This window comes from Canis lupus, chromosome 26 (genome assembly GCF_048164855.1).
Source record: "Canis lupus baileyi chromosome 26, mCanLup2.hap1, whole genome shotgun sequence".
Classification (NCBI taxonomy): Eukaryota; Metazoa; Chordata; class Mammalia; order Carnivora; family Canidae; genus Canis; species Canis lupus.
In genome coordinates this window covers 14,030,815-14,532,948 of record NC_132863.1, presented here as the reverse complement: position 1 = coordinate 14,532,948, position 502,134 = coordinate 14,030,815, and the positions used below count along the sequence as shown (strand labels likewise).

General features: G+C 39.1%; 5 protein-coding genes and 7 long non-coding RNA genes across 34 annotated transcripts; 3 read left to right on the top strand and 9 right to left on the bottom strand.

Annotated features, from left to right (window-relative positions):
- Positions 1-96,778: 96,778 nt before the first annotated feature.
- Positions 96,779-117,870, top strand: LOC140618093 (uncharacterized). The gene is made up of 2 exons (XR_012018267.1): positions 96,779-97,262; positions 114,572-117,870. It is a non-coding gene; the product is annotated as an uncharacterized lncRNA (long non-coding RNA).
- Positions 117,871-129,764: 11,894 nt separating this feature from the next.
- On the top strand, positions 129,765-164,438 carry ANKEF1 (ankyrin repeat and EF-hand domain containing 1). 8 transcript variants are annotated; one of them, XR_012018266.1, is made up of 11 exons: positions 129,765-129,957; positions 135,415-135,804; positions 141,656-141,855; positions 142,641-142,790; positions 143,835-143,958; positions 147,468-148,290; positions 149,222-149,448; positions 150,638-150,801; positions 152,214-152,351; positions 158,294-158,366; positions 164,251-164,438. XR_012018266.1 is itself a non-coding variant. In XM_072800074.1 (10 exons), the coding sequence occupies exons 2-10, from the start codon at positions 135,459-135,461 to the stop codon at positions 153,345-153,347; spliced, it is 2,331 nt and encodes a 776-aa protein (XP_072656175.1). In that variant the 5' UTR covers positions 129,770-129,957; positions 135,415-135,458; the 3' UTR covers positions 153,348-153,512. The 8 variants fall into 8 exon arrangements, 6 of the variants coding, with proteins under 6 accessions (XP_072656179.1, XP_072656175.1, XP_072656177.1 ...); XR_012018265.1 differs by lacking the exon at positions 164,251-164,438 and adding an exon at positions 153,189-153,408 and having other exon boundaries at positions 129,770-129,957; XM_072800074.1 differs by lacking the exons at positions 158,294-158,366; positions 164,251-164,438 and adding an exon at positions 153,189-153,512 and having other exon boundaries at positions 129,770-129,957.
- LOC140618099 (uncharacterized) lies at positions 154,552-158,795 on the bottom strand. 2 transcript variants are annotated; one of them, XR_012018283.1, is made up of 4 exons: positions 158,284-158,795; positions 156,614-156,745; positions 154,748-155,750; positions 154,552-154,600 (listed from the first exon to the last, which is right to left on the bottom strand). It is a non-coding gene; the product is annotated as an uncharacterized lncRNA (long non-coding RNA). The 2 variants fall into 2 exon arrangements; XR_012018282.1 differs by having other exon boundaries at positions 154,596-155,750.
- Positions 164,439-178,689: 14,251 nt separating the features above from the next.
- On the bottom strand, positions 178,690-308,749 carry LOC140618094 (uncharacterized). Of its 10 annotated transcripts, none has more exons than XR_012018269.1 (8): positions 308,424-308,749; positions 288,511-288,628; positions 241,997-242,139; positions 222,298-222,521; positions 216,199-216,382; positions 214,920-214,979; positions 212,705-212,797; positions 178,690-179,491 (listed from the first exon to the last, which is right to left on the bottom strand). It is a non-coding gene; the product is annotated as an uncharacterized lncRNA (long non-coding RNA). The 10 variants fall into 10 exon arrangements; XR_012018275.1 differs by having other exon boundaries at positions 178,690-179,418; XR_012018270.1 differs by lacking the exon at positions 214,920-214,979 and adding an exon at positions 214,773-214,873.
- SNAP25 (synaptosome associated protein 25) lies at positions 307,992-386,362 on the top strand. Of its 2 annotated transcripts, none has more exons than XM_072800081.1 (8): positions 307,992-308,151; positions 360,557-360,692; positions 362,607-362,648; positions 368,009-368,057; positions 373,707-373,824; positions 377,447-377,572; positions 380,553-380,697; positions 385,068-386,362. In XM_072800081.1, the coding sequence occupies exons 2-8, from the start codon at positions 360,621-360,623 to the stop codon at positions 385,134-385,136; spliced, it is 621 nt and encodes a 206-aa protein (XP_072656182.1). In that variant the 5' UTR covers positions 307,992-308,151; positions 360,557-360,620; the 3' UTR covers positions 385,137-386,362. The 2 variants fall into 2 exon arrangements, with proteins under 2 accessions (XP_072656182.1, XP_072656183.1); XM_072800082.1 differs by lacking the exon at positions 373,707-373,824 and adding an exon at positions 373,415-373,532.
- Positions 327,551-329,719, bottom strand: LOC140618089 (uncharacterized). Its single transcript, XR_012018264.1, has 2 exons — positions 327,896-329,719; positions 327,551-327,799 (listed from the first exon to the last, which is right to left on the bottom strand). It is a non-coding gene; the product is annotated as an uncharacterized lncRNA (long non-coding RNA).
- Positions 344,739-469,170, bottom strand: LOC140618096 (uncharacterized). Its single transcript, XR_012018278.1, has 6 exons — positions 466,621-469,170; positions 398,941-399,168; positions 373,187-373,675; positions 356,454-356,692; positions 345,351-345,738; positions 344,739-344,828 (listed from the first exon to the last, which is right to left on the bottom strand). It is a non-coding gene; the product is annotated as an uncharacterized lncRNA (long non-coding RNA).
- LOC140618097 (uncharacterized) lies at positions 408,766-411,729 on the bottom strand. The gene is made up of 3 exons (XR_012018279.1): positions 411,520-411,729; positions 409,314-409,469; positions 408,766-408,982 (listed from the first exon to the last, which is right to left on the bottom strand). It is a non-coding gene; the product is annotated as an uncharacterized lncRNA (long non-coding RNA).
- Positions 417,531-429,950, bottom strand: LOC140618098 (uncharacterized). 2 transcript variants are annotated; one of them, XR_012018281.1, is made up of 4 exons: positions 429,859-429,950; positions 429,120-429,204; positions 428,835-428,876; positions 417,531-417,963 (listed from the first exon to the last, which is right to left on the bottom strand). It is a non-coding gene; the product is annotated as an uncharacterized lncRNA (long non-coding RNA). The 2 variants fall into 2 exon arrangements; XR_012018280.1 differs by lacking the exon at positions 417,531-417,963 and adding an exon at positions 425,030-425,294.
- Positions 469,171-475,740: 6,570 nt separating the features above from the next.
- On the bottom strand, positions 475,741-483,507 carry MKKS (MKKS centrosomal shuttling protein). The gene is made up of 4 exons (XM_072800067.1): positions 482,523-483,507; positions 479,743-479,918; positions 478,482-478,592; positions 475,741-476,496 (listed from the first exon to the last, which is right to left on the bottom strand). The coding sequence occupies exons 1-4, from the start codon at positions 483,505-483,507 to the stop codon at positions 476,056-476,058; spliced, it is 1,713 nt and encodes a 570-aa protein (XP_072656168.1). The 3' UTR covers positions 475,741-476,055.
- Positions 483,508-483,521: 14 nt separating this feature from the next.
- LOC140618086 (uncharacterized) lies at positions 483,522-491,559 on the bottom strand. Of its 3 annotated transcripts, XR_012018260.1 has the most exons (4): positions 491,350-491,559; positions 491,091-491,261; positions 489,565-489,702; positions 483,522-483,935 (listed from the first exon to the last, which is right to left on the bottom strand). XR_012018260.1 is itself a non-coding variant. In XM_072800072.1 (2 exons), exon 1 carries the CDS (start codon positions 491,557-491,559, stop codon positions 491,368-491,370), a length of 192 nt encoding a protein of 63 aa, XP_072656173.1. In that variant the 3' UTR covers positions 483,712-483,935; positions 491,350-491,367. The 3 variants fall into 3 exon arrangements, 1 of the variants encoding a protein (XP_072656173.1); XR_012018261.1 differs by lacking the exon at positions 491,091-491,261; XM_072800072.1 differs by lacking the exons at positions 489,565-489,702; positions 491,091-491,261 and having other exon boundaries at positions 483,712-483,935.
- LOC140618085 (uncharacterized) lies at positions 483,712-491,222 on the bottom strand. Of its 2 annotated transcripts, XM_072800070.1 has the most exons (2): positions 491,087-491,222; positions 483,712-483,931 (listed from the first exon to the last, which is right to left on the bottom strand). In XM_072800070.1, the coding sequence occupies exons 1-2, from the start codon at positions 491,148-491,150 to the stop codon at positions 483,741-483,743; spliced, it is 255 nt and encodes an 84-aa protein (XP_072656171.1). In that variant the 5' UTR covers positions 491,151-491,222; the 3' UTR covers positions 483,712-483,740. The 2 variants fall into 2 exon arrangements, with proteins under 2 accessions (XP_072656171.1, XP_072656172.1); XM_072800071.1 differs by lacking the exon at positions 491,087-491,222 and having other exon boundaries at positions 483,712-483,893.
- Positions 491,560-502,134: the final 10,575 nt, after the last annotated feature.

Genomic DNA, 502,134 nt, shown 5'->3' with positions numbered 1-502,134 from the left:
ATTGCCAGCAGGAGAAGCAGAGGGAGAGAGAATATCAAGCAGACTCCACACTGAACACAGATCCAGATTCTGAGCTCAGTCCTTTGACTCGTGAGATCATTACATGAGCCAAAATCAAGAATCAGACACTTAACTGACTGAGCCACCCAGGCACCCCAGGAGTACATTTTTCTATTTAGTTATCTGGCTCCATATATTTTTTTGTATGTGAAATGATTAATTATGATCTCTTAAGCTAACATTTAAGACATGATTTTATCCACTGCCAAATTCTGTATTTGTGCTTTTTAATTTGGGAGGGGGAGACAGCAGTTAAATAGTACTAGAAGTATGTATTTTCTAACATAATAAAGCTACATAGTAGTGAATATTTCATGAGAAAATAATCTCAACCAACCTTATTAATACACACACACACACACACACACACACACACAAAGCAGTGAAAAGAGGTACATGAGGGATAAAGAATTTGGTAGATTGTTTGAGAGGGCCATTTAAGACCACACCCTAGAGTCAAGGTTCGGACTACTCCAGCTTACTTCCCCCCTCATCCGTACTATTCATTAGCAAATAGCTAGAATCCCTCAAAGATTAATCACAATTATGAAGGAACCAGCATGGACTCCAGAAAGAAACAGGTCACTTGCTCAGAAAACAAGAAAAGTGCAGAACCCAGAGCAGAAACAGAATGTTTCAAGGAAAATAAAAAGTATAAGAGAAAAATTCACCTGAAGGATAATTACCCCCAGGAAACAGAACAAAAGATCAGGTGAAAATTTCTCCAAAGTTCTAAAAAGTTAAAGATTATATGATCTGACCCCCCCAAAATTTTTTTATTTTTTATTTTTTTTTTATTTTTTTATTTTTTCCAAAAAAATTTTTTAAAGAAATATAAGGACTTAAAGAAGAAACAATGTGACCAGAAATGAAAGAGACTCTGGTAGAGTTTTAGAGCAGGAGTGGGGAGAGAAGTCATTAAATAGCTCTAAAGGTAAAAGCATAGGAAATAAGACTAAACACAACTGAAACCCAATGATGAAACTTAGCTTCCAAAAAAAAAAAAAAAAAAAAAGGTATAAAACCAATTGTAGGAAAATCATATGGAAGTCAAACAAAGGAGATCCAACACATGTACATATAAGGGCTTGCACCAGTTTGCAAGAGCTCCTAATTCCATTTTTGGTATCAACATTGGTAGCTTGAAATCAACCATTGTGGGAATTTTTACAGCACATAAACTGACAAACAGTACATATCAGAGGTTTTTGTTTGTTTTCATTTATCAGCATACCAACCACTGTGCTGTGCTGTAAAAACCCAGGAAAAGAAAAGGAGAATAAAATGGAACTGAAAAATTAATCAAAGATATGATAGAAGCTAATTTCTTGAAATAGAGTCTTAAATCTTCTGAACAAAAGGACACAGTTGAAATATATTCTACTGAAGGTATACAATTTCAAAGACAAATAATCTTTGGTGCATCCAGGCAGAAAAGGCAATTTACATACAAGAAAAGAAAATCAGGCTGCATTTAGATTGCCTCATGGCATCATACAATGCCTAGGGGAATGTTCTGAGAGAAAGAAACAGTGACCCAAGGATGTCTGTTTTGCCGAGCCAGGCTGTTCTTCAGCTTTTCAAGACAGCAATTAACTGTTCTCACACAAAGAACAAATCAGGGTATATAGCACACTTAAACCTTTAAAAACAAATTCTGTTTGACCATGGCATTCACCCAACCAAGAGATAAATTTAAAAAACAAATATTAAGAATGGTGAAGCCATGGTCAAATGTGATAATGATGATTATATCTATTTTTAAATAAAATTGAGACTAAAATCTATGTGTTTGGGAGTTTTAAAACAAAACAAATTTTATAAACCTTGACAATATAAATGTTTTTGTGTAATGTACTAAATTCTGCAGATAAAAAGAGGGGAATTATGAGAAGGTTTACGTACAATGGTTTCCTCATTTTCCTCAGCAAGAGGTCAATGAATATTATTAATATTGAAGCACATAGTTTACATGTTGCATATACACCTGACATATATATATATATATATGTAAGATATACATATCTTTCTTACAAAATCCCACCTCTGATCTCATTGTGTTTTTTCACAGTCTTTTTCCCTTATCTTTAAAGAAAGAGTTTAGAAACTCATTTCTCTTATGAAAACAACTTTTTATTTCTGTGAAATTAACATTTTTTTCTGAAGTTTAGAAAACATTGCAGGAACATTTTCATTTCTTTTCCTTTTATTTTTAAATTTAATTTTAGTAAAATTAAATATAATTCAGTTTTAAAATAACATGAGTGGTACAACCCATATATCAAAAAGTATACCTTTCAGTTTATTTTCATTATAAACTTATACTTTTATTTTTCTCTTTAGAGGAAGATTTTTAGAATATTATAAACCAAGGGATACTTCTGATGGAAAGATTTTGGTTGATTATTTACTCTCTTCTTTACATTTTTCAGAATGACTTGAAATTTTTAATGACTGTATATATATTTAAAATAAATCATTATTTTCAAAATTTCAAAAAATAATGCCTTTCTATGACATACTAAAACATTACAAAATATACAAATTGAATGAAAATAGATCATTAAAATCAGCTTGGATTAAAATGATTCATTTAGACAAAAAACAAAGGGAAAACACAAATCACCAGTATTGGGAATAAAATAGGGAATATGACTGTGGTGTCCTAAATGGGGTGTGTCTCCCCATGGGATGCGGGACTCACATGTAGGGCAAAGATCCTGTGGAGGCTGGTGATGTGGTCAGTGAAAGGATTACCTGAGGCAGAACAAAGGAGATAGAAGTTTGTTACATACACCACAAGAGAACAGTGGGCAGGGCCAAAGGGGAGAGGCTGTCTGCTCTCTCAGGGAGAGCCTGAAGCAGTGGGTGGGGCTTTTTTCAAAGGGGAAAATGAAGAGGTATGGCAACATATGGAACTTTCCCTTTTAGGTAACTGTGCCTAGTTGTTGGTTAGTTAGTAGCCCATTGGCTAGTTAGGATCTATGGATAGTTTCAGGTGGGTTGCCTGATGAGCCTGTCTGTATTCAGCCAGGTGGTCACAGTGAGCCTTTCTATAGTCTATCACTCAAGCCTGTTTGCCTAATGTGGCCTCTACAATAACTATAGATTTTATAGCCATTAAAAGGATAACAAATACTTCGAACATCTTTATTACTCATATATTCAACAACTTAAAAGAAATGGACAATGTCTCAATACCACACACTAACAAAAACTCAACTGCGATGAAATACATAATCAGAATAGTCCTAAAAAATTAATATTTTATTAATGTAATCATTAATAAAAATTGAATTCATAATTAAAAACTTCTGAAAGAAATCTCCAGACCCAGATGTTTCATTGGAGAAACTTACCAAACATAGGAAAATGAATTAATACCTCTTTCACACAATCTCCTTTAGAAAATGGAAGAGGAGAAAATAATCCCTAACTTATTTTACAAGGCCACTATTCCCCTGAGACAAAAACTAAAATTTATCCTTAATTTCATATGGAATCTCATGGAGGACCCAAACGACCAAAACAATCTTATAAAAGAAGAACAAAGCTAGAGGACTCACACTTCCTGATTTCAAAACTTACTACAAAGCTGCAGTAATCGAAACAGTATGGTACTCCCATAAAGACAGATACAAAGTCCAATGGAATAGAATAGAGAGCCCAGAAATAAACCCTCACATATAAGGTCAAATGATTTTTGGCATGGTTGCCAATACCATTTAATGAAGTAAGAACAATCTTTTCAAATGGTATTAGGGAGACTGGATGGATATCCATCCACTCACAAAAGAATGAAGTTGGACACTTACCTTATACCATATACAGAAATTAATCTTAAAATGGGTCAAAAATCTATATAAGAGCTAAAAACTATAAAACTTTTACAGGAAAACATGGGGAAAAATTATCATGAGGTTCAATATGGCACTGATTTCTTACATATGACACCAAAAACACAGATAACAAAAGAAAAGTCAGTGAGACTCCATCAAAGTTAAAATCATCTATGCAAGGGACATGATCAACAGAGTAAAAGGTAACCCATGGAACAGGAGAAAATATTTGCATATACATATGTTAAAGATTACTATGCAGAATATATAAGAACCCCTAAAACTCAACAACAAAAACCAAACAACCCAACTTAAAAATGAAGGACTTGAATAGATTTGTCCAAAGAAGATATACAGATGGCCGACAAATACATGAAAAGACGCTCAATATCACGGTCCAAACCAGAGTGAAATGCTACCTCACACCCATTAGGATAGCAATAAATAAATAAATAAGTGTGTAAAAAAATACAGAAACATGTGTTGGCAAGGACATGGAGAAATTGGAACCTTTGTGAACTAATGATATGAATGTAAAATGGTATAACCACTGTGGAAATCAGTATGGCAGTTCTTCAGAAAATTAAACATCAAATTACTATAGGACTTGGCAATTCCACTTCTGGGTATATGCCCAAAGAATTGAAAACAGGGACTTAATCAGATATGTTTATACCAATAATCCCAACAGCATTGTTTACAATAATCAAGAGATGGAAAATAAACATCCATTGACAGATGAATGAGAAAACAGAATATGATATATACTCACAATAGAATACTATTCCTTAAAAAGAATGAAATATGGGTATGTGCTACAATACAGGTGAACTTTGAAGACACTGCAAGTAAACCGAACACAAAAGCACAAAAAGTATGTGCTTCCACTTATATGAGGAAAATAAATTCATAGAAACAGAAAATAGAACAGTGTTCACTAGGGCTGAGAGAAGGAACAGGCAGCAGTGGGAAGGAGGGGTGTAGCTATTATTTAGTGAATACAGAGTTCCAGTTTGAGATAAGAAAAAATTTCCAGATGTGGAGAGTGGTTATGGTTGCAAAAGAAGATAAATGTACTTAATGCCACTGAACTGCAACACTTAAAAATGAATAAAATGGTAAATTTTATGTTGCGTATCTTTTACCACAATAAAAACAAAATAAAACAAAACAGGTGACCTAATTATGTTGGCATCTTTAAAATACCATTCTCACAGCAATGCCTTGGAACAGAGCAAGACTCTGTAGGGAGTCATTGGTATAGCTTCTGAGAGGAATAATCAAAGGCTCAAATATGGCCCTGTGGAAGTAAGAGTGGGAACAAGGAAAGAGACCCAATAAACACTAAAAAAGTAGAAGCAGAAGGATGTTGTATCCAAATGGATGTAGGTGATAAGGGCTAACAAGTAATTGAGATGGTTTCCAGGCAATTGACTGGGATAACTTCCTGGATGGTGGTACTCTTGGCTGAGATAGTTAATGAAACACAAAGAATGGGTTTGGAGCAGAAGATATGTGGCTTAACTTTTTAGATGTGTTGAGACTGAAGAGACTAAGAACCCCCCAGGACTTGGCAAAGTCAAGTAGTCTGTAAGAAGAATAAATCTGAGGCTCCAAGAGGAAGGGCAGATGACACACTGGTTTGGGTATCAGCTCAAAAGAGAGACACAGCTGAGAAAACTATATTGAGTGAGAATGGTCAAAGAATTGATCTCAGGCAAACACCAGTGTGGGAGCAGTACATGGACAAAGTGGCTACAAAATAAAAGCAGTGGCTGGAGAGATGTGTGAAGAAAAGCAGGAATAGAGCGAGAGAAAACACACGGAGCATGATTCTACAAGAGAAGTCTGCATTGACAAATACTCAGAGACCTTTTTTCTTTTTTTCTGGCCTGAAGGAAACACAAATGAAAACATTTTGGGATAAGCACATGAAATAGACATCAACAGAAGAGTTCAGAAATAAACCCAAATCTATATGGGAATTTCATTTATAATAATGATGGGATTGTACATCAGTGGAGAAAAAATGGATTTTTATTGGTGAAAACGTACAGCTGAAGTTCTGTGGGATTGAGCTGTAGGTGCCAGTGGCCTTAAGCAACAGTAAATTACTTTATTCAATTTAGTGAGCGCTATCCTCTTTCTGAAAGGGAAACCCGTGTACCGTTTAAGGTCATGGGTTTCAGTGAAATTTGTATGAAATCCCTTTGAATGATTTAGGTCGAACTTCACTTCAGAACAAGTTTACAAATTCTGAATGAGATGCCAGATTTTGGAAAATTAAAATATTCACTGCTTATATATTATATATACTCAGAAAGTACAAAGCCTGACAGCCAAGTAATTAAGGCCTTTGCTTGTGTAAATTGCTCATACACAAGTGTGCATAATTGCTTCCATCTTGCTAAAATCCTAGCATGCCAATGAATATCAATGCCTGGGTTTTGTTTGTTTGTTTGTTTTCTGTAAGAGAAACATTGTCATCAACAGCACGATATAAAGGCTATCCCTTAATGCCTTTATAAACCATTGTTTAGTACTGAGGTTGAAGAGTGCAAGGGTTGAAAATAAAGTACAATCTCATCTACCAGAAGCATATCTACAGCAATCTACAGGAACTTAGTCATGGTCCCTGGGCCATTCTAGGTGATAAAAGATTATAAACTCGCTTGCCATTTAGCAAAGTTGTCAGTGTAAAGAGCAGCATAGGTTCTTTTGGAGGGATTATTGACCACCTTTCTTTGTGTTGCACAGACCTAGTGGTTTAGACAGGAGCAGAGAGTTGATCAGAGATTTGAAGGAGGCACCACGTGCTTGTGTCAAAATAAACAAACAAACAAACAAATAAATAAATAAAAACACAAAAACACAAAAATCCACCAAAAACAAAACCAGGTTCTTTGCCCACTAAACCCACCCCATCTTCATTTTAACTTGCTTTTTTATTTAAGACACATCCTTGCTGATGCCACCTAAAGCCTATGTTGCCTGTTGGAGGAGAATTTAATAGGCTCTCCTTTTTCTGGAAAACCCGATTCTGTCTTGTAAAGATCTAGGAGGGATTTATTCAGAGCAAACAGATGAGAGAGCGTTGCAGTTTCTTTTCAGTATCTGGTTTTGTGAGTTAAAGGAAAAGCTATTGCCAAGATCAAAGTCGGCACCATGTGACCATCTATGCTGAATAAACTGTAGGGGGAAATCTATTATTGCCATGACAGGGACATGCTTTCATTTTTATAAGAAGGGCCACTAATATAACATTAGAAAAGTTTCTAAGGATAATGAGGGCATTCATTTCATTTTAAGAAAAATAAGTTATATACAAGTGAAGTTTAAATGTATGAGAGAGAAGGAGATCAAGTAAAGATAAAAAGAGAGAAGGAGAGAGATGGGATGGGGAAGCTTGGAGAATGGATGAATTTGAGCCTCGGTGATATTTAGCAGCTACTTGACCTTGAGCATGTCACTTAAACTTTCTAAACGAGTTTCCTTTCCTGAAAAATAAAGACTTCAGCTCTGCTTTTTTCATAGTGTTGTCATGAGGAAGATACTTTGAGGCAGGAGAGACGCCCTACAAGCAAAGGACATGGTAGGCCTGGCCCAGAGTCTTTACTCGAGGGTTTTGAATGACTTTCTAAAAGAATAATGACAAACTTCCATGCATCAAATCACCTGAGAAGCTTATTTAAAATAAGTGACTGGTTTTATTTCATGTCTACCAATTCAGAGTGAAGGCTAAGTCTCTGAAGGCCCTGAGTGATTCCAAAGCACAAATTTGATGAGGTGGATGTGTGATGTGTCAGCTACCTCCCCATTCAAGGAAGAACTTGTTGCCCAGCCCCCAGAAGTATAGTAGAAGTATAGTGCTTAATACTAAGCACTGCAGGGATGATTTAGGGTTTGCTCCATAGTTAGTCATTTGACAGGGATATGACCAACTCTATTTAAGAACTTTGGACCCTAACATGCAAGCCATCTTTCCCGGACATGAGAGTCTCATAAATGTCCTTGTACTTCACAACTGGAGAAGGAGATGCACTCATGCATTCCCTACAGAGGACATTCAAGAAAGTCCATTTGACCTCTCTAGCCTTTGTCTATATGTATTTTTTTCTCCAGTCTTTGCCAATATGTATTTTGCCTATATGTACTGTAGCCTTTGCTGGAATAAATCTTAAACCATGACTATAACTTTATGTTGAGTCATACAGTCCTTCCAGTAAATTTCCAAACTAGTGGATGATCGTAGGACAACTGAGACAGCTAGCACCTCTGAAGAAGTCCCCCTCCTGCCCCCTTAAAATTAGTATGTCCCCCAAGAATAACTACCATCCTGGCTTCTAGCAGCATAAAATAATTGTGCCTGTTTCTGAACTATACATATTTGGAATCATACAGTCTGCATTCTTTTATATTGAGATTTTTTCATTTTTTCATTCAAATATTATATTTGTGAGTCATGCATGTAGTATATGCAATTATAATTCACTCATTTTTATTGCCGCAGAATAATCCATTGACTGTACCCCAATTTATGTTTTCAAGCCTCTGTGGATAGGCATCTGGGTTGTTCCAAGTTTGGGCTTATTATCAGCATTGTTGCTATGTATATTTTGACTCCTGTCCTTGGATGAGCATGTGTATGCACTTCAGTCAGTTATATACTCAAGAGTGGAGCTGTTGAGTCACAGGGAATATGTATGTTGAGCTTTGGTAGATATTGCCAGAGAGTTTTTCCAAACCAGCTGTACCAGTTTATCCTTCTGGCAGGAGTATATTAGAATTCCAACTGCTTCACATCTTCCTCAATACTTGGCATTGTGTTTCTCTTTTCATTTTAAACCAATCTAGTTAGAAGACATGGCATTGCATAATGCTTTTAATTTACATTATTCTGACAACTAATGAAGCTGAGCACATTGTCACATGTTTATTAGCCAATGAGATATAACATATGAAGAAAATTTTCACCATTTTTTCTGTGGGGTTGTGCTTTTATATTTGATTTTGTTTTTTTGCATACTCTGAATTGAAGTCCTTTATGGGCTATGTATTGCTAATATGTACTTCTCCAACTCAATGGTTTGCCTTTCTATCCCTAATGGTATGTTTGACCAACAGATCTGCTAAATTTACTCCAATTCCCCCCTACCATATTTTTACTCAACAAATATTTACAATGTACTTGGACACTTTGTAGATATTGGAGGGAAATAATAGGCACAATGATTCCTGTTTATACTCTTCTTAAAGAAATTAATGTAGCTTGCTTTCACCCTGAGCTAATTCAACTGAATTATTTAAAGGATGTGGGAATATACTCTTCCCAGTGTTTTAGGATTATATTTTCCAAGCACATTTTTTACTAACCAGTTTTTATAGGGGTGTATTAAAGCCTTGCTCTGTTCTACTACTGAGGACTGGAAAGTAAGGAAGGGGAAAGATACTCTAGGCCTACTTTGCAATTATGTCATGTCCGTGTTTATATTGTGTTTTTACTGCCACTCACACCATATGCAAATATTATTTCTTGGTTCCAATGCCCTAAAAGCAGTCCCTGAAATAAGGATGTGTGCGTATATCATGTATTTAGGATGTGAACACAGAAAACACTGGTAGAAGAATAGAGAAGTGAGGCAGAAACAACAACAACAAGCAGCCAATAAAGGATATGCTATCAAGCTGGTTACCACTCTAGATAACTGGATCTCAATCCTGGTGGGAAACTCTAGAAACCAGCGTAGAACAAATGCCTTTAAGTTAATCCACATGGTAGGGCAAAGCAGCTGCAGTATTTATAAATGGTCTCCTTTCAGTCATTGGCTCAGGGCTGCTGCTGAGTTGGGGGTATGCGTGTTACTTCTCCCAACTCATCCAGCCTGTCCATCCTCAGGAAGAACAAGTTCTGTTGCCAGATCAAGCACTCAGCAAAAATCACAGGGTGCTGGGAGTTGGAAGTCAGATTTTTTTGGTACTGAGTTATGTAAGTTTGATTTCACTAGGTAGAAATATTAAAGGGGAACTTGAAAAAGAAAATAAATCATAAAGGATAAAATATGCACAAAAGTTCATTGTCTTTTGGTCTTCACGTAAAAAGATCTTGACTACATAATGCTTTTTCTTAAAAATTTCTATTGCAATTATACATATCAGTACTTGGATCTTAACTGGAAATGACATCTGCTAGAATCTTTCCTTAGTAGGACACTATCCAATTTTTAAAATATATAATAGGCTATGAATAAGAGCCCAAAATAATAAGGATATAAAAATAGCAATTTATTTTGCCCTCACATTCAAGATGTCTGATTCAAGAAGTCTGTCAACCCAGGGTTAAAGTGAGAGATTCGAGCGATTGCTATCTTGCTGCTCTGTTAGGCATGGCTTCTATTCCCAAAGTTATCTGTCTTCCATGGCAGTTGGCACTTTAGCCACTCCAGTCTCTCACTGCTGCCTAAAGAAAGGAGGAAGGTTTATAAAAGAGATGCAGTGCACTTCCTAGAAGTTGCACATCCTACATCTGCTTATGTCCCATTGCCAAGAACTCGACCATATGACCAGAGCTAGTTGCAAGGGAGGCTGGGAAAAGGACCTTTATTCCAAGTGGCCACATGCCCAACTGAAATGGAAGCTTTACTACTGAAGAAGTGGGGAAAGAGATATTCAGGACAACTCTCACTCTCCCCCTCACAAATTCAAAAATAGGAAGTGTGGATTCTTAAAAATTTAAAGCATAAATAACTTCTAGCAGAAAGTTGCAGCTTAAACCAGTGATTATTTAGACTTAAGAGAAAACCAGTTTTCCTTAGACGACTCCTGAATTCATACTTAGGTCAAAAACTTATTAACTTAAAAATGTATACGTTCAATCAAAATATAGTCTGCAAACAGCATGGACCTATTCCAAGGAGCGCGCATGCTTGTGTGTGTGTGTGTGTGTGTGTGTGTGTTAGTATCTTACAGAGAATCCTTTTTTGATACCAGCAACACGTTATAGCGATGGTCATACCACTTAATCTGTGTGAAAAGGAGATGACATAAGTACAATGAGTATATGGGGGAAAATTCTCAAACATAAATCTGCTTCAGTAGGTCTCATTTCTCATTAGAATGATATTTCAGTTCAAGCTATTTATTTGACTCCTGAATCTGAAGTACTTTTTAAACCATAGTAATATAAACCTTTTAATGCCCCATACTTCCTGAAAGCATAAATAGTCCCTCAGAAAACTGAGTGAAAGATATTGACAAGAAAGAGACATTTTCAAGCCAGACTTCCTGGTCACCATAAGAAAGAAACGCCAGGAAAAACAGAAGGTTGGGATTGCTATTGTTCATAAATTCAGAAGCGTATTTCATGGGTAAAAATAAAACCGTGAGCCTATTGACAAGAATGATGGGTAAAAACCAAAAAATTGTGATTCTCCTTGGGTAATTTGTGATGGATAATCAAAGGCAGCTTTTTTATATTGATTGGCCTCGCCTTTCCAGAGACCAGAAGTGGAATCCATCTGGACGTTCACTAAAGGACAGCAGATGGAGTTATGTACCACATGACAACGAGCTGTTCTCTCTCTTGTAACCCATCACTAGTGTTCTTTGTAAGAATAACAGTACTGGAGACGTGGAAGATCATTTTTTTCTTATGGTTTAGCTTAGGATCTGTTATGGTTGTGCATTCTCCATTCCAGGAGAGAACATTTCTTAAATATTCTCAGTTCTTTCCTTTTTTAAATTTGGAAAATAAGGAGAGACCAGCCAGCATGACTTTGGTGTCTGAAAAGGTTCTGAAGCAATTCATTAAAGGCTCATTTGTAGGCACCTTGAAAATAAATGTATGTTCATGAGAGGCAATAATTATTTGCTTAAGTGAATTATGCCAAATAAAGCAAATGAACTTTCTCATTTGTACATTAGTTCTCATATACTAATATGTGTTAGTAACATATAACGTGTTATTAAATCATATGTTAAATTAAATTGGCCTCATCTATTTGTGATTATCTCCCTTCCCAAATCTTCATCAGCATTAACATCTGCTTTTACCTTCATCATCTTTAATATTAGTCACTTTGTTCCTGTTTCCTTGACTTCTGTCTTCACCTTACATTCTAGACTTACCAAACAGGTTTCAGCCTACTGCAGTTTTCCTGAGGTCTCCAAATTAGTTCTCTCCAAGTCGTACAGAAAGAACCTCTTTATCTACTGTAAGTCCCCTTCTCCCAAGAAGCTTATGTCCATATTAGATCCCCATTCATTTCATCAAGGCCCTTAATCTTTCATTTGAAGCTGCCTTCCCAGGCTGTACAAGGGCCACATTTGATTTTGTTTACATATTTGACAAAATTGTAAAGATTCATGTAGCCCCCTGGTTTTGTCCCTAAATTTCAAGTACAGAGAGGCATGGGATAATGGCGTTTAAAAAAAAAAAGGCATTATTAGGTGTTCACAAACAAAACAAAACAAAACACCACAGAGGCTGAAGCTCGGTAAAAAACTGAATTTTTCTCATCAAGTCACTCACTAATCAGCTCCAGGATCCATCTGAGGTGGACATTAGGTTGTATATTTTGTTCATACTTTTTTGCTGGTCCCCTCCACATTTCACCCCTCTGGACCATCCACTGCCAGGGTCTCTCTTCTCCACAATAGTTTCTCCCTGGTCTTCCATCCACTCTATAGAAATGAAGAGTTTTTATTAGGTCATTCAATTTTGTGAAGCCTCTGGAGATGGTTTCATTATCTCCAGGTCTTCCCAGAAAAATGCTTCCATGTTCAACAAAACGTTCTCCTGTTAATATAGAGCAATTCTGAAAACATACATTGAGGACAATTTTATGCCAAGGAGAGATCTCTTCTCTGGAAGGGGGAAAGAGAAAATAAGACACCTTGAGGATGCCTTAATGACCCATACAAGAATGATCATCTCTCAACATCCTATACACCCTCAGGCTTCTAATTTGCTACATGCACCATCCTTAGTAGTAAATAATCTGCTTTATTTTTATCTTATTATCATTTTGCTGGAGAAAGTCAGAGGCGTAAGCAGACTTGATTTACTACATGTTTCTGCTAATTTTTCTGCTATTAGGGCAAAAAGGCAACTCTTTCTTAGATGAAGGCTAAACTCAAGATTCCTTCTTATGTGTCCTTTTCTGTTCCTTCAAAAGCTATGCTCCTTATTCCCACAAAAACACATCTACTTCTACAGTGATATATGCAAAGTCATCACACATATATCCTTGACTCATCTCTTCTTTCATTTATTCTGCAAAATGAGCAGTTTTACTAGGAACTAGAAATAGAAAATTGATCCAAAAAAGACCCAATTGTTGGCATTGTAGAGGATAGAGCATAAGCAAGACCAACTTTCATCAAACAACCAGTGTTATAAATATAAAAACTAAAATAGGGAAAAGTGAATTACATAGTTCTAGAACAGTCTATAATAGAGAGATTGAATCTAATAAGGCATGTTTGGGAAAATTTTAGAGAAAATGACTTTGGATCTGAAATCTGAAGAAGGATAGGCATTAACTAGGCAAGAGGTTAGGTGAGGAGAAGATTGCAGAGGATTTTTCTAGGAAGACAAAACTGTAATTAAAAACATCCCATGGCGCAAGGGAGAAAGACATTTGGAGGATTGAATGTAAGGCTGGATGGTGGGATGGGTGAAATAGATGATGAGGATTAAGGATGCAACTGTCATCATGAGCACCAGGTAATGTACTGCTGGACATTATAATGAACTGCTGGATCACTATATTGTACACCTGAAACTAATATAACACTGTATGTTGACTAGCTGGAATTAAAATAAAAACTTCTGAAAAAGAGAGGAAGTTTGAGTGGCTGGAAAATTGAAAACAAGAGGAGTATGCTTTAAGGTGAGACCAGAGATGTGGGAGATGGGGGAGATGGGGGAGATGGGGGAGAGTTCAGATCATGTAAAATCTTGCAGGAGTGCTAACTGTAATGCAAGAGAGATGAAAATCCATTGCCTTAGTCAGCTCAGGCTGCTGTAATCAAATACCATAAACTAAGAGGCTTAAAAACAACAGAAATTTATTTCTCATAGTTCTGGAACATAGGAAGTCCAAGATCAAGGGACTGGCAAGTTTGGTATCTAGTGAGATGCACTTACTAGTAAAAATAGACAGCTGTCTTCTCACTGTGTCCAACATGGTAGAAGAGATGAAGGAGCTCTCTGGGGTCTCTTTTATAAGGGCACTAATTCCATTCATGAGGACTCCATCTTCATAACCTAATCACCTCCCAAAGACCCTACTTCCAAATATTAGCACATTGGGCATTAAGATTTCACATATGAACACAGGGATTATAAACAGTCTTTAGTAGCCATTGAGGAGTTATAAGCAGTGTGTGGGATGTGAAAAATCAGATTTATCTTTGAGAAGTTCACCTAGGGATGTAAGTGGAGAATGGACTGGAGGAGGACCACAGATTGGAGGACACAGACCAGTTAGGAAGCTGGTACAAAAGTCTAAGTGGGAAATGAGGTAGCTGGGCCTCAGGCTGTGAGAACTAAGATGGAGACAAGTGAATTTGAAAGAGATTTATGATATAACCCTACAGAATTTGATGATTTGAATAGAAGTTATGAGGAGGAGGAATTTTCAAAGATACTTTTTAGGTTCCTATTTTGGGGAATTGGGTAGATAGATGGTGATTTTAGTGGATGTGGACTAGATTTAACAGGGAAGGTAGAGGCTATGTTGAGGTATTCTATTTTTTTCCTCTTCTGCAGAGGAATTTGGTTGCACTCTCTGTGTTAGGCTCAATTCTACCAGAAGCAAGGATTTGAATGCAAGTTATTGTGTTGGGAAAGCAAATGTGGAAAATGAGTAAGGAAGAAGAAAATAAGAAAGGTGAGGAAAGAAATACATTACTGAGGAACAGGTTAGCACTATGGGCATCTGAGGCTCCTCCTGCGGGGATCCATGCCTCTGATTTGTCCTATCTGGAGGATGAGGAATCTGGAATTTACGTGTCAAGCTCTATCCATTATTGGTTGAAGGACAGTCCTACAGCATTAATTCATGGCACTTATGGCCTGTCCTGTGCTTTAGTCAATAATGCTCTGGAATCCAGAGGAAACCTCAGGCTTTCTCAATAAGACATCAGCTTGTGTTGGCATAAGAAAGGTTGAATGGAAACCAGAGGAACATGGACAGTGTCTGCTGCCCTTGAATTCCCTCCTTTAAGATGTCAAAATGCATTTCTCTGTGCATTTTCTCCATCCTGATGCTTTTGTTCTTTTCAATTACTGGCCCATTTCTCAGTCTTCTTTCATTGCCATGTTTTGAGTTTATAATTATTCAAACTTCAAGGTAAAATGGTAGTTTCTGTAACCCTCCACACCCATAACTTTATCTTTTTTATGAGACAGTAATTTATTAAGTGTAAAGCCACACATGATTCTTAGAAAGTTGTGATGAAAAGCTAAGATGGATTCAGAGCCAAACATATGAAATATAGGTTACAGTGAAAGAGTGCTATAAATAATGTTGACTTAAAAAATGCTCAAATGGAGCTGTCAGTGCTTTGGTCTTAAACTGGAAAGAGAAAGCAAATGGAGTGCCTTAAAGACCTAAATCCAAATTACTCCTTATTTTTATTAGTCACTTCTATTATGGAATAGAGAACACATTTTATAACTTTTGCTGACATTGCCAAGTTAGTAGTAACCACCAGCACTTTGGAAAGTGAAAATATAATATCTAAGGTACCATTGGGCATAGACTAGATGCTCTATAAGCACTTTTTACTTGATGGATTAAAATCTAGCACAATCTTTATAGACATTCCTCATAGATCCTATGCCAAACTTTCCACTCTCTTGGGCCTCCATCCTCACCCTCTCTTCTTTGAAGATAACCTGATGTCCAACTTTATTAAGTTCAAAATCACTGATTTTGGCTTCCCTCATTTTCATGCTCCACCAAAGGAATTTCTAGAATAATGCACCATTCTCTCCTCCTACCATTCCCCCTTCTCCCTCCATCAATTGTGTTTTCCTAGTGTCCTTCTGCATGTTAAGCTTACTCTCATCATTCCCGCATTCTCTGGATTAAAAACCTGCTCAAATGTCCCCTAGATTCAAAATTTATCTTCTCTCTCTCTCTCTATCTTTCTCATGTTACTCCTCGGAGCATCTAAGTGCTTCTCTGGAGAATTATAACCTCCATCCACACCTCCACGTCCTCCTCCTCATTTATTTTTTAATCCCTCTTGCCTTAGAAGAAGTTGTATATAAGAAGTGTGGCTTATAATCTTCTATACCCAGCTCATGGGCAGCTCCAGTGCCCTGATAGGTGGTGACTGATGGCTTTGTGAGGGAGTGCCAGTCAGCACTTGGCAATTCCTCTTCTTCCCACCCCACCGCTTGTTGAAAATCTCCTTTGCTGTTTTCGTTCTGCTGCTTCAGAGCCTTTCATCTCTAGGTCCTTTTACTGATACACTTCTTCCAAAGCTTTCTTCTGTCCGTGGTCTTTTTCCTACTTTCTCTAAATCCTCTCAGGTGGGAATTCTGCTTGAATAGGTTCCACTATCACTCCAGATCTCCTAGGTCTATGATTGTGGGCACCTGTGAACTCTTCCTCCGTGTGGCTTATCTCTCACCTTTGTCTCTTGGTGCTACCTACCCCTGTGCAACTTACGCTGTCTTGAAAATTTAACAGCTTGCTGTTTCTCCAGCACATCTTGAGCTTTGTTACCTCCATGCACTTGCTTATGCAGGTTCCACTGCCTATATGGTGCTTCCTTTGCCCTTTCTCCACTATCCACATTCCCAATCCTGTACATTCAGGAAAGCCTAACTAACATCATAATGACCTCCTTAACACAATCTTTCCAGGTGTCCTTCAGGCAGAGACATTTATCCCTCAGACTACATTATCTGAACCCCTACATTTTTTATTACTTTTCCTATGCATAAGTATGATAATTATGTGACATCTTTTCATACTTCAGCCTGTTCTATCTCCTGGAAATGATCCCAGATCCATCAGATAGGAGATGGTAAAAATGCACAGTATGTTTAGGGATTCATTTCTGCAATTATGCCAGACCCACCTATTTCTGCTCCCATATTCCTGTTCTCCCACCTCCTGCTTTCTAATTCTCATATACTTCATCATATATGCTCCTGACACTCTGTTCACCACTGACCCTCCACCTCTGCAGTCCTGCAGACACATGTCTCTACTTTTGGATATGATTTATACTACATTTCAGTGTAATGGGTCAAAGATACTCCAAACCTTACCCTGGGACTTTCTAACATTCTGGATTCCAGTTCAGGGTAGGGTGGCCCGCTGATGAAGAAACTGAAATCCTTTGGACATCAAGTGCCAAGTCTTGTACATTTTCTTGTGCCCATTACAGTTAATACTGATCCTTCAACATAGAGAGTCCTTAATAATAAAATTTTAATCAATATATTACTTTCCTGACATATTAGATGTCCAAAGAGACAGAATTTAGAATAAGGTGCTTTGAAGGGCATAAAAAGGAGAAAATGCGTTTGATAAGTCATCTGGGAAAATTTTTGTAGAGGGTTATGTGCAACTGAGGAAACAGGACAGCTAGAATGTATTTGGAAGTTGTTCAGTTTAGCGATTAGGTGTGAGTTAAATCTTGATTCCATTGTCTCCTAGGGGGCTGTAGCTTCACCTCTCTGTGCTTCATTTCCTCAACTGTGAAGTGAGATTAATAATAGATTATACTGCATAGGGTTGATAGGGAGATTAAATGAGACAGTACCTATAATTAGTATGGAAATTAGTATAATGTCTGATATATGTTGAACACTCAATCAATATTAATTATTATCATCAAAGGGAGGAGGGTATTGAAAGAGGAATAGAGAATCAGAGGAAAAAATTGCCTTCATAATTTTATCTAGCAGTGGACTTGTGTAGGATCTCCTTTATAGCCACAGTATGGCCATGGCATTATTTAAAATAGATTAGACATCTAATTAGTCACTGAAGGGATCTAAGCTCTTTCCATGTGTATCTTCCATCAGCGTCCTGGAAGTCAGTTCTCGTTCAGTCAGTAGATGGGAAAAATAAGATGAGTATTAGGAGTCCCAGTTACCTTATGGATGAGAACTAGATATGGCACTCCTGCCCTCTACTCACATGCCATTGGTCAGAACTCATCACATGACTGCTGCTAGTCCAAAGAGAGACAGGGAGATGTAACACCAAAGGAAAGAACAGTAACTTTGGTGAGCACTTGTGATTTTGGCTATCACAGCATTTTATAGGCACAGTCCTCAGGAACTAGGGACCATTTCCAGAGCATCAAAATCACAGGAAGTAAAAAGTTCAAGTTCATGCTCAGGACTGTCCCCACTTCCTCCGTCATGGCCCCTCCTCTCCCACCTGCTCCCTCACAGCCACATTGGGCTCAAGGATACTGGGAATCAAGGAGCATAGAAGCATGGTAGGGGAAGTATTTTTCTACTTCAGTTAACAGATGATTACAGAATGCCCTTTATGTGTATGCACTGGGATAAGAAATACAAAGGAAAAATAGAACCACCTGAAACAAAAGCTTCTGACACAAAGCTGAGTTTACTTGAGTAACAAGTGTTCTGAAGAATGAGGTGAAACAATGAATTTATGTTTTTCTCACTCAAAAGTCTTGGACAGAGCTTCCCTTAAATAGTCTTGAGCTATTTTCAACCTTTGCTGCCTGGTTTTAGAGCTATTATTTTGGCTAAAGTGCTTTAAAAAAGGGAGGGTGTGTGCCTAGGTAGCTCAGCTGGTTAAGCATCTGACTCTGGATTTCTGCTCAGGTCATGATCTCAGGTTTGTGGGACTGAACCCTGCTTAGGGCTCTGTGCTCAGTGGAGAGTCTGCTTGAAATTCTCTCCTTCTCCCTCTGCATCCTCCCCTGCTCTCTCTCTCTCTCAAATAAATAAATCTTAAAAATTAAATGATAAAAAATATTCAAGGATAGTGTAAAATATAAAATCATATTTGAATGTTCATATTTTCTTTTTTTAATATTTTATTTATTCATTCATGAGAGACAGAGAGAGAGAGAGAGAGAGAGAGAGAGGCAGAGACACAGGCAGAGGGAGAAGCAGGTTCCATGCCGGGAGCCCGATGTGGGACTCGATCCCGGGATTCCAGGATCACGCCCTAGGTCAAAGGCAGGCACTAAACCACTGAGCTACCCAGGGATCCCTGAATGTTCATATTTTCAAGGCCAAATTTCAAATTCAAATATATGACCATGGCTTGCTTTATGAATCATGATATCAAGGAAACATTCATTTCAAGTAGTATTTTCATTAGAGTATTCATAAACAGCACTTACTATTGTCCAAATACTGTTATAAGCATTATAGATAAATTGCCTCACTTAATTTTCACTATTACCCTGTGTGTAGATATTATTATATCCATTTCAAAGATGAAATCATTCTGGGGTATTTGGGTGGCTCAGTCAGTTAACCTTGTGATTCTTGGTTTCCGCTCAGGTCATGATCTCAGGGTCATGGTACTGAGCTCTGTGTGGGGCTCCATGCTGAGCAGTGAGTCTGCTTGAGATTCTCTCCCTCTGCCCTTCCTCTCTCTGTCTCTCTCTCAAAATAAATAAATTTTAAAAATAAAATAAAATAAATAAAATAAAATAAAATAAAATAAAATAAAAAGATGAAGTCATCCCTAAGAGATGTTAAGTACCCAAGTGCCCAAAATCACACAGCTAATAAGCACAGTAGTCACTCAATCCCCGACAGTGTCATTCCAAATCTGTGCTCTTAATAAATTCAAATATTAATTTCCTCCTCCACTCCCACCAAGATTTGAAATTAGCTAAACACAATAGAGAAGTTTTGATTCAATGGAGATATTGTATACATTTCCCTTTGCATTTAAAAAATATCTGGGAACCCCGGGTGGCTCAGCATTTAGCACAGCCTTCTGCCCAGGGTGTGATCCTGGGGACCTGGGATCAAGTCCCACTTTGGGCTCCGTGTGTGGAGCCTGTTTCTCCTTCTGCCTGCATCTCTGCCTCTCTCTCTGTGTCTCTCATGAATGAATAAATAAAATCTTAAAAAAATATATCCTATGACATAATATTTGAGCATATCTAAAATGTATTAGGTAAAATAGTCAGATAAAAATAAAACATGGACTCTATTTGGACTAATTAAATGTGTCATCTGAATGGGCTATTCTATGAAAAATATACTTAGATTTCTACATTAGTCTTGATAAACAAATTAACATCTGTTATCCCAACTAGGGAAGTTTAGCCAGGCACAATGCTTCTGGGAAATACGTTCTGGAAGATTTTTAAAAATATATTAATTTTGGAGTCTTCAGAGAAGTAGAGTGAGCAACTGACAGTACCTAGCAAGGTTCCTCTTTTCCCCTTTTCATTCCCATCAAAAAATTCTCTTTCAAAGAATCATGCAGATGAATATGAAAAGAAATGTTGAAATATGGAAAAGTCAAAAGAGACGAAGAGTTGCAGCTCAACAAGTAGTAAGATCACATGCATGAGATTTGGTTTTCCTAGGATTAATTTGAACAATTCCATTATTTGTTTTAACCAGCACTACACAAGGTCATTGGAAGATACATCCCATATCCTTTACAAAAGTCATTGGACTAAGAGGATAAAGCAGTTATAGCATGAGACACTGAAGGAGCCTGTCTCTGTCTCTGATGAAGTTTTCCTTCAATTGGATTCGATATATGCAGTATCGTGGTCAAAAAGCACTAGACACCAAGCTGCATGAAGACAGAGGGTATGCTTTGTTTGGGGAAGGAACACAAGGAATCATAAGGGGCACCCGGAAATCTTCGGGGATGATGGAGAGGATATCTTTGAAGGAGGACTTCAACCACTTCCATTTTGACCTTGGGCTGTACTTTCTAACTGATTAAGTTCTTTTTTCCAGCTTATCTCTTAACTCAGGCAAAAAAAAAAAAAAGACAGTAGGCAAAGAATCACATAATGGCAACCCCCTGAAGCAGTAAGAATTGTCCTGATGTTAGCAAGATTGACCCCAAGACAATGATCAACCTAATCTTTCTGCCCACCTGCATGGGCCCACCAACATTTATTCTACATTTTCCTCATATGAACTTAGAAATATTTTCAGCACTTTGGAGACAGTCTTTGAGACATTGGTCTACTGTCTTCCTGGTGTTGGTCTCATCAAAATAGATATTTCTCGTTTCACCTCCATTCATCTCTCTGTCTTTAGATTTTGTCAGTGGCAAATGGATGAACCTGGTCTGTGTGGAACCCCCGCAGCCCCTGTGAAATTGGGCTTTGTGCCCTGGTTACACTTTGACTATAGAGACTGTTTCCTGGTATCTACATACCAGGATACTTTCATGTTATGCCCTTTAGATATGGGCCATTTGTGGTATGTCATTTATACCATCAATAAAGATGGTATTTTTTAATGAAATTGATGATTTCTAAGCAGCTTCTGGCAGGAATGATACAGGATTCTGGCAAATCCTGGAGCTTTTCCCAGGAGTCCTGGGAGGACTCTCACCATGTATGCCTCAGGAGAAAAACAATCTTCCTTCCACAGATATGTAATGAGCACTAGGTATGGTGCTAGGCTTAGAAAATAAAAAAGAAATTTTAAAAATAAAAGATCATATATTAGGATCAAGAAACAAAATTCAACAATCTGCATAATATACAAGACAGATCTAAAACAGAATAACAAAGAAATTGGGCAAAAGAGGGAGAAAGTTAATATGAAATGAAGTTGGGAAACAAATCACAGTCTTGATATCAGACAAAGTTGAATTTAGAAAGTATTAGATTAAAAGGCATTAATTTTTCATCATGACAGCTGAGAGTTGAGAAACTCAGTGGATCTGCTCTGAGCAGTGGGGTGGAGGGGTGGAATAATAATAAATGAATAAATATTTTGGGCAGCCCAGGTGGCTCAGCGGTTTAGTGCCGCCTTCAGCCCAGGGCGTGATCCTGGAGACCTGGGATCGAGTCCCATGTCAGGCTCCCTGCATGGAGTCTGCCTCTCTCTCTCTCTCTCTCTGTCTCTCATGAATAAATAAATACAAATCTTTATTAAAAATATATATAAATAAATATTTTTAATTTAAAAAAATAGATGGACATTTAAAGTCTCTAGAAATGATAAGGTCATATAACAAATGAAGAAATAACTGTTTAAAAATATCTACCAAGTTTAATTAAGAACAGTGAGAGTCTGTGGTATTTGGACCAAGACTTTTCCCTCTTTGTCTTCCAGTTCAGTGGGACAAAGCTTCACTCCAGACTAGTGCAGCCAAAACACAGGGTCCCCTTGTTCCTACTCCAGGCCTATCTTACTAGGAGGGAAGGACTTTGGTGTTCCTCACCCTACCCCCAGCTACTTGTTGCTAAGACTAAATTCTAGGAGAGTTTACCCAAGAGGTGGGGGTCCCTCATCCGCCAGCCCCCAGTGATGGGAGGGAGGTCCCAGGCTCTACTGGGCACAGCACCTCTGAGAATGCTGAGGTCCCCTGCCTCAGCTTGCAGGGCCATGGTTCCATGCCAGGAGAGTCAAGCTGAGATGGCCTGAAACATCTGCCACTTCCTCTTACCTAGGGTTCGGTTCCTAAAGCAGAGGTATGAGTCCCCACCCCCAGTTCCATAGTCCCAGTTGTTGCTTGGGGAACAAAACAGGCCTTAAAATAGATAGCTCCTTGTCTCTTCACAAAAGAACAGACTTCATTTGCAGTAGAGTGCAGAGACAGTTCAAACCTTAGGGTGCTCTCAAAAACAGAAGTTGTGCTGAAAGGTAATCAGAAGGAGATGGTAGATTCATTGGAAATACAGATTCAACTGTATTGAAGTAGTTTGCCAGAGAGAACTAGAATCCCTCCTGGGGTTAGAACAAATCTAAAACACTGACTTTAGAAACTGTCTTTTCAAAGGAGCCTAAATTTGATGGTATTTATTTGTAGAGTTTAGGACATGTTGTAAACAATGGAGCAATTGGCCTCCAAATCAGTGGCTCTTAACTGCTGGGTGTTGTCAGGGAAATACACAGCCAAAGAGAATATCTCTGTTCTTAGGGTGACTCCGGTGACTACTGGCTTAACTAAGCACCCCCTGCCCCACCAACAGGAGCATCATCAGAGGCTTCACACTGTGTGGGAGAAATACACTCCACGAAAATACCCCATCCAGTTACTAAACAAATAAACAAGCAAATAATAATAACAAGCCCTGGAATATGTGGGAGTGGGGGTAGAGGTGGGGAGAAGTACCCAGAGTGACTACAATATACTGTCGAAAGCATCCATTTTCCAGCAAAATGTCACAAGACATGCAAAGAAACAGGAGTATATGACCCATGCCCTGGAAAAAGAACAAGCAACTGAAAATACTTTAGGGAGCAACCAGATATTGAATTTAACAAAAACTTCAAAATAGCCATTATAAAGATGTTCAAAGAACGGATGGAAATCATGATTAAGCAGGAAAAAAGGTATAATGACAATGCTGCCTCAAATAGAAAATATCAATTAAGAGACAGAAATTATAAAAAAAAGAACCTAACGGAAATTCTGGTTGAAAGGTACAATAACTAGAAATTCGGGGAGTAGATGATGTGTCATTCCTGTCTTTGGTAATTGTAAGAAGGACCTTTCCAGCATTTCCCTGTCCTCCTCTTAAACAAGCTGCTTCAATAATTTTTTAGTTACTAGTTCTACTATGTGTTCTCCTATATAAACAATCATTTTTTAAAATTTAAGGTAGTGTATTACATTGATTTAACAGGGGAAAAAAACATTTTCTTTAATAGCAGTGGGCTTCATGAATCTATTAGAACAACGCTGGTGAAAAATGTTCTTAAAATAAACATAACAATAACAAAGGAAAAGAACTAATATTTGGTGAATATCTCCATCATCTCAGGTACTTCCTCTGTGCTTTCTCATTTAATTCTCATTGAATAAAGAATCCCTCCAGAAATCACCAACTTAGACGTCAGGAAACTGAAATTTAAAATCAATGAGCAAGTAGTGAGTGAATGGTCACACGTATATGACTCAAAAGTTTATTTCTTCTAAAGTATGTCCTTAAACTCATGAATATTTACATTGCTTCTTATATATCTGGAAAAAATTTAATTCCAGTTATATTACTTTCAGATGCACAATATAGTGATTCAGTAAATCTATACATTACTCAGTGCTCAACATGATAAGTGATGATTAGCTACATTACTTACATTAGTAAATGATTAGCTACACTCCTCCTTCTAGACCCTATGGAAAGGTTAGCTTTCCTGGTACATTCTGAATTCTCTGAGGGTAGCACCATCTTGGCATCTGGAGAAGGTCTTACCATTACCTGGTCGTATCTAAGCTTCTAGTGGATGTTCTGAGCTCCTGAAAAGAAGGGATGATATCTTATTTGTCTTTTTTTATTCATAGGACCTAAGCAACTTAATCCATAGTAAGAATTCAATAAATGTTTGTTGAATGAACAATTCCTTTGAGTTATGTAAAGCTTAAAAATAAAATTTATTTTTACCAGCCCAAAATGGGTTTACTTGGAATAGTAGAGAATTGCAATTCAGGACATACAACCGATGGCAAAACCTCAGGCAAGTCCAAAAAGCAAAGGAGAGAAATGTTATTTTATGGAGAAGAAGGAAATTGAGAAGGTTATTTTGAACAAAAGTCCATCGGAAAAAAGGAAGAGTTCAGGGTAATGATGGTTTCTTAATGGCTAAGTTGCTGAAGTAGTTGGTTTCTTGTAGGAGATGCAATGTACATTTTGCCCTATTGGGGCCTGTCATGGGTGATTCTTTCCTGTTGAGGATTCTTCTGTTTGGGGTCTGTAATTAACAATTTTTCCTGTGATTGATCTCAAATGGTACGGCATGAGAGCTCCCCCTTCTGGCCTCCAGACACCATGAGGTTTCCCTTCATTTTCACAATTAGTAAGCTCTGATTTGAAAATGAAAATTGACTAAGGTAAATATGTAAATGGACATTTCATTAATTATATCATGATGATGCTTCTTGCCTAGTGGACATCAGCTGCTCTGGAGAAATAGCTGTTTTACCCAAGAGCTTGCATTTGCAATACTGACAGTTTGACAGAGGGCAGGATAGTGTGGGCTGCCTTATTAGTATGGCCGACCACAGATCGTGGTGGAAACCAACAACAACTTTGACTACCTTAAGTTTAATAAAGAAATGTTTGGAAATATATTTGTTAGCTTTTGTAATCAACAAAAGTTCTGGAGAGCCAATTTTGGAAAATGAACAGTAATCAAAGGGAGCTAGGTGGTTGGGGATGCAACTAAGGCTGCATCATGTGGCTCTTTTTCAGGCACCATTGTTGAGCACCAGATACCTCTCATTGAACTTCCAGCTCTCAGTCCCACAGCTGCCATGGCAAATGGTCTGGATTTTTTCAAAATCCTGGATGGAAACATTCCATTGGCCCAAATCAGGTAGCATGATCCTGTCCTAGGTGCCAGAGAGTGAAGAAGGAGAATGCTTACCTCTTTATCTTCCATGGTGGGAATTAAGATCTATATTACACTTATTTGGAGATATTCACTAAGTTGGAAGGATATTTGGTTGCTAATAAACACAAAAAGTAATAGTCATAATGGTAAATTGATGGCATGGATGGCTTCAGGCCCTTAATTCTGATACTGAATTCTGGAGAGAATATTTCTGTACTGTGTGTTAAACCTTCTTTCTATTCCCATGGTGTTATTTGTCCCTTCATTATTTCTCTTTTAGGAAGTGAGAATGATCTACTATTGTTTACCTGCCCTCTGCTCCCCCAAATCATGATGCTGTGCCTCCGATTTATACTCTTATAACTTCCAGAGTAAACTTCTTGAAATGTAAGCAATAACGATGTAATTTCTTCCTCCAAAAACCACTTCAACATTACCCTATGCTATGGAATAAAGTAAAAGCTTTTCAGGGTGGAATTGGAATATCTCTTTCCTGATGCCAATGAATCTTGCCAGTGTTTCACATAGATACCTCAGATGCTGGTTATAAAGGACACTCAAGATTACTGAAGCACACTCTTAGCTACAGGCATTCCTTCTAAACATTTACTGTGTGTCTAGGTACTAGAAAGGTAGCCATGAATAAAGACTGATTTTCAGGGATACTACTTGAGCTATTTAAACCTGAAGTGGACATCAACTAAATATAACAGCCAAGGAATTAAATCTGAATTTGTTGCAAACAAGCTTACCAGTTTGTACCAAATATCAGCCTTATTCTAATTGTTTCTTAAATACCTGGCCTGGGCAATCTCCATCAATTTTTCAAGGCCCAAACCCAACACAATGCGATCTATAAAAGAATTTATGATCATCTTCTTTTGGAATAAGTCTACATCCATTCTGTGCTCCTAGAGCTTCTGTCAACACACAGCTCTACTACATAGCATATCATGTCTGTATTTTATCATACAAGCCTAGCCCTTTTCTCTCACTAGATTTTAAACTTCTTGAGAATAGGGACACCCCCTAACCCCCATTTTGTTCATGATTGTGTTCGTCAAAATATGTAGTCTGAGACTTTTCATATGGTAAGTAGTCAACAGATGCCTGTGTGATTGAAAGCCATTGGTTTTACATAGAAGACAGAGAATTGAAATGTTTTAGCACAATACAGTTACTAGTACTTGAGAATATGTCATATTGACAATATGTTATTATTTTGGCCTATGTTACAGGGTTACTGCAGGGTGTCATAAATTGTGGAAAGCCACACTTTGCTAAAACTTGCTTTAGCTTTGCTTAAATATAGGGTACTTTACAAGACCTTTAAAAATTCAATGGAAATGTCAACATACATAGACTGAGGCCCACTCTGGTAAAAGATCACTTTTCCTTTGCCTGGTTAAAAAAAAAAAAAACAGAATTAAAAAATTAAGTTTACTAAAAAGTAATAATGGCCAATAATAGCAATCTATTATGCATATAATATGTACCATTTCCTCTTCTAAGTCCTTTATCTGTGTAAGCTCATTGATTCTCATGACATCATCACTACAAGATTGAAGGTATTATTATAATATTTTTACAGATGAGAAAATAAAAACCCAGAGTTAAGTGATTTGCCTAAGGCAAGCATAACTAGTAATTGACTGAGTTAGGATTAGGTGCCAGAACTATCCAGTTCTATCTTACATACCACACTTCCTCCCAGCATGTTAGTAGGGGGAAAACTCAAACTCAATTTAATTGAAAGATAACAAATTTAATACTGACTTAGATGGGATTTTTTTCTTTCTTCTTCTTCCTTTTTTTACATTAGGGCAAGCCTTGGCAAAATCCTAATACTTTTGGGTGGTGCTCGTGGTTGTCCCAATTTGAACAGGGCAGGGTTTGATATTGATATAAATTAAGCAGTAACAAGTTCAAAGGGAAGCAAATTTTAGGCATCTTTGAGAGAAGAGTTGATGGTGGACTATTGCTCATACAATTAGTTGTCATCATGCTATCCTTCAAAGAGGCAATGTGGCCCATGGCTAGAAAGTAAACTTTGGAGTTGGAGTTAAATTTGAAGTCAAATTTAACTCTACTACTTACTGCATGGATGCCCTTGGGAAGTTTTCTTAGCTTTTAATAAATTTTTATTTTTATTTATATAAAAGAAATAATATAGTCCATATGCTTTGGTATGATTTGAGGATTATAAATGGCAAATACAAAGAGCTCAGCACACAACCAATACATGGTAATAATCATGATTCACAGGATGTACTTTTCGTGGAGAACATATTTAAAGCAATTGGCTTTTTACCAGAGGCATAATATGTTATCACTTTCCTTGATTATATTGATTTTTTTCACCTCTGTAATATAAATTCACAAGCCAGCCTTGCTGCTCTGGAGTAACTGTGATGTAATGGAGAGAGGAACTTAATTGTGCCCTGCCCCCTCCCCCCACTTCCCTCCATCCCCAGGGCCCAAAGTCTCCTTTTGGTATAGTATATGATACTCTTGATTGAGCCTGTGGTGGGCTCTGTGCTTATGCCTCACCCTTTCTACAGTGTATGATGTCTAAATGGCCATCATGCTGAGGCACCTGGGTGGCTCAGTCAGTTAAGTGTCCAACTCTTGATTTCAGCTCAAGTCATGATCTCAGTGTTGTGAGATCAAGCCCCTGCATCCACACTGAGCATGGAGCCTGCTTAAGATTCTCTCTCCACCTCTCCCTCTGCCCCTCTTCTACTACCATTCAGGCTCTCTCTCTCAAAAAAAAAAAAAAAAAAAAAAAAAAGAAAGAAAAAAAGAGAAGAAAATGTCCATCATGCCACATGCTTTACATTAGGTTCACTCCTGACTCATTTTCATAACATGAAAACAATATAAATATTTAAAAGTCCACTAATTTACTGAAATAAAATTTCCTCAGTGAAATTTTATCTGGGGACAACTTGGACAAGTAGCCAATTTAAACTATCAAGCGTGGAATGTGAGTAGTTAAAATGTCAGACATGGCAGAGGTGTCAGCTAGAAAGCTGTGGAAAATATTATGATGTTTTGGAGGGACTAAACGTTAGCTTTTTGGAAGCTAGAAGTTTCAGTTTCTAGAAACTCATTTCTGATTTTACATCACAAGGTAATTAGTCTCTGACTCAAGCCCAACAATCATTTGAAAGTGTCAGATGATTTAGATTGGCTGGCAATACAATGATAGGAATAAGCTACAGCTTTAGCCATGTGGTTAGAGTTGTATTTTCCTTAACATCAAGCAGGGCTGATCTCTCTGCATGTTTCAAAGGTCCTCATATTTTGAGAACTAGTTTCTAGCACCCCATCTACTCAATTAAAAAACTCTTATCTTTGGACCCTCAGAACTGGAATCATTGATGTCTTGTACCTGAAAGAAAGATTCAGAAAGGAAACTTAAAGTATGCCATACTTCTCCTCTTGGTGGAAGTGAGAAAACTGATATATCTGGTAAGAGAACTCTGGGGAGAGGTTGGAATTGAGGAAGTATACTGGAGGAAGAGAACCACTCCAATGCCCCCACTCCAATTCGGCCAGCACTCATTCTATGGTGGCCCAGCCCACAGCACTAGGTTCTTCTAGCCACTTTCCCCAAACCTTAGTCTGCTATTTATGCCTTGCACCTCCCTCTTTTGGTCCCCAACTGAAGGGCTTGGCAGTGACCTGCTCTTGGATCGGGATCTGGTGATGAGGAGCCCGATCCCTAGAACCAAAGGGATTTTCCTTGCTAGCCTATGGACTATGGATAATGCCTCTTTGCTGAATATCTCACAATGCAATGTCCCACCTGTCTGCATGAAGTCCTCTGGATGGAAATGGTAGCTCAAAACACCCTTGAACTTCATGATGCCTGAAATTTGGAATCCCCCTTCTCCTATCTCTCTTGCAGCTATGTTGCCAAAATGCTAGGATTCCTTTATATCTGTCAAAACTATGGCTTTTAATTTCATAATAAAAATTATATAAATACATACAAACAGATTTAAAATATAAGTCTGACTTGTAATATACAGAGGTAGACAATTACATCTTAAGTGGGATTTTATTAGCCCAAGGCTGAGAGCAGTCACCCTCTTCTTGTCCCTCCTTGGGACAATGAGGCTCATTTGTTTTGATGTCTTCTCTACATTTGCTTCTTTAAATGTTAAAGTCCAGAACTTTTTATTTCAACATGACCATATGCATTTCTTTCCTCTACTTCCTGAAACTTCATAAGATAAAATACAGGTATATTTTTTTAAACCAAAACCCATAAGAAGAGAGACCAGGAGAAGAGATATTCCCAGGTGAGTAATGTCCCCTGCTATTTAGTGAAGGGAAGGTCCGTGAAGGACAGCTGACTCAGCTGGGGAGGAAAGCAGAGCAGCAACAAGAAAGCTGATCCACTCTGTGGAACACTGAAGATTCCGGGTTTGGAGGCACCAGTACAGTATATCAGAAGGAATGGTGACCAATTAAAAATAAATAAATAAATAAATAAATAAATAAATAAATAAATAAATAAGAAAGAGGTGAAAGGCTGGGGTTGAGAAACAGAGGGCCATATTTCAAGACCTGTATATGGTGCAAAATCCCCACCCCCACATTCCTTCTTAATGCCTCTCTTAAATAAAAAATAAAGGATATTTGAAGAAACACTTTTAGATGAAAGGGAAAAGGCAGGAGGAAGAGTTGAACAGATATATAGAAAAAAGGAGCCAAGGAGTAGAGAAAAACAGTGAGGGAAAGAGAAAAAAGCAAAGCAAACAAAAAATCCTTAAAATGAAAGCTATCATCCCTCAGATGAAGAAGAAAATGTACACTTGTAGTAAAGGAAAGAAATACTATGAAAAAGAAAAAAGAAGGGCAAAAAAGGAGATTTTGTGATTTTTAAAAAACTGAATGCCAAAATATAAAAACATACTGGAAGGTTAGAAAATCAGAAAGGTAACCAAAAATAAAAATAAAAATAGAAATATAGGAAAATTAGCTAATGCTAAGTTGTTTTACTTGGGGTTTTTTGTTTGTTTGGATTTTTTATAGAGGGGGGAGGGGCAGAGGGAAAAGGATAGAATCTTAAGCAGGCTCCACCCCCAGCATACAGCCCAACACAGGGCTCTATCTTGCTACCCTGAGATCATGACCTAAGCTGAAATCAAAAGTTAGAAACTTAACTGAATCACCCACACCTATTTTACTTGGTTTTTGGAAAAAAACACATTTCAAATTAATATACTTGTATGGATGATATTCAGAAAATCATTCACTTGTATGGATGATATTCAGATATTCAGAAAAGCAAAACAAAACAATAACCTTGATTCTCAAGTATGGTCAGGGCTCTAAGTTACTAACCTGAGAACTCACCTGTGACATTCACTTTGGCCGAGCTCTGCAAAAGCCTGAAGACTTTCGTAATCATGGGCTTTACCATTCACACTTGGGCCTCATTTAGACAATACCCAGGCCACTCTCCATCAGAGGCAGCTGTGGCTGAGATAGAAAACAATTTCCAGTGCTATTCTTGAAATTCTTAACAAAGGCTGCTGGTGAAGGATGGGAGCATCCATACCATTCACCATGTGATTGCTATGAATGTGAAGACAGATGCACATGTTATCTCAGCATTCCAGGTGAAAATGTAGACTGGTAATTCCACCAAGCTTCACATTCCTATTGTTCTCGGCTCAGATGAAAGCCTTTCCTGCCATGTCATACTCTCATTTCAGTGCTGGCCATGAAGTGTTCCTCCGACTCATCCTATCTCAGCCCTGCCCTATCTTGCAAATGACACCACCACCCATCAAGTCACCCAAACCATAGCCCTGAGAGTCATCCAAGTACTGTGCTTCTCTAACCTTAATATTATCAAAATGCAGCTTCTGATTCAGGAGGTCTGGGCTGGGCCCAAGAGTCTATAGCTCTACCAAGCTACAAGGTGAGATTTGAGTGCTGATCCAGGGGCCACAGTTTGAGTATCAGGGCCTAGGTATCTGCATTCCCTCATCCCCTCCAGCGATGAGGTATTCAGTTCTATAGTTCCCATCTATACTACTGATGAGGGCCAAGCTGGAATCTCTTCTTGCATGGATTAAAACTGTATCTACCAAACCAATCTTCCTGCCTCTAGTCTAGTGTCTCCAAGGGCCACATTTTTGCCAGAGAGATTAATTCTTTCTTCCCTCTTCCTTCCTTACCCTTCCTCCCTTCTCCTCCCTCTTTCGTCTTTTTACTTTACTCTGGGTTTCAGGAAGCACAGGAATTAGGGCCATAAAATTGGTTTTGACTGAAAAGGAAGAAGCCAGAGGGGAGAAGCTGAGTTAAGTGCATACAGGATGGTGATGAGAGTTGAGAAACTACATTGCAAAATCAAATGGGGCTCAAACATAACAGAGGGCATGCAGTAATGAAAGGATCTCAATGTCATTGAGACATTCCTTTTTTTTTTCTTTGAGACATTCCTAAAGAAGAGTGGAAGATAAATGTAATTGTTAGAATAAAGGGGAAAAAAGCCTTTCAAGCCAAGCAGAATAAAATCTATCTATCAGCAGTAGTAATTTAGAAGGCCATGATAATATCATCTATAAGCTAAAAAAAATTAAAAACCCAAATATACTAAGTTTCAGAATCACTCTATTACCTTATTCAGTGCTTAGGGCTAGTCTGTCAGGAATAAAGATCTTTATTATATCTTTAAATAAAGACTGAAGAAAGAGGTATTGGCTGATGACTTCCAGTACATGTATGTAGTGGGTGTTACTAATGATAAACATGAGAATATTTTCCCACTCATTAGCTATTTTCCACTCATTAGCTTTTTATTTTAATTTGACCTCAGGTACTCAGTATGGGATTTAGCATAATCACAATTCTTTTTTTAAAAGGATTTAATTATTTTAGAGAGAGAGAGCATATGAGTACATGGGGGTGAGGCAGAGAGAGAGGGAAAGAAAGTTTCAGGCAGATTCTCTGCTAAGTGGGGAGTGCAAAAGGGAGCTTGATCTCACGACCCTGAGATCACAACCCAGGCTGAAATCAAGAGTCAGACATCCAACCACCTGCACCGTGTAGCCGCCCCAATCATAATTCTTGATATGCTATCACCAATCCATACACAGTCCTCTTTTATTTACTTATCATCTATCTATTATTCACTTACTTTCAGATTGACATAATGAACAATCTTGGCTCCTTCACTCAATTCAATAACTAGAAATTAACAAACATTTGCATCTACGCATGTGCTTCTTCCCTCTCCTATCCTCCTCCTCCCCAAAAGGAACCCCAATTCTAAATTCTGCATTGATAACTTACATAAATTTTAAACATTTATATGGATTTATAAAAAATGTATATGTTTAAGCAACATATTGATTAGTTTAATTGTTCTTAGACTTTTACAGAAGATTATTGTGTTCTATATGGTCTTCAGAGACTTACTTTTTTCACTCATTAGTAGGTCCCTAAGATTCATCCATGGGATTGTTGCATAATATTTTGGGGGATTGATTTATCTCAATTTATGCCTTCTTTCTCTTTGGGCATTCAGAGTATTCCCCCCGCCCCACGTTTTTGTATTACTAAACAATGTTTCTGTAAATCTTTGTGTATAAGATGTGTCTATTCAAATTGTTCTCTACATGCAGTTCCTATTTTCTCCTCTTTAATGACTGTCTTGCAGGAGATATTTTGAGACTATGTAAAAATCCTGTTTCTCCTCAAAAATTCACCCATTAATGTTAGCATCCATTGGTGGGTTATGCCTCCAGCAATTATTACTATGGTTTTGCCTAATGATAAGTTTGTATTTCCCTCATTCCTTTTACATGTATTAATTATAATATTAAGTTATGTTAATATATCTTATCTTTCATATATATTAAATAATACTGATTTATAATATATTAATATTTTAATAATATCATAGTATTAATTATAATTATATTATAAGGAAAAGCTATCTGTGTTCCCCCATTTAGTTATATATTTAGCATGGACTCATGGGTATTTATTTTATGAGTTATCATGAAATATTACCATATCAGTTTATGCTTTGGCCATTAGTTTCTCATCCAGGTGGCTTCTGTACCCTTTTAAGATGACTCATCTTTTTTCAAGCACTTTCTTACTTTTATACACTATAAGATATTCTGAGGACTTGGGCTTGCAGCCCAGGAATCTTATATTTTCCCTGCTTCGGCCCTGGAATCAACCACTTTTATAAGGATCCCTGGTTCCTTTTATTGAAGAACGGTATTTAGAAACCAATATATGGGCACTGGGTGTGCTCATTGCTACTTGGTTGTCATTGCTTTTAGCTCCTTTCAGTGGACATATCTACATATATATTCCCTCAGCTTTGAATGAAGTGTTTGCTTCATGTCCATATCTAACCCATTCTTTAAGTCTCAATGTAATTTTCCTTCAGCCCATGAAATCAACCTTTAGACGAATGCTAGAAATATTTTGTTTTTCTGAAATTGCATAGATCTTAATCTGTATCACATGTTACTTTCCCTATAGATTGTGTTAATTCCTATATCCACATTATAGTTGATGTTAGACCATAAGGGCAAAGAAGGATCTAATTTTGTATAGGACATTTTACAGGTTTTGTTTGTTTTTTGGGTTTTTTTTTTTTTTTTTTGGTATATAGAATAAACAACAGAGCCACCTTTTCTGGGGAGCTACACATTTTGAAACAGGTAATTATTTTATTTGTAAAAGTGAATTTAAAAAGGCACTTCAGATTTTCTCAATAAAATAATGTTATTTAAGAGGCGCCTGGGTGGCTCAATTGGTTAAGTGTCTGCCTTCAACTCAGGTCATGATCCCTGTTCAGTGGGGAGTTTGCTTCTCTCTCTCCACCCTGCTCCTGCTCTCTCTCGCTATCTCTGTCTCTGTCTCTATCTGTCTCTCAAATAAATAAATAAGTAAAATCTTAAAAAAAAATAAGGCAGCTTACAAGGAAACAAAATTAGTGAAGCATGTAGACCAATGTTTACAACACTGTGGTCATAAAATACATGTGAATTACTTCTCTTGTCCCTTATAAAAACTACTTTCTCACAAGGAAGATATAATAATCTTCTAATAATCTAAATATATTAATTTATTCTAAGAAAGCAGCTAGCTTCCGATCCCTTATTATGCCTAAAAAAGTAAGAATGCCACTAGAAGAGCATTAAAAAATAGGACAGAACTGGTTAAATATTGTAACAGATATATTTTATAAATAAGACTGTAATGTTTGTCTTGTTAATTATGAGAAATGACCAACATTGGCAGTTTGCTTATATTGAGGCTTATTCTCCTCCATTTTTATAATTTTAAGATACTGATTAAGTTGGACTCTTTAAATGATGTTTGATAAGCCCTTTTATTTCTTTTCTGCTTTTGCACATACTATTTAGGCCTAACTGGTCATATTACCATATGCTATCTTATCAAAATTCTTTTGAGGAGTATTTGGGGGGTGGTATGTGTGTGCAGAAAAACTCTTTTATTGTAAGTTCTATTTTTCCTTTTCTATATCACCTAATTGGCACACTATGTCATGTAGATCATATTTCACCCCTAGGCCAACAAGACATTCATTCAGCATCCAGTCAAACATCTTTATTACTTTGTGATTCTGATTTTATTTCCTGGCACTAGACCATATGTTATTGTGGATGACAAGGTTAATAAATATCACGGCTCTAAGAATTGCCAGAAAATGATCAGTTTGTCTTCCCCACTTGCTTTTTCTTCTCAGAAATAGGGTCATTTGACCCACTGTCAGTCCTTTAGAACCAATTTTGACCTCAGAAAGAAATATTTAAAGTGTTCACAACTCTCTGGCACTTAGAATCAAATCCTTCCTGCTCTAACTCTGAATGATGCTGGGCCTCTGCAACATTTTCTTGAGGCTAGATTTCCAATTTCCATCCCAGTTGCCTACTATTGAATCTCATGTTGTTCCTTATTATTGCAAACTGTCTGATTTTCACGTTTCTCTGAGAATCTGCCTTCCTCTTATAAGTCAACCTCCCAGAGTCTGGGGTTTGCTCCTCAGGAATCTTATCAGGAACTCAGGCACCTGGCTGAATTTTTCAGAACTACTAGAAATATTGTGTAAAAGATGAACTGTGTTCAGACTCTAGGTGATGTGCTTTCACTTCTACTGAATTCAACTCAACGAAGATTTGTTAAGCAACTTAAAAGCCCAGGCCCATACTAGAGTCCGGGGACTCAGCTAGCCTAGAGAAGCCTAGTCAAGCTAGCCTAGAGAAGCACCTTCGACTGACACACAAATATGTGAGAAAGCCCAGCTGAGATCAGCTTATTGTTGACCTCATGATACATAAAAACAAATTATTGTGGTCAGCTGTTGAATTGAAGCTGTTGAATAGTTTACCAGATGTATATTTTAGAAGGATCACTTGGAAAACCATTTTGACAGTAAATTTGAAGAGGATGAGACTAGACATAGACAGACAAGCCAAGAAATCACAATAATTAGCCAAAAAAATCATCAGGGTTTAAACTACAGTGACAGTGAAAAAAAAGAAATGGATTCAAGAGTGATACCGGATATAGGTCATAGTTATTTGTTGGATGTGGATGAAGGAGGAGATAGAGCTGAGGATAGCTTGCTGATTTCTAGCTTAGATTACTGACAAATCTGGCTATGATAAATGGAATATACAGGAGTTCAAGCAGCTTTGTTAATGGACAGGAAAGAACAGCAGGCCAGTAACTGATTCCCTTCTTAGCAGAGATATCCAGAAATAATGAATTCAGTCAAATCTCCATTAAACATGGTAAGAACTCGAAGACAAGACCTCCCCGTAAAGATACTAATGTTGTTGATTGGCGGAACAGTACCAGGAAGCCCTTACCTATGATTTTTTTCCCATGAGATATACGTGGTCTCTCTTGTTCACAAAACTGGCAAAACTACTAAACTAAAATGGGCTTTTTGAAGATGGAACTGAGTCTCTTTGTGTGAGTAGTATCTCCATATATATTGCTCAGTATCTCCATATACATTGCTCAGAAGAGTCTTCTCAATTAAATATGAAACCAAAATTCAGTGAAATGAGAGACAAAAGTGATCTTTTGGGGATCTGCATCTCAGTGATTCAGATTCCTCCAAGAAATGAATGTTTCACCAGTGACTGGTGACTTCCTGCTTCCTTTGACTTAGTAAGCTTGGCTATTGGGTAAGATCTATGACTGTGAGTCTCCTTTGATAACTCAACACTTTTTCTCAAATTCTGGGGCAAGGACAGGGTGTGGTAATTCTGATTGAGGACAATGCTAATAAAAGAAGCAGGAGCCACCAACAGGAACCTGGTACTTCTGTTGATAATCAATGATTGTTTTCCAAAAGACCTGCTTCTCCCAGAATGTAATGAACAGGGCTAGGGGCTGACTTATATAAGATAAAAAGATTTTCTTTGATTACAACATGAGAACAATGTGGATGGAATAAGTGCCAGAAGTTGCCAGAAGGAGATGGTGAACCTCTTACAAAATTTGGGGATATTAGGCAAACAAACAATGGCTGTCTTCATGAAATTCTCTCAGAGTTGGCACAGTTTTAATGTCTGGATAGGTTTGATGTAAAAATCTTTGTTATTCTGGAATCACTTGAAATGTGTGTCTTCATTGTTTTGCTCATTTTAATGGGTTTATGCTTTATTTCTCTCCAAATATAAACTTCATGAGAGCAGGAGTATGTTGTACAATAGTAATTCTCAAATTACTAGAGCATACAAATCACCAAGGGATCCTGATAAAATGCAAAATCTGACTCAGCAATTCTGGGGTGGAGCCTGAGAATCTGCACTTCTAACAGCCTATCTGGTATTACTGATTCTGCTGCTCCGTGGACCACATGAGTAACCCCAGTCTAGCTTTAGATAGATCATCTGTAAGAGTAAGGGTATCTCACAGCTGTTCATTATGGTTCTTAATTATAGAATTATTCCAATGACTACTTTCCATAAAGAAATTCTCCATTTGGGTGAATTTCTACAAAGTGGTTGCTAGCTGCTTTGAAATGAAAATATGACTCCTACCAATGGCAACATGTTAGTGAATTGTTCTCAGCAAACTAAGTTACAAGCATAAAAAGGTTTTTGTAAAAAAGTACTTTGGAAGAAATTTTAGGGCACCTAATTTCTCTTTCTTTTATACCTCACTAACTTCACAGTGCATAGCTAAAATCCCCCCACAACTCCAAGGTCCCTACTTGCACCTATTATATTCATCAGCCCTACTGATTTAGAGATATTATACTCTACTGGATTTCACCATCATTTGTGCATTTCCCATGCTTGACTTATCTCCCCTAGAAAATATTATACTCTTGGAGGTCAAAAACAGTAACAAGAACAACTGCAGCAGTTAACAATGAAATATTTACTAAGTATCAGACATTTTCTATTTTCTTCCTACCCTCTGTGCTGAACTGCATGATATGTACTTTATATGATCTGCTTAGTTTGGTTACAAGAGTGAACATCTAAAGAAAAAAACCTGTGTGTTTTCTGTACTAAAATAACCCTTCCCTGGAGTTCCTTGAAGATCTGGCAGATGGAAAGCATCACCTAAACAATTAGAAAATGCCATAAGTTATTTCTTAAATATTGGAACTTGTCAAGATCCTTTTTTTATTTATTAGTATTTTTGTACTCCACACTTTTCCCATTTGCAATTCATTCATCTAAAGTTGCAATTATCCTGTGAATATTCACTTGGCAAATATTTATTAAGCATCTATAATATGCCAGGGATCAGTTAGTTGCTGGGCACAGAAGGGTGAACAAAATAGACAATAGTCCTGAAATTATGGTGTTTGTAATCTTATGGGATGGAGGAGGATATGGAGAGAGGGCAAACAATAAACAAGCCAATGGTAAGTTGGGTAGTTAAAGGGGATAGTGTTGTGAGGACTGGGGTAGCTACCTGAAATGGATAAAAGAGCAAATCAATGAACATTTGTTTTTCATATATGGCTGTCCACATACGTTTTTAGTTTGAGAATGAACATATATCCTGGTGACAGAGTAGTGATACATTTCTGAAAATGATCTACATTATTCTTTACAACTCGAAAAACTTTCCGTGGACTTGCGTAAGCATTTGTTTCTTTGTTCTCATCCACTGAATAAATAAGAATCCAGATGATCTGTAGGTCAAGCATTTTCTAGAGATAAGAAATTAACAGTCCTAGGCTTTGTTCTAGCAGGGAAATCCATCTGCCTAGCACAAACCAGCAGAAAACAACCTTCCTGTCATCATTTACAGGAAGTCCCTCAAAAGCCTGTGGTGACTGGCAATGTTTATCATTTGAATTAAAGTTAATAACATCTCATCTCCAGTGTGGAAATGTGCATATTTCTAGGATCGTATACCATTGCCTCTAAAGAGAACTACAAATTGAATTCTGAGCTGGAGTGTTAATATACAAATCATGAAGGGCCATTTCTATATCATTGTACCCTGATCTAATTTTGCAAAATCTGATGGTACCCTACCAGGCTGATATTTTGCTATTCTCTGTTGAGGAGACAAATTAGCAATAAATGTTTTGTCAGTCTTTGTGTTTTATGTTGGTCAGAATTCCCTGGAACTCTGAGCCTGAGGGAATAGATTCAGGAGTAGGTGATTGTAGAAGAGTTCTCAGGAAAAAAAGGATTAGAATGAGGGGTGGGATTGTGGAAATAAGCAAAGACATGGTCTTAGCTGGAATCAGGTCTCAGTCTGATACCATAGGGAGTTCAGGAGCGTGAGTTGTATCTCTGCTACTTAGTCTTTTGAACTCCTGTGCCTATCAATTGTTAGCTGTAGGAAGTCCCTTTTCTCCCAGGAAAAAGGTTTATAACCTACCATAGAGAGCACCTCATTTACTAAGGGCATTTCTATGTAGCTGTGAGCCATAAGCAACCAATAGTTAGGGAAGCTGGGATACCAGAGTGCTGGCCCATGAGTACACCAGACTGGCAGTGGTGATCTAAAAGCATCCACATTCCCCTTTCTTTTTCTTTTCTTTTTTTTTTTTCATCCAGGAAATCTCCCTGCTTGCCTTGTGTTGTAGTATTCTCTCACAATCCCCTTTTCATTTTCCTTTAGTGCTCAAGCTTTCCTGTTCCACTCCTGAGAGACAAGAATGATTATATTATTCCTTGAATAATTGACCCAACTCATGAGTGAATAATGGCATATCAGGAGAGGATAGACCTCTGAATTTCGTGATCAAAGCACAATAGCGCCTTGAGACCCTTTTGGTGTTGTACGCCTGACAACCAGGATTTTCATATATACCTATGCTAGTCTAGATGTTTTGACTTTTTTCAAGAAAATCTAAAAATTTCTTTATTTTTTTCAAAGATTTTATTTATTCATGAGAGACACAGAGAGGCAGAGATACAGGCAGAGGGACTCAATCCCAGGGACCCCAGGATCATGACCTGAGCGAAAGGCAGATGCTCAACCACTGAGCCACCCAGGTGCCTTGAAATTTCTTTATTTTTAAATGTTGAGGACTAACTGAAAGAAAGCCAAACAATTAACACTGTCAGAGCCATGCACTACATTTATTAGCTGAATTTCATGTAGGAGCCTTTGATTTGTATCTTCTGCTGTGAAGTATTTCCTGATTGATGATTAACACATTTTCTTGTTTGAGTGAACAACAACAATAGGAAGAACTAGAGGGTGATACTCTCTGTCATCTACTGCTGGTCAAAAGTAGCTTGAGCAAGAGCATCTTTTGTTTTTTCCCTATACATCTCTGCTTTGAGTTATTTCCCAAACCAGTGACAACTTCTTATTCTACGTTCTTTATTCCTGTCTATATTTAATGTTATTGTTCTCAAGGCCTCAATTCCTTAACCCTTTTGTCTTCTCACTCAATATCTTTCACCACTCTTCTGAAAACCTTGAGGAAGTCCATGGCTATGCTTCAAAGGGGGTCTGTGAACTTAACAAAAGTTGATGTGCATGTTGATGTGCATTTGGATGTGGAGGACTTTCTAATTTTTATCAACTTCTGTTTTTAAAAAGATTTTTTATTTATTTACTCATAAGAGACAAAAAGAGAGAGAGAGAGAGAGAGAGGCAGAGACACAGGCAGAGGGGGAAGCAGGCTCCATGCAGGGAGCCTGATGTGGGACTTGATCCCTTGTCTCCAGGATCACACCCTGGGCTGAAGGCAGTGCTAAACGGCTGAGCCACCCAGGCTGCCCTAATTTTTATCAACTTTTAAAAGTGGTACCCCCGTGTCCTGGCTTATTCCATTCACTCCTGAAGCGTCATTCATGCTTGCAGATACCCTGGTATCTCCCAGCTAGGCCATAACATGTTCCCATCCCCTCCTTTTGAAAATATTTTAGTGGATCCCCACTGCCTTCCAAGTAAAACGCAGATATTTAAAATTAGCAAACAGGATCCACTCTCATAATTTCTAGGCCTTGCACCCTATGTTCCATCCATTGTAACTCCTCAGTGTCAGATTTCCTCATGCTTCCATGTTTGTTCACATGTCACCAACACTTCTCCCCACCTGTCACTCATCTGCGTCTGGACAGCTCATATTTATCCTTGAATTGAGTTCTCGCATAAGCAGACCCTAAGATAAGGACTTGAGTGTGTTTTATTTGGGAGTTGATGCCAGGAATAAGCTATAGGGGAAAGAAAAGTGAGACAGAGAATGGGAAGAATCCAGTAAAAGGTATGTTATCAAGACAGCTACTGCTGTGGGCAATTAGAAAGACTCCAGCACACTGAGGAACTCTGACAGTGTAGAAAATCTTCATGGGATGCCTGGGTGGCTCAGTGAGGTGAGCGTTTTATTCTTGATTTCAGATCATGTCATGATCTCAGGGTCATGATATCAAACCTTGTGTCTCCACACTCAGAGGGGAGTCTGCTTAAGATTCTCTTTCTCTCCCTCTGCATGCCCCCATGTATGCATGTGCCCTCTGTCTCTCTGAAATAAATCTTTTTAAAAAATAAAACTTCAGTTATCTCATCTATAAAGCCAGGAAGCGGGGGTGTTTATCCACCAATTCCTGGAAATCACTTGTTGAAGGCTGCTTTGAGGGGTGACTTTTGGCAGCAATTGGATATACTTCAAGGGAAAAGCCCTCAAGTGGTAAGTCTTAGGTGTTCCAGGAAAATTGCCTGTGGCATAGAACTGAGTGCTGAGGGAAAGTGAGCAAAGTAATGCCAGATGTACACTATAAAACTATAAAACCCCAAATGTACAGATTCCTGGTAAGCATACCCAAAAAAGGAAATAACCCAAAGGAAGTTCTCCAAAGATTTTTCTCCCCCATTGACTTAAGTAACTGTCCATCAGGCTCTCTTAGTAGCTGTGGTAACTTCAATCAACATATTAGCTTTAATTTGAGAAAATATTAAGTAGGTGCCATGGTCCGGTCATTGTTCTGGGCAACAAGGGTGTAGCATTTAAAACAGCAGGCACTCAAGCATCAGTTGCAGGTGTATGAGCATCACACAACTATAGAAAGTTAACCACGTGTCTGGCTCCAAGTCTGAACAGTATCTTTAATGTTTTAATTCTCAGATCTTACTCATTATCCAGCACAGAGCAGCATTTGATGAATGTTTACCAATGATTAGTGAAAAAAATGAAGTATATTCCTTGGGCTTATTTGGAACCTGTTATTTGAAAATTGTGAGCACAAGGAACAATTAGAAGTTGAGTTGGGCATTTAAACTCTACCAATAAGCACAGATCTGGGAAATCACTGCCTGCTTTGGAATGTGTCACCTTGACTGTGAACATTTAAGTGAAGTAGTAATCCCTGACTAGCTGTCACCCAGAAAGAACACTCTGTACAATTCCACCCAGCATGGTTTTTTCCTCCCAGTAAAGTCAAAGCAAGCCAGCTTTGCAGCCAGAATCACAGCAATTGATCAGCAGTAATTAAAACTAGGCCTAAGAGGCAGACTTTTTATCTTTGAAGTAATTCCCAACCTGAACCTTTAAAGATATCTGCCCTAGTAAGATACCAGAGCAGAATGAATCGCCTCCTGACCTTTTGGTGAAGTCAAGTGCAGTATAATGGGTGGAGCTTTTTCTTGATCATTTTATCATTTTATCTTGCTGAATCTTGCTTGAGCAGAAATGCAGCTTAACATGAAGTCTAAATATTTTCAGATGCAAGAATGGAAGTTCCTATAAATTTGTCTAGAAGCCTCACACCTTAAAAGACATTAAAGAAGAAGGGCATTTGAATTATTCTAGAGATATAACTGTAGTATTTATTTCCACGTACTACTGATTTCTCTGGAAATGCCTTGCAAATGAACTTGGTTTCCTAACCAGTGTTGTGATCCAGTGAGCCACCTTTTGGTCGCTGCTGACAACTACACCAAAATTAAGTCCTATTTTTTTCTTTCAATGTGGCCTGCCTTGTGCTAGAAAGTGCTGTAAAGCCATTGTTCTTAAACTTTGGTGGGTCTCAGAATCACCTGAAGAACCAAGTTTCCTGAAGAGGACAGGGGGCCTGGGGCTTTGTATTTTTACCAAGCTTTCGTACCCATTGAATTTGAGAATCACTGCTGTAGATTATACATACAAGTTTTTCTCTTTTTTTTTTCTTTTTTTTATACAAGTTTTTCTCAAATATTTTTAGCAATTATTTTTTTCAAAATACCTATGAAAAAAGTCTTTAAATTTACATCACTCCAAAAAACTTAATAAAAAAGTACAATAATAAAAGAAAATCAAAAAAGTATATTGCAAAATCAAATGGAAGCAATTTAAGTATTAGTCTACTTAAGAATATTTCATTTTGTTTTGATGCAGAAGAACCTATACTTGAATTGTGTGCTAAATGCTCATGGAAAACCTGCAAGTTATTTTCAGAATAGCGGTTTATTAAACACTGATCTAGAATATCATAACCGTCTCTTATTTAGTTTTTCTTCTGTTTGCTACTTAAGTTCTAACCTTAAAACAAGGCCACCCACACTCCATATTCCAAATTTCTCTTCCAGCCCATATTTACTTTTCAGATGATTTCAAAACTTTTATTTAAAATGTATTTATTTCCATAACATTGTAACTTATTTAAAATTATATGATCTAAATAATTAAAAATAAACTAGTCCAATCAGATTTATAGGAGACTGAAATTCAAAAGATGATTTCCACCCATAGTAAACTTTAAAAACATTACAAACCTCAGAATTAAATAACTTGGCTCAAAAATGGACAATTTCAAGTCAGTATATATTGGAAAAAAAATCTGCAAAAATAGCCCCCTAGTATGGTTAAAAATAGCCCACTAGTATGCTAATGAGGATACAGAGCTACTAGAATGCTCATACATCACTGTTCAGAGAGTAAAATGCTATAATTATTCTCAAAAAAAGGTATTTTATAAAGCTAAGCACTTACAGGGCATCTAAGTGGCTCAATCAGTTAAATGTCTGACTTTTGATTTCAGCTCATGTAGTGGTTTTAGGTTCCTGGGATGGAGCACTGTGTCAGTCTCTACGCTCAGCTTGGAGTCTGAGGATTTCTCTCCCTCTCCTTCTGCCCCTCCCTCTGTTCACACAAGTCTTAGGTGTTCCAGGAAAATGGAACACACACACACACACTCTCTCTCTTTCTCTCTGTCTCTCTCATAAATAAATAAATAAATAAATAAATAAATAAATAAATAAATAAATACTTTTTTTTGAAAAGTTAGACACTTATGGTTATGATACAGTAATTGCCCTTCTGGGAGAAAATGCACCCAAGAGAAATAAAAACATATAGCCACAAAAATATTTGCGCAAGAATCTTCATAGAGCTTTATTGAAAATAGCCAAAATCTGAAAATAGCTCAAATGTCTATCAACACGGAAATGGATAAAATAACTATGTTATTTTCAAATAATGAAATATTACTCAGCAACACAAAAGAATAAACTTGTGAAACACAACAGTGTGGATGAATCTCACAGTCATTACACTGAGCAAAACATAGACACAAACAAAGACCTACTATGGGCTTTTATTTCTACGAAGTTCAAGAATGGGCATAATACTCAGGACAGAGGTTGTTTATGGGACTGACTGAAAGGAGACATAAAGGAGCTTTCTAAGGTGATGCAAATATTCTATTTGTGTGATGTTACATTTGTCAAAACTTGTTGAAATTTACACTGAAGAAACTGTGCATTTCTTTATCCATAAATTTTATCTCAATAAAAATAAAAAAATAGGATTTTGAATCAAGTGAAATGTTTAAATTGTCCATTCATTTTCCTACACAAAAGCCTAAGAATTGTCCTCTGCACTGTGTGTATGTGTGTGTGTGTGTACATGCACATCTTTTTTTTTTTTATTAATGATAGTCACAGAGAGAGAGAGAGAGGCAGAGACACAGGCAGAGGGAGAAGCAGGCTCCATGCACCGGGAGCCCGATGTGGGATTCGATCCCGGGTCTCCAGGATCGTGCCCTGGGCCAAAGGCAGGCGCCAAACCGCTGCGCCACCCAGGGATCCCTGTACATGCACATCTTAGAGGCACTAATACACTTGAAGCTGACAAAGATCTTGCAAAGGCTAGAGATAGAGAGCTGCTTGGATTTGGTTCAGGGATAAAGTAAGAGGTATTGATCTGGGACTAGATAAGATGTTCTTTCATGAACCAGGAGAGTCTGAACATTTTTAAACTTGAATGCCCAATCCTATCCTCACGGAGTCAGAAGGTAAGTTTCTTATTCTGGGTAAAAGCCAAGTAATTTACTGAGGTCTGGAAAAGCTAGAGGTGGAAGGAAGAATGAGAGTAGCTGAAGTCTCCAGGCTTCAGGCAGAGGTCTGAATAGACCAAAGAGTGGTGAGCATTCTCCTGTTTGGAAGTGATGAGGGCAGAAGGCCACATGGCAGCCTCTGGCACCAGAATAATACTCACAAACTATCATCAGAGTGGCTCCTTGGGTTTCTCAATGAAGCTTTATCAGAACATAAACAGAGGTAGTTACTATTCCACTGATAAACCAGATTACTCCCTAAGACTTGTTAGAGGCCCCTGCATTGGATTTGTTGATTTCTGAACAAACCTCTTCTGTTAAGAGAAAAGAAAGACAGCAAAGGTGAAAACACTCTCACTAGGGATGAGAGGTGATATCCTGCAAGTTTCCATGAACTGGTCAAAAAGAACCACCTTGAGTAACTGCAGTAGTTCTCAAACTTGATTGTGTTAGAATCATCTGAAATGCTTCAAAAAATAACAATTCCTGAGCGCCTCCCTTCCCACAGAGATTCTGATTGAATAGGTCTATGAGGAGCCAAGGTAATTCTAATATGCAACCAGAATTTGCGGAGGGCAGTGGTTCTCAAATCATAGTCCTCAGACCAATGGCATCACCATAACCAGAGGACTTGCTTGAGCAAATTTTCAGGCCTCCCCTTAGATCTACTGAATCAGAAACTCAGGGATGGGATCTAGCCATCTTTGTTTCAATAAACCATCCAGATGCACAATATAGTTTGCCCACTAATTTAGTTCTTTTGGGCTGTTTCAAGTCCAAGTATTCCTAGATTTGGTTTTAAAGTCTCTGGTTTTTGGAACATTCTTCTTTTTATATACTGGTATTAATTTAGGGTTTTTTTTTTTGAAGGAGGCTCCATACCCAATGTAGGTCTTGAACCCGCAACCCTGAGATAAAGAGTTACACACTGTACCAACTGAGGCAGCCAGGTGCCCCCTACTTTTGATCTTAAGCAGTGATGGCTTTCTTATTGTGAGTTACATACGTCTGTTTCTGTTTTCTGTAATTCCTCCTCCATTTCTTGAATTCTCTGCCTGTACGTTTTCATCTCCTCTGCAGTTGATAGCTTTTGCTCTTTCTTTTCCCATTTTCCTCTTTGTAAATCAGCTTATTTTACAGAGCCATCTCTTTTTGTGTCTTCAGGATTCTTACACTGTGCTGCAAGGTTTTGCATTCATTTTCTAGTAGAACTTTCCTCAACTCAGTGAACAAATCTCATGTTCTTTATTTGTTCTTCCAGCCCATGCCCGGTTGACACCTCATCACTCAGTTTGGATAGGAAATGGCCTCAATCTTTTCCAGCCATTGTTAACAAAGATTATATCCAGGAGATATATATCATCTGTCATCTCTGATTTATTTTATCTTCTCACTCTGGTGATTTACCCATTATTTCAGCTGCCCAGTGCAATTATTCAAAACCTCAAATTCGTTTTTTTGTAAACAAGAGTTTTCTCGAGGTCTTTCTGAATTTTGTAGCAAACTAATTTGATTGGTTCTCTCAGCGAAGTTTCATTCGGATTTTCTGCTTTCTGGCATAACTGTGCTCTCCTTAGGTCTTGATTTTTTTCTTTCTCTTGAACCTGCCAGAAGACAGACTTCCTCTTCTCTTTGCTGAATTTTGCTCCATTAAGGTTTTTTTCCCTTTGAAATTTTTATTAGATCCCTTGAAAGTATTTGTTGGATATTTCCAGTGCCTTGTTCTGTTTACTTTTGTTTCCTTCATGAGTTTGCTTTTATGTTTTATATTTACTAAGTTTCCCAAAACAAGGACACTTTCTAGTGTTCAGTCAGAAAATGTGCTCTCTTCCTCAGGGAAACCTTTATTTCATATCCTGATTTTTAACTACCTCCCCCCAAAAAAGTATTTGCTACTTTAATTTTCTATTCATATTTAACAATTTTTATTTATCTTAAGGTATTTTTAAAGTCCTATACATCAATTGTGCTATATTTGTTATCCTCATCTCTTCATGGAAAGGAATACTCTCCTGAAGAAAATGGACAATGAATGATTTCTCATAAGTACTATTAATTATTGACTCATGTGGCCCTTCATGAAAATCAGACCTGGCTGGTGGTCTCCGAGGAATGTAGCTTGCATTATCTTAGATCTATTGTTTCAGGCCAACCTTGGCTGAAATCACTCTCCACACCTGACACATGCCATAGCTATTCTGGATTTGCTTCTATATTATTTGTCTCTTAGTTCACATAGATTCAAATAATCTCTTTCAATAGGTCTAAATCACCTTTCAAGTACTTCTTAGTTCAATTTCCACATTTTCAGGAGGCCTCTTGTTTTCCTCTGCTGGATAACTTACCTAATTGTTTTTTGCCCCCAAGTTTTTACTTAAATTCCAGTTAACATACAGTATTACATTAGTTTCAGATGTGTAATTTAGTGATTCAGCACTTACGTACAATACCTGGTGCTCATCACAAGTACCCTCCTTAATTAATCCCCATCATCTATTTAACCCATCCCTCCACCCACCTCTCCTCAGGTGGACATCAGTTTGTTCTCTTGTTAATAATCTGTTTCTTGGTCCCCCCCCCCCACACACACTCATTTTTGTTTGTTTTGTTCTTTAAATTCCACATGAGTGAAGTCATACAGTATTTATGTCTCTGACTGACTCATTTAGCTTAGCATAATACTCTAGCTACATCCAATGCATTGCAAACAGCAAGATTTCATTCTTTTGATGGCTGAGTAATATTCCATTATATATATATATACCACATCTTCTTTATCCATTCATGGACATCTGGGCTCTTTCCATAGTTTGGCTATTATAGATAATGCTGCTATTAACATCAGGGTGCATATATCCTTTCGAATCAGTATTTTTGTATCTTTTGGGTAATTACTTAGTAGCGCAATTGCTGGGTAATAAGATAGTTCTATTTTTAGTTTTTGAGGGACCTTCATAATGTTTTCCAGAGTGGCTGCCTCAGTGTGCATTCCTGCCAGCAGTGCAAGAGGGTTATCCTTTCTCCACATTCTCTACACCTGTTGTTTCCTGTGTTGTTAATTTTAGCCATTCTGAAAGGTGTGAGGTAATATCTCATTGTAGTTTTGATTTGCATTTTCCTGATAATGAGTGATGCTGAGCATCTTTTCATGTGTTTGTTGGCCAGCTGGATGTCTTCTTCACATTGTACTTTATTCACTTGAGACTTAAATTCTAGGAGACTCATGAGCTCTGTTTATTATTTTTCAATGACTATAAAATAATTTTCTTTTTTTTAAAAGAAAATGTGGTCTATATATACAATGGAATATTACTCAGCCACCAGAAAGGATGCATACCCACCATTTGCTTCGACATGGATAGAACTGGAGGGTATTATGCTGAGTGAAGTAAGTCAATCGGAGAAGGACAATCATTATATGGTTTCACTCATACAGGGAATATAAAAAATAGTGAAAGGGATTATAGGGGAAAGGAGAGAAAATGAGTGGGAAAAATTAGAGAGAGTGACAAAACATGAGAGACTCCTAACTATGGGAAACAAAGAAATGGTAGTGGAAGGGGAGGTGGGTGGGAGGATAGGGTGACTGGGTCACAGGCACTAAGGAGGGCACTTGATGGGATGAGCACTGGGTGTTATACTATATGTTGGCAAATCGAACTTCAATTTTTTAAAAAAATTATTTAAAGAATTTTCTTCTAAAGCAGGAGTGGGCAAACTACGGTCCATGGGTCAAATCTGGTCCACCACTCATTTTTATAAATAAAGTTATCCTAGGATGCAGTTATGCACACTTGTTTATGTATTATCTATGACTGCTTTCATGCTGCAAGGAAAGAGTGAGTAGTTGTAACAGAGACCATGTGGCCTGCAAAGCCAAAAATATTTACAACCTGGCTCTGTACAGGGACATTTTGCAGACTCCTGCTCTACAGCTTTATCAACAGCAAGTGCAAATCTTTGCTCCAGTGAAGAGGATTAGTGCCAGGACATCCTAGGTCACCCTCTGATTTCCTGTATGGCTCCTTGGGCTTGGTCTCATGGACCTCATCTTAAGTTTTTAACAAGTTCGTTTATTTCCTTCCTAGTTTCAACTCTGGGCTTTTTCAATAGGGTATCCATTGAGAAATGTTCAATTCTGTCCTCATTCTTACCTAAATCCTATTTTTCTTCCCCTAAAGTATCAACTTTCATTTCCTCTATGAGAACGATCTTTACCTATTAATAACATTGGCATGTAGTCTCATAATTCCTCTTCCTCTCTCTCCCCCTCTCCTTCTTTCTCTTGTATTGCATCTTTAGTTGGATTAAATCATTTAGAAATTACCTACCATCAAAACTCTCCTAGCTTGAAACACACATGCAATTTCCTGTTTTTAAATTTTTAAACTATAATCAGAGTGGGTGAAATCCTGTAGGACTTTATCCTCACATGTTACATGCTGAATTTCTCAGTGGAACATTGTTTCAGCCCAGAAATGCCTGATTCCATTCTAACTTAGTAACTACCCTGGCAATTAGAACTGCAACACTGAGGAGCAACTAATTTGGAGGGCCTGGAATCAAGGCTGGGAGGAAGGTTGGAGATGGGGAAGACTTGGGGAGAGGTTGGGAGACCTAGGCAAAGATAGTGAGGTAGGGATCCAGAGGCAGAAGTGAGTCCTCTCTGGCCTTAGCAAAAGAATTTTTACAAGTCTTCAGACCTGACTAGCCTGTCCTGTCTCTTTGCATGAGAGTGGAAGCCACCTGGGTTTCACCAAGAAGCTTCCTAATTGAAAGGATAATGAGATGAATCCAAAGGGATTCCAGCCAGTGACATCATGCTTTGAGCTCCTTTTGGGATGCAATCCTGCCCTCCCTTTAGGACTACAATCAGGGTGCCACTCCTCTATCATAAGTTGTGAGATAACTGGAAAGCTCGATAAAACTTTATAAAACTATAGGTTTACAAATGTAAGACTGTAAGAATTTATTCTACTGAGTACATTTTAAAGCTAGCATGTAATGATTATTACGTATTTCTGGAAGCACCTTTTATCAAGTTAGAACAGATTCCACTACTTCTGTTGGCTAATAGTTGTGTAGGTGTGTGTGAGAGAGAGAGAGAGAGAGAGAAGAGGGAGACAAAGAGACATGGGTGGAGGGAATGGGTACTATATTTTATCAAAATGTAATTATCTATTGAGGAGGTGATTTTTCCCCTTTAATCCAGAATTAAGGTATTTACTAAGGATAGCAGTGTTGTATCCTTGTGTTAGTGAATGCAAATAGGTGGATAAATATATATTGACAAAAGCTAACAATGCAATTTTAATATCTGGAAAGTAGAATTAACAGTAAAAATTATAGAATGAAACAATGTTGTTTTATACTGAAATCATAATAGTCATGAATATGTGTATGTGAACCATCAATCCTAAGATCATATTAGAAATATTGACAAGACCTCACGTATATGTAACAGGACGCTAACTAAATTTTCATAGTCTGGGATGCATTAAGAGGCCAAAATTAAATAATGAATATAACCATTGACTACAAAATAGTATTGAATACATTGATAAATAATTGTTTCTAATGTCTATGAAAATTTGATGGAGAGGAGTGTCCAACCAGAAGTGGAATGAATATACACACACCACATACATTTTGTATATGTTTATCATGTATCTATCCATTTTACTGAGCTTTCTGAATAAGGCTGTTAGTGTTTTTGGCTGAGTTTCTTATTTGTTGTAGGCATAAAGTTATATCACTTGAAAACAGTGGTATGAATTTTGAATATTTTTGATTTTGAAAATGTGTACCTTTTATTCTATAATTGCTGATCACCTCATATAACACTTTGATCATTGTTAAGTAACAGAAGGTGCAAAGTCTCAGACAAGACGTGAGTGCTGTTCAAAGGGAACACTTAGTGTCCTGGAAAAAGGAGGCCACCTCTGAGGGAAGAGGAAGGAGGGACAGTGATGGGAGACAGTGCACTGCGCAGCATGTAGGAGGGAGCCATGCGCAAATAGATTCCCTGGAGGCACAGTACATTTGGATATCTGAATGGTCCATTTATTAATATCATAGGAGCCCTGAGAGCAGAAACTGCCTCTTGTGATTATTTTCTACTTAAAATAACTATTTGTGTTAGGTGAACACCAAAAAGAATGAGAATTCAACCCATGTAATTGTTAATTTTCCACATTCTGCATCTTTTGATGCACATTTTGCTCTGACGATATATAAAGATATCCTGAGAAGGCACTGATGCAAAAGGTTAAGTGCAAAAGTTCCAGAAACATCAAGATAGAATATATACTGGGCTTACAGTTTAGCATATTATAGAGAGATACATTCTAAGACCCCTGGTGGATGCCTGAAACCATGGATAGTACTGAACCCTATGCAGGCTGTTTCTTCCTATACATATATACCTATGATATAGTTTAATTTATAAATTTGAGACAGTAAGAGATTAACAGCAAAGCTAATAAAATAGAACAATCATAACAATATACTATAATAAACGTTATGTGAATGTGGCTCTCTTTCAAAATATCTTATTATACTGTACTCACCCTCTTTTTGTGATATTTGACAATAAAATGCCTATGTGATGAATTGAAATAAGGCAAATGATGCTGACATTGTGAAAGCATTATACCATTGACAAGAGGATCGTCTGCTTCTGGCTCATGGTTGACCATGGGTGACTGAAACTGAAAAACAAAACAAAACTGTGTGTATAAAAGGGACTACTGTATAGAAATGGTTCAAATTCTCTGTCCCTTCCTAAATCCACTTCCTTTCTAAGGCAACTTTGCCATTCCTCCTACCAAGAGATTTCTCCACCTAATGACTCTGGGCTGGCCCTGGGGTTGACTTTGACCAATACAATGAGGCAAAAATAATATTGTACCAGTTCTGAGCATGGGCCTCAAGAGGCTTTGCTTTTATTCCATTTACTCTTAGATCCTGGCTACCACCAGGAGAGCAAGCCTGAGCTAACTTGCCAAAACATGAGAGACCATAAGAAAGAGAGTTGAATTTTCTAGGTCAAAGCCATTCTAGATCAGTTGGCCTCACACTAATCAAGCAGTAGATCAGGTTGTCATGAAGAACCTAACCTAGATTATCAGAACCAACTAGCTAATCTGTGGACGCAGTAGAAATAATAAAGAGCTATTGTTTTAAGCTACCAAATTTTGGAGAGTTGTACTTAGCCATAGTTAACTCATGTAATAGTTTCCTATAAAAATCCATCAGTTGAGTTGATATGCTGGGCCAGCCCATATTTATTACAAATGTATATACTTGGTGTTCACATCCCTTCTCCCTCTCTTTGACTCTTCCCCTAATCAAATGGTAGTTCCTCATTAACTCTTTAGATATCAAAGTCCCCGGTTTTGTGTCCCCAATTTCTCACCCCAACGTTTGGCTTTAATTCATGCTAAAGTGTTTATCATGTTTATCATGTATCATGTATCTAAAGATTAAAGTAATTTTCTTCTTTTTTTTAAAAAAGATTTTATTTATTTATTCATGAGAGACACACACACACAGAGAGAGAGAGAGAGAGGCAGAGACACAGGCAGAGGGAGAAGCAGGCTCCACACAGGGAGCCTGATGTGGGACTCAATCCAGGGATTCCGGGATCATGCCCTGGGCTGAAGGCAACTACTAAACTGCCGAGCCACCCAGGGATCCCAAGTAATTTTCTTCTTATGGGGCTTCTGTACTTTAATTGAGATAATAGATGTTTAATTTTTAAATGGTTGTATTTGTTTGCTAGGGCAGCTGTACTAAATTATCACAGACTGGGTGGCTTAAGTAACAGAAATTTACCTTCTCATAGTTCTGAAAGCTGGAAGTCCAAGATCAAGGTGTCAATAGGACTGGTTTCTTCTGAGGCCTTTCCTTGGCTTGTAGATGACTGTCTTCTCCCTAGGTCTTCCTGTGGTCTTCCCTCTCTGTACATATCTATGCACTAATCTCTTCTTATAAGACCACTCATGTTGAATTAGGGCCCACCCTCATGGCCTCATTTTAACTTAATTACCTTTTTAAAGACCCTGTCTCCCAATACAGTCACATTTGGAAGTATGGGGGTAGGGGGTATGACTTTAACATAAGAATTTGGTAGGGGTAGGGGACAAAACTAAACCCACAACAATGACTTCAGTGAATGTCATACAGCAAAAATCTCCAGGATCTTGTGCAGGGGTAAATGCCAACAAATATAGAAAAAGTAGGACTAGACACCAAACCAAGTGAAGCTATTAGTTTTAATTGAAACTAATTTAATTGAGTGCAGGATCTTGCAGGGGTAAATGCCAACAAATATAGAAAAAGTAGGACTAGACACCAAACCAAGTGAAGCTATTAGTTTTAATTGAACCCTGACTATTGCTCAGCACTATACTGAGCTTATTACTATGATGGCTCATTTGTTTCTCACAGCAACCTTATTAGGTAATTCTTATTATTTTTATCATAATAGTTTTGTCTAGCTTATGTAGTGATACAAGTAGCAGAGCTGGGATCTTATGCCAGTCTGTCTGACATTCATATTCTTTCCTCTAACAAATACAAATAAGAATTGGGTTTGGAGACAGAGCTAACTAATTGGTGGGTACTTCTGGATCAAATCGAGGAACAAAATCTAAGGATAGATGAACTCAAATAGTAAATGAAGTCAGATGGGAAGCAACATAAGAATATAATTTTCAAGAACTTCAAAAGCACTACATTCTCACAAATATATATAGGGAATATATGTCAATTAATAGCAGAAACTCATTAATGGCAGTACTAACAGGATGGTAAAGCTGGTTCAAAGGAGAGTTCAAAATGCTGAAGCACGTACTGTCAGTAAGAGAAAAAAGTGTTGAAATGAGATTGTTAATTAAATACAAAACTGGTTAATGTGCTACAGGGCAATAAAGCTGTTTTATGGGACAGGAAAGAAATCACTTACCACTTATCAGTCTTTTAGAAGTTAACATTTAACTTTGGAGAGTCTCGGCCCTAATCATTGGTAAATAGTAAATCAAACAAAGGTACGTTATGCCAAAGTTGCTATGTCCAAGATGGTGGCCAAGTCACATGTGGCTCTTTAATTTGAAATGAAATTATTTAAACTTACACAAAGTTAAAAATTAGGTTCCTTTTTTTAAAAAGAAAGATTTTTTTATTTATTCATGAGAGACAGAGAGAGAGGCAGAGACATGAGCAGAGAGAGAAGCAGGCTTCCTGTGGGGAAGGATCCCAGGATCCCGGGATCACGATCTGAACCCAAGGCAAGACGCTCAACCACTGAGCCACCCAGGCATCCCAAAAATTAGGTTCCTTAGTTGCATATATTTCAAATATACAATAGACACATGGGGCTACTGGCTACGTATTAAACAACTCAGATATAGAACACTTCCTTCATCACAGAATGTTCAATTGGATGCACTTCCCTAGAACATCGGGTGAACTTCAAGCAGGCTTGTTAAAGAATAAATACCAGGATACCAAAAAGGCAAAGTTTTGCATAATTTTCTTTGATAGCAGAAGGCATGAATTTCAGGAACTTGGAGTTTCATTAGAAGAACGTTGAAAATTGAGATGAGAGTTTAGGTGTGCTGGCAGCTACTATGACAAATGTTTATTCTGAGATGTTTCCTTGGACTTTTACCATGGCCCAGTTTCAAAACATCTCTACTCTATTGTGACTGAGATGCCATATGACCTGGTGCTGCCAACACATGAGACTGTTTCTCTACAAGTGACATCCAGCACAATGGTCTTGAAGTGTTTTGTTGCCATATTCCAAAGCTAATTGTGAAAAATAAAAGATCCCCTCTCAAACTTTAAGTCCAATGAGATAATAATACTATTACTTCATATTTTAAACTATTGAAAGGAATCTAAATACAAATGGCAATTTAAAATTTAACATCATCCATTAAAAAGAAGAAATTCTCCAGTGATAGAAAATTTACATTATTTCTTTTATTACTTGAAATCAAATTTTTATTATGGTCTGCCTGCATGATTTTATCCAAAGGTAATTTGTTTATATTTGAAAATTTTTATTTATCTTTCTATATTTTTCTAAGCACTAAAAATATGTATAATAAGTTGAAATTCTTTTCTATTCCCAATGACCATAAAGGTTAATATGTTTTAAAATGTGTCAAATAACATTGCAATTATTGGTTATTGATAAAAGCATCACCTATAATAAATTTTAGTAAGTAAGCATTAAACATAAAAACAAAGTTTTTCTAAGTGCATCTCTTTAATGAGATGAAAGTGACTTTTTCTCAATTTATATATTTGTGGTTATTTATGAAGAAAACAAATATTTTTTCATTGCTCAAAGGACATGTATCCAATCATGGTTTCTCTTTCTATTCTTTTTTTTATAAATATGAACACTGTGAAAGCTTGTTCTCATAGATAAGTACACAGGATTGAAAGGAATTTTGTTATGGCAATTGTGTTCAGTTATTTGAACTTTCCAAATACATGACAAGGTCACATTATGATCTATCATAAAAAATCTTTTAATTATCAGCTATTAGCCATGAACCAGACAAACCCCTCATTTAATTTTGCTGAAAGTCCATGACTGAAATCCCCTTGCAAAAGGATTTCTATCCCAATCACTAGCATTGTTTAGTATCTCAATTTTTGGGAGGAATAGCAAAAAGGCTTTACCAAGAATAATCAAATCCTTTTGCCTTCGTGGATGTATCTTGCAAGAAGTTACTGTGGCCAAGTTCAAAAAGGGTGTTGCCTGTGTTCTCCTCTAGGATTTTGATGGAATCTTGTCTCACATTTATATCTTTCATCCATTTTGAGTTTATCTTTGTGTATGGTGCAAGAGAGTGGTCTAGTTTCATTCTTCTGCATGTGGATGTCCAATTTTCCCAGCACCATTTATTGAAGAGACTGTCTTTCTTCCAATGCATAGTCTTTCCTCCTTTATCGAATATTAGTTGACCATAAAGTTCAGGGTCCACTTTTGGGTTCTCTATTCTGTTCCATTGATCTATGTGTCTGTTTTTGTGCCAGTACCACACTGTCTTGATCCTATTAACTAAGCTTATTACTCTTTCAACTAGAGATATATTTTTAAAAGTTTTGGGAAATCAAAATATTGCTAATTTCTATATATATTTTTGAATGAAATATTTTATAAAATGTCTTAATGTATTATATGCCTTACATACATTTTTCCTTTTTATCAAAATCTCAGAGTTACAGATCAAATCATGAAAAAGTTCCCTGTGTAACCTCATTGACAAAGCCAAGCTTCATTTTTAAATTCATCAGCCAAACCCATCTTATATGTAAGAATAAAAAGTATGACATTATTTTTCCATACAAATAGATATGTTATGATGCATTTCAAAATAACCATCTTACACAATGCATCAGGTAAGGCGTATTACTGAAACCATGATACAAAATGTATTAATTTTGTGGTAAATTATAAAAACAAGATAAGTCTATAGCCTGCTTCTCATTTCTTAATTTGTAATTATTTAACATTAGCTAAACTATAAATTATTTGTGAAGCAAGGAGTATGATAGCATATATTTCTTTGAAATTCATGTTTATGTGTATGGGTGCATGTGTGTGTGTTATATCCTGGTGGTCTGTTTTTGAGAATAATGAAATAAGACTCAGGTATTACAAATTAGAAAGAATTTCTTAAATTTCATTAGATATCATGATCAAACTATCTCTATGTATTAAATTTAAAAGAATAGCTAAACTGCTGAAAACAAATTGATCTGACAACCAGCACATAATTTAATTTTTTTAATTGCAAGGAAAACAATGTGACATTTATAAGATGAAACTAGATAAGGTTACTGTAATCAAGATAAATAGATAATGATATCATTTGATAAAATAGGTTTTAATTCTCTTATTTAACTACAACAAATGTAAAAGAAGTCTCACAAAATTTTGCCTCTGATTTGTACCCAGAACAAGATGATATTCCCAGAAAACAGTCTAGTTCATGTTTAAATGAATTAGAATCACTGAAATGTCGTCCTTCATTCAAAGGTTCTTTTCTTCTCTTGTCTAGGGATGAGGATTGAGAGTAGGCATGATTTACATTTAAACACATGAAAGAAGTTGGTATTTTGGATTTTCTTATTTCTTATGATCTTTTTGCTTTGTTCTCATGGAATTTGCCTCAAGAGGAATTCCTTCTTTGACATTATTCAGGGATTTAAGAGGTCAGGTCATAAACTCCCACCTCCCTACTCTGTAATACAATTGAATTAAAAAGCATTTATAAACAGATGGAAATGAAACACCTGTGACATAATAAGAACTATATATTTGGCCTCTGACTCTGTTTCCTTAAAACACTTGGAATCTCCAGAGTCACAAGCATCTAATGAGGTTACTAGTGACTGGGGGCTCCAGGATAACCTCAGGATGGGGGCCAGTTGCCAAGGGAACTGGCCACATGATTAGAGGATTGGAAATTTCAGCCCTACTTGGGACTGGAGGTGACCTAATCGCCAAAGACCAGTGATCTAATCAATCATGGCTATGTAACGAAGCCTCTACAAAAATCCCAAAGAAGGAATTTAGAGACATTCCAGGTTGATAAACATGTGGAAGTGCTGGGAGTGGAGCCCTGAGGAAGGGTATGGAAGTTCTACAGCTCTTTCTCCATGCCTTCCCCCATGTATCACTTCCATTTGGCTCTTCCTGAGATGTATGCTTTTATAACAAATGGTTAATAGCAAGTAAAGTTTTGAGTTATGTAAGCTCTTCAAGCGAAAAATCAAACACGAGAGGGGTGTTATAGGAAAGCTGAATTTATAGCCAGTCAGTCAGAAGCACGGGAGATCTAGACCTGTGACTGGCATCCAACGTAGCAGGGAGAGGGTAGGACACTCTTGGTGCATCCAATGCTGTCTCCAAGTAGTGTCAGAATTGAATTAAATCATAGAATACTCAGGTAGTCTTGGAGAATTGATTGGTATGCGGGAAAAAAAGCCACACATTTGGTGTCAGAAAGTGTGTGTGGTAAAGAGAGAAATAGAGTTTTCTCTTTTATACCACACATCAATTCTAAGGGATATAAAAGCAGTACCTGGAAGAAAATGTATGGCTTTAATATATACATCAAGAAACAAAAAGGGTAAAAAAAAAATTAGCTAAGCATGTAAATAAAGAATATTTTAAAAAAAGGAGAGCAAATCTAATAAAACAAAGATAAAGGAAATATTAAAATAATGGCAGAAACCTATGAAATTGTGAACATAGAGATAATAGCAAATGGCAATAATTAAGTGAAACCAAAATCTAGCTCTTTGAAAAGCTTCATAAGAAAGATAGATTCCAGTACACCTGGGTGGCTCAGAGGTTGAGTGTCTGCCTGGCTCAGGGAGTGATCCTGGGTCTGAGGATTGAGTACCACATCCGGCTCCCTGCAGAGAGCCTGCTTCTCCGTCTGCCTGTGTCTCTACCTGTCTCTCCTTGTCTCTCATGAATAAATAAAATCTTAAAAAAAAAAAAAAAAGATAGATTCCTGGCAAGACGGACTGAAGGGGGAGAATTTGCAAAAAACAAATCCATACCATAAAGGAGAAAGACCAAAAATGCAAAATAAATTTAAAATAAAAAAGAATATTATGAACTACTCTATGTCTATTAATTTGAATACTAGGTGGAATAAACAAATTTTTAGAAGAGCAACTGCAAATATAATCAATGTAGACAGAAACTAAATGAACCAATACGGTTTAAAGAAATTGAATTGATTGTCAAAGATTTCAAAAACAATCCATGTCTAAATGTCTAACCAATTTTATAAGTATTTTCTCCCAAACATTTAAAAGATGATTAATTCCTATTATTTACCACTTTCTTCAGAAACTACCAAAAATGAAAAGTCTGCCTCCCTATAACTGACAAAATACAACAGAGTTTTAAAATGACTGCAACAATCAAATATCATTAAAAGAATGTAGAGGGGAATACGGTGACCAGATGCACAATAGAAGATCACTTTCTCTGCTGAGTAGGGCATGGACTGGATGAAGTTTAAGTTGAGGGAGAGGGAGGTCGTGTTAGGAGGATATTGCAGTAGTCAAGGTGAGAGATAAGAACCAGAACGAAGACAGTAACAGTGGTGGTGGAAGAGCTCTATTAAAGAGCTTTTCAAGGATTAAAACGGACAGCTCTTAATAACTGATTAGCTTTGAGAAGAGATGGTGACGGAAGGCTCTAAAATGACTGACAGATTTCTGGCCTAGGAGACAAAGAGAGTCACTCACAGTTCCACTAACCAAACTGGGGGGTGGAAGTGGTAAGCAGAGGGAGTCATACATAATTAGCCACAGTTAGGACTAGAGGAGCAGGAAGACATCTGATGATTTTTTAGATGCCAGAAGCTCCCCCAGAAGCAGTAAGCAGGTAAACTAAAGGATCCAGATTGCAGAAGGAAAATCTGGACCAAAGTGGAAAAGGATTAAACAAAGAGAGAATAGCATGAACAAAAAGCCTCTGAGGGGAGAGAGAGTGACAAGATATGAGCCTAAAAGAAGGCTCCAAGGACTAGAACAAAATGAGCCCAGTTCAAGATCTACAAACTAGGGATCCTTGGGTGGCTCAGCGGTTTAGTGCATGCCTTCGGCCCAGGGCGTGATCCTGGAGTCCCCAGATCGAGTCCCACATCAGGCTCCCTGCATGAAGCCTGCTTCTCCCTCTGCCTGTGTCCCTGCTTCTCTGTGTGTGTGTGTGTGTGTGTGTGTGTGTGTCTCATGAATAAATAAATAAAATCTTAAAAAAAAAAAAAGATCTACAAACTAGCTAGGTGGCAGTCAAGAGATGCAGGCTTTGCTGGCCATCTTAGAGCTGACTTTATCCTAAGAGCAAGAGGAAGTATAAGAAATCTAAAGAAATATAAGTGGGGTGGGGTTGAGCGGGAGTCAGGGTAGCAGTTAGGAGTGTGTGATCAGTCTGGCTCCAAAGTAGTGAGTGGATGGAAGGGATCGGTAGTGTATGAGGTGAGATCAGTGGCAGGGGGAGGGGTGGTGATGGTGGTGGCAGGGGAGTTTGAAAGGATGAAAGAATTCAAGATGTATTTAGGAGATTGTTAGGTCTTGAGTCTCCTATAGAAATGTGAACTTAAATAGTCCCCAGAGGATGAGAGTAAATGATAAGGAATCCAGAAGTTACCCAGGCTATAGGGCAGAGCGAGCAGAACATACATCATCATATATTATGGCATTAGAGGGGGCAGGAGGGTAGTTGCAGGTAGTTAAGTGAATACAACTTATATTACCCAGATATTTAAGGCCAAGTTCTGGGGAAAATGAGGTTATAATTACAGACATGGAAGGCTGCACTGGGGCAAATTGAACCCCACTTTAGTGTCAGGTAGGTGGAGATTTTCAGTGTTGCAGGATTATCAGAGCCCTCTGAAGATGAAGAATCTGAAAGCTTGTGATCTAGATCCATTTTCTGCCATTTGGCTATGTGGCATTCATTCCTTTATTCACTTACTTGTCTATTAATAGTCAATTCATTCTCTTGTTTAACAAATATTTATTAAGTGCTAATATGGAAAGGTTATACGTTATATGCTGAAGAAATGAGGAAAGAGACAGACAAGCTACTGCTTTCATGGGAAGCATGACCAGTGCTTATGCTCCTCTCCCCACAACAAAGATCTGTTTTGTGGGCTATGCCAATTTCTATGGAGTAAATATTACTGCTATGGTTGATTTCAAGTGACCAACATGATGTCAACTGGTTCACAGAATTCCTGGGAATGTAACAGTTGGTTCTTATGAGCTGGTAAAGCCAGCCCAGCCTCACTGGAATTGAAATTGTAGTGAGGGAGACAGAAGTCAGTGGTAGGATATAAAGTGGAAAAGTAAATATTATTATTATTATTATTATTATTATTATTATTATTATTATTTAATTACTGGTAGCTAGTGATAAGTGTGAAGGGATGCTGTGACAGAAAACTATAAGGTAGGAAGAATGTCTAGTTACATATAACGATGAGTCAAGATGTTTTCAAGAAAGGACATTTAAATTGAGACTGAATGAATGAGAGAAACCAAACAGGAGCCTTCTGGCCTAAGGGAATAACTAAGCAAAACTCCTTGTTTGGGGGTATTTGTTTGTCTATCTTGCTCTCTATAGGAATTCTTTCAGGCTGAGTTTCTCCACTGAGGTTCACAGATAATTTTCTTACTCTCTCCTCTACCCACCACTTTGGTAATGTCTTTACACACTGACCTTAGGCTTGGTGATGTGACTTGCTTTTGGACATTAGCAAGCATACGGCAAGAAAAGGCTTAAAAAAGCTTTGCACATTTCTACTCTCACTCATGGTTCCCTGCCTTCCCTGTGAGCACATGCCTGTGGCAGCAAGCTAGAGGATGAGAAACATGTGGAACAAAGCTGAGTTGTCTCAGTATGGCCAAGGTCCAGACATGTGAGAAATTCCAGCTAAGATCACCAAACCACCTAGATGACTCACACCAGATCACACACTCATGAGTGAGCACTGCTGAGCCTAGGTCTTAATCCTCAAAACCGTCCAGGCCACTCCTGACAAATAATAAATGATTGCTATCAAGCCACTAGATTCTGTAATGGCTTGGTAATTAATTAATACAAATGGCTTATCTTATCTGCCTATCTATCATATATCCACCTAGGTAGACAGATAAACAATATAGAGATTAAGAATTTGGGAAAAGAAAAAAAAAAGAATTTGGGAAAAGGACAGTATTTTTTGCTAAGATGACAATTACACAGAAACCCTCAAATGTTTAGATCTGTAGAGAAATAGTACCTTTTAATTTATAATTAAGAATTCAATGAATTAAACATATGTTCTCAGGGTAAAACAAAAATGGGAATCAGACTATGCAGAGATTTGTCTTTCAGCTCCAGTTAACTTTAGACAATGTACCTGATGGTTTCATTTTCTGATTATTAAAATTAGACATATGTGCCTTTATTGGTTTCTCCAACTCTCCAGATGAAGAGAAATCTTAGTTTGTAAGAGTGAGAGAAAGCTTTAGAAATAACTTACTCTGATTTCCCCCAACTTGCAAAACCTGTGCTTCTCTACCAACATTTGATTTTCCTAACTACATCTCCAGGAATCTTTCTTTATGCTGTTATTCAGAGAAAAGCAATGTGCTTCTTTTATATACACTCCCATACATTGTGTTAGCACAGAGTCCTTGGAAAACCAAGCAAGCAGAAATTATAAAAGAGAGGGAGCATATGCTAAATTTCTCTTGGACCTCTGCTTTTTATTTAGTTTAATTATTCCAAGGTCTCAGTAGTTGGGCAGAAGAAAAATAAATTTAAAAGTGTAATAAATTTACAGATATATATCACTAACCATGACTCATTGACCTTTATTGACTTGTAGTGGGCTTTGGGCCAGGAATGTAGCAGGTCACCAAGAAATTTTTGTGGAGCAACTGACTTGAACATTCCTAGAGACCTATTTAAACAGGTGGGCATTGCCAAGATTAATGTTTGTATTAAGTACTTATCCCCAGAATAATATTCAGTTCCTATAAACTGATGTGGTTTTATCACTAAAAAATTTATAGCAGTCCCAAGTGATGTATCAAAATAATTTTTGTCTCCAAATTCAAGGAGGTAGAATTTTTCTCATTAGGCACATCACATTAAGCCCACATCATTTGTGTCATGCAAAAGTGACATGCTTTTGAAGACCAACTGCTGTGAATTTAGCTCTTTTCTTTTATGTTGATTATTTTTACACAGCCTAATTGCCTTAAAAGCTGATGATCATGCTAGCAGGACAGTGGTAAATTGCTAGAATGTTTACCACTGAGCCACAAGCACAGGTTTTCTGTCTGTATTTTTTTTTAATCATGATTTTGAAATGCTTTTAGAAAAACAAAAGCAAATTAGAAAGCAAAGGCCCATTCTCCATGCTAGATTAATTTCAAATGGGTGTTTGTCATATGAAGACTATATCTGAATGAAAATTGCTCAAAAAATCCACTTTGGTGAGATTTTCCACATTTGGTGCTCAAAATGTATCTTGTGAACACACAAAGAAAAAGAGAAATTTCTGGGGGTGATGACAATATCCTATATCTAGTTTTGGGTGGTGATTACACAGCCCTATGCAATTGTCAGAACTCATTGAATTGAACACTTAAGAACTGTGTTTCATCTTATGTAAATTATACCTCAATAACAATGACAACAATCAGGTACTCAGAAATAATTTTAGTTTTGCTACTCTGATTATAAAGAACAAAGGTTGATTTTATAACCAGAAATAATATTCCCAACTAGGGATCAGTTATTATCCAAATACACACAGCACTAAATAAATGGTGGTCGACTAATTATATGTACTTTCCTGGGAATATCGCTCAGTATTGCAATAGGAAAATTCACAAAAAAGTCGTTGTGAACCTTGGTAGAAAGTTAAGTATACATGTAGAGATTATGGGTGTGCAACTGTGACAGAATAGACTGGCCCATTCCATATGTATGCCTTGTAATGACTGTAGCTATCATATAGGTGCATAAATGTTCATACAGACCATTCATGTCTGTATTTCTGTGAGAACTTAATCTTCCAAGATTGTTCTCAGGTTAAGTTCCTGGCTGAGCTTCTGGAACTATGATTTTCAGCTTTACTTTGTAAACTTTTCTTTCATTTATTTATATTTAAATTCAATTTGTCAACATACAGTATAACACCCAGTGCTCATCACATCATGTGCCCTCCTTAATGTCGATCACCCAATTACCTCATCCCCCACATCTAATTTTTCCCTACTCAGTTCTTCCCCTTCCCTTTTGGTCCCTTTCACTATTTCTAATTAGAAGTATTATGCTTAGTGAAATAAAACTTCTCTTTTATCTGTTTTATATATTAAGATTTCGTATAAAATTTCATTTGGAAAAGAGGTTTTGTGGCTAAAATAAGACTGAATTTCATTGTAAAACTAGTATTTTAATTCTTCTAAATCATACAAGAGAGCACGTTTGAGGTTTTTTTTACCAGTAATACACAGTAGGTAGCAGTTGTGGGTTCTTCACATCCTCCATCCTCTCTTGATTAGCCAATTTTGTGAACAGTGACATTCCTTTTCAGAATGGGAATCACGACTCAAAATCTTAAGGGATTGCTATATGTCTCCCTGGAGATGCTGACTACAGATAATGTTGTTGCCATAAACTTGGGTTATGAGTGTAGAGGCCCCAAATTTTCTCATAAGGTGCATAACCAGCACTGTAGAATATAATGGACTTTGCATGCTTTTCAAATACTCGTTTTATAAAGGTGATTTTTAGTAGCTAATACCTGAATCTTTATACTAATACTATTCTATATTTATAGGTATTTAAAAATTTTTTTGAGTTAGCATCAATTTATTTTCAGACAAATTGTACAATAAAACCTGACTTACTAAACAAAACCAGAGCTTCTCTGGTTGAAGTAGGATTGAGGAACCTGGAGTCTCTCTCACTTGGTTCTCTCATTGCTTTCTAAAGTAGCCCCAAAGAACCATAAATAACTCTAGAGACCACAAAAAGATATTGATTTGGAGCAGTGATTCTGAACTAGAGGCGCTTTGTGTCCTAGGGGATATCTGACAACGTGTCAGACATTCCTGGTTGTCACCCTGTACGGTGAGTCACACTGTGTTACACTGGCATCCAGCAGGTAGAGGTGAGGGATGCTGCTGAACATCCAACGATGCATAGGATAGGCCCTATAGCACAGAACTGCTTGGCTCCAAACATTAATAGATCGAGAGACCTGGAATTGGAATAAGATTTAAAGAGATGTAAACACTTAGATGTAATTTGTTCCCATTTTTGAGGCTGAATTAAAAAAATCCATTTAAATGTTTTGTTTTATTATGAGGTGAAAACACAGAACTTCTCTCTGATAGTGACATTTCTGAGTAGCTGCTTATAGCATTTCTTTTCTGCCTTTAACTGCTTACCTAGAGCTAATTAGAAAGAACATTTTAGTTGTCTCATTTGTGTCCTCCATTGGGTCTTGACACACTTAGTCTTCATTTCCTCTAGCCAGGGGTCAAAAGCACTGACTTTATCACATAGTTCTAAGGCGAAAGGAAAACTTTTGACCATTTTCTGAAAATACTGAATCAATTATGATCCAAATTCCTAGTTATGCTACCATTAGAACTATGTTAGAGCTAATAAAAGCAATCATAATTATTTATATAAGAGTGTTATTCCTGGAGATGGGGATAATACCTCTCTGCCCATAAAACAAGTAACATATGTCCATTGTTTTTGATGACAGATCTAAGCAAACATTTCCAGCAGGTTTTATTGTTATTAAAAACAATCCACCCCAATGCACAGGAAATTAAGTAATAATTAATGAAAAACAAGGGAACATTTTATTAACACTTTTTCAGTACAGAAAAACAAGGGAACATTTTATTAACACATTTTCAGTACAAAAAGCAATCAAGGCCGCTTGCCAGTATCATATATTACTTCTAAAAGAAAGAAGTTTTTTAAAACTCCTTATGTTGGAACTTGACTAATTAGAAAACTGATTTGTAACAACACCTTTCAGTCCAAGATACAATGTCATAAGCAAGTTCCAGTCTTAGAGTCTGAAAATATGAACCTTTTCGAGTTTTGATTCCATAAGTATGATCTACTCACTCAGTTAATGAGCTCACTCTATCAGTTATTGCTGCATAAAGTAGATATTTATTGCTGCATAAAAGCCATCCCAGAGCTTAGTAGCCTAAAACAACTGTTATATATTTAGCTCTTAATTCAGTGGGTCAGCAATTTAGGCTAGTTGAATGGTTATTCATATCTTGGCCAGGCATCCATCCATATGCACATGCAGCCAGCAGTAGATCAACTAGGTGGCTTAACTTCTTGTATTTGGCCAGCTGTTGGCTGGCACAAAATGGGGATGGTTGGGTCATCAGCCACCAGGCTAGTCTTGGTTTGTTTATATCGAGAGACAAGGGTCTAAAGAGAGAGAGAGCAGAAGAAAGCAAGTCTTCTCACAGTCTAAGCTCAGAAGTGGCACATTCTGTAGGCTAAAGCAAGTTAAAAAGGCAAGCCCAGATACAAAGCATGTTGAAATAAGTTCTACCACTTAATGAGAAGAATTGCAAAGTGTATGGGTATAAGACCAAGTAGAGTATTAAGGCCATTTTTGCAGTCTGGCCACACCCAGCGTGCTGCTCTCATCTTTATTTTCATGAGCTTCAGCTTCCCTGGGGTGCCTGCCAGGAGGACAGTGCAACACAATCCAGAAATGCATGGGTATTTATGCCCAATGGAGCACCCTTGGACCAATAAAAGAGAGGAGATGAAAGTGGCTGGCAGATTAAATTATCTTCCCTTCCTTCTTTTTGACAGCCTGTTCCCAAAAAGCTGGATATAGATTAGAAAGTTGACACTACAGCCATTGATTTGAAAATCATACCACCTCCACCACAAATCACATTTGCAAAATAAGTGTCCTGGGCCCTGCTTCTTCCCTCTTTTGTGAACAAATTACTCTGTAAGTACATCTGACTTGTGGCTCCTAACTTATGTTCAGTAATCAAGTTTAAGGAAAAGCTGGGATAGCTGTTTTGACTTTTCTATTTTTGCATGCCAGAAGTAGGTTGGAATGAAAGTTAAGTGAGTCAACTCAGAGTGTCTACCACAATCTCTAATATGCAAAGAGTTCCTATGAATCAATAAGAAAAGGATGATGAACTGATTACTAAAAGTAATTCACAGAAAAAGAAATAAAAACAACTTCTACACTATAAAAGAATGTTTCTTTTCACTAGCAATTAGGGGAGAACTTTACATAGTTTAAAAAAATCAGATTGACTGAAATAAAAAGTAGTATTTAATATGGACAGGAAGGAACTCTCATTAACCTATGGAACTCTGATGAGAGTAAGTTTGTATACATTTTTTTCCTTTCCTTTTATAGAGGTCAATTTGTTATTATCAATCAATATTTAAAATCTTTTGACCCAACAGTTCTTCATCCAGTAATCTGTCCTTTAGAAATACCTGAATTTGCACAAAGAGGTATATATAAAAAGTTTATTGTATCATGATTTGACATCAAGTAACTAAAAAATAATCTATATGTTCATCAGAAGGGAAATACTTATATTGTACAATCAGGTTATAGAATCTTATACAGATTTTTTGAGAACTATATTTACAAGGACTATCATGGGAAAGTCCCACAAAAATTAGTAACTATAAAAGCAAGCTGAATAGCCAGAAAGAGACTGTATTTAAAAAAAATAAAATGTATGTAATCTATTCATCCCTATTTCTCTACAAAAATATCTCAGTAGTATTTACATTGCTGATATGGTGTGTGTGGCGGTGTGTGTATGTATGTGTGTGTGTGAAAGAGGAAAGATTCTGGAAGAATATACACTACATAGTTGATGAGTACTTCAAGATAAGGAGACAGGGGAGAGGGAGACTTGGTTTTTACCCTGCATATTTTTACATTGTTTACATTGAATATTTTACAAGTTACAACAATGCTCTTGTAACTTAAAAAGTGCATGATGCACCAAGGAAAACGCTGTCAACATTTACTCTAATTGTTATACTATTTCTTAAAATCCTCATTCCAAAATGCTGTCAACAATAATTTCCAATATTATCATCATAGAATATCCTAGAGGCCTAAAAACTTGACTATGAAATCTTCTGAGTTTTGCCTGCTTGATAATCATCAAAACTTTCAACTTAAATTAATTAACCTTGATACCCTTCCAAGGGCCTGCCCACATGGCACACTTTGCCCATTTTAGTGCTCTGTTTCCAATTGGCAATAGCAGTAAATGCTGCTGCTAAATTCTGATCTGATAATACATGGTCAGAACTTTACCAAAAAGGGCTAACATACAAATCCCCCAGTGAAATGTGCAATTATTTTGGCTACTCCTTGACCTAAAAAAAGTAAACATGGCCTGAAGCTGTTCTAGACATTTAAAATTAATAATAAAAAGGGCTAATAAATCTGCACTTATTTTTGCTCTAAGTAAGTTGCCTGATTTCCTCACAGCTCCCTGTGTTTTATTTTTGGCCCTGAGTATTTAATGAGAATGAAAATCATATAATGCAACTTTGGGGTGGGGTGCATTTGGCCCCTTAAGTCACCAATACTAGACATCACTGTTGAAATGACATTGGCCATTATCATTATAGGCACATGTCCCACTCTCATCAAAGCCCAGGAGGCCAAACCCAAACTGAGACTATATTTTCAAGGAGTTATATCAACTTCTGTTTTGTACAAATCTTTACTCTGAAGCTGATTAGAAGAGCTGTCCAAACCATTTGAAGTCTAAGATTCACTGGATTATTCCAAGCTCATATGTATAAGCCTTGGGTAGGAACCATCTTAATAAATTAATCTCTGAACTAGGAGGAAATACAATTTGTCTATTGAAGACAGATCATTATCATAACAAATGGAGAGTTTAAAACAAAAACAACATATTATTCCCAAATAGAATTTCATTTAGTCCCCTGGAATTCTTCATATAAATAAACACATTCTCTAGAAATTATTGTTAACTAAAATACATATTTTTCCTCTTTTGCAACTGATAGTCATCTTAGGCAAACAAAACTTGATCCATCTTGATTTGATGATTATGAATCCATTTCTTAATCTCCCCTTTTATCCTTTTATTATTTTGAGGGAAATCTCAAGGTAAAAGCAAGTCTTAATTCCCAAAGTCTCAAGTTATGTCACTTTGAACCTGATTTTGAACATTTCCCACATGATCTTTGCAAATGGATGCCTTTAAATGAAGTTAGTCTTGAATCACATAGATGTGGAAAGAATCAGTGAGCTTGGGGTCCTCTATATTGTGGAGACCATTCTGGAGGATTGTTTTAGGCAAAGGAGGTTGGGCAAGGGAGGATGTCACACTGCCTGTGGCATTAGTTTTTATTAACAGTAATAACTACCACAGTCACAAGAATAAAATTGAATTTTACTCACTTTCCTCCTTTTTTCCATTTACCTAATTTTCCCACTCTTCATTTAGAGCCAGCTTAGATCCAACTAATACTTTTAAGATTCCTTAAGCATTTGTGGTTTGGAAATCCTTTCCTGCTTTATCAGTTCATATCTGTAGCCTTCAAGGAGATTTTAGCTCAGTTAAACTTCTATCAGTAATAATTTTATAATAATAATAGTACCTACTGTCAAAAGTAGATTAAAAACCCTTTTAGGCTAACATCCCAATTCTGGAACACTTTTTCCATTTTTAAAACTAAGATCTAAATCTCCCTTTGTTGTATAAATTCTACAAGTTTTGATAAATGTATGCAGTCATGTAACCACCATCATGATCAAGATGTAGGACACTTCCTTCCCTCAAAAAATTCCTCTACGCCCCTTTGTAGTCAACCTATACATACATACATATATCCCTAGCTCCTGGCAACCACAAATCTATTTTCTGTCCCATAGTTTGTTTTTGCAAAAGTGTCATATAAATGGAATCATACAGTGGCTTTCTGAATCTGGCTTCTTCCACGTAATATAATGCATTTAAAATTTATCTCTGTTATTGCATATTTCAGCAATTCGTTTTTTATTGCTGACTGGTATTCCATTTTATTTTTATTTGTTTACTTTTTAAAGGAAGAGAGCACAAATTGGGGCAAAGGTGTCAGATGGAGAGAGAGAGAGAATCTTAAGCAGGCTCCATTCTCAGCACAGAGCCCCAGGCAGAGCTTGATCTCATGACCCTGAGATCATGACCTCAGCTGAAATCAAGAGTCAGACACTTAACCAACTGAGCCACCCAGGTGCCCTAGTATTCCATTTTATAGATATAGCACCATTTGTTTGCCAACTCTAGTTGAAGGACATTTGAGTTGTTTTCCAGTTTGAGGTGACTATAAACATGATAACTTATAAACATGCAAGTATAGGTTTTTGTGTGAGTACAGGTTTTCATTGCATTTAAGTAAATACTTGGGAGTCACATTATTGGGTCCTATAATATAGGTATGCTTAACTTCTACTGTATTTTCTAATGTACCCCACAACTTTGTATGCTGTCTTATGCAATTGAGACATTAGTTGGGCTCCCTTCCCTTAACAGTCTGGGTAAAATTGGTTCAGACCACTACAAAATATAAGTCTATAAATTCTCTCTTTTTTTTTTGAGAAATAGGATAGGAAGAGCACTTGTCCATTGGAGGATGGGGAGTGGCAGAGGGAGAGGGAGAAAGAAAATCTTAAGCAGGCCCCACACTCACTGCAGAGCCTGATGTGGGATCAATCTCACAACCCTGAGATCATGACCTGAGCTGAAATCAAGAGTCAGATGCTTAACTGACTGAGCAAACCAGGCACCCCAAGTTCTCCCCTAATATAGCCTTATTTGGGGGGAATTTCAATTTGAAGGATATCACTGAATCTGATTTCTGGGTCCTTTCAAAATGCCCTCCCCCACCATCCCACCAACCCATTGCTAATAATCTGGATTCAAAATTTGCAACACCTTCCAATTGTTTATATAGTGCCCAGTCACAAAAAAACATGAGCAAGCATTATAGATTTTGCTAAAAGTTCATAGGAACCATAAATTGGATGGGTTAAAGTGTGACATTTTACATCCCATATAAAACAAATAAAAATTGAATCTTAATCCCTGCTCTTTCATGGACTTCCCAACTTGGACACTCACCATTCAGGTTTATTTCTACTCTTGCCCTTTAAGGAGCTAGTCTTATTAACCTCTCTCCAACACTAAAGCAATTATCCTTTCTCTATATGCAGGGCAACTGCATTAGACAAGAGTAGAATCATACACTGGCTGCTCTCTCTGGCTGCTATTCCTGATGGTGCCTCTATACTCAGGAAAGCAGAACAAATGTTTTCCTGTTAAGATTACTTTCCCTGCTTAGAGAATGTATGACATTTTCTTCATAAGGATACTATATAAAAAAAACAAACCCTTAAATCCCAATTCTTTGAAAGTTGAATATTCATTTATGGTACAAGTTGACAACTGATAGTGTGTACTAGTTAGCTAGTACTGTGCAACAAGCCTATCCCAGATTTAGTGGCTAAACAAACTTTTTTGTTGTTGTTGTTCATCAGGTCTCAGGTGAACAGGGCAGTTTTGATCTCAGCTGGTTTCACTCTTGTCTCTACAGTTAACTGTTGGTTGGTTGACATCTATGCTGACCTAAAGCCAGGCTCCCTCACATAGCTTGGATGTAGGCCCTTTTAACATGGCCTTGGCTAAGACAACAGAGTTCTCATCTATGTTACATTTTCAACCAAATAGTCTGGTCTTTCATGGCAGTTTTCTTGAAAGTGGTAGGAGTCTAAGAGAAAGTGTGTACATACACAAAGCTCCTTACAAGCTAGCAGACCATCACTTCCACAACATTCATTGACCAAGCAAATCACAAGACTAGCCTGAATTCCAAGACAGAGAAGGACTGCACTCGTCAATTGAAATTGCTACAAAGTCACATTATATAGAGAATACATATAGGAAAGGTGAAGAATCAGTGCATTTTCAAAATCAGTCTACTACACTTATAAAATCTGAATGCTCAATTAATGAAAAGATCAAATTTTCCTATAATTCTAAATAAATAAAATTTTCACTTTATTCAGCTCATGAACACAAAGCTATTTAAACTTCACACTTCATTTAAAAATGTTGTACTTTCTCTAATGAAAAACTTAAACAACTACATTGGATTCCTTTCAATTTAATAAACTACATATAACCTAAAGCTAAAACAGTACCACTGTGGTCATCTGTCAGTTATTTTGGTCAATACCATTGAATTCATTTTTTTAAAAGTTTTATTTATTTACTTTTAGAGAGAGAGAAAGAAAGCATGCACTCATGGGGGCAGGGGCAGAGAGAGAGAGAGAGAATCTTAAGCAGACTCCAGGCTGAGCATAAAGGCCAATATGGGGCTTGATTTCAGGACCCCAAGATCATGACTTGAGCCAAAACTGAGAGTTGGATGCTTAACCTACTACACCACCTAGGTACCCCTACCATTGAATCCATTTAAACAAAAAATATTTAAATGGTTGTATAAAAAAAGTTAATAGAAAAAAAAAATAAAGAAGAAGCTAGTTTATTTTGTTAGGATTTTATTTATGTATTCATGAGAGACACACACAGAGAGGCAGAAGGAGAAACAGGCTCCCTGAGGGGAGCTTGATGCAGGACCCCATCCCAGGACTCAGAGATCATGACCTGAGCCAAAGGCAGATGCTCAACCACTGAGCCACCCAGGTGCACCAAAGAAGCTAATTTATAACTTAGAATTCTTTAATGTGTCTTTTCTTTTAAGGGGGTGATTGCATGAAGTTATACATGTACATGGTTGAAAGAGTATTTTTCCAATGTTTATCATCAAAAACACCAGTCCCCTATATCCTTGCAGGCACTGTGCCCATGCAACACATAAGTATTTCAAAACTTTTCTATTTTTTTGGTTTAGGCATCCATATTACTTAAAATTGCATGCTTATGTTTATTGTTCCCTCTTAATTTTCACTCTTGGGCATTATCTATTTTCTCTCTATTATGGAAAAGATAACGTTGCATGACCTCTCCTGCATCTTCCCACTCACTTATCCCCCACCAAATGCACTTTTTCCCTTTCCCCATCCTCTTAGGATAGTTATATCCCAATTTGGGCTAGAGCAATATGTATTTGTTGTGCATGTGCTATTGACAGCTGATCCATGTAATATAATTACTTTTCATTTCTTGCAACCTTTGTTTTTTTATAATTAATAATCGTGTTCTGTTTGTTTCCCTAATTCTCCGTGTAATATTTTTTTTAGTAAACCAACCCGAATACTCTGCTAATTACTTATATCTCCTCTTTAGATGTTCAGCTATACTGAGGCACATGGCCAGCTCAAACAGTAGAGCATGCAACTCTTGATCTTCAGGTCATCTGTTCAAACTCCACATTGGGTGTTGAGCTTACTTTAAAAATGAAATAAATAAAAAAATTCAGATATGTCATTATCCAATAATTTCATTATCTCAAATAAATTTCTCCCAAAACCTTCTGACATCCTTTCAATGGGACAGTTGTCCTGTGCTGGTCAATCAACAATCTTCTGGTGATTCTTGTGATCTCTTCCCTATATTTTGTTCTCTGTTTCTTAAATCCTGTATCTTTTTTTTTCTTAGCTTATTTATTAGCCTTGATGGTACACAGCCTCCAATAGTTGCTTGAAGAAAAATTTCGGAGATCACATGTGTCTGAAAATATTCTGTCCTCACATTGAATGACATGTTGCCAAGGTACATAATTCTAGCTTGAAAATAAATTTCTTTTCGAATTTTGAAGGCATGTTTCTGTTGTCTGTAGCTTTAAGTGTTATCTATAGCTTCTAGCATTCATCATGAGAAGTTCAAGACCCTTCTCAACTTTTAGTCTTTAATTGCGACTTCTTTTCTCATGTAGTGCCTTCTTTTTGTCCCATGCCTGTGACGTATCTCCTGTATCTTGGCATAGGAATATTTTCATCCATTATACTTGGCACTTGCTGAGTTTATTTAACTTAGAAATTTGTGTCCCTTCATTCTGGGGAATTTGTTGAATTATGTTTTCATACTCTCTGCTTCTCTGATATCTCTGTCTGAAATTCCTACTTCTTTTTAATTTTTAGAGCTGGATCGGTACTCTAGCTTTCTCTTTCTTCTTTTTTTTTTTTTAAAGATTTTATTTATTTATTCATGAGAGACACACAGAGAGAGGCAGAGACACAGGCAGAGAGAGAAGCAGGCTCCAAGCAGGGAGCCTGCCGTGGGACTCGATCCTGGGTCTCCAGGATCACACCTTGGGCTGCATGCGGCACTAAACCACTGTGCCACCAGGGCTGCCCTCTCTTTATTTTTCTCTCTTACTTTACATCTCTGTCTTGTTATTCTTCCTTTTGTGAATATATGCTCAACTTTATTTTCCAATACTTAAATGGAGTTCTTATATATGTTCTCACATTTCAATTTCTAAGAGGTCTTTTTATTATCTGAGCTTTCTTGTTATAATACCCTGTTCTTTTGCCCGTGAATACAATATCTGCCTCTGGGATTCTGAATATATTAATGTATATGCTTTAAAATTTCTCCTTTTGGCATATCTTTCCTTCTAAGTAGTTGTTTTCCCTGTTTGGTCTTAATCTCTCATGCCAAGGATTTCCTGAATGTCTGGTGATCCTTGGCTGTCTGCTTATATCTAAGCATAGGCCGCTGAAAAGTTGATGGGATGCTCTGAACTAGTGGATGGGCTTTGTCAACTCTGGACTTTACTGTAGAAGCATCTAAGGGAGTTCCCAAGGAGAATCATTAATGTCAGAGTCTTTAGCTTTTACTTCTTGGATGGATAAGATTCCCCAGAAGAAGATTTCTAATTTCCTGCCTGGAAAACATGGGCTTTGCTGCCAGCACTCTGAAAACCAAATGGGAAAAGAGGGCTAGGGGGTCTCAGAGTTATGTATGCAAATACAGTACTACTCTTGAGCCCGGTAGGGTGACAGCCATCATGGTTTTCCTAGGACTAAGGAGTTTCCCAAGATACAAGGCTTTCAGTGCTAAAATCAGTATGAGACAGTTGATCACTTTATATATTTTTTAAAGGACTCTGCTCTGGCCCTTCTCTGGAATGCCCTTCCCTGGAATGCCCTTCTCCAAGGTTAGGGGATTCTCCCCTATTTCTAGACCATGCTTCAGTATTTCTGCCCAAATGACCTCCAGCTTGCCGCAGGGACTATATAGGCCTCTTGTCTCAATCTATCCTCCTTATGGTGAATAATTCTACCCACCAGTGTATATTCTCCTGAAACCAAGGCATGGACAAGGAGTGAGAGTTTGTGGGGATTTGGTAGAGCTTGAACAGGAGGGCTGGGTCTCCAAAGGTGCTCATTTGAAGCCTTGACAGTGAGGCAAGGGACCAAGATGGGAAGAGAAGGGAGAGTACACAAGGAGCCATGGTTCCCATGGGTTCTGCAAATGCCAGGCAAAGACCTGAACCTTGCTGCTTTCACTGTGATATTTACCCCATTCCCAACTGTGCCTAGAGCCCTCCAATCCAGAGACCTCTCAATTGCACACTCCTATGACTCACCTTGTATGTTACCAGGTTGCAAAGGGGCAACTGCTCAGCTACACGGAGTAGACAATAGGATCTTAGATCAAATCTCATTAAGAGATCTTCAACCAATCACCTATCCTGGCCCTATCCTTATTCCTATTTCCAGAAGTCACAACACTGATCGTTAATTGGATTGCTTCTCACCTGTCTCAACTAGAGATTTATAATGTAGCTTTCTTTAGTTTGCTAAATCAGGTTCTTCTCATTCATCCATTTCCCAGCTTCCAACATCCAAGTAGTTGCTTTTCCTGTCCTTTGTGGGTCTTATTCTTTTTTTAAAAAAAATTGCTTTACTTTCATATGAATAAAGCTTTGGAGAAAAGGAAAGCAAATGTGTATACTCAATCACCCATTTTTGCTAGGAAGTTGAAATGTCAAAACATTTCCAGCAAAGCAGTAAACAGGAAGAAAAAAAATAAACTTGGGGTAAGAGTGTGTGTGAGATATCGAGGAAGAAACAGTCAATTTCCATTGCTCCACTAATGAAGCAATATCCTGAAATTACATGAGATAACATCTACCAGTTTGTTTGCCACTAAATGTTTGATATCAGGCAAACATGCAGCTGTGCTGGAATGGGCTGAGAAAGCAAAGGGAATTGGATTTCCTTCCAAGACATTATTTCCAACCTCTGCTGGGGATAAGCTACAGTGATTGTGCTGCTTTATATATAGATGAAAGATAAAGGCAACTACAAGCTCTCAAATGGTGTAACACATATGTTTAAAAAAAAAAAAACTTTAGGAGATGAAATGTTTTGGGATGGCACCAAAAAACCTGACCGTAGCTTCACTTCAGCCTCTGTTCCTAGTCATATTACATTTCAAGATAGTGAAGGATTTTGGCAACATGTACAAATATAGAACCCTCATGGGTGTAGAAGGATAGGACACTCTGCTGAGAACCCATGCCTTGTCTACAGACCATTTGGGGAGGCAATTAGGTAGGCCCTGGCCAGAAAAGCAACAGGTGTTGTCATCAAGGCCAAGCCACGCCCATGTAAGCTCAGGGAAAAGACACTAACCTTGACTTTGTGCTTAATATGGACTCTTGTAATGCATTATTTCATTGAAAACTTATAGTAATCCCATTCTACATACAAAGAAATGGAAGGCCAGAGAAGTAAAGTAATTTACTCATGGCCCCATTGGCTGACCAACGGGGAAACTGGGAATCCCATCCAATTTTGTCTAGTTCTTTAAACCATATAAAAATAACCACAAATCTGGGCCGTGGTAAGGACTTCTTGCTACTATGGTTTCCTAGGAAGCAAGATGAGGAACCTTTGGACATAGCTTTTGTCTACTTGGATACAAGTGTTCTGGGCCTGCCCTTGGCATCATGATCTAGGCAGCAGCGTGTGTCTCTGGCAGGTGCAGCCTTCTCTGCTGTGTGGTACACTCAGTTTCCCTCATATGCAGGACCCAGCTCCTTTTTAGATTTCAGATCTTCTGTCCATGGATAATCAGGAAATCCCTGTCCAATTTTAGGAATAAATTCACACCATTGAGTGTGCTGACATCTCTTGGTTCTTGGCAGTCTGTACTTTTATTGTTCTAAGTGTGGAATGGTGAGTTTGTTTCATATTAAGGAGCTCAGCCAATTGAGATCAGATGGTGACATATGATAAGATGAGGGATATAAGAATACCTTCTTGGGTTTAGGATTTATTTTGAATCATTCTGAACCACTTTTAGTCCAATTCTGTACATACACACACCCTAAACTCACTGGGTTAGGTTTTTTTCTTTTTCATGAAAGGTGCATAGATATTATCTTAACTACTGGAAGACAGTAAAATATTTGAGATAAAAATACCAGGAACGTACCAACTGTCATACCAATAGCCATTCACATAGGCCTTGAGAAGAGTGGAACCACCGAGTAAACCTGGACCTCAGGTGTCCTGCAGCATAGCTCAGGGACTGCAGCATGACGCATTTGTCGAGAAGAGAGGACAACCATGAGCTGTTTGCAGCCAACTCCTGCAGCAGAGGGTGATGGGTGCACTGGTGCAGAAAGTGAAAGGGATCAGATCCTACTAGCATCCCCTTTCTGCGCACCTTCAGTGCCCAGTCAGCAGTCTGACTCAACTCTTGCACTTTTCTTTTTTTTTTTCATTTTTCTTATTTTTTAAATCTGCTTCCATTACCAAATAGTTGACTTCAGTTTCGTTACCTGTTATTCTTTTAATTTTACAAATTAAAAGTTACTGAATATGATTTTTAAAATAGGACAAAACACTCATATGGTCATCATTCAGAGTTAGCAATTGTTAATATTTGGTTATGTTTATTCTGGGAAACAAATAAAACATTACACGTTCCCTTTTCATCAGAGATACCCTAGTCCCATTCCCTAACCCCCTCCCCAAAGCCAACAATAGTCACTGGTGGGCTTCTTTCCACTCCATGAACAAAAGGTAGAATAGAATATATGTGTGTTTTATCTACGTAAATGATGTCAAAGTGCATGTTTCCTCTTTTTACTTTAAACTATGTTTTGGAGATACCACCTGAATTTTATATATTTATACATCTACACACATACACATAACAGGCACTCCTTTTAGCTGCTATGTAGTAAATGTGTCACATTTTATTTATTCCTCCATTTAAAGGGGCTTAATTTTTCTGTGAACATGAAAATATAAAGACATTCTCATAACATCTGCTTGTACAAATATGCAAGGTAATGTGGCTTCTTATAAGTGGAATTCCTGAGTCAAATGAGTCAAATGTTAACCACATTTTCAATTTTATGCTGCAAAATTGCTATCTAAAATGGGTGTACCATTTGACATCCTCAGAGCAATGCTTGAAAGTTTCACTTTTTTCAACATTTTGCCAAGCTTGGTTTTAGCAATTTTTCCCCACCAAATAAATGAAAATGGTATCTCTTTGCTTTTTTTTCCCTTTTCTCCACCTAACTTGTAGACTGTTTGGCTCATTCCCTCATTCCACTAATATTGATAGGTCATTTATTATGGTTGGGTCCTCTTCTAGGTCCTATTAATACAATGGTGAATTAGACAAAACCCTCAGCTCCCTTGGAGGTTTTATTGCAGGAGAACTGAAGGAGGCTGGAAATAAACTAATGAAAGAACAAAGAAATTTCAGAAAGCATCCATGAGATTCAAGACAATAAAGAAAATAAATACATAATGTGATAGTAACAGTGAAGGAGGGGTAATTTATAGTGTGTGATCAGGAGAGACTCCCTTAGGAGGTGGCATTTAAATGGAGATTTGAATGACAGGAAGGAACCAACCATGCATAAACTGTAAGTGATGATTTTGGAGGAAAAAGCTGCAAGTGCAAATGTCCTGAAAACACAAAAATGGAATGTTCTAAGGAAGGACTGAACCCCTGAATGGTTGCATCCCAGTAATAAAAAGGCAAGGAGGTTATTTTTGTAGGTTTTTTCCTGTTGCCTATCTTCTTCTCCAACCAAATCCATTTTCTTCCTTCTCCATTCTTGCTATGTGCCCTAGGGGAAGGGGTTATGATTCCTATGGACTTCATAGCCCAGACTCCATTATTTTCTGGCTTTTGGTTAGATTTTGGAGACAGCAGTAGACACATGATGGTAGAAGAAAAAGAAAAGTCAGAGTAGCCATCCTGACCAAGGAGAGAAGAGATGTCACAGGAACATGCTAAGGCTTTGACATTAATCTAAGAGCAATATGAGGCTTTGGTGGTTACAAGGGAGTAATATAGTATGATTTACTTGTTAAATATGTCACTCTGACTGCGAGGTGAAAAATGACTTGGAAGGAAGAAGTAGGGAGAACCATGAAGAGGCCATTGAAACCATCCAGGTTAGAGATGATGGGGGCTCAGGCTAAATTGTTAGCTGTGGAGGTGAGGAGAAATGGGCAGATGCAGACATACTTTGGAGACATAAGTGACAGGATCAGCGATAGGCTGGACAGGCGGTGGGAGTTGGGAGAAATAGAATAATCAAAAATTATTTCTTCAGCTTTGAACAACTGAGTGAATGGTGGAACCATTGACTAAACCAGCCAAGACCAGAGGAAGTGAGAATGAGTAGGAATAATTGGTGCTAAATGCGAAATCTCTTAGATAGCTGAATGTCCTGGCACTAATGCCAGTGGGAGGATACAGAAGGCCCTGAAGGCTTTCTCAAATCTTGTTAATCTGGGTGGTGTTTCAGGGGAAATTGCAGATCAGGGATTAGCAACTGTATCAGCCAAGATCCTGCTGGGAAACAGAACCCAATGGCAATTGTTCAAGAGATTTTATTCTATTTTTTAAAAAAGATTTTACTTACTTATTTACAAGAGAGGGAGAGAGATCACAAGTAGGGAGTTAACAGGCAGAGGGAGAGGGAGAAGCAGATTTCCTCTTGAGCAGAGACCCTGATACAGGATCCCAGGACCCTGAGATCATGACCTGAGCTGAAGGCAGATGCTCAACTGACTGAGCCACCAGGTACCCCTGTTCAAGCTATCTTAATAAACAGACTGCTTACAGGGGTGTAGGTGGGGCTAAGGGAACCTACAGGGAGGTTACAGTGTCCAGGGGGCTAGTAATTGTAGGGAGTTGTTGTCACCTTGGATCTAGGCCTAAAGGGTCAAAGGGAGGAGCCTAATGAGTGCAGAGGCCAATTGGCAACCATTGCCAGAAATGAAGCAAAATTAGGGAGAGAGCCAGAAGAATGGCTACTCTGACTTTTCTTTTTCTTCTACCATCATGTGTCTACTACTGTCTCCAAAATCTAACCAAAAGCCAGAAAATAATGGAGTCTGGGCTATGAAGTCCATAGGAATCATAACCCTTCCCCTAGAGCACATAGCAAGAATGGAGAAGGAAGAAAATGGATTTGGTTGGAGAAGAAGAAGATAGGCAACAGGAAAATAACCTAAAAAGCAACCTATAGAATGTTTTCTGTGACATATTGGTAAGTCACTCCAATGTCCCTTTCCATGCTGCTTTGAGGATACAATAGTTGGCAAAATAATCTTTCCTCTACCCCCACCCACCCCACCCATCCTATTTGTGTTTATGAGACTCAGAGACATGCCATCGGAATTATTACCCCTTCCTCCATTTCAATAAATGAGCTGAGTGATTTCATTCAAAATGTCAAGTCCATATGATCCTTTTTCACATCTGACTTCCTGTCTAGATCTAACATAGCCATACCTTTGAACTTCTTAAGAGCTTTCCATAGTCCTTTCTTTAATGAAGAAAATCCTATATTTGCCTTATATTCAAATTCACCACTCACAGTTTGGCTTTATCCATCATCCCCAGATATCTCTGTTAGTATTTCTCAAAAAGAACCCTAGGTTGTAGTCAGTTTGAAATATGTTCTCCATCTTTCTACCTACACTTTTACCCATGTCCACTTGTAAGACTTTTTTACTTTTTAAGGGCCAAATGAAATGTCACTTAGTCTGGTGAGCTTACTGTACTCAATTTCATTAGGCAAGAGGCTCCCCTCCCACTGCTGTCTTCTCTATGGCCTGTCCCCTGTCATTCTTGACCACAGTCAAGTGTTGGTGGAACAGTTAAGATGAATGTACATTGAAAGTGCCTGGAAACTCACATATATTATCCCATTTACTCCTAGTCAACAATCCAAAGGAATCAGAATTATCCTGATGAGGTAAGGGAGGCTCAGAAGGGCTCAGTGTTTATTACATGTGAATTATATATCTTCTCACACTGGAGTGTAATCTTGCATTTTTCTGATGATGAACTGAAACTCTGAGAAGTTAATTTGCTCAAGAACTCATAGCAAGTAAGGCAGAGGCTAAATTCAACCTCAGCTCTGTGTCCTCAGGCTGTCCACCACAGCCCTTCACAACAGATAAAATAAAATTACTGGTTGTCCTCTCTGAACCAAGAAGTGTTGGGGCTTTCCTGTAACATCAGGGAATGAAAGAATATTAATGAGGAGGGAAAGCAGACCACAGAGAAAAAATCTGAACTCTGTCAAAGAGTTGCTGGTGGTTTTAGGTTAAGACCCTTTTCTGTAGCCCTAAGTTAACTTGATCTGTTGATTAAATCACTCTATGAAGATTAAGTTGCAGAGTTACAAGGAAAAATCTGTCTGCTTTATAGTTCTTCTAAGTGTTGGTCTGGATAGGCTTGGTAGTGGCAGGTCCGGGGAGAGACGAAAAGGTAGGTACATTCTGGCTGCTGAAAAAAACAAGCTTCTTCCTTGTGGCCACCATCTTGCCAGTTAATTCTCCCTGAATCTTTATCATTTAATCTCTTACCACAAATTATGAAATTTAAAAAGTGCTTAATATGATTTCTTATCATGATTTCTACATTAAAATTCAGTGTTTTCTCACATATTCTATGGGAAAACAAATATCCAGATTTTCCAGCCCCTTCACCTAATCTGATTCACACACATACACAGACACCCAGATACCCAGACACCCACCCACCCACACACACACACACACACACACACACACACACAGGCTCACACCCATGTTGGGGCTGACTTGCATCTTTATTTTCACTAATTTTTTCATTGCAATACCTCAGTCTTGCCTTCCACTCACATCTTACCTCTATGGTGGTCAAGCAAATATTCTGAGATCTACCCTCAGTATATATATAGACAACAAGATTACATAATCTTAATATCTAACTTCATTGCCACTTTCCTTTACTTAAAATAATCTATTGCAAACTCCTATTTGATTACAGTATAATACCTCCTACTATAGTATAATACCTCCTACTATTTTAATCAGTATTCTACAAGGACACAGCACTTTTTTCCAAATGATTCAACAAAAAGATTATTTACAGAGGTATGGGCAGCATTAAAAGAACCAACAAGGAAGGATGAAGCATACAGAAACTGGTAACAATGAGAAGCTGCCATCATCCATAGGTTTGAAAGGATGTGGGGCATTGATGATGTTATGATGGAGTCATGGAAGATGAGTAGTCCCTGTAATTATTGTTGGACTCAGCCATTTCCAGAAATGAAAAACTAAGGACAACAGAGAGTAGGGAAAAAAAAACATTCTCAGCTCTTTTCTTCCCATGATCTCTGGCAGAGCTTCCCATTGGTCAAATTCAGGGAAGGACCAACTGACAAGAGAAACAGCTAATGTAATCCAGAATGATCAGCCTCTTGAGACACAGAGCAGAGGGGAGAAAGCTGAGAATGGATGGGGAATAAAAAAATAGCCAACACATTTATCTTCCTAGTTCCATAGATCTCTACCATCAACAATAGCCCCATTTTGGCAAAATCCTACCTCCTGATGCCTTCATTCCTGCTTTCAACATGGATTCATTGATTACATTATTAAATTATGGAAAATATAGATGAATTTAATATATGGAATAAACATTTATCTTAATGAATATGTGAGTTAGACATGAGAGAAGATATACTTGGTTAGATATACTTTGGAAACATTTTCTTGACTCTCTTGTATTCTATGGTGAGCCTCATCATGAAATTTGTTTTCATAAAAATATATCAAGATTATCTCCTGGCAATCTGTATCTAAACTTTATTGCAGATCACATTTTAATTAGTGTTCAAAACCTATATTTCTGGCATGTTTTAGGGAGTCCAGTGTCAAGTATGTTGATCTTAGAAACCTTCCAATACCAAGCAACATAACAGAAACTTGAGGGCAAATTTTTCAAGAACTTGAAATTCCTTCTTAGCTTATATTCTTAAAACCCTATCATTATGTTGAGTTGGTATACCCCAGAAACACACCCTCCTAAACTGGCCTAGCTCTCCACAGAAAAGCTGTCATTAAGCTATGGTTTAATACTTTAGGTTTAATTGAAGGTCAGTATGAGAAATAGTCATGTGAAACACATTTCTGCCTATGCTACAAAACCACATTTATACATGACATCTATTATATTCTGTGATATTCCTCATGTAAGAAGCCATATAAACTCCTCCTAAAAGTTTCTCTGAAAATGAGGTTTCTAGTTTTGCTTTTATTTGAAATAATTGCTAAAGCAACTAAAATATGTCAGGTTTCTGAAATGTTCCTACCCTAAAATGGTTCCTCCATTCTTTTCAATATTTACTCATAATGACCTATTTTGTATCTTTGAAAAACATGTCATCTCAAATTATTTTTAGAAAAAATTGAATATAAATGAAGAATTAGAGTTAGTTATAGTATAAATAAATCACAGAGACATAAAGTACAGCATAGGGAATATAGTCAATAATACTGGGATTTTTTCTTATAGTTCCATTGAGATATAATTGACATAATCATTGTATAAGTTTACAGTGTAGTAACTTGTCATCCATATATTGCAAAATGATTACCACAAGTTTAGTAACATCCATCACCTCATATAGTTACAAATCTTTTTCTTGTGATAACAACTTTTAGGGTTTAATCTCTAAAACATTTTTCAAATGTACCATACAGCAATGTTAACTATAGTCATCATGTTGTACATTACACTTCCAAAATGTATTTATCTTATAACCGCAAATCAAGAGGTACAAACTTCTAGTTGTAAGGCAAATACTTTGAAGAGTTTTAATGAAAATATATAATAGCTTCACATTCAACAGACCTAGAATTGAAATCTAGTTCCACCACTACCTAGCAGTGAAGTTTGAGCAAGTGTCTTAAGCTCTCTGATCCACAATTTACTTATCTTGCAAGGGCTTATGTATCCTTACTGATTGGTAGGCAGTAACATTAGAGAATACAGTCAATAATATTGTAATAACTGTATGGTGATGGATGGCAACTAGACAACATTTTATAATGTATGTGAATGTTGAATCATTATATTGTACACCTAAGACTAATAAGATATTGCATGTCAACTATACTTTAATAGGGGAGCCCCGGTGGCTCAGCAGTTTAGTGCCACCTTCGGCCTAGGGTGTGATCCTGGAGACCCGGGATTGAGTCCCATGCGGGCTCCCTGCATGGAGCCTGCTTCTCCCTCTGCCTGTGTCTCTGCCTCTCTCTCTCTGTCTCATGAATAAATAAATAAAATTTTTTTAAAAACTATACTTTAATAAAAAAGTATTATTTATGATGGGGCACCTGGGTTGCTCATTCAGTTAAGCATCTGCCTTCATATCAGGTCATGGTCTCGTGGGATGGAGCCCCACATGGAGCCTCGCATCAGGCTCCCTGTTCAGCGGGCAGTCTGCTCCTCCTTCTCCCTCTGCTGCTCCCCCCTACTTGTGATTTCCTTCTCTCTAACTCTCTCTCTCTTTCAAATAAATAAATAAAATCTTTTTTTTAAAGTATTATTTATGATGAGGTGGTTAATTAGGCTAAACAGCAATAGAATAACCACATAAGACATAAAAATATGTGTGTATGCATATGTATTCATATGTGTATATATACATAAAGATATATGTGTGTTTGTGTATGTATATATATGTATGTATACATATGCATATATAGAATATATCACAAAGGGAAAAGTATGCAGTGAATGATAAAGACAATTCATCATCCATAGGTTTGAAAGGTTTCTCATAGGAGAAAATCACAATGTGCTGAAGGGGGTGCATTAGTTTATAAATTCCACAAACATTTGTTACACTGCTTCTATGTGCTAGGCACTGAGCTAGATGATTCAAAGTTGCATTAGGCAAAACCTCTGTTCTCAAGGAGTTTTCAGTCCAGTGGGACAGGATATGGTGGGCAGACAAGTAAATTTATTATATGAATGTGTTATGAGAGGAATGCTCTGGATGCTAATGAGAGTCTGAAGCCAGACTCGAAGCATGGGAAAAATTTGGAAAGGCAAAAAGGCCATGCCGTAGATCAGTCACCACCAAAACAGGGGTATAGGTCAGAAGACTGAGGGAGTAGATTTGAAGACAGCAGGCATACTGGTTCGTCTAGAAGAGAAGGTTTGTAGAAAGCCCTGAATAGGTATTTTACTCCAGTAAGAAGTTTATACCCAGTGTTAATTTTGTATTTCTCTGAACTATTTTCTGTTACTTCCTTGTCAACTTTTATATAAGCATTAAAAGGTAATTCTTAGTACAAGGTTGCGGTAGAGTGATTGCAAAATGGCCCCGATTCCCCACCCCCTAACCCCCGCTGCCCTCCACCCCCCAAATCCACATCCCTCGCAGTGTGAGCTTACAGCTCTTCCCAGGGTGAGGTGGAAGCTATTACTTTCACCTTTGAATCTGGATCTGACCTTCCGACTTCGTTGGGCCAGGAGAATTATAGTATGCAGGGTCTGAGCCTCAAGAAAACTTGTGTGTTTTTTTCTCTCTTATGGAACCCTGAGTTTCCCATGAGACCAAGTCTAGGCTAGTGCACTGGAGGATGAGAGGCCATGAGGAACAGTGATAAATTATCCCAGCCAAGATCCCCAATGTGTCAAAGAATATAGCAACGATCAATAAACCACCTCGCAAACCAGCAGCTGACTAAGATGAATGAGGGAGCCCCACCACGTCCAGCTCAAATCAGCAAAACCACTCAGTTGACCTGAAGGCTCACGAGACTTGATAAATGGCTGATGTTTTATATCAATATCATTGAGGCATTTTATTATGCAGCAATAGCTAACCAAAGAATTTCAGGGAAAAAAGGAATCAAGGTATTATGGAAACATAAGGGGAAATGGGAATAAAGCACCCTGAAAAAGTCAAGAAAACCTCTATTCTGGGCTCTGTTGTTAACAGTCTGGTGCTGCTGAGCAATTTATGTAAGATTTTGGACCTTAGTTTTCATAACTGTAGTTTAGATGAGTATTTCTAATTAAGATTGGAAGAGTAAAAGCATTTTAATTTCACTTCTCTCTTGAAACACACCAGAAAAAGACTAACAGAGAGGGAAAGTTTCCATCCGTAAAAAGAAAAGAGTACACTGCAAAATTAAAAACATATCTATACAAAAGTTTGCTAAGTTCATAGCATCGTTATTCATAACAGCCAAAAAGTGGAAACAATCCAGATGTCCATCAGAAAATGAGTGAAGTAATAACATGTGGTATATCCAAACAATGAAGTATTATTTGGCAATAAAGATAAAGTACCGATTCATGTTGCAGCATGAATAATCCATGAAAACATGTGAAGTGAAAGAAGCCATAGAAAATCACATACTGTAATATTCCACTTCTGTGAAATGTCCAGAATAAGCAAATCCATATAGACAGTCGAGTAGTGGTTTACAGGGACTTGGGGGAGGAAATCTAATTGGGAGTGACTGCTAACAGGTATAAAGTTTCTTTGAGTGGGGGAATAATATACTCTGGAATTAGATAGTGGTGTTGACTATACAATATCATGAATATACAAAAAAATAATAACCCAACCACAGTGGATTTTATACTTTAAAAGGATGAATTTTATGATATGTGAATTATATACCTATTTTTTTAAATGTTAAAAGAAAGGAGGGGGGGAGGGTGCTTGACTGGCTCAGTCAGAAGAGCATGCAACTCTTGATCTCAGGTTCATGAATTCAAGCCTGATATTGGGTGTAGAGATTACTTTCTTTTTTCTTTTTTTTTTTTTAAAGATTTTATTTATTTATTCATGAGAGAGAGAGAGAGAGAGACAGAGAATAGGCAGAGGGAGAAGCAGACTCCCTGTGGGGAGCCTGATGCAGGTCCTTGATTCTAGGACCCTGGGAACACAACCTGAACCAAAGGCAGATGCTCAACCACTGAGTGACCCAGGTACCCCAGAGATTATTTTAAATAAACAAACTTTTAAAAATGCATTTTAAAAAAAGGAGCTACAACCTCAAATCAGACTAAGAAATATAATACCCCAAACTATCAAATCTGCACTAAAATGGCAATACATTACCACAGTGGTGATACCATATGCAAGACTTCTCCTTGCAATGCTAAAGGAAGAGAGAGAGTGTGGATTTCTAATGAGAAATTGGATTTCAGGTATTTAGTTGTGGGATATACTTGTAAGGCCCAAGGACAAACATATTTTTTGAGAGGATGCTGAAAATAACAGATCTTGGTAGAACCACAGATTGTCCCAGAGCATTTATTTCTTCCTCACAACCCCCTCCCCCCCCCGCCCCGCCATAGTATTATCCATCAGATAGCTGTCTCTATTCAAAATGAGAGTTAGGGACCAGCTTGAGATCTGTTCACAGAGTTTAGCTAGGTTACTCCAGGGCATTGCTACCTCAGCATCTATTTTGTTTGGTCAGGTGGCCTGCAGCGACCTTAAACGGATACTAGCCCCTCATGCAAGTACATGCTAGATAGTAACCTTCAGAGTTATTACAAGCAAATGTAAGTTCATGATGTAATTTTCCCATAATCCTTGTGATCAACAGTTGGCCTTGCCTCCCAGTACCAGTATGCTTTCTGTGCCCCTTAGATAAAACCCTGCTGTTTGGGTTTGAATTAACCAATCCAGCCTTAGCCTGGAAAACCTAAATCACCCCACCTATGGAACCTTATAAAGGTGTGTGCCCCATATTTTGCCTCACTTTTGCACCCTACCTTGATCTCACCACGTGAGACTCCTAGAAGCATGCTTTGCTCTTTCTCCAGGGCCTATGAGTAACAAACTTCTCTATTTCTATTTCTCTTGTGGCCTGTTGAGCAGCTTGCCACTGGCACCCTGTGCTCCACTTAACAAATGTTATTTTAACAAAGTGTGACACCTCTTGGCAGATATTACCAAATAAAAACGAGGGTAGGAAAGAACAAAGTAAAAAAGTAGATGAAGAAAAATATCCCACAAAGGGAATCCCAGGGATACATATAGTTCTCCATATTTTAAAAGAAGTGACATGCACCATGATGACTCAAAAAAGAAAGAAAGGACAAAGAAAAAGAAAACACAGCCTGGAATCAAAATGTGCACAAGTTCAGGGATGTTGCAAGACAACAGAAGGAAATGAAAAATTAGTTGGTCAAGTCAAAGGAAAAAATGGAATAGAAATATGAAAGCATTATTGAAACAAAGGGCATATTAGTAGTAACAAACATTGAAACATCCCTACTAAAAATGTGATTGGGATTGCAATGGTCAGGTTTGAGAATATCATACAAAACAAAATGAAAAAGAACAAAGAAAATGATTGTTGTGGGGACATGTGGGTGGCCCAGTGGGTGCCTGATTCTATTCAGGGCATGATCCTGGGGTCCTGAGACCAAGTCCCACATCAGGTTCCTGGCCGGGAGCCTGCTTCTCCCTCTGCCTCTCTCTGTGTCTTTCATGAATAAATAGATAAAATCTTAAAAAAAAAAAAAAAGGAAATAAAAGGAATGTAGGAAGAGGTGATAGATATGGAAGACATACAAAGGAGATGAAGTAATGGTTGACACTGTATTAGTTTCCTATGGGTGCTGTAACAAATTATCCCAAACTTAGCAGCTTAAAACAACACAAACTTATTATCTTAGAGTTTTGGAAGTCAGATGTCCAAAATGGGCTTCACTGATCTAAATTAAGGTGTCTACAGGCCTGCATTCCTTCTGAACACTGTAAGGAAAAATCATTTCCTTGCCTTTTCCAGCTTAGAAGATGCCTGAATTACTTGATGCATAGCCGCTTCTTCCATTTTCTTTTTTTTAATTTTTTTATGATAGTCACACACACACACACACACACACACACACACAGAGAGAGAGAGAGAGGCAGAGACATAGGCAGAGGGAGAAGCAGGCTCCATGCATGCGGAGTCCGACTTGGGATTCGATCCCGGGACTCCAGGATCGCGCCCTGGGCCAAAGGCAGGTGCTAAACCGCTGAGCCACCCAGGGATCCCTCCTTCTTTCATTTTCAAAGCCAGCAGTGCAGTGATTTCACATTTCTGACTCAGTTTCCATCCTCACACATTCTCTCTGATGTTTTAAAGGACTCTTGTGATTAAATCGGACTCGCTTGGATAATCTAGGATAATCTCATTATCTCAAAATCCTTAACTGCATTTACTTAGGTCCTTTTCCATGTAATATAACAAGTTTCAGGAACTAGGATGTGGGCATCTTCTGGGGTGGGAGTGGGGAGCACCACTCTGTCTACCATAGACGCCAACATATATCCTGGTGAAATTTCAGAAGTTTAAGGATTAAAAAAATCACATGGGAATCACAGGCAGGAAAGGTAAGTGACATACAAAAGAAAAGTTAGTTTACCTCATATTTTTCTTTGGAAATAATAACGGAAGGCTAAAGTAGTATTAATGAAAAGCTGAGAAGAAAAAAGTGAGACTCAAGAATTTCATACCCCCTAAATTATCCTTCAAGTGTAAAGACAAAACATTCCAAATATACAAGCCATCATGCCCATAAATCCTGTTTGGGAAAAGGAAATTCTTGAAGATGAAGTCCAATCAATTCAGAGTTGAATAGAAATAAAGGACCTAGCTTGCAACAGGAAAGTTAAAATGACTGATGGTGTACTTGAATGCATTTGAACATAAAACTAAAACCAAAAGGGTGCAGTGTGGAAGTACACTTTTAGAGTCCCACCCAGAAGGCCTTTACCTGGATGCCCCAGAGGAAACAGAGTGCCCATTTCTTAGGTGCTATGAATATTAGATACTAATGTACTAAAGGTGACCAGCTGCTCCCTCTCCAGAGAAGTGCCCTCAACTCTTAGAAGAGATTTATTGCCAGGGAGTTATAGTCTACCCCTAAGCAACCAGGGACAAACATACAGCGAATGACTGACCAATACGAGGATACACATTTGTGATGTGGCTTATACTCCAGAGTTCAGCCATAGGATGGAGGTGAGACTAGACCTTAAGTAAGGTCACATCCTTGCTATCTTACTTCATCCCCTTCATTACGGGTTTTACCTAAGGGGTCTCCCTCAGGACAACATACACACATGGATACCCTTCTCAGGCTCCACTTTGGGCTTGACGTTCATGCACTATGGTCTGATAGTCCTTGTACTTATCCCTTCTTCTCTTCCCTTGTTGTTCAAATATTTATCAGTTCCTTCTTATGTGCAAGACATTTGTTTATATGTAGCCAAACATCAGGAAGCTGTGGTGAGACTGTAAGAACTCACTTTAATTATTTCTTTAGAAGTCAATCTTGGTCAGGAGATCTTTACATCCAACTTTAAAACAATCTTGACTTATTTTTAGTCTGGTCAATCGATTTCACAATTCAGCAAAGATAGGAATAAAAGAGAATTTCCATGCCCTCTGCAAGCAGGATCTTTACCCTCATGAGTAATATATTTATAAGGCTCTTCCAAGATTCTCTTCCAAGATTACACACACACACACACACACACACACACACACACCTAGGACACTCTCTAGATCCATTTACACAGGAAGTTAAAAGGAACCCATAACTTGAAGTCTATTATGTCTGTTCTTACAAGCCGAAATAATACTTGAGGTTAAAGACGTAAAGCTGAATTGGGTTAATTAGCCAGCGTTATTAAGCAGTTAACTTTATATGCCTCCTGGGATGGCTCATTTATTCACACTATACTGACTGTAAGAGAAAGACGGAAGAATCTGTTACTTATCGTACTTATACAATTTAAAATTTTGAAAAAGTCTAGGAGCTAAGAAATGGCATATCTTAAAATTTCTTTTTAATAGCCATGAGCTATTGAACTAACCGTAAAGCTGCTGTAGAACAAAGCTGCTTAGTAGAAAACAAGAGTCGAGTCGGATGGTAACAGTGACACCATAAGCTGAATTCTTCATACCTGTCAGGGGAGCAGTTAGCAAAATCTTCAGGACAGCAAGTGAGCAGATGGAATAGGTCAATAGGTGGTGCTATTGCTATGTGGAATGCCCCAAAAAAGACAAAAGGAAGAATATGCTCTGGGAAAAATACCAGAAAGAACACAGGAAAAGAACATACCCCCAGTTTCTGAATTTTTCAAGAGGTGGCATTATCATTTCCTCATACTTCCTGTTTGAGCTTGAACCATCACTTTGTCATTAACTCATTGAGTTGAAGTATTCAATTTTTGTGTCCCAAGCCAATGCCATGTCCATTTCATACATTTGTCATAAGGAAGGATATCTATTTCAATAGACCTCTGACATTTCTCACCTAGCTTGAAAAGACATCTTAACCCACATGCAGAAGTAAATACACACTGTGACAGAGGTCTTTAAAAATAGAGGAAGTAAAATAAATAAATAAAAATAGAGGAAAGTGGAAAGCTCCAGGGTGGAGGCATCTGATTTCGACAACTTTTGGTAAAATGATTCCACAGTAATTGGGGTGGGGGTGGGGGGGGCGAGGGGGTGGTTTAGAATGAAATAATTCCTTAACTTCCCAAAATAAAATGACAGAAAAGTTTCAGTAAAGTCTTGTAAAATTTGGAATAGTTCTCAAAAGGAGCAGTAGCCATGGGGAGAGAAAGAGGGCAATGTAGGTAGTTAATAAATTGCAAAGAATCTTTCCAGCATTGAATTATGCACAGCGAATGGATTTTTTTTCTTTCTTCCTTTGTGATAGGATTCATCATCTTAACGTTAGTTTTCTGAAATCAGTCTTCATGGTTTGAATAGAGGCCCAGGTTCAGAAAGGAAGTCACCTTGGGATAAATATTTGACACAAATAATCAACCAAATTGTGGAAATTCTACCACATTTGGCATGCATTTTAAGACTGATTTGTGGATACAAATTGTTTTTTTTTATTTTTTTTTTATTTTTATTTATTTATGATAGAGAGAGAGAGAGAGAGAGGCAGAGACACAGGCAGAGGGAGAAGCAGGCTCCATGCACCGGGAGCCCGACGTGGGATTCGATCCCGGGTCTCCAGGATCGCGCCCTGGGCCAAAGGCAGGCGCCAAACCGCTGCACCACCCAGGGATCCCCTACAAATTGTTTTTTACCCCAGTGGTCTCACAAGAAAATACTGGCCTCATGAATGAATCTAGTTAGCATCCTAAATTATCGCTATCCCTCAAAGAATCACAATCAACAAAAAAATAGTCATGTTGTACAGCAAGGTGAAATAAGAAACAACAAAAATAATGCTTTATAAATTTCATAAAGTTCTTTTTAGGCAACTCATAGTCTTATAGCCTTTAGAGATAGGCAAGGTAGCTAATGAAGTTAGCTTAAATAATTGAATACTTATAGAACGATTTCAGCATTTTGCATCTATTAACACGTATAATCCTTGCAATGACCATATGAGATAGGTCATATTATTGTCCTCCTTTCCTGACAGAACCCATTTAAGCACAGAAAAGTTTAAGTAGCTTCCCAAGCATTTACAACTAGTAATTGGCATTGCTGGAATTAAAACCCAGTCAAGCTGACTTGTGCAATCATTCAATCATTATTTTTAGGGATAAAAAAGGCATTGAAGTTTATAAGTTATTAAAGATGGTACCGAATTTAGAACTAAGGTCTTCATGATTTGTGGCCTTCCCCAAATTACATTCCATTTTGATTTGGACAACCCTAGACTTGCCAAAAATTACATCTTCCCTAGTCTGTACCAGTCTAGCTGGTCTACCACAGATACTTCTCTGCACTTGATCAGTAATTTGAGTTATCCTGTTCTCCCAGGAATTTTTCCAGACATCAGCTTTCACTTGAGAAGTTTACTGTGACTGGCATACTGCTGCCATCAGGGGATAAATGGTAAGAGAGAGAGATATCTCTGGACTTTAAGAGTCCAGACCTACCTCCATTCTGTCAAGAAAAAGGGAAAGTGAGAGATCCCTTTGGGTGCAGGCATCTAGCATTCCTGAAAGCAACAAGCCCAATCTCCAATATTTTTCAAAGGACAAATAAAAAGGATAGACTGGGAGTACAGAAATCCAAATCACAAGAAATAAGACAACACTCTTATTGGCCAAAAGTTTGCTGAGCTTTTTTGGTTTATTCATGTTTGGTAGGTTATTATAGTTTCTATAAAGAATACTGATTTTATCACTCAGCTTAGACTGAGTTATGCTACAGTAACAAAAGGCACCTACTACCATCAAATCTCAGTATCTTAAAACAGAATTTTCTTCTTGCTCATTTTATATGTCAATCATAGGTTGGCTTGGGCTCTTTCATCTGGAGCCCACTCAGGTTGAATGAGCAGCCTCCATCTGGGACCTGCCTCTGGGAAAAGAATGATGGTGAAATACCACAACAGCTCATAGAGCTTTTGCTCACAGTGCTCATCTAGCATTTCTGACTACATTTCATTAGCCAAACCAAGTCACATAGTCAAGCCTGCGGTCCATGGGCCTGGAAGGTTTAATCCCCTTATAGGGAGTAAGAGTTACCTTATACTGGGAACAATAATACAATCCGCGGGCTTGCTGAATTATATTGTATAGGTTTAGGGAGGCACCAATCTGAATAAATTAACAGGGTTAAAATGCAAGCCATGCTCCAGCAGCTTCAACTTAATGTCATGAAAGAAATATCAAAGAAGCCCCAGCATTGAAGTTTCTCCTAACCTTTCCCGGCAGTAGTCATTTCAAGCTGTGGCAGCTGACTGGAGAGGGCAAGCAGCAGAGCTCAGGGGGCTTCTGAGCCCAAAGTGCAATCATTTCTCCGGCACCAGCTTCACAGCATGGGCCAGGTCACACAGCTTCTTATCTTGTCACATTGGCAAAAATCCAGGCCTCGCTTTTAACTCACTGCATTGCAATTCTTTTCAAGTATATTGCCAGGACTTTATAAAGATTGATAGAGTGCTGGGAAGCCATTGGGTTGAAAGTCCAGATGTACATAAATCACGTCACAGCATCGTTTAATTCAGAATGTTTCTGCCCAAGTCATTACGGGATGGAAGCCGAGAGATTTATAGCGAGTCTTCTGGGATTTGCTGATCTGAAAGGCAAGAGATATTAAATGTATAATTTTGCTTCAGGAGTCACGGCAGTAGTTTTAAATCGACTGAAACCTTGATTGCTGCTGAATTAAAATGTATTTTAAATTATTGGAAATATATTTGGGGGGCACTTTAAGATGAAGAGTTGAGTGTGATGTTTGGCAGTCCAAACGAAGATCTCATTTGCACAAAGAAAGAAACCTATCCATCGATAAAAATGTATGTCAGCAAACCTTTTTATGTATTAAAGCAGTGTTATCCACCATAACTTTTGTTCTAGGTCTACTGATTTTTACATAAATCTACTTTAGGACACGAACCCAAGATCCTAGTGTTGGATGAGTGAATTTCCCATATTCGTATAGTCTTGAGCCTGAGATCAGTTTACATTTAAAATCATCCCAGGTTTCACACCAAGGGTCATGAAAGGCTACAATCCCAATTTATGACCTCAGGGTCTCGCACTAGCAGGCCCCTTGAATTTTAAGCCTGCAAAGTAGATGAGGTTTGCTATAATTTTCTCAAAACCCAACCATTTCTGGATTGCTTCCTTTGTTAAAATCTCTCTCATTAAATCTCTAATACCTCATTTTCCCTTTTCCTATCAAAACCTATTCTTTAGAATGAATTATTTTTATTACAATTTTTTCAGCAGATCTTAATACCTCACTGACAGGAAATTATATGTTAGCATAGGCCACTGCATCAACTATCAATGAAAAACCCAATATTTTAGCCAAAGGAATGATGTTCTAATGGGAAATTAAAGACAATTAAAAGTGAAAGTAGGATATATTTCTCTTTTGTAAAATCATACAGTGGAGAAAATTTAAAAGCAATGATTCAAAAGGATAATTGGTTTGTACTGATGTTATGTTTCTGCCACCTCTGAAAAATTTACAGGAATTTTTGATAGAACAAATTTTTAAGGGAAACAGAGAAACTCCCTCCCTAGTGTGTCCTCTGAAAACATACTCTCTATCAGGAAGGAAAGTCTAAACTTGTGTTTTTTTCTAATAATTCTAAAATTAATTTAACTTTATATAAATAATGTGTCTGAGAAAATTTGAATGTACACATTCATTAAATGGTATATGTAAATTCAGTTTTATTAAATGTTCCTTTAAAAATAACAGTCCTTTAATTGTAATTACAATAGAAAATTTGAATTTTCCCCCTGACCTACTTCTCTAGAAGCTTTGTAAAGTCAGGAGGTTGAATTTATGGAATAATATTTAAAGGTGTTTGATTTTGAATTTCTTTGTTGGTTCTTTTAGTTGAGGACAAGCTTTTTCAGTAAAATGAAAAAGCACAACCAGGTCTCTCTCTCTCTGTTAAATTAGAGCATGTGTGTATTATTTAAGCTACACATACCTGTATTAAACGTCAAAATGCCATTATCAACATTATTTTATGTTTATTGTTTAATCTTATCTGCAGAAACCACCCTGAGATCATGACTTGAGCCAAGGTCAAGAGTTGGATGCTCAACCAAATGAGCCACCTGGGTGCCTCATGAGATTGATTGAGCCCCACATCAGGCTCCACACTCAGCAGGGAGTGCACTTGAGATTCCCTCTCCCTCTGCTTCTCCCCACTCTTGCACAAGTGTGCATTCTCTCTCTCTTCCTCTCTCTCTCTCTCAACCCCTCTGTCTAAATTAAATAAATACAATCTTTTAAAAAGCACATTTTGGGGCACCTGGTGTCTTAGTTGGTTAAGCATCTGCCTTCTGTTCAGGTCATGATCTCAGGGTCCTGAGATCAATCCTGCATCAGTTCTCTGCTCAGTGGGGAATCTGCTTTACCCTCTCCCTCTGCACCTACCCCTACTCATGCTCTTCCTCTCAAATCAATAAATAAAAGCATTTCTTTTCTTTAAAAAAAAAGCACATTTCAGCTTAGTTAGCTTCATTTGAAGATACAGTATCATCATCATTCAACTTTATATATTTTCTTGGATTCTCTTATTATCTTTCATTTACCTTGTTAACTAAGAAATATCCTGGTTATTTTGTTTTTAGAACATCACAGTTTTTAATCATGCCATTTAATACAAGAAGGTGACTGTCTTCTTAAAAACTATCTCTAATAGCCTACTAACTTCCCTTTCTAATTTGAATTTATTACCTTGTATGTCTGCTACTGAGGTATGATTCTGGGATTTAATTCCATTGTTTTGTTGGTTAAATTCCCAGTTTTTTAATATGCCACAAATTCCCTTTTTAAAAAGGAAATATTTTATTGGACTATACCCTCTAATGAATTTTTTTTCAAACACATGCAGGAGAGGTAAACTGAATCTTTGCATGTTTGAAAATGGCTTTATTCTCCTTTCATACTTTATTGGCATATTTTAATTTCCCAAATGACATCAAATTTCTACTGTAGCCTTACAAGTTATAAATGCACATTAGTGTGTTCCTATTCCTTGGAAATGACAATCCAAGTGACTCAGTTACACAGTTAAGGGAATAAAATAAATCCCTGGACTTCTCTCCACTAGAGTATTCATGGTGAAGCAATAGCCCACACTTTACCTTTAGTCACTGTTTCATACCAGTTGGGAAATCAAAGTTTCACTATACGGCCCTCCTGGTAGACGCTTGGAGGAATTACAACACACTCTAGCATGTTTAGAAATGTCCTTTTCCCTGCCCACAGCTTACAAAGACACAATTGCATAGTGGGAGCCTTTGGGAAGTTTTAAATATCTTCTGTGAAGGAGGAGAAATGTGGACATGTTGGCCAAGCTGGTCATTTTCATGGCGGATCTTACACTTGCTTTGGCCATTTTTGGTATCCTCTATGCTCTTTCCCTAATAGCAACCACAGGTATATTCATCTCTGTCCTCTTCTATATTTTCAAAGGGATGGATAAAAACTGTGACTTCAGCAAGGGAAGAATCCAGGTGCCAGATTCCAGCAGTGCTCCTGGGAAGGCATTTGCAGGCAACATGGAGAGTCAGGTCTGGAATGCTCCCCACCTATTTTCTGGCTGCAAGAGAAGAGGCCCAAGGAGTGTGTTTTTGTCTGCTAGAGAGCGAGGAGCCCTCTATGGTGGAGGAGGTGTGCAACCGGACCTACCAGAACACCGCACCCACCCAACTGAGAGGTATTTTTCTAAAGACATCTTGTCCTCCAAGTTAGATAAACTTCTGGTCCCATTAATTCTGGATTTACCATCACTGAGTGATACCTCTTTTTAAATAAAAGAAACTTGTATCAATATTACACCTTATTCCTTAGTGAATTTGGATCAAGCAGCATCTTTTCTTCTTTATGAGGTTATTTTTTTTGTATGAGGTTATTTTTTTTAAAGATTTTATTTATTCATGAGAGACACAGATAGAGAGAGAGAGAGAGAGGCAGAGACACAGGCAGAGGGAGAGGCAGGCTCCATGTAGGACTCCCGGGTCTCCAGGATCACACCCCAGGCCGAAGGTGGCACTAAACCGCTGAGCCACCGGGGCTGCCCTGTATGAGGTTATTTTTAAGGTGAGCGTGTGTCACGTCCATTTTAATTATCCTATTTGTGAATGAGGTCATACAAGTAACATGGATGTTTGAGGGGAGAGGAGGAAAACCAGTGCTTCTTATCACTGCCCTCCATTTTTCAAAAATGGAGTCAGCAGCCTCTATAAGGACTACAAACAATTTTTGTTTTCAGCTGAGAGTCTCACCCAGCAAATCAGGGATCTCTACCTGTGTTATTTTCTTTCCCAAGAATTGGTTAGCCAAAGGTCAAAAGTACTTGAAACTTTCATTTAAGTCTTCTCTAACAGTTTAGTTAAAAAGCTTGGTAGAAAAGGAAGTTTGGGGAAAAGGCTGTTCTTTCTATTTATGTGTTCTTTCCTTGACTCCAGGTGGCTGTCCTCAAGTGGACAGTGTATTTTCAAAATGGTCCTTGGGGGGAAAAGCAGTACTTGAAATATGTGAGATGGCAGAAAGGAGACTTACTCCTTTCTTTGTTTGGTGCCCTGGAGCACTAGAGATTTTAAGGGGAAAAAAGTCATGGCAGTGTAATGATAATGCTCCAAACTCTGAAACTAGGCTCATTTGGAATTCTGGGTTGCTTTTTCCATTTTACTGCTTTGGTCCAGTAAATGGATCAATTTTGTCCTAGTTTTTGTCAGATAAACGGTCACCATAGGTGGTCCATGTTTGGGTGTTTATGGTATAAATCCATATAGTGTACGGCATGTAGACTTATTTTCTCAGGAAAAATATCTGGCTACTTTGCAGAAGACTGTAGTAAATTGATTCAATTTTAGCCATCATGATTGCAGCTTCTTAAAACCAAGCCCTGTCTTCATAATTCATCTCCATTGACTTGTGGACTTTTGACGTCTAAACTTTTTAAAGTATTTCCTCTCAACAAACTAAAAAATCATTTTAGTCTATAAGTAAGATGACTTAAATGAACTCCTTAGTCCCATGAACAAAAAATACTTAAACTTTTAGTTGATCTTAAGCATGCTTGCCACATATACACACACTCATAAAACAGAAGGAAAATAATTACATGAGGTGATGTGTTAACAAGTTTGATTGTGGTGATTACTCCACATGTGTATATCAAAACATCAGGTTATACACCTTAAGTATATACTAAATATGTAATTATATTATTATTACATTATTATAAATATATGCTACACATAAAACATCAAGTTGTGCCATTAAATAGATAAAATTCCTAATTGATAAAGGGAAAAGAAAAGGAATGGGAACAAAATCAAAAATAAATGCACAAAGAAAGAAAAAAATACTAAAACTTTTAGAAAACAATGAATTGACTTTAGTTTAATAAAGTTACCCGTATTTCAGTCATGGTATTTGTTCAAAAGTACAATAACTAATCCACTTAAGAAATTGATACATTTTGTTGAAGGAGTACAGACTGTAACAAGGGATTTTAAAATAATTCTCCAGTACATAGTTTCCAATTTTATATACAGATGTAGCTTTGGTAACCTATCTGGTGGGATGTGGTGTACCTCCAGACCACGCTTTGAACCTTTGCCTCTAACTGTTGCCCACCTGCATTCAATTTACAACCACAGAGGCATTATTTTGTTTAATGTTTTTTCAATTCTAAGAAAATTCAACTATTGTGAAATATCATGAAAAATATATGCAGAGTGTGTATATATTTGTCTTTAAGTATTAATTCACTTCCTTATCTGGAAGACATAGAAGGATGAGACCACAGCTTAGGTCAATTTTGATTCAAAGGAGGCAGAAGAACTGGTCCTGAGTATGAGACATTGCCTGAAGTCAGGGATCATAGGGAAGAACTAAGGAGCAGGAATGAGGAAGGAGAGCACGGGGAAGAAGAGAAAGGCCATGATGACATGTGAGCCTTGAATGTGATTAAACCAAAGGGCACCAAGTTGAACATACAATTTTTCCTCATAGAGCTTTTGGATAGCTAAGAAACTTCTACACTCTACTGTGCTAGCATTCAGGGGTAATGAGCCACAGTTTGTACCCCAACAAAGATTTCTTGCATGGTCTCTGCCATTTGTCCCAGAGTTTTCTTATCTTCTATGTGTTCTTAACATAAAGGATTAGGTCAATGGAAATGATTTGATAAGAAAAGAAACCAAAAGTGCCTTACATTTTGAATATCTTGAGGCTTGCCCTCTGTCTCCACTGCACAACTGCCTTACAGGTGTCTTCAGATACCTATTGGCCCTGTAGGGTGTTGGGTGTGCATGTCTTGCCAGGCTGAAGCAGCTCCCTTGAGGTCTTTTTTGCATCCAATGCCATAACTATCCATTAGCGACTATGTGGATTCCAGAAACTTAGCTTTAGTTGAGGTAAATTCTAAATGCTGTTAAGTGAGACTTCATTTCTAAGTCATATTATTTACCAGTGATTCAGCAAGGGCTCCTTTTACCTTTATTTTATAGAATGTAGCAGCGCAGTCTTAAAATTCATAAGGACCTTGAAAGTCTTTGAATACACTTCTCATCCAATTAAGAAATATATTCTGAAATATCCCTGAAATATGGCTGTTTAACTTCTGCTTAAACATTTTTATGAAATGCACAAGACAGCCCATTGTTAAGTTCTTTCTAACATCCAGTAGAATTCTGAGCCCCTACAGCTTTCATCTCTGTGTCCTATTTTTACTGTATTAATAGTCTAGAAAATAGTTGATTAAGTACAATACCTTCACTGGAACAACAAATCCTAAGAGGAAAAAGGAGCTTCCCTCCTGATTTTCTATTGCTACTCATACCATTGAACAACATTGCCCTTTGCAATGCAAATAGGCCCCATTTACAATCATAACTTGTAAAATAAATCCAGGGTTTATTATGTACTTTAATAGAAGATTCTTAATTTGTCTTTTTCTGACTTCTTGTACATATTTGTTAATCAAGAATTTTGAACTTCATTTCTTCGAAGCTTCCTGAAGTCTGGGAGAGTTGCCAATTTGCACCAAAGAGCAGCATTTTATTAGTGCACCCATAACTATTAAAATGTAATTCTAATGCGCTGACCCAATTTCACAGCACATCAAAAATGTAATTCAACCCCAGATGACTCTCCAGATGTCCAATAATTTTCCAGTGGATGTTGTTATTTAGAAGGTCAGATGAATTTGAACGTTTTGGAAAATTGGCAAACTTGTCAATACAATTTTTGAGTGTGTGAGTTCAGAAACAGCAACACTTCAGGCAGACTAATTTTTTTTTTAAGATTTTATTTATTTACTTATTCATGAGAGAGAGAGAGAGAGAGAGGAGAGGCAGAGACACAGGCAGAGGGCAAAGCAAGCTTCATGCAGAGAGCCTGACGTGGGACTCGATCCCGGGACTCTAGGATCATGCCCTGGGCTGAAGACAGCACTAAACCGCTGAGCCACCTGGGCTGCCCCAAGCAGACTAATCTTTGGAGAAGGAAGCCCCTTTATCACAGATAGCTAAAAGTGGAGGAAGTTGGGACAAGGTCCAGCCATTCGGTTTCTGATGACACAGAGACCAGCTAGAGCCTATGTAAGGCTGGTGAGGGGGAGTCCTCGTGGCCAGGATCCCTGTGGCTTTATTAGGCTGGGGCAGTTAGAAGGTTAGAAGTCAAAGATATTCTGGCTTTGTGGATGGCTGAGGGAGAGCAAGCTTTCAGAAGCTGCAAGACAAGGAGGGACTTTAGGTTTTGGAATGCTTACCTGGAATGCATTATCTCTTTTTTGTTTCTGCTCTTGGTGACATTTCTAATGATACTAAGTTTTTGAATCTGGGAGCCCAATTGGGATCTTGACCACTCTCCTTATTGGTAGTTTGTGTCCAGTCACTGCCTCCTTAGGCCTCTGTATCCCAATCTGAGGAGAATGTGAACCCCATGACTTGGAAGGCTTCTTCAGGGCTATAATACTGTAAACTTTATATAATAGCATGAGTTAGAAATATGAAATGTGGTCAACCAAGATGGCAACTTGCACAGAGTATCTCTTAGCATCTCAAAATGTCTTGCCAATCCCCAGGGGATGCGTGAGATATGAGAACCACCAAGGGACATGGTGACAGTTTTTTGGAGCATTTACGGAACTGAGGAAAAAAAACTCCTGAAATAAGTTTTCTTACGGACCCAAAATTTATCCTGATGTTCCTATTGCACCAGCTGCTCATAATTAAAGGGTGACATCACACGCACACCTGCATCCTACAGGCATCAATTATCCCATTAATTCAGACAGGCTGCCCAAACTTCTAAACCTGTGCATTCTTGTCATATCCGCAAGCAAGGCATCTTTTTTGTATCCAATACTGATCACATACGTTACTTTTCCTTCAGGATCTCAAATAATTCATCCACAAAATACATACTTGTATAAATAATATTAATTGCCACTCCTGAGCTATATTTTATTATTGTAAGAGTTTATTGAGTAGATGCTTATTGCTACTCACTGTAATAGACAATTTGAAAAAACAAAGATGTAATATGTAAACTTTGATGTATGGGGTCCTATTATGTTCCACTTTAAAAGAATCTATAAACTTGACATGAATTAGAAAACTCATGCAAAGTAATCAATTACTTAAATAAGATTTAATGCATTTTCAAAAGTTAAAGTTTCAGTAAAAGCACAAAGTTCCCAAATTTTAATTTATTCATTTTTAAAAGCCTGTGTTTTGAATGAGCAAATTAATCCAGGTTATCCAATTGATTTGCATTGTAAATCATCTCTGTGCCTTAGAAGACAGACGTTGCTAAAAGTAAATGGATTGTTTAGCAACGATTTCTTGAATATGGTGCCAAAAGCAAAGACAAAAGAGTAAAAATAGATAAACTGGACTGCATCAAAATTTAAAAACTTCTGTGCATCAAAGAATACAAACAACAGATTGAAAAAGCAACCCATGAGATGGGAGAAGATATTTGCAAATTATGTATCTGATAAAATGTTAATATCCAAAATACATAAAGAACATTTACAACTCACCACCACCACCAACAACAAAACAACCTATTTATAAAGTAACAAAGGACTTGCATAGACATTTCTCCAAAGAAGAGATATGTAGTCAACAAGCACATGAAACGATGCCCAATCTCACTAATTATTAGGGAAATGCAAATCAAAACTGCACGCTCACTAGAATGGCTACTACTGAAAACCAGAAAGAAACAAAGTGTTAGGGCAGCCCCGGTGGCGTAGCGGTTTAGCGCCGCCTGCAGCCCAGGGCGTGATCCTGGAGACCAAGGATGAGTCCCACTTGGGCTCCCTGCATGGAGCCTGCTTCTCCCTCTGCCTGTGTCTCTGCCTCTCTCTCTCGCTCTCTCATGAATAAATACAAATAAAATCTTTAAAAAATAAAAAAAAAGAAACCAAGTGTTAGTAGAGATGTGGAGAAATTGGACCCCTTGGGCACCATTGAAAGCAACATGGTAGTTCCCCAAAGAAGTAAAAAAAATTTACCATATGATCCAACAATTCAACTTCTGGGTATTACATCCTGCAAAATTGAAAGCAGGATCTTGGAAAGATATTTAGACATCCATGGTCATAGCAGCATTACTCACAAGGCTGAAGGGTAGAATTGTCCATTGACAGATGAATAGATAAACAAAACGTAGTGTGTATATACAGTGGAATATTATTCAGCCTTATAAAAAAAGGAAATTCTCACAAGTGCTGCGACATGGATGGACCTTGAGGATGTTATGTGAAATAAACCTGTTAACAAAAGAACAAATATGGTAATATTCCACTTACATAAGGTATCTAGAATTGTCAAACTTAAAGGGACAGAAAGTGGAATAGTGGTTGCCAGGGACTGGAGGGAGGGGAAAAATGAAGAGCATGGAGTTCTAGTTTCACAATCTTAAAAGAGTTCTGGAAATGGATGGTGGTTATGATTGCAAAACAATGTGAATGTCCTTAATGATACTGAACTGCACACTTAAAAATGGTTAGAATGGTAAATTTTATGTTATGTGTATTTTACCACAATTGAAAACAATAATAAAAAAGTAAATGAATTGTGGGGCACCTGGGTGGCTCAGCGGTTGAGCGTTTGCCTTTGGCTTAGGGCGAGATCCCTCATCAGGCTCCCCACAGGGAGCCTGCTTCTTCCTCTGCCTGTGTCTCTGCCTCTCTCTGGGTGTCTCTCATGAATAAATAAATGAAATCTAAAAAATAAATAAAAATTTAAAAAAGAAGTAAATGACTGTAATATTGGCAAAATTATATTTAGTTTCTGAATCAATATATATAATGGTGTACAAACTAAACTGGGGTTTTTGGTTTGGGCTTCTTTTTTTTCTTTTTTTTTTAAAGCCTGGCTGTAAAAACTAGGCTATAGGAGATGATGTTCTTCATGGGGCATTTTGTATAGGTAAACTTTCCAGACTATTTGGCTTTTTAAAAATTGCATAAAACATACATGCCTTGTCTCAACTCTGGCTGCACAGTAAAATCACCCAGAGAGCTTTTAAAAAATAATCATTCTTTGGTCTGAGTAAAGCTCCAATATGGGTAGATTTGCTTGGTTTTGTTTTTTAAATATCCCCAAGTGGTTGTGATGTATGGCCAGAATTGACTGGGCCAGAAAAAAAATAATCTAAGCTCTCCACCACTCAATTATCTTTATTAACCAGTGATCATTGGTTTGTTCTTGGCACTAATAAACATGGGGTCTCCCCCATTGATTAACTAGCTCCTCATGATGAAGAGTCTAATACTGGTAGGCCCCACCATGGAAGTTCTACGAATAAGTACTGTAGGTTCTTAGGCAAATTGAAAACAATTCATAACAGGTTTCAACAGCATTTATTACATTTGCTTTCAGTCTTGAACAAGATAAGTCAATAATTCACTCGATGCTCAGATGTAGTTAATTCTTAGAAAGGCCATTCAAATACTTTTGAGAAAGTACAACAATTAACTAATTAACAACAATTAATGAAGGCCTCATTTGAAGGCTCTTATCAATACAGATCAAGTGGGAACAACAGAAAATAAACAATTACAGAATATTTACTATGTAATTGTTCTTATTCAAGACACTCACACTAGGTGACAACTATATTCTCAGAGGTTCTGGGTTCATTATTTCCTTTGGATATAAAGCCATCATGCTGCAAATGTCCAACCCTAAGTTCTTCACATAGCTGTAGCATTCCTCACATTGCTAATGCAGCTAAAAGTCTTGGGATTAGAGGATCCTGGGTGGCCCCATCAGTTAAGCGAACAAATCTTAATTTTGGCTAAGGTTATGATCTCAGGTTTAGGGGATTGAGCCCCACATCAGGCTTTGTGCTGAGCATGGAGTCTGCTTAGGATTCTCTCTCTCCCTCTCCCTTTGCCAACCCCTCCTCTCTAAAAAATTAAAAATTAAATAAAAAATAAAGATCTTGGCATCAAATTGAAATCATGGTTTTTTTCCCTGCCTCTTCTGGGGGAGGAACTATAGGAATAAACTCCATTTGAAGTCTTTGTCCACACATTGCTGCCAGAGCAATCTTGATAAAACCTAATGTGGGTACTTGAAGACTTTCTGTAGCTCCTACTCCCCTGAAGGAGAGTATGTGAATATCGTAATCTGGTAGTCTTAGCCTCCTAACCACTTATCACCAATTATTCCACCGAAGGTTGGCTGAGATTCAGCTGGTATACATGTATATACCAGCTGGTTATACATGGTAGGCTGGGCTGCAGGCTGCAGCTTGGGTCCATGTCTGGCCCACATGTCTCTCATCCTCCTTGGACTGGCAGCTACTTGAATCATGATCTTCTTAAGAAGGACAGAGGGACACTTGGGGACACTAAGGTATAGATGGGAGTTGGCACACTGTCATGTTGACTCATATTTCTATGGCCTAAGAAAGTCACATGATATCAGTGGGACAAAGAAGTATACTCCTTTTTCCATGGAGGTCATGAGAGGGATGAGTATTTGCTGAATAATAATTGAAGATACCCGTAAGATATAAAATAGAATAAAATTTTTATAATCAATAGCATTATCAATATTATTCATTGGTCCTTCTTTGCTGTGAAATAAAATGCAGAATTAACATTGCCAGAGTGAAGTTAAATACAGGAGTTGAAATCCACATGCTTTACTTTCTGAGATTTTCCATGATTCCAGTTAAAAAGAAATTGGGGCTATTTGCTGGAAAAAAGTGTGTAGAAGCTGTATCTGCCCTTTTTGTGGTAGTTTCTCAAGGCTGGAAAGTATTCCCTCTTGTGTCCTCTGAACTCCTTCCTCAGCCTCCATCATCACTGCTGGTGGCTCAGCTCCCTGACAAGTGTACACAGATAAGGCCAAATATCAGTTCTGTCTTTGGAGAACAGGAGCTTTGGGCCAGGCAACATCCTGGTCTATCTACCATAGACTGGCTCTGAACTTGCGCAAGTCATGTAAACTCACAAGTCCATGGTTTACTTAGTAAAATTGCCCAAACTGACAAATAGTTTACTATGTTGATTAAATGAGATAAAATATGAAACTATAGTACAAAACATTAACCATAAAATACATATCCTTGTTTATAGTTTGTCTAGACTACAATCTCTTTGGGCTTTAATTCTCTTCCACTGTGTTGATTTACTCAATTTGAATTTACTTATAGTAAGGTGTCATTAAGAGCAGAGCAAAAAAATAGCTAAATAGCATCTTGTATTGATTAATTGTTCTCCGAGACCACCACAGAAATAGATTATAATAAAAATGACCAATTGCAAATTATTTAACTTTGGTTTTAATAATATGGGATACTATACTGGTTTCAAAATTTCTACTTCAGAATATCACCTAACAAGTATTGACCACAAAAGAGATAACATTGAAGCAAGTGATTTTTCTGTTTTTTATTAAAAATGATAATTATTCCAGAGCACCTAGGTGGCTCAGTTGGCTGAGCATCTGACTTTGATGCAGTAATGATTTCTGGGTCTTGGGATCAAGCCCTGCTCCAGGTTCCCTGCTCAGTGGGAGCCTACTTCTCTCTTTGCCCCTCCCCCTGTTCATGCTCTCTCCTCTCTCAAATAAATCTTTCTTAAAAATGATAACTATTCCAATATATAACTCAAGCCTTACTAAAACCTAATCAAGCACTTTCTTATTTAAGTATTTAAGAATTGTCAGAATTCCCCATTTCACTTTACATGTGAATGGTTTTGTTTTTGTCTTTTTTAGTGTGAATGGTTTATTGAACAAGAAAATGTGTGACTGATGCATACATTCTGGATATTTTCTTTTCATCTCCAGTTTCAATCTCTAGCAGTTTTACCAAATAACATCTCTATGAAATACTATGATTTCAAGTCATTGTTGGTTCTTGACAAGTTCAAAAGGGGCAAATCACAGATTTCTTTTAGAACAAGATTCATGTATCTGAAACAGGTCTGCAGAATTTAGACAAATATCTTTGGAAAGGCTCTTTATTCCTAAGGGTTATGCTCTTCACAGCCAGGTTTATTTAACTGGAGACTGCTTACAGTATAAGAAAAATAATATAAACATAACTTTCATGGAATCAGGGAATCATTTATATGCTTACAAATCTCAGATATGTAAATTAATCATTCAGGGGAAAAAAACACAACTCCTGAAAATGGACATGATTATAATAAAACCCATCAGCTGCATAAAATCCATCTTACTTAAACTAGTGTTTTATACACACCAATATATGAATAAATATTAATTTTCTTCTATTCCTTTAGTAAGAAAAGCACAGACGCTTGCAAAGTTTGTAAGTTGCCATGTAAACATTTTTGCTACTCTCAGAATTAAGAAAATCTCAAAACTTCAAAGTAGAAATGCTGATATCAGGACATAAGATAATACATTTTAAGAGCTTCCAAACAAATTGCTGCACCATAGGCTTCTTTCCATTTTTAAAACATGATGAAATAGTCTTCCTTTTATTTATTTTATTAAATTTGTTATTATTATTTTTTTAGTCTTCCTTTTCATGAAGAATGCTCAAGCTCCTAAGAAAGCCTGAGGTGCATGAAGTAGAGGAGATGAATGCAAAAGGATTTTAATTCCCAGGAGTAACATCTCACTGGCTACTGTGTTTCAATTCTTCAAGCCTTCATGCTCTTTGCCCTGCGACTTTACACCCACCATCAGAAGGTGGCTAGGTCTGTTTTCCCACTTCTTGAATAGGGGCTGGCCTCTGGACTTGGTTAGGCTAATAGAAGGCGTCAGAAGTGAGAGGGAGCCAGTTCCTAGTCTGGTTGTCAAGGGACCTCCCACTCCACACTCTGTCGGGAGTACTGCCAGCACCTTGTGAAAAAGCCCCTGCCAGGCTGCCAGAGGAAGAGCCCATCTGTCCTAGCTGAAGCCATACTAGTCCAGCCTATAGCCGGCACCCCCCAAACATGTGAGAGAGCCGATCTATCTCATCCACACATGACCACAGATGTGTAAAGGAGTCCGATGAGACCAGAAGACCTGCCCCACTTGCTCCTAAACCTTTGAGCAGTAAATACTTACTATTCTTTAGGAACTAGTTTTGGGCTGCTCTAACTCATGTGGAGAATGCGGTTTCTTAGAAGATCTAAATGTTTTATGATTTTGTTTTTATTTTTGTTTATTTTTGGTGGTGTTTTTTCCGCAGAAACTATTTTCTTGCTAGATTTGCTCAAATGCACATTGATTTTGTAGTTTTGAAGAGAATTCCTTGGTTTAATCCTACTTTCACAGAAACTCCTGTGTGATTCGTTTTGTCCTATAACCGAGGCTACAAGAAACCTGATGATGCTACTGGGAAAGAAGTAGCTAAGTAATTTCAAAAAGTGAAGAGTCTGGATCCCCCCTCCAAAAAAAAGAAAGGAAAAGTTTAGTAAAATGAATATCAGTTTGCAGATTTAAAGGCTGGCTCAGTTGATCTCATAGTAATGAAAGCAGAAAAGATGTCAAGGAGACAGAATTAAGTCTGAATATAACTTTTCTCTCAAAATGTCAACATATACATTAAAATGAATAAAAAATTATGACAGGTCAGGCAACAGATACATGTTGTACAATATGCAGATAATAGAAGGGATGAACAAATCCAGACCAACAAAACATTAAAAAAAAATTGAGGGTGTGATAGTAATATTAAAGAAATTCAAATTTAAGGAAGAGAAGCTTGAAAGAGACAAAACACAGATATCTGAATGAGATCTGTTTAACATAATTGATAGTTAATATGATTTGATTTGGTGCTCCTGTTTTGGGACACGCATATTATACCAGTAGGATAGTCTCTGATGCAAAACCTCTTTGATACCTCCAGGACAACGAGAAAATAGTAAGAGTAGGTTCCTCACTTATAAAAAAAAAAAGCAAGCAGTTGAAATACAATATTTTGTTTCTTCCATTTGGAAGTACATTTTAAACAAGCGAAATAGATACCATATGGCCTGTCAGTCACTTGACACTGAAGAACAATATAGGATTTGTATCTTAGTTCCCATTTCCCACAATGAGTGTTAATTCTTCCCTGCCTTTGCTCTTGCTATTTTTCATGAGCAGAACATTTACTTGTTCATTTCCTCTCTTCTTTAGTTGGTAAACTCCAAACCAGGTTCAAACTTAGAAAAAAAAAAGCTTTAAGTTTAAACTAAGAGACCGCCATTATTAGTGAAGGTTTTCCTAGTAACTCCAGGCAAAATAAACCACCATTGCCAAGAGTTCCTATTATTTCCTCACATCTGTAAGCATAGCACTAATTTTATATTATGACTATTTGTAGTCCTGTCTCCTCCTATTAAATCACAAGCTCTTCAAAGGTCCAGGGCAGGAATCTGCAGTCTCTGAAATATTAGAGATTTTTTTTTTAATGTTAAGATAAATGCTTACAAATTAAGTACTTAAATATTTTTAGAACAAACTGAAATGTATTCACACATTAAATTTTGATCCACATGCTCAATTTTGCACTGCAGTAATGGTAATGGTACTTGGCTCTCCTAGGTCTACTCCAAATTTTAGTCAATTAAAATAGTTTTAATACATCAAGGTGATTATCTTTCCAGAGGCAATAATTGTTCTCTATTATGATTATTAGTTAGATTTTCCAATTAGGTTTGATTGAAGAGAGCCATGGTTTTAAATATGCCAGTTCACTCCTTGTTTTATCTAGCACATGAATACGTATGACTATATTTGGATTCCTAATACGTAATGAAAGAGCAGCTTTCGGTGTTTGAAAAGAATGAATCCTACTACCCCAAGGTGATCTGTTTGTCTGCCATGATAACTAATAAAGCTTTCCTTGATACCCAAGAAGAATAAGAAATACCTTACAAGGGGCACCTGGGTGGCTCAATTAGTTAAACGTCTGCCTTCGCTCAGGTCATGATCCCAGGATCCTGAGATGGAGCACCATGTCAGGCTCCCAGCAGGGAGCTTGCTTCTCCCTCTCCTTCTGGCTGCTGCTTTCCCCTGCTTGTTCGCACTCTCTGTCTGTCAAATAAATAAATCAGGAAGGAAGGAAGGAAGGAAGGAAGGAAGGAAGGAAGGAAGGAAGGAAGGAAGGAAGGAAGGAAGGAAGGAAGGAAGGAAGGAAGGAAGGAAGGAAGGAAGGAAGGGAGAGAAAGAATGATCATAACCTCAACCGAAGGCAGGAGCTTAACCCACTGAAGCACCCAGGCACCCCTATTAGATGCTTTAAAGGGTAAAAATGTCATGAGGATAAAAATGCACAGGGAATACAGTCAGTGGTGCTGTAATAGGATAAAGTAGCTACAGGGGGTAGCTACTTGTGGTGAACATAATATAGATTTGTTGAATCACTATGTTGTACACCTGATACTAATGTAACATTGTGTGTCAACTACAATGAAAAAAAAAGTTTTCATCAAAAAGAAAAAAAAAAGGTGAAACTGTCCTAGAATTATTTCAATCTTAAGAGACTCTACTTTTCAATAAAAATTACTAGAATCATGATACTGGCTCAGTGTTCTCATTGCCTCTTTTCCCTTCTTAAAATCAGAGCTCTTAGAAAAACAAGCCAATACATAGAACCCTCAAAAAAGCACCACAGAACACTTTAAGATAGTATTTTTTTTTTTTTACTTAAAATTTATGCCCTTTGTGTCATGGAAAACGCGCTATCATATCCCTTCTCTCAATGTTTTTTCCCTTCAAAATACCATTAGGATGAAATGAACTGAGAATATGGGATAAAATTCCCTGCACTTCTTTGTCCCCAGTTTGGAAGGCACCTTATATAAACACCCCCTTCCACTTCACCCCTTAGGTCTTTCCCAAGCCTCATTATAAGGAGAAAACTTTTTTGTGTTATTCTTAAATGGAGATTGAAACTCTGGAAGAGTTATAACTACAAAGATGTAGACGAAGTAAATCAATTTCATTAGTTCTCTTTACATTTTTTTAAATTTGAAAATATTTGTGGGAGCCTGAGTGGCTCAGTTGGTTAAGCATCTGACTTCAGTAAGGTTATGATCTCAGGGTCCTGGGATCCACCCCTGAGTCAGGATCCCCACTCAGTGAGGACTCTATTTGTCCCTCTGCCCTTCCCCCACTCACTCACACTCACTTTCTCTCTCTCTTAAATAAATAAAATAAAATCTTTAAAATTTGAAAATATTTGGGAGGAAAAAGGCCTACCATATTCTCACATTAAAAACAAAGTTTTATGAAAGGAAAAAGTCAAAAGGCTCTTCAAATCAAAGGCTTCCCTTGAGATAGCCATTGTCAAGAGCTTAATATTTGCTCTTCCCAACTTTCTCTTATGCTTATTCTGAAATACGTTATGTACTTACAAAATGGCATTAGGCTACATATATCAAATTAAACTTGGTTGTTCTACTTAAAAATGTGTTTCTTCCCAAGTCATTATGTGTATACCTACTTATGATTGCTGAACATTAGCAATCTTTTTAATATTGGCAAATGTTTTGCCAACTTGGTAAGTGGAGAATGATGTCATTTTACTTCACATTTTGAAAAGTCAACATCACTCATCATCAGAGAGATACAAATCAAAACCACAGTGAGATATCTCCTCGCATCTATCTGAATGGCTGAAATTAACAACACAAGAAACAACAGGTGTTGGAGAGGATGTGGAAAAAGGGGAACCCTCTTGCACTGTTGGTGGCAATGCAAACTGGGGCAGCCACTCTGGAAAACAATGTGGAGTTTCCTCAAAAAGCTAAAAATAGAATTACCCCACAACCCAGCAATTGTACTACTACTACCCAAAGGATTAGAAAAAAATACAGATTAGAAAGAATACATGCACCTCAATGTTTATAGCAGCATTATCAACAATAGCCAAACTATGGAAAGAGCCCAGATGTCCATGAATGGTTAAGAAGATGTGGTACATATACATACAATGGAATATTACTCAGCCATCAAAAAGAATGAAATCTTGCTGTCTGCAACAACATGGATAGAGCTAGAGTGTATTATGCTAAGCAAAATTAGTCAGTCAGAGAAAGACAAATACCATATCATTTTACTCATATTTGGAAATTAAGAAACAAAACAGATGAGCATAGGGGAAGGGAAATAAAAATTAAAAAGAGAGAGAGAGAAAGAGATAAGCCATAAGAGACTCTTAATTATAGAGAACAAACTGAGGGTTGATAGAGGGAGGTGGGAGGGGGATGGGCTAGATGGGTGATGGCCATTAAGGAAGGCACTTGTGATGAGCGGTGGGTGTTGTATGAAAGTGATGAAACACTGAATTCTACTCCTGAAACCAGTATTGCACAGTATTTTAACGAGAATTTAAATACAAATGTGAGGAAACAAAGTAAAATAAAATAATAGAAAATGAATATCAGAAAAAAAGAAAAGTTACTTGTGAGTTTAATGTTGCTTATATTCCAAAATACCTTAATCTAGTAATGGAAAACATATTAACACAGAATTCAGATATTTCTCAGAAACTCTACAGCTGAGAATTGCTGAGAAGTCTTTCTTGAGCAACTCTTGAATTTTTTTCTATTTTTAATTTCTTTGGATTGCATACAGATTCTGAAATTTATAAGTCTATCTTCATCTAGCTGTGCATAATTTTCTTCTTTTGGCTAAGAGGAAGACATTCAAAAGAAACACCATAATTATTTTTAAGTTATACATTTATTTTGATTTTAAAAAATCAAACAGTAGATAAACTGCAAAATAAAAAGTCCTCCATCCTCCTGCATACCACTTCCCAGAGGCAGCCGCTGTGAACAGCTTGGTGTTTATTCTTATGAGCATTTTATATTCAAAGACCTATATCTATAGCTCATCTAATCTGTGTCTGTAATCTCCATATGTATCTGAATATAATTATATGTATCTTAGACTCCAGCTTATCTCTTCCTCTTTAATAGCCACATAATATTTCACTATGAACATGTTGCAATTTATTAAATTATTTCTTAGTGATGATAGACATTTAGGTAACTCCAGCTTTCATGTTTATATAAATGGTTCATTGCACATTCTTGTATGTATTTCTTTGCAAACATATGAGAATATATCTATAGAGCAAATCTGTAAAGTGTAACTTTTTGGTTAGAATGTGTGCCCCCTGAAAAGTTAGTAGATATGTCCTCCAAAATGTTCATGTCGATTCATATCCTTACCAGTTGTACATCAGGCTGGCTTCCCTTCCCAAGTCCTGGAGCAATGATGCCATTCATTATTCAATCTGACGGGTAGGAAAAAAGTCTATCTTTGAGAAAACAGTTTAGGGACGCCTGGGGGGCTCAGCGGTTGAGTGTCTGCCTTTGGCTCAAGCCGTGATCCCGGGGTCCTGGGATACAGTCCCGCATTGGGCTCCCTGTGAGGAGCCTGCTTCTCCCTCTGCCTATGTCTCTGCCTCTCTCTCTGAGTCTCTCATGAATAAATTTTTTTAAATCTTAAAAAATAAATAAATAAAAATAAATTTAAAAAAGTTTAAAACATTCTATATATGGTTGAGCATCATTGAATATTGGACATTTATCATTTGAAAAATGTTTTTACTCTCCAAGAGATATACCAAATATGTGACCATTATAGTGGTTCTAAGTTTCTAAAATGTAAAACTCTTCCCTATCAGTACACAAATGATTAGAGGAATAGAAAATGGACCGTAGTAATGAAAGATCCCGTAAGTCTATAAGCTGGTTTGTTTTAGAAGGAGCAAAAATAGGGATGCCTGGATGGCTCATTCGGTTAAGCATCTGACTTGGTTTCAGCTCAGGTTGTGATTTCAGAGTGGTGGGATCGAGCCTCACATAAGGCTCCATGATTAATTAGCAGGGAGTCTGCTTCTTTCTCTCTCTTTCTCTCTCTCTTCCTCCCGCTCACACTCTCTTTCTCTAAAATAAATAAATCTTTTTTTAAACAGGAGCAAAAATATTTTTATTAGAAATTAATATTTCAAAATATGTTGATATATTCTAAAACCCAAGTACCATGGTCATCAGGTGTCTTGAGAGTGTCGCATGTGTCAGATATAGTTGCAATTAAGGCCAAATTTAGCTCTTAAAACATGCAGAATTATAGCTCTAAAAAACAGATCAGGCATTTTCAAATTTTAAAATGCTCATTAATCACTGGACATCTTGCTCAAATGCAGATTTTGGATCAGTAGTTGTGGGGTGGGGCCCAGGACCCTGCATTTCTAAAAGCTGGGAGGTGATGTTGCTGCTACTGGCCTCTGAAGACCACACTCTGAGTCAGGAAGGCTTCAGATTTTAACCAGTTTAGTTCCTCATTTTATAGACACACACACAAAAATGGTTAATATACCTTGATATCCACTTTTTTAATGTAAAGAAATACACAGAATTTGCTTGTTTTAAGCTAACGAACATCCTATTTGTGTGACATAAATAATATGGGAACAGACTTATGAATAATACAGCAACTGTAGCTCTTAGAAAATAAAACATAATTAGGGATCGCATGAATTATGTAATCATTATTTTTAATGTTTTGTTCTTTCTAGGTCATTCAAACTGCCATCTACACGTGAATAACAAGGAAATTCTCATAAACAAGCAAACATACCCAAGAGGCATGAAGAGTTCTAATACTTCAAAAATGCGGAAGGGTCTTACGACAGTACAGATGCAGAAAAGATGGATTTGAGAGCAGTAAAAACTCAACCTTGGAGAGGATTAACATGCTATTCAACAATAGGGTACTGAAACTTGTCAAAATGCCTTTGGAGCTTGAAATACCTAGAGCTGCCAAAATATTCAAGAATGAAATTGAAAAACGTTTCTTCAAAATGCCTTAGCCAACCAAACATGAACATATTTGCTATCATGGCAAAACTGACCATTGCTTTTGCTGGTCTCAGCCTGGGCCAAGTTGGGCATCCTTCACTGCCCCACTGGAGACCAGTGTCAAGTCCATGCTTCCTTACACTTTGCCCATCACGCCCTGTCAATATTGTACTTGTCACAGATCACATTCTCTGTTTTATATGCTTTGGTTATTTGCTGTTTTTCCTACTTCATCCTTAGATTATCCATAAGCTTTAGCAACTGCATCTCAGCTGCTCCGTGTTGTCAACAGTGCCAATTCAAGTGCTGTGATTCTTAATAACCATGTGTCTGAATCAATAAATACCAATGAAATCTACAGCTACAGGGAGAAATGCCCTATATTCCACAGAAAGGCGAAAATTAATGATGGAGGACCACCAGCTGAGGAATGAACTTATCAGAGTTCTCAAAAATTCAGTAGGAAGGAGCAGAAGTTAGAGTCTTAAAGATTTGTTCATGTCTTACTGATGGTTAACTCCCCAAGAGTAGTTAATCAGAAGCAGAATTCTAGTTCCCACTGTTGTTAATGGGAAGTGAAGAGGAGACTCTGACAGCGTCAGAAGAGCAGCTGGGTTGGGAAAGTGTCAGAGGAGCCATTGGGAGAGGAGAAACAAGGGAAGCTTGGCATCCTGGAATGTGGACCTAACCGGCACCGGATTCTCCAGGAAGCTGAGCTAGATACAAGAGTGTGTATCCAAGAAGTTTACTTTGGGAAGTTCCATCCCAGGGAACTGGATTGGGAGACTTCAAAGAGTACCACAAGGCAAACATGTCTTCAGGCTAAACATTACCCAGGACAACTAGGGCTCCATCCTCCAGGCGGCGCTCTGAGAAAATGTGGAGAATACACCTCAGAGTTGTCCACCAGAAGGACAAGGAGAAACTATCCATCAGCTGTCTTTTCCCATTGGTCAAGAGTTATGGGGACAGGAGTGTAAGGGAGTAGTGTTCATGACCTTCAACTTCCAGGATTTACCTGCTTCAGAATAGCTGAATGGTTTCCAGAAGGTATCTTAAGACATGGCAAAAAAGAAGCTCCAGAGCAGAAAGCAAGAGATAGGTGCTGCCACTGATATAGGGTGCTAGCAGGTGACCCCTTCACCAAGCTGGTTGCTGTAAAAAGGAGGGTAAAGAGGATGTGATCTAGGGCACAAGAGGTGGCCAACACTAGCTCATAGAAGCACATGAGTCTAATGCAAATCCGTGTGGCCTGGCAATAATGAGCACAGAATCATACCAATCCCTTCTGAACAAAAGTCAGAGAAAAGGGCATGAAGACCAAGGAGTAGCCAGAGAGAGAAACTACTTGGGGAGTGGAAGAAGCCAGGCAAAGCATCACGGACACTGCGAATGAAACTCCACCTTTTCTATGCTTCAGACACAGACTGACACCTAGGTGGTATTTTTTTTCCTATTTAGGTTTTTGATATTTAGTTGCTACTTATTTCAACTTGCCAGCTCTGATAGAGCAATGCCATCTACCAGCCATTTTTAATGTGCTCATTAATTAAATTACGTTATTGCTTTAGGTGCTCTGAGTTTTAGGGAAAGCTCTCAGCTTTTTCTGCTCATAACCTTAGTTGGGATTGCTCCAAAAAGCTGACCCTGAAGAAAGGATATGGGCAAGCAGTCCATTCTTGGGATACAAGACCCCAGGAATTTCTGTGAGTGGGGAGGGAGGGAAAGAAAGGAGGCCAATGAGGATGTGTACATGAGCACATTTTTGACATCCAGTTTTTCTGGGAGTTTGCTGCACCGAGTGACAGGGAAGCTGGGGTGTCTAAGCACTGGCTCCAATTCCTCATGAGCCCACTGTAGTTCCAAGCTGCCCTGTACAAAGGCAGAGCAAGCTCCCCTAGTACTAAGAAGCCCTTCAGGCAGAGAAAGCAAGCAGGAAATTGTGGGTGGTTGAGGTGGAGGGGGTGGGCATATACCACGCTCTCTGAGATGATGTTGCAAAGGGCAAAATATCCAAACAAGGAGAAAAATAACAGCAACAACCTCCTGGTGGCATCATCGAGATGGAAAGAACAGTTCATTAGTACAGGGTCAGAAGGAATTAAAATTAGCTTTGACACTGAGATTATTAAATTTTGCAGAAAAAACTTCAAAACGGCATTGAATCTCCTTAAGAAAAATCCCCTTTGCTATTACTGAAACCAGTAATTGGGAAAGAAACCAACATGTTTATTGCTCTGGCCATGAAACCAAGGACCTCACCAACCCCTGTTAAATACCAACCACTGGGCTCTGTTCCTATGTGAACATGTGGAAACCTGATGGTGGTGATGGGGGTCGGGGGTGTTCCTCTTGTACTAATCACTGCTCTGGACCACACCAACGTGGAGTCACTCAAAAATCAGAAGGGGCTTAACCTTTCTTTTCTCCACCGAATGCTTTGTTGGAAAAGCTCAATGACAATGTATACAGCTTGCTGTGGATTTGCTGGATTTCACCGTGGGTGGAAGACTGCAGAGCACAAGAGAGAGGCTACAAAGGAAATGTTTTCAGTGGCTTCATAGATTAAAAGTCCCCCAGATTCTTCATTTTCTTTACCCACCTCTGTCATAGCCTTAGAGTGAATGAAGAGAGTCCCTCCTTCTGATCTGCGCTTGGCCACATAGCTTACTTTAAATGATGTCAACAGCCATGACATAAACCTGAATGTTGGGCTTGTCTTCTTGACAGTTGTGATCCTCCATAAGAACATGCCTCCGTAACTGCCACTCCTCCTTCTCCTTCCACCTGGGAGCTGACTGGACCCCAATCCCAGCTGGGAGCTTCCATCATGAACACCTGGAGTAAAGCTGCCTAGCCAAGCTTATTGTAGATGAGACAAGAGCAGTCTGAGAACTCAAGCATGCGGACGGATGCTTACAGTTGTAAACTGCTGAATTTTGGGGTGAACTTATTATGCAGCATTATTATGGCATTATAAAAGTTCTCAATAAATACCAAAGTATTCATTATATTACTTCCATTTGTTTTTATTTATGTATATGAAGTGTTTATTATACCAAAGCATTTATTATCCACAGAGGAGAGAGACTGAGGGGAGAAGAGTAGAGAACGAAGATGACTTTTTACTTTTATTCCATCTATTTCTATAAATAGTCCATTTTTTTATAACTACGCATTACAATAGTATGATTTGTGAAAGGAAATCTGACAAAAACTGTTTCCACAAATGGAAAAGAAACAAAAATATTATATTAATATATCATATTTGGTCAACATTCAACTACCGAATTATCATTTATGTAATGAATTAAAGTCTTGCTACTCAAAGTGAGATCCTTGGACCAGCGGCAATGACATTACCTGGGAGCTAGGTAGAAATCCAGAATCTTAGGGCACCTGGGTGGCTCAGTTGGTTGAGTGTCTGCCTTCAGGACAGGGCCTAATCCAAGGGTCCAGGGATCATGCCCCCACTGAGCAGGGAGCCTGCTTCTCCCTCTCCTTCTGCTGCTCCCCCTGCTTGTGCTCTGTCAAATAACTAAAATCTTTTTTTAAAAATTCCAGAATCTCAGGCTTCACATAGACCAGCAAAATCTGTTACAAGATCCCCAGATCCTTGTGTACAGGCAAATTTGAGAACCAGTGTTGTAAAAAGTTAAGCATGTTCATTTTTGCTTTAATCACTGAAAAAGAAATGGTTTAAAAAGTAAAATGTTTTATTTAAATTTCTTTCCTAATATGTGAAAAGTATTTGGAAGTATTTTCAAATAGAAAAGATAATTTGTGAAAATTATCCTTTCACAACAGTAAAAAAAAAAAGGGGGTGAAATGTTAAACACAAAACTTGAATTTTTCAGTAACATAATGAAAGCAAAAAAAGTGAGTGTTTACATATTTTAAGAAATGAAGGGTGAATTTTGTGAATTGTGCTTTTTCTTCTCACATCAAAAATCAATGTTTCCCCTTTCTGAGTGGAGAGCCAGCCAAACCCAAGCTGTCTGGATTCTACATTCCCAGGTGAACTTACACAGTGTAGCGCAGAGACAATATGAGGTAGCCACCTAGCTAATTCCCCATCACCAGACACTGGAGCAGCCTCAACTTCCTGCTTTCACATGGAAGTCAAATCCATCTCTTTCACAGCCTGTCACATCAATCCCAATTTTTGTCTTTTCCAAAGGTAGTTCCCTGGACCTAGTGTGACTCCACCTCTAATTATTCATTATTTGCATGAGGGTTTCCTCATCAGATATCATTAGAAGGAGGAAAGGGCTCCTGTTGCATGGGCAACCAGAAGCAGCACATCCATTGTGTCTATTGACTGGACCCTACTTCTAGTTTTTCTGTTACGCTCTTACTTTTTTTTAAAGATTTATTTATTTTAGAGGAGTGCACATGCATGAGCAGCAGGAGGGGGAGGAGGTGGATGAGAGAGAGAGAATTCTAAGCAGAGTCTCTGCTGAGCCCCTTGTGGTGGGGCTCTATGTCATGCGCCAGCCCCCACCTGGATCATGGCCTAGTGGAAATTGAGATTTGGTTGCCTAACTGACCAAATCACCCCCATTATGCTTATTTTTAAGGTCAAAAAAATATAATCTTATCCTCAGTCCTGCCTCTTGTGGTGCTATCTTCAGCGTCCAATTTCTCTTGGATTTATTACCTTAACTCCTTCCATTTCCACTAGATATTGCTGCTGAACTTTTTTTCATGGGCTTCTTGGCCATTTGTAGATCTCCTTTCTTTCTTGGAGAAGAAAATTCAAATCCTTTGGCCATTTTTAAATTGGCTCACTTGTCTTTTATTGTTGAATTGTAGGAGTTCTTTATATATTGTGGGTTCTATAATATTATCCGACATATTATTTGCAAATATTTTCTCCCATTGTATGGGCTGCCTTTTCACTTTCTCAATAGTGTCCTTTGATGAACAAATTTTTATTTTATTAAAACATTTATTTTTTCTTTGAGTGCTTGTACTTTAGGTGTACTTAGATGTTACATGTAAGGAACCATTGTCTAATCCAAGGTCATGGAGATTCATTCCTATATTTTTGCTAAAAGTTTTATAGTTTGACTTCTGGCCACCCATATAAACTAATATGTCCACCCAGCACTCTATGTAACCTCTACCACAGTTTACTTCTCTTCATAGCACCTATCATTTCCTGACATATGTGTTTTTTTGCATGTTTATGAACTCTGTGAGAATAGAGAAGGCATTTCTTTTGTTCACTGCTGTATCCTTAGTGTCGAAAACAGTGCCTGACACATGATAGGTACTTAATAATGATTTGTAAAATGAGTGAGTCAATGAATAAATATCCTTGTGCACAGAACTTCATGTCTAAAATTTTCAATTATTAAAAAATAAAATAAAATAAAATTTTCAATTATTCAAGATTCCCTAGAAAAAATGAATGATGAGTGAATTGCTGTGATGCCAATGAAAGTTAAATGATAATGCAATGAAGACCAAAATCTTGATTTTATTGTTGGCCATCACCCTTAACCACTGTAATGGCTTTGTGTCATGGCTGGATCTCTTTTAGATATGAATAAGGATGCAGCTGATAGGAACTGGGACACAAATTTATATTGCTCTGTTATGTTACTCTCTTGGATTCTTCTTTCTGTATCACCAGATGCGTAAAGATAATTTCAAAGGAATTGAAGAGAAAAAAAATGTTAACAGTTAAACATAATAGGAGTTTAATATTTATATTTTTTTCCTAAATGGTCTTCCTAAAATGTCTGAAAGACACTTTAAATCATTAATATACTGAGAATAGCAACCTCCAATACTTTCCAAAGTATTTTATAAAGACTTCCTTCACTGTTTTGAACATGAGTTATTTTAAACTTCTAAGAACTTAGCACAGAAAAACAAACAAAATTCTCAATGCAACCATCATTTCACTGCTTGGTCATATGACATGAAAATGTCATGGGTCTTACAGGCAAAGCTGGACAAGGGAGTGGGCAGTATGAGAATATGCAAAACTCATCAGACTATCTCTAGAATATTTCTGATCTCAAGTGCAGTTAACAAATTCTCAGTCCACAGTTACACCTAAATGACCCTTGTACTCACATATATCTGAGTTTATGAATAGCATGAAAGGAATTTAAAATAAAATCTTATAAGACATGGCAATCATTAAATTAAGATGAAGCAAGTGTTATGAAGTATGAAAACATGGGACTTGAATTCTATTTATTCAAAGGTCTTCACTGAGTTGAGCATGTTCTTTTAACAAATTCAATTACTGATTTGAATATGTATTATATTTTAATTATTGCAGCCATGTAAAGAAGCTCTGGTTAAGGAGGAATTTAATAAAAATATCTAATCAGCTTGAGTTAGTCAATCATTTAAGTTTTTTTCACAAAGATCTAATTTCTAGAACAGTTGTGCCTATATTTTTTGTAGGTACATCCCTATAGTCTGGTGTATCCTGTACACAAATTATTTTAGAATTATACTAGCTTATCTTAACTGCTTTTCTAGAGATATTTATATTTTATTTATTTACTTATTTATTTATTTATTTTTTAAAGATCCCATTCATTTATTCATGACAGACACAGAGAGAAGCAGAGACACAGGCAGAGAGAGAAGCAGGCTCCTCACCAGCAGTCTGATGTGGGACTCGATCCCAGGTTCACCACCTGAGCCAAAGGCAGATGCTCAACTGCTGAGCCACCCAGTAGCCCCACTGAGAAGTTTTATTTTTATTTTTATTTTTATTTTTATTTGAGAAGTTTTAAATAAGAGAGAAAGGTTTTGGCTTTTTCCATTACTGATATATATGTACAATGAAGAGTAACTTCCTGATTTGACTGCTATGTTTTGTTTAATTGACATAACAATGCAGATTTACTCTGCCATATGGAATAGTAAAGGAAGGTTGAAAAGGAATAACCATCAATTAATATAGGGCCTATAGTAATTCTATATTTCAAACCAGCCAAAACTTCTAGATAGATATTCAGATCATATGTATTATCATATATATGGAAAAGATAGACATCAAAAGATTTATTTAATAAATGCATCATCGATGAGCGTTTTATTCAGTACCAAAAGGATGCTGTGTCATGAGGTTTTTGTCTATAAGAAGATGCTCACCTCAAGATAGCTTAAAAATATAGGCAATTTTTATCTCACTTAGTATGAAGTCAGAGAGAGCTGGTCCAAGTTAATTCAAGTTAAGTAAAGCCTCCAAGTTCTTGGAATTTGCTCTGCTAGCCTTAACCGGTTGGCCATTATCGCGAGGCTCATCCCTTCCTGGTCTTTTTTTTTTTTTTTTAATAATAAATTTATTTTTTATTGGTGTTCAGTTTGCCAACATACAGAATAACAGCCAATGCTCATCCCATCAAGTGCCCCCCTCAGTGCCTGCCACCCAGTCCCTTCATGGTCTAATGGTTGCAGTACCTCCTAACAATGAAACCTGAATACAAGGTGTAAACTAGCTTGTCCCAGTCAAACCATTTACACATGATCACCCTGTCTTTAATCAATCATATCCTTCTTTGTAAATAAAGTCCTCATTTTCACTTAGTGATGGGGAAATTAAATGTTTTCCTATTCAACAATCTAATCTAATCTAGGTTTTTCTGTCTAATCCTGTTATAGCAGTCACAAGCAACTAGTGAATGAAATCCAAGTATTATCAGAATTAGCACATTGTCCATCCCTGATATATGCTGGTTGGAGAGAGAGGGGAGGAAAGGGAAAAAAGAGAATCTGTTTGAATGAGTGATGATGACCTTTGTGGACACAGCTGGACTATGCTATCTTCTACTGCTGGAGTCATCAGCTGGTCCTGCCCAGGTGCTGGGCAGATAGAGAAGTCTGATTTCTTTTTTCTTAAAGTAGGCTTCACACCCAGAATGGAGCCCAACATGGGGCTTGAATTCAGAACTCTGAGATCAAAATGGGAGCACTTAACTGATATCAAGAATCAGGCACTTAACTGATAAGCCACCCTGGAGCCCCAGGGGTGTCTGATTTTTAAATTATTACTGACATGCTGGTTTCAACATAACTGGTGGACATGATTCTCTAGACCTCCGTTTAGCCTTATTTTGGCTGCATTTTCCTTTGGAACTCATAAATCTCTCACACTCCCTCTGAGGGTCTTTCCCATTGTTCCATTGCACCACTATCGAAGTAGCCCACAACTCCTGCTCCTCAGCTCAGAAATCTCTCATTTGGAAAGGCAGAAACTTGTGAGGTCAAATTTTCTGCCCTCCAAGAGCTTAGGAGAGTGAAAAGGGGATGAGTGACTGCTTACTTTGAGATCCCAGCCTATCCTGTTGGCTCAGATCCTTCCTGAAGACCCTTGCCTTCCGTCATCTCCAGATGAGGAGGAGGTACCATTTACATGATCTGGCATACACGAACACTTCAAAAGTTTTACGTTCAGGCCTCTGTCTACTCCGACTGATCCATTTGGATTTAGGATGTGTTCAGGCACCAAACTAACTTCCCTAAACTCTGCCTCCCCCAGAATATTTCTCTCTCCCTTATTTCCTGTTGATACCTCCTGTGTCGTAGGTGGGAATGGGATAGAAACAAGTCAATCGTTTTGTGGCAGTCCCTGCTTATCCTAGCCATGAGTCATCTGGGTCGTGGGATGGTCTTGAAAGAGAAAAAAGCCCCATGTCTCCAGTGCATATCATAAGTAACTTTATGCACGTATTGTTTTAGTACTGACTTATCTCTTGCCACAGAGTGCCTGACTCCCTTAGCTAACAAGTACTTGCCTTTCACATACTGTAAATCAGAATCTGCATCTTAACAAGATCCTTGGATAACTCTTATGCATTTTAAAATTTTAGAAGCACTGCCTAACCAGTTCTAGGCTTTTCTGGGTTCAGAGAAACTAAAGGCAATAATTAAACAATCAGTAAAATAACACTTAATCTGGGCTGAACACCCAAGTTCGCATATTAAAAGAGGTTCCTGACTTTTTTTTTTTTTTTAAGATTTTATTTATTTATTCATGAGAGACACACAGATAGAGAGGCAGAGACACAGAGAGGAGAAGCAGGCTCCATGCAGGAAGCCTGATGTGGGACTTGATCCTGGAACTCCAGGGTCATGCCCTGGGCCAAAGGCAGATGCCAAACCACTGAGCCACACCCAGGGATCCCCAAGGTTCCTGACTTCTTTGCAGAATTGGTAAGAAAAGATACCAACCTAAACACACCTTGGTTATATTCCAAAATTTAAATAACAAAGGGAAATATTCAAAACTTGGAGGAAAGAAATAACAACTGATTTGCAAAGCAAAAAGGAAAAACAATTGATAGACATCATCCGCTAGACAGGAGTAGAATAATTATTCACTAGAGGGAAATGGAGCAGCAGCTAGAAGGTAGGGTATAACATTACAGAGTGCTGTCAGAAAAAGGCCTACCCCAGAAATTCAATACACAACTAAGGTACATTAAAATATCTGTCAGGGCACACTAAAAATATTTGCAAAGATATGCAAAGATTCAGAAAAATCTAGCATTTATGTACCCAGCTGTGGAAAATTCTGGAGACACAACTCTAACTAAAAACAAAAGACTCAGACAGAAATGTCAAGAGAGGGAGATGAAGAGGAGTAAGTGATTAGGAAAGAATCTTTCAACACAACTTGCTGGGTCAGATAATAAGAATAATAGTGAAGTTCTTTACATGCTCTGTCTTACTCATTCCTCATCTCAATTCTGGGAACTGGATGCATTAGTTATCTTTTGCTATATAACAAAGTACCCCTAAATTTAGCACCTTAACACAACAGTCATGATTTCACACTTTCCATGGGTCACAAATCTGGGAATAGTGTGCTGGCTCAAGGGTTTTCTTGAGGATGGAGTCAGAATGTCAGCCACAGCTGTCGGCATCTGAAGGTTTGACTTTAGCAGAAGGGTCTACTTCCTAGATGACTTTACTCACATGACTGTTGGCTGGAGGCTTCAACTCCTCATCACATGGGTCTCTCCATTGGGCTACCTGAGTGTCCTTCTGACATGGCAGCTGGCTTCCCCCTGAGAAGTCAGCAAACATTGTGAGAGACAGAGAGATTCAGAGGCCACAATGTCTTTTATGATCTCATCTCAGATGTCACATAATGTCACTACCACTTTATTCTAGTCACTAGAAGCAAGAGACAAAACCCAACATGTATGCAGGTGGGGGGGGGGTAGAATTAAACTCTTTATTTAAGGGGAGGATCAAAGAATGTGTGGACATTTTAACTCACCACAATGGTATTATTTCTACACTGAGGCACAAAAAAGTTATTTAACTTCCCCAAGTTTATGTAGTTAGTAGGCAGAGGTACTGAGACACAAGCCCAGGAGTCTGACTCGCATGCCCAAGTTCATACTACAATGTGAAACTGCCTTTCAATGAAAAAAGTTAGATTGCCTAGAAAAGTGTCATACACATTGACATGAAGATGCATACTGCCAGTGATAACATAATAAATACCTGGAATTAGAAGTTCTAAGTTATTTTGGCCAAACTCAACAGTTGGTGCCAACTCATTAGAGAGATGTGGAGAAATGTGACATCCCCAAGATCTAGGAGTAGAAGAGTATTTAGGGAAGCATAGAAGAGTATTTCAGGAAAGGAGAATGGGAAAAGCATTGAGTGAACAGAGCATCCGGAAATAAGTGGGGAAGAGTTATCTTATTTTTATAAAAAAATGAAAAAAATAGAATATTAGCACCTGAAAATGCAAGATGATTATTAATGGGATGGAAAAGTTCATCAGATTTCCAAAGTTAATAAGGAGGAATTTGAGCCAACCAGAAAAATAAGGAAAAAATGGTTATAACAGAGAAAATGATATAATAAACAATAGGATTAAGAGACTAAAATGAAGTATATCCCTTGTTACATTAAATGTCAATATATTCCATTCTTTCATCAAAAGACAGAGATAGATTAGATATAATAATAGAAAAAGCTAGCTATATAGCATTTACAGAAACATATCTGTAAATTGATAATGAGAGTTTAAAAATAAAACATTGGACAGATGGCAAACAAAAAGATTATTAGACAAGGAGGAATGAAAGGTTATGGACACCCCCTAAGAAAAGGAGACACATTGCATGATACTAAAAAGCAAAACTAGGAAGAGATATGTCATAAATCTATATGCTCACACAGTATGGCAGTGAAAATTACTAGAAATAGAAGAACTTGATAAAAATATACTAACTGTGAGAGATTTAATATAATCTAAGAATTAGATTTATACAAAATTTAAAAATAAACAAGTACTTAAGAAATCTGAATAATATAGCAGTAGCCTACAAGTATGAAAAATGCTCAGGGACAAGAGAAGTTTTGAGGTGTTTATTTCAGGTTCACAAACATTTTTCTCTATGATCTTAGAAAGCCTTGCCCTAGGCCAGAGAAAAGTAAAGATCCTGATATGAATACATTTATCCACAGACTTTTCTATTCCTGCTTGACATTCATTCCTTCAAGAGGTGTTTCATAATTGTTATGATATAAAAGAAGCTATGCAAATCCTTAATGAATGTAGAAAGCAGTGCTCTATGTTGTCAAAAAATTTATTTTCCATTTCAAAGCTTTTTGACATGTTTTTATTTCTCTTTTGGAAAGAAACAACTAAATATGTTAGCAATCCATCATTTACTTGTACAGTACACAAAGCTTTAAGTCAACGTGCAGTACAAATAGTAAACAGTCTCCCCCATAATTTGAAGGCACCCTGAAAGATTTATTTTTAGAAGGAGAAAACACTAACACATGGGCAATATAAAAAGATGCATTTTGTAAGTATATTTGAAAAGGTAACAACAATAAGCTCCATGAACTTTGCCTCAATTTTATGAAAAGATCCATAACAATTTAACAGATTTTATCTCCGGTTAAATATACCATCATCCACTGGTATGCCACACCAGTTACTAACTCATATTTCAATTATTTCCACATTTAAATTAATTAATATAGTATTGTTATGGAACAACTACTCTGTGGCTGGCCTTTCAGGCAAGTAAATAAGAATTCAAGGGCTCTGGTAATTGATGCAATTTATTAGTGGATTTTAAGGACGCTTTTTAAAAGATGTGGGAAGTAATTCAATAGAATCACTTTATTTACCATTTTACGGAATGTCTGGGACTACATAAGAAGTACTAAGTGTGCAATCACTTTGCAGAGTGGTAACTTAAAGATAAAACTTAATTGAATCCCAGATAAAGATCACTGGCAGAGAATTTAGCCCACGTATTAGTCTGTCTCATAGTCGGTTAGCTTTATTTCAAGCAGTAGGACTATTATCTCCCTTTACTCTCATTCTTCCTGTTACTCAAGTTTGGATGACTCCACTGCCAAATGGCTGAAAGCAAAAATATAAACAAAGTTCAAGTTAAGAATTTCAGTGGTTTGAAGACTTCTGGTGAAAGAGGGGAAAGTTTGTGTCTATTTACCAATCTGCAGGACCTCTAACATTTCACCCATGCTATGCCTGTCCCCTCATTAACAGGAAGCAGCTCTGTTTACCTAGCCTCCTTAGACTGCAAAAAGTCTGAAATCAAATAGGATTATCATTGAGAAGCTACTTTTCAGTTACTTGCTCATAAAAACAAAAGGCATTTTTGTGAAACTCAGAGCATATCCCTTCAGGGGGAAAATATGTCCCCAAACCAAGTGAGGACAGTGAGTCAGGCTAGTTATCTCCCAGATTTCATTCAACTAACAAATGTCTACCCTACAGTTACTCAATATTTGCACCAGAGTTCTGATAAATTCAAGTGCAGTTTACACCTATCCTGCTAAAATACCCAAGAGAGTTATGTGATAAATAGGTAAGGGTGAATAGTGTCACTTGCTAGTAAAATTAAAGTCAAATATTTCCAAAAAATCAAGCTCTCAGACTAACAGTTATTAATCAGATCATGCAAAATAAAATCATGAAATACCAATTTACACTCACTAGATTGGCAGAAAGTTTAGGATGATGAAACTAAGTTTTGGCCTAGACACACTGCTGATGGAGAGTCTGAATTTATATATATATATATATATATATATATATATATATATATATATACACATACACACACACTTTGAAAACAAGTCAACATTATCTTGATGTTATAAATAACCTATGACCCAGAAACTTCACTTCTAGGCATATACCCTAGAAAAACTCTTGAATTCATGCATCTGTAGACACGTACAAAAGATGATCATGGCAGCATTCCTTATAATACCAATTATCGGATAAATCTCAAATGTTCATCAATATAGAGTTGATTCAAAAGAGATATGGAATGGCAATACAATAGGATAGTATACAGCTATTAAGCTAAAAGAGCTATGGGGATCCCTGGGTGGCTCAGCGGTTTAGCGCCTGCCTTTGGCCGGGACGTGGTCCTGGAGTCCCGGAATCGAGTCCCACGTTGGGCTCCCTGCATGGAGCCTGCTTCTCCCTCTGCCTGTGTCTCTGCCTCTCTCTCTGTGTGTGTGTGACTATCATAAAAAAAAAAAAAGTATATTTCAAAAATAAGATGTTGAAAAAAAAATAAGATGTTGGAACAAGAAAAGTCAAAACGATACATACCTTTCTACTCCACTTTTATAAATTCTCAAAATATGCAATACTAAATACACATTTTTAAGAGAAGCATTCATATGAAGCAACATATTTTTTAAAGGGCAAGGAGATGATAAATCCCAATTTCAAAATAGTGGTTACCTATGGGGACAGGAGTGGGAGGTCACGATATGGAGAAGAAATGTACAGGGAATCCAGCAGTAGAAGCAAACTTCTTTAGCCATGGTTCGTTTTGTTTCTTCATACTTTCCACATGTTATATAGTATATTCCTTTGTGTTCATGAAATAGTTTTAAATTATATTTTCAAACACAATCTCTGGATAGAAAATAGAATAGATTGGAATGAGAGAACTATTGTGTCTAATCAGAAGCTATTGCACGTTACTTTTAAAAGCATACAGGCTTTGCACTCTCGTAAACAAAAGCTTTCAGAATTGGCCTGCGGGATCCCTGGGTGCGCAGCGGTTTGGCGCCTGCCTTTGGCCCAGGGCGCGGTCCTGGAGACCCGGGATCGAGTCCCACGTCGGGCTCCCGGTGCATGGAGCCTGCTTCTCCCTCTGCCTGTGTCTCTGCCTCTCTCTCTCTCTCTCTCTCTCTCTCTCTCTCTCTCTCTCACTGTGTGTCTATAATAAAAAAAAAAAAACAAAAAAACCAGAATTGGCCTGCAAAAAAAGTGTGTGTTGGGGGTTGGGATGTTAGCTCACACTTGCAGGCCCTGAAATAAAGTGGTCTCCTTGATAGGTTTGCTCCCATTTGCTACATCGATTTGCATACACTTATACCATTGCATAAATATGTTTAAGCCTACATTAATTTTAGAGTATGCAAAGAAAAATTCTGGGAAGATTGACAAGAACCTACAGCAGTTGTCTCCGACAAGTAGATTTTTTTCATTTTATGGTACAATGTATTGTATTTTTCATTTAACTTTACTTTTAAAATGATTGTATTCTATATTGTAATCAATTGGTTGGTTGGTTTCACTACAGGAGGCCTACGTTTCGGATTAAATGCTTTTTAGAAGGAGGGCAGGGGGTGGGAGAAGAGGCTGCGGACGGGAGGACCGAGGAGCAGGGGCGAGGGCAACCGCCCGGCCCGCGGCGTGGGGAGCGCAGGGCCTCCCGCGGGCGCCCCCTGGCGGGCACCCCCCGGCGGCGCCACCCCCGCCGCGCCGCGCCGCGCCCCCGAGCGGTTGCCCTGGCAGCGGGGCGGGCGTGGCCGCAGCTCACAATCGCCCAGTCCCCGCGGCTCCCACGCCGCCCCCTGCGCTCCCCTGGCGGCGAGCTGGCCACGGCGGACCGGGGCCCATGGACACGCACACCCGCTCCCTGCTGCCCCGCGCGCGCTCGCCTGCTCTGCCCGCGGAGACACCACTCGCGCCTGGGCGCCCAGGCCGGGCTCCGGGAGCCCGAGGTCGCGGCGGGGGCCCGCGCCCGGTGGCAGGGCCCTAGGGCTGGGGCTGCCCGGCGCCCCCGCAGGCCTTCCGCCGCTCTAGGAGGTGAGCCTGGCATCTTGCTGCCTGCACACCTGGCCTTTCCCTTGAAATTAGTTCTTAACCTCCCTCCCCTGCGGGTTTTTCTGAGACTTAACACTGAAAGGGACAGGGGCGCCTGGTGGCCCAGTTGCTGAAGTGTCTGCATTAGGCTCAGGTCATGATCTCAGGGTCCTGGGATAGAGCCCATCTGAAGCTCTGCTCAGTGGGGGAGTCTGTTGTCCCTCTCCCTCTGCCCCTCACCCCTGCTCCTGCTCTCTCTCCCTCCCTCTTGCTCGCTCTACTCTCTCTCAAATATAGTCATTAAAATAAATAAAACTGAAATAGACACTGTGGCCATGGCAGAGTTGAAACCCACAGAAATTTGATTTATTCATAACCAGCCTGTGTTAAGGGACTTTGCTAAATATTTTACTAAGATTGTCTCATTTCCTCTTTTTTACAAGCCCCATGGAGTGGGTACTGTCATTTCCATTTCACAGATAAAGAGACTGAGGCACAAACCATGTAGATAATGTGTCCAGATTTATGCAACCAGTTTGTATAAATGACACAGAGAAGGAAGGAATCACCAACAACCAGATCTCCTTGCCTGCAGTCCCACACTCACCACTGTTCCAAGCGTGGCTCCCTTCATTCCTCTTTCTAGCAAACCACCCTTGTATAACAGATTCCTTGGAGAAGTTGATAAGTTCTGTGGATCCCCCACAGGGGGAAAATGGACCTGGACACACACACACACTGCAGATTGTCGAATAATTTCAGAGGTCTCAGGCCCAAACATTGACCTTGGGTCAAGAAATCCTGTTCGATTCCACAGTCTTTTGAGACTGTCTATACAGATGATCTGGCGGGGGTATGCCAAGGTGGCTCCAGGGCCAAACAAAGGTAAAGTATACATAGTGGAGCATGTGTATATATGATGAACCCCCCCAAACCCTGAAAATCAGAGATGTTACACAATTTTTCGAGGAAGCCAGAACTAGAGTGTATTATGCTAAGTAAAATAAGTCAGTCTGAGAAAGACAAACACCATATGATTTCACTCATATGCGGAATGTAAGAAACAAAACAGATGAACATAGAGGAAGGGAAAGAAAAATAAAGATAAAAACCGAGGGGGGGGCGAACCATAAGAGACTCTTTCACTATAGGGAACAAACAGAGTTGCTGGAGAGGAGAAGGTGGAGGGATGGGGTAACTGGGTGTTGGGCATTAGGAGGGCAATTGTTTTATGCAAGTGTTATATACAAGTGATGAATCACTAAATTCTACCTCTAAAACTAATAAATAAACGAACTGAAGAGGCCAGAACTGGAGGGCAGGACTTTTGTTATTTCCTCCAGTGGGGCGAGGCTCTTGGTCAGTCTTGGCAGCAGGTTGTGAAGATCAGCACAGGGCACCACTCGCTCCCCAGCCCTTCAGGGCTTTAGCTGGAAGAGTGCACACTGTAGAACTGGCCCGTGGACTATGGAATTCATCATTATAGTTTGCCTGGACGATGCCGCACGCTGCTAATTCTTTGTTGGGGTCAAGTCCCTGATTAGGACGTCTCTATTCACACAAGTGAGGTGACATAGATTCAGGAGAGTCAATGAGCTATTTGGAAGCACGATATCCTGTTGCGTATATTGTGCCTATGTATGCAGTATGACACGGCACCTACCTAGAATATGGCTGGTAATAACAGAACAAACCATACACAGCTGCTAAAGTAAATATCACCCAGACGTGCAGCGGAGGCCAAGTGACGTGGGGCAGCTCAGGACTCAGTGGGAGCCTATTTACACACATAGTTCTAACCAGCTGTGTTATCTGGTTTCCTAGTCCATCACATATTATAAACAGATTAGAAGGGAAGAGAGGGGCTACAGCAAACAGGACATTGAAGCCACAGGCCATGTGATGACTGATGTCCCAGGGGCAAAGGAGGAAACACAAAGAAAAGCCAGCAGGCAGACAAGTGGAGAGAAAAGGACGAGGCAGCAATGTGCATTTGACAGTGGTAGTCACTCTTCTCGCTTACCGTGCTCTCCTCCTTGACTTCTCAGGCCCTTCTCAGGCTTCTCTGCAGCCACCAAAACCTCCAGTGCCCCCATAGGCCAGGCTCAGATCTCTCTCTCTCTTGAATTTTGTACCCTACTGCCTTGTGGATTCTGACTCAGCATGTCCCACGCATAACCGTCTACACTCTCTGACCAATCTGGACTGCATCTTGAGCTCCCCATCTCAGACACAGGTAGCCAGTTGCTCAAGCCAGAAACCTTGTCCTTTTCTGGGCATTTTCTTTGGTTCCTTCTGCTCCTCAATCTTCTACTTTTCAGTCATCATTTATTGAGCAACCATTACTTGAATACCTTGCATGAGCCAGGTTCTGGGTGATGGAGAAATAATTTGGTCATTATAATAAAAAAAAACTTCTGCTCTATGAAGGCTCTGTACTTGTGGGGAAGTCACACAATACATAAATTGAATATATCAGTATCTAGAGATCTATAGAAATGTAACATACAGTAATGTTTCACTTCATTATGAAGGAAAAAAAGGGATGAAGTGACATGGTGGCTGCAGTTTGAATGGTAAGAACTGTCAACCTGTTGGTTTCAGGGCAAAGAACACTCCAGGCAGAGGGAACAAGAAGGTGCAGAGGCAGGAATGTACTTCTGCTCCGTAAACAGAAATACGGCCAGTGTGGCTGGAGATCACCTTATCAAGGGAGTTTGGAGTAAAGATCAAGGGCAGAGAAAATGTTCTTACAAGATCATCATGAGGTGTTTGGATTTATTCTGATTACAACGAAAAGCTATTGAACTGCTTTTTTTCTTTAAGATTTTATTTATTTATTCATGAGAAACACACAGAGAGAGGCAGAGGCATAGGCAAAGGGAGAAGCAGGCTCCCTGTGGGGATCCTGATGTGGGACTTGATCCCAGGAACCCGGGATCACAACCTGAGCCAAAGGCAGATGTTCAACCATTGAGGCCAGCCAGGTGCCCCCTGAACTACTTTTAAAAGTTTGGGGAGAAGTTTCTGGCATGAAAGTAGTATTCTATATCCTGATAGGAGTTTGGATTACATAGATATATGCATTTGTCAAAACTCATGGAATGGTACACTTAATTCTTGTAATTTCATTATATATTCAAAAGACAAAGGGAAAAAAAGAACTGTAAGCAAATATCGAACCCCAGCTAAGGATATTGTATGCTGGAATAGGCCTGCAATTTACTTTGAAATGGATCAAAAAATAAGATGGATGAGTGTGGATAGACAGATGGGTAGAGGTGTGATAAAGCAAGTAAAGCATTAACAACAGGATCTCAGTGGTAGATAAATGGATATTCAACTTTTCTTTACATTCAAAAATAGTTATACTAAAATGTTGGAGGTGGAGTTGTCTGATCTACATTTTAAAAAGATTTCTCTGGGGACTGAATAAAGAAGGGGCTCTGGGGGATTGCTGAAGAAGCAGTGAGACAACCTAGAGCCTGTGGCAAGGATTTGGCCTAGGACAGCACCACTGGCAGCTGGTGTCAGGCTATATTCTGAAGGTAGAGTTACAGGATTTGCTGATGGATTTAAAGAGTATGGGGATCTCTGGGGAAAGAAAGGATGAAGAATAACTTCTAGTATTTTCATCTGAGTAGACTCATGGATGGTGATGCCAATATCAAAAGTGGGGAGAACTGGAGAAAGTCAGGGTGCTATCAGCTGTCCTGCTCCGGACATGTTACGTTTTGAATGGCTATTAGAGGTCCATGTGAAAATGAAGTGTCAACAGGTAGAGACATCACTGTGAAGCTCTGCGGAGAGTCGGAGATGTCTGTGAATCTGAGATCGAGCAACCAGACGCCTCACATTGGGATGAAGGTCATGAGACAAGATGAGACCATTGGGGCGGTGTGTGAGAATAGAGAAGAGTCCTGAGGGCTGAGCCCTGAGCACCCCAACAGTTAGGCTTCTGACAGAAGAGGGGAGCCAGAAAAGGAGAATGAAGAGTGGGTGGTGAGGGAGGAGGGGACTAGGCAACGGAGATGTCGTGGTTGCCTAGAGAGACACAGTTCAGAGGAGCAGGCGGTCCCCAGTGCAGCTCACTGCCACAGGGGTGTAGGTGAGGGAGCATGTTTGTGGGAGAAAACGTGATGTAGTTTGAGATTTTGTAGTAAGATGGAACCTTTTCAATTGCAAACAACAGAAACTCAGCTGACTAGCTTATACTAAATTAAGAGGGGTGGGGAGGGCATGTCCTGAGGGCAACCTCTGCCCTCGGTCTCTGGCTCTGTAATAGGCACTCTCCCTGACAGCCAGCACGGCAGCTCATGTAGCCACGGCCCTCATCCTGCTGCTTAACTGCCTCAGCACACAGCAGTCTTCCATAAAGTTCTAGCAGAAGCATCTCATAGAATGCTGACTGGCTCATGTCTTTCCTGAGCACATGCTTGAGAAATTCACTGCACCTTGGGGAGAGAAGTCACTCACACTGGTGAAGCCTCAGTCTCAGACCCATTCCTATCACAGGGGATAGAAGAGGCAGCCCTATCCAAAATTTTGGGGCGGAAGCTTGCTTGACTTTATCTGATCTACATTTTAAAAATATTCTTCTGAGGACTGAGCAGAGAATAGACCTTAGGGGCCAGTTGCGGAAGCAGTGAGACAAATTAGAAGTCTGTGGCAATGATTTGGCCTAGGATAGCATGACTGCAGGATCTGGAATGGATTCCCAATATGTTAATGGGGTACCTTTCCCAGAAAAAGTGAGGGAAAAAAAAAGCAAGCTGGGCATACCTAGTATTACTTACTACTCAATTCAAAAGATTGTTTTTCCATTGGCAGAAGGACATAAAATTACATATTAGAATGTTGATCACAATTTAACAGTGGGGTTATCTAGGAGAATTACAGTTGTCTCTCGATCATTTACCTAACCTCATTCGTGTGCTAGATGACACAGTAATCATCCATCACATTTGGTGTCTCACCAAGCCCAGTAGATTCTTACTTAGAATGAGCACCTCAAAATTCCACATGCTCTTTATAACATTTGTTAACTACTAAAGCCTTATGGTCTCTATGTTGGGAGGACATGCTGGTACAGAGCCATAGAGTGGGGAGCTCAAATTCTTACCTTGGCACTTTTGTTAGCCTTACCTTCATGGCTAAAATAGGCTGTGTCAAGGAAGGAGGATTAAATGAAACAAGAAATTAACAAGAAAGCTGCATTGCCAAGGCTAATATTAATTATGATGAAAGATTTATTTTGAAATATTTAACTTTATGCTAGCTGAATAATTCTCTGTATTTATGTGTAATTTATCCTTTTCATAAAATCGGTTGCAATAACTTGCAGTAATAACATAAGAAACAGCGTCTCAGGGAAGACTTAAGATATTATTTAACCCCCAAAAAAGATGACAGAATTAACTTGGAGTTGTATGTTTCTGTTTTTTGTTTTTGCTGCTATAGTTTTAGTTTTGGTCTAGAAAAGCATTTTCAAGAAGGGGTCGAGTATGGCTTTAGCAGACAAGAGACTCGAGAACTTGCAAATCTACAAAGTCCTTCAGTGTGTTCGGAACAAAGACACGAAGCAGATAGAAAAGCTGATCAGGCTTGGATACCCTGAACTAATCAATTTCACAGACCCCATCAATGGACACAGTGCTCTGCACCTGGCCTCTGTTTCCAATGACATCGATATGGTCAGCTTTCTTCTTAGCCTTGGTGCTCACCCTGATGTGCAAGACAAGATGGGCTGTACTCCGACAATGAGGGCTGCAGAACTAGGTCATGAGTTGTCCCTGGAAATATTAGCCAAGGCAAAGGCTGACATGACTAAAGTTGATAATGAAGGAAAAGGTAAGAAAACCCAAGATTCCACCTGGCAGGCGCAATCCACTTTGTAGCCAGAAATCAATAAAGTGGACTTTTTTGCTTTCCAACTTTAGAAGTGAATTACTCATGAGTTTAAGTGAAAAGCCAGGTTCTCACTGCTATACCTAAGGACCCCATCTCCTTATAATTTGAAAATGGTCTTAGGTGCTGAGAGTTTACTCACTTAAAAAGAAAATTAGAGTTAGATTAATCTGTGTTTGGTGGTTTTTCAAAACGTGGAGAATTTTTAGCATGATAAATTTGGTATTACTAAATTCATGATTCATGATCACCGATTATAAAATATAAAATTTCTTGTTTAGAACAAAAGATGAGGGCGAGTATTTCTTATTCCTTTTTATACTTTAGAACTTCAAATAGTACTAGATCTGGACTCCAAAAGGATTTTTGTCCCCTTTCAATAGCAGTCTGATGTAGAAAGGGGTTGTAGTTGGGAACTGGAAGGGCTAAGGTGAATTCTGGCATAAAATCCAATTTTTTTTAGGGTCAGTTGAAATGTATTTGGAAATAGCACTTGAAACTGGAGACATGGCATTTCCATGCTCTTTCAGGTGAAACTGCCCCACTTCACTCTATTCTCCATAATCTCATCTTAACACCATGTTTGGGAGTTTCTTGCCCAAATAACTCAAGGTTCCAGAAGGACTTGACACAGCCTCATGAAAATTACCACCAGGCTTAATATAAATTGGTAAATTTAATCAGTTGTTCCAAGGAGTTGCTTCAAATACAAAGCCACTAACATCAGTCCTGTGCTGGAGAAATAAATTCAATTTTTTAGTGTTAATGTTTTATGAGGGGAACAAAATCTGCTTTTGTAACTCTCTTCAGACTTGGTATTTGATAAGTGACTTTCTTAAAACAATAGAACCTGAGGACAAGAAAAGGAACATTCATTTAATTACTTAATAGTGTTGCATAATGAAATGAATGTCAGATGTATTCAGGGGTCAAATGTGTTTTAAAATGTTAAATTCTGAAAAAGAAAAAAAAGAAGCCTCTCAAAACTATAGCATATCATTTCCCAAAGCGTGTTCCATGGGCCACTGAATCACTGGGATGTTGATAAGCATTACATGCAAAATTGGTTCTACTGTCAAACTTGTTAGAGAAACATTAAATAAAACAGAGACAGGTTGATTTCACATTTGTCAGACAGACTAAAGATAGTGACATTATCCATTTGTCTACGACACTTGAAATAGTTTTTCCTTATGGAATATTATATACCTGGAATTTTGTAAAAAAAAAAAAATACTTTGGAGAAACTGTAGTGGTGAATGGTTTGCCTTCTGGAATTTGAATCAAATATAATCTAAAAAAAAGTTGAGAAATATTATATCATAAAATTCTAAAATTGTAAAATTAAAACTAAGCAAGTAAAATTAGAAACAAGATCAAGTGAATTCTTGTAGCAAATGCAACAGCCATATGGTTAATTTCTAAGCTCATTCAAATTAATATTAAACCTATCAAGGTCCTGGGAGATGAATGTATGAGAAAACAATCTGATAAATCACATAGGAAGAATTAAAAATATAAAACTTGGAACAAATATAAATCTTGATACATGCATAACCACCTTGTTAGTACTGCCCCATAGAGACTTGATTCTATATAACCCATGGTAATGCTTATTGCACCGAGAGCCCTGACTTCCCCACATCAACAAATCTAGCTCGCCTTGCACAGCTCTCAGTTTTGGCTGCCACTAGCCCCATTGCTTTGCTTATTCCACAGTCCTTTCTGCCATTATCATCCTATTTTCCAGGGATTGATATATGACTCACCGCACATTGTTCCTAAAGGATAAGCCAAGATTTAAATGGTTAAAATACTTATTGGATCTTTAGAAGGATGTGGGACATACTCTAGGCTAAACTGTGCTTTTGAACAATTTTGCAGAACATGGAAAAGATAAATCTCTAAACCAAGAAGCTCTTTCCTGTATGTTGTCCTGGGGGATTAATTCGTGTCTGTCTATTCTGGAGAACAGACGAGTGTTGTCTGTTCTCTTTAAGGGGTGAGCTAGACTAGCTGCTAACAGCACCCATTCCATTGGTTCTCCCATTTATAGGAATACATACCCAGTCCTCAATGCAGTATGTGAATTCTACGATCTACCATCTTTGCCCTCTTTTTTGCTTCAGTTTTAGAATGTTAATTAATGTTCTTGTGGCCTAAAGAGTCAGTCCAGATAGACTTCAACTGTGAGTTGCACATGCCTCATTATAAATATCCATTTCCCAAGTACTTTAGGGTCTTTTCTAATGAATTCAGCCTCAACTGGTATTCTCCAGGTGACATTGTTGTTGGTTGTTGTTTTGGTCCACTGTTGCCTACTGTGACTTGTTTGGGTCTTTGAATTTCTATTTTCAACCATGTCCTTGACCATATTTCCGTTTTTAACTGTTCTGAGTAACCCTATTTTAGATATATCAGTTTATATGAAATATAGATTTTGCTTTTATATAAATTGTGGCTTTTAATGATAGAATTACTTACAATTTATATTTAATTAGATGGCCCAAAGGTTTGGCTACAGAATGGTCATTTATTTTTATATAATGAAGGTAAAATATATTTAACATATATAAATATATAAACAAATACATATGAAAATATTTTCCTATATGGTCCATATGCTCTTTATTTTGTTGTGTGTATGTGTCATGTTTTCTAAGGTTAATGGTCTGCTTTTAGTTCTTTTATTTTTTGGTTGTTGGAATGGTAGTATTATTTATTTTTATTATTTACTGATTAATTTTTAAAAATTGAGGTATAATCAGTTTCAGGTGTGCACATAATTTGATATTTGTATGGATTGCAAAATGATCACCATAATAAGTCTAGCTAACACCTGTCACCATATATAGTTACAGATTTTTTTCTTGGGGAGAGAACTCTTTTTGGTTATTTTAATGGCAAGTTTGATAGCTTTTCATATCCATATACATAAACCTTTGTTTATTGAATTAGCACTTTACATGGTATTCTTAACATTTTGTGATGAAAGAAGAGATTAGTACAATAACCTTTTGCATCCTTAAACTTAAATGTCTGCTGCTTTTATATATGAACAATCAGCTTGATAGATACAAAAAACTCCCTGTTTTCTTAAGAAATACTGTAGAGATCCTTTATTTATTTTCTAGCATTGAATGTTGCCATGGCAAAATCTGGAGGCTGGCTTGACTTTTTCTCCTTAGATGACTTGAATGGTTACCCAGACTTTCGCGGGACAAGTCCTCTACCTTGCTTTACCATACCTTGATGACTGTTCTTAACCCATGTATTTTTTTTTTTTGAGACCCCAGTATGCTTTTTCAATGTTCAAATTCAAGTTTTTGCTTCAAGAAAGTTTTCTTCTATTATATCTCTACATTTTTCCTGTTCTACATGGTTCTACATGAATGCCAATTATACATACATGTTAACTTTTTTTTGCCTCTAGACCATTTCAGCTCTTCCACCATTTTCCTTAGTTTTTAGAGTTTTTCCTCCATGCCTGAGACCATGGTTTTGCTCTCCTTTCTCCAGCTTGACTTTCCTTTCTTCGGTGGTTTTATTTTTTCCTCTACCATTTCTTTCCTAAATTCAGCTGGCTTAATTTCATCTTTTTCTTCTATTTATCTTCTATTGTCCTAATAGCCCTGCTTTTACTCCTGGTCTATCTTTGCATTTTTGTTTTAGAAAAAAGTTATATTTAACTTCTTTGCTCTAATAGAAATAGGTCAGTCAATAATTTTCATGCATATAGTTGTTTCTTGCATTTATTTGTTCTAATATGTACTTTTTGCCTAGCATTTATTATCAGGTTTCTTTCTTATAGTATCTGTGTTTTTCATTGGCCATATGCTGGTTTTCTTGGTGATTACTATTCCTCTTTGAATGAAGCCTCTATTTAGAGTGAGGTCATTACAAAGTCAGTTTGAGGTTTGACTGTTGTTTGCTCAGATTACATAATACCCCTGATTTGTAGTACATTTTTTACATGGATTATGTGGAGGGCCTGTATGTCAGAGTTCCTAGGTGGGGAGATTTGGCATTTTCCTCTCTTCATTGGAACAAAACGAGTTGCCAAAATGGCAGAGCCCTTTGTCATCTACTTTTTCTTCTTAATGCTGCTATACTGGCAGCCTCTTTTTAAAATTTTTTTTATTTAAATTCAGTTTGCCAGTGCTCATCCCATCAAATGCCCTCCTTAGTGCCCATTACGCAGTTACCCATCCCCCACCTTCCTCCCCTTCCACAACCCTTTGTTTCCCAGAGTTAGGAATCTCTCGTAGTTTGTCTTCCTCTCTAATTTTCCCTGCTCAGTTTCCCTCCTTTCCCTTATAGTCCCTTTCACTATTTCTTATATCCCGCATATGAGTGAAACCATATGATGATTGTCCTTCTCTGACGGACTTATTTCACTCAGCATAGTACCCTCCAGTTCCATCTAAGTTGAAGCAAATGGTAAGTATTTGCCCTTTCTGATGGCTGAGTAATATTCTATTGTATATATAGACCACATCTTCTTAATCCATTCATCTTTCAACGGATACCGAGGCTCCTTCCACAGTCTGGCTATTGTGGACATTGCTGCTATAAACATTGGGGCGCAGGTGTCCCATGGTTTCACTACATCAGTATCTTTGGGGTAAATACCCAGTAGTACAATTGCTGGATCATAGGATAGCTCTATTTTTAACTCCTTGAGGAACCTCCACACTGTTTTCCAGAGTGGCTGCACCAGTTTGCATTCCTACCAACAATGCAGAAGGGTTCCCCTTTCTCCACATCCTTTCTAACATTTGTTGTTCCCTGTCTTAATTTTTGCCATTCTAACTGGTGTGAGGTGGTATCTCATTGCGGTTTTGATTTGTATTTCCCTGATGGCAAATGATGTGGAGCATTTTTTCATGTGCTTGTTGGCCATGTGTAGGTCTTCTTCAGGGTTTTCTTCTGTTCATGTCTTCTGTCCATTTCATGACTGGATTGTTTGTTTCTTGGGTGTTGAGTTTGAGAAGTTCTTTATAGATCTTGGATACAGCCCTTTATCTGATATGTCAATTGCAACCCACTCTGTAGGTTGTCTCTTAGTTTTGTTAACTGTTTCTTTTGCTGTGCAGAATCTTTATCTTGATGAAGTCCTAATAGTTCATTTATCTTGATGAAGTTCCTAATAGTTCATTTTTGCCTTTGTTTCCCTTGCCTTCATAGATGTGTCTTACAGGAAGTTGCTGTGGCCCAGTTCAAAAAGGTTGCTTCCTGTGTCCTCCTCTAGTATTTTGATGGATTCTTGTCTCATATTTAGATCTTTCAATCATTTTGAGTTTATCTTTGTGTATGGTGTAAGAACGGTCCAGTTTCATTCTTCTGCATGTGGCTGATAGGCTGCTTCTTATAAACATAGCTGGTCTGCACATTTAATCATTCAGTACCATCTCTTTTGTCACTCTGCAGTTTTAGAGGGCACAAAGCAACCCACCAATAGCCCTCTGGCACACACAGTCCTATATGTGGGATACAGACTGCAAGATGCCAAATACCCGGTTGACAGGGGCTCACATCAACACTCACATTCTTCCCTGAATCAGGTCCTATCACATGTGATTGTGACTGTTTTCTATCAGAGGTTGACTATTTTTCCCTCTGTCTCAGTGTTTCAGTTGGTTTCAGAAGAAAAAGCAAGGCAGCTACACCTCTGCTTGGCCACCTTCAATTAGGCAATTATGAATTTCAAAATTATTTGTTTTTCTTTGCTATCTGGTTCAAATATATAGACGCTATTAATTAAGCTCTCTTTGGGAATTCTATTTTTCTACAGGCATTTTGTTTTACTGCATTTTACCTACTAAGCGGCATTATCGCTGTGCATTGATTGCCCTGGAACATGGTGCAGATGTCAACAACTCTACCTATGAAGGAAAACCAATATTTCTTAGAGCTTGTGAAGAAGCACATGATGTTAAAGAGACATGTCTGACATTTTTGGAAAAAGGAGCCAATCCAAATGCTATAAACTCAGTATGACTATTCCTGTGATTATAATATTCCTTTTTTTTTCAGTTATAGTGTTTTAGTAGTGTAATTTTAGCATTTAAATATGGTAAAATTATCCTGTTAACTTATAGCCTGTTCATTTCTTTTTTTTTTTTTTTTTTTTTTTTTTTTAGCCTGTTCATTTCTATTCAAAATGTTTTTAAGATGATATACTCCCATTATCTTTCTATTGCCATGATTCTACAGTCTATTTCCTAATTACATTTGGAAAATTGGTGTTTATTATGCATAATGGTAAAAGATCATTAAAGAAAATAGAAAAGCTATCACTGATACCTAATAAAAATGTATCTTTTTCAAGGAAAATATGTAGTTCTGCTATTTCCTTTATCCATTTTTCTACCTCTCCTCATTTGGCCCATTTTATTGAGTTTTCTAATTATTTAATAGGCATTTCCAGACAATAGAAATCCATTTTTTTTCTCATTAGAAAACACCTATAACCTAATTTTAACATATATTTTACCCTTTTTTCTCCCTTTTGTTCTACTTTCTTTGAAAAAAAAAAAGCACTTTTTAGCCTGATCTTTTTCACGGGGACATCTGGTATACCCTTGACTCTGATATTGGAACTCTCTATATTGACCTCTATGCCGATTTCATTTTTCCTATTTGCTATGTAAAATAAAGACGTAGAGAATTAAACATGCTAGTATGAATCTGAGGCCAAATGGATTTAGGTCATATTTATACCAAACTATTGTTTAAGATGACAGGTTTCACCAGCGTTTGATCTGTTTCCCATCCAGTCCACAGGTCGAACAGCTTTAATGGAAGCATCAAGAGAAGGAGTGATAGAACTAGTTAGAGGGATATTGGAAAGAGGAGGTGAAGTGAATGCCTTTGACAATGACAGACAACATGCTGCACATTTTGCTGCCAAAGGAGGCTTTTTTGATGTAATAATCTGCTCTTTATTTTTTTTTTTTTGCTCTTTACTTTAAAATTCGTTGCTCACCCCATTTCTTCCCTTTCTTCAAAATTTTTAAATACATAGATTACACTAAGAATTTTTCCAAGTTACCATTTTGATTTCCCTGAATAATTCTAAAATTATATTTTAAACCAAATATTATTTTTTAAAAACATTTTCTAGCTCTTTATTCAGTTTTATCTGCTTGCCAAGTTTATTCATTTAATATTACTAATAATGTTTTTCTGCATTCTTAACTATAGCAATTTAAAAATTTTGCCAAGGAAGACTACTTTATTTTATGCCTCCATTACTTATTAGAATCTTCAAAATATGGCAAAATTGAATTGTGAGAACAATTCCAACATACTCTTATCTCCCTGATTTTTTGCGTGCATCTAATGACTCATCTCAATTTTAAACTCTCAAGTATTCCAGTTACCTGATTATACCAGCAAAGAGATATCTCATAGATGTAGTGATGTTGCAGAAATGAGATAGGAATCAATGCTATCTGATTTTTTTAAATTCTGATTTACATCTAAAATTTATTGACTCAATTTTCTAAGTTTTAACAATTATCTTTGTTTTTGTCATTGAGTCTCTTCCCTGTAATAAAAATACACATATAATAGAAGTCACATTTGGTAAAGAATTTGCTTCCCTGTTGATGTTTCCTGTAGGCCGATACTTTCTAGAATTGTTAGAATTCACCAAGATGCGTGCCCCAGCTGAGTATAGAATTTTCTAAATTTGATCAACAGTATTTGATAAAACTTTTGGCAATGGTGGAAAAGTTGTATATCTGTGCTGTATAAAACAGTAGCCACATGTGGATTTTCAGTATTTTAAATATAGCTAGTGAAACTAAGGAATTGGATTTTTAAAAATTGTTTTCTATTTAATTCAATTTAATTTTAAATAGCCACATGTAGCCTAAGCAACTATTGGAAAACAGGTTTAGATGCCAGTCTTCGTTCAATAAATGTACCTTGCTATTCCTCTACAATATCTACTGTTTATTTTGCAGATATTGAAGCTTCTTTTTGCTTACAACGGAGACATGGGGCTGATTGCAATGAATGGGAACACACCACTTCATTATGCTGCCATGGGTGGTTTTGCAGATTGCTGTAAATACATAGCTCAGCGAGGTAAAATTGTCTAGCAATTTTATACCTAATATGCTTAAATTCTGTGTTCATCTACAACATGAGTTACCCATGAATCAAGGCCTATCACTTGTCAGTTGCTTATCTTTTTCAATAGACTAATCTCAGTTATATATGTAGAAAGAAAATTGAAAACTTTTTCTTACTCTACCTTCTATCAAATCATGAATCTGATCTTAAAGTGATGAAAACTTGTTTTCTCAAATATTTTTAGGTCATTGTTAAAAATCTAAACAGGAGTATTCATGGGTCAACTAATTAAAATGCTTATAGTTATTAAAAGCCTTTTAAAAATGTCAACTTCAATCTGAAGGACAGACACTAAAAACCATGTCTTTTCTTTTTAAAACCATGCCTTTTAGTCTGAATCCCTAGTTATTTTATTTTTAAAATGTTTAATTGTGTCAAGTGCAAAGGATAACTTTTCTAATAACTTTGAAATTGGGAGAAAATACTTTAGGGAGAAATATGAAATAAAATAAAAATTTTCATGGAATATTTGAAATGTAAGTAATAGTTTAGATTTCCCTGTAGTTTCTAGGTATTAATTTCAGCATATAAAGTATGTACGTATAGCTTAATGTATTCCTTAAAATGGTAATATTAGCTAATGAAGTTTATGGATCAATTTGGTGTTAATTACATGCTTACTGGCTGTATATTAAAAGCTTTTAGTGCTTTGTTAGAAGTGGAACTGCATTCTGCTGAACTTTATGATAGTGTCTTTTTCTTTTTTCCAGTTTGAAAAATAGGCCAAAACTTAGAGTCTGTCCTATGACTCTAGAATAGAGCAAAGTGTTTTGTTTCTCAGTCCTCTACGCAGGCAGAGAATTTTAGAAGTCCCTGGGACCTAAAGATCCTATACTGTACCCACTAATATAAATAGGACTAATGTGCCTGCATAACTAATAGTGTAATAATTGATTTTATGAACTTATAAAAGCTCATATTCTCCCTCCATCCCCCCCAATAATAAACACTTTTAATAAAAGAAAATATATCAAATCATGCTTTTGCCCCAATAAGTTGTCTCATCAATCTTGTTTTCAAATCTGTCACTATCAGCAATTTATTCTGACATTTCATTTTTAACATTCCATATTTCTAAAAAGTAAAGATCTACCCAGATTAAGACAAGTTTCTTCAACTTTAACATGTTGACTGCTTTAATGTTGGGACAAACATCACCAGAAACATACTCTATTATTTATGTAATCCTGGGAAATAGTCACAGAAAGCAAACTGGGAAGCACATTTGGCCAGAGCTTGGACCACAACAAAGGCCTTGCCCAATCGTGCAAAAAAGTATCATCTTCCTGGCAGTCATAAGACTGGATCATGTTTCTAAAAGAAGTGTCCAAAAGCATTCTAAGTTCTGTAGCATGTTTGGAAGTATGACCACTCCATTAGATCTTATGTGGGTGACCCAGTGCCATAGCAGAAGTGTTAACCAGTTATATGTCCACCTTTTGAATCTTAGATCTAAGGCAATCAGAACAGCAACAAACAATGCATTAGCAATGAAATCCTCATTTCTGAGTAAACTCCCTGGGTTTAGTGTCTTCTATACTTAAATGTGAAGGCTGGATTCTGTTCCTACATTAAACTATCTTCTTCAGTATTTTCCTCTTTTACCCCTGGTCCTGTTGCTGGTGCAATTTACAGTGCAAGTGCCATGTCCAAGGGCATAAACAGAGTTTGGAGCAATTCTAGGGAAGCCCCCCTGTGAAACTTCTCTTTCTCAAGGGCCTTTGGCTACTGGTGTTCTGCAGCAGCACACCAGCTGTAAGGGGAGTACCTTTGACCACAAAAGATCCTAAATCACAAAGGGAATGAATGGATCTTAATTTTTACTAATTATAAAGAAGACAAAAAGTCCCAAGGCAAAATGCCTTTAGATCTTTAAGCTGGGATGTTGCACTCTTCTATCCACATAAAGGTTTTATTTTTTTTTAAGATTGTATTTATTTATTCATGAAAGACAGAGAGAGAGAGACAGAGACACAGGCAGTGGGCGAAGCAGGCTCCCCCCAGGGAGCCTAATGTGGGACTCCATCCCAGGATCCCAGGATCATGATCTGAGCCAAAGGCACATGCTCAACCAATGAGCCACTCAGGTGCCCCCATATAAAGATTTCTAACTCAAAGAAAAGTGGGAGCAGGAGGAGGCAAGATAAAATAGCTTTAAAATCCTTTGATCCTTAGAGATGAATATAGAAGGAGTAGCTTAGGAACACCTAGACACCTTGAATAAGCAAAAATGCTAAGTAAAAGTAGCATTCTCGAGATCGCTATGGAATTATACTATCGAGACCAGTCTCGGGTCCCCTTTTCAATAAGTCTCTTTTATTAAAACTGTTCAATATGGGCATTTTTGAATCCTTATTGTCCTAATACTCTTTTTGAAGTCTTCTACCACTAGTAAAATTATCAGTCTTTAATACAGATTTTAAATTTTGACAATGCCAAAAGAAGTAATAATCTTGAAAAAGCACTGGTGTGACTCATTTTCTTTTTGACAAGGAATAAAACTATAAAGTATTGGAGGGGCATGTTTTATTTTTGCATGCAGATGCCTATAGATTTTGGTTGCTAGACATACTGATTGAGTAGCAATCTTTTTTGATTATATGATGTTGGCAGAGCAACAGAAAAGCCTTCTTTTGGATTCAAAATGCTAGAAAGAGTTTCTTCATAGTCTGACTTGCTTATCTACATAATGGATTTTTAATGTCTCAAGACACTTCCAGACAGCACGACTACCTAGTGGCACTAAGTAGACTCCCAAATGCACTCAGAGAAGCTTATTTATTTGGGGAAAACTTACATAACTGTTGGTGTCATCATTTTAAGGAAGGGACCAAGAAGGAAAATGAATTTTAGTGCCTAATTTACACAAACATCATACTGGAATCCATTCAGATTTGATGAACAAATTACTTTTTCCTCTGTCAGGTTGTTCACATGACCTATCACAAAAACAGCAGATCAATATAAATTACACTGATTGCATGGAGAATACAGATAAATAGAGTTTGAGATTGTACACAGATTTATAGTCATAATCATTCAAAAAGAAGCAGGTATTCAGCATTCTGAGTTCCTAAGGGCCTAATAAGCTGTCTGAACTCAGCTTCTTTACAAATTCAAATACCACCCTTATTCTTTTTCTGTTCGGCATGAAGTCTCCTTAGCCAGTACCCCAATATGAAATTTATTTCAAGTATCTATGGCGATTAATGTCCTAATCCTTTAGGGACAGAGAATGTACATTGGAAACATATTTCCCTCAGAATTCACCAAAGTAAAGCTTTCAGAAAAAAAAAATCACAGTTTAATTTTGTAATTATAATAGCTAAATGTGCTCATCTCTATATACAAATAATTTAGGGATAAACTTTTGACCAGTAGTTCAAAATTAGGAACATGGTTTCATGAGTGTCATTTGTAGAGCCCTGCAGATGCCTAAGCACTGATGCTTCATGTTTTAGGATGTGACCTGAAATGGAAAAACTTAGACCACAAAACACCCAGGACTGTGGCCAGGGAAGGTGGCTTCAAAGCAGCAAGCAAAGAAATCTGGCGGGCAGAGCGAACTGCTGCTAAGCTGGCATGGCCAGGAGCCAAAAATCCAAATCCACTCTGGGCCCTTAGACTTCATGACTGGTCGCTAGAACATGAGACTTTCCTTCGGGAAGCCTTTTCGTTTGTGGACAGAGGCGATGGGACAGTCAGCAAGGAGGATTTCGTGTTGACACTAGAGGAGAGGCAAGAATTTGTGACCTCCGAACAGCTGGCTACAATAGCTCAATTTCATGAAAAAGTGCGGGGAGGTGGGGTCAACATTAATGATTTCTTTAAAGGAACCAGGTACTTAAGTAAGTCTTATGTCTTGGGATCCTATGGGCCTAAGAAGAAAAAAAAAGGAATGTCTAAAAAGGTAAGAAAAGGCAAGTTTGTTTTACCCCTCCCCATCTGCATCATCCCCGACCACGTATTTCCCCACCGGAGTGACGGCGGGCCGCCCTATTACATGATTGAAACCTACAAGAATGTAACGGATTGCAATCGGTTTAACCGAGACCGGCCACCAGAACATCCCATTCAGGATGACTCCGCTTGGTACATTGATGACCCAGGGAAAGTATTTTCAAATATTAATTTCATCACCAAGGCGGGAGATCTGGCTTCTCTGAAAAAGGCGTTTGAATCAGGAATACCTGTGGATATGAAGGATAATTATTACAAAACACCACTGATGACTGCATGTGCTAGTGGAAACATAGACACGGTCAAGTTTCTTCTTGAAAAAGGGTATGTTTTCTTGGCTGAGTTCACATCCAACTCCAGAATTCTAGGACAAACAAAGTGTTTCATTCCTGACATCTAGATTACAGAGAGATCTTGTATGGGAAGGTGAGGTAATGGAAACCTGGGAATGGGTGTACACATAGTTTGTCAATAACAACTATGCATGAAGTTGCTTTACCTAGAGATTTACCTATATGGTGTGGGGTTGCTTTTTATTTTGAATTACCAAAAGAATTTTTTTTATGTGATAGTAACAGATAACATGATCTACCCTCTTAACAGATTATAAGTGTACAGTATTAATTATAGTCACAATATTGTATAGTAGATCTCTAGAACTTATTCATTTTATGTGTTGCTTTTTAATCTGTCTCCTGTGTTGTGGGGGGGGAGGATCCTAACAAATTCAAACAAGAGGTGTAGTGGCCACGATGACTAAGGACAGGTCTCATTCCCTACTCCAAAAGGAGCAGTCTTTTCCTTCAAAATATCAAAGCATGACGTTTTTATTTAACTTTGTAATCTAAAGTAAATACTCAGGTTTAATTCTTCTACCATAACTGAATAACCTGGGATAAGTTTCTTTTTTGTGTCTCACCTTTCTCATTTTTATAGTGGGGGCTCTAATAGGATTCAGCTTGCAGATTTTTTGAAGATTAAATGAGCAATTGCATTTGATAAAAGATATTATTGTCATTACTATATTGGTCAGGGTCAAAGAAACATTCAGATTGGTATATTATCGAGAGGGAGTATAGAGCAATTAATGAGAATTTGAACTTTTGGATGGTGAATTTTTAAAAAGGACTAATATTTACTCAGAGCTTCCCTGTTTGAAGTTGAACAACTAATATGAAATTTTGCTTTGCATTTTCAGCCTCTGGTGCTTAGAATAACCCCTATTTTTAGCTTGTGCATCTATTTTGTTTTATAGGGCTAATGTTAATGCAACAGATAATTTCCTGTGGACTCCACTTCATTTTGCATGCCATGCAGGCCAACAAGACATTGTTGAGCTTCTTGTTAAATCCGGAGCGGTGATAGATGCTCTCTCAATCAACAATTCCACTCCTTTAACTAGAGCCATCGAGAGCTGTAGACTGGATACTGTAAAATACCTCCTTGATATTGGGGCTAACTTCCAGCTGGAAAATAGAAAGGGTGAGTGTTTGCATTATCAATGGCTAGAGTCAGAAGAGGATAATTTATGTTAGATTCCAAAACTCTTCTGATTCTATTCTTGTAAGGCTGCATTTCCCCCACAAGTCACTACTGCAAATACAAGCCTAAGTTGATGGTTGTAAAAGTTGGTTTTATACACAGAGCCTCACAAATCACTGGTGTGAAAGCACCAGTCCTTTATGTTTGCAATCTGTCATGGATGGAGACTTTTGTAAAGCTCAATAAAAAGTGATTTACTAGAAAATACAGTGGGGGGGGGGGAAAGAAATACAAGGTTTTTTTTTTAAACCACTAGATTAAAGTGACAGAAGATTCTTCTATCAAATCCATCTAAAAATTTCTAAATGCCCAGTCTTAATTTCTGTAGTTATTTCACTGTGGCTCAGGAAGCATTAGTTTGTGAGCTTGCACCAGTTTCCAGACTATAGCTTGAGTTATCACTGTCATAACTGGAAGTTTGGAGGAGGTAGCAGAGTTTAAAGGCTGTAGAATTTGGATTTTCTCTAAAGCTAAACAAAGTAATTCCTAGGAGTTTGAGGCTCTCTCTAGGAAGTAGATGGGAAGCCTTTCTTAAGTCATATTTATCACGAACTGAAAAATAAATAACATTTGAATAAATATTTGACCTCATTTCTTGGAGGTATCATTTTCTTATAGTGGAAGCCATTGCTTCCTTTTGATGAGAAGAGAGCATTAATATTTCTGGCTGCTTCAGGATTCCCCTGAGTCACTGGTAGTATTGTTTCAGGCCTGCCTGAGGATATTACAGGTGTCATAATACCTAGCCATCTGCTTCCCCAGGCTTTTTTGGATATACCTCCTCATATCAGGGAAAGGGGAGGATAATTGTCACACAAAAGGAAATGTGTGCAAGACGGGAAGAGAACCATCAGTCAAATATTCAAATGTAAAGATTCTACCAATATTTCCTACCCACTTTTCAAGAAACATGCTCAAAAAATTAACAAGAAAAAGTTGTATTGCCAGTAAATGGTACTTTAAATTATGAGATTTCAGAGCTCGGTCCACCTTAGAGGGTATCTGAACATAACTATTGGCTGTAGTAATCACCCTTGCTACCTCATGCTGAGGGCTGATATGCTGAGGTTTTTCTGCATTCTTTATTATCAGTCTGTGTATTGCAACTCTGAACTTATGTCTTCAACAGGACATACCGCCATGGATATTGCAAAGGCGTACGCTGACTATAGAATAATTAGTTTGATTCAAGAAAAGTTGGATAACTTGCCAAAACCAGCAGAAAATCAAAAACTGAAAGGCAAGCCACCTCCTAAAGTGAAGAGCGAAGGCCTTGAAATTAAGAAAGAAGAGGTAAGAAAAGTGATCAACTACCCATTAGTAACTGGAACTCCTTAAAAACTTGTTGGGAGTAGTGCAGCATCACTATGCTACACAAGATGGGCAAAATAATATGCAATCCATATATTCAGCACTATTATGTAGTACTTTGAAAAAAAAGTTCTGCAAAGAAATTCCTGCTACTGAAAAGTCTAAAAAATGCTCATTGCAAATAGAATCCATATAAAAGCCAATTTAGTTCAGCTGAATACAATTAGAACATTGAAAAAGGAATTGGTATTGGATATGTATATATTTGATTCTGAGTCATACAGATTTTGTGAGGTGGCCCAGACAGGGAAGGAGGGTAAGAGGAATGAAGCAAAGCACCATTTTCCTTAATTTTGGTCTCAATATTTCATGACCCACCTTAACCCCCTTCTAAGGAATTTTAATAACTACCACTGAACCCTGGGGATATCGGGCCAGTTATGACTTAGATATCCTGCAGAATGACTCTAGGAAGTTTTAAAGGTGCCAAAGTGACTGTTCCTGGTAATCTGGAGTGATGTGGTACTTCTAAACTACCAGCAGAAGGTTGAGGTTTTTCCCAGGGAATTTACTGAGAGACCAAGACATTGTCATTAGCAAGGACACCTGAGTGCATTTTTAGGCTAGAAGCTTCTTTTAGGGAAACAGAGGATCCCTGGAGATTCTTGGCAGAGAGAGGACAGGTATGAAATTCAAAAAGGAAAAGCCCTAACGTTATCAAGTTGGAAAGGGTTGGAGAAATGTAGGTGGTAGGAAGTGGAGAGGGTGAAGGGATTGTAACAAACATAGAGGACAAAAAACAGTAGAGAGTAATAAACATGGAAGACAGGAATAAGGATGGCCAGAGGTAAAGGAAGATCAGTTGGCTAAGCTTCTACTACATATGTCATTATCTTTTTAGTAGAATAATTTAATTCTTCTAATTAGTCAAATGGCCATACGTCAAGGATGGACATCTTGAAGACTTACATGATCTGTCACTGATACTACTAATTACATAAGAGTTAAACAAAGCAAACTAGTTATCTTTCCCTGTCCAAAGTTAAAATAATATTCTATTTCATTTCAAATTTTAATTTATATGGTAACATTTTTAAAAGAGATTTTATTTATTTATTTGAGAGTGTGAGCAAGAGAGAGAGAGCATAGGCAGGGGGAGGAGCAGAGGGAGAAGCAGACTCTCCCTGCATAGGGAGCCCCATGTGGGGCTCAGTCCTGAGACTCTGGGAACATGAATTGAGCCAAAGGCAGACGCTTAGGCAACTGAGCCACCCAGGTGTCCCTGTTTGGTAACATTTTTATTCTTATCTTTATAGAACAAAAAATAATATTAGAAAGTATATATAGGTTTTTACAATTGATAGAGTTGTTTTTTTCTTTTGTCTCACTTCCAGGAACCACTTGTATCAGTTTATTCTGTGCCAACTGTATCAGAAGAAAAGAAAAAACGTAAAGACAATGTGGTTTATCTCAATTCATTGATTACCAGTGGTCATACCAAGAAAGTGGATATCACATTTATTCCACGGAGGGTAAGTACTTTGGAAAGATCTTTATAACATGGTATAAACTCATATCATTTTCCAAATACTCTTATGCAGAGCACCCAAACAAATGTCCAAAGATAATTTAAAGGTATCCTTTTGCCAGCTCCTGCTACCTTGACTCAAGTAATCCAACTTGTTTAGCTTCTAATATCTACTTTCCTTGTCACCATTTCTATAGTGACATTTTAATTGTCCTTGAAAAACTAAATTATTTTTTGATCAATGCCATTCCCTATAGCCATTTGGTCACCGAGGTCTATAGATATATTTTCTTGGTACTTCTCAGACCTTAACCTTCCTCTTTGTACCCTTATTGCCATCTCACTTGGAAGTTTCATACTAAGCAACACTGGATTAATTCAGTAGCTTCCTAAAATATCCACAATTAAGGAGTTGGAGACATCTTTGGAGAACAAGTGTGGCCTTACCAATGCCCATCAAACCATGCTGAATAAGAGACCACCAGTCCCCTCTACCTTCTACTATGAGAATAATTTTCTTAGGACTTCCCCATAAGACATAAAGGTGGCACACCTAAATGATCTTCTAACTCCATTGCTTCCTTGTTTTGACATTCTAAAAATGAATAGCAGAGGATCATCAGAGGTAATTGAAAAGCATTTTAGTCATCCAACTAGTCACCATCAGAAATAGTGATGCCCATATAACCACTTGATGTCACATAAGAGGAAAACATAAGTTATATTGTTTTAGAAGTAAATTTGACAGTTTTAAATTAACCATACTGGACATTGTCTGGATACTGGCATGTTTGCTGGCTCTCCTACTCACGTCTGCTCTGAATATGGTGGTTTATTTAAGACCTGGAGTCCTGAAGCCACAACAGCAGAGCTGATCAGGAAAAGGGAGTTGCGGCGAGAGAGGTTCAGTTATGAGGTGGACTTTGAAGACTTCATGATGCCCTTTCAGAAGAACATCACAGAAAAAGCTAAAGCCTTAGAAGCCACCTTCAAGACCTAAATCACAGCAGTTGCTTCTTGGGATCAACATTTCGAGGCCCGGGGACCAGACTTGAGAGAAAGTCAGTATTTCCATCAAAGCCAAAGCAATCGGCAAATTAAGAATTTGTAACCAAATTTTTGTTTTTGCTCTAACAACTATAAATATTCTGAGCTGTCTAGAGAATGTGTATTCTATTTTGCAATGAATTACATATAATTCTGGACAAACCCACTCATCTTCTTTAAGGATGTCATGGAATAAATGGCATTTTGTTCATAAACATAGCATTATTGTCAAAAAATTTACAGGATGTACATCATTATGTTTGATAAAGATATAATTCTAGTGGAAATTGATGAAAAAAATTTAATAGTAGAGAAGAGAAGTAGTTGTAATACATTAGGGAAGGAGTTTGTTTTTTACACAACAACACATGTACTAGATACTGGGATGTACTAGACACCTGGAGTCAAAGAAACTTTAGCACCTCTGGTAGATGCTGTCAGCATTCTCCCCCTTTCTCCTCAGCTTTGGGTTTGAAGCAGGCCTGACTTCCAAATGCTGGAAGGCTGCCTCTGACACTTAAACTTTGTACAGTAGGACCCAACTTCCTGAGAATAGGAGCCTCCTGGAGGAAGCAGCTCTCAACCAGTGAGTGAACAGATGCTGTGTATTAACTCCCCAGCAACCTACTGCTCTGGTTGGATTGTTTGGAAGTGCTTGTTCCTAGAGGTTCCCCTGAGAGGTTAAGATCACATTGTCCACAGTGGTAGTTTGATAATATTCCCTTCCCATCGGCTGCCTTCCCTCCCCCATCCTCCTACATTTCTCATACCTTCGGGTCTTTATCTGAAGATCACCTCTGAAATACATATACCTAAACCCTTGTATCAAGGTTCCTTCTGGAAGGACCCAAACTAAGATAACAGCTACAGTACTAGTTATAATTCTGAGTCCCCCTAGCAAATATTGCAAAAGTGCATCCCTTATCTTCTGTTTACTATAAAATAAGCATTTCCCCAGAAAGAAGGGATGTGCCCCTAGGGTCTCGTGCAATTGAGAAACAGTTTTAAATGGTATTCATACACTAGCTGAAACTTCGAGCAAAATCTCCAGATGCCAAAGAATGTATATATGATAAAGAATGACCAGACACCATATGTGGCTTTTTCTCAAGGCAAGGGCCTGGGGTGGGGGGAGGGGCAGGATTTAAAAGACTCACCATGAAACTTTACAGTTATCCATTGGGACCTGGACCAGGGGCCTTATACCTGGAAAAGAGATATGTCAGGATTCTACAAGAGAAATAGAACCAGTAGTGTAGATAGATAGGTAATAGATGATAGATAGATAGATAGATAGATAGATAGATAGATAGATAGATGATAGATAGGATTTATTGCAAGGAGCTGACTTACATGATTGTGGGGACTGGTAGAGCAGGCCATCAGGAAGTCCAGGCTGGAAACTCTTAGTTGAAAGCTGTCCCTGCAGTTCATAAGTGAAATCTCTTCTTCTTCAGGGAAACCTCAGTTGGGCTCTTAAAGCCTTTCAACTGAGAGGATCAGTCTCACCCAGATTATGGAGGATAATATCCTTTAGTTAAGTCCACTAATTGTAGATGTTAATTGCATCTGCACAGCTCCTTCATAGCAATACCTACAATTAGTGTTTGGCTAAGTAACTGAGAACTATAATGTAGCCAAATTGAGACATAAAACTAACCATCCCTGGAGGTGGACTACTGAGTAAAAAGCTAGGTGAGGCATAACCCACGGTAGGAAATGCAGTAAGTGCTGGGCAAGAGCTTCAAAAATACCCGCAAAAGCCCCATTGACAGCAATAGTTCACTTTAGTACATTGCCTTCCCAGAGAGCATCAACTCTAGGTTACAACCCTGTCAGCCATATATGACAAAAGCCCTTTACTTTATCCCCTCCGTCACTTTCCACCTGTGGAAGAACCTTTAACGGAGCTAGTGAGTAGGGGGGGGGGGGGGGAGGCTGGATGAGTGAGAGAGAAGCTAACCAGGTCACTTTCCCTTGAGGCAGGCTGAAGTTGGAGTTCCTTACAAGTTTTGTAGTATGGAGCCTGGAGGTTCGCTATTAAACAGAACTAAACTTTGTTTGTTTTATGAGTTTTGTATGTAGATGCTTATTCTTAATCATCTTAAAGTTTTGAGTTAACATCAAATGTACAGAAAAGATGCAAGAATTTTACAAAGAATTCCTCTATATTCTTCGCCCAGATTACCTACATGTTAATCTCATGGCTTACCTCTTTGTTTCTCTCCATATATGTGTGTGTGTGATTTTTTTCTGAACTACTTGAGTGTCAGTTAAAGATAAGTTGTCCCTTACCTTAAAGACATCAGTACATATCTCCAAAAAACAAAGATTCTTTTACAAAGCCATATTATACCTGTCAAAATTAGGAAATTAATATTTGAATTAACTAGTATACAGACCTTGTTCATATTTTGCTATTTGTCCCAAAAAAATCCTTTATAGCAAAAGAAAATCCCAGATTGTGGGCTACATTTAGTTGTCCCATCTATCTTTTTAACTTGAAACAGTTCCTCAATCTTTTTTTTTTTTTTATGACATTGATACATTAGAAGAATATATGTCAGTTATTTTGTAAAATGTCCTTCAATTTTGATGTCTTATATTTCCTCAAGATAGTTTCAAGTGATACATTTTAGGCAGGAATACCACAGATGTGAGATTATGCCCTTCTCAGTACATTGTATCAGGAGGCATGCGATGTTGATATCTGATGTGAAGTTTGTGAACTTTAATCTCTTGGTCAAAGTGGTATCCATCTGGTAAAGTGGTATTTCTTTATTGTAAAGTTATTTTTTCCTTTGCACTTAGTATCTTATGAATAGAACCTATAAAACTATACAGATATTCTGTTACCCCCATAATTTTCACCTAGTTTTAACATTCATGATTTTTGCCTAAAATAGTTATTATGGTGATAGCTGTCATGATTTTCTAATTTCATCATTCGTTCTACATTTCTTAGTTGGCTCTCTACTTTGGGACAGAGCTATTTCTTCTTCCCCATTAACTCATATATTTAAAACAGTATGGACCCATGTATTCCTTTTTTTAGAATAAATGAGTTATCAGCCTTTATTAACATTATTTTGATGCTCAAATTTTCCCTGATTTGGCTAGTGGAAGCCCCTTCAAGGCGGCTCCTGAGAACAACACATATTGTTTCCACAAATAATTAGGGGACATTTTATTTCTTAAATATGGTGAGAAATGCCTTACCCATGGTTTTATTCAGGAACAAGTTGGTATTGCAGACTTTCAAAGGGTCTAACTTTCTGCTGTAACTCTAGTGAATACAACACTTCCTCAGTGCTAGTTGCATATAGTGGTCTTCTGTGATCACCTTCAGCCCTTTACAAATGTACACCGAGAGGAAGTATTAATGTCAAGTTCTTTAATTCTCTTTCCCAAATATGTTTATATTCATTTAAATGGCTCAACAACATGTCTGAATGGAAATTGTTTGAGAGAACATTCAAGTGCCCCAGTTTATTTCACGTTTAACACTAAACCCAAACAGATCAAAGCCAGAGTTCTTTGATGGCCCTATAAGGCCATCAGTACTAATCAAAGAGTGGTCCATGGACCAGCAACATCACCTGAGGGCTTGGTCCCACCCCCAAAAATTATAGTACAGAACACTATATAAGCTTAAAAAATATTTTGTAAAGGAAATTTTATTGGCATAAAAACAGCATGTCAAAGAAATTTTAAAAAACAGTATAGGGACACTGGGGGTGGCTCAGTCAGTTAGGCATCTGGGTTCGGTTCAGGTCGTGATCCCAGGGTCCTGGCATTGAGCCCCAAGTCAGGCTCTGTGCTCAGTGGGAAGTCTGCTTCTCTCTCTCTTTCCCCCTTAACCCCTCTCCCCATTTGTGCACTCACATGCTCCAATAAATAAAATCTTTTAAAAAACAGTATAAATGGTATGTATAGTAATCTCAGATGTGTAAATATGCAACACTCAAATAGTAGTTTTTCTGGGCTTTAGAATTCTGAATGGACTTTTACTGTCTTAATTTATATTTTTATCCTTTTTAACAATGAGTATGTATTACTTTTCAATTAACAACAAAATTATTTCTTGGGAAAACAAAACAAGTTCCTCCAGAAGTCCAGAATGCCAAGGTAATTTTATTAGTATTTGCCCGTTTTATTCCTTTATGTATATTGACTTAGTTATGATTCACTCAGAAGGAGACACTGAGCCAGGAATTCGGGAGCAGGTGATTTGTTGAGAAAATGCAACTGAGGAAACCAGTTGGGGTGCAAGGGTAAGCAAAACAGAGAAGTTAAAGAAGCCAGATAAGGATGAGTTTACTGGTGAAGCCCCCGCTTCATTTTAACCCATGGGGAACTATAGAGAACAGGCAAAAAGGATTGAGCTTTTAGATTCCTACATCTGTTAATAACTAGCCTTGGGGGTACTGATAAGGCTATTCCAGTGCTCAACAGCAATTCAATGAGTTGAATTGTGGGTCCTGTGGGAACTGCTGGTTAGGAAGCATGCAGAAGCTGAGGGTGGGTGCAGTATGGGAAAAGAGACACCAACAGTGATGCAGAAATGTAGATGTAGATGCTTAAGTTTAGAAGGAAATACTCTCTTCTATGCTTGTTCTTATCTTTAAATTGACACTGTGTAAATTGGTTAGGAATGTGGCTTTTGTAGTCAGCAGACTTGGATTTGAATCCTCACTCTACCATTTACTAGCTGCATATACATGGATCAAGTTACAAATGGTCTTTGAATCCCAAGGTCATCCTCTATGAAGTAGGGATAATAATCTGCCCCTCAACAAACCGCCATGAGACTCAAATGAAGTTACACGTGTAAGGTTTCTACTTTTGTGTCTACACAGTCAGTGCTCAATAAATGTCTTGTTTTTTACCTTCTTCCAGTCCCTAGGGGCAAGGTAAACCAAAAGAAGTCACAGGGATGAAGATCCAGACCTAGACAATCAGAAGAGTAAAGGTTTGTTGAAGCAGAATAAACTTCAGACTGTCAGTTGAAATGATTTAAACACATAGACATTTTCTTCATCTAGTTTCTAATAGAGAAAGATGAACATTGTCCATTTGCTATGAAAATAGTTACTAATTCCAGCCATACTAATTCTAGTGGCCCAAACATTGACTTTTTTTTGTTTCTAGAGCCAAACCAACTTCTTCTAGAATCAAAATAGTTAGGTTATTAAAATGGAGTTTTAGTTTGAGCTCCGTAGAAATAGAGCTTGAGATAGAAACTCTTGTGTAAATGCTTTATTGCAGGAGTGCTCCTAGCGGGGACTGGGCCTGAGAGATGCCAGGATAAAGAGGGAGAGGACATAAGGAAAAGAAAGTCAGAGTCTGTCTGACTCCACAGGGAGCCATGGAGGATGAATTGTACCACGGGGGTTGCCCTGCCCAAGGGAAGGAGGCTGGCTGTTGTGTCTACCCTGCATCAGTCATTGGCCGGCCTCCTGGAGGGCAGAAACCTCACAGAGACAAGCTGGCTCCAGTCAGCCAAAGGCAGTCCTTTAGAGGAGGTAGCTCTGAGCTGCCAGCCACAGCCATAGAGCAATGGGTGTGCCAGCTGATAAGGGCAATCTGGTAGCATCTGTTACAAGGGACACATTTATGGGTGCAAAGTTGGGGTGTAAAGTTTTCGATGGTGACTTCTTGGGGTTCATTTTGTATGACAAGCTCTTTTTTTTTTTAAAGTAACTTTTACAAACTTTCCAACTTGTTGAAATCATTCCATAGGATAAAAAATGAGTAAGTACAGCAACGAGAACCAGTTCAGCGGCTATGTAAAAGGAGAAAATAATTTGTTTCTTCAAGCTTGAGTTGAGCATTATCAATCATTGAAAATTATAACCATAAGAGACAGAGGAATTCAAACCCCATGCTCAGAATAAGGTCATGTCTAATTGGTACAAGTGAATCACTCCTAGTGCAGTTAATTTAGCAATTTTTATTGAATTCACAGTTTAGCATATTCCTTATGTAGCCATGAAAGTGCCCAAGAGAACCACTCAGGCTGTAGTTTGTTTTTGAGGAAGGTGGTATAACAAGAAAGAAAGTGAAGAATTTAGATGCTTTCTACATGCAGTTATAAGTTTGAAGTAAATAGTCATCTGAACTGTGTTATTATTTTCCAAATATTTGGATCCTGGGGGGAATTTATAAATGAAGGCAGATGAGGCATCTGTGCACATCAGATAAGCTCATGCTAACATTCTTAGATCTTTAGGTAATTGTTACTACATCATGAATTTTATCTGGGCAAAGAAGAACTGAATATTCTGTTAATGTTCTGGAACTCACTGGAGAATTTTTTTATACCGGATAAATAGTTGAGTATTATGTGATGCATATGTGTGTGTATGTATTCAGGATTAATAATGATGGCCTTTCCCTTTTATCTTCAATAATAAGACTTTGAAGAACTAATACATAAAAGATTATTTGATTTCCATAGGTTTAGTGACTTTTTTATAAGATGATTTGACATATCCATGTATGTCTTTAAACCTGGGAGATTATTATGTTCTTTGTTGTTGAGGCATGGAAGCTCCAACATGATGCTCCTCTCTTAAGGAAGTTGGAAATAAGAAAAATAAGAATTCCCTCACAAAAATTAAATAATGAAATTAAGACAGAAAGAATGTAATGAGCAATAGAAAAAGTATTCCTGACAAGTTTAAATGGATCCCAAGCTAAAGCAACATATTGCACAACTAAAGAAAGAAGAGTGTCAGCCAGAAGGAGGATTGGTCAGAATAGAATTATCATGACATGACCACAGCCAGGCAGACTATGTGTCTCCAGATTCTGCCCTCCATGGGATAGCTCTGTTCTCTGTAAAATGTGCATTTTTGTTGTAGATCTCGACTTTTCAAGACTGCACCACTAGAATTTTGAATCAACCAGCAACACTTTCTCTGCACACAATTTGGTCATATTCATTCAGCATATATTTATTGAGCACTGATATTGACAATCCTGGAGCTGTTCTTGCTTTCCCCACGTGGTCTATCAGGGAGAGATACCCAGGTTTCTGCATCACCTGGCTTCCAGCTGGATTTTGGCAAAGGCAGACACTCATAAAAGATTGGAAAAGAAAGGAATAAGAGAAATTTCTCTGTTTGCCTTGGGCAGCTCCCATGCAATAGATGTATCTGTCTCCCTGTGGCACTAGCTCCCCCCGGACCACCCCACCATGGTTCCAGGTCCCACCAGGTGAAACTGGTTCCTGGGTTCTGGTGGTATCACCACCTCCTCCTGTCCCTCCAGCTTGGGGATGCCAGCTTGTTAATATCTGGACTGCCTTCTTGTGCCCTAGTAGCTACCCAACTTCTATCAACTGCACCACCAAATCCTTACATTAACTTCCCCTCCGATAGTACTCAAAGTGGTTTTCTGTTTCCCTGGTTGAATCCTGACTCGCCACGTATCAAGCATGTGAGGAGAAAATAAAATGCAAAATCAGGCATAGCTCCTGCCTTGTAGAGCTTACAGTTTGGTAGCAGAGACATGTTTTAATAGAATAACCACAAAATACATATTTGATAATCACACAAGTTTGGATAATTATCATAAGACAAGATTCCACAGCATATACTCATGTAAGGTTTTCTTTTTTCATTTAAATTCCAGTTAGTTAACATACAGTGTAATATTAGTTTCGGGTATACAATATAGTGATTCAACAATTCTCTACATTACTCAGTGTTCATCACTATAAGTGTACTCTTAATGCCAGTCACCTATTTCACCCATCCACCCATCCCTCTCCTTTGATAACCATCAGTTTGTTCTCTATAATTGAGTCTGTTTCTTGGTTTGATTTTCTTTTTTCCCCCCTTTGCTCATTTGTTTTGTTTCTTAAATTCCACATGAGTGAAATCATATGGTATTTGTCATTCTCTGGCTATCTTATTTTGCTTAGCATAATACTCTCTAGATCTACCCATGTCATTGCAAGTGGCAAGATTTCATTTTTTAATGGCTAATATCCCATTGTTGATATACATCACAACTTTTTCTATTCATTAATCTATGGATACTTGGGCTATTTCCATATTTGGCTATTGTAGATAATGCTGCTATAAACTTTGAGATACAGGTATCCCTTTGAATTAGTATTTTTTTATTCTTTTTTTTTTTGTATTTTTTTATTCTTTGAGGGAATATCTGGTAGTGTGACAGCTGGATCATAGGGTAGTTCTGTTTTTAACTTTTTGAGGATCTTCCATATAGTTTCCCAGAGTGGCTGCACCAGTTTGCATTCCCATCAACAGTTCAAGAGGGTTCCCCTTTCTCTACATCCTCACCAATGCTGATGATAGGTTTTAATACAGGTAAAGGGTATGATAATAGCAAGACAGAGCATAGGCAATAATATATGGCTTTAAGATTCCAGGCATACCACCCCTCCACCCCCAGGGCCTTTCTTAGTTACTTAGGATAGGATACACTTCATCTTCAGATTATATACTATCAATATAACTGGGCCCAGGGGCACCTGGGAGGCTCAATCGGTTAAAGCATCTGTCTTCAGCTCAGGTTATGATCTTGGGATCCTGCATTGGGATCCCTGCTCAACAGGAAGTCTGCTCCCTCTGCTTCTGCCCCTCACTCCCACTTGTACTCTTTCTCTCTCTCTCTCAAATACATAAAATCTTAAAAAAAAAAAAAAAAAAAAAAAAAAAAGAACCATGGGCCCAGATACATGTTTGTTGAAGGGTCTTTTGTATCACTAGCCATATTAAAAATCAGGAAGACTGTATGACCTGTTAAAACAGATGCAAACTATCAATCTATACATCCTAGAAAGTCTAGTTAAGTTAATACAGGTTGCTTCCAGAGGAATTTTGAATTTTAAACCACACATTATAAAGTCCTAGATGCCATGTTTTCTCATTATCCGGAGGCATCCCAGGAGATCAGCATAGTGCTAGCCTTGTATAGCTGCAAGGTACCCTATCCTGAGACAATGTAGAAACTCACAGAGTCACTACAACATCAGATGACTTCACACCAATGAAATGGCATTTTAGCTGAGATCTGAAGGATGGGGAATTAAGTTGACCCTGATGGAAGAGAAGAGTCTGATGGAACGAATAGCATTTTGCAGGGCAGACTTGTTCCAAGAGATGAAAGGAAGGCAGTCTAATGAGAACAGAAAGAGAAACTGGGTGGAGAAAGAGGCCCAAACTAGATCCATTGAAAACCCAGCCAGGGTTTTTACTGACCTGATTGGGAAAGACTACCTCTTCACTTGAGATTCTGACAGGTTGTGAGCCTAGAGCCGTGGGTGGACCTCTGTGCCGTGGTACAGGCACATTCTGTCTGAGATTGGAGCTCATGTAAATTTAAGTAGAGCTGAAGGAGCAGGGGAACTGGAGAGTGATTGCCCCCAAGCCCAGGAAGGAGACACACTTCAAGTGTTATGTGCAGTCTCTCTGGGTCTACCCCTGGAGGTCCTAAGCTTCATGGGCCATCACGTTCTCTTTTGATTAAGTTGGTTTGTGTTATGGGCCCTAGTACAAAAGGGCTGCCCTTCAAGCATTTTGAAAAGTGCCAGCGACTGTGGTGTTACTAAAATCAAGGAAATTCCTAGGGTAAGGGGAGAATCAGCAGAATTAAATAGGAATCAAATACTTACCCAAATCCATATGGTTACTTTATAAATCCCTGAAGGGATTTTCCTGCCACATCAAAGATGTAAGGTAATATACACTTAAATTATTTTAAAATTAGTCTTGGTAAGCAACTGAAAATCATGCATGTACTACTTCCTTAGTGCCTGGTCCCCTGTAGAGAGGTTTATTCTTATGCTAATCCATCCCTGTTACACTCCTGAGTTCCTGCATCTGTTTCTTGGTGTTTCCCTGTTTCTTTCTACTGGACTATATTAACCCTCCCCTCTGCCACTCCTAACACAGCTATGTATGTGTCTGAAACAAGTCTTCTAAATCAGTGCCCTCTGGTCAAGGGCTCCCCTTACTCCACCATGCTTCTATTTGAGTCTCAACTCTACCCCAGGCTCCAATATGCATAGAAATTGTCAATCATTCTGAAAAATGAAGGAATTGCACATTAGCAGCGAGCAAAGGGTTTCAAAACCCCTTTACAAATGACTTTGCAAGAGTGTTTCCTTTTTGGGAATGCCTAGGTGGCTCAGTGGTTGAGAGGTTGCCTTTTGCCCAGGGTGTAACCCCGGGGTCCTGGAATCAAATCCCACAATGAACTCCCTGCATGGAGCCTGCTTCTCCCTCCGCCTATGTCTCTGCCTCTCTCTGTGTGTCTCTTATGAATAAATAAATAAAATCTTTATATATTAAAAAAAGAGTGTTTCTTTTTTGGAGGGTAGGGTGGGAGGCAGAACTGGTAGGATAAAAACACTTCCTAGACCACACATCAGCAGATAAATGTGTTCTGCAGCATGAAATCTACTCTTATAGTGCCAATTTCTAAATGTGCCACGTGTTTTATGATGCAAATGTGAGCACCTCGCCTTGGGCTTTTCCTCATTTGATATGTGTGAGTAGGAATGCACAAAAAAACAAGAACAGATGATATTCTCTAAGCCATTTGGTGAGAAGTGTCTGACAAAAAAAAAATATAAAATGTACTTATCGATTCAAATGCGGTAATTGGTTTGGGGCTTTTCTAGATCACCTTTTCTACTTATAGAAATCATTTTGAATAGAGCAGAATGTTCTTAAATCTTTTCTGCACCATTTTTAAAAAATCAATAGTCCAAAAAGGTTAATCCTTTTCAGGTTTTAGAGGAAAATGTATTACCGGAATAAAGAGAGAATAGTTTTCATTTTTATCTAAACTTCTCTGTTTGTGTCTGGTTTTCCCAGCTCTATTTTCTCACCTCTAGCATTGAAATTGATGGCAAAGCTTAAGAGAAACACAAATTGAAACTGGGGGAGTTCAAGTGGAATCCTCACTTGAAGACTATAAGTCATTCGTTCATTCGTTGCTTGCAGTAAATATTAAGGATCTCCTAGTTACCTGTCAGCATTCTAGGCACCTGGTGTAGAATCTGAACAAAGCTCACTCACTGCTTCCTTGGCACCTGCTGCCATGATGGGTAAAGACAGTAAGTAAACACAAAGTATCATTATGAATTGTGATGAATGTAACTGGGTGAAGTTTTAGATTGGGAGGCAGGGAGGTCTTCTCTGAGAAAGTATCTAAGACCTAAAGAATGAGCGGCACCTGCCAGATTGAGAGGAGAGCGAGGGAGGCAGTCTGTACACAAGAAATCACCTCAAAGTCTCTGAAGTGAAAGAGAGCCTGGCTTGGTAAGGAGTATGCACCAAGGAAGACCAGAATGGCCTTGAACAAAGACAGTGGTGGAGGGGAGAGAGTGGAGGATGAGGTTGAAAGAGAAGCTAGAATCAGATGTTGAGGACTTGCAGAGAAGAGTAAGGAGTGTGACTTTCTAAGTTCAATATAATTGAACTCCATTTAAAGGGTGCAAGCAGACAGATGACATGATCCAATTCTCTCTATTAAAAGGTCATTGTGGGGGAAAAAACATCATTATGGCTGCTTTATAGAAAATGCTGAAATGACAAAGTTAGAAGTGATCAGTCAGGGTATTTTAATATTATTAAAATATGTGGTTCCTTATGATTGTAGCACAGCTTAGAGTATTGGCAGTTGTGTTAGCCAGTCTCCAAATCAGTCCCCACGATCCACTTCCTCCCAGTTTTCACATGCTGGTGTGGTTCCTTAGAACATTAAACAGAGTTAATCTGGGTAACCAATAAGATCATACAAAAATGATGGTGTGTGACTACTAAAAATCAGCCAAAAGAAACACTGCAGGCTCCTGTTTGCTCTCTTATGGATTACTCACTTTAGAGGTATCTAACCTCTATGTCCTGAGAACACTCAAGCAGCCCTGTGGAGAGTTCCATGTGGGAAGGAACTGAAGCTTCCCACCACCTGCTAGCACAAACCCTCCAGCCATGTGAGTGTGCCGCATTGGAAGCCAATCTTCCAGTGCTAGTCAAGCTTTCAGAAGACTGCTGCCCTGGCCAATATCTCATGTTGGTCTCATGAGAGACCCCTAGCCAGAATCATCCAGGTAAGCCATCCTTTATTCTTGACCAATAGAAGCTGGATGCAATATAAAACATTCATGGTTTTAAGGCACTAGGTTTTAGGGCAACAAGATGCGACAAGAAATGCCTAACACGGTTATGGAGGCATAGAGAAGAGGGTGGCTTTGAAGTGTGTTTGGAGGTAGACAAGATGGGATATGACTAAGGCCTGGATTTGTGGGTGAGGTCTGAGGAGTGACAGCACTGAAATCACCTCCCAGATTTCTGGCTTATACAACTGGAGATATTGCATTGCATAGGAGAGCAAAGAAGGCATCAAAAAGCACATATCTGAGATCAAGGGTCCTGTTTGGGAGGTGTTATGTTTAGTGACATCGTAAAATAGAGAAATTGGAAGAAAAGAAGAACACAGGAGAGTGTGGAGTCATGGAAGCCAAGGTAACTGGTTCCCATGAAGAAGGAAGAGCCAATTTTAAAAAGTTGCTATGAAGTTTAATACAATATTGACTAAAAGTAACTAGTAGTTCCTGACTTTGGCTGCATTTTGGAATCAGCGAGAGAACATTTAAAGACAAAACAAAAAACAAAACGAAACAAAACATACCTGTCCTCTACCCAGAAAGCCTCTGCTTTAATTGGGCTTGGGTAGGGACAGGGTGTCTGAATTTTAAAAGCTTTTCAGACCTGGAAGTGACATTTGCACATCAAGAGCAGGTTCAAGAAAAATAAAAAAATAAATAAATAAATAAAAGCTTTCCACAACCACCATTAACTACAAAGTTGAGAACCAGTGATCTGGGGATCCCTGGGTGGCTCAGCAGTTTAGTGCCTGCCTTTGGCCCAGGGCGTGGTCCTGGAGTCCCTGGATTGGGTCCCACGTCGGGCTTCCTGTATGGAGCCTTCTTCTCCCTCTGCCTATGTCTCTGTCTCTGTCTCTGTCTCTCTCTCTCTCTATCACGAATAAATAAATAAAATCTTTAAAAAAAAAAAAAAAAAAGAGAGAACCAGTGATCTAACAGATTTGGCAATATGGCTGTACGAATGAGCTTCGACAAAATTGTGGGCCAGACACCAAATTGGTAGGTGCAGTAATCAAATCTATTACAGTTCATCTTTCTTCGTTGTTTTCACAGAGCACTGTTATAGTTCTCCAATGTACAGTCGTCTAGGAAGTTGAACTTCCTAGTAGTAACCTTGTCTCAGAATACTTTTTAACTATTTCTTAAGTCAGTGATTCTCAACAGAGGCTACTATTAAAGCCACCTGAGAAGCTTTGTAAACTATCCATGGCCCTATCCCAGGCCAATCAAATCAGATCCCAAGGGTGGGGAAAAGGGCAAGGGGATTTTCTGAAAACACCCGGGGTATTCTTGCGCAGCCTAGGTGGAGATCACTTCCTGGAGATTATGTAGAAGCAATGTGAATGTGTTGTTTGCTTGGTGCTGCACCATCTACAGCAGGTGCTTAAAGTCACAAGTTGTCAAATGCCAAAAGGGAAATGACAGAAAGAACTTTCATTGGCTAAGCCCTCCCTCAACAGGAAGGCAAAATTTGTATAGACTTCTCAATGCTTTACTGATAATTTCCTCCCTTCTAACACCTACTTATAAGAGGTGAAATGCCATGGAGGAGAGGGGCTGAAATCGGAGGGAAAGTAGGACATGTGCCCTGGAGGAGGACAGATGTTTTTTGAACAATTGCATTGCACAACCCTATGCCAGGACCACAGGGTACTATATGAACCGTGCTCCTGGAGTTACGGCAAGCAACAGCCCTGTCTGTAAGTCATCTTAATGAAAAACACACATCACAGAAGCAAATTGGATGGATAGTATTGACTCTTCTGAGGGTTATTTGGCTTTATCTTGCTAACAACATCTTCCAAGTCATTGCAAGTCACATTGCTCCTGATAGTCAATAAATTACCCAAGAACTCCATGGGCCAGTACATTAGCATAAGGAATTCAGCTCTGGTTTTAAAAAAAAAAAGTCACGGGGATCCCTGGATAGCTCAGCCATTTAGTGCCTGCCTTCGGCCCAGGGTGTGGTCCTGAAGTCCCGGGATCGAGTCCCACATCAGGCTCCCTGCGTGGAACCTGCTTCTCTCTGCCTGTGTCTCTGCCCCTCTCTTTCTGTGTCTCTCATGAATAAATAAAATCTTAAAAAAAAAAAAGGCACTATTTTTAGTCTCCAGCTTTTGAGGCAGGCAGCCGGAAGTATAGCTAAGGGATTTCAGAGTTCACAAAAGTGAGACCAGTGAGATACCTGCTAATCTCTGTTCAATTTCTAATATATCTATGTCTTTCTAGATGTCATAGAATTGGTAGGCTTGGAATTCACACTTAATTCCTTAATAGCATCTCAGCCCCTTCACTTACTAGCTATATGACTTGGCAAACTGACCTCTCGCAGATTGTTTCCTCGTGTGTAAACTAGTGACATTCACTCACTGTAGTAGTGGCTAGTACTATTCACCAATATTTCCTGACTGTCCCCACACACTGTAGGACTGTACTTCCTGTCCTGCCCTCTTATGGTTGGGTGGTTCCGGGCAACTAGTGGTGAACAAATGAGTTGTGAGCATAAGTGATGTTTGTCATTGCCAGGCTGCAATTTGAGTCGGAGGCTTGAGAGTCTTTAAGCTCCACTTCCCTTTGCTGCTGGCTCTTCTGTCAGCCCAGGACACACAGAGCAAGGTCCAGAACTGCCTGTCAATGGACATGACAGAAAGGTTCTGTCATGGTAGGTTATAAGCAGCTAAGATTACAAGGTGTTGACTACTCTAATAGACTTTCTTCATAGAATTGTGTTGAGGACACAGTGGGACAATAAATATTATCCAGCCCACTATGAAGTACTAAGTACATCCATGTTTCCATTGTTCAATCATTGCTGGCCTTCCGTGTCTTAAGTATTAGCATTTGTGTAGCTCTAAGGATAGCATTCTCAGGCCTCGGATTAGAGGACACTTTAGAAGTGTCTACTCTGACATTTAATCATTCATGAAAATTATTGATGAGTTTGTAAATCATATTTTCAATTCAATATTATCAATAATTAATAATATAGTTGATTGATAATTGATAATATTCAAGAACTTGACAACTTCAAGAACTAAGACAACTCATAATGGCTAAAAACTAATATCTAATCTCCTTTTCAATAAATAACCATAATCAACTGATTTTTACTCCACTCTCACCAAATGCAATTGAGAGAAGTCTTGTTTGATAAATAGTGAAGGAGTGTTTAGTTTTAACTCATAATAAATGCAAAGAATATGGATTTAAAGAAGAAAATAAAAAGAAATTCTAAAATAATGTTGATTTCTACCTTTCTCTTTGCTTTTTTCTCAAATATTTATGCTCTACTTATAAATATGCACCTGTATAAATTATGACTAAAGCTATTTTTACTGCTTCACAGTAAAGTTTTACTAAATTTTTACTAATTTTACTAATTTTTTACTAATATTTTACTAAATATATGGAACTTTAATCTCTGGTGTATCATGTGCCAAAGGATAATAGATTTGGCAACAGAAATAGTTACATTCCATTAAAAACCAACTCTATAATTCACAACTGGACTTAGGTTCTCTTCCCAGTCCAATGATACGCTTAACTTCCAAAAAGTCTAAGACAAATTTTTTAGTTTTATAATTTGCCGAGTTATATTTTTCCATTTTAAATGATAGATTCTTGTATGTATGTTGTTTTCCATGGGATCTCAGAATAACTAAGTGGCTTGACAATAAATATGATTTGAGTAAGTTCAGTAATCTCTTGATAGGAGGTTGTTTGATTATTTGACTATTCCAATTATTAAATCATGTTCTTTAATTTTTGAAAACTTAAATATAACTTTTTTATTGTAAAAGGAATACATACTCATACAGGAAAAATGCAAATTAGAAGGAAAAAGAAAAAAGTCACCTCTTATCCAACTCTAGAGAAAACCACTGACCACCCCTTAAGGACTTTATTCCAGTCTTTTTGCTCTGCACACATTTGCCATAAGGGTAAATGCAAATGCAAAATAACATACAATGTTTCTTAACCTTTGTTTCTAGTTATAAATGTAATCCATTTGGCTCCTTACACAGAATTTGGGGAATATAAAAATTAAGACAAAGACATCATCCAGGGGAAAACTACCAGAGATCACTACTTTTAATATTTTAGTGCTTCCAATAAAAGCAATCATTACCTAGCTACTTCGGAGTTCAATCAAAAGGTATATTCCATAGAACTGTCTTCAGCAGCATGATTAGATTTTCCAGTGTGCTGAATATTTATTCACTTCTGGGTTGGAGCACCTGCATTCATCATGAATTCACAATATGAGGCAACTACACTATGTTACATCCTGATGTTACAAGATAAATCCAGCCTGTTCTTACCAAAAACTCCAGGTTTGGGGAAGATGTAGTGTAGGAAATTATTTCAATACAGAGTGATTAGTGCTAGCATTTGAGATAAGCTCAAGATGCAGTGGAGCATAAACCTATCCTGCTGGGGAAGGAAATGTGAGGGAAAACCAGCTTCCCTCAAGCTATGCAGTAGGGATTTGCTCTGAGGGATGGGTGTAGCCAAAGACTGGGAGGAAGAGAACCAGCAGGGAGCATATTCTACCCAAGAACAAAGTTAACCCCACAAGGTTGGAAGATAGATCAAGAAGGGAGAAGTTAGCATCAACTTTGTATTTTCATAGTAAGGAGTCTGAATTTTATGCAGATGGCAAGGAGGCAAACAATTAAGATAACATGATCAGGTGTGCATGTAAGAGAGTGCATTCTAGTAGGAAGGGATGAGAGACCTGGCAAAGGTGGGTGGTGAGGGGGCACAATAAACTATGATACTGTTCAGACTAGAAATGGAGAGGCCTGTGTGAAGGCAGCTGTGACAGTGACTACTGGGGTTGTCAAAGAAGCTTAGTGTATCCCATACCCCTTCATGTGCCCCTTGGGGATCAACCTTAGATGTTGACTATAATTGAAGTCAGAACACAAGGAACCTGTGCTAGGTCACATATGGAGAACAAATGGCTTGGGTTGGTTACCTCAAAGACCCTTCTAGAGCAATGTGACCACTGCAGAACTAGAAAGATACTCCTTTATGTCAAGATGATTTTATTGGAGCTTCCGGTTGAAAGGAGAGTAAAGCTATTCAATACAGTTACTGAATCATAGTCATTCATAGTACACTAATGAGATGGTGACCCAAATGGGTACACATTTGGTGGATAAACAAATACGTTGGTTAGGGGATGAGGATTTCACAGATGTCAGGAGACATTGAGGTTCAATATAAATTGTTTTCTTTTCCCATGTGGGTTAGTAATGTGGTTTATTTTGCAGAGTTCCCTTAATTAAGATGACCAACACAGAAAGCTATCCAAATATTTTAGCACAGCACTTACAACTGTCTGTAATTTGGCCCCCGAATACTTTTCTTTAAACTGAAAGTTGTTTGAATTGCCTTGAGGAGGATAATGAGCTTGCCATCACTGGAAGTATTTTTTTAAGAGGGCTGAAAAACCACAGGAAGAGAGGTTTTAGGTGGATTAAAATACTGGTTTGCAGCTTTGAGGTGAGGATTTTTTTTTCCTGTTGTAGTTATGTAAAGATATGCTTATGTATTACTTTTTTTCTTTCCTGTTCTCCAGTACCACATAAACAAAGTCAATGAAGTTGGTATGAGATTTCAGATATAAGGTCAGAAACCCAGATACCTAGAATTCCTTAAACACATATATTTGAAGTCTGCATACAGCTTGACTAGGTTGGATCTTCTTATAAAGAAGAAAATGTTTTATTCATTCAACCTTAATTGAGAGCTAACTCTATGTCTAGATACGGAAAAAATAGGTCACAGTAAAGGGCTATTGAAAATTGAATCAAATTACAGACAGAGTACAGGTGTCTATTCTCATTGTAAAGCCTTTTTAATGAAAGAAAAGTTGATGGAAATAATCTATAATAGTATGTAAAAACAGTTTTCCATCAAAGGAAATTCATCACAGTGTGATAAAGTAGAAAACCATCATGTGCAGAGAGGGTGACAAGTCCAAATACACATTATGTGTATTGGAGATTATGATTTTTTCAAAAGTCAGAATCATCAGAGAAAGCCCAAGGAAGGGCAATGCCATCAATGGTGGAATATGATGGAAGGGGACACTCCATTGTCTGATGACAAGTAATGCTGTCTCTACCTGGAAGAATTCAGGAAATCTTTTAGGAACTGAGGTCTGAGCTGGCTTTGTAATTCTTTAAAGTTCTTAGTATTCCCTCTAACACTGCTGACTGAATTTGCTCAGGATGAAGCCACAAGTCCCTTGGGAGTGTGTTACACTGGAAAGAAAAGATGTGTGACTCAGGCAATTTGACAGTGACTCCCACTGCAAGAAAAAAATCTGTGGCACAAGGTCTTTGGGGAAGACTTTCTTTCTCATTTAAGTCCTTTTCAATGCCCTGCAATTACTCACAGAGTGTCAAGAACCTAAGACAAACTTCAAGATTAGTATCTGAGACATATGGAATTACCTTTGGGCTGAGGGGCAAGACAAAGTGGGAAAGTTTATAACCAGACAAATTGGGGCAAGTCCAGTCCCAGGTATCTGAATTATCATTCCCACCACGTTTTAGAGTAGATTGAGAATTTCTGTGTCTCCAATGAGATTTTTTTTCTAAGAAACTAGATTAGAGGGCGGCCCGGGTAGGTCAGCGGTTTAGCGTTGCCTTCAGCTCAGGGCCTGATCCTGGGGACCCAGAATCAAGTCCCACATCAGGCTCCCTGCATGGAGCCTGCTTCTCCCTCTGTCTGTGTCTCTGCCTCTCTCTCTCTCTCTCTCTCTCATAAATAAATAAAATCTTAAAAAAACAAAAAAGAAACTAGATTAGAGAAACCTAGGATGGAAGATGGAAACTGTCAAAGCAGTGATTGGTGAAAATGGAATTGGCAAATGTGACTAATGGGTGGGCACAGAAAAATGAGAAGCACAATGTTAAAATGGGATCAAATGAAAAATCTGAAATTTTATCCTGCAGGAGATGGCTAGAAACAAAACAATTTCATTCTGAATGAGAACAGGATTGCTAAGAATCACTCTTCAAGCAATCTAGGATTTAAATCTCCATGCAGCCCAGGTGGCTCCCCGGTTTAGCCCCGCCTTCAGCCCAGAGCCTGATCCTGGAGATCCGGGATCGAGTCCCACGTTGGGCTCCCTGCATGGAGCCTGCTTCTCCCTCTGCCTGTGTCTCTGCCTCTCCCTCGCTCTCTGTCTCTCATGAATAAATAAATAAAACCTTTAAAAAAATAAAAAAAATAAATCTCCATGTTCTACACTCAAAAACTGAATGGACAAACTAATGCCCAAGATTTTAGGACCATGCTCCCTTCTTCATATGTCTAGCTTCTTCCCATCCTCCAAGTTCAACATTAAAATTATATCCTTACATAAAGTTCTCTATGACTACTAAGCAATGTGGGCTTACATAGTTCTTTGGAATGCAAAGCACAGGTGTTTCAAAGTGAAATGATTAGAAAACTATCCGCCCCAAATTCTGTTCATTGAAATATGCATTCATTCATAGCACACCTGTGCCCTGCCCAGCTTCTGCTGGCCCTCTCTTCTGATTGTTATTTTCATGGAACAGTCTCTAATAAACGATCTGCAACTCTCCCTAAGGGCTTTCTCTGGCTGCAGGAGGACGATCCAGTGTGCAAGAAAGGCTGGAAGTATCTGTGTGTTGATGCCTCCAGAAGTAGCTCTTAAGACCTGGCCAGTGGGAAGTGTTGGGTAAATATCCCAATCCTCACCTCTCTGGTAGAGCAACTTTGAGGCATGTCATGCAAAATCTCTCCAAAGTCCCCAAAGGCCCGAGCTCCTGCTGCCTACCATGGTTAATTCTGCTCATTAACACACTTTTGATGGCTTTTCCTCCTTTCCTTGTCTTACCTCCTCACTCACCTTCACCTCCGAGTGGTTCCTAGGACCACTCTCCATATAAACTACTTGCACTTATAAACTTATCTCACACTCTACTTCTGGAGAGAACAACATGAGAAAATGAGCCAAATGCTAAAGAAAGTAGATTAAGAGGAGTTTGAGCCAACAACAGCTAATGATTAAGAAGCAAGCATTGCTCCAAGTAAGAGCTATAAATGATCCCACTGGGGAGGACTTCTCAGGGTTTCCCCAAGCCTTGTGGGAATTCCTTCTATCCACCTGTGTGCAGCTGTGAAATACTTAGTGGAAGCTGACTTTCACTGGAATCCTGAATTACTGTTCTCAGTAAACTTCAATAGTGTACTACCTAAAATATACGAATTTCAAAGTTCAGTAATAGTGAATTCTTCATATAGTAGTTTAATAGTATATAGCACTTGCTTATATATAAAAAAAATAAAGTGACATATGGTGTATCATTTGCTCATAATAAAGAAAAAGCTCTCAACATTTCATCAGTTTGAGCCTTTAAGACTCCTGAAAGCCTCGTAAATTCTGGTCCATACTTTGACAATTCTCACCCTACATAGAGGTCACGTTGGGTAAAAACCCCACTACTGCAAGCAAATGCCCACTGCTTTCTTGGCAGCCTGACCCTGTTTATTTTTTTAAAACAGTATGTTCCTAGTCTTTGAAAGAGCTAACATGCCTTTAGGGAAAAGAGGAAATGAAAAGCACACAGCAGTCTTATTGATGTTGGGTTTAATATTTACTTTTCTCTCTTCTTGGGTCAAGGCTGTGAGTGTACACTGGGCTCTGGCTGATCCTTATCACATTCCTTCAACAGTCATCCTTCAGGAAATCCTGCTTTCTAGAGGGAAAACCTGAAAGTACCCAGGAGGAATTAGCCACACTTATGTCGTTCTTTGGTTCTCTATTTGGGGTGGGTGAAGGTGGGGCACACAGATGTTAAAGCATTCACTGTTTGCAGAGAACTTCCTTTGGGTCTAGATTTCCTCTACCACCTGGAAGCCATTTTTCTAGTTGCCTATGTGTTTTGCAAGTTCATCTCCAGCTACTAGGCTACAGAGAAGTTGAGGGCAAGGGTCTTGCCTAAATGCATCCTTGGGACAGGGCAGAGTGAAAACACCACCCTTGCCTGGGGTTAAGGATGAAAGCAAACCTGAGACCTGACTTCCACTGCAGCACCTCCTGCAGGCTCCACCAACTTAGTCTGAATCCACGCCCTGCTTGACTTCTTTCCCTCCCCTCTTGCTTCCTCTATTTCTTTATGGTCTCCCTGGAGCTCTCCTTTAAGAAACCATTTGCACATGATTCTCATCTCAAGGTTTTCTTCTGTGGATCACCAGCTTGGAGCACTGGCAATATGCAAATTAATGGCTACCATTTTGTCTTAGTCAAGGGTCCTTGATTTCCATGGAGGAGAAACCCACTCTAATCAGTTTGAATGGGAAGTTTACAGAAATATACCATGCCTTGGGGTTTGGGGATTAGAAAGTTATCTGTAAATTTGGGGGGCCACATGGTCTCCTCCCTTCTCTGATTCTCTCAATGCATAAACTCATTTTGCTGCAATTCAGTATTTCCTGTGAAGCTTTAATGTAATTGTTTGCACATGGCTGTGGCTTACTAAGGAAACAAAACACTTGCCCTCATTCTACAGAAAACCAGCTTATTCGAACTCTTACTGCCTTAGGTCCAAATGTCAAATACCAGGGGAAAAAAAAAAACCCCAAACAAAACCCCAAAACCCAAACACCAGAATCTAATTAGCCCACCTGAGGTCAGATGTCTTCCCCATCTCAATCAGATGCAACTGTGGAAGCAGGGTCCTCTTCTGAGACACAGCCACTTCTTCAGCAGTACTGTGGCATGGGTGGACTTTTTCACATGGGATTATAGGCTTAAGGCAATGACAGACATCTCTAGGAGAATAGTAAGCCAAGACTTTTTTTGTTCTGCCTTCAAACCTCTCAGGATGGCCTTGTCCTACAGCAAGAAGATTCTCACTCTTGAACAGGTCTCATCTACTCCAATCACATGGGCTTGTTCACTGTCTATCAACACGCTAGGCTAACTTTGTCTCCATGCTGATTTTTTTTTTTTTTTTTTTTTTTTGCAGTTCCTCCAGCTATACGGGCTTTGTCTCTGTTTCTGCAAACACTTTCCTTCCTTTATTTCTTGCTTTCTCCATGAAGTTTTTCCCATCCTACCCTAACACCTATAGCAGCATTATATTTTGCTCATTTGCCCAGATTACATAATGAAGTCAGGGTTATCTTCGCTATTTGATAAGCACCTCAGAATCAGGGAGAGACCATGCCTCCTACTTTTGCTGCTTCCTCTACAGCACCTTGCATCATTCTGAGCACACAGCAAAACATAGCTGCTCCTGCTTAACATGCCAGTTGGAGTAGATTAGCCTTTTCTCCAACACTTATTTCAATGCCTTACTCAGGCTGAAACACAAAGTTGTTTGTCTTATTGTCTCAAACTTTACCACTACAATGTGAGTTTGCTCTACTTCCAACTGCCAGTATCTGCATCTCTTTGCCAGAGGGCTTTCTTCCAAACAGCAGAAAGCCACTCTGGCCTCAGCACAGTTGACTGACAGTCTGGGAAATTAATTACTGGTAGGCCTCCACCAACAATCCTTAGGGACTGGTGGATATACAGCCCAGCTCCCCTGTCCTAGACAGATCAACTCTGGGTCTTCTACATGGCTCCCAGAGTTCCCCAGTGGGCTTGGGCTCCAGTTGCCCACAGTGGTAACTTAACTTGGTAATGCAGTCTTTTTTTTATATAAAGATTTTATTTATTCATAAGAGACAGAGAGAGAAAGAGATGTAGGCAGAGAAAGAAGCAGGCTCCATGCTGGGAGCCCGATGTGGGACTCAATCCCGGGACTCCAGGATCACGCCCTGGGCCCAAGGCGGACAGCCACTCAGGCGTCCCGGTAATGCAGTCTTTATCATTGCCTTCCCTTCCTATCTCATTCCCCACTTACCTACTAAGTGTTTCCTGTGATCACCTCCCAAAAAAACTGCTTACTTTATCTTCTTTCTGGGTCTACTTTTGAGTGAACCTAATCTAAGATGAAATTGAATAAATATTTATGGAATGAATGAAAAGGCGATTTTCACCTTCTCCCTTACAGAGAAGCCAGGCCAGGGACAGGGTTGAATTTCTCAAGACTGGGAGAATAGAAGACTCAACTCTGTATACCTCAAAAGTGGAAGCATCCATAAAAGGGAGGCTGCATGAGAATGAATTTAAAACCAAGAATGCTGGTGGTCGGCTCCACCAGCTCAGGGGTTAGAGCACTGGTCTTGTAAAACCAAGAACGCTGCATCATGGGGGCAGTTGTGAAGTTCACAGCCTACAGCTGGGCCTAGAGAAAGCAGGTGCCGACAATACAGCTGCCCACAACTTCCCAGCTCAATTTGGGATGGGTAATAGGTCTTCGCAGCCCACTAGCAATACCCCTACTTGTCTTGGTTTCCACTAGTCCAAGAAAAAGAAAAATCAGCCAGGAAAAAAAATAACTATGATTAGATGTTTTGCTAAATTCATGAACAATGTTTGACTTGAACTATGAAGTCACAGAAATGTCCCCTTTCTTATATCTTAAGTTTTGAAACAATTTCTAGCTCCTGAAATCACTTTTCAGAAACAAAGCATACAAAAGCCCTACAAAAGGATGACAGGAAAAAAAGCAGTTAACCTCTGATAAACTGGAAGAGCAGCTTGAATATTTCTAATGGTTAATTACACAATTCCACTTCTTGAACATTTAATGTGTTATTCCTTTGTTTGCTGGAGGAATGCAATTGCTCAGTGAAATGTGGAAAGACTTGACAAGGACTATTTTCATGATTATCTACCAACTTCTTGCTTTATCTTGTTTGCTTAATCAAATGTCTACTTGTGATCTCTTTGCAAAGTTCTGAAATTCATTACCTCTCTCCTTAAAGAGAAGCTAATCTGCTTGGGAAGGAAGACTTGCTCCTCATAGGTCAATGAACATGAGCATTTTCTAATAATTAGTTCCAAGCCCCAGTTTCTAGACAACTAACCAGTTCAGCAAAATTTTACTTCATAAGAAACTGACCTATTTTCAGCAGAATCTCTGCAACTAGTACAAAGTGTAATATCTCATAGAACTGTGTTAGTCTGTCATTATCGCAAAATGATTTTGCGATAGCAAAGCAACAGTTAGAGCAAGTGATGCTTGTCTGTTCATTGGGAGAAATATCTGCAAGGCAGCTCTGTCATAACTTTAATTTGAGACCTGCCTGGCTGTCCTGATGAGAACCATCTTAGCGAACTGGTAAAATTTTCATTACATTCTATTGTAAAAATGTATAGCAAGTTTCCTGCTCAGCTATGCATAATCAGATGAGGAACACCCTCACTGCTATAGACTTGAACATGCATAAAAATGTTGCCTTCTCAGAAAAATAGCATGCTAAATGAAGGGGTTTACATCCGTGCTAGATAGATGGAGAGAGCCATTGGTTTAACAGATGGAGTGTATCTTCTATTATAAATTATCATGGTAGCCAGAATAATGGACCTTTCTCTCAAAATGTCCACATCCTAATCCCTAGGACCTGTGGATATGTTACCCTGCATAGCAAAAAGGGGATTTGCAGGTGTGATTAAATTAAGGTTCTTGAGATGTGGCATTATCCTGATTATCTGGGTAGGTCCAACCTAATTACATGGATCCTTAAAATCATACAAACTTTCCCTGCTGCAGTCAGAGGGAAATATGACTACAGAAGAATGGTCAAAGATGTGTAATCTTGCTGGCTTTGAAGATGGATAAAGGGGCCAAAAGGAATGTGGCTGGCTTCTAGAAGCTGGTAGAGACAGAAGAAAACAGATTCTCTTCTAGAACCTCCAGAAAGGATGGCTACACTGCTGACATCTTAATTTTAGCTCCATAAGACCTGGGTCAGACTTCTGACCTCCAGAACTGTAAGATAATAAGTTGGTATTGTTTTAAGCCACCAAATCCAGTGATTTGTTGCAGTAGCAACAGAAAACTAATGATATTTATACAATTCCTGAAAAAAACCTTAAGAAAAAAATATATTATGCTAAAGCTCATTTCTTCTCCCCCAAAATGTCAAGAAGTGTGGTTTTTCTTTTCTCCTTCATGTTATGGCCTCTCTTCTTTTTGTAAAAGAATAAAATATTCATTACAGTTGTACATCAGGTCCCCTTTAATCTGAACCCCCAGTGGCCTTCTCTGATCCAGTCCATCAACCATAATCATAATTCAACATGTATACATATCCATTTTAAAATATTAACTGTAAGTCCATAATCAATTTACAGCATTATTTTAGGTGCCTTTTTTAAATTTTTACATATAAGGTCATAGAATAAAGGGTTGTTTGACAAGAGCTGGAAAACTAAAGACACAAAAGCCACTACCAAAGATGACACATCTTCAGAAAGAAAGAGGGGGGAAGATAAGCTTCTTGTCTTCTCCCTGTCTTCAGTGTACTGTCCCCTCCTATCTCCTACCCATACCTTCGATGGGTTGAACTGACCCAGAAGCCAGTTGGCTGGAAAGTCTGAGAAATGTAGCTTGCAGGAGGAGCCTTCTGCAATGCAGAGGAGAGCATAAGTGTGGAGAATGGATCAGAGAGCAAGCAGGCAAATGGCTGGCACATGGTTTGAGGGGTATATTCTGGATTTACAATGAAGTCCTTTAAAAAACAAACAATCTTTTGCTTTTCAGCTTTCCAGGGTGAAGAGCATATGTTTGTTTTATTGTTTGTGCCAAGGGATCTTTGAATGCTTAAAAGGAAAATCTGAAGGGAGTCTCTACCATGCAGGAGGGGACCTACTGGGCCAGGAGCCTCCCAGTTGGCAGGTCCCTTGCAGCTTGAGCCCATATTCACCATTTTGCTGCAATTGTATCTTCCAGCTTGAGTGGAAAGAAGCACTCTAGAGTGATGATGTCTGGAAAGTGGAAAAAATGAAACAAAGCAGAGTTTTCCCAGGGTTGCCAGTTGATTTCATTAAAATATCGGACCTGTATAATATTAAAATTAAAATTAAAAATTAACATTAAAAATAATCTAAAAAATTAACAAAACAGCAACCAAAGAAATATAATAAGGGAAGATTTCTGGATATAATCTAGAACATCTAATATTTTGCATTAAATATTACCCCATTTTTTATTTTTTAGGAACTTATGTTTTATACCCTTAACTATAAGAGTATCAAATAAAGAACAAGCAGAAGGTTTGTTCATTGATCAAATAATGACATGAAAAATAAAAACTACTTAGATGGTTCTAGACTTTTATAAGAAGACTAACATAAGAGGGGTTGCTGACACATTTCTTTAATGCTTTTTCCAGAATACAGGTGCAAATCCTGAACACTGTCAGAACAAAACACCATGACTATAGGTTTGGTGAACTCTGCCTTACATAGGGTCTTCAAGTAGGGTCTTCAAATCACTGATTTGGTTACACAGAAACTGTAAACCAGCACTGTCCAAAGAAATATAATGTGAGCCATGTTTGAGAAAGTAAAAGGAAACATGTAAATTTTTAAAATACTTTTAGTGGGGCCTGGGTAGCTCAATTAATTGAGCCTCCAACTCTTGGTTTTGGCTCAGGTCATGATCTCAGGGTCATGAGATTGAGCCCTGCATCTGGCTGCGCGCTCAGTGTGGAGTGGACTTAAGATGGTCTGCTTCTCCCTGTGCCCCTCCCTTGACTCCCCACTCGCTCTCCCTCTTCCTGTGCCCCTCCCCTCCACTCTCTCAAATCTTTAAAACACTTTTAACTCACTATATCAAAAATATTTCAACATGTGGTCAATATAAAAATTAAACATTTTTGCTTCTTTTCAAATCTAATCTTTGAAATCTTATGTGTATTTTATGCTTATACCATATGTCAATTCAGATACTACATTTTTATCAGAAATACTGGATCAGTATTTAGATTTACAAAGTACAGTAGGTAAGAAAAATTCATATACTCGAGTTGTTCCAAGCATGCATAAAAATATTTTCCAATAACTAAATCAAATATGCACTTTAATTTTTGACTGAAATTGAATAAATAAATAATTCAGCTTCCAACTCACAATGGCTACATTTGCTGTGCTCAGTAGACAGCGATGGTTCACGGCTACCACACTGAACACCAAAACACTGCCACAGCTGTCGGAACATGTGAGATTTTTCCACTTTCAAACTTTTGTATGCTGATTTTCTATGTGACCGGTTTTCTCTTTAAAATGATGAGCCTACAGCCTTTAAATGAAAAGGAACTGTTCTTGGTATTGGTGTCAATAAGGAATTGAAGGTTCAAGGAACAAAGCTCCATGTAAGAATAGGTGGATGTTGGTGGAAGCTTCAGAGAAAGGAAATCAGCCTAACTTTCCAAGATCTGTTGCAGAAAGGACGGAGGCTCCCAGGGCAGCAGAATGGTCCAGAAAAGTGATCTGTACACTTTTAGACAGGGCGGTTTGCCATAAATGACAGAAATTTGATTCAAACTGGCTTTGACAGTGAACATTCTTTATTGGCTCAAGTAACTAAGAAGTCTACAGGCTCTGTAATGAGAAGCTCAAGTATGGCTAAATCCAGGGCCTCAGGAGGTGCTTGGGTGGCTCAGTCAGTTAAGGGTCTTCCTTTGGCTCAGGTCATGATCCCAGCGATCTGAAGCTGAGCCCCAGGCACCCTGCTCAGCAGGGAGTGTGCTTCTCCCTCTCCCTCTGAGGTTCCCTCTGCTTGTGCTCTCTGGCCATGTGCTGTCAAATAAATAAATCTTTAAAAACAACACAACAACAACAACCAAAATCCAGGCACTCAAATAACATCATTAGGAATTTATTTCTTTCAGTCCCCCAGCATCAGTGCCCCCTGGGTTACTTTAAATCTCAGAGTTTCTCCAACCATGGCAAGATGGCCACCAGCTATCCCAGCTTTAACATCCCTACCAGAAAGAGCAGGCCTAAAAGCCGGAACAAAAGTCTGGATGGTGGATGCTGATTTCTCACCTAGTCCCCAGGCCTGATTGATTGTCCAGCCTTGGAGATAAAGGGTCAGACCCGCTTTTCAAATCACATGCTTTAGATGAGGGACAGTGATTCTCCCAAGGGAAAAATCCAGTTGCTGTAGCTAGGGAAGAGAAGGGCCGTCAGGCAGGAAAAAATCCCTTGTATGTCAAATCAAAAATCTTAGCAATGAGGCTCTTTGGTTCTCCAAAATGGATTACGGTTAGAATTCATGTGGCTTCATGAAGAAGATGGCATCATCTGCCAAGTGCCTCTTCTCCTTTTGCCATTAGTCATGTGGAAATCTGTACCTTTTCCAAGCTACTCAACCTTGAAGAAGTTGTTTCAACTCACTCTGCTTTCGGGTTTCCCTCTGTGAAAGAGGATCAAGAATAGGACTTACCGGGGAGGAGGGGCAAGATGGCAGAAGAGTAGGGTCCCCAAGTCACCTGTCCCCACCAAATTACCTAGATAACCTTCAAATCATCCTGAAAAATCTACGAATTCGGCCTGAGATTTAAAGAGAGACCAGCTGGAATGCTACAGTGAGAAGAGTTCGCGCTTCTATCAAGGTAGGAAGACGGGGAAAAAGAAGTAAAGAAACAAAAGGCCTCCAAGGGGGAGGGGCCCCGCGAGGAGCCGGGCTGAGGCCGGGGCGAGTGTCCCCAGGACAGGAGAGCCCCGTCCCGGAGGAGCAGGAGCTGCACCGACCTTCCCGGGCGGAAAGGGGCTCCAGGGAGTTGGAGCAGGACCCAGGAGGGCGGGGATGCCCTCGGGCTCCCGGGGACACTAACAGGCACCTGCGCCCCGGGAGATGCGCCGAGCTCCCTAAGGGCTGCAGCGCGCACGGCGGGACCCGGAGCAGCTCGGGGGGCTCGGGGGCGGCTCCGCGGAGGGGGCTGCGGGGCGGGAGCGCGAATCCAACAGCGCAGGCCCCGGAGCACAGGGCCCGGGACACAGCCCAGGATCCGGCCTCCCCCGGGACAGGCAGAGGCCGGGAGGGCCCAGGACAGCAAGGAAGCTCCTGCCCTGAGCAGAGCAGGTCAGCGGCCCCGCCCCGGAGCATCCAGGCCCTGCAGACGGAGAGCTCCGGAGTTCCTGCGGGGCTGAATCCAGGTTTCCAGAGCTGCCCCGCCACTGGGGCTGTTCCTCCTGCGGCCTCACGGGGTAAACAACCCCCACCGAGCCCTGCACCAGGCAGGGGCACAGCAGCTCCCCCAAGTGCTAACACCTGAAAATCAGCACAACAGGCCCCTCCCCCAGAACACCAGCTAGACGGACAAGGTCCAGGGGAAGTCAAGGGACTTACAGTACAGAATCAGAAGATACTCCCCCGTGTGTGTTTTTTGTTTTTGCTTTTTGATTTCTGTTTGCTTCCCCCCCACCCTTTTTTCCCCTTTCTTTCTTTTTCTTTCTCTTTCTCTTCTTTTTTTCTTCCTTTTTTCTTTTTCTCTTTTCTTTCCTTCTTTCTCTCCTCTCTTCTTCTCCTTTTCCCCAATACAACTTGTTTTTGGCCACTCTGCACTGAGCAAAATGACTAGAAGGAAAGCCTCACCTCAAAGGAAAGAATCAGAAACAGTCCTCTCTCCCACAGAGTTACAAAATCTGGATTACAATTCAATGTCAGAAAGCCAATTCAGAAGCACTATTATAAAGCTACATGTGGCTCTAGAAAAAAGTATAAAGGACTCAAGAGACTTCATGACTGCAGAATTTAGAGCTAATCAGGCAGAAATTAAAAATCAATTGAATGAGATGCAACCCAAACTAGAAGTCCTAACGACGAGGGTTAACGAGGTGGAAGAACGAGTGAGTGACATAGAAGACAAGTTGATGGCAAAGAGGGAAACTGAGGAAAAAAGAGACAAACAATTAAAAGACCATAAGGATAGATTAAGGGAAATAAACGACAGCCTGAGGAAGAAAATCCTACGTTTAATTGGGGTTCCCGAGGGCGCCGAAAGGGACAGAGGTCCAGAATATGTATTTGAACAAATCATAGCTAAAAACTTTCCTAATCTGGGAAGGGAAACAGGCATCCAGATCCAGGAAATAGAGAGATCCCCCCCCCCTTAAATCAATAAAAACCGTTCAACACCTCGACATTTAATAGTGAAGCTTGCAAATTCCAAAGATAAAGAGAAGATCCTTAAAGCAGCAAGAGACAAGAAATCCCTGACTTTTATGGGGAGGAGTATTAGGATAACAGCAGACCTCTCCACAGAGACCTGGCAGGCCAGAAAGGGCTGGCAGGATATATTCAGGGTCCTAAATGAGAAAAACGTGCAACCAAGAATACTTTATCCAGCAAGGCTCTCATTCAGAATGGAAGGAGAGATAAAGAGCTTCCAGACAGGCAGGAACTGAAAGAATATGTGACCTCCAAACCAGCTCTGCAAGAAATTTTAAGGGGGACTCTTAAAATTCCCCTTTAAGAAGAAGTTCAGTGGAACAATCCACAAAAACAAGGACCGAATAGATATCATGATGACACTAAACTCATATCTCTCAATAGTAACTCTGAACGTGAACGGGCTTAATGACCCCATCAAAAGGCGCAGGGTTTCAGACTGGATAAAAAAGCAGGACCCATCTATTTGCTGTCTACAAGAGACTCATTTTAGACAGAAGGACACCTACAGCCTGAAAATAAAAGCTTGGAGAACCATTTACCATTCGAATGGTCCTCAAAAGAAAGCAGGGGTAGCCATCCTTGTATCAGATAAACTAAAATTTACCCCGAAGACTGTAGTGAGAGATGAAGAGGGACACTATCTCATACTTAAAGGATCTATCCAACAAGAGGACTTAACAATCCTCAATATATATGCCCCGAATGTGGGAGCTGCCAAATATATCAATCAATTAATAACCAAAGTTAAGATATACTTAGATAATAATACACTTATACTTGGTGACTTCAATCTAGCGCTTTCTACACTCGATAGGTATTCTAAACACAACATCTCCAAAGGAACGAGAGCTTTAAATGATACACTGGACCAGATGGATTTCATAGATATCTACATAACTTTACATCCAAACTCAACTGAATACACATTCTTCTCAAGTGCACATGGAACTTTCTCCAGAATAGACCACATACTGGGTCACAAATCGGGTCTGAACCGATACCAAAAGATTGGGATCGTCCCCTGCATATTCTCAGACCATAACGCCTTGAAATTAGAACTAAATCACAACAAGAAGTTTGGAAGGACCTCAAACACATGGAGGTTAAGGACCATCCTGCTAAAAAAATGAAAGGGTCAACCAGGAAATTAAGGAAGAATTAAAAAGATTCATGGAAACTAATGAGAATGAGGATACAACCGTTCAAAATCTTTGGGATGCAGCAAAAGCAGTCCTGAGGGCGAAATACATCGCAATACAAGCATCCATTCAAAAACTGGAAAGAACTCGAATACAAAAGCTAACCTTACACCAAAAGGAGCTAGAGAAAAAACAGCAAATAGATCCTACACCCAGCAGAAGAAGAGAGTTAATAAAGATTCAAGCAGAACTCAACGAAATCAAGACCAGAAGAACTGTGGAACAGATCAACAAAACCAGGAGTTGATTCTTTGAAAGAATTAATAATATAGATAAACCATTAGCCAGCCTTATTAAAAAGAATAGAGAGAAGACTCAAATTAATAAAATCATGAATGAGAAAGGAGAGATCACTACCAACACCAAGGAAATACAAACGATTTTAAAAACATATTATGAACAGCTATACGCCAATAAATTAGGCAATCTAGAAGAAATGGACGCATTCCTGGAAAGCCACAACTACCAAAACTGGAACAGGAAGAAATAGAAAACCTGAACAGGCCAATAACAAGGGAGGAAATTGAAGCAGTCATCAAAAACCTCCCAAGACACAAAAGTCCAGGGCCAGATGGCTTCCCAGGGGGAATTCTATCAAACATTTAAAGAAGAAACCATACCTATTCTACTAAAGCTGTTTGGAAAGATAGAAAGAGATGGAGTACTTCCAAATTCGTTTTATGAGGCCAGCATCACCTTAATTCCAAAACCAGACAAAGACCCCACCAAAAAGGGGATATCAGACCAATATCCCTGAGGAACATGGATGCAAAAATTCTCAACAAGATACTAGCCAATAGGATCCAACAGTACATTAAGAAAATTATTCACCATGACCAAGTAGGATTTATTCCCAGGACACAAGGCTGGCTCAACACTTGTAAAACAATCAATGTGATTGATCATATCAGCAAGAGAAAAAACAAGAACCATATGATCCTCTCAATAGATGCAGAGAAAGCATTTGACAAAATACAGCATCCATTCCTGATCAAGACTCTTCGGAGTGTTGGGATAGAGGAACATTCCTCAACATCTTAAAAGCCATCTACGAAAAGCTCACAGCAAATATCATTCTCTCTTTTTTTCTTTTTTTCTTTTTTTTTAGCAAATATCATTCTCAATGGGGAAGCACTGGGAGCCTTTCCCCTAAGATCAGGAACAAGACAGGGATGTCCACTCTCACCACTGCTATTCAACATAGTACTGGAAGTCCTAGCCTCAGCAACAAAAAGACATTAAAGGCATTCAAATTGGCAAAGAAGAAGTCAAACTCTCCCTCTTCGCCGATGACATGATAATCTACATAGAAAACCCAAAAGTCTCCACCCCAAGATTGCTAGAACTCATACAGCAATTTGGTAGCATGGCAGGATACAAAATCAATGCCCAGAAGTCAGTGGCATTTCTATACACTAACAATGAGACTGAAGAAAGAGAAATTAAGGAGTCAATCCCATTTACAATTGCACCCAAAAGCATAAGATACCTAGGAATAAACCTAACCAAAGAGGTAAAGGATCTATACCCTAAAAACTATAGAATACTTCTGAAAGAAATTGAGGAAGACACAAAGAGATGGAAAAATATTCCATGCTCATGGATTGGCAGAATTAATATTGTGAAAATGTCAATGTTACCCAGGGCAATATACACGTTTAAAGCAATCCCTATCAAAATACCATGGACTTTCTTCAGAGAGTTAGAACAAATTATTTTAAGATTTGTGTGGAATCAGAAAAGACCCCGAATAGCCAGGGGAATTTTAAAAAAGAAAACTATATCTGGGGGCATCACAATGCCAGATTTCAGGTTGTACTACAAAGCTGTGGTCATCAAGACAGCGTGGTACTGGCACAAAAACAAGGACACATAGATCAATGGAACAGAATAGAGAACCCAGAAGTGGACCCTGAACTTTACGGTCAACTAATATTCGATAAAAGAGGAAAGACTATGCATTGGAAGAAAGACAGTCTCTTCAATAAATGGTGCTGGGAAAATTGGACATCCACATGCAGAAGAATGAAACTAGACCACTCTCTTGCACCATACACAAAGATAAACTCAAAATGGATGAAAGATCTAAATGTGAGACAAGATTCCATCAAAATAAGGGAAGGGGGAAGAAATGTGTGGGAAATATCAGAAAGGGAGACAGAACGTAAAGACTGCTAACTCTGGGAAACGAACTAGGGGTGTTGGAAGGGGAGGAGGACGGGGGGTGGGAGTGAATGGGTGACGGGCACTGGGGGTTATTCTGTATGTTAGTAAATTGAACACCAATAAAAAAAAAAAAATCCTAGAGGAGAACACAGGCAACACCCTTTTTGAACTCAGCCACAGTAACTTCTTGCAAGATACATCCACGAAGGCAAAAGAAACAAAAGCAAAAATGAACTAGTGGGACTTCATCAAGATAAGAAGCTTTTGCACAGCAAAGGATACAATCAACAAAACTCAAAGACAACCTACAGAATGGGAGAAGATATTTGCAAATGACATATCAGATAAAGGGCTAGTTTCCAAGATCTATAAAGAACTTCTTAAACTCAACACCAAAGAAACAAACAATCCAATCATGAAATGGGCAAATGACATGAACAGAAATCTCACAGAGGAAGACATAGACATGGCCAACATGCATATGAGAAAATGCTCTGCATCACTTGCCATCAGGGAAATACGAATCAAAACCTCAGTGAGATACCACCTCACACCAGTGAGAATGGGGAAAATTAACAAGGCAGGAAACCACAAATGTTGGAGAGGATGTGGAGAAGGGGGAACCCTCTTGCAGTGTTGGTGGGAATGTGAACTGGTGCAGCCACTCTGGAAAACTGTGTGGAGGTTCCTCAAAGAGTTAAAAATAGACCTGCCCTACGACCCAGCAATTGCACTGTTGGGGATTTACCCCAAAGATACAGATGCAGTGAAACGTGGGACACCTGCACCCCGATGTTTCTAGCAGCGATGTCCACAATAGCCAAACTGTGGAAGGAGCCTCGGTGTCCATCGAAAGATGAATGGAAAAAGATGTGGAATACATGTATGTATTGTATATGTATACAATGGAATATTCCTCAGCCATTAGAAACGACAAATACCCACCATTTGCTTCAACGTGGTTGGAACTGGAGGGTATTATGCTGAATGAAGTAAGTCAATCGGAGAAGGACAAACATTATATGGTCTTATTCATTTGGGGAATATAAATAATAGTGAAAGGGAATAGAAGGGAAGGGAGAAGAAATGGGTAGGAAATATCAGAAAGGGAGACAGAACATAAAGACTCCTAACTCTGGGAAATGAACTAGTGGTGGTGGCAGGAGAGGAGGGTGGAGGGTGGGGGTGAATGGGTGACGGGCACTGAGGGGGGCACTTGACGGGATGAGCACTGGGTGTTATTCTGTATGTTGGCAAATTGAACACCAATAAAAAATAAATTTATTATAAAAAATAAAAAAAAAGAATAGGACTTACCTCATACATTTATAATAAAGATTAAAGAAGTTAATGTAAGCGAAGTGCTACCAATAGAGTCTCACAGATGACAAGTGCTGGATCATTCTTCCTCACACCTGATCTAAATTTACACACCTAGGGTCACTTTACCAATTGGATTTACCTTCAGTAGGTCCTTGCCCATCACAGGCACATTTGCTACCAGCAAGGACACACATTCACACCCTAACTCCACCACCACTTGCCACACACAAAAAACAGTTTACCCAGAGGGGGTACGGGAACCGTCCCCATCCTTATCCCTACCCACCCGCATGTCCTTGCCCAAGTACTCTACAGTTCCTTCACAAAAAGTCTTGCTTTAGCCCCATGAGGCTTCTTTGGCCAGTGGAATACAGACAAAGTGGTAGTGTGCCAGAGTTGCAAGCCTGCACCTGATGCGGCAGCACATCTTTATTACCAACCTTGCATTCCTTGGCCAAACAACAATAAAAATGAGGCTGGACCCAAAAACCAAAAGCAGGGCAGCCCCGGTGGCTCAGTGCTGCCTTCAGTCCAGGGCGTGATCCTGGAGACCCGGGATTGAGTCCCACGTCGGGCTCCCTGCATGGAGCCTGCTTCTTCTCCCTCTGCCTGTGTCTCTGCCTCTTTGTCTCTCATGAATAAATAAATAAAACCTTTAAAAAAAATAAACCCCTGTGAGATGACATGCTCATATCTCAAATGAAATGCATTCCTAATGGAAATGCCTATGACTACATGACAGTTTGACTAGGCTCTGGCTCAGTCTTTATATCAGAAAGGTGCTTAGGTTCCTCAGCCTGTACTGGAGGAACTGAGATAGAAGAAAACAAGGTGGGGAGGTGGAGGGAAGCAGTTATTTTACCTTGGATAAGTTCTATCTCTGTCTTGATCTATTTGGCTTAATAAAATCCAACCCACCCACCATTCTTAGCCTGATCCAAGAAGCTTTCTCAAAATCCAGCCAGAATAAAGCACTACTTTCTCTGAATCCCTAGAGTTGTTTTGGTCTATGTGTTGCCCCTCAATTGACACATCACACTCAGCCCTGCAGGAGTCCAGTGTTTATGTCTTATCTTTACAAGGATAGTGTCTTAATGGTCCCTCCAGAATCTCTTACAGAACCTAGTAGAGTTTCTCAGAACATATTAGACCTTTAGTAACTAGTAGTAACCATGAATTAAGTAAAATAAATATAAACTTTGCTGTATAGCATACCTAGAGCATCACATCCAGGTTTATGGCTGCATCTGGAAACCTAATTAGGGATTGGCAGCAAAAATAGTTCATCTTAGGATGACTTCTACTGCAGAGGAAGCAGATGAAGAGAGAAATGAGAAAGAAAGAACAATCCAAAGTCACCTCCAAAGAGACCAGAGCCTCTGTATAATTTATTCCCTCTTGGGAGCTTTCCTATCAGACGTTCTGATGATAAAGAGTCAGCCATCTGGCATGGTTTTGCATTTTTACCCTGTTCCTTAAAATATGTGTTAGATCATTTAGACTTTTAGCTTCCACTTTAGTTGAAAAGAAGAGGCACTCTCTAAGCTGGAAAGTGCTAGAACTCATTATTAAGAAGTGGGGTGTCTTAAACTGGGTCCCCCAGAAGTGGACCTTGAAACAAAGATTTGAATCCAAATGGTTTGTGAGGTGATTCTAGGAAACACAGTAGGAGAATATGGAAATAAGGCAATGAAGGAAAAGAAGCTAATACAGGTGTGTTGATGAATGAATTATGCCCATGGGCAACTGTAACTCAGCCCTGGTGGGGAGGTCTGTGTAGAACACACCTCCAACTTGTTCCTCACGAGTAAGGAGGAGCTGGGGTATTACCCACTAATTCCCGTTTATTATTGGTTAAGGGCTATTTGGGGGCATTAGTACTTTGGCACTCCCAGCCTGCCTCACTCATGACTGAGCGTGCTCCTGTAGCCAAGAAAATCCTTAAGCAGAGAATCTGGGGTGCTTGCAGTAAGAAGCCATTGTCATGTACAGAAATCTTGACAGTATATGGGCAGGGCACCAATAGTGTCTGCTACAAAGAAAGAAGTAGAAGATGGAGGAATAGGGACTGGGGATGAAGACCCCAGGAATGAGGAGCACTCACTTGGGGCCGAGATCTGGATAGCCAAGGTGATATGCCAGTAATAAAGGTAGGTATTGCATTGAAATACCTGGGGAAGTCTGCCACACATCTCCCATTTATCTTTAGAATGTATTAAAAATCATAAGGGTCAAAACTCACATTTATTAACCCTCATGTCCTATATTGGGGAATGACAGAGTACATTCATACAGTAGAATATTCTGGAGCTATTTAAAATTGAAACTCTATGACCTATTAAAATCCAACCCAAAGAGCTTTCAATAACAAAGAAAAAACACTTATCATTTAATGTTAAGTAATTAAAAGAAAGCAAGATCCAACATTGTATATTCAGTAGGGTTTCCAGTGTGTATAAAAAAAAAGTGCTTATTCAGTGTTGGAAGAAAATATTATTTTTTAAAAGTCTTTGAGGAGTAGATTTACAGTTATTTTCCTCTGCTTCCTTATAATTTTTTAAACTTTACATATTTTCCACAATAAACATGTATTACTTTTATAACTTGATCATAGAATTCTTGAGAAAATATTATGTTAGTCATTTCCAATAATGAAAATGATTTTGCTGATTTGGTCCATCTGAGCCTCTGCTGTTAGATTCTTTTTAGGACTGTGCTCAAGGATACCAGCTCATGGGAGAGTAATATATTTAACTCTGTTCTCCTCGTTCCCCAAGAAGTCCGCGTCATATTCCAGTTCAGCCATCCAACCAACATTTATTAATTCATTTAGATAAATATTTACAGGGTACTCACTCTGTACCAGATAAAGCCTTCATGGAGGGAACAGAGTAATGAAATAAAGCAAATAAATAAAAATTCCTATCTTTGAAGAACGCTATGCAGAAGAGATACATGGTTCCCTGGGGAGCTATAGTAGGAGATGTGGATCTATTGGGAGAAGCTGCCTTTAGCAAGTGAACTTCAACCTAGGATCCAAGGATGTATAGGAGTTAACCAGGCAAATGCTAATTGTGTTTCTCATGTGTGCATGGGGTCACTATTCTGGGGTCTTGAGATGCTACATTCAAACCTCTGCCCTCAAAAACCTAGCCATCTAATTGTCAAATCACAATCAAGTTTCCTAAAATAAGATAACAACGAGGAAAAGAAACTCAAAAGTGAGTTCAAAGTCAGTAAGATTAAGTAGTCAAGAAAGACTCTGAAGAAAATGTAGCTTGGGTTCAGTTTCTATGCCAGAAAGAAGAAAGGGTATCCAAACAAGGGGAATAGCATGGGTAAACACTCAGAGGGGTCAATGTCAAGGATTCTTTATTGGACAGTGCGATGACCAGTAGGATGAGAGTAAAGGATGGGTATAATGTGAAAAGGATGGCCTGTCCTTGGTAGCCACGTAAGGATGCGTAACTTAATGTGGTGGGAACTAAGGAGCTAAGAACAATGAGATCGAGGCAGGATCTACAGGACTGATGTAGCCGACTATGTCATCTGGAGAGAATAGCAACAGGGGCTGGACATAGGGATCCAGACAGCAGTAGAGAGTCTCACAGGGAAAACGTCCTTCCTTTCATCCATGGGAAACTGGCATACAAGAGGTTCATTGGGTTTTTAGCCTCTGAAAAGGAAATTTCTATTAAAAGGGAAACATAATTATATTGCTTAATATAATCTGATTCATCTCATCTGTTTTATCCATCTGTCTCCTATAACCAAGGAAATATACTGAAACCAAACCACTTTCTTTCATTTTCCAGAAGTGCTCTGCACAGAGGAGACCATATTTGCAAGTCATCTAGGACTCAGCTCTCCCAGAGCAAACCCATGGACTGGGAGACCCAACCCTTCTCCAACTTTCAGGAACCTTCTTTCCTACTCAATAAATTTGCTGCCGCTGTGGTGGAGTGGGAGTGAGGGTGGCAGGTTTAGGTCATGTTGGTAAAAGGCTTCCTTAGCCAAAATGCCCTCTGGGAGGGCTGTAGAGCCAGCCATGAGGCTAAGGGAGAGGAATCTCTTCCCCCAGCAGACTCTGCCCTATGCTCTGTCCTCCTGGCTCCCAGGACCAGCAGTTCTCTGGTTGGAACACACATTGGTAGGTCATCTTCTAGCATGTCCCCCTACTTAGATAGCTGTCTTATTTTCTAGATCTCTTCAGGAAAAATGAGTTTCTAAATGAGTTTCTTTGGTGTCCTTTCTGTACACTTTAAGGGTGTTTGAGCAGTAATAGAGAAGACAGCTTCATCTCTGCTTCAACGTACATTGCAAAGTGCCAATGAGGACGGTGCTAGAATTTCTATATAGGAGGGGCCAATGTATGGCCCAATGGGACTTCACCTGAGGCTATATTTGCATAGCAAAATGCTGTTTTGATTTTAATCTTATTTATTGGGGCAGCACATGAAAGTAATGGGATACTAAATCCATACCTTCCAATCCTGTCCTTGATACCAGTACTAAAACTAGGTTTCTTTTGAGCTAGCGGCTCACTTATAAAAGTCCTGTACTTTCATCTTTACTTTCACTCCAAGGACAGAACAGGGTCTTGCATGCAGACATCTTTTATCAGTGGATAAATTGATCAATTAATTACCTAACTTAACTAACAGGTTGGCTACTTCTTTCTCATGGGAACAAGAGCATCTGCTGAGAAGGTTCTCAGAAATCACCCCTAGTGTTCCACCCTCCCGCACCCCACCCAAACCAGACCTACCAGCTCCGTCTCAGGGCCTCAGGGCCTCTCCTTGGAAACTGGAAAAGTTTTCCTGGGTCTCTGAGGCCCTCTAGTGGTCATTTTAGGATGAAATCCTGTCTAGCAGCTGCCCTTCCCACCTAAAAACTCCCCCCCACCCTGAGAAAGAAAAAGAAAGAAAATCCTTTTCTTCTAGAAGACTTCTCCTAAAAAGAAAATTTGGGGATGTCTAGTTTCTGACACCATCTTGATGGTGAGAGGTCAGAAACGTTCTGACCTCTTAATGTTGCCCCGGTTGGTTTGTTATTGATGAGCTTTCAAAGTATCTCACTGTCTGCTCTGTACCCAGAATGGCTCTCCCCTCATCCATCTCCCCAAGTTTGGACTTTAATTTGGTCTTTAGGTTTGTGTCAGAGCATTCCTGACTGTCTTTTTCTCCTAAAAATACAGGAAGGGTCTAGCTGTGGCCCTTATATGGAAGAGGGCCGATTTCCCTGCCTGGTTATCCAAAGTGCCCTCACAAAGCCTCTGCGTGAGTCCAGGGGCACCGCAGGGAGCCTTGGCAGACCCAGGGACTGCTTACTGTCTTTTGTGACTTTGGTAGGTGAACCTGGGGTGTGGTTTGAAATTGACCACGTTGGTCATTTTTATGAATCGATTTGTGCAAACAAACCCGTGGGAAGTGTTCCTAATATAAACAGCCTGAGTTATTGCCATCTCACCTTCATCTGACCCCCGGGAGCTCTAAAGAAAAGCCCATCATACTCACCTGGCCTTCAGCCCGAACCAGGCAATTAGGCCGCTAGCCAGGATGAGACTGAAAGAGAAGGAGCCTCCAAGTCTGATGACACCCGCTGTTCCCTTGGCTTGTGCTATGCACTGACCATCGTATCTCTTGTATAAGTGAGGCAAGTATGATCATCTCCATTTTATAAGACAGGAAATTGAAACTTGGAGTTCAATGTATTTCCCACGATCACACAACTATGTAAGCTGCAGTGTTAGGATTCAAACCCAGCTCTCTCTCCAAAACCTACTCGTTAGCCAGCCCCTGCCTCTTCTTGTACTTAGCTTTGGGTTTCAGGTTCTTGACTCATAGTCTGTGTGAACTCCCACCTTCTAGACTTGGGCAGTGCACAGCCTGCACATCTGTAGAGTGGCTCAAACCAAGTTTAATTGGCTTGAAACCATCCCAAGGCCAAGATTCTAAACCTGGCCTAAAATCTAGAGTTTTGCTGCTCCAAATATAATCCCTGCCCTGAAGGGTCAGCAGTGTAACCTTTTTAGGAATGTAAACTTGGGGGGCCCACTCCAGATCTAATGAATCACAATCTTCAAACCTGGAGACCAGGAATCTATACCCAGGGCTTCTCCACTTTGATGTGCACTGAAATCACCTAGGGATCTTATTAAATGCAGATTCTGATTCAGGAGGGCTAAGGAGATCATGTTGAGCTTCTGCTTCTTTAGCCAGCTCTGGGATGATGTGAATGCCCCGAGCCACATTCGGAATAACATGGCTCTACATTAGCTGTTCTCAAACTTAAGCCTGCATTCAAATCACTTGGAGGGCTTCTTAATACACAGATTTCTGGGCCACATCCCAAGAGAATCTGATTCAGAGGGTCTGGGATGAGGCCCAAGACTTTACACTTCTAACAAGTCTCCAGGTGATGCACAGGGACCCCAGTTTGAGAACCACTGTTCTAGCCTACCAGAACTTTCTTAAATTAGACAATTAACCTCATTGCTTGGTATCTCCGTGAGCTCTACTCCATCCCCTAATCCTGTAATTTTAGAGCTGAAAGAGACTTCAGATACCAGAGGCAAAGCCAGGATTAAGCATCCTGTCTCTATTCAGCATTGTTTACTCTCCTGCTGGCTCTGAAGGCTCCATAAATTCTCCAGCATCCAGCAACTGCAGTATTTTGGGGGAGCTCTCCATCTTGAGCCAGCTTTGCAGGCGCTTGAATCCCAATCCGACACATATGTCATAGGCACAATCCGTGAAAACACAGGGTCCTCCTACTTCACAGTTCTGTGAAGATAGAGCTTTGGAAAAAACCAGCAGCCAGGCTGGCAGCCGTGGTGGAGAGAAAATGCAGCAGCTTGTAGGCAAACCCAGACAGACAAGGTGATTCAGCACGGAAGCCCTGGAGCAACATAATGGACCAGGATACCCACAGCAACTGCCAGCCACGTTGTGCTAGGCAATTCTGAGAAGGTCATTTAACTTCTCTGTGCCTGAGAAATCTCCCTACCCACCCCTCTTTTTTGGAAAACAATACTGTCATTCAAGTAAATACACATAAAAGAGGGCTTCATATGTAGACTTGGGTTGGGGGTTGGAACATTTGGTTTCTGTTCTGCGAAAAATCATTCAATGCTCAGTGGCTTAAAAAAAAAGCAACCATTTATTACTGCTTATGAGTTTTGGGGAAAAAGTAGATGTGTGCAAGGTTCCTGTTGTCACTCCTGCCTTGTTCTATTGGGGAAAAGCAAGACCCACGACCGGCCTACTGCTTGATGGGAGGGGCTGTAACATCACAGGCTAAAGAAATAGAAAGGGGGGAAGGTGGCCATTTTTGCAATGTGCCACAGAGATGTTTTGTTTGGTTAGGAGATCCTGAGACAAAGATATTAAAGCAAGTGGTATATTTGGTTACTTGGGAAGTAAAGGAAATACTGTCAGGGGAGTAGGGGATTGAGACACAGAGCAAAGCAGCCAGTAAAGGGTACCTAACTGGGCCAGCTAGCACTCTGGGCAGTTGGAGCTTAATGCCATTGGAAAACTCTGGAAATGTTGGACACAGAATTTTTGTTGTCCTACCTGAGAGGGAGCTGGAATATTTGTACTATACATCAATTCACATCCATCCTTTGTTGAGAGCTGCTCTCAGGGGACACTAATTCTCCATCATTTCAACTTTCCATGCTGAGCAGAGTGGCCCCAGAGGTATGTAGGTCCTGGCAGCTGGTGGCCTGGCCACTGTGCACTGAAGAAGTAAGGGCGGGAGATACAGGTAGGATACCTCCAGTATCTCCTGCAGTGCAGTGGTGATAAAACAGAAGAAAAAAAACTCAAGCTTCTGTTTTAAGCTAGTCAAAACCTCTTTCTTTCTTTTCTTTCTTTCTTTCTTCTTTCTTTCTTTCTTTCTTTCTTTCTTTCTTTCTTTCTTTCTTTCTTTCTTGTTTTTCTGTCTTTCTATCTTTCTTTGTCTTTCTTTCTTGTCTACTTGTTTTATTTTGGGTAATGCCTCATTTCTCTTGCTGGCAAAGGTCAGGACACTAGATGGCATCATATCAAGTTGCCCTACAACTCAGGAAACAGATGCCAGGCAGTGTTCCTAATTGTCCTTGGAATCGAACAATACCAGCCTGAGCTGAGAGCGAAGGATTGTGTCTGCAGCAGGGAGCAGTGGTGGCCATTTGGCCACGGCTCTGTCTGGGCTCACTGTCAGCAACTTCACAAACCACTGGGGGAGGATGGGGAGCAGACGGAGCATGGAGGGGCAGGCAGAGGTCTCTGGCACTTTCTAAGGAGTGGGATTCACAAAATCCCTGGAAGGAAGCAGTAAGGAGAATGACACTTTCCACCCCCAGAAAGATATCTGAAGTATATAGAAAAATGGGCTGGAAGCAAAAAACCTGAGACTAATGGTAAAGATTTATTCTTGGAGGGTGAGAGTGAAAAGAAGGTAGTAGGATGAGGTTGTAAGTAAGAGTCAAAGTGATTTAATATTTAAAATATTTGAAACAAGAAAAAAGGCCAGGAATGATCAGTTCTTCATAATGGATTTTAGGTGGTTATCATATTGTTATCTTTACTTTTTCTTAAATTAAAAAAAAAAAATGTGTTGTGGAAAATGGATATGATGTCCTGTAATTAGCAAGGTCCAGTAGGGTTCAAGAAGGAACACTGATCTGTTTCTTGGGTAAACTTTGTCAAATACTTTCCCTTCTGAGCCTCTATTTCATTATTTATAAAATGAAGATACTAAGAGTAGCCATGTCACAGGATTGTGACAAGACTCAAATGATGTAATGTACCCGCAGTACGTAGTACAGTACCCCAAACAAGATGGTCCTTCCAAAAATGCTCTCTGCTCCCTTTGCCCCTCCCCCCAGACACTTAGCACCAAGGGTGCAAGGGTTAAGCTCCTCTATCACACTGAGTCAAACCAGATCATTAGCTAGTTGTCTAGATACAGCAAAACAGAAAAATCTTAACTAAGCCTATCCTGGCTCCTCTGAATCCAGAGACAGAGTTGGTCTTAAAAAAGAGGAGAAAATGTTTCTTGGAAATATAGCTAGAGGGACATCTTCCGTTGTGTAAAAAGGGATTCTGGAATTTATCAATTCTTGACTTTTCACCGGGCCTTAAGGTTTTCTACCTTGAAGGGGCACTAACCCTTTCCAGAACAGACCTAGGTGCTTTTGCATGGCTTGTGAAAGAGCTACTGTCTTTCTCTGAGTGTAAATGAGAACTCTTGACTCCTTATACAAATTAGAGAAGACCCATGGCTAGCCTTGACAACACACAATGTTGTGAGGATAAGAGAGGAATAATGGGCCTCTAAGAGTGGAAGGTATGGAATGAAGTCTGTTGAATGGAGAAATTAGAACCTGACCTCCAGGAAAAAAGGGATCTCCGGTTTCTTTCCATCTCACCAGGGAAGCTGAGGGTAGTAGCCTCAGAAAGGAACAGAATATCCCTCAGGGTCTCATTTTATCTGAGATTCTCTGAATCAGGAAGAAATTGTCCCTAAACAAAGATAGAGAAGGCAGAGCCAAGAGCCACTGGGCTGGGCTTGCTCCATACAGGGATTACAAATAATCTCAGCCTTCTCCACGCTCCAGGGTCCACGGGAGCTGGTGTGTTTGTCTTTGTGTGTTTGTACAAAGACTACATAAGTCTTTGTACGGGACTTCCCAACCATTTTGTATCAGTTACCCATTACCATAACAATGCTGCATAATAAACCATCCCAAAATTTAGTGACTTGAAACAATAACCATTTAGTTCACATTTCTGAGGCTAGCAATTGGAACTGAATTGGAAAGTTGTGGGCTCAGTTGAGCTGTCATGTGAGTAGGGTCAGTGGCAGATGTGGCAGGCAGCTCTGTAATCTGAGATGGGCTTTCTCACATCTCAGGGACTGAAGTATCTATCTCTTCTTTCTGCGCATCTGTTCTACTTTGCTTTCTCTGCAGAATCTCTCCATTTACTTGCAAACTTCCTCATAGTCCTTACTGGCAGCCACACTCCTAAGGCTACAAGAATCTGTATCTCTGCCCTTCACTGCTAGGTGGCTGCAACAGTCCCTGTGCGCGCACGCACGTGTGTGTGTGTGTGTGTGTGTGTGTGTGTGGTTCAACTTCCCAAAGAAAGAAAATTTATTAGCTCAGCCAGATCTATACATGGCTACCCTTGAGCCACATGTCCACTCCTGGATTAACCAGTCATGCTGAGAGATGCTATGGAAGGAAAAGGGAAATCAGATTTCCCTCTGTAAAATGAAGGGTAGGGATTAAGAAAATCCACAATCCCTTTATCAGCTCTAACATTCTATGAAAATGGGAGAGATAGAGAATGAATTAAGAAAATTTAAAAGCGTTATGCGAGGTCCATCAAAGGGATAAGTTGAGCCGTTGCTTGCTTTATATTTGAATGCTGTGCATGGTTTTCATGATGGCAATAATAATTTATTGACAAAATGCTTTTATTGAATTGCCTTTACTGAAGAGGCCCTGCATGCTTTTTCACCAGCTTGTTACAATTAAAAGCAGCAGTAAACAGAGCCTTTCTATTTAGATTGAAAAGCAACAATTAGGCTTGCTCAGCTATAAATAGGAGGCAGCTTCACATCTATGGCCCCAACTGCACACATTAGAGACTCCAGCCCCAGATGCCCCCAATTTATTTCTGCAGGGCAAACCAATAAATTGTCAAACTCTGACCTTAAAGCTGACAATTTCTTAGAAAATGGAAGTAGGTAAATTATGTATAATTCTAGATAATTACTGGGATGTCCATGAGGCCAGGAAATGAGTACACATGCTGGAAATCTAAATTTACAAGCTTCTAGCTTTTTCATTTTACCGTTATCAAATCACATTTTGCCTGTCAGGGAAACTGTCAGACCTGGCTTTCCTTTGCCTGAGAGGCATGAAAGAAAAAAATAAATTTTAAAATGAAGGGAGGGGAAAATGGAAAATATAAAGTTCTTTCTCAAGATTCCCAGTGATTCAGTAAAGAGACCAGAACATGGACAGTCAGTGCTAAATATTTTTTAATTTAAAAAAAAAGTGCCATTCATCTCATTTATAAGCCACATATACTAAGTTTTCAGAGTCCTAAAGGCATTTATTTCAACCTTCTTATTTTCTGCAGGAGAAACCAGAGGCTCAGGAAGCCATAGGAACTGTCCAAGGTCATAGAACTTGACAATGGCAAGCTTTCCTGACTACCACTCCTGTGTTGATTGAATGGAAAAATTTGCCTTCTCCTTCTTTCCAGTACAAAAGACTAGATTACTGGGACCTACATAATAAAAAGTTCAAAGGATGCAATATTTCTTTGAGTGCAAGACAAGCTTTCAAAGGTGACAAGATTTTCCCACTTAGAGATATAAGGTCCACTCTGCCTCTGTATCCCCCATGTGAACCAAAAGTCACAGGTTTCCAAAATCCCCCAAAAGAGTGATTTTACAAAATATGTCTTGGGCAATCATATCCTTTGAGACTTGCAGGTCTTGGTTTTCTGTTTGAGCATGCCCTGTCTCCTAATGATTTTCCAACTGCCTCTGACTTTCCTTCGGTCATGTGCTGGGATATTCTGTTTTGACCTTTGCATCTTCTCTATCATCTCTGTGCCACAGGGGATGGATATTTATGGGTTCTTCAATGGTACCCGAGTCATTTGGCCACCATTGAGTTTGGCTAATGTGGGGTGGGTAACTAATAGGTGACTGGATAGCAAGCAATAAAAAAAAAAAATCCAGATTTTCTATTCTTTCATTTCCTGCAGAGTGAAGTAGAGTTGCCCAGCTGAGCTCATCCCAGATTATCCAAACTCAAGTCAAAATCCAGACACATGAGTGAGAATAAATAACCTGTAATACAGCCACATGCAGAAGAATGAAACTGGACCATTCTCTTACACCACACACAAAAATAAACTCAAAGTGGTAGAAAGATCTAAATGTGAGACAAGAATCCAACAAATACTAGAGGAAAATACAGGCAACAACCTTTTTGAACTTGGCCATGTCAACTTCTTGCAAGATACATCTATGAAGGCAAGGGAAACAAAGGCAAAAATGAACTATTAAGACTTCATCAAGATAAAAAGCTATTGCACAGCAAAAGAAACAGTCCACAAAACTAAAAGACAACCTACAGAATGGGAGAAGATATTTGCAATTGACATATCAGATAAAGGGCTAGTATCCAAGATCTATAAAGAATTTCTCAAACTCAACACCCAAGAAACAAACAATCCAGTCATGATATGGGCAGAAGACATGAACAGACGTTTCTCCAAAGAAGACCTACACATGGCCAACAAGCACATGAAAAAATGCTCCATATCACTTGTCCTCAGGGAAATACAAATCAAAACCGCAATGAAATACCACCTCACACCAGTGAGAATGGCGAAAATTAACAAGACAGGGAACAACAAATGTTGGAGAGGATGTGGAGAAAGGGAACCCTCCTGTGCTGTTGGTGGGAATGCAAACTGGTGCAGCCACTCTGGAAAATAGTATGGAGGTTCCTCAAGAAGTTAAAAATAGAGCTATCCTATGACCCAGCAATGGTACTACTGGGTATTTACCCCAAAGACACTGATGTAGTGAAACGCTGGAACACCTGCACCAATGTTCATAGCAGCAATGTCCACAATAGCCAAACTGTGGAAGGAGACATAATGTCTTCTGACAGATGAATGGATAAAGAAGATGTGGTCTATATTTACAATGGAATATTCCTCAGCCATCAGAAAAGACAAATACCCACCATTTGCTTTGACATGGATGAAACTGGAGGGTATTATGCTGAGTGAAATAAGTTAATCGGAGAAGGGCAATCATCATATGGTTTCACTCATATGTGGAATATAATAGTGAAAAGGATTATAAGGGAAAGGAGGGGAACTGAGTGGGAAAAATTAGAGAGGGAGACAAACCACGAGAGCCTCCTAACTCTGGGAAACAAACAAAGGGTTGCGGAAGGGGAGGTGGGTGGGGGGATGGGGTAACTGGGTGACAGGCACTAAGGAGAGCACTTGATGGGATGAGCACTGGGTGTTATACAATATGTTGGCAAATTGAATTTAAATTTTTAAAAAGAAAAATGACCTGCAGTAAGCCACTCAATTTTCAGTGGTAGTGTGTTGTGCAGGAATAGCTAATACAAAATATGACACACACACACACACACACACAAAATATGACACAGAGAAAGAAGAGTTTACACAATAACGCCTTCTAGAAACTGAGATAAACTACTCCAAAGACCAGAAATGGAAGTGAATGCAGAGGAGTAACTGGGATTAAGTTTTCAGACTCACTTAACTCCAGATCCAGAAGCAAATGGTCAATGGAGAAATCTGGATTGCTGTGTGGTAACAAGAGCAAAAGTGTCCCATGGGAAGGAAGAGACTCTTCAAACTCACTGAAGTCAGAAGCCAGGTTTGAGATTTTCTCACCCATTAAAGGACACTGAAATACACTCTTAAAACTATGTCTCAACTACCATTTTTGGAAAACTGTGTGACAGGGAAGCTTTAAGAAATAGTCTTTCATCCTCAGTTGCTGAGTATGTAATAACTCCAATATCAGTTAAGTTTGGGAGCTGTGAGCTACCAATGTAAGACCTACTTTTGACTAAATGTTCCTAGGAGGTGGTGGAAGAAGAAACCGAATGTAAATCTGCAAGACTATGAGACATGGGGGTTGAGGTGGGGGAATGGGGGAAAGAGAGAGGGAGGGAGAGAACCTCCATTCAATAATAGAATTCCAAAACACATGAGGAAATAACACTAAGAGCAAAAAAAAAAAAAAAAAAAAAGCAACAGGAAATTAATTTACTCAAGATGAAATGGAAATAATAAGAGATAATTTCCCACAGATCTTCACTGAAATAACTACTAAACTATGTATTTCAGACAAAAGAAGAAAACACCCTGAGAGAGATGAAATGGAGTACATAAACAATAGTACAGAATTTTATAAAATATGATCAATGTAGTTTGCTATTGACTCAAAAAGAGAAAGATATTTTTCATATAACTAGCTATAATTCAAATACTACCAAGGAAAATATGGATGGGGAAGGTGTTCGGTGAGTAACTCGAGCATATTAAGTTCCTGGGTTATTTAGGATGAGGGAGAGACACCGAATAACTTAAACTCTGTTAAGTTTTTTATGCTTTAAGCTTTAAGAACATGATTATCAGACCAGAATTTTAAAAATCCAGCTGTGTGTGATTTACAATAGAAACACCTAAAATATAATCATCCAGAAAAGTTGAAAATAAAGAAATGGAAAAAGAACAAAAAGGCAATTACTAACTAATAGAAAGCTATACAGCTATATTAATATCAGATTGAATTGAAATTGAATGCAGGCCAAAAAGCATAAAAGGAGACCTAATATCATAAAAGAAACAATTCTGTATTTGAATTGGCTTGAAATATATAGGAAATATATATGGCTTAAAATGGTTTGAAATATAAAGGAAAAATAATACACTAAGTTGCAAGACAAAATTAAAAAAAAAATCTACCATCCTATTCAAGGTCTTAAAACACATATATCAAAACCTCTGGATCTAGCAGAAAATAGCAATGTATATTTAAAAAGCTAAATAACAAAAATAAATAAATAAATAAATAAATAAATAAATAAATAAATAAATAAAAAGCTAAATAACCCATTTTAGGAGTACCTAGCTGGCTCAGTCAGTAGAGTATACAACTCTTGATCTCGGGGTTATGAGTTCAAGCCCCACTTTGAGTGGAGAGCCTACTAAAAAATAAAATAATAATCCATTTTGTAGCTCTAGAAACTGAGGCTCAGGGAAGTTGAGTGACTCCCTCAAGATCACAGTTTATACGAGTCAGAGCCAGAACTAAGACATCTTCTAATCCTAAATCCTATGCCTTACTTGTTTTATAACACTAAAGCGTATAGAATAAACTGCATATTTGCAGAACTGACTAGCCTTTTCCAGACCCTTAAAATAATTTTAAGTATGCATAAGTTAGCGTATCTGTTAGCACATCTTAAGTTAGCTATACGTTGGTGTTTTACTCACATGTCCTGGGGTTCCTTTGACCTTTTCAGTTTGCCTTCCTTTCCTTTCTATGTATTTTGCTTCTAATTGTTCAACTCTGATTCTCTTTAAAAAACCACCCTTGGCCACTGGGGTGGTCAGTGAGAGACAGAAGTTCCTGGGATTTTATGTCCTCAAGAATGGTCATTATCCAATAATGAACTAGGGTGGAAAAATGAAAGCCCAGCTCCCTTGCTTTGGGATTAGACCAAAATCTGAGGTGTAACTTACTCCTCTATCCTCCACTATAGGATCACGCCAAGGCTGGAACTCTACTTTGCTTCTTCCCTTTTCTGTCCTGCTTTCTGCACCCAGTTTTTCCCAAGAGAACCTCTTCAATAAACCAAATTGCACGTGAATTATCATCTCAAGATCTGCTTCTTTGAATCCTTTCCTAAAATAAGGATCACATAGGACACCTGGGTGGCTCAGTGGTTGATCATCTGCCTTCGGCTCAGGATGCAATCCCAGAGTCCTAGGACTGAGTTCCACGTCTGGCTCCCTGCAGGGAGCCAGCTTCTCCCTCTGCCTATGTCTCTGCCTCTCTCTCTGTGTCTGTCATGAATAAAATCTTAAAAAAAAAAAAAAAAAAGGATCATACACTCTGTACTAGAAGTATAGAGGGAGTAGAGAATAGTCCTAGTGAAAGAAGGTTTGAGTGACTCAGGGTTCCTAATGTTTTTGTCGTTTGGAATTTCCAGTTTTATTTAGGCACTGGCAATCTGGCATTGTGAATGTAGTGTCTGCCAAAGTAGAAAAAACTCTTGCAATTTTAGACTTGGGGTCAATAACTATTGACTGTCCAACTTTCCCTAACAGACCCTCTTGGGTCCAATTCTGGATGAATGATGGTCACAGCTAGAGGATTCTTGGCTTATAATTTTCTCTCCCTCTCCCTCTCTTCTTTCCTCTTTTTTTCTAAGACTGGCTCTGAAGATGTAAAAATGGCAACTCAGAGCTCTGGGCTTTAAAATGCCAAATGATTGATCATCATACAAACATCATTATGACCTTGCAGGTTGATTTGGCCATTATGTCAGCCCCTACTTCGTATTGCATAGCTTTGCATTTCTTTACTTTACAAATTTGGATCTGCAAACTGGCCTTAGGTAGAAATCCAGGTAGAAATCCAGAAATCTACAAATGGGCCCTAGGTAGAAATCCAGGGACATCGGTAGAAATCCAGGGCCATTACATAGCAGACAAAAATTCCATTACCCACTGTGGCCTAGAATATTATTTATATAATAAAATAGTTTCTATTTCTTGAATGTATGCTATGTGCCATTTTACAAATGAAGGAATTGAGGTTTACAAAAGAAAATTAACTTGTCCAGATGCACATGGCTAATATATAGTTAGGTTTTGCCACCAACAGACCAAGGATTTGATGCGTCCCATAAGATCCCTGGACCTCCGTGTATACTACAAGTCAGAGCATACCTTGCCCCTGGTTTTGCTGACCTGGGCTCTAGCACCGGATTTCTCTCTGGTTTTCTTGCTAAGTATTCTACTTGTATTTTCCTGGTTAAGACCCTGACATCCGGGGATCCCTGGGTGGCTCAGCGGTTTAAAGCCTGACTTTGGCCCAGGATCCTGGAGTCCCGGGATCGAGTCCCACGTCAGGCTCCCTGCATGGGAGCCTGCTTCCCCCTCCTCCTGTGTCTCTGCCTCTCTCTCTCTCTCTCTCTCTCTCTCTCTGTCTATGATAAATAAATAAATAAATCTTAAAAAAAAAAAAAAGACCCTGATATCCATTCTCAGCCCACTTGTTTCCTTTCCCTGGGAGCTGACACCTGCTCCTCAAAATATATCTTCTATCTCTACCTACCATCCTTTACATATACACATAGCTGGAGGATTTGCCTGAATACACATCTCTGGGTACTGCCTACTTCAAAACCCTGCTCACCTCCTACCAAAGTTGGCTGTGGCAATGACAGCCTAAAACCCTAAGCACCATGTTAGGTCATCCCCATAAGTAGAGCTCAAGATGGGGGAAAATCAGGTGCCTATAGTGCATTGAGAAAGGACTTTTAGGAGAAGCATCTAAGGGAGAAAAGCAGACAAGATAGGGGAAGAAGCCAGTCAAAGACATGTGTTCAGGTAAAATCTAAACTTGGTCTGATCCATGAAAGACACTGGAGCACAAATCACAATGCTGACATGATCAGTCCCCTCATTAAGGCAAGGGAATTTTCCTTTTGTATCTTTGTATCAGTCAGTCATTTCTATAGGCTTGTCCTGGTGGAAGTGTAAAGATGTAAGCATGAGTTGAGGGCAATGCTTGGGGAAGGGAGCCTTTATGAGCCCTTAGCAGCCAATACTCATAGCAGCCAGGGCCTGGGATCTCCTGCCCATCCAACAGCATGTACCACAAGTGCCTGAGCCATGGGCCCTGAACACAGGGACTTCAGCAATCAAATCCCTTTCTCTCTCATTCCCTATTCCTGGCCTCCTCCTGCTTCCCACCAGCCCAAGTGGCTGGGGTCCCCCATGCCAGCTGCTCATCCACAGCTTACTTGATTTTAGTATCTGCACAGAGTCAACTGAATTGGCGCCTGACACTTTATTAGTGTTCTAAATCTTTGTTTACAGTTACCAAGACTCCCCAGGTGGTAGCAAAAAAGTCAACAAGGAAATAAAACTCCACCAGCTGGTGTATTAGTTGCGGATAAAACCCCCACACAGGTAACAGCTGGGTATGCACCCACAAGCCCTTGGGCACCGCTGGCCCTGAAGGCTCATCTGGAGTTGCATGTTTTAATCCCCCTTTCCAAGCCAGCCTGTTTATTCTCCACATCTTCCAGTTCCTTTGCAACCTGTGAGCCTCAGGAAGTGAGGCAGTAATGAGCTTTGAAGCTGTTCCACTCCCTTTGACAGCCTACAACAGTCTTTTGATCCAATTGCTTACTGCTACCTCCAGCAATCTCTTGGCAAAATCTGTGCCATTACACCCCATTGTTTCTGTATCCTAAAACTCATGTCTTTTGATGCTAAATCCTATGTGCTTCCTAGTGTGTGAAATTAACACTTTAATGCAGCCCTGAAAAAACTCTCCAGCCTGTTTTATCTGGGTCTAAAGAAATTAGGGTGGGGGCACCTGGGGGGCTCAGTTGGTTAAGTATCTGCCTTCCGCTCAGGATCTCTGGGTCCTGGGATCAAGCCCCACCTAGGGCTCTCTGCTCAGTGGGGAGTTTGTTTCTGCCCTCCCCACCCCCCACACTCATGCTCTCTCTCTCTCTCAAATAAATTAAATCTAAAAAACAAAAAAAAAGAAAGAAAGAAAAGAAAAATAAAAAAAAAAGAAATTAGGGTGAAAGAAAAAGAAAAAGAATGTCATGCAGAGGGGCCAAGAGAAATATGCTAACTGTTGCCACTGTTGCTGCTTCAGCTTCCCTGGACTACATGCAGGTAACCCATGGGCTAGAGACCCCATGCAGGCCTCAACAACCTTGGACTTGAGAGCCTTTGCTTGAATCCTGGTTCCAACAAGTCAGAGCTGGGTGATCTGGGACAAGTGACTTAAAGTCTTCATGCAGCGAATTTCTTCTGGTAATTTCTTCTAAAATAATAGAAACTATTACACAGTTGCTGTGAGGATGCCATTTGAAAACACATATTAAACATTCTGCTTCAAAGCTGTACCTAGATTTGGTGGGGCCTGAAGTTTATACAAATATACCCTCACACAAATTAAAATAAATGAAAACATTTACATTTGCAAATTTTATGAAAACATAACCATGTGAACATGCTAAGTCCCCTTTCAGAGCCTTAAGAAGGGTCCTGCATGTGAAGAGGTCCCAAATTTCAGCTTCATTGGCTTTACTGTAAATCTGCCTTTGCTTACCACAATGACTGGCATTTAGCCAGTGCTCACTAAAAGTTAACTATCATGGGGATCCCTGGGTGGCACAGCGGTTTAGCGCCTGCCTTTGGCCCAGGGCGCGATCCTGGAGACCCGGGATTGAATCCCACGTCGGGCTCCCGGTGCATGGAGCTTGCTTCTCCCTCTGCCTATGTCTCTGCCTCTCTCTCTCTCTCTCTCTCTCTGTGTGTGTGACTATCATAAAAATAAAAAATTTAAATAAAATAAAATAAAAAAATAAAAGTTAACTATCATGGATTTGGTTTGGGAAAGAAGGGCCTTTGTTTCTTATGCATGTGCTCCTTGTTAGACCCAGTGCCTCTTGGGAATGACCTGCAGACCTGTTCAGGTGGTCTGGGATCTAGGGGAAGTTTAGGAGAATGTATGTGTGTCTGTGTGGAGCAGTACCTTAGGAAAGAGATGGGACCAACTGTATTATTTAGGGTAAATAATGTTAGCCCTATACCAAACAAGCTCTACAATTTCAGCAATCCAGCAATTTAGAAATGTAGTTCTTATTCATATAAATTCCACCAGGTTCTCTTGGTTTGGTTAAGACCCAGACTCCTTCATCTCATGACTCCTCATCTTAGTTTGTTAGAATCTTCTCCATTCACCTGGTAAGTAGGAAAAACAGAAAATGGTAGAGAGCTCATGGAAAATTTTCATGGGCCACATTCTTCTGGATAGAACTCAGGTACATGTCTACAACTAACTGTAAAGGAGTCTAGGAAATGTAGTCTAGCTGAGTAGCCAGGAAGAAAGGGAAATGGAGTAGGCAAGCCAATTACACCTTTGCCAAGCTAACTTTCCTCTAAGCTTGACTAAGGACCACAAGGCAGGGGTGAAGTAGTTTTTTGGAGCCTGATAATGAGCAGAGTACTGTCCATAGACTGAGTAGGTAAGAGTTATGGGAAACACAGAAGATAAAAAGAAATCATAAGAGGCAGGTCTATAGCTTCAAAGTTCAGTGAGGTCTTTTGTTGACCTTCTGCTGATCCTACTAAAGGACACAGTCTGGGGCAACTGGCTCATGCCGGTTGGAGGAATATATGACTCTTGATCTCACAGTCAGGAGTTCAAGCTCCATAGGGAATGTAGAGATTACTTAAATAAATAAACTTAAAAAAATAAAAGAGTCCATGGAAAGATCAAGGAAAAACCCCTCTACTAGTAGGTTGTCTAAGAAGAACAAGGGCCTACTGAAGTACTAGAAGAAGACCGTGGACCAGACCATGTAGACTAAGCTAGAGATAGGAACAAAGGGTGAAGAATGGTCCCCATCCCTGAAAGGTAGAAAGCAATTCATGCTCAAGGAAAAGTCCACAATTTTGGAGAATAGACCAAAGGAAGAGGAACCAAAGAGAAGTATCAGAAAAGACGCAAAAAATATCATAATCTTAGTAGGGAAGATGACAGAACCTACGATGGAAAGCAGAGAGTCAACTCTACCTTTTGGCCACAGCATCACAGCATCTTTTCCTTCCTAGAGAAGGAAATTTAGGCATTCCACATCCACAGAAAGCAGTAAGCAGGATCTGGATTAATAGTCTCTATCATGTGAGGATGTACAGCAATTTCCTCCAACAGAATCACCAAACCCTATTGCAACCTCAAGAGCCAAAAGCAAGATCTTGGCCTCATGATGTAGTAGGGGTGGTGAATTAAGTGATTTGGGAATTTCTGTATATTATGGGGTCCCAAGAGACTTTGGATTATTCTCACCTGCCTAATGCAGAAGAGAAAATTTAGGATCCTTTATATATTTTTTTCTTTCTAAAGTTTAATTCCATTCAGACACACAGTAGTTAAAGTTTACACAAAGTCCAGTCTCAAGTACATTTTCAGGATGGCAGATTAAGCCAAGAAGGAAGCAACCACCGTCCACCTCCACCCCATAGAATGAGGTCCCCTGACCCTCAATTCTGAAAACCGATGGACTCCAAAGTTAAACTTGCTTCAAGGCCTCCACATCTCTTCTCAGCGGCAGCTGAACCTCACCAGCTCAGTTTTATCCAAATCTCAAAGGTCAATCTTTACCTGTAAAGGTAGAGTTTACCTCGCTTTCATGGTGTCAGCTTTTCCTCGATGCCCTAATTCTGAAGTGTCTATAATCCTGTTTAAATAGCTGGATCATTTCTTTCCAGATATAGCCCACTACCAGATGGCTCAGCACCAATGGGATAGGTGCTACTGCAAGTTCTCCTGCTCTTTGCATCTCTCTGTTTGTCCTGTCCTACTGGATCACTTGCTTTGTCCCAGGCTACTATCTCTGCATGACTTACTCCTGCATACTCTTCAGATCTGGCTTGAATTTCAATTCCTTAGAGTATTGTGTTGTGATTAATCTATCTCAAACACCTACCTCTGTCATTCTCTTCCACATTACTCTGCATTATAGAATTTATTTATTTGCATTAATCTCTTTCCTGTCTCCCTTACTAGAATACGACATACACAAGGGAGTCAGTTTGTCCTGTTTACCAAAACAACCCTAGAACGACCCTATAATTCCTAGGGAATTAATAAATATTTGTTGATTAAATAGACACTGTATCCTACCTGCCCCTCTATTTTTTTTCCAGCAACAGCATCTTGGTTCTTTCCCTTTCAGCTTAACCCCAAGTTAATGAGTCTAGTCCAGCTCTGTCCCAAGCTACAAAATTTCACATTGATAGAGAATGACAAGGATGCACTTTGAACAAGTATTTGTGATTTTATATCTTGGGGAAATTTAACTAATAGACTCATATTCTGGAAAACATTTGCTATTGTATCAGCCACCTCTGGGGTTCTCTGCACTTTCTCTAGAACGTATTACAGGATTGGAAGATAAGAAAGATCATCATTCAACTGTAAAGCTCAGAAAACTTCCTCTCGGTCTCCCTCTTGGCTTTAAAGTAGAAATGAATAATGTATAGAACTTCTCCCCACTGTTGCTTTTCCAGAAAGACATGGTGCTAAACTATAAGCTCCATACATCAAAACTGACTGCCTTGTTCATTTCTGTAAACCAAGTACCTAGAACAACTGCTGGCATATGGTGATGCTCAATAAATGCATGTTGAATGCCTGTGGAATGAACCCCAGGAGCCAGCATCATAAACATTTACCAATTAACTAGACAGAGTCCTAAGCCTTTGGAATAAAGATGTTGGTGATAGCATCCCCAAGTTAGTTCTGTCAGAGTCACTAGTGAGAGGATGGATTTCACTGACCCAAATGTTAGCACCCTAAGGAATAGAAAACTAAAGACCTTCTTTGCTGGTTTTATCATTTAACCTAGTACTCTTTACTCAGCAGAACTTAGCTCCTAATAATAAGTCAATTCTACAGCGGGGAATTTTATTCTTTCACTATCTTGAAGTCATGTAAGTTTCAAGAAAAGGAGTTAGACCTGGGCTAGGTGTCAGAAATTAAAACGAAGACCTAATTTGCATGTCTTTCACCTATGCAATCCTTTCTTAAACATACTTACAAATGAGGATTCCCTAAACCACTGTTAAGTGGTTTCCTCTGAAGGGTTAGGTAGCTATATCCCTATCTTGCTTTCTCTCTGCCTTCTGATTTTACGTGCTGGGTAATCTAATCACCACAAGGATGGGCTGGTTGCAGAAAGCAGAGCATTGAGTCTTGGTACAGTCAGATGTTTGTGTATTTTCCCTTTTACTGTGAATATGAAGACATGCCAAAGTTTTCAATGAATAATAGAGCTCATCTTAAAGATAACATTGTTTTTTTCCTGAAAATGATCAAACTCCACGTAATAACAGATTATATCACAGTACCTTCAGAGTGCCTCATTACTGCTTTTCCAGAATTTAGCTGTATTCTATAGGAAAAACCCAAACTACTGGGGTGAAGTATTACAATATTTTCACAAGTGTTGAAAGGATCCCAACTATCAAAAATATGTCAATGTGCCCAAATGGAGACCACTACGTTTGCATGCAATGTCTAAGCCGCTTTCCTGGCACATGGTTGTTTAAGAAACCACTTTTCTTGCTATGCCGTGATAATCTTGCCTCATTCCCACCAAAAGCAAGACAGAATCAGAATAAAATGACTGAGGATAATCCCTAAAATGTGACTTTAAAAGTGTGAAGTGGTTTCTCGGAGACCTGGAAAGCACACATTGTTTAGATTGACCCAAAGTCATCCCCCGGGGTAAGATGGTTTTAAGAGGGCTGTACATTCTTTGACACACCTCCCACTGAAAGATAGAAGATAGGTAGATGTTCCCATCCCTTGAAATTGGGTGGGCTTTGTCATTGCCTCAACTGAAAGAGTGCAACAGAAGTAACACTGTGTGACTTCCAAGACCGGGTATGAAAAGGGGCAAAGAGGTTCTTCCTTGTTCTCTTGGAATACTCACTCTTGGTGACTTCATCTGCCCTATAAGAAATCTGACAACCCGGAGGCTGTCCTGCTCAGGGTACTATGTGGTACCTTTGAGATGGGGAGAAAGAGAAAAAGAGAGAGATGAACAATGAGTCCCAAATATTCTAGCTTCTGCCATTTGATCTTCTCCGCCTAGGGAATGCAGTATGTATATGAATGAAGAAGCCTCAAGAGGACTCTAGCCCTAGCTGCTGTCTGTAACCAAAGCTGGAAGCCAGAAATGCCTAGATGAGCCTGACTCCAGAACCATATGAGATACTAATAAATTGTTGTTGTTCTAAGCTGCAATAAATAACTAGAACAGGAGGCATGTGGCACCTTGGGTGCTATAGAACTCAACCCAAATGATTCTCCTGCCTACTACTGTACACAAGTCTATGATAGACAGCACTGATGGGGAGCACACAGAGACAAGTCAAAGCCTTATGGGACATTGGAGCTGGTAGCTGTCAGCCTGCTACAATTTAGGAGACACTCAATGGAACTTCCCTCAGGGGACTGCTCAGGCCCTTGAATGCTCCCATGGTAATTGCTCCAATAGGATCTGCAAGCTGGAAAACTTGCAAAATATAGAGATCCCCACATCCAACGGGCTTCAAACTGGGAACACTTGGGATTTTGAGAATGGCCTGCAGGAAAGTAGGGTGCAAAGCAAGGCTGGTGGGTACAGTTTATTCCCATTGTCTGATCTCAGGGACAGGGTTCCTTTCTTCTTCCCAGTCTTGCTGGTAGAATATGTGACTCAAGTAGCCAACCAGTGTAATACATTCCTCTGGGCCTTATAAATGGTGTAGGATTGGACATGCAGTCCATGCCAGGCCAATCAAAATGAAAGTCAGAACATTCACAGGGAATACTAGAGAAGAGATGCTCTTTCTTTTTCAGTATATTAGATTTAGAAGGATATTCTTCTGGGAGCTTCTAGCAGCTGTCCTGTGATGAGGAGGGGCAGGTGATCCTGGGGATGGAGTAGAAAGAGGGAAAGCAGAGGGGATGAGGAGACAGATACAAACAAACAAAACTGATCTTGATAACTTTGTACCTGTGTATCCCAGCTATTCTTGAAGCTGGATCTTCCTGGGCTATTTTATGTGAACCCACGGATTTCTTTTCTTTCTCTTGTTGATTTAAGCAACTAGAATTAAAGAACATCAATGAATACATATATGCTAAGATCCTTTTGAATTTTATGTTTGAAAATTATGTCTGGTGCTAAAGATGTGTTTACAAACAGCTGATCTTAGTCCAGCTTATCTACTACTTGATGTTTTACAAAAGGAAAGGAGTAAAGTCAAATTAGTACCCTAGTCACCTGACACAGCTCCATGAAATGATGATAATGATGATGATGTTGATATTAACATTCACTGAGCCCTAATCCTGGGCAAGACAATGTTCCAAGTACTATAAATATATTAGCTCATTTAATCATCTCAATAATATTATAGAGTACTCTATTATTATCCCCATATACAAATGATGGAATTGAGGTACAAAAAGGATAAATAATATCCTGCAGATCACACAGCTAGTAAGTGGTGAAGTTCAGATTGAACCTAGCTTATTCTCCTAGCTCTACTCTATACCACTTCTTTAAAGGTTGAATACCTTCTGGTCAATCAAAAGTTCTGGGGCCTCATGTTACATGCCCCAAAGTACCTGCCTTATGTATGTCTACCTGGTTCTGACATCTTTACCAGAAGTAAGAAGATGCAGAGATCAAAGAGAAGAATTTTAACTTAGGTTGTCAACTTGCCTCTACTTCCAAAATTTCTCATGCTTAAAAATATGACACAGTGTTTTATTCTTCATTAGAAAAAAAATCAAATTGTAGCTGACTCCAAATCTTCATTTCACTTGGGTTAGGGAGGATCCAATCACAGTGAATACGTATGTTCTTCTCTCCCACTCCTCAGCTCACAGAAAGGTCCGGGAAGTTGTATGCAGAATACAATTTGGGGCGGGGAGGAAGGGGTTGGGATTCTCCCTGGTATTTGGTCACCCTGTATGCTTATTGTTCAGACTGGTGCAATCCCTGGAAGGAAGGTGGCTCTGACAGTTTTCTGTCATTCTTGGATACAGGATACTTTGCTGAGACTGCTTTCCCGGAGTGTGATGGCAAGCTTCCCTTTGTGGGCCTCACATCCATTTAATTCTAAGGAGATGCCAGCGTACAAAATTCAGAAGCCACTATCCCCTTCTTTGTCTCCATTAATTTCCACCTATCCCTTTCCGTTGATGAAGAACACAAATGTCCGTATTGCCCCCACTCTGTTCTTTGTAGCGCTTTTCTTTCTTTTTTTTTTTTTTTTGTAGCGCTTTTCATAATGCATAGGTTTCAGCCTAAATTAAAGTGCGCCTTTAAAAGAATTGTGGGTCTCTTAACCATTCATGCATCATTTATTTTCATATCCCTTTAACCACCTTTTAAAAAATCTCTTAGAAGTCCAGTCGATTTAGGGGTTAGTTACTGTGTATTTTAATTGACCATTCAATTCAAATAAATGTGGAGGAAATTATAACCCTCTTCAACAGCTCAATGACAATTTAAGGAGAATGAGACCTTGATTGAAACCATTAGGAACTTAGGAACCAGACTCGGATGTGGTTGGATGTGGTCAAGGAAATAGCCCAGGAACTTTTAAATCCTGTCTTACTTTGCATTTACGAAAAACTTTAAAACGACAAAACTAGGAGAGATACTACCTCAAGTTTTGAAATCATTTAATAAACAGATTGAATGAAATTATTATAGTTGGCATTGAAAAATATTGATAACCAAAATTTTATCTTTTAAAAATAAAAATGATGGTTCTCACCTAGCCTATAGGCTTGAAGCAGGGAAAGAAAGCATTTCAATATCCCCTCATCTGTTACATATGTTGATCAACCCACATAACCAGACAAACTCCTGATCAGATGGGCCATCTGCAAACTCCTAAGAACACACTTTTCTATCAGCTGCATTTTATTTATTCCCTTTTTGGATCTGTGAACAGAGTAGGATGCTCTAAACATCTCCCAGGGTCTGTAAACAGGCTGAGGGTTAGAAGACCACCCTAGCAGGCAGTCAACTTAACTACAAATAAGAATGAAGAAACAAGGGGCACCTGGGTGGTTCAGTTGGTTGAGCATCTGACTCTTGATCTCAGCTCAGGTCTCAATGTCAGGGTTATAAGTTCAAGCCCCTCCATGATGGGCATGGAGCCTACTTAAAAAAAAAAAAAGAATGAAGAAATAAGAAAGAAAGAACCTACTATGTGTCAGACAGTGTGCAGAAGCTTCTTCATAAGCCATCACATTTTTGTCTCCTAATCCTATGAAAGGAGGTGAGCATATTACAGATGAGAATCATCCTAAGGCTAAGTGATCTGGTAAAGATTACATATGAGTAGTACACTTAGGACTTATACATTTATTCATTGATCATCTACCAGTAGCCAGGCACCTGACTATATAAATGCTTCTCAAAATTTGGCACACATCAGAAACTCCTGGAAATTTTGTGAAACACTCCTGGGTCCCACCTCCCAGAAGTTCTGATTCAATAGGTCTGAAGTGAGCCCAAGAGTTTGCATTTCCAACATGCTTTCAGCTGCTGCTGCTGCTGCTGCTGGGTGAGAACACCATTTTGAGTGGTGAACAACACATACCACCTCTGCCTTCTCAGAGCCCACAGCCATCAATGGGCAATAATTTATACATGTGAGGGATAGATGGGGGAACAAGGTGCTATAGAAGCACATGGGAAGGGCCTCTACCTAAAAGTTTGGGGATCAGGTTTCCTGGGAGAAATTTCAGGCTAAGCTGACAACTTTAGATTGAGGAGGAATTCTTGCCATTGAAGGCAGCTGGGAGGTGAAGAGAAGAGGGAGGATTCTGAAAGGAGGGGACAGCATTGCAAAAACTCAGAGATGAAAAGGCATATTCAAAAAGGAAGAAGTCATTGAATATGACTGAGTGGCAAGAGGAGAGCAGAATATGCAAAAGATGTAAACTATTTTAAGGAATTTAGGGTTTATGCTGGTGATAAAGAAAAGCCTTGAAGGGCCTGAAGCAGAACAGTGTGAAAATCAGATCTTTGTTTTATAAGAACATTACAGGCAATGTTCAAAACTGCAGATAAAGAGGATGTGGAAATCCTTTCACCTTTAAATTCAGGTCTGGGGCAGCCCGGGTGGCTCAGCGGTTTAGCGCTGCCTTCAGCCCAGGGTGTGATCCTGGAGACCCAGGATCGAGTCCCACATTGGGCTCCCTGCATGGAGCCTGCTTCTCCCTCCACCTGTGTCTCTGGCTCTCTCTCTGTGTCTCTCATGAATAAATGAATATTTAAAAAATAAAATAAATTCAGGTCTGCCAGTCACTACATCTTAGAGGCCAGAGCTGAAGCCACAAGCACCCTCTGGCATTCCCCCAAAGAGAACCCTTTGTCTATAGAGAAGATGTGCCTCTGGTCTACAAGAGGAAGTCCCTATACCATTCCTGCCAGCCCCTCACTGCTCCCACTCTCATCTCTACAGGACTGTTTGACATTACCTTCGTGTTGGTGTACTTAGCTCTGTGTAAGGCAAACCCTCTTCCAGTCTGATCAGGTTTAGTACCAGCTCTGTCATGCTGAAATATCTCTCTGACCTTCTCCTGCCTTCAGCTCCCTCTCCTCCAGCTCTCTTCCTTCTCTGGCTCTAGATCGTGTTTCTTCCGTGAGCCCAGGGTGCTGATCCTGCATCACAAAGGGCTAGTAGTTAGCTAGCATGTGAGCATATTTCTGCCTTCTGTAATTAAAATGTTCAATGCTTTATGAGGTAACCAACCTTACAAATGACTTAGGCCAAAGTAAATCCACTGTCCCCCACAATTGTGCAGCAAATACTGATTGGATGGAAATAAAGTTTAATGAAAACAGGATATAACTCCATGAATAAGCACCAACTGGCTGCTAGAGAAATGGTCATAATATTTTATTAAACTAATTATCATAATAACTTCTATTTATTGAGTACTTACTATGAGCCAGATACTAGAATTTTCTAGATATCTCACTTAATCCTCACAACAACCCAAGGGAATAGAAGTATATTTTACTGTTCTCTCCATTTTACAGCTGAAGCAAAGATTGGGGCAATAACTTGTCCACAGTCATACAATTAGTATAGATGCCAAAGGCTAACTTTGTATTTTGCCAAGTCTTCTTCTGAGACTTAATTATATGTCAAAATGAAAATGCAACATGTTCCAGAAAACTGAATCAAACAATGTATAGAAAGGAATAGACACCATGACCTACTGGAATTTATCCCAGCCAGCAATGCAAAGATGGTTTGACACTCCAAAGTCAAATAATGTAATGACCCGTATTGATAGAACAAAGGCCACAAACCACAGGCTCGTCTCAATAAACATAGAATAAACATTTGACAAAATTCAACACCCTTTCATGATAAAAATATTCAGTAAACTAGTAAAGAAGGGAAATTCCTCAATCTGACAAGGCCATCTCTAAAAAGCCCACAGCTAACATCATATCAACATAAGATTGGAAAGTTTTCCTCCAAGATCAGGAACAAGATGGTTTGCTCTCACCACTTCTATTCAACATTTTACTGGAGATTCTAGCCAAAGCAATTAAACATTAATTAATTAACTAACTAATTAATTAATTAAACAAATGGCATTCACACTGGAAAGAAAGAATTAAGACTATCTCTATTCACAGATGACAAGATCTTGCCTGTAGAAAACTCTAAATAATCTACCAAAAAGCTATTAGAACTAATAAAAAAATTCATGGGGTTGCAAAATAGATCAATACATGTAACTCAATTGTATTTCTATATACTAGCAATTAAAATCCAAAACTGAAATTAAGAATAATGTGCCATTTATAACATCAAAAATAATAAAATATGTAGGAAAATTTAAGCAAAAAAGTACAAGACTTGAATGCTGAAAATAATAAAATATTTCTAGAACAATTGAAAGGGTACCTAACTCAGTAGAAAGACATCTCATGTTTAGGGACTGGAGGGCTTAATAATGTTAAGGTAGCAATATCCAAATTGCTCTACAGACTAAAAACTAGTCCCATCAAAATTCCAACTGCATTTTTTTCAGAAATTGGCAGACTTATTTTAAAATTCACACAGAAAGGCAAGGAATTGACAATGACCAAAACAATTCTAAAAAAGGACTAAGGCTGTAGAACTTATACTTCTTCATTTTAAAATTTGCTACAAAGCTTCAGTAATTGTCTTAAATATGAGCATAAAGATAAAGATATAGATCAATAGAATCCAATTTAGAGTCCAGAAATAAATTCTTAGATTTATGGTCAATTCATTTTTGGCAGGAATGCCAACATAATTAAATGGGGGAAGAATAGTGTTTTCAATAAATGATGCTAGGACAACTGGATATCCACATACAAAAGAATAAAGTTGGATGTGTGCTTCATATCATATGCAAAAATCAGCTAAAAAAAGGCCCAAGAAAATAGAAATCAAAACCACAATGAGATACCACCTCACACCAGTCAGAATGGCTAAAATTAACAAGTCAGGAAACAACAACTGTTGGTGAGGTTGCAGAGAAAGGGGAACCCTCTTACACTGCTGGTGAAAATGTAAGCTGGTACAGCTACTCTGGAAAACAGTATGGAGGTTCCTCAAAAAATTGAAAATAGAGCTACCCTACAACCTAGAAATTATACTACTAGGTATATACTCCAAAGATACAAATGTAGTGATCCAAAAGGGAACCCACATCCCAATGTTTATAGCAGCAATGTCCACAATAGCCAAACTATGGGAAGAACCCAGATGTCCATCAACAGACAAATGGATAAAGACGTGATATATATATATATCACACACACACAATGGAATATTACTCAGCTATAAAAAATGAAATTTTGCCATTTGCAATGATGTGGATGAAACTAGAGGGTATTATGCCCAGCAAAATAAGTCAATCAGAGAAAGACAATTATCATATGATTTCACTCACATGTGAAATTTAGGAAACAAAACAGAGGAGCTTAAAGGAAGGGAGGGGAAAGTAAAATAAGACATAATCAGAGAGGGACACAAACCATAAGAGACTCTTAATCATAGGAAACAGAGGATTGCTGGAGGGGGGAGGGTGGTAGGATGGTGTAACAGAGTGATAGGCATTAGGAAGGCATGTGATGTAATGAGCACTGGATGTTATATACAACTGATGAATCATTGAACTCTACCTCCGAAAACAATAATACACTATATCTTAATTAATTGAATTTAAAAAATAGATCCAAGATCTAAATGTAAGAGCTAAAATTACAAAAATCTTGGCAGAGAACCTAACCATAAATATTTGTAATACTGCATTAGGCAATGACTTATTGGATATGACACAAAAGCACAAGTGACAGAAGAAAAAATTAATAAATTGAACCTCATCAAAATAAAAAAAATTTGTGTTTCAAAGGAAACCACAAAGAAAGTCAGAAGACAACCCGTGGAAGGGAGGAAATATTTGCAAATCACATAACTGATAAGGGACTAGAATGTATAGAGAATACTTACAAGTCAACAGCAAAAAGTCAAAGAAAGATTAACTTAGAAATAGGCAAAGGATCTGAAAAGACATTGCTCCAAAGAAGATATGCAGAAGGCCAATAGCAGAAGAAAAGATACCTGACATCATTAGTCATTACCTAAATGCAAATCAAAACTACAATGAGATACCACTTCACACCCACGAAGATGACTAAAAGAAAAAAGACAAAGATAGACAATAAATGTTGGTGAGAATAGAGAGATTGGAACTCTTACACTTTGCTGATTGGGTTGTAAAGTAGCTCAGCCACTTCTGAAAAACAGCGGGCAGATCCTTATAAGTTAAACATAGAGTTAAATATGATTCAGCAATTCCATACCTAGGTATATACCTAAGAGAATTGAAAACATGTTCATATGAAAACTTATACATGAATGCTAATAGCCTCATTACTTATAACCACCAAAAAGTGGAAACCACCAAATGTCCATCAACTGACCAACAGATATCATGTATCCATACAATGGAATGTTACTTGACCATAAAAAGAACACACTGATATGTTCTAAAACATGGAGGAACCTTGGAAACATGATGCTAAGTGAAAGAAGTCCATTACAAAAGACTGCATATCGTGTGATTTCGTTTACATGGACCAACCAAAATAGACAACTCTATTGTCTAAGAAAGTACATTAGTTGTTGCCAGACACTGAGGGAAGGGAGGAATAGTGAGTGGTTGCTAGTGGGTATGGAGTTTCTTCTAGGGTGATGAAAACATTATGAAATTAGTGGTGATGGTTGCACAACTCTGGGACTATACTACAAACTACTGAAATGTATACTTTAAATTACTAAATGTTATGGTATGTGAATAATATCTTAGTAAAACTGTTCCAAAAACTATGTATGTTAAATATCACATATTATATAAGACAAGATCATCAATATAGTGTATATTATATATACATCTCACATATATTATGTATTGTTAATTATATAATATAATGATATTAATATAATTCTATATTAATATAATATTATATAAATGCATATGCAATTATAGTGTATAAAATAATAAGTAATTGGGCATGTTATAATTGTTAATGAGCCCTATACCTCTCCCAGTCTGCTTTTGAAGTTACCTAAGTTCTTTTGACCCCCACAAAACTTCCTACTTACATAAATATGCCACCCCAACTTCCTCCATAGGTAGTTTTTTATTTGTTGGTTTGGTACATCACGCGGTTAAGAGTTCTAAGATCAGCCTACTGGGCCTCTAATCCTTGGCTTCGCCAGTTTACTAGCTGTGGTTTAGGTTAAGTTAGCTGCCTCTCTTTGGCCCATCTGTCAAATGGGAGGAATAATTGAATTCATCCCACAAGGTCATTAGGAGGCCTCAGTGACTTCCTAAAAATTCAGGGTTCAGTCATAAAAAAGGGATTTATGATCAATACATGATAGTAGCAGTAGTGTTTTTATAGTTATCCTATTCTGCAGATTCTCAAAAATATCTTAAATTTTAAACTACTAGCCTTATAATTGGAGTAGACTCAGCTTTATTCCTAATTGGGGGAATACAAAGAATATGAAAGGCAAAAAAAAAAAAAAAAAGAAAGAAAGAAAGAAAGAAAGAAAGAAAGAAAGAAAGAAAGACAAAAAGGAAAAAAGAAACCAACCAGAAAACCAAGAAACAACATGCAGGGCAAAGCCTCAATATACATAAGGCCTCAATATTCTCAATATTCAGACTGTGCCTGAAAATCCAAATTTGGGGCATCCCTTTTTGCTGCTCTGCAAATGATCTTTATTTGCTTTGCCTATCTAGCCTCAAGATTAATTACTCAGTTTAGGGGGAGGACCTTGAAGTTTGCCCATAAATTTTCTGCCTCTAAAGAGAAGATTTTTATCACTGACTATTCTGCTGTGAGCATGAGTCTAGGAGAGTGACTCAGGCCATCTTCTTAGAATGGCGGGCCATAAATCAGCTTTTATAGAAAATTAATCTCCCTGGACTCATTTGGAAAGTTAGCAATTATTAGTAGCTAGTGTAAGAGAGAGTCTTCAAAAGAGGAATGGTAAGACAATGTCACCTTGAGTTTCTTCTAAATTGTTCCCTCAAGTAAGCTGTGGATGGGAGTAGTCCCCGAAGGCAGATGCCACCAAAGGAAGTTGTTGGTGCCTAAAACTCACTACATATGTGAACTGGATCCCAAGAAATATGCTGGTATGTTAAGGGCAAAGATAAGATTTCATAAGGCATTTGACTCAACCGCCAGATTGTTTTTAGCCACTGCTAAGTACCTAGGATGTCTTGAAAATATTTAGGCAGGGCAGTTCCCGGTGGTGCAGTGGTTTAGCGTCGCCTGCAGCCCAGGGTGTGATCTTGGAGACCCAGGATTGAGTCCCACGTCTGGCTCCCTGCATGGAGCCTGCTTCTCCTTCTGCCTGTGTCCCTGCCTCTCTCCCTCTCTGAATAAATAAATAAATCTTAAAATATATATATATTTAGGCAGCCATTTTGAGGGTTTGACTACTGGCACCCAACAGCTGAATATGGAGAATATCAGGTCTTTTGGCCAGTGTAAACAGAGTCACAGAATTAGAGGATTCAAGAAATGAACATTGAAGTGTCATTCACTTCAAGCTCTCACTTGAGGTAGGGTTACACTGAAACCATCACAGATAGGTTTGCCTCCTTTCTGTGCCTATCAGTGGGTTGTTAAAATTTTATTATCAGGCTAGCAACACAGGGATCACCTGGGAACTTTTTACAAATACATATTTTTAGGCCTCTCCCCAGATTTACTGAATCAGATGATCTGGGGCTGGAACTCAGATGTATTTCAACAAGCCCCCCAGCTGATTCTGATGCATGCTCCAGTCTGAGAATTGCTGCTCTACTATTGCCAGTAACAGAGCTACTTTAAAGAAGAGAGTGGATATACCAGTTGGGATTGTTTTGAGCTGCAAGACACAGAGTCGCCCATCATGGTCCCTCCAAATGAGGATTTCGTTTTTGTTACAGGAAGACTGGAAGTCAGCACCCCTGGTCTGATGCTGCAAATCCCACATTATCATCATCCCGGGCTTCTCCTACCTTCACATTCTGCCAGCTTTGGTAAGTGGCTTTTGTCCTCAGGTACAACACTTGAAGGCCACAGGATAGCCTCTCATCCATGTTGGGAAAGATGAGATGAGAAAGATGATGAAGAGAAAGAGGTAAAAGATACAAGCAAGCTAGGTCTCTCTCCACTTCTGAAAGGTTTTCTGGAAGCTTTAGCTAGTGACCTCTGCTCACATTTCGCTGGCCAGGACAGGTAGCTGCAAAGAAAGGAGGAGTGGTTTTTAGCTGGGTACTTTGCTGCTCTGAAAAAGAATCAGGGTTCAGTTAGTGAGGTACAAGTGAAGAGAGGACTTGGGTGGGCAGTTAGCAAAGCTGCTAAGTGGGGCTTGGTAAAGATGATTCAAGTCAATATAAATATTAATTGTAGACATTGAATAATCAGGCCTGAAAGAGACAATAAGAAAGCGCAAAAAGTTTAAAAAGGTGATTAAAAACTTTATGGAATAAGATCCAGTTCTGGCAAAACATCTATAAAATGCTTGATTTTTTTTTTCATTTTGGAAACTGTTCCTCTTATGATCAGAAAATGCAACATTTGCAATTGTAGTTGAGACTTCCTTTATTATTTCTTCATCCCTGGATGATTTTCATTCTTGGAGAAATTTCAGAAGTTGAATGGCTAGCATCAAATGCAAAATTTGCCTGTAATGCTGGGTCACTGTCCTTGAGCAAGATGGCTTATGTTGTTTGTCTTGACCGACTTCATTTCACTTATTTGTGGAATTTGTTTCATATCATAGTGTTATATCCTGATCACAAATTTTTACGTTGCCAAGAAGCCAAATAAAATATCTTTATCACAGAGAAATATTCTTAAATCCACTTACTCTGAAGTATACAACTTTCATGAGAGACTTTTTTTTCTCTGGCAGCAGAGGTTTAAATTTAATTGAGAAAATATTCCATGCATACTTACCATAGCATCCCTGCTTGCCAGCTCTTTTTCTAGTGCCAAATGAAGCCATTTAATACTCATCACTGCCTATCATGCATCCCAATGAATTTATACTCCTCTCTCCACCCATCCCCAACCCTTATGACCTAGCCAGGAGAAAGTTAAAACCCCCAATGATCATAGATGGGATGGGATGGGATGGGGGAGGTGCTAAATCTAAACGCCTAACTCTATCTAAATATATTTAAAGTATGGTGTTCCCACCACCAGCAGCAGCACCATCACCTGGAAGCTTGATAGAAATGCAGTCTCAGGTTCATCCCAGATCTGTTGAATCTAACATTCTAGGGGTAGAACCTAGTAACATGTGCTTTCACAGGCCCTCCAGATGATTCTGCTGTAAACTAAGGTCTGAAAATTGTTGTCCCTAGGCCAGTGGTCTTCAACCTTAATTACACAATGAAATTTAAAAATTTTATGTCTCCCACCCTCAAGAAATTCTGATTTTATTGGTCCAAGGAACAGCTGGACAGTAGGATTTTAAAAATATCCACAACTGGGTCTATTGTGCAGCCGGTCTAGAGGCATGAGAAAATTCTATCAAGCAGTATCTGAGGGTATATCTCCAATAAGACTCAGAGCCAGTACTGGACCATGGAACTTTGAGAGGGATATACCCAGTGACCTTTCCTCTTAGGTTCTTAGTCTTTCTTTCAGGACCCACCTTTCTCTTCTACTTTGTAGCTCATACTATATGTCTACCAGGGCTCACTCTAACTGCAAGAAGTTCCCACCAGTCCACTTCTCAGCTGGCATGTGGCCCACAGGGTTAATGAACAAGGGATTCACTCATAATAAACAGTCCTGTATTAACAGAAGTGTACTTGACCTGAACCAATATCTCCATTGTATACCTTCTTCTTAAATCTCTGATCAGAATGTCAAGAACCAGCATCTTTTTCTTTCTTTGAGGAACCTAATTGATGCCCTATACTACCTTCCTGCCAAACTCTGTGCAGTCTCTTTTTGGGAAACTCACTACTCTTGGGACAGGCCTTTCTGTGTTCATATGACTCTAATTGTTCAAAGTCCTCCCCTTGGGATGCCTGGGTGGCTCAGTGGTTGAGTGTCTGCCTTTGGCCCAGGACGTCATCCTAGAGTCCCAGATCGAGTCCCAAGTTGGGCTCCCTGCATGGAGCCTGCTTCTCCCTCTGCCTATATCTCTGACTCTCTCTCTCCTTGTCTCTCATGAATAAATAAATAAAATCTTAAAAACACACACACACACACAAAGTCCTCCCCTTATGTTAAGCACAAATCTGCTTTTACAGAGGGCCCAATTAGGGATCCTAGAGCTGCCTACAGAATGGGTTTCTCTACATGACATTACAACTCATCAAACATTTAGACAATTGTCAAGCCTTGTGATATTGTGATTTATAATAAGAAATATATACTTGGAAAAAAAAGGAAAAAAAAAAGAAATATATACTTGGTCTTTGTCCCTGTTTCTGGCACAGAGCTCCTGAAACCCTTGGAATTTCCTAAGTGATAAGAGCAATAAAAGTGTCTTTATGTTAATAGATGACTTTTGGACTGCACCTAACGATGGGGGTTGCTTGCCAGGAGAACCAACAAGATTATTAGAGGGTTAGAACTTTCAGTCCCATCCACCAAACCTCTGGGGACTGGGATAGGAACTGGAGGTTGAATCAGTTGCTGATAGCCAATGATTTAATAATCATGCCTATGTAATGAAGCCTCCATAAAAACCCAAAAGGACAGTGTTGGGAGAGATTCTGGGTTGGTAATTATGTGCATATTTGGAGTAAAGTGGCATACTCAGATATGGAAACTCCTCAACCTTTCCACATGCCTTGCCCTATGCATGTCTTCCATCTAGCTGCTCTTGAGTTATATCCTTTTATAATAAACGCATAACCTGGTAAATAAAATGTTTCTCTAAATTTTGTGAACCATGATAGTAAATTACTCAAACACAAGGAGGGAGTCATTGGACCTGCAAAATATCCAGTTGTTCAGAAGTACAGGTAACAACCTCTACTTGCAATTGGCTGGCTTGTGAAGTAGAGGGCAATCTTGTAGGACTAAGCCCATAGCCTGTGGGATCTGATACTATCTCAAGTAGACAGTGTCAATTGAATGAATGTTAAACATCCAGCCGGTGCCTAAGAATTGCTTCATGGTATGGTAAGCATCCTCTATATTTTCTCTCTTTGAGTTCAAAATTCACTTTCTAGGGGCGCCTGGATGGCTCAGTTAGTTAAGCATCTGACTCTTGATTTCAGCTCAGATCATGATCTGAGTCATGAGATGGAGCCCCCTGCATCAGGTTCTATGCTCAGTGCAGAGTCTACTTGAGATTCTCTCTCTACCTCTGCCATGCTCACATGAACTCTAAATGAATAAATGAATGAATAAAATCTTTTTTAAAAATTCACTTTCTAAATAGTGCCTCTCTGTAGTAGATACTGTTGGAGTCTCCTCCAGACACCTTTTCCTGGGCTACATTCCCCTTCCCCACCTGCTCTGAGAGCTCATAGTTATATCCTCTAGAAAAATGCCTGAGGCTGATGGAAGCCACAGCAATGGAGAGGTGTGCCACCGCTCCTCACCCAGGGGCAGCCACAGCCAATGGCTGACAGATACCCAGCTTCCTTGTCTCAAGGTGGAACAATTCTAATCTCCAAGGGTAACCATGTTCATGCCTAGGCCCCTCCCCTTTTCCTGAGAATCTTCCCTCAACAAATCACTTCATAAGAATCCCCATTTCAGGCTTTTCTAAGGAACTTGACCTAAAACGGCTTTGCATGAGCAGAAACATTTAAGATTGTTCCTTTTATGTGATCACCCACATTGCAGCACATTTGTTTGACCAGTCAAGATTAAAACAGCCTGCTGAGCCCCAAAGGAATAATGCATAAAAGAGTGCTGGAAAATATATTTGACTGTTTTTGTGGGGTGAGGGGTCAAGAGTATCACCTGGGGAGCCTGGATAGCAGCTGTTACCCCACAGATCTTGGCAGAAGGGATAAGATTTGATTTTCAATACCATTGTCTTGATGCCCAAGCCACATGGAGCAGATTGATCACAAAAAAAAAAAAAAAAAAAAAAAGAAGGCCCTCATTTTCTACCCCTTTCCATGTGCACATTCTTTGCAATGTGATTTTGCAGTTCCTCCAATTTAGAGGTAGAGTGTATTTCCCACTTCTTGAACCTAGCCTGGACTGGTTTTGACCAATAGAGTCAAGGAGAACAAACAGTTTGCCAGTTCCAAACCTGACCTCCAGTGCCCTTAAACACCTCTCCTCTCTCTTTTAGAACCCCCAGCTACCACCATGTGGCAATGAATACCCAGACTAGCCTGCTGGAGGATGGGAGACATGTGACCCAGTCATGCCATTTCCCCAGACACCAGCCAGCTGACCATCAGACATGTGGGCAAGGCCATCCACAAGCAGTTATCCTCCAACTGACCACCAACTCACAAGCAACCCCAGTTGAGATCAGCAGAGCCTGGCCCTGAGCAGGAAGACCACTCAGCTGACTCATAACCTTAAGACCTAATTATGGTTGTAGCTTGAAGACTCTGAGGTGGTTTGTTAGGCAGCACTGTGACAACAGTTAATAGATACCCTATAGCTTTCAGACCCCCTTGGAGAAACCTAAATATGGGACAGAAGCATTAAACAAACCATAAACTACAAAGAGTTCTGCATGCCTGATTCTGGTCTAGGGAGACGAGTTTGCAGCTGACAGCCATGAAGAGAGTAGGGGTTCTTGTGGCCAGAGGAGAGCACTGGAGGTAGAAGCAGGTGTTGAGCTCAGAGGGGAACCTGTGAACAGCAAACTCCACAGCCTGAGGCCTCCCGTGCAGTCACAAGGGAAGTGATGAGAAAGCACGTTCTATTTTTGTTCCAAGGTCTAGCAAAAGTACCTGGGAAGCCAGCAGGGAGTAAAGCAGAGAAGTTGACTGATATGGCCAACAGGGGCTTCCATTTTATGAAAAATGCGAGATGGAAGAAGAGAACAGAGCCCAGAAATGTGAAAATAGGGGTAAAATTAGAAACAGGCTTTCTCTTTTTGTAGCTTTTAAAAAAAAAAATTTATTTATTCATGAGAGACAGAGAGAGGCAGAGACAGAAGCAGGCTCCATGCAGGGAGCCTGATGCAGGACTCAATCCGGGGATCATGCCCTGGGCCGGAGGCAGGCACTAAACCACTGAGCCACCCAGGGACCCCCTCTTTTTGTAGCTTTGAAGTGTATTTATTGGATGTAACAAGCATACAGTAATTAGTGCAAATCTTAAAAGTTAATAGCAGTGAATTGGTGATATAAACACGCAGACTAGTAGGAAGGATCTTTCCAGCACCCAGAAGGCTCTCTTCTGTCCATTCTCAGTTAACACTGTCTCTTCATACAGAAGTAACCCTGTTACTTAGTTTTGCCTGGTTTTGAACTTCATTCAAATTGAATCATATGGCATAAGGTCTGGCTTTTTCTGTTCACCATTTCATTTGTAAGATCCATATATGAGGGTACATGATATAGTATTTTGGGGTTCTTTTAATCATTCTGTAGTATTCCACTGTATGAATAAACCATGATTTATTTATTCCAAAGCTATTAGACATTTGGGCTCTTTCCAGCTTTGTCTTTATGAATAGTGCTGCTATGAACAGTTTTGTACATGCCTTTTGGTGCACACACATTCTCTTTCTTTAGAGAACAATGGCTTTCAATCAACCTCTCTTTTGTCCACTATCTGGCCTAGGTAAAGACACAACACCCTTAGTTACCTGTTGACCACAGGCTTAGATAAGAAATCTGCATTCAAATCCAGATTCAATCTTCTTTGGGGAGGAAGGAAAGAGAAGTAAAAAGGAAAGGAAAGGAGGAGACAGCTCGAGTGACAACAGAAATGATAATCAGTCCCTCTTAACTTTACATTTTCTCTCTGGTAGCCATCTGAGATGCCTAAAATAATGACATTCATTTGAATTAAAAATGTGAAGTGTCCTTTTAAGATGCAAATGGGTTTTTTAGGGGGGCAAATACATAAAATAATTAAAATGTTACAGTTTCCTGGTTTTTTGTAATGTTTACATTGTCCTCTTCTTTGCTAGTCCCTCCTACTCAGAGTGATCCCCAGCCCAGCAGCATCCAGTAACCTTGGACTTTGTTAGATATGCAGACTCTCCCCACCCCCGACCTATAGAATCAGGATCTATATTTTAACAAGATCCCGGGGTAATTCCCATGTACATTAAAGTTTATGAAGCCTTCTAGTATCCCTCTTGATACTCACAAGACCCTATAATCAGAGAAGGAAGGGGTAATTGTTCTCATTTTACAGATGGGGAAATCAAGACACAGAAGGGTGAACTTGATGTACTAAGGGCACCCTGCTGGTTCCATGCCAGAGGAAGTTCTCTAAATGGAAACTGCTCATTTTCTATTATTTCACACTGATACCCACTGGCATGTCTAGCATGGCCTCAGGTCAACCAGCCTGTTTCTCCCTAGAAAGCACTGTCCCAATGGGAGGCACTATGGTCTGGGTCACTTTCTCTGGAGGTTGGCCTAAAAAGTCATCAGGACACAGATGTGGTGGAATGGGGAGTGGGGAGTGGAGGGAGTGAGAGGCAAGGATGGGAAGGGAAGGAGAGGGAATGAGGAAATGCATGAAACAGCAGAGAGACATGGAAAGCATTCAAAGCAGCACCAGATACACACTGCAAGTTCCTAGCGTTGTTATCTTACTCCTCCCTTGCCTGTAAGCAAGAAGTCTGTGCTTGTGACGCAGTCTGCAAGAGGCTGTTGGCAGGCAGCCCAGAGCTGGCCCGGGCCCTCACTGCAGTGCTCTCAGCTATGTAAGAAGACTGGAAGCTGCCCAGTACACCTTGCTGGGCCCTGCAGAGCATCAACACCACCTGCACCAGAGGGGACACGGCTCTGCAGTAAACAAACAAGCCAGACTGCAGAGCTGGCTGGAAAGCTGGGTGCAATAATCCGACACAGGTGCAGCTCAGGGCATGCCTGTATACACGCAGAATCTAAGGACCAGGGGGTTTCTTCTCATTCTGCCTCTCCAGGAAGCAGCTCCAGGCTGCAGACTTGCTCCTCCTGACCTGGAGACATCTGGATGTTCCCTCTTGACCCTAAGCCCTGTGACAATCCAACAGCCAGGATGGTTCTGGCTCAGGAAGGCTTACGGTTCAGATCAGTGAAACTTACCTAGACTCTGTGGCCTTCCCTCAAATCCAGCTGGAGCGGGTTGGGAAAAATACCCAGGGCTCTGTCTATCTGGGTACTGACATAGGAAGACTCCAAGAAAACCTACAGCCTCCCCTTCACCACCCCTATAGATGCCAGATATCAAAGGTACAGTTAACAGTGGCCTTCCAAAGCCACTGTCTGATTTGTTTCCTAACCCAAGGATGGCTCTAATGGCAGAGGTTCCAGAACAGGCAAAGGGAAGGAATTACCATGAGGTGGAGAGAGCTACTTAGGGCAAATAAAGAAGCTTGTCAGGAGTTGGAGGGGGCCCCAAACATATCTCTAAATCTAAAAAGCAGGACTCCAGCTACTGCCTTGACCTTCAGCCTCCTGGGTTCTTCCCACTGCCAATTTCATAACTTTCACCCTACTGCCATCAGCGGCTTTCTTTCCCCTGTGCTGGGAGATGGCTGCCCCTCTCTATGAACAGCTGTGGACTGTTTATTCAGTCAGGGTCCAGTTGTGCAGCAAGGACACTGATCCAACCTCCTTGCAGATAAAGTTATGCAAGAATGAGGATCAGTTTCCAGGCCAAGGTCAAAAACTGGTTTCTGGGTTGTAAGTGTTGGTGGGTGGTCAGAGAAAAAGGAGATGGTGGTCACTGGAAAGAATCTGTCAGAGATCACTGATTGAGGATGAACTGTTTCTCAGGCTGCCTAGGCCTTCCTTCCCACTGAGCTCCACCATAGTAAATGCTCTTTCCCCCTCACTGCTGTAGACCTCTACACAGTTCCCAAAACAGAATAGATCAGAATATTCATTCAAATCTTCCCATGACAAGGCAGCCCTGGTGGTGCAGTGGTTTAATGATGCCTGCAGCCTGGGGTGTGATCCTGGAGACCTGGGATCGAGTCCCATGTCGGGCTCCCTGCATGGAGCCTGCTTCTCCCTCTGCCTGTGTCTCTGCCTCTCTCTGTCTCTCTGTGTCTCTCATGAATAAAGAAATAAAATCTTTAAAAACAAAAAAAAAACAAACCTCGTGACAGTGGAAATGATTTTTAAAATCTTCATGACAGAAATGGTCTGTCAGCGTATGTGTTAGATGTCACATGACCAGGGTGTAAATCAGTAATTCCAGATACTGTGTTTCCTAAATTTGCATCCATGTTTTTCCTACCTGTTCGATTCAAGCAGCCAGAGCTTAAAATCTAAGCCATAGCTTAGAGTTTGTCTTCTTGCTATTATTCTCTCACCAGCCTCCTAGATACTGGCAGTTCACTCATTCATTCAATTAGTAGTTATTGAGCACTTGTGAATGAGTCATTGTGCTAAAGAAGAGTAGATATAGTTACTACCACATAGGACTTTCTTTATCCTACACATATGTATTAGCACTGCCTCCTCATATAGCACTGTGCAAGGTACTCAAGAGGGTAAAAACAGAGTATAAGCTCTCACGATGATTCAGACACATCTGGAGAAATGTGCAAGATCACAAACAGCCCATTTCTATTGCTCAAGGAGTGGATCCCTCATACAGAAGTGTGGATTCACTGAAAACTTGTGTGAGATACAGAGTCTCAGCCCACCCACCACCCATGCCCCGCACCCCAGACCTGCTGAATAAAAATATGTATTTTAACTGAATTTTCAGGGGATTCCAAGCACAGTGAAATCTGAGACCAGTGATAAGGACAATGGAAGCTATATGAGTTTAGGGAAGAGAGATTATCACATACTTCAGTGGTCAAAAATATACTCCTGCATCAGTTTGGCCTTCAAGAATGACAAACTCAGGGCTCCTGGGTGGTTCGGTTGGCTAAGTATCTGCCTTCAGCTCAGGTCATGATATTGAGGTCCTATGATCTAGCCCCGCATTGGGCTCCCTGTTCAGCAGAGAGTATGCTTCTCTCTCTCCCTCTGCATGCTCTCTCTTTCTCACTCTCTCTCTCAAATGAATAAGTAAATAAATATTTTTTTTAAAAAAAAGACTGATGACTTTGGCTGGGTACAGAGAGCTCAGAGAATAGTAATTTCCCACTTCCATTGAATTAAAAAATATATATGTCTGCAAACTGCAAAAGGCAGTAAAATTTTGCAGACACATTTTTCCACAATAGCAAAAGCTTTCAGTCAGTAGGATGAGTCGGCAAATTCTTGTGGCTGCCAGTGTCAGGATCCCCAAATGGCAACTTGCCTAGTTTGGATTGCTTCAAGGTCAGATGGCCTTGTGTCCTGGAATGGACCAGCCCACACAAGACTCCTGGCCTTGCTCAACCTGTCTGTTAGTCAAACAGATGACCAATGAGAAGCTGGTTCATTATTTTTCCAGCAGTTACTCAGCCAATTGGCAACTCTCAGCAAATTAGGTCCTGGAGCGGCGTCATATGAGCATCCGTGGGGTGGCTGCTTTATCAGGCCAGTCCAGGAGAACAGATAAATCACCGTGAAGTTGCCATTAGAGGCTGTCTGCACTGTGACTATGCTCCATGTCAGATCAGCTGAAGTGGGTTCCTCAATTTTCTTGTACTTGCCTTTCCTACATCCAATTTAAGAATTAAGATTTTTTTTTGGTCTAAATATAAAAACTGAAACAAACAGATGAAAACATGACTGCGTTGGGATGCCAGGATGGCACATTTAAGTGTTGGACTCTTGATTTCTAGCTTAGGTCATGATCTCAGAGTCCTGAGAGCCCTACATCAGGCTCCATGCTCTCTGTCTCTCAGTCAATCTCACTCTCTCTCTCTCTCAAATAAATTAATTAATTGAAAAACAAATCAAAACATGACTGCCTTTAATGTTATCTCCTGTTTCTACCTACTGCCCAAACATCTGTTTGTTCATTAATTATATCAGAAAAAAATGATGTGGAACTTCACAATGCCATTAAATGTATTATTTGAAATTCAGGCCTACATTGCATAGTGGTAAAACTTGCCCATCTTTTGAGAAGTCGTGCCAAGGAGAATCTGCTCTAAAGCAGGTAAGTTCTAAAGATAAGGCAGCTGGACTCATCTACCAACAGGCAGATTCCTCCTTGAGATTCTTTTCTAGAAGCAGAGATGGGTTAGTGCTGAGTGCTGAGTCCTCCATACCCTCTAAGCTTTGCAGCCATGGCTTGTTTTATGAGGCACCTGGCAGGATAAGGAGCTGAACAGACGCTGGGTAACAGGACCCAGCTGTCTGGATCACAGGAAATGGAACCTAAGATCTTTGACTCATCAGCTCTATTCTACTCCCATTGATCTAACGCTTAATTAATAACATGGCAATAACGTATGTCCTGAACCTATCACCACTCACAGCCACCCTATTCTCTCTTCCCCACTCCAGTCGCCAGGATACAGGAAGCACTGATTGGTCAACTACTTCTCTTAACCATTACCATGGATGTGATTTCAAATTGGTGCAAGCTGGATTTATGCCTAAGCAAGATGGCAGGAAGGGCAGCCACACACCAAGAAAGGTAGACATACTCCTTTTTATCTAGGAACTGTGCTTTTAGGAAAGATCTTTTGAGTGGGGAAGTTTGAGCTTCAGACACTAATCTCATCATTTTGCCTCTGTCTTTCAGAGACTGAGCCTATTGTACTGTGTTTTTGAAATGATCAAATGAAAGTATGAAAAATCTGGAAGCCATATAGGTAACAAATGGCTGAAGGTACAGATGGAGCTCAGATGAAACCTCTTTTCGAACTCTGGAGATGTTGCCATGTGAAAGAAGTAGCAAAGACATTGTTGTGGTTCCCTGGATAGGGTGTAAATTCAGTAGAAGGAGGTATTTCCTCACAAAGAAAAGCCACCCAATGCTGGAGGCAAGACCCTGATTCTTAAGGTAGGAGTTCCTCATCATGACAGGTACTTAAGCTGAAGTTCCATGACTATTTTAGAAGACACTTGTATTATAAGGGAAAAGTTGGAATAGAACTTTATCACTCTTTCAACTCTGGTTCTAAGATGTATGCAGAACCAACTCTCACAGAGTAGTTTCTACGGTCTCATTTTATATGGACTATCCCATATAACTCCCACAGCACTTATAAGGTGAATACAGTGGTTATGTTTTGTTTTACATTACTGCTCCCTCTGCTTGGAATATGCTTGCCTAAGTTATTGTGTGGCTCCCTCCCTTCACAATATTCTGGTCTTCTCTGTGTTTTAGCTCTTCCAAGAACCTTTCTTCTCTGCTCTTTGTAATATTGCCATCCCTTCCCTCAACTCTCAATCCCTTTCTCTGCTTTATTTGACTCTATGCCACTTAACAGTATCTAAAATTATGTTACAAGTAGATCCATTTATCTTCTGTCTCCTCTATGAGAACAGAAGGACTTGGTTGCTTTTGTGTAGTGCTCCATCCCCAGCATTTGAAATCAAGGTTGTGGCACATAGCAGAGCATATGTGTGGAATGAATACATGAATCTGTTTTACAGATGAAGGAACTGAGGCATTGAAGAGGTGAAGCAAAATCCCCAAGGTTACACAGTGAGTAAATATCCAGCGAGTGCTCAAGGATTTGAATAATATGGTTCCAGAGTCCACACATGTAACTCCTATACTCCATTTGATTGTTTGAAGAAATCCTTAAAAATTCAATGGCTGCCTCTGGTCCGTTACCTCTTGTTTTATTACTTCAGACGACTAGTGCCTGTAAGCCGGTGGCCGCTCGTTCCCTCCAACATAGTGTCAAAAAGTCCAATGAAAGGGCAGAGAGCAAAAGTGAGATGGCACAAGGCCACTTTTACCTCACTGACCTTCTGCCTGTATAATGATTTGGTGAGCGGAGCAGGTGAGTCAGAGGGGGACAGTGAACAGCCTGGCAGTCACCTGGTCCTAATCTGTCCATGGGTGGATATATTGACTCTGACACTGGTCGCATACCTGGGGTCCTCAAAATGAAATTTGCAAACTCAGAGCAGATTCCTTGCCTCTCCATTTGATTTGAAGGGGCTGAATTTATTATGTTCCCTGTTTCCTCCCTCTGGGTAGGGCTTGGATTTTTCCATGACAAAAATCATATTGATTTGAATATTAACAGGTCATAAAAGAGAGTCAACATTAGCTTTCGTAGTTAATGAAAAAGAATACAGATCTGAAAATCAGACACACTTCAATTAAAATTCAAGTTAGTTACTCTCTGGGCACTTCAATTTTCTTACCTGAAAAATAGGAACTAAGCCTTCCCACATGGTCTTTGTAAGGATTAGCTGAGAAAACATAAAGGACGACATCTGGCATTGATTTTGTCTTTAAGTGTCAGACCATTGTTTCCCTGCTAGCTGCCTTCTACTCTTTCTGTGACTGGATACGGAAAAGAGCGTTATCAGAAGGAGATACTGGGGTTGAATCCAAAGTAGCAAAATCAAATTAGGAAAATCAAAAAAAGGACATTTCAGTTCACTGATGCCAGAAAAGTACTACATTTGTGTGTTGTCTGTCTGCACCCTAAGCTCTTTGGGTCAAGCTCTGAATCTTCCTGCTTGAGTCCTCGGCTATCTATACCCTAGCTCACAGGGAGGTAGCTCACTATGGCTTCAAAATGCAGAGCTAAGAGAGGGCTGGAGGAGGAACCTTCATAACCACAGCCTGCCTTGGCCATGCCTTCTCCTGGACCCTGCAGTGGGAAGTGAGAACATTTTTGCTAGGTTAGATATTTTCAAGGGCCCAACTGGGCCTGTGGATCTGCCAGAAAATTCCTTCTGTTTCAGGTGGATAAAAGCCTTGTGCCCAGCTGTTTTAAGCTCAACCTAATAAGTTCTCTCTTGGGGTGACCATTGTTTTTCAGCTTAAAAATCATCTTTATTCACACAGTAGTATCAGATTCCAATGGATGCCTCTTACTAACAAGGCACATGAAATATTTGCTTATAAAATATGATACATAAAATACACTGAGAAATATGTCTATGAAGTGAAGTGTGCATATATTGCTACCACTAAACTTTTACACCTACCTCTGACCATTACTGGGACCTACTGGAGTCTAATACAAAGTCCTATGCAGTTGTATTGGGTTGTTCCTATGGGAGGATAAGAAAATACATCTTATATATTTCTAGCAAGAAGTAGGCTCCACTTCTTTTTGAAGTTCATAATACAGGAAGAGGTGTTCAAAGGTGCAGGGTGAACAGAAAGATTATGTTCACTCTTGGAGTGCTTTAAAATAAATGTGAACTTCTACACACTCTTATACACTCAGTTCCAATCAAAACAAAACAAACAGAATTAAACCTGACATCTTGGAATGAGAAATTTTAAGATTGCCTGGCATGAGGTAGATGCTCCATAAATAATTTGAATGGATAAGAGACTAAATGAATAACTAAGTAATGAGGCCTCTAATGTTTGAATGATACAGAAATATCCTAAAATGCCAGTGAAAAAGGAAAGCCTTTTTTAATCCAATTAAAGAATTTTAAATCTCAAAAGGGGAGCAGATAATTACTTTTATTCTATGTTTTTCAATGGGTTAATAAACAATAAAAGAATTCTGGTCTTTTCTCAGGAGGCTATCTGGAATGATACCATAGACTTGGTCCATCTTTCCTATTTGTTCCTAATGAATGATATCAGTTTTAATGCTTTACTGCCCAAAGATAAATTTGATATTCCCCAAGAGAAAGAAATATATAGTTGGGCCAGGTTTTCTCAACCATGACCCTGTTGACATTTGGGCCTAGATAATTCTTTGTTTTGAGGAGCTGTGTCAGATGTTAAACAGCATGCCTGGCCTCTACTCATTAGATGCCAGTGACACTCCCATTCTGAGTCATGACAGTCAAAATGCATCCAGACATTGCCAAATGTCCCTAAAAGGAAAAATTACCTTTGGTTGAGTTTAGACTTTAAAAATAGTCAACTGTTAGAGAGGTAAAATTGATTCCTGAGATTTAAAACCAATTTTTTTTTATAAACCAATTTTTTGCTAAGTACAGCTCTGTCTTGATTTCTGCTTTAACTCAATTAGGCCCTGAATAGAGTATTACAGAGAACAGAGATCTCACAGGGGGTTAAATCTACAAGAAAGGTTGTTATGCCAAATGATACTGTCTGAGTTAACTATTGACAACAATCATATTGCATTCCACACCAATGTGGAATTCAGAGATTTCAAACAGCAATCATTCATTCTTAGGCATTAGGGTCTACCAGTTGGCTGGGGCCACTCTGAGTCTATAGGTCCACTGGGGCAGTTTTCCTCCATGAGCCTCATTTTGGGATTCAAGCTGAAAAGGGAATAGCTACCAGGGAAAAGCCCTTCTTGCGATAGAATAATTTTCCAGAAGACTAGTAGAAACATGCATTATCTCCTTCAGGTAAGACACCATTTCAAAGAGGGAGAAGATGAAAGTGTCAGATCTCAGAAAGATATCAAGCTGCAGTAACACTGTCATTTCCACACATATTCCATTGGCCTAAACAAAGCACATGATCAAGGCCAGCATGAGTTGGACAGGAAGTACACACTTTACACTTCCCTTGGAGTTTAGGGGCCGGGGGAGGAAGGAATGGAGATAAACTAAATAATAATATACTATAGTTACACACATGAACTTGAAAGACTACATTTTCAATACCACCATGTTTCTTCATTTCTCTGGCTCTATTTTTTGAGAGACAAAGACAGGGAAGTACCATTGGCTTGGAGTCATGTTTGCAAAACATACTAAGATCTTGGTTGGGAGAGCACACAACATAAATATCAAAATTTTCTTAGCTATCTTTAAGAAATCTTACCACTAAATCAGTAGATGGGTGATTTTATTGTGTTTTGTTTGGCTAATATTGTCTTAATTTGGGTTAATTACTTTTTAGAGAAAATCTTAAGTATCAATGCAAATGGTTTAGCCCTGCTTCTTTGTAACCAGAATGCTAAATACATCACTAGCAGCTTGACAACAACCAGCAGCCTATGACAGAGGCATAGAGTCTATATTTTCTTCTACTTCTTATGTACTCTGCTGCATTAGTCATGACCATACTAGAGAGCTCTGTGTATTGTTTAGGCTTCTAAATTCTTTGAAAAATATATAGAGGAACCAGAATGGGTCCACAACAAAATTATTATTGGAATGAAATAGAAATTAGATACCTGATGAGATATTTAATAAATATCTATTCTGGATTTCATTATTTAATCCCTCAAATGCTCCTGGTACATCTTCCCAGAAACTTCATGGAGGCTAATTCCATAATTTTACAGATGAAGAAATGAATTGAAAGAAAAATCCATGTGTTGTTCAAGATCGCCCTTTAGTTGTAGCAGATATTAAGCTAGATCAGCCCAGGTTTTCTGGCTCCCAACCCCAGAACTATCTAGCACACCATTTTTTGTCAATAAAATAAAAGAATTGGGTTGCCTGGGTGATTCAGTTAGCTAAGCATCCAACTCTTGATTTCAGCTTAGGTCGTGATATCAGGTGTGTGAGATGGAGCCCTGTGCATTGGGCTTCATGCTCAACAGGAGTCTGCTTAAGATTTTCTCCATCTTTCTCTCTCTGCCCTTTTCCCCACTCTCTCTGTTTCTCTCTCTCTTTCTCTCTCACTCTCTCTCAAATAAATAAATCTTTTAAAAAATAATAAAAATAATAAAAGAATTGTGGATATTGAAGGAGGCTATAGTAGTCTTGATTTCAAGTACATGGAAGTCTTTTCCATCATCCATGGTGCAGAACTCTGGGATCTCAAATGGAATAGATGAAAAGCTAAAGTTTGAGAATAAAGGGGCCCTCCCTAGTAGTCTCATCTATGGAAAGTGGGGGATAAGAATATTTATCGCATATGATCATCCTGTTGATCCTCCCCTATCCTTACTCTACATATTGTCCCTGGAGCCTAGGATTATGGCTCTCAAATATTTTTCCTCAGCCTAAATGTGGTTTAGTTAGTTAAGCATCTGACTCTTGATTTCAGCTAAGGTTCTGATCTCAGGGTCATGAGATCAAGCCTCAGGTCAAGCCCCAGGTCTATTCCTGCCTCCCACTCCACATTCAGCTGGGAGTCTGCCTCAGATTCTCTCTCTCTCTCTCTCTCTGCTCCTCCCCTCCCCCACCCCCAGTCTAAAATAAATGAATACATCTTTTAAAAAAATAAAGCCTCCTTTGTAAAAATAAATAAATAAACCCAGAGCCTCTGGGTGAACATCTGTTGACCTATAGTTACTTAACAAATTCTCTCATCCTATTTGCCCTTCAGATAACATATCCTTCTTTAGTCTCCCCATCTCAGTGAGCATCATTTTTATCCACCCTGTTGTCCAATCCAGAAACTAGGAATTCAATTTAAATTTCACTTTTCCTCACCACACCTCACATCTAAGGAGCCAAGTCTTGCAATTCTATGTCATGAATATTTTCTAATTGACTCCTTCCCTTCACTCATTGATATTGTCTTGAGTTTAGTCTCTTTGTCATTTCTTGCCTGGATTATATACTGGTCTCTTAATTGTTCCTTTGGTGCAACTCTAGCCCTCTATGCAAGCCCTCTGTATAGAACACACATTCTTCAGTGAGTTTTCTCCAATAAAAAATAAATTTAAATTTTATATGGTAGCCTGGTTTATATCAGCACTTGTACTCTGAGCATGGGATATTTGTTTATTCATTCGACATTATTTATTAAGTGCCCACTATGGGCCAGACCCTGGAAAGCAAAAAAAACCAATAAAAATTAAAAAAATAAATCATCTCTCTCATGGAGCTTAAAACCTAGGAGGGGGAGACACACAATACAAATTAAATAGATACTTATAATAAATAACATAAATCAATAAAATATCTATTAAGAAATGAAATTACTTGTTAGAAAAAAAAGAAGAGAGGAGGGCTAGTGGTGTTGAAAAAGTGGGGTTGAAATGTTACATAAGGTGATTATTAAAAGTCACACTAAGAAGATTACATTTATAAGACTGCTCGTAGTAGGCACTCAGAAAACTACTTTTTAAATGATGAAATATGTGGGTAAATGCTTAATTTCACGTGGCCCATGCAGCAAGTTTTGAATTAAGCAAAGAGTAAGTTCTTCCTCATTTTTACAAGTGAGGAAATGGGGTCTCGGCAAATGAAAGTGACTTGCCATCCAGGAGATGGTGGAGTCAAGGCTCAACCCAATTCTTCATTCTCTAATACAAATGAAAAAATTACCAACATTATCTCAAAATTCAGTTTACAACAACTTGAAGGCCTATACTTGATTCAGGTGGTCTAGGACCTGGGATGCATTCCACCGTACACAGTTTTGATCAATCTGTTATTCTGTGAAACACAGTGAGGTCCAAAGTAAGTCCGAGATGGGTTCTGGCTTCTTTTGGCTCCTGGCTGAGCCAAGCAGTCTGATTGCTCACTTACCCATTTGTTATTTGTTCAACTGGTGGGAACTGAATGTCTTTAACAAGCAGTGTTCTAAACCCTATGGGTTTTGCAGTCAACAAAACAGACATTTATGGAGCTCTTTAAAAGCAGACAATAATATGTAGTGGTGGGGGTAGCTTAGCGGTTTAGTGCCTGCCTTCAGCCCAGAGTGTGATCCTGGAGTCCCAATATCGAGTCCCACATCAGGGTCCCTGCATGGAGCCTGCTTCTCCTCTACCTATGTCTCTGCCTCTCTCTCTCTCTCTCTCTCTCTCAATCTGTGTGTGTGTCTCATGAATAAATAAATAAAATCTTTAAAAAAAAATAATATGTAGTGGTAGCTCTGAGAAAAAAAATGAAGCAGAGCTGGGGACAGAAGGTTAAGGGGTGGGCTGACCAAGGGGAAATGGAGGAAAGAAAGAAGAAAACGATGCTCCTCATGCAGAGAAGGGTTTGGCCAGTTCATAACATGAAGGGTAGATGCAAAACACCAGGAAAGGAATTGGTTAAGTAGACAACTCTTGTCCAGAGTTTGTAGCTCCCCCCGTAGGAATGATCCCAGGTCCCCCAACCCCCACTCTAGACAAAGGCAGCAAGGTCCTGCTTTAAACTGACTGTTGGTCTTTGTTTCACTCTCTGAAATTCCCTGGGTCACCTTTCCTGATGTTTTTCCTTCTCAGATTTGTAACTCCAGGTTGGATGAAAAAATTGTGAGATCTATCTTAGAACTTAAGACAGAGGAGGAGGTCAAAGCACCTTCAAACTGATTACAACATAGTAAAGCATTTCCCAGTGTCCATTGATGTACACTGCTGGTGGGACTGGTTCTCTATTCCTGTACCAGGAGAAAAAGAAAGCTTGACTATGAGTTGCATAAAAGTCTGCTTTAACTCAAACATCACCTGTCGTTTAATTGCAAGTATTCACTTTTGGCTCACACAAAGTGTATGGGGAGGGGGAGTAGCATGGGAGGGGATAGTGCAGTTTAGGGAGAGCCTGAGAAAAGAGCCCTTTATAATTTTCTCTCAGGGAGGAAAAATATGTTTGGTAAACGTAAGGCAAAAAACTTCCCTGCATTTGTTTTGACAAATACCTTCTGTTAATGGCAAATGATCCTGGACTTTTATTTACAGTATAAATATAAAGTCTTCTTTAAAAAACAACAACTTTAATTTGTAAAGTGAGTATAAGTGACATGTTCTTGATTTGTTCTCTCAACCTCTTCTTTTCTTTCCAAGTTTGGATGTCTTAAAATTACACTTTCCAGATGCCCTTGCTGTTACGGTTCTGGATATGAATTATATTGTGCCAGTTAGATGCAGTTGCCTGGGTTTTGTAAGACAGAAATAAAGTGGAGTCTGTCTTGCTACAGTAGAGGCAATTAAAGTAAGCTCTGAAAGATTTGAGTACATGCAGGAGTCAGACTCAGGGTTCTGCTTTCCAGTCAACAGCCTCATGGGAGTGACACTTAGGGAGGCAGCAAGGGTGAAAACTGTGATGACCACATTTTTTTGACTTTGACATTGAAACCAAGATCCCTCTGGTGTCTCTGACTTCCATTCTTCTCATCATTCTATAAGCGCTTATTTCCCTGTATTAAATCACCTTCTGCTTGAAATAACTAGAGTGGTTTCACTTTCCTTCACTGAACCCTGATGATATAGCACATATGATAAAAATTGTGACAGTGGTAAATACTGGTCTTATGGAGCCATAACAGAAACACACATTTTCAGAATTTACATACAAAGAAGAAACAAGTGGATTTCAGAAATGTTACAACTGATGAGGGAAAGTAAAGCTGCATATGCTGCAGTTAATACTCATTGGTAGATGCTCTGTGACCTCAAATAATCTATCCAATTTATCTTATGAAATGTATTTCCAATTAACCTAATTGCTTTAGAGTTCTGTAGGTGACTCACTTTTCAATGGGCTGGGAAATGTCCATTTGGGAGACATTTTTGTGGAATATAGGAAAATAGTTTGTTTCTTTGATTACCTTCATCATGGAACAAAACCTACACACCTCTGAAGTTGCCCCCCATTTGGCTTGCCATTCCATTTCATAGCATTTGAGCCCAGGAAAAGCAGACACTGGGCTCATGGTTTCTTTAATAAACATGGAGAACAACTTTAAAAAACTATGGATCAACTATGGACATTTGGGGCTTCATACCAATACCTGGAGAGTCTGTAAGGAGAACAGAACCATGGCAGTAACTGCTGATCCTGTGATTTTTTTTTTTTCCTGTGAGCTCTTATATATCCAAGAAGTCTGTTAAGTTTCTCAGGGGAACTTGGGAAAGTCTAGCTGCCTCAGGAAGCCTGAAAAGAGAATAAGTAGAGCTTTTAGAAACATCTACAAAAATCTGCACTGTCAATACTGCAAGCAGAGGAGTCTTTTGAATACTGACCCTGCAAATCTTGCTTTAGAGTTGAGATGCCATAGGTTTTAGGGAGATTTCATAAATAAAAGTTGCCTTTCTGTCTGCAAGGCTCCCCTTTTCTTTCACTTTGGTAGTAGATCTTTGTTGTTTCTCCTGCCACCATCTTCTCTACCAACTTTTGCTAATCATTTCTAACTCTTCCTTTGGGAATCATTCCCCTGCTACTCTTAGCTCATGTTCACATGGGCTGACTGGCCTGGCTCCTGAAGACTTTTGATAGAACCATTTGGGAAAAGGGAACTCTTTCTGTTGGTATTAATAAACAGGAAGATATAAGCTCATAATTGTAGGTGGATCTCCATGTAAAGAGACCCAGCCTAAGAATGAAGCCAACATGAAGGAAAAATGAACAAATAAATGGAAAGACAGGAACAAAGATAGTGAGAGTTCTTTAAATGCCATATGAGCCCTAAATGTGGCCATATCTGAACTCAGAACTACCCTTCTAGACTTAATTACATGGGCCAGTGAATGTTCTTTAATTCTTAAATCACTTTCAACTGGGTTTCTGCCACAATCCAGCATGCTGATTAATGTTTTAATTGTTCTTTCTCAATACTAGTACAGTGCTCAGTACAGAGATGTACTTTTTCTTTCGGCTTTTTTTCTATAATTTTTTAGAATTCTTCTGACTCTCAGTTTCATCATATAATCATTCAGCAAATATTTGTTATGCACCAACCATATGCCAAGCATTGTTCCCAACAGTTTTAGGAAAATTAATAAGGCTTGCACTTGCCATTAAAAAGTTCAGAGTCATCTCAAGATGATAAGCTGTCATTTCTGTTTCACCAAAAATTCAGTTCTCAAAAAGAGAGAGAGAGAGGTTTAGCAATCAATTGCAAATGTTTGTAACTCTTACCAATAATTTTACTTCATTGCACGTGAATGGTTTGACTTAGTGGCAGAAGTCGCCTTTCCCCAAATTCCTTCATATTTTCAATGTAGTTGTGTCATTTTTTCCTTAAGAAAACTACTTAAGGGATCCCTGGGTGGCGCAGCGGTTTGGCGCCTGCCTTTGACCCAGGGCGCGATCCTGGAGACCGGGGATCGAGTCCCACATCGGGCTCCCGGTGCATGGAGCCTGCTTCTCCCTCTGCCTGTGTCTCTGCCTCTCTCTCTCTCTTTCTCTGTGACTATCATAAATAAATAAAAATAAAAAAAAATTACTTAGGCTTTCTGAGTCTCAGTTTTCTCATCTGTAAAATAAAGGGTGAAATGTAGTGGCTCATCTGATTTCTTTTCAAACTGAAATTTTGGCAATTAGCTAACTTATGTAAATCCCATTTTTTCCCTCGGGGAGCAAGGTCCTGCTCTGCCCTGAAGCAGCCTTCACCACACAAATCTCTCCCACCCTTCAAACCAAGGGAATCAAATGAGTTTCTCAGAAAACTTCCATTCTTATTGCATTCTTAATACCTATAATCCATTCTCTATGCAGCAGCCAAATTGATCTTTTCTCAACCATAGGTCAAATCAAACCACGTACCTCACAATCCCCACTTAAGATCCAGTGGAATGCTATCGCCTTGGAATAAAATTTAAATTCCTTATGTGGCCTTTGTCTTTCTTTTCCTCTCTCATCTGACCTGTTTTTCCTGCCCATTGCCCACTATACTCCAGCCACACTGTCCTGTTTGTTCCCACTTGAATCTGCCAGTCTTGTTTCCCTCTCACAGCCTTTGGTCTTGCAAATCTCTCTTCCTGGAACACTTTCTCCCAGATCAAGGCAATGTTCCCTTACTTCACTTAGGTCTTTGCATGCGTCACTCGTTCAGTGATTTCCTGACTCCTCCTACCATCCATCTAAAATAACATCCCATTCCATCTCTTCTATTGATTTATTTTCTCTCTAGCTCTTATCACTCCCTGGAATTATAGCAGATCATATTATGACTATACTATGTTATATAATTAACATTTAATTTAATATAATTTAATGTAAATTATATTAGCATAGAGAGGAGCAAATAGTAGAGACTCATTTGGTGTTTGTGGAATGAATGAGTAATTCTACTCTAATTCTCAATTAGCCATCTGTTTAGCTTTGAGGCATATATGACAATAAGTTGAGTTGGTTACCATATCCTGTTTTAAGCATCTTTTGCTCTAATGTATGGACAGTTTTTCTATCCAATCAAATTCTCAGAAACTTGAAGGTCCCACAAGCAGATATTGTGAATTCTCACATTATGTCATTATCTAATAGAATTGTAATAATATTCTCATAACAGGCTGGATATTTTATTTTTAAATAACAGGTTTTTTCACATTGTTAAAAGATTCAATTAGGACATGGCAGGATTAACTTCTAAAACAATCTATAATGGGTAGTAGATATAATTCAGTTCACCAGATGAAACTACAAAACAATGTTCAGAAATCGAGGTATAGACCTAGGGTTTAAGTCAAACTGAGGCACTCTACCAATGAGATTTTTCAACCATTTGATCATACCTATTCAATTAAACCATTAGAGCCTGGAGATGCAGCTCAGGCAAAAGACCACAGTCAGCTGGATAACGTGTACCTGGCTAATCTAGGAAGCAGTTCATGGACATCATCTGTCTTTATCTGTATTTGATCCAAATTAAAAGATCAGGGACAGAAACCTGGGTCATAGTCCTGGGGAACAGGATAAAATTTAGAAGATGAAAGGTCAAGAATCTTCCTGCTATCTATATTTACTAAAACGTAATAAGAATGCACAAAAATTTTTGTAACAGCACTGTTCCTAAAATGGTGAGACTCCCCATTGTTCATCAAAAGTAGAAATGATAAACAAATCATGTTATATTCATGCAGTGGATTACTATACAAAATGCAAAAATGAATTATTTATAACTACATGCTATAATATTAATATATCCTACAAGCATAATGTTGATAAGAAAAACCAATCACAAGTGTATATACTAAATGATTCTATATGTAAAGTTTAAAATTAAGCAGAATTAATCTACAGTGTGATCAGGATAGTGGCTGCCCTTGAAGGATTAGTAACTAGAAGGTACATGAAAGAGGCATGCTGGTAATGATCTAGTTCTGTTTTTGGGTCCTGGTTGCATGAAAATGTTAACTTTACCAAAATACATTTAGCTGAGCATTTTCATGTGCATGTTCCTGTATTTATTCTATATTTCAATAAAAGTTCACTAAAAATTTTTCATGTTTTAAGGAATTTTAAGCCAAGAAAATTAAGAAAGGCTCTTTTGCAAGTACTCACAGATTGATATGCCAACTTTCAAACCCATCAGAAGCATGTGTTGAAAAGAAGTTGAATCTTTAGCTGTATTTCACAAAAAGAACACATTTGAATCTGAAGATGTCACATATCCTGAGTTTTTCAAAAGAAAATGGCTTGGTTTTCAGAATCCCAAGTTATATATTTTCTAAAATTTCATATCTTCTCTCCTGACCATTCACCAAAACATATAAACAAACAAACAAATGTATATTTTTAGTATAAAATATATACATATAGTTAACTGAGAAGAGGAAGTGTGTTGGTGGATAAACATCTTTTTTTCTCTTCTAGCTCAGGTCATATAATGCGAAGAGTTTTGCATCATGAATATGGCTCCATAGCAGGTTAGGAAAAGGAGGTCAGCAAGTGGCTGTCAGAATGAAATGAGGTAATCACCAAAAAACAGATAATAGGGTAGTATCTGAGAAAGGTGGCAGTTCAGATATTTTTCTCCTAGCCACTGTATAGCCACCCTCTAAAGTTTATACATAGGCAACTAGTCTATAAATTTTGCTAGTTTGAGACTTCCGCCTGTAGTAATGGAAGACAAGGTAATTTGAATTAACCTCATTACTGAGGACAACTAAAAGAAGCTGGGGAAATGTATTTTTAAAAATTGACAATAGGGGTGCCTGGATGGCTCAGTCAGTTAAACATCCGATTCTTGATTTTGGCTCAGGTCATGATCTCAGGACCATGAAATAGAGCCCTGTGACATCCAGCTCTGTTTTCAGTGGGGGGTCTACAAGGGATTCTCTCAGGCAAAAGACCTCTTTCTGCCCCTCCCCTGCAAATGGGTGTGCACGCACACTTGTATTCATGCTCTCTCTCTCAAATAAATAAATCTTTTTAAAAAATTAACAATAAATGTTAAGTTGAAAGCATAAAAGAGTTAAATAAGATAGCAGGGAATTACCACCCAATACCAGGAGGAGTTGCAAATCCAGAGAGGTGAACCATTATCAGGTGCCACTTTTTGCCCATATGGAAGATTCATCTGAGACCACGTAAAGGTTTTTTGTCAATCTCACTGTATCAGGAAGACAAAACTTGGAATCAAAGTTCCCAAGATCTCATACATAGTTTAGCTTTGAATTATCTGGGTTGCCCAAATAATCTAAATCCCTAAATTGGATTAAAGGTGCTCTGAAACTGCTAGTGTTCCAGGCACATGACAGAAAGAGATGAAATTCCTTTCCAGAGGAAGATAACTTTCACAATTTTTTTTCATATATAATGTCTTATATAAAATGAAATTAGGTAAAAATAGAAGACATTTTAAAAGAAGTATCAAAAACTTCAGACAACAGAAAGAAAACCATGGGATCTCCGTTTTAAAGAATATAAGAAAAAAAAAGAAGAAAAAAAAAGAAGAAGAAAAAAAAAAAGAATATAAGAAACAAACAGACTTTCAAATAACGTTTTGCTTTATTGAAACCGGTAAAGATTACTATTGAAAATTTTTACAAAGAATTGTATAAATTTTTTTAAAAGAACAAATTGAATTGTTAAAGTGAAAGTTATAATAGCCAAAGGAAAAACTGGAGGATGATTGTAACAGTAGAACTGACAGAGCTGAAGAAAGAATTTGTGAGCTGGAAAACGGCTTAGGGAAAAGATAACCCAAATGAAGTACAGGGAGAGTAAAGTGATAAACCACACCCATTCACCAAGACATAGGCTTCTTTGTAGCAAAATGCTCCACATTGCCCCATTCTATACCCCATGTCCTTCTCTAGCATCATCACCACCAGAACCCTGAACCAGTATGCTATTACTCTTTTTCCCTCACTGATGCTACACTGTGTGGCAATTTTAATTTGATTTGACTAGTGTGAAAGGATTCAAAGATGACAAACCTGGTAGTGGCTATAGGCTTCATTCACCTACAGGTCATTTATTTTGGAGGTATTTATAGGGCATTTTAAAAATATTTTATTCATTTATTTTATTTGAGAGAAAGTAAGTGGGAGTGGGCTGGGGAGGGGCAGAGGGAGAGGTAGAAGAAGATGGAGAGAGAGAATCTCAAGCAGCCTCCACACTGAGCTTGGAGCCTGACTCCGACTCCAGGCTTGATCTGAGGACCCTGAGGACCCTAAGACAAAACCAAGAGTCAGACAGACGTTCAACCAACTGACCCACCCTGAAGCTCACACAGGACATTTTTTAAATGCTTGAATGTAAATATCTTTAGACTGGTAAAGATGAAAAAAAAAAAAAAACACTACTTCCTTCTACTACTTACTTCTGATACGAAATGTGTAGTTTTGTTCCACACAAAGCAATTCTTCAGTTCTCTGCAGACATTGACTAAGTGTCCTAAAATTTAAATCAGTTATGACACTAACTACCCAGAGTTAGCACAGACCCCAGAGGTTAAGGGCTCAGTTCCAAGACTGCTCTCTATTTCAGATACCAGTCAAAAGTCTCAGGTTTTTACTGTACTTCTGACCACCAGCTATAAATTACAGGTTCCCACAGCCTCTCTTCAGGTTTGATAATTTGCTAGTATGGTTCACAGAATTCAGGAAAGTGCTTCATTTACTATCACCCATTTATTATACAGGATACAACAAAAGAACAACAAAAAGGAAGAGATGCATAGGGTATGCAATGAGGGAAGAGAGCATGGAGCTTCCATGCCCTCTCTGGGCATGCTATCCCTAGCCAGCACCTCCATGTACTCAGCAACCAGGAACCTCTCCAAACCCCTTCAGTTAGGATTTTTATGGCAATTTCATTTAATAGACATGATTGATTAAGTCATTTGCCATTAGTGATTAACCCAACCTCCAGCCTTTCTCCCCACCCCAGATTATGGAGGATGGGACTGCAAGTTCCTCTGGCAACCAGGACCCATCCTCCTGGAGTCACTTCATTAGCATAAACTCAAGTATGATTAAATGGGCTTATTGCGAATAACAAAAGATGCTCTTCTCATGTCTATCACTAAGAAATGCCAGGAATTTCAGGAGCTCTGTGCCAAGAACCTGTGACAAAGACCAAATATGCATTTCTTATATTACAGTATCACAAATGAGCAAATGATCTCTTGTTGATCATGATCCCCCACTACTCTTTGCACACTATATTCATATTTTCTACCTAAATAAAAGACAGTTGAATTTTCTACCTTCGAATTAACTCTTAGGAATCCAAAAATACTGTCCTTCCGCTCTCGCCTCTGAAGGGCCAAGAAAGTCTCTTTTGGGGAGCAAAAAGTTACATGGAGGAATATAGATGTTTGTATGACTGTTGTCCCCGTCTTTCGATGTTTCCAAGTTACCAGTGTTAATTGGCTTATTGATATATGTGTGTGTACCTGAGTGTGTGTTTATGTGTACATGAGACAAAGTAAGAAACAGAGAGACATAGAGAGAAAGAGAAATAATGCTAATGACAGAATTACCCAGCCCAGAGCTCAACCCTACTAGAGAAATGATCAAATATAGTCCCAACACCCTACCCTTCCAACTAAAGCTAGCTTTGGAATAAAAAGCCAATGAGGTAGAACTCCAAACCATGTATGACTCCAGTACTCACCAGAAATCTTATGATACTCAGAAAACGTCAACTCTAAACATGAGCCAAGTTGGTGATGGACAAGAAAAAGAAAGAACTCCATGCTAGAAATCCAACCACATGTGAAATTAGCAACTACATTGAGGGTAGATCATCAGTGCTTCCCTCATAGACAGCTTCTGGATAGAAAAACAACAGTTCCTTCCTAAGATATTTAGCTCTTAGCTCTCAACTCTGACTGAAAACGTTCATGTGGAAGCCCAGACAACCTGGTCTGAGAAACTGAACCCCTAATCTCTATGGGGTCTGCTGGTTTAGAGTTATGGTTCTCTTAGCTCCAACAGTACTGCAGTATGGCCCGTATAAAACCACTCACTAACTCTAAGCCTTAGACTTCCCATCTGTAAAAAGGGTGCAAACGGTAATTTCAGTTCTAAAGGTTGATTTCAGTTCTAAAACCCCACTTTCTAAAATGCAACATTCTATTTCTTAACCTAGGTAATGGTTACTCAAGTATATGCTTTTAATGATTCTTTAAGCTGAAGGTACATGTTTTATACACCTTCTAAACAAGTAATGTTTGAAAATGTGTTGAGAAGGAAAAAAATCCTATCAGAGGAAGCAAGTCTAGTACCATTCTCGAATTTATAAAAGTAGGTGTGAAAATTGAATGTCGGAGGCAAAAAGCCAAGAGCAGATTGAAGCTTGTAAAACTCCTGAGGCTTCAAACCATTTCAGTGATAAGATAGAATCGAAGAAAGTGGAATGAATGGGAATTTGCAGGGCATGTAGGACTGTTATGAGCTCATAAAAGTCCCCACAATGGTCCTTGAGGAAATTGAAATCCAAGGGTTGTTACTTAATAGCTACATTTCCTCTCAGCCAAACGTGACCATGGACATACATACATTGAATAGCCTAGGAAACAATTTTCTTCCACTTTACAACAAGGAACATCTTAACACTCTTGAAATGACTTGGTTATAAAACTTTTTTCTTTATAGCATTTATTTCTTTTGCCAAGTCCTATGCTAAGCAGATAGGTCTGCTCTCAAGGAGCTTGCAGACTCAGAAGCCTCTATGTCATTTAGAATAAATTTCAAACTTCTTACTCCTCCCTGACCTTGTCTAAGAATACCTCTCTCCTGTCCCCCATTGCACTTCTGTCTTTGCTTCAGTAAGCTCCCACCTCAGGGCCTTTGCACTTGCTATACCCTCTACCAGACATTCTCTTACCCTATTGCTACCTGGCTAGTTCCTTACCATTCAGGTTTCAATTCAAATATCAGATACTTTCCTTAACCTTCCAATTAAAAACATAATGAAAAAAGTCCTTTCTCTCCCTTTCTTCAGTCATTCTCCATTGCATTTCTCAAAGTAATGGTCTTCCAAATACTCAATATTTGTAAGTATCTAAGCTTTTAAAAATTTATTCCTATTCTTTCTTTTCCCAATACAAAGAAAGTTCCATGAGAACAAGGTGTCTATCTGCCTTGTCCACCCCTGTGCCCCAGTGGCTAGATCAGGGCCTGGTACATAAAAGTTATATATTAAGTATTTTTTAAATGTTATGATTATTTACAAATAAATTAATAATATGAGATTTAAAAAAAGAGCTTTACAAAATGATTTTTAAGGTTCTATTTATTCTAAGATTTATATGTTCCTAAATGCTATCAAAGAGATAAAAGCCTCAGGAAATTGTAATGTAAAGAAATGTGAGATGAATCTTGAGTACATTTATGTCACCTGCATTGATTAGGGTGATAGGGGGATTCACAGAAGGTGCCATTAGTGGGATAGGGAAAGTTGCACATAATTCTTCAAGGAAGAGAATGAAAAAGGTATTCCAGGTCAAGTGAACAGCTTGAGCAAAGGCATGAAGAAAGAAAAATACTCAAAATGTTGCTAGAGCAGAAGATAAATGGAAAGGAAAAGTACTTTGAGCAATAGTCATGGAGGGCTTTCAACTTTATTCTGTATTCTGGAGGTGACAGGGATTAGGAAAGTGAGATGACCTCACTCATCTTATAGAACTATTAGTCTGACAGCAGTATGATGAATGGGTTTCTGTACTGAGCATCAACGAACACTTTGAAGTTGTGGCCAAAATTCTGTGCATGTGTGTGTGTGTGAATGTGATATTTAGACATTTTATTGGGGAGAGAGAATTCATAGCTTTCATCAAGACTCAACATAAAAGAAATAAAAAATAAGGCAATAAAATATAAACACTGATGTAGAGGGAAAGTAAGAAGTACACATCTTGAATATAAAGGGATGATCCAGCAGAAGAAATAATTACTTTTTTAAAAAAGTTTATCTCAATGAGCAGTATGAGCCCCCTTTATTTGAGTCTTCATATTTTGGGATGCGCTCAATTATGCATATTATTCACATTCAGGAAGACTAAACATTTCTAGAAGACAAGAGAAATTAAATTTTTTATTGATAATATAGGAATAGATTACTTTATATAAGACAGTATTTGCTTAAAGATAGGAAAGAGAGGCAAATTCAGGTCTTAACAAGCTAATATAAAAGATAAAAATAGAAAAGTATGAATCATACTCAAGTATGTTCTATGTGATTCTTGCCTCTCCCCTAGTCATCCATTCTGTAGTGAGTATTCCCCAAGCTAAGCAGTTCCTTCCATACCCTCCCCTCACCCACTGATGAAGGGTCAATTCTTTGGTCATTCTCAAACCAGTTCTCTGGTGATATAATTGGCAAAACTGCTTAAAGTGTAAAAAATATCAGTTAATCCATCTATCCTAAATTGTCATAATACTAGTATAGTGGGGAAGAAACAGCCCCAAAGTAGAGAACAATGGTATATTAGTGGTGAAGATGAGAGAGAAGAATTCAAAAGAGAAGGTGACCAACAGGAAAACTTGATGCAAATCAAGCCAATGGTCATCTCTCCATGGAGACCAACTGGGGAAACACTGAGGTCAAATAAGGACACTGGCAAGAGAAGGCAACAGGCAGTGGCGTCAGATGGCCTCGTCCTTGTAAAAGCTATGCACATCCCTTTGAAGAGGAGGAAGTTGGATTACAGGAATTGGCTCCAATTCAGTAGGAAGAAGTTGTAGGAGCCAAGAGGCTGAAAGATGTCTGCCATCTGGAGAAACTGGAGGAAGGAGAATTGGAAGCCATGCAGATAAGGGATGGGGAAACAAGAAAGATAGGCTATTTGGCAAGGATACTTGGGCAGGGTCAGATGCCCCCACAGTGCTCTAATTCTGGGATGCAATTTGCACAGTTTTGACATCCAATAGAGTCAGCAGTAAGAGAAAATCCTTTCATTTCCAAATTCTGATAAATCTATATTTTGAACTGACATTTAGGAAAACTGTCTTTAAATATGTAAATGTAGTGTTTTACTGCTATCCTCCAAAAAAAAAAAAAAAAAAGTACCAAACCTCAAAAGTCATTAATAGCAATTCTAAAAAGTACAGTAAATTTATATTTTTTAGAGATAAAGGAAAATATACCAGGTCTCTCCAGATACAGAATTTCATCTTGGAGAAGGAAAATCCAGTGCAAGTCATTGAAACTCCAGCAGGGCTGAGACGAAGTTAAGGTTAGGGATGGTTACGGGTACACGCTTGGCTCTTGAATGAGAACACATGAGAGTGGAACCCAACTCCACCATTTACAAATTTTGTGTTCTTAGACAAGTTCATAAACTCTGTAAACCTCTATTTCCTTCACCATACAATAGGAGTAGTACTCACATCAAAGAGTTATGATGAGGATTAAAATTCAAAATAATGCACATAAATTGTTTAGTACAGTGCCTGGTGTATTTTGAGAGATAAAAAATTATTCATCATCTCCATCATCACTATTATTAGTTAATTAGAGAGGGCTTCCAGAATTATTAATGGACAATGTCAATTGGTATTGGAGTCTTCTGTTTTCTACTGACTTTCTGTATGAATTCCACCAAATAATTCAGCTATAAGAGGGGAACAAGAGCTAGGTCCAGACTGAATCTCAAGAATTTAGATCATAGACATTGTTATTATTAACAGTGAATTGTCACATAGGGGTGTTTTGTTCCTTGTGTCATCTCTACAGTGAACTCACTGTGATGCTAAATGAGCCACACATCTATATAGGTTTCTGTTTTTTCATCAGTAAATCCAATCGAAATAGCCAATCGCCAAGGTTCATTTGAATTCTATCTTTGATTCTGCAACTACTATTTCAACTGTAGCACTTGTGAGCTAAAACCAGTGTAACTGCCTGTATAGGTCTATGCTCATGGGTACCGAAAGTGTAGTGTGTATGTGACCTTCCATGAGCAAGAGGTGGATTGCCCTGCTTGCTCGGAATGTGGAGGCCCAGAAAATTAAGGCCATTCCACTTTAAGTTCAGCATTATCACAAGTACAGCCATCCCAGGCCCCTGTGAGTAAGAGCTGAACTTTACCTTACTTCAGTTACAGGAAGAAAACAGCTTACAGCTTAACTGTCCTAGGAAGCCCCATATTAGAATGAGAACAGGGCTCAATGCCCTTGAAGGCCCCATATCAAAATGTAAACAGAACTTGAGGAATTGCTCCACCCCTTCTGGAGGTCCCCTAGACCAGCCCTTAAAACTAAGCTGAAACCCACCTCGGGGTCCAAGTCCCTGCTCCGCTGTGTCGGGTACACTTGGACCCAAGCTCGAGCTTGTAAATAAACCCTCGTGTGTTTGCATCAGTGTCGGCTCCTCGGTGGTTTCTCGGATTCGCGATCTTGGGCACAACAGGAATAGCCATTTTGTTCTGCCCTTGGCTACCTGCCTCTACAGTCATTTTCTGCAGCAAACTCCATCCTTATCCTAGTCGGTAAGAGAAAAATGAATTTGCTGGGCAGTCCCAGGCATCTCTTCAGATGCTGCAGGGAGAGAAGAGGCCAGGCATTTCACTGTTAATTATCAGCAGCCTGGCTGCTGTGGCCCCTTGCTGTGCCAATTTGAGAGATGAGACTCTTTACACTGCTTATTAGGCTCAGCTAAATAAATATTACCCGGCATTAGTGTTGTCAAAGATACAGTCTGAATTCAGCTCCCTGGAGTGGCTGTTGGTACCCAAGCTTTCACCATTACATTTTCTTCCTGGGTCTCCCTTACCACATCACTATTAAACTTTCTCTCTTCCCTGGACATTCAGCTGGATTCTGACATCAAGGAGTTGAAATATAATATCATTGATTTAGCTGCTTTTCTTAGGGTTATCAAACACCTATGCTATTAGACTTAAGGTCCCTAGTATTGATTGCCTCCTATTCCTGTCCCAACAGACTGAATTTCTCAGCCATGTGTTTTGAATTAGAGTCCCCTTTCCCCCGACCCTCCAGTAACTCAGAAGTGAGTCTGGACAGCCTAAAGCCCCCTGGCTGTAATGATTGGGATGGGAGACAGGACTTGACCCTAATCAGGACAATCATAGCCCAAAAGACTTAATTCCAGGACTTGTTTAAGCTATTTGAAAAACACACATTCTCTTCTTAGATGGAAGTTGAATTTAGAGAATAGAACCCTAAGGAGCTATGACCAGCTATTTTGTAATCATAAAGGTAGAAACTACCAAGAATGGAGCCAACACATAGTGAGTGGTGCAAAAAATAGAGAAAAGAAACTCGCCTGTCAAACCATTTAAAAGCCTGGATCAAGATTTACCTGAAGTCACTCCAATCTTTGGACATTCCAGTTTTGAATCATTATGCCTCCTTTATTATTTAAGTTTGAGAGGGGAATTCTAATACTTTCATTTATGTGTATCTATTTGTTATATGTGGTATCCTTCATGTGTCTATTTGTACCAAGTGCAGGTGGGGCCCTGACTGTATCCTTCCAGATCTTACCATTGTAATGCTCTTCTACCTAACTTCCTACTCTTGAGGGCTTACTGTAATGCTTCTGCCTTAGTACACAAGACAGACCAAAAGTGCTGGGTAGTTAACACCCCTCTGAGGCAGCCATCACCCAATGACTGGGAGAGGTTGGTAGGGTAAATACCCCAGTTGCCTTGCTCCCTTGGGATAGGTAAGATACATGTTTCATATGGGCTTTCAGAATTCCCCAGCAGGGCTGAGCCTAATTTGTTTGCAAATGCACCCTGCATTGGCTGCCTTCCTTTCCCTGTCTCACTCCCTCACTTCACTATGGGCTTGTTGGCATCACCTTCCAACTAAATTACTTGCACTTGGGTCCTTGCAAGCCAAGGCACTGTTTAGCAGAGCAGCAAACTAAAGCTACAGTGGTCCACAGGAATTTATAAAAAGTAACATCTACTTATAACTTTAAAAATGCACCCCACAAGTTGTTTGGCTTACACAATTTTCATCTTTCCACCTCCAAGTAGACTGATGTATACACAGACCATTTTGACATAGACTCAGCCTAGAAAGAAACTATGAATTCAAAATCCCAGAAGCCTATGCATTTTTCCCATCAGTGCCAGACAAACAGAAGGTGATGTACTAGATGGAAGATTTCAGAGAGAAAAAGAAGTAAAAGCATGAACGGCCAAAGTACAGAGGATACTCATTAATCCTCAGGCCCTAGCAGGGGCCGTAAGCTATCTAGATTGGAAGAATTATGGTTACTGAAGTTATTGATTTAGTGGTCCTAAAAGATGAGCAACACAGACATGTTTAATCTCTGGATATACTCCTCTCCTCCTGCATAGTCTGTCTTCCAATTCCTAAACCTTCCATGCAAAGAAAAACATCATCAGGCATAGGCCTTTGCCAAAAACATGCATTTGCACTCCAAATGGTACCTGTCAGATGAAAAAAGCACTTTTAAATAGGGTACTTGCTGACTAGTCTCACTAATGGGATGTTGTCTATTATTTACATGAAAAGTGTTAAAATGCAGACTTCTTTGTTTTATTTTTATTTGGGGTATTTTAAACAAAACATTCACTTTAATGCCAATGGGAAAAGGTCCACTTCTCTTTTGTGTTCCTTTCCAGCTTCCAATACTAAATTTTTGCCAAAGAGCACATATGGCCAACTGGGCTCATACTGAGCCCAGTGTAATTCCATTTCACTCCTATTAGAAAGTATGATCATGGGATAAAGGAGTCAGCACCTTCCAGGTACCATAGTACAACCTCTTTATTTTACCAATAAGGATAGAGAAGGAATGAAATGACAAAACTGGACAGGGCTTTAGGGGCTAATTCACTCCTGTCACAAATGAGGAAACCGAGGCACAGATCAGTGAAATGATTCACTCAAGACTTCTTCATAGCTAGCTAGGGACAAAATTTGGGCTAGAATTAAGGAATCTTGATCCCATGCTTGCACTTCCCTCAGACCACTCTCATTAATTTTGGTTTAATGGGATTATTATTTAATCTGCATGTTTGTTTTATCTTAAGCTTATGTTTCTACCCTATAATCTACTCTGGATGTGGTGTGGGGTGTTTCTTCTTAGAGAATGTGAAATTACACCACTCCATTTAGTGGCCTTGCCTAAAGAGTCACAATGGGGAGGAATCTCCCACACAGTAAGTTTTGTCATGGGTTGTCACAAGAAAAAGTCACATGACCTGTCTTTTTCCCTTCAGAAACAGCATGAAAAGTCAGATTATACTGCAGATCCAACCTTAGCCCATTCGGTTTGATGCTTATCCCTAATCCCGAACCACTTCCTGGGCCTGAGCCCAGGTACTGGTGTGGCCAGGAAAATGCCAGAAGCCATATGGACTCCCCAGGCCACCTCCTGGATGAGGTTGGTGGCACACACCTAGGAACCAACTCATTCCGAGAGATAGAACAGATGGCATTCCAGAGATGAATATGTATAATTTAGACTGCTAAGGTTGTTAAATAAGTATGTGTTTTTAGGTGGATTCATGAAAATCAAGAATTTTATAGCTGAAATGAAAGCCAAGCAAAGGAAACCACAAGGCATTTTCCAAGGATATGCATTATTTCTTATTTGTTAGTATTGGTCTCCATAGCATGTTGCAATTTCCAGAGACCCCAGAAAGGCCAATGATGGCAGAACAAGAAGCAGGCTGAATTTCTCCTTGGCTTTACCATTTATTTCTATAGCCCGTGCCTGAGAAGTCAACCCTGACTAATCTGTCCCCCATCAAAGTACTTATGTTTCAATCTGGCTGTCCTAGGAACAAGGCCTGAGGAGCACAACAGTAATGCAAGTCAGTCTATCAATGGAACTGGATAAGAAGATGTACTTCTAGAAATCTCCAACACAGACAGTACCCAGCAATAATATGTCTTGTTTCTGCAATTACTTCCAGTTTATATAACAGTTTCATACTTATGATCTCCTATGACTGGATCTCTATAACAACCCCATGAGATAAATTGAGTATGAATTCTTACCCTCATTTTACAGATGAGGAAATAGAAGCTCAGAGAGGTTAGATGACCACTTGGGATGCACAGAGGGTAAGTGGTGCCACTGGGACTTGAACTCAAGACTTTTTGATTCTGCATCTAGTGATGCATCTGATTTGGCATTTGCCAATGAATCAACAGCCAAAAGAGCCTTCACTGGGGAAGAATTCCAACTGCTGCTAGAACAGCCTAATCCATGGATTAACTGCTTTAATGAGTTAGAACATCAGGGGGTGGAATAAAGTGATATTCCCATATTCTGGAAGCATTCCAAAGACAGAAACTAGATTCTTATTATGAATCTTGATACTAGTGCTTCACCTCTCCTTGTACCCTTGACCTTTTGCAATTCCTCCAACTAGGCGCAGAATACATTTCCCTATTTCACTCATGATGGATGTGGCCATGTGATTTGTTTTACCCAATGAAATGTTAGCAATCATGACGCAAGCAAAGACTCAAAATGAATTTGCTTAGTTGGTAAGCAAACTCTTGTATTCCTATTACCTACCCAATGTAGTTCACTGAGCCAAGGAAAAAGACGTGTGTACAGACCTAGACCCTATCTGCAGCGTTAAGCTGAGCTCATCTGAAACTCAGCCTAGATCAACCAACCTCTATCCAACTAGTGACACATAAGCAAGAAAAAAAGATTGTTTGAAACTACTGGTTTTGGGGCTGATTTGTTATATATCAATAGCCAACCAATACTTTACCTTTCTTTCATCTTGCCAACTTCAAATCAATGCAGATAGGACCTTCCCTTTGTTATCTTCACTCTCTATTTTTTCCCAGGCAGTGAATCACCACCACTTCTTAAGTCTTAGATTAGCAAGAGTTTAAGTATCAGGATTGTTATCATCACAGAATTAAGAAAAGCTAATATTAAGGACTCAAATGGTAGTAAAAACAAAGTAGGTAAAGTTATACTCATAAGAGAGAACACCATAGAAGCCAAGTAAATATTAAATGAATGATTGAAAACTTTGGGCATTTGAAGGCTATTTTATAATTAGCATGTTAGAGAAAATACAGTGCCGTTAGACAATATTTCTTATGTGTTTCTTTACAGAGTGACCTGGTCCTCGATGTGCTAGAAAGACAGACTGCCCATCTGCTTATTGACTAAAACAGACAACACAGGGACAGGTAACTAGTAGAAAACATAGTATAAGTAATGAATAAATAAATAAGTCAAGGACAAGTTTAGATATTTTGTTTGGCCTGGTTCTCCCATTTTAGCTTTGTTGGATGCATTCATAATCTCCAAAGTCCTAAAGCCCTAATTCTTCTGTCTCCTTAGAAACCTGCAGCAGGCTTCCATCTATAAAAAGTTAAACACTTTTCTAGGTGTTTAAGAAGTTCAAATCCCCTAGTCCTTTCATCAGCTGTTCCAAGCTGGGGTGGTTGGGGTGGGGGAGGGGGGGTATATCAATACCAGTTCACTGACAGAAGAAGGACTTGGCTATTCATCAGTTATCTGAGACAGTTTCCTGGAGCTGCTGGAAAAAATATGCCTCACACCTGGCCAGCACTCAACAATATTTGTCAAATGAAAGGAGGAAAGAAGATAGGAACTAGCCCCTGCCTTACCCAGCCTTCCATCCTTCCTCTCTGTTTCATCTCAGTTTGATCAAAAGTCATCCATTTGTCTGCTCCCTCTAACTCCCACTGGTTCCAGCCCTATGATTCAACCATCACAAATCTCCAAATTTGTTCACTGATCACATTTTCCCCTAGTCTCTGGCACAGTACTTTTTTCAGACTCGACTCTTGGTACTTGCAGATTTTCCATTTTAGCTCTCAACCCCATTTTTAATGTGCCCCAGTACACTGTATTTTGCACACAGCCTCCACCTTGGCTGTCACTCCAGAAGGATGAACCTTAATTCTCAGTTTCCTTTTTAATATTCTTTCTAATAGCAACATGCTGGGCACTGAAGTATCCAATGTTGTACTGTTTACAAAGCACTTTATTGCACGCTAACTCATCTGACCCTCACCCAGTGCTCTCAGGTAGACAGCACAACCCCACCTGTTCAAATGAGTACTTGGAATACAAAAAGGGTCACAGAAGTGGTATACAGAGCAACCAAGACGCAAACCCAGTTTTCCTGTCTCCAACTCTTTTTTTTTTTTTTTTTAGTACTATAACTGCTGAAATTCTTGGGCATCTTTTATAATACTCAAACTTAGAAGAGAAAATAAATAATTGCTAAGAAAAAGGAACTAGTTGTAACGGCTCAAAAAAAAAATGGTCACAAGAAGACTGATCCACTTAGAATGCCTATATTTGCCCAAATGACTGTCAGTGATATTCTAATATGTTGATACAGATCTAATGATTCCAGGTTGAGTTAGCAGGATTCACTCATCCAAAAGTAACTCCATCCTTACTGGGTAAGATGAGCCTCAGTACAAAAGCCCTGAACTCTATAAATCTCAACTTCCAGCCATGCCTTCAAAGGTAATTAAAGAAGAAACATCAGAAGAGACCAAAGGTTGGCATCATATATCATGAACCACTCAACATCTACTGGAACTTACTACCTTTATAAATATTTACATTATAGAGTAATGAAACATTTGGAAGACCCTAAAAACTGTATCTTGAGAAGGTATCCAGGTTGCCCAGTGACCATTGTCATTGTCCAATCTGATTCCACTTTGAGATCATTTCCAAATAATCAGCTTATGCATGAGATAGTAGAAAAGTTCTAGGTCCAGAGGAGGGGATAGAGGGTTTAGCTCCTGGCTGTTCCACTAATTATGTGAAGTTGAGCAAATTCCTTGGCCTATCCCAAACTCATTCTTTCTACAAATATTTATTGAACACTACAAAGGGCCAGGCACTGGGAATTAGAACAGGCCACAAGACAAAGTTCTTGCCCTCAGGGAACTCACATGCTAGGGGAGACACATGATAAACATATAAGGAGCACAAGAAAACAGTATAGAGATTTGCAGAGATAGAGAGCAGAGGTGCTGTGGATAGGATGCTATTTTGGATAAATGGTCTTTTGAGATAAATTCCCTAGGGGCAAAGAATTCTGAGTGAAGGCGACAGCATGTGGGAAGGCCCTGAAGTTAGGGGGAGCCTGGTGTGTTCAGAGAACAGAGAATAAGCCAGTGTGACTGGAGCAGACAGGAGAAGAGAAGAGAGTGGAAGGGGAGGAGGTGAGAGGTAACTGCCATCATGGAGGGTCTTTTAGGCTTGGCAATAACGTGGGATGGGAAGCTCCTGGTGCGATCTGTGACATGATCCAACTTAGTTTCCAGAGCATAATTTTGGCTGCTATATGAAGGCAGGCCACACTGAGGAGGGCACTTTATGGGATGAGCACTGGGTGTTACAGGATATGTTGGCAAATCGAACTTAAATAAAAACAAAAAACAAATGTAAAAAAAAAAAAAAGGAAGGAAGGAAGGAAGGAAGGAAGGAAGGAAGGAAGGAAGGAAGGAAGGAAGGAAGGAAGGAAGGAAGAAAAAGTCAGGCCAGCCCTTTCCTCATCTGGAAGCATACTGGTAGGGACTAGAGCAACAAAGTGGGCTCCCCATTGCCCCCTGCTGAGATCCCCTCATACTCTTTGCTGAGCAGGTCACTGCCCCTCTTAGTGAGGCATTTCTAGATCTGTGATGGTTCTTTCATCCCAGAAGCCCAGAGGCGCACCATTCCCCTGCCATTAGCCTACTAGTGCCTAGGGAAGATTCCAGCCACAGATGCTGCAAAACCTGGTCACCCCACCTGCAGCCCCAGACATCAGGGTGGATTTTCAGAGATGGGCCCTTTAAGTGGTTTCAGACAGAAATGACCCTATTTGCTGCTTTTCACTTCCATCCCGCCACCAGCGTTTCTTCCCAAAAAAGTCACCTAGTAAAGTCAGTAGGGTTAAGGCACTTGGCCTTCGCCCAGCACAGTGATTATTCTGTGGATGCTCAAGACTTTCAGATCTTACTTCCTTTTCTGGGTCAACCTGCTTGATGTGAATTCATCCGAGTACATCAATTTGCTATTTTTAGAGTTCTACATTATAACTGTTTCTACTCTCCCGCAGCAATTGGAGCTAAGGGTTGGGACAGAGCCCACGAGTTTGAGACTCAGAGAGTGGCAAGGGCCGCCGCGTCCCGGTCGTCCTCCCAGAGCGCGCCCTGGGCACCGCCGAGCTCTGCTGCTCGAGAACCCCGAGTCCTTTCACCATTTCTGTTTCTCGCGTCTCCCGGGGCCACGTCCCCGATGCGGAGGAACACTGCAGCTCTGCGCGCGCCTCCCGCCCGGCCTCCCCGCAGCAGCCGCGCAAGGCCGGGGAGCCAGCTCGCCCCGGGGAGCAGCGGGCGGGGGCGGGGGCGGGGCGGGGAGGCGGGGCCCCTGCCGTCCGCCTGCGAGGCGAGGGGCGCGGGCGCCGCGTCCCCGGGGTCGCGGGTCTCCCGTGGGCTTTCCGAGCAGCCTGTGCTGGTTTCCGCGGGAGCCCTCGGGGCGCCGTATTGTCACCGAGCAGTCACTGTTTGTTTATTGCCACATCTGCCCCGGGGGACTCCGCGAGGCAGAGCTTTCTAATCCACCCCCGGATGATTCGGGGCCCTGGCGCTCGGCACGGTGCCTGGCACGTCATCACGACTTGGGGGATCAGTAAACAGCAGTGGAAGGAAGGGAGAAGGAGGGGGAGGAGGGAGACGGGGCGGGAGAGAAGGATAGAAACGGAAGCAAACTCGAGCCTCCATTTCTGCAAACGTGCAGAACAACTCCCTGTTCTGTGACACTGGGGTTAAAGGCGTGGGTGTAAGTGCCCCTCACACACTGGGAGCGTCATCCCCACTGTTTTTGCTCCCAGAATATTAGTGATGGTGATCAGGAAGGGGGGGGGGGAAGGTTAAGGAGGAAAGGGGTTCTCTGCTCTTGAAAATGGCAAGGGTCAGAAACACTCCATGGGCCCCAAGCCAGCAGTGGCCCCCAAAAGCAAAGCAGGTTGGTGGCCCCTCCCTTCTTTAGCATCATAACCCCAAAATCTGCAGAGTCTGTAGGATTCTCGGGCAGCATCCCTTTTACAGGGAGGCTCTGTCGTGTGCCCAGGTAGAGGAAGAAGGGACAGGAATTGATGTGCTGGGGGTTTGGGATCTCCAGTCCACTGCTGCCCATTGCCCTCCCTGAGCATTTTCCCCTGGAGGCTACTCTAAAGTAAAAGTTCTGGGGGAAGCCCCACATGGTGATTTGTTCAGTGCCTGGGCCCCAGTAAAGGAAAATATGGAATTCTGGGTGCAGATACCCAGGCAGCCAGAAGCCTCTGAAACCCTACCCCCGCCCCCACCTGGGGCGGTGAGCAGCTGTCAGCCCCCGCCTGACAACAAGCTTTCTGGGGCAGCTCTGTGCACGGAGAGGAGTGTCTCTTGCAGCTCCAAAAACAGATTTTGCCATCTCATCCCCACATTTGCAGTCTCAAGTTGGCTTCTTGTGATTGGCCAGAACTTTTCCTCACTAGAAAGATGAGGAGAATCTGCCTCCTCCAACCAGCTGGGAGAAAACACTGTGTAAAAGCCAAGATGCAATGGCTGTCCCACCCCCCCTTAGATGGGGTACAGGGCAGTTGGGCAGGGACGCAACAGGTCCAATGATGCCAGGGACCCCCAAAGGTCTCTACACTTAACCCTGGGAGTGATGGCATCTGACAGAGCAGCTAACCTTGTACCTTTCATTCTGCAGTTGGGGGAGTCATAATGGGTTCTTTGGCTTTCTGGAGCAAAAGGTTTCTTAAATTTAATTTTAAAAGTTGTCATCAGGGCTGGCAGTTTGTGTACACAGCAGATGGTTGCTAATATGGTTCAAATTGGGGGCAATCGAAGCTTCCTGTCTGCCTATCCCAGTTCACTCCCACAGCTACTGTACCACACTGACTCCTAGGCTTCTCCAGCATAGATAATTCTACCTTAAGAGATGCAGTCCTTTAGAGTGACCAACAGCACTTTAAGGCATTCCCCAGGGTTCAGGCTTAATTAGCTGTTAATATCCGTAATGCAGCCATCCTTTGCCTTGGCTGTTCATTAGAATCACCTAGAGAGTTTAACAGTGATGCCCAGGCGACCCCTAAGACCGAGTAAATCACTATTTCTGGTAGTATTGTGGGAAAGTCCTCCCCCGCCCCCCCCATCCCCGGCCCCCGGGACTAACAGTGTGTTGTAAGGTTGAAAACCACTGTTATGATAGTAACTGCTGGTTTTGCCTGCCCACACTGTTCTCTAGTTCCTCTGGAAGGCCCATTCTCTCTTGATCCATGAGATTTAGTGATGCTAACTAACCTCACCATCACCTCCCATACCATGTTTTTCTGGGGGGTTGGGAGGGGTGGGTAACAGGTCATCAGTTTGACCAATTAGTAAGTTCCATTCCCCTGTAGAACATAAATGGTTCAGGCATGACATGTGACCCAAAGAGGTACAATGAGAATCAGCCTCAAGACTTTTGCTGAAACCAAAGGAAATGGTCTCTTTGTGGCTGCAATTATTTAGCAGAAAACAGAATGAGTCTTGGGCTCCCAGCAGCCATTTTTGTCACCACATGGAGAAAGCCTGCCTGTAAATTAAGGTAACATGGAGGAAAAGAGAGATTATTGATGGAGTGAAAGAGACTGAAACCTAATTAAAACCATGCCTGAAGCCAGATACCCTTCAGTAGCAGAAACAAATTCCTCTTTTCACTCAAACCAATTTGAGCTGAGTTTTTTATGATGTGCCACATCATAGCAGAATTAATCTGTTACATAACTAGGTGTTACCTTGAAATGCAGGGAACAGAGTTCTGATCTGAAGGGTCACAATTAAATGAGCGTAGATATTCATGGTGAATGATCCCAAACACCTAAAGACAGTAACAGGATGCTGTCCACCTTCAAAGTTGGTGGCTCTCAAAAGAGAGGGGTGCTGAAACTAAAGACAGACATGTTCTAGTTTTTTGTTTTTTTTTTCTTGAACAGCAGGAGTCATGAGTAACTCAGTCTTAACTAAATATGAAAATGTTTGAAGCAGAAGTAAATATGTCCAAGAGATAATGTGTAAACTAAAATTTAACCATGTCTGTTAGAGCTTTTTAAATAGCCAATATGATAATGATACAGGAAGTTATATGGCCGAACAAAAGCAGTCCATAAACTGTCAAGACAAGGCATTGGGTGCTTTCTTGGTCAGGGGCACTTTCCTGGAAAATGTGCCCTCTGTCTGAAGGTACAAGTGAGAGACAAGTAATTGACTCACTAGATTTTCAATTTGGAAGTTCTATCAGTTAGCAATTGCTATAGAACAAACTACCCCTAACCTTGGTGGCTTAAACAAATGATTTACCTGGCTCCTTATTCTGTAGGTCAGCATTTTGGGTTAGGGTTAGCTGGACTGTTCTGGACTCAGCTGGGCTCACTCTTGTATCTGCAGCCAGTTTCTGTTCAGCTAAGTGGCCCTGTTTCTGAAACTGGCTGACTGTTGGTTGGGGCCACAGAGGTGACCAGGCCTTGTGTCTCTCATCCTTCAACAGTCCAGCCTGGGCTTATTTACACAGTGGAGGCAGGGTTCCAAGAGTGAGAGGAAACTCACATGAGGAATCTTGAGATCTAGGCTCAGAATTTGCATATTGTCATTCTATCATATTCTATCTGTCAAAGCGAATCGCAACTCCCTTTTCTGATAGGAGGAGTTGCAAAGTCACATTGCAGTGAACCAATGAGAACTCAAGAGATGATTTGACCCAACCTTTCCCATTTCATGGGCAGTCAGTGGGCTTATTCAAGTCCCCCTCTGACTATAGAGGATTATTCTGGTCTCAACACTGATGCTGTGTCCACACTGATGCTTTGCTTAACTACACTTCTTTTTTAGTTATTTCCCATATGATGTAGGTTTGCTTGACTCCTGCCAAAAACACTGTGAAGTTACTAAAGCAGACATTGTCTAAATTTTCTGCTTTACAAATAAAGAAAATGGATACTCTTATTCTCAAGGTCACCCATCAAGTATATTGGAATTCTTTCTCTGGACCAGCTCCTGAGACACAAAAGAAAATAGGGCAGACATATCTATCTGCACAACATAAAGGTTACCGCTTAAATGACAAGTTAGATCATTCTGAACCAAGACCATTCTGTTCTTCTTCTGGACATCCCCAGTTGCTGTTATGGCTCTGCTAATGCTGGTCAGTATATCAAAGCCAACTATTTATATTTGTGATGGGAGCAATTTATATTAATTTACAGAGTTGTTAGCCTACCCTCATTCCCTTTCCTATCCCTGCTACAGAGAATTTTCTCTTTGACTACTGAGCTTTGTCACCTCTCCCCTGGGGAGTTCTGTCTTTGTTGGGTGGAGTCCCAGGCTTCTACTGACAGCTGAATCTGGATAATGGGTAAAGCAAGTTTGGAAGAAGCAGGAGGAAAACATAGAGAGAATGATGGCACAGGGGAGCCACATGTGGTGGGGCTTCAGGAAGATCAGAGGTAGGGAATAGAAAGCAAATTCTCTTCATATTAGAGAATAAGAAGATCCAGAAGAGCTTCAAGGTTATAGGAAAACTAGGGAGAATTTTTTTAAATGCCATGCTGAGTTATAAATTGGATCTCTTTTGTTTTGTTTTTCTTTCAGATATGCAAGTAAAGTTTGCTTTACCTTTTACTTTGATAACTTTTGACTACAAACTTTGTTGAGTTTTTTTAATGTAACATTTTGGCAAGCCTAGACCACATGAAAACTGGAAATTTAGCTGGGGCAAATTAAGACATAATGATTTAGAATCAATATGTCCCCTGGCAGGACAACCAAAGTTTGTAACTTCACTAGATACATGGTCTAGATCAAAAAATTAGTCATCCTTTTCTTAAGAACACAAAAACAAAGACAAGACAAAATCCCCCTAACTCCATTTTTTTCCCCAGATTTCATTGGGTTTTTTCCCTGATGATCTTTCTTCTGTTCCAAGATCCCAGTTAGGATGTCACATTCATTTAGCTCTGATGTCTTCTCTGGACAGTTGACACTTGTCAGACTGTCCTTTTTTTGGATAACCTTGACAGTTTTGAGGAGTCAAGTATTTTGTAGAATGTCTTTCGATTTGTTTGGAGGTTTTTTTCTTTTTCTTTTTTTTTTCATAGTTAGGCTTGGGTTATAGGTTTGTTGAGGATTACCACAGAGGCAAGGTGGAATTTTTTTAAAGATTCTATCTATTTATTCATGAGAGACAGACAGACAGGCAGAGACATAGGCAGAGGGAGAAGCAGGCTCCCCGCAGGAGGCCTGATGTGGGACTGGATCCTCCTCGGACTGGACCAGGGATCACGCCCTGAGCCAAAGGCAGACACCCAACCACTGAGCACCCCAGGCGTCCCACAAAGTGAGATTTTAAAAATGCATTATTATATCAAGGGCCCATGTGAATCAATGTGACTTATCACCTTAACCTCAATCACCTGGCTAAGGTAGTGTTTGCCATGGTTCCCCACTGTAAAGTTACTTCTTTCTTCCTTTCCATAGCTGTATTCTTTGGAAGCAAGTCACTCAATATAACCCATCCTTTAAAGGTAGAATGTTCTGCCTTTTACCATAGTAAAGAATTTTATTTACTGGAATCTCACTTCAAGTTAGGAATGGAAAAGGGGATAATTGTGCCAAGAACAATAGTGCTGTAAAGTGTAATGTGCTGGGAACTCCCATATCCAGCACAGTGGGCGGACATATCAGAGAGTCTGAAATGAAAAAATGGTAAGCCATGTGATGCTGAAAGGGATGTGTGGAAAGGAAGGGAGAAAGTTTAACAGTTGTTCTTCCTGGGAGACATTAGAGACGGGTACCTGGAAAGGACATTGCCAATGTTTTCTGGGCCACTCACTGTGAGAAGTCCCTGTACTGTATCTTTGAGGAAACTTATAGAGATTTACGTTTGCCTTCAAGGCATCAAAAGTGCTCTGCTATCTGTTCCAGGCCAAGAGTGGTCCACAGCAGAGTCCTATCACACTTGGATTGTTTCAGCAAATGATAAATCAGGCTAGGTCTGACTCTGGAGTGAGAAATGCATAATCCAAAGGTTAGATCAAGACTATTGTTTCATTTCTTGAACCTCATGGAAGCTTTTATTTATTTTTTTTTTATTTTTTTTTTTTAAGATTTTATTTATTTATTCGTGATAGTCACAGAGAGAGAGAGAGAGAGGCAGAGACTCAGGCAGAGGGAGAAGCAGGCTCCATGCACCGGGAGCCCGACGTGGGATTCGATCCCGGGTCTCCAGGATCGCGCCCTGGGCCAAAGGCAGGCGCCAAACCGCTGCGCCACCCAGGGATCCCTCATGGAAGCTTTTAAATAGTTTCATGGACATACGTTTTTGCAATAGCATTCCTTCTATAGCTATTCCCAATTATTTATCTGAACATGCAAATGGTAGAGTGGCTGATGGTGACATCTCTGCATTGTCGGAAGATTAGACTCTCTTGTGAATCTTGCATTCCTGATTATTGCTTTTTACTTATATTGGACTCCATTGTGACCCTTGTATTCTTTGATCATTGCTGTTTACCAAACATTACACACACACACACACACACACACACACACACACACAGTTATGGGAGATATATCTACATTTCCCATAATTGTATTATTTATGTTACTATGACAGAGAGGAATATTGTTCCTTATTCAACAGCCTCTGAGTGGTTGCTTTGTGGTTGCTCTGTACATCACATACATCTGTGTTAAAAGATGAAGCTTCAGTAACTTCTACCCAGCAGTCCAGCATGTTGCAAGAAATGAAACATAGGATCCATGTGTTTCCATAAAGGATACACCAGCTTCCACTAGAAAGATTATTTCAGTGTTTAGGGAAGGAATCAACAACAGGTCTAACAAGAACCTTGCAGTCAGCAAAACAAGGTGTGTGGTAAATAGTCCTTTCTTGGGAATCAACAGAGCTGCAGGGTATGTGCTGCTGGTGCATCCAAGGAGACCAATTAAATTAATAGTCTGGTAAGTTATCCAGAGTTCCTTAGCTGAGGGGCTGAAGCAGGACCCTAAATAAATTTGTGTCCCTTTCTATTGTTCTGGGCGCAAAGTCTAATTTCCAGCCCAAGCTGTGGCAGTGGGAAGTGCAATAGTTGAACCAAGCTTTCTTTCATCTCAGAGTCCTCTGTGTACTAATACTGCAAGGAAATTTAATTCATGAAGAAAAGAATTCCCCATAGATTTTAAAGGACCAGTCCTAGTGATAAGCCTGAGACAAGCAAACATTCTCAGTGATTCAATTACTTTTCCAGTTTCCAAGTAACATTGTGGTGGCAAATGCAGCTTTTTTCTCTCTTTTTTTTTTCCTGTGGGCTTATTAAAGTGAAGACATTTTAATGCTGTTTGTTATCTACTAATATCAGTAACGTTATCAGTGACAATGGGGCAAACCACTGAGTTGTCTGCCAGCTGTGTGCCAGAAGACAGGTGTCTGTTCTTCTTCCGCCTATGTTTTCACTGGGTTCTGAGGCCATCTTTGCTTTGAGAAGGAGCAAGGTGGCAGCCTGGATGCTCATTTGAGTTAGTGTCAGAAATTTGTTGGTCACCTAAGTCTATACCTCACAGAGGCCTCCAACTGGCTAATTCCTAGGCCTCCAGTGCTCCAGTTTAGCTTTTTAAGACAGCTTTTTTTTTTTTTTTTTAAGACAGCTGAGAAGTGATCAAACTCAGCAAGCATTAAAAATAAAATAAATAGCACTCCACAGGAAAAAGTAAAATTCTTTGTTTCAATATCAAAATCTAGAATGGGATGGGATATAAATCAGACAAGGAGATCATCCTTGGAAAAACCTATTCTAAGGCTAGAGCAATCAGATTCTTAGCCAGGAGCAAGCACTGGTTGGGGCAAATGCTGTATTGCCCCAATGATCTAGATGTTAGTGCTCTGCAAGACTAGGATACCTCAGTTTTGGAAAGAAACTAAACCTCCGTCAGATAAAAATACCTATATGGGCACATACCCTTATTCTCCTGATAGTAAGACAGAGAGCAGTATGGCTGTGCTTGCCACATTTAGCTTCATCGACTATCCCAACCAGCCTGTTTATCTTTCTCCGTCCTGAATCCACAACCAGTGGGCCCTTAGGTGGGAAGGGAGAGGCAGAAAGTAACTCAATAACACTATCATCTGAATCATTTCTAATGAGCTGGTGTATTAACACTTGTCACATAGTTTTTAAAAAAGAGATTTCTTATGGATCTGACTCTTATCCATTTACAATTGTAATGAAACTAGCCTTCTTAAATTAATTCTTTTATTTAAAAGTAATATATGTAATACATACTTATTGTGGAAAATATAGCTAATAATACCCATAATGCCAGCAGCCACAGAACAGTTCAATTTTATATGTTGATATATATATATATATATATATATATATATATATATATATATATACAGTTTTGTACCATACTTAATTAACAATTTATTGTGAATATTTTGCCGTGTCATGAAACCATTTTTAAGAGCATGAATTTAACAGCTGTTTAATACTACCCTGAAAGGTATGTGTCAATTTTATTATTTTGAGATATTTAGGGTTTTCACATTTTTTTTCAATAGCAAATCATGCTTAATATTTGCCTGTAGATCCCAAAGCACTGAGGTTTTCTTCTTTTTATGCTTATTTTTCTTTATTTATTAGATAGGATAGTAGATTCAGGGGAATCCCTGGGTGGCTCAGCAGTTTGGCACTTGCCTTTGGCCCAGGGCGTGATCTTGGAGTCCTGGGATCGAGTCCCACATCAGGCTTCCTGGATGGAGCCTGCTTCTCCTCTCTGTGTCTCTGCCTCTCCCTCTCTCTCTCTCTCTCTCTCTCTCTGTCTCTCATGAATAATAAAATCTTTTTTTTTAAAAAAAAAAAAGGATAGTAGATTCAGAATTTTAGCACTTTAACAAAGCCTTACATGAAATATCTCTCATTCTATTTTAAGGAACTGTACGCTGAGATGTTTTTTAAAGTACAGCAAGTCAGATGAAATGATGAAACAAACAGTAATTAATTATATCCCCTTCAGATTTTTAACTAAAGTAACTATAATATAAAGCTGAAGTCTTGTTTATTCTATTTATCTTGTATTTTCCCTTTACAAATTATCATAAATATGATGTATACGCACAGACCAGATTTTTATATTTTTACTGCATACATATGGGAAATATATAGAGTTGCTTTATGTTATCAGACTGAATGTAATATTTTTCTATTTCTTTTTCCATTCAATATTTTAAAAATCTGTCTACGTTGATTCATGTGATTCTAGTTCATTCATTGTAACTGCTCTCTGTATATCATTCTATCATATGAATATATAATCTATTTATACATTCCATTTTTCACAGCTCTTTAGGTTATTATTTCCATATTTTCTCTAATAAAACGTGTTGCAGTTTGTATGTGACTTTGTTGTGTCAAAGGCCTTCTCCATCCCTTTGTTTCCAACCTTTCTGAGTCTTATTACTTTATGTGCATTTCTGGAAAGTAGCAAATAAATGGATTTTTTTAAACCAATATGATTGTCTGTACCTTTTATATAATCTATTTGTGTTATTATAATTACTACTATATTTGAACTTCCCTCTGCCATCTTATTTTGTGCATTCCATTTCAGAGATTTTTCTTTGCTTCTTCTCCCTGTCCCTGAATTTTGTTGAATCTATTTCCTTCGGCTTCTTCTATAGGCTGAGATGTCATATTTTATTTCTACTATTTTAGTGGTTAACCTTAAAGGTTTAAGATGTATACTTAAGAAATCTCATGTTTGGCATGCCTGAGTGGCTCAGTCGATTAAGCATCCAAATTTTGATTTTTGGCTCAGGTCATGATCTCAGGATTGTGAGATCAAGACCCATGTGTAGCTCTGCACTGGGTGTGGACTCTGCTTGAGATTCTCCCTCTCCCTCTCCCTTTGCCCCTCTAGCACCCCTGCCCCACAGTGTGCACTCACTCTCTCTCTCTTAAAAAAAAATGGAAATCTCAAGTTAATCTGCACCTTTGTCCTTCTCCTAAACAGTACAAGTCTTAGTAATACACTAACTCTGACATTCTCGCACTCATGTTATTATTTTCTAGTACATTTGTTCTGGCATTTCTATGTGTTTAAGATGGAAGGAGTGGTTTCCTGGGTCAGGTCAGCCTTCCACTAGAAGTCACAGAATAGAATTTCCAAGTATTGAATATTTGAAAACTTCTGGATAGATATGCACCAAAATATTGATAGTAATCATCTCAAAAATGGTATGATTAAAAGTAACTTTAAATTCTTTTCTATGATTTTTTTCTACATGTCCTCTTTTTATCCCTAAGGAAAAAATAGAAAGAGAAAGAGGGAGAGAGAGAGAGAGAGAGAGAGAGAGAAGACAGAAAGAAAAGAATGAAAAGAAATTTTGTTTTGTTTTCATTTTGTATGGTGATTTGTCTTTTTTTTTTTAATGTTTTATTTTAAAGCAATATCTACAGCGAACGTGGGGCTCAGATTCACAACCCTGAGATCAAGAGTCGCATGCTCCACCAACTGAGCCAGCCAGGCACTCCTTTTCATGGTTTTCATTTTAACTAATGACAGGCTATAGTTTTAAACTTGCCAGTAAAGGACAGCTCAATTGCCACCATGTATCAGTTATCAATTGGCAGAACATTGCCACAAAACAAATGATCTCAAAACCCCAATAGCTCACAACAATGAGTATTTCTTTATTTCTCACACATCTGTATCTGCTGGTCTTGGTCTGGCTTGCCATATCACTAGCACGGTAGAATTATGGTATCCAAAGTTGTCCACGTCCTAATCCTCAGCACCTGTGAATATATTACCTTATATGGCAAGAGGAACTTTGCAGATATGATCAAATTAAGTATCTTGAGATGAAGAGATTATCTTTAATTATCTGAGTGGGCCTGATATAAACACAAGAGTCCTTACATTAGGTCAGTAGGTAGTCATACAGGAGAGAAGATGCATTGCTGCTAGCTTTGAAGATGGAGGAAGCATTCACAAGTCAAAAAAATATAGGCAGCTTCTAAAAGCTGGAAAAGGCAAGGAGATAGTTCTCCTCTATAGCCTCCACAAGCAATGCAACTCTGTGTGCTCATTTTAGGCTTCTGACTTACAGATCTATAAAAATAAATGTGTGCTGTTTTAAGCCACTAAAATTGTGGTAATTTGTTACAGTGGCAGTAGAAAGCTAATACATCTGTGGATGTCTAGCTGTCAGATGATCTAAGATGACTTCAGCTGAGATAACCAGGATGACTCAGCTCTCTTCCACATAACTCTTAAGCCTGGGCATGTTTTCATGATGGTGGCAGACACAAAAGTACAAGCAAATGGAAGCACAGTAGACCTTTTGAGACCTAAGCATAGAACTGGGACATATCCTTTCAGCTTCATTCTGTTAATTAAAGCAAGTCATGTGGCCAACTCCAGGTTCAGGAATGTGAAAATAGACTCTGCCTGGGACTTCACCTTGTTAGGAAGAGGAGTTATGAAGTCATATGGCAAAGGACATGGATACAGGATGAGCAAAGAATTAGGGCAAATGATGCAATCCACCATAATGAATTAAACAGTCTCATTTGGGTAAATGATTAAGTACTTCTAATTCCAGATGCTTTATTAAAATTGAATCTCTTTTTTCTCAGTTAATCTCATAATCTGATCTACCCTTCTAATATGAGGTTTGTTATAGGTAGATGTTGACATTCTTCCTTACATGTGGTTCTCTGCTGACTCTCATTGACTTCAAATGTGGATATACCTCTCCTTACCTGGCAAAACTCTGATTTTATTGCATCCAATGCTGGTGGATCTTGTGTAACTTGTGATGTGCCCTGGATGAATTGTTCTATTTTGGGGTCTTAGTGGCCTCCTCTGGGACATGGCAATGATTTCCATTCAACCTTTATCTTGAGTGGCCCACCCTGCTGCCTACTACTGCAAAATCACCACATCTTTTACTACAAGGATCCCTTTGAATCATGTCACAAGGCAGATACTTCAATTATCTTACATGCCCTTCTGTCTCACACTCCCTGGGGTACATAGGGAATTCTGAATGCCTTACAAAGCATTCTCAGGCTAAAGCAGGTGGTATAAGCTTGCTTGATGATTAACCACGTCATGCCATGTGTCCTTTTCTCTTCTGCTTCTACCTCTCCTTGTTGGCATAGGGCTCTTCTAATAATCTTGAATTTTTCCTATAATCTTTCATTAAAATTGAGAAATAATTTCTCCCACTCTGGCACTTCTCCGAAACAGTATGGTTATTTCTCCCATTTTATTATTTCATATGCCTTTAGCACTAAATAACAAAGCCTGACTCAAATTAGATGAAAGAAATAAACTTATTATATCACAAAAGAGGAAGTCTAGCATTAGGGTTGTTTGGTTCAAGACCTCAGAATATCACATTATCGACTGGGATATGGGTTCTTTCCATCTCTTTGCTCTGAGAGCCTTACTGTTGACCTCATTCTAAAACTGGTTTCCTGCCAGCTCAGAAATTGGCTATAAATCATACTGGGAGCCTGCTTCCTCCATCACCAATGGAAGAGAGAGGAGGAACACTTCTCTGTAATCTTGTATTAAAAAGTTTTTCCTTTTCATTGGACCAACTCAAAACAAGTAAGAGTGGACAGAGAAATGGCTTGTGTTGATTGGTGAAAGCCTCCATTTCTGAACCAATTGCCATGAAGGCAGTTGAAATTACTGTAATTTGGTTCAACTAAAGCTCCATCCCTGTAACTGAAGGTAAGTTCAGTTTCCCTAGTCCACAAAGACAGTGTGAAGTAAAGATGGACCTAACAAAGTCTTTATTCTACTAATAAGAAGACAAGCAATTGTGGATGTTTGTTCTCCAACAATAATGTCTCCTAAAAACATAATTTCAAAAGGTTTTTTTAAAAAATATTTTATTTATTTATTTGAGAGAGGAGCACAAGGAGGTGGGGAAGAGTGGCAGATGGAAAAGCAGATTCCTCACTGAACAGGGAGCCTGATCCTGCACCCTCCTTTCCACTCCATCCCAGGACCCCAAAATCATGACTTGAGCTGAAGGCAGATGCTTAACCGATTGAGCCACTCAGGCACCCCACAAAAAGTTTTTTTTTTATATCTCCTAAAAGGAACCAGTACATTCATAATGACCACTTCTCCTTCGGTGTCTCTCCCTTCCTCTCTCTTTTAGTAGTGAGAAACTTCCTTCTCCTCTCTCATTGGAACTTTTCTTTAAATATACACTAAATTCTCTCTTCCTCTGGCTTATTGTGAAATCCTGTGTTTAGACTCCAATTGATCTTACCTTGTAAAGGAAAGGTTTGAAATTTTAAAATTCCTTTTCTCCTTTGTCAACAATTGCTAACTTTTTAAACTGTTGTTTATTAGACAAAGCCCCCTTTATAATGATGACACTCAACATTTTTCTAGGGAGCATCTGCCATCCTCACGAAGATATAAATGCCAGTAAGCCAATGAGTAGAGAGTACCAAGGCAGCAAGACAAACAGATTCAGAATGTATTATAGAAATATAGCAAAAAGAAAAAAAATCTGAAACCAAACAAACAAACAAAACATACAACGCACTGACTGCCTGATTTTTCCTTCAGGCAAAGAAGATTAGACCCTTCAAATTTCAGATGATGTCAACTCTGTCCATGTTGCTTAACATCCAGTCCAAATGACTTTCCCCAGTAATTCTCTAGCTTACCATTTATTAGCTTCCTTCCTGGAAATTATTATGATTTGTAATTCTACTTATTTGTAATTATGCCTATTTATTTCTTTGCTAGTTTATTTCCCATTTCCTGCACTAGAATGTAAGAACATGAGGGTAGAGAGTTCAGTTACATCATTTATTTATTTCTTCATCTCCGACATCTACCAGAGAACCTGGCAGAAAACTAGACTTCCAACAATTATTAGTTAGATGAATGAATGAATGAATGAATGAATGAATTTTTTCTCTTACTAAATTGAACAACTCTCAATGGATCTTCAAATCCGTTATCTTAGTAGATTCTCAGAATAAAATTATTCTCTTCACCAGATAATAAGGATGACAGCAATATCTGAGAAAGGGATGTTAAGTGACCTGCTCAAAAAGACACAGTAAGTGTTAAATAAGAATCTTAAACTCAGTTCTTTTGTCTCAAATTCTGTGCTCTCTCCATTCTGATCCATGCTTTAAGGTTCTCAAAGCTTAAAAACCATTTCAACAGGTATACATGGTAGAAAGCCCTCTCTAGTCAAAGAGAACAGAATGAGCAGTGTTAGGGTGGTAGGAGGCAACAGGGTGCATTCTGGGAGCACCTTCCTATACCTAACCCCAGAAAATGCCTACAGAGATGCAAGACTTCCCACAGAAGAGGGGAGCTTTTTCTTTCCTGTGTTTGGCTGCAAACTACTACTACTGCCTCTAGCAATGCACGGAACCAAGTTCCCTGCATAATAAGAGTCTGAATGGAGGACACAGAATAAAGTAAGGGAGATCAAATTTAGCCTCGGTTTTCCTGGAATGTTCCCGGTGCTAGAGCTACTTAGGAACAAGGCCAGCAATCAGAGAGCAGGGCTTCTCCTTCAGCAAAGGGAAATATCTCCATGAAGGCATGCCTCATTCCATGCTTGAAGGACTGGCTAGGGCAGGTGTCTGTCAGGAGCTTGGGGAGCTGATCACAAACCAGGAGGGAAGCTGACAGGACAAGCAATGCTGGCCTTTTCCTCCCTTTGAAACCCCAAGGCCTCAACCCAGAGACCTGAGGCAGCTCTGATGCTGCAGGAGCTATATGACCTAACATATGCTTGAAGAGCTTCTTCCCAACGTAAAATAGGACAAACATTACCTCCAAATAACCATGAGAGTCCATCCTTCCGCAGCCACTGTTCTCACTGACCCTTGATGAAAAGCTTTGCCAGAAGACTTGGGCTCTGTATTATCTTCCCAAGGCTGCCATAACAAATCACTACAAACAGGTGGCTTAAAACAACAGAAATGTATTGCCTCACAGTTCTGGAAGTTAGAAGTCCAAAATCAAGGTGTTGGCAGGACCATGTTCCTTCTGAGTTTCTAGGTAGGATTTTTCCTCACCTCTTTCTAGCTCCCAGTAGTAGTTATTAGTCTGGCATTTGTGAGCTTACAGCTGTATCATGCCAATACCTACCTCCATCCTAACATGGCATTCTCTCCGTCTCCATCTTCGTATGGTGTTCTTCTCTTCTTATAAGAACAATGGTTATATTTGGATTAAGGCCCACCCTGATAACTTCATCCTAACTTGATTTCATCTGCAAAGATCCTATTTCCAAATAAGGTCCCAATCACAGGTACCAGGAGTTAGAACTTCTACATCTGTTGGTGGGACACAATTCAACTTCTAATAGGGTAATATTATTGTCTACTTTTTTTTGGAGGAGGAAACTGGGGCTTAGAAAAACCAATGGAATTGTGTGACGTCACTATGGTGAATCAGTTGCCTAGTGACCCTAATTTTTTCCATGCCTCTCTGTATCTACATATTTTGTTAGTGCCTTTCCACACCAACTCTGGGCTTGGCCATATGACTTGTTTTAGACAATGGGATAGAGCAAACATGATATAGGCAGAGGCTTGAATAGTGTTTTTACACTAGGACTGCCACTCTTGCATATACTTGGAGCTCGGTAGTCATTCTGTGAATAAGCTCAAGCTGGCCTGTTGGATAATGAGTGACCACAGAGAGACCACATGGAGAGACCCCAATCATCCCACTGTTACCATAATAAATCAGCCAGCACCAGCTAAACCTCCAGCTGACCACAGAATGCATAAGCATGCCACAAAGATCAAGTAAGTTCAACTCAAATCCCCAGAACCCATATCTGACCCATAGATTCATGAATAATCATGAATAAATGGTTATTGTTCTAAGCAAAACAAAAATTGGGGTGTGGTTTGTTATACTGAAAAAATTAACTGATATAGTCACATAGATGATAAATGGCAGAGCTGGTTGTGGTAAGGGGATGGGAGGGATCAGGTAAGGAAGGAAGTGTATTACTGAGTCAATTAGCTATTGATATGCAACAAGCCATCCCAAAACAGTGTCATAAAATAACCATTTGTTATCTCTCATCAGCCTCTGATTCTACTAAGAAGTTCTTAACCCTGGATCAGCCTTGACTGATTTTGACAAGGCTTGTTCAGACATCAACTATCTGCTGCCAGATTGGCTGCAGCTGGCTGGTCTAGGGTGGACTCAGGATGATTTGGTTCTGCTCCATATAACTCTCACATCCCTCCAGCATGCTAGCTCAGGCATGTTCCTCTTGGTGGTACAAGGGTCCAAGAAAGAAAACAAAGATTCACATGCACTTTTCGGTAAGATGGCTATTATCTCATCAATCAAACAAACACATCTCATAGCCATGCCCAGAATCAGTGTGGAAAGTCACTAACCAATGCCGTGGATAAAGAAAGGCATGGAAATCTGTGTCTATTAATGCAATCAATATTCAATAACAAGCTAATAATCACAAAGCTGGACAGAGAACTGGGTTCTTAGAAGGAAGGAAGAATAGCAAAATGCCTATCATAAGAGGAATTGAGATAGTTCAGAAAGCTCAGAAAACAATGTGATAACTAGATGAAAGTGAGTTATTCATAAGTATCTGGAATAAGTACTTGGGCAGAAATCTATGGAGATTCTGTCTACAGATGGCCCCAGCCTGGCCCAGAGTTCCTCCTACTGTTTACTCAGCAATACTTCCTTAGTATTGACTAAGAAGAGAAGAAAATTTCCTAGAAGGCACAAGGGCAGATCCAGTAAGAGCAAAGGTTTTCCAGAGTATGGTCTTGGGCCTTGAATGCCTTTGGACAGAGGTACAGCTGAACATTTCATGACTTCTCTGACCTTCTAATCACTACCACCACTTGACTGTGAACCTGTCATTATTTCCAGGTCTAAAATTATAGGGTAAGAAATGCTTATTCTAAGGAAAAAAATAGCAAATAATTCAAAAATACATTAGAAAAATTATAGTGTGGCTTCTACCTCATTCCTCAGGGGTAACCATTGCTCTCAATGTGGATACTTCTTTCCAGTCTTTTTCCTATGTATTTACTTTTTGCATGGGACTTTCATGCATTATTGAGCAAGGCTGGGGTAATAAGGCCAACACCCAGGCATCACTCTTACAGTCCAGAAAGCCAGCCTTTTCATCCTCCTTGTCCAACCCTTATGCTGTCCTTCCCTAACCAGAAAAATAATCCCATATGTTTTTAAAGCATAACACTAGAAAGTCTAGTGTAGAAACATTGGAAGGGAAAAAGGAAATGAGAGAAACAAAGGGAAAAAAAAGTCAAGAAATATCAGTAGGAAAAAAATTATAAAATGAAAAAAATCTGGAAAAAGGTGTGGAGATCCTCTGGTCTAGTATTTAATCTAAGGACCTAATGGAAGTACATCACATCCTGAATAACTATGGGTGAGGAGGCTAGAAATTAGATACATCTTAATAATGAGCAGGCCAAGTGGAGCCTTACATCTCCCATTTAAGGCTTGGTCCATTTTTAGTCTTATTAACTGGGACATTTCAGTTACAAAAGTCCCACTTCCACTGATATCTTTTACTTGAAAAGTGTATATGTTTCAGCTAGCATTGGATTTGAGTGTAGATACATTTGACAGAACACGCAAATAAAAGGAAGATAAAAGTTCATATTCCCCTCACCTAAGAAGAATCTAGATTTAGAATTCAGGGCAAATTTGACACTCCCTGATACCAAAGACTTAACCTCCTTTATCCTGTTGCTCTATTATCCTTGTCATATGGCCTCCACCTCATGGTCTCACCTAGCTCCGAAAATTCTAGTCATCAACTCTGCGTTCTAGCCTGCACAGTGGAGGAAGGCTCACACAACACTTCCTCTTTAGTGCATGGGCCAAAATGTAGTGACCATGGCTAGCCATAAGGAATGCTAAGAAATATAGTCTTTGTTCTCCAGGGAGGGATATGTGTCCAGTTAAAAAATAAAGTGTTCTATCACTAGGCATGAAAAGCTAAGGGATACGGAGGGGGGCAACTAGTAATCTCAGACATATAAAGTCATCAAAAAGTTTCCCCACCCCCTGCCCGAACCCTTTTGAGAAACTGAAAACATAAACATAGATGATGTCTGGGCACCTCAAACTTGTTTTAAATATAGAGAGTAGAAGGAAAGTTGTCCAAGTTAAAGAATGCAGAAGATTTTAAATGTTTGTAGTCCACTTGGTCTCTCCTTCCCCAGAAGCCATCCCAACCCAGAGTCTTTTCCATGGAACAGTGGGCAATGATTTCAATTTCTGTCTGGAGAGTCTTTGACTTTGGGGTAGGCAATGCTCTCCTTATCTTCAAGGCAGAGTACTACCTTCAAGCACCCTTTCAGGAGGGAGGAGGGAAGTTGAGTTTATTCCTTGGGCATAGGCCCTCACCTGTGACCAGTCTTCCTCAGGCTCTACAATGAGTGGGAAAAAGAAAGTCTGCCTTGTGACAGTCTAGCCTATGAATAAATTCCAAAATATCAAATTCAAAAAAATAAAAAATAAAAATAAAATAAATAAATAAAATAAAATAAAATAAATAAAATAAAATAAAATAAAATAAAATAAGAAGGCTGGGCATGCTCTTGGATGTTTGGTGGAGTGCATGGAAAGACATAGGAAGAGGACAGAAAGCTGAGTGTGAGTACCCCTTTGCTTATTCCTCTCATTTGGAAACCCTGGAGAAAAAGGAGAATGCAGTGTGCTTGTAGCAAGTTCTCGCTCTCTGTCAGCTTTCATTTTCCGAATGTATTAAAACAGGGACAATGAAACCAGCCTCACAGGCTTATTATAATGGTTATTTGGAAAATCCTTGCTAAAGTTCCTGGCAAACGCCTCTACTTAATGTATTCAAGTTCCTTTCTCTTCTTCCTTTTGAAATCAGATAATCTGATTGTGAAGATACATTTCCACAAGACAACATGATGAGAAAAATTTGGCAAAGTGTCTAGAACTGTAATATGGTAGCCACTACCCATTTGTGGCTATTAAGCACTTGAAATGTGTCTGAACTGAATTTTTAATTTTATTTCATTTTAATTTATTTAAACTTACATTTAAAATCTGATACTTGATTCAAGTATTGGAAAATGTTTATGCATGTGTGGAGCAACTTGGGTGTGTGAATCTCCTTTTCAACCACAAATTTTATAAAATTGAAATACAGATCAAGGATTTCCTATGAAAATTTAACACTTGAATAAGATGTGCTGTAAGTGTCAAATGCCAAATTTTAAAGACTTACCACCAAAAAAAGAGAATGTAAACTATTTCATTAATAATTTTACATTAATAATTTTTACATTGATTATATGTTTAAATAATATGTTGGGTAAACAGAATATACTATACAATTAATTTAATCTGTTTCTTTTTGCTTCTTTAATGTGGTGACTAGAAAATTTAAAACTGCATGAATGACTTGCAGTATATTTCTATTGGATAGTGTTGGCAGAGGATAGCACATAATTGGATTGAGTTTTCTTACCAGATTTTTTTTTATTTTGGCCTTGGTCAGACATTTCATTAATTAAGTGAACACCTATTCTAAGCTAGGGATAAAGGAGCGATTGAATCATAAATAAGCATAAAAACCAACATTGTAAAATGAGACAATTACAAATAATTTTCAAGAGTACAAGGAAAAAATATATGCAGTAATGAATAAGGGAATAATTAGGCAAAGATGGGGGCTGTTTCCTTAAATGAGAGCAGGCAGAGAGACTCCACGAGAAAGGACATCTGAGTTAAGATTTACAGGGTAAAAATGAGCTAGAAGTGCAACAATTTAGATGAGAGGAACATTGTACAGGAATATTAAATGGTTGTGCTCAAGGTCAGACAGCTACTCAAGAGTGAGGCTAGGATTATATACTCAGATTGGTTAGTCCCCAGAGTCTGTGATCATAACCATTTGTGAAATGCTACTTTTCCTTCTGATAATAATATTGCCCTAGTCTTCTAAAGGAACAAAAATATCGCCACTGACTAACTGCCCTTTTCCTGCCCTTATTGTATAGAACCTATCTCATTAGGTTATGAATGTGGCATTCTTCAGTTAGATTCCTAAGGGCAGGAATCAATACACATATGCATGTGGTATATCTTGGAGCAAAGTATCCTTTTCTACTCTTTTTAGCATGTTGACTTTCTATGACAAGGATAAACTACAAAGATTGCAGAAATGGTGGAAATTATTTCTGAGGAAAGGAGTTAAACAGGTGTATCTTTCCAAAGCTATGACTTAATGGGGTCAGGCTAACAAGCTTGAGGGAATAGAAATGACCTAGTGGGAAAATAAGGATAATTCTGAGAGAGGGACACTGTGGATTTTGGAGCAGAGGCCCAACCAGCACTACAGTCCCATGGAGAGTTATTAGATCTGGAAAAGCAGCCATCCCGTGAGACTTCTGTAGACTGAAAAATTGATGTAATCTGCCACATTACGTTTCAGAATTTCATAGGCAAAACTCATGAGGACCACCACCTTTTTCTCAGATTTTGGGTCTCTGGTATTTCTCTTGAACTCCTAGGGACTGCTGTGAAATTACAAATGTATGGTGTGGAGCCATTTAAACTATGAGACTTTGCTTGATTTTTTTTTTTTTTTAATGCTGTAACTAAAAACCTGAAATCTGGTTGGCCTTTGCCTTACTTCACAAAAGGAAATGATTAAAGAAAATCTTCATAAGTACAGAAACAAAGATGGAGGGAAATGACCCCAGTGTTGTATGAAAAAGCATGGAGGGGTATTGAGATTCACAGTTTTGGAGAAAGACCAATATAGCTATGTCAAAAGAATAGTTTAAGAAAGAACTCATTTTGTATAATAAGAGAAATTCTATATCTAGCTCTGATCTCTTCTGTGGCTCCAGGCTTATAGGTACAATTGCCCACTTGGCATACAACCACCAACAGAACAAAAAAATCTCATGGTCATCCCAAATTGAACATAGCTAAAATAAAACTTTTGGGTTCTATGCCTAGTTTTTTTCCCATCTAGGATATTGGCACTATTTAAATGCTCAAGCCATACCTTCTGGTATCAATTCTGTCATCAAGTACAGTTAATTCAACCTCCAAAATGTATTTTATTTTATTTTTTATTTTTAAAGATTTTTATTATTTATTCATGAGAGACACAGGGAGAGAGAGAGGTAGAGACACAGGCAGAGGGAGAAGCAAGCTCCACGTAGGGAGCCGGACATGGGACTTGATCCCTGCAGGATCACTCCCTGGGCCGAAGGTAGCGCTAAACTGCTGAGCTACCAGGATGCCCTCCAAAATGTATTTTAAAACTTCTTTACTTTTTTTCCATCTCCAGAATCATTACCCCCTAGCCCAAGATGCCATCATTCTGTATGGCAACAACTGCCTCTGAGCAGGTGTCTTGGCAATTCATTCCCAATTCATTCTTCAGGTGGCAGTCACAAGCCAACCCAGATCCAAGAGTAGTAACATTGACCCCCAAGCTCTCAGTAAAAGGAGTGTCAAAAAATTTGTGGTCATTTATTTTTAACTACCAGCCTCAATCTTACAGAAATTGGTACCCATTGTAAAGCACTTCCCTTAGTATTCCTACTGCTTCTGGTCATACACCCTGCCCAATATGAAAAAAGAAAAAAGTCTACACTAACTGCATCTTTCTACAAAGTCCATTTTTTGCATGGTTTACCTACAAGAACTCAGCAAGCCTGCCTGTTTAGACTTTGAGGTGACTGACTCAGAACAGGCCCTTACTTCTATATTGTTAGCTCTTCAGTTAGCCTTTGGCAAATTATTTAGTCTCTCTCGGGCTTGGTTTCCTCATGAATTAAGGATCCTTATATCTCATCATCTCTAAGTGCCTTGCAATTCAGCCAACAACAATGTGAGAACTCACAGACTATGGATATATAGCTAATAACAATTTTTTAGTTGCATTAGTTATGAGATCAGCTTCCATTTTATCTTTTCATAGAACACGATGCAAATCTTCTGAGGATTTGAGCTGTCTTGCCATCCCTCCTCCTCAGCATCCCCAAATCATTCCAACCAACTTTAGATGATATGGTAATTTCTATAGGTAATTTTCTAAAAGCTACTTTCTCTTTTTTGGCCCAGCCAATTTATCCCCATTCCAGTTTTCCAAGCAAGCCCCTATCTGATTTGGCCCTTATTTTTCCTGCAATGTCTTCTTTTCTTTCTGACTCTTCCAAATTTTTTCTTCAGTTGTCTTAGCATAAATTTATAACAAAAAGCAATTTCTCCTCTGTTTGAATTTCTTTTGCTCGTGTGTTAAAAGTGCAATGCATGTTGAAGTAGAGAACGAAGTTTCTTTTATATTTGGGTGTTCATTTAAGCTAAGGCAGAAGACAAAATGCATTTTTCAAAACTATTTAAATAAAAATTTTTAAAATCCATTTTCTTTGAATTGCTTATAAGGAGAAAAATTTATTTATTTTTTATCTTCAAGCCTCTTTTTCTAAATGTTGGCTCTGAGACCTACCTGAATATATCACATATATGTAAATAAACATAACAAAAGTAAGGTCTTATGAAAAGACATTTAGTATTTTTAATAAAAATAAACAACTATCAAGTATTAATAATCAAGAGGATTGAGGTAGCTTTTTAATTTTAATTTTTATTTTTTTTAAGATTTTATTTATTTATTCATGAGAGACACAGAGAGAGAGGCAGAGACACAGGCAGAGGGAGAAGCATGCTCCATGCAGGGAGCCTGATGTGGGACTCGATCCTGGGATTCCAGGATCATGCCCTGAGCCCAAGGCAGGTGCTGAACCACTGAGCCACCCAAGTGTCCCTGAGGTAGCTTTTTAAAAGAAACTTTTTATGGCAGTAAACATATGCATGAAAGATTGCACAAATAAGTATATGATTTGGGGAACTTTTCACAAACTGAAAACACCCATGTAACCAGCCAAAGGATTGACTTTTATCTTGCTAAAGGACTAATTCTCAGTGATGAGCTCTTGAGATACTCATGTATAGTTGTCCTACATTGTTATTAACTTTATGTAAGCATGAGGCTATTCCTGTCAACTAAATTATACATCCAATATGATTTCTACAATAGGACTATAGTCTACACCTCATTTTTTCTACCACAGAGCTAGCTAAATGGCCTGAACTGAGGACACCTTCAATAAATGAATATGAGCTATATTCAGACTCAGTTTATTAAACATTAATACATGCCAATTTTTTCTTTATATGCTTTATTTCTTAATTCACCTTCTACATCACTGACCTAAGTGTTTTAGCTGATCCCAACCTCACTGGTCAAATGGTATTTCTTTTTTTTTTTTTTTTTTAAGATTTTATTTATTTATTCATGAGAGACACAGAGAGAGAGAGAGAGAGAGAGAGAGAGACAGGCAGAGGGAGAAACAGGCTCCATGCAGGGAGCCCGACGAGGGACTCGATCCCGGGTCTCCAGAATCACGCCCTGGACTGAAGGCAGCCCTAAACTGCTGAGCCACCCGGGCTGCCCTCAAATGGTATTTCTTAAGACTCTTCTTTATCTACTCTTTCACTCTAACTGAGCTCCATTGTTCCCATGTTTTTTTTTTTTAAATATTTTATTTATTTATTCATGATAGTCACACACACAGAGAGAGAGAGTGAGAGAGAGAGAGAAAGAGGCAGAGACATAGGCAGAGGGAGAAGCAGGCTCCATGCAGGGAGCCCCACGTGGGATTCGATCCCGGGTCTCCAGGATCGCGCCCTGGGCCAAAGGCAGGTGCTAAACCACTGCGCCACCCAGGGATCCCCTGTTCCCATGTTTTTTAACTAATATCTATGTGCTGAAGACTCTCAAATTATAACCCATAATATCATCAATGAATGGCATTGGTGGCCCCAATTAATGGTCTCTTGCTAGCCATACCTTTGCAATGTGACCTTACAACTGCTCCCATCATGAGGCAGAGTCTATTTCTCCACCTGCTGAACTTGAGCTGGCTTTGTACCTTTTTTTGGTAAATAGAATACTGGGGAAGTGATGGTATACCAATCGGAAACTTAAGGCTGGTGTATCAATTGCAAACTTAAGGTTCTATTTACTCTTGGAACCCTTTTTCTAGCCCAAGGCACCCCACTAAAGACTAAAAAAACACAGAGATCATTACACCAACCGACAATCAGCCAAACCCCAGCAGCAAACCACCTAGCCAACACAGAGCCGACTACCTATACATTAGGGAACCCAGACAAAAGCAAATAAAACTCTCACCTTAACCCAAGGTAATTTGCCAACCTGAAGAAATGTAACATGACAAATAGTTATTGTTTAAGCCGCTGACTTTTGGAGTGGTTTGTTACACAGCAATACCTAGCTGATATACCAGTTTAGACTTATATATAGACATACATTCAACTACCAGACTGATGTTTCCATATAAATGGTCCATAGTCATCTTAAAAAACAAAACAAAACAAAACAAAAAACAAACAAAAACAAAACAAAACCAAAAACAAGTCTACACTAAACTGTTGATTTTCATCCCCAGTTATAAAACCTCCTCTTTTGAATCTTTTTCTCTTGGAAAGTAACTCTACTCTACAACCAGATCTTAAACACAAAATCTGGAAGATATCTTTAATTCCATCTCTTGCCTATAGAAGTAGCTTCCTATCTGATTTCCCCACTCTACCGCTAAACATCTCCAACCCCTTTTCACACAAAACCTAGTTTTGACTTTAAAAATCCTACAAGATCATGCCACTATTTAAAACTCTTCAAAGACTTCCCACCACAGTTAAAATCAAAACCAAATTTCTTATCACAGCCTAGGAAGTCTACATGACCAAGTCCTTGCCATTTTCCTGCCACTATGCCAGCCACATTTATCCCAGCCACAGTTGCCTTCTTGCTTCTAGAACAACCAAACTCCTCCCATCTCAAGACTTTCATTCTTTTTTTTGTTTTGTTTTTTGTTTTTTGTTTTTAAGATTTTCATTCTTGCTATTCTGTCTGTACAAACCACTTCTCTTACTCCTTGTTCTTTATCTGGTAGGCTCCAATACATTCTTCTTAGGCTAACTCTTACCACCTCTTAGAGGTCTTCCATGGACGCTTTCAATTTTTTTTTTAATTTTTATTTATTTATGATAGTCACAGAGAGAGAGAGAGAGAGGCAGAGACATAGGCAGAGGGAGAAGCAGGCTCCATGCACCAGGAGCCTGATGTGGGATTCGATCCCGGGTCTCCAGGATCGCGCCCTGGGCCAAAGGCAGGCGCCAAACCACTGCGCCACCCAGGGATCCCCATGGACGCTTTCAAGTGGTATTCCTGCTCCACTTGTTTTCTTCCACCAGCCCATCTAGTCCAGCTCATTGAAATTATTACAAATTCTTATTCATAGTATATTTTCTTTCTTAGTATATTTTCTTTTTCTTCCTCCTTTTCTTTTATTTTATTTCTTTCCTCCTTCCTTTCTCCCTTCCTTTCTCTCTTTGCCTGTCTTCTCTACCAGATTAGAACTCCATGAGAGCTGAATATTGCGTTTACTTTGTTCATTTAATATCATCAGTGCTTACCATAATTTCTGTCCCACAACAGGCATCCAGTAAATATTAGTTGAATAAATGAATTTAATACAATCCCTTCCATAACAATATCAGATAGATTTGTGTGCACTTGTCAGAAGGGAGTGTTGTAAAGGGATAGGGGGAAAAATGCCCCAATTCACAATTAGTTGTTTCCCACCCTTGGATTGTAGCTGCAGCTCCCAGAGTCATGTCCTCATGAAAACAAATCCAGATGTAAGAAAGAAAGGGCAGACAATAATGGCCTTTCCTCAGGACCTCCTTCTTTAAAAAAAAAAATTTTTTTTAAAGATTTTATTTATTTATCTATGAGAGACACAGAGAGAGAGAGGCTAAGACATAGCCAGAGGGAGAAGCAGGCTCCTCACAGGGAGCCCAATGTGGGACTCGATCCCTGGACAGGGATCACACCCTGAGCCAAAGGCAGACGCTCAACCGCTGAGACACCCAGGCATCCCAGGACCTCTTTCTTAGCAGCAGAAAGCAAAACATTTCCCAAAAGCCTCCAGCAGATTTTTAGTTATATTTCATTGGCCATAGTTTGGTTCTACTCCTACTTCTAGACGTCATTTGCTAAGGAGATCAAGACTGACACATCTGGTCTGCATCCATCACCATTCATCACCTGTGTGGCTTGGCTTGTTGCCACACAAATGCATCAAGATTTGGTATCTGTGATAGAAGGGGAGAATGGAAATTGATGATGCAAGCAACAGTATCTGTCACCGCCATTCAATTATCCTGTGGTTTTTTTTTTGTTCCACTTTATCCTAGAAAGTATAGGTGTCATAGATTTAGTACATGGACTAGGAAACTCAGAGTTCAATTTCATGACATTGAAGGTCACAAGGTTACAAACTATATTTCTCAGAAATTGATGAACCCATGTTTTACTCAAAGAATTTCAACCTCTTACCTCCTGGCAATGGGTAAACTTAAATACCAGGCATAGTAAAGCAAAACAAAACAATATAATAAGGTACTGTTCTGATAATAAACCTAAAATTGTCCTTATAAATATATCCAGCCATGTTTTAAATTCAGTACTTGAAAAACAAATACGCTAATATCAAAATAAATCACTTTTGCTAAATCTCAATGTTCCTTTCTTGATAGAGACAACTTTTATTTTCCATAAAATTAAACCTGTGTGTTTCTGTTTCACTGGTAGTCATACAAGGGTGCTGAAAAGTGCGCATACACTAATGGAAGCAAGTTTGGCCTGGTGGAACAGCCTTTGCCTAAGAAGTGAAAGACTGGATTCTACTCTTGTTATATCCCCAAAATGGCTGTATACACTTAGGCAAGTCACTTCATTTCTTCTTCTGGGAAATGAAGAGATTAAGTAGACTGAGAGCTAAGTTCCAAAATTTTGTGATTATATTTGATATCCTAATTGAAGCCAATATATTGGTAAGAATAATTGATGTTATAACAGTCCCCAAATTATAGTGGCTTAACACCATAAAAGCTTATTTCTCACATAATGGTCCAGTTGGATTCATGATGCTTTCCTGGTGTCTCCTCCATGCAATGTTTCAAGAGCCCAACTCCATTCACTTTATGGTGCTACCATCCTCTGTATTTGGCTTTCACAGTTTCTATAAGAGAATACAAAAAGAATTATACTGGGGGTATTATCGGAGACACGTCAATTTGGGCAGATGCATTGTCCAAATCTTGTCACGTGGCCTCAGACTAAATGTAAGTGGGGCTGGGTAATGTAGCCTATAAGACCAGAAAGAACTAACAGTATTAGAGAATACTGGGCCAGTCTCCGCCACAAACATTTTTGGAAATATTTCTTTATCTGAATTCCAAGTAACTAAGGGTAATATTAATCTCACTTTGAATATTCCAATGTGTCACTGCTTGCTCTGTATTCAACAAGCCCCTCATATTACTACTATGTTTTATCATGAATTAATGCTTTTTATGTCTGTGTCTCACTAGTTGCTGGCACTACCTGAAAGAGGGATCTTGTGTATTTCCTCTCTATACCCTCACGGCTAAGTGTAGTGGATGGTATCTATTAAGGATTGGAGATCCTGGGAAAATCAGAAAAAAGAAGATATCCCCAACTGCTTTGTCCGGATGCTGGTGGTCAGCACTCATTCCCAAATATCTATTTTGATGAGGGGTGATCTATAAGGTTTGATTTTTGTGTCTGTATGGGAAGGGCAGGTTGCTAGAATCCCAAGATGCCCATACCCCAGAATTAGATAACATCCCTGTGGAAGTCTCAGGTTTTCAGCATACAGGCCAGGGATGCACACATGAGCTTCTTTTATTTCAAGTTAAGAATGCATTTTAATGGGGATGTTTTTAATTGAACAATAATAAACATTTATCGAAAGCCCAACTTCTAGAAATATACTCTACAATACAGTAGTCACTGGCCACATGTAGCTATTAAGATTTAAATTTGAATTAATTAAACTTAAACAAAATTTAAAATGCAGTTCCTCAGTCACATTAAGCACATGTCAAGTGCTGAATAGGCACATGTGGCTAGTGGCTACTCCATTGGACGATGCAGCTATAGAATATTTTCTGGCATCACAGAAAGTTCTACTGGACAGAAATGCTCTAGAAAATCCTTCTATATAGTGTGTCCAGCCTTCTTCATCAAGTTATATCACCCCTATTTGTTAGAAAATATGAAAAACTCTTTTTAGGGTATCAAAAGAGGACATGCATTTTGCTAACATTTAGACATATACATGCAGCTTCTTAAAATAAATTTTACATATTTGAAGGGTCAGTCCACTTTGGAAAGCTAAATTTTGTATCTCTAATATGAATGGAGTTTTAACTGCCTGGAGCTCAGCCAGCATTATAGACTAAAGATTAAATAAAACCACAAATCTAATATCTCCTGACATCTTCCAGAGAGAAAGAACAAGCAATAGGAGACCCTTTTCAGATAACAATAGAAGTAAGTATGAACTAAAGAAGAACTTTGCCTATTTTTAAGAGTATGATCGCCAAGTACATATCAATTTAAAAATAAAATTCTATATTACAATATTCAAAGAACTGAAATACTTATACTCCTTGTATATGTTAACCTGTAAGCTGTATAATAAGATATGGCATCATTTTTATTTCCAAGAGAAGTTAGTCCACCCAAAAGGATAGTGAATTGGCCAGGAACCTATTCCATTATTGGTCCAAGAGAGACAAGAATCCTATCTGATCATCAGAGAGGCCATCTGGGCTAGTTATTAAGGCTGTTCATAAAAATTCTAGCTCTACTTCTCTAGGAATATGAGAGACTTCACTTCACCACCGTCTAAAATAAGACAAACCAGATGACTTGGTTTGCACAGTTAAATATGAGCAGGAATGATGTATGTCTCTTCCAGTGCTAGAATTTAAGTTCCTGTGCTTGGCTGATTCCTCCTTTCTCCCCATGTTGACAATCACAGAAGCCCATACTGGAGTTTCTATCAGCAGAAATCCATTAGTGATTATGATGAAAAAAGGCCCTGTAATTTGTACTGGACAAGTAGCAAGTAAAAGAATAAACTATTACTATGTTAAGCCATTATAAACATGAGGATGTTTGTTACTGCAATATAATCTAGCCTATTGTGATCAGTACATCACCCAAATCCAGGCCATATGGCTCAAAATGGAAGTGATGAGTTCTGAGCCTTTTGTTTCTGTGAATAAAAATAGAAAAGCTATACGTGTGCAGGTCAAGAGTGAGAGGCAAGGGATCAAGTTTCATAAAGTCAATCCTAGCCCTGACTTCCTATAGACATTAAACATAGGAAGGAAAAACAACTTGTTTGTGTGAGTGTAAATGGTATATAGAGGCTTATTTAAGTTCTGCTGCGAGGTAGGGCCTCTTTTTCCATCTGGTTGAAGAAAAAAATGCTATATAGGCTGTGGATATCTAAGATACTCTTCCTACAAGAGGCTTAAAATTTTCATTCCCCTCTTTGTAGATATGCTAAGATCATTTTTTTTCTCCTTTAAGAAAAAATAAACCACTGAGATTAACATCCAGCTTGCTGAGTCACTTGTCTTCCACTTGAATTTTAACTACAGAGACCTGAAGGCAGCAAGGAGAGACACACAAAGACAGAGAGATTTAGGGAGAGGAGAAATATTGATTCTAGAGAGAAAGAAGAAAAACTATTAAGTCAAATGAGAAAAGCAAAAATAAGATTTGAAAGATTTGGCTATGACATCAGTTTTCTCATTCTGTAGTGGAAGTTCTTTATACAATATTTTCATAAAAACTCTAATTGATTAGGTTTTCACAGTAGAAAGAGCAAGGTCATTAGAATGGGAAAGACCTAAGGTTTACAGCCCAGCACCATCACTACCAGCCATCTGACTAACAAAAGTCAGCTCTTTTAAAATTAAATCTTTTACATCTGTAACCTGTAAAGTGTTCAAAAATGTTAAATAAAAATGTTAAAGTCAACACTTTTCGGAGTCATGATTTCCTCATCCATAAAAAAGGGAATAGGAGCACCTGATTGGCTCAGTGGTTGAGCATCTGTGTTCTGTTCAGGGTGTGATCCTGGGATCCTGGGATCGAGTCCCACATCAGGCTCCCCACAGGGAGACTGCTTCTCCCTCTGCCTATGTCTCTGCAACTCTCTGTGTCTCTCATGAATAAATAAATACTTTTCTGAAAAAAGGGAATAATAAAACTTAGCACATAAGTTGGTAGGAAAAATACAATGCTATAAAATATATTAAAGGACACTGGAAAGTGCCTTGGTACCAAGCAGAGATCACTGTTTCTTTCTCTCTTTGACTCACATTGTCTCTTCTTTATTCTACAAAGATATTTCTTTCTCCATAAGGTTTTCTGAGCCAGCAAACTGTAGTTCTAATTCTGCCACTTACTGGAATACTGTGTTAAGTTTTTCATATACTTTACTTAAGACTCATGTAATTCTATGTAAGTTTACCCTCATTTTACAAAGGAAGAGATTTGGAAAGAGTTAAAAATTTGCCCAAGTTCACATAGTCTTTTAGTAATCTAATGTCACAATGACGAGGTCTTGCAAACCTCAGTGGCCCATAAACTACCATTTGGTATATCTTGTCAACCTATGAGTCAACTAGGGAGTTCTGTTCATTTCCATTGGCCTCAGCAGGGCCCACTCATGCAATTGCAGTCATCTAGGCTTAGCAAATCTCTCTAGTCTATGGCCAAAGAACAGTAAGTGAGCAGCAGGAAATGGAGTAGTCTCTGGCTTCTTTATTGAATGAAATGCTGACCATAAGCCAGCAAATGAACCTTCCCTGAACCCTATGCCAGGGACCTTCTTTGATTCAATGCCTTAAATCTGTATAGGCCTGCAGTAGGGAAATGAGCAAGCCCATGATTCTGACAGAAAGACTGCCTCCATCTCCGTGTTATCCCTGAGAGAGATGACTAACAGCAGGAAGAAGCTTCCTAAGAAGCGTCTAGTCCCTATCACTTCAAAGGAAGGGCACTCAAGCTTGGGAATACACCAAAGTTAGAGAAGATTGAAGTTGATACTTCAATACAGTGCCACACCAAAATTTAGTCCATGAACTAGATATGCTAACATTAACATCACTTGGGAGTTTGTTAGAAATGTGGATTCTTGGGCTCCACCCTAGACCTCCTGAATCAGATTCTAAAAAACACTTCTTTCTTTTTAGAGATTTTATTTATTTTATTTGAGGCAGGGTGGGGGGGATGTTGCACATGCACTGGGGGAAAGGGACAGAGAAGCAGAGGGAGATGGAGAGAATCTCAAGCAAACTCTGCACTAAGCATGGAGCCCTATGTGGGGCTCTCAATCTCACAATCCTGAGATCATGATCTGAGTGGAAACCAAGAGTCTCACACTTACTCAAGTGAACCACACAGACACCCTTAGGAAGCACTTCTTTAACAAGAATCAAAATAGAATCATGCCATTGAAATAGCATCCATAGGTGGATTCATGCTAGTAGGAGTTAACGCTTCAAGGCCCAGCACCTTGCTGAGTCTCTGACCTCCCAGCCAAGCTCTTAACACCTTCAGTTACTCAACTGGTCTTACTCTCTAGAATCAGCATCAATTATTTTTGCTTACTCCATGTGCATTTCCCTTCCTGTCGACCTCACTCTGAGACAACTCTCCTCCCCAATTCCCAGGCCATGTGTTTTGGATGGGATTTATCATGGTTCTGGGAATGGACATTTGATCCAGGTTACCCAGTTAGAGCACAATACCCTTTCAGCCACAGTGACTGGTTCTGGAAGAAGTATATAACCTGGAAATGGCCAATGAAAAGAATTGTCAGGGATATTTGTTGAAACTATTGGGAAAGTAGCGTGTTCTTTTCCACTGTTGACCACAGCTGGTGGAGTCTATCTGAGAACGAAGTCAGAGCATGGAAGATAGGAGATACATTTTTAATGACATTATTTGAGCACCTGAATCCAGCTTTGCTTGAAGCCCAGATCTAACCCTAGACTCTTTAATTATGTGTTAATATGTTCCCCTTTTTGCCTAAATTATTATAATTTGGATTTCTAGGGATGCCTAGGTGGTTCAACATGTGGTTCTGGAGTCCCAGGATCAAGTCCCACATCGGGCTCCCTGCATGGAGCCTGCTTCTTGCTCTGCCTGTGTCTCTGCTTTTCTCTTTCTCTGTGTCTCTCATGAATAAATAAATAAAATCTTTACAATTTTTTTGGATTTCTATAGCTTGCAAGTGACATAATCCACATATACAAAGCTACCCTATTTTCCAATCTTGCTGATCCCAAACAAGTCCTCATCTCTCAGCTTCCACTCTCTCTTCTGTTCCTTATCACCTGTGACATGGTCATTTTCCAACTTCCAAATTACAAAATGTTTGTAATTGTACTTGTCACCATGATCACAAGCCTAATTATCATGAGATAATGCTGGTCATGTCTCTAGAGATTTGGGCAGACCTAATTCTTTCCAAGAGTAACATAGACCTGAAGTCTTAGGTTCTATCTAGAACTTCACTATTCAGGGTGTGGACCAGTGGCATCAGCATCACCTAAGATCTTGTTAGAAATGCAGAATTTCAGGCACCACCACAGGCCTGCCAAACATAATTTGCATCTTACAAATCTCTAGTAATTCATGTACATAAGTGGTAGAAGTAACTGCCTGGAAGTTAGAAGACTAGTCTTATAGTTCTTCCTCTGTCTCAGTTTTCTCACCTGTGAAATGAACAGACCAGACTATTTCAGAGATTTACTCCAGCCTGGACTTTCTAAGATACTCATGTTTTTCGTGTCCTTAGCTCAAACAGACTGGGACAGCCTAACATACAGATTAATAGGAAAAGCAAGGGGCAGAAAAATTAAAGAATGCCTCTATCAGTTAGAAAGCAATTGGTTGGACTCTGTGTGTAGAATGATATCCACTTCCAACTAGAAACTATTTTTATTTTATAATTGAGAAAACAAGCCCAGAGAGGTGAACAGGTTTTCAAAACACCACACAGTGCAGTTACAGCAGAACAGATGTGAGAAGATACAGTAGTGCTGAGAAGGTACAAAAGAACAGCAGGTAGTGTTTGGACACTGTTGCTCTGGAGCTGGGCTGCCTAGGCACTTATTAATGGGTGTCCTTGGGAAGATCCTTAACAGTTCTTTGTCTCAGTTTACTCATTTGTTCAGTGGACATTAAAATAGTACAAACTTCATGATGCTGTAGGAAAGTAAATCTGTAAAGTGTTTAAATTATACCAGCAACATATAACATTTTATATATGTCTGTTAAATAAATAAAAATAAATCCTGATCCCTGTCTAGAGTGATTTCCATGATACACTGCAGCTCTCTATACTGTCCGTTCTTTCCTCATGAGATTTCTTTAAACACCAGACAATGTGTCTGAAACCCTACCTTAGTTGTTTATTAAATTACTACGATCTTTTTAGCATGGTGAACATGAATTAATATGAATTTAATATGAATTAGCTACCTGACAATCCATTCTTAGTAGAAGCTACCATGGCAACAGATTAGCTCCACTACCATGTTGAAAGGAGAAAGAGATTTATTAAAGGATTGAGTGGATAAATGAACCAAAAAGAAATAAACAAGATAACTCCTATTCATCAGTTCATCTAAGTCTTACCCACAGTAATGGTTTGAAATGCTGGATATATTTGGGAAGTTTTGAAAACCTTATCAATATCCAGGGCTCACTTCAACCCAATGAAATCAGAATTTCTGGAAATGGTACCCAAGCATGAGTTTTTTAACAGCTTTGTCTAGTAAGCCAAATGATGTTTCCCAATGATATCAGGTTCTAATTTCTGGAAAATGTAAATATGATTTCATTTTTAGGAAGGGTCTTGCAGATGTGATTAATTAAATTGAAGATCTCGAGATGAGATTATCCTAGATTATCTAGGATGAGGCTTAAATGAAATCAGGCTTCATGTACCCTTACAAAAGAGAGGCTGAGAAAGATTTGGACATATATGCACAGAAAAGAAAGTGATGTACACTTAGGATGAATGTGTATTCTGCTATTGTTGGGTAGAATATCATATGGAAATCTGTTAGGTTTTAGTGTGTTTTAGTGTTGTTCAAGTCTTTGAAACTTAATCTTCTATTAAGGTCTTCCATCCTTATTGAAAGTGGGGTATTGAATTCTCCAACTAATATTGTTGAATTATTTATTTCTCCCTTCAATCTATTTGTGGTTCTTCTGTGATGTATTATTATGTCTTCTTGAACAATTGACATTTTAATTATTCTAAAATGTCCTTCCTTCTTTGTCTCTAGTAACAACAGTTGTCTGAAAATCTATTTTATCTGTTATTAGTATGGTCAGTCCAGTTCTCTTATGTTTGTTTGCATTGTTTATCTTTTTCTGTCTTTTTTATTTTCAACCTGTTTATATCTTTGGCTATAAAATAGGTCTCTTGTAGGCAGTTGGGGGTATTTGAACAATTTGACCAATCTCTACCTTTTGATTAGAGCATTTTATCCATTTACATTTAATACAACTGATAAGGTAGGATTTATGTCTGCCCTTTTGCTATTTGTCTTCGATATGTCTTATGTCTTTTTCCTCTACTCCTCCAGCTGCCTTCTTTTCTGTTAGATATTTTTTAGTGTACCATTCTAATTTCATTGTCATTTTTTTCTTATACTGTATTTTTCTAGTTGTTTTCTTAGTGGTTACCCTATAGTTAAATATTTCATTTGAAGCAGTTCTGCTAGCAACAAATTTTCTCAGTTGTTGTTGTTATCTAGGAATGTCTTAATTTCTTTTTGAAAGATAGTTTTACTAATATAGAATTCTTGGTTGGCAGTCTTTTTCTTTCATCATTTTGAATATATCATATCATAGCCTCCATGGTTTGTGATGAAAAATCAGCTGTTAATCTTATTCAGGATCCCTTGTATGTGATGAATCACTTCTAGCTTACTATTTTCAAGATTTTTCTTTGTGCCTTTTGATAGTTTGATCACGATATATGCAAGTGGGACTCTCCTTGAGTTTTCCTACTGGGAGTTCATTAAGTTCCTTAAATATTTACATTAATGTAATTTCCCCAAATTTGGGAAGTTTTGACCATTATTCCTTCAAATATTTTTTCTATCCCTTTCTTTCCTCACTTTCTTGTATTCCCTTTAGGTATATTTGGTATGCTTCGTGGTGTCCCACTTGCCTTTGAGGTTCTGCTAATTTTTTTAAAGATAGTTTTTTAATTTATCCATTTGAGAGAGAGACCACGAGTGGGAGTGGGGGAGGGGCAGGGATAAACAGACTACCCACTGAACAGGAAGCCCAACATGGGGCTCCATCCCAGGACCCTGGGATCATGACCTGAGCTGAGGGCAGATGCTTAAATGACTGAGCCACCCAGGCACCCCTCTGTTAAATTATTTTTTCTTTCTATTTCTCAGACTGAATAATCTTAATTGACCTACCTTTAAATTTTCTAGTTCTTTCTTTAGCCAGCTTAAATCTACTCTTGCCCTTCTCTAGTGAATTTTTTATTTCAGTTATTATAATTTCAAGCTCTGGAATTTCTATTTAGTTCTTTCTAAAAATAATATCTATCTCTTTATTGATATTCAGTATTTGTTTGAGTCATTTTTCTAGTATTTTCTTTTAGTTCCTTAGACATAAGTTCTTTTAGTTCTTGATATAGTGATAATCACTAATTTAAATTTTTTGTCCGGTTGGTCCCATATCTAGGTGTCCTCATGGTAAGTTTCTCTTGATGGTTTTTCTTCTGCTTATGGGCCATATTTCTTTGCATATTTCAATATTTAGTTAAAAACTGTACATTTAAAGTAGTATAATGTGGCTACTCTGGAAATCAGATTCTGCCACCACCACCCCCAGCATTTATTACAGCCACTGTTTGTTAGTTTGATGACTTTTCTAAACTACTTCTGTAAAGTGTGTATTCTTTGTTGTGTGTGGCCTGAAGTCTCTGCTCAGCTAACATAGTGATCAGCTAATGAGTGGAGAGATTTCCTTAAATGCCTGGAACCAAAAATCCTCACAATCTTTGCATAGAAGCTCTGTTGGTGTGCTAGGGTAGTGTTTCAACACTCTAGCAGGCAGTTTACAACATTGCCCTGGTCCTTACTTTCTGCTTTTGCAGAATCTCAAGGTCATGCAGAAAATAGTACCTTCTCTGATCTTTCCTGGGCATGTGCATCTGTATGAATTTCTAGATTCCCAGGAATGTATGGGAGTTTTTCAAAGCCCCTGTGCACATCTTATTTCTCAGGATTTCCTTTTAAGTATTTTTGTCAGCACGTGGTTTGCCCCAACTATTATCAATACTGCCTCAGGCGGCTGCTATGTTAAACATTTGCTGCTGATTGTTTTTGACAAATGCCCTGGAGAAAACACTGTTGGCCCTGAGTTCTGAGTCATATCAAAGAGAAGGGCTGCAAGTGGTAGCTTCCAGGGAACTTTCAAACAGGTAGAGACAATTCTCTTTGGATGGGGCTTCTGGAGACCTCCAAACCAATTAAACTCCCCTCCATTGTCTTCTAGGCTTCTAGGTTTTCAAGGCTACCACAGAAGTGAGGAAGGGGAGTAGATATAGAAAAAGTTAAATGGTATGAAATTTGCTGTTCTTACCTAGATCTAGCCATTTTTCTCAAATAAATGCTCTCAAATTGTTGCAAGCCTTTAGTTAATTTCCACAGTTCTAAAAAAAAAAAAAATTGGTTTTGACAATTTTTGCCAATGATTTCATTGCTTTTATGGAGGAACAAATTTTGGAAGTCCTTACCCCACCATCACAAAAGTGGCTCTGCCATAAACACAATTATATTATTGAAATGTTGACTCCAACAGGCCTCCTGCCCAGATGTTAGCTCTCACGTCTCATTTTTCTTTTTTTTTTTACATCTCATTTTTCAATCTTAATCTAGACTCTCTCCAGCATTACCCAGAAAAGCAAAAGAGTTAAAAATACATTTCAGTATTCTTTTTTGCTCTTCACTACAAAAAGAAATACAATTTTAACAGACTGGGCAAGCAAGTTTTTATAATTGCCAAGACATTATAAGGTAGTCAATGTAGGTAGAACATTGAAGCCCACCCAAACCAAGTATGCCTTCTTAAAAGTGTTTTGAAATAATTTTATAATTTTGCTATCTCTATTTTTTAAAGAAGATTAATAAAGTCATATTTAAAAATTAAAAAATAAAAGCGTACATCTTAGTTTTTATTCTTCTCCAAAGTAACTATTTTCAGTTTTAAGTTCTTGGTGTTTATAACTTTAATTTTAATATACACTTCTATTTCTTTTTGATTTATGAACTTTGAATAAAATGTATTAACTCTCTTTTATTAAAGATTAGGACATGATCTAATTGGGTCTTTCTTATTCAAATACTCAAACCCTCTTTTTTTTTTTTTTTTTTTTTACCAAATTTTGGTTTTCTGTCAATTAACTTTATAATTTTATATATAATCATATATGATTAAAATTTATTTCTTTCTTCTATCAACTTTATGCTAATTCTATTAAATCTTTACCATAGAAAATGAGTTAATTGGGGCTTGTATATTAAATGACACCTCTCTACCTTGTCCCTTCATCAGTTCCTCCTTTAACTACCACATTCTGACAGTTCTACCATCACTTTTATAGGTGAGAGCTCATAACATTCATATTCTGTTAGGAAAACATAGTGAAGTCTCTTGTGCTTGACCTACAGCTTGATTATAAACTTTAAAAATCAATAAATGGCATTTATAGCATCATGATTATATGAATACTATTTACTGTAGAACCAAGTAGTGAGTCTTTAAGTATTCCTATGACACCAAATCTTCACACAAAGAAAATAATTAAGCACAAGGGATAGATGGAAGCTCCTTCCTTAAGCTCCATCAAGAATCGCTCAAAATTGTGTCATATTGGGACCAAAAATGGGGATAGCTTGTTTTTCCTAGCATTTATAGGACATTTTAAAATTTTATTGCTGCTCAAAGAGATCAATCTTATCAGACGAATACACCTTTTAAATTACACTATTTGTTAACTGATCTAATTTTTACTGATTTATTTCTATACTTGCTTCCTAGCTTTGATCCTGGGAAAGAAATCCTATGTTATTTCTAACATTTATTATATCCCTAGGCTTCCTGAATTTTGTGGATTGTTGTTTTGCTGGCATATAATCCCCAGAAAATGTTTTTATTTGTAGACAGAGTGCATAGGAAGTAAACTTCCTGATTCTGTGTATGTCTGGAAATGTCTTTATTTTGCCTTTAATTCTTTATCAACATTGGGCTTAATACATATTTACAGATTGCAACTTATTTTTCTTCTAACACTTCAAAATTTATTCCATTGACCCCTACTGTCTATATTTGCTGATAAGAAGTTGAATGTTGATGTGATTTTTGTTTCTTTGTAAGCAACCATCTTTTTGTCCTCTATAGAAGTTCTTAAAATCTTCTCCAAGTAAAGTGGGAAATTATGCAAAAGAAGCAGCATACTCATTATGTGGGATTAATTTATCAGTGAACAATGCTAACCTATTCTTATTAATAACTGAGTAGTTATTTAATAAAAAGTCATTGAGATGATAGGGAGAAGGAAAGGGGCAATATAAGAGAACTTGATTATCATTGGTCATAACAATAAGTCAAATGATCGTCTATTTTATGAATCAAGAATTAACAATGTCTGCATACTATTTAGAAACAAAAAATACCCAAAGGAAAAGCTACTGTCATTGAAAATTGTTACCTATATATATGCTTATATATATCACATATATAAACAAATATATAATGTCGAAGGGAGAAAGTGTTATGAAGAAAAATAATTCAAGGTAAGGGAATAAAGAATGTTAGTGAATTGGAGGTTCACAAGGTTAGCTAGCTTGGATTCTCAGAGAAGACTCATTTGAAAAAGAAACATTTGAAGAAGTTAGATATGAGATGATCTGGGGGAGAGTGTTTCAGGTAAAGGTAATAGCAAATGCAAAGGTCCTGAGGTGGAACTGTATTTGACTGTACAATGAATAAGAAGGTTAGTATGATTGTAATGGTGTAAGTAGAGAGAGAGTGTGGGGAAATGAATTTGGAGAAGTGGCCAGAAGCCTGATCTTATAGGTTAGGACAAAGACTTCTTAATGTGATAGGAACCATTAAACATTTTTTTAAAAGATTTATTTTTTAGAAGTGCCATCATGGTAGCCATGTGAAGAAATCAGGACTAGAGAGCAAATCAGGAGGCTACTGTAATAGCCCAAGTGAAAGATGAAGGTGGCTTCAACTGTGGAAGTTAAGAAGTGGTTGGGTTTAGAAAATGTATTTAAAATAGAGCAATGTTTGCTCATAGGTGAGATGTACATGAAAGAGACCAGTGAAATAAGACAAGATTTTCATCGTGAGGAAATAGGTGAATGTAGTTGCCATTTATAAATATAGGAAAATGAGGAAGGGACCCATTTTGGAGTTAAAAACCACAAATTCCACTTGGTACATGCTAGGTTTTATATCCATATTTGCTTTATATTTATTTATTTTTTTAAAAGACTTTTTATTTATTCATTCATGATAGTCACAGAGAGAGGAGAGAGGCAGAAACACAGGCAGAGGGAGAAGCAGGCTCTATGCAGGGAGCCCGATGTGGGACTTGATCCCAGGTCTCCAGGATCATGCCCTGGGCTGAAGGCAGCACTAAACCGCTGAGCCACCCAGGCTGCCCTATTTGCTTTATATTTAAAGCAGGGATTGAGTTGGAAGTTGAATGGACCAACCAGAATTTAAGAGATAAATCAGGGCTGAATGTGTAAATATGAGAGCATTAATAGATAGATGCTATTTGAGATTCTAGAACTAGATAAAACACCAAGAAATGAGTGCATAGAGAGGAGAAAAGGTACATGACCCAGTCCAGAGGTGGGGAGATGAAGAAAAGCCAGAAAAGGAGAATTAAACAAAGATGTTTTTGAGTGCTAATTTAGCCAACAGGACACCTGCTGAGATTGTTAATTAAGAATGTAAGAGATGAAGAAGAGTGGAGGAAATCAACTGAGGCATATATGTGTTCGGTTTGAGGATGCCTTGATCCTGAAATCTGAGTATTCAGTAAGAGGCTAAGAATATGACTCTGAAGCTCATGAGAGAAGATGGGACTGGTAATACAAAATTAACAGTCATACATATACAGACAATGGTTAAACTCAAGGATTTGAGTCACATTCTTTTAATACAATATGTGGAGGAAGGAATAAGACATTGGGTTCTCTTTATGTACAATGGAGAGTACAGGAGTCTGGAAAAACCGGAATTCTCATGTATTATTTTAAAATTAAAATAATTATTTTACACATATCTCAGAGAATTGTGAGAATAAAATGAGACCATGTGTGTGATCATATTTTATCATTTGTACAAGGCTATACAAATACAAGCTGCTAAATTTTCTACTCTTTGGCTTAGAGTAGAGAAGTTTTCATGGTAGAGAGTCAGGACGCATTCCTGGACAAATGGAGCTTCCAGAGGGCTTGTGTGGGGCTCAGGGAAATGTACAGCTTCACCTGCTCTGCATCACAATTTGGTTGCTTCAACTCATCTGCTATGGAAAATGAGGACAAGGGAGAGAACCAGAGGTAAGGCCACTTCATACAGCACTTTCAGAAATGGAATGAGTCATAAAGAGTGTCAAGTGAAGCCAGAGGTTTAGAAACATGGGAAGTCCAGGGATGTTTGAGTGGCTCAGCAGTTGAGCGCCTGCCTTTGACTCAGGGTGTGATCCCAGGGTCTGGGATCGAGTCCTGCATTGGGCTCCCTCTGAGGAGCCTGCTTCTCCCTCTGCCTGTGTCTCTGCCTCTCTCTGTGTGTCTCTCATGAATGAATAAATAAAATCTTAAAAACATATATAGTGTCCTTAAACTTACAAAAAAAATAAACATGGGAAGTCCATTAGATATGACCAAGAGATCACTGATGCTACTCGCTGAGATAGTAGAGTGAAGAAAATGCTCTGGTGCCTGTTAGCTGGCAGAGTGGCATTGCCTTTCATGACCAAGGCTGACAGAATCATTCCAGATATCCTTTGTCTCTTCCCAGACATATCTGTTATTCACCTCAACCCATCTCAACCTGATTTTAATTGCCAGAGTTTGGCTCCTTGAGTAAGTTTCTATTTAAGGTCTCTTATCATTCCCTCAAAAACAGTGATCAACCTTGCTGTTCTGTTCTGACCTCCCTGGCTGACTCTTTCAAGCGTATTTTGAGTGCATCATCTTGACCCAATTCTGATTTATGCTACTTATGTGGTATTGATCTCTGAATTCCCTCCTTGGAATCCCCTCCGATCCCTCTGGAACCGTACTTGGCACTCTTTCCCTTTGACTATGTTGTTTCTGTTTATTCCAAGTAATCATCTTGCCAGCCTAGATCCCTTTTTTGGAATTCACCCCAACCAAGCCTTGTAGTCAGTGATCCCATCAGCAAATGGACCCTGAGGCTGCTAATGAAAAATGTCATACATAAGCCACAATATGTTGAGGCAGAGAGGTTAGCTGTCAAAGGAGGATGTGATAGTTGATTTTATGGGTCAATATGTCTGGGCCATGGGGTGCCCAGATATTTGGTCAAACATTATTCTGGGTATTTCTGTGAGAATGTCTTTGGATAAAATTAATATTTAAATCAGTAGACTGACTAAAGCAGATTACCCTTCCTAATGTGGTGGGCCACATCCAATCAGCTAAAGGCCTAAATAGAATAAAAAGTCTGAATCTCCCCTGAGTAACGGAGAGTGGAGAGTTCCTTCAGCCTGAACGCTTTAAACTAGGACACTGGCTTTTTCCCGCCTTCATTTTCAAACTGAAACAACTGCTTTTCCTGGGTCTCAAGCCTGCTGGCCTTTGGACTTACTACACTATTGGCTCTACTGGATCTCCAGCCTGTGACTCACCCTAAAGATGTTGAGGCTTATCAGCTTCCATAATCATGTGAGCATATAATAAGTCTTTTTGTACATATATATACTGAGAGAGTATATGTGTGTGTATGTATGTGCGTATATATTCTATTGGTTCTGTTTCCTTTTCTCTGGAGTACCCTGACTAATAGAGAGGGGATAAACTGATGGTGCTAGAAGAGTCTGTACTAAAGCATGACAATTATGAACTTGGGCCATGGGGTTCAAATACCAGCTGTACCATTTATTAGATGTTGAGTCAATGAATGAATGAATACAGATAAAGAAACCAAGGCCCAGAGGAATTAAATTATATATATCTAGTTAGAAGCTAATGAAAAAAAAAAAAAACGACTCTCCATATTAATGCAGCAGAGTTATGTGTCACTACTTAGAGAAAGTTAAAAGTCTCATCAAATTGATCGATTTGATTTATTTAACCAATGTTTCATGGTGTCAGACATGATGATTCTAAGTGCTTCACGATTTCCTTGTGAGTTGGTTATAGTTATTGTCCCCATTTTACCTATGAGATAACTGAGGTACAGACAGCTGACAGAACAAGAAGATTCTGAAAAGATTCACCAAAGGAATTCTGTGATCCCTCCCAAATAGCCTTTTTAAGGTTTCCTAATTTTGACTACCATGCTCTCCTTCTTTCTATCCCTGACTGACGACACGAGTTCTTCCTTCCTACTTGACCACAGCCATGTCTTGGCATTGGAGAGGGTTCTAGGATGCATCCATGTACAAAAGAGAGCCTATAATTTTGATGCATTAAGGAACAGGAGTGTGGAAGCACCTAGCCTCTGGCTAATGGGCACTCTCCTCCTTTCCTACAGTGCTTTTCTTAGTAAAAACCAAAGTGTGATTTAAAACTCTGGGTGTATAGTTTTATTTCTTCTCTCCATAGCAAGCCAGAAACAGAAACGGATATTCCTGGTTCTTTTTCTACCTCTCACAAGATACGTCCCTACCTTAGTGGCTTTAGGGAACAAGGAAAATTGGGGGAGTTTAGATGGGGGAGCATCTAAGCTTTCACTAGGTACTATTCATTCACTACCTGTAGATGGGGTGGGGGCTGGGTTAAGGGCTAGAAGAACATTTAAAGAAAAAGTGGTAAACAAGCCATGTGGAAAGAAAACCAAGGAATCAAAACAGTTGATTTGTCAAATTGCATATTCCTGTGCCCAAGCCTTGTGCCCTCATGGTGTTTTTGAAATATCGTTATAGGGTGTCATGCATATACCAAAGGTGGACCTTGGAGAGGGGGTTTCTGAGCTGAGTAAGTAGCTAAACTACTTGCAAAATGGACTTTGGAAAGAACATATGATAGAAAGTTTTGTGAAAACTTATTGGGGTGCCTGGGGGTGCAGTTGGTTAAGCCATCTGACTATTGGTTTTGGCTCAGGTCATGATCTCAGGGTCTTAGGATGGAATCCCTGTATTGAGCTTCTCACTGAGCATGGAGTCTGCTTGGGTTTCTCTTTTCCTCTTGCTCTGCCCCTCTCCACCCCAAATAAATGAAAATAAATTTTTAAAAATAAATTTTTGTTATTATACTTTTTGAAGTCATCATTTTTCAGTCAATCATGCATCTTGCACCTTACCTGGGAAATACAAGCTAAATACCTGGATCTGGAACTATTACAAACTAGAATACTTTGGGGCATGCACTAGTAAAAGTTTTCAGAGACTGAATTAGCATAGTGTAAATATCCATCCAGCAGAGCAGGTAATTTTCACATTACTCATCAAATGGGTTCCTAAGGATTAGTTACTCTACATGTTGGTTCTTTGTGGAAATAACTCATAGGCAGCTGAATCATTTCAAAGCAAATTTTCCATCATCTTCCTTCTTTGTGTGGTTTAGGTCTTTATAGAGCCTGAATAACTTGAATCTGCTGGTTTCCTACTGGCAAGGATGGCTATGGATTTTTTTTTTTTTAATGAAGCAATGAATAAACCCTAGGGGAAAAATCTCATTATCATATTTAAAATACATTTAGGGCTATCTGGTCATCCTTAGTAGACTTATATTTATCCAGTGTTCCGGTTTCTCAAATTAGACTCTGCTATCTTTCCCAGAGCAAGATGAAAAAACTCCTAAACAGTGTCATTTTCAGCATAAGCACAGGAAAGTGGAAAATGCTGCCACCACCACGAGATAATCCTTTGGGCCTGTGGTATTTTCTGTGAAGCTTTGAATCAGTCTGACTCTCTCCTCTTACGTGTAATATTTAAAGATGTCAGTGTGGGGCATCAGCAGTTGAAAATTCAGGATACCGAGCCAATCTTCCCCAGTGACTGCCACATAACTTTTGCCTGCAGGATGAACCACCTACATCAGTGATTAATTTTTATTTATTTATTTATTTATTTATTTATTTATTTATTTATTTATTAATTATTTATTTATCTGGGAAATCCTCCACCTCCTTCATTCTTTCACAAAACTTTCTGCATGAATGACTTTAGTCTGAGGACCATACACATATTTTATTTCTCTCCACTGCAGGCTTTTCTCCAAGAAACTTCCACATGCTAAATAAGTGTCACATTTTGGAAAAAACAAAATTCTGACTATAAAGGATTTTGTAGTGACTCTGTATTTGCCACCACTTCTCTCAGCCCACCCCAGCTTGCTTTATAATGAAAGTGAGAACCATTGCCAGGAGTTTTATTGGCAATTAAGGATCTAAGGACCATGCAGATCTTTTTCTTCTTTATTGTATAAGAATCTTAAATGTTTAATAAGTATTTAAGTAAACAAATTTCAGCAACATTCCTTGTTTTAGGAATCCTGCTTTAATAAAAATCCAAACACTATTTGTTAATTATTATTAAAAATATCAATATTTCAAAATATCCTTGGGTCAGGGAATCCTCAACAAACATTGCCTTCTACTTATTTCAATTAAAAGCATCCTTTATTAAATTCTTAAAGCTCTGCTGGCTCTAAACGTCCCCTTTACAACTCTGCTTTCTTCTTTTCCTTTCCCGGGATTGTCTCCAATTTTAGCTTGCAGTTAAAAACTTGAGCCTGGCTCTCAGGCCAGAGCGCGGGTGTGCGTGTGTGCGCGCGTGTGTGCGCGCGTGTGTGTGTGCGTGTGTGTGTGTGTGTTGGCAGGGTTGGGGATTGTGCCTTGTTTTTCCGGACCCGAGACAAGGATTTTCCATCGCCTGAAAGAGGCCATCGAGTTTTAACATTGCGAGGCACGACTTCTAATCGCATCCTTCCCGGAAAAGTACAAACAGTTCCTCAGCCGAGGTCCCCCACCTCCCACGCGCTCTCCAGCTCGCCCTCCCCGCGGAGCCCCGCGACAGCCTCCCCAACACCTGTGAATCATCCGAGAGGCTGCCGCCGCGCAACCATTTGCATAGCCCACCACCCGCCCTCCCTCGGTGCCTAATGCACAACAAAGGAGGACAGTTAGGATTATTCCCTTATGGTTATTATTTTTAATCTCTCATATGACCAGCACAGGTAGCCTTTCTCGCCCACGCCGTTTTAAGCATCAGAGCACTCCCCCCCCCCCCCCCACCCCGGCTAGCCTCGACTGGTACCCAGGTTTGCACATGGAATGAACCACCAAAATTCTGTAGCGTCCCAGAGATCCTGGAATCCTCAGCCTTCCCCACTCCCCTTGGAAGTCTGGATGGTTCCATAAGGTCTGTGCGCGCTTCCGTGAACTATTCCTAAGAAACCCAACATAAAACCCCAGGTTCTGGTTGCATATTTAACCGAAAACAGCGTCATCTAGTTTGCCCTCAGCAAATAACTCTCAACTCCAAGCCTTGAACTCCAGGAAACCCACGCTGGTTAGGTTAACTACCCTTCCCTCCCCCTCCGCCCAATTCATTCTGTATCTCTCAGAGATAATTGCTCTGACGTACTTTAAAATAACGTGTACGCGTCTGTCTCCCCAACTGACCACATTAATGCAAACTCTAAACGCTGGGTGCTGCTTTGATAAAATGAAGAAATCACTCATAAAAATAGCAGCCCACGTAGCCTGGCCATATATGGAGCTGGTGAGGGCTGACAGGGATGCCCCTTCGGAGCCGCTTCCTTAGAAAAAGCGAATTGCAGCTGAAATCCCCTCGACTACCTCCCCCACTTCTACTCTTCTGCCTTCCCCTCCCCTTCTATGACTCAACCAAAGACAACTCAGCAGGGGGAGGGGAAATTCTATATAATCGCATATATGTCGCAGATATGACACAATATAGGCACACACAGATAACATATATACATACACACACACACAAAGAATATCAGAAAACTAGTCGCGAGATAAATGTATTTGCCCGACACCGGGTGTTAAGATGGAGTCATAAGAATCGCCTCATTCAGGTGTTTATAAAAGACTGAAATACAAAGGTTTGCAGGAAAGCGCACAGGGAGCTGAGTCAAGCGGTCCGCACAACTCGGCTCCGCCCCTCCCACCGCCCACCTCCCACCTCCATCCTCCCCCCGCGCTCCCCGCGGCACACTTCCTCCCCGCCCCTCCTGGAGAGGGCTATTAAAAGCTGCTGACGTCAAAAGGGACGGCCATCTTTGATGAGGGCAGAGCTCACGTTGCATTGAAGACGAAACCTCGGAGAGGTCAGGCGCTGTCTCTCCTTCCCTCCCGGCTTGGCGGCTCCTCCACACTTGCACCCTGCGAGGGGCCAGGCGAACACCACCCTCTGCAGAAGCCAAGGTAAGGAGCCTCCACCTCAGGTCGTGGTTCTGGTTTTGGATGGCTGCATACCCAGAGGGGACCACAGCCGAGGAGACCAAGTGAGCGTGGGCAAATACAAGTATTTGTGCACCTAGGGTGCGGTATGCCGTGTGTGCGCGTCGGGATAGCTCCGGTCTAGGGGCTTTATAAAGTATTTTCGAGGTGAGCCGCCTGGGGAAGGGAGGAATGGGGACACTGCAGATGGAGCGATGGGGAGGAAGCGCAAGGATACATGCCGAATAATAACTTACTCTTTCGAAACAGTAGTGGGACTCTCTTCCATTTTGCGATGCAGTTTTCAGAGATGTTTAGGCTGCTGGTTTTTTGATTTTTTTTTTCCCCCGGTAGACCAAAACAAACTCTGTCGTTCTGACCCTGTTATTTTGACTATTGTCGTTCAGGCGCTATTATCCAGCGAAGAATTAGGGAGAAGGCAGGTCGTGGGCGCTGGGGAGGCGAGAGAAGGGGGAGTTCCCGCCCCGGGCAAGCCGAGCTGCAGCAGCGGCAGCAGCCTCCATGCCCCGCGGACTTGATTTATGCCGCCTGCTCCCCGTCGACTGCAGGCTGGCGGGAGGCGGGCGGGTCATGCTGTGTGGGAGGGCTCTGCGGAGGGCTGGCGGGGGTGGGCTCGCCTCGGGGACTGCGGCGGCCCGCAGTCAGCACCCTGGACAGCGATGCCCAGGCCCCTCGCGGGCGCCCGCGACCTTTCAGCACCGCGGAGAGCGGCCCGGCAGCCTCGCCGCATCTACCTGCCGCAGAGCTGCCTGGCCAGAGCTGCCGGTCAGGGCTGGAGGCCAAATTGCCTCTCTGAGACCTCGGTCTCACAGAGAGACTCCCTGATAGAGAAGACGTAGTAGGTTAACAATTTTAAAAAAGAAAAAAATAAATCCTGCCGTAGGACTGCTTTGCAGGCAATTACCTGCTCCCATCCTCAGCTCCCGCATAGCTTAAAAAAGAAATAAGTCTACTTATAGACTTCTCATGTTGCCCTCGTCCCTTTTTCTTAAGTAGAAAGTAAACACATTTTTAAGAAAAATCTGCTTCATCCTCCAGTCAGATATCAAGGGTTTTGTTTGGTTTTGTTTTTAACACAGAGTATATTTGTCTGCAGACCTTGGGTGGGCATGAATGAGGTATATATGAAGATACCAAAATGATCTGTTTACAGGAGTAATATATTTCTGTATATATTTCTATTTGATATATATATATATATATATAGTTAAACTAAGCAGAATCAACTTTAAGAATGAAGCCCTCTTCTTCCTTCTCTCCCATCCTTGTAATTAGGCATGTACATAAGCACACACTCACAAAAATACATCTCAGAAATATTACAGGTCCTACAAGGTATAGATTTAATCTCTTTTGCCATGGTTTCAGAGGGAGTGGAAGTGTTTCCTATGAACATTGGTTATCTCAGGCCGATAGTTTCTGATCTGGACATTATTAAGACTGGTTTTCCTCAAAATCCAACTATGTCCTTCAGGGTCATGCAGGTGTTAGACTGAAACTGGACTCTGACCTAAAGATCTACTGCAATTTCTATTACGGCACTGCGGGATTTTGCTGAGACAGTGATAAGTACTTTAATCATTTTCTACTCTGAGCCTTGGGGCCTCTGAGTGAACAAAAATTACCAAGGAATATTTCCTGTTGTTTGATATAACTAAAATTGTCATAAAATACCAGGCGCAAAACTGTACTATTTGAATAGTTGTTAAATAAGAGTAACAGCGTCATATGTAGGAATCTATGCAACGCATTAAAAGAAACACTGTCATGATCTTTTGAAAAGCCTCACATTAAGATCTTGGATTGTTTTTGTTAGTCATAACTCCAATGATTTCTATACTAGAGCTGCTAAAATGGTCCTGTCCATATAGAGGAGGTACTTTCATTCCTAGCTATTTATTTCCTAATGTTTTTCAATTTTATGGATAACCTATGTGTTTCCATATAAGTACATATTTATCTGTTACTGTATATGGGTGTAAAATTAATATTCAGGGCTATGTAACTCCATGGAAGAATTTTATAACCTTGCAATCCGCAAACGAAATAAACAACTGTGTTTTAGTGATAGGAGGAGGGGAGAAAAGATGGGTAGGAGTCTTTAAAAATGCTTTGACTTCATGCTGCATGTCCAGACAGCTCTGCGTAGTTGCGTCAAAAAAAAAAAAAAAAAAATCCTAACGGTGCCAGAATTACGTGCTTGGACATTAGTAATTACTGCTGGGTTTGTTTGCTAGTGGAAGACTGGGGGAAATGGGGGTTAGGGGGGTGGAGGTAGAAGACTGCAGTGAAGCTGGCAAAGGGTAAAGATCTGGAAAGAAGTGGCAATGTGCACAATTACGGAGCTAATTCTAGAACAGCTTACTGAGAAATTAAAGAAAAACATAATTGAAGCATGAATTTAACATTCATGTTATTGAATGTTAAATTTTTCGGGAAAAAATGAAGAGATTTTCTATTTTAAATTTTAAACATCCAGGGCAATACGGCAAGAAGAGGCAGGAGCAGATGGACATAAGGATGTGCCAGGAAACATTCACGTAGATCCTCTGATGGTACCTGCTTGTTTGTGCATTGGCATTTTCTGCATTATCACTTCGGCATTCAGAATACGAAACAATTTATAATCTTAACCTCTCCATGGTAAAATCCCGCAGGAATTTACAATTTTATTCCTACTTTGTTAAACATGCACAACCACACATGTACAGACACAATAAACTGCTTCTTAATTAGCTTGTCTAAACACATTCCTAAATTCTAGGTGTTAACCCCAGAGTGATGGTTATCAGCCAAAAGACATATTTCTGCCAGTAGCACCTCTTCCCATAGCAGGCAGCCTTCAGCAGAACATGTAGGTTTTGATGATTAGTAGAATGAGAGATAACTTGAGAAAGAGGTTGAGAGAGGAGACATGAAGGATAAAAATAGATAAATCTGCTTTTTATATGATGTACTATGAATAAACTATTTTTCTCATATTATGCAAATGCTTTTCAATTCTATAAAGGTAAGAAAATTGGTGTTGTCAGCTTCAGCGTAGATACATTTCTGCAGTGTCATCCCTTGTCAGCAAGGACCAACCTGATAGGAAGATATTGACCAATCAGTGAGCACCAGATACATAAATGAACCCCATAGAGGATATAAAGTCTCATGCTTATATGGTCTTTGACCTCAGTAAGTTTAGCCGGTAGTAATCTTAGTAAAAACAATAAACAACAAAAATTAACAAATAATACCAGAATGAAATGCAATGAAACAGTGGAAGAAAAATCATTAAGGGAATACATGATAATTTGCCCAATGAATGTTACCAGAAATAAGGAGGGTAGATCCTAAGGAGGACAATATTGCATTGGACTAGAATGATTTGAGCAGTGAGGCAGGACTTCAACTGGCTTTTGGAGGTTGAAGTGGGAGAGATCTGCTGAGTAGTTATAATATAGGCAGAATTACAAGTAAGGCAAGCCCAAGTTATGGACAGCAAATATCCATCCATTTGGGTAGTGGGAGCTTATGCTGAGGAATATGCTGGAACAGAGACCTGAAGCCTTCTATGAAAGGCCTTGAATACCAATTTGATGATTTAGTGCTTTATTTTCTAAAGTTGACTTCAGAGCAGAAGCTGATATAATAAAGTAACCGGGTCCTTTTTAACATCTGAGAACGAAAAAAAAAAAAAAAAATCTGAGAACTGCTATTCTCAGATTGGATTATATTTGCCTTCTTCCAGAAATAAAGGGGAGTTAATTGGTATAAAGGATGATTAATTAGAAGAAAAAAAATTAATCCTCATTTAGGCATCTTTTAGAATCTCTTCTCAGGATACACATGGACTTATGAGTCCTACCAGGAAGTTAATTGTAAGTTTCAAATTTTTAGTATTGACTAGAACAAATTATTCAAGATGAGCACCTACCAGAAAGATTAAAAAGCAGGTCAAGAATCCAGAAATGAGAGGTACCCAGAAGGTACACTTGAATGATAAACATGTGGAACACTCTCTTGCCTCCGAGTATTCTGCATTGTCAAATACACTGGCTGGATGGATGAAAATAGATGCCAGTTTTTCTGTGCATGTTTCAGGCAGCATGACACATACAATCAACCCCAAGTAGCTAAAACTGAAAAAAAAAAAAAAAAAAATATATATATATATATATATATATATAGTAAAATTTGGGAAAACTGAGGTGAAGTGGATGGAATATCATATTTTTTTTCCTTCCATCCTAGCTGACTTTGCTGAGTACCCTCACTCCAGGGCTAGCTCGAGGTCTGAATTATACCTATTTCATTTTTAATCTTGTGGTTACTACTCTCACAGCAGAGCTTCAAAATTCCAAATGCTGTCAGCCCTGCTGAACTGAAATAGTCAGTGGCTTCATGTGGAGGAATAAATGGCAATTGCAGACATAGATCTTGTTGCTATTTCAGTTCTCACTAGGAAGTGTCAAGGGACTATCCTCATCTGTTCTTCACCAAAACACTGGCAGGTGAGACATCCTTAGGATAATATGTTGATTTCCAAGATGATTCCCTGGAGGAAATTTGGAAATAGTGACGTTTCAGAGTAGGTTATTAAACTGAATTCAGGGGGCCTTCCAAGTATCAAGAGGGAGAGAAGAGATAGATACCACATAGCATTGAGGAAGCAGGACATGGTAAGTGAAGGAAGAGTTTTAAAAAACAATTAGTTGTAAAAGAAGAAAGAGATTTCAGAGAAATTTCCAGAGAACACAAGCTGCAGTGTCAGAATTACTATCATTGCTATAACGATAATAGCTACTTATTTCTACATAATTTTCTTCACAAGGATTTCGAAGCACTTCACGCAAAAGTACAACCAGTTTCTGATTTCTAAATGGATGATGCAAACCATAGTGATAGGATGGGTTCACATATGATATTAGATAACATTTAGTAAGTCATAGATCTGATTTAGAAGAACAGAGTTATCTAAAGCAGAAATTAATCAGAATAGGCCTATGGGGGAGAAGAGTGAGCCACTAATTCTAAAAGTTTTTACCTGTACTAATTCACTGAATCTTCATAACATCCCTGTAATCAGGGTACTATTATTATTTCCATTCTAAAGATGAGTAAATTGAGGGAAAGAAAGACTAAGAAACTTGCCTAAGATCACAGAACAGAGCCAGGATTTAAATGCAAGTACTGAGTCCAGAGACTAAGCTATTAACTATTATGTGACCTCTTGCATCTTCTACATTTTTCATATTGGTTAATCAGGCACAGAGAATGTACATGGTTTCTTTTCCAATATGTTTTCTTCCTCAGTTGGGCTTCAGGGCATGATGGTAATCAGGAGCCAGGAGATCTGGTTCTAGCCCAAAAGAATCTACTTGTAATTTCTTGTTTGGGAATCATACTATCTTTAAACGAGTCACTCAACCACTGTTGAACTCAGTTTGTTCATCTGTAGAATGACAGAACTGGGCTAATATTTTCCAATATCTCTACCATTGAGAAGTTAATGAAATCAGTGCTGAAAACTCTGGATAATAGGTTTGGGTCCAGTGATCTGTTGATCTCAGGCTGAGAATTGCCTTAATACTGTTTCAGTACCTGATCTGACTCCCTCCCCCATTAAAAGATTAATTTATATTCACAGCCTCCCTCCTCCTCAATCTCTTTCTTCCTCTTCTCTTTTTCTTTCCTGCCTCCCAATAATTTCTTTGACATCATCTTTCTGAAGTCTTTACACTCAGACTTAAGAAATCCTGGGTTTTTCCTAAAAGTCCTGATCTGAGCCGTCAGTGATTTGGGTATCTTTGATCCTTCCCAATCAGATTTATTGCTGCCTGGCACAGACTATATCCTACAACCTGCCTAAACATTTTTATAAGTCTTTTTCCTCCTAATTAACTGGTTGTTGTTGTTGTTGTTGTTTTAAATCCTTTTCTAGACCCCTTTTCATGATCTCCCATGTTGGACTTAAAGAAATTTATTAGATACTATTTTTTTCATTTCTCTACTTTCTTCCTCTGCCACTTAGAAAAAGAAAACACTTTCATAGAGTCTGTGAGCTCTTAAGTACTTAAAACTCAACACTTCATATGACCTGAATCACATGGTATTTAGTAGCTAGCTCAGAAACTAATCAAGTTTGATGATGGGTTAGGTGCGGGGAGGTAAAATAACATTTCAAAAAAGCTTTAAGGTCAAGGGATGAGGAGAAGGGGAAGCCTTAAAGCTTATGAGATTTATAGTTCAGAGGCTAATAGCTGGCAGTACAATGTCTATTAATTAGACTCATAGTCACATGTGAATTAAAATCCCATGTTCCGGAAAAGCCATGTTCTCCTTGTTGCTACAGTCCTGTTCCTACTGCAGTATTTGGGCATCTTTTCAGCAGAGTAAAGCGTGGTATACTGCAAGAGGAGATCTTAACTGATTTTCTTACTGCTGACTCATAGAGGTTAGCCTCAGTAGTGATTAACTGATGATAAGAACAAATCTGTATCCCTTAAAAGAGAGGCGACAATCCTTTTTAAGGGTTTGTATTTCCTTTTAAATGCTTAACAATCATTCTAGAGAAATTCAAAGTGAATGACAATGTCAGCACCGGATTGATGCTGCATGACAGCTGCACTAGATTTAGGGATTGATTTCTGTGGTCGTGGAAAAATATACATGATCCTCTTAGCTAGTAAAGGAAGCCAAATTCTGTTTCATGTGAAGGGGGAACTAAAGCAACTCACTAATCTTTTCTTCTGCTTTTGGATTTTTGTTGTTGTTGTTGACCTGGATTTGGTTCCTATTCCCCAGAGATGGCTAATTCTTTCATATCTTAAATTGAGACTGCACTTTCTGCTGATTCACCTCACCCATCCTCTAAAATGGTTCATTGTATACTTGAAGAGCAAGGTTATATTCCTCACTAGAATGGTCATCTAGTCTCATCACTTCCCCATCACTTCCTATATCCAAATACCACCACTCACAGATTTTGAATTTGGGAGATGACTTTTCATGCCCACAGGTTGAGTGAGTGGCTTCTATTCTTTGCTGACAACAGCACTTCAGAAAATGAAAGCCTTCAGAGATGTCCCCCTGAGCCCTGCACTCTGGCCTCACTCCTATTTCAGAGAAATATCTGGGTGTAGCTCTGAGAATTCTGCAAGTTAGACGGAATTCCTTTATTATGGAGAATCTCAGACCATGCTGTGGATTTCCTTTCTTCATATTCATCTTTTGTACAGTTTCAAAAAATAATGACTGACAAATTACAAAGCAGCATATTGAATTTCTCTGCAGTTAGTCCAAGATCGGTCTGACAGCTATAAGTAAGAATTTTGCAACTTCTCCATTGACAGAGAGTAGAGGGAAAGAGATGCCTGAGTCTACTAGGAAGACTATGCATAGTCCTGTCGAGTGGATTTTTTATTTTAGTGGAAAAGCCTATTGTAACTTCACTGTAATGCTAGAAATCAAGATAGCATTCCTGATTTAGGCCAGATAAATTGCTGAACATTGCTTTTTTTTTTTTTTTTTTTTTTCAAATTCCAAGATGACTGTCCCGTGTTCCTCAAACATAAATCAGCTGTCATTATGGCACTTTTCATTAATTAATTCAACAAATATTTATTGAGCATCTTTCATGTGACAGGAAAACACTGTACTGATTACTGAAGACAGAGCAGTAAATAAAGCATGCATGTTTCTGCCCTCAGTGCATTTTTCTGGGCGCCCTGTTTTGAGGTATTTTCATTTTAGAAGACATGTTTCACATAGAATCCCTTTTTGAATCTAATATATTAACCCAACTTAGAAAAGAACTTGGCTATCTATTCAAAATGTGCAATTGATTGAAGGTTTCTACTAAGTGGTCAGTATTCATAGCAAGATTGCTACATCATAAACAGAATATGTATTAAGAACCAGCCTACGTCGGGCTCCCTGCATGGACCCTGCTTTTGTCTCTGCCTCTCTCTCTGCCTTTGTCCCTGCCTCTCTCTCTCTGTGTCTCTCATGAATAAATAAATAAAACCTTTAAAAAAGAACTGTTTAAAAAAAAGGGACTCCTGGGTGGCTTAGTGGTTAAGCGTCTGCCTTCGGCTCAGAGGTGATCCTGGAGTTCCGGGATCAAGTCCCACCACCAGCTCCCTGCATGGAGCCTACTTCTCCCTGCCTATGTCTCTGCCTCTCTCTCTCTCTCTGTCTCTCTGTCTCTCATGAATAAATAAATAAAATCTAAAACAAAAAAACAAAAAACAAAAACAACTGTTTAAGAACCAGCCTTAGTCGTCAAGGAATTCAGTAAATATTTAAGATATGCCCTTATGTAAATTTGTCTCTATTAACATGGATATCACTAAAATTTCCTTTAAGTGTCTGTATTCCTGTATCCCAGTCTATTGGGATCTCTCCCTATATATATTATTCCCACCACTCATGGAGAAAAGAGGTCAAGCTTTAAGGAATGTGGTACTTCCTAGGCCAGAAAACCTAGCCCCAACTATAAAGTTCATGCAAGAGTAGGGTGACTGAAAGAAAGAGCAGCATCTTTTTGATGACAGTACTCCCCAAATCAAGCTACTTCCCTCCTCTGAGAACTTCCTGTCATTAAAGGAGTTTCAAATATTTAGGATCAAGTAAAAATATGTGTTAGTTCCCCAGTTCTTGCTTTTAGAAATTTACCTCTTCATACCAATCTCCCTTGTATGATTTATCACATTGCTTTGTAATTACATATTTATGCATTTTTCTCAACAGACTATAAAAGTTTTTGAGAGAAAGGGCCATATGTTAACCATCTTTGAATCCTTGGTAACAGTGTCTGTCACACACCAGGTAGACAGAAAATGAATGAATGAATTGGAATACCAACTACCCCTTTGCGGAAAAAGGAATTCTACTGCTGTAAGTAATGCCTACTTTTATTGACCAAATGTTATAATCAGAACAATTCAGGAATGCAGATTCACCCTAAACATTGGAATGGAGTTTGTCCCAAGGAAGCACTTATGTTCACCCAACTAGTTGCCCAACTTTGGCAGATAATTTATTTTTCTCATCTGCTCTTTTATCACAAATGAATCAGGGGTTAAAAAGCTAAGGAAGACTCAGGTGATTCTCAAGAAAGTGTTGCCAAAAGCAGGTTTATATTCAGAGATGAAAAGCCGTTGCCTTTGAGTGATTTAAGTCAGTTTCACATACAGAGCCAGCTTTTTAACATATATAAAATACATGGTTAAATACATGGTTAAATACATGGTTTACTTTTCACTAAGATGAAAATGATATTTTTGATGCTCCTGTCTACACATATCGTAGTTAACAGGGATATAGATTGGTGGCTTCAGCTAACTCTCATTTTCAGTGTCACATATTTGCTGCTTCTCTGTTAGAATGGCAGCCTGGTGTACTTGATGTTGAGTTTGCTTCCCAGAGATTTTCCTCAAACATGTCAGCTTCTAACTTTTCCTTTCAAACATCCAGTGTTCTCTTGCCTAGGAAAGAAAAATAAACAAGGCATGATGTGGTAAATCAGTCCCACTTGTCTTTTTTTAAAAAGCTGTTACCAACTAAGCACTGAATTTTGCATTTCTCTTGACCTAGCCGTTGTCATGAAACAAGTCTAAAACCACTGTTCAGTTATCCTGCACCCTACTCTCTCCAGCTGAGAACAAAGATCCCACTGGATGACCATAAGAAAAAAGTAACTAACTTATTGAATGACTGTGGTATGGTGCACTAAATCCTTGACATACATTGACTCATTGAATCTCTATAACACCTTAAAAGAGTTTAAAATTCTTGTCTCTGACTGCAAGGTCTATGTTTTTCCCACCACTCTATGAGTTTTCCCATCAGTTACATACAATCCATTGAGATCTTCTAACAGAAAGTGTGCTCCTGACCTGTAGAACATGAGTCAGTAAAATCCAAAGAACTCAGTCCTCTGGACTGAGTCCTCTGGACTAAAAAGTCAGGTGAGATTTCGTGGTATGAGGAACCAGGAGAAAGTCAGCATCTAGACAAGCTCATTGAGCACTGGATTGAGAGAAATGGCTGCATATGTAGCCCATTTCTGCCACTGCAATTATATGACCCTGACCAACTTACATAACCTGAACTGAGCCTCAGTTTTCATGTCTATAAAAAGCAAGCAATAGCTGCCTTGCATATGTCACGTGGTTATCATGAGACTTAAGGGAGCTAATGCTTGTGAAGTGCTATTCCCTTCACCACTCTGGGAACAAGAAAGAAACTGTTGTTATTATGTACTATTAGCCATCATTTGCAATGCCAGATTTCCAGTGTTCTTTATTGCAGGTTATGTTAAGGCCATATACTTCTTTTCCTCTTTATAATGTTGAATTTGCTTACAGAAATAGGTCTTGGTATCACAGTATTTTTTAGCTTGAGCAGCATGCATGATAAAATGGGAAAATGTGTCAACATTCTTTGGTTTTTCTATTTGGGGGAGGATTTTAAAAATGCCTTTGCATAGCATCTCTGCTTGCAGAATGGCCTTGTGAGTCTCAAGATAGCATTTGGAAACCCAAGAGGCTTAGTTACGGTTTAACTAAACACTGGTCCCCTCTTGCTTGGTGCCTGGGGACTTAAGGCCCTTAAGGAGTTAAAAAGAGATGGTATGCAAAATTTTCTGCTATTCTTTAGCTTAAGAAAAAGAAATTTGCTGTGAGCTACTTAGTGAATCCTTACTGAAGCTACATCTGTTGGCTTCATTATGTATTCAGCTTTGTGTTAGGTTTTTTGTCGGCAAGGGTTGGATTCCTTATTAAATATTGTGTGTGTGCATGTGTGTTTTGTATGTGCTCACAATATGAAGGCAGAGAGGTGCAAACAACAGATGTTTTCTTGCAGCCAGCCTTGGGTACAAGATTCCTGCATGTCTCACCTCATTGTCAAAACCTTTAGCTTTATTCATAAACCAATAAATATGAAACCTACATGGGTGAGTTACGTGAACTGCAAAATGTATGCTCCTAAGTCTCTCTCTTTTTTTTTTAAAGAAGTAGCCAACCCATTTTTTTTTTTTTTTTTTTTTTTTTATGATAGTCACACACAGAGAGAGAGAGAGAGGCAGAGACACAGGCAGAGGGAGAAGCAGGCCCCATGCACCGGGAGCCCGACGTGGGATTCGATCCCGGGTCTCCAGGATCGTGCCCTGGGCCAAAGGCAGGCACTAAACCACTGCACCACCCAGGGATCCCTGCTCCTAAGTCTCATTCACAGAATGACTTCTTTTCAAAGTTGGAACAGGATCTCAAAGCAACCCTGACCGTGGCGATAACCTCAGATTCTGCTTTTGTGAGAAATCTTGTGAATCTAAGGCTAGAGGATTAGAGAGCTCTTTGGGAAAAAATTTTGAAATCCACATTGTTTTTTGAGCATCTACTGTGTACTAGCTATTATATTATGATTTACTGTAGTTAGCAGTCTTTTTTTTTTTTTTTAGATTTTATTTATTTATTTTAGAGAAAGAGAGCGTACAAGAGTTGGGGGGGTGGCAGGAGGGAGAGGGAGAGAGAGAAAATCTCAAATAGGCTCCTCACTGAGCACAGAGCCCAAGTGGGGCTCCCTCCTGGACCCTGAGAGCATGACCTGAGCTGAAATCAAGAGTCTGCTGGCTAACCAACTGAGCCGCCCAGGCACCCCCTACTGTAGCTAGTATTATACTTAATTTGTGCAGCAACCATGTGGTGGGTGTTATTTTCTACACTTAGAGATGTTACTGTCTGACCAAGGTCCTGTCAAGGTGCTAAGTGCTGCTCCTCCCTTCTCCATGAACCAGTGGATACATAAACAGGGATTAGTGATGAAAATATGAAGCTTTTTGCTTGAGCCTGGTCGAAAAAAAATGGACCAGCAGCCAGAATTAGACTAGTTCTGTTCCAAATCTACATATTGGGACCCACCAAAGAGAAAGGGCCGCAGAGATAAGTGTAATCAGACTGAATAGCTAGAAAACTAAGGTTCTATCTTTCTCTTCCACCCAAACCTCTCGAAGCACAGAATATTTCTCAGGAGGTTTGCAGCTTGGAGGAGCAGAAAATACAACCTTGCTGTAAGCAGGTAAATCTGAGAAAAAAAATCAAGTTGGAGGAGACGGGGTTGCATTTTCCTAAGCTGGGACAAATAAAGAAAGGATTGGAGAGGATGATAGAAGCTATCTTCGCAGTACTGGTCTTCCCAAAGAGTGGAGGTTCCCATTTTAAGGGACAAGGTAGGAATTGATGAGTCTTTGATCATCGGAAAATGGTTCTTCCTTCTTCCACATAGATAATAGAAGAGAAAACTTGAGTTTGACTTTAAGATCTTAAGTGCATTTCTACGGACCCTCCACAATCAGTGACCCATTACTTTAGGTCATTGATTCTTAGACTAGGGTCTTTGGACCAGCGGCCTCCACATCACCTGAGAGTTTGTTAGAAACGCAGTTCTCAGACCGCACCCCACACCTACAGAATCTGAAACTCCAGTGGAGTGGGGGGGGGGGGGGGGACAGAGTCTGTGTTTTCATTACCTCCAAGTGCTTCTGAGGCATGCTCAAGTTTAAGAACCAATGTCCTAGAGATCTTAGTAACTCCTCTAAGTGTTCACGTTCATCCTAAAGTGGGTCTGATGAGGATGAGGTGTTTCTACTGTTCTCTGCCTCACAAAAGCTGTGACTAGGGACTCAGAAGAGGTGCTATTATTCATGAGAATGAATTCAAAGGATAAAGAAGGTGAGTATTCACAGCATGAGGACAGGTGTCTTGGGTGGGGGACAGAGGGCTCCTTTGTTATATTTTTCTTCCCCTGCAACAATGGCTCAATCTCTGGCTCCTAGAATCTTCCCCCCTAAATCTTACCAAAATGTAAAATCTCACCAAATGACAGGACAGCCCCTTCCTTCTTTCTGCTATGCCAGCCTGCAGCCTCTGAAGGACATCAGAGAGGAAAATGTACCCACTGTGCAAAGGATAAAGCAGTTCCCATTGCTCCTCTTTGGGCCCTTCTATAAACTGTCATGGGTACAAGGAGGAGACCTGGCCCCTTTCCACACATCCCTGCAATTTCTGGTTTTCTGCTCTGGATCACAGCACCAATTGATTGCCCTTGGGGGAAAGAAAGGATACTGATGGCTCACATCACCCTTCTTTTCTGCCCCCCTCTCATGTAGAATCACACATTTGGGTTGCTGGGGCAGACCTTACAAATGACCTTTTTAAAAGATGTTAAATGACTAGGCCCAGCAACAAATTACTTACCAAAGTCACAGGGTGAACGTTGCAGCCAGGACTCTTAACTCACAGTTCACTGCTGCTTTTACTGCCCTGGACTGCCTTGCCCCTTCTGCCTCCACCTCTTTCACATTTTCTTTCCAGCACAGGTCCATACTTCAGTCTGGAAATCTCTCAGTCTGCTGTTACCCTCAGAGGTCTTTGGCCTCAGATGGTGACCGAGCATCTGTAAAAGCAAGGTTGAAACGTTCCTATGATTCGGAGCTGCCAAGCAGAGCTTCTTGAAAAGGTTGGCTATGTTGCTTGTGTTTATTTGGTTTTGCACATGACAAAAATTCAAATATAAGTGGGTTAGGCGAAAATGGAGATTAATTGTCTTACTCAAAGACTGTGAGTAAATGTTGAACAGTCGAACCATGGGAAGAGCAGAGAGGTGTTCAAACACTAACAAGGCTCTCTCTTTGCCTCCTGTCCCTGCTTCTTTCTGTACATTAACTTCACTTTCTCTTGTGAAAAAGCCAGTTCCTCCTTCCACATACCCGAAACATGGGCACCCGATTTGTACTTTTTACACATCCACTATGGAAAAGGCACTGCCATTTGTTGTCTGTACCCCATGTTAAAAAAATCTCAGGGAGGGGCGTCTGGGTGGCTTAGTTGGTTAAGTGTCTGCCTTTGGCTTAGGTCATGATACTAGGGTCCTGAGATCGAGCCCCATAACAGGCTCCCTGCTCAGTGGGGAGCCTCTCTCTCTTTCTGTCTCTCATGAATAAAATAAATAACATCTTAAAAGAAATCTCAGGGAAAGCCTCTGATTGGTCCAGCTTGGGACCAACACCAATCAGTTATGAATGTGGAGTGTTAGGGAAGAGTATGACTTATGTGCTGGAACAACATGATATTCAACTGGGGGTGGAACCAGTTTCTTGGCAGACATAACAAGCCACAGTATGTGTCCTATATACACAGACATGATTATTATCAGGTCATTTACCAAATATTTATATTAATTCACCCTGTAAGTATTTAAAGACACTTGTTTCTTTTTTCCAAATTGTTTCCCCCACTATGTCCTAATTTTTAAATCTTTATGGCAGCTCTGGAAAGGAAGATGTAAAAGGGGGAAAAAAGTCATTTTTCAGAAATAAAAACTGGAACCTATGAATTCGCCCTAAAAAAGGCAGTCAAATTAGCCAAAGGCAAAGCCAGCTCAAGGATGAAGGTTGGCCAGATGTCCAGTTCTGCTCCTAATTAATGGATGGCAAACTAATGGCCCCTAGGCTTAATACCATTCACCAACTTACTTTATTTGGCCAATGCTGGATTTGCAGATATCTTAAATATGATCCTCTTAAGGCAGGGTATGTCTCCTCCAATTCGCCATAGAGCCTAACACTACATGTCTTTATGTACCTGGTTCAATCCACACAGTTCTATTATCTTCCCAGCCCCTATAGACATTTGAGTTTGCTTCTGCTGCCTACCAAAGTTAACAGCATTCTTGGTGGTTCTATGATCTGCCAAAATCAAATACAAGTTTCTTGGGTTATTTTGCCACAATTTTTCCCTAGAGATGCCTTCATAAGTTATGTCAATATTTTGAGAGACAATATTGGGCAAATAAGTTTCACTAAATAGACCAAGCAATTTTTACTTTTTAAAAAATCTGAATAGAATTAGCTTTTTGTTTTTCCCGCTGACCCTGCTGGCAGTCTGGTGACACCTATGGATCCCTTTGCAAAGTGATATTTTTTTAATGTATAAAATTGAATACATAAGATTTCATAGGAAACAAATTATATTGAGATATGTTTTTTTTTAATTTTTTAAAAATTTTTATTTATTTATGATAGTCACACAGAGAGAGAGAGAGAGAGAGAGAGAGGCAGAGACATAGGCAGAGGGAGAAGCAGGCTCCATGCACCTGGGAGCCCGACGTGGGATTCGATCCCGGGTCTCCAGGATCGCGCCCTGGGCCAAAGGCAGGCGCCAAACCGCTGCACCACCCAGGGATCCTGAGATGTGTTTATCAAAGTATTTTTAAATTTGTGATGTAGTAATATATTATCTTTTAAAAAGTACAGCATTAAATAGCAGTATTTGGTGGAGAGTCTAATAATGACCACAATTTCAAGTAGTAATAAGAGTATACATTTTGAGATACCTGTAACAACTGTGAAGTGATATGGAAGTCATCTGTGATTTCTACTGGTGCTGCATCAGGGGTCGGGATCCCCTCCAGCACTACCAGTGTAGAGGTGGGAGTAAGCCAAAGGAGAGGAAGGAAGGGTAGATCTGCATGTCATGTGGGCATAAGCGATACTTGGGGTTCCCTGAAGCAGTTATTTTTTGTTGTGTAACAAATTACCCCAAAACTTAAAACAGCAATTTCTTATTTCTCATGGGCCTGTGGTTAACTGGATAGGATGGTTCTTCAGTCAGCTGGTAGATTGGCTGGGGTCTTGTTGGTCTGTAATGTCCTCACTTCCACAAATGGTGGTTGTTAACTGGCTGTGGGCCAGGGTGACAAGTGACTAGACCAACTATCTCTCATTAACCAAAAACAGCAAGAAAGGATGAGCACCAGCATGGGAGCACTTTTAAAGTCTGTTTAGGCCCAAAATGCTATTGTCCCATTGGCCAAAGTAAGTCTCATGGCTAAGCACAGAGTCAGTATGGGAGGGGGCACCCAAAATTATGATACTGAGAGGAGAAGTATTACAACCATTTTTGCAAAACTATCTACTACAGCCCCCACCAAACATGGGAGCGTTAATCAGAGAAAGCCCTTCTATCTGCCACAGGCTGGGCACCAGGCCTCCATCCTGGGGCTATGGAGCTCCCACTAAATTCCACACACCAGGGAATTTAGGCATGGGTTATTATAATCTGCCAAATTTAGAGCCTCCGGGCTTAAGTTTTAGATATCCTTGGGTCAAGAAGGTGCCTGGAACATCTCTCTGCGTCTCTCCAAGTTAACATCCACAGACCCAGATGTCCAGTAAATTCAGGGGGTACACAAAAGGAAAATTTTCTCCTCTGAACATTAAGGCTGAGTAAGCCTTTCAGGATTCAAACTGGAAAAAAACAAAAACAAAAACATCACCTTCTTATGGTTTTGTGAAGACGTTTCTTTATCTGAAATTTTGCCTGGGCTTGCCTTGGTGTGGGCAGTTGTATTTGAACTTTTTTTTTTCTTCCCCTGTTTAAGCAAACTCTTCTTTCTCCTCTAATTGCAAGAGCTCCCCATCATGGTAGAAACAATTCTCAGCCAGTCCTCTGCCCAATGAGCACTTTGGAAATGGGAACCCAAGGGAGGAGGCAGTGGAAAAAACCCTGAAGGCTTTTCAACTGTGCTGCTGCGTCATGGAAAACCAGCGACGCACCTGCGCTGGTGCCTCCCAGCAGGTCCCACGAGAGCCTTCGTCTTAGTTATTCCGTGGATGAGCAGGGGTTGTCTGACTCACCCAGCTGTCTAGTCCGGCACTTCAAAAAGCATTCTGAGTCCTGCTGTACATTTTCTCAGCTCACTTCAGATATCAGATGGCAGACTCCTGAGGATCAGACCTTGAGCAGAGAAACTGTTCACTCTTTCAGATCCTGTACCAGCTTCTTTACTGAGCTCGCCACTACCACCCCCCCAACACACACACATACAGACACACGCACAGACACACACACACACGTGTGCACAAATTTAAATAAAGGCTTCTAAATTCTTTAGTCAGCATGCTCTCTTAGGCTGGGTCCTCCCACAGAAACAGACCCTGAGGACATGAGTACACATATTTTATTTGAGAGGTGACCCTAGGAAACACTAGTAGGTGAGCCAGGGAAGCATGAGAATGAGAAGGAAACCAGTGCAAGGGGATATTTGTGAGCAGGCTACCACCTGCTGGGGCTCAGTCCTGAATTGCTTCATTTAAAAGACAAGGAATCTGAAGTATAGGCAAAGCAATTCCCATCCTTCAGAAGCTATAAACTTGCCTCCAGCCCTGTGGGAGGCCAAGCTACTCCGGAGACTGGAGAAATCCCAAAGGCGCTGAGTCATAGCTTGAGTAGCCCTCAGAATGCACAGGGAAGGTGGGTGCCAAGGAGATACAGGTGGAGCATTACGGATGGCTGCTACTCTTGTGCAAACTGTCATCTCCAAATACCCCAAGCACATACCCATCTCCAGCTTTGGTCCATTTGGTTTAGTCAACATGTTTATTCAACACATATTCATTAGGCCCCTACTGGGTACCATTTATTCAACACCCATGTTCTGAGTTTCTGCGTACATAATTGCATTTGCTTCCCGTGACAACCTGCAAGGAGGTATTATTAGTTTCATTTTACAGATGAGAAAAGTGAGGTGCAATGAGGTTAATAAATTACTGTAAGTCCCCCAACCTGAAAATGGCAGAGCTGAGATTCCTATCCAGGTCCACTTTTGAGTGTCAACTCCATCCATCCACTGTAACCACCACCCAGTTAGGTCAGGACACTATCCTGCTCCTTTGAGAGAAGGCTCACCCATGCCCAGCCCCTGTGCCACCATTTTCCAGAATCTTTCCCCTCTCCCTTCTTTTTCTGTCCTGTTCTTTTATCTCTTGTTTTCAAGCTGCCTCCAGGGAATTACCTCCTGACCCTTTGGTGTTCCAAGCCCTCTCTCAGGGCAGTGGGCTGCCCCTCTCACCTTTCAGGCCCCCTGACCTTGGGCACTGTGACATCTCTCTCCAACCTCATTACATCTTGGACTTTCCAGGTCCTTAAATAGCCTCCAGCTCACACCCAACCATGATCTGTGCTCCTCCAGCCCACATCTGTCGGGCACTTTGGCAGGTCCTGCCGTTTCTGGTATCCTGCTGAAGGAGTCAGAGAACTGTCTCTTTGTGACATCTTGTGACTTTGGGACTGATTTCACCTGTGGGCCCCAAGCAAACGGGCACCAAATGTTTTGTTTTTGAGCATCAGACCAAAATGCAAGTCCCAATTTACTGTTGTTAATATTTTAAAAATAAAATGGCATGAGGTGAGGACCAGGAGAGGGAATAATTAATTCCAGCCTGCCAGCAGGAGAGTGGGAGGAAGGAGGCAGCTCTTGCAGTCTCAGGGAGGACACCCCGCAGTAAACACAGAGCTTCAGCTTCCAGGTGGTGAAGAAATATAAAGGGGGGGCAGGTGGGATGCAAAACAATTCTGCAAGGCACTATTTTAGAGATAATGTGTCTGACTTCATGAAACACATACTGTCATTTTGAAAAACAATATCATAGAGCATTAGTGCCAATACTACCTCTGGTGCTCTGGAGCCAGTACTGGTGAGCAGCCCATTTACTCCACCTCTCACAGAACAAAACCAGAAAAAAGTTGGAAATGCAAGAAGTATAAGAAGGGGGATGATATCTGTGATGGAAAATGGCTTCTTGTAGATCAGTGAGTGCAAATTTTATACCATGGATCCAAATAGACCATTTTTATTCTTTATTTTTTATTTTGAGAGAGAGAGAGAGGGAGAGCATGAGCAGGTGTGGGGCAGGCAAAGGGAGAGGGAGAGAGAATCTCAAGCAGGCTCCATGTTCAGCACACAGCCTAATCTGGGACTCGATCTCACAACCCTGAGATCATGACCTGAGTCGAAATCGAGAGTTGGACATTTAACTGACTGAGCCACCCACTTGCCCCTAAATAGACCATTTTTAAATGATCATTTTAAAATCCAAAGTGTTTTAGCAGAGAAGGAAGAGTAGGGGCCTTTGGCATTCATACCTAGTTTTGAACCCCATCTTGGATCCCAACTCTCCAGGCGCTTTGGAACCACACAGCATGCTGTGTCATCTCTGTGCCCACATGTGTGGGTTACATTGTAGAATCAGGGAAGGTTGAACTGGAAGAAATGTTGGGAAGCCTCCAACCCAAACTCCTCACTCCAGTAAAGATACGGTTTAGACTTTGTTAACAGTTGTTAACTAGAGCCCCCCCAGGCTACACCACAAAACCAACCAGCATTCCCTAAGTGGAGGATTGGAGGGAGATGAGAGGGGTTTGTAAAAGCCCTCTGATTTCAGGAGGCACCAGGAATGCACAGAGGCCTTTCTGGAGCTCAGATGCATTTCTTATTTATTGCTGTGTAACAACATTACAGCAAGCCCAGAGGCTTAAACCAGCACACATTTATTATCTCACAGCTCCGTGGGTCTTGGGTGTGGGCACAGCATGGCGGCGGGCTCTCTGTTTAGGGTCTCACAACCTCCTGGAGCTGCATTCTCATCTGGAGCCTGAGGTCTACTTCCAAGCTCCTTCAGGTTGTTGGTGGAATTCAACTCCTTGCCTGATAGGACTGAGGGCTGGGTTTCCTGGCTGACTGTGAGGCGGGAGCCCTTCTCAGTTCCTCACTGCTTGGCCCCCTGTAGGCCCAATCACAAAGATTGCAGTTGAGCTCCTCAAGGCCAGCAGCAGGGTTTCCTCAGGAAGGTTCAGGTCCTTCTTGTAAGGGTTTTCACCTGGTCAGGCCAGGCCTAGGCCTGGATGATCTCCCTTTCGATGATCTCAAAGTCAGCTGATTGAGGGCTTTAATTACACATGCAGAATCCCTTTACCTTTTCCTTATGGCCTGACCTTATGGTGTGACATCTTGTCATATTCACAGAAGCCACCCACACTCCATGTGATAAGATTCCACACAGAGCCTGTGTGCCAGGAGTGGGAATTGTGACAGCCATTCTAGAATTGTGCCTCCCACACCAGGGAAAGCCCTGTTCTTCTCCCTTCAGCCAGCCGCATGCCCCTATTCTGAGAACACCTGGATGCACATCACAGTCAGGGGCCTCCCAGATGACCATTTCTCAGCAGCCAGGCTTCATTTTGAACTGGGTAATTTTGATGTTTGCAGACCTGCCTGCTGGCCTGAGTTGGGGCCTGCGTGCATTTTCCTGACCTTGATTGCCTCAATCCACAATCATCGTTCCAGAAGAGGCAAGGCTCACAGAGCCCTGGAAGAGCAGGCAGGGGGCTCTAGAGGGTTTGACTTTCAGTGTTTGCTGTCAGCATCCTGGAGAGTGATGCCAATGGCTCCAATGACTCTGTGGGGCCAGCAATCACTGCAGGCTTGCAGGGGGGTGGGGGGGTCGCTGGCATGAGATGAGCTATGGAACTCCTCTGGGAAGCAGCTGCTAGGGGTAATAGGAGCGTCTGCAGCCTTGCTGAGCTTTCACAGAGCCAAACAAGAGGTCTGGGGCTGCCCACCCCATGCATGGGAGGTCTGTGTGGCTGGGGGTATTCAGCATTCTGAACCCTGCCAAAGCTGGACCACTTTGAGCTGGAAAGAGCAGCAGAGGCCTTGGCCAGAACCACAGATTGGGACAGACCTCAAGGGGCAGGCTGGCAGAGAGCTACAATCAAGATAGGGGCAGCTTCTTTGTTCAGTGATCTACGGGCAGCCTGGCAATGCTTCCTGAGCCCCAGAGGGCATCCAGTGGGTTGAACCCTGTGGATCTTCATCACTCAGAGTAGGAGCACACAGCATCCATCAGTTCTCCTTTATTCTTCCTGTCATCCACCACATATTTACTGAGCATCTATATGCCGACTGCTCCTCTAGGCACTGGGAAAACAAGTGAACATCAGGCAAGATTTCCTCTCGTGGAAATAACACATTAGCAGGAGGAGATAAACTGAAAAACACAGAAACAGCAGTATCAGATGGGGCTGGAGGCTAAGCAAGAGGCTAAAATCGGGTGAGGGGGTAACAAGAGAGGCAGGGAAGGCCCCTCTGAAGAAATGGCAGTTAAGCTCCAGATGAGGAGGGACCCATCCCAATGGAGAGAGTATTTCAGAAGGTTGGTACAAATTCCTGAGGCAGGAGCAAGGCTGGTGTGTTTGCACATCCAGGGAACTGGTGCACCTGCCAGTTAGGAGTAATAAGGATCAGGGCAGGGCACCTCCAGCAGCCATTATAGTAGCCACGACTTTCCTGGTGGAGGAGAGGGGATGACCAGGCTATGAAGCACCCTGCTGCAAGAAAACATTAGACCCCAAATTTTCAAAATAAATTAAATGAGCTAACACGGGACCCCTGTTATAGGAGGAAGCTCTCATTGCCCACAGGTTCTCTTCAAAAAAATCTTTAAACAGTCAGCTCTCACTACGCACTTAAAATGGGAATTGATTTACTGGTGTTCCATTCACCTAGCTTCTTAGGAATAAATTCAGTGCATGTTGGAGAGTGTCAAAAACCAAAATGCATACTGAATAAAACAAAGCAGAGAGATGTATTGCAGGGGTTTTGACCTGCAAGCCAGGAAACCCAAGGCTATGGGAACAGTTGAGTTCCAAGTTCCCCACAGACTAAGGGATTTTTTATGGGATAAATACAGAACTTATTCAGCTTTTTCAGCTGATTGGTTGCCTAGTGGTTACTGCCACAGAAATTGAAATCCTTTTCTGAGAGTAGATGTGGCCTGTTCACCAGGAATACATTCACCAGGAAGAACCACTGCACTATGATCACAGAGATGGAGCCAGTAGCTCAGGAGAAGGACCGGACTTAACACAAGTGCCCCTTGTGACTTTACTTAAAAACTGGCTTTACCACTCAACTGTGTAGCTCTTAAGAATGTAGACTAGTGGGGTATCTAGGTGACTGTCAATTAAGTGTCTGCCTTTGGCTCAGATCGTGATCCCAGAGCCCTGGGATCAAGTCACATGGTGGGCTCTCTGCTCAGCGGGGAGTCAGCTTCTCCCTCTTTGCTCTCTCTCACATAAATGAATAAAATTTTAAAAAAGAAAAAGAATGTAGACCAGTGGTTTCCAAAACTTGTCTGCACATCAGGATTGCCTAGGATCTTATAAAAATGTCAAAGTCCAGGCCATATCCTAAGCCAATCAAATCACAATTTCTGGGGGCAGTTTTAAATAATGTTTTTATTTTGAAATAATTTTAGATTTGCATAAAAGTTGTGAAGATAGTATACCTCTCCCCTGAAGAATGTATACTCCTCTTCCAATTTCCCCCACTGTTATGCCTTATATTATCATGGTACATTTGTCACAACGAGGAAATTGACATTAGTCCATTACTATTAATCAAACTCAAGATTTTATGTGGATTCCACTAGCCTTTCTACAAATGTTCTCTTCCTATTCTGGGGCCCAATCCAGGTACCACACTGCATTTAATTGTGTCTCCCCTGTCTCCTTTCTGTGATAGTCTCTTCATCTTTCTTTGTTTTTTACAACCCTGGTAGTCTTGAGGAGCATTGGCCAGATACCCACAGAACATCACCCAATCTGGGTTTATCTGTTATTCTCATCATTAGACTGGGGTTCTAGGTTTTGGGAAAGAATATGGTAGAAGTGAAGTGTTCTACCCATCATCTCACACCAGGGCGTGTAGCAAATCCACATGACATCACTGGTGATGTTATATTTGCGTAGAGTAGCATTTGCCAGGTGACTCCACTATAAAGTTACTGTTTTTCCCTTCCCTTACTCTAATCTTTGGAAACCTGTCACTGAGTCTAGCCCAATATCAAGGTGTGTGTATGTGTGTGTGTGTGTGTGTGTGTGTGTGTGTGTGTGTAGGGAGGTGGTAATCAAGCCCTGCCTGCAAGCAAAAATCTGAAGGACACATTTTCATGGCTACCATAAAGTCCTGATCTCTTTGCCTTAGTTCCCAGTCACTACTGTGCAAACTTTCTCAAATGATCCAGGACTTGGTGTACTCCTCAGTCTCTTGGGAATAAACCAGCACTTCTGGCTGTGTTACCTTGAGCAGGTTATTAGGCCCTACTGAGCCTCAGTTTTCTCATCTGACAAACAGGTATCAACAGAGTATCTATTTCTAAGAGTTATTGCAGAGATGAATTAGATAATGCATATAGTTTTGACTGCAGTGCTGGACATAGAGCAAGCATTCCATGAATGTTAACTATCAACCATAGTAATGATATTAGTAATGCTTTCCCTACTCCAGCCTTGTGTATCAGATATCTAGTGCACCTCAGTGACATAAAACAGTAAGTTGGAACTTATGTTTGAGAGGGACATATTAAATACCTCATTCTAGAATGTTTACCTCTTTTTATTTTTTTAAAGATTTTATTTATTTATTCATGAGAGACAGAGAGAGAGGCAGAGACACAGGCAGAGGGAGAAGCAGGCTCCATGCAGGGAGCCCGACGTGGGACTTGATCCCAGGACTTCAGGATCGCACCCTGGGCCAAAGGCAGGTTCTAAACCGCTGAGCCACCCAGGGATTCCCTAGAATGTTTACCTCTTAAATGAACACTTATTTAGCACTTACTATATGCCAGGCACTGTTCTAATAATTTTCATAAATATTGCCTCATTTAGTCTTCATAAAAATCCTATGAGGTGACAAATATTATTATCCCCATTTTACTGATAAGGAAACTGAGGTACGGTAAGGTGAAGGGGTTTGGCTAAGGTACACAGCCAGTGAGTGGCAAAGCCAGGATTTGAACTGAGGCAATCTCACTCTCAAATCCATGTTGGTAACCACTACATTGCACCAGATGCTCCAGGTAAGTAGTGTGGAGTGTTGCCATACTATTTAAAAGGGAAGTTGGCCCAGTCACAGAAAATATCTGTGAAATCTTCAGTCAGGATATACCAGGCAAGTGTGGGGTGGGGAAAGGATGTGTTTGGAAAGTTTAAGGAATATTCTGGTTTCCCTCTCCCCAAAACCATCTGACATTACATATCCTTTTCCTGAGAAGTCTCCTCTCTTACCTCACTTGCTTTCTTATTTCTTTAATGTGCACTTGGGAAAATTCAGCATGTCTTTGATTTTAGGGAGATCAGAATGCAGAATGCAGCAGACACCTCTTTCAATAACTGGAACTGATAGTCAGCATAAAAGAATTTGGACCATCCAAACACATCCTTATGCTTTGTTTTCTACACTTAAGAAAACACTTCATTTTTATGTCAGGAGTTTGGTAGTGCAAAGGAAATTCCTGATTGTGAGAACTTCGATTAGCTATCAGAATATGTTTCGGGAAAATGAGTATTCATTTGAATCTGTGAGTCTAAAAAATACTGTTTCCCTGGATTTCAAAGTGTTGCATTTAGGTCCTCACCCTGGGTACATCCCCAGATCCATGTTCTTGCACTTGAACTCAACTACAAACTTGGTGACAGGAATGCTATCTTATCCATCTTTTACACATACATACACTAAAAAGTCCACACATTAATGTTTTGATCTTTTCTTTTCTTTTTTCTTTTTTTTTTTTTCTTTTTTTTTTTTTTTTGAGAGTGAAAGAGTGTCCACCTTTCACAGGGGTCGGGGAGCAGAGGGGCAGAGTGAGAGAGAGAGAGAGAGAATCTCAAGCAGACTCTCTGCTGAGCATGGAGCCCAATGAGGGGCTTGATCAAGATCATGACCCTGAGATCATGACCTGAGCCAAAGCATCAAGAGTCAGATGCTTAACCAAGTGAACCACCCTGTGCCCCCTCAATACATGTTTTTAAATGGATTTATAATTAAGTAGAGAAGTTGTTGTGACTTGCTTATTTTTTCTGTTTTTGAAACTGTATATTTGAAACCTCAGGAGCACATGTAAATCACAAGCTATGTCCCATCTTGTCCCCATATAAAATCAACTTTCTGCTCCCAAAATTGTCAAGGAATAAAAGTATGTTCATTCACACCATGATTGAAATTTTAAATGTACCTCTACTGACATCTGAGACTTCAAAGTAGCATGTTCTTCATCCCAGGCAAACAGTGTTCTCAAGCATTGGTGTTATTTAGTAGAGCTCATTGGAATTCATTTTATGTTTGTTTATGTTGATTCCATTTCTGTCTGAAGCCTGCTGGGAAAACTCAGAATTCTGGTGGTTTTGCTGGGGACATATTGATTCTGAACTGATTCTGAGCCATTATATTTCAAAGATCAGTCTCATATTGAATTTTTCTGGTTTGGAGCAAAAGAAAGAATGGTGGGTGTGCATGTTCTGTGCACATCTGTATGGGTATGTGGGGTGGGAGTAGAAGATGGTAGGAAAGAGATAAAAGGGGCTGACCTATTTATTGAGAGGGAGAGCAAAATTGCACTTGCAAGATTCTTCTTATCAATAAAGACTGAAAGACTCTGAGCCCAGGAAATGTTGATGTTTGGCTAAAACATCTTAGAGAAGAAGGAATAGAGGTGAGCTACCTTGACAGTGATTGGTTTTTTTAGGGGGTACTCCTGTCATCATCCACACACAGACTCCAAGTGAAAACTTCTTGCTTGTGGGGATAAGTCACTTTCCAGACAAGTCTACTAAACTTCCTACCAAATTGCCACCTTTTACACTCTAAAGAATTTCGTGGTCCCTTTGAAATTCAGAAAGAATAGATGTGGTAAGAGTGGTCTTTTAAATGGAAAGATAGAGATACAAGAGAGAAATAAATCAATACTCATCACTAGTACTTATTCTCAAGAAGTGCTCACCAGTCCCCAAGGAGCAACATCCCTGTTAGGGCTTATATGATAAGTCAGACACAGTATTTATCGAACATCTGCCGTGTCCCCACACTGTGCTGGCATCTGGTCATGATCTGGTTAATGGTGGACACTCTGGTCTCAGACAAAGGGGGAAGCTATTTAGCCTTTCCGTCCTGTTTCTTTATTTGCAAAATAGTGGTGATGATAATAGGGTTGTTGTAAGGATTAGCACTCACGAAGAGGTCAGACACTGCCTGGCACACAGTGAGTCAACTGTGTGTCAACTATGGTGCTTCTAGGTACTCCAGATGGATTAATTCATCTAATTAAAATCTGGTTGACCCCAAAGCTAGAAAAGAATAGGCAGTATTTCAACAGCTAAGGCAAAGAATTTCTACTCCTTAAAGCTACAGAGAACATCCTAATTCTGCCCAGATTACTGAACCTGATGACTCATTAATTGATGGCCATCAGCAGATCAGTAAATGTGTGCCACCAACAATCACTTGGGCAGATTGGTGGTGACATCTGGGTCCAGCCCTGCATTGATTTTTTTTTTTTTTTTCGCCTCCTGCAATGAAATGGGATGACAACATTTTATTTTACCAACTGCATTCTTCCTGTCCTGGCCCACAACTTTTCAGACCAAGATAGACATTAACCTGAAAATAAATTTCAGCTTCAATAGAGAAAAAGGCTAAGAATAGAATTACCGGTTGTTCCTGATATGCCATATGAAAAATTTATATTAAGTCAGTCTTCTTTTTTTCCTCTTGGCCTATTTTCTTTTATTAAAGGATGTGAAGACAGTACCTTCCATTATTGTCGTGTCTTCCAAGCATGCTTTATTTCTGCTCTACTTACTGCCTGCTACTTACTCATACTGATAGTCCAACTATCTGTAAAACTCCTAACATAAAAAAGTGAAAAGAAGTTTGACTACTGGGTATGGAAGGCAGAACAGGATGATGACACTATAGCAAACTGTTGAGGTATATCCAGCATATTGGTTAGCTTTCACTGGGTAACAAATAACCACAAAATGTAGTAGCTTCAAAAAGCATCATTTATTTAGCTCATGATTCTACCAAGTCAGCAAATTGGGCTGATTTCAGTTGTGCAGTTTTCTTAGTCTTGGTTGAGCTCATTCTGTGGTCAGTGAGTGGGTCTGCTGGGAACTGCTTGGTCTAGGGTAGCTTATCAGATGATGGTCTATCTCATTATCCACTAGGCTAGTCTGGTTTGTTCACCTAATGGTTACAAGGAGGGATGGGAGCACACCTCAGTCTAATCTATTTTGAGCCCATGCCTATGGTTAATAAGGCCTAAGAAGATGTTCCTCCTGATTGATTGCATAGGAATGATCAAACTCACACCTGTGTGTTCAGAAGCCAATAAAAGGTATGCTTGGCTATATGGATAATGGCATTGGTGTAGGGAAGACTCATGATAACCCATGGGATATTCCTTAGCCAAACCCATCACCTCATCTACTTCAGCTGTTAATATTTGCCCTCCTTCAACAGAAATCATTTTTATAGTGTTTCTCCTGGTTATGAATGCAATTCATGATAATTGTAGAAAAAGTGTGTAAAGAGAAGTATAAAAGAAAAAAGTGTTCAACCATGATCCCATGGTTCAGAGGCAACAGTTTTAAAGAGTTATTATATGCCCTATGTTTCCGGCTTTCTGCTATTTTACATGTATTAATTCATTTAATTTTTACAATAGCAATCATTTCTGTGATGAGGAAAATAAGGCTCAGAGAGATTAACATCTTGCCTGAGATCACACAGCAAGTAAGCATTTGAAGCACTGTAGCCTCACTCCTTAAGCCATCCTTCACCATTAGAATCTACTCTCAGTCATCATATTCACTGTTGCTCAAACTTCAGTGTGCATCAGAATCCCTTAGAGGGCTAGTTAAAACAGTTTGCTGACCCCCACCCCCAGATGTTATGACTCAGGTGGTTTGGAGTGGGGCCTGAGATTCTGCATTTCTAACAGACTCTCTGGTAATGCTGATGCTGCTGGTCTATGAGCCACACAGAGTAGTTCTGTTCACAGCAGCATTTAGGTATGTACTCTTAATTCTGCTTCACAGCTGGCAGGACAGAAGCTCAGAGAGGTTTAGTAAATAGCCTATGGACACACAGATGGTCAACTCTATTATTTCCTCTGTCCGGTTTAATCTCATGGAAAACAATGAATGAGCAATTTTCACTTCATTTGATGGCCCATGCTTTTCTTCTGTTGAGGCCATAGCACTCAAGGAGATGATTCAGAACTTAGATGCAGACTCTGTGACAGCCAGACATTACTATGAGATGCAGACATTACAGTCATTTCTTCTTTATGCATTCATTTCTTTGGTGAGGAGCTCCAGCTGGGAAGCGCTGGAGTGGGTAATGCTATCAGCTCTGCCCCCAGCAGCATTTACATACTGATATTTAACTGACTCTCCTGATCAAAAAAGATCTGAAAGGGAAAAAAAAATGCACAAGGTTGTTGCCTTGTGAAGCTATAGAAAGGAACCTGCCCCAAAGGCTTCTGTGCTATTTTTAAATAGCAAAGAACCCGGTAATATTTTTCTTACAAGGGGGAAAAAAAACCCTCCTTGTGATCACCAAGCCTTCATGATGTTCCAGGTAGATAGAGTATAGCTTTTGTAGCCATGCAAGATGAGCTCATAGCTTTCTGGGTAGCCATCCTCACTACTCAAACTGTCATCCAAGGACCACCAGAATCACTATGTGACTTGATAATAATACAAAATCATAAGCCTCACTCCAAACCTACTGGATTAGAATCTCTGAGATTGGAGCTCAAGAATCTGTGTTTTAAGAAGCTCTCCTGGTGACTTTTATGCAGCTAAACTTTTACAAGCTCTGGTCTGTGGAAAACTCTGCAGAACTAATTATTTTGCTTCCTAAGGAAGCAAACCTTCTGGAAGTTTTGACGGCTGACCTTCTGGAAACTTAGTTCTGTACGTCACAAACTAGTGACCATCAGGATCACATGGAAAGATTGTTAAAACAAATTTTGGGGAAGTACCCTCAGACTCTAATTCAGCAGATCTAGAACGGGGTTCATGAATTTGTATTTCTAGCAAGTTCCCTGGGGACGCTGATGGATGCTGCTAGTCCTGGACCATATGCCAACTAGCACTCCTCAACCAACATTCTTCTTAAAGAAAAAAAAACAAAACCTGACTTTAACTTTCAAGACCTTTTTAAGATCTCTGATTCTATACTTATATTTAAAAATGCTATTTTCTCAATTAGGGAACTCATTTTTTTTTTCAGAAAACTGTTTATTTCTAAAATTTATTTTTCAACCAAAGTCCACAAACTGTTTTGAAATAGTACTGGTTCTGATGTCCAGGCCATTTCTAAAGGACCTGGTCAAGTCTAAATAAGGGGAAGAGGGTAAGGTATATCTTCATGGCTTCATGTATGGGAAGCTTTAATAAACTTCCATCTGCTTAGACCCAGAGCCATTGATAAATATTGCATGAAGCTACATTTTCTGGGTGCATTAATCAGGCCCTACAAAAATAACATCCAAATGGCCAAGAGTGGTCTGTAAATTCTCTGGAAAAGAAACCTTAATGTGTTTCTCTAACACTTGGATGTCCTCTAAGCCCTCAGTACTTCACCACCCAAGATACTGAGGCCAGTGAATGAATGTGTGTGGGTGGGTGTGTATAATTTCTCAAGTTGCTTATTGGATGGACTCTCTCATAAATATTAGCATGTTCAAAATAGTTGACAACATATTGCCTTAAATGGTCAAAGAGAGACTGGTACCAGAAAGCTGCAAGAAATAATTAAGCAACAAAAATGTGAGTCCATACTCAAGCTTGAGACACAGCATTATGTGAAACAAACAAACAAAAAAATGTTATAAAGAAGTGTGAGCTATGGTTTTTGTCCTCAAAAATACTTACTCAATGATTTCTGTGTGCTAGCCACTGGCACTAAAAGGATATCCTTTGAGAACCTGTCCTAGGGTAATGGGAGATGTGGATAACATGAAGAGACTACTGTAGCACAAGGTAAACAATACCAGGACAGGACACCTGACACACAGGAATCCAGAGGAACCTTGGCCCAGGCCACCAGCCTCCTCCGGGAGATGGCATTTGTGCTGAATTTTGAAAGCTGGAGGGAAGCTGACCAGTTAAAGAAGGCAGGGGAAGGTTGAGGGGTCATGTTATGGCAAACAAAATGACAGGGATTTAGAGGATTTCAGTAAAAGTTAAATAGTTAAGCATTTTCATCAGGTTTGCTCCTGAGGGACCAAATGATTAATAAGCATGAGATCTGATTCCTTAGAAAATGTGAACAAACCTGCTGCTACCTCCAAAAAGCAACACATAAATCTGTTTGAAGGGAGCCGTGTTTGCACTTGTGATTAAAGCAGAGTAACCTTTTCTGGTGGCTTTTGTCTTAATAACATTTTGTTATTCATGAAATCTTCTATTTTCTTCACATCCCCCTGAGAGTCTAGTTACATCAACTGCAGGGCCAGAAAAGCCTGTCTGTCTATGATACCTGCCTCCTAGAAAGCAAATTTATGGAAATTTTAGATATTTGTGTAGCTACAGAAAAAGAAGTCTCAAATCTGGTAGAATGGAAAGAACAGGAACTCAGAGAGATTCAAGGCATGAATTCTGTGTACACTGTATTTGCCAGGTCACTCCAACAGTATATACCAAATAAGAATCAGTGAGATCACAAACTTGCTTTTTAACATGGCAGCCATGATCTTCTAGAACGATCTGGAAGATCTAACTATCCATCTAACCATACCATCGTTAGATGGATAAGACAATGTGTACTCTGATTGCTGTCTGGAAGGGCCTGTGGACATAAGAATACATCAACTTGGGATCCCTGGGTGGCGCAGCGGTTTGGCGCCTGCCTTTGGCCCAGGGCGCGATCCTGGAGACCCGGGATCGAATCCCACGTCGGGCTCCCGGTGCATGGAGCTTGCTTCTCCCTCTGCCTGTGTCTCTGCCTCTCGATCTCTCTCTCTCTCTGATTATCATAAGTAAAAAAAAATTTAAAAAAAAAGAATACATCAACTCATTTTGAGATGTACACATGCAAACTCAAAATACAATTGGCAAAATACAATTTCGACATACAACATACCTACCAACATACAGTGAATATAGATCAAAGGTTCATTCACATCATTAGTGCACCAGGAAGCTGTAAAGTTCACAGAGCATTTGAGAAACAAAGATTCATATAGACAGTCAGGAAGGGTGTGTTAAAATGAATTTCTCAGCTAAGTATGACACTGATTAATGTTCTATAGGGCAATACAACTGTAACACTTGGGATTATGTTTTCTCCCAAAGGGAAATCATTTGCATCTCTACTGGATGAAAGTCGTTTGCCCAGTCTTCTATAAGTAACATCTAACTTGGTTGTCTGGTCTCCAATTGAGAGTAAATAGTAAAAACTTTTGGAGTGATTTATTATCTTGATCATAGTGATGGTTTCATGATAATGTACATATAACAAAATGTATCATACTGCAGGCTTTCCATATGTGCCTTTATTGTGCATCAATTATATCCCAATAAAGCAGTTATTGAGAGAGAAGAAAAATAGTAAGCAAAACAAAGGCACATTCCCTTAGAAAATTAAGTGATCCTTGGGTGAGTCTATTAAACAGTGTTTCAATATGATATGAAAGGATGCTATTGTCCTTTTGCTTTATTTCCAAGTTTTGGATAATTTTTTCTTGACACTAATTAAAGCAATTGATTCTATAACAAAAGAAATTTAGGTTTTGTTACTTGCTAATTATATAACCTCAGGCAAAATATTTAAACCTGCATAAGGCTCTGATTTTTCCATCTGAAAAAATGGAGATAATAAAACATGCCTATGCATAGGCATATAACTTAGAATTAAACAAAGTGACACATGTGGAGTACTTAGCAAAGCACCTGGTATATATTATATTAAGGACTTAGTAAATGTTAACTATTCCTAGCTATTGTTTCCAAGGAAGAAAGTAACTGAATGGAGAGTCTGAATGAGACAATGTGGAGGATAGAATGACCATAGACCAAGAATGAGGCTCTACGGATACTAAGAACTGCATGACCTTGGCCAAGTCCCTTCCCTTTCCCTTATCTCTCATCTCTCACCAATTACACTGTAAGAAGAGTAAACGAGGGTCAAAGTGGGGTATAACTTTTGAAGTGGAATTCATTCACAGGCCTTGAACTGAATCCTGATGGAATTGTGGCGTTTTCACATCCAGAATCTAGTCATAAACACTTAGGGCTGTATGTTCACCATACTGTAACTCAGTGGTCGATGGCAAAGACTCTGGATTCAGGCTCTCTGGCTTCAAATCCCAACTCTGCCATTCACTAGCTATGGTACTCTAGGCCTTAACCCCTCTGTGCTTTTATTTCCTATCTGTAAAATAGAGACACTAAAGGCACCCATTTCGCAGAGTTGCTGGGACTTTTACACTGAGTTATCACATCCAAGGATCTAAACAGGGCTTGGCAGACACTAAGCACTCAGTGATCATTCCCTATTATTAGGGCCTTTGGATGAGTGGCTGAGTAGCCACGGGTCCTGGATAGTAAACAAGACTGAGGAGGGTTGTTGAACTTCTCAGAGTGGTAAGGATTAAAAATGTAATTTTTATATGCAGGGCAATTCTCTTTTGGGCTGTTATCAGTAACAACTCCATAGGTGTATACACAGTTTAATGACACAAAAACATTCTGTGATCTACATATCACCCACACCCTGGGAATGGAAAAAAGGTGTTGACACCCACAAAGGAGCTGGCCAGGCGGGTTTCAGGGTGACCTGGCCAGGCATTCCACCCTGCTGACTGGCAAGGTTCCCTAAGCAGGATATGCCCTCATGTTCCCACAGAGCCCACAGATGGCTTACCACCTGCTTTTGGCAAGATAGCTTCTCTCTAATTCTGGGGTACTGTTCAGCCTGGAGCTGTAAAATCTATCCCCAGAGGGTTCCTATAGTGGACACAGTAGCTCCCCATAAGACTCTCTTGGATCTTTCTTACCTCCTCACTGCATAGCTTCTGCAGGTTTTGCTGCTAAAGGCAACCTATGACTTTCCCCATGCAAAGAATTGTCTGTATATAACCCCATAAAGGATTGCCTCATCCTTAGAGTTCCAGAAATGTCTGGGAGTTTTTGTCTCCCTTGCCCCATTCAGTGATTTTCACCAATAACTGATTGGTGTAGGGCTCCAAGCACCCAGCACCTTGGCCTTGATGTGTGTTTTATACATCAGAGCTCCTCACAGAATGATCTCGTCTTGCTTGGCTTCTATCCCTTTCTCCATTTACTTCCTCCACTTCCTCCTCGGTCTCCCAGGGTAGCAGAGGGATGCTTCCCTAGGAAACTTCTTGGACACAGATTCTTGGCACACGGTTGGCTCCTGGAAGAAGCCAGCCCAGGACCATGTCTTCCCCTTACTCTCACTGCCAGTAGAGAAGTGTATTTGCAAGAACTTTCTTGGAAGTTTCTACCAAGCTAGGGCTTGCTTTGAGCAGTTGGCCCCATCCTTTGCTGCTTGCTCTGTAAGTACTTTGAGGGCAAAGGGGAAGCAGGACAGGAAGGCTTGGGGTTTGTAATGGTTGGAGAAAGCAGCCATTTGGAATCCTCCAAAGAAAAACTCATGTTCCCAAGGCAAGGTGTAGGCTAGTCAGGCCTGCCTTACTGGAACTTCTCCTGAAAAAGATGAGCCAGCACTGTGCCTCAGGAAAGTTCCCTCCGCTTCCTCCTTCAGCTCAGCTACAACAGGGTGTCTGAGGCTTTTGTTTTTGTTTTGTTTCTTCATTTGAAGTAAAAAGGTTGCTGAGGCACACCAGAACCTTGCAGCACAGCCATCTGCTAGCCGAAGTTACTTGAAGTGACATCAAGGGATCTCTTCCCTAGAAGGTATTACAACAGCCCATAGCCAGGCCTTCAGTAAGAGAAATACCTAAAGGTTTGCCTACTCGAGTTTGTCAGATTATGAAGCCCAAGTGGGCCCTTGTATGAGGGTAATGACCATAACCACCATCCTGCCAGATTTCTGAAAGCCAAGATGGTCTGACATGGACTCTGGGGCTGGAAAGCACTTCAAAGTTTGATCACTTATAGGGCCAGCAAGTGATGCCCACTTCCCTTGCCACAGGTGACACACTTAATTCTGATCCACCGGCTGGCAGTGTATCCTTCCAATGAGCAAACAACTTCTTGATCAAGACAGAGACTGGTGGGGGGTGGGGGGTGAGGGTGAATGGGTCAGTGTAAGTTCTTTCCAGGTTCTAGAACAACAGCATATACACCCTTTCCTTGGCCATCAGAGAGTTGTGAGTGGAAATTTACTGAAGTCAGCTTTTCCTCTTTGTGACATGCAATGACTAGTGGTCTGTATGATGCCTGGCAGTAGAAAAGGTACCATAAAGCTTTCTTGAAGATAACAAAGCTAAAAAAGTGCAATAGCTAATGAAGTACACTCATTAAAAAACTTAGTAAACAAGTTTACCTTTCCTATGGATCTAACAAAGGAATCTTGTGGGTGAGGGAGGAGATTTGTGTCCTAAATTCATTGAAAATGTTTCTGCTTTCTTGAGCATAATCCTGGCTTCCTTTTCCTTTGTGTAATCTGACTTTGAGGACTTTGGGCTTCATTTAATGATTTTCAATGGAGTTCCTAAGCATAGGACAATGAGACTATGGTGATTATAGAAATAATATTTAAAAATAAATAAATACAAATAAAAATGCCTAAAAATGGATCCCATTAAATTCAGAATTGGTAATACGTCAATCTGGAACATTACATAGAAAAACCTTTCTTCAGAGATAATGCAAAGGTATAACCAATATTACAGAGGGAGAATATTTAAAGTAGAACAGATGGATTTAGGCAGGTCTGTTATTGGCAAAGCGACAAGCTGCTTGCAGACAGATTAAAGCCATCTCAAAGAGGATGAGCTTTCAAGTTGTTTTTCAACACCTATGAGTTCTACAAGGGAGTAAGAGTTAAAACCACAACTAGATCATTCTAAGAAATAGTAATGGTTAAAACTGAGACAAGAATATACTCAAAATAGATTGTTACTAGTGTCAATCTTTTTCATGTGCATCTGTGAGTCTATCCACTATTGCAAAGTACAGTTAACTAATCTGCATATTTTTAAAATATTTTATTTATTTATTCATGAGAGAGGCAGAAACATAGGCAGAGGGAGACATCAGGCTCCAGGGAGCCTGATGCAGGACTTGATCCCAGGACCCTGGGATCACAACCTGAGCCAAAGGTAGACACTCAACCACTGAGTCACTCAGGTGCCCCCAATCTACATATTTTTTTAAATTTTAATTCCAGGGATCCCTGGGTGGCTCAGAGGTTTAGTGCCTGCCTTCAGCCCCAGGCACGATCCTAGAGTCCTGAGATGGAGTCCCGCATCAGGCTCCCTACATGGAGCCTGCTTCTCCCTCTGCTTGTGTCTCTGCCTCTCTCTCTCTCTCTCTCTCTCTCTCTCTCTCTCTGCGTCTCTCAAAAATAAATAAATAAAATCTTTTTAAAAAATAAATAAATTTAAACTCCAGTACAGTTAACATACAGTGTTAGTTTCAGGTGCACAATATAGTGATTCAACAATTCTGTATTACTCAGTGCTCATCAAGATAAGTGTACTCTTGATTTCCATCGCTTATTTCCCCCATCCCCCCCCCCTCACTTCCCCTTTGGCAGCCATCAGTTTGTTCTCTAGAGTTAAGAGAACTAGCCTTCATACTTTATGTTACATAAACTAATGGAGAAAGAATGAATTATTTCACAAATGACATTGAGAAAGGAACTATTCAGAGAAAATATCAAATTGGGACTTTAACTCTCTATATACACACTAAAATAAATTTTAGCTGGATTAAATTAAACTTAAATTTAAAATGTCCATTGAGAAATGCTTTAATTATTCTTGAAATATGCAAATATTTTCTAAATAATTGAGGACATTATCAGTTTTAAAGTATACATTAATAAGCCTTTGTAGAAATCATTTTGGTAATATGTCTCAGATGTCCTTAAGCATTTTTTTTTTGACCTGTAAATCCACTCCCAGCAGCCCATTGTAAGGAAATAATCCAAGATGTAGATAAAGTTTTTATATAAATAAGTTTGTGGCAATCTAATTTATAGCAAAAATAGAAAAGAGAGAGACAGAAAAGTATAAATAGCATTAAATGTCCAGGAATAAGAGATAGTCAAATAAATCGTAATACATTTATATGATGAAACACAATGCAGTCTTTTAAAATGGCAATTGAAAAAATAAATAAAAATAATAAAATGGCATTTGAGCAATGTTTAATGATTAATGAAAATTTTAAAATAAATTTATATATACACATGCACACAGATACTGATTCTAAGTAGTACAGTGGTTCTCTGTCTTGGTGTATATTAGAATCACCTGAAGAGCTTTAAATATACTGCTGCCTATGACCCATTCTCAGAGATTGTTATTGAATTGGTCTGGGGTTTTGGCTGGGCATCTTGGGTTTTTTAAGTTCCTCAAGAGATTTTAATGTCCTCCACCCTCCCTTCCCCCCACACCAGATTTGAGAACCATCAGCATATGATGTTTAAGATTCTTCACTAAGTGCACTGGGAGAAATCATAAATAATCACTCAGCCTTTCAAAGCAGAAAGTTCATCTGGTGGCCGCTACCAGTATAATGGTATAACACCCAAGGAAAAACTCATACGTTTTTATTATTAAGAAAAATTATCCTAAACTAGAAAATACGGCAAAGGATGGATGCATGTCTAAGGGACACACTCACAGATTATGTAATTCTCTTCATTTAACTTACCATTAACTTTTGATCAGGCTCCATATTCTGTGAAGTTACATGTTCCTTAACTTGAAGATTTTTGTGTACTAAAAATTTAAATGATTCTGGCTAGTAAAAAAAAAAGTTAGTTTTATTGCCCTAGAAGATGTTAACTAGCTATATATGTAATTACAGCAATCTCATTCTAGCATTATTATATATCAATTATTCTTGAATCAAATTTATCATCATGCTAGTTCCCTCATTAATGAGTTAAGTAAGTCTTTGACACATATTCACTATATTTTTATGAGAATTATGTTTTTAACTTGTTGAAATTGTATCTTGAAACTAGCAATGATCAAACACACATTCAGTGATAGAAGTGAACATGGGACACTCACTGAGTAGAGATTTATCTAGCATGAAAATCTTTATCATTTGACCACAGAAAGATTCCTTCCCTCTGATAGTTTCAGTTCATGCAAAAAAAAAAAAAAAAAAAAATTTCCTTAGGCCTTTTGCCCACAAGGTCTAGTCCATGGTGCTTCTTAAATCTACTCCATATTAATGATAGTGAGTGCCAAATAGAGTTAACTGAGGAAGCCAAATTTATATACTGGGGTAGTTAGAGTTGTATTAGCTACTTACCTTAAGCAACTGGAGATTTGGATGAATCTAACTTTATAAATCAGTCTTCTATTCCCATTGACTTATACAGTCACTTCAGAGACACTGTATCATCAATTGGATCTCTTCTGACATCAGCTGGGACTCCTGACACTTTGGTTGAACTTTTTTATTTTTTGGTTCCATTCTTTCTGTCAAGTACTTAACAGTCTGTAACATGCTAGAATGCAAGCCAGGAGCTTTGCTATTTTAAAGAAATCCTGCAGTGAATTCATTTTTAGAGCAAATATTTTACATGAGTCTCTTAGCTTAACCACTTGGTAGGTTGGTGCATGATGAATTTTTTTCAGAGTGGGATTGTGTTTGTAGGTCCTGGTTGCTTCAAGGAGAGACATAGCAGAACTATTATCTAAAGCAAAAAATAATAATTACATTATCTCCATTCAAGGCAAATGATAAAGTCTAGGGCAAATGTCTATATTCGTTGATATGATACTGTCAGATTAATTGTAAATAATCATTAGGTTGGCATTTTTTGATCCTCTCACCCCCATGAAGCCACTTTGCAAGTGAGTCAGCTCCTCCCTGGAACTTGTCCACCTAGGGAATGTCTTCCATGTTTACAACCACAGTGGATCCTTTAATCCCGAAAAGGGGATGTTGTTCCTTCCTTCATGGCAAACCTTTCCCAAAAGGGTCAAGAGGTTAGAATTAGGTCCATCTAAGTTCTGAGCTCCATGACTGCCTATGGAAGAAGTGGATACTGAGAGATGAGTTAAAAGATTTTGCTCTGGCTAATCAGCAAATCCCAATTTCCCTGGCTACAAAGAACCCACTCTTATGTGGGGAATCCATGCTTGTATCATCAATATCTTAACTATACCTTAACTAGAAGACACAATCCTAGTTGGACAACCTGTTCCACCAACACAATGCCCCAACTTTCTTTTGGGCACTCCAGTAAGAACCTTGTATAAAAGGCTTATCCAGGGAAGATGCAAAGATATTCTAGTAACAAAATTCAGGTGACCTTGTTGTCAGATCAGGTAAGAGCACTGGTTCTTAAAGTGTGTTCCCTGTACCATACACAGTGGTATCACCTGAGAATTTCTTAGAAGTACAAATTATCAGACATCAGCAGTCTCCGTTTTAACAAGCTCTCCAGATGAGAACCAGTAAGCAGAGTATTGCTTAATCATAACAAAATAAAGGACCAATTTTACACTTTAAGCAATAGCATCGATCCAGATCAAGTAGACACAGACACACACAGACACACACACGCACACACACACACACACACCTTATTTATGTATTTATGTTATGGGGGATGTTAGTGTCTGTATGGTATTTCTAGCCAATTCGCATATTTTGAGAACTCATTTCACCAATGATAAGTCATTCCTAATGCCCATTTTGTTACTTACCAAACCTCCCAGTAGACCACAGTAAAAAGGATTGAAGCTCTTGTAGTAGCTGTCTTCAGGAATGTGGGTTTCTGATTAAGAATCTTTGAAATGCTCACTCCCCACCCAGAACTTATATTCCCAATTCTGGTGCATATAGTGTTTACCAACCACCTCTGGTGTAAAGTTTACAACCTGCACATATCCATGCCAAAGAATTTTAAGTTAATAACAAATAACTTAATGGCTTGTATAGAACAAGACCCTTCCTTGTGGTAACTGTTGAATCTTGAGTCATGCTCTGCCTTCTTTCTCCTACTAAATACCCTCATGCCTTCGTTCATCTTTAGTACGGTGTGATTTCCAAGATCTTTACCTCCCTGTTGTCCTCTTAGCTTCAAGTTTAACCACAAATTAAAGAGTATGGACATTTGATGGTAATCACTCATTTGTTCTGTGGGCTCCCAGATTCTAAGAAAAATAGTTGTGTGTCTATTTCAGTGTATATTAGGAAAACATAACTAACACAAAACTTCTGGTTGGATAGATGTTATTACTTAGAATGAGGTTAAGTTTGAACATGAGTCCATTAAAACCAAATGTTAAAAGGATTAAGTTATGTTTTAATTGTGTGCATTTATGTTTAATTGTGAAGAAAACACAGGAAGTCTAGGGTTTTGGACAAATTATTCACATGGATAACAGGTCTAGGATGTGGAGGACTCTTCATCATGAATACCTTTCCTAGGAAAATAGATCATGATAATCAACATCATTCACCTTTATGTCTGCAGAAAGAAAATGCCAAAATCCAATTAGTTTAGCAACACAAATAATACTGTTTCTTTGATAAGCCCCATGTAGCTCATATGCCTCCTTTTAATTCAGGAGAGAAAACATTCTATACCAAAATCAGTACCTTCCAGAAGACATCTAAGCTAGAGGAAACTACAGTTTGGGTTTTGTTAGTAGAGAGATGCTATGATGGCAGATAAAAAGAGCAATTGCCTCAACTTAACAGTAGGAAAAGAGCACAGGCCACGTTGGCCTAAGTCATGGTATATTTAGACATTCTGAAAACCTTCAATAAGCCCAGACAAGATGAGTCCCTTCCTTCCAAGTTTTCTAATGTGTGTGATGTTGGTAGTACCTTAAGATGAACCCTAGATTGGGAGTTAAAGATTTGAGTTCCAGATGATGATGTGGCTGCCAACAAACTACTCCACCTCTCTGAGCTTTCCTTCCTCCCATGAGGATGATGCTCCAATAACCCTCAAATTCTAGCCACTCTATGATGATTTGGTTGTGGAGTCTTCAAACCCAAGTAACTTCAGCTGGGACTTAGCATGTTCTTTGGCATGGCTAGGAATGCAAGCAGTTTCTGTTCTCCCCCTGCCCATGCCCCTTTCCAGATGCAGTGATTTATTCATTCTTTTCAGTCCCTCGTTTACAGTGCTCCATACTTCATATAATATAACTCCCAAGCCAATGGAAGTTGTTTCAGGCTGGGTTCCTCAGAAGCAGACTCTTAGACAAGGATGTGTATGCAATGATTTATTAAGGAAGTGCTGCCAGGAGAAACAAGAAAGGAGAGGAGGAAGCAGGACAGCTAGACAGAGAGGAAGCCAGGCAGTGGGGCAATTGCAAGAGAGGTCTTAGATGTGGCAGGACCCCCAGAGAACCTTTGGATGGTCCAATATACCTCATGATATGCCTTGCCTAAAGATAAAAACAGCTGGACTTCTGTTCTGCTGTGCCAGTGGGTTAACAGCTATGGGTCTGCCCTGGTGAGACCTGGGCACTTACAGCCTTCAATGGATCAGGTGAAGCAGCCTTATGGGGTCTTACAAAAATGGTTCCAGGGAAGTGTCAGGAGTGAAATATGACAAAACTAGGGGACACCTACATGGAACAAGTGAGAGAGATCCCAGGGGGCTGAAGAGAGCACCAATATCCATTACCGAAGGCAAGACTATCAGTGAACAGGAATATATAGCAGCTAACAACTGTTGATTTGGTCCTGTGGGCACAGAAATAGTTTGTTTTGATTAGAATGATGGTCTTTTTGCGTGGTCTTGGATTTTATCAGTTCATGTACTCCTGAGTGAAACCATTTTATTTAGGTTATAAAGAGACTTGTTTCTCATGTGCCCAAGTGTAGTCCTGCATAGATATCACTGTTTCCAGGAACCAGCCAGGTTCCTTAGAATACAAACATTTTCATCAGTTCCCTCCTAGACAAAATGAAAGAAGAGACCTGGAAGCAAAAGGTTTCTCCCTAGAGCTCCTAGAGCCAACCCAATAGAGGTGGCCGTTCCACTCCAGCTGCATGCTGAATGTGGCTGCACTAGCGTAGCACTCTGTAAACATTGGTTAAATGGCTGAACCAATTACTGTGGTTTGCTTTGACTAGGATCAGGGTAAATGAGATGAAGTCCCATTCTGCCCTTCCCTCTCTTCCCATCAGTGAGTCCTCTGTGCTTGGCTCCCAAGTAAACAATCAGGAACTGTGGCATAATACAAACCTCAGTGCTGAATACCCATTTGGCTGTATTTGCAAAACAAAGGAAACATTGGCACTTTTGAAAAAGAGAGATTTAGGCATAATCAGTGTTGGTTGTGGCTAGCAGCCTTGTTGCAATTAAGAGATGCCAAAGCTGGCTGCATGGGAGCTGGCTGCTTTAGGGTCCCAGACCAGGACCCTAAAAAACAAAAAGCCAAGCTGAAGCTGCCTATCAGCCACGGTGTCATGCCCAGAGTAGCCCAGGGAAGGGGCTCATCAGGGAAGTCAGACTTTTTTCAAAAGAAACCCGATCAGGACTGTATTTGTTTATATATCTAGATGTAGAGACACAGAATCCCATGTAGAAATTGGGTGGGACACAATGATTTGAAAAATAAGGAAGCCAAGCTTGAAAGGCATGGGGCTATAATGGTGGCCAGTGGCTTCCCTCAGAGATACTGGGGAAATGGTGACATATCTCTGAGCTGGTTGAAATATCTGTTCACTTGAGATGGTTCTTAAGGCAAATTTTCCTGTAAGGAATGCATTCATGGTGTTTAATCTAGCCCATTCTATGCCATCAGATATTGAGAAGAACATGGTGGGGAGAAAGGGAGGCTGCCTTTTTAAATATTTTTATATATATATTTTATAATATATTTTATATATTTTTTATATTTGCATTTCTAGATGGTTTTATCATCTAGATAAATTATTATCTAGGATTATCTAGGATTATCAGAGTTTCCCATTGGATACTTGCAAAGCCCTTCAGCACTACACCAAGCTATACATAAATGAATCCTCCCATTCTAGGGGCATAAGGAGGACCTATAGTTGTTGCAGGAAATGCAAATTCTAGCACCACCTTCATCCTTCCATAGGTGGTATGATTTATAGTCTGCATTTTTACAAGAAAATAAAAAAGTTTAGATGCAAGGAGACTTTAGACCATGCTATGAAGTGCTATCATGAGCACTGCAACTTATCAGTGAGCCAGATATTGGGCATAAAATGGAAGTAAGGCAGTAAATCTATTCATGAGCCACTGTTCTTCATATTTGAAAGATAAATCTTTTTTAATTCAACTAAATAATTTGTTAATACCAGAAGTGCCTACTATGAAGAAAGAGGGAAGTTGAATTTCATGCTCAAAAATATCCAACATATAAGAACAAGGAACTAAGTCCAGTCCACACTTTAAAGAACTTATACAACCACAAACACAGCAGATTTAAGAACTGGCCATTTTTAACAATAGAAATATAAACAGAACCTTGCTACCTTGCTAAAAATTATTATTTGCTCTGATCCTTAGTTTGTCATTAAGACATGTAATTTAATTATTATCATTTTCAGAGGAAGAGTTTATCAGGACTATCCAGCTCTAATCATCTAAATCAAGTCTTAGCCTTCACAGACTCTGCTATTTGGAGAAGAAAAGTCTCTGTGTGCTTTTTCTGATAAACATCTTCCCCTTGTTCTCTGAATGAAAGACTATCTCATAGAAATTAGCCAGTGTGACCATCCTCCAAGTACAGGACACTGTTGTGAGACATTTGGAACCTCTGGCCCTGGAGCTTCCTGTCTGCTGAGAAGCAAATGCTGCTGGAAGTGTGCAAGTTGTGTAGAATGGGCAAAATGGAATAATGGCATGGGGTGCAGTGGTGGAAGTATAGGCCCAGAGTCTGGCTCCCCCACTTGGAACTCTCAGCCTCTTCCACTGACCTTCTGATCTTGGCTGGTTATCAAGGCAACTAATATATCATTTTTTCTTGCTTACTATGGAGATAACATGTTTTGGGGAAGCACTTCTTAAACTCCTGATGCTTGAAGATCTTGTTCAGTAGATGATCTCACTCAGGAGGTCTGGGGTAGAGACTATAATTCTGCATTTCTAACAAGCTCCCAGGAGAGGCTGATGCTGCTGGTCTGGGAACTGCAGTTGGAGTAGCAAAGGTTTGGGGGTTCCTATATACCCCCCCAAGCTTTATATAAAGTTCCTAGCACATAGCAAGTTCTCAGTAAATGATTATTATTATGCATAATATTTAGACAGCAAGAGTTACAATGACATAGAATATTGGAATAAATGCAGCTGATTTTTCTTAATTGAGAAAGGCTGCTTCAAACCTGGGGCAAATTCTAATTATTCAGAGTAAATAATGCTCCTGATGCACTTGAGGAATCTTGAGGACTTGTCTCAGCAGCAGTAACTGCACTTCACTATTCCCTTAGAATGGGCACTTTGAGTCTTATGGTTGCATTTATTATCTTCAGGTAATAAATTTCATCCAGTAAAAATAATGGCAGTAAGTCCATCCTGATCACCTCTCATTATCATTGTAACTGGAGAAGAGATCCAAGCATTATAGTTGAGGAAAGAGATCTTGCCTCCAAACACATCCAAGTACCAGCTCCTTCTCAAGAGTAAGGGTGAAAACCCAAAGAAAACTGGTGACTGCCCCACCGTTTGATTCGGAGTCATGAGCCAAATGAGAGGTCCCACATCTTAGATGCATGATACTGGTTTGTTGTTGCTGTTATTTGGGTTTGTTTTAGAAGATGACAGGAATAGAGCCAAGACATATATTCCCAACCCTTAAGTTTGACCAAAGTTGTGTGGCATAAATACCATAGTGACTGGGAACAGGAGACATAGGCTTCCAGCTATGGAATGAGTAAGTCATGGGGATGAAAGGTACAGCATAGGAACTATATTCAATGATATTATAATAGTGTCAAGTGGTGTCAATTGGTATGAAACTAATGTAATATTATGTGTCACCTATAAATAAATAAATATAAATAAATAAAGTCTATGGGTACAGTTCTATTATTTAATATCAATAAAAGCTATAATTTACTATGAAAAAGTGATCATGGGACTACTTTGTGACAATGCAGCTGCAAAATATAAAAAGCAAGACATGGGCTGAAATTTAAGAAGAAATTGATAAAGCTACAGTACTGCCAGGGACTTGAATACATGGAAATCAATAGATCAACTGACTAAAGATTTCAGAGTGTTTGAATAACAGATCTTCCTTTTTAGCTTGATTTGGTATAGATAGGTAGCAAGAGAAAATCAACGATAGAATAGACTTTCTTTTTAAACACAAATCAACCTTTCCCAGAAATTGCCCAGGCACTGGGGTACAAAGGAAATCTTACCTAGTTTCAAAAACCAAATCACATGGGCCACCTTCACTGATCATGATGAAAATAAAATTAGCAATGACAATAAAAAAACTTCTATTATTTAAATTTTTTTCTATTATTTAAATTTTAAAACAATACTTTTAAATAACTCAAGAGTTACTTGAAATAAAAATTGAAACAGAAGAAATGAGAATAGAGGAAATTAAAACTGAAATTTAATGCTATTTAGAAATAAATAACAAAAGGCTATAATGTATGCCCAAATTTTTAGGGTAGAGCCACAGTAACACATAGAAAATAATTTCTAGCAATAAGCATGTTGTACCAAAAACAAGAAAAATGTGAAATAAATGAATCTCTTGTCAATTCAAAAAGATATAAAGAGAACACAGTCATATCCCAGGAGGAAAAGAGAAATAAAATAAGCAAAAAACAGGGGGGGGAAGAAGAACTAGAGATTAAAAGCATAGGTAGAGATGATAGATGATATCAAAAGCTGGAGTATCCTGAGATATATCTGTCAAACCACTCTATGTTATTTTCTAATATATAAATGAAACTAAAAATAAAATAGTTTTCAGTTTTTGATTAAAAGACAAAAATAGCCATACAATGTGCTTGAGAAAAATATGCTTTCAAAAAAAAAAAAAGAAAGAAAATATGCTTTAAAAAATGACATAGGTTCTTGATCTGAAATTTCTCTGTGGTTAATAGAGAGTTACCTCTAAACGTATTTTCTAATCTGCAAATTGAGGATGATAGTAGTATGCACACCATATGGCATTGAAGGTTCATGTAAGTTATTATATGAGAAGCACTTAAAACAGGGCCTAGCAAAGAGTAAGCCCTCGGTGAGTGTTCATGTGATTTTATTAATAATTAAGGAGAGTTGTCCACTCGGTTTATAAAGTGTCTTTGTTCTTCTTTGGGCTTGGTTGATTACAGTAAGTCTTTGATAAAATTTTGTTGAATTTTAAAGTGTATCCCCACCAGAAAGCAGGCAGTTTCTGCAGGAGAGAGAGATTATCTTGAAGAGGTTTCGTTCAAATGATGAGCAGTGTGAGAGGATACCAAGTTGTAGGTTTCAGCTCTGTGATAATTCAGCCGATAGATGTTGATATATGTGGGCTTGTTTATTTGTTTTATTAATTAAAAGGTAAAACCCAGACTCTACATCAAGAGAACAGTCTTAGCCTAATGCATGAAGATAAGTAAGCCCCTTAATAAGGAAGGGTTGTCTCTGTATTTCACTTGCCCCATGTCTAATATGAGACTCAAATAGACTTGCGTGCAGCATTAGAAAATGGAAAGCTTTGCGATTTATATTTGACATCAAGGAATAGCGGCAGCCTGCCAGCTTTGTACCACATACTGTGACAGCAACAGCTTCTCAGATGTTTTTGTCCCTAATGCAGTCCAGTGCTGCTGCTGGGGCTGGGAACATAGGCCTGCAGTTGGTCATGGAAATTAGGAATCTCTGAAGGCTGTGCAGGCATCCCAGGACCTTGTGATGAATTACATGGATTAAATCTGATTGTAGAGAAATTGCCAATCAAAAGGAAATATATATTATATGTTAAATTTAAAAATGGTCCAGAGGCTCCTGGGTGGTGGAGTTGGTTAAGCATCCAACTCTTGGTTTTGGCTCAGGTCGTGATCTTGGGCTCATGAGATCGAGCCCCAAGTTAGGCTCTGTCTGCACATGGTGCAGACTGCTGATCACTCTCCCTGCCCCTCTCCCTCTACCCGTGGGTGAATGCTCTCTCCTTCTCTTTCTCTTTCAAATAAATAAATGAATCTTTAAAAAATAAAGAAATAAATAAAAAATGGTCCAGAAAACACAAACCACTTTGCAGGAAGGTCCATGAGAAGGAACTTCTTCAAATAAATATAGACAGAAGAGAACACCCCACTTTGTGTCTCTCTACGGGAAATGGATACAAAAGACCAATAAGGAATGCTTTAAGGGTCCCTGGGTGACGCAGCGGTTTGGCGCCTGCCTTCGGCCCAGGGCACAATCCTGGAGACCCGGGATCAAATCCCATGTCGGGCTCCCGGTGCATGGAGCCTGCTTCTCCCTCTGCCTGTGTCTCTGCCTCTCTCTCTCTCTGTGTGTGACTATCATAAATAAATAAAAATTAAAAATAAAAAAAAAAAGGAATGCTTTAAGGATTTTTGTTCAAGTTGATTTAACCCAGGGATCAGCAAATGTTTTCTGTATAGGACCAGAAAGTAAATATTTTCAGTGCTGAGGGCCTCGTGGTCTCTTGAAACCACCCAACTCTGCCTTTGTAGCCTGAAAGAGCCATTGACAACAGGGAAGCAATGGGCATGGGTAAAGCTTTATTTATAGACCCTCAAACTTGAATTTCATACTTTTTGCATGTAAAAAGTATGCATCTTTGAGTCTTTTTAACCATTTAAAATATAAAATCATTCTTTGCATACAGCCAATTTAAAAATAGGCTGTGAGCTGGATTTGGGCATAATGCCCTGAAGCCCCTGGCTGAGCCTATAGTTTCTACAGTCTGCTGAACCTTCCTGCTCCCCACCCACCTGGTGGCACTTACTAACACTCCAGGGGACAAGGTTCTATATATCAGAGCTACAAAGAAGTGCTGTTTGTGGGCAATAGCAGCAGCATGGCCTGGGGCTTATTGGAAATGCAGAATCTGGGACCCTATCTCAGAATCTCTGAGAGTGGGACCTAGTTATCCGTTTTAACCAGGTTTCCAGTAATTCTGATGCCTGTTGAAGTTTTAGAAGCACTGCCCTAGACAACACCTGGAAAACTGCTGACTTCGGAACATTAACTTGGGGGTGGGGGTGGGGGGCGAGTGTCAAAACAGTGCTTTCATTCACTCAACAAATCAGTTAACATGAATTGAACACCTACTGGGGGCCAGACCTTTTACTAAGCACTGGTGATTTGAGACAATTACTAGGATACTGTTAGACCCTTAATAAAATGGGAGACTATCTTACAGCAGAGCCCTAGGGAATAGTTTTGAGTGGCTCTGCTCCTAGTTTCTTCACTTAACTGAACAGGTTTTGCTGGCTGGGACCACACTACTAGCTTGAGCAACACATGGGATAGAGGTTCAATTTGCTAATATGAGTGAATGTTCTATGCCACCTAGATAATAAATGCCGTTTCACTATTACTGTTCTTTCAGCTGATCAAATTGTTGTGCATCAACATCAGTATGCCTCTTCAGGTGCTATTCCTCAGAAGCCTAATATGCTTGGGTTTGAAGTTTGTGCGGAGAATTATCAAACACTAGCATCAAATATCCCAACAGAGAGGACGCCTGGGTGACTCAGCGGTTGAGCGTCTGCCTTTGGCTCAGGGCGTGATCCTGGATTCCCGGGATCAAATCCCACATTGGGCACCCTGCATGGATCCTAATTCTCCCTCTGCCTGTGTATCTGCCTCTCTTTCTGTGTCTCTCATGAATAAATAAAATGTAAAAAATAAATATCTGAACAGAGGATCTGGAGGTATGTTCCAGACCTACTCTCCCTGTATTCTCTTTAGGAGAGTGGGCATTGCTCTTTCAGCTAGGAAATGCTGTGCATTTGATATCTGTTACGGATGCATCAGCTCTTCTCCCCAGTCAGACATCCCCCACATCTGAGAGCAGGAATAAGGTGTGGGAGCTCCTGGGGAGACCATGGAAGTGATGAAAACAAAGATATCCACTACATGGCTTCTCTGCTCTCACACCAACTGCAGATCAGCCAGATCCTTGTAGACTGCTGTCAGCTTGAAGCCATGGGGGCTCAACAGCTGTTTTTCAGATGCTGAGAATAGCAACTTTGGGAGGAAATTGCCAAGGAAACCCATGAGCCCTGAGAGTGTGTGTGTGTGTGTGTGTGTGTGTGTGTGTGTGTGTGTGAGAGAGAGAGAGAGAGAGAGAGAGAGAGAGAAACAGAGACAGAGAGACAAAGAGAGGGTGAGAGAGAGCACTATCAGCAAATAAACCTGGAAGAGGGAACTAGCAATCATAATCCAGGTTGGAAAGTGCAGGATCTGCCTTCTAATAAACTAACCTGTTGGGAGGAAAGAAAGGTCAGTTGCTTGCTTAGAGTGAAGGCAGATGTTCCCCCAAGGAACTCAGCAGCAAAATACAAAGATAGAGAACAGGGTGAGAAGGTGCACTTATTTATCTCCACGTGGCAATCTTGCAAAAGGTGCTGCTTCAAGACTGCAGGCTCTGGCACTCTGCTGGTTTCCCTGGTTTCAGTCTTCTGCGGGTGCCCAGCACCACGGCAACGTGTCTCCTGCCCAGCTGTTAGTAAAGGAAAGCTAATTAACAAATACTGCATTTGTTCCACTCTTAGCAATGGGTACAGGCTTATCCTGAATGAGCAAAGCTTTCTGAATATGAAGCTCCCACATTCTTACAAACAAGGTTGGCAGAACTTTCTATAATATAATTACACCTTCAGAAGGCCTATGAGACTGGAATTATGTACCCTGTTGAAAAAAAACTGAGGCTCAGAGACAGTGATAAACTTGCCCAAAGTCATCCAGCAACTGAGTACCAATCGTCTGTGAAACCCTTGTTCACACCACAGCTGTGGCTCATAAACTACTCTACATTTCCATTGATACACCATTTTATTTTAGGGGGTAGATCCCAGTCATTCAGAAAAACACTGGAATTTTATTTCTGCTTATTTTAAGGTTCAGAAGTGGCTCAGTGTAAATTCCTTCCAGTTTCTGTTTGCTAGTTCCCTAATTTCCAAAGTGGAGATCTGTGTTTAAGTAAAACACAAAGCATTTAAAGCTGTATATCATATCATGAGTACATATTCTGGTGGCCAGAATTGGTGTTAAAAATTAGCAGGCTCAGGGCAACCTGGTTGGCGCAGTTGGTTAAGCATCTGACTCTTGATTTCTGCTCATACCATGATCTCAGGATTGTGGGATTGAGCCCTGTGCCAGGCTCCATGCTCAGTGGGTAATCTGCTTAAGATTCTCTCTCTCCCCTTCCCTCTCCCTTGATTCATGCTCTCTATCAAATAAAAAAGTCATTTAAAAAAAAATCAGGAGGCTTATGGTATGATGCTCTGTCGACATTTTAAATGGCTGCCCATAGAACTAACCTAACATAAGCTTACTACCTCTTTTTTTTTTTTTTTTTTTAATGCTGGTAAGTAGAATGTAGTCCTGAAGCTTTTTTCCTTCTTTTTTTTTTTTTTTTTACCATGATTCCACATTTGTCACTTTGTTGAAGAAACACTGGGTATAAAAGAACTGTGAAATCTATTATCTCCAAAGAAGATTCACTTTAGGACTCCTCCTATTGAGGAACACTGAATAGTCTGAGTTCTTTCACAAGAGTAATACATGTGGGAGAGTCTAATAATAGTTGCTAAATTAAAATCCCAGGAAGAGTTCAACCTTAGCTGTTGAGAAAACAGTATAGCAGTGGGCCTGGGAGATGAGGTCATTGAGGGCCTACCACTGCAAACCTGATTATTTTTGAAGAGTTTTCATTTCATTTTTGAAAAACAAAATGCCTCTAATACAAATTATAACAAAAATAATTTTTAGAATAATAATTAAACATGGTATTGCTCCAAGGCCCTACATCTAACTTCTTTTCCCATCTTCAATTTTCAATCAAACACAGATGTGTTTTTTGGTTGGGAAATCATGCTCCTATGCAATATTTTTATCCCATTTTGAGTTTCTTCAGGCCTTCCTCTGTTAGTATAATACCCACTGCTATCACAAAACCAAATCCTCACAGTTTCAATAGTGTAGTATAGTTGAAGTGCACTGTCATTTCATATGAAGTTTTGGGTCTTTATGGTTCATTATCAACTTGCCTCTATGTAGGAATTCCAAGGGCCCAAGTTCTTGCTGTCTCATGGCCTCATCATCCACTAGGGTCCTGTTGTTTTTGGGAGAAAGGGAAAGAGAGGACATGGAAGGAATGCCTGCTTCTGAACTGCCTGAGCCTGGCAAGGATGCACATCATTCCCACTGCAATACATGAGCCATCTCTAGCCACATGCACCACCTCCTTGCAATGGGAACTAGAAATGTAATTCCCATCTGAGCAGCCATGTCCCCAAGACCATGCTCTACCATGGAAGAGGGAGGAAATATTCCAATGCACACTTGGCCATCTCAACCACAAAGCAAGAGCCCATGCCTTCTACAGTTGTGCTACTCGCAGAGAAGGTTTTATCATATCATATATTTATCATCTCAAACCCTTCCTCAGACTCTTATCCTATACCTCTGATGGCCTTTCCTGGGGACATGACTTCCTCAGGAAGGCCTGCTGTGACCCATGGGCAGCCATGGGATGTCCTCAAATATAATTAGTTTCACACTGAATAATTTAATTTCCTTATTTTACTCCCATCTTCCTAATTAGCTTGTTGCTCTATGACAGCAATGAATTTACCTGTCTCATTCATTACTATATCCTTAGTGCCTAACACTGTCCTGGCATGTTACAAATACTCAATAAATATTTGAGAAAGAAGGAACGACAGGAGAAAGAAAGAAAAGAAAAAGGAAGAGAGGGAGGGGGCTTATTGGCTCTGGAGGGAGCTCAGTCTGACTACCTATAATTTGTATCATTTGAGATTTCAAGAGAGTAACCAAGAAATGGGCTGGTCATATTTCACATACAAAGGATCCATCTCTTTTTAGAAAAATAGCTGTGCATATTCACGTAAACCTTCTTGGCAACCTCTGATAACAACTGAAGGAAACTAAAGATTTTCTGCCTTTAGCTCCTTGCTAGAGAGTAAAAATTTACCTCTATCCTTGAAGATTCTTTTAGGTGATCTAAAAATTAAACTGACATGAGACAGATTAACAGGAGAAAATCAAATTTAATTATACATGTCTGGGGAATCCACATAGATTTGGGTTCCAAAGATTGGCAAAATGAGGTATGTATGTCATCCAGAAATAAAGAGAAGGTAAGAGTCTGGAACTTCAAAGGAAAGGAAAAAAATTCACTGGAAGGTAAAAAAGAGTAAATGTTTACCAAACATTTGAGGGTTTGAGATGTTTGGTAAACATTTACTCCTTTGTATGGCTGGGCCATACAGAAACATGGGACATAGGGAGCAATTTTAATAATCAGACTTCGCTAAATCCTTCTCAGTCTACCACCCCTAATCCTCGTAGTTAGTTGTGGTGATTGCTCCTTTCCTGGAGGAAGTTAGGGGGAATTCTCGTAGGCAGTTAGGGGGAAGGTCAAATATTATTCCTGAGTCTTCTGAGCCTTGATTATTTTCAGCTCGAAATAATCTGCATGCCAAAGTGGCATATCTGGGGGTGGCCTGTCCTTTGCCCCTACATTCTAAATGCTTCTAAATGCAGTGGAATACTACTCAACATCAGAAAGGAACAAACTATTAACATATGCAACAACATAATAAATCTCAAAATAATTATGCTAAGTGAAAAAAATGAGACAAAAACAGTACATACTCTATCATCCATTTATATAAAATTCTGGGAAATGCAAACTAATATATAATATTATATATATTATAGAATTTATATATATAAATATATAATTTATATATATATAAACTAATATATATTATATATATATTATAGTAACAGAGAACAGATAAGCAGTTGTTTCATCACAGGGGCCAGGTGATATGGGATGAGTGGGTGTGTAGGATTACAAAGAGCATGAAAAGACTTTAGGGGATGTTGGATATGTTTTCCTAATTGTGGTCATGGTTTTCCTTGGTGTGTACAAATGTCAAAACTTTTCAAACTATGCATTTCAAATATATGGGATTTATTGTATGTCCATCATACCTCAATAAAGCTCTTAAGAATAAAATAAAAATAGAAAATAAATGTGAGGTTAAAAATATACTAACCCAGAACCATATCCCTCCATATCATCATTCCAAATTCTTGGATGGTTCGTGTCTTAAAAATGCTTCATAGCTGTACATTGTAAAGCTGGCAAGTATGCATTCATAATGCACCTTTGGGAGAAACAGCAAAATTCTATTGAACCCTGTCTGAATATGGCTTCCATCTTTCAGAAGATGACTGAGTCATGGAGACAGCGTGGGCTATTTAGATCTCCTGTTGCACATACGACATGTCCTTATATAAACTCTTACATGTTCAAATCTGCTTTTTCCAGGTTCTGTGTCCAAAGCCATCACTGATCCCCCAGCCCAAGCACCCAGCCACCCCCAACCACTACCATGGCCGAAGACGCAGACATGCGCAATGAGCTGGAGGAGATGCAGCGAAGGGCTGACCAACTGGCTGATGAGGTGAGGGATGGCACATAAAGAGCAAAAGATGGGGAGCTGAGTACTTGGTCTTATTCAGGTTCAGGCGGAAAAGGTTTTTTAACATCTCAATTTAAAAAACAGAGGAGTATGACTGATTTTCTATACACCTGACACCTCTACAGACAGGAATGGGTTGATAAACCTATATACAATTAATATCTTAGCCTAAACTCCCAATTTCTAAAAATCTAGAGAAGTCAAGACCCTCTAAAAAAAGCAATGGCTTTGGGTGTCTGGAGGTGGCCTAATTCTGAGAGCTGATTGTTATGTTTTCTAGAATTTTACAGGCTGGTATTAAAATTGAATTATATAAATTGACAAAAATAGATGATATTAATTAAAAATCAAAGGCAATAAATACTCAAAATTCATCACTTAATTATTTTCCTATATTTTACTACTACCTATGCTCTCAAAGTTCTTGGTTTTATAGCTATAATATAGGAATACCCTATAACAGTGTGTTGCTGTACACCTTCCCAAGTTCACCTTTAGTGACACCACACTGCTTAAAAATCAGACAGGTTAGGAGTATTTATATCACAGAAATCTGCAAACACTACAAATCAGGATTTGACTTACTGTTTTGTCGACTGTCTAGACTTAAGAAAGTGGAGAAAATATTAATAACAGAATAAACTTAAAAATGTGCATGTCTCTAGCCATTACTCTTTAATTAACACAAAAAATGGAGAAAATCTTCTAGTATTTGAAAATTTTTATTCTCTTCAGCAGTCACTTGCATCATTGACAAACTAGCAAAGGTCTAATGTATCTTCATTGTTGCACTGTCCTCTTACTTGTTAATGGAAAAATCAACCAACATCCATGTCAGAACTACACTTGTTCTTTGCATGCTTAGCAATGGACACAAGAGTTCAGTAAAACTTAACAAACCTTACTGTGAGAATCAATTAGCTACATGAAATATATAATAAAGGGCACTATATATTTTATTATTTGTAAATACTATGCTCTCCTTCCCCTATATCGGGAAAATAACCAATTTAAATACACATATACACATATTCATATCTTTTTACATATTAATATTCATATATTTTAGCATTTACCAGCATACCACTGCTTACAGCCATTCTATTTCAACAAGCAGCCTCCTGACAGCTCTTCCAGGAAAGTTCACGTTCTTCCCGTTCTTGCAGAATCTTGTCCAAAATAAGTTTGTCACTTAAAAGCAAAGCTTTGAGAAATCACAGTGGTTGCCGGAGTCTACTAGTTTCAAAGGAATTGAGAAAAAAGTGACAACGATGTGCCCGAGGGACCAGTGCTGACTTCAGACTTTCCATCTCACTTTGTCTTATCTAAGGATGGAGATAATTATTATAGCTGTCTCCTATAGGCTAGTTATTTCAAACATGCTTGATTTTTTTTTCACCCTAAGGCGACAGCTTAATTTGTATTGATAAGAACTTCCAATTGTGTTTCTAGGAGCTTTATAAGAAACTTGATGTTAGATTCATCTCAATTCATGAAAAATTATGTTTGTGTTTAAAACTCAATATTCCTGGTCCAAGGAGGCCAAATTAATCCTCTGAGTATTTGAGATAATTTTTCATGCATCCTGCACATGCAAAATTATCTTTTCCAGATTACTTTGTCTTTGATATCAAGATCAGCTTCATATGGTTTTGATTTTAGAAGATCAGCTTTAATGTAATTGCTTTAGGGAATCTTATTATGTAGAAAGACTGATAGGAAAGAGATTGAAAATGTGTTTCAGTCATAAACTTAAAAGAATATGTGATAGTAACCCTTTGTGAAAAAATAAAAAGGTAACCCTTTGTGTTTCTCAATTGAAGAGAGTAGTTCTGATTTCCAAAGACCTCTGGATCCTGCACTCATAACTTTTTTTTTTTTTTTTTTAAATCTCAGTCACTGGAAAGCACCCGTCGTATGCTGCAACTGGTTGAAGAGGTAAGAAGTGGCCATATTTCAAGATAAACTAATCCCTTTTGTGGGCATATTCTTTCCCTAGACCCTACTGCCTTTTCCTAGGTCATGATCCCATTGATTACAGAATTAATGTCGCCTACCAGGAATCCACATTAATGAGGGAGATGTCACTTAGCCATCAAATGATCCCCTCTCCCTCCCAGTCCTGGCCACCTTTATAGATGAGGAAGTAGAGAAGGATGGTACTTCTAAGTAAATGCTCATAAGAAATTGCAGAAGATTGAATCACTTTAAGCAAATATAAAGGAATTATCTACATAAAAACTTCACTTGTAATGATTTTGATGCCTCTTAAGTCACATCTAATCTTGATACTCTGTTTTGACTCAGCCACATTTATGACTTTTAAAAATATGTATCCCAATAGATACAACATTTGCAGAAATTGTAATATTGAGAGTCAGGCACTAAAATTCACGAAGTAATAGGAAAATTCTTTGATAAAAGGAATTTCAAGTCCATAATGCAAATATAGAAGCTCTTTTAGATTCCCGACTCTGGATTAAACATCCATTTGTGAGGCATGGTTAATGAATCCCAAACTATTTTTAAATGGGTAAAATAGGGCAGATAGCAATAATGGAATCAAAAGGGCATTTACAATAAACCTTGCTCATTCCAATTTGGGAGAGCAGCAGTCAACCAAGAAGAATAAGTGGTTTAATTGAACTTGCCCATTGGGAGAGATGAAGTGGAAAAAGAATGGGATGGGCTATATTTATCTTAACTGAATAAAACAAGCCTAATGGTTTTTTATTCAGTGAAATGCTGTTTTAGCTATGCTTTGAAACTGCTTATCAATTCATGTGTGGTTATCATTTTTAGAGATCTTGCATGTTCTTGAGCAGAATGATTAAATGAGCCTACTTGCCTCGCACTACTGTAAATTGCTTATGCAATGACATGAAAGGAAAGAAAGATCAATGTTATAAGACTAAAATGAAGTTCAGCTGCCTTTCACACTACAGAAGCCAACATCTTCCTTTATTTCTGCAGCTTCAGCTTCTTACCCAGAAATGAAATATTGGCTAAATGTCAATTGTTGTGAATTGCCACAGAAGGAGTAGGGAGAAGGGGGCAGCATGAGCTCCCCAGGACACCAGGGAGCCTGGTGAAAAACGAGCATTTGAGCCTGCAGTGTAACACAAATTGGCCCCCACAGGAAGGCTCTCCAACAAAGGAGCCCTTGGAAGTACAGGGAGCAGCTTTCCCTCTCTAAATGAGGAGAAATTTTGTCCTTGCTCTATCCTGGGAATGCCACTTGTGCAGAAATACTTGAGGACCAAGAAGGAGGCAGGTATTCTAAATCTAAGAGTGCTGGCAAGGTTTTCAGAGTTGACTTGTCCCTTAACCCATCATGAGAACAAGCAAAAAGAGTAAATCTTCATAAATTCCCACATGAGATATCACATTGACCTGAAGGGAACCCACATGTCAGCTGACATAATTAGTTATGTTATACATCTTTATGATCTTCAACCATAGCCTCTGGACTCATTTTTCATTTTCATTTACATGTATGCCCACGTCAAGTAAATTTCTAAAATACCAGAACTATCACCAATTTGTCTACCTGTGCAGTGTTGAAACACTGGGAAGTGGTGGAGCAAATGCATCAAACACATCACTCTGAACTGGCCCCTCATCCATTGGAGTCTTTGAGCCAATGAATACTTTTTTTTTTTTTTTTTGCCTCTTCTTAAATTGCAGGCAGTGTCAACCAGTCTTGAGTAAGGAGTGTCTGCTCTACTTATGGGGGGGGGGGGGGGGGGAGTCTCAAAAGCTCTATTGATTGAAGTAGGATACTTGAATCATACATTTTTGTTTCTCCTAAAGGATTTCTTGATCATGCATGAGGTTGCATCTTAGAACAAGGGGTGAAACAGATGGAAGCTAGTTCCTACCTCTAATAAATGAGAGAAGGCTATTAGACTTTCTATCCTTAGGAAATTATGAGCAAAGTATTATTGCAATAGATTGATTGCTCTTACTTCCTCCTGGGTTATTTTATATTGATGGTCAAATACCCCTTATGTCTAGAACATTGGCTATTCAAAGGATAGTCTGCTTTTCGATCGAAAAAGAAATTGTCTTTAAAGAGAATCAGCATTAAATATTCATCAAGGACAGAAATCATTTGGCAAATATGAGCACTGAAATAGTGGGATCCTGCCCATGATCCCAAAGTACATCAGTGCTATATAATTTGAATTGAGCTGAATTCTTATTGAAATTTAGTCTCAAAGACAGGAAAGGTTGCAAAACTTGTGCAGCCTCCCTACGGCAGACAACCCCACTTTCAGTTCAATAAGATTTTGTGCCATCCCTCACAGACTAGGGTGTAACAGAGTGGCAGGTATAGAAACTTGCTTTTTTAATAGAAGCCATTAATGGCATTTCAAGGACGATGTAAAGTGACACAGAAGTCAGTTGGGAAAATTCAGAAAAGTGGATACCCTACACAGGTAAAAAGATTAGAAATCATATAACATTTGGTTCCCAGAGTTGCAAACTTGCTCTTTTGATGACTACACTTGCACAAACATGTATGGAATACCTAACTTTGGGGGTGGGAGGTAAGATATAAATTGGTATCATGTAGGAAAGCAGGTATGAAAATGGTTCTTCAAACTCAAGACCTTCCCTGCCTCGGAACATATAATTAATTCTGGTAGTAGAATCACGAATACCTCTTTAAGAAAGTAATATTTGGTTCCAGGCAAAAAAAAGTTAACTCTGTTGACACTACCTGCCGGAAATGAAGTCTACACGTGAATGCCTTGGGGCTGTGAAAAGTAACCCAGGAAAGCCCCCAGCGCTTGAGGGCAGGCCAGTTCACAAGCACCACAGAGAGCTTTCATGGAGTGGTAGTTACTGAGGCTCTTCAACATTGCATGGCTATTTTAAGCATCTTTTCTTCTCATCCCAATTTATCTTCCAAGTCACCTTGGTAATGAGAATAAGTGTTCTAAAGCCATGTCTTTATTATGCCAGACTTTCTACTAAAGCTAGAAAATTGAGGCAGGGCAGTTCTTTTCATATAGGTAGATGTGGAGGCTTTTGGAATTCTAGTGGTTAAGAAAGTGCCTGGAGAGTCCTTGTTTTAGCTCAGATGTGTTGGATTTTGGGGAAAGCATCTCAGAATGATCAAAGAAAGACTGAAAAATGTTCTAGAAATAGTCTTAGTTCATCTGCAAGAAAAGAAAAATAAAAATAGAGATATAAAAAGAAGAAAGAAAGAAATGAAAAAAAAAATTCCTCATTATCTCCAACTCTTTAGTTTTTAGGTAGACAATTTTCCCAGCAATCTCAAACAGAAACCAAGAATCAAGCTAAGACAACAGTGGAACCACCTCCTCTCATTCCTAGCTATCAAAACATAATACTTGTTAAGAATAAGAGAAAGTAATATTCTGCTTTCCTCAAAATATTGTCCTCATCCCTGTCCTTCTCCTCCCTTGCATTTCTAGTTTCCCCAAAGAAAAATCCAGTTATTTTGATTTAAAAAACTATCAGCAAAACAGTGGGATCAAATGTAGGTTCTAATGTTTATTGAGAACCTACTATGTGCTGGGTACTATAACCAGAGCCATCATCATCAAAGGTCTATAATCTAACTTATATATAATCTAACTTAACCCTCGTAGGTACACACTTTCACTACTATTCTGATCGCCATCTTAGTGAGGAGGAACTTGAAGTACCCAGTGAATAAGTAACTTGCTTGAGTCACCTAGCTATAAATGGCAGAGACGAAATTAAAACCCAGCTCAAAAAAATTAATTAATTATTTTTTTAAAAACTGCTGGTTTTTTTTTAATCCCAGAGTGTGAATTCTTAGACACAGCAATTCCCTTCCATCAGCAACTCCTACCATATTTACTTTTTCCTTTGAGAATTTCATAAAAAGGGAAAGGATCTAAGAAAACAAACACAGCAGTCCAGTCTAAACTGTTTGAGATTCTATACAAATTAAATCCCTTATCTTAATTGCTTTTTGGAACCCATAGCCTCCCACAGAGTTGAATATTTAGAACCTTTACATTCTGTAGCTCATTTTATCCATATAAGTACCCTGGGAAGTGAGGGAGCTGTTTCTGTCCTTCTCTGACAGCTAGGAAAGCTGAGACACAGAACAAGTGACTCTAGGGCAAGAGAACTGCAAAGATAAGTCTAGAATTTGGAATTGCTGACTCCCAGACCCCAGCTCTGTCCACCTAACCTAAACTGTGTCTTACACTGTGAAGCAGTTGAGAAGCTGTACACGTATCTTGCACTTAACTTAGTGCCTGGAACAGAGTAGAGGCTCAATAAATATTCAGTCAATGAATGAATGAATGAACAAACAGCTGAGTGAATGAACCAACCCAGCAACCACCCAATCTTTGGGAATTCAATCTTGCTGGGAATTCAAATTAGTTAAGGAAAGATTTTCGTTTTATAGGGTGATTGTTAAGAAGTATAAAATGGCATTGCTAATGATCCCAGCAATGACGATTTTTAAGGTTGATGTCTCAACCTTAACCAAATATCTGTGTTCCTTTTCCCCTACCCACCAATTCCCACTCCCCTCCACCAAATAATTTAGGTGGCATTTAGTTTGTTTCAATCATCTGGAGTGAGATGAGGAGTGCCTTTTGCAGACTTCTACACAAAAGAACTGCAGTAAAACTTGTAGATGAATTATTTTCTCACACTATTATTGTGCAAATTTTCAATCTCAGAATATAGAGCCTTTATTTCTCGTCTGTCCATCAGCTTTCTAAACTTCACAGAACTTTTCCCCATAGAGAGAAAGTAGAAGGTTAATTTCTGTTTGGGGCTGTATTTCTCAATCTTCGTGAAGTAATCATCTCTTTTGATAAACCTAAAAATCTCACCCCCAAGGTTTCTTACTTTCCTGTGGGGCCTCTCCTTCCAATTCACTGAGGGAAACTTCCTGATGATTTAGTCTAGAAAATTTTGAAAGATTTGCTTTCTATGGTTGGTGTTAGAGAAACTATAAGGCATTTTTGTTTTGCAAAAAATAAAACCCCAGTATATTATTAAATTGTGTATTCCAATTCTGTGCCCTACCCCCATGGAGACTGAGCTACATCCCCCTTATCTACCCTAAGATTCACCGATAGAACAGGTCCACAGGTAACCTCTTCCTCTGAGCCCCTCCCCAGCCCTTAATACTCTTGCCCTATTTCCTCCCTCTTTCTCCTTTGGTCCTTCTTCATTTTCCATTTCTAGGGCTAATTGTCCCCTTACTGATTTCTCTTTCTCTCTTTTCTCTCTAACTCTTTTTCAACTTTGCTACCATTATTGGAATGTAGAGTAAAGATGCTGGTATCAGGACTTTGGTTATGTTGGATGAACAAGGAGGTAAGTTGAGATTTCTTCAGTAAGAACAATTTCTCATCTGAATAAAGTGCATTTAAAAAAATTATTTGTCCATACAAAGGTGATCCTTTCAACATATTTATGTATGTATATGAGTATGAGGATTCTAGAGTTTTCACCGTCTTGCTTTTTTCCCTTTCTCCATTGAAAAGATTGGTAAATGTATGGTAACGTTGAGGCCTTCATGACTGATTAAATGTCACTACTGTTCCTCTCATGTATATTGGAGTAACAGAATTTTGAAGGGAAAAGTCTTTTTTTTTTTTTTCTTTAATGGTAGTGTTTTGGACAATTTGAGAAATCTTTGATCCTTCTTATCCCCAATTTTTCCCGTAAACTTAGTTTTCTTGTAATAATCCCTAGATAGGATGATAGAATAGTATTATATCACATCCATTTCTTCTGACCATCCTAATTCAGGATCTGACAGTTTTGATTTCCAAGTCATCATGAAGATTCCTTAAGTAACTAGGTCCTGTTAGGTCTTTAAAAGGATATAAGCTGAGGGAGACCATTGGAAAATGAGAAACTGAACCACTTAAAATATTTAAATTATTTTTTAATTACTACGGAAATGCTAGAAGCAATGAAAATCAGAGAATCCATGAAAATCATCTCTGTACTCTAAAGTGGAATCTAGAAGAGTAATATTCTTTTTGTCTCAATACATCTAGTCATATGACGATGCTTATTTAATTCTAGCCACAAGTTAGCTACCTGATTCTATTCTGAATTCTTATAACAAGAAAATTGTTGAGAATTTTTTCTTTATATTCTTGAAAACATTAAAGAATTCTTAGGAATCATGATAATTTTTTTAATGTCAAAGATGAAAATGTAAGATTGTATTCACAACATGGGACAGCTCCAACTTCAAAAATAAATAAACCTCAGATGGGGGGGGCGGTGGGAATTGCCATACACATAACAGACATAAGGCATTTTCCTAATATAGAGAGAAACTTTGCATATGATCAAAGAAAAGAGCAACAACCTACAAGCAAATTGATGTAAGATATAAATCACCCGCTTATAAATAGACACAAAATCATGCTTCAACCAATAACGAGATGCCTCTCTTTAGCAGACTGGTACAAATTTTTTAAATTGATAATCACCAGTGCGTGAATATATTGGGAAAACAGTCATCTTCAATGTACAGATAGGCACTATAGACAGTTATAAATGTTTGAAGAGTAATTTGATAATATTTTCAAATTATGACGTACACCCATCTTTGACCAAGACATTCTGCTCCTAGAATTATATGCTGCAGATATGCATTGATGTAATATGTACATATATAGCTCTAGAATCAAAAAGAGAGAAATAACATGCTTACTTGAGTTGCAAATTTCATTGCACTTTGATGAAGAAAATCTGAAGATAAAATTTGCCAAAATCTCCACACAGAAATATATTATTCATAAGCACAAATGATTCCCAGCAACCTCTCCCATAGGTATAGCAACTTCCTTTCTGAGAAAGGAAGCAGAATAGCAGATTTCCCCCACAAGATAGCTCATGTTCTCAGCTAAAACATTTCATTTGTGGCCACGCCATAGAAAATGCTGAATTCCTCGGTTAAACATATTTCCTAGGATATCCTTGGTTTTACCAGATGGGTGGGGATCACAATGATACTGAGAAAAACACACAACTGGAAAACCCCCAAAAGTGAGTAGTTATTGCCTAGTCTTAAGGGGTACACGTTCCATTTATACTATAAGGTGATTAGGATCTTGTAAAATGATGAGCTTAAAGTCATTTAAGATAGTCATAAATGACTATCTTCATTGTCATGGTAAATGCATTTTCATTCTGCATATGCTGTGTTTAGTTGTTTAGATCAGTAACTGCTTTAAAATTTCTCTCCAGTTATGCTCTCCTAATTTTGTCTATGCTTCAACACCAAAAATGTTGATTGCTTCTATCCTGCAGCTGCACAGGAGTTTCAAGAAACAGACATCCTTCTAAAGAACTATTCCAGGTTGTCCAGCTAAATGGTTGCGCTCGGAAATTCTTTATGGGATTCTTGTTTTATACCCAGGTATCAGGAGACACCGAGAAGCATTGAGCATGACAGATGGCCCTGGAAATATACTGAGTTGGGACTTTTATTCCTCTAGAAAACTTGTCTCGAAGTGAAATCCCCATGAAACCACCTTATCACAAACATGGGATGATATAAACTCTCACCTCCATATCTTTTGATCCTTTTGTTGGTCTTTGCTAAGTTATGTGTTTGTTTCAATGCTGAAGATGAAGCCCTTGGGAAAATCCCATGGGATCAACGCCAAACTAAACAGTGAAATCTTTGACCTCTGCCTGACAGAGTAAGGGCAGAGTAAGGCCTCTTCCAGAGTGCCTGCTGACTTTCTTAAAAGGTTCATGGCACTACAAAGTAGCATTTGAGAAAACATTTCTTTTGCTAACATTTACACACCAGTATCTGTTATGAATAACTAAAGCTGCACTGTCCAATACGGTAGCCACTAGCCACATATGGCTACTTAAATTTATTTAATGAATTTCCATTTGTTCATCAAGGATAATGAAAATCATATAGGCAGCATCTGGTAACTGAATATACTTATAAAGGCTTCCACACTGGGTCAATAGCATTGACATCTTGCTCTTCTTCTACTGTTTGTTTCTTTTTTAATCAGATTGAGTATTCTAAGGGCCTCATGTTGCCTTACTTTAGAAAGATTAGTAGAAAAGATGTCTAAACTTAGATCCCTGAGTATCCTGCCATTGGTGGAACTATCATAAATAACCAGTCATCCCAATATGGCAAAAGAAGGTACAATCTCTTGCCCAAACGTATAGTATAATCTACTGGAATACCTCTACTAACTCAAAATGCTATTGTTCTCCCAGTCTCCAAGAATAGACAGAAAACAGAAAACAAGCTTAGGGAGGTAAGAAGCAGTCAACTATGGACAGTACATTGGATCAGCCAGTAAGATGCTGCTGGCCACTCTAGGTTGGAATGAAGATATTGATTATTTTCAAGCATTCCTGAGAGATGTCATCACAGAAATCCATTGAAATGCCATGAAGTCTCAATATGCCTAACACAGTACACTCTAAAAATGAATAGTTAGAATTAACTATGACAAAATGGTCCCACAATATTTTCTAAATTAAGGGATTTGATTTATAATTGTGTAAAATGATAAATTCAACCAATATTAGTAGCTATAAAATCATTTTCTGAATCAACTTTTCTGAAAGAGCTTCAGCATCCCTCTCTTAACTATGGCCTTCGCCTAACAGTCTGGCAACCCATGATTGAACAGCTTGAAGAAATACCAATTGGGACGAGCACATTTGTTTTTATATTTTAATTTGAATTCTCTGGTTCAGAAATACAACTCTTGGGGACCAATTCATGTTTTTATTTTATTATATTTTATTTTTATTACCTCCTAATCCCTGGCCACAGTCAGTGGGGCTTCTGAAATGTTGTCAGAGAAACTCCTCAGGAAGGACAAATGCCTGACTGTGTATCCCCATGCCATAATCTGCGTGTATTCCAGCTATCATTAGTGGAGTATCTCATGTTTTCCCTGAGTCCAGATGCTCCTTCAATCCCATCTCAACCCAGCACTTCAGGAAGCTATTAGCAAGTATTCCTTTGGGATTTCTGTCTGTATTTAATATGGTTCTTCCCTTGACAATGTTGAGCTCCTCTCTCTCTACCAATCCCCCTATTCAATAGATAATTTTATCTATAGACTAATTTATTACAGTCTTAAAAGGGAACTAGAAAGAAGCCTTCGTAAAAGCACAGAATCTTCTAGAATGTAAAGACTTACTTTTTTTTTTTTTAGTCCTTTTAAAGATTTTCTTAAAGACATTACTAGACCTATCCTTATGCAATAGAAGTTCACCAGCACAACACTGTTATTTTCTACAGCTATCCAATGCTGCAGAAACATTTAAATTTTGCCTTCATCCATCATTTGAAAAGCATGGCACAGGTAGCAGATTCCAAATAAGCTGGATTCTATTCTTTAGCCCCATTAATGAAAACACAATAGACTCTTGTTTTCTAGATAGACCGTTTCCCCAGTTTGGGTCAGTAAGGAACTTTTCTTCATTTTTTGGAATAATTTCCACTGGACAATTTAATGTGAAATTCTTTTTAAGCAATTATTTATGCCCTTAGACTCGAAATGTATTTATCAGTTTTATTCTAATCAAGCTTTTATTCCTAAAGGGAAGGGACAGGTGTGCATAGAAATGTAGATTAAAAGAGGGATGGAAGTATAATTAGGGTTTGTAACTAGACAGCCAAGACATTGCACTGCTGCTTTCCTTTAACGGTCTTAAAAACTGTTTTTAAAACCCCTTCACTGAACTTGTAATTTACTCAGTGTGGTGCCATAACTTTTGAAAAATTAATCAAGTTAGTGAATGTAACCCTGGCAACCTAGAAGCATGAGCTGGTTTTATGGCTATCGATCTATGTCTCAGATGCACTCAGGTCCGCTTTGCTGGCAGTAATGACTCCGTACTGTTCTATGTTCCAGCCCATCACCCCTCCTCCAGAGACCCATGTGTTTGTTTTCCCTGCTGTCTGCCTGAGTTAGGGATCTAACATGCCCCCCATTGTAGAGACTGGGAAATCAGGAGGCAGAGAAGTGAAATGCCTTCCAGAACTTTGATAGCAAGTAAGTCATAGGATGAAGAGAGGAATTTAAATGTCCCAGTGCTTGGAACATTACTCTGCTGATGTTGCTTCCTTTTTTAACAGTGTCTGTATGAATTAAGTATTCAAAACCAAGAACTGCCCCTGGGCTAGGGAGCAGCCCACTGCTAGGGAAAAAAAGATCTGGTACCCATTGCTAATTATCACTTTAATTGTTATTTTCCCCAAAGAAGATTGATTCTATTTGCTACCCTTACCTGGTCCAGGATGCTTACAGCCAAAAAATAGAGATATTTAAAGTTGAGACAGATACCTTTTCTAGTAGCACTAAATCTGAATTCCTAAAACATTAACACCCTGTTTTTCTTTCTCTCGGGTTTCATTGGTGCCTGAGTAAGTGACTATGCTGTGCTGTTTTCCTGGATCCTCAGAATCAAACAGGCCTACGTACCTCCATCCCATCATGTCCGAATTACAGACTCTTTTGAACATCTTTCTTGTTCATTTCCTTCCACCTGTGCTCGTGTAAGGTGGCAGCAGTCTACAGCAATGCATCCTCTGGGATCGTGCATTGTAATATCTTTCTCTTTCAAATTCCGTTCCACATAGTCATTTCTCATGTTCTGTTGGAAACCCAAAAAAAATTCATTCCACACTGTCATCCCTTTGTCCTAACCAGAACAACTCGATCGTGTCGAAGAAGGCATGAACCATATCAACCAAGACATGAAGGAGGCCGAGAAAAATTTAAAAGATTTAGGGAAATGCTGTGGCCTTTTCATATGTCCTTGTAACAAGTAGGTACTGGGTACCAGCTCTAATCTGTGGCGTCCAGTTTTCTTTTTTTTCTTCTTTCTTTTAATTTTTTTCTTTTTTAATGTCAAAGTGAATGTCTGAAGTTTTGTCTTTTTTTTCTTTGTCCTTTTCCATCTGCTTCATTCTGTGGGGATAAAATACTTGTGTTTAATCAGAACAACTGGAACGCATTGAGGAAGGGATGGACCAAATCAATAAGGACATGAAAGAAGCAGAAAAGAATTTGACGGACCTAGGAAAATTCTGCGGGCTTTGTGTGTGTCCCTGTAACAAGTAGGTGCTGCCTGCCTGCCTGAAGCTTTGGTTTCCCAAGGCCCATCTCCAAGCCTTGACAAGCTCATTCCTGCCAAGCACAAAGTCAGGATGAGCATGTGGCATGCAGAACAGATCAATACCGTCTCCAATGCATTCATCTCATAGCATAGATGATATTAGTGGGAGTTACTGTTGATGCATTAAAAATCAGGCATACTACAGTGAAAGCTTCACTGTCAGCAACTTTTATTGACAAACGTTTCAACATTTTCCAGAAAGTGTACCTTGAGACACAGACTAGCCTCAACAAAGAGGCATCCAGGGAATTTTATTTTTTCCCAATCCCAGAAGCCAAAACTGCAGAGCTAGAAAAGTTTGGGGGTAAGTTTGGAAGTCGAGAAACACATATGGCAAGGTTCGATTTTCTAGAAGCAAAAGAGACAGGTAATTTGGCCTAAGCAAGCATCTGTAAGACAGAGAGTATGACAGGGATTGCCCTGCCAGTTGCCAAATCTGCCCAGTGATTAGACTGTAGATGCCCCAGCTCTACCCACCACTGAGGCCATGAGCCCTTAAGCAAGAAATGCTCAAGCCTTACTCAAATTGGACCCATCCCTCTGACATTCTTCCTCTTGGAAGATCTACCCGTACACTGACCAAAATGTTGAAATGTGTAGATTTTGCATGCACGACATCACAAAACATTCAACTGTTCTCAAGGTTCTGCAACGCTTTTTTGGAATGTAGCAGAAATGTGACATGTGGTTATAAAGGTTTGCAACAGAAGGAACCTGAAAAGGAGGGTTCTGGAAGATAGTCTTATTTGACTAGCAGTGAAAAAAAAAAATGCATGAGGGGATTGTCCAACATGCATTTGGAAAATTAAACCCGTTACCCAATCTCCGTCACCCCTCCCACTTCCCTTTGAACAGAAGCCTTTTTCCTAAAAGCTCTCCTGATCCTAGCTTTTAGTACAGCAATTGATGTCATTTCTAGCTGATTATATGACCATTCACATCCTTTAAACTTTGAGGCTGATTTAAAATATCCCACTTCCTGTTTAGGAGGGGGAGGGGCTCAATTTACAAATAAATTTAAACTCGTTTTAAAAGAATGATCTACAGCAAAGCCTGATTAACTGGAATCTAGCTAACTGAAACTCTAAGGTATTTATACCTTTGCTTTCCTTCCACTAGTAAAAAGAGACCATTGAACAAAGGAGGGTGGGAAATCACATCAGGGACTTAAAATGGTTTTTCCTGAAGGGCAATCTAGGCAGTTTGTGTTCTGCCACTCAGTCGACATCCTGTGACTTCCACACCCAAGGGGACCAAAGAGTAAGAGTTGATCCTAGAGGAAAGGCTATCAGGTACATCAAGTAAAGCCATAACCAAGGAGAAATTCGGTCATGCTCACTACCCAAGACTCTAAGGCAAGAAAGTGTCTAGAAAATCTAACATATTCAACAATCATGCCTGAAACAAAATTTTCCTCCATGGCCCACTGTTAATTAAGAAAGTGGTGTGATTCACCAACATGACTCATTGCTACGCATTCCAGTTAGTCAGGACTTAGCTGTGTATTCTTTTCAGTGGCCACCTGCCCCCCAGGTGAGACTTCCACCTGTTTTATGATGAATTCCAACAGATGCAATTTCCCCATTCATCAACTGTGTGGAGAAAGCGTGGAGACAGGCCTTGCCCTGGGATGGATTCTAATGCTCAGATGAAATGATGGCCCCTACGAATTACACATAGCAGTTGGCACTAACTCCATATTGCACAAGAGACCCTAACTGAGCTTCAAAGCTTGACTGAAGTGTTCCCTATTGTGTGTAAATAATGCTTTAAAAACCATGTGTCACAACGCAGTGGCTGGTGGTGCCCTGGACTCTCTGAGGGCTTCGCCCTGTCTCGGCATGTTTCAAAGGACTATGGTAGATGTACGGCAGTTATGTGAGTCTATGTGCAGCATTGTGGGTGCAGTGATTCGCCTTCTTTCAGAAACGCAAACTTTCCCACCCCCTTGACTTTGCCAAAGATGGTATACCAGATATTTTACATAGCAGAAAACATCACAAAGTCCAAGTAACTTCTTTTAATGTGAGGAGGAAGGGAATGGGGAGTTGGAAAAAAAAACCCAGATTCTAAGCTCTGTTGAATTAGTTTTTGGATCCTGTCCCACTGAGTGGGCCCATGGCTCTTTAGTGCAATAAATTCTGACGGCTCTGAGGGCTGTGGCATTATACACTAGATTGTGGTAGTTGCTGAAATTCCATTGGTACAGTTTTCCAACTTATTCCAGGGTTGCTTAGTCCCTGGAGCCAGTTTTAATAGATGGCTGTGATTCTCCAGTGCAAGAAAAAAAGTGGGGGGAGGGGTTAAGTTCTGCTGTCATATAAGAGAAAATAAGAAAATGGGACCAAAGGAAGTTCTCTTGTTTCTGGACTAAGAAGTATGTGGTTTCTACTATGCAAAGAACCTAAAAACATCTTTGATTGCCTTAAATTTTACAACACACCCACCAAAATATGCTGCACATGTTTCTATTGGGCACAACAGGTATGCCTGGATTTTAAGTTTCTCTCCAAGGCAGCTCAGTGAATCATGGCCCATGGAGACCACACCAGTTCCAGACCACACTCCCCTGCCACATACCAGGATAGCTTGAAGTAGGAGTTTGTAATCATTCCCACCCTGCCCCCCAGCCTGACAAAGAAGCTATTGAACCTGCGTTTCAAATCCTCATGAAGGCTATTACTGTCCTGCTAGTGCCTTTTCCGAGAATGGTCAACTTCTGGAATAGTTTGGCTTAAATGAGAATGCTTCACTTTCTACTCATGCCTGTAGCTGGTGCATGAAGAAGACGTAGAGGGATTTCCTTTTCTGGTGCTAGATGGCTTGTTCTCTCTTCTATTTTCCTGCATTCATTTCACTATGCCTCTTTTACTTTTTGTCTCTGTGGACAAAGGTTTGTACATCGACTAGATGTATGGTGACTGTTTGGAAGTACCGATATATTAGCTAATTCAAATCACTCTAGAGGCAACTTGAAGACCACCACCCTTGGCCAACCACCAATCCTTTATGTCCTTCATGCAGAGTTGGAATAGTTAGTTCCATACATGCATTGGGGGAAAAATTAAAACAGGGAATCTTTGCATGATGGTGTGTAAAAACTTGGTCGAGTATGTTTTTCTTGATGACAGTGTGTTGCTGTGGTGTGATGTACACACTCTACTTGGCAGTCTTGTTATGTGTCTGTCTGCCAGTATGTTTTTCTGTGTGTTTTGTGTCTCAAAATATAACCATGTCACCGAAATAGAACTGAATGTCCTCCAGCTACCTTAATTCTTGTCTTAAATCCAACTAAACTGCAAAAACAAACCAAAACAAGAACAACCTTTGGGCAAAAGTTGCAATCTAGACAATCGCAATTGGCTTGATTGGACGTGAAATGCTGAGTAGCTGAGGCATGGTGGTGGCCAACTGTTTGGGTCCAGTTATGATATATCGGTATTCCCTAAGCCTCGAATTAAAACCCATTTGCTTGGTTCGGTTCTTCGCTTAAAGAGGTGACCATTGTTGTGAGTTTGATGCTCCACCCCCTTGCCTTGTCACTCACCCTCTTTTTTGCATAGGCTTAAATCAAGTGATGCTTACAAAAAAGCCTGGGGCAATAATCAGGATGGAGTGGTGGCCAGCCAGCCTGCTCGTGTGGTGGACGAACGGGAGCAGATGGCCATCAGTGGTGGCTTCATTCGGAGGTGAGCTGCCCGCAGCCAGCCCTGTAGCAGTTCTCCATTGTTAAGTAACAAATCACCCCAAGCTGAGTGGTTCTTGAAGCAACAGCCATTTTACTGGTTACTTATGAATGTGTATGTTGGCTGTGCAGTTCTTCCAAGAGCCCCTCCTGGGCTCCCTCGTTCCATGAAGATGGGTGCAGGATGATCCAAGATGGTCTCACTTACTCGTCTGGTGGTTGGCTAGGGCAAGGCGCCTCCGCTTTTCTCCTGTGTTGTCCCTCCAGCAAAGAGGCCTGGTTTCTTACATGGTGGTGGCAGCATTCCCAGGAGGCAGGCTCCAACATGCAAACATTTATCAGACAAAGCAAGTCACATGACCACATCCAGCATCAATGCGGCAGTAAACAGGTGTTTCGTTCCATAAATTGAATTGAACAGAACTTATGAAAGAGATTGTTTACAGGGGTGTGGGCAGGGTTAATAACAAGCAATGATAAAGCATTTGTGGACTAGCAATAGCAGGAAGAGTCCTAAAGGGACAGGAGCTGTTATCAGAACCTGACAGTAGTTACCACTGTGGGTGAGGGGCTCTAGAGAAATGCAGCTATTGCAAACCAGCAAGAAATGAGAAAGGGAAATAAATGCCCACATTCCTCTTTCCTCTTGCCCTCCAATATCTTACTGGCCATCTGCCAAAGCCTATTGGAAGCTGGAGGGTAAGAGAATCTGGGTGATGCAGTTGTAGAGAGGTCAGCATCTCTGGGCAGAGAGCAAAACAGGTGAGAGAATGGATCTGAGGGTACAAATAGAATATAACAAACATACCTGACTTACTTCCTTTGAGACCTGGAAGGAAAAGCCAACTTAAAGACCTATATAAAAATCTCAGATTACACAAATCTGCCGATCCAGAACTCAACTCTCAGACCAGAAAACAGAATAAATAATGACAAATATTTTTGTTGTTAAAAATAAAAGAAATAAAACTCCTATCCCTTTTTAAGGCTATATTAGGGCTCAGCAGTGACCAGGGTACCTAGTGACTAGAGTAGTGTACAGATAGTTGTACACCTATCTATTCCCAGGTCATTGTAACTGATGTTACCAATCAATAATCCAGATTCAAATGACAGATCACTGTCACTGAAACATAAGGTTTAGATATCTACATAAAGCCTCACAGATGACAACTCTGTTCTTGTTTCTATCTGTTCCCGGGGCAACCAGACCAGGGGTTCTCCATACTGGCTGCACATTAGAATGACCTGAGGCTATTTTTTAAAAACATTAGTACCTGAGGGGCATCTGGGTGGTTCATTTGGTTAAGTAGGTTAAGCATATGCCTTCAGCTCAGGTCATGATCCCAGAGTCCTGGGACTGAACCTTGCATTGGTCTCCATGCTCAGTGGAAAGCCTGCTTCTCCCTCTGCCTCTGCTCCTCTCCACCACTTGTTTTCTCTCTCTCTATCTCTCTCTCTCTCTCTCTCTCTCTCTCCCTCTTTTAAATAAGTAAGTAAAGTCTTTTTTAAGAAAAAATCAGTACCTGAGCCTAATCTATACCAACAGATTCAAAATCTCTAGAAGTTAGACTCAGGCATCTCTGGTTTTTAAAGCTTCTCAAGTAATTCTAATATACTATCAGTATTGTGAATCATGGAGCCAGAAGTATGCCTTACCTGTTGATGATCATTTAAATAAGCTTCTTTTCTATGTAAGAAAAGTAGGAAGTTCCCCCTTTAATTTCCCCTGCCCTGGGCTGCCTTAAAAACCTTGGTGGGCCAGTCTATACTGGGAGTTACCATGGGGGATGAGTTTTAACCCCATCGGACATCTTTAGCATCACCATCTGCAGTGGGAAAATGTTAATTAGTCAGAACATTCTAGAATGAGTACTTACCATTTACAATAAAGAGTTACTACCTTCTTAACTCTTAAGCTATGAAAAAAATGACAAGGTGGTAAGGCACTTTGAGAGTCAACTCCTTCCTTCCCAAACTGAAACAATATTTTATCACAACTTTTTCCCCTGAAATCACCCATTCAGAATGCCACCAACCCCCCCTCCCCCTATTGCATTGAAATCTGAGCAAATAGAAATCTTGAATAAGTAGCTCCCTTTGGAGTTCTTGGGAGCAAGCAGGATTAAGGGCAGATTGTAATTATCATTACTCTTCCCATGTATTTGGGTCCCAAATGGGGAAGAAGATGAGCAGAGAAATTCTCTGACTTAACACAAAAGCCTTTCTTTCTCAATTTAACTTTTGGAGACTTTGGTTGACATTTCAGAAAGAAAAATATAATTTCTAACTAATTCCATCTTCGTTCTCTGACCGGCAATCCTCTCAACAAAAGGATTTTATTCTTTTTTTTTTTTTTTAAGATTGTATTTATTCATGAGAGACACAGAAAGAGAGAGACAGAGACACAAGCAGAGGGAGAAGCAGGCTCCTCACAGGGAGCCTGATGCGGAATTCAATCCTCGGACTGGGATCATGCCCTGAGCCAAAGGCAGATGCTCAACTGCTGAGCCACCCAGGCATCCCAAAAGGATTTTATTCTTAAAAATGAAAATTGGGATAAACATATGAAGGGAGGAAATGATGTGCTGGTGGAAATGAGATAAGTAGATAATCTAATATGCCTTCCTTAAAAATTGAAATTCAAGGGGTTCAAAAATGAAATTTAGAAAATATTTTTTAGGGGTGCCTGGGTGGCTCAGTTGGTTAGTTTGACTCTTCATCTCAGGTTAGGTCTTGATCTCAGGGTTGTGAGTTTAAGCCCGGTGTTGGGCTCCATGCTGGGTGTGGAGCCCAATCAATGAATCAATCAATCAAATTATTTTCTGTTGTATGAGAGCTAAAATGTTCTTATATTGAACAGAGATTAAAAGTAGATGGGATTGATACCTAAAGGTCTACAGATTTTCCCTGAGCTTTGGGTCCTTGGTATTTGAGTTTTTTTCTCAATTTCTATCTTATAAAAATTGCATTTTGACTCCCAGGGTAACAAATGATGCCCGAGAAAATGAAATGGATGAAAACCTGGAGCAGGTGAGCGGTATCATTGGAAACCTTCGTCACATGGCCCTGGATATGGGCAATGAGATTGATACACAGAACCGCCAGATCGACAGGATCATGGAGAAGGTGAGCTTGTGGCAGTCAGCGAGCTTCCATTGTTCATTACTTCTGAAATACCACTGAGGAAAGATGAAGGGCATAAGCCCCTCAAACTGTGTTTTGTATTCAGGCACACGGGATAGATGGAAATTTCCCTCTTCATTTCCCAAAAGTTCACCAACATAAGTAAATAAGAGGGTAGAATTTAATCTATCAGATATTCCTCAGAGGCACCTCTATTTCGGGTATTGTGCTAGGCACCAAAGGACATGAAGATGAGAAAGACATTATCCCCACTGCTAAGAAACTCACAGCCTATGGGGAGCAGTGAGCCTCCAGATGAATTTACTACCACACAAAATATAATTTGCTGAGAGTGCCACACATAAAATGCTAAGTAGGGTTAGATGAGGAAAGATCTAAGTGATAGGAAAGAGATAGAAAAAGATTTTCCTTAAGTGATAGGAAAATCTCCCAAAAAGTCAAATTGAGTCTCAAAGTTTGGTTAGGAGCTTGTCAAGAGATGATGTAGGAATAGAATCAGGAAATAGGGGAAAGAACACTTATTTTAGTTTAACCAGAAGATGAATATGAGCTTTGATTTATAAATGCCAAAGCTTTAATAATAGTTCAAAAAGGCCCAGATTCCATTTCCAGTTCAACAGTTCACATGTCCAGATCTCAAAATAGAAAGCATAATCTGATGAAGTTGAGTTCACACAAGGACACCAGATGTGGCTCTAAGACTGAACCCCCTGGTGTCAACAAGAAGCATAAAGAAAAATGAAGAGAATAGAATGGGAAGGGAATGGTTTTAGGGGCTTGAGATTGGAAGGAAACAGAAAGAAACACCAGATACCTTTTATAAGAAGATTTGGGGCACCAAAACCTGATATTCCACCCTACACAAACCTGAAATACTGTCTATGATCTTGTATTCTGCTCCCTTCCCAATCAGTAGAGTCCTGAATATTGCTTATAATCTCATAAGATGTCAAAATGCCAACAGGAAGAAATAGATACATTACAGGCTTAATGGTAATGGTGCATCTGTAACCAATGGTTACATTGGTTATTTACTGGGAAATGCTGAATTTTTCAAGCTGAAACCCTGAGTTTCTTTTGAACGATTCATTCCACTTTGGTGAGCAGAGAAGGATGCTTTGAAAATAAGGCTAAATACTGAGTTTCTTGGTACTCAGACATCCTCCGATGACTTGAAAAAGGAAGGAGTAGACATCAAGGGAACGCTTGGCCCTGTTGCGCTCTATGTGCTTCATATTAAAAATATCTCATCACGTAATATTTTCCCTGATCAATGTTGAGTTACACAGATGTCACTATTGGCTGGCAAAAAGCTTGTGCTTTGCTTACTTTTACAAGTCATGACACTCTTACCATTGTTAAGAGCCTTTGATATGCCAAGGCTTTTAAAGCTGCACAAATCAATAGATTTTAGAATAATATTGAGAGTTTCAAAAAGCGCTGGAGCTGACACAAACTGACCTAACCCGTTATGGCCCAGAAGAATGAACTAAAAAATAATTGCCGAACCACCTTCCATCAGGAAAATTATTTGAAAAAACAAGAAGTACTCATTTTCTGTCAATGGACCCAATTTACTCACAGATGTGGGGAGATAATGTATCTCTAACTCAATTAGAGTTCCAGAAGGAGTACCTTTACTAAGAGAAGGGTCAAATCTTTATTGATAGAGTTGGACTTCCAGCAAGAAAAAGAGTTCCTGGAAAGGCAAGTGGCATCTTAATTCTACCACTTTGCATTTCTAGTTCCCTTCTCTAGGGAAAACCTTTCATTTTGGGCCCAATTTACTACAAGGGCAAAGACATGCAGCTATGAATTATAATTGGAAGTCAGGCAAGTGGATGGGAAATAACCGTTATGGTTTGTATCATTCTCTAAGTGCTGGATTGTTTAAGAAGTGAGAGAGGGGTCTATTTGCCTTCGAATAACTAGCCTTTGTCTTACCCTCCAAATCACAATCTGAACATGACTCGATAGAGTCTATTTCAACCCAGTATCGCTGCAAATGATACATGTTATATAAACTACACATTTTTTAAATAGATTTCTACCCTCTCACGTAAGTTCTCACTTCTGCTAATAGGAAACAGAATACAAAGATCTCTTGCATATCTAAGAGTAAATTAAACTCACACTCTAAGAATAAGAATCTTGGGGCACCTGGATAGCTCAGTTGTTCGAAGTCTAACTCTTGGTTTTAGCTCAGGTCATGATCTCAGGGTCATGGGATGGAGCCCCCTCTCTGGCATATGAACAGAATGAACACAAAGGCATTCTCCAAATACCACAGAGACATCTAAAAGGAGATTACCTCAGGATTCTTCCTAAAAGATGCTATTTCTGTTATATAATAAAGATGTAGTACCTTTTGCATAAGGTATATAGGTTTGAATTTTGATACGCTTCAGAGAAAATTTAGGTGGAAATCACAGATCTTCAGTGAATGTAGGTCTGTTCTGGATCCTTTGACAATGTCCAAAGATTAACCTCTATTTCAAAATTTCTCCTTCTACAACCAGATGAAGGCTCACCAGTGCATTCTTAATGCAAGAGTTTCCAGAATGCTTGCCTCCAGAAATGCCATCCATTTTTAAATTAATGATTTTCCTCATTTGAGCTTTTCTTAGTATTTAGTCTGGAAAAATAGCATCATTTAATCTGCAGAAACATTTCACATTGGTCTGAGCTTATAATGCTCTTTGCACCAAAATGTCATTATTTCTAATAGGATTTGTAGCTAAAGGGGGAAGATTTAAGAGCCAAGTAAAATTGGAGAGAATACCTGTTTTCCAAATCAGGAACCTAAGGTCCAAAATATGAGTCTATAGATCAAAACAATCAAGGAAAATTAATGCCCTATGTTAACTTGTTTTCAAAGTCAACTTTTGATTATCCAAACAGATGGTAGGAAATCGTTGACAGATAATTCAGAATTTTGAATAATCTAGCAATATTTCTATTTTAACTTGGCAAATTTCTAGTTGAATATAAATAACTTTAAATCTGCTTGGAATTCACAATTAAACTAAATAAAGAAGATCCAATTCTGTGGAGATTGGAAAGCACCAAGCACCATAGTAAATGCAAAATCAGTAATCACTGAACAAATACTGGTTGATAGAAAAGCAATTCAGTTTCCCTACACTGCCTCTCAGTTTTGTGTTCCACTTTCCAGGCTGGAGAGGGACAGACACCATTACCAATCGTGATAGGACAAAACAATAGCCTGAACAGTATCTTCATCTTTGCCTCTGCTTGCTCACTCATACCTTTTTCAGTGGTATTGGGAATAGATAGTTCATTTTCTGGGGTTTAAAAGTCTGTCCTGGTAGCAACTCTTGGTTTCATGCTGCATATATAGCAAAAGGTAACTGAAGCAGTGAGATCAGTCAAGGTACAGAATTATGGTAAAGTGCTCTTGTGCAAACAAGCCAATGATAAGGGGCACCTGGCTAGCTCAGTGAGTAGAGCACATGGCTGTTGATCTTGGGATCATGAGTTCAAGCCCCATATTGGGTGTGGAGCCTACTTAAAAAAAATACAAGCCAATTGTCAAACTCATAGGAGTGAGTCTTCAGAAATGGGGCTAAAAGTTACTAAACATCCTGAAAACAAGTCAAGTTTTCACCCAATAACAATAATTGCAAGATAGAATATATTGAGCACTTAATCTTTGCAAAAAATTATTCAAAGCACATTATATGTACAAACTCATTTCATTTTCACAGCAGACCTAAGTACTACAACAATGATTAACATAGTGATTACTAGTGTGGACTCTAGCTCCAGGCTGCCTGGTTTCCTCATTTGGAAAAAGGAATTAATAATAGTATATACTTCATAGTTATATCAATCTCGATGTCAAGGTTGAATGAACAGGATATAGACACTCATGCTTGTTAGCAGGATTCTTTTTTGCCCCAGCTTATAGACGAGAAAGCTGAGGCCCCAAGATTAAGTAAGTGGCCTGAAGTGACTCTGCTAATAAGTTAGCCATGATCTGAACCCAGCTGTTTAAGTGGTGCTAATTCAACTCAATCCTGCAGATGTGAATGCCATCCATAGACATCACTGGGTGCTATTCCAATAGAGAAAGATAAATGAGGTAACCCTGTCCTCAAAAGGGTGCTCTCCGGTAAGGTAAGACAGTCATGGGAACCAAGCTTCTATGATCATGTCCAAGTAGAGCCACAAGCAATTATTCTGGGATGACAAAAGAAGAAAGGGTCAATTCTGACAGGAGAAGTTTCAAGATGCCTTCCCTCAAGAAGGGGGCAATTGAAGAGACCCAGAAGAAAGAATGGAATGTCAAAAGGCAACCTAAATTCTGTTTTCTTTTTCCTTTTTTCTAGGCTGATTCCAACAAAACCAGAATTGATGAGGCCAACCAACGTGCAACAAAGATGCTGGGGAGTGGTTAAATGTGCCCACCTGTGTTCTCTTCCAAATGCTGTTGGGCAAGATAGCACCTTCATGCTTTTCTCATCGTATTACCTAGTAGGTCTGCACACATACACATATCAGTCCACCCCCATTGTGAATGTTGTCTTGTGTCATTCATCAGCTTCCCCAAAATATTATGTGTCTTTTGTTCTTTCCGAGTCTCTTTCTTTCCAAAGGTTGTATATAGTAGTCATTTAGTGGCTCTGACTCCCTACATAAGATGTCTTGGATTTATTTTTCCTTTTCTCTCCTCAGTGGTGTTTGCTGAATGACAACAATTTAGGAATGCTCAATGTGCTGTTGATTCTTTCAATACACAGTATTGTTCTTGTAAAACTGTGACATTCCACAGAGCTACTGTCACTATACTTTCTTTGGGTGTCAGGCTCTGAAACTCTCAAAATTTGCTGTCCTTGGTTCCTCATGGCTGTCATCTGTCTTTATGATTTCATAATTAGACAATGTGGAATTACATTACAGGCATTGCACTAAAAGTGATGTGATTTATGCATTTATGCATGAGAACTAAATAGATTTTTAGATTCCTACGTAAACAAAATCTTTCCATGACAGTAGCATACTGATGAGAAAACACACACACACAACAGCAGAAACAACAAAACAACAACAAAGCATGCTCAGTATTGAGACACTGTCAAGATTAAGTTATACCAGCAAAACTGAAGTAGTTTCACTTTCTTTCTGTCAATATATAGACTTATTAATCATAATCATCCTTTTTTTAAAAAAATGAATTTTAAAAAAGATGGATTTGACACACTCACCATTTAATCATTTCCAGCAAAATATACGTTTGGCTGAACTATGTCAAATGAATGTAATATAGGATTTATTTGCTGCTTTTGAAGGCTATGTTTTGGAGAAAGCAATCTTGCTGTGAAACAGTGTGGAGATGTAAATTTTATAAGGCTGACTCTTATTAATCACCATATCCCCCTGTGGTTTGTTATCAGTACAATTCTCTGTTGCTTAATCTAGAGCTATGCACACCAAATTGCTGAGATATTTAGTAGCTGATAAAGAAATCTTTAAAAAATAATATAAATGAATGAAATATAGATAAACTGTGAGATAAATATCATTACAGCATGTAATATTAAATTCCTCCTGTCTCCTCTGTCGGTTTGTGAAGTGATTGACATTTTGTAGCTAGTTTAAAAATTATTAAAAATTATAGATCCCAGATGTCTGCTTTAATTTCTTCATGGACTCCATCTGACTTTGCACTCACGTGAGAAGAGGAAGCCTGGCCACTCCATCCCATTGCTTCTCAGAAGCCAGTCTGTGTGCTGAGAACATTGTGTGGAAAAAACAAAGATATCCCTTTTAGACACGATTCCTCCAGCAGGTGACACTTCACTTGATTTTTATCATCTGTTTCAGAAATATTTGTGTGTGGATTCAGTGTTAGCTACGGGAGAAAATAGAGTTTCCAGAAGATGGAAAAACATCTATGGAAAAAAAAATCTTTGGTACTCAGACTTGATCCTACATAGATTTAGGTATATCAGGTATCAATCAACTCTTCCTTCCTCTCCCCAGTCCAATCCCACCACCAAAAGTGAACCCTCCACAACCATACCACTGCTACCTCCACTTTTTAAAAATTTTTTATTAGCTTTATTGATTTACTATACAATCCATCCATTTAAAGTATATAATTCAGTAGTTTTTAGTATATTCAGAGTTGTACAATCTAACTTTAGAATATGTCTATCACCCCAAAAAGAAACCCCATTCTATTAGCAGTCACTCCCATCCCACTTCCACCACTAATTTATGTCTGTCTCTATAGACTTGCCTATTTGTGCATTTCATAAAATGGAATTATACAAAATGTGGTGGCCTTTGTGTCTAGCTTCTTTTACATAAGCATAATGTTTTCAAAGTTGATCCATGTTGTAGCATGTAACAACTTCATTCCCTTTTGTGGCCAAATAACGTCCATTGTGTGGATACTACATTTTGTTTATCCATTCATCCATTGATGGACATTTGGATTGTTTCCAGTTTTTGGCTATTATGAGTTATGCTGCTATGAATATTCATGTACAAGTTTTTGTGCAGACATTTTTCAATTCTTTTGATATCACCATTTTTTACCATTATTGCCTCTGTCACTACTAAAGCCAACACTTCCACCACCATCATCTCCATCAACACCTGTATCAGCCCTACCTCCACCACTGCCACTACTGCCTTGATTACCACCACCTTCTCTCCACTTGCTCTGCAACCTCTCCTTTATCTTACCTAATACCTTCAGAGTCTCCATCTTTATCATTGCCATCTCCTCAGCCATGGTATCACCTGCCACCACCACCATCTTTACCAACATCACCATCACCTCCGTCACCTCCACCTCCTCCTCTGCCTCTCTCTTCTACCCCATAATAGTGATACAGATGAATTTGTCCTAGTTGCCTTGACTGGCCACCAAATAATTTCACCCTTGAAAGTAGTTCTCAAGGTTTTCTAAGAGAAGTTAAGTAGTGGAAACAATGATGACAAACTCATCATTCTCAGTAAATGTTTGCAGTTATTCACCGTCTTCCCAAGCCTCAAAACAAGTTCTGGACATTCCCAGATGCTCAACAACTATACCACACATTTCTATTTGAAAGTTAAGGTAGTAGAGTGGTTGCTAGAAGAAGGAGAAAGTGGATAAATATTCTGCATATGCCAAAACTGCTAAGGGGTCAATACATGGGTCATATTAGAAAATTCTGTCCTAAATTCCATCTCCTCTCAGTCAGGTGTATTTCCACATTGTTTGAGTAATAAAACCCCATACTGGAATTTTGCTTTAAGGTTTATCATATGATTCATTCTGAAACATATTTCCTTGGATAATTGAGTTTCTCCAGCCTCAACTCTTATGCAGTCAGTTCCTTTTGGCTAAAGGACATATTCTCTAGAGATGAATCAGCTTTGGGTAGGAACCAACTCAGGAAATACATTAGAAATACAATGATTGGGGCAAGGCCATATCTTCTGCCTCCCTCATCCATGGTCTTTCTATAAACAACCAGGAGGTAAAAGGGGGCCCCGGATCCTAAGGGCCTGCCTGCATTTCTAGTTTCAGATTTCCTTCTTTGACATCCTCCCTCAGCATCTCCTTTGACCAACTTTCCCATTCTTTTTTTTTTTTTTTTAAGATTTTATTTATTCATAAGAGACACAGAGAGAGAGAGAGAGAAAGAGAGAGACAGAGATACAAGCAAAGGGAGAAGCAGGCTCCATGCAGGGAACCCAATGTGGGACTCGATGCCAGGTCCCCAGGATCAGGCCCTGGGCTGAAGGCAGCGCTAAACTGCTGAGCCACCCGGGCTGCGTTCGATCTTTGTGTCACTGATTGGCCAGCCAATTGATGACCACACTTGAAATTAGGAAAAAAGAAACAAGATTCATACTTGATGATCATCTGCATGCCAGGTACTGGGCTAAGTACCTTATTTATGTTGACTCAAATAAACCTCCTAAAAAATGCTTCAAAATGGGGATTATTAGCCCATTTTGTGGAAGAAGAAATTAAGAGTTTATTTGAACAAGACCTCTCAGCTACTAAGTGATATAGGTAGGATTCAAACCAGATGTGTACTTCCAAAGCTATAAGGAAGCCTGGAAGATAAATCCAGGATTGTACCTCTCTCAATTCAACTAGCCAGGAAACTCCATGAGATATTTTGCTTCACAAAGAACAGCAAAGACAAATGTACTGGATTTATTAGCCAAAAGTCTTGGTAAACACCTTTGATTCATTTGTTCATTCATTGATGAAATATTTATTGAGCTTCTATGCCAGGCCCTGTTCTGAGTACTGGGAGTACATGTGGCAAGGGGAGGGAAAGAGGCAGCAGAGGGAACAGGGAAAATGGTCAGTGTTCATTGAATTTGTATTCAAGCTGGGGATGATAGGTAATCTATCAATAAGTCAAACATGAAGTATATCAGATTCTACATGTCACACAGAAACGTAACCAGTGAAGGGGAAAAAGAGTTCAGAAGGTGGAGACGGTATTATTTTAAGACAGAATCATTGGAGGAAGACCTCACAGATAAATGAAGTTTAAGTAGAAAATTCTTCAAGATTTGGAGTAACCAAAATGATATGTCCAGGGTGAACTCATTTGAGAAGCAGTGGTTGGGAATGAAGAAACAAATGTACAAACTATATCTTTTCATTTAGTAATACTGGATTTCCTCCTCTGTAACTCAGTAAACACTGATTTTAACTATTTCCCACACTGTCCAGAAGAAACCTGAAAAACCCTTGGCTCAGAGAGGAAGGAGGCAAGTACAGAGGATGAAACAAACAGTGTACAAGGAATGAACATCAAGTCAAATTGTCTTAAGAGAGGAGAAAGTGTTGACTTCAAGCTCCAAGATTTAGGAATTCTCACTCTAAAAAAAAAAAAAAAAAAAAAAGGAATTCTCACTCTGAGTGTTCTTCATACAATCATTGACATACTAGTTTACCTTCAAGCAAGTTAGTCATGTATCTCAATTTCTCCATCTAGGATTTGGAAACCCAAATCTATCTCCTAGAATGCAGGACACTTTGGGAAACAAAGAAAAGTAAACCATTAACAAGTCAGTTAATGGGGCAGCCCTGGTGGCTTAGTGGTTTAGTGCTGCCTTTAGCCTGGGGTGTGATCCTGGGGACCTGGGATTGAGTCCCACGTTGGGCTCCCTGCATGGGGCCTGCTTCTCCCTCTGCCTGTGTCTCTGTATCTCTCATTAATAAATAAATAAAATCTTTAAAGAAAAAAAAAATCAGTTAACTCCAATGCCCACAGCTATTTCCAGGATGAGTTGCCAAAGCATCCAGGTATCTAACTATTCCAGAATCCCAATCCCAGATGGGGTACCACCAGCTGATGTCCCCCCCCTCCGCCATCATTTCACCATCCTTAGCTCCTCCAGCATCTTGCCATAACACAGCCTCAAGACTACTCTGTTCAGAGGACTTCCTGCCTTAAGCTCATGATCCTCTTTCCACAAGCAACTCAGAAAAATGTGGCCCATAATCCTTCTACTAAACACTGCTAATGCCCTGCTCATATCCTCTGAGCATTTATCCCTACTCACAAAAGGCTGTTTGCAGTGAAGAACACTGAAATTCTCTACTTTGGGAGAAAGAACTCCAGAACTGCTCATGTTTTAATGCCCTGGGAAGCAGTCCTTAACCAAAGGTGGATGGGCATTGGTGAGTAGATGCCCAGTTTCCTTGGCCTCAGTTTGGGGTAGCCCCGAGCTATGTGTTCTACATTGTCTGTCAGAGTTCCCCTAACAGAATCAATCTCCAGTTTCTCACATACCTTGCCTGGTAATTATCACTATTTATTGGCTGTCTTTTCTTCTCTCTTTCCCACCTCACTATTTGTATTTCCTGGAATCTCTTCTCAAATAAACTACTTAACCTGAAATTCTTGTCTCAGGGTCTGCTTCTGGGGAAGCCCTGCCCCAGACAATACATTCTAATGAGATACATGCCAGCTTCTGAGCAACACCCGCCCCCGCCAAAAAAAAAAAAAAAAAATGCTGTTGTAGAAAAATGTGCTCTAAAATTTTCACCATTGAAATTCAACTAGTCTTTCTGATTTCTATCCAAAGGTCATGAAAGTCAATAGCATTAATACTGCTTTTGTCATTGGTCATGTCCTAAATGAGGTGGACCCTCTACAGTCCTAATATTATATATTGTTTTCACTGCTGTCAATACTATTAGTGATAATCAGGCAAACTAGACAAAAGATCCAAACAGTATGGTGGAGGCTGTGAACCCTCTATAATAGTTTTCTTACTGCTTTGTAACCAACTGCCCCTAAAATATGGTGACTTAAAACAATAAATATTTATTTAGCTTGCAGTTCTGCTGTTTGGCATTTTGAGCCAGGTTTAGCTGAGAGTTCTTCTGGTCTTGGCTAGGTTCCTCACATGACTATAGTCAACTACAGGTCAGCTGGGCAGCTTAGCCTCTGAGAGTTGGCCAGCTATTATTCTCTATAGGGTATCGTCCAGGAGGTTGACCAGGACTTTTTCTCATGGCAAAGTCAGAAAGAGTGGAAGCATGCAAAGCCTCTCCTAGGCTCACTGCTTCTCCCTTAGTCTAAAGGCCAAAACAGGAGACAGGACCAGTTCAAATTCAAGACATAAGGAAATACACTCCACTTCTTATTGGGAAAAGTTTCAAAGTCATATTGTAAAGAGAAGGGTGAGTAATATGGCTATCTTTACTATCAATCTACCACACCCTCAAAGAGGCCTGTGCAGTTCTCCTTCTTTCCTCTGTGTCTTTAGAATCTCATGGAAATGGGGTGCCTGGGTGGTGCAGTCAGTTAAGCATCCGACTATTGGTTTCCTCTATAAAGTCATGCTCTCAGGTTTGTGAGATCAAGCCCCCACATCAGGCTCTGCTCTCTTTCTCTATCTAAAATAAATAAATCTTTAACAAAAAGAATCTCATGGAAATGAAAGGTTAGGGCAAACCCTCCATGTATCTTAGAGTAGATTCATGCTTAATACTCTCCCCTTTGGTAATATTTAAAAGAATAAGTGTAGGGCTCAATGGGCCAGCAGCCCAAGGGAGGATTTTGAAAACAGCAGAATGATTGTAGGACTGAGGATTGCTGACAGGATTGGCAGCCTGATAAAACTGACCTTAATCCTGAAATAGAAAAACTAATCCCTCCTATTCAAAGCAATAGGGTTTCAGCAGCATCATTAACCCCCAAACAACAGAACTTGAAAAAACAATTTCAAAATGTTCAAAATAGGACTGGATCCTCAACCAGCACTTCACATATACCCTCATTCTAGAAACTTCTGTGTTTTTTCCTTACCATCTTTTATTTGTTGCTATTCTGTGGGAATTTACACTGAAATTTCTTGGGGGAGAGGGCTTTCTTTTCTTTTTCTTTCCTCTCAATCTTTTCTGTTCAAAAATATACTGTTCTCTTTGCTAAGAGGATAAAAAAGACTGATTACTCAGGGATGAAAAAGAAATTATGTGTGTCAGAGACAGCTTAAGTATACACAAGATGTATCCTGGGTGTCTGGAGGAGTAGGGGTGTGGGAGGTGACTGCTGTCTTCCGAAGCACCGTCTTAATTCTTTAAAGGAACTGTGACAACCTCCAGTTTGGGAAAGATGAGGCAAGTGCTAATGGTGTGTGTTTTTAAACTTTCAGACGCTGTGTAGATAGAAAGCCCTAGAGACCTAAACCCATATTCTCATCTGTTATTAAAGGCAAAAATCCAAACTAGGCCAAGTAGATTCTCGAGGGGCTAGAGCTTCTATACCTCTCCACTAAAAATCCAGTGTTTTCCACACCAATTGATTTGACCATGACAATGGCCCATTTCAATTTCTGTCTGATGAACTTTCATGTATACACACGAAATGCAAATAACGTGTTAAGCTCTAAGAAAAATGGGCAGTTCTGTAGTCAAGATCTACCAACTATCTCAACATAACTTTATTTCAGAAGAATCATTTCAAACAAAGGGGAATCACTGAAGTGCTTTGCAAGTGCTTTCCCTACCCTTCAGGGGGCTAAATTATGGGGTGTTTACCAGCTGGTTCCTCAGAAAACAAAGCCTGAGACAGTGGCTGAAATCTAAGTAGTTAATCTGGGAGTGTGACTCCCAGGAGCAGGAGTGCTGGAGGAGGGAGAGCTAACGCAAGAATGCACAATAGAGTTAGTCAACCCTATAGACACTTGGGTGTTTAGTTCCCATGAGGCAGCTGAGAAATCTCATGAAATGCACATCAGGACCATCTTCCTGGGGCAAGAAAGCGAGATTTACCCAGCTGCTTCCATCTCCCTTTGGTCAAGTACAGTCACAGGACAGAGCCTTCACTCCCCTGTACTTCTGGGTTGTGCATGTGCCTGTCAAGGGGTTCTTCTCAAGGATGTCCTGCCCTAGAGGAGGAAGGAAGTTCTAGGGCAGAAGTGAGAGGTTTGGGCTGAGGTATGCACTGTCAGTTCATACTTGAATGAGACTGGTTGAAGTCTGCACAAAACTAATTGCCACTGCTGTGACTGGCATAAGAGACAGGTACAAGAGAATCTGAAGGTATGTTTAAGAAATGTCTGACATAAAAAAAAAAGAAAAAAGAAAAAAGAAAAAGAAATGTCTGACATGCACTGCATACAGTTGTGCAGGTTGCATACTGCTAAACCTTAGGGGGCGTCATTCACCTCATAACAACAGCTCCCCACTTCCCTGCTCCATATATAGGGTTTCAACTGAGATATTGTTTGAAAGAGCTTCCAGTGGAAAAAAAAAATACAAAAACAAAACAAAAAAATAAATAAATAAAACCTTGAAAAGCCACTATTCCAAAATAATTTGGAGGACAAATGGAAAAGGCAAACTGTAGAATAGAATAAATGGCAAAAATAAAGTTCTAAATATTGGCCGTACAGCCAAGGCTTCAGATGAAAGCAGAAAAGTAATAAGGAATGCTTGTCTTTGTTTTCTGTTGAAGTTGTCATCTTGAATCCTGAAGACTCAGAGGCAGAGGGCCAGGAAGTTCAGCATGAGGAGGAAAAAAATGAAAAGAGACACCAAAGAAGATAACGTTGAACAATTCCTGGCACAGTGATAACAAGAAGATGGGGGCGGGAGTGACATAACCAGTTAAAAGGGAACAAGAAAGAAATATAAAAAGGAACTCTTAAATAGAAATAGTGGCTGAAAGACTGGAGGACATGGGGCCAGTCAAGGACTTAGTTCCCCGTTGCCACTTCCAGGCTATTTCTCTTTCATCTTCTTGAAATAACCCCGTTTGTGTTCCTGGGCCCTCCTCTCTACTCTCAGGGCCAGCGTCAAGGTGACCTTGATTATAAGTTTCTCCAGCTTGAAGCTGCTCTCGTTCAAGCTTCAGTCTCAACTCATCCAACATTTCTCTAAGCTCATTCTTTGACCAAAATATCTCACACCTCTCTTCTCTCATGTTCTTACATCTCTGCCTGTGTGCTTCAAACTCATCTAAACTTCTAGTTTCTTCTTCTAAGCTATCTATCAATAAGTCCAGCTTCCAATGTCAGCAAGAGCCCCAGGGCACAACTCCTTCCACTTTCATGTCAAATGAAATGAAAATGTTACAATTTTCTGCCCTTCAACCTTGGACTACAAGGTAGTCCAATGTAGGACCAATGTAGTCATCTGCCTGATTACCTCCCATGCCTGGGTTTCTTGGGAACGTAGATTACTTGGATTGATGCCAATAAAAACGTGTGGTCCCGTTGAAATTCTCATGCCCAGCACGTGGCAGGTCAATTGGTACTACTTTGGAAAACCATTTGGCAGTATCCACAAAAGCTAAGTGTGTACATACACTACAATTTAGCAATGATAAATATCTAAATATAAATATAAATAAATACTCTAAGTATAAATAAATAAATAAATAAATAAATACTCTAAGTATCTACTTAACAGAAATGTGTACATTTGTTCATCAAAAGTCACATGCATACAGGAATGTTCCTAGTGGGAGTATTCATAGCCCAAAACTAGAATTTACCTCAATGCCCATTAACAATAGAATGGAGAAATCTCTTGTGGTTGTTTACTCATATAGTACATACAGCAATGAGAATGAGCAAACTACAACCACATGCTAAAGCAACATCCATAAGCCTTACCAATATAACATAGAATGAAAGAAACCAAATACGAGGAACATATTATTTGATTCTATGTATATAAAATTCAAGAACAGGATAAATTAATCCATAGTGTTCAAAGTCAGGATAGGGTTACCCTTGGCGTAAAGGGTTAGTAAGTTAACCAGGAAACAAGGGAAGTTTCTGGGGCATTAGTAATGTCCTGTTTCTTTGTATGGGTACTGATTACATGAGTGTGTTCAGTTTGCAAAAATCACTGAACTATGTAAAATGATATGTTAAATGATATGGTATAACTATGGGATATATGTTTTACCCCAACAAGAAGTTTTGGAAAGGTTGTAAAAACAACAAGATATAGTTCCTAACTTCATCCAGCTCTCCGTCCAGCTGCAGGTGTCTTTCAGATATAAAGGAACCCTCTTTGCCCCATCCTTTTACCTCCCTCTCTCTTAGCATGACTTCATTTGATATTTTTAAGGGAAAACTGCAGTTGTCAGCAGGAGCATAGTTTATACAATTCCATCCCAATGTGAAAAATGCTTCCTGGAGTAGTGCAGCTTGGCAATCTACAATTATCAGGCACAAATTACTTGAGTTTCCTGTCCCTCCAGTTTCAAGATTGTCCCTCTCCTCCTCTGTTGTACCGTCTTCCCATGTCAGTCAGGCTCCTAGAGGGACTATTAATAATCAGGACTATGTATGAAGGTGTGGGCAGCTTTAGGGAAACCAGGAGTGAGAGTGCCATCCCCTGGGACCAGCAACAGTGAGGGGCCCGTTTCATCCATAGTTCCAAAGACATGAGCCTGGAAAGGGTGGCTGGATAACAGAGAGGATGGCCTGGCTGAAGCTGTGGCCTTACCTGGAGAGATGGAGTTAATTTATGGCAACCTGGCAGAAGGAAGCTGGGGATACACACCACAGTTTCCTTCCCCTCCCACCTTCTAATCTCTGGCCTTTCTGAGGCTCCCCATGTGCTGAACCCCACCAGGAACCAGGGATAGAGAGGAGGTGAAGTTCACACAAGTTGGCCTGCAGGCAGCTCTTTCTGCCTGTGCACGGGTCCTTTCTGCCTGTTTGCTAGCTTGCTTTTTTTTTTTTTTTCTTTTAAAGATTTCATTCATTGAAGAAAAAAATTTCATTCATTGATTCATAAGAGACAGAAAGAGAGAGAGGCAGAGACACAGGCAGAGGGAGAAATAGGCTCCATGCAGGGAGCCCGACGTGGGCTTGATCCCGGACCCCAGGATAATGACCTGAGCCAAAGGCAGACACTCCACTGCTGAGCCACCCAGGTGCCCTGTCCCTGTGCTTTAATAAAACCATTTTTTGTACCAAAAAACCCCCACAAAACACAAGTTGGCCCACCAGATCCAGACAGGGTGGAGAAGGGAAGGGTATTGGTTTGGAGGGGTGAATGATGGCATCAGGCATCTCCTTCACACTTCCTCCCAGGAGTATGGAGGATGTTGTGGCTGCAGGGCACAGTCTCCTTCACAGTAGTGCAGACAAAAGGAGGGGAAAGGGGCTCATGTGATGAAGTACAGGACTGGAATTGGAATTAAAAAGTCAAGGAAAGGGACTCTCATGTGTGTCTCATGAATAAATAAATAAAATCTTTAAAAAAAAAAAACAACAAAGTCAAGGAGAGGGGTACCTGGGTAGTTCAGTCGGTTAAGCGCCTGCCTTCGGCTCAGGTCATGATCTCAGGGTCCTGGGATTGAGCCCCAAGTCTGTTTCTCCCTGCTCACACCCCTGTAGCGTGTGTGCTCTCTTTCTCTGTCTCAGGTAAAATAATCTTTAAAAAAAAAAAAAAAAAGTCAAGGAGAATACAAGACTCCTCTCTTCCTTGTGTTTGTTTTTAAGATTTTATTTTTTCATGAGAGACACACAGAGAGAGGGGGCAGGGAGGCAGGCAGAGACAGAGGCAGAGGGAGAAGCAGGCTCCATGCAGGGAGCCAGACGTGGGACTCGATCCCAGGTCTCCAGGATCAAGCCCTGGGCCGAAGGCAGGCACTAAACCGCTGAGCCACCCAGGAATCCCCATTTCCTCATGTTTATGAGCCCCATGGTAACTCCACTTCTGTCGCTTTTTACCCTTTTGTTAGCTCACTGCTTTTTGAGATTTATTCATTTTAGAGAGAGGTGAGAGAGACGTGGGGGAGGGACAGAGAGAAAGAGAGAGACAAACAGACTCCCCAGAGTGGGACTCACTCTCACGACCTCACGATCATGACCTGAGCTGAAATAGAGAGTCAGACACTTAACCAACTGAGCCACCCAAGCACTCCCAGCTCACTGCTTTTGTGCTCTCGTAATGTTGATACCATGTTTTCTCCACCCCTCCATCCATCCCAGCCTTTCAGCTTCTGCTCTCATTGTTTACTTCTTCCCACTCCAGATGTTTTTTAGTCTAATTCCCAAAAAAGGAAATCCACTTAGCTCCTCCCCAAGGTTCACAACAGCAACATCTGCTGAGCACAGTGGGATTGAATCGGCTGAGCTCAGTCACCTGCTTGCCCTTGGTCCAATTAGCTATTGTTAGAGAGTAAGGTCATGTGATACAAAACATGGCCACCTAAGCAGAAGGTTTGTGGAGAAGGAGTACAGTGGGTGAGTGCCTGTTGATACCTACATATTTATCTCAAATCTTTACTGTAAAAACATTTTTAATTTAGATTCTCCCCAAACAGAACCTGAAACACAGACTTGGATTCAAGTAGTTTATTTGGGAGGTGATCCCAGGGAGCAGGAGGGAGGGGGTCTGAGAAAGAAAGGCCAACATGAGCATGTGTTGTCAATATCACCACTCTGGGTAATGGGGCTCAATTCCTTGTGACCTGTGAGAAGTTTACAGAATCACTCTCAGAATTGTGCACTCTAAAGAGGAGAGGCGGGCATTTCTGCACCACACCCCCCCCCCAGCTTTATTGATATAATTAACATAACATTGTGTTAATGTGTACAAGGGGATGATTTGCTATACATTTATATTGCAAAGTGATCACCACAATAAGGTTAGTTAACACATTGTGTGAGTGGGAATGTTACCAGAGAACACATTCCAAACTCAGATTCAGCTGCTCAGTGCTTAAAAATCAGTAGTCGCGAGACTAGCGAGGGTGGGAAAGGAGAGGTTGCTCTATTCAGGAAAGTGGCCACCTGGGAAGATGGTGGACTAATAACGTCCCAAAGATCCAGGGTTTTAGAAGCGGAAGCACAGGAAAAGGGAAGGGAGCTACGTGCAGGAAAAGCAGGTGCCCAGGTGCTTAGCCATATGTTGATGGGACCCTGAGACTTGCTGGCATCTGGGGCAACCGTGTTCGAATGTGGCCAGGTCTTATCTTCTGGGAAAGTTTGGTTCTTCACTCCTTGAGGCCAGTTTCCAGGAAAGAAGATCAGTTCTGCTATAGATCAAGGGATTTGGTCTTGATGCAGGGTGTCCATAGCTTAAAGGAAGTTAACCCTTAAGACCAGTCAGAATGCTGGTTCTTACTATAACATTTAAGATTTACTTTTTTAGCAACTTTCAAGTATAAAATACAGAATTGTTAATTATAATCACCATGCTGAATATGAGATCCCCAGAACTTACTCATTTTAAAACTGGAAATTTGTACCCTTGCCCAAATGACCCTTGACCCCCATCCCCTGGCAACCACCAGTAACATTCTCCCTGTTACTAAGAGTTTGGCTTTTTTCAGATTCCACATATAAATGAAATTATACAGTTTTTGTTTTCCTCTAATTTATTGCATTTAATGTAATGTTCTCAAGTTCCTTGCATGTTTTTTTTTTTGTTCCTTGCATGTTATCACAAATGACAGCATTTCCCTTTTTATGACCGAATAATACTTCGTTGCATATATACCCCATTTCCTTTATCCATTCATCTGTCAGACATTTAGGTTATTTCCATATCTTGACTGTTGTCGGTAAATGCAAGACAGAAGCATTTATTCACTAGCTTGCATCCCCATGGATGGATGACTATCAAATCTTCCAGACAGGTGTTAATTCCCCTAGACTTCCAAGCTTACATGTATGGGGCTGAGCAAGCTCTCACTAGTGACCATGGTATTGGAAAAGCCCTGGACAGAAAGGAAAATCCAAAGTACATACCAGAGGCAAGATGCTGTCTGCTTGAAGTGAGTTAAAGCCAGCACAGAACTCTCTCCCTATCCATGGCTGAAGTAAGAAAGAGCTGCAGCGAAGAGACCGTGGATGGTTCTTCTACAGAGCAGTAAATATCCATTGTTGTCTGCATGTCCTTGTCTAATCTTTGCAACAGATCCCTCTTCACCTTTGACTGGGTCCTTGCTCAGGTCACCATGAAACTCATCACAGTTTCTGGGTACAAAACAAAACATTTTTCAGTCCCCCATGCTTCTACCTCCCTGTGATGTGTGATACTATTAACATGCAACTTAAAAACCCTTTGTTTTCTGTGAACCCACTTTCCTCTGCCTTTCTTACTCTCTGGCTTCTCTTTCTCGGTCTCCTTTGGTTTCCCTCCCTCTGCTCATCATTTAGGTGTTGGTATTTCCCTAAAGTACTATAAATTTGGTTTGCTTCTCATTCTACATAAACCCAACCTTGTCTGTAATAGCTTCAGGTACTGCCTCCATGTGGATGATGTTCCAAAGTATATGCCTGCTGCAGGCTCCTCTTCTGAGGCCCAAAACTGCTTTTCCCCTGCCTACTAAACACCTCCTTTCAGCTCACCCACAGGCACTTCAAACTCATGACCCACATTGAAATGCTTACCACCGCCCCCTTCCAAACTTTTCTGCCTTGGAACTGAAGCCAAGTACCACCCCCTCATTATATCAGTTGCCAAGCCTTGTCTGAACCACCTCCTAATATTTCCCTCCTCCACCCCCTTCTTTCCCATGGCCATATCTGGAGGAACATAGATTCAAGACCAGACACCCCAATTCCTGCCTGGGTCCACACCACTCCCGGGGTGGGCTTCATAAACCATCAATCTGATTATGTTATGCCTCTGTAATCCTTCAATGGTTACCTTTAAGATAAGGAGCAAACTCTTTCACAGGACATACAAAGTGATTCGTGATCCAGTGACTGCCAACAATTAAGACCTATCCATTACAGCTGCTTTTTAGCTTCTTAAGACCTTGCAGTGATCTGAAAAGGTTGTGCTTCTCCCACCCCAGCTTCAGTCTTCCAACCCACTCTGGCAAACACCTGCTCATCCTTAGGCCTTCATTCAGGCATACCAGAAGTCTTCAGCTTCCCTGATCACCCAGAGGTAGATTTAAAGCCTCCCTTCTCATTCGTGTCAGAGTACCCTGTTCCATCTTCGAGTATGATATGTACTATATTGCACTGCAAAAGTCTGCCTTTCTGTTTGTCTTTTCTACTATAAACTTGTATCAATTACTATTGCTGTATAACAAACTATCACACAAGCTCAGAGGCTTACAATAATAAATATTAATGTCTCACATTTCCACAGGTTCAACATATCTGAGCTGGGTGGTTCTCCTGGTCTCTACTGGGCTCACTCATCTCTGGTCAGGTGGGGTGACATGGTTTTGGCTTTTTCTAGGATAGCTCTCTTTCATCTATCTTTCAGTCTTGAAAGCAGAAAGTTTGTCTCGTTTATCATGGTTCCTGGTGTTGAATTGTTGAATCAAAGAGCACAATGAGATAGTTCATTAATATTGTATATATTAAATAGAAAGTATGAGGTCCAGGCCAATGGTATCCTCTACTCTTCCCAAATCCTCCCACTTATCCAGACCTAAGACAGTAGGGAAAACTCTCACCTATCATCATAAGTATTATTTTCCTCTATTATATACTATTATTTTTTCACTATTCTAATGATTATAATGTAAGAGGTCTATGTTTCTCGCAATATCAGCAAACATTCAAATACCAGATGCTAACAATGATTGGTCTGCATTCTCTGGAGCTATTCGAAGGAAAGGCACTCCGGTGGTTTAAATTATATCTGCAGATTCTTTGACATTTCCTCCTACAGGTGAAGCCTAATTCTCTTCATCTTAAGTGTGGGCATAGTGACTCACTTCTAAGGAATAGAATAAGGTAGAAATGACAGTGTGTAACTTCTGAGACTAGGTAATCAAAAGCCTTGGGACTTCTTCCTTTCTTTCTCCTGGATCACTTGCTCCAAGAGAGCCCAGCTACTGTCTCATAAAGGCACTCAAGGAATCCTGTAGAGAGGTCTATGTGATAAGGAACTGAGGCCTCCAGCCAACTGGCATATGAATAAGCCTCCCAGAAAGCAGCTACTCCAGGCCCTTCTGAGGACTGTGGTAGCCTCAACCAATGTTTTAATTGCAATTTCACAAGAGACCCTGAGCCAGAATACACTACTGCTTTATCCTAATTCTCAGAAACATTGTGAGTTAACAAATGCTTGTGTTAAGCCTCTAAGTTTTTGGGATAGTTTGTTATACAACAATAAATAACTAACTCAGCCACTTCATGAATAAATTGTTAAAACCTGCCCCAGAGCACAGGTTTCATAGTTACATTATAGTGGCTTGTAAACAGCATAGAGAGGATTAAATAAAACTACCCTCCCCACCTCGGTGTTCCCCTACCTAATGTTTAAAAGAAAGACAAAATAATTATCTACCTTCCTTGGAGGCTAATAGAAAAAAAAACTGCCAGGTTTTAGGAGAGACTGCTAAATTTGACTGTGTTGTCCAAGAAGTCTGAGTTAGAAAGCAAATTCATAGATGAAGAATTAAAAAGACTAATATCATCCCCTTGACTGAAGCACCATCTCCAATTTTCAAAATCCACATTTAGTTGCCACCTCCTCAGATCAACTAGATTACTAGAACACCAATGTGACCCCCCAGCTTATTGAACTTGTCCCTTGCTTTATATCCCCTGGCTTGGCCCTGAGAAATAAAACACTGCAGGCCAGATCCTGTTCTAGCCTGAAGGCAATAATGAGGGAAATCATGCGACTCCTCAAAATAATGACAAAAGGGAGCAGTGTTTGAGGTTGTGAGTCATGGCTGCTTGGGAGCCAGGAGAGTGAGAACAGAGTGAGAAGAACATAAGAAGAGCCAAGCAGAAAATAAACATGAGCTCTGCAGACACAAAGCCAAAGGGAGCACCCCATCCTGAAGCCTCAGAGAGCTTCACAGCAGGCTGGCCTGGAGGGCTGGAGTGGCAGGTTCACAGGGGAGAAGCCTGCATGTGGCATCTCAGCCGGGGTAGCGACCTACCCATGTCCAGCAAGTTTCGCCCAGTGATGTGAGACCTTGAGTCTCCCCATGTAGCCACTGAACAGCAGCATCTACTCCTTCTTCATGCCAAGAAACAAATAACCAAGAAGCCACTTTACACTCAGACTTACCAGGTCCAGGGAATATAAAAATGAATAAGACCCCAGGGATTTAGGTTTTCACAAGGAGATTGACCTAGGAAGGTCATATAAAAAATAAGGCAAAAGCAATGAGAGAGGATTGTTCAAGGAACTGTGGGAGACAGAGTAGGGGTATCTACTCAGACCAGAGCCTGGAGGTGACGAGGTGAAAGATCTAGGAGGCTGCCTGGAGAGCAGCATGTGAGTTGCGGGATTGTGAAATATGTGTTGTGGCGCCCAGGTAACCTCAGAAACAGTAATACCATAATTGTACTAGTTTCCTAGGGCCACTACCACAGATTACCACAACTGGGTGGCTTAAAACAACAGTTTTATTCTTAGTGTTCAGGAGGTTAGAAGTCTGACATCAAGGTGCTGACAGAGCCATTTTCCCTGTGGAGATCCTAGGGGAGAATCTCTTCTTTCCTCTTCCGGCTTCTGGGGGCTGCCAGCATGCTTTGGTGTGGGCCACATCACTCCAGTCTCTGCCTCTGCCTTCATATCACCTTCTCCTCGATCAAATCTTCCTCTGCCTTTGTCTTATAAAGACACTCGTGATTATATTTAAGGCCCATTTGGATAGTCTAGAGTAATCTCTCCTTCTCAAGATTCTTAACAATCATATCTGCAAAGACTCTTTCTCCATAAAAAGTAGGATTAATAGTTTCGAGGGATTAGGAGCTAATATTTTTGGGATCCCACTACTCAGTGTACTACAACAACCTAAGACCTGGACATGTGAAGATCCTGGTGGACAGATGTTTCAGCATCCCTCAGGTTTCATGGGAGATGGGAGATGAGGTAGGCAGATAGGAGAGCATGAAGGATCCCACAGACCAGAACAGGAAGTTGGACTTTACTCTGAGGGCAATAGGGCACCCACTGAAGATGTTATGTGAGAGGGTAGTAGACAGATTGACTTTACTGGAGGCTCCAGGGCAGCCATATGATGTAAGGTAGAGGAGGGCTAGACTGAAGGCAGGCCATTATATCGTATGCCAGTTGAGTTACACGTGTGCAGCCTGGAGAGAGAGCACCTGAGTTCTCTCGATAGCCACTAGGCTAGGTTTCAGTATCAAATGACATCACTGTGGGCTTTGAGACAGAGAAGTTCAGGCCCTGACAGTTAATGCCCTTTCCTTACAAGTCCTTAGTGCCTAGAGAATATGGGCAATACATGCTTGTAAATAAAATAAGAAAAATGAATTTTTACAAAGATTATGGGAATCAATGTGGAAATGGGGGAAAGGCAGTTCAGTGAGCCACAGTAGAAGGACCCCTTGGCCTGCAAGGGCCTTCTGAACACACCAGTGCTGATGGGAGGTGCCTCCTCTGGGAGATGATGCCAAAGCACCCCAGGGCAACCCACTGTCAATGACTAATATTGGGGTACAAAGGCCAGCCCCCTAAGCTGAGAAGTTCTTGGTGACTTGGAGTCAGGTGAGGCTTCACATGAGACCACATTCTTGTTCTACTGCCCTGCTTTACCCATAGAGTCTTCCCCAAAATTTTCCCTAAATATATCACTTGAATAAGAAGCCTCATCTTAGGCTCTACTCCAGGGAACCCAACCTAACCCAATCTCCCTTTCTGACACTGCAGCTCTTAGGTCCGTCTTAGCTAAGAGGGCAGCAAACAGAGATTCAAACCAGTTGCTGATGAGTCTTGGGAGGAAGCTAATTTGGCACCCAACTAAAATGAGGGAAGAAAGTTTATCAACAGAATTGATATTTCATAAGTACATGCCCAAAATCGAATGGTCTGCACTGAGTGTTTTTTATACCCAGAACTGGTTTCTTTTTTTTTTTTTTTAAGTTTTTTTTTTATTTATTCATGAGAGACAGATAGAGAGGGAGAGGCAGAGACACAGGCAGAGGGAGAAGCAGGCTCCACACAGGGAGCCCAACGTGGGACTTGATCCCGGGTCCCCAGGATCACGCCCTGGGCTGAAGGCAGTGCTAAACCTCTAAGCCACCGGGGCTGCCCCAGAACTGGTTTCTAATTAAAGACTATTTCTTTCTCATTTATCTCACCCTTCACTGAAAATTTATGTTTTTGTGACACATATTTTGTTTTCACCAACTAATTTCTTAAATCTTCATGGATGAGACCTCACATATGGAGTTGTTTTTTGCCATAATGCCTGTCACCATAGCTGGCATTCAGTAGGGACTTAATACAAACTTAAAGTTCACATTCTCCTGAGTTTGCATGGGCTTTAATGCTTATGGAGAACTTTGCATAACCAAAGTGTGCTCCATCAACTGGTAGCATCAGCTTCATCTAAGAATTTATTAGAAATGTAGAATTTCAGCCACCAGCCCAGATCTGCTGAGTGAGAATCTCTAGGGTAGGGCCCAGAGATCTGTGTTTTAACAAGATCTCTGGGTAATTTTACAGGCATTAACATTTGAAGGCCACTAATGTATGTCATCTCATTAGACTTGTTGGAAGATGGATTCACTGGAGGGAGGATAGTTGACAGAAAGCCACAAAGAAGGGCAATATCAACAGGAACTGATAGAATATGTTCAAGTTTTATTTGATCTAATGCAGGATTCTAAAGAGTAAATTGCATATATGTAGGTGCCAGGTTAAAAATAAAGGACCCATTACATACATCATATGTACATTATGTACATATTATGTACATATTCATATGTACATGTATGTATTACATTACATACATGTACATATTCATATGTACATGTATGTATTGCATTACATACATGTACATATTCATATGTACATGTATGTATTGCATTACATACATGTACATATTCATATACAGTAGATTACAAATATGTTCCACCTATATATTACTGTGTCTGTGAACTTTTTAAAAAATATTTTATTTAAATTCAATTTTCCAACATATAGTATAACACCCAGTGCTCATCCCATCAAGTACTCTCCTTAGTGCCTATCACCCAGTTACCCCATCCTCCCACCCACCTCCCCTTCTGCAATCCTTTGTTTCCTAGAGTTAGGAGTCTCTCATGGTTTATCTTTCTCTCTAATTTTTCCCCACTTGGTTTCCCTCCTTTCCCTTATAATCCCTTTCACTATTTCTTATATTCCACATATGAGTGAAACCATATGATAATTATCTTTCTCCAATTGATTTCACTCAGCATAATACCTTCCAGTTCCAACCACATCAAAGCAAATAGTAGGTATTCGTCCTTTCTGATGGCTGAATAATATTCCATTGTGTGTGTGTGTGTGTGTGTGTGTGTGTGTGTGTATACACAGTCACCCAGGTTGCCCCATAGATGTGTCTTGTAAGAAGTTGTTGTGGCCAAGTTCAAGAAGGTTGTTACCTGTATTCTCCTCCAGGATTTTTTTTTTCTCCTCCAGGATTTTTTTTTAATAAATTTATTTTTTATTGGTGTTCAATTTACCAACATACAGAATAACACCCAGTGCTCATCCCGTCAAGTGCCCCCCTCAGAGCCCGTCATCCATTCACCCCCAGCCCCGCCCTCCTCCCCTTCCACCACCCCTAGTTCGTTTCCCAGAGTTATCTTCTCCAGGATTTTGATGGATTCTTATCTCACATTTAAATCTTTCAACCAGGCAGCCCCGGTGGCTCAGTGGTTTAGTTCTGCCTTTAGCCCAGGGTGTGATCCTGAAGACCTGGGATCAAGTCCCACTTCGGGCTCCCTGCATGGAGCCTGCTTCTCCCTCTGCCTGTGTCTCTGCCTCTCTCTCTGTGTGTCTCTCATGAATAAATAAATAAAATCTTAAAAAAAAAATAAATCTTTCAACCATTTTGAGTTTATCTCTGAGTATGGTGTAAGAGAACGGTCTAGTTTCATTCTTCTGCATGTGGCTGTCCAATTTTCCAAACACCATTTATTGAAAAGACTGTCTTTTTTCCAGTGGATATTCTTTCCTGCTTTGTTGAAGATGAGTTGACCATAAAGTTGAGGGTCCATTTCTGGGTTCTCTATTCTATTTATCTATGTGTCTGTTTTTCTACCAGTACCATACTGTCTTGATGATCACAGCTTTGTAATACAGCTTGAAGTCCGTCATAGTGATGCCCCCCAGCTTTGGTTTTCTTTTTCAACATTCCTCTGGCTATTTGGGGTTATGTCTGTGAACTTAAAGGACTCACTAACATATACACAGAAATACTCATATATATATATATATATATATATATATATATATATATATATATATATATAAGTTTCCCATAGGAAACAAATATGTGTATATATATTTTATATATGTGTATACATATATATATGCAGGCCCAGATGTGTGTACAGGAAGGAGTCCTCCAATTTTAATCTCTCATACACATACACAGAGCACTGACTATAGGTGAGGTGCTGGAAATATCAATGAAAAATAAGAAAATAAGATCTTGTCTATGAGAAATTTATATTCTAACTAGTAAGGCAGCCAAAAAAAAGGCAAATAAATAAATAAGATAATTACAGATTGTGATTAAGGTTATAAAAGAAACTACCTAGATGCTCTCATTGCAAATTGGAAGAGGCCTATAAGCTAGAGGACAGAGAGGAGCTCCAGGAGGAGGTGAAATTGAAGCAGAAACTGACAGAGGACATAAAGCTGGTGATTAGCATTGCTAGGGATAGGGCATTCCAGACAGAGTGAACAACAGGGACAAAGGCTCTAAGGTGGGGAGTAGGTTTGGCTTATTTGAGGATGCAAAAGAGCAGACCAGAGGAATAGGAGAGTAGGAAGGGTTTTATAAGTTCCACTGAGGATGCCAAATATGCAAACCTTCAGAACTGTGTCCACATATTGGATTTTATCCTAAGAGCAAGGAGAACCCATCAAAAGGTTTATCTGGGAGACTAACACCATCTGATTTACGTTTTTTAAAAGATCCCTTGGCTGCTGAATGGGAATAGGCTTGCAGGGAAATGTAAGGGAAAGCAGGGGCTCCATCTAGTAGGACATTACAAAATCCAGGTGAAATATGGTATAGGTGTACACCAACTAGGGCAGCGACAGTGGAGGTGGAGAGAGATGAGCAGACTTGGAAGATTACACTGGAGGTAAAACCAGAATTCAACAGTGGATTGAAAGGTAGAGGATTATCACAGGAATTAGTTGGCTGTTGGTTGATCCAGACTGTCTTTACCTGCGACAAATGGAACAACTCAGCTTTCCTCCATATGTCTCTTATTTTCCAGTAGGATAGCCTGGGCATACACTGTTGGAGACAGCCGAGACACAAACTACAATGGACTTGAGTAAACTTTTTCTCAAGCCTCTGCTTGAGTCACATCTGCTAATATGCCACTGGCTAAAGCAAATCACATGGATGAAATCAGAATCAAAAGTCAGGGAAATAGGCTCAGCCTCTTAATGGGGGAAGCTATAAGGCCACGTGGCAAAGGGCATGGATACAGGAGAGGCTAAAGAATGGGAAGACCTGGCTTTTTAAAGGACTGGCAGCTCTCCATTGCCAGCCAAGGACAGGAGACAACAGAAGTTAACACAGTTGTGAAATGTTGGAAATAAGTGCCTATCACTGCGTGTGAAATCAGTGAGTTTAGGAAGCTAAGAATTAACGTGATAAATAAATGCTAGGCTGCAAAATACCCTAGGGCCTCCATGTATGCCAAACTGAGGGATTCTCTGCTCTCTGACCAGTTCTGTTTAATCAAAGCAAAGCAGACATTGTAGGACAGCATGAGATAGGCTGACAGACTATTTAATTCTCCCTTTAGTTGAATTGTAAATTCTTCTCAGGGATTAGTGACCCAGTACCTTCCCTAGGTGGGATTCTCCTGGACCCCCTGAGATGGTATGTTGCCAACCCCCCGCCCCCTCCCGGGAGACCATAGTAATTTCCCTAGAGAAAGCAGAATTTCTGCTACTGTCTCCAGGAAAACCATTTCAGCAGTCAGGTGAGGGTGATGATGAAAGTTGTGATGGTGGTGGTGATGGTGATGGTGTATTTTCCCTCTGTTTTTGTTTTTCTGTTGTTTCTTTTTCCTTTTTTTTTTTTTTTTTTTTTTTTACTCAGGATAAAAATTGTGGACCCTTGATGACATCAATTGTAATTTTTAACTGTATTGGGACAAGAAGGGATAAGCATCTCCCTAATTTCTAGAAACACAAACAGCAAGGAAACAGGATGTTTAAACAAATAAGAGCCTTTAACAGAAGGTCTGCAGATGTTGCCTGCTTCTCCTCATCACTGTATATCTACGGCCTGTCTCTGGGAAGGGGCAGGAAGCCTTAGGGCGCCTTACTCAAGAACAGTAGATAAAAGTCACGGTCTGGCAACCCCATCTGCTTTCTTGAAGAAGGAAATATTATAAAATAGTAATGTCAGGGCTCCAGGCAAGGCAGTTTCCCAAGGGTCTCTGAGTTAACTCAACCAACATGTCCTCTTACATGTAAACTTGGAATCATGATGGGGGTGAGGCAGACAGCTGAGCACACAGACTATGTTGGCACGCCATGCAAATGAAAAGGTACCATCTGTGCTGCTGCTGAAAAATGATGAGGCATAGATGTGACTTTTTTAATGTTCCATCTGGGTATAATTGAATTGCCTCTTTAAAATAAAAAATATCCATATTTGATATACATCCTCTCTTGTAATGGTCTCCATCTATCTTTTGTTATTTCTGTAGGATTTATTTCATGAGAAGTATGACATGAAATACAAAAAGCGAAGAACAAAGGTCTTTGGGAGATGACGGTAGCATGTTTTATTTCTTTGGCTGACTTGTCCTTCATTTTCTTGTCATTTCAAAAACACTTTCCATATGCAAAATATCTTCTCACCCCCTGAAAAAAAAGAATGCCCTGACTAGATAACTGGATAGTTGAGCAGAAGGTGATTATCAGTCTATTATCTACACACAGAAGGAAAACAGGACATGAAGTTGCCGGAATACACAGTTGCCCACATTTCTAAAGCTGCAATTAATTTTCTTTCCCAAAAATCATGTCGGTTCTAAACATTCTGAGAATAATAAGGATAATTAGAAGCACAACTTGAATTCAGAGTGACTTGCTTCTGAAGCATTAACAGCATAAGAAGGAAACAAAAGTATTTGGAGGAAACTCTAACATGCCTCTCTCCAGGTACAATTATAGATTTGAAATTTGTTGTTACCTTTCCATGGCAACCTTCGTACTTAATTTCCCAAATGTTGAACTTTTGACATCCTGCTCCTTTGGGGGAACCCTTCAACTCCCGAATTCTTGTCGTGTTCTTGCTTTTAATACTTAACATTCCTCCAAGCACACGCTGTGAGCTCACTTCCCCAAACTGAGAACAATAAGACCAAGAAGAATTTGGTTATGCTCTCAGCAAAAGCACTTAAATGTGTTCTTTCTGTAAGATGGAAACCAACAACTGAACATAGCTTCAAAGGGTCCATGCCAACTTTGTTTGGCCTCTTGTTCTATTCAGTTCCATTCTAATAAATACTTGTTAAATATCTACTGTGTGCTAGGAGCATCAGGAAATACAAAGATTGGAATAAGCCACATCATCTGATCTCAAGAAGCTTACAATGTAGAGAAAGAATGAGATCCAAATAACTAGAAAGCGATTTTCAGTGTGTGATCCCCAGAGAAGCAGCATCAGCAGCACACAGGGCTTTCTTAGAAATGTAGATCTCAGACCCCTCCCCGGACTTTCTGAATCCAATCTCTTGGAGTCGGCAGTCTGTATTTTCACAGTTCTTCCAGATAATTAAGATGCTCCCTAAGATTTGAGCATTGCTGCTGTAAAGCAATTGAGCACACACACCATGGGAGAGATACAAAGTGCTTTGAGTAAAGGGAAGATCACATCTATTTTGGAAGGAGGACTTCTAGGACTGATAGTTTTGCCATGAAGCTTTGAAAGTTAGCTGAAATACTGAAATGTAGGCGGTAGAGTAATAAGTGGACACTCTGGATGAGTGAAATGTGAGCCAAGCAACAGAATTAAGAAAGCAGAAGGCAAATCAAAGAGTCTAGATTGATGGCCATGGAAGGACATGGAGATGAGGATCAGAAGTATATGTTGGGTCTCAAGCACCAAGCTGTAGAGCAGGTTGTCTGACTCCGTGGACAATGACAAGCCTAAAGTTTTTAATCAGAGGAATAATGAAATTAGAGCAGTGCTTTTGGAAGACTGGTCTCAGGGTTTCAATAGGATAACCTGAAGTAGGAAGATATACAGGAAGTGGAGAACCAACTGAGTTGACGACTGCAAATAGTTTGGGTAGGTAATAATGAAAGTTTCAACTAGGAATTTACAGGGGAAATATGAGGGAATTAATGGGAGAAAATTTGAAGGACTAGATCAATAGCATTCTGCAATTGACTCAATATTTGGAGCAAGAAAATGGAATCAAAACCTTGATTAATAAAAGAATAGTCATGTCATAAACCAAAGAATAAGACAACCAGAGGAGGAGCTGGTTTTGGAAGGGATTTGTTTTGATCATAGGTGACATCCTGTGATATGATGCACCATGAAGGTAGAAATGTAAACACAGAGTTTATAATAATATCTATAATATTCGGCTACATAGGCTATGCCTGGGTAGGTACATGAGATAGGCACATGACTCATATCATTTAAAGCTTATACTAACTTTATGAGAAGGCATTTTTTTGTTGTTTTTAATTTATTTGACAAAGAGCAGAGGAAGAGGGAGAAGCAGGCTCCTCACTGAACAGGGAGCCTGATATGGGGCTTAATCCCAGGATCCAGAGATCATGACCTGAGCTGAAGGCAAGTGCTTAACCAGCTGAGCCACCCAGGAGCCCCAAGAAGGCATTGTTATATCCATGTTTATTATTTAACTTAGATTATGTTGCATATAATAGAGAATTCAAAATAGCAATGGCTTAAATACACAGGGTTTCTTCTAGCATATAGAAGAAATCAGGAGGTAGGCAGGGCAGGATAGCTATGCTGGTTTCAGCAGTCATCAGGGGGCCAAGCTCCTTCTAATGTCCTGTTTCAGCATCCTCCCCTGGGGAATTCCATCCTCCAGGTACTTCATCAGTCAAGATGGCTGCTGAAGTGCCAGCCATCAAGGTGGTGATGGCCAAAATTATAGGACTGGAGGCTTACTGAGAGAGTAAACATAAAGAATAGGAGACTGGAAGAACCTTGGAGAAAGACTACAAGGAAGGACTAGGAGGAGGCATAGGTAAGAGGGAAGAAGAAAAGGAAGGAAGGAAGGAAGGAAGGAAGGAAGGAAGGAAGGAAGGAAGGAAGGAAGGAAGGAAGGAAGGACAATGTCAAACAGAAGGCAAGGAACCCCAAGGCTAAGATTGGAAGGAGAGGTGGGTAGGTAGTGTCCGATGGTGCAAACCATGAGGACTGCATCATGCTCATTGGATGGGAGAAAATGAGGGTCCTGGGTGATCTTCAAAAGAATAGCATCATTCAAGAATTTATGGCAGCAGTTCTTAGAGTTAAGGAAATAATAAGTGGTGAAGTAGTGGAGCAGTAGTAACTTCTCTCCCATGAAGTTTGCTGATACATGGAGAGAAACAGTGGTAGTGACAGAAATCAAGCAGTGTTGAGGTCATGCTTCATAGATTAGAAGGCCTGAACACAATTTCCCTTTATGATGTCAGGTCTCCTAGAGACCAGATTTAAATCGTTTGAATGTGTGGGCAGAGACAACAAAGTGCTTCTGCCATGATCAGCAGCCCCAATCCAATTCCTCCCAGCAAAAACGAAGCAAGTGTTGGCGGATACTGTATCACAATAAAAGGCTGATGCTACATTTTCTAAAGGCCGTCTGATAAGCTTAATTAATTCATTTTTGTTTTTCCCTCCAAAGGTTGGATAGAAACTCCTCTAACTCTGGCTTGTGTTCTTAGAGAAAAATTAAATTGCAAAAGTGAGGACGTTTCATTAGGCTGTACTCCCTCAAGGTCAGCAAAAGCTCTCTGGGTGCTTTGCAAGGCTCCAGAATCTAGAATGACAGAGCTGCAGCTCCATTTCAGCAAAAATAAATATCAGATTACAACACATTGTTTTTGCAGCTGACTGAGGATTTGGTGTGGTGGCTATTTCCTTCTGCAATTGCAAATAAAGAGAGCACAGTGTTTGTATCCTTTCTTTACGAAGCCATTTTCTTCCCTAAAGAGGTGCATTCCCAGAGGATTCTTCCCCCCTCAACAAATGTCTGGTGCTTCTGCAGTGTTCATCCTGCATGACTTGCCTTGAAGACTGTTAAACATAAAGGCAGATACTTGGATCAGTTCTCTTGATACCTTTCACTCCTTTCTTCCTATCTTTCCACCCCACCCTCATCTCCCTCCCTGGAAAAACCCTCTTGCTGTAAAATAATGAAAGAATGGCAGAGATAAACCACAGCATGCCTTTGCAATTCTAATTTTCTAACCTGAAACTAGTGAGCCATAAAACTCTGGAAGCTAAAAGCTGCCTGAGGCAAATCCAAATCTGGCTTTAAAATAGCAACACATCTTTTACCATTTTAGCTATTTTGAGGTAGATTTTCATGCATGGGCATACTTGTTGAAATTAAATGTGTTTCATTTGTGTCTTTTTTTTTTTTTCTTTTCCTTCTGGAGAGATAGCAGGCTTGAGAGGCACTTGCTTTCTGCATCTTAAATTGAAGACTAAATTTGAGTGCCCAGAGTAGGTATTAAATTACCTATCTGTGAGTTTTCTATCTAAATTGGGTAACCCTGGTACTACTTTGAAACTTGGGTGCATTTAGGAAATAGGAGTTGTCCTACTTGACCTTGCCTTTTAGTATTCCTGTGTTGTCACAGCTGCTGGTTTGGATCCCTCAGAAACCCTAACATGAAGTTTTGAGGGAAAGTAGTTCTTTTGGTAATTGATTACAGGAAACACTGGTATGTAACCAAACCAACATGAGTTTGCCCCTGGTGAGTCAAGGAAACTGTACCAGGTGAGTCGCACAAAGAAAACTTTATTTGCAGCAAATAAGGAGATAGGGAAAATGGCTTCCAACGCCATGACTCCCCAAGAGAGTAAATGGGTTCCTTTTGTTTAGGGGTAGATCAATGTTCAGATAGGGAAGTGTGAATGTACAGGTGCGCATAAGATAGAGCAAGCGCCTTAAGGAAATATCCTATAGTAAATTTATGTTACGTAAATGAGGCTGGGGTTCCTCTTTGGGTGGAGATTTTAGTATTACAATGAGATAAAGGCAACTACCATATTCCAGGGGAGTCACGCCAAGGTCCCTCTGTGGAGGTGTGAGTCATTCAATTCAAATGTGTCGGTGGGAGGTCTTGTTAGGGCTGTTGTCACACCTGAGGGGTAATTTCAGGCTTCATTCCTCTGAGTTAAAAGGTAAGTCAGAAAGAGGAGGTTAAGGAAAAATGTAAGGCAAAGATTAGTGAGTATAAGCAGGTGGGCAGTAAAGATCAGGTCTTAGGGTCTAGCTGGTGACAGTAAGAGGATGAGGAAGTGAGCAGAGGAGAGATAACAGTCCATAATAGGTGTTTTAATGAGAAGTTACAAAAGTGGGCAACTGATGCTTGATCCTGCTGAGGACTCTGGGAAAACCTGCAGAACATGCACAGTCATGTGTTACCTGAGGGCTGTGAAAGCTTGGGTATTTATCAACCAACTACCATCTGTCATTGCTTGACAATCCTGACGAGAGATGTCAGTTCTTTACAACTTACTCTATAGATTCAATGCAATTCCCAATAAAAATCCCAGCAATTATTTTGTTGATATCAACAAACCGATCCCTTTTTTTTTTTTAAGACTGTATTTATTTATTCATGAGAAACACAAACAGAGGCAGAGACACAGGGAGAAGCAGGCTCCATGCAGGGAGCTGGATGTGGGACCCTATCCGGGGACTCCAGGATCAGGCCCTGGACCAAAGGCTAAACTGCTGAGCACCCAGGGATCCCCAACAAACTGATTCTAATATGTATATCGAAAAGCAAAAGACCTAGGACAACTTACATAATACTAAAAAAGAACAGAGTTGAAGGACTTATACTACGCAATGTCAAGATTTATTATAAATCTGCAATAATCAAAACAGCATAGAATTGGTGGGGGGGAGAGCATGGAACAGAATAGAGAGCCTAGAAATAGACTCCCACAAATATAGTTTATTTATCTTTGACAAAGACTCAAAGGCAATTCAGTGGAGAAAAGACAGTTTTTTTTTTTTTTCAAAAAATGGTGCTGGATCCTGAATATATAGCTTATGCTTTTCACAAAAATTAACCTAAAATGAATCATAGACCTAAAGGTAAAGTGCAAAGCAATAAATGTTGTAAAAGAAACTATAGGAGAAAATCTATATAACCTTGGATTTAGAGATGAGTTTTTAGATGCAATACCAAAAGCACAGTCTATAAAATGAAAACTTGATATGTTGGATTTTATTAAAATTTCAAACTTCTCCCTTGAAAAAGACAATTAAAAAGATGAAAGACAGAATGGGAGGAACTAATTGCAAAACATGTATCTGATAAAGGACTTGTATGCAAAATAGACAAAGAATTCTTAAAATTCAGTAATAAGAAAATCGATCTAAAAACTATAAAGATTGTCAAATGAGATAAAAACAGCAGGTAGAATGTGATTTTTTGTAAATAATAACCACAGTAAATGAGTAAATAAATAATTTCTCCATAGTCAAATCTTTTATTCTCCTTTTTTTGAAAGGGAGTTGTTAACTATAAACATTTCCCTTCTCAGCTCTTAGTCTGTTTAACTGAACAAAAGGGATTATACTGTGGGAGAAAGAATTGCAGGAGAGCCTGACGAGCTTCATGGAAGCGGGGCACAGGAGATGGAGGCCGTGGGCCTGATGCCTCACAGTACCCTTAGACAGCAGTGAGGCCTGAGAGGGCACCTCAGACAGCTACTTAGCCTCCAAGTCAGGACAAGACTCAGTGCTCCTCTGGGATCTGAAGTAGTGGAGTCCCTTACCTCCTGAACTGCTGGACATTAGACCATGATAAAGGCATCACCCTATTTTGCTAGCAGTGCATAAGCCTCCCATTTCTCTTTTTGACCTCAAGAAAGATCAGAAGCCCCAGGACTTCTAAGGATCTTCTGACAACCTGGTAGAATGAAATTCAGAGACAGATTTAATTTGATATGAAGAAAATGTAGAAGTGTGACATTCCTTAAAAAACTGAGTTTCTGTGTAGGAAGTCATACACGTTTTTGATATGTATAAATGAAAAAAAAACTATAAGAGTAAAATGCCAAAATAATAATAGATGATAAATTCTGAGAAATGGGATTTTAAGTGATTCTTCTTTTCATTTACTTGTGCTCTTTCACTTCCATGCAATGAGAATGTATTACCTGTGGGAAAATTGAGAAGGAGAGGCTAGGTGGTCCAGTATATTGGACCTGGGTTTTAGACTCACATCAACCTGGATTTGAATTACTAGCACTTCTACTTATCTGCTGGGTGAATTTGAGAAAGTGATTTGCATCTTTAAGGCTGATGTTTTCTATAAATGCCAATGATGTCAACTTTGTAGAGTTATCATAGAAATTGTAATTAGTCTACATAAAGAGTGCAGAGTAGGGGTGCCTAAGTGGCTGAGTGGGATGGGCATCTGCTTTCAGCTCAGGTCATGATCCTGAGATCCTGGGATCAAGCCCTGCATCGAGCTCCCTGCTCACTCAGGAGCCCCTTCTCCCTCTCCCTCTCCCTCCTCTACTTGTGCTCCCTCTCTTGCTCACTCTGTCTCTCAAATAAATAAATAAAATATTTTTTAAAATGCAGAGTAGTTTGCCATGTAATTGCATACATATATACTTATGATAATTGTACACTTTATATTTATTTATTATAATCTTTTTGATGCAAAAAAGGTGCTTTTGTTGTTTTAAAAAGGTGGTTTTATTAAAGTACAAGACTAGGACGCATAGGCAGAAAGAATTGCTGATAACTGTACACTTTAGACTGGTGAACTTCACAGTATGTAAATATCAATAACATTGTGAAAAAACACACAAAAAATACTTGTGATGCTTTTGTACGAATATTTAGATTAACTATGGAAATAGCTAACCTAGCTACCCTGATGAATATTTATAAAGTTAGCATATATCCATCATTTATATTTTTAAATTAAACACAAAAATGAAGCTTTGCTTTCTTCAGGTTTTCTAACAACTCTTTCTTCTAAGAATGACTTAAATCCATACTACATGCTATCAGTTACAAATGCTGGCTGCATTCCTTATGGATTATTCAGAGATCACTTAATCTCTGAACACCTGACAGTTTTCTGCTACTAAAATGAAAAGAATGGCCCTTGTTATAAGATAAATGATATCGGGGCAGCCAGGGTGGCTCAGCGGTTTAGCACTGCCTTCAGCCCAGGGCCTGATCCTGGGACCTGGGATCGAGTCCCACATTGGGCTCCCTGCATGGAGCCTGCTTCTCCCTCTGCCTGTGTGTCTCTGCCTCTGTCTCTGTATCTCACGAATAAATAAAAATAAAATCTTAAAAAAAAAAAAAAAAGATAAATGATATCCCCCCCCCCTGAATTTATATGTTGAAAGCTTAACCCCCAGGACCTCAGAATGTCATTATATTTAGAGATAAGATCTTTAAAGAGATAAATAAGTTAAAATGAGGTCACTATCATGGGCCCTAATCCAATGTGACTAGTGTCCTTATTTAAAAAAAAAGAGAGAGAGAGTAGGATGTAAACATACACAAAGGGAAGACCATGTGAGACACAGGGAGAAGATGGCCATCTGCAAGTCAAAGAGAATCTTTAGAAGAAACCAACCCTGCTGACACTTTAATCTTGGACTTCCAGCCTCCAGAATTGTGAGAAAATAAATTACTATTGTTTAAGCCATCCAATTTAGAGTACTCTGTTATATGGGCCCTAGCAAACTAATATAGTCTTTTTGCCTGTCTGCATTTGGGGTGTCAGAAGGAAAGTGAATAACATTTAGGAAAAGCTTAGAAATCATTTTTTTCTACATAAATTTGATAAAATTATCGTTTATTGTGTACCTAAATTTAAAATAACAATGTGGCAGCTATTTATAATCTAAGATATATAGCAAAGATATTTTCCCTTTAAGTTTAAAATAAACTGTGGCATGGAGGAATATATCAAATTATGCTTTTGTGATGGCTCCCTCCACTCCCTTCAAAGGATAAAGGACATAGTATTTACTTGGGTTGTTTATCAGGACTTTGTGCTGAGAAGTGGAAGGAAAGAAGATCTGAAGAGTTGAGATGATAAAATTACTTTTCATAAAAACCAAAAATGAGAAGATAGGGAAGGTAGGGAGAGGAACTAGCACAACTGAAGATTCTGAGAGAGTGAGAAAGAGAGTCAGAAGCTTTGGGTGGGAGAAAGAGGTGTGTAAGAAGGGTTCTTAGGAAAGTAGGCTGTCCAGAATGCAGTACAGTGTCCCATTCTTCAAAGAACAATTGTCATAAGACTTTCATATTATTCTCCAGGGCTTTTGATTCAAGGCCTCAAAATTCATGGTGCTTTTCCTGACATGCCAAAATGTTGAAAAGATTATGAAAAGCAAACAGGGTAGCTTAAAAGATAGCTCATCCATTAAGTGTTTCTCTTAAAATTTTCCCCAATGTGAAATGCAAAGTAATGTGCTGGAAAGACAATGATTAAGCAAAGGGTATTTTAAAGTTTACTTTTCTTTCCATTTGATTTCTCCAGCTTTCAAGTATCTGCTACTCAGCCCATCTGTTGTCCTATTTTGATTGTTTTTGGCAAACAGATGCAGGAGGAGAACACTATTGCCTTTTCTGTTTTATATAACCCTAGAGATAAAAACATAATGTTAGTCAGGTTTTCTTTTGTAGGGAAAAATTGTGAAGTACTGAAATACATTTAAAAAAAAGTTACTGGATGTTTTCAAAGGAAAACTAGGCATTGTCTAACCTCCCCCTCCAGGTTATGTGGTTCTATGGTGTCTTTACAACTTTCATTATATTGGTGTTTTTCACAAATCTGTAAGTTGTAGATGACTGAAAGAGATACAAATGATTCTTGTCCAAAAATATGCAAATGAATTTGGAAAAGGTTTAATTAATTTTCCTCCTTCTCTGTGGAAGAAGCCATTATGGCACAAATTAAGCAAATTCAAATTCATTGCAACATTCCTAGTATACGTTTTCTGAGTTAAGTAAAAATATTTGACATGTGCCCATTTTATATATGTATGAGGGATGTGCTTATCTTTTCTAAAAAATTATCCTTTAATATTTTCATAAACTGTCTTTCAGCCTCTGAGAACTCAGCTAAATATTAGTCTTACCTGGGTTTCAACTGGACACAATATTGAATTATTCTTTTGGAGTGAGGAATAGCAGGGGATGGCCAGGGAACAGGGTAGCTGAACTGACCTCTCTTTGACCTCAGTCAAAAGTCTCAATTGCATATATCTCCAGTGAACCTAGGGGAACTGAGCCATGATCTGCATGACATTTTTATCTCTAACATTCAGTTTGACTTTCAAGTATCACAGAGTAGGAAAAAAAAAAAACATGAATCCAAAATGAAACAATATTTTTCAGATTGCCACTATACCATCAAGTCTAATGTGAAAGAAAATCCATTTCATTTTTGCCACTGCCTGCTGATTAGCATGAACTCAGCTGCCCTTCAAAGTTTCAGCCTCTTGAACGCAGGTTCAGTCATTGCTTTGAGCCAAAGGGAGAACAGGAGTTAAAATTCTCAGATTTCCCTGAGAGTTGTTTTTGAGTGAATGGGGGAGAATGTATTTGGTGAATGGTTTTAGCTTACATTGAAGTTACTTTAATTTTGTTTCATTTTTGTGTATGAAAGTAAAAGTAATATCAGAGAAGGGTACTGACAACTTCCACTGGGTAAAATACCTGCCATCTTGACAGAAGTTTTGCCATAAATAGAAATAGATACAAGAGGTCTACCCTGTACACATTATCCTATCAGAATTAGAATACATGCCACATTTTCATAAAGGAGGGGAAAAATAATTTCCTTCTACTATTCTAGGTTCTCCACTGGGGCCCCTGTAACAACAGAGAATAGCAAAAGAAACAGAAGTTTATTAACATGTGTATCTCCCACATACATAGGAGAAACTCAGGGATGAGTAACTCAAAGAGATGACTGGAACTTGAGCCTAACTTCTGTCTTCAGCTAAAACAGAGGAAGAAGGATGGGAAGGTGAACACAGAAAGTACAGTAAAGAAGGGTAAGGTTTGTTATACAGATTTTAGTCTGTGCCTTCTCTATTGATAAGAGACTCTTGGGATTTAGAGTCATACTTCTTTTCCTGGTAAAAGAAACAGACAATGAAGATTTTCTTTATAAAGGTAAATTTCTCTTACAAAAGAGTAGCTTCTACTCTGTTTTTAGAACTTCTTCTGAATCTTTTCTTTCTTAAAACAATCAGCTCTAAATATTAACAACAACAACCAGCTCTAAGTAGTACTTTTATCAAAGAGGCATTTTTTTGGGGTAACATATCCTGATCTCCTGCAGTCATATTTTGGGGTAGTACATTCTGGTCTCCTACACTTTCTATTGCCAAGCCTGAAGCCACATCCTGGCATTTAGGTTGAATGGTCTTTCTAAGGCAACCATGGCTTCTTAATCACATTCAGATAGTTTTTACTTGTCTTCAGCTCTTGTTTTGATTTTTTTTTTTTTAAATTTTATTTATTTATGATAGTCACAGAGAGAGAGAGAGAGAGAGAGAGAGAGGCAGAGACACAGGCAGAGGGAGAAGCAGGCTCCATGCACCAGGAGCCCGACGTGGGATTTGATCCTGGGTCTCCAGGATCACGCCCTAGGCCAAAGGCAGGCGCCAAACCGCTGCGCCACCCAGGGATCCCTTGTTTTGATTTTTTTGAATCTCAAGTTGGCTTTTGAAGTCAAAAGGAGCACTTTTCCTTTCCCTCCCTGTTTATAGAAGTAAAGGAAAAGAACATGGGGTCTAATTCAGGTAAATATCTTAACAGAATGACATGCAAAGTATAATTTTCAAAATGTTTAACATCATGCAATTCCCATATAAAATCATAATGAACAGAAACCAACCATGCCTTCTGATGATGTACATGTGATTGAAACCAAAGTCTTATTAAGCTTATCAATGAAGTTAGTTCAAGAAAGGATACATGTAACTGATGATTATTTTGTCAGTGAGAGAAAGGAAGAAAATAGCAGTAAGTCACAAGATTAGATGCAAAACTGGTTATTGTCCTTGTTCTATCAGTAATATGACCATAGTCTTTGGGGTTAACTTTTCTATACAAGAAAATCATTGTGTTACTATCAGACAAAAATAATTTTCATTGCTCCTGGACAAAAATTATTTGCATAATATTGGGCAAAGTAGTTTATACCTTATCAATTTACAATAAAGGAACATCCAGCTTTACAGAGTTGAAAATTGTCTGAGGCCTAATCAATAGTAATGGTAAATCAAACAAATTTTTTTTTAATATTTTATTTATTTATGAGAGACACAGAGAGAGAGAGAGAGAGGCAGAGAGAGAAGCAGATTCCATGCAGGGAGCCCGACGTGGGACTCGATCCTGGGTCTCCAGCATCACACCCTGGGCTGAATTTGGCACTAAACCGCTGAGCCACCAGGGCTGCCCCAAAGAAATTTTTATATCATGTGACTCTAGGTCAGGAGTCAACAAACTATAGCTCAACTCGACTTAGCCACCCGGTTTTTAATTAAAGTTTTATAGGGACACTGCCACAGGCATTTGCTTATGTATTATAAATGGTTTCTCTTGCTGCAGAGTTGAATAGTTGCAACAGAGATTAGGTGGTTGTATAATCTAAAATATTTACCATGGAGCCCTTTATAGAAAACAAAACAAAACAAACTTGCCAACCTTTGATCTAGGAACACTAGGAACAGGGCAGTGTCTAACAGCAAAAATGAGAGTGGCATAATGTTTTTTTCCTCTTTTAAGTTTTGGATATTTTTTCTTTGCAACAGTGTTAATAAGAAAGCATGAGAGTAAAATCAGAAAAACTTCAGGGAAAAGGCACATCAGAAGTATGTGCCTTCTGATGATGTACATGTGATTGAAAATTGCGTGCATTGTAGCCACACTACACAATGAATTCTGCTTGACTGGATTATAGATCCTCAGACATTCCTTCAGAATCAATTACACACATTGAAAGCAGAAGAATACCAAGTTCTTTATTTCTAGGAAGAAAGCTCATGACCCACTTAAGTCCTCAGCATTTTGAATTACTCATTTCTCTTTGATTAAAAACATCAACCCAGATTTTGATATTTAGCTCATCCATATCTTGGTTTTCCTTCAGAAATTTGCTATATGTGCCCCACATCCAGGAACTGCACTTTCAAAAAAAAAATAACTTCTGACTTTACCTTGGTAACTTTATTTATAAAAATAAATAAACTCACATAATTGTTTATTTTCTAGAAATGGTATTGGAGCAAGGATGCTAAGATATCTGTCTAGACTAATCCAGTTCATGTTGCCTCTGTAGAGATCTTCCTATATCACTAGCCCACCACCAGTGTGTATTACAGATTTTTGGAAGATTTTATAGCGTCCCTGGTCCCCATCTGCAAAGCCAGTGAGGGAAAATGCCATCTTAAATCTAACTCAAAAAAAGTAAATATTGACAAAGTTTTACCTAGATTGCATTCAGGTCTGAGTTTCAGCCAGTACCTTAGATAATCCTCTGGTTATCTCAGTCATCCCAACCTCTCCCTCTTGAAGTCCTAGAATCAGCCAGTTACCAAAGTGTTGACTCTCTGGCATGAAGTAGAGAACCAACACTCAGTCAAGAGTTCAGGACTGGTGACTGGTGTCCTCACCATGTTGTATGCTAAACATTTTACGTTTCACACCCCCTTGTAATGTTTTCCATATTAACAAACTGTTTATTATCCCTTTCTAGTTGCTACCAGCACCCACCAGCCACCACAGAGAATCAATGCACACCTCTTTAAAAACAGCAGGGGCAAACTACAAGGCAAAACAGGAGGGACAAACCTAGAACGGGACATTAATGTTACCTGAATGAGAAAAAGTTGTGCAGATCATTCTAACAAAGGGCGCTAGACATAATCAAGACACGACTGAGTACAGAAGAACTGTACAGCCTAGCCTAATGAAAAGAACTGGGGCATTTATTCACCCATTGGCAAGGGGTTCTTGTAGGGAAAGAACAAAGAAAATAGAAAAACAACACCAGGGAGCTTTAGAAAAAACCTGATTTCATACTTCTGCTCAGTCCAACTTGTGTGCCCAGAAAAACTCATCCATTCTGGTTTTAGCTCTCTCCGATTATTAAAAGCTACGCTTGCACACTGAAGATCAGCTGCTGCTGGTGTCCCATCTGTACCCCTCCACTTCTCTTTATAATTCAGTGCACATTGACCCAACTTTCAGCAGCCAGCCTCTACGGTTTTTTTTTCCCCTAAGGGCTTTACACCCTCTGCTAGTTGGTGTAAAATGTCCCATTTCCTTTGATCCTCACGTAGGATAATCCTGACATGTTCTACACTAGCTTTCAGAGTTTCCCAACAAAATTGGGCTCCAGTCATCTGTAACAGTAGCTGGCTCAATAAGGTACATGATTACTGGCTCCTTTCCCTTCCCCTGTCTCACTTACATAATACACCGTATGTTTCCTGCGCCTCCCAAATTACACTCAAATCATTGTTTCAGGATCTGTTTCCTAGGAGTGCGCCCCCCAAAACACAGTAGGTGTTCAAGAAACATTCAGTTGCTCACCCATGCCTTAAAGTATTTCTACTTTTTTAATTTATTGAGGTTTTCAGTGCCTTAATTTTTTTCAACATGGTCAATTTTCATGGGCAGTTGGAAAGAATGCATATACTCTATTTTCAGGGTGCAGTAGGATATACATTAGTCAGTTCTACTTTTAAATTATGTTATTTAGGCCTTTCATATGCTTTCTGACTTTTCATCTTCTCAATATTCTTAGACTAAAAGAGTTTTTTGAAGTCCTCTATTACCAGAGTGCTTCTGTCTTTTTATCTTTTGTAATTTTTGCTTTATGATCATTGTTGCTATGTAATTTGATAGATACTCAACTATTCAGTTTGATAGATAACTGATAGATTTTTGCATTCATTGTACGCTTAAAAACCATAAAGTGCCCATTGCTCTTTGGGCTGAATCACAGCTTTTCTGATATTATGTTAATAGTTTCTGGTTGTTTAAAAATGTATCTTTTCTGAAGCACCTGACTGATTCAGTTGGTGGAACATCTGACTCTTGATCTTGGGGTGGGAAGTTTGAGCCTCATATTGCACATAGAGATTACTTTTTAAAAAATCTAAAAAAGAATTTTTTTCAAAATTTACTTTTTCCTAGTAGACTTTGCCCATCTTTCTATTTTTGCCTATCCTCAATCACTTTGGTGTGATCCTTAGATATGGCATAGTTGTTTTTTCTTTGTAATCCAATCTAATCTAAAATTCTTCTTTTAATATGTAGGTTAAAACCATTTATATTTACTAAGATAACATATATTTTTGTCTTAGTTCTGTCATATTGTTGCACATTTTCTGTCTATATATTTTAAGGCCTTTTTCAATGTGGTCTGTTTCCTTTGGTTTGCTTTATGTAGCTCTGAGTTTTAGGAAGCTTTGCAGTTCTGTCCTAGTGATTACCCTTATTAATGCATTTAGTCAGTGCATTATAGTCCTCCACTAAGAGAAATAATAAAAATAGTGTTCCTTCTTTCTTCCCCATTCCCTCTCTCTCCACCATCCAATTTAAATGACTAATATTCCCTTTCTTAATGTTATCTTTATATTATTAAGAAGTATATACCTGTCTAGAACTTAATTAATCAGCTTTGAATGATGTCATTGAAATAAAAGTTATTATAGATGAGATAATCAGCATATTTGTTCCAAGTCTACCTACTTCATTCCAGTGTGTAAGTTGTGACATTTCTGTATTGTCCATGGTTGCTTCAGGGTTAGCCCATCACCTTCAGCAAGTGCACTTTTACAGTGCTTTCTGAGATCTGTTTTTCTCCTGGGTTCTTTCATGAATCTCTTGCTTTTTTCCTTCCCTTTCTTTTTTCAGCTGCTTCCCTGCTCCACTGCTTTATTTATTTTAGAGTTTATGGGTCATATTTGTCTCCTACTTTCACATAGATGGAATCTGTGGGTAGGTGCTTTTCATTCTCCTTGAAGATTTGGAATAGTTTTTCAGGAATTGAAGAAGAGAGGCTGATTTATACAGATTGGTTTATACTGGAGGTCCCTGGGTCTGGGTTTTGTTGTTGTTTTGTTTTCTGACGCTGTAATCCTTACCCATGCATATTTAGGATTAAGCTTCTCAAAAACACAAAAGGTTGGGGATCCCTGGGTGGCGCAGCGGTTTGGCGCCTGCCTTTGGCCCAGAGCGCGATCCTGGAGACCCGGGATTGAATCCCACATCGGGCTCCCGGTGCATGGAGCCTGCTTCTCCCTCTGCCTATGTCTCTGCCTCTCTCTCTCTCTCTCTCTCTGTGACTATCATAAATAAATAAAAATTAAAAAAAAAAAAAAAACACAAAAGAAGTGACACTAACCCTAGGGGTGGTAGGTGTTTTAACAAAAACAATGAAGGAATCACTGGCAGGGTAACCTTTTCGTCACCTCTCCAGATATAGAGGTAGATGCTTCTCCACTTTGGCTTAGGCAATTATCTGGGCCAACTTCTAACCATTCCTCATTTAGTAATAACCATTTTCATTCCAGCTCAGGTTTACAAATCTGATTTCACAGAATTATAGATCATTAGCAGTAAGAATGATGCTGAAGTTTATATACTCGAAATTTCAGCCATCAATATGATTTTTTGGGAAGAGAAATGTTTTGTGCTTATTCTTGATTAATCAAAAGATTTTAAAAATTTGGACATAGTCTTAACTCTCAAGGCAAAGATGACATTCGGTGAATATTTCCATTCAAAGTATCTTGGGGGGATCCCTGGGAGGCGCAGCGGTTTGGCGCCTGCCTTTGGCCCAGGGCGTGATCCTGGAGACCCGGGATCGAATCCCACGTCGGGCTCCCGGTGCATGGAGCCTGCTTCTCCCTCTGCCTGTGTCTCTGCCTCTCTCTCTCTCTCTGTGACTATCATAAATAAATAAAAATTAAAAAAAAAAAAGAATCAGAGGATATACTGTATGAAAAGTTATGTACCTTTAAACACAAGAGTGTTTAACCTAGTCAAACTTCAACTTAATTTTATAGAAATGCACACACAAACACAAGGCATTCCAGGACTTAGGAAGCTGAAGGAACAAAGATATAAAAGATTTTTTTCAATTGGTATTGCCATTCCACTAATTGAGGGTGGGCCTCATGGTCAGTCTGAGATGGGAATCTCTGTTCCCTCAGCTAGCTTCTTAGGTCCCTGAATGCCTTGTGTGTGTATGTGTGTGTGTGTGTGTCTGTATGTGTTGCCAAATTGAATTTGTGTAAGCTAAATACATTTATGTTCAACACTGACATGTTGAAATGTAAAGAAGTTTTCTGATTCATCTGTAAGCACCGAATTATTAGTTTTATAGGATTCAATTTCTCACCTTATGCTTTGTCCTTCCAGCATTTCAGAACTTTGCTCGTTCATTGATGCTAAACCAGCAGGACTCAGAATTGTTTTAATATTAGAGCACTTGGAAACCAAAGTACATTTTGATGAAGTCTTAGTATATTTTACTCCAATCATATAAATAATACCTGAGGACAAAATTCTATGTTGTTTATCTTTTTTTTTAAGATTTATTTATTTATTTATTCATGATAGACATAGAGAGAGAGAGAGAGAGAGAGGCAGAGACACAGGAAGAAGGAGAAGCAGGCTCCATGCCAGGAGCCGATGCCGGACTCGATCCTGGGACTCCAGGATTGTGCCCTGAGCCAAAGGCAGGTGCCAAACCACTGAACCACCCAGGGATCCCTGTGTTGTTTATCTTAAATTTATATTGATTGAGATAATTAAATTAAATGTATACAATATAAAAGCCAACAGAGTATCATAATCACAAGATACTAATACAAACACAGACACACAGAGACAAATCTGTGAGCCAAACCTATTCTTTTTTTCTTTTTCTTTTTTTTAAGAAAGGCAGACTGCCACACACATCACCTCATATAGGTGTGTCTGAAGTCTTGGAAGCTTGACTACCCTATATTCTCCTACAGATGGACTTTGATTGTTTGAGGTTCTAGGAGGGGAGCACAGCTACTCGTATACCCTTGACCAAAGAAAGGTCTATCTTCTCCTCTATCAGAGAAGGTCATCCTCTTCCACTGAGCTCATAGCTTTGGGAGAGATGCACATGGAGCAGTGAGGGAAGAGGACAGCCAGATCAGCCAAATCAACTCTGGCAATCAGTGGGGTGACCGATGTTGCAGCAAGATCACCCTCATACCTTCAAACGTATTCTTTAACATTGGTTTGCTAAATGTGCATTTGTTTAGTTGATGGCTAGTCCTCCCTGGAAAATAATCAATGGCACCTGTCAAAAGTTTAAGAAACATTATATTTTTAAACTATTGTAGGAAATCAAATTTGATAAAAATCTCCTTGATTTATTTTTTCTGAACTATAATACTGTTCCATTTTATTTATTTATTTATTTTAATTTTTAAACGTTTTATTTATTTATTCATGAGAGACACAGAGAAAGAGGCAGAGATATAGGCCAAGGGATAAGCAGGCTTCCTGTCCGGAGCCTGATGTGGGACTAGATCCCGGATCCCAGGATCATGCCCTGGGCCAAAGGCAGATGATCAACTGCTGAGCCACCCAGGCATCCAATACTGTTCCATTTAGCAGAACCCCCTGTGCTTGCTCACAAAAGGTCAGTGTTGGTTTGCTACTGAGTGGACAATCTCAATCCATCCTATTAGCTGAATAGAAATCTGAAGGTCATAAAAGTCTTGAATGTGTTCCTTCCATTATACTTGTAAAGAACTAATATTTCCTATCTGGAAATCTAGAGCTTGCATTCTCCAGGGGGTGTGAGTTCTTCCCACATTGTTATACAACCTTCATTCTCTGAGTGATGTCTTTACCACTAGCTGTGTTTAATAATCTGTTCTGAAACAGGCAAAGATACAAACACATCTTGGTTAAAGGTAAAAGAGTGTTAAATAAACTAGCTTCTCTAATCAGAATATTGCTAGAATATAAGCATGATAAGTGCAGGGGCCTCTGTTTTTTATTGATGTTTTGCTAGAGAAATGCCTTGCACATAGTAATGTTCAGTTTGTATTTGTTGAACAGTTTATGGTTGAAACCATTTTAGCTTTTGTCATGTTTTTCTTTTCTTTTTTTTTTTTTTTTAAGATTTTATTTATCCACTCATGAGAGAGACACAGAAAGGCAGAGACAAAGATGGAGGAAGCAGGCTCCACAGAGGGAACCTGATGTGGGACTGGATCCCCGGACCGGGATCATACCCTGGGCCAAAGGCAGACGCTCAACCACTGAGCCACTCAGGCATCTCTGTCATATTTTATTTTAATGCCGCTGTATTTTAGGGTCCTAAGGCTGCCACAACAAATTGCTACAAACTGGGTGGCTTAAAATAGTAGAAATTTATTCTCTCAGAGTTCTAGAGGCCAGAAGTCTGAAATCAAGGTGTTGGCAGGGCTACAGTCATTCCAAAGTCTCTAGGAGAGAATCCCTCCTTGCCTCTTTCAGTCTCTGACAGCTCCAAGTCTTCCTTGGCTTGTGGCAGCAATTTCTGCATCCAGTTTCTGCCTCCATATTCACATGGCCTTCCCCCTGTATCTGTTTCTTCTCTTCCTCTAAGGACATTTATCACTGGACTTAGGGCCTACCCTGTCAATCCAGGATGAGCTCATCTCAAGATCTTTCACTTAATTACAGCCACAAAAACCCTTTTTCCAAGTAAGTTAATATTCATGGGTACTGGGGTTAGAATCAGGACATATGTTCTTAGTGGCCACAATTCAACCCACTGCAACCTCTGATCTGTTTTCAGATTCTTCATTCAGCACACATTTACTAAGTCTTTATTATGTGCCTGACACTAAACACTGAGGATGCAAACAGTATGCTATGACCACTGAGTTTCTGTAGCAGATGGTAATCTATCAAAGGTTTTTATTCTAAATCCTTCAGATCCAAAATAAAATTGAAATTTTATTTAAAATAGAATTAACTTTAAATTCATATAAGAGGAAATCTCTTCATGTTAATTTTCCCATAAATTCTAATGAACACACTTTATTGATGTTAATTTTTCATTTACCATACTATTCATCATTTTAGATGTTATTAGTTCAAAATCGTACCTTTTAAAAAATTTCATGATGTGGGGCAGCCCCCGTGGTGCAGCGGTTTAGCGGCGCCTGCAGCCCAGGGCGTGATCCTGGAGACCCGGGATAGAGTCCCACATTGGGCTCCCTGCATGGAGCCTGCTCCCTCTGCCTGTGTCTCTGCCTCTCTCTCTCTTGCTCTGTGTCTCTCATGAATAAATAAAATAAAAAATCTTTAAAAAAATTTCATGATGTGAAACACTTTTAATTAGTTTTAATATGTTTTGTTTCACCACAAATCAGAGTTGTGCAGGGGCAATTCAGGGAGAGCCCATTTATCTGTGTCATTTTGTCATTAAGGTATCATCAACATACCTTTGGCTGAAGTTAACAGCATTTTGTCCACAGAAAGCAAGCCTGCAAAAATATAGGGAGTTTATTTAGGAAATAATGCCAGGGAGCAGAAGTGTAGGAGAGGAGGAAGGCGTGAGAGAGAGAGAGAGAGAGAGAGAGAGAGAGAGAGAGAGAGAGAGAAACAGTACAGGAATATGTTGCCAAATGAGCCTCCATTGTGTGGCAACTGATGTTTGAACCCAGAACACTTTTTGAAGAGTTTAATAATATATATCTCAGAGACAAAAGAGGGAAGTTTTTACGTACCCACTGGCTTCCATCCCCCATTGGTCAACAGTCCACACTGCCACTCATCTAGGTGCACATATGTAGAGGCTGAGCAAAACTAAAGCTGTTTGCACAAAAGGGACATGGTTAGTCTGAATGAGATGTATCCCCATAAAGCTGGTCAAGGCATGTCCTGAACCAGTCACCATGGTAAGTAGGTGCAGTAAAAGGAAATGCCAAAAGGATTTGTAGGTGAGCAAAAGAGGTGCCCAATATACTTTCACTCCCCCACTGCCAAGTGTGTTATCTTTAGCTTATGAGACTTGGCAGACTTGGGGACAGTGTAACATAATGAGTCACATCATTGGATTTTGACACCAAAATACCAGGCTTCTGATCTTGGAGAAATCACTCTCTGTGTGTTTCAACCTTCTAATATGCATAAAAGATAATGATGGCCATTCTTCTCTCTAGGGTTTACTGTGAGAATGAGATGAGATAATATATAGAAAGTGCTTGGCCCAGTTGGTGTACATTCTGATACCAGCTTTCTGATAGCAGCTGGGTGTCCTTCAGTTCAACTCAATTCTGACACTAATTACTTGGAGTTAGAACAGATTGCATGGGTTAACTGCTTAGTCCCACAAGACTGCCCCTCACTTCAGATGCCAGTTATAAGTCCTGGGTGAACTCAAGACACCCACTTCTGTCTGGCAATCGACAAATTCAGGGGCTTCTCACACTCCTGCAAGTTTGATAATTCACTAAAACAACTCACAGAACTCAGGGAAACACTACACATAAATTGCCATTTTATGGGAAAGGATACAAATGAACAGCCAGATGGAGAGACACATAGGATGTAAGGTGTGGAAGGGTTCTGAGCATAGGAGCTTCTGTTTCCATGGAATCAGGTTCCACCACCCTGCGGGTACATCATGTTCACTGACAGGAAGCTTCCTAAACCTAGTTCTTCAAAGTCTTTATTGAGGATTCATTTTATATGTACGGTTGATGAAATCAGTAGGCCACAGGATGAAACTCAATCTCCAGCCCCTCTCCTGGCTTCATTGGTTGGGGAGGTAGGGCTGAAAGTTTCAACCATCCTATCACATGGTTGGTTTTTCAAGCCACCAGCCCTCACCCTGAAGCTATAAAAAGGCCCTATCTTAATTCATTTTAATAGCATAAATATAGGTCTGGTAGAAAGAGGATCATATGAATAGTAAAAGATACTTCTATCACTGAGGAAATTCCAAGGATTTCTGAAGCTCTTTATCAGGAAATGGGAACAAAGACCAAATGTACTTTCAAAATTAGACTACAGCATGATCCGTAGGAAGCACTCACTGAACATTGACCATTATTGTTCCCAACTTCAAGAAGCTTTGCCATGCACTAGTGTCATCACCACCCCGCCTCCTAAAACTCTGCTCTGTTTGTTTTCAAATAAAAAAGTAAATCTTAAGAAAAAAATTTTCAGGGTAAAAGAGTTAGAAAGAAATACCAGCTCAGTTTAATTTCCTTTGGCAAAATGTAGAAGAGTATGTTTAAAGCAACAAATACAACCAGTCATTCTTGGAAGGCCTCCTAAATGAAGACCTTGGGTAGAATAGGGTGGGATTACCTAGAAGTAACAGTGCTTGCTGTCAAGGAGTTAGAAATTCTAGGCAGGAAAAAGTGACATTTACATGAAAGTAAACTATTTGAAAGATTCATAGTAAAGAGCAAGCAAAGTAACACTGCAGAGCAATTCTTGAGCAAATAAGTGTATTTCACAATAAATGCCAGTGAATAATGACTTCAGTTTTAAGAGATTGAGGAAGTGTTTACAGGCAAGTTTCAATACCAGGGTTGGCAGAATTTAAACCTTTTGGGGGAAGAGAAGAGTGCATTGAAAGAGCACTACTTTTAGCAGTAGCAAAAGCCTAGAGACAAGAAAGATGAAATGTAGTCCTAGCTATTGTCTGGACAATTAGTATACCCTTGCTGATGTTTTAAGTTTGAAACAAGCAACACAGATCTAACAATAGCAATATCAGGCTTATAAAGGGTGTCATGTTTATTCATGAACTTTTCACTATGAGGAGCCTGTATAGATCTGTTGTTTATTTATCAAAGGAGGGAAAGATATTGAGGTCAGTTGTAGAAGTGGAATGTATGAAGTCTGTGAATTCAGGGGAGTGTATTCAGGTTACCAAGACTGTGAAGAAGTGAAAATGAGGAGAAAAGTGAATTACTTATATTCTTGAAATCAAGAAAGTGAATTGAGCCAATGGGAATGTAACCTAATGGGAAAGAGAATCCCATGGAGCCTGAACACACACCCACTTGGGGTTGCCTTGGTGAGGATCTGCCCTCCCCTATCGGCTAATGGTAAAAAAAAAACATAACCTAAATGAAGAAAATAGTAATTGTGTTGTCGAAAACCGACCACTATGCTCCAGAACTGAAATATGTGACTCAAAGACAGAGTTTGGGTATAAAGAAGGAAGACAGTTTATTACTTTTCCAGGCAAAGGAGGCTGCAGCAAGCTAATGTCTTCAAATCTGCAGACCCAGGGGGTACCTGGCAGGCTTAGCCAGTAAAATGTTTGACTCTTGATTTTAGGATCATGAGTTCAAGCCCAACACTGGGTGTGGAGCCTACTTAAAAACAAAACATGAAAAACAAACAAACAAAAAACAAACAAAACAAAAAAACCCCTGTAGACCCGCTCCAGGGTAAAAGGCTGGCTCTGAGCAGTTTTGATAGGAATCCAGTTGGTGTGGCCAGCAGCGTCAGTCATGTCAGGGTGGTCTCATGACCAGCACTGATGATGGCCATCTGAGCCTCCCTTACTAAGTATTGATATTGAGTTCCTGAAACAAAGAATTCTACAGAAAAACAAGTAAAGGGGAGGGAGAGGCTTCAAGAATGAGGAAGAGAAAAATGTGTTCAATTTAAAGTCAAGGCTTGCTGAAGCATTGCTGTGTCCAACTTAATTTCTATCCATCTTTACATTTCTGCAATGGTTTCAAATGGAGGTAGGTGGAGCTGGCCATAGCCTCTGGATGTCTTACCTTGGATTTTAGGTTACAAAGGATGAAGTAGTAGAGAAAAACACTTATTATTTATAAAGAGGCTAAATTGAACCTATTTCTTTGAGAGCTTCTGGGTCCATATGATATTTTCCTTTTTGACCTTGGTTAATGTTGGTCTACCATAACTCGAATGATGTTACATCCACATTGTTTTCCTACCAGCATTGCTACATGCAAGGAGCCTCACGATGAGAAAGGACAAGCATATTCTTCCCTCCTGAAAAGCCTGGCTTAGGATCTATGATGTTGTGTGTATAATAAAAAATATTTATTGTTAGTCTTAGTCCTCTCCAGGCCCAGAGCTCCTAAAACTCTTGGAATTTCCTAAGAGTCTTTTGTTACATAAATGGATGGCTTTTTTTTTTTTTTTTTTTTTTTGGATGGCTTTTTAAAAGCCCTGACGTCACTAAGGCTGGGGGCTGCTGGCCAGGGAAACTCCCCATGTGATTAAGCGTGTGGGCACTGGGGATCCCTTGGTGGCTCAGCGGTTTGGCGCCTGCCTTCGGCCCAGGGCATGATTCTGGGGCCCCGGGATTGAGTCCCACGTCAGACTCCCTGCATGGAGCTTGCTTCTCCCTCTGCCTGTGTCCCTGCCTCTCTCTCTCTGTCTCTGTCTCTCTCTCTCTCTGTGTCTCTCATGAATAAATGAAAAAAATATCTAAAAAAAAAAAAAAAAAAAAGAGTGTGGGCACTTTCAGTCCTATGCCTTCAGTCCCCCACAGACCTGGGAGGAGGGATGCTAGAGATTGAGTTCAGTCATCAAGGGCCCATGACTTAATCAACCATAGTGGTATAATAAAGCCTTCATAGAAACCAAAAGAATGGGGTTCAGAGAACTTCCAGGATGGTGAACTCATGGAGATTTGGGAAGAGTGGCATGCTGGAAGGGTAAGAAAGCTCATGTCCCCCTTCCCCTCACGTACCTTGCCCTGTGTATTTCATCTGGCTTTCATCCATATGCTTGCATATAATTTGTAATAAACCAGTAATCTATTGAGTAAACTGCTTTCTTGAATTCTATAAGCTGCTTTAGCAAATTAATCAAACCTAAGGAGGGGATAGTGGGAAGCTCTGATATACAGCCAGTTTGGTCAAAAACACAGGTGACAAGCTGATTTGGTAATTGGCATCTGAAGTGATGGGACTAAGCCTTGAACCTGTGTGATCTGATGCTACCTTCAAGTGGATAAGGTCAGAATTGACTTGACTTATAGGACACTGAAGTTGGTGGGGGGTGGGGAGAAACCCACACATTGGATCTGCATGCAGAATTGTAGGATCACAGCAACTTCAGTAGCCTGCACCCCTTACTCTAACTCAAGAAGATTAAGCCTGCTCAGAGAGGAAACTGAGGATAGCACAAAAGTCAGTATGCATAGCAATCATTTCATTTGACTTTTGCAGCCCCAAGAGAAAAGGAACAGGTTCTGTTGTTCCTGTTTGACAGATGAGAAAACTGAACTCCAGAAAGATTAAGCAGTTTTAGTGATATCTCTTCTAAAGACTCAAGTACTTAGGTGCTCTGACCACAGAAAGAATGGTGTGAGCTTTTTATGAATTTTTTTTAATCCAGTTTGTGAACAGTTTCCATGACACACTTGCAGAGTCTATTTTCTGTATTTAGTATGTTTAGTATTTAATATGTTTAGGTCCAGGTTATCTCAGGAAGCCCAGTATACTTTTCATCCCCTCAAGCAAAGTTTCACTTTGCTTTGTTCGATCAGTAGTTTATTTCTCATTTTTAATTTAGTAAAACAACTCTTCTTCCCAGACAATGAAAAGCCTGAATTAGCAATAACAGATTTCTTTTACGGGCAGAGATTCTATAAAGGGATGCTGAGCGTGAAATTTCTGTGAAGAACTGAATTTTATAACATTCTGGGAATTTATAAACAAACAAACAAACAAAGCCAGTACAAGGTGTATTGCCCTAAATCATATGGTCTTCTGTAGTTGACTGCCTTCTATTGGAGGCAGCTCTGGCATTAAAAAAAAAAAAAAAGTGTCACTATCGACTTAAATGGGAGGTTTATATTTGAGTCTTGCCTTTACTGCTTCTAACCATGTGACAATAGATGGGAAACTGGACCTTAGTTTCAACTTTCATAAAGTGAGGATAATAATACCTATCTCCTTGAGATAGGGCTAAAATTATATTGAATATGATACCAGCAACATCTCATAATAAGCAGCAGGAGTAATTATTAGAGAGGGAAAAAACTCCTATATTTTAAAGATATTTATTTATTTATTTATTTATTTATTTATTTATTTATTGCACATGCATGACCCCGGGATGGAAGGGTGGGGTAAGGGAGAGGGAGAGAGAGAATTTCTCTCTGGAATGAGCACAGAGCCTGTCACAGAGCTCAATCCCATGACCCTAAGATACCTGAGATGAAATCAAGAGTCAGATGCTAAACCAACTGAGCCATCCAGGTACCCCAGAACTTCTCTATTTTAATAATAATAATGTAGTCATCCTGAATATTTGATCCTCTTATTATTTTTGGATTCAGTTAAACTTATTTCACATTACCAGAAATGAACTATTTAGTTTGTTGGAAAGGGCTTTGCTTTTGGAATCCAAGTTAGTAAAATTTATTTTATTGTAAAGCACAGCATAAAGGTATATATAAACTATATGTCTCTCATGTAGTCTTTTATGCTTCTACTTTAAAAGAAGTAAATTCCTGTGGTCAACATGAAATGGAACCAGAGAACTTTACTTAAAAACTTGGAAAACCAACAGGCTTGAAGAAATTAGCTATGGTGAAGAATTATTATTCTTATTATTAATTCTGAAGAATTATTACTCTGATAATCCTAATCACAAAGTATACATCGTCCATATAGGGCTAGTTATACAACCATCCTGGACATTTCATTTAGTGTAATATAAATGCCTAAAAAGCTCCAGGAACTTAGAATCAAATCATTCATTATTTGCTGTCATTTAGATGATGTGTGTGAGTTCCAAAGAGTTAAAAAGAAAAGTAAGAAACCTTAGCCAATAAGTCTAGAGTGAAGGATAAAGTATTTGACTCAACTTCATTATAGAAATTCTTTTCTTGAAGTGAAATGTAAAGACAAATGGAGGTACTCATTGAATGAAGATATTTATTTATGTATATGGCTCCAATCATCTATTTTGATCCAGTGTTTTTGGTCAAGAAAATTAATTTTTAGTTGAAAATAGTAAAATAGCATTTATATAGCCCAACAGGAGTGACAATTTTGTAAAGAAGGACATACCTTAATGGTTTTCAAATTCTTCAAGTGGCAAATCTGAAAATCATGATGCCTTTTGTGAAATACTATGAAATACTAATATATTGAGTTCTATCATATGTGGTAAATACTGGCTAGATGCTTATCAATATATTTTATTTCATGGCACATGGAACAACTACATTTTCCTATCTCCCTTGACTTTGCCTGGCATCTGATCAATAGAATATGAATGGACAGTGGATTATTAGATTTATTAGCCACAAACCAGCAGCACATACCTCTATGTTCTTTTTCACCTTCTATGGTGACCATGAAGGCCACGTGTTGAAGAACGCAATATGAAAGAAGCATGAATACCCAAGTCACTGCTTGAAGGAGAACTTCCCAGAGGCCAAATAATCAATCAGAAAATTCTACATTGAATTTTGCATGAGTGAAAAATAAATCTATCATGTGATGTCACTGAGATTTGCAAGTAATTTATTATAATAGCTGGCATTACTTACTCTGACTCAAGAGTTAATAAACTATGGTTTGAATGTTAAAACAACTTTGGAAAACAATTAGGCAATAAAGACAAGAGTATCAAAGCAAACCACTATGGAAAACGATCAGTTCCTAAGGAAGATAGCAAGTGAGGAAGAAAGAAACAAGGAAACTATAAAACAGGAAGAAGCTAATAAGATGGCATGATAAATCCTTACCTGTCAATAATTACTTTAAAATAAATGAGTTAAATTCTTTTTTTTTTAAAGACTTATTTATTTATTTATTCATGATAGACAGAGAGAGAGAGAGACAGAGACAGAGAGAGAGAGGCAGAGACACAGGAAGAGGGAGAAGCAGGCTCCATGCCAGGAGCCTGACGCAGGACTCGATCCTGGGACCCCAGGATCACGCCCTGGGCCAAAGGCAGGCGCTAAACTGCTGAGCCACCCAGGGATCCCGGGTTAAATTCTTTTAATCAAAAGGCATAAAGTGGCAGAATATCTTAAAAAAACAACAACAACTATATGCTGCCTACAAGACATTGACTTCATCTTTAAGGACAACATAGGCTCAAAGTAAAGGGATATAAAAAGATATTCCATGCAAATAGAAACAAAAAAAAAGAACATAAGTGACTTACATAATACAAAATAGACTTTAGGTCAAAAACTGTAGCAAGAGACAAAAGTCATTATATAATGATAGAGTCAATCCATCAAGAAGATATAACAGTTGTAAACATATAAGCTCCCAACATTGGAGCATCTAAATATATTAAGTAAATATTAACAAATATGAAGGGAGAAATAAATAATACAATAGTAGTAGGGGTCTTCAACACCCCACTTTAAACAGTGGAGAAATCATCTAGGCAAAATCAGTAAGTAAACATTTATTTGAACTATACTTTAGGCCAGATGTACCTAACAGATATATACAGAATTTTCCATTCATAAAGAGCAGAATACACATTCTTCTCAAGAACACATAAAACATTCTCCAGGATAGAGCATCTGTTAGGTCACAAAAAATGTTTTAGTAAATTTAAGAAAAATGAAATCATACCAAGCATCTTTTCCAACCACAATGGTATGAAACTAGAAACCATTAATATGAGAAGCACAGAAAATTCATAAATATGTGGAAATTAAAGAATACACTTATTTTTTTTTAAGATTTTATTTATTTATTTATTAGAGAGAAAGCACAGCAGGGGGAGTGGCAGAGGGAGAGGAAGAACAGGCTCCCTGCTGAGCAGGGAACCCAATGCAGGGCTTAGTCCCAGGACCCTGGGATCATCACCTGAGCTGAAGGCAGGCAATTAACTGACTGAGCCACCCAGGTGCCCCAGAAGCTTCATTTTCTAATATCATCAGGTGCCCCTAAACAGCACACTCCTAAACAACCAATGGGTCAAAAAGAAATCAAGAGAAATGCTAAAAAATATCTTGAAACAAATGAAAATGGCAATATGACATACCAAAGTTTATGGTTGCAGTTTATAGTGATGAATGTCTGTATTTTTTAAAGATTTATTTATTTATTTTAGAGAAAAAGAGAGTACATGTGCACATGGAGGGGTAGGAGAGGGAGAAGAGAAGAAGCAGACTCCCCACTGAACATGGAGACTGATGTGGGGCTCATTCTCACAACCCATGAGATCATGACCTGAGCTAAAATTAAGAGTCGTATGCTTAACTGACTGAGCCACCCAGATGCCCCAGTGGTGATAAATGCATATATTAAGACAAATAAACAACATAATTTTACACCTCAAGGAACTAAAGAAAGAAGAATAAACTAAGTCCAAAGCTAACAGAAAGAAGGAAATAAGAAAGATCAGAGCAGAATGGAATGAAATAGAGACCAGGAAAAGAATGGCAAAGATCAATGAAATGAAGAGTTTGTTTTTAAAGAGACAAACAAAATTGATAAATCTTTAGCTAAACTAAAAATAAAAGAGAGAAGTCTCAAAAATTCAGAAATGAGACATTGCAACTGATAACATAGAAATACAAAAGATTATGAGACTACTATAAACTATTGCAATTCACAAGTTTAATAATCTAGAAAAAAAAACGATTAAATTATTAGGAACATACAAGCTACTAAGATTGGACCATGAAGAAAAGAAAATCTGAAATGACCAATAATGAGTAAGGAGATTCGGTTGGTAATCAAAAGCCCCAACAAAAAAAAGCCCAGGATCAGTTGAAGGATTCTACCAAACACTTAAAGTTAATAGCAGTCCTCAAACTTCCAATAATTTCAGAGGAGAGAACACACTCAAACTTATTTTACAAGCCCAGCATTACTCTGATACCAAAGTCGGATAAGGACCCTACAAGGAAAAAAGCCTACTGGCCAATATTCCTGATGGATATAGATGCAAAATTCTCATCAAAATGCTGGAAACTGAACTCAATAGTAAGTTAAAAGGACCATACACCTTTCAATCAAGTGAGATTTATCTCTGGGAATGAAAGATGGAATCACCAATTGCAAATTAATAAATGTAATTCACCATATTAATAGAATGAAAGATAAAAATCATATAATCATTTCAGTAGATACAACAGCATTTGACAAAATTCTACATCATTTTATCAAAGATATAAAAAATGGGTATAGAAGGAACATAACATAATAAAGGCCATTATGGGACATCTGGGTGGCTCAGTGGTTGAGCTTCTGCCTTTAGCTCAGATTGTGATCCCCGGGTCCCAGGATCGAGTCCTGCATCAGGCTCCTTGAGGGGAGCCTGCTTCTCCCTCCGCCTATGTCTTTGTCTCTCATGAATAAATAAATAAAATCTTTTAAAAATAAATAAATAAAGGCCATGTATGACAAACCCATGGCTAATATGCTCAATGGTGAAAGATTGAAAAATTTCCTCTAAGATCTGGAATAAGACAAGGGTGCCAACTAGCACCACCTCTATTTAATAGTACTAGAAGACAAAGCCAGAGCAATTGGATAAGAAAAAGAAAGAAAGTCATCCAAATGACTTTCCTTTCCAAATGAAAGGAAGAAGGAAGATTGTCTTTCTGCAGATATTATGACTTTATATAGAGAAATCCTAAAGACTCCACCAAAAAACTACTAGAACTAATAAATCAAATCAGCAATCTTGTGGAAATCAACTGCATTTTTATGCACTAATAAAAAATGGTGTTAGGAAAACTGGATAATCACACACAAAAGAATAAAATTGGACCCCTATCTTCCGCCACTCAAAAAAAATGAACTCAAAGTGAATTATAGTTAAATATAAGATCTGAAACTGTAAAACTCCTAGGAGAAAACATGGGGGAAAAGATCCTTGACATGGTCCTTTGTAATAATTTTTTGGATATGACACCAAAACCACAAGCAGCAAAAGCAAAATTAAACAAGTGGGGCTACATCAAACTAAAAGCTTTTACACAGCAGGAAAAAAATAAATAAATAAATAAACAGGGGCTCCTGGCTGACTCAGTCAGTGGACCATGCGTCTCAATCTCAGGGTCGTGAGTTCAAGCCCCACTTTGGGCCTAGAGCTTACTTTGAAACAACAACAACAAAAAGCTAAAAAACAATCAAAATAAAAAGACACCTATGGAATGGGAGAAAATGTTTTGCAAACTTTTTGATAAAGAGTTAATATTCAAACTACATAAGGAATTTACACAATTCAACTTTTTATTTGAAAAAAAAAAAAATCAAATAACCCAGTTTAAAAATGGGGAGAGGAAAAAAGACATCCTGGGCTGGGAGACACATGAAAAGATATTCAACATCACTCACCACAGGGAAATATAAATCTAAACCACAATGAGATACCATCTAACACCTGTCAGGATTGCTAAAATTAACAACACAAGAAACAACAGGTGTTGGCAAGGATGTGGAGAAAGGGGAATGCTCTTGCACTGTTGGTGGGAATACAAACTGGTGCAGCCACTCTGGAGAACAGAATGAAGGTTCCTCAAAATGTTAAAACTAGAACTACTCTATGACCCAGCAACTGAACTACTAGGTATTTACAAAATACAGATTTAGAGGGATACATGCACTCTGATGTCTACAGTAGCATTACCAACCACAGCCAAACTATGGAGAGAGCCCAAACGTCCATGGACTGATTAATGGATAAAGAAGTTATGTGTGAAAAAAATTAATAAAAATAAAAAAATAAAAAAAGAAGTTATGTGTGTGTGTGTGTGTGTGTGTGTGTGGTGGAAAATTACTCAGCCATCAAAAAGAATGGAATATTGCCATTTGCAATGACATGGATGGAGCTAGAGTATATTATGTTAAATGAAATAAGTCATGAAAGACAAATACCATATGATCTCACTCATATGTGGAATTTAAGAAAGAAAACAGATGAACATATGGAAAGTGGGAAAAGAAAAAAAATGAGAGAAGAAAACAAGTCATAAGAGACTCTTAATGACAGAGAATAAACTGAGGGTTGATAGAAGAAGGTGGTTGGGATATGGGCTAGATGAGTGATGGGTATTAAGGATTGTTATGATGAGCAGTGGGTGTTGTATGTAAGTGATGAAATACTAAATTCTACTCCAGAAACCAGTATTGCACTGTGTGTTAACTACCTAAAACCTAAATAAGATAAGATAAGATAAGATAAGATAAGATAAGATAAGATAAGATAAGATAGAAATAAAAACGGGCAGGCAGATCCTGTCTGGGTATGAGCAATGGTGCCCTTCATGATGAAGACCCTGCACATATCGCGCAGCCCAGGAGCCAGCAAGAAGTGTTCTCATTCCAGGAATTGGTTCCTTATGCACACTTAACGGTACTGGTATAAGTTTAAACACTTTTTGAAGCCATCTATGCTTCACGTGGAAGCTTGTCTGCTGGAAAAGATTTTTGGTCCAAGCAGAGCCCTCCTCCCAGGATTGGAATGAGAGTTCAAAGTCCTCCCCCAGATGAGAGAGCCCAACTCTGAGGGCAAGGTTGAAATCTTCATCATGGGGAGATGCCAATACCTTTAGCATGGCGAAAGGCTGATTCGCATTTTGGCCAGGAAGCCCGGAGGGAAACAGAGAAACAGTGTGGAGACACAATGATGCTCAGCCTGGAAATCAGGAGTCTTTCCAAAGAGAGAATGTTCATTCTGCTGCTTTCCTCTCCACTGCAGTGATGAGCAGCCTGGATGAAGCCATATAGTCACTGGAAATAGGTCAAGAGACTGTCCGGGAACCTGTTACCAAATCAGTGTAATTTTTGTGATTAGGACCTCAGTGGAAGGGGGTCGGTCTGGGTCAGGAGCCTTACCTCAGAGGCCCAGTCTGAACTCTGCCTTTGTTCCAGTGGCTACAGAGAAACCAGTATTGTCAGTGGTCTATTCACCTTTCTCCTGCATAGATAGTTGTTTAAAGAACAAATGTGAGTTACAACAAAAATAAAATTTAAAATCATAGATATAGATTAATATTGTCAAGAAAGACAATCTTACTTTTGCATGCTCCAAGATGGGAAAAAGCTAAGAACAAATGGTTGGTTCTGCTTTTTCGTAGTGTTTTGTATTAGGTGGCTGTGGCTAAGATCTTTAATGTTCCAGGGAGCTTTTGTAGATAAGGAAGAACTTTACTACTCTTTATTCTTTCATTAATACAAGTTTTGAAAAAAAAAAGTTTCATTGATATTAAACAAGCTTTATAAACCACCCAAAAATAATTTAAAAGAATAAAAAAATTAAAATGGGTGGAAGAACGGAATAGTCATTTTTCCAAAGAAGACATACAAATGGCCAACAGGTATATGAAAAGATGTTCAACATCACTAATGATCAGGAAAATGCAAATCAAAACTGTATTGATATTCACACTTGGTAGAATGGCTATTATCAAAAAGACAAGAGTAACAAATGATGGCAAGAATGTACAAAAAAGAGAACCGTTGTGCACTGTTGATGAGAATGTTAATTGGTATAGCCACTATGGAAAACAGTATGGAGGTTCCTCAAAAAGTTAAAAATTAAACTACCATATGATCCAGCATCCCACTTCTGGATATATAGCTGAACAAATTGAAATAATTCAGAGATATATGCACCCCTATGTTCCAGCAGCATTATTCACAATAACTAAGACATGGAAACAACCTAAGTGCCTGTTGACAGATGAATGGATAAAGAAAATATGATGGTGTGCTTGGTGGTTCAGTCACGGGGGTCTGCCTTTGGCTCTGGTCATGATCCCAGGGGCCAGGGATCGAGCCCTGCATCGGGCACCCTGCTCAGTGGGGAGTCTGCTTCTCTCTCTTTCTGGCCCTCCTCCCTGCTCATGCTCTAATTTTCTCTGTCCCTCTCAAGTGAATAAAAAATATTTTTAAGGGGATCCCTGGGTGGCTCAGCGGTTTAGCGCCTGCCTTTGGCCCAGGGCACGATCCTGGAGTCCCGGGATCGAGTCCCACGTCGGGTTCCCAGCATGGAGCCTGCTTCTCCCTCCTCCTGTGTCTCTGCCTCTCTCTCTCTCTCTCTGTCTATCATAAATAATAAATAAATAAATCTTTAAAAATATTTTTAAAAATATGATATGTATTATTATATCATAATAATTATAATATACATCTTATATGTTATAGACCTATCTATATAAATAAAATGGAATGCTATTCAGACAAAAAAGATGGAAATCCTGCCATTTGTAACAATGTGGGTGAACCTTGAAGACATTATGCTAAGTGAAATAAGAGGAAGACAAACACTGTATGATCTCACTTATATGTGGAATCTAAGAAAGCTGAACTCATAGACACAGAGTAGAATGGTGGTTGCCAGCACTTAGAAGTTGGAGGGAAATGGGAAGATGTTGGTCAAAGTGGGCAAACTTCCAGTGATAAGATGAATACATTCTAGGTATCTAATGTGTAACATGGTGACTATAGTTAACACTGCTGTATTTTATACTTGAAAATTTCTATGAAAGTAGCTCTTAAATATTCTTACCATTACACACACGTGCACACACATACACACAAATAAGTATGTGAAATTATATGTGTTAACTAACCTTATTGTGGTAATTAGACACAAGGTATATGTGTATCACATTATCAGGTTGTACATCTTAAACTCATGCATGTTATATGTTAATTATACCACAATAAGGCTGGAAAAAAATAAGGGTGCCTGGGTGGCTCAGTTGGTTTAAGCGGGTTAAGCACCTGCCTTCAGCTCAGGTCATGGTCTCAGGGTCCTGGAATGGAGCCCCACATCGGGTTCCCTGCTCAACAGGGAAGCTTCTTCTCCCTCTCCCATTACCCCTACTCTTGTTCATGCTCTGTCTCTGTCTCTCAAATGAATAAATAAAATCTTTAAAAAAAATTTTAAGCTGGGGGAAAAAAATAGAATGTGCTGCTATTTTGACCTTAGATTAACTCAGTTTATAATTAATTTAGAAAAAATAATGGACAATGCTTTTGAGATGCTATGCATTGATTCAGAGTAAAGAAATTATTTTGTGAAAACACTAAGGTAACTTCAACCTAGCTGTACATTTATACTACAAAAATAATTCTGTTGACTTGGGCTCGAAATCCAGCCTTTGTTGCTATAGTGCATAGAGGGTTACACTTTTTTTTTTTCATGTTGTTTCTTGCTACCTCTGAAATCTATTCCAACTTTTTAATTACCTTCAGTGGTGTTGGTTCTTCCTAATTATTCTCTAGAGACAAACCAGAGAATATTGATATGAAAGTAAATCTTGATATTTCAATGAAAACAACTTGCTGGTGGGCAGTGAAAGTGCTTCAGAAGTTAGCAGGTGATCTTTCTGCATAGTCTGTATGCAGAATAAAAATTTCTATAACCACAAACATTAATATATGGACCCTTCTGGTTATAAAAATTCTAATAATGGGGTGCCTGGCTGGCTCAGTTGGAAGAGCATGTGACTCTTGATTTCAGAGTTGTGAGTTCGAGCCCTGTGTTGGATGTAGAGATTACTTAAGTAAATAAAACTTAAAGAAAAAAAGAATTCTAGTAATAGTGTGGCATAATTTTGAAGATACAGTAATTAATACATTTTTGTATGTCCATTTCTGCTGATGCTTTAAATCTTGATTTTAAAAGAACCTGAAACTAATTTGTGTTAATTACATATACTTTACACATTCTATGAAAAGACCACCAAATAGCATTTAGTTGTCAGGATTTAAAAATCCAAACCAGGGATCCCTGGGTGGCTCAGCAGTTGACCATCTGCCTTCAGGTCCGGGCGTGATCCTGGAGTCCCAGAATCGAGTCCCACGTCAGACTCCCTGCATGGAGCCTGCTTCTCCCTCTGCCTATGTCTCTGCCTCTGTCTCTCTCTGTGACATGAATAAATAAATAAAATATTTTTAAAAAATAAAATTAAATAAAAAAACTAAAAATACAAACCAAAAACTATTTTGTTAATCAGTACTTCTTTATTTATCTCTAGTCCATAATCATTTAACATTGAACCCAAAACACAGATGCATTGTAAAGGATGCTCAGGTGGGGTTTATTAATCTCAAGATTGTATTGATAATACAATATAATACAAAAAAATGGAAGAGTAAATGGAAACTTTGTTCTGTTCTATAATTTTATAGAAAGCATGCCTTTTAGCAAAGTACAGGAAAATGGTTGCTTTTTCTTCTTTGTGACAAATGAAACTGAATAAATACATATCTCTTCCATAACACCTTTTGTATTCAGAGGTTAAACAGGCTTCTAAAGGAGCAAAATGGCATTAAATGAAATGCAAATGTTGAAAGAATATCTACATTATATATCTTTTCTCAAAGCCTTCCAGTGCTCATCAGATGAATTCTGCAATCCCATATACAGTTAGTTATCTAGAGGATTTCTACTTTAAGTATTCCCACACTTTTCAAACATTTTCAGCACCTTAACAGGAAGCTCAGAGGCTGCTGAGCCTGCTAAGGATAGACTTAATATAGGCTGATGCTGGAGTGATGTCCTGAGCCCCAGAGAGCCTTTGGGAAGATGGTTGCTTATTATAGTTACCAAACCTAGGGCAAGATGACAGTAAATTGAGGAGAAGATATTCCTTCAGGCTTCAAAAGAACAGTCATTTCTTTCTCTTGATATTACAAAGCCCAGAAGTATAAGGCAAGGTTTATCTTTGCCAAATGACCACCAACCCTTAGTCATAAAGATATGAAACCATGAACTCTGGCCAGGATAAAAACCAAACAACTAAAAAGATAGATTTTATTTAGGCGATAAAATAGGGAGAATACTATACAATATCTACTAATTTGCCTTACCCTTTTATAGGGAGGAGTAAATAATTATAGGCAGAATGATTTATAGTTGGAATACTTTGCAATCAGATGATGTCTTAGCTGAACAGAAAATGTTTATTTCTGTGTCTAGGTAGATTCAGAAAGGGACAAATAGTTCTAATCTCAGCTAACCATTCATAAGACAAAGAACAGAAAGTGGAAGATCTGCATATGGCCTTTCAGCAAGTTCAAGCAAAAGGAGAAAAAAGTCTATGGCCTGTCACAAGAGGGTCATCTACAAATCTGATGAGAGTCCTAACAAAGAATGGACAGCCAGATCTAAGTTATTTTGGGAAGGGGAGTGGTTCTTTGCAATAAGGCATTTCCTGGAACACAAAAAGGTGGTGGGATTTCAGAAAACAAAAAGTTGGGAGTCTGTTCTCTGGAAGCATAAGCCTGAAATAAAGTTAAACTTTTCAGCTCATTTATTCATCTGCTTACCCACCCACCTTTCCTGAGGACAAAACCAATTCTCCGTTGTCACGTTCTTCCTTGTTTAATCATTTCCCAGCAAAATATCCAAAGGTCAATACTTTAAAGACCAGATGCCAAATTTATTATTAAACTTATTTACTTGGTGGGCTCTCTATCATTTATTTATGCCAAGGTAAGGTCATAAAAATGTACACATAAATTAAAGTCTTATTAAATAGGTTGGAGGTCACACAGCATAATGATTTTTTTTAAAGATTTTATTTATTTATTCATGAGAGACACAGACACACACACACACACACACACACACACGCAGAGACACAGGCAGAGGGAGAAGCAGGCTCCATGCAGGGAACCCGATGTGGGACTTGATCCCAGGACTCCAGGATTACGCCTTGGGCCGAAGGCAGGCACCAAACCGCTGAGTCACCCAGGGATCCCCAGCATAACGATTTTAAAGGTGTGCTCTACTGTCAGTCTTTCTTTCTTTATTTTATTTTATTTATTTATTTTGTCAGTCTTTCTTTAAATTTGCATTTTCAAGGACTGTTTATGCCTCTGGTTCCTCATCTCTAAAATGGGGCTATTTCTGCAAATGTAAATTGGTGTAGCCACAATGGAAAACAATAGCTGGTTCCTAAAAAAATTAAAAATAAAACTATCAAATGATCTAGCAATCCTACTTCTGGATATATACCCAAAGGAAATGAAAACATAATCTCAAAAAGATATCTGCCCTCAGATGTTAATTATAGTATTGTTCACAATAGCCAAAATCTGGAAACAACTTAGGAACCATAAGAAGGGCCTCGTAGTGCTAGTCATGTTGTATTTCTTAGCAGGACACAGACTACAAAGTATGTAAACTTTGTGATAAGTTCACTTATCTATCTATTCACTTATGATATGTGCACTTTCTATAGGTACATTATGCATTGACAAAATTTACATTACAAAAAACCCTGAGATTATCTTAAAAGTGACTTTATACTTCTGAAGTGCTTGGTTATTATATTCAGTGAAGTGTTTGAGAGGAAAAAATGATTTGCTTCTGAATTTTTAACCTGTCTTTGATCTGACACTTCTCAGCTTAGATCCATTCTTTAAAAGATGATGCCAGAAAGAAATTTTCAGGAATATGCTGAGAAAGAAAAGCAGCATATGGTTTCTGAAAGGAGGGCTACAGCCTCCTACTTTCCATCTTCTTTGCACTAACCTGTGATGCTCCTTGAGCAAAAGCCAAGTCAATAATCAAAGGGTACCCTAGGGATGCCTTTCTTGTCCCTGCCAAGAGAAAACATTCAAGGAGCAGAGAAGACCTGAGCATTTTGGATACAAAATCAGAAGATCTGAAAAGAAGCCATTAGATTTCTAAAAAGCTACAAGAACAATGGGTCTGTCTGAGGGTGGGCCAAGACATCCTGAACCACCCACCACTAACTACATTGATGTAGATGAATTTTAAAATGGAGAACTAAAAGGGAGCCAGCTGTGAACTGCTTGGGGGATGAATCATCATTGAAAATAATTAGCCCACATACAAGATGCCATTTCTGGGCACTCTGGAGGCTTGTTATTATTTCTCTTGTTCTATCTTTCCCTAAAACCCATCGCCCAATTCACATCAGTACCTTTTTATTGCAATGTCTCCTGGTTGGGACTCTGAACCTGGCCACAGACAATTTTCAATTCCAAATTTGGGTTGTTTGTGGGAAGAAATCTGTTAAACAAGCTTTTCAAGTGGACATCACTGCTGTTTTTCATATTTTTCCGCTTCAGCATTTCCCAATTGAAGTTCACTCTTTTTTATTTATTTATTTTTTTGCAGCAACTTGCATTCTGCAATCTCTTACCCATAATGCCCAAATCGAAAAAGCTCTGAAAACTAAAATTTCTCTTAAATTACTCACATGAGACTGTTTATAATGTCTATTCATTTCGCTTGCTGTGAATTTTTGTGTTTCATTTGCAGGGATTTAAATGTGTTTGTTACAGGATGCTGCTTTAGAACTCCTTGGAGATGTGATATGATTTGCCACATATGCACTGCATTACCTTTCTACACTCCACGAATTTCAGATTCCAAAGCACATCTGGGATTGTGGAGCTGTAATCAAGAATTCCTCTTCAAAAGTAGAGATGAACCGTTCAGCTGCTAAAGGGATTTAGATTAAATTTAAACAACAGGCTTATGACCAGAAGAGTTGTTAAAAATGGATATTTTCTCCCAAAAGACCATGTTAGGTGGAGAGAACCAATATTTAACCTGGAGTTCCAACTTAAAAGTCAATCCCAAACTGCCTATAGGACTCACACTCTCACATATCATGTCTTTTTCCTACTGGTAAAATAAGGGGGTAGATGGGGAATGTATCTCACCACATTTAAGAGGAGTCATCAGATTAGGAAGAAGAGAAAATGAAACATGAGTATTTTTTTTTTATTTTTATTTATTTATGATAGTCACACAGAGAGAGAGAGAGAGAGGCAGAACACAGGCAGAGGGAGAAGCAGGCTCCATGCACCGAGAGCCCGATGTGGGATTCGATCCCGGGTCTCCAGGATCGCGCCCTGGGCCAAAGGCAGGCGCTAACCCGCTGCACCACCCAGGGATCCCGAAACATGAGTAGTAGGGCAAACTTTCGATATGCCAACTTTGATGTGTCTGAAGCCTGTGATAAAGAACTCAATTCCTAAAGTGCATTTAGTATAGAGTTCACAATTGATAGAGTTTTTAGAGTGATGGTTTTGGTAGAGTCCATTTGCCTCTTGCTTAGAAGACTCTACAATGTGACATAGATTATGAGACTTCCCAAACTAAGAAGCCTTCTGTGTTTCATTTGCTTAAACTTCCAAGACCATGAGCGTCAAGTATGGCTACATAGGCTGAGTTGTATAGAGGAGGTGTGATAATTAAGCCAGACTTTAGATCATTGGTTCTCCCATTAGATCTTGGCTGCATATTGGAATCATCCTCTGGACAGCTCTTAAAAAATATTAATGCCTGGATCCCAGCCCCAAAGATTCAAATTGTCTGGAGGGACACTTGGTTATCAGAATTAAAAAAATTTTTTTTAAATATTTTATTTATTTATTCATGAGAGACAGAGAGAGAGAGAGGCACAGACACAGGCAAAGGGAGAAGCAGGGTCCATTCCATGCAGCGAGCCTGACATGGGACTCAATCCCATGTCTCCAGAACCACACCCTGGGCTGAAGGCAGTGCTAAACCACTGAGCCACCCAGGCTGCCCGATTATCAGAATCTTTAAAGCTACCAGGTGATTTGAATATACAGCCAGGGCTGAGAATCAGTCTTTAGAAGAAACCTCTAAACAAATTGGAAGACATTATATCAGTTAGCTATTGTCATGTAACAAAACCAGGGGTAAAGGCTAGGAGAGGTTTGGGGGAATAGTTATGCTAATTAAAGATTGAAAAGGAATATTGTGGATGAAATGGAATGAGATTGATCTCTGCTCACCACTGGCTGAAATAATCAACATATTATACTGATGAAAGAAGTCCTGAATCATGTCTAGTTGTCATTCTGAGGCACAGGGACCACTCTGAGTCCTTGGTTCTTCATCAGTATCAGCTGATTAGACAGTGATGATGAAATGCAGCATTCAGTTTTGGTAACTTCTAGGACACAAATCACTAAGGCATCTTGTTAAGATGCATATTCAGAGGTGCCTGGGTGGCTCAGTTGGTTAAGTGTTTGTCTTCGGCTCAGGTCACGATTTCAGGGTTGTGGGGGCCAGCCCTACCTTGAGCCCTGCATGGAGGCCTGCTCCCAATGAGCCTCACACTGTGTGGAGCTGAGTCCCACCCCACACTGAGCCCCCTGCTCAGTGGGGAATCTGCTTCTCTCCCTCCCTCTGTTCTTCCCCCTTGCTGTGTTCTCTCTCTCTCAAATAAATAAATAATCTTAGTTTTTTAAAAAGATACATATTCAAATTCCCTAGGTCTGTAATGAACCCAAGAGCTTGCATTTCCAGCCAATGGCCAGAAGACTCTTTTCAAGGCCAGTTTTTCAAACTTCAGTGTATATTCAAATTATCTGGAGGGCTTGTTAATTCTGACTCTGAAATTCTGATTCCTTAGGTCTAGGGCGGGCCTGAAATCTTGTGTATTCCTCCCAGGTGATCCTGCTGGTCTAGGATCACACTCAGTTTAAAAAACAGTTAAATAAAACAGATATATCTATTTTTTAAAATTAATTGTTAACATCTGAATATTCATTTTCAAATAAGAGGTATGCATCTAGATATAATGTGAAATGAAAATCTATTTGTGAGCTTTACATGTTAAAATTTTATCAGCTGAAGCATAAATATGTATTTATTACTATAAAAATAATATGGTGGGGTAAGTGGGTAGTTCAGTTGGTTAAAGCATCTAACTCTTGGTTTTGGCTCAGGTCATGACCTCAGGGTTGTGGTACTGAGCCCACATTGGGCTCCATGTTCAGCATGGAGTCTGCTTGTCCCTCTCCCTCTACTCCTCTCCTCATTCTCTCTCTCTCTCTCTCTCTCTCTTAAATAAATAAATAAATACAATCTTCTTTTTAAAAAAGGGTAAAATACTACTATAATTAATAATTGTGAACGCTATCAATTTTCTGTATAAAGATCATTGATTAAAAACTTTCATATAATTTAATCAATAAGGAAATAGATCAGCAATACAAATATTAAGCAAGAATACTTCTGCAGATAACTTTAGGAAAACCATACATCCTTAAGTGGCAGACACTTAACCAACTGAGCCACCTAGGTGCCCCAACACACTATTCTTTTTAAGCCATCAAGTGTTTGTACAGTTTTAAATAAGAATGGAAGGCAGGGGGCAGCCCCGGTGGCACAGCGGTTTAGCGCCGCCTGCAGCCCGGGGTGTGATCCTAGAGACCTTGGATTGAGTCCCACGTCGGGCTCTCTGTATGATGCCTGCTTCTCCCTCTGCCTGTGTCTCTGCCTCTCCCGCACTCTCTCTAAATAAATAAATCTTTAAAAAAAAAAAAAAAGAATGGAAGGCAGGATATTAGAGATTGCATACAAATCATATTTATAGTCTTTGCAGTACTATTAGGTCATTATCATTTGTGACTCTAAAGAAAATAACATTTAAAAATCATATTTATTTTTATTTTGCTATTTAATTCCATTTAGCCTGAAAGTTTTTAAAGGAAACAGTTTGCCCTAGAAGTTCATTATAAGGTGGTGACATTTGGCTTCAGCCCAATATTTATTTTAACACTAGGTCATTTGGCATTGAGCCAAGAAGAGTATTTGCTACACTTCTCACATGAATCTTAAGAGCTAAATCAAGGGAACTCCTATGATTCTGGGTCAGATATTGTACAGAGGGCTTCTATTCTTGGTTAACTAGAATATCTCACACCTCCCTGCCCAGCCCTCTCACTGAGAATCTTGCAAAAAGTCAAAACCAACCCATCGATAGCCCTTCTTCCAAGTATTAGGGGAGGTTAGGATTGACAGATTAAATATAGGATCCCCGGTCAAATTTGAGTTTAAGATAAACAATAAGTTACTCTGTAGTATAAGGGTATCCCATGCAATATATGAGACATTCCTATATTGCGATCTGCTATATCTGGCAACATGAGGTGAGGTCCTAGCTGCAAGAAACTTGTCATAAGGCAGTGTCTCTAAAATTCATAATGCCTTGCCTTTTAACAGGCATCTACAGGTAAATGAGAGTTCCCTTAAAGTCATAAGGTATGGCATAAAAACAATTTGGGAAGGGCTCCTTTTTTTTTTTAAGTGGAAATGTTTCCTAGCCATTAAAAGATTACTTTAAAACTCAGGAAACCTTAGTGCCAGTCCCAGCTCTGTCATGGTCATGGACTGGGTGTGAGATTTTGAGTTAATCATTTATCTTATTTCATAGCTCAAAGGCACCAATGCTCATAAATTTGCCAATAAAAAGTGCCACTAGGAACGATGCCTGGGTGACTCAGTCAGTTGAGCATCTAATTCTTGATCTCAGCTCAGGTCTTGATCGCAAAGTCATGACTTCAAGCCCTGCATTGGGCTACACATTGGGTAAAGAGCCTACTTTAAAAAAAAAAAGCCACCAGGAATAAAGAAATACTGCGAATTAAACTGACAATGCAAAAATACTATTGATTATCAGACATATTTATTTCAGAGATATTAAAAGGAGGGGGTTAGAAATGAGTGACTTAGAACTAAAATATATTTTTGACTTGCCTCATTTATATAATAATAATTATCTTTTTTCTCTACTGAATACATGTAAAGATCAAACCAAGAAATTAATCATCAGCTTTTATTTCTCAATCTCGTTTTGAATTGCACAACAGGGAACTCTAGCTTCCAAGGTAGTATGTTTTCCAGTGACTACTGTCAAAGTAGCATAAAGGGAAGTTAAAATTTCTTATAATTTCTTTTTAGGACAAATATTTCACTCATACAAACTATATAAAATAGTCAAAATCATAGAAACAGAAAGCACAAAGGGGGTTACCAGGATTGAGGGGAGGGAGATGGGTAATCAGTATTAAATGGGTATAGCATTTCAGTATTGCAAGATGAAAAAGTTCCAGATTGCACAGCAATGTGAAAATCTTTAACTCTATTAAACCACACACTTAAAAATGGTTAAGATGGTGGGGTGCCTCTGTGGCACAGTCAGTTAAGATCATGAAGGCTTGGACAGCTCTTCTTTCTGACAAGTCAGAATGTTCTGCAATTCTGTGACACCAACTGGATGTGCTGACTTTTGGTTTTGGCTCAAGTTATGATCTCATGACCCTGAGATCAGGCTCTGTGCTTAGTGCCCCCATCAGGCTCTGCACTTAGTGCCGAGTCTGCATGAGATCCTCTCTTCCTCTCCTTCAGCCCCTCCCACTCATGCTTACTCTCTCAAATAAATAAATAAATCTTTAAAAAAATGATTAAGATGGTAAATTTAACATAATGTGTGTTTTACAATAATAAGTCTTTTGAAAAAGATTCTTTCATATGTAGGTCAAAACTAACAAAGTCTTTTGATCCACTGGGTGAGGAATTATCTTTATGATTATAATGCATCAGAATCCAATGTAGTTTAAACAGAAAGTAGCTGGGTTTGTGAGTTTGTTTGTTTGTTTTTTTTTTAATTTTTATTTATTTATGATAGTCACACAGAGAGAGAGAGAGAGAGAGAGAGAGAGGCAGAGGGAGAAGCAGGCTCCATGCACCGGGAGCCCGATGTGGGGTTCGATCCCGGGTCTCCAGGATCGCGCCCTGGGCCAAAGGCAGGCGCTAAACCGCTGCGCCACCCAGGGATCCCGGGTTTGTGAGTTTGTATCATTGACTTTCTCATCTATCTTTTGATTTACCCATTCATACATTTATTCATCCTATAATCCACCCAATATTTGCTGAATTTCTATTCTATGCCAGGTACTGGGATAAATTTTGAGAAAACAGAGATGAAAAAGTATTTGTGTTCAAGGAGACACCCAAAAAAGTACTACAATGCCCTACTTACTTAAGAGATCAGACTTTTGCAACTCAGATCTCTGAAAAATAGCTCGTCCTTTTTTTTTCCTCACATAGAATGCTCTCCTTTCTCCTCACTAACTACTCAAATTCTATCTGCTTTTTCAAAAGTGAGTTCAAATCATCCTGTGCTATGAAGTTTTTCCTGGATATTATGAATATTCCCCTTTCCCAAACTCTTAAATTGCTTTTAAGGTATTTAATTTGGTTCCTGGTTGGGTCTTGAATAAGTAAAATACACAGTACAGTTATATGGTTATACAAGCTAAGAAGAAAAATCAAGCAGCAAGAATATGAATATCTGGAGATGAGGAGGGTTGAAATTTTAAATAAGGTTGCCAGTGAAAGTCTAACTCAAAGCAGAATTTTTTTTTTAAAAATTTATTTATTTATCCATGAGAGACACAGAGAGAGAGGCAGAGACATAGGTAGAGGGAGAAACAGGCTCCTTGAGGGGAGCCCAGTGTGGGACTCGATCCTAGTACTCTGGGACCACACCCTGAGCTGAAGGCAGACGCTCAACTGCTGAAGCACCCAAGTGCTACTCAAAGCAGAATTTTGAGAAGTGACTTGAATTAAGTGAGAAATGAGCCATAGATTGTGGGATGTGGCATTCCCAGCAAAGACAATAGTTAGTAAATAGCCCTGAGGTGGGAGTGTGCCTAGTATGTGAGAGGAATAGAAAGGAGAGACCATCTTGATTGTAAAAGAGTGAATAAGAGGTGAAGTTGGGAAATGAAGTCAGAAAGGAAGTCAAACCAGGTCATGTAGGACCTTTAAGTTTTACTAATAAGAATTATGGCTTTTATTCTGAATGGCTTGGCAAGAATGCCATTGGACAATTCACGCTGAGAAGTGACATGATCTAAGTTATTTTTTCTTAACTTATTTTTAATATAATCTCTTTGCCCTCTGTGTTGAGAATACACTATGTGGGGGCATGGGGCATTTGGGCAAGGAGACCAATTAGGAGGCTAGTGTAATAATTTAATCAAGAAATAATGATGAGTAGAACCTACTGGTGGCAGTGAGGGTAGAGGAAATTAGTGAATTTGGAATAACTCTATTAATAGAACCATTAGAATTTGTTGATGTATTAGACATGGAGTATGAAAGAGAGTCAAGAATCACACCCAGGCAACTAGAAGGTTGGTGTAGGCTTTGGGGAAAACATTGAATTTACTTTTGTATGTGTTAAGTTTGAGAGGAATATTAGATGTGTAAGTGGAAATGTTGACTATGCAATTGAATGGAGAATCTGGAGTTCAGAGGAGATGTCAGGTTTGGAATATATAGATGGTATTTAAAGCCATCATACTGGATGAAATAAACTAAAGACAGAAAACCTGGTAGAAAACTAGGTAAAAAAGAAAAAAGATCCAAGGGCTGAGGTTGTTAGAGATGGTGCTATAATTATCTCCATCAGAGCAGAACACTCTGACCTGTCAGAAAAAAGTGCTGTCCAAGCCTTCATGATCTTTAAAACTTAAGACATAATAGGAAATCCTCTAGAGTGGAAATTGCAAGTGCTCACTGGGTGTTTTGGCATAAAGGAGCAAATAGAAAGGAGAGAGCTCTGGAGATCAAAATAGAGAGCTCTGTGAGCATTTTGTGATACCCATAAGCTTCCACAGCATGCAGAGTGGGCACCATATATGCAAAATTCTCCTGTAAAACAAATGAGAATAATGTGAATATAAACAATTTGGGGGGCACCGGGTGGCTCAGTGGTTGAGCATCTGCCTTTGGCTCAGATCGTGATCCCAGGGTCTTGGGATCAAGTCCCGTATCAGGCTCCCTGTGGGGAGCCTGCTTCTCCCTGTGCTTCTGCCTCTGTGTGTGTGTCTCTCATGAATGAATAAATAAAACATTTCTTAAAAAAACAAACACAAAATAATTTAGTAACTGAAAAAAAAAAAAAAAAACCAATGTCACAAGGTGTGACTGACACCAATTCTGTGACACCAACTAGGTGTCCTGAAATTCCATTCTGATATAACTACCCAGAATTAATGCAGACCCTACAGGTTGCCCCCACTTCAGATGCTAACCACAAATAGGGTCCCCAGGATATCTGCCCTTCTAAAGAGCTGGTTCCAAATTCAGGGGTCCCATGACCCCATCAGGTTTCATGATTTGCTAGAGTTATCACAACTCAGGAAAGTTTTATACTTACAATCATAGTTTTATTATAAAGAATATGGGTCTGACCAATAAAAAGGCATACAGCAAAGTTAGGAGATAAGGCAGAGCCTCAATGCTCTTTCCTCATGGAATCTAGGCATGTTAACCCCCCCACACACACGTCACGTGTTCATCAAACAGGAACCCCCACTGGGCTCTGTGCAGTAGTTTTATGTGTCAATTTGTTTGAGGCATGAGGTAGCAAGATACTTGGGAGAAATATATATATAATTTGACCCCTAAACAACTTATTACACAAAAATCAATTCCAAATGGATTGTAGATCTTATTATAAAAGGTAAAATCATTAAGCTTAGAAAAACATTAAAGGGTAATAAATGAATAATAAAAAAAACATTAAATGGATGCCTGGGTGGCTCAGTGGTTGAGCATCTGCCTTCAGCTCAGGGCATGATCCCAGGGTCACAGGATTGAGTTCTGCATCGGTCTCCCTGCAGGGAGCCTGCTTCTCCCTCTGCCTGTGTCTCTGCCCCCCTCTCTCTCAGTGTCTTGTGAATAACTAAATCTTTAAAAAAAATTAACCAACTTAATAACTCTGGTAGGCAAAGATTTCTTTTAAAACAGTACAAGACACTCATGATGAGGGGATCCCTGGGTGGCGCAGCGGTTTGGCGCCTGCCTTTGGCCCAGGGCGCGATCCTGGAGACCTGGGATCGAATCCCACGTCGGGCTCCCGGAGCATGGAGCCTGCTTCTCCATCTGCCTGTGTCTCTGCCTCTCTCTCTCTCTCTGTGTGTGTGACTATCATAAATAAATAAAAATTAAAAAAAAAAAGACACTCATGATGGAAACAATTTTAATTAGGCTATGTAAAAATTACAAACTTCTGTTCATCATAAAGCACCATGAAGGGAGTTAAAACACAACTCATAGAATATTTATAATATATATATCCTACAGAAAGACTTTTATCTAGAATATATAAAGAACTCCTACAAATCAATAAGAAAAAAGATGGCAATCTGATAGAAATTAGGCAACAGGTCTGAACAGTCACCTTACAAAAGACAACACTTAAATGGCCAATAAACATTTCACTCATTAGCCATGAGTGATATGCAAATTAAAACTACAGACAAATCAAAATACGGCAGGAAGGCTAAAATTAAAAAGACAGAAAATACTAAATGTTGGGTAGGATGTGGAACAACTAGAACTCTCACACTGATCGTTGTGAGCCACTCTGGTTTTATCTGCTAATGCTGACTATAAGCACACATGCTCCATTAGTTCCATTCCAAGTTATATTCCCAACAAAAATATGTATATATGTTCACCAAATGACACGTACAAGAGTGTTCTCAGTTGCACTATTCATAATAGCCAAATACTGGAAATAACTCAAATACCCCTCAACAGAAGAATGAATATATAAGTCGTAGTTTACTTAGACAATACAATACAAAAATAGCAGGGGCGCCTGGGTGGGTGACTCAGTTGTTTAAGCATCTACTTTCAGCTCAGGTCATGATCCCAGGGTCCTGGGATGGAGCCCCATGTCTGGCTGCCTGCTCAGTGGGGAACCTGCTTCTCCCCCTGCTTGTTTCTCTCCCACACACACACTCTCCCCCTGCCATCAAATAAATAAATAAAATATTAAAAAAAATAGCAATGGGAATGAAATACTTACTACAACTTCACAAAACGTGGATGAATCTCCCAAACATAATGAGAAGTGAAAGAAGCTAGATAGAGTCCTCACTGACCGTATGATTCCATTTATATAAAGCACACACACACACACACACACACACACACACACACACAAACAAGCAAAATGAATTGATTTGTTAGCAATCAGAAGAGTGGGTTCTCTTGGGAGTAGGTAATGATTGGATTGGGGACACAAAGAAAAATGTCCTGATTTTTGATCGGGGTGGTAGTTGCAAGTGTATGCGCAACTTGTGAGAATTCACTAATTGTATATCTATGTGCACTTTCCACAGTGTATGTTATAGTTCAATAAAGTGTACAACAAAACAAAAATACTATCCAAACTTTTAGAAGATTGTGGCTCAGAATGTAGTCACAGTTATTCTATCTAATGGGTATGTTCTTAAAACTGATAGAATTAATCAAATTTGAGTTATTTATTTTACATGCTCAAGTGGAAGCAACTCTCTAAAGTAAGGCTGAGGCCAATTCTTTAGTAAAATGAATAATGATTCTTTTTTTAATGAATAATGATTCTTGATGACATTTCAGAGTGCAAATGTTCTCAGACTGAGCCTTTTCTAAAATTGCTTTTCACATTTTGATTCTCTAATCAATAGGTGCAAAATCAAGTTAAATTCTGTTCACATCAGAGCCTAATCATTTCAAGACCTTTTCAAGATTTCCCCATCATAACTCCACTTTTCAATATTATTTCTAGTGGTCCAAGGTGACCAGAAATGTTATTTTGAACTTCATACATTATAAGAGCAGTTAGAGGCAGAAATTTAAATGTAGGCTGCATAAATATTTTCATGTCAAGATATTGCCAGAAATGTGAAAGAATTAACATGACATTCAATAATTTAAGAGAAATAAAAGCATTTCTAATATGGAATTGTTAGGACTTATATAAATTGTTACTGCTCTATTGTGATAGCAAAGTATTTTATTTTTTAAACATATACAGAGAATTATAGTATAATGAGCCTTCATGTACTCATCACACATTTTCAACATTTACCAGTGTAAGATTTGTATTGTTTCATTTACACTCCACCTAATGCCTCTTTCCCCTCACTAGATAATTTTAAAACAAATCCCAGACATCATATTACATCTGTAAAGGCTTCAGTAGAGACATGCACACACATCTTTTCAAGACTTAGAAATATATCAAAAATAAATTGACAAAAATTCTTTAGTATCAAATAGCACTATAATTTTTCTTATTGTTTGTAATTTTTTTCTGGCTAGTTTTTTGATTCAGGATCTAGTCAGGGCCCATAATGTATCTCTTAAGCGTCTTTTAATCAGTAGGCTCCTCACCCCCTCTATGTTCTTTCTCTGCCATTATTTGTTGAAGAAACAGACTGTGACACTACAGTTTAACAAGTTGACTTTGGCGTTATAATTCTATTCGGATTTACAGTTACTATTATTCAGATGTAGTTTCTTCATAGAGGTGAGATACCAATATTTCTATTAAATTCTATATCCTACCAGAAGACCACTATGAAATGGGATTTTATGCTGTCCCATTAGTAAGTGGCTCTGTCAGCAAATATTTACTATCTGGTCGACATTGCACTAAGTACATTACAAACATTATTTCACTGAATCCTCACAGCCCTTCATAAAGCAGCTATGATTATTTCCATTTTATAGGCAAGGAGACTGAGGCACAGAGAGTTAAGTAATTTGTCCAGTGTCTCTAACTATTAGAACTGGGAAAACTGGGACTGCAATTTGTTTAGCATCAGATCCATGCTCTTAACAACAGCACTGTTCTATGAGCTTAGGCTTTGAGAAAACATCCCCCATACTAGGAGGTGTTCCTATCTAGACCCGACTTCCATATTTTAGCAGATATTTCTTTGTACCCTTATTCCTCAAAGTGTAACTTATGGGCCAGCAGGAGAAATGCAGAACCTTATGTCCCACCTCAGACTTTCTGTATCAGAATCTTTGGAGGTTGGGCCCAGAGAACCTGTACCAAGTTCTCCTGGCGATTCTTAGGCCAAAGCTTGAGAGCCACCACTTTATAGTGTGCCAGGCTAGTGGTCAGGATGCCTACCTAAGGGGTGCCTCGGTGGTTCAATTGGTTAAGTCGCTGCCTTTGGCTCAGGTCATGATCCTGGGGTCCTGGGATTGAGCCTCAAGTAGGGCTTCCTACTCAGTGGGGAGCCTCCTTCTCCCTCTCCCGCTGCCACTCCCCCTGCTTGTGCTCTCTTGCTCTCTCTCTCACTCAAATAAATAAAATCTTTTAAAAAGTGGGATGGCTATTTAATTCTTCTACTCACTACTTTGGGGCAATCTAGAAAGATATAAAAAGATTCACAACCCTGAATTATGTCTTTGGATTTTATGACCAGGGAAGGTAATAAAAAAATGTTTCTTTCTCTTCTTGGGGCTTTTCCCTATTTATCTTATCTTTGTTTCCTCTACCATTTTTTTCATGTATTTTTCCATTTTCTTCCTTTTCCTACTTCCCTACCCTGCCCTACCTTGCCCTTGAAATCTATGTAGCTATTGTGTTAGAACTCCTGGGTTCTTAGAAATACACACACCCAGTGTGACGGATGTACCATGAGAAGCCATTTCCACTACATGCTTTGTCTGAAGTTGGCACCGCAATTGTCTGTTCGCCTCCGAGGCTCAGCCCGAATGGCATTCTCTGCATTGACTGCCTCCTTTTCTCAGACAGAATACAGTCTCATTTCCTTTCTCCTCGAAGCTGGTACACACACGTACACCACACCTTCACCTGACTAGTGCCATTTGAGGGCTGTCACTGTCTTTGTACCTTTCTCACCTGTACCTTGTTCAACTGTCTAGCATGCAGTAGGTATAATGATTTCTGAATGAAAGAAATGAATGCAGTGAGTCTGGGCCGCAGCATTCATGTAATGGGCTTACTCTCCATGATCTAGGAAGAGGAGTGTATGTGGGTGTGTGCAGAGGCACAGAGTAGTACAGAGAAGGAAATAAGCCCAGGGAGGCAGCATGGTTTGATCATTGCTGCAGCCAACCAGTCCAAATGCAGGTAAAGAGGTGGCAGACCAGAGTAGGCACTTCCTGCTGGTCAGGGCATTGTTAACTTTCAAAATAAAACTACTAGTTCTTTTACCAGCAAAAGATGGATTTATTAGGGAGTAACAGAGAATTGCAATCCAGACAAGCAAGCTTCAACAAAACCATAGGCAAGTCCAGCAAATAAAACAGGGGACCATTATTTTATGAAGAGGAAGGAGGAAGTTGGGAGAGGTGGTTTTGAATAAAAGTCCATTGGAGAGAAGCAGGAGGAGTTCAGGGTGATGATAGTTTGTCATGGGCTGAGTTCTAGGGGTGGTCTATTTCTTGTAGGAGATATAGGGTGTATCTTTCCCTGTTGGAACCTATAAATGGCAATTCTTTTCTGTTTAGATTCTTCTGTCATGGGTCTATAATTGACTAATCTTCCTGTAATTGTCATTGAGCAGTAAGGCCCCCCCCACACTAGCCTCTTATTCTATCACCCTGAGTCCACTTTAGTTAAGTTTCCTTTTATTACTTTTTGCAGCATAAAGACTGACAACTGCTTTGGAAACACTTGATAAAAATTCTATAAGAAGTGGGGCACCTGGGGATCCCTGGGTGGCGCAGTGGTTTAGCGCCTGCCTTTGGCCCAGGGCGTGATCCTGGAGACCCGGGATCGAATCCCACGTCGGGCTCCCTGCATGAGGCCTGCCTCTCCCTCTGCCTGTGTCTCTGCCTCTCTCTTTCTCTCTGTGTGACTATCATGAATAAATAAATAAAATCTTAAAAAAAAAAAAAAAAAAAAAGAAGTGGGGCACCTGGGTGGCTTAATCAGTTAAGTGTCTTCCTTCAGCTCACATTATGATATCAGGGTCCTGGGATCCAGCCCTGTGCGGGGCCATGGGATTCCTGCTCAGTGGGGAGTCTGCTTCTCCCTCTGCTCCCTCCTCCACCACCCAGCTGCTCATGTGCATACTCTCTCTCTCTCTCAAACAATCAAATAAATAAATAAATAAATAAATAAATAAATAAATAAATAAATAAATAAATAAATAAAATCTTAAAAAAAAATTCTAATAGCAGAGTTATTTTACTGTTCCCTCCTATCTCCTATTTCTGAGTGGTCAAGTTTTGTCCTATGGGGATTGGGAGCAGGCAGCGCCAGAGAGACCTCGGGAGTTCAAGATTTGAGCACAAGATTTTTTTTTTTAAATTTATGTTTATTCAACACAGGACGTTTTGGGGGTTTTTTGCTTTTGTTTCTTTTTGAGGGTGGGGGTCAGTGGGAGAGAGAATCCCAAGCAGGCTCCACTCCCAGTATGGAGCTTAATGTGGGGCTCAATTCCATGACCCTGAAATCATGACCTGGAACCCAAATTAAGAATCAGCAGCTTAATGGACTGAGCTGTCCAGGTGCGCTGAGTGCAAGATTGTTTCTAATTTAGCAACATATACAAAATTTCTAGCCTTGGGAAGCTTTACTCTAGAAAACATATTCCCTATTGCCTTGATTCAACTTCTAAAAAATACTAGTTCATTATTATTATTAAGAAAGTAAAAAAAAAAAAAAAAAAAAAAGAAAGTAATATACACTCACCATAAATGATTTAAAAAAAAAAACAGAAAAGTTGATAGGCCATCCTTAATTCTATTACCCAGAGAAAATCATAATTGAGATTTCTTACATAATTTTTTCCTTTGCAATTAGGAATAAAACTCTACAGAATGATTTAATTGAAGTATCATCTAAAATTTTCAATCCTTCATACATGTTTAAAATGTTTGAAGTGACATGGGGGTGTTAGGACTTCTAAAATTCTTGGTAACAGGAGAGTATTATAATTCAGCAAAACAAAGGCTACTTTCTCTGTGGTTTAGTTGAGGTCAGAGAATTGTCTCAATCATTTCACAATTGAAAATCAGAATATATTTTAACTGAAAATATTGGTAAGGGACCATTTGGTCTAAATATTTTCCTCCTTATAAAGTGTATTTTTCTAGGGGTACCTGGGTGGCTCAGTCATTTAAGTGTCTTACTCAACTTGATCTTGGCTCAGGTCTTGGTTTTGGTGTTGTGAGTTCAGGCCCTGTATTGGCCTCTGAGCTGGGCATTTAGACTACTTAAAAAACAAACAAACATATTTTTCTAGGAGTAAATGATTTGTTCTCATATAGAGTTGCATGCCAAAATCATCATAGTTCTATTCATTTTGACATTAAATGTCCATAAAAATTATGCAGTTTGTCAGGCAGGTATGACAGTTCTAGGTCAATCAAATGTTTTGCAGATTAATAATGATAGCTGTGCTCTTCATTGATCAGCCTAGTAGACCATATCATGAATTCAGAGCTGTACAATGTCTGTTTGACATACCTTTAGGCAAATTTATTTTTGTAGCAATTGGAAATATAAAACAAAGATAAAGGCAGTAGTTTCCACTTCATTGAAAATAAAAGCAATATTTATCTTAAGGGTAGTGCTCATTATACTTTACATTATGCTATTTAGATGGCAAGCTATTATTAACAGGAAGCAAAATTCTATTCACAGCACATGTTACAGGGTCATCATTAACTGTGCAAGACTAGTGCTTTTGTAGCCTTTCAGACATATGCTCCAATTTGGCTTGGTTATCCCTGCTATTTTCTAAGCTTGCTTGATATATTTTAGGATGTAGATCTCAAATGGAAAACCAAAAAGATCTTTCTTATTGGGAATTGCCAAGTCCATGTTGTCTCAGTAGTTTTTTTGGAAAATCCATTTAAACAGTAAAACTTAATGTTTTGAAATTTTATAGCAATGACAAGAGAGCCTATACATTAAATTATTTTATATATTACTCATTTTCAATATAAATTCATCATTTGGGACATTACCATAGGATATATATTCCTTGATTCTATATCAAAAGATATGTTTCATATCGACTAGGAAAGGTACAGATCTGTAACACAAAAGAAACTAAAAGAAGTGCTAACTATCCCTCTTACTAGCCAATGTAGTGAGATCAAAAAAGGAAAGAAGGAACAAAAATGTTATTATTTGCTCATAATACAACTGTTTAGCTTCAAAGTCCCAGAGATTCTGACTTATTAACTCTAATAACTGACTTATTAGAACTAGTAGGGAGTTTAGTAAAGAATTTGAATAAATTTTCAACCTACAAAAACCAATGTTCTTTCTATAGGTCAGTCATAATCAATTGAGAAGTACGGCATAAATATTCTGTTCACAGCAACAAAAAAATGTATAAAGTACATAGGAACAGGGGTGCTTGGGAGGCTCAGTCAGTCAAGTGTCTGCCTTCAGCTCAGCTCACAATCTCAGGGTCCTGGGATGGAGCCCTGTATGGGATGTCGGGCTTCCTACTCAGGGGGGAGTCTGCTTCTCCCTCTCCCTCTACCTCCCCTTCAGCTCTCTCTCTCTCTCTCTCTCAAGTAGATAAATAAAATCTTTAAAAAAATATCTTTACTAGTTCTTTAATTTAATAGGATTTCAGGTTGAGCAGCTTAAATATTACATAGGTGTCAATTATGTGCAAATAATGAAATCCTAACTAAAATTCCAAAGGATTTTCATGGAACTTGTCGAGCTGGTTTTAAAATTCATCTGAATCCTTAGAACCTAGAACAGTGCCTGACACATAGTAGGAGTGTAATAAATGTGTGGTGAAAGGCTTGCCTGGGTGCTCAGTCGGTTGAGTGTCCAACTCTTGATTTCAACTCAAGGTCATGGGATTCAGCTCTGTATCAGGCTCTGTGCTCAGAGGGGAATCTGCTTCTCTCTCTCTAAAATAAATAAATAAATCTTTAAAAATAAATAAATGAATGTATGATGATCGAATAATCAGTAAATGAATAGCTTCAGTAACTACCTATATGCAAATGACTCATATATTTGTATTTCTACCCTAAAGTCATCCTCTGAGTTCCAGACCTGTATATCTAATTGCCTCCTTACTCTCTTCACTTGGTTAGCAAGAAAACCAATTTAGACTCATTATGTTCAAAACATAATGTACTATTCCTTTTACAAATCCTGTCCTCTACCAGTCATCAAGATGGGTAAACTAAAAGCAGGGAGTTATCTCTAACTATCCAACTGTCCATTTATGATTATCTAAATTATCACAAATTCTGCTGAGTTTATATGCTGAAATTTTGAGTTCATCTGTGTCTCTCATCTATATTGCCACCTACATCTGCCATGATTTCTTCACCATTCTGGTAAATAAGTTCCTAACTACTTTTTCTCATCAACCTCAGTACTTTTCCCTTTGCTGCTTTCCTACCTCAAAACAATGTCATGATTTTCATTGTTTTTAGGATCAATTCCAAGCTCTTCATTTAAGAGCTTTGTAAGTCCCATGGCTTACAAAGTTGGGCAAGGCATGGCCCCACATATCTTCAGAGTCATCTTCCATGACATTTGCCCTTACTTCTAAGCTTTGGCCACATTGACCTTTCAATTTTTGAAATATGTTATGTTCCCGCCAGCCACAGGGCCTTTGTATATGCTAATCTTCCTGCCTAGAATCATTTCATTTCTTTCTCATCCTAATGACTCTACTTCTCCTTAAGATCTCATTGCAATCATATTTTTCTTAGGCAAGATCCTCCTGATTGCCATTTTGCTCCTTTTTTAAAAAAGATTTTATTTATTTATTAGAGAGAGAGAGAAAGAGAAAGAGAGTGAGCACAAGCAGGGATAAGGGCAGAGGGAGGACACTCCCTGATGAGCAGGTAGCCCAATGCAGGACTGGATCTCAGGACTCCTGGTATCATGACCTGAGCTGAAGGCAAATGCTTAACTGACTGAGCCACCCAGGTGCCCCTCACATTACACTCTTATATCATTCTGCTACATAGCTCAAATTACATTTACCCTTATGTGGATGATTTTCAGACTTCAAGCTTAATCAGAACAAGGACAATGTCTTTTTGCACTTGCTATGGTGTCAGGTCATGAATAAGTGAATGGAAGAATGGAACTAGATAGACAAGTATGTGTACAATGGTTTGACATGGTAAGTAATCAATAGCTCTTCATTGGATGAATGAGGAGAAAATCTGGTTCTAAGTAAGAATCATGGGTCAGAAAACCAACAGCAAGTGCTTTATATCTAATTTGACATTTTGAAATTGTTTCCACAGAAGAGTCCCAATATTTACATCAATGGATTACAATGAAAATAAACCAGAAAGGATTCAAATATGAGAAGAGAGATTCATCCATGCAGATAATCAAGATTTAATTTATAATAAAAATGATGAAAATATTTCTTACAATGTTCAATAAAGAGCAAAAAAGAATATTTAAACAAGAACTTGAATTCATCTGTGTTGTAAAGACTTTGGTTTCATGTGTCATAAATATAAAGATAAAATTTTCCGTTATACTTCACCATCATGTAAGAGTAGCCTAATTTAATAAGATGTTCATGCATAGTAAATTCATAAGTAAAATAAATAAGAATGGTTGATAGTTTATCTTGAAAAACTGATATAAATTTTTGTTTTAGTTTTAAGAAGTTCTTTAATTTTGAAGAGTAACTTGAGATTTTTCAAGTTGCTTATATAATCATAAAATAGATTCATACTTATTTCACATATACTTATTCATTTCTTGCAGCCCAAAACAATTTTTAATAAGAGTAAAGAGATGTATAATAGCAGATTTGATAATACTTTAAGCACTACTGATATCAAATGTTAGGAATTTGTGGACACAGATGCATTTTTCTTAATTTCAGGGAATATTTAATTCCTTAGCAATGAAATCACCCACTCCATACTCATAGATATATCTGATACACTGACAAAAAGTAAAATGTGGCACATTTCTCTGTTTCTAGTGAACCAAGACTGTCAGGGAGGTTTAATAAATATGCCCATTGTGCAGTCTCTGACATAGCCCAAGATAATTATTAGATTATACTCAGTAAAGCTATATGAAAACTTCAAAATTAAGCAAATGGTTTAATATCCTTGTAACTGCTCACCCCAACTTTATAAATTTGTAATTTTGCCTTAATTAAAATTTTAAAACATTCTTTTTTAAATACATGTTGACAAATATATAATAACATGTATCTACTGGTGCAGTATTGTACCAAGAAGTTTCACTGCTCCAAAACCCACTGTACTTTGCCTATTTATCCCTCCTTCCCCCCAATCTCTAGGAACCACTAATCTTTTCATTTCTCCATAGTTGTGCCTTTTCCAAAAAGTCATACAGTTGGAATCATATGGTATATAGTCTTTTCAGGTTGGCTTTTTTCACTTAGTGGAATTCATTTAAGTTTCCTCTGTATCTGTTCATGGCTTAAAGGTCATTTCTTTTTAGCACTGAACAATATTCAATTGTCTGGATATACTACTATTTATTGACTCATCTACTGAAAGATATCTTGGACGCCTCCAAGTTTTTTTCCCCTTTAGGTGAAATAGGACAGCTGGAGGGAGCTTGAGGTGTGTATTTCCCTTTCTCCACCTGGAAGGCTAGATGGGGCTGGAGCTTTTCCCTTCACTCAGGTAGGTTTGGCTCTGATAAAATTCTAGCAGGTTTGATAAAATAGTTGAAAATTAATAAAAAGAAACCTTGTTTAGGGAGTCAGGAGGTCAGAAGAGGGAGCTCTCCCACTCTGCTACAGTTTGTCAATCGTGGATCCAACAGTTAGAGATGTACTTTCCAAGTCAATTCTACTTTCGCTGCTACTTTACTATCCTAGCAGTAGGAAGAAAGGTTCTTTTCCTGCCCTGGCAACAGCCCAGCCAATGAGAGCTGTCACAATTCAGCCAATGAAAAGCCACTATGAACTCTTGAGTTTATTCCAATGGACTTTTTTTTTTTTTTTTAAGATTTTTATTTATTTATTCATTCATGAGAGACATAGGGAGAGAGAGAGAGAGAGAGAGATCGAGAAGAGAGAGAGAGAGAAAGAGAGAGGCAGAGACACAGGCAGAGGGAGAAGCAGGCTCCACGCAGGGAGCCTGACATGGGACTCGATCCGAGGTCTCCAGGATCAGGCCCTGGGCTGAAGGCAGTGCTAAACCGTTGAGCCATCCGGGCTGCCCTCCAATGGACTTTTTGTTATCACAACCTTTACAACTTTCCCCTTCTTATTTTATAAAAGACCCTTCTTTTGCTTTGTTCTGCAGCCTTGCCTGTCTTTTTTTGCCTAGTTTTGGTGTATAGCTTGCGTGTCCCAGAATGCAATTCTCCACTCTTCCCAAATAAGCCCATTTGCTAGTAGAATAACTGGCAGTTTTATTTTTGAGGTTAACAGGCATTGGTAAAATAATTTCTCCTGAGGGCAAGCTTTGTTAAGAAGAACCATTTCCACATGGTTCCTTTTCCCCCTCACCCTGTTGGGAACACAAGAGGAGTTTTCTTTGATATTCAGTGTAACTACCTAGTAGGGCTCTGAAGTGGGATGAGGGTTAAAACTCACAGAAGTATGACTTCCCCTATGACTCGGTCCCCCTGGAGTTTTTAATTCTCAGACTTTTCCATATTGAGCAGACAGCAATTCATTAATTACACTTCCAGTTCTCCCAACTTGGCACTTATTTCTGCCATGGCTTCTGATTGTGGGTTTCTCCTCTGATAAATTGTAATTTTCTGTATCTGTCTCCAGTTTTGGGGGTAGCTGTTTGCCCTGTGACCTCACTTCTCTGATGGACTGTGATACTGGTGATTGAGTATAAGAAATATATTTAGTCTTTGTCTCATGTCTGGCACAGAGCTCCTAAAACTCTTGGAATTTTCTAAGTGATGAGAGTGAAGGTGTCTTTGGTTATGTTAATGAAGTGACCTTTGGACTGTACCTCAGAGTGGGGGTCTGGTTGCCAGGGGAACCAACCAAGAATATAGACATGGAACTTTCAGTTCTGCCCTCTGACATCCAGACTGGAGAAAGGAGCAGGAGGTTCAATTGTTCACCTCCAGACAATGATTTAATCAATTGGGCCTCCATAAAAACCCAATTCAGAGAATTTCTGGGTTAGTCAGCACATGGATTTGGGGATAGTAGTACACTCAGGGCAGGGAAGCTCTGGGCCCTTTTCCTATACCTTGCCCTATGCATCTCTTCCATCTGGCTATTCCTAAATTATGTTTTTATAATAAGTTGGTGACCTAATGAGTTATTTGAGTTCTATGAGCCGCTGTAGCAAATTAAGTGAACCCAAGGAAGGATCACCAGAATCTTTGATCTGTAGCTGGTCGGTCAGAAGCATTGGTGATATCCTCATTTGCAAATGGGATATGAAGTGGAGCAGGTGGTGGTGAGGGCAGTCATATAGAACTACACCCTTCACCTTTGGAATCTGATGCTATCCAGGTAGATAAGTGTCAGAATTGAGTTGTAGGACATGCTGCTGGTGTCCAGAGAATTACTTGTTGGTGTGGGAACCTCTCCCCAACCAAACACACATTGAGATTTGGTGATGAGGACCACCTTTTACAGATCTCAAAATAGTCGTTGACTTTGTGGTTTGTTCAGCTTTCTACTCTTTATTAGGATGTGGTGGCAACTTTTGAAGCTCCTCACATGTGGGATGAGAAACGGAAGTTGTAATATATTTTTAAAATGCCCAAATTCACTAGTAATCAGGAACTTTAAAATAACCACAAAACAACAATTGGGAAAAACAAGAAACATAATACATATTTCAGGCAGAGACCCTAGAGGAAGAAGAGGTTATGGGAAATTGTACTCTCATGCATTGCTGGTGGAAATGTGAGTTGTGATAGCCTTCTGGAAAACAATTAGGCAGTGTTTATTAAATGGTACACATTTTTTGTCACCAAACTCATTACTCATTAGAATCATTAGAACCTCACACTTATAAATAAAAACATAAGTAGGTAAGAATATGTATACAAAGGCATTGGCTGAGGGTCCTGCCTCCACATACACACACAGAGGAAAGGGTCAGGTATAATGATCTCCCAGGCATAATCTCCCTGGGAAGGTGGATTTTGTTTGGGTTTAGAGAAGTTCCCTGGAGAAAGGGTTAACTGTAAGCCCTTAGTAGCCAATACACTCAAAGCATCTAGGGATGGGTGCAAAGGGGACAGGCACGTCATCTACTACAACATAAAAAGGCATAATATGTGACCCTGAAAACAATGAGTTATATCAGTTTCAGTTGATGTGGAGACATTTCTGAAAAAAGCAAAGTTATATAAAATTATCTCTTTTTTTGACAAAAGCAACACAAACATTTTTCTCTATATGTTTGTAAATTATATAAACATAGAGGAAGCATAGAATATGCAATGGGTAGTTTATATGTGTTTCTTGGGGGAGAAGAACAAGTAGGAAGATGATCCCGGTAGAGATGTGGAATAGAAGAGAATGTCAGGTATAGGGCTATTTAAAGAAAAAGGGGGCAGGGGGAGAAATTGCACTTTGATTATAATTTTAAAACAATAAATGGAGAAATGGTTTGAAATGTTTGGTGGTAAAACCTGGCCCAGTCGGCCATACTTTGCTCTCTGTGCAACAGTAATCTGGGGAAGGAAGATTTACATCATGGTAAATTTTTCCCATCTGTAATGAGTTGAATGGTGTTGCCCCCAAAAGATAATGTCTAAGTCCTACCATCGTACCTGTGAATGTGATGTTATTTGAAAACAGGGTCTTTGCAGATGTAATCAAATTAAGGATCAAGTTAAGGATCTTGGGATGAGATCATTCCAGATTTAGGGTGGGCCCTAAATCCAATGACTGGTTTCCCAGTGAGAAAGGAGAGAGAGATTTGTGACATTGAGACATAGAGTGGAAGGCCCTGTGAAGATGGAGGCAGAGATTGAAAGGACGTGTCTACAAACCAAGGGAATGCAAGGCCACCAGAAGCCAGAAGAGGCAAGGAAGGATCGTCCCCTAGAGCCTATGTGGGCAGTGTAGCCTGACAACACCTTGATTTCAGACTTCTAGCTTCCAGAATAGCAAGATGATGAATTTGTGGTGTTGTAGGCCACCAAATTTGTGGTAATTTGTTATGGCAGCCCTAGCGAAGTCATACAGCATGGGTTCGATGGTATCAAAAGGCAGGTGCGATTGTCTACTATTTTATATTCTTCATACTACATAGATGTTTTGCCACTGCTTATGAGTTATAAAATCTTATAAAATCAGTAGAAACGTGCAAAATTGTGCCATTAAGCTTGGCATGTGGAGCTGGTTAGAAAACTGAGACCATGAAGAACAGGGAATATGCTTTAAAAATTTACCTTTCTGATATGTGCATATCTTTAATAATGTGTATGAGAAAAGAAATACAAATATATATGTGAAAGATGAATTTACTGAGAGAAAATATGGAAGGCCTATTAAGAAAAACAGAAGGAAGACATTGGCTAACAATGATAAAAAGTATTTATCTCAATAATTTTTAAAAATGCAAATTATTAAAAGGAGTCCATTTTCAGCTGTTAAATTGTCAAAAAATAACTAGTGTTGGCCAAAGTTCAGGAAAATGAGCACTTCCAAATGCTGTGGTCAGAGCATATTGATGCATTTCTGGAAGACTGAATAATTAAGACAATGTACATTAATAGTTTTCCAATTTCAAATAAATACTTGAGCCCAGAAATCTTGATTATATTCATTCATCCTGAGGAAATAATCCAGACATGGGAAAAGGATAAATACAAGATACTGACTGAGGTTTTGCTTATATCGTATAATACTAATAAAAGCTCATTGATTGGGATCCCTGGGTGGCACAGCGGTTTGGCGCCTGCCTTTGGCCCAGGGCGTGATCCTGGAGACCCGGGATCGAATCCCACGTCGGGCTCCCGGTGCATGGAGCCTGCTTCTCCCTCTGCCTGTGTCTCTACCTCTCTCTCTCTCTGTGTGCGTGTGTGTGTGACTATCATAAATAAATAAAAATTAAAAAAAAAAAAAAAAAAAAAGCTCATTGATTAAATTATGGTAGAATCTCTACAACTGAAATTTCCTTAGGAATTAAAAATAATGTAGTAGTGGAATATGTGGTGATTATACATGTTTATGATGTTCATAACATATTAGGTAAAAGGAACAGATTATAAAACAACATACTATGTGATCACATTTTAGAAAAGTATACACAGAAAACAAACCTTTTCAGTTTTCACTGTTTTATGAGTATTACTATATTTTTAATAAAGAAGTATATACATTTAGTAACCTAAAAATACAGGCTGACATTGGTTTACATACATTTAAATTCAAATTTTGTAGGGAAATGGCAAAATTTTCCAAGGATTATGGGATACTATTGCTACTAAGTGGAAACATTTAACTACAGGTAAAAAAAAATTATAAAAATATCAGATGTTCAAACTTGCCTTTTCCTTCAGATTAAGAGATAGATTTGTTGAGACAGCTGAAACAGGACCCTGTATGAGATGTTTAGTCTCCTTGACTATTCCCCCAAGATTATCAGAAAGTAATGAATAACCTAATTGGATGTTTGACAGAGCCTGCATTAATTATGTAAGTGATTTTTGAACATGATGCTCTTACATAATAACCTGCATAGTTTATGTGACTATAAACAATATTTTATTTTAAAGTTATCCAAAGAACTGTTCACCAGTGTGATGAATACAGGATATGATGGATCTTACAGAAGTACTTAAATTTTCTCTAATATCATATGAATGCCTGACTACCTTTGATTGCACGAACTAAATGAGCTCAAGGATACTCTAATAATAAAAGATACTAATAATATGTAATTTAAATATCCTGGGGAAACTACTTCACTCTTATGGTTGATTTAAAATATCTAATATGTTCATATTCTTTTTTTTTAAGGTTTTGTTTATTCATGAGAGACACACAGAGAGAGAGAGAGAGAGAGAGAGAGAGGCAGAGACACAGGCAGAGGGAGAAGCAGGCTCCATGCAGGGAGCCCGATGCGGGACTTGATCCCGGGTCTCCAGGATCAGGCCCAGGGTTGAAGTCGGTGCTAAACTGTTGAGCCACACGGGCTGCCCCATATTTTTTAATATAGTACAAGTGGATGAATTAAGGAGTGTGGTATTTACAAGACCAAGTAAGTATTGCAACTTAAAAGACTCTTCATTTGCTTTGGTTTTCTAATTTTTTTCTTTCTGTCAAAATTCTAACCTCTTTTGATTAATAAGATGCTAGTCTTGTTGGACTCAATAAACTTGAATACTGTCCGTCCTGTCTCACAAAAGTCATGAGCAGCTGTCACTGACTTCATCCTCTTGAGCATTATTCTCCCTTTTCTTTTCTGTAACTACCAAGATTTCTTGTTCTGTCTCCTGAGGAACCTTGTAATGCAATATTCAGACCTCAATCTTAACTTTAAATCACAAAACCAATGCTTGAGGCTTAACTTAGTTCCTGTTTTTTCTTGTTATTTCTGTCAAAATAAGCTCCTCCGAAATTATTTTCATCAAGAATTTTCATCTCAGGGCACCTGGGTGACTCAGTTGGTTAAGCGTCTAACTCTTGACTTCTGCTTGGGTCATGGTGTCAGGGTTGTGGGATTGAGCCCTGCTCAGGCTCCATGCTCAGTGGAGAGTCTGCTTGAGATTCTCTCCCTCTCCCTCTGCCCCTCCTTCCACTCACTCATGCTCTCTCTAAATAAATAAAATCTTTTTTTTAAAAAAAGAATTTTCAGGGCACCTAGGTGGCTCAGTGGTTGAGTGTCTGTCTTTGGCTCAGGGCGTGATCCTGGAGTCCTGGGATCGAGTTCTGCATCAGGCTCCCCACAGGAAGTCTGCTTCTACTTCTTCGTATGGCTCTGCCTCTCTGTTTCTCTCATGAATAAATAAATAAAATTTTTTAAAAAGAATTTTCATCTCATATTTTGCCATCTGAGTTTGAATGATGACTTCCTTGAACTGTTAAGTATTTTTTTTCTTTTAATTATTTACAGTATTTTCTACTAAGGACTGTATAAAACTTCAGAAAGCAAAAACTTCATGAGACTATTTCAACAAATGCATGACATATTAAAAAATGGGAGTACTAATGTTTCACCAAGGTTTGTAACTGAATTTTTATGACAAAGCTAAGAATGGCAGAGCTAATGGCTATCATGAGAAGTAAGAGAGGCTCTTAACCTCTAAGGTCAACTGGAGAGATTCACTGTGGCGTCCCTTTTAGAATAACCTGGAAATCCAGTAGAAGCCCAAGGAGACCCAGGGGAATTCTCATATTTCAATGTGATGCTTTCTTTTTCTTTCTTTTCTTTCTTTCTTTCTCTTTCTTTCTTTCTTTCTTTCTTTCTTTCTTTCTTTCTTTCTTTCTTTCTTTCTCTTTCTTTCTTTCTTTCTTTCTTTCTTTCTTTCTTTTCTTTCTCTTTCTTTCTTTCTTTTTCTTTCTTTCTTTTTCTTTTTTCTTCTTTCTTTCTTTTTCTTTCTTTCTTTCTTTCTTTTTTCTCTTTCTTTTTTTTCTTTCTTTCCTTCTTTCTTTCTTTCTTTTTTTTCTTTTTTCTTTCTTTCTTTCTTTTCTTCTTTCTTTCTTCTTTCTTTCTTTTTCTATTCTTTTTTTTTTCTTTCTATTCTTTTTTTTTTTTTTTTAAAGATTTTATTTATTTATTTGGGAGAGAGAATCTGAAGCAGACTAAGCACAGAGCTGGAGGTGGTGCTCAATCCCACAACCATGAGATCATGACCTGAGCTGAAACCAAAAGTCAGTCACTTAATTGACTGAGCCACCTAGGCACCCCTCCATGTGACATGCTTTCTTAAGTGAATGTAAAAACCCCACTGTGAACATGAATGATAAAGAACACTGGCTTTATGTTTGGAGGGATGGTGGAAATGCAGAGGAATGGCATCAAGAATGCTTTTTGTCCATTGTGTGACCAAGTTTTCAGTATGTAATTCTAAATAAGCATTTGTTCCTGCCTTTATTATGTCTATTGTTGCATAACAAATTACACCCAGAACTTGGGATTTATTATGTCAGAGGTTTTGTGGGTCAGGAATCAATCTGGGAGTAATTTAGCTGGGTTCTCTGCTTCAGGGCCTCTTGAGTGGCTGCAATGTCACGGGCTACTCTTCAGGCTCCACTAGGGAGGATATGCTTCTAAAATCACTCTTGTGTTTGTTGGTAGGATTCAGTTCCTTGTGGGCTGGAAGCCTTTCTTAGTCTCTTGCTATGTGGGCCTCTCCATAAGTGGTTCCCAACCTGGCAGGTGGCCTCCATCAGGGTGAACGAGTGAAATCGAGAGAAGCCCATCTTTTTATAATGTGACATCCTATCACTTCTGCTCTATACTCATTAAAAGCTTGTCATTATGTCCCATGAACATTCTAAGGATGCACTACCAAGAAGTGAGATCAGGAAGCCAGCTTAGAGGTTGCCCATCACATGCAAAATTGCAAAATACTTTCACACACTCCCCAGATTCCCAAAAGTCTCACTGCATTACAATATCAGCTTGAAGTCCAGAATCTTATCACTGAAATCAGGTCAGGGTGGGCAAGGCTCCTCTGGATATGCTTTGGAACTCCTCTTCATCTGTAGACCCAAAGCTAATGGGACAAGTCATGTGCCTTTCGCTCCCAATATATAATAATAAAGCAGACATAGGAGAACTGCAATAAGACATTCCCGTTCACAAAGGGAAATGGAGACTCAGAGGAGTTCCTACATTAAGCCCACATGCAAGGAAGGGAGATTGTGCAAGGGTGTGAAGACCAGGAGTGCGAGGGGTCACTGGGGGCCATCTTAAAGGCCACCTACCATACTACCCTTCTAATTGACCCTAACAATAAAGAAGTAAAATTTAAGAGTATTTTATGAAGCATGGGGTACAGCTGAGTTTTCAATATATATTGCATTGCTGTGAGTTTGTATTGCAATTTTTTCTTTGGCTCAAGGTAAAAATTCTTTTGTATTTTTTAAAAAAGATTTTATTTATTTATTCATGAGACACAGAGAGAGAGGCAGAGACACAGGCAGAGGGAGAAGCAGGCTCCATGCAGGGAGCCCAATGTGGGACCTGATCCCAAGTCTCCAGGATCATGCCCTGGGCTGAAAGCAGGCTCTAAACCGCTGAGCCACCCGGGCTGCCCAAAATTCTTTTGTAGTACAAGAATTTTGGAGGAAATTGTGTAAAAATTCTGTCTCCTTCTAGCATGGCCATAAATCTGATCACTGACTCTTACATTGTTTAATTTTCCAAAATTTTTCAAAATGTTTTCCTAAGGTTTAATATAACATCTGCTATAGCTCCATACTTATTCTTCAAGCTGCATCCTGTATTTCTTCTTCAATTTATCAATGCATTGGTTACATTTGCATAAAATGCAAATTATATTCCTTGGTGAAACATCAAGTGTCTCTACTTTGAATATGAGAGTTGTTCTGGTTTCTTCTTTACACTACTGAGTGAACTAGAGAAATAACTTTTCCACTTCTTTTCTCTATACTGCTTAGTTACTACATAAGTAATTTTTTTCCTAATCACACATTTCCTCAAAATAACCCAAAGAACTGTGCTAAACCTGGAAATTATAGGTAGGTCAGGCTCGACGACAGTTACTTAACCACTGAATGATAGTGCCTCAGGTAAAGAACACTAAAGTTTTACTAAATGTGCAGTTTGAGTACTTCTCTTGATTGAACAATATGTATTGGGAGCTTTGTGATACTTTGGAATCTAATTTTAGATTTTAAACATGTGTAATTACTACTAAAACGTATCTATAATAAGTATATCCAAACTAGAGCATAGATTAGGAAGTTTTTTTATTTCTGTACTCTTGAATTATGTAAAAATAACAAAAACTTAGGACATACAGAGGCATCTGTGGAAGCCCTAAGATAACTGTACTATCTTTAATAACAATGCTTCATATTTTTAATATGCTATGGTATTTCTATTTAAGAATCATACTTTTCCCCCTTATCTAAGTATCTCTATAATTTTATGAATAATCTATCCAAATATGCATAGCAGGCCTTTGGGAGAGAAAAAAAATACATTCAACATTTTTCTTAACTGACACCTGACTAGGTTTTTAAAAAATATAAACATGCTATCCTATCAATTTTTATCTTCAATGACATATGAAAGGTCCAAAATCAAATTGGCAGTCTCCACAGCCACCTGCAGGCCACTAAGCTTAGCAGTAAAACAGTCCAAGGTCAGGTTGTCGGCTGAGCCTGTAGCTTCATGTGGAAGGTAGGTTTGTGGTACAAAGGGATGCCGAGTACTTTTTAAGAAAGACCAGTGGAGTTCCTCCTGGCTATTATAGAGTCCACAGCCACATCTTGAGAGCAAATCTGGCCAGTTAACAATAGAGGGAGCCTCTGCGTGAGCAGACCAAAAGTGTCCATACTTCATGTCGGTAAGAACTTCACCTCCATCGTGTTCTAAAGAGCCAGCGACAGATTCTAAGGCACTGCAGAATGCTTCGGTGCTTAGTTGAAGTTCTGTTTGAGTACATCCATCATCTTTGAGAATGCTTTCTGGTTCATTACAAGTCTAAAGAGTAATAAAACCATTGAAAACACATACACAACCGTATTATAAAAATGGTTCTTAAAAATAAGATACTTGATCAGACCCTTATAAAGTTATTACTTATGCTCAATTTCCTTAGGGGTTCAGCACAATGTTAATGGGCAAACATGGGTCCTCTGGCCAGGCTATTATCCCTTAATTGGGTTGGTTATAGTATAAATATATGCTAGTCTGTTATCAGAATGAATGAATCAGAATAAACCCCATCATCAGCTTTCTCTGAATGACTGCCCAGTCATGCCTCCTCAATATATGAACAAGGCATAATGCATATATTAGGAGGAGGTTCCTGAAGGCTAATATCCAAATGAAGTACTTAGCTGGCAAAGTGTTTGAGATTTGTTTAAAATGAGAACACACATAATTATTGAGACAAAAGCCATTTAGGGACATGTGCAATTTTCACATCAATGTTTTAAAAATAATCTATTTAAATTAATTGAAAGGTAATAAAATGCTGAACTTTTTTTGTTCCACCATTCTAAAAAAGTTTATCCTAGCAATTTCATGATAGAAGTAATATATTAGCAAGCTAATAACTGAATGATAGTTAAAACCCATATCCAGGGATCCCTGGATGGCGCAGCGGTTTGGCGCCTGCCTTTGGCCCAGGGGCGTGATCCTGGAGACCCGGGATCGAATCCCACATCGGGCTCCCGGTGCATGGAGCCTGCTTCTCCCTCTGCCTGTGTCTCTGCCTCTCTCTCTCTCTCTGTGACTATCATAAATAAATAAATAAATACCTTAAAAAAAAACTTAAAAAAAAAACAAAAAACAAAAACCCATATCTAAATTATTTCAAAGCAGCAATCGCTTTTTTTTTTTTCTGCCCAGGTGGTATGAACCAGATGAGACCATTTTTACTGTGTATTCTTTTCCCATATTTTCAGTGCTGTGTTGTTTCTTCAAAATCCTACTCAAAAAACTTTCCTCTTCCAAAAAACTTTTTCTAGTTTACTTAATTCAATTTGCAGGCTATATTATTGTATATTCAGCATCAATACATGGGCACTAATTTTGTTTTTCGTAATGTATATTCTAGTAACCTTTCATGAATGGACTTTATCATCAAATAGATTTTAAATCATTTTGGGAACCAGGGTGGGGTATATCCGTAAAAAGCATGTATTCTCTCTCTAATCCTAGTCAGCCACTGGAAGCTATGCAGTCTCTCTTGCTTTCTTTTTTTATTTTTAAAGTTCAATGCAGGGCTCGAACTCACAACCCTGAGACTTGAGCTGAGTTCGAGTCAGAAGGTCAACTGACTGAGCCACCCAGCCACCTCCTGCAGTCTCTTGATAACATTCCTGACTAACCAAAGAATCAACTGCAAATATCTGGAAAACACATACCTTTCTGTATCCATTTTCAAATAAAGTAGGTCAGTATTTATGAAATAATCAGAACTATCCTGCACTAAGTTTATCTATTATCAGGACACAGAGTTTCTTAAAATGAATAAAAAACATTCTATTTGATAGAATTTATATCATAAATAGATGCAAATTTAAAAATTATAATAGAATCTAGTGCTTAGAATGCTTTATTAAATGAAACTAAGTCTTTTCTTGATAGTCCAGAAGGTACTGAGTATTTTATAGAATCTTAATACTTTCATTATGACTATCAATTATTATCGTACCGCGGCAGTTGAAATCTGTATATAATTTACATTACCAGAATGCTCATTTCAACACGCAGTATTTCACAATACTCAAAGATTGTGATCATTTGGTGAAAGGCTGGATTGATAATAATCGTTGTGATAAAGATACTACCTTATATTTGCAAGTATTATTTTCCTCAAGTGTTTTCAAATACAAAATCTGAATTATACTACTGAGAAAGTAAGCATTAAAGGCTGCAGGGTATTGTGATTTGGTTTATTATCTATAAAACAAATGTTGCTGAGAATTTAGATAATCTGAGCAGACTACCTAACCTACCTTGTGTCTGATATATGCTGCCAAATGAGTTTCAGTACAGCCGCCTCCCAACAAAACACATGGTTCCTTGATGGTTAATTGCAAAACATGCAGTGCAGTTTGACATGTGAGCTAAAAAAGAGACGAATTATCAGAATCAGACATTGGCATCAGACACACAAAGAAATATAACCATGTTTTCAAGGGAACTTACGTAGTAGACTCAGAGCTGAATTTTAGTTGCAAAAGAAAAAACTTGTGTTGCCAAGGTTGTAATGTAATTAATACATTTTGGAATAATAAAGATTAGAAATTAAAGAAAAATACTTTAGCCAGATGTTTGTCTCCATGGACAAGATTAATATCATCTTTCATATATACTTCGTTCTTCAAACTGAGATTCACAAATGGATGGCCTCAAAATAACTGGGTCAGCAAGGTTTGCTAGTATTTCTACTAAAAAAAATTATTTCAGTCTAAATAAGTTAGCTGTATACCTGCTATAGAATATTCAAGTTGCTGTGGAAGTAATAATATCTACAATCCAGTAGTAATAAAAACAGAGACCTTTCATATTTACCAAAGATATATTCTTGAGTATACATGAATCCTTAAGATTGTGACCAATACCACAGGTTATCACTTTTTTTTTATGATTTTATTTATTCATGAGAGACACAGAGAGAGAAAGAGAAAGAGAGAGAGGCACAGACACAGGCAGAGGGAAAGCAGGCTCTGTGCAGGGAGCCCGACATGGGACTCGATGCCGGGACTCCAGGACCACGCCCTGGGCCAAAGGCAGGCACCAAACCGCTGAGCCACCCAGGGATCCCCCAGTTATCACTTCTAAGTTGCGTTTGTTATTGCTGGTAGAAGACAATAAATTCTATTAAGAGGTGGATGATGGGTATGGCTGGGGAACTAATTTTCTCAGTGAATTATTCATACACATTAGCATAAAAAAGTACAGAGTTCAAGTTAATTACTAAGAAAGTTCACATGTTAAAAAAAAAGAAAAGTTCACATGTTAAAGATCTTTACATTGCTTGTAAATACTAGAAATAGTAACTGGTAGCACTTGCTACCAGTCTACTGTAATATCACAGGTAAGTAAATCAGCTTACTTATGACTTTAATTCCATCATTTTTGTTGTTTTTGCTTTCTATATCACCTGGGAAAGTTACAAAAAACAAAATACATAGCTCACCTATATGAAAAAAACTATTGTCTATTTAATCCCTGCCTCAGCCCCTAGATAATGGAATGCAGTCTGTGACCTACCTTCAGCTCATCCCAGGCAGTATCATTTCTGTTGCAGAGAAGCAAGCTGCAGATAGTTGCTTCATAAGGAATAAGATGAAGAAAATGTTTGAAGCCAAATTTTGCAGGGCACAAATCTTTCACACTTCCATAACTACTAGGAGAGATTGAGCCTATGGAACCAATAGGCTGTGTTCCTATTTTTTAAAGTTTAGAAAACACAAAATATATGAGTAAAGATGGAACTTAATAATCATTTAAAATTGATTCTTAGCCAATATTAAAAGTCCCACAAGCATATACTTTAAAACGTGAAATATAAATAACAAGATGCTTCTAATACCTATAAGTTATACAAGTAGTATTCTATTAAAATGATATACAAATAAAGCAGAGGTTCTTTTGGTTTATAGACTTCATTGAACATCTGTTAGGAGCTATTTTGTATTCTCTAGAAAAAGGCACACAGAAATGTGAGTATATTTTCTGGGAGCTTAAAAAATTTGCAGGAGCCCAGAAAATAATCACTGAACAACTAGACTTCTTTGAATAGATTTTTCTCTTCTGAAGCCTCAAAGATTAAGGAATACTTGGATGATCTAAAATTTAAGGATTAAAAAAAAAACCTACAAGATTTATTATCTCATTTGGTGGGTGCAACAGAAAATCTCTGTATTGAGAGGATCTGGCTCTGCAGCTTATGACCCACTGGACACGAAGCAAGTCACTCATGTCACTAATTTTTCTGAATGGGTCCCCCTACAGGAGTAAAATGGGGATGGTATTATCTCCTTCACAAATAAAACAAATCAAAGGTTCAATCTTCTGTATGCCCATGACAAGCTTCAAACACACCAGGGGCCCATGCACAATAGCCCTACTTAATCTGTATCAATAAGGAGGAATGTTGTCTGAAAGGGGGGAGGATGGAGGTAACATTAACTTAGATAAACTAGGGACAGTGGAAAACATAGTTTATCTGAGCCATGGGCTCAGGTATAGTTGTTTTCCCCCTTCATCTCCAAAGGTCTTTGCTCCCAAGAACCAGGATTAAAGCTGTGGCTATTTACACTATGTTCTAATTATATATGGGATAAATAAGAATTGTTGGCTGGTATGGTAACCCAGTGCCCCCTTGAACTATTTTTTTTTTTTTTTTTCTAAGATAGGTAGAGACACAGGCAGAGAGAGAAGCAGGCTCCATGCAGGGAGCCTGATCTAGGACTTGGTCCCAGGACTCCAGGATTACGCCCTGGGCCGAAGGCAGACGCTCAACCACTGAGCCACCCAGGTGTCCCTAAACTATTATTTCTATGGCAAAATGTTTCACATTTTAATATTTTTGAAGTATATATTCTTAAAAAGATTTTATTTATTTGAGAGTGAGAGAGAATGAGAGTGCATGAGCAGGGAGGAGGCGGGGAGGGAGAGGTAGAAGCTGACTCCTTGCTGAGCAGAGAGCCTAATGAGAGACTTAATCCCAGGACTTTGGGATCATGCCCTGAGCCAAATGCAGACACTAAACCAACTGAACCACCAAGGCACTCTGTTTTTGTTGTTGTTGTTGTTTTTGTTGTTGTTGTTAGAGAGAGTGAATCTTTAAAACTCTCACAACCCTGAGATCATGACCTGAGCTACAATCAAGAGTAGGACACTTAATCCACTGAGCCACCCGGCTCGAATTTAAAAACTAAATAATCTGTAATACCCAATATTTACAACCGGAAAAGTCATGAAAAACCAGTAAATATTTAAAACTATGGGTCTAATCCAGAACATCAACAATGAGTTCCACAGAACCATTTCCATTATTTAATAATTTCCACTTTGACAATCGTGGACAGCCTTATAAAGATAGGGCAATAACACAGATATTAGGTATTCAATACTGACATACATACTACCACCTTTTAATGACTTGTTAATAACTAAAAACTAAAAATAGTAAACTTTAACAATGGCTTGTCTGATAAGTGTTGCAATTGATCAGAATGGAATGACTGATATCAATGCAATTAAAGGGATATTGAAAGTGGCTCAAATCATGAACTCTACATTGTCAGGTTTCTTTGGCTGTAATTAATAGGTGAATATCAACCTTATGTCTGATTTTAATTTACAAAATACAGTGAATTTCTTGCCTGTTACAATTCTGTATCTTATCACGTTAGTCAGTTAAACAAACGTTTTAGAACACCTACTGTGGACCAGGCCTGTTGTCCGTACTAAAAATAAAAGACAGTCCTGATTCTCAAGGAGCTCAGCTGGAAATATCTGGGATATTTAAAGCTAGTGTGCGCACACATCCACCCACCTACCCACCCCTAATTACGAATTTAGGCAGAAGTACAGTAGTGAAGAGGTAGAAAAGTAGAGAAAAGGAGATATTTTAGCTATAAAATTACCTTCTGAATATAATGGAAGAGGTTTGTAATATTCAAGTAGAAGAATTTTGTGTAAAGTATTAAAGACCTTAGGATTGTGAAGCTGTTAAACTTCTCCATATTCCTAAGGTATTTGGGAGAGTTAATGGTTTTAGATTTTTAACGGATTCTGTAGCCTTTTTGGGATTGGAAAATACCTAGAAATTGCCATAATCACTCAATTTTTAGAAAATGAACATTATAGGATGTTTTTGAGAAACCACCTTTTCTGGCAGAAACGATACACATGCTGTTGAGGTTGGCAGCTTCTAAAACTTTTCAAGATGTTAACAGTGACACACATCAAGAAGGTCTCCGCTCAAAAAAAAGGGGGTCATTTATTAACTGTAAGGAGCAAAAGCTGAAGGTGCTTTTTACCTGTCACTTTACTCAGGGGTTCCATCAGAGCTACTCCAACTCGGTCTATGGCAATGACACGATGCATACTGAGAAACTGTTTCAAAGACGGGTGTATAACTTTCTGACACACAACAAGATCTACGTGATCACTGACAAGCTGCCTCCCTAAGCTGAGCAACTGCTCCAGGACTGCATTTTCAAGAGAAACCCCGTAAGTGACCACCATAGTTCCTTCTCCAGTATCAGAGAGATCTCCTGATAAAGAAGCACAAAAGAGTGCCACCTTGAAGGCTTCGGATTTTTTGATAGGTAAGATCTTCATCAACTGAATTTCTGACATTTCAATAAGAATTCCGGGTAATACACTAGAATCTAAAACCCTCTGACCTTTTAAAGGCACAATTATACTGTTTCCTAAAATGAGGCGGTCTTTGGTGTTTTCTGGAATTGTAAGCAAAAAGGCTCTCAGAATCAAAGCACTGAGATGGTCTCTTTCCTCTCTGGTGAGCATACAGGCAGGTTTACTTGTAACGATACTGCGCACCAAACAAAGGAGGGTCTGAGGACTACTAAAGTCAACTAGAATTCGACAACCACAGGACTCGGACTTGAGGTAACTGGTGCAGAGGCTCAAGAGATGCTGATTTAATTTAGTAACAGTGGTGGGTGTCAAGCCTGTTCTCTGAACATTTTCAATCAGATTGCAGCAAAGAATGGCTGTGAATAAGCCACAGTCCCTGAAGCATGACACGTGATTCTGCATGGATGTTGTCAGGATCTTTAAGATGGGATGGGTGACGGGAAGGTTAGAGAGTAGGGCCGACGACTGTGAGGTTGTACACACACAGCCTCCGAAGCCGCTATGCACTTGCTTCAGCCTACCCGAAGGGCCATAGCTTGATGTCAGGATTCCTTTCAAGACACAAAGTGTGGCCCTGACTCTCTCACTTGTCAGTGGCTCACTTTTACACAACGACGGCTTTTTAGCTTCTAAACGAGACATCTTACTTCAGGTGGTAATTGGTGAAGATGGCTTTTATTTTGTTAACCATGTTTTTTCTATTTACTGCATTGTCAGGGGTCTTGACATTTAGAAAAAAAAATTAATCTTCAGGAATGGAAGTCTTGAACATGTAACAATGTGGCTATAAAACTAAATAGCTCCAGATTTATGAAGCTAATTAGCATGTAATGACTTAATGACATATTAGTAATTCCAAATATTTATTTTTTACTTCATTCTCCAATACTCTGTTGTTTGCCTCTAGATTGAGATTTTACAGATTCTTTTGCAGCCCTCTGTATAAAGTATGTTCCAAGATGGACACCTATGAAAGACACCCCAGCTACAAGAAGCCAGTTCTTTCTAATCCAGCTGGTGTTTTTCATCTCTTCTTTCAATATCAAGCTCAGATTCAAAGATGCTTCTTTCTGTAAGAAATAAAGGAAAAACATTTCAGAGAAGTAATTCCAAACATTTAATAGAATGCAGCTTAATATTTTGATGCTCTGCTCCCTCTTTAGATAAAGGAATTACTAATTGGCACAAGACTCCACAAAATCCACTCAGGCTAACAGTCATTCCTTTGTTCTTCAATGAATCCCTACAAGAAAAAGTACTGATATCTGAATGATTTTGGAATGCAGAACATCATAGCTAGAAAGCTTACAGTAAGGCTATTTGAAAATAGTATGCCTCTATAAGAGAAATGCTACATTATAAAACTCATTATAAAACTGAGTCTTTAAAAAAAAAACCCAAATGTTTTTATTCTCTAACATCAAGATTTAATGTTTTTTCTATAATTCTGGTTTACTTGGAAACCATAGGTCTAAACAAAGATACACTTACATCAAACCCTGCTTGTAAATAATTATGAAATAAGAGCACTGTTAGTCTCTTTATAGTAGACACACTCTGTATTGTACAGGCTACCTCTAACTGTATAAATCTGCACAGCACATTGTACCAAAGAATAAGCCATGTCTTTTGGGGGCATCTGGGTGGCTCAATCAGTTAAGCGTCTGCCTTTTTTTTTTTTTTTTTTTAAAGAATAAACCATGTTTTCAATGTTTGGCTAACATCAGAACTAATTTTATACAGTTTTATTCCATTAATCAATGATTGCCAGTTTTAATGTCCTACAACTGAATCCTCTCCAAGACTCTGGTTAATGACAGTACATATAAAAACCAGAAGATATGCTGTTTGACAAAGAGAAAAATGGGATCTGATTTGCAATTTGATCTCAAAAGGTCTAAATACAATAAAATGTTAACAAGTGCAGTTGCAACTTCTGCTGGCTTCCTTAACAAAGCTGTAAATAAATTGTGTGCCTTGAGGCATAAAATCCTGACACTTTAATAATGTGTGCAAAAAACAAAAAATCTCAGGTCATAGACCTTATCTGTTGAGGTTAGGTGCTTTGAAGGTGAAGGTTCAGCCAATTATTATTTTCAGGAATATGATAATTATGCTCATCACTTGGACAGTATTTAGCATAAATAAAACTAATTGGACTACCAGACTACAGTATACCTGAAGTAGATTATGGCATACATAGTGTGATACAGACCAAAAAGGTGATGTGAAGATGTGCAAAGAGGTGAGGAGAGGGAGGGAGTGTTATTCAGAGTGTTATTTTGGTTACCACTCCTCCCCATTTAAAGGACTGTAACCATGGCAACTGGGCCCAATAAAAGAAAGGCAATGATGGCTAGTTTTCTCCCCGCAATAAAGCTTTGGTCGTCTTTTTTTACAAGATGAGGAAAAAATCTTTCATCTTAAGCCAGGAACAGCCAAGGTACTTAAATATTATTTCAATGGTTATTTTAGATTCAGCAAAATCTGGGACATACGTTTAAATGAAACCTTAGTGAAGTGACTTCCATACATTATTTTACATGATATAGTACAACACAAATCATAAATCATAACAGAAACTGAGACCAATAAAATGATTTTTCTAGTTAAAAAATATTTTTTTTTTCAATATGTAACAGTGACACGCAACTTTTCAAAAGTGGAATTTGTTAAGTTGGCACCTCTAACAGTCTTGTGGTAGTGAGACCAGTAACCCCATCTTTTGGCTAATATCTCTACAAAATGAGAAAGGAAGAAATCACTGAAAATGCTGGTGACTCCCAAATCATTTTTAGAATGTCAAAATTTGCTAACTTGTGGGTCTAGATCCATATAAAACAAGCTACAATTGAAAGAAATGAAATGAACCAAACATATTCTATAAGGCTGGCCAGTTCCAAAGGCTACCATACATGAATGACTGACTTCCTGGATGCATGGGCTTGGCAGGCAGGCTTTTGCAGTAATGGTAACTTAATTAAAATAACAGTAAAATTTACATGACTGTATTCTGAATTTAGACATACATTATAAATTATGATTTAAAGAAATAAAAACAGGTAAAGTTTTCTCCTAAAAAAAAGCCAGGTTTCCTTGGAGAAATGGCTGATTCTAGGTTTGAGGTAAGAAACACACAAGATGAGCTCAGGACTGTTTTTTTTGTCAAAAAAATAACATATTTGGGTCATATCGAAGAGCATAGGAAAAAAAAGAGGCGTCAACTTGGAGGGCATCCAAGATGGTACAATTTGAGTCATAAAAATAATATTGATAATAATAGCTTGAGATAATTCAAATAATATGCAAACTCATGAATTCACATTGTCATCAAACCCCAAAACCCTCATTGCTATTAGGGCATTAACTCATTTTTGTAAAAACTGATAAAGAAAATAAAGCAATTATCTTGCTTTTCCTGATAAATGCATTTTGAGGGGAAACTGAATTGCTGATGAGGGAAAGTTGTTCTAGCTCATAAATGGAAAAGGAATGACAGAATTTGAACATCATTTTGCAACCCCTAAGGAAAACCACCTTTATGGCTGGCAAATTACAGCCCATGGGCCATATCCTGCCGACTATTTTTGTAAATAAATTCTTATTGGCTCATGCTCATGTATTATGAATGAATGCTTTTGTGCTACAATAGAAACTTGAGTAGTAGACTGTATGGTCTGCAAAGCCTAAAATATTTACTGTCTGGTCATTTATAGAAAAAAGTTTGCCAATGCCTAGACTAGAACAATGATCATAAATAATTTTTTTTTGGGGGGGAGGGTCAAAGGAAGAAAGAATTCCAAGCAGGCTCCACACCCATTATGGAGCCTGTCATGGGGCTCGATCCCACAATCCTGAAATCATGACTTAGCCAAAATCAAGAGTCAGACACTTAACGGACTTGAGCTACCCAGGTGCCTGATCATAAATAAATTTCTAATAGATTTTATAATGGAGAGATTGGACTGATAATGTACTTTATTTTTTTGGAAGATTTTATTTGGGCAGCCCCGGTGGCTCAGCAGTTTAGTGCCGTCTTCAGCCTAGGGAGTAATCCTGGAGACCTGGGATTGAGTCCCACGTGGGGCTCCCTGCATGGAGCCTGCTTCTCCCTCTGCCTGTGTCTCTGCCTCTCTCTCTCTGTCTCTCATGAATAAATACATAAAAAAATCTTTAAAAAATTTTTTAATTTACTTATGTGAGAGAGAGCGTGCGACAGAGAGCTCAAGCGAGGGGTGGGGAGGAACAGAGGGAGAGGGACAAGTAGGCTCCCTGCTGAGCAGGACCCAGGACCCTGAGATCATGACCTGAGCCTACGCCAGAAGCTTAACTGACTTAGCCACAGGCGCCCCATGACGCACTTTAATCTTAGCAACACTGAAAGTGGACTAGATATTAAAGGTGAAACAATATGATTCACTAGGATGTATACCATAATAGCACATCTGTGAAGTATTCTTTTTCAAGAAGAAAAAAAGTAAATCAGAGCAGGCCTTCTGATCTAACTACCAGATACAGGAGATACGGGAGTGAGAAACTCATTAAATGACAAAATGAGGACTCAATCAACCAAATTCAGAATGTGGGACATTCAAAAAGCAGCAGACTGGAAGGGGAAATCTAGTAGTTGAAAAGAGAGAGATAATATTTATCAAATGCAGTATGTGGACCTTGTTTGGATTCCAATTCCAACAAACCACCTATAAGGGAGATTTTTTATTTTATTTTTTATTTTTTAAAAGATTTTATTTATTTATTCATGAGAGACACACAGAGAGAGAGGGAGAGAGAGGGAGGCAGAGGGAGAAACAGGCTCCATACAAGGAGCCCGACGCGGGACTCAATCCCAGGAGTCTAGGATAAGGCCCTGGGCCGAAGGCAGGCGCCAAACTGTTGAGCCACCCAGGGATCCCCAGGAGATTTTTTAAGAGACAAATTTGGAAATACATACACGGCCCTGGGTATCCAATGGTAGTAAGTTGTTACCATTAATTTTTTTAGTGTTGTTGGTGGGAACATGAACTGGTACAGCCACTCTGGAAAACTGTGTGGAGGTTCCTCAAAGAGTTAAAAATAAAGCTACCCTATGACCCAGCAATTGCACTGCTGGAAATTTAGCCCAAAGATACAGATGCAGTGAAACAGCAGGACACCTGCACCCCAATGTTTATAGCAGCAATGTCCACAATTGCCGAACTGTGGAAGGAGCCTCAGTGTCCATCAAAAGAGGAATGGATAAAGAAGATGTGGTTTATATATACAATGGAATATTACTCAGCCATTAGAAATGACAAATACCCACCATTTGCTTCAACATGGATGGAACTGGAAGGTATTATGCTGGGTGAGGTAAGTCAATCGGAGAAGGACAAACATTACATGGTCTCATTCATTTGGGGAATATAAAATACAAAAAATAGTGAAAGGGAATAAAGGAGAGAAAATGACTGGGAAATATCAGTGAAAATGAGAACATGAGAGACTCCTAACTCTGGGAAACGAACAAAGGGGTAGTGGAAGGGGAGGTGGGTGGGGGGGATGGGATGACTGGGTGATGGGCACTGAGGGGGGCACTTGACGGGATGAGCACTAGGTGTTATGCTGTATGTTGGCAAATTGAACTCCAATAAAAAAAAATACAAAAAAAAAAAAGATAGCTTGTGCTATATGAAAAAAAATTTTTTTTTCAGTGTTATAATGCACTTACCGTTGTGTGTGTATTTATCCTTAATGTTAAAGATATACACTGAAGCTTGGGATTTGCTTTAAAATACTAGCAGCAATCAAAAAGGGGGTGGAGATGGAAGGATAGATAAAAGAAGACTGGGAAAATATTGTTAAGTGTTAAAGCTGGGTGATGGATAATCAAGACTTGAATGTACTGGGATGCCTGGGTGGCTCAGTGGTTGAGCGTCTGCCTTTGGTTCAGGTCGTGATCCCGGGGTCCTGTGATCAAGTCCCACATCCCGTTCCCTGCTTCTCCCTCTGCCTGTGTCTCTACCTCTTTCTCTGTGTCTCTCATGAATAAATAAGTAAAATCCTAAAAAAAGAGTTGAATATACTATTCTCTATTTTGGGATATGTTTGCAATTTTCCATAATAAAAGTAAAAGTTATGGAGTGCCTGGGTGGCTCAGCTGGTTAAGCATCAGACTTGACTGAGTGACTTTCTTTTTTTCTTTCTTTCGTAGAAGATTTTATTTATTTATTCATGAGAGACAGAGAGAGAGAGGCAGAGACATAGGCAGAGGGAGAAGCAGACTCCCTATGGGGAGCCTGATGCAGAACTCGATCCCAGGACCCCGCGATCAGGACCTAAGTCAAAGGCAGATGCTCAACCATTGAGCCACTCAGGTGCCCCTCAGACTTGATTTAGGCTCAGGTCATAATCTTCGGATCCTAGAACTGAGCCCTGTGTTGGGAATCTGTGCTCAGCAGGGAGTCTGTCTCCCCCTGCTTGTGCACCCCTCCTTGCTAAAATAAACAAATCTTACAAAAAGTAAAAACTAAAAAATAATAAGGTACATATAGCAGTACATTTTTTTTGATAGAATCAGTATTTAACTCACTCTGAATCTGGTTTAACATTTGCTCATCCCAAACTTGTTTTAGTATCTGTTTCTGATGCTTGACTAGCAGTGTTGATCACTCTAAGACTTCTAAGTGCTGCAACACTGACATCCAAAATCTCTATTTTTACCTTAATGTTTTAGAGGGGATGTTTTCTTTTCTCAACTTCACTTTTCCTCTAGGAATACCTCAATAATATTCCTTGTATTTCTTTTCACAGAAGGAGAAAACAAACCCCAAAGTTTGGCTATAGTAGGCCTCCAAACTCCTATGACAAGAATTAAAGGGGAAAAAATTATGCCATAAGTAATACACATACACACTATATTACACTATACATGAATTCTCACTCCCTCTACACACGCACACCTATGCACTCTCTCTAATGATTTCATTAGTCTAGAAAAGCTCAGAGAAAAAAAAAAATCAAGCATCTAATAAACTCTAACTCCCTGATCATGTCCACTAAAACTCCCTTTATAAACACAAATCTTACACAGAATGTCTTAAGGATACTTTTTTATGAAGCTTCTGATATTTTACTATTTGGCTTTTTATAATAATTGTTTAATACTTTAAGCCATGCTCTTTCCTTTCTCTTTGAGAGCATTTAAAAAATAAAATCTTGATTTAAAATAATGTAATATTATATCATAGTTTTATCATATGTCAAAATCATAGACCTTTTAAGAACGAGGAAAATCTTACTGAAGTCTTCCTTCTATAAGGAGCTGACCCTAAATTGACCTACCTTATGTCAAAATTTAAAGCACATTATTACTCATCTGAAGGTCAAAAGGTATATTAAGATAGAAAATGCTCCACAATTATAGGGCTATAATTCTCTATTTGGGGCCAGATTAATTTCATAATTCAGAATTTCTGGGATTTTAGAAAAATAATATAGTGACTAGTACCCATAATCAAAATACTATAGAGTTTAATACCCATAAGCAATATAATCATAATATAACACTCATAATCGAACATAACAGTATTTCTGCAGTGAAACTAAATATTCATATTGAGTGAAATACAGACTGTAAATTGCCTCGTGTTAAGATCAAATTTTGCTACCAAAGGAATTATGACAAAACCTTTTGGATTTTAGAACATTTTGGAATTATACTTGAGGGATTATAATCCTCAATTATGTAACTATATTCTCTTACTTTAGTGACTCTCAGAAGTAAATTATTTTGAAGCTAAAATATTAGATACAAAAAATTATAGATATTAAAGAAGGAATACAATTAGTATTATTTGCCTTGGAAAGAAACAGAACAATAAAAATAAAGGAGAGAACTTTTATAAGTTACAGATTTATATGCTCTGGGATGGATTTATGGCAAGTACACAACTGCTCTTTTGGACACACCCAAATGATCTTTGCAACATCCTTAATGAAAAGGAAAGGATAAGTAATGGGCTATTCTTTCTCCTTTCATTCAAATGACTCTGCAAGGCAACTGTCAAAGGTCTCCATGGAACAAACTTTTCTAGAAGCAAGCGCAGAATAATATTATATCAGTGGGTCATAATAAAAACAGTAGGTAACTTATTACCAACTTAAACTTTTTCCTCCCAGAGCTATTTTTTTTTTAAAGATTATGTTTCTCGGGGGATCCCTGGCTGGCTCAGCGGTTTAGCACCTGCCTTTGGCCGAGAAGTGATCCTGGAGACCCGGGATCGAGTCCCACGTCGGGCTCCCTGCATGGAGCCTGCTTCTCCCTCTGCCTGTGCCTCTGCCTCTGCCTCTGTGTGTGTGTGCGTGTGTGTGTGTGCGTGTGTGTGCGTGTGTGTGTGTGACGAATAAATAAATAAAATCTGTAAAAAAAAAAAAAAAAAAAAAAAAAGATTATGTTTCTCATCATTGGAACATACCATTTGGTTGACCAGATTAAACTGAACTTACCTGAAGATTCCAAGCCTGTTATTTCCCTTGGATGTGATTCTTCGGAGGACATCCAAGTTCCGGATTTTCTGGCTCAGAAACATTGTCCTTATTAGGCATTTGGAAAACAGGGCTGCTCTTGATTCTGTGCCATCCCATATGTATGAGCCCAACTAAAGGTACCATGACAATTAGAACTTTATAGTCTTTCCAGAAGTTCTGAAAACTCATAGTACTTCAGCATCAGTGAACCTAGGAAAAGGGCAACAGGTAAAGTAGAGACAAGAACAAAACAACTCCCTTCAAGTTACATCTATGAACTGTTATAAGTAGAATATTGCACTCTAATAAAAGTCAACTATTAAATATTTTGGGGCGCAATATAGTGTAATATTAACTAACAAAAATGGGTATGTTGGGGCAAGCCCGGGTGGCTCAGTGGTTCAGCGCCGCATTCAGCCCAGGGCGTGATCCTGGAGACCCGGGATGGAGTCCCACGTCGGGCTCCCTGCATGGAGCCTGCTTCTCCCTTTGCCTATGTCTCTGCATCTCTCTCTCCTTGTCTCTCATGAATTTAAAAAAAAAAAAAAAAAAAAAGGATATGTTGTAGGTTCAAAGGGATAGCAGGAAGTCAGGCTTGAGAAACTTATAAAGCAACATAAACCTTTAGTTAAAGATTGTAAAGGAGCCATATGACCTGCTAGAAAAGCTATAGAAATCTTTGGAAATGCTCATGCATAGATATCATTTTCCTTATATAATTAATTATATATTCTCTGAGCCACAGTAAAATTAGATTAAAAAAATTACATTTAGTCAGAATTTTAACAGAAGAATCAAATGGTAATCCTTATACATGCACTAAGAATTTAGATTCTGCATTCTGACACACATAAGTGATGGTGTTTCAGCTGAGATTGGGACAGTCATGCATGGATTCCACATGTAGCAAGTGAATTTTGGCATGCACTCTGAGGTAGAATGAAGTAATGCCATTTCTACTTATGTCCGGAAGCACAGGATTTTAATGTTTACCCTTATAACTAATAACTCTACCCTATAGGGTTTACTGTCTACCCAGTTTACAAAGAGAAATTGGGGCTAGTAGCCTGCCTGGTGTTACAAAGCTAGGTGGTATTTAAAAAGATTCCTTTCCTCTGTCTTGGGTTTGGAAAGCATGGGGTGTGGTCCAGGAAGTCTGTTTTTGATGATCTGTTGGGTTTGGGAACTTGAGTCTGGACAACCTCTAAAAACTCATTATACTTTTGAATTTAAAGGATGCTCATTAGATTTTAGGGGTTAGACTTATGACACTATGCATGGGCCCACTTTCAGAGTTCCTTTCCGAGCACAGAAAGACAATAAGGACTACTCCATCAACTAAGGAGTATAACTAAGAATTAGAATTAGGTTCAACTGCACGTATCTGAGTTTCAGTACCATGCAGTCTTTTATGTTACAATAATTTTGTATGAATGCCATTAGAAAAATGTCTGAACAGAACTTTTACTCTTTTCCCTTTTAAGTCAAGATTAAAATATGCTGCTAATGAGTTAAACACCTTAACTGCCTCAGTGTTCTGTGTGCATTAAAAATAGAGGGGTACGTGGGTGGCTCAATCAGTTGAGCATCCGACTCCTGATTTCCGCTTAAGTCATGATCTCAGTGTCGTGAAATCCAGCCCTGTGTGGGGCTCTGTGCTCAGCAGGGAGTCTGCTTGGGATTCTCCCTCCCTCCCTCCCTCTGTCCTATGTGCCACTCTAACACATGTGCTTTCTTTAAAATAAATAAATCTTAAAAAAGAAATAAACAGGGATCCCTGGGTGGCGCAGCGGTTTGGCGCCTGCCTTTGGCCCAGGGCGCGATCCTGGAGACCCGGGATCGAATCCCACGTCGGGCTCCCGGTGCATGGAGCCTGCTTCTCCCTCTGCCTATGTCTCTGCCTCTTTCTCTCTCTCTCTGTGTGACTAATAAAAAAAAAAAAAAAAAAAAAAAAAAAGAAATAAACAAAGCTTAGAGTTATGCCTATGTACACATATCACTTCCAGCATTAGAAACCCTTTCTCCCAGTGTCCAAATCCACATTTTATAAGGACTTTGTTGTAAAACTTAAACTATTATATGGAAAAAATAATGGCCTACTTTGTAACTGAAAGTATTTTATGCCCTTTTCCTGTTCTAAAGTGCTCTTGTGGGACCCTTGGGTGGCTCAGCAGTTTAGTGCCTACTTTTGGCCCAGGGCGTGATCCTGGAGACCCTGGATCAAGTTCTGCATCAGACTCCCTGCATCAGAGCCTGCTTCTCCCTCTGCCTGTGTCTCTGCCTCTCTGTCTCTCTCTCTGTGTGTCTTTCATGAATAAATAAATAAATAAATAAATAAATAAATAAATAAATAAAATAAAATAAAATATATAAAAAAGATAAAGTGCTCTTGTATCCTATATACTTTTTGTAACCTTTAAGGACCATACCTTTTATTGACATACTTATGTTCTGTCTCTGGAGAAAGCCAATCACAATGAACTGTATCATTAAATTTCACTGTGAAGCCCACTGTACAAAATGCCTTCAATTTGAAGATACAATAAAACCCTTCGTGATTTGGGGTAATGAGGAAGAACTATAGTAAGGACTACTTCATAGAGGGAAAGAGAGACAGGCTGCACCAGTTAACTGGCTTGTGTTGACAGATTTGATATTTTGTCCACAAAATACCTTCAATGAAAGGTTTCAAAGATATCGTCATTCATATCTAGTCTCATCAATACTTACGGTGACTCCAGCACCTCTGACACTCTCGACATGAGGTTATCAAGACACATTACTTTTAATGGATGGCATCTCTTCTATTCACAGTTTACTTCTCCCTGATTACTAACATAATTCAGTATTTATCAGATTTTTCTTGAATTACAAACTTTTAGGGAAACAGTTTACAGAAAAGAGAGTTGTTTGTATAAAAGAATAAAATAATAAAGTTGGGACAAAGAACTCAATAACTAAAATTCAGAACCAATTGAATAAACTACAATCTGTAACAGCTATGTTTGGGAATGTGTACAGAATATTCTCTCCATGTAGAACACAGTGTGTGATGATGTACCTGTGAACTTTCTTTGAGAAGAGTCTGGATTAGCATCAAGTTAGCGTACGTTTAATGACTCCTTGGGTTATCCAAGGGTTAAGGACAAAGGAGGCATTCCATTTTATTTACATAAACCTGTGTTTGACAGTCTATTATTCATTTCCATTAGGATAACTTAAGGGTCTATGTATCTTTTTCTACACTTAGGCTTAGTTAAAACTGGGAATTATTATCTATTTTGGTTGAAAACTCATTATTGGCCATTGTCACTGAGGTCCCGTTAACAGGCTTCCTGGTTAGCAACTAATGTAGACTGATCTAATGATTAATTGCTTTAATGTTTATGCAACATCTACATGCCCCCATTTCCTCTATATCTCATATACTGATTTGGCTGATGGGAGCGAGAGGCAGGTAACTATTTTCCAGTAATAATTCTGTTGTACTGAGATGCTTGGAAAACTATCAGGATCAGGATGATAGGGCTTTTTAATTTACATAAAAATACTACCACACTGTATACCTAATAGTCCATCTCCATCAAACCAGATGGAACTAGCAATCTTTTAAAATGGTACAGAAACTTTAATCTCCTTCATTTCTTTCATATAATAGCTTTCCAGCAATCATATGTATCCAATTGCCTGAAGAACCCACTTCCCAGGACAAAACACATTAGACTTTATTAGGTAAAGCTCATTATTAGTTTTAAGAAAAAAAACAACAGACTTTTGAAATTTGACATTCAACCTGGAAGTGAGGTAATATGCTCCTTATTTTATCCCTATCTTCTTGTGAAGCTTTAACATACAATCAAATATATTTTGGGGATAAAATTTTAACAATTTTTCTTTTTTTCAATTCTTTTGTGGGATTTTTTCAAAATGAAAAGTAGCATCCTGCCATTTCTAATATAATATAGGCTTGCTTTTTAAAGTTAGAAAATATAGGGCAGCCTTGGTGGCTCAGTGGTTTAGCGCCATCTTCAGCCAGGGGAATGATCCTGGAGACCTGGGATCGAGTCCCACACCAGGCTCCCTGCATGGAGCCTGCTTCTCCCTCTGCCTGTGTCTCTGTCTCTCTCTCTCTGCCTGCGTCTCTCATGAATAAATAAATAAAATCTTTAAAAGTAAAAATAAACTTAGAAAATATATAAATAAGGAAAAGAAAGCTCAAAACGTCTGTCATCTTTACATGCTGTTTTAATAATCTTTTCTTGCCTAAGAATATAAATCTTCATTATTTTTGATAGCTGCATAGTTTTTGATTGTATGCAGATAAGCTAATTTGATAGATCTCTGATTGACAGAAATTTGAGATTTGTCTCAATGTTAAAATTTATTGCTAAATGTGCTATGGCAACAAAAATTCTTTTTTTTTTTTTTAATTTTTTAAATTTATTTATGATAGTCACACACAGAGAGAGAGAGAGAGAGAGGCAGAGGGAGAAGCAGGCTCCATGCACCGGGAGCCCGACGTGGGATTCGACCCCAGGTCTCCAGGATCGCGCCCTGGGCCAAAGGCAGGCGCTAAACTGCTGTGCCACCCAGGGATCCCGGCAACAAATATTCTTGAAAATATTCCAGAGTCCTTGCTTACAGTCCCTATATGCCTCAGGATAATATAAAGAATTATCAGATTTTTTTTCATTAACTCATTTTCCAAATGAATTTATGAGATTTTTAAAACCTTGACTTTTACAAAGTCTCATAGTATCCCTGAGCAGAAGGGATACTGAGATTCAATTTGGGAAATGGGAAATTAAGCTAAATACAACTTCTCTTGAGATAGTCCTTCCCTCAAAACACCTGGCAAGTCATTGCAAGTGAGATAGAGCTCTTTTACTGACAGGAGAGATTCCTGAGTCTGAAACAAAACAAGAACGTACTCAAAATGATCAGATTTGATGAACAGTAACAGGCTGGTCCCTGAAAATAAGGAAGTCCTTCCTGTTTATTCATTGAGCTTTACAAGTTTGCCTGGAGTGAAGCAACAGAAATGAGAGCAGAATGATTTTTCCTCCTCCTCCTTACCCGACTTTGGTGGACCTGCAACTGCCTTTCTCTTATCTTTTCTGAATCTTCTTTAAGCGCACTTTTAACAAACCAAGAAAGCATGGGACTCTTGGAAAGATGAGAGAAAGGGAGAGAAGTAAAATTACTAAGTTTAGGTCAAGTAAAATAGCATGTATAGTTTTATTAATTGAAAGGACTTTCGTTAAATTTAAAATACATTCAGAGGCAATCTTAACACAGATAATGCTTTTATATACTCTAATCTTGCATTATTCCAAAGGTTTCTCATTTTGTTTTCATAGCAGTTTTATGAGGCCACTTCATAAATGAGGAAAAAATATATGATTGATTCCAAGATTACTTTCAGGTAACTGTGGGACTCAGCTTGGGTTTTGGAGTCCTAAAATCTTGGCTGGTATTCTTTCAGGCCATTTTCAAAAGTCAAGAATTAGTGACCCAGCTTTGGCAGTAGAGTTAATCAGAATTTTCAGTGCACGATGATGGACAAGAAGAACATTCTGAGTGCATCGTGCACACTTGTAAGAGTCACCGAGATCAACTATCCTAATGCATTAAGCCTGGCATGTTTTTCTGATTCTCATGTCAGGTATGTAAGAGGTTAACACTGGTCTTGTGCCAACTTATCCAAAATTAAGAGTCTATATCCTGCAAATACACATCTGTGACCTACTAATAGTTCAGATTAGCTGTGCTAATTTTAGTTCAGTTTTCTTTAGCTTAATTCTTAGTACAGAATGAACAGCAAGAGTTAATGAACAAAATGGGGAGAAGCTTGCTTTATCTCCTCCACCTTAATAAAATATTGTAATCTTCTGAGTACATATAAATAAAAAGGCCAAGAAAGGAAAACACAGATATATTACTTCAGACCACAAATAGTATCTCAAGTTACAGTATTTCTGTATCTAAAGTAGCAACTCTCCCTCCTTCTACTATGTATTACAGGAATTATCTCTTCAATTTCTACCATTAAGGCCTCTGACAGGCTTGCTGCAGCTTGTCACATCCAAGCTAAATGAAGGTTTCTGGGTGACAGGACAGTAAGGCAAAGGACCAAAAGGCAATGAAGCTTTCTACCAAATCCTAAACAGCCTGGTTCTAGATGTCAGTTTACTCTTTCTGTGTAGCATCATGTCAATTACAACCATCAAGTTTTGTTACTGGCCATTACTAAATTAGGCCTACAGCAACCTAGGTCCAAGAAATATTCTGTAAAAGGTCATCACTTTGTCTACTGGGCTTGCTGAGCGCCATCTGCTGGTCTTTTGGACACAATGTAAGGTAGATTCTAATTCAGGCTTTCATTACCGCTCTGCTTAAAAGTATTTGAAAAATAATAATTTTTAAAAACTTCCACCAAAAGTAATTTAAATGTGAAGAGGACATTAGACAGAATGTTAAACAAACAATTAGCCCAGATCTTGTAATTATATGTGATGAAGTTTACTGGAGCTGTAGAAGGCCTTTTCTTTTACAATGATAATGGTGGCTTTAGTTATTTGGGAAATCTTCATTTCTGAACTCCAATCTCTGACATCAAAAATATCCTCAGTTTTTAATATGGCAGTTTAAATGTTGGCACTTTCTGTGTATACATTTGAAATTTCTGTGTACTGTCTTCATGCTTATTCAACTGAGTGACATATTAGAGATCAAGTGTTTCTTTTTTTTCCCCCTTTTCTATCTGTATCATCAAAAATAACAGTTTTGCTGTATTTTCATCTTGTAAAAACACACACACCAAATACATTACTATCAGCTCTTGGTGAACTGAGTGGATCATACCCAAGTTCTAAAGTTTCTATTTGGTAAAATCCTACGATAGTTCTCCCCACTCCCAAGGTCGGCTTGACCTACACCCAGTAGCTACTGTGCTTATAGCACAGCTGGTCTAGAACACAGTGAAGGTCAACCGTTATGTATTTTATGGTCTCTACTACCTCTCCCACCATTGATGTGAATTCAGTGTCTTTATAAATAAATAATATACTGAAAGCATCACAAGTTATATGGGAGCTTTACTAATTGTCGGCAGCCCAAAATTTGAACAGTGAATGAGTGATTAGGGCCTAATGAAAAAGTAAATCAGTTTACTTCAGGCTGTGTATCAGAAAGGTTGTGCTGTTGTTTAGAGTTTACACCTAAGTATACTTAAACTTTACATTCCCTTGCTGTTTTTACAACTGGCTGCCATTTGATGCTGAGGATGGTCGGGGAAGGGGAGTGCGTATCACGCTGAAAGCCAAATTGTTCCAGATCAAGTGTGCAGTTAACTGGTCCCTTAGGGCTACAGCAGTGACCACATACTCCTAGTTAGCTCTGAATCCCTAAAAGAGCGATTTCTATCTTCATCATTTTCAAGAGTTCTATTTTACTCTGCACCTGTTTCTGCAGCTAACCTCAGGGCCAGAAGAAATTGTGGCTATTGGGTATTAGCACTCTCAGCTTCCTGTCTCACATGTAAAACTGATCCATCTCAGCTCATCTTACGCTCCTTCCTGCTACTCCATTATCCCTCTTACATCTCCCACCTCCTACTTATAATGGGTCTTCCTCCTCTGCAAAACCTGACCATTTTTCCCCATTGAAGAGCCCAAACAAATTTCCTAAAGCAACTGCCCTTTCCCGGTCTCCCTTCCAGCTACTATGCACACAGATTCCTTTCAAATAATGAATCCTTTCCTAGAGTCACTTCCCACTTCCATTTTCAAACTCAAGTAATCTGCTTTTGTTCTCCACTCTCCATGGAAACTGCTCTGTGAAGATCACCAATCTTTCCCTTACTTGATCTCTGAAGCATTTTGATGTGTTCCAGAAACTCCCTTAAGTACCTGGGACTCTGGTCTGTTCCTTTTGAGTCTCCTTTAAATGGCTCCTCGGTTTCTATCCAGCTATTCACCCTCATCAAAGACCTGTTCTCAGTCGTCTCTGTCTCTTCCCTGTGTCCGTTCTCTGCGTGGTCTCACTCACATCCACAGCTCCTATTATATATAGCACATCCATCCATCAATGTTGGCTGCACCTTCATCTTCAGCTCACACACATCCAACTGCTACTGTTCACCTCTACCTGTACCCACAAACAGTCTAAACTCATTTCACATAAATATGAATCCTCTTTCATTTCCAAACTGCTGTTCTACCTCTATTAACTATTTTGGTTAAACAACAAAAACAAAAGCATTACCTTCTAAGCCTTTCGAATTCAAAAGTCTGGATATAGTGGTCTCTGCCTTTTCCTTGTATTCCTCATCAAATCAGCACCCAGTCCCGCCATTTGACATGATAATCTCATATAACCTCTCCCCACAGTCATAGTCCAGACCCTCATCACTTCACGTGATGTCCCTGCTTATAATCTCAAAGTGTGGTCCAGTCATCAGTAGCATTAGCATCATCACCTTATGAGAAAGGCAAGTTTTTGGGCCACCTCTGACCTACCAAATCATAAACTCTAGGGTGGGGTCCAGTAATCTGTGTTTTTTAAGTTAAAGTTTGAGAACCACTGTTCTCTTTTGCTCCTCCCTAAATATTCTCCAACCATTTAACAGCCATCTTGCAAAAAACCCAAATCTGGTTGTTTATGCTTTGCTTAGAAGCCATTAGTGATATTTTTTTATTTGAAGGTGAAATCTAAATTTCTTAGTACAGCACCGAAGCCCACCAGGATCTAGTTTCTATTTACCAGTTTTCAGAAGGTAAAGCACAGCAAATCATTTTAGTAAGAAGGCACTGCTGGGTAGTGCGATTAAGGGGATGAACTGTGGAATCCTATTGCCTGAGCTTTCAATCTCCACCTCAGCACTTCAAAGCAATAGTGTATTATCATTTAATATTTCAATTAATATTTGGTTGTAATTTATAAAACTGAAGAGTATTGTAGAGACAGATCCCAAAACAGTGTTTCTATCACTTGGGCTTAGCAATTTTCACGTCGAATACATGTGAGATTAATTCTATCCAAATGTCTATTGGGTACTACAGGACATTAGGCTGGGTGAGGGTGGGACTACTGTAATGAATGAGGCATGGTTCCTGTCCTCAAAGAGAAAGCTTGAGAAGAGAAAGGCACAATCCAAATAAAACATGATTAACTGCTGTATGCGAGCAGGAAACCCCCCAAAAACAAAACAAAACAAAACAAAACTGTAGAGATTAAAAGTCTTTACCAAAAGTCACTAATTTTTCAAAACTTCTGGACCTCTCAGTTTCTCCTCTCTCTTCCTCTGAATTAGTTCCCATCTATTTTTACGTACTCCATCTCTAGTCATAGCAGGGAGTCAATAGGTATGAGAACCAGTAACAGCCACCCACTGTAACAGAAGGTAGCAGCCATTTGTTTTCTGTTGTATTCTCAGTGCAGAGCAAAAAGCAGAGTATCTTCCCCCACCTTGTCCTGCACAGGGTAGCTCATTCTTGTGCTTCAGCTGTAATTCACGTGTCACCTACTCAGCCTTTTTCTGAGCACCCACTCTGAATTTCTTCCCTCTCCACACCCATTACTCCCTAACACATCCCACCACTACCTTCAAAGCCCTACTGTTGTGGGGGAACGCTATGATGTGCCACCCCGATCCCCTTTAAGAACGAAAGGGTTATTTCCCTAGCTCTTGGGATTGCGGAGACAGCCCTCAGTGGTCAGCCCCCTTCCAGGAATGACTTGGTTGAAGAGCGGAGGTCTCCCCTTCTTTTCAGTACAGCAGGCATCCAATGACCAGCCAGGTGGACCCCAGTACCACAGTTAAAGTTCCCTTGGGGCTGCAGTGCAGCTTAACTTTTTCTATCCACCAATTCCTGCTTCCTTTATTCCTCTGTGAGACCCAAAGAAGTTCTTCCTAATAAACGTCCCGCCCACAAATCTCCTCCTTGGAGTCTGCTTCCCAGGGAACCCAACCTCGTATAATCCGGAAACATCCTGCTCATTATCAGAGTACTTGTCTATGGTTTCTTCTCCCATCACTAGAACATAAGCTCCATGGGGGTCAGGGACTGTGTCTGTCTTGATCACTGCTGAATCTGCCAACTCGGCACACTGTCACCGATATCACTTGTTTATGAATATAAACACAAATGGGCAAGGGTAGTGAATGACTGGATCAAACTGCCAGAACTGAGGGCCTCCGACACAGCAACAGTATCTGGGCATGGTCCTACTCGAGAAAAAGATGAACCTGACCCGGGGGGTTTCCATCTCTAAAGGATTTCCGTCCCCATAAAGTCAAGTCCCCGGAGCCCTGCTTCTGCTTCCACACACTGGGCACTAGCCACGCGGTGCAACAGTTCTGACGTCCAGGTCCGCGTCAGGTGGCCCCAGCCCCAGCCCCAGCCCCAGCCCGGCCCGGCCTCTCCCTGCGAGGGCGTGGCCGGCCAGTCCCGCGCCCCAGCGAGCAGCGGGCGGCGCAGGCGCAGTCGGTGTCTCGGCGGGAACACCTCCTGCATCTCCTCCACGCGTGGCCGCGCACACGGGGCGGGCGGGGGCGGGGGGTCTACACCCAGAACTCTACCTCTACGGGAACACCTGCACCAGCAAACACGGGCTGCGGCTACGTTAAGTGTCGGTCTTTAGCTTTCCAAGAAGCCGGCCTCCTCCTTGTCCCCGCCCCCAAGTATCCTTCAGCGAAGACGCCAGTGACCTTCCTGAGATGGGGAAGGAGGCACCACCAAGTCCACCTCCCCTCTCTCCGGG

Excerpts from the sequence above, each read along its gene's own strand:
- ANKEF1 (XM_072800074.1), top strand. The coding sequence starts at position 135,459 with ATGGCTTTAGCAGACAAGAGACTCGAGAACTTGCAAATCTACAAAGTC. Across the intron at positions 143,959-147,467 it reads TAAATACATAGCTCAGCGAG|GATGTGACCTGAAATGGAAA; the intron begins GTAAAATTGTCT and ends TTCATGTTTTAG. Across the intron at positions 148,291-149,221 it reads AAGTTTCTTCTTGAAAAAGG|GGCTAATGTTAATGCAACAG; the intron begins GTATGTTTTCTT and ends TTTGTTTTATAG.
- SNAP25 (XM_072800081.1), top strand. The coding sequence starts at position 360,621 with ATGGCCGAAGACGCAGACATGCGCAATGAGCTGGAGGAGATGCAGCGA. Across the intron at positions 360,693-362,606 it reads CTGACCAACTGGCTGATGAG|TCACTGGAAAGCACCCGTCG; the intron begins GTGAGGGATGGC and ends TTTAAATCTCAG. Across the intron at positions 373,825-377,446 it reads TGTGTGTGTCCCTGTAACAA|GCTTAAATCAAGTGATGCTT; the intron begins GTAGGTGCTGCC and ends TTTTTTGCATAG.
- MKKS (XM_072800067.1), bottom strand. The coding sequence starts at position 483,507 with ATGTCTCGTTTAGAAGCTAAAAAGCCGTCGTTGTGTAAAAGTGAGCCA. Across the intron at positions 479,919-482,522 it reads ACCCCTGAGTAAAGTGACAG|GAACACAGCCTATTGGTTCC; the intron begins GTAAAAAGCACC and ends TTTAAAAAATAG. Across the intron at positions 476,497-478,481 it reads CAGCATATATCAGACACAAG|ACTTGTAATGAACCAGAAAG; the intron begins GTAGGTTAGGTA and ends ATTACTCTTTAG.
- LOC140618085 (XM_072800070.1), bottom strand. The coding sequence starts at position 491,150 with ATGCAGGGAGCCCGACGTGGGACTCGATCCCGGGTCTCCAGGATCACT. Across the intron at positions 483,932-491,086 it reads CACTTCTCGGCCAAAGGCAG|AAGCATCTTTGAATCTGAGC; the intron begins GTGCTAAACCGC and ends TCTTACAGAAAG.
- LOC140618086 (XM_072800072.1), bottom strand. The coding sequence starts at position 491,559 with ATGAGTTTTCAGAACTTCTGGAAAGACTATAAAGTTCTAATTGTCATG.